The 565,083-nt window shown below is 32.1% G+C and overlaps 63 protein-coding genes, 1 non-coding gene and 9 pseudogenes across 103 annotated transcripts; 41 read left to right on the top strand and 32 right to left on the bottom strand.

Annotated features, from left to right (window-relative positions):
• The first annotated feature begins 11,948 nt into the window (after window positions 1-11,948).
• LOC114389410 (protein argonaute 1-like) lies at window positions 11,949-19,067 on the top strand. Its single transcript, XM_028350079.1, has 22 exons — window positions 11,949-12,104; window positions 13,424-14,079; window positions 14,167-14,375; window positions 14,464-14,613; window positions 14,742-14,875; window positions 15,004-15,113; window positions 15,321-15,427; window positions 15,506-15,644; window positions 15,727-15,843; window positions 15,993-16,100; window positions 16,188-16,259; window positions 16,391-16,513; window positions 16,606-16,765; window positions 16,853-17,112; window positions 17,203-17,345; window positions 17,491-17,553; window positions 17,651-17,714; window positions 17,801-17,936; window positions 18,042-18,115; window positions 18,218-18,312; window positions 18,401-18,432; window positions 18,531-19,067. The coding sequence occupies exons 2-22, from the start codon at window positions 13,432-13,434 to the stop codon at window positions 18,743-18,745; spliced, it is 3,159 nt and encodes a 1,052-aa protein (XP_028205880.1). The 5' UTR covers window positions 11,949-12,104; window positions 13,424-13,431; the 3' UTR covers window positions 18,746-19,067.
• An 884-nt stretch (window positions 19,068-19,951) lies between these two features.
• Window positions 19,952-25,562, top strand: LOC114390127 (sucrose synthase 7-like). The gene is made up of 15 exons (XM_028350809.1): window positions 19,952-20,270; window positions 20,599-20,731; window positions 20,839-20,993; window positions 21,104-21,296; window positions 21,429-21,547; window positions 21,883-22,099; window positions 22,318-22,413; window positions 22,544-22,717; window positions 22,838-22,954; window positions 23,039-23,205; window positions 23,309-23,533; window positions 23,639-24,205; window positions 24,296-24,434; window positions 24,607-24,803; window positions 25,241-25,562. The coding sequence occupies exons 1-15, from the start codon at window positions 20,161-20,163 to the stop codon at window positions 25,392-25,394; spliced, it is 2,763 nt and encodes a 920-aa protein (XP_028206610.1). The 5' UTR covers window positions 19,952-20,160; the 3' UTR covers window positions 25,395-25,562.
• A 6,016-nt stretch (window positions 25,563-31,578) lies between these two features.
• LOC114390811 (uncharacterized protein At4g15970-like) lies at window positions 31,579-38,724 on the top strand. 3 transcript variants are annotated; one of them, XM_028351699.1, is made up of 4 exons: window positions 31,579-32,082; window positions 36,123-36,488; window positions 36,974-37,449; window positions 38,430-38,724. In XM_028351699.1, exons 1-4 carry the CDS (start codon window positions 31,867-31,869, stop codon window positions 38,509-38,511), a joined length of 1,140 nt encoding a protein of 379 aa, XP_028207500.1. In that variant the 5' UTR covers window positions 31,579-31,866; the 3' UTR covers window positions 38,512-38,724. The 3 variants fall into 3 exon arrangements, with proteins under 3 accessions (XP_028207500.1, XP_028207501.1, XP_028207502.1); XM_028351700.1 differs by lacking the exon at window positions 31,579-32,082 and adding an exon at window positions 34,409-34,824 and having other exon boundaries at window positions 38,430-38,591; XM_028351701.1 differs by lacking the exon at window positions 31,579-32,082 and adding an exon at window positions 34,845-35,286 and having other exon boundaries at window positions 38,430-38,591.
• A 6,814-nt stretch (window positions 38,725-45,538) lies between these two features.
• LOC114389053 (uncharacterized protein At4g15970-like) lies at window positions 45,539-50,442 on the top strand. The gene is made up of 5 exons (XM_028349644.1): window positions 45,539-45,880; window positions 47,162-47,527; window positions 47,855-48,336; window positions 49,320-49,420; window positions 50,286-50,442. Exons 1-4 carry the CDS (start codon window positions 45,668-45,670, stop codon window positions 49,372-49,374), a joined length of 1,116 nt encoding a protein of 371 aa, XP_028205445.1. The 5' UTR covers window positions 45,539-45,667; the 3' UTR covers window positions 49,375-49,420; window positions 50,286-50,442.
• Window positions 50,443-51,477: 1,035 nt separating this feature from the next.
• Window positions 51,478-56,657, top strand: LOC114389154 (uncharacterized protein At4g15970-like). The gene is made up of 4 exons (XM_028349771.1): window positions 51,478-51,687; window positions 54,611-54,976; window positions 55,307-55,782; window positions 56,426-56,657. The coding sequence occupies exons 1-4, from the start codon at window positions 51,484-51,486 to the stop codon at window positions 56,505-56,507; spliced, it is 1,128 nt and encodes a 375-aa protein (XP_028205572.1). The 5' UTR covers window positions 51,478-51,483; the 3' UTR covers window positions 56,508-56,657.
• Window positions 56,658-60,692: 4,035 nt separating this feature from the next.
• On the top strand, window positions 60,693-64,736 carry LOC114390423 (uncharacterized protein At4g15970-like). Of its 2 annotated transcripts, none has more exons than XM_028351162.1 (4): window positions 60,693-61,099; window positions 62,420-62,788; window positions 63,211-63,692; window positions 64,397-64,736. In XM_028351162.1, exons 1-4 carry the CDS (start codon window positions 60,893-60,895, stop codon window positions 64,398-64,400), a joined length of 1,062 nt encoding a protein of 353 aa, XP_028206963.1. In that variant the 5' UTR covers window positions 60,693-60,892; the 3' UTR covers window positions 64,401-64,736. The 2 variants fall into 2 exon arrangements, with proteins under 2 accessions (XP_028206963.1, XP_028206962.1); XM_028351161.1 differs by lacking the exon at window positions 64,397-64,736 and adding an exon at window positions 63,831-64,225 and having other exon boundaries at window positions 60,694-61,099.
• A 4,770-nt stretch (window positions 64,737-69,506) lies between these two features.
• On the top strand, window positions 69,507-73,143 carry LOC114390050 (uncharacterized protein At4g15970-like). Its single transcript, XM_028350729.1, has 3 exons — window positions 69,507-69,710; window positions 72,158-72,523; window positions 72,658-73,143. Exons 1-3 carry the CDS (start codon window positions 69,507-69,509, stop codon window positions 73,141-73,143), a joined length of 1,056 nt encoding a protein of 351 aa, XP_028206530.1.
• A 12,904-nt stretch (window positions 73,144-86,047) lies between these two features.
• LOC114391039 (organic cation/carnitine transporter 1-like) lies at window positions 86,048-90,134 on the top strand. Of its 2 annotated transcripts, none has more exons than XM_028352041.1 (3): window positions 86,048-86,193; window positions 86,925-87,338; window positions 88,442-90,134. In XM_028352041.1, exons 2-3 carry the CDS (start codon window positions 86,933-86,935, stop codon window positions 89,656-89,658), a joined length of 1,623 nt encoding a protein of 540 aa, XP_028207842.1. In that variant the 5' UTR covers window positions 86,048-86,193; window positions 86,925-86,932; the 3' UTR covers window positions 89,659-90,134. The 2 variants fall into 2 exon arrangements, with proteins under 2 accessions (XP_028207842.1, XP_028207843.1); XM_028352042.1 differs by lacking the exon at window positions 86,048-86,193 and adding an exon at window positions 86,211-86,336.
• Window positions 90,135-91,842: 1,708 nt separating this feature from the next.
• On the top strand, window positions 91,843-96,312 carry LOC114389453 (kinase-interacting family protein-like). Of its 2 annotated transcripts, XM_028350136.1 has the most exons (3): window positions 91,843-91,988; window positions 92,858-93,017; window positions 94,985-96,312. In XM_028350136.1, the coding sequence occupies exons 2-3, from the start codon at window positions 92,873-92,875 to the stop codon at window positions 95,941-95,943; spliced, it is 1,104 nt and encodes a 367-aa protein (XP_028205937.1). In that variant the 5' UTR covers window positions 91,843-91,988; window positions 92,858-92,872; the 3' UTR covers window positions 95,944-96,312. The 2 variants fall into 2 exon arrangements, with proteins under 2 accessions (XP_028205937.1, XP_028205938.1); XM_028350137.1 differs by lacking the exons at window positions 91,843-91,988; window positions 92,858-93,017 and adding an exon at window positions 93,940-94,785.
• Window positions 96,313-100,550: 4,238 nt separating this feature from the next.
• Window positions 100,551-108,396, bottom strand: LOC114390729 (dehydrogenase/reductase SDR family member FEY-like). Of its 2 annotated transcripts, XM_028351595.1 has the most exons (9): window positions 108,105-108,232; window positions 107,451-107,491; window positions 106,837-106,957; window positions 106,441-106,558; window positions 106,063-106,199; window positions 104,696-104,797; window positions 103,337-103,429; window positions 101,538-101,610; window positions 100,551-101,176 (listed from the first exon to the last, which is right to left on the bottom strand). In XM_028351595.1, the coding sequence occupies exons 2-9, from the start codon at window positions 107,462-107,464 to the stop codon at window positions 100,917-100,919; spliced, it is 918 nt and encodes a 305-aa protein (XP_028207396.1). In that variant the 5' UTR covers window positions 107,465-107,491; window positions 108,105-108,232; the 3' UTR covers window positions 100,551-100,916. The 2 variants fall into 2 exon arrangements, with proteins under 2 accessions (XP_028207396.1, XP_028207395.1); XM_028351594.1 differs by lacking the exon at window positions 107,451-107,491 and having other exon boundaries at window positions 108,105-108,396.
• A 2,137-nt stretch (window positions 108,397-110,533) lies between these two features.
• LOC114391256 (eukaryotic peptide chain release factor subunit 1-3-like) lies at window positions 110,534-115,536 on the top strand. Of its 3 annotated transcripts, XM_028352314.1 has the most exons (6): window positions 110,534-110,655; window positions 111,520-113,010; window positions 113,130-113,232; window positions 113,336-113,419; window positions 113,808-113,889; window positions 115,233-115,536. In XM_028352314.1, the coding sequence occupies exon 2, from the start codon at window positions 111,545-111,547 to the stop codon at window positions 112,856-112,858; it is 1,314 nt and encodes a 437-aa protein (XP_028208115.1). In that variant the 5' UTR covers window positions 110,534-110,655; window positions 111,520-111,544; the 3' UTR covers window positions 112,859-113,010; window positions 113,130-113,232; window positions 113,336-113,419; window positions 113,808-113,889; window positions 115,233-115,536. The 3 variants fall into 3 exon arrangements, with proteins under 3 accessions (XP_028208115.1, XP_028208118.1, XP_028208117.1); XM_028352317.1 differs by lacking the exon at window positions 113,336-113,419; XM_028352316.1 differs by lacking the exon at window positions 113,808-113,889.
• Window positions 115,537-133,698: 18,162 nt separating this feature from the next.
• LOC114389157 lies at window positions 133,699-136,487 on the top strand. The gene is made up of 2 exons (XM_028349774.1): window positions 133,699-135,470; window positions 136,138-136,487. The coding sequence occupies exon 1, from the start codon at window positions 134,450-134,452 to the stop codon at window positions 135,383-135,385; it is 936 nt and encodes a 311-aa protein (XP_028205575.1). The 5' UTR covers window positions 133,699-134,449; the 3' UTR covers window positions 135,386-135,470; window positions 136,138-136,487.
• A 3,917-nt stretch (window positions 136,488-140,404) lies between these two features.
• Window positions 140,405-141,951, bottom strand: LOC114389185 (uclacyanin 1-like). The gene is made up of 2 exons (XM_028349806.1): window positions 141,721-141,951; window positions 140,405-141,245 (listed from the first exon to the last, which is right to left on the bottom strand). Exons 1-2 carry the CDS (start codon window positions 141,899-141,901, stop codon window positions 140,788-140,790), a joined length of 639 nt encoding a protein of 212 aa, XP_028205607.1. The 5' UTR covers window positions 141,902-141,951; the 3' UTR covers window positions 140,405-140,787.
• A 1,408-nt stretch (window positions 141,952-143,359) lies between these two features.
• On the bottom strand, window positions 143,360-147,570 carry LOC114390384 (probable ADP-ribosylation factor GTPase-activating protein AGD15). 4 transcript variants are annotated; one of them, XM_028351106.1, is made up of 10 exons: window positions 147,282-147,570; window positions 147,087-147,145; window positions 146,264-146,354; window positions 146,129-146,183; window positions 145,666-145,762; window positions 145,358-145,556; window positions 144,727-144,907; window positions 144,327-144,441; window positions 144,110-144,255; window positions 143,360-143,693 (listed from the first exon to the last, which is right to left on the bottom strand). In XM_028351106.1, coding segments are annotated over exons 1-8 (735 nt in total). In that variant the 5' UTR covers window positions 147,333-147,570; the 3' UTR covers window positions 143,360-143,693; window positions 144,110-144,255; window positions 144,327-144,439. The 4 variants fall into 4 exon arrangements, with proteins under 4 accessions (XP_028206907.1, XP_028206908.1, XP_028206909.1 ...); XM_028351107.1 differs by having other exon boundaries at window positions 144,110-144,216; XM_028351108.1 differs by lacking the exon at window positions 144,110-144,255 and having other exon boundaries at window positions 144,322-144,441.
• A 1,735-nt stretch (window positions 147,571-149,305) lies between these two features.
• Window positions 149,306-153,811, bottom strand: LOC114390795 (eukaryotic translation initiation factor 3 subunit J-like). Its single transcript, XM_028351678.1, has 7 exons — window positions 153,654-153,811; window positions 152,748-152,810; window positions 151,716-151,840; window positions 151,013-151,155; window positions 150,147-150,300; window positions 149,908-150,067; window positions 149,306-149,813 (listed from the first exon to the last, which is right to left on the bottom strand). The coding sequence occupies exons 2-7, from the start codon at window positions 152,758-152,760 to the stop codon at window positions 149,719-149,721; spliced, it is 690 nt and encodes a 229-aa protein (XP_028207479.1). The 5' UTR covers window positions 152,761-152,810; window positions 153,654-153,811; the 3' UTR covers window positions 149,306-149,718.
• A 2,924-nt stretch (window positions 153,812-156,735) lies between these two features.
• On the top strand, window positions 156,736-161,315 carry LOC114390799 (annotated as a pseudogene). The gene is made up of 5 exons (XR_003662018.1): window positions 156,736-157,388; window positions 157,585-158,140; window positions 159,395-159,948; window positions 160,109-160,399; window positions 160,502-161,315. The product of XR_003662018.1 is annotated as a TMV resistance protein N-like (transcript).
• A 6,154-nt stretch (window positions 161,316-167,469) lies between these two features.
• On the top strand, window positions 167,470-174,089 carry LOC114390788 (TMV resistance protein N-like). 2 transcript variants are annotated; one of them, XM_028351670.1, is made up of 5 exons: window positions 167,470-169,750; window positions 169,947-171,051; window positions 171,224-171,514; window positions 171,601-172,346; window positions 172,504-172,827. In XM_028351670.1, exons 1-5 carry the CDS (start codon window positions 169,278-169,280, stop codon window positions 172,712-172,714), a joined length of 2,826 nt encoding a protein of 941 aa, XP_028207471.1. In that variant the 5' UTR covers window positions 167,470-169,277; the 3' UTR covers window positions 172,715-172,827. The 2 variants fall into 2 exon arrangements, with proteins under 2 accessions (XP_028207471.1, XP_028207470.1); XM_028351669.1 differs by having other exon boundaries at window positions 167,471-169,750; window positions 171,601-172,410; window positions 172,504-174,089.
• A 5,200-nt stretch (window positions 174,090-179,289) lies between these two features.
• On the top strand, window positions 179,290-183,087 carry LOC114390791 (TMV resistance protein N-like). Of its 3 annotated transcripts, none has more exons than XM_028351673.1 (5): window positions 179,290-180,007; window positions 180,202-181,312; window positions 181,469-181,804; window positions 181,900-182,003; window positions 182,214-183,087. In XM_028351673.1, exons 1-5 carry the CDS (start codon window positions 179,535-179,537, stop codon window positions 182,986-182,988), a joined length of 2,799 nt encoding a protein of 932 aa, XP_028207474.1. In that variant the 5' UTR covers window positions 179,290-179,534; the 3' UTR covers window positions 182,989-183,087. The 3 variants fall into 3 exon arrangements, with proteins under 3 accessions (XP_028207474.1, XP_028207473.1, XP_028207472.1); XM_028351672.1 differs by having other exon boundaries at window positions 179,292-180,007; window positions 181,900-182,819; window positions 182,872-183,008; XM_028351671.1 differs by having other exon boundaries at window positions 179,292-180,007; window positions 181,900-183,087.
• A 2,552-nt stretch (window positions 183,088-185,639) lies between these two features.
• Window positions 185,640-190,002, top strand: LOC114390786 (annotated as a pseudogene). The gene is made up of 6 exons (XR_003662016.1): window positions 185,640-186,198; window positions 186,393-187,497; window positions 187,657-187,878; window positions 188,281-188,349; window positions 188,438-189,235; window positions 189,329-190,002. The product of XR_003662016.1 is annotated as a TMV resistance protein N-like (transcript).
• A 2,832-nt stretch (window positions 190,003-192,834) lies between these two features.
• LOC114390793 (toll/interleukin-1 receptor-like protein) lies at window positions 192,835-195,072 on the top strand. The gene is made up of 4 exons (XM_028351676.1): window positions 192,835-193,398; window positions 193,494-193,608; window positions 193,719-193,799; window positions 194,762-195,072. The coding sequence occupies exons 1-4, from the start codon at window positions 192,932-192,934 to the stop codon at window positions 194,891-194,893; spliced, it is 795 nt and encodes a 264-aa protein (XP_028207477.1). The 5' UTR covers window positions 192,835-192,931; the 3' UTR covers window positions 194,894-195,072.
• Window positions 195,073-201,814: 6,742 nt separating this feature from the next.
• Window positions 201,815-205,845, top strand: LOC114390797 (annotated as a pseudogene). The gene is made up of 6 exons (XR_003662017.1): window positions 201,815-202,432; window positions 202,629-203,732; window positions 203,890-204,180; window positions 204,265-205,062; window positions 205,148-205,499; window positions 205,533-205,845. The product of XR_003662017.1 is annotated as a TMV resistance protein N-like (transcript).
• Window positions 205,846-208,286: 2,441 nt separating this feature from the next.
• LOC114390796 (protein BOLA1, chloroplastic-like) lies at window positions 208,287-208,973 on the bottom strand. Its single transcript, XM_028351679.1, has one exon. It carries the CDS (start codon window positions 208,888-208,890, stop codon window positions 208,576-208,578), a length of 315 nt encoding a protein of 104 aa, XP_028207480.1. The 5' UTR covers window positions 208,891-208,973; the 3' UTR covers window positions 208,287-208,575.
• A 3,073-nt stretch (window positions 208,974-212,046) lies between these two features.
• LOC114390787 (TMV resistance protein N-like) lies at window positions 212,047-216,000 on the top strand. Its single transcript, XM_028351668.1, has 5 exons — window positions 212,047-212,557; window positions 212,755-213,862; window positions 214,019-214,309; window positions 214,397-215,206; window positions 215,300-216,000. The coding sequence occupies exons 1-5, from the start codon at window positions 212,085-212,087 to the stop codon at window positions 215,945-215,947; spliced, it is 3,330 nt and encodes a 1,109-aa protein (XP_028207469.1). The 5' UTR covers window positions 212,047-212,084; the 3' UTR covers window positions 215,948-216,000.
• A 3,198-nt stretch (window positions 216,001-219,198) lies between these two features.
• LOC114390794 (toll/interleukin-1 receptor-like protein) lies at window positions 219,199-221,457 on the top strand. The gene is made up of 4 exons (XM_028351677.1): window positions 219,199-219,769; window positions 219,865-219,979; window positions 220,090-220,170; window positions 221,113-221,457. Exons 1-4 carry the CDS (start codon window positions 219,303-219,305, stop codon window positions 221,242-221,244), a joined length of 795 nt encoding a protein of 264 aa, XP_028207478.1. The 5' UTR covers window positions 219,199-219,302; the 3' UTR covers window positions 221,245-221,457.
• A 1,251-nt stretch (window positions 221,458-222,708) lies between these two features.
• LOC114390049 lies at window positions 222,709-223,947 on the bottom strand (annotated as a pseudogene).
• A 2,316-nt stretch (window positions 223,948-226,263) lies between these two features.
• On the top strand, window positions 226,264-228,579 carry LOC114390792 (TMV resistance protein N-like). Its single transcript, XM_028351674.1, has 2 exons — window positions 226,264-226,792; window positions 226,988-228,579. The coding sequence occupies exons 1-2, from the start codon at window positions 226,320-226,322 to the stop codon at window positions 228,438-228,440; spliced, it is 1,926 nt and encodes a 641-aa protein (XP_028207475.1). The 5' UTR covers window positions 226,264-226,319; the 3' UTR covers window positions 228,441-228,579.
• An 8,882-nt stretch (window positions 228,580-237,461) lies between these two features.
• On the top strand, window positions 237,462-240,808 carry LOC114390048 (annotated as a pseudogene).
• Window positions 240,809-242,501: 1,693 nt separating this feature from the next.
• LOC114390798 (TMV resistance protein N-like) lies at window positions 242,502-246,565 on the top strand. Its single transcript, XM_028351680.1, has 5 exons — window positions 242,502-243,103; window positions 243,290-244,403; window positions 244,563-244,853; window positions 244,955-245,752; window positions 245,847-246,565. The coding sequence occupies exons 1-5, from the start codon at window positions 242,631-242,633 to the stop codon at window positions 246,477-246,479; spliced, it is 3,309 nt and encodes a 1,102-aa protein (XP_028207481.1). The 5' UTR covers window positions 242,502-242,630; the 3' UTR covers window positions 246,480-246,565.
• Window positions 246,566-249,945: 3,380 nt separating this feature from the next.
• On the top strand, window positions 249,946-253,902 carry LOC114390789 (annotated as a pseudogene).
• Window positions 253,903-255,734: 1,832 nt separating this feature from the next.
• LOC114390047 lies at window positions 255,735-275,133 on the top strand (annotated as a pseudogene). Its single transcript, XR_003661813.1, has 16 exons — window positions 255,735-256,270; window positions 256,462-257,569; window positions 257,731-258,021; window positions 258,125-258,922; window positions 259,011-259,655; window positions 262,952-263,478; window positions 263,673-264,786; window positions 264,944-265,234; window positions 265,333-266,130; window positions 266,225-266,842; window positions 269,171-269,772; window positions 269,913-271,026; window positions 271,184-271,474; window positions 271,578-272,366; window positions 272,462-273,282; window positions 275,096-275,133. The product of XR_003661813.1 is annotated as an uncharacterized LOC114390047 (transcript).
• A 116-nt stretch (window positions 275,134-275,249) lies between these two features.
• On the top strand, window positions 275,250-279,444 carry LOC114390836 (E3 ubiquitin-protein ligase RING1-like). The gene is made up of 2 exons (XM_028351732.1): window positions 275,250-276,459; window positions 279,235-279,444. The coding sequence occupies exon 1, from the start codon at window positions 275,330-275,332 to the stop codon at window positions 276,437-276,439; it is 1,110 nt and encodes a 369-aa protein (XP_028207533.1). The 5' UTR covers window positions 275,250-275,329; the 3' UTR covers window positions 276,440-276,459; window positions 279,235-279,444.
• A 5,216-nt stretch (window positions 279,445-284,660) lies between these two features.
• Window positions 284,661-288,009, top strand: LOC114390724. Of its 2 annotated transcripts, none has more exons than XM_028351588.1 (3): window positions 284,661-285,002; window positions 286,054-286,190; window positions 286,601-288,009. In XM_028351588.1, exons 1-3 carry the CDS (start codon window positions 284,865-284,867, stop codon window positions 287,388-287,390), a joined length of 1,065 nt encoding a protein of 354 aa, XP_028207389.1. In that variant the 5' UTR covers window positions 284,661-284,864; the 3' UTR covers window positions 287,391-288,009. The 2 variants fall into 2 exon arrangements, with proteins under 2 accessions (XP_028207389.1, XP_028207390.1); XM_028351589.1 differs by lacking the exon at window positions 284,661-285,002 and adding an exon at window positions 285,475-285,744.
• Window positions 288,010-288,668: 659 nt separating this feature from the next.
• LOC114390723 (dolichyl-diphosphooligosaccharide--protein glycosyltransferase subunit STT3B-like) lies at window positions 288,669-294,731 on the bottom strand. Its single transcript, XM_028351587.1, has 6 exons — window positions 293,632-294,731; window positions 292,134-292,670; window positions 291,254-291,708; window positions 290,382-290,504; window positions 289,867-289,926; window positions 288,669-289,157 (listed from the first exon to the last, which is right to left on the bottom strand). The coding sequence occupies exons 1-6, from the start codon at window positions 294,526-294,528 to the stop codon at window positions 289,028-289,030; spliced, it is 2,202 nt and encodes a 733-aa protein (XP_028207388.1). The 5' UTR covers window positions 294,529-294,731; the 3' UTR covers window positions 288,669-289,027.
• Window positions 294,732-295,543: 812 nt separating this feature from the next.
• On the bottom strand, window positions 295,544-300,127 carry LOC114390725 (succinate--CoA ligase [ADP-forming] subunit alpha, mitochondrial). Its single transcript, XM_028351590.1, has 7 exons — window positions 299,836-300,127; window positions 299,509-299,718; window positions 298,573-298,743; window positions 297,954-298,077; window positions 297,722-297,783; window positions 296,355-296,436; window positions 295,544-295,939 (listed from the first exon to the last, which is right to left on the bottom strand). Exons 1-7 carry the CDS (start codon window positions 300,022-300,024, stop codon window positions 295,800-295,802), a joined length of 978 nt encoding a protein of 325 aa, XP_028207391.1. The 5' UTR covers window positions 300,025-300,127; the 3' UTR covers window positions 295,544-295,799.
• Window positions 300,128-301,171: 1,044 nt separating this feature from the next.
• On the bottom strand, window positions 301,172-307,350 carry LOC114390722 (plastid division protein CDP1, chloroplastic-like). Of its 3 annotated transcripts, XM_028351583.1 has the most exons (13): window positions 306,732-306,819; window positions 306,189-306,246; window positions 305,770-305,883; window positions 305,504-305,641; window positions 305,281-305,385; window positions 305,066-305,188; window positions 304,003-304,371; window positions 303,732-303,827; window positions 303,510-303,626; window positions 303,049-303,114; window positions 302,187-302,966; window positions 301,708-301,898; window positions 301,172-301,550 (listed from the first exon to the last, which is right to left on the bottom strand). In XM_028351583.1, the coding sequence occupies exons 3-13, from the start codon at window positions 305,830-305,832 to the stop codon at window positions 301,466-301,468; spliced, it is 2,133 nt and encodes a 710-aa protein (XP_028207384.1). In that variant the 5' UTR covers window positions 305,833-305,883; window positions 306,189-306,246; window positions 306,732-306,819; the 3' UTR covers window positions 301,172-301,465. The 3 variants fall into 3 exon arrangements, with proteins under 3 accessions (XP_028207384.1, XP_028207383.1, XP_028207385.1); XM_028351582.1 differs by lacking the exon at window positions 306,189-306,246 and having other exon boundaries at window positions 306,732-307,345; XM_028351584.1 differs by lacking the exons at window positions 301,172-301,550; window positions 301,708-301,898; window positions 306,189-306,246 and having other exon boundaries at window positions 302,204-302,316; window positions 302,384-302,966; window positions 306,732-307,350.
• A 688-nt stretch (window positions 307,351-308,038) lies between these two features.
• On the top strand, window positions 308,039-314,823 carry LOC114389360 (DNA-binding protein RHL1-like). Of its 3 annotated transcripts, none has more exons than XM_028350014.1 (12): window positions 308,040-308,463; window positions 309,963-310,073; window positions 310,578-310,664; window positions 310,780-310,997; window positions 311,249-311,361; window positions 311,646-311,857; window positions 312,324-312,363; window positions 312,446-312,495; window positions 312,621-312,669; window positions 313,396-313,430; window positions 314,229-314,279; window positions 314,427-314,823. In XM_028350014.1, the coding sequence occupies exons 1-12, from the start codon at window positions 308,131-308,133 to the stop codon at window positions 314,460-314,462; spliced, it is 1,335 nt and encodes a 444-aa protein (XP_028205815.1). In that variant the 5' UTR covers window positions 308,040-308,130; the 3' UTR covers window positions 314,463-314,823. The 3 variants fall into 3 exon arrangements, with proteins under 3 accessions (XP_028205817.1, XP_028205815.1, XP_028205816.1); XM_028350015.1 differs by having other exon boundaries at window positions 308,041-308,463; window positions 311,249-311,339; window positions 311,642-311,857; XM_028350016.1 differs by lacking the exon at window positions 312,324-312,363 and having other exon boundaries at window positions 308,039-308,463.
• Window positions 314,824-316,958: 2,135 nt separating this feature from the next.
• Window positions 316,959-321,560, bottom strand: LOC114389621 (probable metal-nicotianamine transporter YSL7). Its single transcript, XM_028350327.1, has 6 exons — window positions 320,859-321,560; window positions 319,385-319,539; window positions 318,898-318,995; window positions 318,668-318,802; window positions 318,341-318,530; window positions 316,959-318,244 (listed from the first exon to the last, which is right to left on the bottom strand). Exons 1-6 carry the CDS (start codon window positions 321,283-321,285, stop codon window positions 317,141-317,143), a joined length of 2,109 nt encoding a protein of 702 aa, XP_028206128.1. The 5' UTR covers window positions 321,286-321,560; the 3' UTR covers window positions 316,959-317,140.
• An 8,332-nt stretch (window positions 321,561-329,892) lies between these two features.
• Window positions 329,893-338,306, bottom strand: LOC114389351. 2 transcript variants are annotated; one of them, XM_028350004.1, is made up of 7 exons: window positions 337,903-338,306; window positions 335,859-335,978; window positions 335,705-335,748; window positions 332,134-335,031; window positions 331,701-331,805; window positions 331,377-331,548; window positions 329,893-330,490 (listed from the first exon to the last, which is right to left on the bottom strand). In XM_028350004.1, the coding sequence occupies exons 1-7, from the start codon at window positions 337,903-337,905 to the stop codon at window positions 330,287-330,289; spliced, it is 3,546 nt and encodes a 1,181-aa protein (XP_028205805.1). In that variant the 5' UTR covers window positions 337,906-338,306; the 3' UTR covers window positions 329,893-330,286. The 2 variants fall into 2 exon arrangements, with proteins under 2 accessions (XP_028205805.1, XP_028205806.1); XM_028350005.1 differs by lacking the exons at window positions 335,705-335,748; window positions 337,903-338,306.
• A 5,916-nt stretch (window positions 338,307-344,222) lies between these two features.
• LOC114389671 (DNA-directed RNA polymerases II, IV and V subunit 12) lies at window positions 344,223-346,482 on the bottom strand. Its single transcript, XM_028350402.1, has 3 exons — window positions 346,332-346,482; window positions 346,098-346,190; window positions 344,223-344,500 (listed from the first exon to the last, which is right to left on the bottom strand). The coding sequence occupies exons 1-3, from the start codon at window positions 346,369-346,371 to the stop codon at window positions 344,478-344,480; spliced, it is 156 nt and encodes a 51-aa protein (XP_028206203.1). The 5' UTR covers window positions 346,372-346,482; the 3' UTR covers window positions 344,223-344,477.
• A 1,410-nt stretch (window positions 346,483-347,892) lies between these two features.
• On the top strand, window positions 347,893-349,924 carry LOC114389563 (putative GEM-like protein 8). Its single transcript, XM_028350263.1, has 4 exons — window positions 347,893-348,093; window positions 348,195-348,260; window positions 348,380-348,654; window positions 349,281-349,924. Exons 1-4 carry the CDS (start codon window positions 348,006-348,008, stop codon window positions 349,461-349,463), a joined length of 612 nt encoding a protein of 203 aa, XP_028206064.1. The 5' UTR covers window positions 347,893-348,005; the 3' UTR covers window positions 349,464-349,924.
• A 1,590-nt stretch (window positions 349,925-351,514) lies between these two features.
• Window positions 351,515-352,393, bottom strand: LOC114389445 (kunitz trypsin inhibitor 2-like). Its single transcript, XM_028350122.1, has one exon. The coding sequence runs from the start codon at window positions 352,357-352,359 to the stop codon at window positions 351,745-351,747; it is 615 nt and encodes a 204-aa protein (XP_028205923.1). The 5' UTR covers window positions 352,360-352,393; the 3' UTR covers window positions 351,515-351,744.
• A 2,220-nt stretch (window positions 352,394-354,613) lies between these two features.
• LOC114390046 lies at window positions 354,614-355,441 on the top strand (annotated as a pseudogene).
• Window positions 355,442-361,336: 5,895 nt separating this feature from the next.
• LOC114389636 (kunitz trypsin inhibitor 2-like) lies at window positions 361,337-362,188 on the top strand. The gene has a single exon (XM_028350351.1). It carries the CDS (start codon window positions 361,380-361,382, stop codon window positions 362,022-362,024), a length of 645 nt encoding a protein of 214 aa, XP_028206152.1. The 5' UTR covers window positions 361,337-361,379; the 3' UTR covers window positions 362,025-362,188.
• A 2,845-nt stretch (window positions 362,189-365,033) lies between these two features.
• On the top strand, window positions 365,034-370,582 carry LOC114390121 (TMV resistance protein N-like). 2 transcript variants are annotated; one of them, XM_028350803.1, is made up of 5 exons: window positions 365,035-365,750; window positions 367,155-368,277; window positions 368,444-368,737; window positions 368,849-369,655; window positions 369,742-370,581. In XM_028350803.1, exons 1-5 carry the CDS (start codon window positions 365,275-365,277, stop codon window positions 370,198-370,200), a joined length of 3,159 nt encoding a protein of 1,052 aa, XP_028206604.1. In that variant the 5' UTR covers window positions 365,035-365,274; the 3' UTR covers window positions 370,201-370,581. The 2 variants fall into 2 exon arrangements, with proteins under 2 accessions (XP_028206603.1, XP_028206604.1); XM_028350802.1 differs by having other exon boundaries at window positions 365,034-365,750; window positions 368,444-369,655; window positions 369,742-370,582.
• Window positions 370,583-372,272: 1,690 nt separating this feature from the next.
• Window positions 372,273-373,283, top strand: LOC114389086 (miraculin-like). The gene has a single exon (XM_028349678.1). It carries the CDS (start codon window positions 372,380-372,382, stop codon window positions 372,983-372,985), a length of 606 nt encoding a protein of 201 aa, XP_028205479.1. The 5' UTR covers window positions 372,273-372,379; the 3' UTR covers window positions 372,986-373,283.
• Window positions 373,284-375,176: 1,893 nt separating this feature from the next.
• Window positions 375,177-375,981, top strand: LOC114389117 (miraculin-like). The gene has a single exon (XM_028349713.1). It carries the CDS (start codon window positions 375,197-375,199, stop codon window positions 375,797-375,799), a length of 603 nt encoding a protein of 200 aa, XP_028205514.1. The 5' UTR covers window positions 375,177-375,196; the 3' UTR covers window positions 375,800-375,981.
• An 827-nt stretch (window positions 375,982-376,808) lies between these two features.
• On the top strand, window positions 376,809-378,618 carry LOC114390418 (UDP-glycosyltransferase 708D1-like). The gene has a single exon (XM_028351158.1). The coding sequence runs from the start codon at window positions 377,012-377,014 to the stop codon at window positions 378,452-378,454; it is 1,443 nt and encodes a 480-aa protein (XP_028206959.1). The 5' UTR covers window positions 376,809-377,011; the 3' UTR covers window positions 378,455-378,618.
• A 2,160-nt stretch (window positions 378,619-380,778) lies between these two features.
• Window positions 380,779-382,341, bottom strand: LOC114390044 (pentatricopeptide repeat-containing protein At2g29760, chloroplastic-like). Its single transcript, XM_028350727.1, has one exon. The coding sequence runs from the start codon at window positions 382,339-382,341 to the stop codon at window positions 380,779-380,781; it is 1,563 nt and encodes a 520-aa protein (XP_028206528.1).
• Window positions 382,342-383,152: 811 nt separating this feature from the next.
• LOC114389547 (kunitz trypsin inhibitor 2-like) lies at window positions 383,153-384,116 on the bottom strand. Its single transcript, XM_028350240.1, has one exon. It carries the CDS (start codon window positions 384,040-384,042, stop codon window positions 383,398-383,400), a length of 645 nt encoding a protein of 214 aa, XP_028206041.1. The 5' UTR covers window positions 384,043-384,116; the 3' UTR covers window positions 383,153-383,397.
• A 1,535-nt stretch (window positions 384,117-385,651) lies between these two features.
• On the bottom strand, window positions 385,652-386,522 carry LOC114391155 (miraculin-like). The gene has a single exon (XM_028352163.1). It carries the CDS (start codon window positions 386,437-386,439, stop codon window positions 385,795-385,797), a length of 645 nt encoding a protein of 214 aa, XP_028207964.1. The 5' UTR covers window positions 386,440-386,522; the 3' UTR covers window positions 385,652-385,794.
• A 2,364-nt stretch (window positions 386,523-388,886) lies between these two features.
• On the bottom strand, window positions 388,887-392,172 carry LOC114391268. Its single transcript, XM_028352343.1, has 3 exons — window positions 391,894-392,172; window positions 390,593-390,890; window positions 388,887-390,019 (listed from the first exon to the last, which is right to left on the bottom strand). Exons 2-3 carry the CDS (start codon window positions 390,882-390,884, stop codon window positions 389,019-389,021), a joined length of 1,293 nt encoding a protein of 430 aa, XP_028208144.1. The 5' UTR covers window positions 390,885-390,890; window positions 391,894-392,172; the 3' UTR covers window positions 388,887-389,018.
• Window positions 392,173-392,845: 673 nt separating this feature from the next.
• Window positions 392,846-399,609, bottom strand: LOC114389265. Its single transcript, XM_028349900.1, has 4 exons — window positions 399,577-399,609; window positions 396,784-396,861; window positions 394,215-396,541; window positions 392,846-393,226 (listed from the first exon to the last, which is right to left on the bottom strand). Exon 3 carries the CDS (start codon window positions 396,473-396,475, stop codon window positions 394,427-394,429), a length of 2,049 nt encoding a protein of 682 aa, XP_028205701.1. The 5' UTR covers window positions 396,476-396,541; window positions 396,784-396,861; window positions 399,577-399,609; the 3' UTR covers window positions 392,846-393,226; window positions 394,215-394,426.
• Window positions 399,336-406,622, bottom strand: LOC114389263 (TMV resistance protein N-like). The gene is made up of 8 exons (XM_028349898.1): window positions 406,059-406,622; window positions 404,497-405,601; window positions 404,080-404,376; window positions 403,177-403,971; window positions 402,419-403,085; window positions 401,874-402,092; window positions 401,035-401,195; window positions 399,336-399,700 (listed from the first exon to the last, which is right to left on the bottom strand). Exons 1-8 carry the CDS (start codon window positions 406,544-406,546, stop codon window positions 399,578-399,580), a joined length of 3,855 nt encoding a protein of 1,284 aa, XP_028205699.1. The 5' UTR covers window positions 406,547-406,622; the 3' UTR covers window positions 399,336-399,577.
• A 1,910-nt stretch (window positions 406,623-408,532) lies between these two features.
• LOC114389264 (CDT1-like protein b) lies at window positions 408,533-413,468 on the bottom strand. Its single transcript, XM_028349899.1, has 8 exons — window positions 413,403-413,468; window positions 413,118-413,300; window positions 412,891-413,010; window positions 412,544-412,769; window positions 411,264-412,058; window positions 410,044-410,245; window positions 409,862-409,952; window positions 408,533-408,784 (listed from the first exon to the last, which is right to left on the bottom strand). Exons 2-8 carry the CDS (start codon window positions 413,279-413,281, stop codon window positions 408,721-408,723), a joined length of 1,662 nt encoding a protein of 553 aa, XP_028205700.1. The 5' UTR covers window positions 413,282-413,300; window positions 413,403-413,468; the 3' UTR covers window positions 408,533-408,720.
• A 6,631-nt stretch (window positions 413,469-420,099) lies between these two features.
• On the top strand, window positions 420,100-426,875 carry LOC114389268. Of its 2 annotated transcripts, none has more exons than XM_028349906.1 (13): window positions 420,100-420,349; window positions 421,159-421,210; window positions 421,714-421,979; window positions 422,068-422,142; window positions 422,229-422,287; window positions 422,427-422,565; window positions 422,726-422,822; window positions 422,931-422,997; window positions 423,430-423,528; window positions 423,821-423,910; window positions 424,697-424,851; window positions 426,109-426,210; window positions 426,335-426,875. In XM_028349906.1, exons 3-13 carry the CDS (start codon window positions 421,733-421,735, stop codon window positions 426,480-426,482), a joined length of 1,278 nt encoding a protein of 425 aa, XP_028205707.1. In that variant the 5' UTR covers window positions 420,100-420,349; window positions 421,159-421,210; window positions 421,714-421,732; the 3' UTR covers window positions 426,483-426,875. The 2 variants fall into 2 exon arrangements, with proteins under 2 accessions (XP_028205707.1, XP_028205706.1); XM_028349905.1 differs by having other exon boundaries at window positions 420,101-420,349; window positions 421,704-421,979.
• Window positions 426,876-430,701: 3,826 nt separating this feature from the next.
• Window positions 430,702-435,040, top strand: LOC114389266. Of its 2 annotated transcripts, none has more exons than XM_028349903.1 (5): window positions 430,702-431,071; window positions 432,092-433,052; window positions 433,243-433,409; window positions 433,713-433,962; window positions 434,495-435,040. In XM_028349903.1, exons 1-4 carry the CDS (start codon window positions 430,884-430,886, stop codon window positions 433,918-433,920), a joined length of 1,524 nt encoding a protein of 507 aa, XP_028205704.1. In that variant the 5' UTR covers window positions 430,702-430,883; the 3' UTR covers window positions 433,921-433,962; window positions 434,495-435,040. The 2 variants fall into 2 exon arrangements, with proteins under 2 accessions (XP_028205704.1, XP_028205703.1); XM_028349902.1 differs by having other exon boundaries at window positions 430,703-431,071; window positions 434,569-435,040.
• Window positions 435,041-439,892: 4,852 nt separating this feature from the next.
• On the bottom strand, window positions 439,893-445,178 carry LOC114389262 (TMV resistance protein N-like). 4 transcript variants are annotated; one of them, XM_028349897.1, is made up of 7 exons: window positions 444,506-445,178; window positions 443,213-444,317; window positions 442,755-443,045; window positions 441,840-442,643; window positions 441,674-441,746; window positions 441,247-441,604; window positions 439,893-441,168 (listed from the first exon to the last, which is right to left on the bottom strand). In XM_028349897.1, exons 1-7 carry the CDS (start codon window positions 444,985-444,987, stop codon window positions 440,034-440,036), a joined length of 4,248 nt encoding a protein of 1,415 aa, XP_028205698.1. In that variant the 5' UTR covers window positions 444,988-445,178; the 3' UTR covers window positions 439,893-440,033. The 4 variants fall into 4 exon arrangements, with proteins under 4 accessions (XP_028205698.1, XP_028205695.1, XP_028205696.1 ...); XM_028349894.1 differs by having other exon boundaries at window positions 441,247-441,746; XM_028349895.1 differs by having other exon boundaries at window positions 439,893-441,156; window positions 441,247-441,746.
• An 11,802-nt stretch (window positions 445,179-456,980) lies between these two features.
• Window positions 456,981-458,671, bottom strand: LOC114389267 (TMV resistance protein N-like). The gene is made up of 2 exons (XM_028349904.1): window positions 458,056-458,671; window positions 456,981-457,869 (listed from the first exon to the last, which is right to left on the bottom strand). Exons 1-2 carry the CDS (start codon window positions 458,529-458,531, stop codon window positions 457,008-457,010), a joined length of 1,338 nt encoding a protein of 445 aa, XP_028205705.1. The 5' UTR covers window positions 458,532-458,671; the 3' UTR covers window positions 456,981-457,007.
• A 3,208-nt stretch (window positions 458,672-461,879) lies between these two features.
• Window positions 461,880-464,627, bottom strand: LOC114390179 (annotated as a pseudogene).
• Window positions 464,628-469,784: 5,157 nt separating this feature from the next.
• LOC114390589 lies at window positions 469,785-471,217 on the top strand. The gene is made up of 3 exons (XM_028351381.1): window positions 469,785-470,059; window positions 470,129-470,640; window positions 470,748-471,217. The coding sequence occupies exons 1-3, from the start codon at window positions 469,807-469,809 to the stop codon at window positions 470,844-470,846; spliced, it is 864 nt and encodes a 287-aa protein (XP_028207182.1). The 5' UTR covers window positions 469,785-469,806; the 3' UTR covers window positions 470,847-471,217.
• Window positions 471,218-471,275: 58 nt separating this feature from the next.
• LOC114390587 (TMV resistance protein N-like) lies at window positions 471,276-477,310 on the bottom strand. 4 transcript variants are annotated; one of them, XM_028351379.1, is made up of 7 exons: window positions 476,635-477,310; window positions 475,329-476,448; window positions 474,865-475,155; window positions 473,976-474,758; window positions 473,810-473,882; window positions 473,356-473,740; window positions 471,276-473,266 (listed from the first exon to the last, which is right to left on the bottom strand). In XM_028351379.1, exons 1-7 carry the CDS (start codon window positions 477,108-477,110, stop codon window positions 472,234-472,236), a joined length of 4,161 nt encoding a protein of 1,386 aa, XP_028207180.1. In that variant the 5' UTR covers window positions 477,111-477,310; the 3' UTR covers window positions 471,276-472,233. The 4 variants fall into 4 exon arrangements, with proteins under 4 accessions (XP_028207180.1, XP_028207178.1, XP_028207179.1 ...); XM_028351377.1 differs by having other exon boundaries at window positions 473,356-473,882; XM_028351378.1 differs by having other exon boundaries at window positions 471,276-473,254; window positions 473,356-473,882; window positions 476,635-477,309.
• Window positions 477,311-482,334: 5,024 nt separating this feature from the next.
• Window positions 482,335-486,069, bottom strand: LOC114390442 (receptor-like protein kinase HSL1). The gene is made up of 2 exons (XM_028351182.1): window positions 483,302-486,069; window positions 482,335-482,967 (listed from the first exon to the last, which is right to left on the bottom strand). The coding sequence occupies exons 1-2, from the start codon at window positions 485,910-485,912 to the stop codon at window positions 482,549-482,551; spliced, it is 3,030 nt and encodes a 1,009-aa protein (XP_028206983.1). The 5' UTR covers window positions 485,913-486,069; the 3' UTR covers window positions 482,335-482,548.
• A 4,429-nt stretch (window positions 486,070-490,498) lies between these two features.
• TRNAM-CAU lies at window positions 490,499-490,583 on the bottom strand. Its single transcript is given in 2 exon segments — window positions 490,499-490,534; window positions 490,546-490,583. It is a non-coding gene; the product is annotated as a tRNA-Met (tRNA).
• Window positions 490,584-491,808: 1,225 nt separating this feature from the next.
• LOC114391275 lies at window positions 491,809-495,524 on the bottom strand. Of its 2 annotated transcripts, none has more exons than XM_028352353.1 (6): window positions 495,325-495,524; window positions 495,141-495,211; window positions 494,230-494,278; window positions 494,018-494,124; window positions 492,507-492,589; window positions 491,809-492,406 (listed from the first exon to the last, which is right to left on the bottom strand). In XM_028352353.1, exons 1-6 carry the CDS (start codon window positions 495,371-495,373, stop codon window positions 492,103-492,105), a joined length of 663 nt encoding a protein of 220 aa, XP_028208154.1. In that variant the 5' UTR covers window positions 495,374-495,524; the 3' UTR covers window positions 491,809-492,102. The 2 variants fall into 2 exon arrangements, with proteins under 2 accessions (XP_028208154.1, XP_028208155.1); XM_028352354.1 differs by having other exon boundaries at window positions 494,230-494,317; window positions 495,325-495,523.
• A 918-nt stretch (window positions 495,525-496,442) lies between these two features.
• Window positions 496,443-502,093, bottom strand: LOC114390281 (abietadienol/abietadienal oxidase-like). Of its 2 annotated transcripts, XM_028350987.1 has the most exons (10): window positions 501,960-502,093; window positions 500,807-501,076; window positions 499,426-499,750; window positions 499,174-499,323; window positions 498,577-498,816; window positions 498,365-498,448; window positions 498,036-498,114; window positions 497,709-497,830; window positions 497,491-497,618; window positions 496,443-496,781 (listed from the first exon to the last, which is right to left on the bottom strand). In XM_028350987.1, the coding sequence occupies exons 2-10, from the start codon at window positions 501,028-501,030 to the stop codon at window positions 496,676-496,678; spliced, it is 1,458 nt and encodes a 485-aa protein (XP_028206788.1). In that variant the 5' UTR covers window positions 501,031-501,076; window positions 501,960-502,093; the 3' UTR covers window positions 496,443-496,675. The 2 variants fall into 2 exon arrangements, with proteins under 2 accessions (XP_028206788.1, XP_028206789.1); XM_028350988.1 differs by lacking the exon at window positions 501,960-502,093 and having other exon boundaries at window positions 500,807-501,306.
• A 4,487-nt stretch (window positions 502,094-506,580) lies between these two features.
• On the bottom strand, window positions 506,581-511,764 carry LOC114389153. Of its 2 annotated transcripts, XR_003661709.1 has the most exons (6): window positions 511,514-511,764; window positions 510,463-510,622; window positions 509,116-509,497; window positions 507,655-508,289; window positions 506,880-507,299; window positions 506,581-506,744 (listed from the first exon to the last, which is right to left on the bottom strand). XR_003661709.1 is itself a non-coding variant. In XM_028349769.1 (5 exons), exons 1-5 carry the CDS (start codon window positions 511,593-511,595, stop codon window positions 507,185-507,187), a joined length of 1,374 nt encoding a protein of 457 aa, XP_028205570.1. In that variant the 5' UTR covers window positions 511,596-511,764; the 3' UTR covers window positions 506,581-507,184. The 2 variants fall into 2 exon arrangements, 1 of the variants encoding a protein (XP_028205570.1); XM_028349769.1 differs by having other exon boundaries at window positions 506,581-507,299.
• Window positions 511,765-513,815: 2,051 nt separating this feature from the next.
• LOC114390335 (probable leucine-rich repeat receptor-like protein kinase At1g68400) lies at window positions 513,816-516,345 on the top strand. The gene is made up of 3 exons (XM_028351035.1): window positions 513,816-514,873; window positions 515,086-515,475; window positions 515,561-516,345. Exons 1-3 carry the CDS (start codon window positions 513,952-513,954, stop codon window positions 516,157-516,159), a joined length of 1,911 nt encoding a protein of 636 aa, XP_028206836.1. The 5' UTR covers window positions 513,816-513,951; the 3' UTR covers window positions 516,160-516,345.
• A 1,631-nt stretch (window positions 516,346-517,976) lies between these two features.
• On the top strand, window positions 517,977-520,441 carry LOC114390823 (probable aquaporin TIP-type alpha). The gene is made up of 3 exons (XM_028351713.1): window positions 517,977-518,316; window positions 518,645-518,895; window positions 519,778-520,441. The coding sequence occupies exons 1-3, from the start codon at window positions 518,184-518,186 to the stop codon at window positions 520,159-520,161; spliced, it is 768 nt and encodes a 255-aa protein (XP_028207514.1). The 5' UTR covers window positions 517,977-518,183; the 3' UTR covers window positions 520,162-520,441.
• A 129-nt stretch (window positions 520,442-520,570) lies between these two features.
• Window positions 520,571-525,904, bottom strand: LOC114390822. Its single transcript, XM_028351712.1, has 6 exons — window positions 525,132-525,904; window positions 524,098-524,217; window positions 523,925-523,978; window positions 522,532-522,695; window positions 521,371-521,553; window positions 520,571-520,903 (listed from the first exon to the last, which is right to left on the bottom strand). Exons 1-6 carry the CDS (start codon window positions 525,540-525,542, stop codon window positions 520,678-520,680), a joined length of 1,158 nt encoding a protein of 385 aa, XP_028207513.1. The 5' UTR covers window positions 525,543-525,904; the 3' UTR covers window positions 520,571-520,677.
• A 4,241-nt stretch (window positions 525,905-530,145) lies between these two features.
• On the top strand, window positions 530,146-536,347 carry LOC114390958 (alpha-galactosidase-like). The gene is made up of 15 exons (XM_028351907.1): window positions 530,146-530,648; window positions 532,729-532,787; window positions 532,894-532,950; window positions 533,022-533,056; window positions 533,325-533,428; window positions 533,515-533,590; window positions 533,679-533,737; window positions 533,805-533,870; window positions 534,049-534,132; window positions 534,571-534,635; window positions 534,827-534,909; window positions 535,028-535,118; window positions 535,199-535,248; window positions 535,687-535,827; window positions 535,932-536,347. Exons 1-15 carry the CDS (start codon window positions 530,428-530,430, stop codon window positions 536,016-536,018), a joined length of 1,278 nt encoding a protein of 425 aa, XP_028207708.1. The 5' UTR covers window positions 530,146-530,427; the 3' UTR covers window positions 536,019-536,347.
• Window positions 536,348-536,582: 235 nt separating this feature from the next.
• Window positions 536,583-539,322, top strand: LOC114389002 (pentatricopeptide repeat-containing protein At4g19191, mitochondrial-like). The gene has a single exon (XM_028349573.1). The coding sequence runs from the start codon at window positions 537,034-537,036 to the stop codon at window positions 538,879-538,881; it is 1,848 nt and encodes a 615-aa protein (XP_028205374.1). The 5' UTR covers window positions 536,583-537,033; the 3' UTR covers window positions 538,882-539,322.
• A 527-nt stretch (window positions 539,323-539,849) lies between these two features.
• Window positions 539,850-548,310, bottom strand: LOC114389001. Of its 3 annotated transcripts, XM_028349571.1 has the most exons (8): window positions 547,470-548,310; window positions 547,126-547,358; window positions 545,564-546,251; window positions 544,439-544,805; window positions 543,177-543,271; window positions 541,662-541,856; window positions 540,304-541,001; window positions 539,850-540,179 (listed from the first exon to the last, which is right to left on the bottom strand). In XM_028349571.1, the coding sequence occupies exons 1-7, from the start codon at window positions 547,668-547,670 to the stop codon at window positions 540,318-540,320; spliced, it is 2,463 nt and encodes an 820-aa protein (XP_028205372.1). In that variant the 5' UTR covers window positions 547,671-548,310; the 3' UTR covers window positions 539,850-540,179; window positions 540,304-540,317. The 3 variants fall into 3 exon arrangements, with proteins under 3 accessions (XP_028205372.1, XP_028205371.1, XP_028205373.1); XM_028349570.1 differs by having other exon boundaries at window positions 539,920-541,001; XM_028349572.1 differs by having other exon boundaries at window positions 539,920-541,001; window positions 544,454-544,805; window positions 547,470-548,308.
• A 4,034-nt stretch (window positions 548,311-552,344) lies between these two features.
• LOC114389460 lies at window positions 552,345-559,605 on the bottom strand. 2 transcript variants are annotated; one of them, XM_028350145.1, is made up of 6 exons: window positions 558,610-559,605; window positions 554,775-554,992; window positions 554,430-554,673; window positions 554,228-554,313; window positions 553,709-553,800; window positions 552,345-553,012 (listed from the first exon to the last, which is right to left on the bottom strand). In XM_028350145.1, exons 1-6 carry the CDS (start codon window positions 558,742-558,744, stop codon window positions 552,738-552,740), a joined length of 1,050 nt encoding a protein of 349 aa, XP_028205946.1. In that variant the 5' UTR covers window positions 558,745-559,605; the 3' UTR covers window positions 552,345-552,737. The 2 variants fall into 2 exon arrangements, with proteins under 2 accessions (XP_028205946.1, XP_028205947.1); XM_028350146.1 differs by having other exon boundaries at window positions 554,775-554,959.
• Window positions 559,606-565,083: the final 5,478 nt, after the last annotated feature.

Here is a 565,083-nt window from a genome sequence, read left to right as displayed (position 1 = left end):
TGTTAAAAAAGAGAGAGAAGAGAATATGATATGGACCAGGTCATTAAGCATGGCTAATCTTTTTGCTCGCCAATGGAGATGAAGCATTATATCAATGGTATGGGTATAATCCAAGGTCTTAATCCACTAAAGAACCAATCTATTGGTAAGGCACTCGCAATTTTCGTTGCTTGAGAAGCCAACCACTGCTTGTTTGCTTCAGGGTAGGTTACAAGCGTAGAGCTATAAAATGGTAATAATTACCAATTAGTAATTAAATAAATTCAGTTTTGTTTTACCTCCTTATAAGAATATATTGGAACTATCATCAGGATCATCTTCAAGAAGAATTGTCTAACAATCAAAATTTTAACGACATCAAAGAAAATCAAACATACATGAATTAATTCTTAAATAATATATGAAGTTAGAATTGTTAATAGTTGGCCTAAAAGAAAAATGAATATTTAAGTCTTACAAGAAGCTATTCCTAATTAATATATAGATATGGGACACCTTAAAAGAACTCTACATGTCCAAGGCTGAGCAGCTAAAGTATGATGTTTGCAACACTAAAGATTTGCAAACGATTCTAAATCATAACCGGCCGATAATACTCTAATATCAAGTTATGTCTACCTAACTAAAAAAAGAGGATTGCATAAGTTTTATAAAGAAATATTCCAACTTAAAGTAAAACATCTATTTTTTTTCAGAGAAGGGACTAAAACAAACTCAAAAGCCACGACCGAATACAATTTGGGAAAAATCCCCCAGCAAAGCTAAAAATATAAAGGTTTTGTTTGGAACAATTCAATAAGTTAAAATAATTTAGTTTCGCTAAAAACTTATTTTAATCTACATATAAGTTATTTTTAGCTTGAAAAAAGAAATTCTTCATTTGCCCTTCCTATTTTCTTCTTTTGCAAATATTTATGATAAATTAAAACTCGTCTAAAATGGGCAAATCAGCCTGCATGGAGTAAATATTAAGTCCTAGCACATCATTATTGACAAGTTCTAGCTATAATTATGCCAGCATTAGGTATCCATTAATCTTTCCAAAAAAAGGACATTTCTTCTTTTTCCAATCCTCCAAGACAGGTGCTCGTGGGTGTATTAATTTCCAAGTCTTACATATACCCCTCCAAAAATTCCAACCAACACATAGCGCACTTGTGTTTAATTTTGTGATTGGAAACCATTGATGATCATTCATCAAATATTGCTAATTAACCTTGATGTATCAACGAGTGATTAGCCTTCTTTTGTTACAGGGAGACTACATGACATATATTGTATCCGACATTACCAGATATTATATCGTTCAAGTTCTTTTGTCTATCTCCCTTTGAAAATAATTGAGTATAACTATACATAACAGAAAAGAATATTCAAATATGAATGTAATTAAAATGGACAGAGTATGCTTCTGTGTTTATTGATCGGTGAATATTTCCTGATTTATTATGGAAGTAAATGATGGGGGGAAATATAATGGCATGGTTGGATAAAAAATAGTTCATCTAAATAATTAAGTTGCTTCTGATTTCTTCTGGGAAACTACTTTTAAATTGTAGTACAAAACCTCTCATATCCTTTAAATAATGTACTTTCCACAACCTTAAAGGTAGAGAAAAGGTCTTGTATTTTCAAGTAATTTATGCTAAAGTTTGTTGATTAAGTGTTATTATATCTCACTTACTATAGTCTCAATAGCATTTTAGGAGAAAGTGGTTTAACAATTCAATACGATGTTTCACATATATTATAAAGATCCAAAGGACATTACACGATATTAAAATTAAAGTTTAAGTGTCCATTTTTAATTTAGTATGAACATGAAAATTGTGAGGCTTGTACCATTTCTAAATTCGCTTATTAATTGTTCTATGAAGTTTTTAATTTTTATTTTTCATTTTTGATAAAGACTTAAATTAAAAGAGAGTTTATCATATATTAAGATCCTAGATGTTAGTTAATGTTTGACATTCTAATATAGTAAGAAATGACATGACATTTTAATAAATTAAGAAACTATCAATCCGAAGAAGTTAGTTGAGTAAAGTAAGACAGAATTTTAGATTTGATAGATCACATGTTGGATTCTCTCTTTCATCTCCTTAGAATGAGGTAAATATATGTTCTTTTGTAAGCATTTTTTTTTTTAACGAGAAGGCTCCCCCTACCTTGGGTTGGAGTACCTTCCCTCCTCCTAAATTTTATCTACCAAAAAACTATCATCCATTTAACAATCTATTAAAAAAAGTATCACTAATTAACTACAAATTCAAGAAAAGGTCAAGCAACTATACTCTCTTATTAGGAGATATAAGTGAGTTTGTTTGAAAAAAAAACTTTAAAATAAATATTTAAAAAAAAAACATGTAGGATTTGCTTCTTAAAATAAGATAAAATTATTTTTTTAAGCAGAAACAATTTAAACAAATATATTAAAAGAACATAAAGTTATTTATTTTATTAAAATAAATACTTATGTTAATAAATAAATTTAAACAAACTCATCAATAAAATTGACTTAGTAGTCAATTGAAAAAGAATGAAGGGAAAAGGAAGGAAAAAGAGATAAAATCTATTCATATATATTTATTTTTCTTATTTTCATAATAAATGAGTCTTATCACCTGAATGATATATATAATATATAAATAGACACACATCACTAGGTTACATGATTTGGCCCCAATACCACTTTTTGAAATGGTACCAGTCCACCTTTTAGAAGTAGAATTAGCACCATTAGGTGCCATCTTGATAAAGAGATAAATGGTACCAACACAAAGAGTGCGTGTGTGGGTGCCATCTTGATTCACAGCCATTGGTGTGCTTACAACTCAACTAGACTACTCTCACAAATGGGATAATTTTCCTCCATTCGTTCTCATTCACTGTTACTTCCCGTTAAATTAATATGCTTAAGTGGGATGATAAGGATGGGGGCTTCTTTAGGTCACAGAACAAGCTCAACATGGGACATTTGTCCTAATAAACCAAGACCATTTATTTCAATTCATTAATTATCGTTATCTTGCATATTTTATATTATATATATGTCGACACAGTTGAAAAATATTATAAAATGAATTGAAGTAATTTAAAACATATTTGGTTTACAGTCATCTTGTTTAATTTGCATAAATTTTGATATCAAATCTAATAGACCACCAAAAACTGAGCACACACACACAAAAAGATGAAATACTTTTGCAATTTTTTTTTTATCAGCAAGGGATAACCAACCATGCACTTATTAATTGAAAAAGAAACTATTCGCATTTTGTCACCGCAGCAGCTAGAAGTGGTGATGACCAGAGGTAGGTTCGTGACATATAGAATATAAAGATTAGAGATTACTTACGGTTGGTAGATTGAGCATTTATTTTTGTCCCCTTCACACACAGATAAGTTTTTAATTTGAGCTATTATGTAAGTAAATAAATCCATCTAACACCATTATTTATTTCCTTTGTGAATTGTTGGGGAAAAAAAATCATAATATCATTTTCTACACAATTTCTTTTGTTATTATATAATACATATTTTCATGCAAGTCATAAATTTTATGGTTGATTATTTTAGTATGGGACAATAAATGACGTTGCTTGTGTATATATAATTAATTATCATGTTAAACTGTATGAGTAATGATTCGTAAATTGATTGTGGATGATATTGCATGAATAATTTTGTCTAAAATTATTTTTCAAAACAATTAATCAATAATTTGCATCAAACAAAATAATATGATCACAAAATATATAGAATGCGTATATGGCACAAAGAAAAAATAATTACCAAATGCTATTTTGGTGCTCAAGTCCTGCTCACTCGTCACTTGCCAAATATTCTTGTTCGTCCACTTAGGAGGTAAATTCGCAGAGTTATACCAAAGAAAACAAAAATCGCCTAATGTGAACGAATTTAGAATAATATATAAGGCAAAAATCTAGCTAGCTTATCAATTTTATTCTCCCATTCTAAATTTCTCATTAGGGTTGTTGTAACTTATATATATAATTATTCATCGACATGTTTTTCCCTATCAGGGTGCCAAATGGGACAAAGGGTATATTCATGTTGAATTGTCAATGTAGAAAAGTGGGCCTAGAAAGGAAGATGGAGACAAGTAGTTCAGAGAAGAGAATTTATTTCCTGCGTAGCATCTCCAAATAAAAGGATTGGAGAGGAACACTTTTGTAATTGGGTACACCAAATTAGAGTGAAGAGTACTAGCACTTTAAGACTAAACCATAACGATTCTAGCACTAACAACTCTCTCTTTTTTCTTTTTCAAGATAAGGAGATGTTCTTACAATTTTGTGAAATTGATACCTGTGCAAGTATTAAACATTCACACTGGCCTCCAAGAGATGCATATTGAAAAAAACTCAACAAATATCTCCTAACAGTAGTTCCTCCAAAAGTATAATATTATTAAGAGTTGAGTATGCTTTTATCTCTCAGATTTAGGTTGTTACTTTTTCCAAATTTAAATTTCTTTATTTTAGTATCTTAATTTCAAAAAATATATGATTTTTAGTCTCTCTTATGATAAAAAAAAATTACCATAAATTATACATTCAAACCATCAAAATTCATTAGAAGGAACTAAAAAAATAAATTTTGAAATTAAGGGAAAAAAATTAAATATGAAAAATAAAAAATACCCCAAACGTAAAGATTAAAAAATATATTTAAGTCTTTATATTAATTAATTAGTGTTTTTTTAGAGTTATTTTTTAAAATCTGAGCCAACCTGACAAATTAAATCAAACCGCTGATGCATTAACTGAAAATTTATAACAAAGTTCTAAAACATATATATTGAGAACCTTAATTACAGGCTTCCAGCTAAGAATAAACCTCATTACAAATATGAAGCAATAAACCATAACCTAAAATCTGTTAGATTTTTACTGAACTTGCTTAGATAGACATTTCTCACGTCACCTCACATAAGAACATCAAGATAACCGAATCGAGAACATATAAATAGGACAAATAAAGCTTAAGGTATTTATATTTAGTTTTTACCTTCTATTTATATCATGCAAACATTGACTTAAGTACTGGAGTCTTTTACTTATATATGCATCTCCAAAATTTGACTCTTGGGAACCTAGAGATATTTTATTCGAATATTTTAAGTTGGATGACCCGTACTCAACAATTTCAATTAGTGCATCTGTCCAAATTATATTCTGATAGATCATAGATATCTTCCTAGTTAGATGGCAAATAGCAATCATGAGATATGAGAAATCTTAAGGCATGATGACTTATTGCTCTTGGGATTTCTTAGTATACTTTTTTTTTTTTTTAATCTTGTGTGCTTGATTTCTCTCTCCATGGTGCTTTGTTGTATAATCTAGAAGTTTTGGCTAACAATTTCTGTTGGGTACACATAAGGGAATTCTTCTAGGAATTGTGAGACTGATTGGACCACCCAATCAATCAAGTTGAGGATCAACCAATAAATTGAAGGAGGAGCTCAAATATATATTTCATTCAAAGAGTACTAATTAATAATGCTTGTATCGTTTGTGTTTCTTTTAGTGCTGACAAAGACTCGTTGATAAGCTCCTCAGTGGCCTTGTCCCATTGGCGTAATTCAGAATGTCATGTTTTCCACTAATATTTGGTAAATTATGAAGAAATTAAGAAAATGAAAGTAAAATGGCAGAGGGGGAAATTTGATCTCAAAATGTATCTAGATTTGTTCAAGGATGAACTGGATTCTATGTTTGTCCAAAAGCAACTAGTGATGATAGCTTAGAATTCAAATTTTGCAATAATTAGTTATGAAGTTGATTGATTGTGTTCCTTTTGGAATTATTTACAGAGTATATCGATCATATATTTTTATTTTGATAAGCATTGTAGAGTAATTGAGATACGTACATTAATATGTAGGAAAAATGTTTTAACGATAAAAGGATACTCGCATTGTTAGGTCTAAGACGACATAATCCAATATTTTAACGATATATAATAAACACGACATAACAAAATATTGTTATATTGAAACTAATATTTGCACAACAAGTATGCAAATACAAGATTGATTGGCTACTTCATTGAATGAGAAAGAACAATTGATACATGCTATTAGTCATTCGTCTAATAAAGTCTTTACCAATACTATTTCTTGTAGTGCTTCTATATCGTTCAGAGTTCACAAGGATATATAGACTTTATGCACATGTTTACTTTCAATTACTTGAAATGAACATTCTTTGTAACCCAGTGTAAACACTATAATTTATTTTTCTCAAATTATAATTTTGGTATTTTTTAATCCCGGATCTACTATTTTGATCCTTTTATTATTATTTTCACATTTTAGTCCACATATTTTAAAAATTCTATAATTTTTGTTAGTATTGTGATAGGGTGAAAATTTACATTAAACAATTAAAAAATAAATGTATACAAAATTGAGAATTAGATTAAAATTGTAAATATTTTAAAATGCAGAAAATGAAATTGCAAAAAAAAAAATATGAATGACTAAAACCACGTATCTAAAGTTTAAATTAAAGAAAACAGAAATTATAGTTTCGCCAAAAGTTTTAGAAGACTACGAAAATTTATTGTAGTTATTGATAAACATTTTATATAATTTCTCACTTACATGTTCTCTCTTGATTTTTCGGAATCTTTTGGGTGGAGAGAAATGAAATTTGAAATGAAAATTTGAAATTTAAAACTCATACCAAATTTTAGAACCTTCCTCTCATTTCTCATGGAATAATAAGTTTCATATATAAAAAAAGTGATAAACTACACTCTCCTACTCTACCACACATATATTATATCCTTTTATGCTTTTAATAACTAAATGATTTAACAAGTTGTAACTAAATATCATACATCAATCACTTTCAATATATATATTTAAAAATTCAAATATGTTACTTACTTGAATATGATATATTACTTTTAATATCAACCGAATTACTAAATGATTTAATTTAACTTACTAGCTCTTTCAGTTTATTATTTTCAACATTTTTAATTTATTTCTAACTTGAATTTAAATATATATATTTTAAAAATATCAATATATCACAATATAAATTATTCGTCATAAATTTAAAATATAATTTATATATTTATAAATATTTATTTATTATAAATTATGAACTTTAGTTGTATAAAATGAGTATTTATTTCTATGCAACAGACAGGCTAAAATGGTAATTTATAAAATATTCTTACTTTCCGCTCAACCTTCTTTACTTTCCAAAATATTATATTATAAAACAAATAAAAATAAACGCGTACTGTTTTTTAAAATTTAAATATGCTATAGGACAATCGCAGCAAAAGGAATCAAATAGCCGATTCAACAACACTGACTATATCTACAAATAAATTTGATCTGTCTAAAAATTTATGTGCAAAGTGAATGAAAGAGCTAGACAAAATGAATCAAGAATTAATGTTCTTCAATTTAAGGATTAGGTTTGCTTCTTCCAGCTATTTATATACATTTAAACTTTTCTGGGTTTTCTTTGCTTATTTTGGAACCAAATGGACCCATGAGGCCAGGTAACATTTGGCATGCGAAAATTTATTGGAGAAAAACAAATTAACAAAATAACCTTTATATAAACAATAAAGTAAAGAGTGAAAAAGAAAATTAAGTGATGCCATAAAAGAGGGGGAATGAGATGGAGAGATGATGGATCCTGATTGGAACTAAAAAGGCAAGTGGCGTAGGGGAGAGAGAGAGAGAACTTAGGTTAGGTTATGTTTGGTTTTCTATTTGGGAACTCCCAACCTCAGTTTGGAGAATAAATTTATTTTGGTGACATATTTGGATTGTTTTTTTCAAACTTATTTTTCCAAACATGCACTTAATTCATCCTACCTGATTCAATTGGGCATGATGAGGAGATGGTGAGAGACTTTTTCATTCTTGTTCTTGCCTCACAAAAAGCAGGATAGGTTCAGATTTAAAAGATGTAAGTTTAAATTTTTTTAATTTCAACTCCATCTCTGGATTTTATTGTGTTTCAACTATCACATCTTTTTTTATATAATTTTAATTTACTTATATATTTTAAAATAAATATGTTAGATATATAATTTTAATTTAAGTAATATAAAATAAATATGTTTGATAAAAAAATAGTTTTGAATTTATTAAATACAGTTAAGTTATATCTTTAAATTAATTTCATTTACCGATTTTAGATTATTTTTTTACATTATCAATTTTAGAGTGAAACATATGTTAATAGTGAAAGGAAATAATTTTTATTAGTATTTATCAAATGGACATTATAGAATCATTAACAAACAATGCATTATTAAGTTGGCATACATAAAATCTTAAGCAAAAATATGAGAGATATCATCTTAAGAAAAAAGAAAAAAAAAATGTAGGAAAGGAAGATATAGTGATAGTGAGGTGAGGTAGATGAAAATGAATGAGTTGGGTGTGGGTTTCGAGGAAGATAAAAGGACCAACTGAAAGGCTGGCAATGCCAAAGCCAAACATGAATATACGTTCATCCACTCACTTCTACCCTACTTTTGGGACCCACCCACTTCCCATTTTTTACCACACCTCTTGCCTCAACCATTATTTCTCAAAGCTTATTCTTAAATATGGTTAGTTAAACTACATTAAATAATTATATTGCAACTTTCATATCATAAAGTTACTATTAAATGTTTATTTACTTTTTTTTATAGGCATTAAATGTTTTTTTTTTACCATCAACGTGTGTGATCATTTTATATAACTCTAACAATAATATTATCTGTATAATTTTTTTTTATAATTGAACATTTTTTATCTATGACAATTTATAACAAATCGCATATTATATTCAACCAAATAAATTATATTCTTTGATATAATTAAGCATGGGGATTATGGAATAGTTTTATTTTATTGATCAATAGATTTTTATAATAAAGATATGAATTTATAATCTTTTTTTCTTTTCATTTTTTTATCACTATGTCAATCTTATAAATAATAATCTCTTAAGTATTGTGAATCAGTTTATGTGACAATTTTTTAAAGTTTAACCATAAATTTTAAGTTTGAGTTTTGAATATACATTTTATTGTTATAATAATTTTATTCGACTTAAATAAAATTATCGTAGGTAAAAAATATTTAAAATATATACTAAAAAATTTATTAGATGCATTTTGTATTTATTTATTTAATTAATACTTTAAAAGCATTTGCTAGTGTTTATTTTTTAAAAATGTTTGATGCCACATTTTTTAATATGTTTTCATTAGTATGCAAATCTGACTAATGAGAAATAAACAAAAATATTTTAATAGTTTAATAGTAACATGTATCTCTCTCTCAAAGGCCCCAAGTTTGGTCAATTGGGTCAAAGTGTGAAAGCACAGGCACCATTGGATTTTGTAACCGTTAGTTGTCAGCGTCACATTGATCCATCACCCACACTTACTCACATCACACCCCCACTATGCTCTTTTTAGCTGTAGCCCCTCTCCTTTTTTCTTTTCTTTTCTTTTCTTTTTGGTTTTTTCAATGACCAAAGTCTAATGTCAAGACGATAAAATAGGTTGAAATTGGACAAAGTAAAAATTTATTGTTGAGACTACAATAGGATTAAGTTACTCTAAAGTGAGAGAGGTTATATATATATTTTAAACTAATTGGAAACTAATTGGAAACTTTTAAGCTAGGTGTAAGCTAATAATTGAAAACTTTTTAAGCTAGCTTATTAGGTCAGTTTGTTTAAATTTAGTTGTTAAAAATACTTATTTTAAAAAATAAGTAGTTTTATGTTTTCTTAGCTTGTTTGTTTAAATGACCTATGGTAAAAAGAAATAGTTTTCTGTTTTTTTAAAAGCAAATCCAATCTACTTATTAAAAAATATATTTTTAAAAATGCTTATTTTAAAATTAGTTGTTTTAAATTTAAACAAACTGGTCCTAAATGGTAAGTATGTGATAAAATCGTAAATTAAAGTGCCTGAAAATATAAAATGATAAAAGTGGACATATTTATATGAATTTAAAATTTATTTGATGGATAAATATATATCTTGAAGTATTATAATTTTAGTTTTTCTAATTAATTTTAAACCCTTGTTAAAATAAATTGTCTAGTATAAACTTGCTTTTAAATATCAATTTCATACATATAATAAAGAATAAAAAATTAATTCATAAAAATTATCGGGAGAAAGCAAAATGGGAGTGAGAAAGAATGTTTGAGAAGAAATGTTAGTGGGCAATAGGGATAATAGTTTAAATGTGTGAATGAGTGAAAAAGAAAATAAATAAAAATAGAAATCTTGATTTATTTAAAAAAAGAAAATCTAATAAATAATTTTAAAACAATTGTTTCAAAAAAGACAAAAAGTTATAAGTTATAAGATAATTTTTTTTTAAAAAAAATATAACTTGAAGGAACGTTTTAAAAAATATTATAAGTTACTTAAAAAAATTATTTATCGAACAATCAAATAAATTTTTTAGTTAATAAAAAATATTCAAAATTAGCTAAAATAATTTATCAAACATAAATTTATGGTATATTAAAAAAGTAAAATAACAATTATGAGATAAAAAAAAACTAATTATTTTAAATAATTTATTTCTTCTTATACGAAAATTATTACGGTACTAACAAAATATATATTACATCTAAGACATATGATATGTGTGTTATTTAATAAATATAACATACATTATTCGTTAAATGCTATATTTAAAAATATATTTTATGAATGTGTTGCATTTATTACATTTTGAAAAATATATTATATTTTTAATAAATAATATATAATAATATTATTAGATTTAATAATATATTAACGTATTATTTTTAAAGCAATAATTATAATTTATTCAATAGAGTATAATTATATCTATTATGAGGGAGGAATGACGCCCCAAACCATATATAAACGTAATACATTAATTATATATATTAATATTTTAATCTACCTATTAAGTAAATTTATAATTATTGTTTTAGTGGTAGAGTAAAATTACGAGGGAGGAATGACGCCAAATCGTATATAAATGTATTTTTTTGCGGCATATATAAATGTAATTTAACAACCATGGCTGATTAATTCATTAATCAAATATTTTAGATTTATGAAAATAATTTATATTAAAAATTAAATTTAATATAAGTGTAGAAATGAAATATATAGTAAAACTTGCTTATTGAATTTTAATTTATATTAAAACCTAAAGATTTCAATATCAAAAAAGTAAAACAAGTTAATATAGCAAAAGTTAAATAAATTAAGGTAAAATATTTTGAAATTTAATCCACCTTATTCATGTTTGAATTAAAGAAGAGTATATTAAAAAAAAGAAGAAATTGAACAAGAGAGTAAAGATTTTCACTACCTTATTCACTTTCTTGTGGCAGTTAATATTTCCTCATCCAATTTTAGTTTATTTATATTAAAATGAAAGCATCTCAACAAATTAAACAAAAAATATTGAAAGGTATTTTTTAAAAATTTTATTCACATTATTTTAATTTTATGAAAATAAATAGAATTTATTTGAATGATGATTAAGAATCTATAAACAAATTTTGTTAAAAAACCAAGAAAAAGATAATAAGAGTTTAGAGTTGAACTTAAATGATTGAAGGGGTGATAAGTTGTTATAAAATCCATTTTTAGCAATAAACAAAATAAAAGGAGTCCTTGAGGAGAAGGAAGGAGTAACTGGTTGGTGGAGAAGGAGAAACAAAATCGAATAAATCTATGTTTGATTTTGAATACGAATTTAGAAAACTCATTTTAGAAAAGGAAGAAGAAGAATTGTTTTGCTGGAAAAGTCTGTTTGCAACTGAAATCCAAACATGCAGAGACATCCACAGAGAGAAGACCCAAGGGAACTTGTAGGGACGGAGTGGTCATTTTCAAAGACCTACCCCATCTTTATAACATGTCCAATTCCCAGCTTTCATGTGTTTTCCTCTTTCTCTCTCTCTCTCTCATTCTCTCTCAGAGAAAATCCACTCTTCTTTTCTCTCTCTTACAGACACTCTCTTTCTTCTTCCCTTCTTCCCTCCACTGTCCACCGTTGCAGCAGCTGCAATACGTTTCTCTTTCTCCCTGAGGTATAAATCGATGTTCATGCTCTGTTTTCCTCTGTTTTGCTCTGCCTTTTTAAGGGTTTTTGATGCTCATGCTTTTTTTTTCCTCTCCCGGTTTTCTCAGTGTTTTGTTTGATGAGCCTGTTTATTTTTCCGTTTCGTTTAGTGGGTGCTCTTCAGAATTTTTCCTTTTCGTGTTTCACTTGCCTAGATCTAGTGTCTGTGGAGTGCGTGGTGGGTGTTGGTGTGATCTGTTTTTAGTTTAGATTTTTACGATTTCTGTTTTGTTTTCTCTTTGGTGTTTCTGGTGTCTAAGCTTTGCTTGGGTTTCAGATCGCATGTTGTTTTTTCTCTTAGGGATTTTTTTTTTTGTTTGGGGTTTGGTTTTTGGAGATTTTGGTAATTTTCTTTATGTTGGCTTTGGATTTTCTAGCAATGTCTGGGTTTTCACCGGTGGTTTAGGTTTTTTGTGTTTTCTACGAACATTCTTTTTAGTTATTGCTTATTTTTTGTTGGACTTTTTTAACCCTACATGAGAAGAGAATAATCGCGTGTCGCGTGTTTATGCTGGGGGTGAATATAAATCACTGTGTACTTTGCTTGTTTGCTTTTTATTCTTTGTCAAAATTTTGAAGGTTTTTTACCGACACATTGTTTGGTCAGGGTTTTTGAACTCTGATGATGTTCTATTTACTAGTCAATGGGTTTTATTACTGGTAAATTATTCTGAGCATGTTTTCATAGTAATTGGTTATGTTGTCAATTTAATTGGTTAGTTGTTGTTATTAAGGTTTTAAAATGCTGTTGCCTGCGTTTTTTATGTGAACCTTGATATTGTGGGAAATTGTGGATATTTGTGGTTGATGCAGCTGCAATTGCAGTTGTATTTATTGTGTGTGTTAATTACTTTTTATTCCTTGGTAAGTGCTGTGTGTCATTTAATTAGTGTGCCGAGTATTTATTATACAATTTTGGTGTTGCCACCTATGAAGCACGGACGCCCCAGCCCCTTGCCGTGTGACACGACACCTGTACTACTTTCTGTGTCCACGTGTTCGTGTCCGTGTCGGTGGACGCCCCAGCCCCTTGCCGTGTGACACGACACCTGTACTACTTTCTGTGTCCACGTGTTCGTGTCCGTGTCGGTGTCGGTGCTTCATAGGTTGCCACTGTTGATATGATTTTGGTGTTGTTATTTTGTTTTTTGGCTTCTAGATGATATGATTTGGTGTTGCCATTTGATTCGTTTTCTTGTTGTCTATTCACATTGGCAATGCTGATCATAGAGCTTGCCTTTTGATGGATGATTAATTATTAATAACAAATGTGTCCCATGCGTGCAGTTTTCGTCATGGTCAGAAAGAGAAGAACTGAACTACCAAGTGGGGGTGAAAGCTCTGAGGCTCAACACCCTTCTGAAAGGAGTGCACCACCGCCCCAACAACAAGCTGCTGCTGCTGCCCCAGGAGGGGCTGGACCCCAAGGAGGCAGAGGCTGGGGTCCCCAAGGAGGAAGAGGAGGGGGCCGCAGCCGTGGGATGCCCCAACAGCAATATGGTGCCCCTCCTGATTATCAAGGTAGGGGAAGGGGAGGGCCTTCTCAGCAAGGAGGCCGTGGAGGATATGGCAGTGGCCGAAGTGGTGGTGGTGGTGGTATGGGCAGTGGCCGTGGCGTTGGTCCTTCATATGGTGGCCCATCGAGGCCACCGGCACCCGAGCTGCACCAAGCAACCTCAGTTCAGTCATATCAAACTGGGGTGAGTTCTCAGCCTGCATCATCTGAGGCCAGTTCATCCCTGCCGCCAGAGCCTATTGATTTGGAACAGTCAATGGGGCAGATGGTGCTTCATTCTGAACCTGCTCCTACTCCTCCTCCTGCAAGTAAATCATCAATGAGGTTTCCCCTTCGACCTGGAAAGGGTAGCTATGGCACCAAGTGTGTTGTTAAGGCTAATCATTTCTTTGCTGAGTTACCCAACAAAGATCTGCATCAATATGATGTAAGTTCCAACTTTGATAATGATTGGTGGAAAAATTCTTATTCTTCTGTTTAACAAATTAATTATTTGCTGCTTCTGGTTGTTTAGGTTACAATTACTCCAGAAGTGATATCAAGAGGGGTGAACCGTGCTGTTATGGAGCAGTTGGTGAGACTGTACCGGGAATCTCACTTGGGTAAGAGACTCCCTGCTTATGATGGACGCAAGAGCCTCTATACTGCTGGACCACTTCCTTTTATGTCAAAGGAGTTCAGAATTGTTCTCGTTGATGATGATGAAGGAGCTGGAGGCCAGAGGTTTACTTCTGTGTTTATTACTGATTGTTTCTTAGTTTTTGATTTTATCATTGTTTCATTTTATAATTTTTTGTTATATTCAATGCAGGAGGGACAGGGAGTTCAAGGTTGTGATAAAATTGGCTGCACGTGCAGACCTTCACCATTTGGGACTCTTTTTACAAGGAAGGCAAACTGATGCTCCTCAAGAGGCTTTGCAGGTCCTTGACATTGTTCTGCGCGAACTCCCTACTACAAGGTTCCTGTTACAATTTGTTTTGTTTTCGGTTTAGTACAATTTGGTTCACTATGATTTATTTCTGTTTAGTATAATTTGTTTCACTATGTTTGTGACACTCTTTGCTAACTGGATGTTTGATGTTGTAGGTATTGTCCTGTCGGAAGATCATTTTATTCACCTGATTTGGGCAGAAGACAGCCTTTAGGTGAGGGATTGGAAAGCTGGCGTGGTTTCTACCAGAGTATTCGGCCTACACAGATGGGGCTATCACTGAACATTGGTTTGTTGTAACATAGTTTTAGTCTGTACATCTATTTCTTTTTTTCCTAGATTTTCCTTTTTTTTTCCTTAACTAGTTTGTTCTGTCCATTCAATTTTCAATCTAAATGTTGACTTATGGATGTGCAGATATGTCTTCCACTGCATTTATTGAGCCATTGCCAGTAATTGATTTCGTAACTCAACTGCTGAACAGAGATGTATCCGCCCGGCCACTTTCTGATGCTGATCGTGTGAAGGTCAGATTTTGTTAAGTGTCCTCGATATTGTCATTCTTGCTGTTTAGGTAGTGTAACATGGTGTATCACTGTGTGCATGCATAAGCATTTGTCACTGAATGTGAAGTGTACTTGCTTTTCCAACATCATTTTTTCAGCATTGCTTATAAACAAAATATTGGTGGATTTGATCTAAACTAAGAAATCCTATATTTTTCTGAATAACAGATCAAGAAAGCTCTCCGGGGTATCAAAGTTGAAGTGACACATCGTGGAAACATGAGAAGAAAATATCGTATCTCTGGTCTGACTTCACAGGCAACCAGAGAATTGACGTGAGTACTGGTAGCAATTTTTGTTTTAATGCTGTACATGAGTTTTTCTGCTGACTTTCTTTTGGTTCTCATTTTTAGATTCCCGGTAGATGAAAGGGGAACCATGAAATCTGTTGTGGAGTACTTCTATGAGACATATGGGTTTGTCATTCAACATACTCAGTGGCCTTGTCTGCAAGTTGGCAATGCACAGAGACCAAACTATTTGCCAATGGAGGTAAAAATCTCATGTTACAATAATCATTTGGCTATTTTTTGGGATGTACCTGCTTTAGCTAATATCTTGTCTGGTTATGTAGGTTTGCAAGATAGTGGAGGGTCAAAGGTACTCGAAAAGGCTTAATGAGAGGCAAATCACTAATTTGCTGAGAGTTACATGCCAGCGTCCTGGTGAGAGGGAGCGTGATATCATGCAGGTCAGAAAAATGCTGTCGGGCCATTTTTTTTATGGATTTATTTAATATTTTTTCTCTTTGGTAAATTTGATGTTTTTGTGATTTTGTTTGGTGCCATTTCTGTATCTGCATTAATTATTTTGTGTGCATCATGTATTTTCACTGTTCAGACAGTACACCACAACGCATACCACGAAGATCCTTATGCTAAAGAATTTGGAATCAAGATTAGCGAGAAACTTGCTCAAGTTGAAGCTCGCATCCTTCCTGCTCCATGGGTATTTTTTTATTGATCGTTTTATTGATTTTTAAACTTCTGCATTGTTTTCTATGATCTTACAATTGACATTTTATCTTCCCTTCAGCTCAAATATCACGATACGGGCAGAGAAAAGGATTGTCTTCCTCAAGTTGGGCAATGGAATATGATGAATAAGGTATTTTCTTGTTTGGTGCATTCTGGTAGCCATACAAAAAACAATACGCAGTACGGTTCATTGTATACTTTTATAATTTTTATATTATATTATCCATATTAATATATTAATTTGAATTATATTTCTTTCAGAAAATGGTTAATGGGGGGACAGTTAACAACTGGTTCTGCATAAACTTTTCAAGGAATGTTCAAGATAGTGTTGCCCGTGGTTTTTGCTATGAACTTGCTCAGATGTGTTATATATCTGGAATGGTATTGTAAATATTCCTGTTACACAAAATTGTTCTAGCATTCAGTTCCCTTGATTCTTGATTTAGTTAATATCTTTTGTTGCATGTGATCAGGCATTTACACCTGAGCCAGTAGTCCCCCCAGTCAGTGCTCGCCCTGATCAAGTGGAAAAGGTTCTTAAAACTCGGTATCATGATGCCAAGAACAAACTGCAAGGAAGAGAGCTTGATTTGCTCATCGTTATCTTGCCCGATAATAATGGATCTCTTTATGGTAATTTTTCATTGACTGTTTCATAATTTTTTTACCTTTCATACTGATTGAATTAATGAAAAACATCAATTTTGATTTGTTGTGTAGGTGATCTCAAACGGATATGTGAGACTGACCTAGGACTTGTTTCACAATGTTGCTTAACTAAGCATGTCTTCAAAATGAGCAAGCAGTACCTTGCAAATGTTGCTTTGAAAATTAATGTCAAAGTTGGAGGGAGAAACACTGTACTGGTTGATGCGCTCTCACGACGCATTCCCTTGGTCAGTGACAGACCTACAATTATTTTTGGAGCTGATGTGACTCATCCACATCCTGGAGAGGATTCAAGCCCATCAATTGCAGCAGTATGTTTTTTTAATTATTTTTAATGGTCCAAACAAGATGTTTTATTTTTTGGCAATTGGCTTTAATTAAGTCGGGTGTTTAAACTGTAGGTTGTGGCTTCGCAAGACTATCCTGAAATTACAAAGTATGCTGGTTTAGTTTGTGCCCAAGTTCATAGGCAGGAACTCATTCAGGATCTTTTCAAACAATGGCAAGATCCAGTCAGAGGAACAGTGACTGGTGGAATGATCAAGTACTCTACTTCCCTTTTTCTCATATGTGAGCTGGTTAATACACATTGGGACATTGGGGTTGCTGGACATTTTTTAGTTAGATAATAATATCATAAATCTTAGTTTTCTAGATTATTTTCTAATTTTATTTTATTTTTTTGGCAGGGAACTTCTTATATCTTTTAGGAGAGCTACAGGACAAAAGCCACAACGCATCATATTTTATAGGTAATTTTATGCTGTTAAAACCTTTGTTGTGATTACTAGATGATGATTAATATGTTGTATTTTATGTGATAATGAATTCTTAAATATCATTGTGAAGGGATGGTGTGAGTGAGGGACAGTTTTATCAGGTTCTACTGTTTGAGCTTGATGCTATTCGAAAGGTGAGAGAAATGTTTTTCTTGGTTATGAGAATATTTCGTTAATGCTAATTGCTAACTAATTCTTCTTTGCTTTGTTCCACCACCAGGCATGTGCATCCCTGGAACCCAATTATCAGCCTCCTGTGACTTTTGTGGTGGTTCAAAAGCGTCACCACACAAGGCTCTTTGCTAGCAACCATCATGATAAGAGTTCTGTTGACAAGAGTGGCAACATATTGCCTGGTATCTATCTACTCTAATTTAACTATTTCGTGCATACTTTCAAAATAACCAAGTTCACTGCTTTGGTGCTAAATAATAACACTGCTGAAAATGAAAATATTGCAGGCACTGTTGTTGACTCCAAAATCTGCCATCCCACCGAATTTGACTTTTATCTCTGCAGCCATGCTGGAATACAGGTAAACTTTTATACTCTCTTGCTCGCTAAATAACAATTCTCATGTTATTTTTGATGATATGATTTGATGTTGGATATGTTCTCATGTTTTTTTATGCTGCAGGGTACAAGCCGTCCTGCTCACTACCATGTGTTGTGGGATGAAAACAATTTTACTGCTGATGCCTTGCAAACACTCACCAACAATCTTTGCTACACGTAAGTAATTTGCATTGCCTTTCATCTTTCACTATTCCAATTTCTGATCAAAGATATAATTTGTAACTGAATGTTCTTGTTTTTGTAGATATGCTCGGTGCACCCGGTCTGTTTCAATCGGTGAGTTTTCTGTCATAGTTTGTTTTTTGGTGGATCTTCATATTATATTTGCTTTTTTGTGTGGTTATTAACTAATTTGTGGTGTTTAACAATTGCAGTGCCTCCTGCATACTATGCTCACCTTGCTGCATTCCGCGCAAGGTTTTACATGGAACCAGAGACGTCGGATAGTGGCTCTATGACAAGTGGTGCTGTTGCAGGCCGTGGGATGGGCGGTGTAGGGCGTAGCACGCGTGTACCTGGTGCCAATGCTGCTGTGAGACCATTGCCTGCACTCAAGGAGAACGTCAAGAGAGTTATGTTTTATTGTTAAGACATGAATGCCAAAGATTACTGTTAAAACCTTGTTTAGTGGAGTGCTTTTTTGCTTTCAAAGTTTCTCCAGCAGTGGTCATTAGGTATTGAGTTTTTTGAAACTATTTCAGGAGTGTGGTGTGTTGAATAAGGTGTGTTGTTTTGAAAGTATCTCCTGTGAGGAGTGCTTTTTATCTTTGCTGCTGTGAGGATATGAAGTTTGATGCAAATTATGTTTATTGTCGAAAGTACTTTGTTGTTGCCGTTGAGAGGTTGAATTTGGGTGAAATTGTTTCAGAAGATGAATTTATAATGTTTTGAATCGAGTTTTTGATGTGGTATTCTTGCTGCTCAGTGGTTGTAATTTAAAGCTTTAATATAATATGTAAATTTAAAATCTAATAAAATGATTTTCTTGTATATTGAAAAACTAAAATGATTTTGTTAATCAATATTGATCATATTTTTTTTAAAGAATGATCAAATTATATTGGTATGATTTTAATAATTATTATATCATATTGATAATTATATATAGAATGTGATTTTTATTAATATAATTGTTAAATTAGGTTTATATAAAAAGAAGAAAATTCAATATTTAGTTTTTAAAAGTATAAAATTTGCAACAAATTCAATCGATAAGTTTTATTTGTTATTTAAACGAGAGAGACACGTGACACAGGAGGATAAAAATATCATAGTTAATTAACGTTGGCTGCTTAACAGAGCAAATAACCTAAACACTGAACAGCATTCACCAATCCATGGCTTATGCCTAACTTGAGAAACAGAATCTCAACTAGCAATTAATCTTCCCAAAAAAAGAAAAACCTAAACACTGCTTTGTCACGAAATGGTAGATATATGAATTTCTTATAATTTTACATTTTTGAGAATTAAAATTTGAATTTTAATCTTTTAGAGATAAATTTATGAGTGATTTACACGTTTAGGAACAAAAATAATTATTGTCGAAAAATTTATTTAAATTAAGTAGTATTTTCTAATTCCTCATGTATTGTGTACACACTCATACGCAATTGATTTTATACGACAATCTGCATTATGTAAAATAATAGTCAGAATTCAGAAAAGCGCTGAATAACAACGTGTGCATTTGAGTTGGGATAAAGAAAAGAACAAGGATGTTACCTCACATAACAACTTCATGTTCCTTAAAACATTCTTTGCCTCCACTTTTAAATCAAATAACACAATATTTTGCTTTCTCCTCCATCCTCAATATTTCACATATTCTTCCCTTTCTTCCACTCTGATAACCTACACTCATTCTTTCTGATTATTCAATCCCCCCTCAAGTCAAATAAATCCAAAATATATATACTCTCTCCACACCCTCCAAAACAACATGCACAAAACTACCCTTAATTCAACACAAGTTATTATTATCTTATAGTCACTGTCCCTCAAATGGCTTCTACTGCCCCAAACTCAGCCTTGAAGAGATCAGATTCGATCACAGATAGCATGCCAGAAGCCTTGAAGCAAAGCCGGTTCCATATGAAGAGATGCTTTGCCAGGTACTATATGTCAACGGACAAAACTTTACAGACAGTTCCTTAGTGTACTTAGTATTGTTCTTCAATCAAAACTATATTGAAATTTCACCTCGATAACTTGTATAATAAAAGTTGCATTAGAAGTTGACATAAATTATTAAGTTAAAGCTCCAATTCCCATCGGAGAACAATATCAAAAGCACCTATAGAATTGTATTAGTTTTTTCCTAACACCTATGCTATATAGGTCATAGCAGTCATACTCAAATGAGTTTCATATTTTTTGTGTTCCAAACTTTGGCTCTTTCATTTCCATAAGGTTTTTATATGGGAGGAAAATGTAAAACAGGTTTGTTGCAAGTGGGAAAAGGTTAATGAAACAGCAGCATGTAATGGATGATGTGGAGAAAACAGTTGAAGATAAAGCTGAGAGGAAAAAGCTTCTAGATGGCATGTTGGGTTACATCTTCAGTTGCACTCAGGTACAATATCATTTCATAGGCTAACAATTTGTCTCGTTAGAGAGACTCAAAAACACGGGCTTCAAGAGAATAATATAACTTTTGGATCAAATTGGAATTGTGTTCAGGAAGCCGCTGTTGTTCCACCATATGTTGCTTTTGCAGTGAGGCCTAATCCTGGCTTCTGGGAATATATTAAAGTGAATGCTGATGATTTGCAAGTAGAAGGTATTGAGGCTGTAGAATACTTGAAGTATAAGGAAATGATATTTGATGAGAAATGGTAAGTGGTTCTCTCTGAAGCTCATTCACATTATTACCCTTTGGCTAGACATGCTGTGTTTTGTTTGTGCCAATGGTTAGTGCAAATGCTTTACAGACTTGAATGTGCAGGGCAAATGATGAAAATGCTTTGGAGCTAGACTTTGGGGCTATTGATTTCTCCACCCCTCAGATGGTTCTTTCTTCTTCTATTGGGAATGGACTAAACTTTACAACCAAGATCTTGACCTCAAGGTTGAGTGGGAGCTGCCAAAGCATAAATCCTTTGCTGGATTACTTATTGAGCCTTAACTATCAAGGAGAGGTAAATAAAAGGCATGAGAGTATCAAATATTGAAATGTAAACACTGGAAAAAGCAATAAAAGAATGACTTTGTAATACTGGAAAAGCAGTGTTTAACAACAGTGATTGCATATTTCTTTTATCAATGTGCAGAATCTTATGATCAAAGACACTTTGAATACCATGCCAAAGCTTCAGCAAGCACTGAAAGTGGCCGAAGCATATGTATCTGCACTCAACAAAGACACAGCATACCAGAAATTTGAAGACAGGTCAACATCTAACTCTTTTACTTTATCCTTCATTTTGGTAACAGTGAGTTACACATGAAAAGATTAGAAAAAAAGGTTAAGAAAGTCTAATCTGATGTCTTTAGAGTACCAATGAATTTCATTTGAAGATTCGTATTGTATCCATAGGCTGGTTTATTTGAAAGATAATCATGAATTAGAATTATTATAATTTTATCTTTCTTAAGCTAGGATCATAAGTAATATAGTTTTCTATCTCTGATTGTTTCTTACTTTTTTTCTTCAGTTTGCCTGAGGAGCCATATGAACAAGGGAAAACTATTTTCATAATTGACAATCTCTATTACTGTCTGCAGGTTCAAGGAATGGGGATTTGATAAAGGTTGGGGCAACACAGCAGGAAGGGTTAAAGAGACAATGAAATTGCTCTCTGAGGTACTAGAATCAGCAGATCCAGTGAAATTGGAATCACTTTTCAGCAGGCTTCCAAATATGTTCAACATAGTTATCCTCTCTATTCATGGATACTTTGGCCAAGCAGATGTCCTAGGATTGCCAGACACTGGAGGCCAGGTGGGAATTTCTCCTATTCAATGATTTCATTTAAGAAAAAGCTATGCAGTCAAAAACTTTGTTCCTAAATCTTTTAATGATGCTATTTTGTCTAACAACCACTCTTGAATATAGCTGAACATGGTCAAAAGTATGACATTTTTTTTTTCTGGTTTTGTAACACTACTCTTTATTGAATAACTTCAATGAGACTGGGGCTTCTTTTTTTTTTTTAACAGGTGGTATATATTCTTGATCAAGTAAGGGCCTTAGAGGAAGAGCTACTCCATAAGATTGAGCTGCAAGGCCTTGACGTGAAGCCTCAGATTCTTGTGGTAAGCTACTAAGTACTAACTACTAATACAAAAAATATAAACTATGTTTCAAAAAGTAAAAGCTATTAATCATCACTTATCTTATTTTCATCATTCTTCTAGAGGCTTTAAATTTATGTTCCATGCACAGGTAACTCGTCTCATACCAGATGCCAAAGGAACCACATGTAACCAAGAACTAGAACCTGTCACCAACACTAAGCACTCAAACATTCTCAGGGTCCCTTTCTATACAGACAAGGGAATGCTTCGCCAATGGGTCTCCCGTTTTGATATCTACCCTTATTTAGAAAGATTTTCTCAGGCATGTACGCAATCATATCTCCCATTTTCAATATAAGAGAGAAGTAGGGAGAATAAAAGAATAGAACATAAAACATGTACTTATGTTTCTCCTTTTTTCATATATCTTAATCACCAACAGGATGCTACTGCCAAGATTTTTGACCTCATGGAAGACAAGCCTGACCTCATCATTGGAAATTACACTGATGGAAACTTGGTGTCATCCTTAATGGCTTCTAAACTTGGAGTGACTCAGGTTCATTCAATCTCCTAGCTTATCTATGCACATTCTTTTCCCATCAGCACTTTGAACTAAAACTTCTATCCATAATAAATGAAGGCAACCATTGCTCATGCTTTGGAGAAGACCAAATATGAGGACTCTGATGCCAAATGGATGGCGTTTGATGAAAAGTACCACTTCTCATGTCAGTTCACAGCTGACATAATCTCAATGAATGCAGCCGATTTCATCATAACTAGTACATACCAAGAGATAGCTGGAAGGTTTGCCTCCTTTTCTTCTGAGTGACACATTCTTATATGCTAAGTAACCATCCTCCGGTCAAATTTATCATGAGGGTAACATTTCACTATTTTGTATTATCAGCAAACAAAAGCCGGGACAGTATGAAACACACACTGCATTCACCATGCCTGGACTTTGTCGCGCAGTCTCCGGCATCAATGTGTTTGATCCAAAGTTCAACATTGCTGCACCTGGAGCTGATCAATCTGTCTATTTCCCTTCCACAGCGAAAGAGCAGCGATTGACCTCATTTCATCCTGCCATTGAAGAACTACTTTATAGTAAAGATGACAATGAAGAACACATGTGAGTTTCATTCCACTTTTCTCTCGTTAATTTATTTTATTGAAATGGAAGTGTGTCATTTCATTGCAATGGCCTAATTCAAACTATGATGTGTTTTCTAATCAGAGGACTTTTGGAAGACATGAAGAAACCAATCATCTTCTCCATGGCTAGGCTTGACAAAGTGAAGAACCTTAGTGGCCTAGTTGAGTGGTATGCAAGAAACAAGAGGCTGAGGAGCTTGGTGAACCTTGTGGTTGTTGGAGGATTCTTCAATCCAGCCAAATCCAAAGACAGAGAAGAAACTGAGGAGATCAAGAAGATGCATTTCTTGATGAAGGAGTACAATCTCAAGGGACAATTCAGATGGATTGCAGCTCAAACTGACCGCTATCGCAACAGTGAGCTGTACCGGTGCATTTCAGATACAAAGGGAGCTTTTGTGCAACCAGCATTGTATGAGGCCTTTGGTCTTACAGTCATTGAGGCAATGAACTGTGGACTACCTACTTTTGCAACAAATCAAGGAGGACCAGCTGAAATTATAGTTGATGGGGTCTCAGGCTTTCATATTGATCCTTATAATGGAGATGAATCAAGTGACAAAATTGCTGACTTCTTTGAAAAGTGCAAGACTGATTCTCAGCATTGGAACAGAATGTCAAAAGCCGGTCTTCAGCGTATCAATGAATGGTAATTCTTAACAACTAACAAGTGTACTTACTACTTGTAACAACATTCATGGTTGAATTTCTTAATATAATTCTTGTGTTTCACTTGCAGCTATACATGGAAGATATATGCAAAAAAAGTCTTGAATATGGGATCAATTTATGGCTTTTGGAGAAGATTGAACAGGGAGCAAAAGTTGGCAAAGGAGAGATACATCCATATGTTCTATAACCTTCAATTCAGGAACTTGGTAAGCTTGGTGAATGGCATTCCTTCCTTTTTCATAAATTCAAGATAATATGAACATAACTTTTTACGACAAACACTTTATTATTTATATTTTAACACATCCTGAACTTTTGATTGGTTGTACTCTTTAAATTCTATAAAAAAAAACCATGCAAAATTTTTTTGTATTGCAGGCAAAACAGGTACCTATTCCTAGTGAGACACCCCAAGATCCTACACAAATGCCAAAGCCTTCTGCTCCAGCTCCATCCAGAAGACCAGCAGCAAAAGCAAGGCCTAAAAAAGTTTCTGAACATTGGATAGTTGGTGCTCCACTAACCCTATTAACAGCAGCAGCAACACCAAAAATTAAAGATCATCCAACGCCAAGGTAAGTCATTTAATGCATGTAACTAGACCTCATGTGTCAAACTAAATATTGAACTATAACTCCAAATGAATATTTTGTTTTTACTCTAACTTTGCATATAAACCAAATAAAAAAAAAGAATCATGATTGAATATCGAGTTTATTAGGCATTATTATCAAAATAAAAGTTTTTACACTATTAATCAATTAGGAATCATTTTTAGTATAACTTTTAAATTAATTATTTTAAAAGTCATTAAGCTTATCAAATATAATTATTTGTGATTGAATAACAATATAAAGCACCTTTACACTAATAATGCACCTTAGCACATATATTTGTTAATGAATATTCGCATGAAGTTTTGATAAATGGTTATGACTAAGTAATTATATTATTTGATATGAATGAGAGAAATTTGTCTAAGACCCTTAAGAGCTTTCCATTTGCATTGCAGCGGTGAAGGTGTGAGTGAGGGAACAGCTACTTCTGAACAAAGTGGTGGTGGTGGTTTGTTTGGATTACGTTGGTTGGTCCCCATAATTGCTTTTGTGTGCGCCATTCATTATTTCTTGAAGAATTTGGATCGTCTCTTCACAAGGGAGCAATGATGGAATCAGAATCAAATGCTGATGTAATTTTAATTTTAACTCATTTGTATATTTTTTACCTTTGTATTTCAATCTTGTTGTAAACGATTTCAGGGACAAATAAAAGTGCCATTTCAATGATGCACGTTGGAATTAGTGGCACGTGAATTCAAAACATTGCAAATTCTATTTTACATGAATTATTCATCATGTTTTCAGTATGTCTTGTCTTTTCTCATATCCAAAAATTTGCAAATTACTACTATATAGTAGTAGTATTGCAGATATAAAAAAATCATGATTATTTTAAAATACATACTATTATTTATGGGAATAACTAGATATAATACTCCTGCAGTAAGTGTGTAGGTTTATTTGAATGAAAAAAGATATAACTTAAATATGTAATAAAATATGACAGTTTGACGTAGACAATAATAAAGACTACCCAATGTTTTTGAAAATGCATTTTTCTTATTTATAGGAACCATGGGTCAGCCTGTTTAACCAACTTTTTTAGACGGGTCGGGACAAAGTTATAAGCTGTTGTTTCCTGCATTCCTTCTTTTTCCCCTCTGGAATCATTCGAAATATAAAATTACATTTTGAATTGATTATAAATTTTAGTTTTTGGAATGATGAATTTTAAAGGTAAAATAAAATTCAAAAAAGATGCAGAAACTAACTACTGTTAACATGATGTTTACATACGCTTTTATTCACATGATATTTATGTTACAAAATGTTAAATAAAATAAAAGTCTTTTAATAAGAGTCCAATTTATGACCTAGTAATAAACTACTAAGATATTTAATTTTTTCAATTAGTTTTATAAATACTACTTTATATGTATCATTAGTTCAAAGTTATAATTTTTTTTGAATTATAAAAATTTATAAATTATAAAATATTTAATATATAAGTCTTTTTAATTTTATTTTATATCATTATATATATATTTTTTATTTTAAATAATTTACATATTTTAATTTTAATTTTACCAATTTATAATTAAATTTCATAAATTAATATATAAGTTATTTATATAATTTTTTTTGTAAATTTATTTTAATATACATATTCATCATCCTCTAATTATACAAATCAATATAATTACGTCAATTAATTTATTTTAATATATAAACTATTTTTTTTATCTTAATTATATAAATTAATAAAATTTTAATATTTAAGTTTTCAGGAAATTTACATATTAATATTTTCATTTTAACTATAAAAACTTATTTAGTAAACAACTTTTTTAAACCAATTATATAAATCAAGAAATTACATAAATTAATATGTAAATTATTTATATAAATTATTTTATGTAGTTTATAAAAATTATGTAAATTTATTTTTATATATAAATAATACAAATTTTATTTTAATTATTAAAAGTAATAAATTTTTAATTTAAGATTATATATAATTTTAAATTTACATAATATGTATAAATTTAATAAAATTATTTTTTAAAGTAGTTTATATATTATTTTATGTATTTTATAAAATTATAATAAAATATTTTTTTGATAATTTATATTAAAATAAAATTTTATAATAAACGGAAATGCAATTAAAATTAAATATAAAATATATTTAAATATAAAATATTTTATTTTAATTTATAATTTTTATAATTTGAGAAAAAGTTAATAATTCTTAACTAATAATACATATAAAATAGTGTTTATAAAATTAATTAAACAAATCAAGTATGTTATATTTTTATGAATTTATTGTTTTTTCTTTAAATAAAATTTTATGAATTTAACACTTATTAAGATCAAAATTGCTTGTCCTAAAATATAGGAAAATTAAAATTAAAATTTAATCTTTTTGTATTATTTGAAACTTTTATTTAACTGTTTTTTAAATAATTGTTTTAGTAATTTTTTAACACTTATTTAGATAGTAGTATTTTTTGAAATACTAACTTTTTTTTATATTTATTCCTTTGTGTTCAAAATTACATCAAAGTCAACATTTGCCTTTGAATGGGATCAACTGAAAAAGTAACCAAAATTTCTTATTGTTCAAAGTAAGGGATTAAAATTATAATTTAGTATTTTTTTTACATTAAAATGTTTATTTGACTGTTTAATAAATAATTTTTTAACATTTATTAAGACATTACTTTTTTTTTCAGTAATATTTTTAAAATATTAACTTCTATTTTTTATATTTTTTTATATTTTTTCCTTTGTCTTCAAAATTCAATATTGATTTTTTTATATTGATAACGATACATGATAAGTTTATTTTATTATTATTATTATTATTTGGATATTTTTATATTACACGGTTTATTTAATCATTACATTATTTATAATGTTTATTTTATTACTTTGACTTATTTGATATTGTTAGATAGTAGGGTTTTTTTTAATATTTTAATTTTAAATTATTTCTATATAGGATTGACATACGGCGTGTTTTATAATACTTACTATTTTAACATTGTTTTTATTATATTAATTGAGTGACACTACTTTTTTTTTATATAGACGTTAAAAGTTGACCAGGAAAATTTATTAGCGAATTTGTTCATAGATATTAATGCAAGACGTAATAATAACTCTTTCTGCTTATAACCTATTATACTTGAAAGCCAAATGAGCAAATTGATTGCGTTTAGCCGTTTTGGAGATTAATTGCGAACTACGTTTTCAATCACAATCACTCAACATTTATAAATTTGGTTCTTAAAGATAATTTATTTCACATCCAAGCCATGTGACGTAGAAAATAAATAAATTAAGCTTTGGATATTTTATAATTGTTAAACTTTCCAAGTGTGGATTGTGCGGTCTCTAACGAGCTTTATGAAAATTATAATTTATGCTGATTGATTATATTTTATTTGGAAACTTTCTCGTCAAAAGTCAAAACCAATGCAGATTCCAGTAGAAGATACATTTGAGATATAAATAAGGGGATTAGAACTGTGATTAGGCATATTGATATTTTTTTAATTAAATATGTGCTGAATTTATGTTTTTTCTTACACATGTTGACTAAAATTTGATTTTTATTCTGTACCAAGTTGTCTCGGATACATTTGATTTGAGTCGGCTTTTACTGGATGCAGTGAAAATTATAAATAAAATATAATAATAAAAAGAAACAGCTTATGCAAATTGTATTCCAAAAAAAATAGCTTAGGAAAATTGAAACCTGTATATATACACTGCAAATTTCAATACTTCTATATTTATGTCATTTTTTTACTTTATGTTTTGCTCCATCTCTCTCTATATATATAATATCTTCCCTTCTACTACTTATTTCATTATAAGTAATTTTCTCAGTTATTGATTGACAAAATCAATAATTAAAATGGATAATCATATAATTATCTTATTAATAATTAAAACTGTCTATTTTATTTTCTGAAGTGAACTAATCCCTTCAATGAAGTTGGATGAAAAACAAAAAGTGTTGCTTTTGCCTGTCTTCTTCCAAGAACCAACAAGGAAGAGGCTTCATTGACCTGTATTTGCCGTGTGAGGCCAAAATTTATACATTGTCCTTTTGTGTTTATTATGATGTATGCGTTTCTTTTATAGTGTCATCATTTTGTTTTATATGTTGTATCATGCATGTACACCTAGCAATAAGATTTTTAATTCACATTAAGAGCCACATTTTTTTTTCTCAACCATATATATATACCATTATGACACACTATTTGGGCTATACACATAAACTAATTAATTAATATATCTTCTGTTAAGAGTGATTTTACATCTAGTCTCACAAAACAAAATTATAAAAGATTTTAGACTCAAATAGTCTAAGAAGAGTGGTGCAAAACGGCAAATGTTCCTTCCTGGAAAAGGACCACCCCTAATGTGACTCCTTCAAATAGCACCTAAGAAAACACAGAAGAAGCTAAAATAAAACTAGCCAATGAGTTGTCCACATAATACTTTTTCCAGTACTCTATGTATCTCATTGAGCACAAAATATAAATATCAATGGCAGAATATTCCACCTCAACAAGCTGCCTTGAATGGACTAATATACTGCACAAAAACAAAAATCAATAATTCACCTTTACAAGGAAGCCAAGGAAATGAATTTTAAAATATTCTCCTTTTAACGTAATGAATAAGGTTTGATTGACTGTATAAATCTACTCTACTAACAATGATAAATCAAATCAATCACTATTCAATAATTTTTTTAGTTGACTTTTATTTTTTAATATATATAAACATGAAGTTTTAATCCATAAATCAAATTTATTGTTTAAATTTTCCTATAAAAAAAACAAACTATTTCATTTTTCACCTACGCCAGCTACAAAAAAAATGCGGTCTCTAAGGATTAGGAATGTTTGACGATTGGATTGAATTGACTTTAAACAAAAAAAGTATCCAATCTAATTTTTTTTTTAAAGGCAATCACTTCAATTTATTTAATTCATCATTTAATCGATACTGGTCAAAACTTTAATATGATCCGATTTGATCTATTGTAATGTGATTTGGATTAGATTGTTTTTTATTTTAATCTTAATTTTAATTTTTGTGAAAAATATTATATAAAAAATAAGATATATAATAAATATAATAAAAATAATTTTAAAATATCAAATATTTCGTTTATATGTCATTATATAATTATATTTAAGTATCTTACTTAAAATAGTTAATAAAAAATAATCTTTGATTAAATATTTTTTTATAAACAAGTATAAATTATATGATAATTTTATAAAGATATAAAAAATAAAAATGAAAACACGAGTGATATTATTAAATTATGAATAAAAATAAATAAATATGTACAAGTTTTTTGGATTGGATTGAAACAATAAATTCAAAACTCAGTCAAATCTAATAAAAAAAATCAAATTTTCAATCTTTTGATCTATTCTTCGGTTTTTTAATTTATTCATTTTTTATTTATTTTGATTCTTTTTTCAATTCTCATGGGATTGTATTTGTTTGTAAACACATGTTCTTGGGATTGACATATGAGTAAGACTTAGAATAAATTTTAAGATTTTTTTTACTTTAAATGAAGAACTCTATGTTGATTTTTTTTTAACTAAATGTGGATTTTTTTGTATTTTAACCCTCTGTTCATCTAGAGAATTTTTTAACAAATTTAGAGTTCGACAAGAAAATAAGTAAAAAAAAATTATTTTTTATCAAATATGAAACTCAAATATTATCTTAATGATTCAATATTAACTACAAACATTTATTTTTGTTAAAACATTTGACTTTTTTATTTTATTTTATAAAAATGAATGACAAATATTTTTTTTATTAATGAGACTAAATTTTAAGCTATCATTGCTTTATTTTGGACCGGTTTTGAAACTTGTATAATATGCTTTCATTTCCACCTCTATTATCTTCTTTGCCAATATTATGAATGGAATAATAGTTTAAAGAATTTTTTACACTATAATCTAATAATTTTTTTCACTTTTAAAATAATTATTTTATTAATTAATAATGTAAAAACTTCCATTATGTTTTAATATATTAGCAGGTCCCTCGATCATTAGATTTTTTTTAATTACATTCCCAACCTAAACAAAAAAAAAATTCTGTTTTTTTTTTTGCGATTTTTGTACTTTTGGAATTAATTAAATCATCACATATTATTACTTTTCTTAGCAATTTCAAGTTATCATATACTAACGACAAGGAGCCAAATAACTTTAAGAGATAAAAAATTTAAATAGATTTTTTTTAAAAAAAAAAAATTTTGAGACCTAATTAGACTTTCGAATTTCTCCAAAAGTTCAGGGACCTACTAATATGTTAAACTCTTTTATATTATGATAGTCGATACTTATTATTTATTAATTAAACTTTAATTAATATGAAAAAGACTAACGACACTCTAATTATTGGTTAAACACACACTCTAATTTTAATATTCTTTTTACTATATTATTGATTAGAAGTATTCATTAAATTTATTAATAAATAATTTTGGTCAAAAAACTTAATTGATAATCTAATGTCTTTATCATACTTTTTTTAAAAATAAGATTCGAACTAAAATCCTTAAAACGTTCTGAGTCCAATTTTATTAAGAACGATATGCTTATATGATTTTGAATAATTTACTATAACTCCTTAATTGTTACTTCATAAAAAACCAAAACAACTTTGGAAAATCCTTAATTTTTTGCACCCTTCATGACGCTGCCCACAGTTTATAATGCATTCGAAACTGTTTCTTTTCAAACCCCTTTGTTTCTCGTCCACAATCACCTCCCACCTCATAAAATTATGTGACTGCAAAAATTGTCGAAAAACAAAACAACTTCGGAAAATCCTTAATTTTTTGTAAATACTTCCAAACACACACATATATACATGTTGCTGTTTTGTTGGTGAAGAAATCGAAGATATTCAAAGGCACATCATAGTTTGTGTGTATATATATATATAGTCTTCTTCACAAGAAATCATAGTGACCAATTTTGCCACCCTAATTGAGCTAGCTATTCAATCGATGAAGGACACCACGGCCGGCGCCGCCGTGGAGACCGCCGCAGGCTACGGCATCAAGCCGTCGAGCTCCGATGGCAGCCACCTTTTGGTGAGAAGGGCCATGCAATTCACCATGTTCGTTGTTGGGTTTGCTGTGTTGTGGATGTTTCTCTATAACACTGCCTCTCCCTTTGGATTCCATGGCTTCTCGCATTACTTCATTGATGAGTCAGCAAAAGTGAGTATCTCTCTCTCTCTCTCTCTCTCTCTCTCTTTTTGTGTTTCTCTCTCTATGTTTGTGTGTGTGCCAAGTTGTGTGCTTTGCATTTGGAATTAGTGGTGGTGAATGGAGGAGAATGAAAGGACTGAATTTTGGGGGATTTTGGATTTTGGATGCTTATTTTTCTTGCAAACCAATAAAAAAGTTGAATTTTTTAATATTTGGATTTGGATTTTTTTTTATATATTTTATATTATGCTCTAGCTGTTCAAGCTTGCCTTGTGATTGGGTTGATCAAACTTTTTGCTTTGTGGGTCAATTTGGGTTATTCTGCTTGTCAAGCACGAACCAAAGAATTATGCTTTTGGAATGCTTATGCAGTTAGGTTGTGTTATGCCATTTGTTCTCTGAGTGGAGCTCACTATTTCATTCTTTTTGTTTCTTTTCCTAAAATTGCTATCTAATAACCTAATTGATCAAGTGAAAAAGATAACCCTTTTTGTTAGTTTTGCTTAGATGATGGTGTGAAAGTTAAAATCACAACTCAACAATCTTTTAGACTAAGTTTTATACATTATTATTTGTAAATTCTGAGAGTCTTAGAAAGATATGTAAGAAGGTTGATGGATTTGTAACTGATAAGGGAAAAAATGGGTAGTGGCGTGTGGGGCTTCTTCTAAGTATTCTACCGTTGCTGATTGGACATGCATCTAATTCAGTGGACTCCATGCCTTATGTGCCTAACGTTTCTTAATTGAAAATTTTGGCACCATTTGATTTTTGATTTGTGAAGACGAGTCTTTCTCTCTCTCCTATGCCTGTAATATTCTGTCTGAATGCTTTAATTATGAAATTAAGTTAGTAATAAAACTCAGTCTTTTTAATCTAATCTAAAGATTACTTAAAATTATTTCAACTTACACTGGGGTGTTTGTAGGTATTTTGCATAGTTTTAAAGGACTCAACCTGGGCGTTTCAACATTGATGACATTAATTGATTAATAAATTTGTGCGAATTGTTCCCTTCTTCTTTTTCTCTCTAGAAAATATCTCGTGAAATTCAGATATACCAATGGGAATTTTGGTTCTGCTGTCTGACAGGGGATAATATGATGCCCAATAATTAATGCACACAAACTAGTAGTATTAGACCTAGGAGAATATGACACCATTTTGAGTTTTGACATTTTCTTTTTTTGGCAAGAGCTTAAGACAGTCACAGTGTCGAATTATAGTATTATTTTTTAAGCTAATATACATTTTAAAAAATATTAATTAAAAGATTTGTTATTATTAAAAATACTTTTTTTTGAAAAAATTATTATTATTAAAAGAGTCAAAATATATATAGTTGTAGACTCATTTAAGTATTTTGGTGAGATAACAATAAATGGAGATATTAATGAATTTTTTTATATAAATTTTAATATAGTGAAAATATACATATTGTTATTCAATTCTAAATTATTAAAAAAAACGTTAAATTACTCATTTAATCCCTATAGTTTTATGATTCTTACTTTTTTAATTCCTATAATTTGAAAATGGTATTTTTAATCCTTATAATTTATATTTTAATTCTCTTTTAGCCCTTGTAATTTTAAAAGAGATCTTTTTAGTTCTTATAATTTTCAAATTATAAGGATTAAAAAGAATTAAAATACAATAAAAAGAATACTTTTAAATTATAGGGAGTAAAAAAATCACTTTCAAATTATAAAGACTAAAAAAATAAAAATTATAAAATTATAGGAATCAAATGAATAATTTAATAAAAAAAATTAAATTTGTTATTTTTTTTATAATAATAGCTTAAAAGTCATATATTATATGATTTTAATTTGTTAATAATATATATTTTTTTACCTTACATAAAAATTAAACTTTTTAGTACTAAGACAAACTGAAATCCTCAAACAGATATTTAATGAGATGGAAGGAGTTAAAAATAAAATATATTAGTGCCCACTGTATTCCATGATTCAACATGTAGGTATTGTAAGAGCATTTCTAATAGAAGTGTTCACTAGTGACATTATTTTTTAAATTTTTTTTTCATTTTTTATTTTATGTTAAGATTTTACATTATTTTTTAAGTCCAGTAAAAAATCACCTTTTAATATTTATTTTAAAATAATTAATTATATTGTTTTTAATTGCAAAAAAATTAATTAATAATTAAAATATTTATTCATGGAGATAATTTAAACTTACTATAATAGATATCATTAATTGAAAAAAAAATATAAACATTACCATTAGACTACAAAAATTAAATTTTACAAAATTAAATGCCCAAATCCTAACCTTCTTCCCACACCACTCTCTTTCTCCTTTCATTTCTGTTTTCTCTCACACTCACTCTCTCCTCCTTCCCCTTTTCTGTTTTCTCTCACGCTCCCCGACCACCACCATCTACTCCCTCCGCCGCGAACCCCACCCCACTCCCACTCTCTCCTCCCTCCGATGCGATCCCCCACACTCTCCTTCCTCCCCTTCGTTCTCATCAACAACATGCAGAGACAGATTTGGTGCTCAGCAACCCAAATCTGTCTTCTTCTTCGTTTGTTTAATTTTGATTTCATTTTTACTGGGTTCTGTTCTCCATCTCCTCTCATCCCTTTCCTTGCAGTTTTTTGTTTTTTGCTTCCCGCGGGTGAGAGACGAAAAATATTATTTTATTGAAAAACAGTGTGGATGTTGATGGATCTTGTGGAAGAATCAAATCTCTGCAATAGTAGATCAGAACTTGAAGTCAAGGTCTCCTTCCAAAAATTGATTTTTAAGTGTTTAAAACTTTAAAAAAATATTTTTTTATTAAAAAAGTCTGTTCATAGAAAAAATGGTATATTTAAACTCTAGGGCGTTACTATGATCCCAAAAAGATAACAGCTCCAGTCAAATGGTTATGTTTACTACTAGAAAATCAGTTTTATATATATTTTTTTTTGTTTGACCGAAGAAAATCAGTTTTATAAGAAACTGGAATATATTAGTAAAAAAATATCTTTTGAAAGAAAAAATAACCAAGGTGAGTTTTAGAGTAACGTGAAGTTTTAAAACATTTTTTTTTTTAAGTTCAAACTAGCAATAATATTTCAATTAGAAAACTTATCTTTTATGGTCAATAAATGCGACCAGAGCTGTTAACGTGGTGAACCATGTGCCAAGACCATCAGACACGACCAGCTGTTCACGTGGTTGTCCCAATGTAGACTTATGGTTGACTACTATTATTATTGATTTAAGATTAGAAAGATTACCGATTAATTGATTTGATGGAAATAAGAATTTTAAGAAGAAGAAGTGTTGATTATGCCCAATTTTCTCATTTATGTATGTGAAAGTGAAACTTACTAAATCGCTAAGGATTAAATTGACCATAGTAGGCAAAATCTTAATTGCATTTTTAGGTAAAAGGGGCCATTGTGATCCATAGTGGCTACAAGCCAATTGTTTGATTATTCATTATTGATACATACTAGTAAGTAAGTGGGAAGGGAATAAAGGGATGCAATTCCCTTTTAAGATATTATTCTTTTGTGGATGCCATAATCAATAATGGTACTGTGATAATTTCACACTGTCAGCTACTATTCTATAGTTGCATACTTGCATTTTAGTGAGAGAGGTTGGAGGTCACTGGCAATGTAGAATTTGTGTACAACTTTCACCCAAATTAATCATATATGCCACTAGTTTTGTGGTTATAAGTGCAAATGGAGGGGACCATTTTGTTACTTTGATTTGTTTATGTCCCCATTAGCATATACTTCCTATTTGATGTCTTGCATGCACATTTTTGCCCACTTTTTTATTTTAGGATGTTTTCCTAACCACTGGATTATTACATAAATTTCAGATTATTTAACTTGTTGAGCTTTGATTCCTCTGCATTCTAGAAGCTAGAAAGTGATTGGATTGTTTTATCATCTTGACAGGCATACTAGAAACTGTTGTCTTATTATCCCTATCATGTGTTTGATAAAATTCTTCTATGAAATGTGAACTTGGGTTACCAAAGTGTTTGATGTAGTCTTCTTGGCTTTATGCATCAGGCTGGATATGATCCGAAGCTACAAAGTGTTCTTAGAAACGCATCTATGAAGGATAAGACAGTGATAATCACAACTCTAAATGATGCATGGGCAGAGCCAGGTTCCATATTTGACCTCTTTCTTGAGAGTTTTCACCTAGGGAACCAGACAAAAATGTTTTTGAATCACTTGGTGGTAATAACTTGGGACCAAAAGGCACATGCTCGTTGCCTAGCTTTGCACAAGCATTGTTACCAAGTTGAAACTAAAGGTGACAATTTCACCGGTGAAGCTTTTTTCATGACTGCAGACTACCTACACATGATGTGGAGAAGAATTGAATTCCTTGGTACAGTCCTTGATATGGGGTACAACTTCGTGTTCACGGTATATATACACATTTTTGTTTGCAAAGTAGCTCCTTATAACTCTTAGATTGAATTTATGTTTTAGTTGTTACTTGATGTTATCTTTGATTTGTATTTTAAATAATTGTTATCTGTCTGAAGTTATCTTTAATTTATATTTTAAATAGTTCTTACTTAGAGTAGGTTATTTAATTCTATTGTACAACCACTTCTATATATTCTAATGAAATACATTCATTTAAATTACTTCTCAGTAAAGTTTACAAGAATTTAGATTCAAAGTTGAATACACAAATTTAATGAGGAAATATAGTATATTACATTGTCAACCAATAAAAAATTGTTCTGTGTGATAATTTTGTTGATCATTATAATATTTTTAATGTCATCTATAACATGTCTTTTGATTGATTAACTGCGTAAAAAGTAACAACCCTTTACATTGTCATTCGTGCATTGAAATTAAACACATTTAATATTTGGTTTTTTTGTTTTCCTTTGCAGGATACTGATATAATGTGGCTTAGAGATCCCTTCAAACTATTTTACAAAGATGCAGATTTCCAAATAGCATGTGATTTTTTCAATGGCAATACCTATGACTTAAACAACTCTCCAAATGGAGGCTTTAATTATGTGAAATCGAATAAACGAACTATTTCGTTCTACAAGTATTGGTTCAACTCTAGGAATGCCTACCCAAAGTTGCATGACCAGGATGTCCTCAACAAGATAAAAAAGAACTCCTTCATTTCCAACATGAAGCTGAAGATTAGGTTCCTTAGCACTAGTTATTTTGGAGGGTTTTGTCAGCATGCAAAGGACTTCAACAAGGTCTCAACAATGCATGCCAATTGTTGTGTTGGTTTAGATAACAAAGTCAATGATCTCAAAATTTTGCTTGAGGATTGGAAGAAGTACGTGGCATTGCCTGAAAATGAGAAAAATCAGTCGCATCCTTCTTGGAGCGTAAGTTGCAGGTAATGTAAATGACTTTTGTTGATTAGTTTCATTTATTCAATAAATGCATTAATTTTATAGAGTAAAATAATTTTAATATTTTGAAATATATTATAATTATGTAACATTTTCTTCTCTGACTTTTATATGGATCATGATTTTGATCTAGAAAAAATAACATATTTGGTTTCTAAAATTGCATAAACTATTTAGTTCCTACACTTAAAAATCATTTTGTTTAGTTCTTGTATAAGCACTTTCAAATCCGTTTTGTTCCATTACAAAATGAGTACTAAAAGGTAAAGTTTGTTTAATGACAAGGGCCAAAGGGATCTACAAGCGTTTGTACATGAACTGAAATGAATAATTTTTAAGTATAAGAACTAAAAGATAAAGTCTGTGCAATCATGAAATTGAATAAGTAATTTTTTCTTTGATCTATAACCGTTAATTATTGTACAAAAATATAACGGCAGGAGCTATTATGTATGTTTGAGAGAAACTAGTTCATGCATGAAAATGTTGTGATGAAGAGTAATTATCTTAAAAGTTATATTATTTATTATAATTTTTTATTGAATAATAGTGTAATTTTTTTATTTATTCTAACGTTGCATAGAAATTAACCTTTATATTTTAAAATAATTATAGATTTAGATACTGTATTACTGTGTAATTCTATACGAGCTTTGTTTTTTAGTATGCAACTCCACTCACATGTTGTAGTCAAAGAAAATTAAGCCTTAATTATCAAATCATAACAAAATTTGACTATGGGAGTAGTTGGATAAGATGAAGATACATATAAACCATATGTACGAATAAAAAGAATAACATGTCAGTTCATTTGATGGAAATTTTAATAAAAATCTAATATATCTAATTATTTTTCTGCCACAAATATCAATTAATGGAGGCTTCAATTTATGTTACTATCATTAATGGACATTGTTTTCTATCACTGTTTTGTGTAATATTCCACAATGTTGACATCATGCAGGACGTCCTTTGGACGTGCCAAACAAAGGAAGCAGAAGAATAAAGGGTGGTTACGACGACGGGCATTGGCTGTAACTGTTTGATGCATATATGATTCTTTTGAGAAAGTATTGAACATAAACGTTTTTTATTGTTAGAAAATGTTTTGTGCTTATTTTTTTTTTAATTTTACTGATAATTATTAAAGTATCACTTTATTTCTTGTTTTATAAATTATATACAGAAAATGGTATAAACAATAATTGCTTGTACAAATCTTTAGGGAGGAAATAAAAAATATGACATTTTATAAATTAGTAAAGGAAAAATTATATTGTTTTCTCAAAACAGTCTTTTAATTTTACGTTTTTTTATGTGTTTGTGGTAAGTAGCATAGTCTTCGTTTTTTTTTTTCTGTATTTTCTTTTACTCCGAAGCTTCATCTGTTAAATAATTTTTCTTTTTGTTTGTATCTTAGTAGAAGCAAATAGGAATATCTATTTGAGTCATGTGTGACAAAATTTTTGGATAATTTCTTTTCATCTTTAGTCAAGCTTTAAACAAAACATAAGTGTAAATTTATTTGTTGAAAATTTATCCTTCTTATAATATTTAGTTTATTAGCAACGCTAATGGGGTGGCTCTCACTCCTTAGCTAGGAACTCTATATCGATCCTTTTCTGATTCCCATATTTTTCCGGATATACCTTATTGTATTCAAGATATTATTGCAGTGGAGTTGATATGATTTTGCTGCAGCTGCAAAAAAGAATAATTATTTTCATTTAACTAGTATTTTAGTTTCTAATGCTTAGGATAAATATTTAATACATCAGAAGGTCCTTGAACGTACTTTTTAAGAATTTTTAGCTAGCTCCTTAAAGTAAAGATATTTGTAATTAGGCTCTTGCTAATAAGTATTTTTAAGGTATTGATTAAGAAACTATGAGAAAATATTTATTGTGAAAATCATTAATGGATAATGAAATTTTATACATTACGTACAATGAAAACAAAAATCTTTTTTTAGTTCATTAACGAATGTTCAAATGACATTAGATAACATTTGCCTTCTAATTAAATATTTTATCTTTCTATAACTTTTGTAATAAGATTCGTGAAGTTAGTGAAATTGTCACAATTTTTTGTGTGTGTAATTTCAAGCTACCATAAACTAATTTTAGGAAACAGAGAAAAAAGTTTTTGCATTTTTATAATTTACAGTTTATACGCATTTTTGTTAACCTGTAAAATTATATCTTGAAAAAACTGAAAATTTCTTTATTTTTCTTCTTCTCAAATTCTCTTGTTAAGCTCTCTAAATTCAAAAATGAAAAATTATTGGTGTAAGAAAAAATAATTCAAGAAATGAGAATAATTTATCCAAAATAAATAAATAATAAAATTACTTTTATTTTCCATCAAAGAAAGAAGTTGTCCACCACCACAAGGGATTCTTAAATCCAAACTGATTTAAAATAAAAAATGAGAATCGTTAAAAAAAATTGAAAATCAAACCAAATTGTTTCTTTAAATTTATTTGGATGCTTTTTTTTTCTAAATTAGTTGGTTAGGTTCGATTTGTTGTTTGTGTTTTTGAAACTGAATTAAAAAATTACAACACTTATATTATTTTAATGTCATGTATATTTTATGTGTATATTATTTGAATTTTATATTATTTTATAGTATTATGTATATGACACTTATATAATTTATATCATTTTTTTTAGATAATTTTTTAAAGATATGTTTGATATAAAATGGATGAAACTTTGACAAATCTTTATTATAGAAGATTTAATATATTAATAAGTTTTATAAATTATTATTAACAATTTTTAATGTAATTTAGTTTAAAAAATAAAAAGAAAGTATATAGATTTTAATAAAATAATATTTTAATAAAATCAGAGAGAATCAAATTGAATCAAACAGTAAATTATATTGGTTTGATTTGAATTTTACCTTAAATAAACACAAAATCTTAAAGAAAAACAAAATTAAATCGAATCATGTATGTTTTATAAGTTTGATTTAAATGAGTTTTGATCAATAATGAAATTAAACCCGAATCACGTACATGTACAATAATTCATACATCAATTTTCATAATATTAATTTTTGTGCCGTCTCTTTTTCATCATTATAATACGTAATAAATGTCGTAGATGAGAGATAAATACGAAAAAATATTACTACTTACAAGTAACATGAGTTTGTACGTACAAACTATTCTATGAATTGTTTGCGAATAACATTTCACTTTTAAAATCAAATCAACCAATGCAAATAACTTGAGTTTGTGCTATAGTGTCGTAAGGCACAAACACTTCATCTAGAGGCGTAGGATCTTGCTCCATTAACATGTACTTCACCACTACAAAACATCCAGGAAAACAAAGAAAATTAGAAGAACAAAAAAAAAAATCCAGATTCGCCGATTTCACATTCATGCGCTTTTCACAATAAAAAAAATGAGATTTTTATTCACAAAATTCTTTCACGGATTCACATTCTCATGAAAATGGAAATGAACATCGAAGAGAACTAAATGAAACGTGATTGAAGCTAAAAAACGTGGACCTAATTTTGTTCAATCCAACAATGGCATATCCAGACAATGCAAGAAAACTGACTTTTAACATCATCATGCTAACATCTATTATGACAAAAATCAATATTAAAAAATATGCGATGACATTTTTCTAAATAAGATGTCATCATTAACATTGATTCTTTAAAAATTGATGTTAAGAGGGAAATATTAACATTGGTTTTTTAAAAATCCATGTTGCATAAGTATTGACAATATCAATTTTTTAAAAATCGATATAATGTGTGCTTAAACAACATCAATTTTTTAAAAAAACGGATGTTAATATCCCTTATTACTTAACATTGATTTTTAAAAAATCGATGTTGTTTTTGCTTACACAACATTGATTTTTCTAATATTAGATTTTTTTTTATAAAAGAAGGATTCTGATGCCCAAACCATTTTTGTATCGTTTTAGTTCTTGCAGCACTGCACCTTCCATTCTCCTTCTTCCCATGGTGTTGCACCTCTCATTCTCTTCCTCCTCATGACTCTTACTTTTACTCTCGCTCTCTCACTGTGACTTAACTCCTCGCGCCGCGACGTGCCCATCGTGTTCTTGTGATGTTGTACATCATTCTCCTCCTTATCACGGTGTTGCACCTCTCATTCTCCTCCTCCTTGCGATTCTCACTCTCGCTTGCTCATTGTGCCACCACCCGTCTCGCTCTCTCACAGTCTGGTTCTTGTTCTCAGTCACGAAAGGTTAGTTTTATTTTTGTGTTTTGTTATTTGTGTGTTTCTATGTTTGGTTGTTTTTGTGTTTCTGTGCTTGGTCATGAAAATGCTTGTTAATGAGACTTTGTGCTGGTGTGAGAATTCTGCCATAGCTTTAGGCCCCCCAAAATAGGAATATCATTCTTGGTTTTCAAAATAGAAATATCATTTTGCCACAAACTTTGTGCTGGTGTGAGAATTATTGGTTTTGCAGATTTATTGGTATCATATTGTTATGTCAAATGTATCATATTGGTGTGAGAATTCTACCACAGCCTTAGGAACGAAATCTATTGTTTTCTGTGTTTGGTTGTTTTTGTGTTTGCTGTGTTGTCACTCTCACTTTGTGTTGGTTTGACAAAATCTACTTAATGTCATGTTTATATTGTAAATGGAGCTTAGAAATGATGGATGAAGATCAACAGAACCGAAAGAAAATGGCGAACACAATGATAAAAATTAACAAAAAAAGCAAAGGAAATGTTCAACATTATTCATATTATGGATCAGGTTAGAAATTTCAACACTATTCTCAAATAAACATGACATGATATAACACTTTTGTTTATATTATTTTGCTTGTTAAATGTAGTCTTACGGTGAAGTCAGTAGGTCATTTGCTGTAAGATGAAAGGATGAACTAGAGCCTACTTGACATTTACTACACTTTAGTGGCAACATACACTCTATCACATATAACCAAGATCTGGTGAGTCCAGTTCTACTTGTTGGATGAATAGAACTCAGAAAGTTCTATGGGCTCATTGCAAATTGTTAGTCTTCATTTACAACTAACTTTTGTATTAAAAGCTTTATAAAATTATGTTTTCCCCCCAATTTATGGTTCTTTTTGTAGGTTTGTACATATTTTTATGTTTAGTTAGTTTTTATTCAGTAGATATTCTCTTCATTGTGAATTAATGTAGTTCAACTTTAGTTTCAGGTGAAAAGATGAAGAAGAATAAGAAGGTTGCAGCAGCTGGTGTCTCGCTAAGCGAGGCATATGCGCTTAGCGAGTTAGGAGAATCTGGAAGAAAATCTGTCATTCATGCACGCGCCCAGCGCACCATCGGCTCGCTCAGCAAGTCATTTATCTCTTCTCGCGTTCAGCGTGCCCAGCTCGCTAAGCGAAAATCCACTAACTCGCGTTTAGCAGGAAAATGGAGCTAAACGATCCTTTGAGGATAGAAAACCTTTAAAAGTTGAAGTTGGCGAAAAATAAGGAGTTGGAATAGTTTTTGTGAAGAGAGATGCAACAGAGCCAAAAATCTCATCTTTCAAGAGGATTCTAGGTTTAAGAATGATTTTTAGGTTCCTAGAGGTGGATGAGACATCCTCACCACTGTGTAATCTTAATTTTACTTCAAAAACCTCATCTTGTTGCTGAAAGGTGATAACTTGCAATGAAAGGCTAAGTCTCTTGTTGGGAATTTCTGTTGAGTCTTGATGTAAAACTCTTTACTATTTATTTAAAGTGGTTTTATGTGTTTATTACTTCTATCTGCATTTAATTCTTACATGTTTGTGGATTCATCACCCATTTGTGTGTAAAGTTAGGATTTTTAACATTGGGAAATGTTATAAATCCTTAGAATTGGATAGAGCAGACTAGAGAACTGTATGTCTGGACACAGAATGCATAGATTTAGTTTTTAATATGCTATAATCTTAATGCAATTCGTTTAGGCTAAGTTCGACGAGTGATCCGAGAACGAGGTTTAAATAAAATTAGTCCATTCATGCAAGGAATCGTGGTTTGAGGTAGTTGCCATCAGCATAGAACACATAAACAACCTTAAATAGAGAAAAATACCTAATTACATCAAGTTACTCGGTAGAAGGACCCGACGTTTTAATCATCTATTTACTCTCACATTTAGGTAGTTAATTTTGTAGTTAACTTTAGGATTACAGAGAATATCTTTGCTTATTTCTATTTCATGATTTTATGCAAATGTCTACTTATCGAATGAACATTTTTCTGAATGAAACAAACTTCCTGTGATTCGATATTCGATTCTTACCGTTTTATATTACATATGACTCAATACACTTGCTGATAAATTTCCCAAAAAATTACATTTATTTTAAGAAAAATCGATGTTGATGAGAAGAAAACAATATCGATTTTTATAAAAATCGATGTTATTTTTTAATAAAACAATATTATTTTTAAACAACCGAAGTTAACATTGATATTTTAACATCAATAGTTTCAATATCGATTAATAATTAATATTAAAAGTTCTTAATAATTGATATAAAAAACATATTTTCTACTAGTGACGATAAATAAAGCCACATAATACATTAATACCAATATAGAAAGGGTTAGCATCCGCATGCACATCAACGAAGCCACGACCAAGACCCTTATCGATCGATAAATACATATCACTAACATTCCTATTCAATGAAAAGAACAAATGTGTAAAGTACATATATGTTGTAAAAAATATTTTTTGTTATTAATAACTGGTATAAAAGGTTGCGAATAATTCGTCTACACACCTTTCAACATTTTAATAATAAATCTAACGGACGTTACCCTTACAAGTATTTCTTATGTTTATCTGTTTAATATTATTGTACAGTCTTTTTACAACGCTATTTTAATATTGTTTCTATAATATTAACTTGTGATTGACTATACAGGATTCACATACGGCGTGCTTTACATTTTATATTTATTTAATTTATTATGAAATGAACTGTTAAAAAATAAACCATCATATCATGATCATATTAGATGTTAAAAGTTGACCAGAAAAATATGTTGCGTGAATTGTTCATAAGTATAAATACAAGACGTGATAATAACTTATTCTGCCTAACCTTTTACATTTATTACTTGGAAGTCAAATGAGCCTTGTCCACACTCTATGATTTAATTAGCTAGTGTTAAGAGTAGTTTTCTAATATTGTATAAAGAGGAAATGATTTAATATATAGTAAATAGGTTAATGCAAAACTCCAAAAGTATGAAATTGTGCAGCCTAGTGATTGGCAAAATTCCTTTACTTTCCCTTGCCTCGACTAAACTTCTTGTAAGTGAAAATATTAATTTCAACTGCATTTAATAATACACTTAAACTTTTTTTTAATACAAGTTTCACAATTCTATAATAACTCATACATCTTAATTAATTAACTGATTTAGACTCCCGCTTAATAATACACTTCACTGTGGTTGCACTCTACGCTCTCCAAAGGATGATCTCATGTCGGTATCACAAACTTCATCAACGAGCATTCATGTAATTTAAGATAAATCGATCATTTAGCTATGCCAACCCCTTGAGAGCTAGCTTTTCCTCCACTAGAGTCGTCCCATTGCCAACGCCATTTAGCTATGCCAACCCCTTAAGATAATATTTATTTATAATTTATTTTAAAATAAATTATAAATAAATATTAGAAAGTGGATCCCTTGTGAGACCAAAAAAATAGTTTAAAATCACAAAATTTGATCTTTTATTGAAGAAAAAAATAAAGAGATTTTTAGAATAATGTGATAATACAGGATTCACCAAAAAGTTTACTAAGATTATAAATCTTTGATCTTTTTTTAGAGATGTTATAATATATCCACCAACCCTAGAGACCGAATTATTTATTTTTATCATTATGATCTCACTGGAGTACAAATTATTTACTTTTGAAATAATTACAGATGGAGAATACATGCCTAGCTAGTAAACTCTTACATTCTTCTTGAAAGGTTATACGGAAAATAATTATTATTTAATTGATAGTAATGTAAAACTTTTACACTTAATTAATATTAGTTCATAAAAGAAAACAAAAAAAATGTTTGTAACCAATATGTTTCCTTTTACAACGTGATTACTCTCATTCCTCCCTTACAAATATCTCTTTCTCGTCACACGAACCACCCTTCATGGTATATTTCTGCCACCCCAATTCAGCTCTTCGATCAAACAATGAAGGATACCTCTGCCGGGGACACCGTGGAGAACGCTGCTGGCGACGGCATCAAGGCATGGAGTTCTGGTAGCCACCTTTGGGTGAGAAGGGTGATGCATGTAACCATGTTCCTTGCTGGGCTTGCTGTGTTGTGGATGTTTCTCTATAACTCAGCCTCTCCCTTTGAATTCCCTACCTCCTCAGATTACTTTAGTGCTGAGTCATCAAAGGTAAGTCTCTCTCTTTAGATTTTAAAAAATCAACGACTGAAAAAAAAATATTTTTTAAATTATTATTCTTCAAATAAGTTGATCCTCGTGTGTGTCTTTATATATATATATATATATATATATATATATATATATATATATATATATATATATATATATATATATATATATATATATATATATATGTTTTGTGAGTGAGTGTCCCCCAAATTGTCTTTTGCAATTGAATTATTGATGGTGAAAATAGATCGAGGAGAATGAAATGAGTGAATTTTGGGGTTTTGGCCTTTGATGGCTACTATTTTTCATGCAAAATAATAAAAAAGTTGATTTTTTGAATTTTGGGTTTTGATGCCTTTTTTATGATCTTGCTGTTCATGCTGCCTTCTGATTGGGTTGATCATACTTTTTGCTGTTGTGGATCAATTTGGATTATTTTCCATGCCATACTTGAATTAAAGAACCATAATGTTTATGGATCGATTTACGTTGTTATGCTATTTTTTTTCCTACTTTTTTTTTATAATTTTGTTTGAGACATATTTAGACAAACACGTGTGAGTCTCTTTGAACGGGGTTCAAATCTTGATTCTCCATAATCATGTTATTTGATTTATGCTACTTGTTGTTTTCTAAGCAGAGACTAGTCCAATATTGATTTCAAATCTTCTTTTCATATTTAATACATAATATTTTTTAAGAAAAAAATTATCACTTGTAAATACTTAAAATACTTTTTATGTAACAAATACTTTCTTTTAAAATACCGTTGTCTGTACCATATTCTATAGTTGTATACTTGCACATTTGTGAGAGTCTGGAGGGTTACCGCAAATGTAGAATTTGTATACAATTTTCACCCAAAATAGCTACTAGTCTTGTGGTTATATATGTAAAGGGAGGGGACCATTTTGTTACAATATTGATGTTTAGAAGTTCCTTTATATCCTCATTAGCATACATGCTATTGACTTCCTTTTTGATGTCTTGCATGCGTACCTTTTGCTTTTTATTTTTATTTTTATTATTCCTAACCATTGTGGATTATTATTTGTTACATAAATCTCATATTATTTGACTTCTTGCACACTTGATGCTTCTGCATTCTATGAAGGGATTGCATTGTTTTATCATTTTGGCAAGATATTGGAAACTAATTGTTAAGCTTAATTAGCTTTTCTCTTGTTTTATTATCGAGCCCTCGTGTATTTGATAAATTTCTTCTGTATAATGTGAGCTTGGGTTACCAAGTTTTTGATGTAGTTTGGCTCTATGCATCAGGCTGATTATGATCCAAAGCTAGAGAGTGTTCTGGCAAATGCATCTATGAAGGATAAGACAGTGATAATCACAATTTTAAATGATGCATGGGCAGAGCCAGGTTCCATGTTTGACCTCTTTCTTGAGAGCTTTCGCCTAGGGAATGAGACACAATGGCTTTTAAATCACTTGGTGGCAATAACTTGGGACCAAAAGACATATGCTCGTTGCCTTGCTATGCACAAACATTGTTACCAACTTGGAACTAAAGGTGGCAATTTCACAGGTGAAGTATTTTTCATGGCCCCAAACTACCTACAAATGATGTGGAGAAGAACTGAGTTCCTTGGTTCTGTCCTTGAGATGGGATACAACTTTGTGTTCACGGTATATACTTCTATTTGTTTAATTTGCGAAAAAGCTTCTTAAGGTTTTTACAATGCACACACTCAACCATGTACACACAAGACAAGTACAACACTCATGTTTGGATAATCTTTTCCATTAATAGGAGGAGAAAATAAGAAGGAAAATTGAGATAAATTTCTCCTATAATTTAAAATTAGCTTATGCATTGGTTAAAATCAGTTTATTAAAGAAGTTAAATCATTTTACCTTGTTTCATTTTTTCATCTTTCTATTTTCTTCTCCTGGGTATTTATGGAGAAGTTTATGCAAAGAAGGCTTTGGATTAAAAGTTGTTTTCCTTTGTAGGATACTGATATAATGTGGCTTAGAGATCCCTTCAAAATATTTTACAAAGATGCAGATTTCCAAATAGCATGTGATGTTTTCAATGGCAATTCCTCAGACTTAAACAACTTTCCAAATGGAGGGTTTAAATATGTGAGATCAAATAACCGAACTATTTGGTTCTATAAGTTCTGGTTCTACTCTAGGAATGTCTACCCCGGGCATCATGAGCAGTCTGTGCTCAACAATATCAAAATGCACCCCTTAGTTTCCAGAATGAAGCTGAAGATGAGGCTCCTTAGCACTAGTTATTTTGGAGGGTTTTGTCAGCTTGCAGAGGATTTCAACAGGGTCTCAACAATGCATGCCAATTGTTGTGTTGGTTTAGAAAGCAAAGTCAATGATCTTAAAATTTTGCTTGAGGATTGGAAGAAGTACATGGCAATGTCTGAAAATGAGAAAAAACACTCACATCCTTCTTGGAGCGTACCACAACTTTGCAGGTTATGTAAATGACTTTTCTTGATTATTAATTGTTTCATTTTTTCAATAAATACAATCATTGTTAGTTATTACTAGAATATGAATATCAATAGGAGGATTTAAACCCAAGATTCCTCCCCCATCTTCTCTCAATCCTTATGTTGTGTTTAATTTAGACGATAAAAAAATATTAAATTGAAGTAAAATATAAAAGATGTGAATTCTATAAAAAAAAAAATATATTATTTTTTCTCTTATTTCAATCAAACACATCATTAAACTTTCATTTTCAACTACAAATTCATTTTTATAATTACATAAAAATAATAGCAAGTCAATTCTTATGAAAAGTTTTTTAAAAATTTAGACTAAAATATAATTTTAATCTTCTTATTTTGCTTAATATACAATTTTAGTTTTCTATTAAAAAAATAAATATATTTAATTTTCTTATTTTATAAAATTAAACAATTTTGGTCTCAATTGTAATTTTTAGGGAGTTGACTGTGAATTCAGAAATGTTGATCGCTAACTCATTCACATTAAAATATAACATTGATATTTTAATTAGTATAATATTTAATTAAAAACTAAAAAATTATAAACAATTTTTATTTGTTCAATTTTTTCATTATGTTAATAAATTAACTAAAAAATATACACCGTTTAACTTTTATATAAAAAAGAGGAATCAGATTATTCTCAAAGAAATTTTTTATTTTTATAATTTATTTTCTTAAAATTTAATGATTAAGATGAATTACTCATTCTGTAAAAAAAATATTAATTACTCATTAAAATTATTAGATTTAAAAAAATGGTGAATATGAAAAACAATTTTATAAGAATTACTTTTGCAATAACTTCATCTCTATTTATATATTTTCTGCCAGTAATGTTATTTGGTGGAGGCTTTAATTTATGTTACTGGCATTAATAGACAGCGTTTTATTTTTTTTTTGTCTCTGTTTGTCTAATGTTCCACTTTGTTGACATCATTCAGGACGTCCTTTCAACGTGCCAAAAAAAAGAAGCAGATTACCAAAAGGAGGTTGTGACGGATTGGACTTTGGTTGCAAGAGTTAATTTTGATGCATGTAAGAGGTATGTACAGTTGTCTGCAGTTTTATAATTCTTTTGAAAATCATTGAACATAAACATTATATTGTTTGAGAATGTTTTTTGTTTAACTTTTTAATTTTACTAATAATTATTACAGTATCACTTCATATTTACTTTATTTCTTGTTTTATATATAAAATTGTATACGGAAAATGGTATAAACGTATAATTGCCTGTATATATAAACAATAATCTTTTGGCAAGAAATATTTTTTTTTGGGAATTTTTATAATGAAATTAGTAAAAAAAATATTTTTATCAAAATAATCTCTTAATTTTACGTTCTTGTTGCCTTTCAAAAAAAATTTCGTTCTTGTTGATTTGTGTGTTGCAAATAGCGTAGTCTTCTTTGCTTCTTTTTTTTTTTTTTTATAATCTAAATTTGTATTTGCTTTTACTAAAAAAAGATGTGCAGCTTCTTTTGTTTAATTTATAGTTTCTTTTTGTCAATATATGTTTTAAATACCTTAATGAGAGCATTTGGCTTCTCAATTGAATCTTGTAGTATTCTTAATTACAAACTTTTCTTTTTGTTAGAATCTTTTCTAAGTACAAACAAATAGGAACCACATATCTGTAGCACACCAATATTTATAAAAAAAATGAAAAGAAATAACAAAAATCAATTTCACTTTTTTTTTTAATTTAAAAACCCAGTTAAAAAGTTTCAAATAATTTAAAAACCTACTTATTAGTTTAACCTTTAAAGAGGATAAGTGAGGAGACTGATGCTCGTCTTTTTTATTTATAGTATAAGTTGTACGTTACACGTTTTATCATTTTTTTTTTAATTTTTGCTTAAGGAGTCTTTATGCTGATTTGTTACGCTTTTCAATTGGTTTTGAAGGTTGGAGAATGATCGACTCAGATTTCGGATGACAGCAAAAGATTTGCGTTGTCAAACCGATTCTTTTGCAACAGAAATTAAATGTGTAGAATAGAAACTGTGTACACATTAAAATGCAGGAAATTAATGCAATCGTGAATTTCAATGGCTGTTTTAATTAGTCATAGTTATTTCTTTCTTCTTTTAGTTAAAACTATACTGCTGCGTCATTTCTTATGTATTTTTTTTTAATCTCCGCATTTTTCTTTAAATTTATAGTTTATATGAATTATCCATAAACTGTAAAATTTTATAATGAAAAAACTGAAATTTTATTTATTTTTTTTCTCAGATTCCCTTGTTAAGATTTTTAAGTTTAAAAAAGAAAAACTATTGGTGTAAGAAAAATAAAATTCAAGAAATGTGAATAATTTATCCAAAGGAAATAAATAATAAAACTAGAACGTTCCTTCAAAGAAAGAAGTGGTGTGCCACTAAATGGAAATGAAAAATAAAGAGAACTAGAGGAAAAGGAGATTGAAGGATTGAAGTTGAGAGAATGTGGACTTGGTTTCATTCAATCTAGCAATGGCGGATTCACAATGAATAAAGCGATCAACCCGCACACACATCAATGAAGCCACAAGTTTGGCCTTGTGACCACACCTCAACCTGGCCTGGACCCTAATCGACAAATACATATTGACATTCACTAATAGAAAATCCCAAATAGCCACCCAAGTTAGAGACCGAATACGAATACATTTAGTAGAAAAAACATTATTTAGCGACCGACAGAAAATATGATCATTGTTAGAATTAGCAACCTATTCATGATACGTTGGTAGTCGAAGAATAATTGGTCGTTAATTTAGTTGCCAAGTGACACTACTTTTATATTCATTCCCAGAGGCCAATGTTGCCACCGATTATTTTATTATTATGCAAGACAAAACAATTAATGGTATGCATGAAATAATATTAATTGTAATAATTTAACTTCATGAAAAGATTGATTTATAATATATACTTGAAAGATATATAAAAAGTAATAAATGAACAGTTATTGTGGATGCAGTCAAACAATAACGTATCTTAAAAAGTACTACTATAGTTGCGGTTTTGTGGAAGAAGAAAACAAAGTAGAAGCAAAGTTCTTTAAGAATAGTGAAAGAGAGACCATTTTTGCAACCCCAATTGATTAGCTCTTGAAACAAACATGAAGAAGAACACCTCTGCGGTGAAGAATGCCGGTGGCATCAAGGCATGGAGTTTCCGTAGCCACCAGCTTTTGGTGAGAAGGGTGATGCAATTAACCATGTTCATTGCTGGACTTCATGTGTGTTGGGTGTTTCTCTCTAACTCTGCCTCTTCCATTGAATTCCATACCTTCTCACATTACTTCATTGCTCAGTTAACAAAGGTGAGTTTCTCTCTCTCTCTCTCTCTCTCTCTCTCTCTCAATATATATATATATATATATATATATATATATATATATATATATATATATATATATATATATATATATATCTGAGTGTGTGTATGTATGTTTGTGTGAGTCTGTGCATGCCAAGTTGCCCCTTTTGCAATTGGAATTATTGGTGGTGAAAATAGAGGAGAATGAAATGAGTGAATCTTGGGTGTTGGCCTTTGCTTATTTATCTTGCAAACCAATATATCAAAAAGTTGAATTTTTGGTTTTGATGCTTTTGTTATGCTCTTGCTGTTCAAGCTTGCCTTCTGATTTGAGTTGATCAAGCTTTTTGCTTTTTTATGGGTCAATTTGGATTATTCTTCAATATATTTATTCTTTTGCTGTTACGTTGTTATGCTATTTTTTTTTCCAATGTATTTACTTACGTAATTTTGTTCAAAACAGAGTTAGAAGTAACTATTTCATTATTTTTATGATATTTGTTTGCTGAGTAGAGCTAAATATTTCATTCTTTTTGTTTGTTTTTTTCTCTCTTCTGGTATTGTTATTTTTGTAGTCACCTTTGTTGCTGCAGTGACGTATCTATAATTGTTATCTTTAATGTCTCTTATTTTAATCACATTTTTTCCTTCTCAAATCTGAAATCTTCCTTATTTAAAGATCTAAGTCCAGTTCCAATTTGTTTATATAATTAGCAAATAATTTTTTTTAAGAAAAAAACTTGTCAACTTTAGATGCTTATAATCAACCCTAATAATTGATGTTAGCATTTTTCATATTCTAAATATTTTAATTTCAGTAAAATATATTTTTTCTTTCAATTTGATTCTTTCATAAAGTTTAAATTATATAATAGTTTATTTCTTATATATATATATATATATATATATATATATATATATATATATATATATATATATATATATATATATATATATATATATTATTCCACTCGGTATTTGACGTGCGCTTTATCTATTTTACTTTTTTATGGGATCATCGTTATGATTTTATTTTTAATGATATATTTTTTGAATTATTATAAAAACATTATATTCTTTTTATGAATTTAACCTAGTTTTATTTTAAAAAAAACTTTAAAATAAGAAACTGAATAAAAGAGATATTTTTAAAATAAATATGATTTTAGTTTTTGGAAAAATGCAATGCATATAAAATGATATTTTTTGGGTAAATTCTTAAAAGCAATCAACCAAATGACATTTTTATAATTTTTAATAAAATATACTTCCTTTTATTATTTATAAGAATCAAATTAGAAAGTATTGTTAGTATTCTTCTTCTAGTAACAATCAAATTATATATATATATATATATATATATATATATATATATATATCTTCATATATCTTGGATTTCCACCTCCTTCAAGAATATATAATTTTAGTGAAAAACTTGATTTAAAAATAAATTCTGTGATCAAGCCTTCGTGTTATCTAGTTTTCATTTTGGAAAGTAGGTCACAATCATATCAATTAAGATGGTTTTGAAAAAATTCTATGAATTAGGGACTTGACCGATTAAGCAAGTCCGATTGCAGTCCTAAGAATGTCATACATTAACTCTCTTGGTCAGTTAGTTGAAAAGTCAAGAATGAAAGTGTTTAGTTTTTATTATTGTCGAGGAATGACAATTGTACCTAAATCCTACAAGTACTTGTAAAAAAATATTCGTAATGGATAAAATTCCAGCTTAATGGAAAACCCTCAACGAGGGAAAACCCACATATATGAATATAAGAGATTTTCACCCTCTGAAAGAGATTGCATGACCTCTCTTTAAAATACAATGGGAGAATATATATTAACAATCTCTTTTAAAAATAAGAAAATAAAAATACTAAAAAGACCTCATAGGAAAAACTATAATTTTTCTCTTAGAGAAAAAACAATGAAAGCTTTTATAAGATAAATGGGATAGATCTTAAAGCCTTACTTAAGTTTTCTTATATATATAAGCTTTCAAGCATACTCAAGAAAGAAATTCATGCGACGTGGGACTGCTAATCAATTCAAAATTAAATAACACATTGAAGAAAATCATTTATTAATTAAACATTCACAAACTTCAACTATTGACATTGACATTCTGGTTTGGTGATTTAAGACAGCGACAGCAAATTTCTCTACTTGATCGGTTATGTCTGATTCCCCGTTGAATTTAAGTTTTTGAATTATCAGCATTTATATGAGAATAAACGTGCCTTAGGTTTTTCATTTGGTGGAAATGTACCTTAGTTAATTGTTATTTAATTGGATAAATTATAATTTTTATTCCTTTGATTTATGATATTATTGATGCATTAATTGTTTGATTATTATGCATAACTGGAAAAAGAATAAAGGGATATATGCATTTTCCTTTTGGAGATATTATTCTTTTGTGGATGCCATGATCAATAATGATAGTTTACGCGCTAATTTCACACTGTCTGCTACCATTCTGTAGTTGTATATATACTTTGCATAATTTTGAGGACTTGGAGGTCACTGCAAATGTAGAATTTGTAAACAATTTTCACCCAAATTAAAATAGCCATATGTGTCACTAGTCTTGTTATATATGTAAATGGAGGGAACCATTTTGTCATATTGATGTTTAGAAGTTTGTTTACATCACTTACTTTTCACTTCCTATTTGATGTCTTGCAACTTTTGCCCATTTTTTTTTAATTTTTTCTAATCATTGTGGATTATTATTTGTTACATAAATCTCAGATAATTTGATTTCTTGCATACTTGATGCTTTTGCACTCTATGAAGGGATTATACTATTTTATCATTTTGTTAAGCTTAGCTTTGCACTTGTCTCATGAAAATTTCTTCTATCTGTGAAATGTGAACTTGGGTTACCAAGTGTTTGATGTAGTCTTGACTTTATGCATCAGGCTGGTTATGAATCAAAGCTAGAGAGTGTTCTTAGAAGCGCGTCTATGAAGGATAAGACAGTGATAATCACAACTCTAAATGATGCATGGGCAAAGCCAGGTTCCATATTTGACCTCTTTCTTGAGAGTTTTCGCCTAGGGAACCAGACAAAAAAGTTTTTGAATCACTTGGTGGTAATAACTTTGGACCAAAAGGCACATGCTCGTTGCCTAGCTTTGCACAAACATTGTTACCAACTTGAAACTAAAGGTGACAATTTCACCGGTGAAGCATTTTTCATGACTGCAGACTACCTACAGATGATGTGGAGAAGAATTGAATTCCTTGGTACAGTCCTTGATATGGGGTACAACTTTGTGTTCACGGTATATATATACATTTTTGTTTGCAAAGTAGCACCTTATATCTCTTAGTTTGAATTTTTGTGTTCAGATATATATCGATTTGTATTTTAAATAATTGTTATCTACTTAATATTATCTTTAATTTAAATTTCAAATAGTTGTTACTAGGTTATTTTCAATTCTATTATAGAATCATTTTTATATATTCTAATATATTTCATATATTAATGAAATACATCCATTTAAATTATTTCTCAATAAAGATTAATGAAATACATCCATTTAATTTGTATTGTTATTAGTGCATAGAAATTAAACACATTTAATATTTGTTTTTTTTTTCCTTTGCAGGATACTGATGTAATGTGGCTTAGAGATCCCTTCAAACTATTTTACAAAGATGTAGATTTCCAAATAGCTTGTGATTTTTTCAATGGCAATTCCCATGACTTAAACAACTTTCCAAATGGAGGGTTTAATTATGTGAAATCGAATAAACGAACTATTTTGTTCTACAAGTTCTGGTTCAACTCTAGGAATGTCTTCCCCAAGTTGCATGACCAGGATGTGCTCAACAAGATAAAAAAGGACTCATTCGTTTCCAACATGAAGCTGAAGATTAGGTTCCTTAGCACTAGTTATTTTGGAGGGTTTTGTCAGCATGCAGAGGACTTCAACAAGGTCTCAACAATGCATGCCAATTGTTGTTTTGGTTTAGATAACAAAGTCAATGATCTCAAAAATTTGCTTGAGGATTGGAAGAAGTATGTGGCATTGCCTGAAAATGAGAAAAATCAGTCGCATCCTTCTTGGAGCGTAAGTTGCAGGTAATGTAAATGACTTTCGTTAATTATTGTTTCATTTATTCAATAAATGCATTGATTTTATAGAGTAAAATAATTTTAATATTTTAAAATACATTATAATTATGTAACATTTTATTCTCTAACATTATTTGGTTTCTAAAATTACACAAACTATTTTAGTTCCTACACTTAAAAATTATTTTGTTTATTTATTGTATAAGCACTTTTAAATCCCTTTTGTTTCTATTGCAAAATGAGGTATTAAAAGATAAAGTTTGTGTAATGACAAGAACCGTACCAAGGGAATTTATAAGTGTTTGTATATGAACTAAAATGAATATAAGTAAGGAAAGTAAAAGATAAATTTTGTGCAGCCATAAGATTGAATAAGTAATTTTTTCTTTGATCTACTGATAATTATTGTAACAAAATTTGACTATGGGAGTAGTTGAATAAGATGAAGATACATATAAATCACATGTACGATAAAAAGATTAAGATGTCAGTTCAATTGATAGAAATTTTAATAAAAAACTAATATATCTAATTGTTTTTCTGCCACAAATATCAACTAATGCAGGCTTCAATTTATTTTACTATCCTTAATGGACATCGTTTTCTATGACTGTTTTGTGTAATATTTAACAATGTTGATATCATGCAGGGAGTCGGTTGAACGTTTCAAACAAAGGAAGCAGAAGAATAAAGGGAGGTTTCGGCGACGGGCATTGGCTGTAACGGTTTGATGCATATATAGAGGTTGTTAGGAATAATTCATTGGAAGTTAATTAAATAAACAATCTTCATACCTATGCAGGGAATTATTTACTCCTAGCCAATGGTTGTTACCTGCTATATAAGGAAGGTTCATAATATTATTTATAGAGTATTTTTAAGTTTGCTATCAATATAATTTTTCATTCATTCAATTGTGTGTTTTAATTTTTTGAATACATTTTGAGTGAGTTCAACATGGTATCAAGGACTGTGCGATCCTACACCTATGAGGGATGTTAGTTAGAGAGTTTTGATTGTTTGACATCAATTTAGTGTGTCCTCATCCTGAGATTCTTGTGATAATTTTTTTGTTTTCTTGCAAGTTCTGTGTATTGGATCTTTTTCTCCACCATTTTTTATGAGGTGCGTTGACTGAATTAGAGTTCTTGGTTAGAAGAATAACTGACACGTATACTCGCATTGTGATTGAAGAAAGGAGCAAGGTGCAGTCATGATAAGTCCCAACAGTATTGTTTATTGTTCAGGGTTTCTTCCCCGTCTTTGATTTTGACTTCCAAGATATGACAGACAGAAGTAATGACAATTGGTTTTACAGAACCTAACAAGAATGTCATTGAGGAGCAAAGAGTGACCTTTATTAAACAGTAGCAGAAATTTTACAAAGATGTTGATTTCCAAATAGCAGGTGATGTTTTCAATGGCAATTCCTCATACTTAAACAACTTTCCAGATGGAGGGTTTAAATATGTGAAATCAAATAACCGAACTATTTGGTTCTATAAGTTCTGGTACTACTCGAGGAATGTCTACCCCGGGCATCATGAGCAGTCTGTGCTCAACAATATCAAAATGCACCCCTTAGTTTCCAGAATGAAGCTGAAGATGAGGCTCCTTAGCACTAGTTATTTTTGGAGCTAGGGTTTCGTCAGCTTGCAGAGGATTTCAATAGGGTCTCAACAATGCATGCCAATTGTTGTGTTGGTTTAGAAAACAAAGTCAATGATCTTAAAATTTTGCTTGAGGATTGGAAGAAGTACATGGCAATGTCTGAAAATGAGAAAAAACACTCTCATCCTTCTTGGAGCGTACCACAACTTTGCAGGTTATGTAAATGACTTCTCTTGATTATTAATTGTTTCATTTATTCAATAAATACAATCATTATTAGTTATTACTAGAATATGAATATTAATAGGAGGGTTTAAACCCAAGATTCCTTCCCTTCCTCTCTTCAACCCTTATGGTGTATTTAATTTAGAGGATAAAAAAAATAAAAATATTAAATTAAAATAGAATATAAAAAATATAAAACCTACATAAAACTCATATTATTTCTCTTCTATTTATTTTTCTCTTCCCTCAATCAAATACATCATTAAACTTTCATTTTTAACTACAAAATCATTCTTATAACTACATAAAAATAATAACATGTCAATTCTTATGAATTTTTTTTTTTAAATTTAGATTAAAATAAAATTTTAATCTCCTTATTTTACTTAATATGAAATTTTAGTTTTCTATTACATTTAATTTTCTTATTTTATAAAATCAATAATTTTGGTCTGAATTGTAATTTATAGGGAGTTGACTGTGAATTCAGAAATGTTGATCGCTAACTCTTTCACATCAAAATATAATATTGATATTTTAATTAGAATAACATTTAATTAAAAAATAAAAAATTATAAACAATTTTTATTTCTTCAATTTTTTTATTATGTTAATAAATTAACTAAAAACTATACACCTTAAAGAAATTTTATATAAAATTTCTTTAACTTTTATATAAAAAAGAGGAATCAGATTATTCTCAAAGAAATTTTTTATTTTTATAATTTATTTTCTTAAAATTTAATAATTAAGATTAATTACCCATCTAGTAAAAAATATTAATTGCTCACTAAAATTATTAAATTTAAAAAATAAATAAAATGATGAATATGAAAAACAATTTCATAAGAGTTACTTTTGTAATACCTTCATCTCTATTTATATGTTTTCTGCCACAAATGTTATTTGATGGAGGCTTTAATTTATGTTGCTGGCATTGATGGACGTCGTTTTTATTCTTGTTTTTTTGTTTTTGTCTCTGTTTGTTTAATGTTCCACTTTGTTGGCATCATTCAGGACGTCCTTTCAACGTGCCAAAAAAGAAGAAACAGATTACCAAAAGATCAACACAGGCCAAGCAAAGATAAGTATTTTGGAAGGAGCATTGTTCTTCCATAATTTCAGCCACATAGCCCGCTGTTGGTCTGCAACAACGACAAAAAATGGTATAAACGTATAATTGTATACAGAAAGGACGTCCTTTAATTACTTTATTTTTTGTTTTATAAAATTGTATACAGAAAATGGTATAAACGTATAATTGCCTGTACATATAAACAATAATCTTTAGGAAAGAATTTATTTTTTTTGGAATTTTTATAATGAAATTAGTAAAACAAAAAATATTTTTATCAAAACAATCTCTTAATTTCACGTTCTTGTTGCCTACCAAAAAAAAACTTTTTACGTTCTTGTTGATTTGTTTGTTGCAAATAGCATAGTCTTCTTTGCTCTTTTTTTTATCATCTAAATTTGTATTTGCTTTTACTATGAAAAGATGTGTAGCTTCTTTAGTTTAGTTTAGTTTAGTTTTAATTTCTTTTTGTTAATATTTTTTTAAATATTTGTTGAATCTTAAAGTATTCTTATAAACTTTTCTTTTTATTACAATCTTTTCTAAGTACAAACAAATAGGAACCAAATATCTGTATCACCAATATTTATAAAAACAATGAAAAGAAATAACAAGAAATCAATTTCACTTTTTTTAATTTAAAAACCTAGTTTAAAATTTTCAAATAATTTTAAAACCTACTTATTAATTTAACCTTATAAATGCATGACGTACGAGATAATAACTTCTTCTACCTAATCTTTTGCATGCATTATTACTTGGAAGTCAAATGAGCCATGGTCCAATCCCTATGATTTAGTTTGTGTTAAGAGTGGTTTGCTAATATTTCAACCTTTTTTTGCTGATTCAGTATACTTAACTTCGGTTGCACTCAACACCCTCCAAAGGACGATTTTATGTCTATCACAAACCTCATCAACGAGCATTCATGTAGTTTAAGATAATTCTTTAGCTTTGCCAACCCCTTCAGCACTAGAGTGGTCCCAATGTCATTGTTGTTGATCAAACGAGTTTTCAACTTCACTGGCAACTTGGAAATTTCCACCAATTGATTTTGTATCTAAAATTGATCTTATTTTAAAATAATTTTTGTGTTAGATAAAAAATTTATATTAAATTTTATTTCTATTTTGATTTTATAATAAAAACATTATAATATAAATTATCTCATTCTAAAATCAATTTTAACTAAAATCAATTTTATAAAATTAATTTTGTCAATGCTTATCCAAACACGCATTGAGTCAAGATTTGAGATTTTTTTTTTCTTCTTAGCATGTATGTTTTAAAAAAGCAATCTTAATTAAGATAGTGTAAACATTAAATATAGATTTGTCTTTTGTTCAGGATTCAAATTCGCCAAAGAGCTAGTTCGATCCTTTTACTAAACCAAATCCTATAAATGCCCAAGTTTATTATATAAGAAAAGAAATAATAACAGAGGTAGTATTTAATGAAATACGTCTCCGAAATGAATAAGATAAGATAAACTTATCACTTAATCCTTTGTTAGGTGCTCTATTTAGTTTTCTTCTATTCTCATTTGATTCATTATCTTTGTAACTTACAAAATAATCCTAATTAATATAACAACAAGCAATGTATCCTCCTACCCAAGACATAATCGGTTCTTATGATGAATTGATATAAAAGTGTACACACACTTGCTGACTTATTTTTTTTTAAAAAAAAACTTTTATAATAAGAATAGATAATGCACATGCTGACATTTACACTATTCAATAATAAATTATCAGTTTCTATAATAATTATTTTTAAAATTAACCAAAACATCATTTTTATCGGTTAATAACATTTTTTTTTTACATTTACAATTATCTTAAAAGTTTATACAACGGTACATATTTATTAAATTAACTCTAATTAATATTAATTCATAATACATATATATAAGTTAATTTCCTTTTGCAACGTGATCATTCTCATTCCTCCCTCACCAATATATCTCTCTCTCTCGTTACACTCTTCATAGGGCACACTTAATAATGTTTCTTTTCAAATCCCTTGTATAGCCAGCCCCACACGATAACCCCAAACCCTATAAAATCATGTAAGATCTCCAACAGTGTCGCAAAATTAACAACATTATTGGGAAATCTTTATATTTTGTAAATACTACAAAACACAAGGTACTACGTTCGGTGTTATGTTGGGGAATAAAAGAAAGAAGTAAAGATTTTCACAATGAAGGACACCTCCACCAGCGTTGACCGCGACAAGGAAGGGAGTTCCAGTGGCTCCGGTAGCCACATTTGGGTGATGAGAAGGGTCATGCAAGTCACCATGTTCCTTGCTGGGCTTGCTGTGTTGTGGATGTTTCTCTATAACACTGCTTCTCCCTTTGGAATATTCCCTGCCTTCTCACATAGCATCAATGCTCAGTCATCAAAGGTGACCCTTTCTATCTATGTTTGTGAGTGTACTTGCGTGTTTAATTTTGCAATTGATAGAGGAGAATGAAAGGAGTGAATTTTTTGGGTTTTGGCCTTTGATGCTTATTTTTCTTGCAAACCAATCAAAAAGTTGATACACCCTTTTTTAAATACTATTAATTAAATAAATCATTATGATCAAAATTACTTTGGACAAAATTATTCTTATTAAAAGAGGTAAAATGTAGTTGTGAATTTCTTCTAGTATTTTTGGTGAGTTGTCAAAAATGGAGATATATACTTTTTAGAAGAAAAAAAACTAATGCAGTTTTAGTATGAATTTAATTATCTAAATGTATTGATAATCTAGGGCAAATCAGGATTTACGTACGTTAGATTATCCATAATGACATTGATTACGGGTTCATATGATTTTAGGTGAATATTCACATTTTGGTTTGTGCTTACGAATTGATTTCAAGTCAAAAATTGATTTTTGATTATGATAAATTTTGCTAGTTTTTATATTATATAAATTTTAATTATAAAGTTTTACTAGCTATTTACTTACTTTTAAGATAAAAATATTAAAACATAAATAACGTTGCTTCAAAATAAATGTTTTATTATTAATTTCACAAACATTCCCAAACACACTCATCTAGTTACATATTATCATTTTTTTTTTGTTTACTTTTGCAACATTTAATATCTTTTTAATCAATACAAAAATTAATATTTTATTCTATGCAGTGTAGAGAATACATGTTTATTTTACATAACCAAAATTTATAAAGAATAAATAATTTTAAATATATACATTATATTATAAATAAAATCTATAAGAAACAATTTATGATAAATAATTTATATAGAATATAAAGATAAAGAAAATGGGATAGACCTTAAAGCCTCGCTTCAACTTTTTTATATAAGTTCATGCTTAAGAAAGAATTTTCATTTTTAGTCCATATGATAATTGTCGTAAAATAATCTCATAAAAGACTGAGTTCGAATTTGACTGGTATAATATCCATAATATTCAAGAAAGAAACTCATTTGACAAGAGACTTCTAGTCAATTCAAAATGACACATCGAAGCTAGAGAATCAATTATTAATTAAATAACATTGACAAACTTCAACTATTGAAATTGACCTTCTGTTTCGTGATTTAAGCTGGCAACAACAGATTTCTATACTTGACTGATTATGCTGGATTCCACAAGATTGTTGCATTAAAGTAATTTTTTTGGATTATTAGCATTTATATGAGAATAAATATATTCCTTTCATGTGTTTGATAAAATTCCTCTGTGAAATGTGAAAACATTATGCAGCAGGCTAATTATGATCCAAAGCTAGAGAGTGTTCTTAGAGACGCATCTATGAAGGATAAGACAGTGATAATCACAACTTTAAATGATGCATGGGCAGAGCCAGGTTCCATGTTTGACCTCTTCCTTGAGAGTTTACAACTAGGGAATGGGACACAATGGCTTTCAAATCACTTGGTGGTAATAACTTGGGACCAAAAGACACTTGCTCGTTGCCTTGTTGTGCACAAACATTGTTACCAAGTAGAAACTAAAGGTGGCAATTACACTGGTGAAGTATTTTACATGACCCCAAACTACCTACACATGATGTGGAGAAGAACTGAATTCCTTGGTTCCATCCTTGAGATGGGATACAACTTTGTGTTCACGGTATATACTTTTATTTGTTTTGCAAAAAAGCTTCTTAAGATCTTTACAATGCACACACTCAAGAGTCAACCACACAAAACAACAAGGGGAACATGTTTGGATAACTTGAAGATGAGATTAAAATTGTAAATTTTCTAAAAAAGAAACCAAATGCTTGTTGTGGAAGAGAGAACCAAAATTATTCAATTAACAATTATATGAGGAGAAATAACAAGAAAAAATGAAATAAATTTCTCTTATAAGTTAAAATCAGTTTATTGAACAAATTAAATGATTTTACCTTGTTACTTATAAAAAAAATTACCTTTTTCATTTTTTCTTTCTATATTTTTCTTTAAAGTATTTATGGAGAAGTTTAGCCAGAGAATGTTTTGGATTAAAAGTTGGATACACAAATTTAAGGGTTTTTTTTTTCTTTGCAGGATACTGATATAATGTGGCTTAGAGATCCCTTCAAACAATTTTACAAAGATACAGATTTCCAAATAGCTTGTGATTCTTTCAATGGCAATTCCTCTGACTTAAACAACTTTCCAAATGGAGGATTTAAATATGTGCAATCAAATAACCGAACTATTTGGTTCTATAAGTTCTGGTTCGACTCTAGGAATTTCTACCCTGGGTTGAATGAGCAGGATGTGCTCAACAATATCAAAATGCATCCATTAATTTCCAAAATGAAGCTGAAGATTAGGTTCCTTAGCACTAGTTATTTTGGAGGGTTTTGCCAGCCTGCAGAGGACTTCAACAAGGTCTCAACAATGCATGCCAATTGTTGTGTTGGTATAGAAAACAAAGTCAATGATCTTAAAATTTTGCTTGAGGATTGGAAGAAGTATATGGCATTGTCTGAAATTGAGAAAAAAGAGTCACATCCTTCATGGAGCGTACCACAACTTTGCAGGTAATCTAAAAATGACTTTTCACACGGTCCATTTGTTTCAACTTATTTTTTTAAAAAAGCATTTTTTTAATAAAATAAGATATTTGCTTAATTATTTATATCTGTTTTACAATGTTCCACATCGTTGACGTCATTCAGGACGTCCTTTGAACGTGCCAAAGAAAGGAATCTGATTAATTAAAGGGAGGTTGTGACGGGCTTTGGCTGTAACTGTTTGATGCATGTATAAAGAGTTAGGTAAAGTGTCTACAATTATATGATTCTTTGAAAAGCATTGAACATATATAACCATTTTATTTTAGTATTTGAAAATGTTTTGTGTTTAATTTTTTTTGTTTTACTAATAATTATTAAACTATCACATTATTTTTAATTTATTTCTTATTTTATAAAATTTCATGCAGAAAATGTTTTAAACAAAAATTGCTTGTACAAATAAACAATAATCTTTAGGTAAGAAATACAAAAATGACATTTTTATAAAGTAGTATAGGCAAAATTATATTTGTTTGTTGTAAGTAGCATAGTTTTCTTTGATTTTTTTTTATTGTCTAAATTTGTATTTGCCTTTACTATGAAAAGATGTGGTAGCTTCATCTGTTAGTTTACATTACATTTTTTGCTAAAGGAGTATATTTTATGTTGATTTGGTAACGTTTTTCAATTGGTTTTGAAGATTGAAGTATGATTGACTCAAATTTCAGATGACAGAAAAAAATTACGTTGCCAAACTAATTCAATACAACAGAAAATGAAGGCAGCAGAGAAAAGTTTGTTCAAGCTAGTTCTCATAATTCTGACACAAAACTTGCACTTGTGAATTTCAATGTATTTTACAGTCAAAGTTCAATTTCTACTTCTTTTGGTCTAAATTATACTGCTATCATTTATTATGTACTTATTTTAATTTTTGTATTTCTTTAGGCTGCCAAGATCAAATATAAAGAGTGTCTGTATTTTTATATTTATTCGCTTCTTCTCCGAAGTTTGTCATGATTTGCATACACAACAATAAATGAAATGATGAGTGTAATACTTTCAATACATATTATTTGCTTTTTATTTTATTTTTTTATAATTATTCGTTGATGTTAAATTTATTTTTTATTTTCAATAACTTCTGTTCGTGCTTAATATATATTGATATTTTGACTTAAGTTTTATATTTGTGAGGTTTATTTGGATTAATTAATAATCATCGTTAATTTTAGTATTTTCTCTCATTTTGACGTTTCTGTCTTCTTCAAAGCATAACTGAAGCTATAGAGGTTGGATTTTGAAGAATTATGTATCATTGGGAAGTTAAGAAAAAGATCTACAATTCCATATCTCACAAGCCTTGGCTAATTCAGATGAATTCATGGAGAAAAATGGCTACAAAGTTTCATGCATCATTTCCGCTAGTAGCATGACATGGGTTTATCCTGACATGACATTCGATCAATGCCAAATCAGCGGCCAATTTCGAGGATAGAATTTGCTACATCTTTCAGGGAGACATCAAAAGAAAATTCGTCCATTTGAAGTTCCAAATAAATAAAGAGAAAAGTTGAGCAAATTTGAAAGATTTTGCTTTTTTAAAAAAGCAAAAGTATTTATTAATAGTGCCTAAATTAGCATAAATGTCTTTTCTTTAGTGATCCCCTTAGGAATGTAAAAATCTCCTTTGGTTTGATTTTTGTGGGACTTTCTATCCCTGTCATGTAATTTTTATTATTATTCCTTTCTCGTGAAAAAAAGTGCCCATTGGGGAATCCAAAGTACATAAATCATAAAATCACAAAGCATTTGGGATTTGAAGCTACTTTATCTCATTAGGGTTTTAAGGTTTTACCTTATTTTATCTTAGGATTTCCTTAGGAATTTATTACGATTTAATTTGATTAAGCTCTTCACTACTAGTATAAATAAGGAGTCATGCAATGGAGATAGACACACCCATTGAAAATATAAATTTCTCTATTCATTCTTCAAGTTTTCTCTCTTCTTCTAAGTTTTCTTCTTTAATCATTCTTCAATGGCAATGGCAATGTCCATGGAAGGCTAAAGGCTTTACTCAATTCAAGGGTTCCAGTGACGAATGTGATTAAGGTTTGAGCTAAATTCTGAATTTTGCATGCATTTTTCCTGTTTTCTTCAACTGTGAATTCATTTTTCATGGTTGGGTTGTTTTTTTATGATTGAAGTGAAATTAGTTTAGGATTGGTTAATTTGAATCTATTTGAGGTTAGGTAATCGGTTGATAACCCAACTCAGAATTGTGCGTAGAATTATATGTTAATTATACGTTAGACGTTAGATGGTCATGTAATTAAATTTGTATTGACACAAATGCATGTAAATTTGTAGTGACTTGATTCTCTTAAGAGTTTTAGATTTAAATGTTTTGGGTAAAAAATTATGATTGGAAAGGAAGAATTCTCCTAAAAGTCCAAACCTTACGTTAATAGTTACAGCTTACAAGTGGTTAGATCATGATAAGCTAATGGATAACTGCTTTTATGAAGATTTCCACAAGAGAACCTTTCAGAGATTCTTTTGGCGAGAAATTAAAAAAATAGTACATGACAGTGACATGTGTATTAAAGAGCACATGTTCTATTTTTTAAAGAGTACATGACCTGCTCCTAGTGATTTTAATTAATATTTTTTAAAGAGTACAAGAGTATATAGGTTACACCCTAAAAGTATGCAATTGCAGCCTAGTGATTGGCAAAATTCTTTGACTTGCTCCTTGCTTGAGTAACTTCACGTGGGAAAAAAAATTATAATAATTTCAGCTTTATTTGCTGCAAATACAATGAACTTTGGTTGCACGCACGCAACACTCTCCAAAGGATTAATTCATGTAACTTAAGACAAATTGATCATTTAGGGTAAGTTTGGTTGTTGATAGAGGAAAAGAAATTGAAGGGAAAATTTTATTATTTAATATGGATCTTATTTCTTTTTCATTTCACTTTAATTTCAAATTTTATTTTTTATTTAATTTTTTTCTTTTCTCTTCTAATGATCAATCAAACCTACGATTAGCTCTATCAGTCCCTTGAGTTTTTCCTCTACTAGAGTTATCCCAATGTCATTGTTTCTAATCACACGAGTTTTCAACTTCGCTAAGAACTTGCAAATTCCTACGTCTAGGACGATTTTCCATTTAAACCCAAAATTTGAATTTTTATTTTAAAAATAATATATTAAGTCACTACATTCTAAGAAACTAATCTCTTCTACTATACCAAACCATGTCAATACTCAGATTTATCATATAAGAATTAATAGAAGAGGCATTTAATAAAAAAAATATTTTACAAAATTTCACTCTACGGTACGTCATATATAAATAATCAACATTATAGTCAAATTCATAAAAAAAAATTATAAACATACTCTAATACACTCTTATATACACTAAAATAAATACACTCTTATATTTTCTTAAACAAAAATTAATTGCAAATTACATATGAGTCATACAACTTATCATTTTTAAATAAATGTTAACTAATAATAGAAAATGTGTTTAAAAAATATGTTAAAAAGTAATTGTTGGCACTTATCTTCGTATAATCATTTAAAAGAGTCAGGTATATTTTTTAAAATCATTTTTTTTGTCTAGAGCATATGTATTCTCTAATGGAAGCAATCCTTTTTTCTGGTTGGGTAGAATCATAATGGATCATAAAAATTTTCATTCAAGTATTTAACGCAGTTGAATAGCTATGGCTCAAACCCGACACCTTTAATTAAGCTTAAGCTGGAACAACTTCTCCTTAGATGATTCATACACTTCTTGATGATATTTTTTTAATATATTATAAGCTAAACTATTTATACTAAAATTCAATGTTTTGTTTTTAAGTAGATTTTTTACATTTAATAAGTCTCCGATGTGAATAAAATAAGATAAACTTATCACTTAATCATTTAAAAATATAAATATATATTATCTTTTCATATAATAAACAATTTTAGATAATAAATTAAAGTCTTTTATGTAAATTTTATACCGTAATTAAATGATATTTAAGAAAGTTTGAAATTAAAACCAACACTAGTTAGTGTAAGTGATAAAAATTTATGTTCTTTAACTAAGTGAAAATCATGTTAAAAGAAGGATACTCATCGCATTCACAATCTCTGGAAGACATTATTTACTGCTTTTTCTCGTGATAAAAAAAATTAAAGTTAAAATTCACTATTATTCAAGTTTTTTTTTTTGCCGAATTACTTAGGCAAAGAACGCCCCAGAAAAAAATAAATTAATGCCCAGTTGGAAATTGATTACATCAACATCCTCTATAGAGGAGTTTAAAGGAACATTATTGTAAAAACAAACATCAGAGATTAAAGATAAACCAGCTTTGGGCAACGAAGCTACCAATTTATTTGCTTCCCTCAGAATATGCACCTAGAGACATTGTTGAAACTCTGCCCTTTCACATTGCAAATCTCAGAAATGATTTCCATAATGATCTCCTTCATCCAAAAGTTTAATAATCTGAAGACAGTGTCTGACTACTCCACTATTAACTTGGTTATCCCAGAGAATATGCACCATCACAATTCAATTTCGATCACTCCTCCAAGAGACACTTCCAGATTCCTGAATTATCCCACGTGACACTAAACTTCTCGTGATGAAGAATATTCTGCATGGCCTTGCCTCTAACACTATTCAAGAAGTTAAACACATTTAATTTTGCTTTTAACTTCTTTTTAATATTTTTTTATGAGCATTTCCTTTTTTTTAGTAATGAGAAAATTAAGTGTCCTTCAAATGGTCGCATAATTAACATATCTTTACCTAATTAAATTAAATAAAAACGATATTTACGTATTTTGACTAATTTTACATTTTGATTTAACTCCTGAACATATAGTAAAGAGTTGGACAAATCACTTGTTGATTATAAGTTTTGATTGACTCTCTCTCTCTATATATATATATATATATTATAAGATCAGCTATTAAAAAATAAATTATATGATATAAGCACGAGATATTACACAAGTTGACCAGAATTTTTTTTGCGTGAATTGATCGTAAGTATAAATGCAAGACGAAGCAATAACTTTAATTTTCCTGCCTAACCTTGTACATTTAGTACTTGGAACTCAAATGAGCCATTGTCCAGACCATTTATCTTGTGTCAATTAAGAGTTGTTTACTTGTGGTTGGAGTTTGGACCATGATCGACAAGCTAATGGATAACTGCTTTTATCAGGATTTAAACAAGGTAAACTTTGAGAGGCCAGGATTTCCTTGCATTTAAACCAAAAACTGAGGATTTAAACAAGCTAATGAATTCATACAAGAGAAATGTTATAAACATATTTTCTATTACACTCTAATTGATCTATTGTTTAAAAAAAAAAAAAACTAAAAAGAAAATTTCTATAAAGTGTTTCTGGATGGAAAAAAAGTGTGTTCAAATTTCCTTTTTTATTATATAAAAGATTAAACAAATAACCAACTTATTTAATATCAAAACAAGTAGCCTTAATCACAACGAAAGTTTTATATATGAAGATTTTTTATTATTATGCAAGACACAGCAATTAATGGTATGTAAGAAATAATATAAATTTATTAATTTGCCTTCATAAAAAGATTGATTTATAATATATACTTGAAGGATATATAAAAAGTAATAAATGAACAGTTATTGTGAATGCAGTCAAACAATAACATATCGTAAAAAGTACTACTATAGTTGCTGTTTTGTTGAAGAAGAAAACAAAGTAGAAGCAAAGTTCTTTAAGAGTGAAAGAGACCATTTTTGCAACCCCAATTGATCAGCTCTTGAAACAAACATGAAGAAGAACACCTCTGCGATGGAGAATGCCGGTGGCATCAAGGCATGGAGTTTCCGTCGCCACCAGCTTTTGGTTAGAAGGGTGATGCAATTAACCATGTTCATTGCTGGACTTCCTGTGTTGTGGGTGTTTCTCTCTAACTCTGCCTCTTCCATTGAATTCCATACCTTCTCACATTACTTCACTGCTCAGTCAACAAAGGTGAGTTTCTCTCTCTCTCAATATATATATATATATATATATATATATATATATATATATATATATATATATATATATATATATATTATTCCACTCGGTATTTGACGTGTGATTTATCTATTTTAATTTTTTATGGGATCTTCCTTATGATTTTATTCTTAATGATACACTTTTTTAATCATTATAAAAACATTATATTGTTTTTATAAATTTAACCTAGTTTTATTCTTTAAAAAACTTTAACATAAGAAATTGAATAAAAGAGATTTTTTTTAGAATTAATATGATTTTAGTTTATGGAAAAATTCAATGCATAAAAAACAATCTTTCTTTTGAAAGAATAATTATTTTTTGTGGTAAATTCTTAAAAGCGATCAACCAAATAAAAAGGAAATGACATTTTTATAATTTTCAATAAAATGTACTTCCTTTTCTTATTTATAAGAATCAAATTAGAATATTTTTTTTAATATTCTTCTTCCAGAAAGAATCAATATATATATATATATATATATAATATTTCTTTCTTCGTAAGAATATCTTGCATTTCCACCTCCTTCAAGAATAATTTTAGTGAAAAAAACTTGATTAAAAAAACAAATTCTGTGATCAAGCCATTGAGTTCTCCAGTTTTGATTTTGAAAAGTAGGTCACAATCAGATCAATTAAGATAGTTTTAAAAAATTCTATGAATTAGGGAATTGACTGATTTAGCAAGTCCTATTGCAGTCCTAAGAAAGTCATATAAACTCTGTTGGTCAGTAAGTTGAAAAGTCAAGAATGAAATTGTTTAGTTTTTATTATTGTCTAGGGATGACAATTCTACCTAAATCCTGTAAGTACTTGTAAAAAAAATATTCATGATGGATAAAATTCCAGCTTAATGGAAATGAGCTCAGGGCACATGAGAATAAATACTATATATAGTATGTATTGGTTGTCATCCTTAATTCTCTATCCTTGTCATTCTTATCCTAATTCCTTAGCTTCCACCCTCCTTTAACACCAAATAATTTTTCAACTGTATATACAATACTACAAGTTAATCTGGTGTGTGTTGACACCCTGCTAAAGTACACGTGCATAGTAATCGTGAACAATATCCACACCGTGGATAGTATACTGTATATTGAAACAATACTATATACCAAAATATTGACTATATTGACCAAGTGGGCTGTATAATTTGGGTATTTGAGTAACAACGTGACGTGGAAAACCCTCAACGAGGGAAAACCCACATATAAGAATATAAGAGATTTTCACCATCTGAAAGAGATTGCATGACCTCTTTTTAAAATACAATGAGAGAATATATATTAACAATCTCTTTTAAAAATAATAAGAAAATAAAAATACTAAAAAGACCTCATAGGGAAAACTATATTTTTCTCCGAATTTTTCTCTTAGAGAAAAAACAATGAATGCTATTATAAGATAAATGGGATTAGATCTTAAAGCCTTACTTAAGTTTTCTTATATATATAATCTTTCAAGGATACTCAAGAAAGAAATTAATCCGACGTGGGATTGCTAATCAATTCGAAATTAAATAACACATTGAAGAAAATCATTTATTAATTAAACATTCACAAACTTCAACTATTGACATTGACATTCTGGTTTGGTGATTTAAGATAGCAACAACAAATTTCTCTACTTGATCGGTTATGTCTGATTCCCGGTTGCATTTAAGTTTTTGAATTATCAGCATTTATATGAGAATAAACGTACCTAAGGTTTTTCTTTTTGTGGAAACGTACCTTAGTTAATTATGTTATTTAATTGGTTAAATTATAATTTTGATTCTTTGATTTTTGATATTATTAATGCATTAATTGTTTGATTATTGATGCATAACTGGAAAAAGAATAATGGGATATATTCCTTTTGGAGATATAATTCTTTTGTGGATGCCATGATCATAATGACAGTTTACCTGCTAATTTCACACGGTCTGCTACCATTCTGTAGTTGTATATATACTTTGCATAATTGTGAGGACTTGGAGGTCACTGCAAATGTAGAATTTGTATACAATTTTCACCCAAAATAGCTATATGTGTCACTAGTCTTGTTGATATATATGTGAATGGAGGGTACGTACGTACCATTTTGTTATATTGATGTTTAGAAGTTTGTTTACATCACTTACTTTTCACTTCCTATTTGATGTCTTGCAACTTTTGCCCTTCTTTTTGGATTTTTTCTAACCATTGTGGATTATTATTTGTTACATAAATCTCAGATAATTTGATTTCTTGCTCATTTGATGCTTTTGCACTCTATGAAGGGATTGTACTATTTTATCTTTTTGACAAGCATATGGCTAACTAGTTGTTATTTGTTAAGCTTAACTTTGCACTGCTAGTCTCATGAAAATTTCTTCAGAGAAATATGAACTTGGGTTACCAAGTATTTGATGTAGTCTTGACTTTATGCATCAGGCTGGTTATGAATCAAAGCTAGAGAGTGTTTTTAGAACTGCGTCTATGAAGGATAAGACAGTGATAATCACAACTTTAAACGATGCATGGGCAAAGCCAGGTTCGGTATTTGACCTCTTTCTTGAGAGTTTTCGCCTAGGGAATGAGACACAATGGCTTTTAAATCACTTGGTGGTAATAACTTGGGACCAAAAGACAAATGCTTATTGCCTTGCTTTGCACAAACATTGTTACCAAGTTGAAACTAAAGGTGCCAATTTCACCGGTGAAGTATTATTCATGACCCCGACATACCTACACATGATGTGGAGAAGAACTGAATTCCTCACTTCTGTTCTTGAGATGGGATATAACTTTGTGTTCACGGTATATATACAAAATTATACATGTATTTCTTTTGAAAAAAAAAAAAAAAGCTTCGTAAGATCTTTACAATGCACACACTCTACCACACAAGACAACAAGGTAAAGGGTTTGTTTTTCTTTGTTTTTCTTTGCAGGATACTGATATAATGTGGCTTAGAGATCCCTTCAAACAATTTTATGAAGATGCAGATTTCCAAATAGCTTGTGATGCTTTCAATGGCAACTCCTCTGACATATACAACTATCCAAATGGAGGGTTTAAATACATAAAATCGAATAACCGAACTATTTGGTTTAACAAGTTCTGGTTCAACTCTAGCAAAGAGTACCCAGGGTTGGGTGAGCAGGCTGTGTTCAATAAGATCAAAATGCACCCCTTAATTTCCCACATGAAGCTGAAGATTAGGTTCCTTAGCACTAGCTATTTTGGAGGGTTTTGTGAGCCTAGCAAGGACTTCAACAAGGTCTCAACAATGCATGCCAATTGTTGTGTTGGCATAGACAACAAAGTCAATGATCTTAAAATTTTGCTTGAGGATTGGAAGAAGTATATGGCATTGTCTGAAATTGACAAAAAACAGTCAAATCTTACTTGGAGCGTACCACAAAGTTGCAGGTAATGTATATGACTTTCGTTAATTTATTCAATTAATACTATGATTATATATATATATATATACCATCAATGTGCAACATTGTTAAGTAAGTTATCTCTTAAACATATAATCATGGGGTTTGATTCTTAACTTTGGATAAAGATATCTTGTTCACCCAAATGATTATATATATAAGTAAAAAATTATTTTCATATTTTATAATATATTTTAATTATGTAAGATTTTCTTTGGTGATGTCTTTTAATATTATTTCGTGGAGGCGTCAATTTATGTTGCTATCATTAATGGACATCGTTTTCTGTCTGTTTGTATATTGTTCCACATGTTGACACCATGTAGTAAGTCCTTTGAACATGCCAAAGAAAGGAAGAATAAAGGGAGGTTGCGACGGGCTTTGGTTGAAACTGTTTGATGCATTTATAAAGAGGTATTTCATGTGTGACTGTGACAACATTTTTGGATAATTTATTTTCATCTATACTCAAGTTTCAAAGTTTAAACAGAACATAAGAGTAAATTATTATGAAAGCGATACATTTGATGAGTTGCAATAATAAATCTTCACACTCTTTTCTCCTGTTAAACATGTAACATTATTTTTCATGTATTTAATTAAAATGTATCGACAGTATAAATATTTGTTATCTATCATGAACATGCGCAAATATAGTAACATTTTGGATTTTTGTATTAATTACTTTAAAAGGTTATAATTAAGACATTTTTTTATTAGTTGATAGTGTAAAAATCTCTATATTAACCATGTACGAAAATAAAACTCCATTTTATTTAAATACTCATTTTACAGTTTTTCTCTTTTAATTTTGCTTAACGAGTCTTTAATATTGATTTGGTTACGTTTATCAACTGCTTTTGAAGGTTTGAGAATGATTGACTCAAATTTTGGATCAAAGCAAAAGGTTTACTTTGCCAAGCCAATTCTTTTGCAATGGAAAAGAAATGTGTGGAAGTGGTACACCCATTGAAAATGTAGGAAACAGAGAAAAGTTTGTTCAAAGTTTTATTATGAGATGTAATATATGCAGTATGTACAATAATTTATATAACAGTTTGTATAACATTTTTTTTGGGTTTATATCTATCATTATAAAATGTAACAAATAATGTGTAAAAGAGATAAATACACAAAAATGCTATACAAATTGCTATTCCAATTCAAAAGTGCGATTTGATCTTTTATATAATACTCAATCTAAATTGTCCTCCACATTAGTTATTTCTTTAAAAATATCTTTAATTAAACTCAATTTTAGACTAGTGTAACAATGAAACCTATTGATTGTGATAGTTTTGTCAATGGGATAGTTTTGGGGAAAAAATGTCAATTTAAAATGAATTTAATGTTCTCAACTAAAAATCAACTTATTTCCTTAATTCTAATGAATTAATTAATTAAACCTTATAATAATGATACAAGAAAAGTATAAATTATTGTATATTTAATTTTTTTTATAGCAAAATTAGTTTTGTGATCAACACTTGCTTCCAAAAAAAAATTGAACAATAATTCATTGTTCATTTCAATTTACAGGCTAAATGATGTTACACATACTAATTTTAATGTATAATTGCTTAGATAAATTATTTATTTTAATTTTGTAAGTTTTATAACTTTATATAAATTTAAATTTTCTATAAAAAAATTTATTCTGATATTAAAATTATTAAAATGAGTATTTAACTTAATTTTGTAGGTCTTATAATATTTAAAAATTATGTTATTTATGATATAATTGTTAAACAACATAAGTACCCATGTTTATATAAACAACTTCAAATCATATGTTTCAATTAAAAAAAAGTTAAATAAATATCTTTAATATTAAACAACTCATATAAATACGTTCAATGTAGATGTTCTAAAAAATCACAGTGACTTTCATATGACACATTGATGTCCTATTAAATTGAGATAAATGTTAATTTTATTTTATTCTCTACCTTTTTAATCCTACTATAAAAAAATACAATTATATGAGAAAGATAATAGGTATATTAATAAGGTTCATTATATTTATTAGATAACTAAGGTACTTAAATATGTTAACAGAAATTTGATTCTTTAACTATTAGTCTCCCTGCGTCTAGTTATTGAAATACCTTATGTCTTGTAATATTATTTTTATGAATGAGAATTTTGATTTATGGTATGAAAGTATTTAACATTGTTGGTGTGAGCCACAGTTTATTAACACTTCGCATCAACCTATGTGTGTGTTGGATTTGCGATCCATTGTTGGTGTGACACTAGATTCTGTATGTTTAGAGTGCCATCAATTTTGTTATTTTTCAATTTGTCTGTGCAAATTAGATTGAATCGAACCAATTCATTTATTCATTGTTTATTTCCTACCAAAATCTGAATTAAAAGAAAGTTCAACTGGATGGATGATAGGCTTTTGAAAGCATGATCGAAAGGTCCAAGGATTTTTCATGAGCCCGAATTTCAAATCAAAAAGTGAAAAAGTTATCTGCTTTATTATGGTTGTTGTGGTGGTCTCTTGCTGGTATCGTTGTCTAATTCACTAATTTTACATGATGGTGGTGGTTGAATAATTTGAATAATGCTATCAAAGGTTATAAACAATATGATGACTTTTTAATTTAATGGGAAAAAAAAGGATCAATGGAAGACTAGTCATGTTTGTTCTTGGCGGCAATATCATGAGATTTCCAATCTATACACTCTACTATTTAGGGTACAATGCATATAACATTTGGATAGAAAATACTGTTTTTGAATCATGACATTCAGTGTTTTTTCTGTTCTCAGATTGTTCAGTCTTTATCATTTTTCTTTTTCTGAACTTTCTTACGATTGATAACATTTTGATTTACTAATTTTTCTTTTCACTCTGTTTCAGGAACCTTGGGTAATGCGATTACCAGGATTCCATGTTGTGTTGCTGCTTGTAACTATCCTCTCTAGGAAGAAGACGAGCTTTCAAATGTTCTTGTTTCTTTTGACATGCATGTGGCATTCCTTATTTATTTTATTGAATGAATTTTTTAATCAACTATATAGGCTTATTTAAAACTGCTCTATTGCTTTTGACGCCGCTAGCTTTGTTCCTGTTTGAATTTGTTGCTTTTCTTCGATCCTTCATGATGATAAAGTTAGGCCTGGGGTGAAATGCCAAGCAAAAATTATGTGAAATTGAGACGAATTCTATCCTATACACTACTTCATCCTTATAAAATATTTTTCTTGTCATGTTTTTATAATTGCAAACAATACCTAAAATTGTCAAATTAGAGGATCAAGATTCATTCATACTAGCACCTTGGAACCATATATTCTTTACTTAGTGAAGAGCTCAGATGATTGCAAATTTATCCATTTCATTAATGTCAAGATTTCTTTTTCAATGAGAAATTTGATGATGGATTGTCTTAGCCACTGATTTGGTGGTGATATGAAGTACCATTTTAATCTATTAAATTGAATATTCAAGCTCAATACATTCAAGGTGTATGTGCTGGAAAGTTAGTAGTTATGTTTTTAGGACCCTTAGTGGGTTGGTCCTGATGCTACTACCATAACAAGACTTGTTATTCAATCTCTCTAGTGGGAACAGGCTTGGTTGTCGTTTTATCTCTTTATTTGAAGCTTGTCTTACCTACAAATTGTTTTGATGCAGTGGTTGGTGTATATCTTGCTGAGAGTCTGAACAGATTTTTGGGAAAAAACTGGAAAAGCTTCTCTAGTCATAACTACTTTGATCCGAGTGGACTATTTATGTCTGTTCTTTGGTCTGGACCTCTTCTTGTAATTTCTATGATAATCTTGGTTAGTGCTTTCTTTCACGTATCCTTTTCAGTGCTAGTATTTTTATTTTTTTATATTGAATATTGACTTCAAGTATCTTTCTCTTTATGCAGATCAATACACTATTCTCCTTATGTTACTTGATTGTTAGGTGGAAAATAGCTGAACTGAAACATCTTGCAAGGGCTGCTCGCGATAAGAAGGACTAGTTATTTTGTGGTGGGATTTTGATGGATTAACATCTGAAGGAGTTCATGTCAATGGCAATGTAATAATATGGTTTTACAAATGAATTTTGTCTTCTTTTGTTTAATTTTCTTATTCAGCACTCATCATTTCTAGGTATGTTTGTCTACACTATTAACGGGATTTTTTTTCTACTTTTAGCTCCTTTTATTAAAGGAGTTGAGAAATATTTAACAAAGTGCTAATTAGATTGTATGGTTGATCAGTGACAAAATGTGACTATATTAATGTTTTAATTTGAACAACGTGAATCTTCAAATTATGGGGACCAATAGTCTTATTGCTTAAATAGCTAATTGGTAAGCTAGCAATTTTTTATTTAAATGAATAATTTGTAGTCTTATTTATAAAAGCGACTTAGGATCAGGATTAAATTAAATGGGCAATTGCTTTCTGCATCTTAGTTTTGGCTTCCTCCACCCCATAGAAATTTTAAAACAGACTAAATGGGAAAAAATCTCCTTAGTTTTCACGAGGCTACTCCAGTCTACCAAGCAAACCCTAAACGTCTCTTCCAAATCTCCATAACCATCACAACCACCCAATACCATCGTTGCATCCAAACACCACCATTGCACCCACCCAACACAACCTTCGCATGAAACCAACCATCATGCCACCCTCTAACCACCCATCACCTCCAACGTGTGAATCACAACCATGCACCAACCTGCCTTTGCCAATACACCTTCCTCTCTCTCTCTTTTTCTTTTTTCCTTTTCTTATTGCTCATTACTGCATTTCTTTTTTGTATCCATAACAATAAATCCAGAATTTTTCTATCAAAGTTTCAGATTGAGTAATCTGAATTACATGTTTTCTGATTTATTCAACCCGAAACTATGATAAGATAGTTGGTGGGGGTGGTGCAACATGCTAGTTCCAAATTTTGTTGTCCCAAAATGATGTTAACATAATTTTGAATTAAGTAATCCAAAAACTTGTTTCAGATTACTCAATTTGAAGTATGATAACAGAGAGGCCCAAAGTTGTTGGTGTTGGGTGGTTGGGTGAAGGTGGGGAGTGGTGGTTATGGAGGAGACAACTAGGGTTTGCTTAAGAGAATGGAGGTACCTGGTGAGAGCTAGAGAACATTTTTGTCTTAAAATTTTCACAGGGTGTAGGAAACAATTGCCCATAAAATGTCTGAAGAAAAAAACAGAGAGGCCCGAAGTTGGTTGGACCTATAAACAACAGTTGAGAAAGTATACAATGCCAAAAATCATATATATATATATATATATATATATATATATATATATATATAAAGATTTTATTCAGTGGGTGATGTTATGTGCTACTCTCATATTCATTCTCTAAAAATAATTTAGTTAATGTAAATTTTATATAATTCAATTATGCATATTTTATATTTATCTATTTTTTTAATTTTATATAATAGATATAAGAACCATATAAATTGATATGATATATTTTTTGTTGATTAAGTAAAAATGTGAAAAATATCCCATTATAAGTATATTTTAAAATATAGTAATTTTTCTATTATAAAACATACACGTGTAAATTTAAATAATTCTATTAGTAATTAACAATAATGATTAAAGATAATTTTAATTGATTCACACCGAAGATCTTACTTAGGATAACATTTTTAATAATAGCAATTTTTTTAGCATGTGTATATAAAAATATATTTAAATATTTATTGGTATATTTATTAAAATATATTTATTAAAATTTAAACTAAATAATTAGTAATATATTAAAATTTTAAATAATATAAAAAATTACTCCAATAAATTATAAATTGTGAAATTAATATTGGTGTAAGATATGAGAAACTAAGCTAGTTAGACCTTAAACCTTAAAATATAGATTGCAAACACATGAAGATAGCAATAAACTCCATTACCAACCAAACAAATCAAAATTGGACGGCTCAAGGAATGTTTGGATTTATGGTGAGAGTGTTCCAAAAGTATATTTGAGTGTAAAAAATATTAAAAATACATAAGGAAGGTACATTTAGTAAATAAGGGTAAAATAGTGAGAAAAAAACACAATTACAGTTAAACTACTGAAAAGCATCCATATAAAAAATAAAAAGGTCAATTTCAATCAATTATTCAATTTCATGCATATTTTATTTATTTGTTTCTGGTCACATGGGTTTTTTTTTTGTGAATAATAAATTGTTAGCTTAATTAATTTGAATGTTAATTAAAATCCAAACTTTATTTGTTAATAATGTTTATTTTGAAGTGCTATTCGTGCCCCCAAATTCCAAAATACGCAAATTTATTTTTTTTAATTAAAAAAGAGATTGATTTGAGTATGATATTTTAATTATATTATGCTTTGAGGATATAATTGAATAAAACTATTCAATAAACCAATATGTTATTAGTTATAATAAAATTGAACTTAAGTTCCTTAAATAAAATCTTGTGAGGAAAAAATGTAATTAAGATAATAAATTGTATTGAAAATAGATAATCATGATGAGAAATTTATTAGATCATACTAAAAAGTACACATTTAATTCATGCTCAAATTTTAAAGTCTAAACCTTAGTATATTTTAGTGGCCGGTCTAGGTTCAACCGGTTAGCCTAACTCATTTTGTCACCACTAAATAAGAGCATGATAAATTCAATCCTATCAAGTATTTGATGCATACCATATAACAAACTAAATAATAGTATTTGTGTTATCTTGTCTTTCATTTAATATGAAGCATATAACGATAATATAAAATATAAAATGTGATTAAATGACAAAATTACTCTTTCATTCAAGTTACATATAACTTCCTAAAATTAAAGTGACTTTGATTTAAAATTTTAATTTTTACAAATTATAAAATACATAATTTTAATTAAATCATATGTTTTTATTTATGAAAGCACTTTTCTTTTAACTATATAAAAATTTAAATTATTATTATATATATTGTTATTTTGTATATAAAGAAACATATCACATGAGAATAACTTTTTAAGTGAGAATAAAAATAATTAATCTAATTTTTAAATTAAAATTAAGGATTTATATCAAAAGACTTACCTAAAATCATCATTGTTGTCATCACCATGTGATAATAACAAGAATGATGATTATGACAATGATAATAATGCTAGAACCATCAATAATAATAATGATGATTATAATAAAATATTATACAAACAAAATTGGATAAGCAAGATAAGAAATCATATACTATTAATATATCAAATAATCAATTACAAAAAATGGATAAAATAACTTTCCTATTCTAACCACCGAGATACCCTTAATGATCGATATTTAATAGGAATTATCCTCAATAAAGTAGTAAAACGAGCAAGAGTTTTATTGTATTTGCCTCTCTGATCAGCAAATTTGGTGTCTTGTTTTGCCGAGATGTGAGTGATCAATTGATGATTTGGTGGCCACTCATGCATGAAATGATGGAATGCCTACCCTAAAATGCCAAATGACGTGTTATGCAAGTCCAGAATTCCATTATTGATCCATCTTTTTTATTTATTTAAGCTGAAAAATTCAGAGGTGGTATATGAGTAAGAAAACAAACTTAAAGGGTTTCAATTGTTTAATTATAATGACGTGGTCCTATTGAGTAATAATTTGTATAATATTAGTTTTTTTTTAGCATGTATCACATCTCGAATAAGAAGAATATATGCCACAAGTTACATGCTACTTAATATTATTTAGTTTATGATTTTGGGATACAAGTTAGTAATTAAAATTATTATTTTGAAATTTCTAACTAATTATTTAGTTACCTTATACTTTTCCTAGTTAATTTTTTACGCATGCAAGTCTTTTTTTAATGTGAAATTATTTTTATATGTTAAAAGGATATAATTTATATAATTCATTTTTACTAAGAGGTATCTTAGAATTCTTATATTTGACTAGTTATCTCCCGTCAGGTTGGTTCATTTCAAGATAAAGTAATATCTTCAATAACAATTTCATATTTAAATCAATAATTAAACTATAGATCTTGATTAAGGACCAAATATCAAATTATTTGTGCCAATTTATCACAAGTAAAAATATTCTATTTATGTACTGCTACTTATCATCAAATCAAAAGGTAGTAAGTATTTATCCAAAATAAAAGTCAGAAGTAAGGACTTTGTGGCACGAGTCACAAGCCAACTAATAATTAGTTAGTAAAGGGTTAATTAAGTTTTTTTTATAAGAAAAGGTTTTTCATTCTTAATTTTTTTTAGGTTGTGTTTGATTTAAGAGGATGAATTTGAGGTTATTTAGGGATGAAAGTTGTGGGATGGGTATTTGACATAGATGAGTCGGGGATACAAGTTTTAAAAAATTTGTGAGTTTCACGGGATAAAAGGGAGTGAATTTGGGTTGGCTAATAAAAAATGATCCTTCCAAAATTGTCCCAAGAAACTTGTAGTCCTTTGTATATTCTTTTTTGCCTATATAATTAATTATTGTATTTATATAGTTAGTTATGTAAATCAATAGAACTTGTAGGTTGTAAACATAATTAATTGTGATTATATCATAATCAATGATGTATTCACTAAATCCTTAAAATATTTGATATAATTCATCTCAAGTTTGAAACATAATTAAAGTAAATAAAAATACACATTTAAATATTTCACATAACTATCATTTTTTTCCAACTATTAAAATTTTTATCTTATAAAATATATAATTTATTCATTTATATTAAGTTATCGTTTTAAATTTTATATTATTTTATTAATTAATATATTATATAATATTACAAAATATAAAGCAATTCAATTACGATTAGACCATTAAACTTTAAATTAGTACATTCATCGGCTCAATGTCCGATTTTAAAAACATTTAATCACACACACAAAAAAAAACTTTTTTAAGAAAAAATTATGTTGGTTTCACACCCAATAAAGAAGGTAAAATTATGAAAACAAACTCTCATTTTATCATGATTTATGTTTTATAGTCCCTCAAAAAAAGTTTATTTTGTCTTAGTCCCTGTAAAAATTCTCCGTTTATGGTTTTAGTCCCTTTATTAACTTAAATTGTTAAAATTAATAGTTAATTAATTATTATTTTCACAGTTTATTTTATTATTTTACCATCATAAAAAAATTCACAAATATTATTATGATTTGATAATTCAAGATATTTGAGATCTCTTATTGAAAGACTAACAACCTAATCTGTTTGACCATCCTTCGGGAGTAACCTTTTTTCTGGATTTTTACTATTTTATTTTCTCCAACTACTAAAAACCATACCTTAATTAAATCAAATTGATTTCAACTCTTAAGGATGGTTGAGAAGTCTAATTAATTACCTCATCTTGTTTCTTTCAAGATGATCATATGATAATTATTTTTATTGTCAAATTTATTTTAGTGTAATAAATAAAAAGTTTAATTATATTTTTATTTTAAAATCTAGGATGAAATTATTTTTGGTCTTTAAATTAAAAAACTATTTCAGTCTCTTAAATTTCAAAAATATGTTTCCAATCCCGAGAAACAAACAAATGTTAGACGGTATCACGTAACAACTTTTCACTACTTTCAATAATACACTTAAATTTTAAGGAATAAAAATATATATTTTTTTAAGTTTGAGTAATTAAATTTTTTTTTTTTCAATTTGGGAGATCAAAATGATTTACTCTAAATTTCAGGAGTAAAAGTATAACTAAACCTCCGGTCCAAAAAAAAATATAACTAAATCTAAATAAATAGACATGATATGTTATTTATTATTACATTTAGGAAAATAATGAAAAGACTAACAGTATAACTATTCTTAATATCAAAAGTTATTTTAGTTTTATTCTTAACCAAATTAGGAAAAGTAACGGGCAACCCGATTGAACTTGACTAAGCTAGCTCAATTATGACACATGCTTCATTAGATTGGATTAAAAACGTTCACATTAATTGGAGCTCAAAATTTAAAGTAAGTCCTACAATATAGTAAAATAGAAAATCAAACACATGTTTCTGTTAGTTATAACAAAAGTAGTGTATTTTGGACTCTAAGCTTCTATTTGTTTGGATGGAAATAAACTGAAAAGAAAACGAGAGATAGAATATAAATATTAAATTTCTCCTGTTTGTTTGAAAAGAAAAATAAAAAATGAGATCCAAAAAAACACTTCCATCCCACTAGGCATGGAATGGGAGGAAAATGATGTTTCTTCTTTTTTGTTATAAAAACATTATTTATGATATAAGAATTTTAAATAATAATAAAAAAATTATATTAAAAATAAAAATAATGAAATAAAAATTACACTTTTAGTTGATATAAAATAAATTTCATATAAGTTATTTATTTCAATTCATTTTTTTACTCATTCAAATAAGTGAAAATATTTTTTCTTGTTTTTATTTATTAGGAGTGTGAGCGAATTGTGAGCAATCCCCAAATCCCTCCAAATCAATCCAATTTAATAATATTTTTGCAATTTGGGTTAGTCTTAGTGCATCCAACTATAATTGAGTTGAATAGCTAAGTTCTTGAGCTTCCAACCCCATCAAATTCAACTAATAGAATTACATAATAAATATATAGTAAAATTAATATTTATCTAATTATTTCTGTGTCATATATGAAAGATTATGAGTAAGAAAAAAAAACTCTAAATTCTCACGATTCATTTGCAAGATGTAACAGTCTATTTTGATTTTGGAGATTCACTCAATTTAATAATTGTAAGTTGTAAGCATACCCAAAAAAGAGTAAGTTGTAAAACAATTATAATAATTTTGTTGAATGTTTCTAATTCAGTAATTTAAGTCATAAATTTTAATCAAGTTATAAGTTTTAATCTAATTTATTAACTAGGTTCGTGTGAAAGGTATCTTACCTAACGTTAACCTTCTTTGTTACATTAATAATCCATACTAAAAAGAACATAAAATTTTAAAATTATATTAATTTTAAAATATTTTATGTATAATAAATAAAATCAAATAAATAGTCTTTCCACAAGTAAAAATATTATTTTCCAATATGAGCATCTAGATAACCAATACTAAAAGTATAACGTAATATAATAATTAAGTCAAATCTTTTAAATTCTAGTTACTTTTTTCTTGTGCTTTAAAACCACAATTTAAAAATATATACATAATATAATAACTAAAACATATAATATTTAAAATAACTACAACATAACACACATTAATTATATATTCACATTAATTATATATTCATTAAGTGAATGCTAAAGTCCTTTAGATAATGTTTATATATATATATATATATATATATAACACATTTTTAAGAATTCATATCATAAAAAATTAGAAAATGTTATTTTATTGATTAAGTAATTTGTGTTATTCCTTATTCCTTTTTTTTTCTATCAAGTTTGTTGAAATTATATCTTTTGAACTTTTTTTAACTAATTTTTTTATTTTTTATTTTTATTATCTTTATTTATTATTCTCTTTAATCAATCTAATGTATTATTATGCAAACATCTTTTTAAAATAAAAATAAAAATAATAATATAATATATTAAAATAATTTAATCTATTTTTTTCTTGACTAAAAGATATATTTATATATCTTTATTATTATATTAATTTTTTGATGTTACATCTTAAATTTATGTGTAGTGAGAAATTGTTACACTACCCTTGTGAAGTTTAAATGCATATTGTGTTCCTAATTTTCACGAGTCCCTAAAACTAGAATAATTTCCTTCATTTGAATGAGAACAAAGAAGAGTAAAATAAAGGCCCTTTTGGCAGCGAGGGGAAAGTAGAGAGTTTGAATAAATCTTAAAAGGTGTGAAACACGCGAATAAAATTTTAGTTCCATCTCATCTCTAATTTTTGTCGGTATAGCAATAAATTAATTCTGGAAGTATTTCAATAGGGAAAAAATAATCTTTAATAAGTTAGGTTAGTAGAATATTTTCGAAGGTTTCCATGCATTTTTTTAACATTAAATAATTTTTCATGTAAAAAGTTGGTGTTTTAATTGCTGGATGAGTTTGAGTCTCAAAACTCTATCAAATCTTTTTCCTATTATACCAATTATGGTTAAGAAGATCAAAATGAGTAAGAAATAAGATAACTTGATAGATTTATAGCATAAAAAATTGATAGAATAAAAATATTTAAAAAAAAAATTAAAAACAAAAAAATAGTATATGTTTCTCAATTTTACATTATCAATTAATTAAAAATCACTTATTATGATATGTTTAGATGAAAAAACAATTATGATAGTATAATTCAGTTCGTTAAGCAAGTATCTATTTTTTATTTATTTTTACAAATGAAAAAGATGAAAAAAAAGTGAAAAAAAATGAATGATATATTTTTTATTTGGTTAAAGAGAAAGTAAAAAAAAAAAGTTATATTTTTAGATTTTAAAAATAAAATATTCCAATTTTTTATTTCAAATTTCAAACTATTTTCTCGTCTCTCACTTTCTATCTATTGTTCCAAACATACAATAAGCATCACTTTTTAAAATAATTAATACAAAAATTCAAAATTTTATTATATATGATAATTTATTATTAGATGTCAATATAAAAATTCCTTCACTCTCAATATGTTTTAATTAAATTAAATTTAAAAGTAAAAAAATACTTTTATATTAATCATAGCAATCTTACTTTACTCAAGCAAATTATTTTTTATAGAATATATGTATATACAGTATGCTTGGATTAGTACCAAAATTGATTAGTGCTGAAAAATTGTGCTGAGAAGATTGAAAAAATGATTATGTTTGGAAGCAATTATGTGTTGTTTTGAAATTCAACATGTAAGTAGAATTGATTCCGGAAAAAATTAATTTAATCATAGTATCGTGTAAAAAAATGAAAAGAGAGAGAGAGAGAGATGAAATATCCCTTGGGACAAGTAACAAGTTACCCGAACAATTTAAATATGTACGTACTGAGGTGGGTTTGTTTCATGGCCAAGATTTCAGCATTTTTTCAGTATCTTGAGATAAGCAAGCCAAATCTTTAGCTCTTCTGAACCAACTTTCATATAACAACCTTGCAGCAGTCATTTGATTCAAAAGGTGTGAGGGTCTCAAACACCAACATTACTTTCTTGAAAACCCTATTATGTCTTTGTTCAACACTTAAATTAAGTAAACTTATTTCTCATGTTCATAATTTATTCATTTAGTCCATGATTTGCTAACCAGTGAGCACACTCTGGGTATGTTGAGATATATATAATACCACTCACTCCTTCTCTACAATTTTCTAAAATATTAATTTCCACAGGCATGAAAGTATAGTAGCCTCTTCATGGTTTCCAGTTATTTTCTTCATTCTTCCATCAGACACCACAATTTTGAAATACTGGGCCCCAGATCCATCTATTACCATTATCAATAATTGATCAAATCTTCCATTACCATGTTCCACATTAGCCCATCAATTAATTCTATATACTAGGTGCTGTTTTGTAAAGATACGCGTGTCATCATAATTTAATCAAATATACCATGGGATATTCTCTCCACTACCACTCATATTCATGATTCACCCCAAACACAGTATGCACCTCAGATTGTTTCACAGGAAACATTTTCCAAACCAACATTTCATTTATTTATTATATACACAAAAGGGGTTCTGTTCTGTTATGATGATGTCATTCAATTTTTTTTTAATGTAATCTTAGTAGATGCACTAGAGTAAGCTTAGCAACTATATATATATATATATATATATATGGATAGAGCAACATTGGAGCAAGCAAGGTAGCAACTAATCAATTTTCCTTTTTCTTTGAATGCAGGAATCATAATGGAAGAGGAGCAAAAACTGGTTAAAGGGACCACAAATTTGGAGGGAAGTGAAAGTGAGGCCAAACTTGAGCTCACAGTGGATGAAGTGGTGGAGGAGTATGTGGGGTCCTTAGGGTTCTCTCAGATGGTGCATGTGTTCTTGGTGTCATTGGCATGGATATTTGATGCTCAGAGTACTTTGGCCACAATCTTCAGTGATGCTCAACCACCTGCTTGGAGGTGCAAAACTGGATTGTGTCATGGTAACAACAATAGCACTGGGTCTGTCTGTGGGTTGGTGCCTGGTACTTGGGAATGGGTTGGTGGCAACACAAGTTCCATCATAGCTGAGTGGAATCTTGTATGTGATAGAAGGTTTCTGGCTGCTGTTCCTGCTTCTGTCTACTTCCTTGGCTCGCTCATAGGTACATATTCTTGCTTATTATTATTATTGACACATGTTACTTTCTATTATTGTTAGCTTTTTTTATTGGTGAGTGAATCAAATCTATAATCTTTCTTTTTTTTTCCTTCACTATCAGCAATAATAACATATTAAATATTCTGTATTAAAAGTATAAAAAAATTAAATAATATAAATTTATTTATGATAAGTATTTTATAAATCGTATTAATAATGATTTTTAATTAACTCTCAATGTCAAAAAAATTTATGTAATAGTACATGAAAATCAAACTCAATCATAACACACTCTTAACATTATTATTAGCTCAAATTCATATAAACACAAAAATTCTTCATCAGTCTTTATTCAGCTCAAGGTTACTTTTTCTCAATGAACCGAAGATTAAGAAAAAAAAATTATATAAACGTTTTAATTCTTCTTTGACAAGCCTCACTCATACTATTGTGAATCTCATTATATTTCTAGTAATGGTAAGGTGTGTGTTGAATTTATGTTTCTGACAATATTTCTTTATTATATTTCATCTGCAAGGTTTCTTTTATCAATCTGTTTTGACAGTATTAGTTTATTTATACAAAGGGTTGCTTTCGATCTCCCTTTTTAGAACTCTTTTAATTTGTTCCAACTACAGCCATAAGTCAATAAAAAGCAGAGAATATAGGCAACTGTATTAGAGAAACAGTTGTAAGCCATTCATGTAGGCGAAACTGTGCAAAATGAATTTAATACGATTCTGGCCTTGCAAATATTTATAGATAAATTTAATGGATCATAAAAGTTATGAGTAGTTGTATTTGTAATGGATGGTATGTATAATAAAACTCTAATAAAAAAATTAATCATATCTATATTTTTCTATAGGTGTCGATTAACACAAGGTGTCAATTAATCATTTTTCATTTGTTTTTATCTATATACTACAGAAACAAAGGTAACAATTTATCTCCCATGAATTAACCTTGTTTGTCTAACAAAAAGGCTAGGTGAAACCAAGTCTCTATGTGATATGATGCTGCTATGAAGAGCAAATTAGCAAATTGCAACACCAATAACAATATTAACACACCTACATGCAATTGTTGCGTGAATTTTTGGTGCAGGTTCTGGTGTCTATGGCCACCTCTCTGATTCATGGCTAGGCAGAAAAAAAACAGTGCAACTTTCCTGCATCTTAACCTCCATAACAGCCTTTGCCACATCTCTCTCTCCAAACATTTGGACCTATGTCTTCTTCCGTTTTGCCAATGGCTTTACAAGGTCAGGAATTGGCATATGCTGCCTTGTCCTAACCACAGAATCAGTAGGTCGCAAGTGGCGTGGCCAAGTTGGCCAATACGGCTTCTTTTTCTTCACAATAGGGTTCCTCACACTCCCCCTTGTGGCCTATCCAACAAGAACATGTTGGAGAAACTTGTACAAACTCTTGTCACTTCTTCCCCTAGCATATTCTCTCCTATTACTCCCTTTGGTCTCAGAGTCCCCACGTTGGCTTCTAATAAGAGGCAGAGACAAAGAAGCCCTTCAAGTTTTGGACAGATTTGCTAGGCTCAATGGCAAGAAAAAACTCCCCAATAACCTCACTTTGGTTAACCCTTGTGGATCATCATGTGATGAAACAAGTCCTAAGAACAACAAAGAGAACCTTTGGACCACAAAATGGGCAGCTATTAGGATGGTCACTGTTATGTTAGCTGGCTTTGGAGTTGGTTTTGTTTACTATGGAGTTCAACTCAATGTTGAAAACTTGAACTTCAACCTCTATGTCTCAGTGGCAATCAATGCACTTATGGAGATTCCTGCTGTGGTGATTGGTACCTTTCTATTGGGATTTACTAATAGACGTTTGTTGTTATCTGTGTCCTCTTATATAGCTGCAGTGTCCTCTATATTATGCACATTTTTTTCACACAAAGGAGGCACATCAAAAGTGCATAACAACAATAGTTATGGTGGTAACTGGGGTCAATTGATTATTGAGGCAATTGGATTCATGGGTGCTTCCACAGCATTTGACATTTTGTACATCTATTGTGTGGAGCTTTTTCCTACTAATGTTAGGAACTTTGCTGTGTCAATGCTGCGCCAGGCCATTATGTTGGGGGCTTCTGTGGCACCTTTACTTGTTGTCTTGGGCCGTTTGAGCCCATCTCTCTCTTTCCTAGTGTTTGGTGTCTTTGCAATTTCAAGTGGTGTTTTGAGCATTTGGCTACCTGAGACTAGAAATGCTCCTCTCTATGAGACCCTGAAGCAGCAAGAGGAGGAGGAGAAACACAGTTGGATGTCTCAAAATGATTGTGCCCTAGAGATGGGAAAATAACTCAAAATGGTCTTCATTTTAATTTATATGCACTACTAATCTAAAATGTTTTTGTGTAGACATTTGATAAGATTTAACCATTTTGCCATGTCATATGATGGGATGATAAGCTAAATTCTTATTGGGTGTGTGTACAAATATTTTAGATTGAGAATGTGTGTAAATTAAACTCTAATAGAAGTAGGGTAATGTGACCCAAAGGGAATGGAATTAGGGGAAATCAAAATTATCATGTTGGAATGACCACATGTTGCTTCCTAATGTAATAGATTGATGATTATCATAACGATAACATCTGATTAGTAATGTATCCTTACTTCTTGTGCTGTCAAAGAGGCAGAATATAAGACTGTCCATGTGCCATATCAAGTGCAGAGTCATGACTCATGAGATATGTTTGAGTATTGTCATCCTTATATTTATATTTTTATATCGTTTAGTTAACTATATCAATAAAAATTACACATCCATACTCCGATACTGTTATTTCCTACTATTTGGGCCAATAAGAAGCTTTCAGTTCAGCACCATAGACATGATGAGTGTCAAATTCAAAAACATCTTTTTAATCAACATAAACAGAGTTGAACAACGTTCCTTAATTATTATAAACTTTTTTTATTAAGTTTAATTTCTACGAATAAAAAAATCCAACTAACAAATTACTCAAATAATCACAATTAAAGCTTCATAGGATACAACTGGCCCAAGGCCATTAAAAGGTTTCATACTGAAAATTACATCCTTAATCTCGTCATTTTGTAAAGGCTTTTGAATGGCTTCCGGTTCAACAACTTGCAAAATCTTGAACATCGTGAAGAAAGGCCAAAAATTAATGTAGTGACCTTGAGCTTCAAAGCTTTATTTGTCACATTTGTCAAATAAGAAAACCTTCAAAGTTTTCAAAACATTTTGACATTATTTATAAAAGTCCCCAAAATAAATACTTTTTTTATTGCGAGCATTATCATTTGTTATACTCAAGTTTTATGAATAACAGTTTACAAATACCTAGTTGTTTTTAAATTTAAAATTTAAAAGTTTATGTTGTTTATAAAAATCTCAAAAGTCAATACTCATTTTTATTGTGAGCATTATTTTTTATTGTATTCAAATTTAATAGATGATAATATATGGTTATTGGTTACTCTCAAATTTGAAAATTTTACGTTATTTATAAAAGTTCCTAAAATCAATTCGTTTTTTTATTATGAGTATTATCATTTATTATACTCGATTTTATAAATAATAGTTTACAATTACCTAATTATTTTTAAATTTAAAATTAATGTTATTTATAAAAGTCCCAAAAGTCAATATTGTGAGCATTATTTTTAATTGTATTTGAATTTAATACATGATAGAGCCAGTACGCTCTTTTATTATAAACATTATTATCATTTATTGTATTTAAATTTAAGAATTGATTATGTGCCGTTACTAGTTAGTTTTAAACTTAAAATTTTAATGTTGTTTATAATGGTCCTCAAAAGTTAATACACTCTTCTATTGTGAGTATTATTATTTGTTGTATTCTAACTTTATAGGTGATAGTTTACTATTGGTTACTTTCAAACTTGAAAAGATTGGGGAGCTTGAAAATACTTGGTAAAAAAAAAAACTAGGCATAGTACTTAGAAAGACAAATGAAAAAATTCTTTGATAATTGCTTGAAGAGGCTAGGTTGAAAAAATACAAGTAAACTTAATTGATTCCCAAATAGATGTTTATTTTTATATAATTAAAATTTATAAGAAAAAGTATATTTAATTATATAACCACGAAATATTGGTATTTCAAAACCACACGACATTATTATCTTTTTAACTTAACAAATATCAAAAAACACAGCGATTCTTTATCTAAATGCAGCCATACTCAGCCAAAAACAAATTCCAGTGAAATATTCTTCATCCTAATAATTATCAAGAAAGAAATACCTAAACATGGACGTAATCATAGAATTAAGAAAAAAAAAACTGTGTGAAACTGTTTTAATAATTATCCCAAACGATATCACTATCTTAAATTAGCATATCACTTACCATAAATTATAGAGAAAAAATATTCTAATGTACAATATTTTTTGGACTAAGATAGTTACCGTGTGAAACCGTGGCTTCCGGATTTGGAGTGAATGATTTTGACTATTTGTTGTTGCTATTGGACTGTGACACTGAACACTTCTATTCCTACGGTCCCACCGTTTTTCACCAACCCTTTTGCTTTTTCACTCACAAAAACATACATAACTTTCTTTCAAATCACGTTCTTCTTCACCTCTGTTTCACTTCGCTAGCTGCTCATCAATCCTCTTCCTACATTTCTCAGTGAGTTCCTTCTTCTGTTCTTCTTCTCCTTTTGTTTGTTTATCAATTCTGCTACTGTTGTTGGATTCTTCTTATGTTTTATTTTAAATTTTAAAAATCCAATTTTTATGGTCATTTTTGCTGGGAGAATAGCAGAGGACTCTGTAACTGTGGACATGGGGTACTGTGAATATGATGATTCTTGACTGCCATGTAATTGCTGCTTGCTGCATTGTTTAACAATGTATCTGATCTTTAATGGGTGTGTTTTGTTTTTCAAATGAGATGTACTGATGTTGAAAAGTTTCCAACTTTCTCTCACTCTTCCCTGTTTTTCTCTGCCAAACAAACAGAGCATGCAAAGAAAAAAAACGCTCCTGGTTCTCTTGTTATCCTTCTTATGTTGTTGATCCTGAAACTTCAAATTGGTGTTCTTTGTTTTCATGCGGTTCACATGATCTTCATTGATTCTCGGTTTAGTCACAGAATTTGAAAGGATTAAAAATGGAATTTTCCCTTTTTGAATTTCTGAATTCTCAGGTTTAAAAAGCTTTGGGATTTGGGCTTATTGCTATATTCTGAATGTTCACAACTTTACATTGCATCATTCTTTAAACATTTTGGCTTTGTTCAATGTGAGGTTATGCAATTCTTTATTAGTTTTCTCTGCAATGTCTATGGAGATCTGCGCTTGTTAATGTGACTGCGTTGTGTTACCTTCTTTTCCTTCTTAACTTCTACATTCTTTATTTTTTGTTTGCTCTTTTCTTTGTTGTATACTTTTTTTCGTCCTTCTTAAATGCAAAGGACCGTCTATTTCTGGCAACAGTCCTTTGTCAAAGATATTGTTGTTGTTTTTTTATCTCGTCTATTATTATTGCCATGTATAGGGGGGACTTGAAGCAATGATATTAATGGAGAGGGACCCAAACATGGGCAAGGAAAAAGTGATTTCAAATTCCACATTTCTTCCCTCATCCACAAAAGTGTTCAAGGACAAGGGCATCTCCAACAACAGCATGCCCTCCTGGCTTCTCACCAACATTTCTGGTATACATTAATTTCACCCCTACCATCCATACCCCAAAATCAAACTTGCTTTAACTAAACAAAAACTCCATGTTACATGTTAAGTCACATCTCTTTGTTTTTGTTTGTATTGTGTGATAGATTTTATCTTAGCTGCAAGTTTTATATAAAATTCTGTACATTTTTAAAGTTTAAGTTCTTATGTGAAACCAATGTGTTTAAATTAGTAGTGTGATTGATATGCCAATGCGGTGTATAAAATTAGATTTAGATGTTAACAAAAAAAAAAGGATTTGATTTTTTTGTCTTTTAGGCTTTGATTTTTGAATTATTTGATGATATCATATGATGTAATATATAATAATATTTGTGATATCAAATAAATGTAAGGGAAAATCTTTAATGGGTATGAAGCAGAAAGAGAAAGTTGAGATAGTCCTAATAAATGAACGAAGGAAGGAGAGGAAATCTGAATTTAATAGAATCACATGCTTTCGGTGTGTTACAAGTTTCAAGTTTATGTTGAAACGGTGCCAACCTTTTTCAAGCAATCATGAATGGAAGGAAGGGAGGAAGAAGTGTGGGATGGAGGAGAAGAATCCATCCATACAGGTCATGTCTTTGTCAACTGTCAAACGTCCAAGTCTTCATTGGGAACAACAATCCGTACATCATTATTTGCCAAGTTATATTATCATCAAACATCACTTAGCATACGCGCCTTTACGCACGCGCCTAGTAAAAGATTCAATTTTAAATTAAAGGGCATAAAAGAAATTACTGATTTCTACTTGTCAATCATCATTATGTTTATAGTATGGTCATATATTTATGCACGTTATATTAAACTACTATATATTAATATATATTATGGTCATGTATTATATATATATAAAAAACATTACGGTCATGTATACATGCATTGATTATGTGGATGAAAAACTTGGATAAAGTTGAAAATATGTGACATGTGTGTTTGGGATCCTTATATAGGTGGCTGTTGACAGGTCTATCCCTTTGGTGTCTATCTGTTTTCAAATTTCCAATTTGATTTGAACCAGACTTCTACACCCATTGTCTTTGTTCTGGCGATTGATCCATTGTCTCTTTCTCATACCCTTTTGTTCTTTTTGGTGTTTCAAAATTTGAAACTAACATGGGTCTAGTGGTCACACACATCATAATCCATTGGTTCCTGGCCCCGTCACTTGCCTTGCTGCAGTGTGCATTAGATTTTTGTGTCATTTGTAAAATTGTAACGGTGACCTTTCCATTTAGGCCTCGTAGCCTGTGCTCATATTCCCCCTTAACTTTATTGGATTTACCCTTGTTAAAAAATAAAAAATTGAAAGTTGGCTAACATTTGCTTTTCTGTCCACAGTGCACATGCTCAGGTATAGTACATGATTTTGACCTTTGCATTCAAAACTAGAGGTAGTAGATGTAAGTTGTAACTCTAGACTAGACACTAGAGTGCCAATGTGCCATACCCTTGTGGTGCCTAACTCATGTTGCAAATTCAAATTCTATCTTCAAATTATTCAGTCCTTGCACTATTTAATTTCCTTGTATCATTTTATCTTGCCTACCAGAGTTATTTATGGGTTTTGTCAGTGTTCCCTTTTATGGTGTCGACGGTTTGGTAACATGTCACTTTCTTATAGCTCATTTACTCGTCAATCAAGTTGAGATCTGGTCTATATTAACCTCCTTTGGGGTACATCCCAATGTCAATCTTGGTACAAGTTGAAACTTTATGGTCCTGAAGCTATGGAATTGTGTAAACCTGGTAAGGAAGAAAAAAAACGTTGTTCTTTGTGTTCTTTTTTCTTTTACATTACTAATACAACAAAAGCATTTAATCTTTATAGCCAATATGAGTGCCTTTGTGTGGTTTATGTAGCCAACCTCACTTAGTGAGAAAAAGGCTTTTAATTTTTGTTAGTGTAGTACTAATGCAAATGCGAAAATTGGTGTTTTGATGGCAGACTTGGAGGAGAGAATGAAAGTGTTGGCAATGAGCACAACAGAAGAAGAAGAAATGGGAGACACTTTTGCTGAAAGAGCAGAAACTTACTACCAAAAGAGGCCTCAGCTACTGTCCCTTCTGCAGGACTTGTACAATGGCTACATAACCTTATCTGACCGTTACATCCAAACACTGGCCAAGCACAAGCACCATAGTAGACACTCTTCTCAAGTTTCAACTGTAGATGAAGGCTTCTCTGACCAAGAAGAGGCTAGTGGTGTGAGCCACAGTGATTCAGACATTGAAAGCTCAATCTCCTACCAACACCCCCCACCCATGATGATGATGCCAATAGGCCTCCCAAGGAGTAGTTCCATGCTTCTTGATGTTGATGCCATTTATGCTGAGCTTGTGATGAGGAATGTTGAGTATGACTTGTTGGTGCATGAGGTTGGTGTCATGGAGAGGAGGTACTGTGAGTCCTCAAGGAAAAGTGAGCTTCAAAAGAGCCTTCTTGAGGTGTTGGAGTCTGAGAGGATTGTTCTGTTGAATGAGAATGCTAGCTTGAGCTATAGGGTCAACACTTTGGTGGAAGAGAACAAGGAGCTGGCATCTGAGTCAGTGTTCATCAAGAGGAAGGCTGGTGAGCTTGCAAAGTGTGTGCTGAAGATGAGGGAGGATCATAGAGTGTACTTGCTGCATAGGAAAATTGAAGATCTTCAGGCTCAGATACATGGCTTGGAGAAGAGGAACAAGGAGTACTATGAGAAGCTTCTGAGAAGAGATGTTCAAGAAGATGATGGTAAAAAAGGGGTGGCTTTGGAGGTTTGTGTTCAGTTGGACAAGCATAAGAGGTTCAAGTGGAAAGATGGCAACACTTCTGGGAAGAAATTTCATGGGAAGAAGTCCCCAAGTTTGTGGAAAAAGCTGAAGAACATGGATTTGTTGTTGTGTGGAGCTAATCCAACATGTGCTTGATGATGATAGATGACTGGTAGTTTTTTTGAGTCCACAAAAAGTTTTATTTAAAGTTAAATATGTATACTTTTTGGCACTTTATAAGGTAGCAGCAGTAGGTTACTAGGTTATTTACTTACTCATAAGCCATGGTGTACATTCCAACATGAGGCCTTTAACTTAGAAATGCATGAATAGTGATGGCATGCCCCTCTAGCTAAATCCTTGGAAAACTAATTGTAGATCAGTTTAACATCATCTTGTAAAAGCTAGAGTGGATTTGTACTTTTGCCTCCGTTATTTTAGATGATCTATTCTACTATATTATTATTATGTAAGAGGCTTATCTTAAACAATGGTGTAATGAGTGAGAAATGATTCAGTTACTAACTTCATGCCCTTTTGTATTGCTTCTGGTTTTCCACCTTATTAGTGTAGTCCACTTTTGTGTATCAAAGAGAATAACACGTGCGCTTTATTTATTTGTTTTTTGAAAAAAAAAAAATTGAAGTTTGGTGCCCATCGTATCTAAATTTGATTTGAAGTCTTGCACCTTCAATTTTTTAATAACCCCAACCTACCCCCGCCATCCCTTGTATTTTTTTCTTTTTCCTTCCCTTCTTCCCACATACCCTTCCATTCCTTCTTCCCTTCTCTCCATCGCACACCCCTTCTTTGCTCTCCGCAGCACACCCACATTCTAGTGCCAAATTTCAATGTGATCAACCCAAATCAAAACCAATGATACTTTCCTTGGTGAGAAAAGTATATTTCTCACATACCCAACAAACACCCCTAATAATAATAATCAACCTGTCACTCGTTAGATAATGAAATTATGTCAAGTTATGAAGTACGGATATTTCAGTCCCTTGTCGTGTTTGACATGCGTTTATGGATATTTCAGTTCCTTGTCGTGTTCGACATGCGTTTATGTCAGTGTCCGATACCGACACGACATCTGTACTACATTTTATATTTTAAACATTACATATGTTCATGTCCGCGTCATGTCCGGTGTTCATGTCGATGTCGTGCTTCATAGTGTCCAAGTCAGTTGCAAAATCAATAGTAAAAGAAAAACATAATGTGGACGTAAAGATGCTTATCTTGATAAATAAGTGAAGTTTGGGTTGCTTTGTAGCTTCAGAAGAATACTCACATAAAAAGCAGACATACGTTCTCGTAAGAATTGAATACTGGATAGGCGTCTCATACAATGCTTATGAAACTGTAAGATATCTTGCACAAATAAATATAATTATATTATTTATACAAATACTTTTTCTTTATCTCTTTTTTATCACACCAATCATTTTTCTTTAGGCGTCTCTCTCTTTATAGTAAAAAAGAATTGTTGAAACTTTATGTAAAAAATATAATTTCTCCAATAAATTATGCTAATTATCAAGACGTTAACACGATAGACGTGACTACCTAATGGGTCTTCAAGCTTATCAATGTTTTGTCAATTATGCTCTTGGAAACATTTCTTATTCTATGGCTGCTACTCATATTGCAGTCTCTTCAGATTGAAAGTAAGAATTAAGAAAAGGAAAGGAAAATGGGTCTTCAAGCTTATCAATGTTCCAGTTTAATCATGCATGTTCTACCTTTGCCTCACGACCTCCTTCATCTTTCTCTATGCAAAGGGAGAAACCTACATTGTTGGTGACAATTATGGTTGGTGATGTTCTAGGTAAGGTTAGAGTTTCAAAGTAAAAAATATGTCAACATCATTATTATAATATTTTTTATTGGTAAAATTAATGTGAGACTTACAAAATTAAAAGTTGAACTCTCACGATTTAATGAATTTCACATATTGTTAACAATCTCTAAATGATAGAAACAATATGTTTGGTTATGCATCCGAAAACACCAGGAGACTTGTTTGATGTCTTTGAAAGTAGTGTCAAACATGATTATTGGTGTTAAACACAATTCATCATTTTATTGAATAAAAAGTCACTTTAGATTTTTTAGTGCATATTAAAAGGAATCAAAAGTGGAAAAAAAATTATGAAAAAAAGTACTACAAACTATATTGTGATTTTTAGTAAAAAATTTGTCACTTACTTTGTCAAACCTTCGAGACTTTCAAAACATTTTAAGAAATAATAAATTATTCGATATATCTCATGTTTTCATTCAAGAGGAATAAATTTTCCCCATGATCAATTTTGAATTATTTATAAATTTTTAAGTTTATAGTTACCTGATCACTTTTAAACTTGAAATTTTGTCCTTGGTTATAAAAGTCTCAAAACTCAATACACTCTTTTATTGTGAGAATTTAAATTATCATTTATTATATTCAAACTTGAAATTCTGACATTGTTTATAAAAGTCCCAAAAGTCATTATGAGCTTTTTTGTTTGGAGCATTATCATTTATTTATTCGAACTTTATAAATATTTTATCCATCCTTAATTATAAAACTCTTTTAATTAATTTATATTTCTTTAAAAAAATAATTAATTTAGTTAATCACATTAAATCTATTAATTATTTATATTTTCATTCCAAAGTTACATTTGTCTTATATCTCTATTCACTTAATTATTTTTTACTAATTTTTGGAGAAAAAATAATTAAGTAAGAATATGTAAGAAAAATAATAATTAATATATGTAGAAATTAAAAAATATCTTATAAAAAAGACAAATAAATTTTTTAAAAATATTTTATAATTAAAAACGAAGGAAGCAATAATTTACTATTACCTGGTTACTTTCAATCTAAAATTTCTGATGTTGTTTATAAAAGTTCCAAAAGTTGATATGTTCTTTTATCGTGAGCATGATTATTTATTGTATTCAAATTTAATAGATTATCGTGTAGTGTTGCCTAATTACTTTTAAATTTGAAATTTTGATGTTGTTTATAAAAGTCCCCAAAGTCAACACACTTTTATTGTGTATTATTTATTGTATTTGAACTTTATAAATAAAATTTTATGATTACCTTATTACTTTTGAACTTGAAATTTTGATGACATTTACAATAGTCAATACACTCTTTTATTGTGATCATCTTTTATTATATTTAAATTTAATAGATAATAGTGTATATTTACCTGGTTACTTTTAAATTTGAAATTTTGACATTGTTTATAAAAGTCCCAAAAGTCAATTATGTTTTTTTTTTTCCTTGTGAGCATTGTGATTCATTACATTTGAATTTAATATATGAATTTGTATGGTTACCCGCTACTTTCAAACTTGAAATTTTGATATTATTTCCCAAGAGCTAATATGTTCTTTTATCGTGAGGATTATCATTTATTATATTCAAACCACTATTCTTGATTTTAGAAAAACCGTTTATAATAATTTTAAAAAACTCATAATTTTATTTCATATCTTTGAATGTAATATAATCACGTACAACTATCTACCTATTTTTGTTAATTACATGTTTAAAATTAAGTTTTGTTAAAATTATGAAGCATAAATCGCTTTACACAAAGTAAAATCAAATTTGAAGAATCAATATAAATTTTTTTATATATAAACTAGAATGCAAAGATTTATCCCAAAATGGTGCGTGTCTTCATATTTCATTACATATCAGTTGAAAATTTTCACTAGCAACATGATCTTTTAAATTGAACAAACTATATAAACATGTTGATACTTTTGTTATTAGTGTTCAACCACGAGAACAGGCTGCATAATGTGTTGCAAGTTGATTCCACGGCTTATGAGAATTGCATAAAGGACTCGTATACACAGAGGTTCACTAGTGGCAATGACTCAGTGGTTTTAAAGGAAGGCAGAGCATGGTTCATATGTGGAGTAGATGATCACTGTGAAAATGGGCAGAAGCTCCACATTACTACAACTCCTTAGCTACTTTTCACAAACATTTTATACAGTTTTTTTTTATATAAAAGGTAAACATTATAATAAGATCATGTTCAATGGAGAATACCAAATTCAGAATTTCCTTTCCAAATATTGGAAAAATATTATATATTGATGTTCAAGTGTCTTATATTTGTTCTCAGCAATATTCTTTATCTTACATCCTTATTATAATATTGAAACAATTTAATGAATTTATTCGGCATGCAAAGTTCACTCCCTGAAGATTTTAAAAAAAAAAAAGCAAACAGTTAGTCAGATCAAATTGAATTGGATTGAGAGAAAAAAAATTATTAACTTGTTCCAACCTAATTTGATTATAGTCGGTCCGGTTGGTTTAAGTAGGATAATCAAATTAAATTTTTTCAAAAAAAATTAATCATTTTATTTTGAAAAATTGAAAGAGGTAAAATGGTATTTATGTATCAACTAACCACTCACTTTCCCCCAATTTTACCCAAATTTTATAAATTAAAGTGGTAGTTAAGTCATCAGATCAAACCATGATCATCAAATAGTTCTTCCTTTAATCCTCGCATCATGGCACAAAAACCGGATCTAGGATATAATCAAGCCATTGCTTAATTTATTTATTATTCGGTAAAACTTAATTTCCAATCATGGTACGGAGACGTTTTCTGTCCCACTTAATTATTTCCCTTTTATAACAAAGTAAAAAAAAAAAAAAAGAACAACATTCTGATGAATTATAGAGCAAAAAACAAGTTGAAAGCAAGCAAGGTGACAACTCTTGAGAAAGTAAGAATTGCATGATAACATACATGGTAACATTCCAAAATTGAAAGCAACACTATTGTTGGAATTCACTTATTTAGGTGGGTCACCTATGACATGTATCAGAAGTCAAAACAACTATAACAAATAGTGCTTACTAATTTAATTCTTACTTCTATGGTGACATTTAAGGTCAAAGCTGGCTAAATTCTCCCATTAGGAGGAGCAGGTGGCATTTGAGTACATAAATATGATCAAAATGGATATACATATCATGTTTAAAAAAATATAAAAGGGTTCTTCTCCCACATATTCAGAATGAAAATGCTCATTACTAGCTATAAATAATGGAAGTGCCCTTACAGATTAAGGGAGATATTGTATATTAGATTACTGTTCTTGTCCATAACGGCATTTAACTTCTTCCCCATCTAAAAGCCTTTCCACAGCATCTGAGGGAAGGCCAATCATCTCTAATGTCTTCTCCCACACTTCATACGATGTTTGAACGTTGTGCGCTTCTTCCGATGGATTTGCTGGACGACAATCTTGAGAAATAAAGGCACAAACAGGCCACTCGTCTGCTTTCAACATTTCACAATACTCTGGAACTTGAGGATCAGTGGCAGCAAAGAGAGCGCTTCTTGCACCTGTATAGTTGCATAAGTGATGTGTATTCACAGTCAGTCCTGAGCATTTTTTTGCTTATGCAAAACATTCCATCAACTAGGATGGTTGGTCAGTTGATTGTAACATTGGATCATGTTTTAGTAATAGATTGCCAAAACCACAGTCCATGTTTTACTAGAGGATATGAAATAATATAAAGAATACCAAAAAGTTAGACCCGAAAGAGAAGCACATAAAATAGAAAGAGAGCATATGATTTCCTCATTATTCCAATCACTTCTCAAATATTACAGAGGCAACTGTCATGGTAATTGACAGTGTTAAAAGCTAAACATTGTTAAGTACTTATAGCTCTAGTTTGAAAATATTGAATAAACAGACCTTCTTGAGCACTAAAGATGAAGTAAGGGATCAAATGATATGCAGCTTGAACAAGTTTTGGAAGATCTCTTGCCTGAAATAAGATTAAGTTGAAAGTATAGAAAGGTAATGAAATAATGCAGCAAAACCAAGAAAACAATGACTGGATATATACCATTATGCAACAAAGAAAATACCAAGTCTCACTCTACAGTAGTGGTAAAATGAGCCAGGCTGGGCTGAACCGCCCAATAAAATATATGATTTGGACTTTAAACATTGAGCCCAAATTAACCCCAGGGCCATTTGTCACTACTCCAGGGATTTGCACTAAGCTATTTTAATCCACAAATCATAATTGCCCCACCAGCAAAAAATTATGACCATAAATTATAGCACCGAAATTATCCAAACAGAATGAAATTATTTTTGGTCAAATCCTAAAGGGCCAAGAGTGTGTTTGACAAAGTTATTTCAGCAATCCTATAACTTCTTTAACTAGCTTATAAGCTTGTTTGACCAAAACTAACATACCTCGGAACCAAAAGGCTCCTTGCCATACAAAGGTATGGGAGAAAGTCATTATGTGCAGCCTTACCCTTGCATATGCATAGAGGCTGTTTCTGGATTCGGACAAATCAAAACCCATGACCGACTGATCACCAAGGCACAACTTTACCGTTGTGCCAGGGCTTGTCCTTTTATGTCATTTTACATTCATTGGCTAGTTTAACAACTAATTATATCAAACACTTTTAATAAAATAAACTAACTTTCAGTTAAAAATTAGCATTAGCTTATTACCTAATCATTTCCAAACATAAACTAAGCAGAACACTAAATCCTCCAAAATCTAAAACAAACATATGCCCTTAGCAGCTTAGCCTTTGGAACCAATAAACACAATGTGATGAATTATAAAATTTAGTATTTAGAATCTGGTATTTATTTGTATACAGTTCTAAATACACCTCACTTCAGGGTCTTGTTTAACCAACCTCAAGTTTCATACATCCTCTTCAATCTAATTGACACTATTGATTATTCTAAATTTCTACCATAGATCCAATAGTTCAGTTAATGAAATATTTTCATCCCTTGTTAATTTTCATTCATCTACATTTTGTCAAACATATACATTTTAAAATAAATATTAATCCTACAAAACAAGCCAATCTGTTTCATAAGACTATTAGTTACATTACAAAGGGTGTACTTTAAGAGTGGTAAAAGGGGAAATAGGTTATATGTCCATTCCAATCAAATGGGTAGAGGGGACAGAGCATAGGAATTCTAATTGTAATTGTCTGTCTATGCAGCAGGTTGTAAGTGGGGGAACTTTAACAGGGAAGGAAGAGAAAGAAATGGAGGGACACAGTTTCGAGGGAAAGATTTGGAGTGGGAGGCGGCATGACCCTCAAACTCAAAGTACCTTCAGTAGCCATTTTCCTAGTACTCTTTGAACATTTTTCAAGTTATGCTGTATTACTTACAGTGTAAAAAGTTCCCCAACTAATACAATCTTCCCCCTCCTCCATCTATATTGTTTTCTCAACAAGATTGACACACAAATACTGGCAAAGGGCATGAGCAAATTACGGGGCAAATATTCTAAAGCAAGACATAATTTCTGAAGGTTTTTCTGTTGCCATATTGCAAAAGAACAATTAGATCCTACTTGGTTATTACTTATTCAGCAGAAATCATGCTCAGTTTGACAAAGATTTGTAAAATCAAAATAGATATTGAACAATTAATTAAGATTACAGTTGTACATGATCCATATAGAAACAGATGTTCAATTTTTTCAAAAAACTTACCACATTGGTCTGAACAATTCCAGGTGATACACACAATACACTGATGCCAGATTCAGCAGGGAGTCGTTTATTAATAGTACTACTAAACATAATCTGCAACAGAAAATGCCAAGTGATGTTTCATTCAAAACTTCAAGATGGAAGGTAGACCAAGCAAATCATCTTCATATGATTTTGAATCATTGACCAGTAACGTAACAAAAATTTAGAAGGCAATATCAATAACTATTAACAGGCTTTAAGAACCAAGACAAGAGGAAGAATAAAGGGAAAATGGATTCAGGCTATTGAAAACTAAACAACAAACAAGATGTAATTATACCAAGGTAACAAATAAACCAAAATGCTGAAAAACTATCTTTTAAGAAGTATGCAGTTAAGCTGCATATGGTTTGGCTAGTGAAGATAAGCAATTACTTTGTAAAAAAAAAAGGAAAATACCTAAGTCCTGGATTCTAACTGCATGTGTGTTCTCAGTGCTGCAATATGTGAGATAGAGATTGATAAAATAGTACACATAATTATATTTTGAATTGATATTTATGTAAAATACTATCAGTTAATTAGTTAGTAATATTGTATAATTTAATGCAAAAAGAAATGGATCATGATAGAAATAGTTGAAAATATATAACATAAAAATACATAAAAAGAATAAGATAATTATAAAGATATTAACACTCAACATGTAGAGGTCAGCAGTGTAATGACTTCCATAAGTGAGTTTTCTTAACCAGAAGATAGGCACCACATCTGCCGCCAATGAACCATTCCATACAATGATGCAGCATGCAGAGTCATCTAATCTAAGTGGATCAGGTAGTTTCTTTTATTTAAGGGGCGAGGATCGTTCATCCTAAGTGACAAAAATGCAATGTATACGTGTAGTCTAGTCCCTTGATATATTAGTAATGGGAAGCATTGAAAATACAAGATGGAAATTTTCAAGAATGAATTATATACACCATTGGATTGAATGTTTGTCATGCATGTCAATGTTACAAAATTTCTTATTGGAAAATATCAATGGTGCAAAATTTCTTATCTATCCATAACAGTTTTGTCTCCAGTATCCTAAAATTAGTTACATCATATACTACGCCTTTTTAAACACTATTTGTGTGTGCCCGTGTGTCTAAAATCATTTAATGGCATACTTATTTTTGTTTTTGAAATTTAATATGCAAGAATCAAGATCCTATCAGTTAAATTGTGTGCAACTAATATAGCTAAGTATATATGATATAGCAGAAAAAATAAATAACTACAAATAATTGCACTAGTAACTTTGTCAGATGAAAAACTTATTTGTAAATTGCAAGCCAACATATTGTCAAAAAACATTTAAATGAAGTGTACCTCTGCTAACTTGCTGCTTGAGTATCCTACCATACTAGAAAATTTCCTTTTTCCAGATGTGAGATTCATATCTTCAGTGTCTACAAAGCCAACATGATGCATCTACAGAAAAGAGGGGAAAAGAAAAGACAAAGCACTCTAAAGATTTTCTTATGGTCAGTGTGAAAGATTAAAAAACAAAAAATTACTTTTTACCGCTCTAAAATATATTTTTTATTTTCTAGGATTAATTACTTTACCATGAAAACAACATTAATTATTTCAGCACTAATTATTTTCTAGGATTAATTACTTTACAATCAACATTCAACAGTTTAAAATCATAGAAAAGTTAAACAGAAAAATAATAATATACAGAGAACATTAAATACCTGCCAAACATTAATCTGCAGCCTTTATTTCTGCACTAATTATTTATTCGACACGCTCCCTTTTTATTAAGCATCCAACTTTTAATTCCTTGGAATACACTGATTAATGGAGCATCTGATTTTATTCCGCTTTTCCTTATCAACAATTTTATCACCCAGATTCATGTTCTGTTCTCTTTCATTCGTTCAAAATAAACGATTTATTTTATATTTGAATGTCAAGAACATAAGAATTTCATCAAGAAAAATCACACACACACATATAACGGGAAATCAAAGAAACATCATTGTATTTTTGCAATTAAACAAAGCTTATAGTTATGCATTGCATAGCACCAAACGTTTTAGCAAGAGTTCAACAATAGTGTTTGTCTCTTGCTAATTAAAATCTCAAAAAAAAGTTGATAATACACCACAAAGAAGAATTTTAACTTATGACATTAATTTACTGAAAAAGTAAAAGAAAACAAAGTAACTCAAGCATTACAGGACATATTGTAGTGTCACCACTGTCATTTTTTTTACTGAAACAAATTTTACTAAAAAACAGTGAGGGAAAACACGCCTATCAGGATTCAGGATGACAAAAAATGCACCAAAACAAAAGAAAGAGAATGTCTTCCAAACTAACTTAACCTTTTATAACAAGTAATTTGCTATTAAATTTGAATTCTAGAAAACATTAATCTTCATCATTGCTAGCATCGCAGAAAATTACAAACTGAATGGCCTTAGATAGAAATGTATAACAACAGGCAAATTTTCCAAATTCTTTGAGACAAAACAAATCAAAAGATTATTGACTATATTTTAATAAGATTCAGGCATAAAAACCAACAAGTAATAAATGTTGAATCAATCAAACAGCATCTAGCCAAACAAAAAGTTTTCATAAATATTGGTATAGTACATAAATCAAAGGCATTAATATGAAAAATACATGAAAATAAACTATGACTTTAATATGTAATAGTGTTCAAATAGCAAGAAACTTACTATGGAATTCACATTAACAATGCGACTAGGAGAACCCCTAATAAGGGATGGCAAAAGAAGTATTGAAAGCAAGGCAGGAGCAAGATGATTCACTTGCAAGTGCTGTTCATAACCATCTTTGGAAAACTTTTGTGGCTCTGAGTTAGAACAAAAAAAATACTAGTGGGTTAGTTACATTTGTCATCAATGAGAACCAATCCAGAAGTTGTTATTGCTAATTCTGATAATTTTGTCAGAATAAAAGATGAGAAAAAAAAGATAAGTATATTTCAACAGATAATCCCAAAAATTACTGGAAAGTACTCAAACCATAAAAGGGTCATAGACAACAGAAAGGTCAAAATTTAGGAACAGATTTGTTTGATCAGAAATACCAACCTCCAATGGAAAAAATCCCAGCATTATTGATGAGAACATGTAAGGGTGCTGAGCGTGCATTCCATGCTTCAGCAAACCTCGTGACAGAATCCAATGAGAGAAGATCAACTTGCATCACCTTGATAAGCCAAAAGGAAATGTCTATGACCAGAAGTAATCCCAAAACATAATTTTGAATTAAGCTTAATCCATTTAAAACAACTATTCAAACAAAATCTCTCTTTTGAGTATCATGCAAAAAAACTTTCCATATAACAAAATAAGTTAATCCAAACACAAATTCCAATGCAAAAAAAGTTCCATGGATCATAATCATATATGATTTATCATAGCAAGCTCCAAGAGAGCCAGTTTAATGTTCCTCACACAATAATGGGTAATGGCCATACAAGTTACCTCAACATTGAGAGGAATACTCAATCCTTCAGAGTCAACTTGCCACTTCTGGATCAACTCCTGAGCTGCCTTTGTGTTCCTGACAGCCATAACAACATGGGCCCCTGACTGTGCTAATTGCCTGCACGATGTGATAAACAACAAAAAAAATGCATCAGCTCCCCTTTTTTTCAAAACATAAAAGCTCGCACTTCATAGTGTCTAATCTAGAATTTAAAACAAAAATATACCCAAACCCACATGACTTTACCTAAGAGGCAGTTTGGATAAACTTCTCAACAAGTACTAATAGAAAAAGAAAATAAAATGAATTAAAATAAATCAAACTTATCATGTAAATTAAAATCGGCAAGTTCTGTCATTTAACTTCTCTAAAAGCACATAATAGTTTATTTTTGCCTTTTCGGTAAGTTGGAGCATCTCCAATGATACATTTAAAGTGAAGGTTCTTAACTCACTTTTAGAGTATCCTACATGCTAGATCAGATTAAAGAAATTTAACAACTTACTACTCCGATGGTGCAATCATTTAAGAACTTAAAATAAGTCTCACATACTATGTCAGGAAATGATTTTTTAATAATATGGTGCAATCATTTAAGAACTTTTTATACCCAAATGTCAGCATCCTTGTTAGTTTTCAAGCTGTATAAACCTGCCACAAAATTGAAGCATAAGGACTAAAACATAAAAATAATATATATATATATATATATATATATATATATATATATATATATATATATAGGACTAAAACGAAGAGTTTTTAGGTATAGGAAATAAAATAAAATTGGCACAAGGGACCAAAAGATTAATTAATTTTTTTAATCATAGGACCAGATTGATTGTATAAGAACCCGTTCTTACAATTGGAATTCATATCAGCCTCCTCCAATGATGATTTTGAGTAAGAACTGATTCTTAGACTTAAGAACCTTATTAACAACCAGCATTGAAGATGCTCTTAAAGAATCAACTGAAAGCCTCTTATAAAACTAGAAGCTAGTCCAAAGTGGGCCTACCTAGTAGCCTTGCAAATGAGGGCAACACGCACAGTAACCAAAATGGTCATGGCATACTTCATCTATAACCTATTTACAAAACCGACAGAAAGGTCACTCCTTTCTCACGATCCACAACCACAGCCACAAAACCAACACACACCCACTTCCCAAAATCACCCCTTTATCAATAATCAAGCAACAAACACCCACCCCAGTTCCAAAGCTCAATTTTTTCTTACTCAAAAGCAGAAAAGGAAAGTGAACCTTGCGATTTCGAGGCCAATGCCGCTGGTGGAGCCGGTGACAATGCAGGTGAGGTCGTTGACGGGAGGGAGAGGCATGGGGTTGTGCAAATGACTCGCCATGATGCGCTGAAAGAGCATTTCGTAGACCACATAGAACCAACCTCTTAACCATTCTATCCAACCTAAACACTCCTTCTTGTTCTTCTTAGTGTTCGGTGCTTCCTCGCTTGAAGACGACGTCGTTGCCATATCTCTCTCACTCTCTCTCTGTGTTAGCGTACAGAATCTGAGATCTGTCTTTAGCAGGAGACTACGGTGTACTGTTTTTTGCTTCGATTTGTGTATATTGGTGAGTGAGAGACGAGTTCTGTTCAGTTGACCTCGGTGAGTTCACTCGCCCGAGTTCCACAGTAGAGCTTTTTCTATCAATAAAAAAGTAGTTTTTTTTACAGACAAAAGAAAGTAGTTTTTACTAAAATTTGAAGATTTTGAAAATTTGTGCAAAATACTCGTAAAATACCTCAATACGAATGTAATTTACTCAAAAGTTAATAATGTGACTGTATAATATATAGGATTTTTTTTTAGCAAAAAGAGGATCCCATTTTGAGAAATATAACTTTTTTTTAGTTGGTATTAAAGGTAAAAAAATAAAATCAAAATAATCATCGGAATAGCAACTTCATTAGCTTAAAGTATCTTTAATGGGATTGTTGAGTTAAAAAATCTTTCTTCACTAAAATTATCTATAGACTTCCTCCCAATATCTTTGGGATAAATATTGAATTTTAAGAGTAGAACTCTCAAGAACTTTTTTAATATATATATTTTATTGTTTCTCTTCCTAACTAATTTTAGAGGAAACCAAGGGAAATGAAGAGGGGAAGAATAAGAAAGTCTAGAACAAATTAAAGAATAGAAGTTAGATCTAGGACAGGTAAAAAAACACATTAAAGAACAAAACTCAAATCTAGAACAATATACCAACAACAACTTAAAAAAAAAAGCTCAAGCAGAGAACAATCATGGCATGAAGGATGCTTCCTTGCTGAAGGTGGGAAGAGGAGCGACCATGTGTGTTGGCGATGCTTCCTCATCGAAGGGGAGCGGCTAGGGAAGGGGAAGGAGGAAGGCATGATGAGAAAGAGGAGAGGCATGTGGGTTTGAAAGAGAAGTGATTCTCTGAGATGAGAAAGAGAAAGAGAGGTGTGGGATCTACATCGACAAAAGGAAAGAGATTGATTTTTACTGTTGCACATCACCAATCAGGCATCAATTTGAATGCTTGCTATTGTAAAACTAGACCAATGTAGTTGTGCTTTCTGTATGCAGTCTTGTGTAATCAAATTATAAAATTAGATATTTGAAATTCTATAATTTGGCATGCATATTGCAATATTTCTTGCCAAATGGTCAAGAAATATTTGGCATGCATGTCAAATAATTGCTACGTTTTTAATTTGCCATGCATGCCAAACAAAAATAATTTGGCATGTAGTCTTTATTGCTTAATGGTCTTGAATGAATATTATTGGCATGCATATTGCAACTATTCTAAAAAATGATCAAATGTCTCTGTCAACCGAAAATAATCAAATGCATATGCCATTAGGAACAAGACGAACTATGTGATTTTACTTTTGAGTATGTATAACAACTATTGAAAGATCAATCAAAATAATTAAATCAATTCAAAAAGTAATTTTAAAAGAATAAAGATTTTTACTAATGGAGATTACCTGTTATTATCTGATCCGAATACACCAATTAAAGTTTCAAAAAGTGATACATCATCACAAATTTTCCACCTAATAAGACAAAAGACTGCCAAAAAAAAGATTAAGCGATTTTTTTTTACTTCCAAAAAATTAACAACATTAATATTAGCACATTTTAACAACAAATAAAAGCATGCTACTACTTTTTGTTAGGAAACAAATAAGCTAAATTACTCGAGTGACAATCTAACTTTATTTTGGATTTAATTTTGTCTCAAATTTATTAAAAAAATTGTAAAATAATCTCTTAAATAGTGTCTTTTTGTAGTACATTTATCTTTTTCAAAATACTTATCATTTTATTTATTTATTTTGGGGACAATTTTATATAGATTTTTTTATTGATTCAAGACATAAAGTTTATCACATTAAATTCCCTAAAAATATAAAACTCAATTATTTTATTAATTTTGATTTGTTAAGATTTTATTTACTCTATAAATCAACTTTATTTACGTCTCAGACTCAAACTAAAAACGTATTTTTTTTAATAAAAAATAATAAGGAAATTCTGAAATTCCTTCCCAAAATATCTATCACTACGCATGAGAAAAAAAATGTTTTATTTGAGTGGATGAAAAATTGAAAACGTAAGGACTCAGACGTAATTCTATATTTCTCACCGCCATCAAAAAGCAAACAGAAAATATGACAAACGACGCCGTTTGATTGCGCTTTAAAATCCCTCCAACACACCACTCCCCCAAAGAAACAAATCAAGCATTCCATAGTTCTCAGATAGGGCACGTCTCTCGCGGCCTCTTCTCTCCCTCGCGCCGCCCACACTAAAAGGTTCTTTCTCCGCGAAATCGAATCACCGATTCCGCAATTTCCATCATCTAACACTCGATCCTTTATTTATAATATATTTTCGTTTCTGCCTTTTTTTTTATGGTTTGGTTGCTGATAGTTTTTCGCGTTTTTGGTACTCGTATTGTTATAATCGTCATCGTTGGTGGTGGATTTATCGATTTGATGGTCTTGGATTGCTATTAATTGGATATGCTCTGTTTTGTGATGCTTTAGAGGCACGCACTTGTGTGTATATATCAATATTGATATTTATACATGCTATTGCGCATCTGCGTTTGTGGTTTGTTCAATTTTAATATAATCGTGTTTTTTTTTTTGGGTTTTATGGTGTGAATTTTTTTATTTGCAACTTGAGATGAGGGAGAAGAAGGTGAGCCTGGAGCAGAGTGAGACAAAGTTATTATTATAATAATAATATTATGATGATTTAAATATTCAGATCGTGTGTTTTATATTATTAGTTTATGTTGCAACTTATGAATAAAGTAGCGATTGATTCGGGGGATTTTGGAATTGTATGGGAGATGAAAGTGTTTATAAAAGCCTGATTGAATCTTTATATGATTTGATTCTATGAATACCTTTCGGCGAATGTGTGTCAAATGAAACAAATGGAATCTTGTGTCTTTTTTCCTTTGAATTTTTCACTGTAGTATTGTGCTTGTTTCCTGAGCTTTTGTAGGGATGGCTTGGTAGTTATTTAATTTTTTAATGAATTATTCGTCCTTGGGCACTGGTATAATTATCTTTATGCTTAGTGACCAGGCACATGCTTTATGTTTTGAATTTTTATCTGTATGGAAATGAATGTGGCTTATTTGTTGTGCTTTTATTTGTTTCAAGGTTATTGCTCTATTATTGTTTGACGATGGCTGATGCTCATGGGACTGATAAGAACATTGAGGTGTGGAAAATCAAGAAATTGATCAAAGCTCTTGAGGCTGCCAGAGGAAATGGGACAAGTATGATTTCCCTTATCATGCCTCCACGTGATCAAATATCTCGTGTCACCAAGATGCTTGGTGATGAGTTTGGAACTGCATCAAACATCAAAAGCAGGGTGAATCGACAGTCAGTTCTTGGTGCAATCACTTCTGCTCAGCAGAGGCTTAAGCTCTATAACAAGGTTCCTCCAAATGGTCTTGTTCTGTATACTGGCACAATCGTGACTGATGATGGGAAGGAAAAGAAGGTGACTATTGATTTTGAGCCTTTCAGACCTATTAATGCATCCCTTTATCTTTGTGACAATAAGTTTCATACTGAAGCTTTGAATGAACTCCTAGAGTCTGATGACAAGTTTGGATTTATTGTCATGGATGGCAATGGTACTTTGTTTGGGACCTTGAGTGGTAATACGAGAGAAGTGCTTCATAAATTCAGTGTGGATCTCCCAAAGAAACATGGAAGAGGAGGGCAATCAGCTCTGCGTTTTGCCCGTCTTCGGATGGAGAAGCGTCATAACTATGTGAGGAAGACAGCGGAGCATGCTACCCAATTCTATATCAATGCTGCCACCAGCCAACCCAATGTTTCTGGATTAATATTGGCTGGTTCAGCTGATTTCAAAACTGAGCTTAGTCAGTCAGATATGTTTGATCCTCGTCTTCAGGCAAAAATACTGAATGTTGTTGACGTCTCCTATGGAGGTGAGAATGGGTTTAATCAGGCTATTGAACTATCTGCTGAAATTCTGTCCAATGTGAAGTTTATCCAGGAAAAGCGACTGATTGGAAAATACTTTGAGGAAATCAGCCAGGATACTGGAAAGTATGTTTTTGGAGTTGATGATACTCTAAAAGCTTTGGAGATGGGAGCTGTCGAGACACTTATTGTCTGGGAAAATCTGGATATGAATAGGTATGTCTTAAAAAATAGTGCTACTGGTGAGGTTGTCATTAAGCACTTCAACAAGGAACAGGATGCCAACCAAAGCAATTTTCGGGATCCTGAGAGCAATGCTGATTTTGAGGTTCAGGAGAAGTTGTCTCTGCTGGAGTGGTTTGCAAATGAATACAAACGGTTTGGTTGCACTCTTGAGTTTGTTACCAATAAATCACAAGAAGGTTCACAGTTTTGCAGAGGTTTCGGTGGGATAGGTGGGATCTTGCGTTACCAGCTTGATATGCGATCATTTGATGATTTTTCTGATGATGGAGGCGTGTATGATGATTCTGAATAGCAATCACTGAAAAACTTCCTACCACTGGTGCAGGAAAGGGGAGCCAAGATACCTGCACCAATATGGGAGGTGGAGGTGGTTGCACCTGCTGCAGCTCCTCCTCCTCCATGTCTGTCTCTGGTGTTGCAGAGAGTGTTTGATTGTGAATCGAGGTTTAATTCTATTTCTCTTTTTGTGCAGCCTTTTTAGATTATGCTTTAGTTTACATTCTTGTTTTTTTTTGTTAGATATAAAGGAAGTTTCTCTAATTTTCAGTTTTAATATCTTTCAGATGCTCTGCCCCCAAGGTGCTCCTTTCTGATACGAGTTACCTTGTCCTTCTAACATGCACACTCTGGCACCACAAATTCCTGCAAAGCTTCTGGCAGCACCTGGTGAAAATTTGGCATATCTTGTTTCATTAGATTTATTGTTATTATTTTTACTAAAGTGTTTAAAAGAATTTCCCTAAACGTTGTTTTTATTTTTGTCTTTTAGCTCCCCTGCTCTCTACTACTTACACCCAGAAAAGCAAGAACAAAAACATGTTTATTAGAGAAACACTATGCAGAAGCAGTGATGGTCAGTCCTTGTCAATGAGTTTGCACATTTAGTTTTCATCATCTGCTGAAAAATATAATGCAGCGGTTAAACAGTTTGTTTCACCTGCTTTCAATGGTGACACTGGTGCCATGTATTTTATATTCTCTTTTAATTGAGTTTTGTTAACTGTAGCGCATTGATTGAAGAATTTCTTTTTTCTGGTTTATAAATTGACCAACTGTTAATTCATAGTTGGGAAGTATTGATGCCAATATCATCTCATGTGGCTTTAGTTGCTATTGTTTGACTGTGCTAATTTTAAATCTAAGCTTAATTGGCACTCTTCTATTATAGCTTTCCTTATTCTGGTGTATTCTTTTTTATGTCACAAGATTTTAAACAAATTGAAAATTCTTTTGCTTTGTAGTATTTGTTGAACCTGTCTGTGTATGTAGCTCTCCAAAGTCTTGATGAAGATGCTCACAGTCAATAGGTTATTCTGCTTAAAGGTGCATATATACTACTTATTTCATTTGAACACGATGGTTTAAGGCAAATACTGCTCCTGTTATTGTAATAGAGAATATTATCTATTTTCTTTGTTTGGTTGTCAATAGTATCTGTTTTCATAATTATTGATTTCAATGAAAAGGAGCTAGGGGATTTTTCTTGAGTGCTTTGCCTAAATATTTCCCACCAACTTTTTTTCCACTGATATTGATTTCTACTAGACATGATCAATGGGTGTGAATGACCATTAAAGTGTTAACCAATGTTGTCAAATAGCCACTATGGGCCTGCCATGGCAGGTGTGGCGGTTTTTTTCCCAACTGCCATGGGAAATTAGTGGGGAGGCCCGGCATGACAGTGCCATAAAGTGCAATGGCATGTTTATATGGCTGAATTTTGGCCTTCCACCGTGTTCTGCCATTGATAACACTGGTGTTAATAACGATTAGCTAATCCTCTTTTTGATTATTTTGTACCAACCCAACCCTGGCTAATGTTGTTTTGATTAAAGTGTTAACCAGTGTTGTCAAATAGCCACTATGGGCCTGCCATGGCGGGTGTGGCGGTTTTTTTCCCTACTGCCATGGGAAATTAGTGGGGAGGCCCGGCATGGCAGTGCCATAAAGTGCAATGGCATGTTTATATGGCTGAATTTTGGCCTTCCACCATGTTCGGCCACTGATAACACTGGTGTTAATGTTGATTAGCTAATCCTCTTTTTGATTATTTTGTACCAACCCAACCCTGGCTAATGTTGTTTTGATTAAAGTGTTAACCAGTGTTGTCAAATAGCCACTATGGGCCTGCCATGGCAGGCGTGGCAGTTTTTTTCCCAACTGCCATGGGAAATTTGTGGGGAGGCCCAGCATGGCAGTGCCATAAAGTGCAATGGCGTGTTTATATGGCTGAATTTGGCCTTCCACCATGTTCTGCCATTGATAACACTGGTGTTAATAACGATTAGCTGATCCCCTTTTTTGATTATTTTGTACCAACCCTGGCTAATGTTCTTTTGATTATTTTATATTGGCTAATATTCTTTTTATTAGTTGTACTATGCTTGGCTAGTATTCTTCTCATCTATGCTCCAGTTTACATGAAAGTATTTTTGCATTGGCATTGCTTTTACAACGTTGTCATGGCTGGGTTCTACTGTATGCTGGGGCAGTACGCCAGTACCCAGTCCTTTGCATTAATTTGTACCTAGTTTGTGTATTATCTTGTCATTTGTGCTTTATAGTCTTTTTACTAGTCATGTCTTTGAATAGTACAGCCTATATGCCATCACTACATTCTGAGGGTTTATTCCTTTCATATGCTGAGTTGAATGATGGTTTTGCAGGTTAATCCAGATGATTTGTCACATGCAGTGTTTTCTAGGATGCTCCAGCATATACCTGGACAGCATATACTGGCACACGAGTGCTAGAGTCTACGACTAAATCTTTCATGTGTTAAATCTATCTTTCAAAACTTTGGAAACTTACCCGTGATGAAATAATGTTCATTTTGTTTTCTTGATATTTCACACATGTTGTGCTTATATTTGACAATATGACTTCTATTTACATTGCTTAATGGTATGTGATGTGTTCTTATGAAAATTTCAGTTTGTCATTAATATATATATTTGACAGTTATATCAACACCATGCCAAATGGCATGTCTTTTAGGGATGGATTTGTGTTGGAATCTACTATGATGAGCATGTTTGGTCTGGTTGTGGTTTTTAAAAACAATGTATGGTTTTTGAAAATTCAATTTGTGAAGTCTAACTATATAATTCATGCTCAATAATAAATCGAGGATTTGGAATCGAAGTAGTAATTTTTATGTAGTTAGGTATTCCGCATCAAACTCTTTCTTGGTCGAATGAAATGTTTTCATAAGAATTTATCCTGTATTCTTTGTGCATAACTTTGTATAGCAAATTTCGTACCAAACATCATTTCCGAAGCAACATATGGTTTTTTAAAACTTGTTTTTTTTTATCTCTAGTTATGCTATGTTTGAAGTTTTAAAACCTGTAGAATTGTTAATATTTCTGCGTCGATGCATAAAAGTTTTGCTTGAATTTCTAGTATTTAATAATAGGTTCAAAATAAATTGATAAATATAATTTTAAATTGGTGTGCAGTGTATAAAAATATTTGGGTTTGTAGCAAACCAGTTATGAAGATTCTAACAAACTGTGGATATACAACTGCCCTTATAATTCCATTTAATTAATTAGGGGTTTCAAGAAAGACTAACTAATTGCTCTAAAAAAAGAAAAGAAATACTCATTAAGTTCGAGCTTAATATTTTAATAAACCGAGGATTTGAAATTGAAAGCGGAGGGACTTTCTTATAATTTTAGTGAAGTTAGGTATTCAGCATCTTTAAACTCTTTCTTGGTCGAAGTATGAAGGTTTTTTTCACAAGAACCAGTTATTTTTGTTATTCTAGTTAATCGTTAGGATGCACTATTATGCAGTTGAAGGTATTTTGGCTCGTGATAAGTTCCATTATTTTGTTATTTTAATTATCAGCATAGGGATGTGTTGCGAATAAATTGTGCTTTGCCCAAACTCTTAAAGGAAGATTATTAAAAAAAAAAGTTTTATATCCTTATCTAAATCTCTTAAAACATCATTGTTTAAATAGTTTGTCAATGTGTTTTTTGAATCTCATACAATGATTTTTATTTTTTTTTTTCTATTTTAAATTCATTGTTTCTGAGATAATAAAAACTCTCCTTTTGCTCACGATATATACAAGAACACCTTTATAGTAGTGCATAATCATCAATGCATGTGAGTTTTTTTCTCTTTATATATTTTTATAATTTCATAACTTCTGGAAAGATTAAAAAAACAAATCAAATTAAAGAAAAAGTGTAACTTGCAAAAAAAAAAAAAGGTGGTGCATGTAATTGCAGTGTCCACAGTGTCAAATTTTAAATTTAAGTCATTTCAACGAGTGAGAAAAAATATTTAAATTCTAACATAGTATTATACTCCAAAATACAAGCACAGTGTATTAATAATCATCAATGCGTGAAATCCTCCTATCCCCCCTTCTCCTTTGCTGCAAATTTGTTTGTCTCATGTCATTTTCCAATGTTATTTTTAGCACGAAAAGATTCATGTAGATATTTTTTTTTGTCTTACCCTGCGATTTATTAGGAGAAAAAACTTTAATTAATTCGGAATTTGATAAAAAATTAAGTAAAATCTTATAAAAACTTATTTTTGTTAAGGATTGAATTTGTGTATTGTTTATACATATTTATGCAATTTTTTTTTGTAAATCCAATTGTTCGAATTAGTTAATAAAACTTTAATTTTGTAGCCTAATAGTCAACATATATAATCTAGGATTTCTCCTTTATTCAATCTGTCATTGCTTGCTAATCATGGAGCCATTTCACTGAGTTATAAGAAGTATGTAAAAATTGCCTTTAATATAATTTCTCGTTGGTTAGTTTTTTTCTTTTTTGCCACATAGAAATTCTAGGAGAGGGGGAAAAATTCATCCCTTTCCAAGCTTAAGACACGGTACAAATATTAGGGAGAGGCTACATAAGTACTAAAGCGACAATGTTTCTTTTTATGGGTCAAGGGATACACTTTAAACGTGAATGTTGTAGGGTGTTGCTGCAACATTGTGGATCCAACAAAATGGTCAGAAAATAAAGAAATCAATAATTTTAGTTCACTTGAATTAAACAAGCACTTTTATCTAAGTTTCTAGTTATATTTTTACGTACTACAATAGTTTTTTTGGGATTTGCTATGCAGTGTCACGTATAAACAAGTATGAGAGAAAATTAAGCTAAGTGGTGAATGAAAACAACACGATTAAGAGAGAAGACACGCTCTGTTGAAGGTAGTCATCCAATTTCTCAATTAGTTATCGATAAATACTTCGCATGGTAACAAAAAGAAAAAGCACTACATCAGTGAATTTTTTAAAATATATTAAATCATGCAATGAATTTTATTAAATCCTTTTTTAACCGGTACCTTTAAGGTACTTAATAATAAAATCTTATATTTTAAACTTTTTGAAATAAAAATTCAAAGATTTTTATACATTTCCCGACAAATAATTAAAATAGTTGAATGAAGAATAACATATATTATTTTTAATTCGGAAGGGAAGAAGACCTTAACTATGTCTTTTTTTTAAATAAAAAAAAAGTAATTGAAAGACTATATATAATAGCAACGTACTCAATTAGAAGCTGAACGACATTGTAGTTATCCCAAATAATAAATATTGGTTTTCTTCTCTTTCGACAAATCTCAGGGCCACCAAACTCGTCCACAAATTGAAATTTTATTATTAACATTATGGAACCGTAGGACCACAATTATACGATCCAAGATATGAGCATTGATTCCATGTATTCATCGACCACTTTTTAAATGAGTCAGGAAAAAAAAATAATGTCCCGATATTTGAATTTAATGTTTTACAAGCATAACCAAGTTGAATACTTCAAAATCATGATGGTTGACCCGTTTGTGTGTAAGTACAGCGAGGCATGGTTGCAATCAAAATCATTCAAATTTCAATATTATTATTAAGTTGACACCTCAACTGTTCATCCTGGCCCCTTCCCACGTATAATTAAGTGAGCATACACAAGAAAAGTTCCATTCAACATGCAAATATATTATTAAGATATTTGGTCAAGTTTACATGAAATATGTGTTTTAGCTATATATATTGGTGAATATTTTAGCTATATATTTGATCCAATGTATAGAGCATAGGTATCATCAAAAAAGAAAAAGAAGAATGGTTGCAGGTTCCTTGAAATTTCTGTGGACAATAGATATTAATCATACACAAATATATTCAATTTCTTATAGTTCTTAGTAGATGAGGTTGGAAGAGGGCATGCATATTAATTAGTTCTAAGCATTCAACCAACATAAAAAAGAAATAAAACCTATTGACATCAAACCGACAATATCATGTGCAAATTCGATGATCTATTGGATGGAAAATCACTTTTGATACTCACATATCCATCCCTTTCTGTCTAATGTAAAATTCTGATGGGGATGTTTGAGCCATCTATTAAGAATAATATACAATAAGAAGATGCCTCTGACATTTCTTCCTCTCATTTCCTTTGTTTCTTTTATTTGTCCCATTCAGTTACAATTTGGGATGTTTCCCCATTTTTTAGGTGCTTCCTGGAACTATGTATTATATACCCTTCTTTCCATTAAATTAAGCTAACATATAACGAAACGCGTATGGCATGAAGTACACACCAATACTCAGTCCCTTTGAGAATTGAGGGCATCATCACATTAAGTATATTTATGCCTTGAAAGTGATGTTTATATGTAATATAGAGAAAGTTTCAATTTAGGGCACCATTATGTTTGGTAATATATAAGAGAAACCCGCCCAACTGTCAAACCATGGGATGCTTGTATAAGGTATTCAATTCTTGGGTTATAGTATGTGCATTGATATTTTTATCTAGTGAGAATTTCATTTTATATGAGAGTAAGATAAATGAATCTTGGATAATATAACTATATAAACGATTAATCAAGATTTAAAGTAACATACATAATCACTTTAAACTCACATAATTTATGTGTTTAATTTTGATCATTCATCATTAAGATCTAATTATTAATATTTACTTCTCTTGCATAAAAGATCCTGCCACAAAATATATCCTACATATATACATTTGTACATTTTTTAAAAATAAATGGACCAAAAATTCCTAGAGATAAAGGAAGTATAACGAGAATAAAGATGCTTGTGGAGGCCCAAAAACTGACCAAGGAAAAGGACATTTCTAGCTTCAGATTCAAGAAGCGATTCAGGTGGAATTGTGCCAAGCGTTCATTTAAAGCTATATAAAAAACACTTAGGGAAAATTAGAATGGTCCATCATTGATTATTCTAGGGTCTTCCATGATCGTAAATATAACTAATTAATTATATTATGCATGGGGTATATATTTGGAAATAGAATTTGCTTATGATCTTAAACTTAAAGTTAAGGCATGAATCAACAGTAGCTAGTGGTTGGATTTTGGCCCACTCATGTGTACATTCCTACCCACTTTGAGTATCTATTTAATGATCGCATGTGTTAGTGGATAAAATTTCCTTTTAGGTACCGAAAAAATTGGCTTTTGTCCTGTGGCTTTAACTCAACCAATAACGACCGAGCTGTGCAAGTGTTTCATGAACTTTGGTTTATTTAATCGTTTATTATTACATCTATTTGGGAAGCGATTGCCATTCATAATTCAGAATCAATATAGAGAATGTAGAACATTTAGGCTGTGATAAACTAACAACAAACAAATAATAAAATTATGAACAATTTCGGGGCACAATGAAAGGTTATTTTATAGAATTTATTTAAGATTATCAAAAAAAAAAAAATTTACACAACCTCATGTATCTTCTATAAAAATAATTTTTTTAATGTAGATCATTATAGATAATAATTTTTTTTTATAAATATTTAAGATAATTATATCTTTTAGTTCAACTTGAACTTGAAAATATTGAATAACTTAAAATAATTTTGTGTTAGTTGATTTACGTGAAAAAATTTTGTTTATAATTATTTTGATTTATTCCAATAAATTTTCTAGTTAAGTGTGAGAATTTTGATAATCTTTTATTTGATATTTAATTAAGGTTGTATGTATGAAAGTGCCTATAATAAATTGGAGACTGTGATTATTTCTGCTATATGGTATATATACATCTATTGAACATTGAACATCAAATTAAGACTATTCTTTTTCATATTTTTTTTTTTTTTGCTATTGAGACATTTGTCCTTATCTTTCCTAATGATTATGGGGGTCTGAATGTGGTTAATTTCTTTATGAGACCATGCATGGGTGCAAATCTATTATAGATCAACCTAAAGTAGGAGGCCTAAACGTACGGTTAAACCAAAGATCTTCTGCTTGAGTACACTAGGCTAATTTAACAAGTATAGCTAGGAAGTTAGGAGCAAATTAAAGCTGGTTTAAAGGGTCAACTGTAACAGTAGTGTGGCTTGATCCCCTTTTCCTGTATTATCTTTGTCAGTGACTGTATATGGTGAGACGCCAACATATATGTACCAGTAAATGATTATTTTTTCTTATTCATATATAACCTTTTTACATCAAAATTCTGCTTAATCATTGTTTTTCCATAAAGAAATTGTATGTGTGAAGTTTTTGGGAAATAATTTAACAAATGCTTGAACTTTCTATACAAATTTAAATTAATTACTTGCACATTTCACCTGATACTCTTTTTAATTTGCTTTATTTTTTACACATGAAAAGTCTTACATTTTTATTCTCCCATTCTCCCATGAAAAAGACATTTATAAATTGATTAATTGGTTCTCAACAGTACGTACTAGTGTTAGACTTTGTTTTGTACAATTAGTTAATTAGGTTAAATTAAATGTTTAATTTATATCTCAGTCCTTACACAGAAGATAATTTTATCAAAATCTAGAGTCATTAATTATAGGGTTAAATATATTTTTGAGTTCTTACTTTGGTCTTTCAAAAATTAATCTTCTTTCATAATATCTCTTTCGAAAATATGTCAAATGTGGTCTTCATCCTTCATAAAAAGTCACCTGCTTCAAATTATTCATTTATATGAAAATAAAGATCACAATAACATATTTTGATAATTAAAAGAACAAAAGAAAACAATTAATTTTGAGGGACTAAAAGTAAGCATTAACCTATTTCTAAGAACTGAAAATATATTTAATCTTTATTAATTATAATTTTAGTAAACAATCATATATATATATTAATTGTAAATATTTTTCATATAAGAACAAACATGTAATATTTTTTTATGTAAGAACTAATAAGAAAAAGGTAGGCATGTGTACTCACTAAATTATTAACTTAACCTATAAAGAATGGCAAAAATGTGATCATGATCTACCCTAATTATCTCCAAAATATTGGCTTTTGCAGGCTTAGGTGTAGATAATGGAATTTAGTTGCTCCTTTATAGTAATGTGGTAGTACTCTTGAAGCCTAAGGATGGGGACATTGAGGTTATTAAGATATAGCTAGGTTGTGGTAACAAATAACAATGGAGTTGTTGCCACTAATGACCTGAGAGCTACATCATATTGGTGGGTCTCCACCAAACGGCGTCCTGCCGCTTTCAATTATATATCCTTCAACTTATTTGCAATTTTTTTGTTTTTCTTTATTCAATTCATGCTAGTACTAGTGTACATGGAATCAATGAGAGTTGAGGGGGGAGTTATATTTAATTTTGAATTTGAGTAGGGACAAAAGAAGTAGTAAAATTTATGTGGATGGGTCCCCTAAAGCTTGGGATTGTTCTCTTGCATCTTATTGCCCTACTTCACAAGGCTACATCATCTCTATACATGTATGCATTGGCTGTCATGCAAAATTAACAAGCTAGGTCACTCATAAGTTTTTCAGGACGGCACGCACTTTTTTTTTCTGCCAAGATATGCACTTTGGTCACTGAAAATGTTGTGGCCCTCTCTTTGTCATCATGCCACCATGCTTACCTTGCCAATTACACTTTGTCTTTTCACCCCCCACTGGATGGTGTGCACTTTCTCAGTTGCTAGTCCATGCACATCGGCATCACAAATAGTGTATAATGTGTATCAAGACCATTCCGTGAACATCTAGAAGATAATATACATTTATTGAAGGTGTGAAATAATACTATTTGAGTAGGTCCAATCATTGGGATTAATACTAGGTATGATAATTAAATCTTAATTTGTGATTATTGATCTGATTTGGACTTTTTTTTTAATAAAAAAACTCATTTTTACTTATATTAAAATTGAATTTTCTCTAATGTATAAAGTTGAAGACAAGGTGCATGTTTGGAAACTCGTCCAAAGCAATTGGGCGTGCATAAATCTAGAGCTAAGAATTAAACTAGAAATAAGATTTTATTTTCACATTTTCATTTCTCATCATTATTAAAAATTTAAAATAACTATCACAATTGTTAAATAATTTAAATTATAACAAAATATGTTTGAATTATTTTGTTTTTTTCTTAAGATGCTTGACATCTATTTTTTTTCTTAAAAAAATGATGAATTTCATTTGGTGAGGTTCAAACAACAATGTATCAAAAGGAATTCACTAGCTCAACAGGAAAAACTTTCAATGGAAAAAGAATTTAGAGGCTTGGGTTTCAGACATATGCATGTTTTTAATCTTGTTATGCTAGGGAAGCAAGGTTGGAGATTAATGACTAATCAAGATACTACTTTTTCAAAGGTATTCAAAACAAAATATTTTTCATCAGAGAAATTCTTGGATGTTCAACTTGGACAAAATTCAAGTTTTGTATGGTGTAATATCCATGCTTCACAAGTGGTAGTAAGACAAAATTTGAGGTGGAGAGTTGGAAATGGTAAATCCATAAATGTCTAGAGTTAACCTTGGCTTCACAAAAATTCGAATCCTTTTGTTGTTTCCCCTTTATTGCATGTCTTGAAAATTTAACAGTAGCCTTTTTCATCAGCCAAGACACTCATGAATGGAACAAGCACCTAATAGAGAAACTTTTAAATGCTGAAGATGCTCAACACATCCTGAAAATTCCTTTGCTGCACACAAGTGATGATGATAATCTTGTTTGGAGCTGTAGCAAAGATGGATCATACACAGTAAAAAGTGCCCACCATAGCATCATGAAAGACATCCTTGAGACAGATCACTTGAAGGCAACTGGTAATTGGCTTGATATTTGGAAGCTCCAAGTCCTGCCTAAGATCAAACATTTCTTGTGGAGAGTACTGAGATGTTGTTTGCCCACACGTGAAAGATTGAGTCAAAAAGGTATTCAATGTCCAAGTGTTTGTGTTTACTGTTTGAATAATATAGAAAACTCTTGGCATATATTTCTTAACTGTCCTCGGGCCAGACAAGTATGGGAGAAAGCTGGCTTATGGCATATTATTCAATCTTCTGCAGAATTTGCAATCTGAATTTGAAAACAGGTTTGCTATAATTCTGTGGTGCATATGGAACAGAAGAAATGAAAAACTTTGGGATGATATAGAAAAGTCAGCATCAATTTCTGTTAATGCAGCATTGCAATTACATGCAGAATGGCAATCATCAAGTGAATCAAATAACAGAAGCTACCTACACATGGTCCCCTCCGCAGCAAGGATACTTGAAATGCAATGTTGATGCTGCATTTTACAATAATATTTCCAATTTTGGTATTGGTATCTATTTCAAAAATGATAGAGGTGAATTTTTCTGTGCAAAAATAACGTTATATAATGGTTTTCAATCAGTCATTGAAGCGGAATCAAGGGCCTTAAGATTTCATGCTCCCAGCCAGTTCTTTAATTATGTTCCCTTATTGTATTCGTGAGTTAATTATCAATGAAAATTCATGATTCTCTGTGTGTCAAAAAAAAAAAGATGCTGAATAATTGCATACTATATGCAGTTTAGCATACTCATGAAAACTTTAATAAGGTACCCTTATTTTCTTTCGGACAATAGTAAATATATATCTTCCTTAACTTTTATGCAGAGTTGTTTAGTATTCTAATTGAGATTAGTAATTAATTAAAACCTCTGCCAAAAGTACAAGTTAAAGAGACTGCAAAACAATATCTTTACATGTATTAATCGCTGTCCTTTTCTTTTTGCCAGTTCTATTTCTATATTTTAATAACACTATAGCTTTCCATGAATTTGATATCATATTTTTGTTGAGCCTCACTTTTATAATCATTTTGGGTTTGAATTAATATGAAAAGGATTATGACAGACAGCAAGTAAGTTGCATGGTATTTGTGATTATTTTGATGTCGGCATCCATAGATATTTGACTATGCATTGTAGATGATATATTTGGTTAAGGATATTAATCTTTAATTAGCCGAATGGTTGAAAATATTAAATTGACGCTTTTGTATGTGTCAGGTGTCACTCTGTCAGTGACTCACTGAATGAATCTTTGCCTTTAAGTTACCTAAAAGTTGTGTTGGATCATATCAAATTGAGGGTATATATATATATTGTTTTAAAGTTATGATAAAATTAACTTTGAATCATTCAACGTAATTGTGTTGGATCATATTAAATTGGACTTTGAATTTATATTTGAACGTACATTATTTTATTGAAAAAATTAAGAATATGTTTTTAATATTAAAAGAAACGACGACAAAGTCGTTGACTATTAATGTCATATTGATACAGGTTTTGAGATCTAAACACAAAATTTGTTAAAAGGATATAAACATTGGAACGCATATGTAATCATTTATATTTAATAGTAGTAGTGTGTTTGAAACGTATTCAAAAGGAAAAAAGTAATACTAATTAATTGCTTCCTTAGAAACGTAAACTCCATTAGATATTTCTCAACAGAAAACTAAATACAAATTTGGGGTTTAGAGGCACTTGCCTCAAAAACTAGATTACATACAGTGGGGAATCTTAGCAAAAATATTTTGGGGAGCCATATAGTTAAGTAGTACTTTAAAATTAAAATTATTTATAGTGCCATACACACAAAAAAAAAATTCTTATACTTGTTAAAAGAAAAATAAAATAAAATTTGGGAGAAGGGGGAGGGGGTCATAGCCTCCCCTGCTCTTCTTAAGCTCTGCCTCTATATACATAAATGAAATTATATTTGTACAGTTATTTTTACAATAAAAAAGAGAAACCCGGGATAAGATGATTGATGTAATAAAACTTCAATATTATTAAAATTATTTTATAAATGATATAATTCTACAGATAAAGATATGAAATGCAAGAATTAGGTGCAGAGGTGGCTGTAGCAATGTAACGAGTTGGTCAAGAATTCTTGTAAGACACTCCAAAAGAAGGGAGTCCCAAAGAAGAAACAATAAGCAAGACAGTAATGCCAATTATCTATTATTCTTCAAAATCTTATATCTTTCTTTATCTATGCTTCTATTGATATGTAAATTAACTATTAACTATTAACTATTGACTATTAGCAATCAAAGAAAGAGAGATGGTAATTCATCATAAGAAACAGGGGATTCTGTTACCCCTTGCTTTTATAGAGGATATTCTTTTTCTTTTCTAGTTTTATTTAATGGGTATTTTTTAAACAAATGAAAAGAAGCATAACAAATAATCGAACCTTTAATTCATTGAAAATTTTAAAAGTGACCGAGTATTCGTTTGCATTTAAAGGAATAATGCATGTAAATTATATTGAAAATTGTGCTTGGTGAATAGTTAAAAAATTAAAAAGTATTTTTTTTAAAGGTATATGTTGCTAACACGTTTAGTTGTAAATTTTGATGATTTTTTATTTTTTAATTCTACTTTTCTTTTTTATCCATAAGGATGAGATAAGTATTGAGATTTATAACAATTTACCTATCTATTCAACTAAGTTAGTCCTCTTAATTTATTTCTTTATTTGTGTTGACAAAAGTTATTTATTAAATGCTTTTATTTTTTAAATCTGTAAGAAGTGGGTGAATATTACTTAGTATTTACTCAGTATTTATTTTAAAATTTTATATAAATTAAATTTTAATTATTTCAAAATAGAAAATCTTTACACCCATTGTGTATAAAAATTAAGTTTGACGAAATAATACATAATAATCCTTTAAAATATGGGTAACAAAACGAGTTTGGTTTCTTGAGTCATCCCACTTAATATATTTTGTACTTTTTTTTATATATAAACCAAGGTAGGCAAACTTTCCGTAAGAGAATACCATCTCAACCTCCAATTAGGTTGAGATCGTAAATTTTAATGATCTTCAACCACGTACCAAGAAAATTTATTAAGAAAAAGATAAGGAACAAAACACATGGGAACAGTAACCAAATTCATTGAAAAGAAGACTATGTGAATCTATAATTTGAGAGACCTATTCTATTTCTATTTAATTTTGCAGCAACAAAAGGTGGAGTATAATCCCACCAGCATAAACTAGAAAACGAAAAAGCAAGGGAACCAAAGTGTGTTTGCACAAATGTTGCCCTGTCAGCAAATATGACATACTACAAAATTCATTTTATTAGTTAAATCTATACAATTATACCATCTATTTCTTAGTTGCCAAGGGACCAACCCATGATTGCAGATAACTTGGACAACTAGAGTAGAATCACACTCTAACCATAAATTCTTCCATCCCTTTTTTCCAGCCCCTTGAATCGCATGGATAACTCCCATAATTTTTTCATATAATGAACTTTGAATGCTCAATTTGGTCGTAAAGCAGCCTAAAAGGGAGGTTGAATAATTACACAATATGCCACTATAACCTGCAACACTAGGCTTCCTTTGGCTGACCCATATTTGTTGCATTTCACCTAGTTAAACTTTGGTGAGTGCCAACTAACGTCCTCAATCTTGTACGTTGGCCTAGGATGACCATTGATACCCATACTTTTCATAATAAAAAATTTAGAAATTGAAGAATTCATCACAGCAGATGTGAAGTTTTCAGTAATTCTAGTTTTGCTGATAATTAGAGAAATTCAAGCATGTAAAGAGGTACTGCAGTTGTGGAACCACACATCTGATTTCTGATGTACTATGTCATACAAATAGTAAATGTGACTGCAGCCATAAATATGTCCTTCCTCTGCTTAGATAAAAAAGAGTGAGATGAAGACATAATGGATTGGATGAAGGTATATAGGGCAATTAATAGCAGAACTAAGCCATTGCCACAACTTAGAAGATACCTGAAATCCAAGGAAGAGATTCTCGGTTGATTGAGAGGCTTTTCCACATAAATTACACAGATACTATGCTAAAACATGATTTCCATAACTGATCATACGTAGGCTTTTGTCGTGCACGACCTCCAAAAGAAAAAAGAAGTCGAAGGAGGGATGTGTCGATCTCAGATTTTTCTTAAAAACACTTTGTTTGATAGGTTGAGGTTGAAAGTATTTAATCTACCAATTTTTTAATCCATTCCTTTTTCCTTTTAAATGCCAAAAATCAATTATAAATCTCTTAATATATTGGATTCATTTAAAGTATTGATCTCTTCCAGCATCTTCTGTCATACATATAGACAAAAAATCAAACTCATGATACATACTTAAGAGATGAGGTTATCTACTAATCATGTCACATGATGGTGGTAATAACCAAAAAAATGAAATTGCAATGGGAGAGGAGGGCCAACTTGTTGGATCAATATTTCTCATTTATTTTTTATTTTTATAAAAAAATATGCTTTTAAAAAGTTTATAATAATTATGTACTGTATTTCTAAATACAAAGCTTAACATTTATTTTATGTATTTTTTAAAGTTAAAAATAATAATTATTTGTTTTTCACCTGTTAATTAAAGTTTTTTAAAGTTTAAACAAATAAGCACACGTTAATTAAATTATATACTATCCAATACAATGTACTACCAAAGACAACCTTGATTCAATAATCCGAACAAGGTGGTTTGATTTGTTTTGAACTGTTGGTATTTATCTTACCCTTGATATATTGTAGTTTAGCCTTTTGGCAATGATAGTATATGCTAATATGCCAGTGCCACCTCAACCCCTAAATAATCTCCCAATTATTTACAATATCCTTTCTGTGCTTTCTCGAAAGGATTACCCTATTCTTAAATTGCATATTTTACCAATCAATGCACAATTGTACCCAACTAATTAATCATGCTTTTTTTTACTGTATTTTTTTTTAATATGCAGCCCCATGCACTCCTAGCCCTATAGAATAGAACATTCTAATGCATAGTTAAATCACTGAACGCAGTTTAATTTGTCATACCTGACATAAAATGGAATCCCGTGAAGCGGGGTTAACGAGGCTTTCTATTCATAATTTATATTCTTTGCCTTTTTCACCAATGATTGAAGATACTTTATTTCAGCTCAATGAATGGCTAAGTTTACAATCAAAAATAATTAGGGAGACCCTTTCTTTCAAAAAAAAAAAAAAAAGTGCAAGTTGTCCTAACCAGTATGTGTAGCTTTTGATTCAACTCTACTATATATGCAATAATTCGTTTAGGTATTTATCACCTTTCAAACAGTACTACACATAAATAATCTTCAAAGCTTGACATTTACAAGTGTTTTTTTCTTTGTCAAAATGAGTCATGATTGATATGGTTTGAGACACTCGTGATATTGTGGACTTTCTCTATTCAACTTTTTTGTTCGTCCTATCAGTAGATCTCGTTTGTAGTTCCGTACACAATTTTCTTTGCTTCTTCAGTTTACAGTGAGTTAGATATGTTCTAATTATTAATTTCTTTTCTTTTTTTTCGAATATTCCATTTACATAAATTAGTTGCAGAAGCTTCTCTCAAACCTATAAAAACACTTATATTTTGACTTGACGAATTTATATGTATGAGCTTAACTTTTTTTTTCTTTTGCTCAACAGCTTAACTTTAAAAATAATCAAAGTTATAATTATTTTCAATAGTTTCAATTAATGGAATAAATCAATGTATGTGCACCTAACTAAATTTTGATTAGAAATTGCTTGAAAGAATGCATTTTCTACAAACCTTTTTAGGTTTTCTTGAGAGAAATGATTTCGACAACTCACAAATCGAACGATTACTCTCCGTATTTACAAGATAGTCTTAGCTAGACATTAGTGTTTCTGAAATAAAATTATTATTCAAAATATTGGATATATTATTTCTGTTATTGTATCGACAAACTTGTACATATAAATTAAATAATGTTTAAAGTGTTAATAGCATAATTTTCTTTTATGTAACATAATAATTTGTCCAACACAGAAGTATTACCGGTACCTGAACAATTTTTTGCTGAATGTAATAGAATCATCGGTAAAATATGTCTGAGGTTTATGTAAGATAAAAAGTATTAATTTTTTCTTTATAAAATTTTTCGTATTAATTTAATTCCTCTAAAAATAAAACATGTTTTTGTTAATTTTTAGTGATAATTACATTCTCTTTACACCATAATCCATTGTGGCTTTAGTTTTTCTCTCATCTCATTAAAAAGTGCTAGAAAATCACATAGAAAATAATAAAAAATGTAATTTTAGGAGAATTTAGCTGTCAAATTGTGTAATTCATTTATTTGGGGATTTAGTTTACACATTTTTTTAATTCATTTGTAATTACATGTATAAGTTTGCTAGACAAACCGGATTATCGTCTAACAGAATTATTATTAAGAACCAACAAAAAAACATATTTTATTTTTACAAGGACTAAATTAATATCAAAATTTTTATGAAAATAAAATTAATATTTTTTTCAATTTTACAGGCACCTTAAACATATTTTACTCTGCAATCATCCTTTCCCTACTATAAAACAGAGAAAGAAAATATGCGTATGTAGACATACATTATGCTAATAAGAGAAGAATAATTTTGTAACTAATATGATGTGATATGACTAATAAATATTTTTTTTCTTAATTAAGTATTAAGAAGTTTGATCTTTAATTTTATATGTATAGAAAAATATTCTTTGATAAAGATTGATTCCTTTAATAGATTTCAATAACTCAAAAAATTATTTCTTGTTTCTTGGCAGAGGAATACCTTAGGTTAAAAAAAACGTGAATAAATTTGAAAATAAGTGTATATTCACGTTTAGGGCTTATTTGTTTTAGTAAAATTATTTTTAATTACTAAACGTAAATGAAATGTATATCTAAATTAATTTAGTCACAATTTTTTATTATTAAAATGTATGTTGCCGCCAAAAGAAATACCGTAGAATATATAGTACAAAGAATATTTGATGAGAGTCATACAAAATGTGGCATTGATGAAACGAAAACCATGATGGATTATAGAATAAAGGAGGTATATAATAAATGGATTAGGTTGATTGGTAGCATGTGAATTCTTTTCATGACATTTGGCATCTCTAAAAGTATTAATTCCAATAGTTTGAGAAATAGAACCTTAAGATGAGTAATTTTTATTGAAAAATTTAACTAAGTGTAGTTATCCTTCCAAAAGAAGGTATATAATAAATGGATTATGTCGATTCGTACCATATGAATTCTTTTCATGACATTTAGCATTTCTAAAAGAATTAATATATTCTAATAGTCTGTTAATGGAATCTTAAAATTGACTAACTTTTTATTGAAAAGTTTAACTGCCGGTAAGTGTAGAATTTCCTTCCAAAAAATATAATTCGACGGAGAGATTACACTGCCGAAAAGATCAGTCACATTTTTTTTGACAGAATCGAAATAATTCGTTGATAAAATTCATCTCTATAACATAATAATAAAAGAAAATAAAGCCTTAAAAGTAAAAACAAATGGCAGAAAAACTATAAAAGGAAAAAAAACCCACTAGATTGACAGAGAAAGGAAGTAAATCAGGACAAAGGGGTGAGAAAGACTAATTGATTTGATGTAATTTTATTGGCATTTTGTTAGCACCATGAAGGAAGGTGCAGTAGCATAGCACACGTTAAACAAAAGAATGCGGGATGATTTTGCTATTGTTCACTGTTCCACGGGTAAAGACGAAAGTGGTAACTCAAATTCGAAAACTCTGCTTCAAGAAAAAAGTGTCATGGTTGTTATGATTATCAAACTTTGGTTTAAAAAAAGAAAAGTGGTTTTGCATAGACTCGTAGCTATGATTATAGCAGACATTTAAGCTACCAAAGAAGGATAGAGAGAGAAAAGGTGTGTAGTAACAAGTTGGGGGTGAGTCGGTGGGTGGCTGGTTCCCTGGGGTAAGACAAGTGACCCCATGCCACACTGATGCATGCTAGATGGTACTAGTACTCTCACTCAAGTGCCAACAACATAACATATGCTACTATGCAACAATTTTTTTTTTTTTTACCATATCAGATTTGTATCAAGTATATATTATTGGAAGTAGTTATTAATTTTTTTTTGAGAAATTATGACCACACATAAAATAAATATAATTTATTTCATATTTAAAGTTAAGATTTGAATTTTAGATAATTTAATTAAAATATATAAATCATTATTATTTGTATTAACAATGGTTGGTACTGTACATCTCCAATATATGCATACAATGAATTGTGCTTCTTTTTTCTTTTCTTTTCTTAACCCAAAATTTGGACCAGATTCTATGTACATAAATGCATATATAGATATTGATATTGCACTACACGCGTGTTGCAACTTGCAATGCTGCACCATGGGGGTAATTTAATTTCTTTTTGTAGGATTGTCCTCTCTGCTATTAACTAGGTGTACTTTATAAGGTGATGGATTGATCACAAAATGAAAATAGCTAGTTTATAAATGTATGAATCGACTATGGATAGTTTATGAGATTCTATAACATTTGATTTTTGTTACGGCACAAACATAAATTTAATGATTATACGCTAATAATTTTAATAATAAATCATTATTATTATAACTTTTACAAAAATTATTATAAAAATCAACAAACTTATTATTTATAATAATTTATAATTAAATGACTATTAAATATTTTTATACTGTCATTGTATAATATTTTTTTCTCATATATAATTATAAACTAATTAGTTTTAATGTATTTTTTTTTTTTGCATGACTTGAGGAGTACCACTATATTAATTAAGTCCAAGTTTCTAATGATTTTGTTAAATGATTAGAACATTATATTTACAAATTATTGTGTTAGATGATTATGTTTATGACTTATGTTTAAATGATTTAAGGTTATGTTTGTATGATTTTAATATTATGTGTGGATGATTTAAGAGTGAATTTTTTATTAATATTTGTTTATTCATTTATTAACTTTATAATAACTAAAAATGTGAGTAAGGGATGCGGATATAAATATGGATATTATATTATTATTATCCCTAATTACGGACTATATTTTAAAACCTTGAATATGCTACTAAGTACTAACATTTTTCAATAAACAATTTGGAGAATGAAATGATGATAAACCAACCGAGTGAGCAAAACTTACTATAATGAAAGGAGGTAAGTGGACAGTTAATTATAAATGACAATACTAATTAGTTGAACAAATTTTTCATAAACAAATTCTTAGAAACATTTTTATTGATTTTGTCGGAGTTTGGGTTCATATTTTGTTTTTTTTAATTAGATGAGAATTTACTAGCTGTATAATTATAAAAGATGTTGAAAATAAGAATTAGCACATGAATAGCATTACCCATGCAAGAACAATCCAGAATTAATCTAGCACTAAATTGGCACGGATATGATACTTCTATGTGTATAAGTATTAATGCATGTACCAAAAATTATTATATGATATGGAATCACCATAATTTCAACTAAGTTATGATAGATAGTTAAGCATTATTAATTTTTTTTTATTATAAACTTATATGCATCACCGTAGTGATTGATCAGAATGCATAAATCATAAATATGTAGTGCTATGACACTCTTAGTAATTTTTCATGCATGTATCCTTAGAGTTAGTTTAGCAGCTTTAGCTTAGTGGTGCCAAAAGTTGGTATCATTACACCTCCGCAAATTGTGGCCACCGCCGCGCAATGCAGCTACTTTAATTCAGATAACTTAAATTACCTTCAAAGATTGGTTAGATTTCTTAAAAGGAAAAATTAAACCATGCTAACAACTGAGCTAATTATAGTTAATTAACTAATAGTACGATTTCCACCCAAACCCAACCGTTTACTTTTGCTTGACTTTTCAAATCTGAAAATATATCCAAAACAATTTTTTTCTTAAAAAATAAAAAATTAAAATCTCGGTGTCTCTATCTCTATCACCTCCAATTTATAGTAATGGAATGAAGAAGAGAGTGCAAAATTTATCATCTCCCCATAACCCTTTTTAACTATTTTGAAGCATCTGACGGTGGAGAATTCATCAAACAGTGTCACTGATTACAACAATAATATACGAGAGGCTCATAGATCTTCATTTAAATCCCCTCTTGACTCATCATGTGGTCCTCTACTCTATAACCAAACCAGCATGCCTACCCAGTAAGTACTAATGGAATTTTTGTTGGCTCTGCTGCTAACTACAGCACCTGAAACAGTGAAATTTGAAAGCTCTCTTTCTTTAAAAAAGTCTTCTTTCTTTCTTTCTTTGTAGTACTATGGAGACTAGAGAGAGAGAGGACTGAAGTTCTTGCCAGCCAGGCCTCAATACATTGTGTTCAGTTTTTCACCTCCTTTGTTTTCTGTTCCTTTTTCCTTCTGTTTCATCATCTTCATGTTTCCACAGTAATTCACCACAAATCTTGCTTCTTCTTCTTCTCCTTCTTCTTCATCTCCTACTCGATTATCTTCTTGATGAAAAGCTTTCAGAATTTAATTTTCGGACTCAATTTTCAGTTTCTAAAAAGCTCCTTAATTTCTCTTCTTATTCTTCTGAAGAACTGGTACTTGTTCATGTTTATGTCCTAGTTGTTAAATTGCTAAATTCCTCCCCTAGAAGTTTTAGTTTCTGGGTCTTATTCTTCTCATTTTTTCCAAGCAGAAAAAAAAGTCCTTTTTTTCTTCTTTGTTTTGAAATCTGGGTGTTGTTGTGAAGAGTTGTTATTAGTAGTGCTACTGCTGCAACATGCCAGTGATGGATCTTTTTCAAAACCCATCTTCTCTCAAATCAAACAGATCTGAAACAGCCATGTGGATTGCAAAGCTTGTGCTCATGTCCATGGGGGTTATCTCCACTCTTGTTTTGTTGAAAGTGGCAATAGTCCCATATACATTCCACCTTCTTCTCTCAACTCTTCCTCAGTTTTGTGTCTCAGTTAGAAGCTGGCTAACACTCCCATTCCTCTACATCATTGTCAACTTCATCATCATCACCATTGCAGCTTCCTCCAACTTCCCCCCCAAAACCTTCTCTGACTCACCAGCACCCTCTGATCCTAAGCACACAACCACCGTCATTTCAGACACTGCCAACCACCCAACTGAGTCAGAGAACCAAACCAATGAACCTAAGGAAGAAGAAAAGGAGGTTGAAGAAGAAGAAGAACAACAACAACAACAACAAGAACTAGAACAAGAAGAGGTGGTTGAAGAAGAGCTAGAACAAGAAGAGGTGATTGAAGAGTCTGGTTTGACCTATGACAAATTCATGATCCAACCTTCACTTGAAAGTTGCACCAATGATTATGTCCTGCCGGATTCAGATGGTGATGACACACTGGAAGCTACATGGAGGGCTATCATGGAGGGACAAGGGAAAACAATGAAACCACAGCTGAAGAAGAGTGACACATGGGGTGCAAGGATTGCCAAGGCAGAGCCATTTCATCGCAATGGGGAGGGTGGTGGTGGTGATGATGACCCTGTGGCTTGGGCACAGAAGGAGCTCAAAAAGTCTGACACTTTCAATGATAGAGCCTCCTTGAGAAGGGACAAATCCATGAGTCCAGAGGAATTGAATCGCAGGGCAGAAGCCTTCATTAAGAAGATCAACAATCAAATGAAGCTGCAGAGGCTGGAGTCTTACCAGCGTTTCAGGGAAATGGTAAACCGTGGTGTTTGATGTGACCGATTTCTCTTTTCACCAGTCACAGTGAAAATTTAGCAAAATGATGAGAATCTCTGGGAGTATATTAACCATTTTGGAGGTACTTGTTATATATATTCTTTATTCTAAATTTAGTTCTCATTGCATTCCGCACATTACTAAATCCATGTGTTATGCAGAATTTCACTGTCGGCTATGTAAGAGTTTTATATATATATAAACCATATTTGTTGTTATTAACCATATTTCAGTAGGCTTTTACCTAACAGCTTATACTTTTAGATTGGTTAGTCTTGTCATGTGCTAGATGACAACTGTTCACATATTGATGTTTGGATTAGTAATAGTAGTTAATACAGCACTTTCATATGGAATCTTTTTATACCTAAATTAAACATAATCAAATGTTTGTTGAACTTTTTATCCTTTTTTCTGAGGTATGACCTCAGAAATGATTCTATAGAGCTTCTTGTATACACAAATATGTATTTTTATGACTTAAGAAGTGACTGTTATTCTATGGTGCATATCTGTGGCATCTAGTTATATTCACGAAATGGGCATTCAACACCTGGCGAAACATAAATAGTAGTTAGCGCAATTAAATGAATCTAGTTTTGATTATACTGTTCCAGCTACCACCAAACACTTGATTCGAGAGTAGAAAAATTATAATCTACATTGTTAGTACGTATAATATATCTAATCCCCCATATAAGTTCGATTTGTCGGTTTCAATGTGTTGACTCTTTCTTCCCCCTTGGCAGGACTTGCTGTGTACATATTTTTGCTGCTGAGACTGTGTGAAGAGGCCAAGGCAAGTATCAGACATGGTGTACTTTTTTCCCTTGTCAAGTTTCTTGTGACATAGTAGGCATAAGTTAGTTTCTCCCCAATCTGTTGTGCTCTTTCTTTGATCAAGATCTTTGCTCTACATGCATGCATGTTCTACTAAACTATTCAGAAGTCTAGTCTTTCTTATATTGCATAATGTTTGTATTGATTATGTAGTTTGAACCCTAGATAGCATTATGAGGGGATTATTTAAATCGAATGTATAATTTCTGCTATTCTATATATGCAGACCTAATAATTTACCAGTTAATTGAGCTTTAAATGCTTGTTGAATAAGTATTACATTGGTCGGAGAAGAATTTGATTTATGATCAGACCCTTAGTAAGGTTTTGGGTTGGAAAAAAGTGATAAACTAGGTTCTTAAGCAAAGATTAATGATCGGTAAAACAGGTATTGAATAGTTATCCGTTTTTCTTTTTCCTATTTATTTTTTAATTACAAGAAAACCGACATACAAGGAAGGGGGCACAGACCTGGATACATACCAATTGAACAAAATCACATACGCCTAACAATAACAAGTAACAACCGTACTCATGCAAGGAGGTGATATATAGTTGCTCGTGCATATTGATTGACCAAACTCAGAGTTGGAATAGAGACTTGGACCCCTTTTGCCCTTTGGCGTATTATGGGACAAGAAAATAACTAAGCCTTCTAATTATTTTGGAAAAATGGATTGAAGTGAAAGAACGAAGATAAATTGAACGTAATGTTTAAGAGTGAGTTGTCCATTCAACTGTGCATTGTTGCATGGGACCATCAATTAAGATACCTTAGCTTAAGCTAGCAGATTGGTTATGCTGTCAATATCTCCACAGTTACAATTAGTTTTGGGATCAAATTGTGAGATTAGGGCAATAAACTTGGTGATTTACACATTAGCACATGGTTATTATCTGTCAGCATGGTATAGATCATTATAGATGCAGTGGGATTTGCTGTTTCTTTAAGCCTTCATTTTAATTATGACCCCCTTGGGTCGGAAAGCACGTTGCCCCCTTACATGCCCGTGAAAATTGAAACAAAAGAGCCCCATGTTCCTTGTTGTGTCACGAACCTTTTGAGTGGTTTGTGAGTGCAGAACTTCATAAAGAAGTAGGACCTTAATTTGTACAATTGAAAATATAAGTGGATCCAAGTAGTGTAGGTCTTTTATTTGTGAGAAACCACAGACACGGACCCCCATCTCCTGCCTGCAAAATACCTTTAGCTTCGTTTAGAAAAGTTCAGTTTTATTATAATATGCGCCTTCTCTTTCTATTTTAACCCTTTCTACTTTTGTCTTTGGATTCTGCTACCTTGAAAATAGACATGAATTACTCAGTAACTAGTTATATTTTCTTTTAGTAGAAATTTTAATTATCAATATCAATATCAATACAAAGACAACCAGCAAGTTGGGACTGGGGACTGGCAGTGACGCATGTGACACTGTATAACCGTTGGTTATGGTAATAATTATGTGTAAATATTGATTATGGAGAATGTTCAAGCTAGAGGACCTAAGAATAAGACCCAATATTGTTTGCCATTATCAAAGACTAGTCCTTTTCTTATTAATTACTAATGGAAACACACCAAGAAAAACCTTGTACACGGTGGCATGGCACAAGCAAGCTGTGGAACAGAAGCTACTGAATAGGGACCCATACAGTATAGGACAGATATCAATAAGGGCTTATAAGATAAGTTTCTTCATAAATATTTATGGAAAAAGGAAATTTAAAAATTCTTAGAAGTTAAATTAGTTTATATATAACTTAAAAAAGTTTTTTTTAGAGAAGTTAAAATCATTTAACTTAACAAAAGTATTTTAAACTTACACATAAGTTAATTTTAGCTTATGAGAAAAACTTATTCAAAATAGAGTACACTAAGAAGTTATTCAAATGCGCTAATTAGCATTTAACTTGAAGCAATGGCTCAAGACGCAGTATTCAAAATTGCCCCTGATATAGACTTCTAACATCCAGCGGCTGCTATTATTCTTTTTGTAGGTACATGGGGACACCATCTATGCATACTAACTCTAAATATTTGTTCCTATGATAGTTTAATTACAAACTAGCAGCAGTATCTTTCTCGGTCATTTAAAACTTAACAATTTTTAAGCTGTGTTCGGATTTGATGATAATATTCTAAAGGGCTAGGCATAATAATGCTAGCTAGAGCTACAATGGGAGTGAAGCAGTGGCAGCCGCCCGATTATCACACAACACAAAAAATGCCTTGGCATCTTATAGACAAAGCCGATAAATGGTTGTTGTTGAAGGCCCAACCCACATCCGTTCGGCCTGGGATTAAAAAGGTTCTGTTCTCGTTAAAGACATTTCATGGCTGTGGAATGGAAGTGTTTTCGTTGTTCAAATAATACATATTCTTTGTCCAGAAACAGTAACATCCACCTTCATATAATTTTTTTCTTCTAAATATCATTTTTGGTCTATTATGTTTTCATGTTGTTTCACTTTGATTCATTAAATTTTAAAAGTTTTATTTTAGTCATTTATATTTTTTTAAAGTTTTATTTTGATACTTTATGTTTTCAAAAGTTTCATTTTAATACATCAAGTTTTAAAAATTTTATTTTTATTCTTTTATGTATTTAAAATTTTTATTTTGTTATATTAAGTTAAAATTTTTATTTTGAGCCTTTATGATTTTAAAAGTTTCATTTTCATCCTTTATATTTTCTAAAGTTTCATTTTGATAATTTTTTTTAAATTTTGTTAGCAGATGTTAGGATTTTGTTAAATTTTAAAATAATTAATTTAAAATAATGATGACTAAAATCAATGCTATTTTAAAATGTATTCCATCACACATACTTTTTCGATCTCTGTCATCTTCTACAAATTCCATAATCATCACAATAGAACACTAGAATCATTATCTACTTAGATCCGCAACCACCATATATAGCACATCATCCATCATTAGGGGTGTCAAAGTGAGTTTAAACCCGGTAAGCTAACCCAACTCATCATGAGTCTGAATCAAGTTGGGTAAAAAGAAATACAAGTTTTGCAATACTAAGAGAAAATGAACTCAACTCACTTAATCCACAAGTTGGTGGGTTCAGCTGGATTGGCTCATTAAACCCACTTAAGTAATATATAACTAATAAATTAATAATAGATTATATTTGTTGTCTTTGATAATTTGGTATTATAATATTGTTGAACTATGAGACATGTTTGGATTTAAGACTTTAGGGTTTTAAAACTTTTGAATGATATTATAAGTATTTGAGAATTGAGATATTTGATTTGAATGATTATATTCATAATATTATATGCTTAAATGATTATTTAAAATATTTGTCTATTATTTGTATTTGTATCTAAATCATTGGAATGTCTTTGATTGAAAAGAACATCACTTTTAAAAATAAAAAATAGAGAAAATTTAAAAAAAATTGTGATACATCAAAATAAAACTTTCAAAAATATAAAAAATTAAAATAAAACTTTTAAAAATTAAAGTATGAAAGTAAAATCACACAAAAACGTAATGGACCTAAAATAACATTTAACCTTATCTTTTTCCTGATTTAAAATTTTGAAATTAAAAAATTATTAAATGGAGAAACTTAATTACAAGACAATAACTTCTCTAAGAATACCAACGTCAAACAATTATTACTCCTACGAGAGCACGGAGCAAGGCATTGGGCCATTGGCAAAAGGGAACTACCAAAGTTATCTGCCTTTGCACTTTACCAAAAACATTTATTTAAAATATTTTATTTGATTATTTTAATCCTTATCAACAATCTCATTTTATTGATTATCTTTTTTACTTAAATTATTGTTAAATGAAAATGTGTCGCTGTCCTTTTAAAACTTTGGTCTACTCAAAACTACCACATCAACTATAAGTTAAAGAAATTCAATGAACAACTTAAAAAAAAACAACTATGCCAGTAAAAAATCGTAAAGCATAGAATCCTACAAAAATGCCAGTAGCTACTCTAAATAGTAAATTGTTGTATTTTTAAACGTTAACAGTTAACATACGGACATTCTATATAACTATTATTTTCAGTATTTACTTATTTATCTTATATACATACATGATACATCTTACATTCTTTTTGGTTTTATTGTACAATCATAACACCATGTTAAAATTTATGACTTCAGTCATATTAACTAAATCCCCCACTGCTTAAATATACTCCGTAAACATACACTCTAAAAATTAAAGCAGATAACTTTCTCATTTTCTCATTTTATTATTCACACGACATTAACCAATTGAAAAAAGGAGATATAAACCGCAGAGAAAATACTCACATCGAGTTTGCACTGTGCAGGGCGATTACAAGAAAGCAAAGTACATACCTTTCGTCTCTGCAAACAAATTCGCCTATATGTACATGGCATAGCGAGAGAGCAAGCAAACTCGTTTATTCAATATTGAAAATACACACAGAACAACAATTCACTAACCCGAATCATCGCATTCATATATGCACACTGAGCAATAGTGCGAGGTGAAAGCCGAAACGCAAGAAAGGTAAAAACAAATGCTGCAGCAAGCTAGCTAGCAAAGCTCAACGGATGTTATGAAAACGGAGATGTGGAAATGCGATGAAGAAAGGGGTACGAGCGAACGCGAGCACGATTACGAGCGTAATCAACGGCACCACCCCATGGCGCTCCTCCGCACGGGAACAATCGCACGGCACGGGCTCGTCTGCAGGTGGCTGTTCATCATCCTGCGGCGGCGGCGGCGGAGGAGGAGGAGAAGTAGACGGAGGAGAACCGCCGGGGCTTTGGTTTTGATCATTGCTGGTTCCGTTATTGGACTGGGCTAAAATTTGGACTTGTAGTTTAAGGCCCTGTTGGCAATGGCCCATTCGGCCGCATACGAAGTAGCGCGTTTTGGCGTCGCTCAGGTGGATCACGGTCTCTCCGTTATCGTACGTTGCCAGAGCGTTGGCTATCTTACACGTGTCGTAATCTAGTTGGTTCACTTCCATCACGTCGTGCGCCGCCGTGTATGAGAACACTGCCACCCAACGCGAAACGTTTCGTATTTCAATTAGTTTTTCTCACAGTTTAATTTTAATCAATTAGTAATTAAAAATTAAAAAACGTTATGCCCAATATGCCCTTGGCTTTGTTTCTGATTTCGTCTCAACACGAAAAACTAACTTCGAGAACGATTTTCGTACTCGCGGTGTTCTACTCAACAACAATCGGAATGTTTCACTGCGGAGATCTAGAAAAATATTCAGGAAAACGAACATGAACACAAAGCTTATTTGTTTCCAATGGATTTTTCGATGCGAAAATTCAATTAGAACTTGAACTAATCAATTAACGATTACTCTGTTCTGTTGTTAGTTAATTATATTGCTCCTGCTAGATTTATAACTTTGGAAACTCAAAAATTGGGATTAATACGTGCTTTATTAAGATTTAAGAGATGAATGCATGCATGGAGATGAAGATCTAGAGGGAGAAGATGCAGATATACGTACCGAGATCGTCACCAACGTTAAACGTTGTCGTAGAAGACCAGGCTTGGATATTGGAACCGAGATCCCAGCCGGAAGCTCCACCGACGGTGTGGTTCTCGCCGCAGACGCATCGGAAGAGGATCGAAGTGAAGACGATCACGATGATCGCCTTAACGGCCCACGCTGGTCTCAGTTTCTCCATTTTTCTTCCAGTCAAACACGAAAAAGAAAACTCTGAGCTAACCAACTGATAATTGAATCGCATAATATGGAATTTGAAGTTCAGGTCTGAAAAATACTCGGCGCAAGTGCGAACAATCGAAATCCAAAGCTTAATTAATTAATGTAACAACTAACAAGTAAATGCGTGATTTAATTAGTTTTCTTGGGAAAAAGAGAGATAGAATGCGAGGTACCGATGTGAGCTTCGCAGTGACGAGATGAATAGGCACGCTGAAGAAGTGGAAGCTACCTGCAAATTTGTTAGAAAGCGAATTTCTCAAAGCGTGAAAGAAGAAGAAGAAGATCAAAGAAGGAGAGAGAGTACGTTATAGTGTGTGAAGATTGATATGGCGGTGGTGGCAGTGATCGACGAGAGAGAATTCAGCGTTTTCCCGCTTTTATACGTAACATACAGAGAGAGAGAAAGAGCGCGCGAAAGAGGTTTCATAACTCGCAGTTTTTGTTTCTGTTGTGGAGAGTCAATTACAATGCGGGCAGCCTTACAATGAGGACTGTGTGCCAATCGTTCTATTTTTGTTTTGTGATGCATGTAATTAATTAATGCCTCAATTTTTTTTGTTTTTTTTTAATTTAAGTAGAATGTATGTTTTTTACATTGTTATTTAAGAGAAATGCTTTTAACACTTTACTATATGGATTAAAATTGATTAGAAGTAACAAATTTTAACGAATTTTACATTTAAATAAGATAATACTCAATTGAATAAACAATGAGATTCATTAAAATTTGTAATAAAAAAATGTTATTAACACTCCTTTGTCATCTAATTATACATGCAAGTTATAATTGTGGACTTTTATAGTAAATATTTAAAACATGTTTAATTGTAATTGAATGATAAAATAAGTGACTTATAATTAATTAATTGTATAAAAATCTTTATAATCTAGTATAAAATATCTTATTTCTTCTTGTAAGTATTAATTTTTTGGTTCAAGCAACTATGGGCATATCCAGAACTCGAATTCATGGGTATTTAATAATTTAAGAACCATGGAATTGATTATTTATTCTTCAGTTAAGGAGGTTATTCGTGCAAGCCTCCACTTTCAAAGACTCGCGTGAAAGTGAAACTCTGCTAGGCAAGCATTAGGTCAAAAGCCCTTCTATCTTAGTTTGTCCTATGCATCAATTGTTGATGAATTTTAAATATTTGCATGTTATGACATTTATTGATTCAATGGTTAAAATACTTCACATAGGAAGTGATTTAGGATTTCGGGTCCAATTGCATAATAAGTCTATGGCCCTTTTTTTAAAGGAAAAAATTAATTAAAAATGTAACTTTTACAAAATGTTCGTAAATATTAAGATTTTATCTTTCATTTATTATATCATCAATTCTTTTGAACTATACAATTTGTTCAAGCAATTAGAAGCTTAAGATAAAATTTCTGATCATGTCAACCTTTGTTAAGCAACTCAAAATCCACTGAAGAAAGTTAAGATTCTCTGTGTTTTGACTGATGAATAAAAGAAAAGGGTGCACTAGAAAAAGAACAAAAACTTAGGCTGGGGCATATAACAACATCTTGATCAGTCACAGAATCTTTAATTGACACTGAAATTTAATTCCCTTAATCCCTTTTGTTAATCTCAATCAATGGGTGTAATAGGAGCTACAGTGCAAATCAAACCATTCTATGAACAATCTCAGGCTGTGTGATACATCAACGCCAAAGCGGTGCAGATGTGCTCCAAATTTATATCCTGCAGCAACGTGTGTTGGTTGAAATCTTTGTCCCTAAACCTGTCAAAACAAATAGGGCTTGTTTATGAAAAAATTCTGTACTACTCACTTAATCTCTCATCCAAAGTATACTTATGTTTTAAAAATTATTTTCAAAACAAGTGTATTAAAAACTAAAAACCAGAAACTACTAGGAGATATGATGTTTTCTATTTTCTTCTGTTTTTCCTCTTATTCAACATCCCCCCTAACTTTACACTTTGTTTTGTACCTTGCACCAGCCTCCACTAGCTGTTTGAAGAACCTTATTTAGTTGCATTTTGAAAACTTAAAATAGTGCTCAAAAATAGATATCAAACCCACCCATAATTTGATATATGCCATATATCCAACTAAGCATGAGGAAGACCTTATGCACTAGAACTTGGAACCATGGTTATACCCCAAATTAATGTTTATCAACATGCAAAATATACCTTGTAAAGTTGTAATGGGTATTTACTTCTATTGTAATGTATAAAGATGCACTTCGAGCTGAGTTGAACTATTTCAGGCAATTGTAAGGCCGCAAACCACGACAAGTCTCTCGGTTTAGGAAAACGTACAAAACTATAAGGGTCATCTAAAAATGGAAATAAAGAAAAACATCAAATTAACATTGTTATCATTGAAAAAGAGAAGTGCACACCATACCAGTGCCGCTCAAAGTTCATTCAACATTGCAAGATCATCTGCAACTACAATGTTGGGACATCTACGCGAAGGGCTAGCTCATCAATCTACAAACATACACCTCATAAGCCTTCTCCTGCAAACATGAATACTGATTTAATAATTTGGAAGTGCCTAACATGAGCTGCCACCATCTTATTTGTTCCGATGCAAAGGGTGCAAGATATTAAAAGAAGAAAGAACTAGCTGAATGAAGTAAGTCTATAATAGCTTCAAATTTGTCTGACAAAAATGATTCTATATTAAGCATTAAACATCTTTACCGGCTTCCATAATTCTCTAAAAACTTCTACTATCAAGAGAATGATAAAAAATAGAAGAAATATTACAGAAGAGTATAATACAAGTATTGTCATCTTACAATCAAATGTTGTCCAGCTAGGAGGTGTAGTTGAGAAATCCTGTTTATCATCATGGATGGAAAACAAGTCAAAATGATCAACAATACCATTGTTCTTTCCCCTAGTGTAGTCAAAATCAAATGATGCAGATGGCTTCCTTAATGGTGGTGGTGGTGAATTCTTTTGAAAATCTGAGGAGCCCTGAATTGTGCAAAAGATAAACTTTTATTGTTTTTTTTTGTGGCGTAATAAATCTATGAAGGCAAACAATTTTTTTGAGCAGAAAACAGAACAAATGTTATATAGCAGAGAGAAAAAGAAAAAAGACACAATAAAGTCAAGTTGTTGATAACTCCTGTGTATAAGTACAATTTGGAATTAAAGTATAGAAAAATTATCAATTTTTCTCTCTGTTACTGCTTTTTTTTGTGTGAATAATTAAAATTTTAATATCATTCAAGTTTTTGTCCGGTAGGTGTTTAAAGTGGTTAGTTGATAGTACTTTGGTGTTATATTTGTTGCAGAAACACAGAGTAAAACTTGAGAGATAAGTTGAACATCTGGAACATTCCTCCTTCCGAATATCTGTGCAATTAAAATCAGAAACAAAATTATTTATCACGGATTGAACTTGACATTAAACATGAATACCTCATGATATCTCGTGACTGGAGGCCGAATTTGTGCCACATGTTTCACAAGAATGCTTTCCTCAAGAGACAATCTCCTATTCCTCTGAGTGGCACTCTTGGCCCTAGCAGCTGGTGATTCATTCGAGTTAAAGATTATTTCAGCTGACTTTGAAGCTGGCTGTAGTCCACCTTTTGAAGCCCATCTTTTCTCCACATACCTGAAAGATTTTAAGCAAGTTCATGACACCAGAATATGGGAAATTTGATGCAAATTTAATCTTCTGGTCTCAAGTGATGTCATGCATAAGAATCCATTAAAAGTTTTACTTGGAACGAATGAATTTCTCAACTCCATATCCATTTCTGTCAAAATTTGGCGGTAATTCTGCCTCCCAGTGCTTATTTGACTTTGCATTACCAATTACTGCATAAAACACACAAATCAAGAGATGTGCTAGGTAGACGTTATGCAGACAACCAAAGTACTCTGTAAATTCAGCTGCTAGAGAATCCAAGAGCCCAGTAATTTTTTCTAACAATTACCCTATCTTCCATAATTAGTTTTATCAACCAACTAAATGGGTATTATTTAATCTCCTACAAATGGTATATCTAGCTACATATATACCAAACAGACCATACCCCTTATGTTCAGACCAACACCAAACCTTTTAAGAAAACTAGTAAATTCTCTTATTTTGAGAAGAGAAGAGTTACTCACATTATCTCATAATTTGCTTAACCGTACTTTAGACTAAGAAAGTAAGAAACGAATTGTGTACTTCCTTACATTGCATAAAAGAAACTTGATCTGGCAACCATGTATCCAAAGTTGTGGACCGCACCTAGTTGCAAAATCAGAAGACTTAGCCCATAGCCCATTATCAATTTCTAAATTGGCACAGAAAAAAAGATGAACATAAACCTTTGATATATGCACTCCAAGACTACGGTGAATTCCTGAACATTGCATGCAAATGAATATCCCTAAGTTCACACTTGCCCATCGTGGTGCCCTGATATATTAAAAATATGTGCTTATAAACCATGAAAAAAACTCAACAATTTCTAAGTAATAAATGATCAATGCTAAAGCCCAAGTTGATCCCAAAATCAAAGGATATTGAACAGCAGAATGAAAAGGAAAAGTTAAAAGTACAAAAGAAAAAAAATAATTAAATAGCTGATGTACAACCAATATCCATGTGAATAAAACACAAGTACTCAAAATTGTTTGATACTTCCCATGCTCCCAAAGAAATAAAAAAAGAAAAGGCAGGGCCTATTCAATGACCTATTGTAGTTGAAGCTTCACGATTAAAAACACTATGACAAATTACATTGACACCCCTTATAGTTTCTTGAAATTTTACACGATATTCATTGTCCCCTACCTTTTTTAAGCTTATAGTAACTCCCCTTAATTGTTTGAAAAACATTAAACCCTGTACCCTTATTACCTAAGAAACACATTACACCATAAATCCCTGACACTCCTGTGGTTTCTTGAAATTTTCACACGATACTCCTAGTCCACTACCTTTTTAAGGTAACTCCTTTGAATTGTTTGAAGCACATTGGACAATGTATCCTTATTATCCAAGAAACACATTGCATCATGCATCCCTATAATGGCTGGAGTATTGTGTGAAATTTCAAGAAGCCACATGAACCATGAGCATAATTTGCCCGAAAACATTAATATATATGCTTAACACAAAACAATGGGTTGTGAAAAAGGAAAATACTTGGTCCTGCAGTCTGCACATTCCCTGTTGTCAGGTAGCTTAACAAGTCCCTCTAATATCTGCATTCATTCACAACAAAAACAAACAGAATAAAGAACACAACAAAATGGAAGAGAAAAGATGTTGCTAGCTTCACATGATACAAAACACACCATCAAAACATTATGATACAAAAGGGGTGGGAAAAAAAGGAACCTTGGTGTGCTTGGCATGGAGCTCCTTGGAGACGGAGGCTTTTCCGCTCATGTTTGCAAAACCTTAACCGTGCTCGTGGTTGAGTCACAGCGAAGGAAGAGCAAACAGAGAAAGTAAGTGGGTGGAGAAAATATGGTTCAAAAGAGGGTCTTCAGTTATCAACTTGTTCGTTGGTTTGTTTTTGTTTTGTTTTGTGGTTCCGTAGGTTCAGAGGGGAACACGGTTGGGGATGTAGTGACAACGAGAAAAACACGGATATTCCATTCATCCTTGTATGCTAAAATCGTCACTTACTAGGTTTGGTGATTCATTCATTATTTTCAAGTCAACTTGGTTGGCTTATACAAAAACTACAACGTCATGGTGTGCAGTAGCAAATCTAGCCATAAAACTTAATTAAATTTTATTTTAAGTGTTAATTTATCATCATATAATATTATAAAATAAAATGAATGGATGGGATTCATGCAGAAGACCAAATTCCTCTAATTATCAATATCCTTGTACAACTTTTAGGTATGACTTTAAAATATCATAAAACTTATTATGATTAGATATAAAAGTTGAATAGAATTAATTTAACCTTTTTTCAGCCACTATTTAACTTTAAACACAATTACTTTTTTCATGAATTATTTTTTATTCAATATTATTTTTTTATCCAAAATGTGAATTGGGAAATACAAAGTTGATTCCTTTTTTACAGAACAAACTTGATTTTAGATGTATTTATGCATACAAAGTAGATTAAGGAGTCTAAATGAGTACTATCAGCGAAATAAGGGTACGCAAGTACTTAAGGGAAGAAAATTAAGAAACTAACCAAAAGCATGTCTTTAATTACCCTCCCTACTTTTAACCTCCCAAACCTAACTCAAACATATGACTAATGTCCACAAAAAGGATACGCAAGTACTTAAATTGTTTTTTTTTAAATAAAATAAAATTAGGCAAGTAGCTTTAAAAGAAACAATTCTTTACCAAACCTATTTAGGAACCGCAGTGGACTATAATAAGCAAATTATGCGCTCACGATAAAAACCCTCAAAACACTGAAAATTTTCACAAGTAAAAAAGAAATAATTATATGTTAGTCATGCATTGACTTAATTTTGTATTAATTAATTATGAAAATTATCTCTTATTACTCATTCAATCAAGTAGGAAAAGAAGAACGATCTATTTAGGATCTAAGTATATCTAATAGAAAATCCTATTTTGATATCTTAATTTTCTTTTTGATGAGTCTATAATATCATATCACATTTAAATCTCATAATTTTTTTACTCTAATAGTGTATCTCATTTTAAAATTTTAAATGTTTTTTTTTGGTAGATTTCACAAGGAATCCACATTCTAATATTTATTATAATTTATTTCAAAATAATTAAAAACAATTAATTATTTTTTTTATTTTGAAAAGAAATTATATATTTGTTTATCAATATAATTTTGAAATTTTTTTTATAATAGTCATGCAAATTCTTTTCCACTCCCTCTGCCCTGACCCCCTCTTCTTCCACCTCCGTCCTTCTCTTCTTCTCCCACTCACTCCCTCCTCTCCCCCCTCTCCTTACCCCTCCGATCCACGTTTCTGGTGATGCTCCAAGGCCCCATGACCACACGAGCCTCCAATCCAACCATAGGATCGTTGCCGGCCACCATGCGTTGACCGTCATGTCTCTTTGTACAATTACTGTAATTATTCTATTGTTATGTATTTTGTCCTAGACTATTCTGTTGTTGATTTGTTCCTCTTCTTCCTTTCCTTTGTTTTTGTTGATTTGTTTCTTCCTGCAAAAATTAGTTAGGAAGAGGCAATAAGAATTGATTCAAAAAAAGTGTACATCTTCAGGGCTCTTCTATGAGAACCAAACCATCAACATCAAGATCTTAAGGATGTCTCTAATAGCTTGATCTTGAGAAAACAAATCTTCAACTTAAGATCTCTCTCCAGTTTCACCAATTGGAGATGACCATATAGGGTTTTACTTTGTAATTTTGTATCCATCTCTCAAAAGTGTAGTGCACATCAAACAAGACATGTTCATTCTCATGCAGTTGGTAACAATGCTGTCAACATCCAACACATTAACAAAAAAGACAATGGCAAGTTCCCTTAACAAGAAAAGGTCGAGTTCTATTCCTAGAATCCAAGAACATAAAATGTACCCAAGTTTAAAGGTATGGCGAATGTTGCCACGTCCATCTTCAAATTGTTCTATAAATCATATAAACTAACTTCCGAGCATATATTGGTGGTGACAAAATTGACAATGAGAAAACAAGACACTGACGAACACTCTTATTAGACAAAATACGGGACAGCACTCATTAGCATTTGACAAGGGTATGCCGAAGGGTCTTGTCCCAACTTTCAATGTTGAAACACTTGAATCCCGTAACTGAATCTGAATGGAACCGAACCAAAAAATTTCACATGAAATCATAATCATCCAGAGCATCATATCGATCAGCAGGAACAAAATCCTCATCAGGTTTATCGACATTAAGTTGCTTTTTCTTCCCACCTGCAGTCACAGCAAAAACCTTGAAAACATCTGAAAGAGAGACATGGTAACACATTTAAAAGCAACAAACAGTTTTAAACAGATATGAACTTACCTATCTTCTTTTTACCAGCATTGGCTTCTTTTTCTGCCTTTATCTTCTCGTTTGCAATGGCAGTTACCGAAGATGCAATATCTTTGGCATCTGCCCCTTTTAGAGATATCGTTGATAGTCTCATTACTGCCTTCAGCAAGCCAATATAATGATAACTTTTCTGCATTCATCAAAAAGCAAATTAGGATGCCCTTCGAAAAATATTGAAGGAAGGAGGAAGGAGGGAGTATTTAACAGACCTCAAAAGCTCGGAGCTTGTGTGAGATGAGCTCTGCATACTCCAAGAAATCACTCTCAGATTTGGGTATGAAAGTGTCAAGGTTCTTTTCATCTTTTTCTTTTCCCCCACTGAACAATTCTTTAGTGGCCTTATAATCTGCTTCTTCGATTAATCTGTAATAGAGAATAGAGAGAAAATTAAATAAGACAATAGGATGCTTGATCCAAGTTTTCAATATGCTTCTATTAGATGCTGCAGTGTTTCAGAGACGATAAAAACATGACTTAGTAAAAGGAAAAATAATTTTATCAATGACATGACTTAAACATCAAACTTAATACCATTGCATAATACAGTACGAATATGCCAATCCCATCACTCAAAACACTTTGTAAACCCTAAATATGGAGTATCCAAGTAGGCTTCTCGCATTTAATCATTTGAGTTTGGAGGTTAATTTATACTCAGTTCTGTTGCAGTTTTTGCTTTATTTCCGCTTGGTGACGGACTTTATCATTTCTTACCATCTCCCCACTCTGCAACCCTTTTTTCTCTACTTTTAAAGATATAAAAACCAAAAAGAATAAATCAGCTCCTCATTATGTAAGTGCCATAGCTAGTGTAAAGCAAACCTTAGATATCATTTCACTTAAACAAAGTAGTTTAAGCAGAAGACTAAAAGTTAAAGAAGATATGGCCCAAACAAAAAGAAATTGTACTTAATAATCTTCCCTAGCTCATCATAATCATATTTTCCTAACCAGCATATATGGCAAACCTACACATTGTCAGGTATAGAGTTTAATAAAATGTGATAATTATACCCATAACAGAACATTATAAAAGGAACATCAAGATGACCAAATTGGGTGGAAAACAATATACCTTTGTTGGCGAAGTTTTTCAGCCACAGGATCTAATGGTTCTTCCTTTATTGGTTCTACTGTCTTACCCTTCTTTTCAGTGGCTTTATCAGAAGATTTTTTGGGAGCCTTTTCAGTAGTTTTTACAGCAGGTGCTGCAGGTGCCTGACAATATTAAGCAAAGTAACCAAAAAATATAGCAATTAATAACGAAGGAAAAACAGAAGACCATAATTATAAGAAATACAGCACCATTTCATTAAAGTAATCATTGTTAAAAGTGTATGTTAAACAACTTGCACCATTTTTAGTTTTATAGAAGCCCCCCAACCTACCCCCTCCTTTCCTCTAAGATAATAGATAGATAAAAACAGGTATAAAAATACAACTGCAGACTTAAGTAAAATGAAACTATACTTAATGATTACTGATAAAGTGTAAAATTATATTTACCAATAATATCTAGCAATTTCTTCTCAAAAAAATAGTAATTAATAATAATAACTAGCAATTTGATATTTTAGTAAATAACAAAAAATATAAGATCAATAACAGAAGTTGCATGTGCATAGCAGTAGTATAAAAGGCATTTTAATCATCCAATAGGAAGGTAACTGAATAGGAATGACAAAAATGTCAATCTTTCTTCAAAACTTATACACAAGTACAATCATACACATAAATTAGCAAATCTCTGTTGTTACATCATGTTTAATTTTTCATACCGGAGCAGGCTCGTCTTCATCCTCCCATGATTCCTTCACATCATTTTCATCCACATCTTCATCATCCCAATTACTTTTAACTGGATCTTTCAATGTAAGATCAATAGGGGCAATATGCTCATCCTCTGCAACAAACATTCTCAAATTAACAAGGATACAGTAGACAGTAGAAGAAACATAATAAACAAGCTTACAAACATATTAGTGTGTTTGAAATAAATAAAATATGAGAATTGAATTGATTTATAGATGGAATCTATTTGTTTGCGAATTTACAAAATAAGAGTTCAACTTATTTTTTTAGTTGGATAAATTACGAATTTACTCAACAATGATTGAATTTGAGCAATGTGATTTGGCTTTGGTTTTCATAATTCATATTTAATTGACAATTTCATCCTTAAGGGCAATACAGTAAAATTGTTAAAGTAATGAACTTATTTAATCTTTAAATATGACAAAAATATTAAAAATGAAATCAAATCAATGTTATAATTAGTTCCATGCATACAAATTGATTGTTAATTAAAAGCAAATCCATATTTAATAACTCCAAACATACAATGGATCAACATGTAAGGTAACTATCAATTGAATCACATTATAACTTCTGAGCACCAAGCAAAATTCATTAGCAGGTAGCAACAATTTTTTTTAATCCGTGGGAGTCGAAGACAGTGTCAAGGGGTTTACAATAACTCATGCACCCTGCTTGACTAACTGAGCTAGACTCCCTTGACACAGGTAGCAACAATTAATATAGTTTTATCTTGTGATACATAAAGAGGATCTGGAATAAGCAATAAAAAGTTGATGAGAAGATAAAATATTAAAGACCATCTGGACTCGGAGGTAAAATGAACAAAAATAATTTAAAAGACCAACACAATGTGACTGAAAATAATGAAAGTAATAGCTAATAATCTACTACTTAATTAAAGAATTCATCCAATAAAACGATATTCCAGCAATTACGTTAACATTCATCAAGTTATGTGCATGTACAAACAAATAAGTGAAGTAAGATCTTACCCCAATCATCCATTTGTTATCACTTCGTCAATAAAACAGAATAACTGAGCTCCCGCTAACAAACTGCATGAAGAATAAAGATCATCAGATATCTGAATTTAATCAATGAAAACCAAGAGAGCAAAAAGAGAACCACCAACTCAACCTCCCCAAAAACCCCCGTAGTGGGGATAGGGGAGTGACACAGACTAAATAAGTAAATCTGAAAATACACGTCAAAATAAAAAGAAATAACTAGTCTTACAGTTATATACTTTAAATCTAATTCTATTAGTCTATCAAAATCAACATTTTGTGATATATCTTCCTTATATCACTGCCAACATGACATTCTTCACAAGCAAAAACCTCAGATATACACAAATTAATCAAAACTAATCATAGCAACAGCCACAAACTTTTCAAAGATTCCAAAACCAGATTCTGAGACTCCAAAATACACCAATTAATCTTGGAACCAAAATTGTCAAATTACAAGATTCTACAGTGTCAAAGACACAGAAATCATGTACTCGCACTCTCCCTTTCAACTCAGAATCCTCATACAAAACACCCAACAAATAAAAACCCGCACTTTCAAGGGATACGCACACCCGTTTGGAAAAAAAATCAAGAGTTCAACCCATTAACAAAAAAGGGAATTCTAGCATTGAAGTTCAATTAAATAAAAACACGCAAGAATTACACCCAAGTAAAAAAAGGCGAAAAAAGAACAATTTTTTTAGGGTTTAAAAACAAAGAAGCGTCAAAAACTGCTACTTGTCCGAATTCCCTACTTTGGTGTCGAAAACATCCGATCCGTATCGATGATTTTCCGGGGGGAAATACCCAGTAAAAAAAATTCCGAGAAAAGCTATATCGAGAATGGTATATTTTCGGAATGGATTGAAAAAAACGGCGAAGTACCTGGCGAGCGACGAAGGCAAAAGCGTTGATCGGAATTAGGGGTTAGAGCGGTGGAGTGAAAGATTCCGATTTGAGAAATTAGGGCACAAAGGATTTGGACTGTGTGTTTGGTCCGGTTGGGGAATATAAACTGCCGTCAAAACGGATTAGAAAGACCATTTTATTGCTTTAACCGTGTATGTATGGAGATATGGACTAGGTAAAAAAGCTATAGTTTTAAAAAAATTACATATATATATATAATTTATTTGGTCTTATCAAATTTTATTATATTAGCTTCTTTGAATATAGAGATTTAATTAAATAATATTTAATTAAATAATTATGAATTAAATTTAATTTAATTTATATTTGTTTTGATTGATTATTTTATTTGTGTTCTTGTAAGTTTTCATTATAGCATGATAATAATATTATTCTTATAATATTATAAATGATAATTAACATCTAATAATACATCCCTATCATTAAAATATTTGACTTGATTTCAACCTCATGGTTTAACCTTTGTCCTTTGTCCAAATGTCCTAATCAAATAAGAGTATCATCATCCCTATTTTAATTATTGATTTTTTAATAATCAAGTGAAAGTGTAAACAAAAAAAAATTAAATATCTTATATTGGCTCATTTTTGCATGATCAACATATAATGAACCCTATTTATATAAGACACATAAATTCTGTTATGTAAAAGAGACAAATTTTATATACATCATTTACATTTTTTAACATGATTCACTTTAGGTCGAAATACTACCTTAATTTATGATTGTTACCAATATCATTTGATAATATTAAAGCCTATAACTCATACTTGTAGGAATCATACTGATTTTATGTCAAATGACTATTATCGTGTCAAATGACTATTATGAATTAACATTAGAAGCACTCATGATATTTACATAATTGTTATCAAACCTTTTTATGATCCTCTAATATAATATAAATATTACTCTTAATATTTATAATTATGTGCCAGCTTCACATGTACATGACCTATATGAGGTGTAGTCATCATGTTACTCACAATAATTTTAATGCACTAATGTTATCCTTCCTGACCATGATACTTCGATTACATGCATTATAAGAATTGCATTTTATTATTTAATGAATACCATATCATCCTTATTCTAAGGACGTTACTGAAAACAATCAAAATAACAACTGAAATATCTCATATACAAATCAAAATCGTAACATAAATATAGCCTAAAATGGATTAACGGATAGGATTAACTTTAAAAAAATGAGATTTAATAATAATTTTGAGTTTTAGTCCTAGTTTAAATATTTAGAATATATAAAGCATTAATACTTTGTTAGAGGTCTAAAGCAAACATTAGTACCTGTACACAGTGTAAGAAAATGAACGATAGATACTAAATAATATGTTGCTATTATCAAAATATGTGTGTGTTGTGGTGATACGTACAACTGCATTCCTTCTTCCTAAGAGAGTATATTTTTCACTAAACAATCAGCAACTTGATTTGCTTCATAGAAATTAAAAAGTGTTGACATTCCAAATTTCGATCCCGAGGAAAAAACATTAACAATATCATTGTGGAATTTGTAGCATTGATGCCAATCATAGTAGATTATCTCACATATTAATAACTCGTTACTTGCTTGATGATCCTATTCAGATATTCTTTCAAAATTTCACATCAATTGGTTCCAACAGTGACTAGCTTTACTGTTTTTAGTAAGAAAATGGTAGAAGAATATTAGTTTCCACAAGAATGTCTTGAACTAAGAAATTAGACAAGTAAACCTCACAATTCCACGTACAGGAAAAAATGCATAGCGGTAATGAGATTAAAAAAAATTGAGAACTTCTTTAACAGTAATAACTTATGCTCATAAGTTATTTAATTGGAACGGATTGAATAATTAAAGAAATGATTCAATCTTGTTCAATCATGACAAAATTTAGATCAAAAGCTTCTAACTCCACTTGCACTACACAAATGACGGAGCTGGCATAAGAAATATACATCAACGAAAATTATTCTCTTACAAAGTTAAGGTGAAGAATGGATATCACGTTACTTTCAAGTTTAGAAACATATACATGAGCATTGATCGGCCAACAGAATTAAAAGAAAATCAGCACTCTAAGGGGGAATAAAACAGATATATAAGCACGAACCACCAGAAATTCACTGCAATGAAACACACTTTTTAACTTTTCATTCTTGCAAAAGACCACAAGAAATGTGTGAGGAAAAATGATCTAGTTTCTACAAAATGTGGTAAATAGAATCAACTATGATAGATAAATAATTCCATATAATCATGCCAGAGTTTCAGTGTGGTTTAATTTGTTATGTGAAACAAAAAATTCAGTAGTTACTGAAAAATACTTGAAAATATATTAAGGATGTCAACAGTACATTGGGAAGGGAAGAAATTGATGATTTTGGATTATTTTTATAAAAAAACAGGGATATAAATTTCTTGTAAAATAATTTAATTATATGAGTCTCTTTGACCATTCATCGGTCAAAATTAATAATTTGACTGATAGTTTTTTTAAAAAAATTAACATGTGACATATTATTTGACACATATTATACTTTTTCTGAGTCTATTGATTATATAGGTAAATCTGTTAATAATAATAAAAAAACTCATACTGATAAATTATTTTAAAAAAATCCATATTAATATTTTATTTATAAAAATAATCCAAATGATCCACCGGCCACTCCGAAAAGGATAGTTATTTTAAGTCCAAATTTTTTTTATCACTGTCAGCTTTACATTATTTAAATAAAGCAAAAAACACAAGATGTTTAAGGAAATATAAAGACTCCGAAGAGGATAGTTATTTTAAGTCTAAAAAACTTTATCAGTGTCAGCTTTACATGATTAAAATGAACCAAAAAACACAAGATGTCTAAGGAAATATAAAGACTCCGAATCGGATAGTTATTTTAAGTCTAAAAAACTCAATCGCTGTCAGCTTTACATTATTAAAATGAACCAAAAAACACAAGATGTCTAAGGAAATATAAAGCCATTACATATATAGAACATCATCTTTTGGATGTTTAACTGTCAAAAGAAATAAATATTGGTTGGCCTAGGCATCAAAATCAATATCAAAATAAGAGCTTGACCTGACTTCTCCTCAAAGCCGGCCATCTTCTTTATAACACACAGCATTTGGTATACTTTCATTTTCATATTTGTTCAAGTTTCATTCTACCTCCTACCATATCAACCATAACCATACTAAACTTTTTTCTTCTAATAATGGCTGCAAAAACACGTTCCCTTGCATCCATCTACGATGTGTTCCTCAGCTTCAGAGGGGAAGACACACGCCATGGTTTCACTGGCAATCTCTACAAAGCTCTTGATGACAGGGGAATCTACACTTTCATTGATGATCAGGAGCTTCCCAGAGGAGACCAAATAACATCTGCACTTTCCAAGGCAATTCAAGAGTCCAGGATTGCTATTACTGTGCTTTCTCAAAACTATGCTTCTTCCTCGTTTTGTTTAGATGAACTTGTAACCATCCTTCACTGCAAGAGGAAAGGGTTGTTGGTTATACCGGTCTTTTACAAAATAGATCCTTCTGATGTCAGACACCAGAAAGGTAGTTATGGAGAAGCAATGGCTAAGCATCAGAAGAGGTTCAAAGCTAAGAAGCTTCAGAAATGGAGGATGGCTTTGCAACAAGTAGCTGACTTGTCTGGCTATCATTTCAAAGATGGGTATACAATCATACTAATATAATTTACTTTATGGTTTTTATTGGATTAGGTTTTACTTGTCTATTGATTTAACTAGTAAAATTTAAATAGAAAAGAAACGCTCTTGTTAACCTTGACAATTAATGTACCTATCAAGACATGGATGCAAGGATTTTAGGCTGACTGCATCAGAACTTTTTTTGTTTGTTTGAAACAGAGATTCATATGAATACAAGTTTATTGGGAGTATTGTTGAGGAGGTCTCTAGGAAGATTAATCGTGCTTATTTACATGCTGTGGATTATCCATTTGGTCAATGGTCACAAGTGATGGAGGTAAGGAAGCTTTTGGATGTTGGATCCCATGATGTTGTCCATATCATAGGGATCCATGGAATGGGCGGGTTAGGAAAAACAACACTTGCTCTGGCAGTTTATAATTTGATTGCTCATCATTTTGATAAATCTTGTTTTCTTGAAAACGTGCGAGAAGAATCAAATAAACATGGGTTAAAGCACCTTCAAAGCATCCTACTTTCAAAATTACTTGGTGAGAAGGACATCAACTTAACAAGTTGGCAAGAAGGAGCTTCAATGATACGACATAGGCTCCGACGAAAGAAGATTCTCTTAATTTTAGACGATGTTGACAAGCGCGAGCAATTAAAGGCTATTGTTGGAAGATCTGATTGGTTTGGTCCCGGTAGCAGAGTTATCATTACCACTCGGGACAAACATCTGCTAAAATATCACCAGGTTGAAAGAACTTATGAGGTGACCAAATCTCTAGTGAATACAAGTATATTGGTAATATCGTTGATCAAATCTCTAGTGAGATTAATTGGTAGGATAACAGGAATAGGAAACAACAAGGCACCAGTAACAGGAAGCACAAAAAAGAAGAACAGAGGGTGCAAGGAGGATTTTGCTTAAGGACAGAATGGAGCACAAAACCGTATCTAGCTTGATTGTGATTGTCTCCCATAACCAGACAAGTATAACAAATTCTGCTAAGAAGAATATTCCTTGTAGGCAAATCAGTACAAATTCTGTTATCAGGAATTCTATAAATATCTATGTAAATAATCAATCAATCAAGCATAATGAAAATATGAATATTATTCCTTTCTTAGGATTGCAATATTCATGTATAGAAAAGTCGGATAAAATGAGAAAGAAGTTTGAATAAAGTGAAAGATAAATTGAATAATATTATTCAGTATATTTTCTTTTTGATAACGTAAAGAATACTATTAATATGCATCAAGGAGATCGAGTATCAGGAATGCTTCTTGCTAAAAAAAACAAGCAGTTTGCCAAACCACTTATTCAGTGTATTAACCTTTAAATTTAATTAAAAAATTGATTATAAATTGAGAAGTACAGATAAAATTAAAATATGTAAAATCTTATTTGACCCACCAAAATTGAAGTTGCGTTATCAAATTAATAAATTGCATTGAAAATTACAAAAAAAGTATATCGTATGTGATATTTTTCAATATTTTAATTTTTATTTTTTAATCAATGTTCTAAATTATTGGTTAACATTTTTCATATTTTCATATGATTTTTATTATACAAAATTAACTTCTATTACTTTTCGAACAAATACATCTGACTTAAAGTAAAACATCTTATGTGTGGGTGTTTTCAGCAAAATTGTCAAGGTTATTATATATAAAACTCTTTCAATGAGAAATTTATATATATAGAAGACAAATTTTGAAGCTCTTGTGATTAAAAATTATCAGGTTACTTATTAGTTAATATATATTTTGATTCTCTAATTAACAATTCTTTTTGGGACGGGAGAATTAGTAGTACCACCAGTTAATTATTTGAAATACAGTACCAATTATTAAAAATACTTTTATTGTTTATTTGTAAATTGAAAAAATACAATATAAAAATGAACAATTTTTTTATGAGAATCAACATTGAATAATTATTCTTAGACTTTAATTAATTAATTTTGAATGAAAGTTGGAGGTTTTAAAATATCATGGCGTTGAAAGAACTTATGAGATGGAGGTTTTGAATCACAATGCTGCTCTTCAATTGCTTACAAGGAATGCTTTTAAAAGAGAAAAAATTGATCCAAGTTATGAGGACGTCTTGAATCGTGTAGTAACTTATGCTTCTGGCATTCCATTGGCTTTGGAAGTCATAGGTTCCAACTTGTTAGAAAAAACAGTAGCAGAATGGGAATATGCTATGGAACATTATAAAGAATTCCCAGTGATGAAATTCTAGAGATTCTAAAAGTAAGCTTTGATGCTTTGGAGGAAGAAGAAAAGAATGTTTTTCTTGATATTGCTTTTTCCTTCAAAGGGTATAAATGGACAGTGGTTGATGATATACTCCGTGCTCTTTATGGTAACTGCAAGAAGCATCATATTGGGGTGTTGGTTGAAAAATCTCTCATAAAGCTTAACAACTGCTATGGTACTGTTGAAATGCACGACTTGATTCAGGACACGGGTAGAGAAATTGAGCGGCAGAGATCACCAGAAGAGCCAGGGAAGTGCAAGAGATTATGGTTACCAAAAGATATAATTCAAGTTTTAAAACACAACACGGTGAGTGAGCTCATGAATAGTTGAAATTTTTTTTTGTCTATCTCATATATTTACATCATAGTTAAATTTTCCTTGATAATTTGTAAATTTTTCTAAGCGAGTCAATTGATATTTCATACAAGTTGTATTGTGGTCGATTCGTGCCTTTTTGCATTAACAGGGAACTAGTAAAATTGAAATCATATGTCTGGATTTCTCCATATCTGACAAAGAAGAAACAGTGGAATGGAATGAAAACGCCTTCATGAAGATGGAAAACCGTAAAATACTTATTATTAGAAATGGCAAATTTTCCAAAGGTCCCAATTATTTTCCAGAAGGCTTAAGAGTACTGGAATGGCACAGATATCCTTCAAATTGTTTGCCATCTAACTTTCAAATGATCAACCTTGTTATATGCAAGTTACCTGACAGTTCCATTATGTCATTTGAGTTCCATGGCTCATCCAAGGCAAGTTACCTGACAGATATCCTCATCCCATGAATTATTAAATTCACTTAAAATTTATTCATATGGTTCTTATTTCTTCTTTTCTTTTTTCCTTTGCAGAAGTTCTGGCATCTAAGAGTTTTGAATTTTGACCAGTGCGAATTTTTAACACAGATACCTGATGTATCTGATCTCCCAAATTTGAAGGAACTTTCATATGATTGGTGTGAGAGTTTAGTTGCAGTTGATGACTCAATTGGTTTACTGAATAAACTTAAAAAATTGAGTGCTTATGGTTGCAGGAAGCTTACGAGTTTTCCGCCTCTCAACTTGATCTCTCTTGAAATACTTGAACTTTCTGAGTGTTCCAGTCTTGAGTATTTTCCAGAAATATTAGGAGAGATGGAAAACATAAAGCATCTTTTATTGTATGGCCTTCCCATAAAAGAATTGTCATTTTCATTTCAAAATCTTATTGGACTCCAAGAGTTATCCATGTTGGGCTGTGGAATTGTTCAGTTACGATGTAGCTTAGCCATGATGCCCGAACTGTCTGGAATCGATATTTATAATTGCAACAGGGGGCAATGGGTAGAATCGGAAGAAGGTGAAGAAAAAGTGGGCTCAAATGCTCAATACTATCTTCAAAGGCACGTTGGTTTCGTGCCATTAATTGCAATCTATGTGATGATTTTTTTTAACATGTAGGTTTGCTCATGTAGTAGATTTAGATCTATCGGGGAATAATTTCACAATCCTTCCTGAATTCTTCAAAGAATTGCAATTTTTAAAATATCTTGACGTGAGTGATTGCGAGAATCTTCAGGAAATTAGAGGGCTTCCACCAAACTTAAAGCATTTCAAAGCAATAAACTGTGCATCCTTGACATCCTCGAGTACAAGCATGCTTTTAAATCAGGTATTGTCTTTTTTATAATGTATATGATTTGATGATGCATAATGCACTTAATTTGTTTAAACTTATGAATTATGACTAACAGGTACTGCATGAGGCTGGAGGAACCAATTTATGTTTCCAGGAACAAGTATACCGGAGTGGTTCGATCAACAAAGCAGTACTGGACATTCAAGTTCTTTCTGGTTTCGTAATAATTTCCCTGCCAAACTTCTTTGTCTTACTATTGCATCTGTGTCTACTGGGATTGGTGTCCTGAAGCCAAAGGTCTGCATCAGAAAGCCCCTCCTTCCTACAAACCATAGCTTTGGGGACACGCAAGTTTTCCATAGCTTTTTTCTTATTTTTTTCATGTTTTCTATTCTATTATTTTGGTTTAAGTTGTCAAAAATTCACTTAACCCAACTGCTGTTCACCCTATCTTCATCATGCACTTTTTACTCATTTATATTCATCTTTCACCACTTTATGCATTTTCTATATATAACCTTTCAAGTTTTATCTTTCTATATATTTCAATAGTTAGATTTCTAAATTACATAAACCAGCATATATTTATCTTATATATACATTGTAATTAAAAGAAAGTAAAATAAATTCTTTAATATACTTTTTTTTTTACTTTTAAATTTTTCCTTACCAGTTCTACTATAAAATAATATAATAATATATTTTTAATTTATTTGTATATTTATTTAATAATATATTAATTTTTTTTATACTACTAATATTAGTATATGTGATCTAAAAGTATATACATTTGCAAATTTTAATCAAAATTTGAATGCCAATTAATTTGTTTATTTATTTTTGTATGTTTATTGACAATATATTTCAACCTTATAAACAGAACATAAAACTTATTGTAAATATATGGTGTTTTAAATATATTTCTAATTTAGTTTAATTTCAGACATAATAATGGAATAATATTTTTTTAATTAAATAACTAAAAAGTTGTAAATTTAAGTGCAAGAAGTCAATTAAACTAGTATTCACATAAAAACATCGAAGTTTAAAAATGATTATTAATATCATATTAGTTAGATATAAAAACATGTCAAATAGATAAGTAAATGATCATTTTTTTTTCCTGAAATTGGGAGACACAGCCAAATTTATCCCTGAAAGTAATTAAATGATAAAAAGAATTAGATTAGAAAAAAAAATCCTTTGAAAATGCAAGATGTCACTTATTTTAGTCCAAAACTCTAAATGTTGTGTGACTTAAATAAAATATAAGCATAGCTTCGTGGGTTAAATGAGAATAAGTATTAAGTTTAAGAATTAAAGTGATATTGTAAGGAGATTTTCCCCCTTCATTTTATTACTTTTAAGAATTAAATTAACATTGTCTCACACTTTCCGATAGGAAATTGGTTATTTATCCATTTTAAATATTCCAGTCAATACAAATTTAGATCTTTAACTTTTTAGCTTTTGCATGTTCAACTTTTTCCCTTCTAATTGCTACAATGATCAGGTTCTTGTTGGTTTATGCTAAATAATTTGATTAGGAACGAGAAAAACTTAAATTAGTTAAATTTTAAAAGTGTACTTAGGATTTAGCTAGCATACTACTATATGATCTATATCAACTGTTCATAACAGTTGAGAAAGTTAAATTTTGTATACTTGTAAGAAGAATGCCTATTTAGGATTCTTATTGAGTTTGAGTTGGGCATATAAATAGATTTGTGTTTATTTCTACTTCTATATGCCTCTCTAAATTAAGTCTTATTTTTTTAAAATTTACAACTACCTTCTTTATATGCGAACACAGTGTAATGTATAATGTATAAGAGGTATTGGAATAATATTTTCGAAATAATTGAGGGGTTAGTGTAGGGGTAAAAAAAGTATGAAAAGATTGTGAAATTTTCACCAAATCTAAGGACTAACTAGTGTAGTTTACTCGATCAAATATCTTTAAGCCAGATAATGTCTTCTTCATTTTCTTGATAAGGATTGTCTTAGGATTGGCGGACCTACATTAGGTTGAGGGTGTGCACTTGTACCCTCTCATTTTTTAAAATTCACCAATAAATTTTCTTTTAAATTAAAAATTGTAAATAAACTCTTATATTTTTGTATTTTATTCCATCTATATTTATATATTTAAACCCACTAATCTTATTTTTTATAATTTGTCCCCATTAACTTAGGATTTTGGTTCCTTCACATAGCTTGTTGTTTTTAAATTTATGAATGGAAATTAAAAACGTGGCGTTAATAAGGATAGGAAGTAGCCTAAGAAATAAACAAGCCAAAGTCCAACAGACACCACTAGCTACAAATAAATGTTGAGGTGAAAATGCTAAGAAACAGAGAAGGCAAAGTCAGAAAACTCTTCAAGAGTCTGTTGTCCTTCCTTTGTAAGCCATTTGCTGTAAGGTTCAAAATCCCCTTACAAACTATTGCTAGTTGCTCCAGCATCATTTTCCATTGCAGGAAACTGGTGAATGCCCTCTTAAACAGCTAAACTAGAAATTTTTCTATTGCAAAAAGTTATGATAATGGATTGAATGAATTTAAGAATTGTGACTAAACATTTTTCATACAAATACCGTACTGCATGCATATGAGATTCTGGTGAGAAACTGTAATGGGATTTTCATGGTTTAATTTTCCTCTTGGTTTAGAATAATTCCTTTTTGGTTTAAATGGGTCTTCTGTGGAGTTGCTTGTTCCAATTCTAGCATTGCAAGGTGAGAGTTAGGCTTCCAATAAAGGAGCACCGTGGATTGACTAGGTCAACTTGGTCATCATTCCAATTGTCTTTAATTTTTTGTCCTAACTTACCTGTCAGTTTTAAAAATAATTTCTCTCCTAAAGATTTATCTGTAAATCCTCCTGCTTTAGAGACATATATTAGGTAATCTTGGGTAAATTCTTTTATTTTACCAAAATAACTTATAGAGAGTATTTCTAGGTTGCCTAGATAAATCTTTTGTCTGATGGTATTTCCATCATTTACAGATTGTGCTGTAAAGATTCTTTGTATTAAGCTACAAAAATTGTAGATGTTTGGACAAGGGTCTACTAGATTTGTTTTGATTTGTTTTGGGAAAGTTTGTTTGAAGGATTCCCAGCACGCTCTAGCTATATCTCCTAGATATGTTTCAGCTCTTGCTATCATGTCTTGACTATTGGATACATGGCTTTCATGATTTACTCTATAGTCTCTTATAACAGCAGAAGTCCATTGTTCTATGTAGTTTGGAAGTAATTGAGGGTCAATACTTCCTATATTCAACAAAAGAGATGGCATATTGAATGTTGGTTCTATAGGCATCTTTTTCCCTTTTGATTTTATGTTATCTCCTAGAGTTAAATCTACTGGGTGATAACTTTTTCAGGGGGGGGGGGGGGGATCCCATGTTGTAGTCTTCCATGATATAATCAAATTGAGGGATAAAATTTGAGCTGGAAGCATCATTCATAAGACCTTTATGAGTTTTAGGAAACGAAACTAGTGATTCTGTTTCATCAGTTCCAGAATTTATGTCTAACATTTTTCTGAAGTTTATTTCACTTTCATAAAATTTTTGTAAATTATTTTTTTCAAGTAAATCCTCAACATCCTTTGTATTAAAATTTTCTTTATCTATTGATGAGAATAACCTTTGTCTAAAAATATATTCATCTTCTTCATCAGTGTCATTGGAATTTGTTTTATTATTTACAAAACTTTGTCCTTGACACTTTTTGTCTTCTTCCTATTTTTCAACCGCTTCAAGAACTTTTTGGGGAAAGTGAGTTTTTTCTAAACAAGAAGTTTTAGTTTGTTCAGGTTCTTCGTAGGGAATATATGATTCAAAATATGAACAATGCCATAAATTCGTCATAGACATTCTAGAGGGTTCCATTTCCTCTTCTGGGGGATTTTGTATGTCTTCATAATCAGTAAGTCTTACTGAAAGACTATTTCTTCTGTTTGTTATTATAACCGATCCAGGAGTAGTTATTGCGATCCTAGAAGATCCGACATCAATATGTGTTTGCCATTGATTGTTTTGGTTTCAGGAGGAATCAAAGATTTCTGGTGGTAAAAATTGGATTCCATTAGAGGATAAGGCTATCACTAATGGATTAGTGTTTATCCTGTATCTAGGGGATATCTGATCACTTATTCTACCAATGAAGGTAATATCTAAGTGTAAATTGTGTCCCTCAAAGTTTCTTCCAAAACCTATTGTTTGGACTTCTAGGTTTATGTTTTGTATGAAATTATTAAGATTCATTGTGTAATTAGGGGAAATATAAATTAGGGAGACTGTTTGGTTTAGATATATTTCTATCATCCCTATTATAGCCTGAGAATTATTATCTCTGAACCTTTGGTCAAATAGGACTACAAAAGCTTTAGCTCCTACAAAAGATCTTGTAAGAGATTTGGCGCCTATGACGATTAACCCTAGGTGTACATATCTTCTATTTGTATTAAGGAGTTGTCTTCTGGTTTGTTCTGAGATTAATTTGATAATCTCGTGTCTTCCATCAGGGAGATGAAAATCATCAATCTTTCTGTTCTATATAGGCTAGTTCTATCAGAAGCTAACTAGTTTAGATTGTATAATTGTCTAGGATTGAGAAAGTCTATCCTAGAATTGGATCCAATATCAACGTTGGATTCTATATCTACTATTTGTTCTAGTTGTGTGGTTCGGAAATTTGTTCTTCTAAAGAATTTATGTAAGATTTCAGGATGTTGATTTATAGATTTAGTAACAGGATTATGTCTTGAAACTGTTTGTGAAGTTCCTATAAAAGGTATTGTCCTCATTTTCTAGGTTTTGCTAAAACAAATTTTGTTGATGTTTGACTTGTTGTCTTTTCTAAATCAAGTTTAGAAAGTTGTGTTGTAATTTTATCGAGTTCATTTGTGGAAAAACAAATTTGTTGATCTTTAGATTTAAGAATATTTAAAATGTCATTAACTTTACTTTTTAAAGTTTGTATTTTGTTAAACAACAAATTTTATGTTTTTGTTAGACTATCTAGAATTTCATATAAGTCCTCAAAAGATTTTATCGAAAGTTTGTTAGTAGAATTATTATTATTAATTATATCTCGATGTCTCTCAAGAACTAATCAATGATGCATTTCACACAACTTTTTTTTCTCTCAAATTCTCTCTTTTCTATTTTCATCTCTGTTTTATATTTTTACTCTGTTTTTTTTATAAAAGACGAATTCTGAAGCTCTTGTGATTAAAAATTATCAGGTAACTTATTAGTTAATGTATATATTTTGATTCTCTAAAGATTCTTTTATAGGGGCGACAGAATTAATTGTACCACCAGTTAATTATTAAAAATACTTTTATAGTTTATTTGCCAAAATTTGATTATAAAAAGTATTTTTTAAAATGAAAAAAAAGCGAGAGCATCTTCCTTTATAAGAGCTTGACTTGACTTTTATAACAATGAATGAGAAAAAGCAAGAGATTTTCAGCAAAGGCGGCTATCTTCTTTATAATACATAGCTATTTTCCACAATGGCGGCTATCTTCTATATAACACTTGTTTAAAAATTATCATATTATTTATTAGTTAATATATATTTTGATTCTCTAAAGATTCTTTTAGGAGGTGGGGTAGAATTACTAGTACCACCAGTTACCAATTATTAAAAATACTTTTATAGTTTATTTGCAACAATTTGATTATAAAAAAGTATTTTTTTAAATGAAAAAAAGTGAGAGCATCTTGGCTATTTTTCACAAAGGCGGCTATCTTCTTTATAACACTTAGCATTTGCTATACTTTCATTTTCATATTTCTTCAAGTTTCATTCTAAAATTTTTTTTCTTCTAATAATGGCTGCAACAATAAGTTCCCGTGATCTACGATGTGTTCCTCAACTTCGGAAGGAAAGACACGTAATAACTATTAAATATGAATTATTTTTATAATAAAAATATATTGAAAATATTTTTTAAAATATTTATTTAGTAATTATTTTTTAAATTAAATAATAAAAATTGATAGTTTTTTATTTATGGTATGTAGATATGAAAATGATAAATTAAAAATAAAACAAGTCCAAAAATTATCAAAAATATAAATAAGAAAGATCTTTTGACATAAGGTAGATTTAAAGGAAGATTTTTTGACATTAGGCCAATTTCAATCCAACAACTATAAAAAGGTGTAAGGAGAAAAAATACACCTGAGGACCACACATATCTCCTGGTAGGAGAAATTATTTTCTCCCTTTCTTTCACCTGTATACCTTCAAAGAATGCAAATAAGTGTTTTCTTTCTCATTATTCTTTCTTACATTATTGATTCTACACTCCTAGCATATCAACCATTATCATACTAAACTTTTTTCTTCTAATAATGGCTGCGACAACACGTTCCCATGCATCCATCGATGTGTTCCTCAGCTTCAGAGGGGAAGACACACGCTATGGTTTTACTGGCAATCTCTACAAGGCTCTTTGTGACAAGGGAATTCATACCTTCTTTGACGAAGACAAGCTTCACAGCGGAGAGGAAATAAAACCTACACTTTTGAAGGCAATTCACTTCACAAGTCTCGTCTAGCTTTATTTTTGATGAATTGGTAGGATATATATTTTATGTTAATAGTATGTAAAAATTGAATTCTGAAAATATTGCTTGAAAACTAAAATTGTAATTCACCGGCAATCTCTACTTTATATCACTACTTCACTAGACTGACTTTCATGGATTAATTATTAAGAAAAAGATGGAAAACACAAAACATAACTACGCATTTATTTTGCAATGTGTTCCAGAAAAAAATATTATTGTTTCTCACAATATCTTATTTTAGAGGTATTTGAGTTTGAGACACAATAAAATGTTAAATGAAGACATTTCTTTTATATATATATATATATATATATATCATAAAATAGTTATAGAAATTAGCTGGAACCATAGAGATACATGGTGGTTTGAGATAATTTCCCTTCCACTAGGCTGAACTCTCGATGTGATTATGCATATATATGATTCTGATGATGTGGTTATGCCTTCAGATATTACCACTACATGACATTATACTTGTATATGTCTGTGTATCGCATGTTATTTCTTGTAGTATTTGTGTCTGGAGGTGTATTTTTGTACATTCAGCCCGTAGATGGGAGGAGGTATACATTTCGAGACCCTGAAGATTGTCTTTGAGTATGATCATAGGTCATTGGCTCATGCGAACTTAAGCTCAGTTGAACACTTTAAGCATGTATGTTTGGATTTTAATTTAACCATAATACGAGGTGTGTTTTATCCACAAATAACATCTTAGCTTTGTTGATAACTTCGAATTTCAAACTATGTTTTGATTAGAAATTAAAAAAGCTACTTCTACAGGAGAAAGCTTGATATCCAAAATTTAATCCAAATATACTGTTTACATGGCTTAGAGAAAAATGGTGCAGCAAATGCAAAATCAAGGTCGAAATTTTATATTATTGTAATTATAATTGTTATCCGTTCCATAATTCAATGCTAACATTGTTTTGTTCCTGATGCCTTTCTATTTTGTGTGTGAGTGAGAGAAGCAACAAAGAATCCACATTTGAGTGAGACAAAAAATAGTTTCTAATAATTTTTTAGACTATACATGTAATAAAAATAATTTGAAAGATCAAATTGCACAATTGTAAAACTATATAGAAAAAAAGCATTGTCCTATGAAAGTGTTTGTTCTGTCATGTCTAATTTTTCTGCCTTTCCCCATTAAGAGCTAAAGAAGCTAATGAGAAAACTTGTTTTCAAGGTCTACGCGGTTGTTTCATTTAAAATTAAAATGAATATATAAAATTAAGAGCATGACTTGACGTTTATAACAGAGAATGAGAAAAAACAAGATATTTTCCTCAAAGGTGGCTATCTTCTTTATAACACACAGCATTTGGTATACTTTCATTTTCATATTTCTTCAAGTTTGATTCTCCCTCCTACCATATCAACCATAACCATACTAAACTTTGTTCTTCTAATAATGGCTGCAACAACACGTTCTCCTGCATCCATCTATGATGTGTTCCTCAGCTTCAGAGGTTTAGACACACGCCATGGTTTCACTGGAAATCTCTACAAAGCTCTTGATGACAGAGGAATCTACACTTTCATTGATGATCAGGAGCTTCCAAGAGGAGACGAAATAACACCTGCACTTTCCAAGGCAATTCAAGAGTCCAGGATTGCTATTACTGTGCTTTCTCAAAACTATGCTTCTTCCTCGTTTTGTTTAGATGAACTTGTAACCGTCCTTCTCTGCAAGAGGAAAGGGCTGTTGGTTATACCGGTCTTTTATAACGTAGATCCTTCTGATGTCAGACAACAGAAAGGTAGTTATGGAGAAGCAATGGCTAAGCATCAGAAGAGGTTCAAAGCTAAGAAGGAGAAACTGCAGAAATGGAGGATGGCTTTGCATCAAGTAGCTGACTTGTCTGGCTATCATTTCAAAGATGGGTATACAATCATACTAATATATATTAATTTATGGTTTTTATTGGATTAGGTTTTACTTGTCTATTGATTTAACTAGTAAAATTTAAATGGAAAAGAAATGCTCTTGTTAACCTTGACTATTAATGTACCTATCAAGACATGGATGCAAGGATTTTACGCTGACTTCATCAGAACTTTTTTTGTTTGTTTGAAACAGAGATGCATATGAATACAAGTTTATCCAGAGTATTGTTGAGCAGGTTTCTAGGGAGATTAATCGTACTCCTTTACATGTTGCGGATTATCCAGTTGGTCTTGGGTCACAAGTGATAGAGGTAAGGAAGCTTTTGGATGTTGGATCCCATGATGTTGTCCACATCATAGGGATCCATGGAATGGGTGGGTTGGGAAAAACAACACTTGCTCTGGCAGTTTATAATTTGATTGCTCTCCATTTTGATGAATCCTGTTTTCTTCAAAACGTGAGAGAAGAATCAAATAAACATGGGTTAAAACACCTTCAAAGCATCATTCTTTCAAAATTACTTGGTGAGAAGGACATCAACTTAACAAGTTGGCAAGAAGGAGCTTCAATGATACAACATAGGCTCCAACGAAAGAAGGTTCTCTTGATTTTAGATGATGTTGATAAGCGCCAGCAGTTAAAGGCTATTGTTGGAAGACCTGATTGGTTTGGTCCCGGTAGCAGAGTCATCATTACCACTCGGGACAAACATATTCTAAAATATCATGAGGTTGAAAGAACTTATGAGGTGAAGGTTTTGAATCAGAGTGCTGCTCTTCAATTGCTTAAGTGGAATGCTTTTAAAAGAGAAAAAAATGATCCAAGTTATGAGGACGTCTTGAATCGTGTAGTAACTTATGCTTCTGGCCTTCCATTGGCTTTGGAAATCATAGGTTCCAACTTGTTTGGAAAAACTGTAGCAGAATGGGAATCTGCTATGGAACATTATAAAAGAATTCCTAGTGATGAAATCCTAGAGATTCTAAAAGTAAGCTTTGATGCTTTGGGGGAAGAACAAAAGAATGTTTTTCTTGACATTGCTTGTTGTTTAAAAGGATGCAAATTGACAGAGGTTGAACATATGCTACGCGGTCTTTATGATAACTGCATGAAACATCACATTGATGTGTTGGTTGACAAATCTCTCACAAAGGTTAGGCATGGTATAGTTGAAATGCATGACCTAATTCAGGACATGGGTAGAGAAATTGAGCGGCAGAGATCACCAGAAGAGCCAGGGAAGCGCAAGAGATTATGGTCACCAAAAGATATAATTCAAGTTTTAAAACACAACACGGTGAGTGAGCTCATGAATAGTTGAATTTTTTTTTTTTTTTTGTCTTTCTCATATGTACATCGTAGTTAACTTTTTCTTTATAATTTGTAAATTTTTCTAAGCGAGTCAATTGATATTTCACACAAGTTGTATTGTGGATTTGTGGTTGATTCGTGCCTTTTTGCATTAATAGGGAACTAGTAAAATTGAAATCATATATGTGGATTTCTCCATATCTGACAAAGAAGAAACAGTGGAATGGAATGAAAACGCCTTCATGAAGATGGAAAACCTTAAAATACTTATTATTAGAAATGGAAAATTTTCCAAAGGTCCCAATTATTTTCCACAAGGTTTGAGAGTACTGGAATGGCACAGATATCCTTCAAATTGTTTACCGTCTAACTTTGATCCGATCAACCTTGTTATATGCAAGTTACCTGACAGTTCCATGACGTCATTTGAGTTCCATGGCTCATCGAAGGCAAGTTTAAAGAGTATATTTTCCTCATTCCATGAATTAAATTTGTTCATTTGTTTCTTAGTTCTTTTTTTTTTTTTCCTTTGCAGAAGTTGGGGCATCTAACAGTTTTGAAGTTTGACTGGTGCAAATTTTTAACACAGATACCTGATGTATCTGATCTCCCAAATTTGAGGGAACTTTCATTTCAATGGTGTGAGAGTTTAGTTGCAGTTGATGACTCAATTGGTTTTCTGAATAAACTTAAAAAATTGAATGCTTATGGTTGCAGGAAGCTTACGAGTTTTCCGCCCCTCCACTTGACCTCTCTTGAAACACTTGAACTTTCTCACTGTTCCAGTCTTGAGTATTTTCCAGAAATATTAGGAGAGATGGAAAACATAGAGAGACTTGATTTGCATGGCCTTCCGATAAAAGAATTGCCATTTTCATTTCAAAATCTTATTGGACTCCAACAGTTATCCATGTTTGGCTGTGGAATTGTTCAGTTACGATGTAGCTTAGCCATGATGCCCAAACTGTCTGCATTCAAATTTGTAAATTGCAACAGGTGGCAATGGGTAGAATCGGAAGAAGCTGAAGAAAAAGTGGGCTCAATAATATCTTCAGAGGCACGTTTTTGGACACATTCGTTTTCTGCCAAGAATTGCAATCTATGTGATGATTTTTTTTTAACAGGTTTCAAGAAGTTTGCTCATGTAGGATATTTAAATCTATCGAGGAATAATTTCACAATCCTTCCTGAATTCTTCAAAGAATTGCAATTTTTAGGAAGTCTTAACGTGAGTCATTGCAAGCATCTTCAGGAAATTAGAGGGATTCCACAGAACTTAAGGTTATTCAATGCAAGAAACTGTGCATCCTTGACATCCTCGAGTAAAAGCATGCTTTTAAATCAGGTATTGTCTTTTTTATAATGTATATGATTTGATGATGTATAGTGCACTTATTGTTGTTAAACTTATGAATTCTGTATGAATTATGACTAACAGGAACTGCATGAGGCTGGAGGAACCCAGTTTGTGTTTCCAGGAACAAGAATACCAGAGTGGTTGGATCACCAAAGCAGTGGACATTCAAGTTCTTTCTGGTTTCGTAATAAATTCCCTCCCAAACTTCTTTGTCTTCTTATTGCACCTGTCTTGGGTGACAGCGGGTATTTTTTCGTTAAACCCAATGTGTCAATCAATGGAAAATTTCTAAAATATTTTGGAAGTGAGGAGATAAAAAGTATGTTGAAATTGGATCATACATATATCTTTGATCTCCAAGATTTTTGTTTCAACGATAATAATTGGTTTGAAGAAGTGGCTAGGGAAAAGGAATGGAACCATGTGGAGGTTAGATATCAAAGTGTGTTAGACTATGAAAAGCAAAAAAGAAAAGAAGGAGTGTTAGACTTAGAGAGCTCATTCATTAAAGGAAGTGGAATCCATATATTCAGAGAAGAAGGCAGTATGGAGGAAGATATTCGATTTGATGATCCATATCTCAGCAGCTCTGCATCAGAAAGCTCCTCCTTCCTACAAACCATAGCTTTGGGGACACGCAAGTTTTCCATAGCTTTTTTCTTATTTTTTTCATGTTTTTTATTTTATTATTTTGGTTTCAGTTGTCAAAAATTCACTTAACCCAACTGCTGTACACCCTATCTTCATCATGTACTTTTGCCAAACCATAGCTTTGTTGGTTTTAAATTTATGAATGGAAATTAAAAACGTGGCATTAATAAGGATAGGAAGTAGCCTAAGAAATAAACAAGCCAAAGTCCAAGAGACACCACTATCTAAAAATAAATGTTGAGGTGAAAATGCTAAGAAACAGAGAAGGCAAAGTCAGAAAACTCTTCAAGAGTCTGTTGTCCTACCTTTGTAAGCCATTTGCTGTAAGGTTCAAAATCCCCATACAAACTATTGCTAGTTGCTCCTGCTGCAGTGGTTTCCATTGCTGGAAACTAGTGACTGCTCTCTTGAACTAAAAGACTTTTGCACTGCTAAAAGTCGCGATAATGGATTGAAGGAATGAAAGAACTGTGATTCAACATTTTTATACAAATACAGCAGGACTCCATGCAAATGAGATTTTGGTGAGAATGTTTAATGGGATTTCCATGGTTTATTTTTCCTCTTAGTTTAGATTGATTCCTTTTTGCTTTGAATAGGTTTTCTAGGGGTTTCCTATTGCAAGGTGAAGGTCAGGTGCATTCAACTTCCAATGAAGAAATAGTTTGAGGAGGAAGAAGAAAGACTTAGACTAGTTAAATTTGTAACAGTGTTGCTTAGGTTTAATCATACTACTGTATCGGCTGCTTACAGCACTTCAGAAAGTGGAATTTGCTATACTTTTTTATGGCTGAATGCCTACCTAGGATGCTAATTCACTCTGAGTTTGAGCATATCAGTAGATTTGTGTTTGCTTGTAAATAAAAAATAGATGTGTTTTGTTCTATGCCTCTCTAGAATCAAATATACTTCAAGTGAATGTCTTATTCATTATCATCATAAGGATTGTCTTGGATGAAAACATAGCGGGTTATTTTTAGATTTTATGAGATGTGGAATTCCAGTTTCTCTGACAATATGACCTCGGTAATTTAAGCCTGGTAGACATCATATATATATGTGTACAAATCTAGAGCTGTTAGTTTCAGTAATACTCAGTGATTTATTATTTCCTAATAGCATAAGCTATGCTAATTTAGTCAAAATGGAGAAGAATGTTCTCCTTCCAAACCTTATTGTTATCATACTGTAGGACGAACAATATCCAACTAGTTTCATTATCTGAATTCGGTTTAAAGTTGATTTAGACGAATTAGAATTTTGATATTAGCATACTAGGTTGGTTTAAAGTTTATTATTTTGCAATGTGTTCCAGAAAAAATATTATCATTTTCATTTCAGAATTTTATTTGATTTTAGAACCTTTATACAAGTAAAATAGATTTTAGCATTGATGGACCACTTAATATTATTAATATAATATTTACATGACATCAATATTGTTTCTCACAATATCTTATTTGTTTTGATAAGCATTTTTTCTCACAATATCCACGTGGCATCAGGAAGTGCATTTCGTCAAACATGTCATTTCGCCATTCAACCCTGCAAAACAAGGACAGTAGTTCAGCTTTTCCACTTCACGTGCTTTCAGCCATCTCAGCCATTCAACCCTGTGTTAAAACTTGAATTAAGTTAGATATTATAAACAGGACTATTAGTAATACTATTTATTAGTAATTTTATAAAAAATATGGCAACTAATAGTATTTGCTTTTTTTTTAAATTAAGAAATACTTTACCCAGGCTCAATTATAAGTAACAAAAAAAATGTTTTGGTAGATTTAAATATAAATAAATTTTAATTGCTTTCATTCTATTTAAAGGTATTATTCTAAAAATAAAATTCAATTAATTAATATATTAGTTTTAATGATATTTTTTTATTTTAGATATTCAATTTTAATAAAGGACACATGAAATAGTTTATTTTTAAACAGAATGTATAATTAGTAGAATTAAATGATAACCCAGAAAAAAGTAGAATTAAATGATAATAATTAATTTTGCTTATATTTAATTCGAGACCCTGAAGATTGTGTTTGAGTATGATCATAGGTCATTGGCTCATGGGTACTTAAGCTCGATCAGTTGAACACTTTAAGCATGTTTGGATTTTAATTTAACCATAATACGAGGTGTGTTTTATCCACAAATAACATCGTTAGCTTTGAAGATAACTTCGAATTTCAAACTATATGTATTTTGATTAGAAATTAAAAAAGTTACTTCTATAGGTGAAAGCGTGATATCCAAAATTTAATCCAAATACGCTGTTTACATGGCTTAGAGAGAAATGGTGCAGCAAATGCAAAATCAAGGTCGAAATTTTATATTATTGTAATTATAATTGTTATCCGATCCATATATAATTCAATTGCTAACATTGTTTTGTTCCTGATGCCTTTCTATTTTGTGTGTGAGTGAGAGAAGCAACAAAGAATCCACATTTGAGTGAGACAAAAAATAGTTTCTAATTTTTGAGACTAGATATGTAATAAAAAAATTTGAAAGATCAAAGTGCACAATTGTAAAACTATATAGAACAAAAGCATTATCTTTTTTTCTGTTTTTGTCCTATGAAAGTGTTTGTTATGGTCTGTCATGTCTAATTTTTCTGCCTTTACCCATTAAGAGCTAAAGAAGCAAATGAGAAAACGTGTTTTTAAGGTCTACACGTTTGTTTTTCTGCCTTTTTGTCAGAGAGGCAAATGAAACGCGGTTGTTTTATTTAAAATTAAAATGAATATGAATATTATTCCTTTTTTAGGATAGGAATATTCATGTATAGAAAAGTCGGATAAAATGAGAAAGAAGTTTGAATCAAGTGAAAGATAAATTGAATAATATTATTCAGTATATTTTCTTTTTGATAACGTAAATAATACTATTAATATGCATCAAGAAGAGTATCAGGAATAATTAAAATATGTAAAATCGTATTTGACCCTCCAAAATTGAAGTTGTGTTATCAAATTAATAAGTCGCATTGAAAATTACAAAAAAAGCACATCGTATGTGATATTTTTCAATATTTTTATTTTTATTTTTATTTTTTAATTAATGTCCTAAATTATTGGTTTACATTTTTCATATGATTTTTATCATACAAAATTAACTTCTATTACTTTTCGAACAAATACATCTGACTTAAAGTAAAACATCTTATGTGTGGGTGTTTTCAGCCAAATTATCAAGGTAATATGTAACTTCTATTACTTTTATTATCAAACTTGTTTCAAATTTTTAGAAAATATGTAAAAAAAAAAGTGCTACAAGTGCCACTGCATTTTAATTTTTTATAATATTTTTTCATAAAAGACTACAAATATTGATATGTTATTTTTAGTTTTAAATTTATTTTTGAAAATATTTTTTAAAAAGTACTTTTTAAATTTTAAACAGACTTATTTTTATTTTAAATAAAAACGTAAAACTTTCAAACCAAACACCATTTTAGGTAATGCCTTTAATTTTATTTTCTGTTTTCCTTTTTTTAAAAAAATAATAGCGAAGTCACTTTCAAGTCTGAATCAATGTTTTAAGTTAAGATATGTTTAATATTTTAAGATTTAAACATAAGTTAGCGTTTTTTTTATTCTCATAAGTTTATTTTTATAATTTTAATTTATATAAATTGATTGTCTTTGCAAAAAAAATTATTTTATGTAAGTTTGTAATTTTTTAAGTTTAATTCTTTTAAGATTTTAATTTTTTATTTATAATCATCATAAGATCTGGCTTGCTTATCGGGGAATAAAATTAAAAAATACAAAATTACAAACTAAAAAAAATAAAATATCTTAAAAAATATAAATTGAAAAAATACTACATAAAGATGAACAATTTTTTTTATGAGAATCAACATTGAAAAAAATGTGAACTTACGGTTACAAAATTAATTAATTAATTAATTTTTTATAGCATTAAATAATTATTCTTAGACTTTAATTAATCAATTATTTTTAAATTCAACCTTTTAGGTTATAAAAATCACTCATAAATAAAAATAAATAAATACTACATAACACTAATTACCATCAAAGCATGAATGGATTTATGTGATGGTGATCCAAATTAACCATTATTTATTATTATTCTTTGAAGATATGTCACAAGGAAACATAAAATATATATGCACACCTTACTCGCTTTAATTTTCTCATTGCCACAGAACATTATGAAAGCAAGTAATCCTATGCATTATTGTTAGCATAGATCATATATATATATATATATATATATATATATATATATATATATATATATATATATATATATATATATATCCTGATTTTAACCCGCATCTCATTGTAGTTCTTGTGGTCTAGTTAATCAACTTAACTATTGCATCACCACTCTAATTGCAACTTTAATGGGTGATACTCTCTTTCCTTGTTTCTTCCCCCCCCCCCAAATGAAATGATTCTCCCTTATTCCTTCTTTAGGCATTGCAATGAAAAGAATCCCATGAGAAAACTTTGCACGGATTGAATTCATATTACATCCTTTTGAAAATTTAATTTCTTTAATTGAGTAAAAGGCTCCATTTGTTATTCGATGCATCCACAGGCCTTTTTCCATGAATTGTTAGGATCCCCTAGTTGTAGATTTGAATCTTAAGTTGCTCATTTTTGAAACATGTAAGAGTTTAAGATCAGAAAAGATTACCATATGTATATCATTAGAATAAATTTCATCTTAATTTATTATTATGATTTTCTTTCCATTTTTAATTTATGTCAGCAATAATTTTAATTATGGTATTCTTAAGTTCTGTGTCCTTAAAAATAAAGGTGTGAAGTTTGGAGAAATTGTTAGGTGATATATATGAGACCATTATGTCCCATTACACCGATAAATGAATATTCTAGATTATTTAATAATAAGTAGTATAATAAACTCATTATTCCTAAAATAAATTCTAATTTTATCTTAAAATTTGCATTTAATATTAAATTAAAAACTAGCACAAAAGATGAGATTATACTATCTTTTTGTTATGGAATCTTCCAAACATTTCATTCTAATGGATAATAAATTGACTCAAAATATAATTTTAACATTAAGATTAATGTCATCCAAATGAGAACATATATAAGGAGAAAATGAATTTTAATTAATACCCTTCAAATTAATCTCAAGAGTCGCTTGTCCATCCTTTGTAAGCCATTTGCAATAATTTCCTTAATTTCTATTGGCAAGGTTCTATTGGATATATCCACGAAACTTCCTTAATTTCTTTAGTCTAAATGGAATTCTTTTCGTAGTCATCTACCAAGGTTCTATTGGCAATATCCACGAAACTTCCTTAATTCCTTATCATTGTATTGCATGGTGAGAATCAGGTGCATGTGTAAACTGTAAATGAAGGAAACCTGTGTTTTAAATTCTTTCCCCATCCTAGCTATATTCTTTTTTCTTTTCTTAGCATACTTTTGATTGATCCTTTTAACTACAACTTAAGAATTGGAGATTTCATTTTACAAAATTTTGTTCCAATAATCCTGTGAGTTGTGAACTTCATTTTTTTGAAGGATTAATAAGCCAAAAATGAGGTTGGGAACTAGAATCGATCAGTTAAATTTTGTTAATGTGCTGCTTAGGTTGTTAATGTGTCGGCAGCATTCTAAAAAGTAGAAATTTAGATGAAAATGCGGAGTCATGTTTCTTTAGTCTTAATGGCATTCATTTGTAGAACGTAGACCTCGGGTTACGCACAATCATAGATTTGAGAAAGGAACAAACAAAAAACAAACACATATTTTCCACAAGTTTGAACCATATGTCCGCGTAATAATATCTTGCTTCGTACGACGTGTAACATCCACCAAGGTTCTATTGGCAATATCCACCAAACTTCCTTAATTTCTTCATTTAAGATGATCTATTTTAAGTTAATGAAACTTTTAAAAAATATATATTAATTTTTTTAGTTATATTTAAACCTCTTATTTCTAAATTTTAATTTTAAGGCAATCTTCAAAATAAAAATGAGTCAAACGCAATTCTAATGCAATAAAACCTTTGAAGCTTATAATTAAAAAAAACTAATACTTATGATTAAAAATTTATAATTTTTCTGGGGAAGGATGTCCCAGCAGTTGATTAATAACTTTATGCTTTTTTAAGCAATTAATAACCTTTTTTGTTATTAGGAATTAATAGCCTTGAACTTGGAGTTGAAAGAATGTGTTCTTGCACATTAATCTCAGCTCACAGAATTTGTGAAATTTGCTAATTTTTTATGTCTGACAATTTTAATGGGGGACGGGGAGAAGTTAAAATTTAGTACGATTTTGACTTATTTGAGAGAGAGAGAGAAAAGAAGAAGAAAAAAGCGAGATATTTTCCACAAGGCTATCTACTTCGGTACGATGTCATTGTTACCATATGTTCAAGTCTGATTCTACACTCCCACCATATCAACCATTATCATACTATACTTTTTTCTTCTAATAATGGCTGCTACAACACGTTCCCTTGCATCCAAATACGATGTGTTCCTCAACTTCAGAGGGGAAGACACGCGCCATGGTTTTACTGGCAATCTCTACAAGGCTCTTCATGACAGGGGAATCTACACTTTCAATTATGAGCTGGAGCTTCTGAGAGGAGAGAAAATAGTACCTGCACTTTCCAAGGCAATTCAAGAGTCCAGGATTGCTATTACTGTGCTTTCTGAAAACTATGCTTATTCCTCATTTTGTTTAGATGAACTTGTAACCATCCTTGACTACAAGAGTGAAGGGCTGTTGGTTATACCGGTCTTTTACAAAGTAGATCCTTATTATGTCAGCCACCAGCGAGGTAGTTATGGAGAAGCAATGGCTAAGCATGAGAAAAGGTTCGAATCTAAGATGGAGAAGCTGCAGAAATGGAGGACGGCTTTGCATCAAGTAGCTGACTTGTCTGGCTATCATTTCGAAGATGGGTATACAATCATACTAATATATTTTACTTTATGGTTTTTATTGGATTATGGTTTACTTGTCTATTGATTTAACTTGTAAAATATAAAGAGAAAATAAATGCTTGTTAATCTTGACAATTAATGTACCTATCAAGACATGGATGCAAGGCTTCTAGGCTGACTTCATCAGAACTTTTTTTGTTTGCTTGAAACAGAGATGCATATGAATTCAAATTTATTGAGAGTATTGTTGAGGAGCTCTCTAGGAAGATTAGTCGGGCTACTTTACCTGTTGGGGATTATCAAGTTGGTCTAGAGTCACAAGTGACAGAGGTAATGAAGCTTTTGGATGTTGGATCCCATGATGGTGTCCACATCATAGGGATCCATGGAATAGGCGGGTTAGGAAAAACAACACTTGCTCTGGCAGTATATAATTTGATTGCTCTCCAATTTGATGAATCCTGTTTTCTTGAAAACGTGAGAGAAGAATCAAATAAACATGGGTTAAAACACCTTCAAAGCATCATTATTTCAAAATTACTTGGTGAGAAGGACATCAACTTAACAAGTTGGCAAGAAGGAGCTTCAATGATACAAAGTAGGCTCCGAAGAAAGAAGGTTCTCTTGATTTTAGACGATGTCAACAAGCGCGAGCAATTAAAGGCTTTTGTTAGAAGATCTGATTGGTTTGGTCCCGGTAGCAGAGTCATCATTACCACTCGGGACAAACATATTCTAAAATATCATGAGGTTGAAAGAACTTATGAGGTGAAGGTTTTGAATCAGAGTGCTGCTCTTCAATTGCTTAAGTGGAATGCTTTTAAAAGAGAAAAAATTGATCCAAGTTATGAGGACGTCTTGAATCGTGTAGTAGCTTATGCTTCTGGCCTTCCATTGGCTTTGGAAGTCATAGGCTCGGCCTTGTTTGAAAAAACTGTAGCAGAATGGGAATCTGCTGTGGAACATTATAAAAGAATTCCCAGTAATGAAATCCAAGAGATACTAAAAGTAAGCTTTGATGCTTTGGAGGAAGAACAAAAGAATGTTTTTCTTGATATTGCTTATTTCTTGAAAGGGTATAAATGGAAAGAGGTTGATGATATACTCCGTGCTCTTTATGGTAACTGCAAGTATCATATTGCGGTGTTGGTTGAAAAATCTCTCATAAAGCATAAGCGCTCTAATAGTGATACTGTTGAAATGCACGACCTGATTCAGGACATGGGTAGAGAAATTGGGCGGCAGAGATCACCAGAAGAGCCCTGGAAGTGCAAGAGATTATGGTCACCAAAAGATACAATTCAAGTTTTAAAACACAACACGGTGAGTGAGCTCATGAATAGTTGATTTTTTTTTGTCTATCTCATATTTACATCATGGTTAACTTTTTCTTGATAATTTGTGAATTTCTCTAAGCGAGTCAATTGATATTTCACACAAATTGTATTGTGGTTGATTCGTGCCTTTTTGCATTAGCAGGGAACTAGTAAAATTGAAATCATATGTCTGGATTGCTCCATATCTGAGAAAGAAGAAACAGTGGAATGGAATGAAAACGCCTTCATGAAGATGGAAAACCTTAAAATACTTATTATTAGAAATGGCAAATTTTCCAAAGCTCCCAGTTATTTTCCAGAAGGTTTGAGAGTACTGGAATGGCACAGATATCCTTCAAATTGTTTACCATCTAACTTTAATCCGAACAACCTTGTTATATGCAACTTACCTGACAGTTCCATGACGTCATTTGAGTTCCATGGCTCATCGAAGGCATGTTTAAAGAGTATATTTTCCTCATTGCATGGCTCATCGAAGGCAAGTTTAAAGAGTATATTTTCCTCATTCCATGAATTAAATTTATTCATTTGTTTCTTATTTCTTTTCTTTTTTCTTTTTTTTTGCCTTTGCAGAAGCTCGGGCATCTAACAGTTTTGAATTTTGACTGGTGCAAATTTTTAACCCAGATACCTGATGTATCTGATCTTCCAAATTTGAGGGAACTTTCATTTCAATGGTGTGAGAGTTTAGTTGCAGTTGATGAGTCAATTGGTTTTCTGAAGAAACTTAAAATATTGAATGCTGCTGGTTGCAGGAAGCTTACGAGTTTTCCGCCTCTCAACTTGACCTCTCTTGAAACACTTGAACTTTCTCACTGTTCCAGTCTAGAGTATTTGCCAGAAATATTAGGAAAGATGGAAAACATAAGGGAACTTTCATTTCAATGGTGTGAGAGTTTAGTTGCAGTTGATGAGTCAATTGGTTTTCTGAAGAAACTTAAAATATTGAATGCTGCTGGTTGCAGGAAGCTTACGAGTTTTCCGCCTCTCAACTTGACCTCTCTTGAAACACTTGAACTTTCTCACTGTTCCAGTCTAGAGTATTTGCCAGAAATATTAGGAGAGATGGAAAACATAAGGGAACTTTCATTTCAATGGTGTGAGAGTTTAGTTGCAGTTGATGAGTCAATTGGTTTTCTGAAGAAACTTAAAATATTGAATGCTGCTGGTTGCAGGAAGCTTACGAGTTTTCCACCTCTCAACTTGACCTCTCTTGAAACACTTGAACTTTCTCACTGTTCCAGTCTTGAGTATTTTCCAGAAATATTAGGAGAGATGGAAAACATAAAGGCACTTCATTTGGAACGCCTTCCCATAAAAGAATTGCCATTTTCATTTCAAAATCTTATTGGACTCCGTGAGATAACCCTGAGGAGGTGTAGAATTGTTCGGTTACGATGTAGCTTAGCCATGATGCCCAATCTGTTTCGATTCCAAATTAGAAATTGCAACAGCTGGCAATGGGTAGAATCGGAAGCAGGTGAAGAAAAAGTGGAGGTTAGATATCCAAATGTGTTAGACTTAGAGAGCTCTGCATCAGAAAGCCCCTCCTTGCTACAAACCATAGCTTTGGGGACACGCAAGTTTTCCGTAGCTTTTTTCTTATTTTTTTCATGTTTTTTATTTTATTATTTTGGTTTAAGTTGTCAAAAATTCACTTAACCCAACTGATGTTCACCCTATCTTCATCACGTACTTTTGATTCATTTATATTCATCTTTCACGACTTTATGCATTTTCTATATATAACCTTTCAAGTTTTATCTTTCTATATATTTTTATAGTTAGATTTCAAAATTACATAAACCAACGGATATTTATCTTATATATACATTGTAATTAAAAGAAAGTAAAATAAATTCTTTAATATACTTTTAGATTTTTCCTTACAAGTTCTACTATAAAACAATATAATGATATATTTGTATATTTATTTAATAATATATTACAATTTTGATTATACTACTAATATTAATTTATTTTTGTATGTTTTTTGACAATATATTTCAATCTTATAAACAGAACATAAAACTTATTGTAAATATATGGTGTTTTAAATATATTTCTAATTTAGTTTAATTTCATATATAATAATGGACTAATATTTTTTTAATTAAATAACTAAAAAGTTGTAAATTTAAGTGGAAGAAGTCAACTAAACTAGTATTCACATAAAAACATCGAACTTTTAAAATGACTATTAATGTCGTATTAGTTTGATGTAAAAACATGTCAAATAGATAAGTATATGATCATTTTTTTTTTCCTGAAATTGGGAGATACGGCCAAATTTATTCTGAAAGTAATAAAATAAAAAAAAAATTGGGAGGTACGGCCAAACATGTCATTCTATCTCTTTTCTATTTTATCTCTCTTTTATATTTTTACTGTGTTTTTTTATTTATAAAAGACGAATTCTGAAGCTCTTGTGATTAAAAATTATCAGATTACTTATTAGTTTATATATATATATATATATATATATATATATATATATATATATATATATATATATATATATATATATATATATATATATATATATATTGATTCTCTAAAGATTCTTTTACAGGGGCGACAGAATTAATTGTTCCAGCAGTTAATTTTAAAAATACTTTTATAGTTTATTTTCCAAAATTTGAGTATAAAAAGTATTTTTTAAAATGAAAAAAAAAAGTGAGAGCAACTTGCCTTATAAGAGCTTGACTTGACTTTTATAACAATGAATGAGAAAAAGCAAGATATTTTCCACAAAGGCGGCTATCTTCTTTATAACACTTATCATTTGGGATACTTTCATTTTCATATTTCTTCAAGTTTCATTCTAATCACTTATTAGTTAAATATATATTTTGATTCTCTAAAGATTCTTTTAGGGGGTGGGCCAGAATTACTAGTAGCACCAGTTGCCAATTATTATAGATACTTTTATAGTTTATTTGTAACAATTTGATTATAAAAAAGTACTTTTTTTTTAAAAATGAAAAAAAGTGAGAGCATCTTAGCTATATTTTCCACAAAGGTGGCTATCTTCTTTATAACACTAAGCATTTGGTATACTTTTATTTTCATGAAAAATATTTGTATAATCTTTTCTTCAATTCACACACACATATATTGTCCTTTTCGTAGAATTACAAATTAAAATTTATTTTATAAATTGCTACAGCCCTTCTAAAATTATTGATGTTTAAGGTTAGTATAAATAGATTAAAAAGTATTTAATAAGTATATAATATTCATATATTTAGATTAAAGTAACCTTATTTAATATATGATATTGTTAAAGCGCTTTTTAAATAGGTTAGAACTTAGAAGTGTAGTATTCTTTGTAAAGATGAAATCTAGATATTTTAAATAAAGAATAATGAAAAAAGCTAGAAATTTACAGAATATTAATAATTTAAAATAAAAAAATCAATAATTTTAAAACAAAAAATAATAAAAATATATAAAATTACCCGTATATTATTTTTAATAATACAACCTTTCCCATAATTGTATATTAAAAATGGAATGAAATTGTATGGTGAGAGGCTAGGATATCATGTACATATTTATATATGTCACAGAGAAAAAGGCAAAAAAGAAAAGAAAAGAAAATGGTACATCAATGTCACATGCACATTGAACCTTTCCGCATCCTCTGAATAATAGTTGTTTGTCTGTTTGGTTTTAAAAAAATGTCTTGGGTTTTGACATTTTAAAATAAGATCAGGAAGAAAATCTTGCTTTTCAGTTTTCACTCGATCATTTTTAATTTATCTGTGTTAACTTCTTTCTTTACATAGAATTTATTAGTGTTAACTAAGAACTGCATATATGCTCAAAGACATACACATGTCCTCATATATTAAAATCCTTCCTTGTTATTAGGGGTGGAAATAGGTCAGGCCAGATCGCTTTGAAAGGTGCTTAACCTATGATGAATCTTTGAGGCCAGAACTTGACCTATAGCCTATCAAAGACTTTTATTTTGGCTCGGTCTGACGGTCTTTTATAAGCCTGGTCTGACCTGATAGTCTTTTTAAAAGTCTTCTTCACAATAAATATTTAATATTTTGTGGAGTAGAAACGTAATAGGAAAGTTAAAGAAAAAGGAAAGTCAATCAAAATAATAATGAACAATATAAAATGACACATGACTTACAGCTAAATTGTAATTAAAGTCAACTTTGATAAGATGTGTACGCGTTACTAGTTATTGTCGTTATTATCGTTTAGCCTCATATGTCATTGTCACTATGCCTAATAATAAACATTTGTGTGACCGCGTCAAATAATGCTGGTGCCCCACTTAACATTTTCTATACTATCTTTTTCATATTTGTTCAAGTTTGATTCTACACTCCCACCATATCAATTAACCATTATCATACTAAACTTGTTTCTTCTAATAATGGCTGCAACGACACGTTCCCTTGCATCCATCTATGATGTGTTCCTCAACTTCAGAGGGGAAGACACGCGCTATGGTTTTACTGGCAATCTCTACAAGGCTCTTTGTGACAAGGGATTTCATACCTTCTTTGACGAAGACAAGCTTCACAGCGGAGAGGAAATAACACCTGCACTTTTGAAGGCAATTCAAGATTCCAGGATTGCTATTATTGTGCTTTCTGAAAACTATGCTTTTTCCTCATTTTGTTTAGATGAACTTGTAGCCATCCTACACTGCAAGAGGGAAGGGCTGTTGGTTATACCGGTCTTTTACAAAGTAGATCCTTCTGATGTTAGACACCAGAAAGGTAGTTATGGAGAAGCAATGACTAAGCATCACGAAAGGTTCAAAGATAAGATGGAGAAGCTGCAGAAATGGAGGATGGCATTGCATCAAGTAGGTCACTTGTCTGGCAAACATTTCAAAGATGGGTATACAATCATACTAATATATTTTACTTTATGGTTTTTATTGGATTATGGTTTACTTGTCTATTGATTTAACTTGTAAAATATAAAGAGAAAATAAATGCTTGTTAATCTTGACAATTAATGTACCTATCAAGACATGGATGCAAGGCTTTTAGGCTGACTTCATCAGAACTTTTTTTGTTTGTTTGAAACAGAGATGCATATGAATACAAGTTTATTGGGAGTATTGTTGAGGAGCTCTCTAGGAAGATTAATCGTGCTTCTTTACATGTTGCGGATTATCCTGTTGGTTTAGAGTCACAAGTGACAGAGGTAATGAAGCTTTTGGATGTTGGATCCCATGATGGTGTCCACATCATAGGGATCCATGGAATGGGCGGGTTAGGAAAAACAACACTTGCTCTGGCAGTATATAATTTCATTGCTCTCCATTTTGATGAATCCTGTTTTCTTCAAAACGTGAGAGAAGAATCAAATAAACATGGGTTAAAACACCTTCAAAGCATCCTTCTTTCAAAATTACTTGGTGAGAAGGACATCATCTTAACAAGTTGGCAAGAAGGAGCTTCAATGATACAACGTAGGCTCCGACGAAAGAAGGTTCTCTTGATTTTAGACAACGCTGACGAGCAAGAGCAATTAATGGCTATTGTTGGAAGCCCTAATTGCTTTGGTCCCGGTAGCAGAGTCATCATTACCACTCGGGACAAACATCTGCTAAAATATCATGGCGTTGAAAGAACTTATGAGGTGAAGGTTTTGAATCACAATGCTGCTCTTCAACTGCTTACTAGGAATGCTTTTAAAAGAGAAAAAATTGATCCAAGTTATGAGAACGTCTTGAATCGTGTAGTAGCTTATGCTTCTGGCCTTCCATTGGCTTTGGAAGTCATAGGCTCGGACTTGTTTGGAAAAACTGTAGCAGAATGGGAATCTGCTGTGGAACATTATAAAAGAATTCCCAGGGATAAAATCCAAGAGATACTAAAAGTAAGCTTTGATGCTTTGGGGGAAGAACAAAAGAATGTGTTTCTTGACATCGCTTGTTGCTTCAAAGGGTATAAATGGACAGAGGTTGATGATCTACTCCATGTTCTTTATGGTAACTGCAAGAAGCATCATATTGGGGTGTTGGTTGAAAAATCTCTCATAAAGTACTATGATGATACTGTTGAAATGCACGACCTGATTCAGGACATGGGTAGAGAAATTGAGCGGCAGAGATCACCAGATGAGCCAGGGAAGCGCAAGAGATTATGGTCACCACAAGATATAATTCAAGTTTTAAAACACAACACGGTGAGTGAGCTCATGAATAGTTGAATTTTTTTTTGTCTATCTCATATATTTACATCATGGTTAACTTTTTCTTTATAATTCGTAAAATTTTCTAAGCGAGTCAATTGATATTTCACACAAGTTGAATTGTGGTTGATTCGTGCCTTTTTGCATTAGCAGGGAACTTGTAAAATTGAAATCATATGTTTGGATCCCTCCATATCTGACAAAGAAGAAACAGTGGAATGGAATGAAAACGCCTTCATGAAGATGGAAAACCTTAAAATACTTATTATTAGAAATGGCAATTTTTCGATAGGTCCCAATAATTTTCCAGAAGGTTTGAGAGTACTGGAATGGCAAAGATATCCTTCAAATTGTTTACCGTCTAACTTTGATCCGATCAACTGATAGGAACACAGAGAAGACAACAACAAAGGCTTACACAGGGGTCGAAATAGCAGAACAGGAGGTGCAGAAGCAAGCCAAACCCAAATGGAGAATTACGAAACCATCTTACCTCAGTGAGTATGTCTGAGGAACAATGGTGAATGAATAGCGGAAAGCACCAAATTAGGAAAAGGGAACATCCTTGTTGAGTGTGTCTTCATTAGGGGGACAGCACTAACAGAATTACAATTGCCAAACCATTCTAGAAGCTTTTTCTGTTACTAGGGAAACTTATATATATATGTAAATAACACAGCAAGGAATTAATGGGAAATACTTCAATTACCTTCTTTCTCTGTGCCTTCTTCTTCTTCTTCTGTGTCTTCTTCTTCTCATTTTCAGGGGAGTGCTAACATCAACCTTGTTATATGCAAGTTACCTGATAGTTCCATTACGTCATTTGAGTTCCATGGCTCATCCAAGGCAAGTTTAAAGAGTATATTTTACTCATTCCATGAATTAAATTTATTCATTTGTTTCTTATTTCTTTTTCTTTTTTTTTCCTTTGCAGAAGTTGGGGCATCTAACAGTTCTGAATTTTGACAAGTGCAAATTTTTAACACAGATACCTGATGTATCTGATCTTCCAAATTTGAGGGAACTTTCATTTCGATGGTGTGAGAGTTTAGTTGCAGTTGATGACTCAATTGGTTTTCTGAATAAACTTAAAGAATTGAGTGCTGATGGTTGCAGGAAGCTTACGAGTTTTCCGCCTCTCAACTTGACCTCTCTTGAAACACTTGAAATTTCTGAGTGTTCCAGTCTTGAGTATTTTCCAGAAATATTAGGAGAGATGGAAAACATACAGAAACTTCGTTTGACTGACCTTCCCATAAAAAAATTGCCATTTTCAATTCAAAATCTTACTGGACTCCAATGGTTAACCCTGGGGAGCTGTGGAATTGTTCAGTTACCATGTAGCTTATCCATGATGCCCAAACTGTTGGAATTCAATATTAGAGATTGCAACAGGTGGCAATGGGTAGAATCGGAAGAAGGTGAAGAAAAAGTGGGCCCAACACAGTCTTCAACGGAACATTGCTTTGGTGCCACGAAGTGCAATTTATGTGATGATTTTTTTTTAACAGGTTCCAAGAGGTTTGCTCTTGTAACATTTTTAGATCTATCGGAGAATAATTTCACCATCCTTTCCGAATTCTTCAAAGAATTGGAATTTTTACAAACTCTTTTCGTGAGTGATTGCGAGCATCTTCAGGAAATTAGAGGGCTTCCACCAAACTTAGAGTATTTTGATGCAAGAAACTGTGCATCCTTGACTTCCTCGACTAAAAGCATGCTTTTAAATCAGGTATTGTCTTTTTTATAACGTATATGATTTGATGATGCATAGTGCACTTAATGTTGTTAAACTTATGAATTCTGTATGAATTATGACTAACAGGAACTGCATGAGGCTAGACCAACCCAGTTTGTGTTTCCAGGAACAAGAATACCAGAGTGGTTCGATCAGCAAAAGAGTGGACATTCAATTTCTTTCTGGTTTCGTAATAAACTCCCAGCCAAACTTCTTTGTCTTCTTATTGCACTGTCTACTGAGAATTTTATCCTATCTCCAGACGTGTTCATCAATGGAAAATTTGAAGAATTGGAGCCCTATAAGACGGACGAAATAGAAAGTATGTCGAAATTGGATCATACTTATATCTTTTATCTCCAAAAGTTACCTTTCAAAAATGGTAATCTGTTTGAAGAAGTGGCTAGGGAAAAGGAATGGAACCATGTGGAGGTTAGATATGAAAGTGTGTTAGAGTTAGAGAGCTCACTCATCAAAGGAAGTGGAATCCATATATTCAGAGAAGAAGGCAGTATGGAGGAAGATATTCGATTTGATGATCCATATCTCAGCAGCTCTGCATCAGAAAGCCCCTCCTTCCTACAAACCATAGCTTTGGGGACACGCAAGTTTTCCATTGCTTTTTTCTTATTTTTTTCATGTTTTTTTATTTTATTATTTTGGTTTCAGTCTTCAAAAAACGACTTAATCCAACTGGTGTTCGCCCTATCTTCATAATGTACTTTTGACTCATTTATATTCATCTTTCATGACTTTATGCATTTTCTATATATAACCTTTCAAGTTTTATCTTTCTATATATTTTTATAGCCAGATTTCAAAACTACATAAACCAACAGATATTTATCTTATATATACATTGTAATTAAAAGAAAGTAAAAAAATTCTTTAATATACTTTTTGTTTACTTTTAGATTTTTCCTTACAAGTTCTACTATAAAACAATATAATAATATATTTGTACTTTATTTGTATATTTAATAATATATTACAATTTCTTTTATACTACCAATATTAGTATATGTGATCTAAAAGTATATACATTTGCAAATTTTAATTTTAATAAAAAAAATTGAATGCTAATTAATTAATTAATTTATTTTTGTATGTTTATTGACAATATATTTCAATCTTATAAACAGAACATAAAACTTATTGTATAATATGGTGTTTTAAATATATTTCTAATTTAGTTTAATTTCAGACATAATAATGGAATAATATTTTTTTAATTAAATAACTAAAAAGTTGTAAATTTAAGTGCAAGAAGTCAACTAAACTAAGTATTCACATAAAAACATCTAAGTTTAAAAATGACTATTAATATCATATTAGTTAGATATAAAAACATGTCAAATAGATAAGTAAATGATAATTTTTTCATGAAATTGGGAGACACGGCCAAATTTATTCCTCAAAGTAATAAAATGATTAAAAAATTATTTTTTTAGGTTAGAAAAAAAAATCTTTGAAAATGCAAGATGTCACTTATTTTAGTCCAAAATTCTAAATGTTGTGTGACTTAAATAAAAATATAAGCATAGCTTTGTGGACTAAATGACAATAAGTATTAAGTTTAGGAAGTAAAGTGATATTGTCCTAGGATGGCTGATAGCTTGTTGTTTTTAAATTTATGAATGGAAATTAAAAACGTGGCATTAATAAGGATAGGAAGTAGCCTAAGAAATAAACAAGCCAATTTAAATTTATCATACATAAGGTGAAAAGGTGAAGCTGATTGACCGTGTAAAACATTTTCACGCATAACTTTTTTTTTTTTTTCTGAGATTCTATCTTTTTTCTATTTTCATCTCTCTTTTATATTTTGACTCTGTTTTTTTTATAAAAATGCTAAGAATGTTGAGGTGAAAATGCTAAGGAACAGAGAAGGCAAAGTCCAAGAGACACCACTATCTAAAAATAAATGTTGAGGTGAAAATGCTAAGAAACAGAGAAGGCAAAGTCAGAAAACTCCTCAAGAGTCTGTTGTCTTTCCTCTGTATGCCATCTTCTGTAAGGTTCAAAATCCCCATACAAACTATTGCTAGTTGCTCCTGCTGCAGTGGTTTCCATTGCTGGAAACTAGTGACTGCTCTCTTGAACTAAAAGACTTTTGCACTGCTAAAAGTTGCGATAATGGATTGATAAAATGAAAGAACTGTGATTCAACATTTTTATACAAATACAGCAGGACTCCATGCAAATGAGATTTTGGTGAGAATGTTTAATGGGATTTCCATGGTTTATTTTTCCTCTTAGTTTAGAATATTGATTCCTTTTTGCTTTGAATAGGTTTTCTAGGGGTTCCCTATTGCAAGGTGAAGGTCAGGTGCATTCAACTTCCAATGAAGAAATAGTTTGAGGAGGAAGAAGAAAGACTTAGACTAGTTAAATTTGTAACAGTGTTGCTTAGGTTTAATCATACTACTATATTGGCTGCTTACAGCACTTCAGAAAGTGGAATTTGCTATACTTTTCTATAGCAGAATGCCTACCTAGGATGCTAAGTCACTCTGAGTTTGAGCATATCAGTAGATTTGTGTTTGCTTATAAATAAAAAATAGATGTGTTTTGTTCTACGCCTCTCTAGAATCAAATATACTTCAAGTGAATGTCTTATTCATTATCATCATAAGGATTGTCTTGGATGAACACATAGCTGGTTGTTTTTAGATTTTATGAGATGTGGAATTCCAGTTTCTCTGACAATATGACCTCAGTAATTTAAGCCTGGTAGACATCATATATATATGTGTGTACAAATCTAGAGCTGTTAGTTTCAGTAATACTCAGTGATTTATCATTTCCTAATAGCATAAGCGATGCTGATTTAGTCAAAATGAAGAATGTTTTCCTTCCAAACCTTATAGTTATCACACTGTAGGGCGAACAATATCCAACTAGTTTCATTATCTGAATTCAGTTTAAAGTTGATTTAGACGAATTAGAATTTTGAAATTAGACTAAATTAATATAGTCTTTAGAATGGATTCTGAGTTATGCTTTGGATTGTCCTAACCTAATTCAGTGTCCTACATCCTTTTAATATACATATATATAGATTTTTAAATAACTATGTGCATTCAGGACAATTTTTTACTTAATAGATAATATTTAAAAATAATTAGTTTAATAATCAACAAATTTATCATACATAAGTTGAAAAGGTGAAGCTGATTGACCGTGTAAAACATTTTCACGCATAACTTTTTTTTTTCTGAGATTCTATCTCTTTTCTATTTTCATCTCTCTTTTATATTTTGACTCTGTTTTTGATAAAAAACGAATTCTGAAGCTATTTTGATTAAAAATTATCAGATTACTTATTAGTTAATATATATATATATATATATATATATATATATATATATATATATATATATATATATATATTGATTCTCTAAAGATTATTTTATAGGGGCGACAGAAATAGTTGTACCACCAATTAATCATTTAAAATACTTTTATAGTTTATTTGCCAAAATTTGAGTATAAAAAGTATTTTTTAAAATGAAAAAAAAGTGAGAGCATCTTGCCTTATAAGAGCTTGACTTGACTTTTATAACAATGAATGAGAAAAAGCAAGATATTTTCCACAAAGGCGGCTATCTTCTTTATAACACTTATCATTTGGGATACTTTCATTTTCATATTTCTTCAAGTTTCATTCTAAACTTTTTTCATCTAATAATGGCTGCAACAACACGTTCACGTGCATCCATCTACGATGTGTTCCTCAACTTCAGAGGGGAAGACACACGCTATGGTTTCACCGGCAATCTCTACAGGGCTCTTTCTGACAAGGGAATTCGTACCTTCTTTGACGAAGAGAAGCTTCACAGCGGAGAGGAAATAACACCTGCACTTTTGAAGGCAATTAAAGATTCCAGAATTGCCATCACTGTGCTCTCTGAAGACTTTGCTTCTTCCTCATTTTGCTTAGATGAACTTACATCCATTGTTCACTGCGCCCAGTATAATGGGATGATGATTATACCAGTGTTTTATAAGGTGTATCCTTCTGATGTCAGACACCAGAAGGGTACTTATGGAGAAGCATTGGCTAAGCATAAGATAAGATTTCCAGAAAAGTTGCAGAATTGGGAGATGGCTCTGCGTCAAGTTGCTGACTTGTCTGGCTTTCATTTCAAATACAGGTACCCAATGATACCAATCTTTTTATGTTTTAATTTTTATTGGATTAATTAAGTTTTACTTGTCTCACAATTTAATGTTCAAATATTAATAATAGAGATGAATATGAGTACAAGTTTATTGAGAGAATTGTTGCGTCGGTCTCTGAGAAGATTAATCCTGCTAGAATACATGTTGCCGATCTGCCTGTTGAACAAGAGTCCAAAGTGCAAGTAAGGAATTAATATTGCATTTTTTGCTAAGATTAATATCCTTCTCATTATTACAATTATATATACAATAGCCATATACTAAGTTCAGTTCTGTTTTCTGTCTCGGTTAGGATACCCATCAAGAGCAAGAATACAGAGAGGCTTTCAAGGTGTTTGACAAGGATCAAAATGGCTACATTTCAGCAAGTGAGGTATATGTATAAACTTTTATTCTTTCTATTCAATTTTTTTTTTTTAAATTTTAACTTGGTTTCTCTGACTGCAATCAACAATCAAAGTATTCATGAGATTTCTGACAAAGTAAGGTTACTTCAAACTTGAACAAAAAGCAAGTAGGGTCAAGATGTTGCAAAGTGCATCTTCCCTTTTTTTTCATTCATGACTGAATCAATAACAGAATAATTCATGAAAAATATTTGTATAACCTTTTTTTCAATTCACACACATATATATATTGTCCTTTTCATGGAATTACAAATTTAAATTTATTTTATAAATTGCTACAGCCCTTCTAAAATTATTGATGTTTAAGGTTACTGTAAATAGATTAAAAAGTATTTATTAATAAGTATATAATATTCATATATTTAGATTAAAGTAACCTTATTTAATATATGATATTGTTAAAGCGCTTTTTAAACAGGTTAGAAGTGTAGTATTCTTTTGTAAAGATCAAATCTAGATATTTTAAATAAACAATAATGAAAAAAGCTAGAAATATAAAGAATATTAATAATTTAAAATAAAAAAATCAATAATTTTAAAACAAAAAGTAATGAAAATATATAAAATTTCCCGTGTATTATTTTTAATAATAAAACCTTTTCCATAATTGTATATTAAAAATGGAATGAAATTGTATGGTGAGAGGCTAGGATATCATGTACATATTTATATATGTCACATGTCGGCATACTCTGAATAATAGTTGTTTGCCTGTTTGGTTTTAAAAACAATGTATTGGGTTTTGACATTTTAAAATAAGATCAGGAAGAAAATCTTGCTTTTCAGTTTTCACTCGATCATTTTTAATTTATCAGTGTTAACTTCTTTTTTTCTATAGAATTTATTAGTATTAACTAAGAACTGCATATATGCTCAAAGACATACGTACACATGCCCTCATATATTAAAATCCTTCCGTGCTATGCAGTTGAGGCAAGTTCTGATCAAACTGGGTCAAAACACAACTGTTGGAGAGGTGGAGGAGATGATTGCAACTGCAGATTTGGATGGTGATGGTCAAATTAGCTATGATGAATTTGTTAAGACTATGAAAATTTAAACCAACAAATTAATAAGTCTTCCAATTAATGTTTGTTGTATTTTACTTTTATCACATGCATTGATGTGAATGATCTCAGCCGCCCATTTCATTTGTTCAAACTTCAACCCATAATTATTCTTTCAGTTTTAGTTTAGTATTCTTCATGTTTCAAAATTAATTGGAGTAAATTTATTCAAGAACTGTTGAAATTAGACGCTATCTTTAATTTCTTGAAACATTAATGTATGCTACAATTTTATGATGCCAATAAGTAGAGTTCCAAGGTACATTGAGATCATGAAAGATGACAAACAGTTCAGCATGAATGTTTGTATAGCCACACAAACCAGGAAAGACAACCAACCATTTCCAAATAGAAATCACGCAAAATATTTTGAATCTACACTATTAAATTATATTTGAATGGTTATTTTTTTATTTTGAAAAAAGCACTTGATGACTTTATTAAGTGGTCATGTAACCACGGACTAACTTTTAATCTTAAAACATTTATTTATAGTTACATAATCTGGCTAGATTCATAGTTTTCACTTTCCACAATAAAAATATTACGAAATTGTCCTTATGTCGATATGATTTAAGAAAGCGAAGTTGGATTGGTGATTGGTGGAGCACGGCGGCCATGTGCTGCCACCCACTGCCCATTACTGATGCTTACAATTATTATCAGACAACCAAACAAAATAACACCACACCACAGTAGTACTACTTGCTTCGTTTTCAGTTTCCTCCTTCTTGCATCTAAAAAATATCTTTATTTCTTCACTTCCAACACCAACCTTACTAATAATTAATCTTTAGAAAATAGATAAAATATACTAAATTATCAATGCGATAATAAATTAAAACAAAATATAAGATGATAAAATATCAAAACAGAGAATAAAGTATTTTAAACCAAATTATAAGAAATTAAAATGTAATTTATCTTTTTTTAATTGAACTGATAAACAAATATTGAAATGATCGGCTTCGTTTACACCACCATATAAAAATCCAATGTTGGTAGCCATTACTAAGTTTCAGACACATGAGTCATGATAGAACTGTATGTATTAAAATCCAAGATGTAAATCCCATAGTGGCATAATTCTTAGTTTGCACCCACGTGGCCTGATACTTATACGCATGTGCAGAATGTGTAGGCTTCATTTCATTCAAAATATTTTCAATGAATACAACTAAGAATATGATCAAAAGATTGGATGCCAGAAAAAGACAATGATATACTCTATCTAAATTATGAACAATATTATTATCTTAGCTTCCTTATAAAAATGACCAATGATAGGACCTCTCTACACTTAATCAAAATGATCTCATATTTTTTTAGCCTTTGGAACATACTATACCAATTAAAAACATATCAAAGCTAAAGAAAACAAAATCCTTACCGGACCATATGGCCAACGAAAACCATGACTTTGTTGTCCAAGATGATTTCCAGGTACAGCAAAAGACCTTGCCAATATTTTGTTTGAAATAAAACAACAAAGAAATCACTAAAAGTTGATACTTTTATGCTTCAAATACAGTAAGATATCCTCCCAGCAAAAATGAATGGAACTAAAAGGAGTGGTAAAATATAAGTCAATATGCAATAGCAGTTTTTTAGTTTTTTTTTTTTTTACAGGAATATGCAATGGTGGTTAAAAATAAATCAAGAGACTAATCATTACAGAATTTAAAAAAGAGATTTGGCAGTGACATGCAGCAATTTAACCAAACACACCAAATGTTTTGGCATAAAACATCCACACAAGTACGTTTAAGAAATAGTTGATTGATAGCTTCCATCCACACAGGGTATCAGATTTATAGTTACATTAGTGCTGAATGGATCAAAAAGTGAATAATGAGCTTATCACAGATAAGTCAAAGTGAAAATAATGGACCAAAATTAGACTCACATGAGTGGATGAGCTGAATGGGTCGCTGTGACAGAGGAAGAAGCTTTAACCTGTTGCAAATGACAGAGGAAGGTGTGAAGTGTGAAAGAAGAGGCGACTTCGACACTGCAAAGGAAGAGACACAAATTCAACACAGGAGAAGAGACATGTGAGAGAAAAAGTGAGGGAGGAGCAACTTCAACACAGCCGAAGGTGGACTCTGTTTTGTGAGAAAGTTGAGCCCTAATCACGTGAGAGAAAACATGAGAGCTGAGACCTAATTGTTCGGGTCCAGCCACAAATCAACATTCTTTTGCTGTGAATCCAGCCACAAGTTCACGATTTAGACTGATTTCCAATGATCCCCGCCGCACGACCCAATCCCACCAAGAAATGGTTACAGAAACTAGCGAGCGCAATTTGGAGAGGTAAGCTCTTAAACTCAGATGATTTTAGGAGTTAACACTCTGAGTTTGAAAACAATGCATGAAATTGTGGAAACTCATCAAAAGCATCCAAGACAAAAAGGCCAAAATTGACTAGCATCACCCCTATCCCATAAAACTCATCTTATTAGGGTGAAACCACCCTCGCACAAAAGATTCTAAAAGGCAATTTAACATGAGAAGCCTTTCACATTTGTGGCTTAGCTCGGCGTATCACCCTTAGAGTGATGGCCAGACGGAGGTCTTGAATCGAGTGGTTGAGCAATACCTGAGGGCCTTTGTTCATCGTCGGCCGGGTCGGTGGGGCAAGCTTCTGCTGTGGGTAGAATGTTCGCACAATTCTTCTTGGAATGCTAGTTCAGGGTCTACTCCATTTGAGATAACCTTTGGTCGGAAACCGTTTACTTTCCCGAAGTATATTACAGGCTCTTCCAAGCTTGATGCTGTTGATTCCAGCTTGGTCGAACGAGATGCCACCATTCAAGCAATTCGAAAGAAACTTTTGAAAGCACAAGAGTGAATGAAGAGGTACGCTGACAAGAAACGCAGAGAGGTGACTTTCAATTGTGGTGAGTGGGCCCTGGTCAAATTCCGACCACACCGGCAGACATCGGCCAAGGGAGCTCAGCGTACCCCCGGCAAACTATCCAAACGCTTTTATGGTCCATTTCAGATACTAGAGAGGATCGGACCAGTAGCATATCGGTTGCAATTGCCGGAAGGGATGCACATTCATCCTGTATTTCATATTTCTTCCTTGAAGCAGTTTAAGGGACCACCGGACAACGTGGAAGCAATTGAATTGCCGGACAACTTTGATGGCTACCAACCACTAATCTCACCCATGGCCATCTTGAACCCTCGTAGAAAGGATTCTACTTCGAATGCTCCCTGGGAGGTGTTGGTGCAGTGGAGCGGGTTATCTCCCGACGAGACATCATGGGAGGATTGGTCCCAACTCTGCCAGGAATTTCACCTTGAGGACAAGGTGACTCTGCAGAGGCAGGGGTAGAAAAGGAAGAAGAAACAGCAATAGAGAACCAAGAGGCAAACATGGAAGCAGGGGTAAGCATAGCAGGAACCATAGCAGATCAGCCCAAGGGAACCAAGAGGAAAATTACTAAGCCCAATTACCTTGGTGATTACGTTTAGAAGAATCAGAGCCAGCCAAGGAATGCTTCGTGAATCTTGCTTGAAGGATTGGAGCTGTCGACCTTAGGGGGAGCAGTGCACCAATTCTGTTAGGATTGTTAGGATAAAATTCCTTAGGGGGCCCACAGTAGCTCAATTTAGTTATTTTCATCCATTATAAATACCATGTACTCAATAACAAGCAAGATCAATGAGAATTATTCAGCTTTACATCTGTGCCTTACCTCTTCTTTTCTTCTCTTTACTGGAGGAGCTGGTCCTCGAAACCAGTAGACTTGCCCAAGTCTATCAATTACAGTGCCACCATACACTACCACCTCCACATAAATCTAAACATAGAATCGAGAACAGATTACAAATCAGTGTATTGGGTTGAAATCGGATTGGAAAATCTCTTGCAGAAGAGAAAAGGCCACAATTGTAGATGCGAAAGTCGTGGTTGATGGTGGTGCAAGAAGCAATTGAAGATCTGAAATCCATCATCAACTGAGAAGGTAAGAAAGAGAAGGAAAGGAGAAAGAGCGGGGAGGAAGGAAGAGAAAAAGACAAAATGCTATATGGTGGTTCTGATGGCTCCGTCGTACCAGTTATGCTTGCAGTGACACTCTCCTCGGCAAAACAAGTTTGGGTTGCGCACGCTAGAACGTGTCTTTGGTACCATGTGTCCGCCTTAGTAGTTATAACTGTTTGGCACCATATTTCACTGTTACTTCGTGTAATAATAAACATTTACATGAGCGCGTGAAATAATGCTTGGAGCCCCACTTAGCATTTGGTATACTATCTTTTTCATATTTGTTCAAGTTTGATTCTACACTCCCAACGTATCAACCATTATCATACTAAACTTTTTTCTTCTAACAATGGCTGCAACAACACGTTCCTGTGCATCCATCTACGATGTGTTCCTCAGCTTCAAAGGGGAAGACACCCGTCAAGATTTTACTGGCTATGTCTACAAAGCTCTTGATGACAGGGGAATCTACACTTTCATTGATGATGAGGAGCTTCCGAGAGGAGACAAAATAACACCTGCAGTTTTCAGTTTTTTAAATCCTCAACTCGTCTTCGTAATTTCTGTATCTTTTTGCTTTTAATTCTTCCCGTTTTTGTATTTGCAGATCATAATTTGAAAAAAAAAACTTCACTTCCTAATAATTAAGCATGAATAACTGCTAAATAATTTTTTTAAAGACATTTTCACTTTATTTTTCATTATGAAAAGCACATTTATTTAACAGTTATTAATGCATAGGCCTTTCTCCATAAATTGTTAGGATCCCCCAGTTGTATTGTAGGTTTGAATCTTAAGTTGCTCTTTTTTGAAACCTGTAAGAGTTTAAGATCAGAAAAGATTACCATATGTATACCATTAGAATAAATTTCATCTTAATTTATATTATGATTTTCTTTCCATTTTTAATTTATGTCAGTAATATTTTCTCTTATTACTTATCAAGTTTGGAGCGGTTAATTACGATATTCTTAGGTTCTGTGTCCTTAAAAATAAAGGTGTGACGTTTGGAGAAATTGTTAGGTGATATGTATGGGACCATTATGTCCCCTTACACCAATAAATGAACATTTGTAGATGATTTAATAATAATTAGTATAATAAACTCATTATTCTTAGATTAAATTCTAATTTTATCTTAAAATTTGAATTTAATATTAAATTAAAAACTAACACAAAAGATGATATTGTCCACTACATACAATCTTTTTGTTTTGGAATCTTCCGATAATAAATTGACTCAAAATATAATTTGCACATTAAGATTAATGTCATCCAAATGATGAGAACATATAAGGAGAAAATGAATTTTAATTAATACCCTTCAAATTAATCTCAAGAGTCGCTTGTCCATCCTTTGTAAGCTATTTGCAATAATTTCGGGTTAATTTCCTTAATTTCTATTGGCAAGGTTCTATTGGCAATATCCACGAAACTTCCTTAATTTCTTTATTCTTAATGGAATTCTTTTCGTAGTCATCCACCAAGGTTCTATTGGCAATATCCACGAAACTTCCTTAATTCCTTATCATTGTATTGCATGGTGAGAATCAGGTGCATGTGTAAACTGTAAATGAAGGAAACCTGTGTTTTAAATTCCTTCCCCATCCTATATATATTCTTTTTTCTTTTCTTAGCATACTTTTGATCGATCCTTTTAACTACAACTTAAGAATTTGAGATTTCATTTTACAAAATTTTGTTCCAATAATCCTGTGAGTTGTGAACTTCTTTCTTTTTGAAGGATTAATAAGCCAAAAATGAGGTTGGGAACTAGAATTAGTTAAATTTTGTTAATGTGCTGCTTAGGTTGTTAATGTGTCGGTAGCATTCTAAAAAACACAGACATATTTTCCACAAGTTTGAACGGTATGTCCGCGTAATATTATCGTGATTCGTACGATATATATATGTCCGTGTAACATCCACCAAGGTTCTATTCGCAATATCCACCAAATTTCTTTAATTTCTTCATTTTAGATGATCTATTTTAAGTTAATGAAAATTTAAAAAAAATATTAAATTTTTTAGTTATATTTAAACCTCTTATTTTTAAATTTAAATTTTAAGGCAATCTTTAAAATACAAAAATGAGTCAAACGCAATTCTAATGCAAGAAAACCTTTGAAGTTTATAATTAAAAAAATCAAATTAATTAAAAAAATTCATACTTATGATTAAAAATTTCTAATTTTTCTTGGGAAGGATGTACCAGCAGTTGATTAATAACTTTATGCTTTTTTTATGGAATTAATAACCTTTTTTGTTATTAGGAATCAATAACTTTATACTTATAGTAAAATTTTCAATACAAAAAGTTTTTTTTAAACTATTTAAATAAAATAGATTGAAGTATTGTTTTTTCAACATATTTTAATATAAAAATAATTTCTATAATTAATTATAATAATAATAATAATTAACTATGTATATAATTAATTATTGAAATAATAACTACTTCACAGGTCTCGTCTACCTTTATTTTTTTATGAATTGGTAGGATATTTTTTTATGATAATAGTATGTAAAAATTGAATTCTGAAAATATTGTTTGAAAACTAACATTGTAATTCAGTTTTAAATTAATTTCCACCAGCTTAGTTTTATTTATCTAAACGTCCTTTGGAACAAACGCCTAATTCTCATCCTATGGAAAGTTAAATGAATCATAATTTTGAATCGGTTCCCTTCTTGAGAGCTAAAGTTCACAAAATAGCCATGAACTTGGAGTTGAAAGAATGTGTTCTTGCACATTAATCTCAGCTCACAGAATTTGTGAAATTTGCTAATTTTTTATGTCTGAAAATTTTAATGGGGGACGGGGAGAAATTAATATTTAGTACGATTTTGACTTATTTGACAGACAGAGAGAAAACAAAAATAAAAAGCGAGACATTTTCCACAAGGCTATCTACTTTGGTAGGATGTCATTGTTACCATATGTCGTGTTACTCTGCGTAATAATAAACATTTTGTATGCTATCTTTTTCATATTTGTTCAAGTTTGATTCTACACTCCCACCATATCAACCATTATCATACTAAACTTTTTTCTTCTAATAATGGCTGCAAAAACACGTTCCCTTGCATCCATCTATGATGTGTTCCTCAGCTTCAGAGGTTTAGACACACGCCATGGTTTCACTGGCAATCTCTACAAAGCTCTTGATGACAGGGGAATCTACACTTTCATTGATGATCAGGAGCTTCCGAGAGGAGACGAAATAACACCTGCACTTTCCAAGGCAATTCAAGAGTCCAGGGTGGCTATTACTGTGCTTTCTCAAAACTATGCTTCTTCCTCGTTTTGTTTAGATGAACTTGTAACCATCCTTCACTGCAAGAGTGAAGGGCTGTTGGTTATACCGGTCTTTTATAAGATAGATCCTTCGGATGTCAGACACCAGAAAGGTAGTTATGGAGAAGCAATGGCTAAGCATCAGAAGAGGTTCAAAGCTAAGAAGGAGAAGCTGCAGAAATGGAGGATGGCTTTGAAACAAGTAGCTGACTTGTCTGGCTATCATTTCGAAGATGGGTATAAAACCATACTAATATATTTTACTTTATGGTTTTTATTGGATTAGGTTTTACTTGTCTATTGATTTAACTAGTAAAATTCAAATAGAAAAGAAATGTTCTTGTTAACCTTGACAATTATTGTACCTATCAAGACATGGATGCAAGGATTTTAGGCTGACTTCATCAGAACTTTTTTTGTTTGTTTGAAACAGAGATGCATATGAATACAAGTTTATTGGGAGTATTGTTGAGGAGCTCTCTAGGAAGATTAGTCGTGCTTCTTTACATGTTGCGGATTATCCAGTTGGTCTAGAGTCACAAGTGACAGAGGTAATGAAGCTTTTGGATGTTGGATCCGATGATCTTGTCCACATCATAGGGATCCATGGAATGGGCGGGTTAGGAAAAACAACACTTGCTCTGGAAGTTTATAATTTGATTGCTCTCCATTTTGATGAATCCTGTTTTCTTCAAAACGTGAGAGAAGAATCAAATAAACATGGGTTAAACACCTTCAAAGCATCCTTCTTTCAAAATTACTTGGTGAGAAGGACATCACCTTAACACGTTGGCAAGAAGGAGCTTCAACGATACAACATAGGCTCCAGAGAAAGAAGGTTCTCTTGATTTTAGATGATGTTAACAAGCGCGAGCAATTAAAGGCTATTGTTGGAAGGCCTGATTGGTTTGGACCCGGTAGCAGAGTCATCATTACCACTCGGGACAAGCATCTGCTAAAATGTCATGAGGTTGAAAGAACTTATGAGGTGAAGGTTTTGAATCACAATGCTGCTCTTCAACTGCTTACTTGGAATGCTTTTAAAAGAGAGAAAATTGATCCAAGTTATGAGGACGTCTTGAATCATGTAGTAACTTATGCTTCTGGCCTTCCATTGGCTTTGGAAGTCATAGGTTCCAATATGTTTGGAAAAAGTGTAGCAGGATGGGAATCTGCTGTGGAACATTATAAAAGAATTCCCAACGATGAAATCCTAGAAATTCTAAAAGTAAGCTTTGATGCTTTGGGGGAAGAACAAAAGAATGTTTTTCTTGACATTGCTTTTTGCTTAAAAGGATGCAAATTGACAGAGGTTGAACATATGCTATGCGGTCTTTATGATAACTGCATGAAACATCACATTGATGTGTTGGTTGACAAATCTCTCATAAAGGTTAAGCATGGTATAGTTGAAATGCATGACCTAATTCAGGTCGTGGGTAGAGAAATTGAGCGGCAGAGATCACCAGAAGAGCCAGGGAAGCGCAAGAGATTATGGTTACCAAAAGATATAATTCATGTTTTAAAAGACAACACGGTGAGTGAGCTCATGAATAGTTGAAATTTTTTTTGCCTATCTCATATTTACATCATAGTTAACTTTTTCTTGATGATTTGTAAATTTCTCTAAGCGAGTCAATTGATATTTCATACAAGTTGTATTGTGGTTGATTCGTGCCTTTTTGCATTAACAGGGGACTAGTAAAATTGAAATTATATGTCTGGATTTCTCCATATCTTACAAAGAAGAAACAGTAGAATTTAATGAAAACGCCTTCATGAAGATGGAAAACCTTAAAATACTTATTATTAGAAATGGAAAATTTTCCAAAGGTCCCAATTATTTTCCAGAAGGTTTGAGAGTACTGGAATGGCACAGATATCCTTCAAATTTTTTACCGTCTAACTTTGATCCGATCAACCTTGTTATATGCAAGTTACCTGACAGTTCCATTATGTCATTTGAGTTCCATGGCTCATCGAAGGCAAGTTTAAAGAGCATATTTTCCTCATTCCATGAATTAAATTTATTCATTTGTTTCTTATTTCTTTTTTTTTTTCCTTTGCAGAAGTTGGGGCATCTAACAGTTTTGAAGTTTGACCGGTGCAAATTTTTAACACAGATACCTGATGTATCTGATCTCCCAAATTTGAGGGAACTTTCATTTGAAGATTGTGAGAGTTTAGTTGCAGTTGATGACTCAATTGGTTTTCTGAAAAAACTTAAAAAATTGAGTGCTTATGGTTGCAGGAAGCTTACAAGTTTTCCGCCTCTCAACTTGACCTCTCTTGAAACACTTCAACTATCTGCGTGTTCCAGTCTTGAGTATTTTCCAGAAATATTAGGAGAGATGGAAAACATAAGGGAACTTCGTTTGACTGGCCTTTACATAAAAGAATTGCCATTTTCATTTCAAAATCTTACTGGACTCCGTCTGTTAGCCTTGAGTGGGTGTGGAATTGTTCAGTTACCATGTAGCTTAGCCATGATGCCCGAACTGTCTTCATTCTACACTGATTATTGCAACAGGTGGCAATGGATAGAATTGGAAGAAGGTGAAGAAAAATTGGGCTCAATAATATCTTCAAAGGCACAATTGTTTTGTGCCACGAATTGCAATCTATGTGATGATTTTTTCTTAGCAGGTTTCAAGAGGTTTGCTCATGTAGGATATTTAAATCTATCGGGGAATAATTTCACAATCCTTCCTGAATTCTTCAAAGAACTGCAATTTTTAAGAACTCTTGACGTGAGTGATTGCGAGCATCTTCAGGAAATTAGAGGGCTTCCACCAATCTTAGAGTATTTTGATGCAAGAAACTGTGTATCCTTTACTTCCTCGAGTACAAGCATGCTTTTAAATCAAGTATTGTCTTATTTTATTTAATGTATATGATTTGATGATGTATGCTGCACTTAATGCTGTTAAACTTATGAATTATGACTAATAGGAACTGCATGAGGCTGGAGGAACCCAGTTTGTGTTTCCAGGAACAAGAATACCAGAGTGGTTCGATCAACAAAGCAGTGGACCTTCAAGTTCTTTCTGGTTTCGTAATAAATTCCCTGCCAAACTTGTTTTTCTTCTTATTGCACCTGTGTCGGGTGCCAGCTATCCTTTCCTTGAGCCCAAGTTGTTCATCAATGGCAAAGTTCTGCCATTCAAAAATGAGGTGATAGATATGTTGAAATTGGATCATACATATATCTTTGATCTCCAAGAGTTACCTTTCAAAAATGATAATCTCTTTGAAGAAGTGGCTTGGGAAAAGGAATGGAACCATGTGGAGGTTAGATATCAAAGTGTGTTAGAGTATGAAAATGAAAAAAGAAAAGGTGTGTTAGACTTAGAGAGCTCACTCATTAAAGCAACTGGAATCCATATATTCAAAGAAGGTGTGTCAGATATTCGATTTGATGATCCATATCTCAGCAGCTCTGCATCAGAAAGCCCCTCCTTCCTACAAACCATAGCTTTGGGGACACGCAAGTTTTCCATAGCTTTTTTCTTATTCTTTTCATGTTTTTTATTTTATTATTTTGGTTTCAGTTGTCAAAAATTCACTTAACCCAACTGCTGTTCACCCTATCTTCAACATGTACTTCTGACTCATTTATATTCATTTTTCACGACTTTATGCATTTTCTATATATAACCTTTCAAGTTTTATCTTTCTATATATTTTTATAGATGGATTTCAAAATTACATAAACCAACAGATATTTATCTTATATATACATTGTAATTAAAAGAAAGTAAAAAAAAAATTCTTTAATATACTTTTAGATTTTTTCCTTACAAGTTCTACTATAAAACAATATAATAATATATTTGTAATTTATTTGTATATTTATTTAATAATATATTACAATTTTGTTTATACTACTAATATTAGTATATGTGATCTAAAAGTATATACATTTGCAAATTTTAATAAAAAATTTGAATGCTAATTAATTAATTAATTTATTTTTGAATGTTTATTGACAATATATTTCAATCTTATAAACACAACATAAAACTTATTGTAAATATATGGTGTTTTAAATATATTTCTAATTTAGTTTAATTTCAGACATAATAATGGAATAATATTTTTTTATTAAATAACTAAAAAGTTGTAAATTTAAGTGCAAGAAGTCAACTAAACTTGTATTCAGGTAAAAACATCGAAGTTTAAAAATGACTATTAATATCATATTAGTTAGATATAAAAACATGTCAAATAGATAAGTAAATGATCATTTTTTTCCTGAAATTGGGAGACATAGCCAAATTAATTCCTGAAAGTAATAAAATGATAAAAAATAATATTTTCTTAGGTTAGAAAAAAAAATCTTTGAAAATGCAAGATGTCACTCATTTTAGTCCAAAATTCTTCTAAATGTTGTGTGACTTAAATAAAAATATAAGCATAGCTTCGTGGACTAAATGACAATAAGTATTAAGTTTAGGAAGTAAAGTGATATTGTCCTAGGATGGCTGATAGCTTGTTGTTTTTAAATTTATGAATGGAAATTAAAAACGAGGCATTAATAAGGATAGGAAGTAGCCTAAGAAATAAACAAGCCAAAGTCCAATTGATTGATTGATAGCTTCCATCCTCCCTTTGGTCATATTGCTTCCTGATGCCTTTCTATTTTGTGTGTGAGTGAGAGAAGCAACAAAGAACAATCCTGAAATCACTTTGGGAAAAACTGTCCACAAAATATCAAGAAAAACTAATAAGAAAAACTAATTATCTTCAGACATTGGAACGATGGAATTAGAAGTTTTATGGCATCTGGTTAATTCATCATAGGAGCTTTAGTCATATCAACAAAAAGCACAGGACTATCATTGTAGAGCTTCTGCAGACTCAACTCTTAAACTTATAAGAATTTATCTAATTTAAAAATAATATTAAAAACCTATAAATAACATAAACGCATAAATATAATACTCACAATTATTTAACACTCTAGCTCCACAATAAAGCAAAGTAGCAAAAACCACATCGACCCAGATCCACCAATATCAGAAATTATGTAAGTCATACACAAGATCAAGACAGTAATCAGTGGAGATTTGTAGTTATATAATAAAATTATAATTTATAAATGCATCAGAATAATTACAAATAAAACGTATTAGAACAATAAAAATTACACTGAACGAGTTGATAGGAGTGTAAATGGACCGAAAGGTATCAGATTTATAGTTACATTAGTGCTGAATGGATCAAAAAGTGAATAATGAGCTTATCACTAATAAGCCAAAGTGAAAATAATGGACCAAAATTAGACTCACATGAGTGGATGAGCTGAATGGGTCGCTGTGACAGAGGAAGGAGCTTTAACCTGTTGCAAATGGCAGAGGAAGGTGTGAAGTGTGACAGAAGAGGTGACTTCGACACAGCCAAGGGAGAGACACAAATTCAACACAGGAGAAGAGACATATGAGAGAAAAAGTGAGGGAGGGGCAACTTCAACACAGCAGAAGGTGGACTCTGTTTTGTGAGAAAGTTGAGCCCTAATCAAGTGAGAGAAAACATGAGAGCTGAGACCTAATTGTTGGGGTCCAGCCACAAGTCAACATTCTTTTGCTGTGAATCTGACACAGAGATGAATTCATGAAATCAGACCTGAGTTCACGATTTAGACTGATTTTGAATGATCCCCGCGCGAAGCAATCCCACCAAGAAACGATTTCAGAAACAAGTGAGTGCAATTTGGAATGGTAAGCTCTTAAACTCAGATGATTTTAGGAGTTAACACTCAGTTTGAAAACAATGCATGAAATTGTGGAAACTCATCAAAAGCATCCAAGACAAAAAGGCCAAAATTGACTACCATCACCCCTGTCCCATAAAACTCATCTAGGGTGAAACCACCCTCGCACAAAAGATTCTAAAAGGCAATTCAACATGAGAAGCCTTTCACATTTGCCAGTGTTGGGGGTCACCTTTGACATTACAAACTAACGACAAAATTAAGTCTAGACATACCAAATTCTTTCAGAGAAAAAAATGGTTTGCCATCATTATCAATACATTATACATGCACATCTAAATGCAAGAGTCTTAATTAAATAACTGTCACAATTCAAGATTAAGGGAATTGTGAATTAGACACCAGGAAAGTTTTGCAATAAGATAACTGAATTTGTTATGCACATCCAATAAGTAAAAGTACACAAGCATATTAAATAAGTAGGATGAAAGTAAACATAATCAATTTGATCACAAATAATCGTAAAACATCTCACATTCTACGGACCACACAGCCACATAAGATGATTAAGGTTCCATTCACAGAGCAAACACGTTCCAAACAAAAGAAGACCAAAGATTTCGGCACTCAGAGGGGAAAAGCTTTGAACTTTGACACTCCCAAGGAGTCACTCAGAAGGGTTTGTTTCGTGGGGAGTTTTGGCGACGATGGAGAGGGCGTGGAGGCCGCTCTGGAGCTCGTCGGCGAGGAGGTCGTAGATGAGACGGTGTCGTTTGACGAGGCTCTGGCCCTCGAACTTGGGGGAGACGATGTTGAGGTTGAAGTGGGTTTCTTTGTCGGAACTACCCTTCACGGCGGCGTGGCCCGCGTGCTGGTACGACACGTCGTCCACCTCCAAAACGGTGGCTTCCAGCGCCGTTTGCAGCTTCGACCGAATCCTGCTGGCTCGAGATAGCACTGCGGTCGCTCCTCTCGAACTCATCGGATGAATGGTGATGTCGGCTTAGGGTTTTGAGAATAGAGGAGTTTCCGCAGATCAAAACATGGACCAAAATTCATTTCAGCTTGGTTTTTTGACTGTTGTTTTTTAAAAATAATTTTTATCATCAAATTGGTTTCAAATTTTTAGAAAATATGTAAAAAAAAGTGCTACAAGTGCCACTGCATTTTAAATTATTTTTTATAATATTTTTTCATAAAAGACAAAATATTTTTATGTTATTTTTATTTTTGAAAATATTTTTTAAAAGTACTTTTTAAATTTTAAACAAACTTATTTTTACTTTTATTTTATGTTTTCTTAAATAAAAACATAAAACTTTCAAACCAAAACACTATTTTAGCTAATACTTGATTTGAGTTTTTATTTTTGTTTTTTGTTTTCATTTTTAAAAAAAATAATAACAAAGTCACTTTCAATCAATCAATGTTTTAAGTTATGTTTATTATTTTAAGACTTAAATATAAGTTAGTGTTTTTTTATCAGTTTATTTTTTTAATTTTAATTCATATTAGTTGATTTTTCCCAATTTTGGTTTAGTTTTTTTTTTTAGTTTTGTAAGTTTGTGATTTTTTAATTTTAATTTTTTATTTATAGTCATCACAAGACTTCGCTTGCTTATGTGGAATAAAATTAAAAAAATACAAAATTACAAACTAAAAAAACAAAATATCTTAAAAAATCTAAATTGAAAAAGTACAACATGAAAATGAACAATTTTTTTACGAGAATCAACATTGAAAAAAAAATATGAACTTACAGTTACCAAAATTAAATAATTAATTACTTTTTATAGCATTAAATAATTATTCTTAGACTTTAATTAATTAAATATTTTTAAATTCAACCTTTTAGGTTATAAAAATCAGTCATAGATAAAAATAAATAAATACTACACAACACTAATTAGTAATTACCATCAAAGCATGAATGGATTTAGGTGATCCAAACCATTCTTTATTATTATTCTTCCAAGGTATGTCACAAGAAAACATAAAATATGCACACCTTACTCACTTTAATTTTCTCATTGTCACAGAAAACATTCTGAAAGCAAGTAATTCTATGCATTATTATTAGCATAGGTCATATATATCCTGATTTTAACCCCATCTCATTGTAGTTCTTGTTGTCTAGTTAATTAATCAACTTAACTATTGCATCACTACTTACTAATCGAGCTATATAAGTTTCAAATGTCACCACGAACACCACTCCAATTGCAACTTTAATGGTGGATACTCTCTTTCTTGTTTCTTCCCCCGAATGAAATGATTCTCCGTGATTGTTTCTTTAGGCATTGCAATGAAAAGAACCTCGTGAGAAAACTTTTCACGGATTCAATTCATATTACATCCTTTTGAAATTTTAATTTCTATGCGTAAACGGCTCTATTTGTTATTGGATGCATCCATAGGCCTTTCTCCGTGAATTGTTAGGATCCCCGAGTTGTAGGTTTGAATCTTAAGTTGCTCCTTTTTGAAACATGTAAGAGTTTAAGATCAGAAAAGATTACCATATGTATACCATTAGAATAAATTTCATCTTAATTTATTATTATGATTTTCTTTCCATTTTTAATTGATGTCAGCAATATTTTCTCTTATTACTTATCAAGTTTGGGACGATTAATTATGATATTCTTAGGTTCTGTGTCCTTAATTAAAAATAAAGATGTGAAGTTTAGAGAAATTGTTAGGTGATATATATATGGGACCATCATGTCCCCTTATCCTTATAAATGAATATTTGTAGATGATTTAATAATAAGTAGTATAATAAACTCATTATTCCTAGAACAAATTCTAATTTTATCTTAAAATTTTAATTTAATATTAAATTAAAAACTAACACAAAAGATGAGATTGCCCACTACATACTATCTTTTTGTTATGGAATCCTCCAACATGTAATTCTAATGGATAATAAATTGACTCAAAATATAATTTGCACATTAAGATTAATGTCATCCAAATGATGAGAACATATAAGAAGAAAATGAATTTTAATTAATACCCTTCAAATTAATCTTAAGAGTCGCTTGTCCATCCTTTGTAAGCCATTTGCAATAAGGCTCAAAATCATCATACAAGCGATTGCTAGTAGCAGCACCATTTGTGTTTAGAAAAACAATAACATGAAGAAAAGTATAGTTTGTAAATGACTGGTAACGAAAATATGAATTTGGGTATAAAGAAATAATAGTGACAAGGAAGGAGAGTATCTTAACCCGGTTCAATTTTGTTAATGTGCTGCTTAGGTTGTTAATGTGTCGGTAGCATTCTAAAAAGTAGTAATCATTCATTTGTAGAACGTAGACCTCGGGTTACGCACAATCATAAATTTGAGAAAGGAACAAACAAAAAAACACACATTTTTTCCGCAAGTTTCAACCTCCACCAAGGTTCTATTGGCAATATCTACCAAACTTCCTTAGTTTCTTCATTTTAGATGATCTATTTTAAGTTAATGAAAATATTAAAAAATATATTAAATTTTTTAGTTATATTTAAACCTCTTATTTCTAAATTTAAATTTTAAGGCAATCTTTAAAATAAAAATGAGTCAAAAGCAAATCTAATGCAAGAAAACCTTTGAAGCTTATAATTAAAAAAAAAATCAAATTAATTAAAAAAACTCATACATATGATTAAAAATTTATAGCTTTTTTCTTATTTTTTTCATGTTTTTTATTTTATTATTTTGGTTTCAGTTGTCAAAAATTGACTTAACCCAACTGCTGTTCACCCTATCTTCATCATGTACTTTTGACTCATTTATATTCATCTTTGACGACTTTATGCATTTTCTATATATAACCTTTCAAGTTTTATCTTTCTATATATTTTTATAGTTAGATTTCAAAATTACATAAAGCAACAGATATTTATCTTATATAAACATTGTAATTAAAAGAAAGTAAAAAGAATTCTTTAATATAATTTTAATGGGGGACGGAGAGAATTTAATATTGAGTACGAATTTGACTTATTTGAGAGAGAGAAAAGAAAAAAAAAGCCAGATATTTTCCACAAGGCTTTGGTACGATGTCATTGTTACCATATGTCGTTGTTACTCTGCGTAATAATAAACATTTTCTATACTATCTTTTTCATATTTGTTCAAGTTTGATTCTACACTCCTACCATATCATACTAAACTTTTTTCTTCTAATAATGGCTGCAACGACACGTTCCCTTGCATCCATCTACGATGTGTTCCTCAGCTTTAGAGGGGAAGACACACGCCATGGTTTCACTGGCAACCTCTACAAAGCTCTTGATAACAGGGGAATCTACACTTTCATTGATGATCAGGAGCTTCCCAGAGGAGACGAAATAACACCTGCACTTTCCAAGGCAATTCAAGAGTCCAGGATTGCTATTATTGTGCTTTCTCAAAACTATGCTTCTTCCTCGTTTTGTTTAGATGAACTTGTAACCATCCTTCACTGCAAGAGTGAAGGGCTGTTGGTTATACCGGTCTTTTATAAGGTAGATCCTTCGGATGTCAGACACCAGAAAGGTAGTTATGGAGAAGCAATGGCTAAGCATCAGAAGAGGTTCAAAGCTAAGAAGGAGAAGCTGCAGAAATGGAGGATGGCTTTGAAACAAGTAGCTGACTTGTCTGGCTATCATTTCGAAGATGGGTATAAAACCATACTAATATATTTTACTTTATGGTTTTTATTGGATTAGGTTTTACTTGTCTATTGATTTAACTAGTAAAATTTAAATAGAAAAGAAATGTTATTGTTAACCTTGACAATTAATGTACCTATCGAGACATGGATACAAGGATTTTAGGCTGACTTCATCAGAACTTTTTTTTGTTTGTTTGAAACAGAGATGCATATGAATACAAGTTTATTGGGAGTATTGTTGAGGAGCTCTCTAGGAAGATTAGTCGTGCTTCTTTACATGTTGCGGATTATCCAGTTGGTCTAGAGTCACAAGTGACAAAGGTAATGAAGCTTTTGGATGTTGCATCCCATGATGTTGTCCACATCATAGGGATTCATGGAATGGGCGGATTAGGAAAAACAACACTTGCTCGGGAAGTTTATAATTTGATTGCTCTCCCTTTTGATGAATCCTGTTTTCTTCAAAACGTGAGAGAAGAATCAAATAAACATGGTTTAAAACACCTTCAAAGCATCCTTCTTTTAAAATTACTTGGGGAGAAGGACATCACCTTAACAAGTTGGCAAGAAGGAGCTTCAATGATACAACATAGGCTCCGACGAAAGAAGGTTCTCTTGATTTTAGACGATGTTGACAAGCGCGAGCAATTAAAGGCTATTGTTGGAAGACCTGATTGGTTTGGTCCCGGTAGCAGAGTCATTGTTACGACTCGGGACAAACATCTGCTAAAATATCATGGCGTTGAAAGAACTTATGAGGTGAAGGTTTTGAATCACAATGCTGCTCTTCAATTGCTTACGAGGAATGCTTTTAAAAGAGGAAAAATTGATCCAAGTTATGAGGACGTCTTGTATCGTGTGGTAACTTATGCTTCTGGCCTTCCATTGGCTTTGGAAGTCATAGGTTCCAACTTGTTTGAAAAAACTGTAACAGAATGGGAATCTGCTCTTGAACATTATAAGAGAATTCCCAGTGATGAAATCCTAGAGATACTAAAAGTAAGCTTTGATGCTTTGGGGGAAGAACAAAAGAATGTGTTTCTTGACATTGCTTGTTGCTTCAAAGGGTATAAATGGACAGAGGTTGATGATATACTCGGTGCTCTTTATGGTAACTGCAAGAAGCATCATCTTGGGGTGTTGGTTGAAAAATCTCTCATAAAGCTTGACTTGTTTGATAATGTTGAAATGCACGACCTGATTCAGGACATGGGTAGAGAAATTGAGCGGCAGAGATCACCAGAAGAGCCCGGGAAGTGCAAGAGATTATGGTTACCAAAAGATATAATTCAAGTTTTAAAACACAACACGGTGAGTGAGCTCATGAATAGTTGAATTTTGTGTTGTTTATCTCATATTTACATCATGGTTAACTTTTTCTTGATAATTTGTAAAATTTTCTAAGCGAGTCAATTGATATTTCACACAAGTTGTATTGTGGTTGATTCGTGCCTTTTTCATTAACAGGGAACTAGTAAAATTGAAATCATATGTCTGAATTTCTCCATATCTCACAAAGAAGAAACAGTGGAATGGAGTGGAAACGCCTTCGTGAAGATGGAAAACCTTAAAATACTTATTATTAGAAATGGCAAATTTTCCAAAGGTCCCAATTATTTTCCAGAAGGTTTGAGAGTACTGGAATGGCATAGATATCCTTCAAATTGTTTACCGTCTAACTTTGATCCGATCAACCTTGTTATATGCAAGTTACCTGACAGTTCCATCACGTCATTTGAGTTCCATGGCCCATCCAAGGCAAGTTGAAAGATTATATTTTCCTCATTCCGTGAATTAAATTTATTCATTTGTTTATTATTTCTTTTCTTTTTTTTTCCTTTGCAGAAGTTGGGGCATCTAACAGTTTTGAATTTTGACGGGTGCAAATTTTTAACACAGATACCTGATGTATCTGATCTCCCAAATTTGAAGGAACTTTCATTTAAAAAGTGCGAGAGTTTAGTTGCAGTTGATGACTCAATTGGTTTTCTGAATAAACTTAAAAAATTGAGTGCTTATGGTTGCAGCAAGCTTACGAGTTTTCCGCCTCTCAACTTGACCTCTCTTGAAACACTTGAACTTTCTCACTGTTCGAGTCTTGAGTATTTTCCAGAAATATTAGGAGAGATGGAAAACATAGAGAGACTTGAATTGAATGGCCTTCCCATAAAAGAATTGCCATTTTCATTTCAAAATCTTATTGGACTCCGGTTGTTAACCCTGTGGAACTGTGGAATTGTTCAGTTACGATGTAGCTTAGCCATGATGCCCAATCTGTTTCAATTCCAAATTGAAAAATGCAACAGGTGGCAATGGGTAGAATCGGACGAAGGTGAAGAAAAAGTGGGCTCAATAATATCTTCAGAGGCACGTTTTGGGACACATTCGTTTTCTGCCAAGAATTGCAATCTATGTGATGATTTTTTTTTAACAGGTTTCAAGAGGTTTGCTCATGTAGGAGATTTAAATCTATCGGGGAATAATTTCACAATCCTTCCTGAATTCTTCAAAGAATTGCAATTTTTACATAGTCTTGATGTGAATGATTGCCAGCATCTTCAGGAAATTAGAGGGATTCCACCGAACTTAATGTTTTTTGGTGCAAGAAACTGTGTATCCTTGACTTCCTCGAGTAAAAGCATGCTTTTAAATCAGGTATTGTCTTTTTTATAATGTATATGATTTGATGATGTATAGTGCACTTAATGTTGTTAAACTTACGAATTCTCTATGAATTATGACTAACAGGAACTGTATGAGGCTCGAAGAACCCAGTTTGTGTTTAAAGGAGCAAGTATACCAGAGTGGTTCGATCAGCAAAGCAGTGGGCATTCAAGTTCTTTCTGGTTTCGTAATAAATTCCCTGCCAAAATTCTTTGTCTTCTTATTGCACCTGTGTCGGGTGTCGGGTTTCGTTTCGTTAAACCCAACCCCAAGGTGTTCATCAATGGAAAATTTCAAGAATTTGAGCCCCGTGTGACGGACCGTATAAAAAGTATGTTGAAATTGGATCATACATATATCTTTGATCTCAAAGAGATACCTTTCAAAAATAATTATCTGTCTGAAGAAGTGGCTAGGGAAAAGGAATGGAACCATGTGGAGGTTAGATATGAAAGTGTGTTAGAGTATGAAAAAGAAAAGAAAGAAGAAGGTGTGTTAGACTTAGAGAGCTCACTCATTAAAGCAACTGGAATCCATATATTCAGAGAAGAAGGCAGTACGGATGAAGATATTCGATTTGATGATCCATATCTCAGCAGCTCTGCATCAGAAAGCCCCTCCTTCCTACAAACCATAGCTTTGGGGACACGCAAGTTTTCCATTGCTTTTTTCTTATTTTTTTCATGTTTTTTATTTCATTATTTTGGTTTCAGTTGTCAAAAATTCACTTAACCCAACTGCTGTTCACCCTATCTTCATCATGTACTTTTGACTCCATTTATATTCATCTTTCACGTACGACTTTATGCATTTTCTATATATAACCTTTCAAGTTTTATCTTTCTATATATTTTTATAGTCAGATTTCAAAACTACATAAACCAACAGATATTTATCTTATATAAACATTGTAATTAAAAGAAAGTAAAAACAATTCTTTAATATACTTTTAGATTTTTCCTTATAAGTTCTACTATAAAACAATATAATAATATATTTGTAATTTATTTGTATATTTATTTAATAGTATATTACAATTTTGTTTATACTACTAATATTAGTATATGTTATCTAAAAGTTACATTTTCAAATTTTAATAAAAAATTTGAATGCTAATTAATTAATTAATTTATTTTTGTATGTTTATTGACAATATATTTCAATCTTATAAACAGAACATAAAACTTATTGTAAATATATGGTGTTTTAAATATATTTCTAATTTAGTTTAATTTCAGACATACCAATGGAATAATATTTTTTTAATTAAATAACTAAAAAGTTGTAAATTTAAGTGCAAGAAGTCAACTAAACTAGTATTCACATAAAAACATCGAAGTTTAAAAATGACTATTAATACCATATTAGTTAGATATAAAAAACATTTCAAATAGATAATTAAATGATCATTTTTTTTCCTGAAATTGGGAGACATAGCCAAATTTATCCCTGAAAGTAATAAAATGACAAAAAAATTATTTTCTTAGGTTAGAAAAAAAAATCTTTGAAAATGCAAGATGCCACTTATTTTAGTCCAAAATTCTAAATGTTGTGTGACTTAAATAAATATATAAGCATAGCTTCATGGACTAAATGACAATAAGTATTAAGTTTAGGAATTAAATTGACACTGTCTCACACTTTCCGATAGGAAATTGGTTATTTATTCCTTTTAAATATTTCAGTCAATACAAATTTAGATTTTTAACTATTTTTCTTTTGCATGTTTAACTTTTCCCCTTCTAATTGCTACAATGATCAGGTTCCTGCTGGTTATGCTAAATAATTTGATCAGGAACGGGAAAAACTTAAATTAGTTAAATTTTGAAAGTGTACTTCTTAGGATTTAGCTAGCATACTATTATATGATCTATATCAACTGTTTATAGCAGTTGAGAAAGTTAAATTTTGTATACTTGTAAGAAGAATGCCTACTTAAGATTGTTATTGAGTTTGAATTGGGCATATAAATAGATTTGTGTTTATTTCTACTTCTATATGCCTCTCTAAATTAAGTCTTATTTTTTTTAACATTTACAACTACCTTCTTTATAAGCAAACACAGAGTGTAATGTTCTTCAAACAATAAGGAGGATTAGTATAATGTATAAGAGGTATTGGAATAATATTTTCGAAATAATTGAGGGATTAGTGTAGGGGTAAAAAAAGTTTGAAAAGATTGTGAAAATTTCACCAAATCTAAGGAATAACTAGTGTAATTTGCTCGATCAAATATCTTTAAGCTAGATAATGTCTTTTTCATTTTCTTGATAAGGATTGTCTTAGGATGGCTGATAGCTTGTTGTTTTTAAATTTATGAATGGAAATTAAAAACGTGGCATTAATAAGGATAGGAAGTAGCCTAAGAAATAAACAAGCCAAAGTCCATCAGACACCACTATCTAAAAATAAATGTTGAGGTGAAAATGCTAAGAAACAGAGAAGGCAAAAGAGTCTGTTGTCCTTCGTTTGTAAGCCATTTGCTGTAAGGTTCAAAATCCCCATACAAACTATTGTTAGTTGCTCCTGCTGCAGTGGTTTCCATTGCTGGAAACTAGTGACTGCTCTCTTGAACTAAAAGACTTTTGCATTGCTAAAAGTCGCGATGATGGATTGAAGGAATGAAAGAACTGTGATTCAACATTTTTATACAAATACAGCAGGACTCCATGCAAAATGAGATTTTGGTGAGAATGTTTAATGGGATTTCCATGGTTTATTTTTCCTCTTATTTTTAGATGGATTCCTTTTTGCTTTGAATAGGTTTTCTAGGGGTTTCCTATTGCAAGGTGAAGGTCAGGTGCATTCAACTTCCAATGAAGAAATAGTTTGAGGAGGAAGAAGAAAGACTTGGACTAGTTAAATTTGTAACAGTGTTGCTTAGGTTTAATCATACTACTATGTTGGCTGCTTACAGCACTTCAGAAAGTGGAATTTGCTATACTTGTTTATAGCTGAATGCCTACCTACGATGCTAATTCACTCTGAGTTTGAGCATATCAGTAGATTTGTGTTTGCTTGTAAATAAAAAATAGATGTGTTTTGTTCTATGCCTCTCTAGAATCAAATATACTTCAAGTGAATGTCTTATTCATTATCATCATAAGGATTGTCTTGGATGAAAACATAGCCGGTTGTTTTTAGATTTTATGAGATGTGGAATTCCAGTTCCTCTGACAATATGACCTCAGTAATTTAAGCCTGGTAGACATCATAGATATGTGTGTACAAATATAGAGATGTTAGTTTCAGTAATACTCAGTGATTTATCATTTCCTAATCGCATAAGCGATGCTGATTTAGACAAAATGAAGAATGTTTTCCTTCCAAACCTTATAGTTATCACACTGTAGGGCGAACAATATCCAACTAGTTTCATTATCTGAATTCGGTTTAAAGTTGATTTAGACGAATTAGAATTTTGAAATTAGACTCAATAAATATAGTCTTTAGAATGGATTCTGAGTTATGCTTTGGATTGTCCTAACCTAATTCAGTGTCCTACAGGCTACACCCTTTTAATATATTTTTTTAAATAACTATGTGCATTCATAATAAATTTTTACTTAATAGATAATATTTAAAAATAATTAGTTTTATAATCAACAAATTTATCATGATAAGGTGAAGCTGATTCACAATGTAAAACATTTTCACGCATAACTTTTTTTTCTCAGATTCTATCTCTTTTCTATTTTCATCTCTCTTTTATATTTTGACTTTGTTTTTTATAAAAAAACGAATTCTGAAGTTCTTGTGATTAAAAATCATCAGATTACTTATTAGTTAATATATATATTTTGATTCTCTAAAGATTCTTTTATAGGGGTGACAGTATTAGTTGTACCACCAGTTAATTATTAAAAATACTTTAATAGTTTATTTGCCAAAATTTGATTATAAAATGAAAAAAAGAAGTGAGAGCATCTTCCCTTATAAGAGCTTGACTTGACTTTTATAACAACGAATGAGAAAAAGCAAGATATTTTCCACAAAGGCGGCTATCTTCTTTATAACACTTATCATTTGGGATACTTTCATTTTCATATTTCTTCAAGTTTCATTCTAAACTTTTTTCCTTCTAATAATGGCTGCAACAACAAGTTCCCGTGCATCCATCTACGATGTGTTCCTCAACTTCAGAGGGGAAGACACACGCTATGGTTTCACCAGCAATCTCTACAGGGCTCTTTCTGACAAGGGAATTCGTACCTTCTTTGACGAAGAGAAGCTTCACAGCGGAGAGGAAATAACACCTGCACTTTTGAAGGCAATTAAAGATTCCAGAATTGCCATCACTGTGCTCTCTGAAGACTTTGCTTCTTCCTCATTTTGCTTAGATGAACTTACATCCATTGTTCACTGCGCCCAGTATAATGGGATGATGATTATACCAGTGTTTTATAAGGTGTATCCTTCTGATGTCAGACACCAGAAGGGTACTTATGGAGAAGCATTGGCTAAGCATAAGATAAGATTTCCAGAAAAGTTGCAGAATTGGGAGATGGCTCTGCGTCAAGTTGCTGACTTGTCTGGCTTTCATTTCAAATACAGGTACCCAATGATACCAATCTTTTTATGTTTTAATTTTTATTGGATTAATTAAGTTTTACTTGTCTCACAATTTAATGTTCAAATATTAATAACAGAGATGAATATGAGTACAAGTTTATTGAGAGAATTGTTGCGTCGGTCTCTGAGAAGATTAATCCTGCTAGAGTACATGTTGCCGATCTGCCTGTTGAACAAGAGTCCAAAGTGCAAGTAAGGAATTAATATTGCATTTTTTGCTAAGATTAATATTCTTCTCATTATTACTATTATATATAGAACAGCCATATACTAAGTTCAGTTCTGTTTTCTGTCTCGGTTAGGGAACTCATCAAGAGCAAGAATACAGAGAGGCTTTCAAGGTGTTTGACAAGGATCAAAATGGCTACATTTCAGCAAGTGAGGTATATGTATAAACTTTTATTCTTTCTATTCATTTTTTTATTTTAACTTTTTTTCTGACGGCAATCGCCCATCAAAGTATTCATGAGATTTCTGACAAAGTAAGGTTACTTCAAACTTGAACAAAAAGCAAGTAGTGTCAAGATGTTGCAAAGTGCATCTTCCCTTTGATTGTTCTTTTAATATTTTTTACACACACACAAATTTATTTTATAAATTGCTACAGCCCTTCTAAAATTATTGATGTTTAAGGTTAGTATAAATAGATTAAAAAGTATTTAATAAGTATATAATATTCATACATTTAGATTAAAGTAACCTTATTTAATATATGATATTGTTGAAGCGCTTTTTAAAGAGGCTAGAAGTGTAGTATTCTTTGTAAAGATCAAATCTAGATATTTTAAATAAAGAATAATGAAAAAAAGCTAGAAATTTACAGAATATTAATAATTTAAAATAGGAAAATCAATAATTTTAAAACAAAAAATAATAAAAATATATAAAATTACCCGTGTATTATTTTTAATAATTCAACCTTTTCCATAATTGTATATTAAAAATGGAATGAAATTGTATGGTGAGAGGCTAGGATATCATGTACATATATATTTATATATGTCACTGAGAAAAAGGCCAAAAAAGAAAAGAAAAAGGAACATTAATGTCACTTGCACATTCAGGATGGTACTTTGAACCTTTCCACATACTCTGAATAATAGTTGTTTGCCTGTTTGGTTTTAAAAAAAATGTCTTGGGTTTTGACATTTTAAAATAAGATCAGGAAGAAAATCTTGTTTTTCAGTTTTCACTTGATCATTTTTAATTTATCAGTGTTAACTTCCTTTTTTTATATAGAATTTATTAGTATTAACTAAGAACTGCATATATGCTCAAAGACATACACATGCCCTCATATGTTAAAATCATTCCGTGCTATGCAGTTGAGGCAAGTTCTGATCAAACTGGGTGAAAACACAACTGCTGGAGAGGTGGAGGAGATGATTGCAACTGCAGATTTGGATGGTGATGGTCAAATTAGCTATGAGGAATTTGTTAAGACTATGAAAATTTAAACCAACAAATTAATAAGTCTTCCAATTAATGTTTGTTGTATTTTACTTTTATCACATGCATTGATGTGAATGATCTCAGCCGCCCATTTCATTTGTTCAAACTTCAACCCATAATTATTGTCTCAGTTTTAGTTTAGTATTCTTCATGTTTCAAAATTAATTGGTGTAAATTTATTCAAAAACTGTTGAAATTAGACTCTATCTTTCTTGAAACATTAATGTATGCTACAATTTTATGATGCCAATAAGTAGAGTTCCAAGGTACATTGAAATCATGAAAGATGACAAACAGTTCAGCAAGAATGTTTGTATAGCCACACATACCAGAAAAGACAACCAACCATTTCCAAATAGAAATCACGCAGAATATTTTGAACCTACACTATTAAATTATATTTGAATGGTTATTTTTATTTTATTTTAAAAAAAGCACTTGATGAAGCTTTATTAAGTGGTCATGTATATAACCACGGACTAACTTTAAATCTTAAAACATTTATTTATAGTTATATAATCTAGATTCATAGTTTTCACTTTCCACAATAAAAATATTACGAAATTGTCCTTATGTCGATATGATTTAAGAAAGCGAAGTTGGATTGGTGATTGGTGGAGCACGGTGGCCATGTGCTGCCACCCACTGCCCATTACTGATGCTTACAATTATTAGCAGACAACGAAACAAAATAACACCACACCACACCACAGTAGTACTACTTGCTTTGTTTTCAGTTTCCTCCTTCTTGCATCTAAAAAATATCTTTATTTCTTCAATTCCAACACCAATATTACTAATAAAACAAAACGCATCTTAGTAACTGCTACCATTTCAAGCCTAATGGTCAAAGAGTATATTTAGGCCATTTATGTTACAGTTTCTGTTTAAAAAATTACTAGTATTTCTTAAAAATATTTGCTCAACTTAAAACAACAATTTAAAGCAAATATATTTTACATTAATCTCCATTATTAGTGGCTCAACTTGTTTTTTTTTTCTTTTTACATATATACTATTTTTTGAACTGAAAATGGAGAGAGTAAAATATATTAATCTTTAGAAAATAGATAAAATGTACTAAATTATCAATGTGATAATAAATTAAAACAAAACATAAGATGATAAAATATCAAATTCTATATGGTTCAGGTAACACAGAATAAAGTATTTTAAGTCAAATTATAAGAAATTAAAATGTAATTTTTTTTAATTGAACTGATAAACAAATATTGGAATGATCGGCTTAGTTTACACCACCATATGAAAATCAAATGTTGGTAGCCATTATTAAGTTTCAAACACATGAGTCATGATAGAATTGTATGTATTTCATAGAATATCTTATCATATATTCTAATGTATTCTATGAAATACAAACCAATAAGAACCACCTCAAATGTTACAACATAAAGGTTAATTTTGTAACTCTAGCTCTTACTTTAAAATCCTTTTTCAATCCTCCACAATGATGCTAAGAAGAATAACATACAGTAGTATTTATAGTACACGACTACAAGACTACAATTTTGTGATAATCAAAACATTGTATTTTAATTTAATTACACTACAAATACACAAGAACAACTAGTAGCAGCTTCACCTTCACTTTCGGCTACCAGTTGATCCACTGCTTCACTGAAACAAACCATTGAGTCTTGCTTGAATTTCCTCCGTTCCGTACTCAATATATATACTTATCAGCATGCTTTCCAAGCTCTGAAACACTCTAAAACCTTGCAACAAAGTTTCCATACGCAGGAAGCAAGATTTTCTCAAGCGAAATTCTTATTTCTTCCCTAAGCTGCTCATCAAAGACAAACCATGAAGACTGTTCCCTGCATATCTCCTCAAAAACCGTGTTAAACGACTTGAGTTTCTCCTTCGTTGACTTTGCCAAGCTAATAGGGGGCATTGACCCATTACTATCGAACTTCAGAATCCCTAATACCTTATTCCAGGAGCTTCTTTGATAGTGCACTGACAGAGAAGAAGAGGAAGGAACCCTATCATCAAGCTTTGGGTACTATTTCCAGCCATAGTCTTCAAAAAACTGTTCTAAGCTCTGCCGTGACTGACATGTGGCACGGAGGTAGTTTATCACATAGCGAGTGATCGGATGAAGTCCGCTACCAGGAACTGCAATCTTTGCCGGATCCCGGGAATCAAATTCTCCAGCTCCATAAAAATTCTCCTAATCTCTTCCCCCAACCTCTTCCAAATCGTAATCGCTTCATTCCTGAGCGACACACTAAACTGATCAGAAAACAGAGCCTCAAACTCCAGAAATAGGTCACGCAGCGTCTCAAACACGTCGAGGATTCGGAACAGCCTTTCCAGCGACAAAACTCCTTGAAGGAGAAGTCTGAGGCGGAGGCGAATCCGAAGAAGACACGGTCACAGAAACGGCGCTCGCTGGGGAAGAAGATCTTGAGAGCGATGTTGGAGGCCTTAATCCATTTCTTAATCTTCTCTTCGAGGTCCTGCCATGTCATCTTATGAACCTCCTCGATGCTGAGCTTCTGTAACCCTAATCTCGACACACTTTCTTCCAAGAACTCTCTCTGGCAACTTCTGTACACGTGCGAGCACTCCTTCCCGAAGCCTCCTGCCACCATTCGCTTCGTGATCTCGTGCAGGTCGTTGGTCGTCCCCGGCGGCAGTGCGTCGATGACATTGTTGAATTCGGTGACCAGAAAATGCGTATGTCACCAGAAAATGGCGTAGTCTTCAGCTTCGAAAGTGAAAATAGAATTGAAATTAAAATCACGTGACTTCAAAGATGGGTGATTAAAAAACCATAATAGTGTATTTATGAACAAAGACGGTTTTTATAAAACCGTCTTTGTAACATACACATAAAAGGCGATTTTATAAAAAACCGTTATTAACACCTTAACATAGTTAGTTTTAATTTTAAAAATGTCACCGTATGTTTTACTACAACGGTTTTTCGACAACCGATGTAGATGAGGCGAACCCATGTAGCTGAGGCGATGTTGAATCATCATTTTATAGTAGTGAATGTCACCCTACCCCAAAGGATCAGGACGGATTCCCATAGGAGCTTCTATTAGTGTTGAGTTTGAAAACATCTTATCTTGACAAGGAGGCCAGGAGACCAAAGTAACTAGTCTTTGAATGCCATATCTCACATTCAGAGGGGGAATGCGTTATTTTTTTATTGGCAACCCATTCAGCTCATGTTCTTGGCTTTGGAACAAACATCTAATTCTCATCCTATGGAAAGTTAAATGAATCATAATTTTTGAATTTGGTTTCCTTTTTCAGAGCTAAATTTCCGAATATAGCCTTCAACTTGGAGTTGAAAGAATGTGCTCTTGCTCATTAATCTCAGATCACAGAATTTGTGAAATCGACTAACTTTTTACGTCTAACAATTTTAATGGGGGACGGGGAGAAATTACAATTTAGTACCACCAGTTAATTATTTTAAATACATGCAGTAGCAAATACTAAAAATAATTTTATACTTCTACAAAAAAAATACTTAGATTGTAATGATTTAATTATAAAATGTAATTTTTTTACTACTTGTCTCATAGCTTGTAGGTAGAAGATATAGTAAAGATATTCTTTATTGATGACATTAATATGAAATATTAATTAAATTTATTAATAATTAATATAGAAATCTTATCTTTAATTTTAACCATCCTCTTCTCATCATCCAGCAAAACCTGAGACCTTAATAAAATTAAACAACATAAGATTTTGACTTATTTGACAGAGAGAGAAAACAAAAGAAAAAAAGCCACATATTTTGCACAAGGCTATCGACTTTGGTACGATGGGTCCGCGTTACTAGTTATTGTTTGGCCCCATATGTCATTGTTACTCTGCCTAATAATAAACATTTGTATGACCGCGTCAAATAATGCTTGGTTTGCCCCACTTAACATTTTCTATACTATCTTTTTCATATTTGTTCAAGTTTGATTCTACATTCCTACCATATCAATTAACCATTATCATACTAAACTTGTTTCTTCTAATAATGGCTGCAACGAAACGTTCCCTTGCATCCATCTATGATGTGTTCCTCAGCTTTAGAGGTTTAGACACACGCTATGGTTTCACTGGCAATCTCCACAAAGCTCTTGATGACAGGGAAATCTACACTGTATCAGGAGCTTCTGAGAGTAGACGAAATAAATAACACCTGCACTTTTGAAGGAAATTCGAGAGTCCAGGATTGCTATTACTGTGCTTTCTCAAAACTATGCTTCTTCCTCATTTTACTGTGCCAAATCACTTATTCAGTGTATCAGCCTTTAAATTTAATTAAAAAATTGATTATAAATTGAGAAGTATAGATAAAATTCAAATATGTAAAATCATATTTGACCCACCAAAATTGAAGTTGCGTTATCAAATTAATAAGTTGCATTAAAAATTACAAAAAGAAAGTATATCATATGTGAGATTTTTCAAAATTTTTATTTTTATTTTTATTTTTTAATCAATGTCCTAAATTATTGGTTAACATTTTTTATTATACAAAATTAACTTCTATTACTTTTCGAACAAATACATCTGACTTAAAGTAAAACATCTTATGTGTGGGTGTTTTAATTTCAGTAAAATTATCAAGGTAATTATAAAACTCTTTCAATGAGAAATTTATATACATAAAAAGACAAATTTTGAAGCTCCTGTGATTAAAAATTATCAGATTACTTATTAGTTAATATATATTTTCATTCTCTAATTAACAATTATTTTTGGGGAGGGAGAATAAGTAGTACCACCAGTTAATTATTTGAAATACAGTACCAATTATTAAAAATGCTTTTAGTGTTTATTTGTGATAATTTGATTATGAAAAGTAGTATTTAAAATGAAAAAAAGTGAGAGCATCTTTCTTTATAAGATCTTAACTTGACTTTTATAACATAGAATAAGAGCTTGAATTGAATTTTATAACAGACAATTAATAAGAGCTTGACGTACTTGACTTTTATAACATTTGGTATATATCTTTCTCATATTTGTTCAAGTTTGATTCTACACTCCCACCATATCAACCATTATCATACTAAACTTCTTTCTTCTAATAATGGCTGCAACAACACGTTCCCTTCCATTCATCTATGATGTGTTCCTCAGCTTCAGAGGGGAAGACACACGCTATGGTTTCACTGGCAATCTATACAGGGCTCTCTGTGAGAAGGGAATTCATACCTTCTTTGATGAAGAGAAGCTTCACGGTGGAGATGAAATAACACCTGCACTTTCGAAGGCAATTCAAGAGTCCAGGATTGCTATTACTGTGCTTTCTCAAAACTATGCTTTTTCCTCATTTTGTTTAGATGAACTTGTAACCATCCTTCACTGCAAGAGTGAAGGGCTGTTGGTTATACCGGTCTTTTACAACGTAGATCCTTCTGATCTCAGACACCAGAAAGGTAGTTATGGAGAAGCAATGACTAAGCATCAGAAAAGGTTCGAATCTAAGATGGAGAAGCTGCAGAAATGGAGGATGGCTTTGAAACAAGTAGCTGACTTGTCTGGCCATCATTTCAAAGATGGGTATACAATCATACTAATATAATTTACTTTATGGTTTTTATAGGATTAGGTTTTACTTGTCTTTGATTTTACCAGTAAAATTTAAATAGAAAAGAAATGCTCTTGTTAACCTTTACAATTAATGTACCTAGCAAGACATGGATGCAAGGCTTTTAGGTTGACTTCATTAGAACTTTTTTTGTTTGTTTGAAACAGAGATGCATATGAATACAAGTTTATTGGGAGCATTGTTGAGGAGGTCTCTAGGAAGATTAATCGAGCTTCTTTACATGTTCCGGATTATCCAGTTGGTCTAGAGTCACAAGTGACAGACTTAATGAAGCTTTTGGATGTTGGATCAGATGATGTTGTCCATATCATAGGGATCCATGGGATGCGTGGGTTAGGAAAAACAACCCTTGCTCTAGCTGTTTATAATTTGATTGCTCTCCATTTTGACGAATCATGTTTTCTTCAAAATGTGAGAGAAGAATCAAATAAACATGGGTTAAAACACCTTCAAAGCATCCTTCTTTTAAAATTACTTGGTGAGAAGGACATCAACTTAACAAGTTGGCAAGAAGGAGCTTCAATGATTCAACATAGGCTCCGAAGAAAGAAGGTTCTCTTGATTTTAGACGATGCAGACAGGCACGAGCAATTAAAGGCTATTGTTGGAAGACCTGATTGGTTTGGTCCCGGTAGCAGAGTCATCATTACCACTCGGGACAAACATCTGCTAAAATATCATGGCATTGAAAGAACTTATGAGGTGAAGGTTTTGAATCACAATGCTGCTCTTCAATTGCTTACTTGGAATGCTTTCAGAAGAGAAAAAATTGATCCAAGTTATGAGCACGTCTTGAATCGTGTGGTAGCTTATGCTTCTGGCCTTCCACTGGCTTTGGAAGTCATAGGTTCCCACTTGTTTGAAAAAACAGTAGCAGAATGGGAATATGCTGTGGAACATTATAGTAGAATTCCCATTGATGAAATCGTAGATATTCTAAAAGTAAGCTTTGATGCTACAAAGCAGGAAACACAGGGATATAAGTTCACAGTAATAAACAATGCACTGACAACCCCCGGTGGTGTGAGATTCCGTGACAAAATAGGAGCTGAATACGCAAACCGAACACTTGAGTTGGCCACCCAATTCGTATGGAGGATCTTTCAGCAAAAAAACCCTTCTGACAGAAAAAATGTGCAGAAGGTGAGCTTAGTCGTGGATGACATGGAGGGTATTGCATACACTATGAACAACGAGATTCACGTGAGTGCAAGATATGTTAATGGGTATAGTGGTGGGGATGTGAAAAGAGAGATCACAGGGGTGCTGTTTCATCAAGTTTGCTACGTTTGGCAGTGGTATGGGAATGGTGAGGCTCCTGGTGGATTAATTGGAGGTATTGCAGATTTTGTGAGGCTGAAGGCAAACTATGCAGCCAGTCATTGGAGAAAACCAGGGCAAGGACAGAGATGGGATGAGGGTTATGATATTACTGCTCATTTTTTGGATTATTGTGATTCTCTCAAAAGTGGGTTTGTGGCTCAACTTAACCAGTTGATGAGGACTGGTTATAGTGATCAGTTCTTCGTTCAGTTACTGGGAAAGCCAGTTGATCAGCTCTGGCGAGATTATAAGGCCCAGTATGGCAATCTAGCCTAAGATGCTAATTAATAGCTTTTAGTTTAAAGAATACGAGATTATATATATCGCAGTAATGTCTTTCAATGTCAATATTGTATCAGCTCTTAATGGCCTGCTATTACAAGTTCCAATGGTGGAGTGGAGAGTTTTATTTAAATTTAAGTTGATTCCTCTATTTTTTTATAAAAGTTTATTCATATCCTTTATTTTTTTAAAAACACGTTTAATTTGGTTCCTTTTTCTTTCCGCCAGCTTCCAGCATTTCCAAAAAATGAAACCAGTCTTAATTTTAAATGGGATCAGAAGTGAATCTACTTTTTTAAAAATAAAGTAATTAATTGAAACCTTTAAAAATAAATAGACTAAATTAAACTCAATAAATAAATTAAAAAACTAAATTACGCCTTTTAAAAATAAGAAGATTACATTGAAGCTAAAAAATAGTAATTAAACTTCTTTAGATAACATATAATAGAGTGTTATTATTTTTTTATTATAATTTATGTATTAGATAGCCCAAAACTTTTGACTAAAGAGTCACTTTCGAATCCAGTTCATGCATCCCAAAATCACATTTTGCATCCTTAGAAATTCGTTTACTTTTTAATCTTGTTTTTTTAATCTTATTCTGGTATTATTTATGATAAAAACAAGGTTAAAATTTTAACTTTTACATTCTAAAATTTTAAATTTTCGAGTAATAAACTTCTAGGTACTAAAAATTTATTTTATAATTGTTCCAGCTTATGAAGTTTTAATTATATTCTAATTTTAAATATAATTACATTAAATACTTTCAAAAAAAATATTATTCATAATAGTTCTATTAAAGTTAAACTTGAGCCTAATAAGATTGACCCCACCCTTTGCCTGTTTGTCATTTCTAGAAAAAGACTTGACCATAGACACCCCAGTTTTCTGAAAATTCAAAATTGAGTTACGTACCAACCGGAACAACCAAGCATTCAATGTTTACAAACATTAATGGCAGTCGTGGAAACTTGAAAGGAAGGATCTTATACGTTTTCTACATAAAGCAAGCACCGAATGGACCCAATCCTATGCACTTTGTTTCTTAGTATTCCTATCTGCAGTACATGCAACACATGCATGCAGTTGAATACACTGTCACTAACAACGCACTCTCAACTCCTGGCGGCGTGGCTTTCCGTGACAAAATATGAGTCCCAAAATTCATGATCGGAAAGTGTTAGTGACTCGGCCCAGTCACGACTCAGACCAGCACGAGTCAGGTCCGCACCATTTCACCTGAAGGATTATCACGTTGCCAACCTGCATGGCTCTCCATAAAGGCCCAAACATAACCAGGGGTAGTTAGGGCAAGCTTACACCACACGTGCTTAATTTTCGAAAGCTTGGACCATGTGTTCTACTCGAACCCGATACCGTTAGACGTAACTGAATTTGTTAGGCAGTTACGTAGAATCACTTTAAATACTGAACATGTATAATCGTAGGATGTAAGAACATTATCCTTCAAGAAATAAAGGAGTTTTCCCCTTTCTCGAATAAGGGCTTGTGAACATTCTGCGCTTTCATCTCCTTCCTCTACCCCATCCCTGACGCGAACCATAACAACTGGTCTGACCTGCCGGCGTCGCCATTGCCATGGCCGATCACGGAACCAGAAAAACCACCACTGACCGCCTTGAAGAGGCAATTACCCGTCTTAACAATAGCCAGGCCTCACTTACAGACCGATACACAGACCTTTCCGGCAAAGTTGATGCCATCCTCGACCACCTTCGCCTCCACGACTCCGGCCGGAACGCCACCAACACCGCAAATCATCAAAATCATCCACTAAACTCAGTTAAAATAGACATCCCTCGTTTCGATGGCCGTGACCCCTTAGGCTGGATTTTCAAGCTTACGCAACTTTTTCAATACCACAACACGCCTGAAGAAGAGTGAGTCACAGTCGCCTCCCTGTATCTCGACGGAACAGCACTGAGTTGGTATCAGTGGATGTTCAGCAATGGACTGATCACCTCCTGGGAAAGCTTCCTCGAAGCCCTTGAGTCGCGCTTCGCACCAACGTTTTACGAGGACCCCAAGGGGGCACTATTCAAGTTAACGCAGAAGGGAACAGTTAATGACTACCTAACCGAATTCGAACGTCTTGCAAACCGAGTGGTAGGCCTTCCTCCCCCATTTCTTTTAAGCTGTTTCATTTTAGGATTATGCCCAGAGGTTTGCCGTGAGGTAATGACCCTTCAACCTATTTCGCTCCTGCAAGCTACTGCCCTTGCCAAGCTTCAAGAATAGAAGCTTCGAGATAAAGCGGTATTGGCCCCACGCAATCCATTTCCACCTAAACCCTCGCCGCCCTTCAATCCCAATCCCACCATTAAAGCAAAACCTCCATTTGTGCAACGAACTCCGGCCGAGATCGCTTTCCGACGAGAAAGAGGACTATGTTACAATTGTGACGAGAAGTGGAGCACTAATCATCGTTGTAAAGGACGCGTCATGCTCCTCATTGCTGATGAACAAACCTCCACCACTGAAGAAAGCATACTCGAGCTCGAACAGACACCACCTTCTGCCATTGATGACAAACCCGAGCCCTCACCAGATTCGACTTGTTCACATATCAGCCTTCATGCGTTGTCAGGATTACCATCCACAGACACCTTTCGGCTCTATGGCACCATCAAGAACACGCAGTTAACCATTTTGATTGATAGCAGAAGTACGCATAACTTCCTTCAACCGCGCATCGCTCAATTCCTGAAGCTACCAGTCCAAGCAACTCGGTCCCTCCAAGTCTTAGTGGGCAACGGTTCCACCTTAGATTGTAACCAGGTTTGCTCAGAGACATTAGTCACCGTCCAAGGCCACCAATTCCTCGTATCATTCCACCTCCTGCAAATCAATGGAGCTGATGCGGTCCTAGGCATCGACTGGCTGAAGAAGTTGGGCCCGATAACGACAGACTACACATCTGGTATCATGAACTTTACACACCAGGGTCAGGAGGTGTCTTTAGCAGCAGACGCTACATGTGGGCCTGAACCCGTTTCCGCAACCCAACTGAAACAGTTCCTTCAAACCGGCTCCACCTCGGCCTTTTACCAACTGAGTGTTCAGCCCGTTACCCGAACCGAAACTGCCCCGGCCCAACACCCTCTTCCCTCCATCCAGCACCTTCTTCTCCGTTATAACCACCTATTTCAGTCCCCATCCAGACTACCCCCACCACGACAAGTGGTTCACCGAATTACATTAGCCCCTTCCACAGCCCTGATAAACGTGAGGCCTTACAGGTACCCACACTTCCAAAAGAATGAAATTGAGAAACAAGTTTCTGAGTTGCTTTCCGCCGGCCTCATTCGCCCCAGTCTCAGTCCCTACTCCTCGCCGGTCCTCCTCGTTAAGAAGAAAGACGGCACATGGAGACTGTGTGTGGACTACAGGGCGCTCAACACAGTTACCATTCGAGATCGTTTTCCTATACCAACGATCGACGAGCTCCTCGACAAGCTAGGACAGGCCACCTAGTTCTCCAAGCTCGATCTCCGGCAAGGATTTCACCAAATCCTGATGCACGAAGAAGATGTGGAGAAAATAGCGTTTCGGACGCATAATGGCCATTTCGAATATCTGGTTATGCCCTTCGAGCTCAGCAATGCCCCATCCACCTTTCAATCGGCCATGAACAACCTGTTGCAACCATTTTTACGCAGATTTGTAACAGTGTTCTTCGATGACATTCTAGTTTATAGCAGCTCGCTGTCATCTCACCTTCAACATCTGGAAACTATCTTCGAAACTCTACAGCATGGTGAGTTCTATCTCAAGCAATCCAAGTGCTCGTTTGCCCAAGAGACCATTGAATACCTCGGGCATGTTGTTTCCGGCAAGGGAGTTACTCCAGAACCTTCGAAGATCCAAGCTATGGTGCAATGGCCAAACCCGAGGACCGCCAAGGAACTCCGAGCATTTTTAGGCCTCACCGGATTCTACATAAAGTTTATAAAGGGGTACGCCACCATCGCAGCTCCCCTCACGAGCTTACTCTGCAAGGATGCATTCACCTGGACCTCAGAATCTCAGGAGGCCTTTTCCCAGCTCAAATTCGCCATGACAAACGCCCCCGTGTTAGCCCTACCCAACTTCTCCACTCCCTTCGTGATTGAAACTGATGCATCAGCAACCGCTATCGGAGCAGTCCTCACACAGAGTGGACATCCTTTGGCATATTTCAGCAAGAGTCTCACCCCTTGTTTGACCCAAGCTTCAACATACATTCGTGAACTCCATGCCATTGTCGCAGCTGTTAGAAAATGGCGACAATATCTCTTAGGACGCCCATTCACGATCCTCACGGACCACAAAAGCATTCGCGAGCTCATGACGCAAATAATACAAACCCCGGAGCAGCATTATTATCTCTCCAAATTATTAGGTTATGATTACTCCATACAATATAAAGTTGGATCTTCCAACGTGGTTGCCGATGCTCTTTCTTGACCCCCCTCATCCACCGGCCAGCTCTTAATCCTCTCAGTTCCCCAGCTGGACTTCCTCAATGACATTCGAAAGTCATTGGAGTCCCTCCCGGAATTTCAGCAACTCATGCATTCGATACAGTCCAACCCAGCAAACCACCCTGGCTATACCCTCTGCAACAATCTCGTATTGTTCCAGGGTCGAATATAGTTAAATAGCAACAATCCCTGCATTCCCAGTCTACTATCAGAGTACCACACAACCCCGTTAGGTGGCCACCTCGGAGTTGCGAAGACAACCCATCGAGTCCAATCCAATTTCTTCTGGACCAACCTCAAGCACGATGTTCGTCGCTTCATCAAGGAGTGCTCAGTGTGCCAACAAAATAAGAACTCCTCCAAGCGCCCGACAGGCCTTCTGCAGCCACTGCCATTACCTACGGGGGTCTGGGAAGACCTGTCTATGGATTTCATTACACACCTTCCTCCCTCTAATGGCTTCACAGTCATATTTGTTGCCGTAGATAGATACTCTAAAGGGGTACACTTAGGTGCTTTACCAACTAGTTTCACTGCCTTCAAAGTAGCTAACCTCTTCCTGCAAATCGTCTGTAAATTACATGGCTTCCCAAAGAGCATCGTGTCCGATCGCGATCCAATTTTCTTAAGCAACTTTTGGCGTGAACTGTTTAGACTTTCCGGCACTCAACTGCGTCTCAGCACGGCCTATCACCCCCAATCGGACGGGCAGACGGAAGTAATGAATAGAGTTCTCGAGCAATACCTCTGATGCTTTGTCCACTCCCAAACCACGGCCTGGTTCAATTACTTGGCCCTTGCAGAGTGGTGTTATAACACGTCTCTGCACTCCAGCACAGGCTCAACACCGTTCGAGATCATTTACGGAAAACCACCACCAGTTGCACATGACTACCTTCCTAATACAACCAACAATGAAGCTGCTCAGACCTTGCTCGAGTCACGACAAGCTCTACACTCCCGGCTTCAGAAGAAATTACAAAAGGCCCAACTTACAATGAAACACTATGCTGATGCTAAGCGTGATGATGTTTCATTTTTCGTCGGACAATGGGTCTACGTGCGACTACGCCCTGGCCGTCAAACCTCCATTTCCGGTCACCACCACCCCAAGCTCTCCAAACGATTCTTTGGGCCCTTCCAGATTGAAGAACGCATTGGTTCTGTGGCTTACCGCCTGCGTCTTCCACCCCATTCTCAGATCCACCCCGTTTTTCACTCTTCGCTCCTCCGAGCTCACCATGGACCCCAACCCCCTCTCACAGACACTTGGACCCTCGGAACTCTCTCTAAGGAACTGTTACGACGACCACTATGCTTCCTAGATACAAAACTCGATGACTCTACGGACCCCCCCCCCCCCCCCCACACAACTGGTCCTCACCCAGTGGGTAGGCGAACCACCAGAGGACACATCGTGGGACCATGGTCCTCCCTACGCGAGCTTTACCACCTTGAGGACAAGGTGGACTTGGAAGGAGGAGGTATTGTTAGTGACTCGGCCCAGTCACGACTCAGACCAGCACGAGTCAGGTCCGCACCATTTCACCTGAAGGATTATCACGTTGCCAACCTGCATGGCTCTCCATAAAGGCCCAAACATAACCAGGGGTAGTTAGGGCAAGCTTACACCACACGTGCTTAATTTTCGAAAGCTTGGACCACGTGTTCTACTCGAACCCGATACCGTTAGACGTAACTGAATTTGTTAGGCAGTTACGTAGAATCACTTTAAATACTGAACATGTATAATCGTAGAATGTAAGAACATTATCCTTCAAGAAATAAAGGAGTTTTCCCCTTTCTCGAATAAGGGCTTGTGAACATTCTGCGTTTTCATCTCCTTCCTCTACCCCATCCCTGACGCGAACCATAACAGAAAGTATTTTTCTTCTACCAAACATCCCTTAATGTATCATATTAAAATTGGATGCCTTGTCTTTCGAGGGAGAAAGTGGATAGTCATGGTAACAACATCCCCCCAAAAAAAGTCCAAAATAGCAATATATGCTTTACATATTATATCTTACTTTTCATTTTCATAAATATTTAAAAATAGAGAAAAATATTGTGACATTTTTGTACTTATTTATAAAATAAAATAAATATAGTTTTTTAAATATTTTTGTATAATTTATTTGTATACTTTACTCCCCGTGAATTTAGAAATATTTTTGTATAATTTATTTGTATTTTGAATAAGATTAGTGTACCAAATAGTTATATCAAAATTATGAAATTGTAATTAAAATTGTATATAATTGATAAATTGAGTATATGATGAGTTGTAGAATAATATATTACTTTGAAATTATTATATTGTTATGGGGATTGAGTATAAGTGTAAAGTTGAATGTGTTAAATTGCGAGATACATATAAACATGAGATGGTTGATTGTGACATAATGAGATGTGAAGTTGTAAACATAAGTTTTAGTTGTGTTAGTTGTGCATAAGTGTGTGGTTAACACTTGATGTGACATTACTTGTGTTTTGAGTTGTGAATTATACAATTACCCGACCAGTGTTTATCTTGAGAAAAATATTGATGCACAATGTTAAAGGGAGAATGTAGGTTTTCTAGTTAGGAATTAGTGTTAAATTGTAGCGCAATATGTTAAACGTGTTTAAAACACAAGTGTGAGTTCATGGGTATTATATAATTCACGAGCAATATCTGCTTGCAAAAATTGTTTGAAGGGTTGGACCTGAATTAGGAAGGTGAGACCCTAACGGATTCTTGGGAGTCTAGACCTTGAGGGTAAAACCATTCGATTTGAGTACTTCTTTAAGTTTAAATTGATCTCATATGGTTGGAATATTCTCGCAAAACAGAGTAACACTGGCTGGTCACCTTATGATTTTACTTAGTGATAGTGACCTAACATACCCATTGTGTGGTGTGTCTTGTTATGTATTCCTAAATGTCTCAGAGTGGTTTTTTACTTACATGACACCACATTGCATGTAGGCGATTATTTTACCTCATTAATTTAAAAAAATATTTTTTGCAAATTTTGACGGCCTTATTTTGAGATGATTATTTTTTAATAAGTCTTATTTGATAATACTAAAATAAATGTGAATCTTTTAACTGCATAAATTTGATGATCAATATTTTTATGTTTTATTTATTTATAATAATGTTGAGATAAAGAATGTCATAAGTATGTAATTAATGCCAATGCCAATAACAATAACCGGAGCTCGGAGCTACATTGAGATCATGAAAGATGGCAAAGAGTTAAGCATCAATGTTTGCATAGCAACATGTACACAAACCAGAAAAGCAAACCAACCATTTCCCAAGAGAAATCACTGAAAATGTCAACCTAACCCAAAGGATCAGGACTGATTCCCCAAGGAGCTTCAATCAGTGTTGAGTTTGAAAACATCTTGACAATGACGCCAGGAGACCAAAGTAACAAGTGGTATATCTCACATTCAGAGGGGGGATGCGTTATTTTTAAATTGGTAACCCATTCAGCTCATGTTCTTGGACTTTGACCTAAAGAACAATGGTTGGATTGGAGTTGGCAACTTGGCATGGGCACATGTGATTTGTTATCAGAAATTTTATGGTCACAATAGTAGGTGATTAATAACTTTATGTTTTTTAAAAAGGAATTAATAACCGTTTTTAGTTATCAGGAACTAATAAATTTATATTTATAATAAAAAATTTCATACAAAAAGTATTTTTAAAACTATTTAAATAAAATATATTATTTTAAAGTAGTATTTTATTTAAAAAAATTAGATATAAAACTTATTTCTATAATTAATTATAATAATAATAATTAAATATGTATATAATTAACTATTGAAATATTAACCACTTCACAAGTCACGTCTACTTTTATTTCTGATGAATTGGTAGGATAATTTTTTATATTAATAGTATGTAAAAATTGAATTCGATCTGAAAATATTGTTTGAAAACTAAAATTGTAATTCAGTTTTAAATTAATTTCCACCAACTTAGATTTATTTATCTAAACGTCCTTTGCTTTGGAACAAACATCTAGTTATCATCCTATGGAAAGTTAAATGAATCATAATTTTGAATTTGGTTTCCTTTTTGAGAGCTAAATTTCCGAATATAGCCTTGAACTTGGAGTTGAAAGAATGTGCTCTTGCACATTAATCGCAGCTCACAGAATTTGTGAAATTTACTAATTTTTTACGTCTAACAATTTTAATGGGGGACGGGGAGAAATTGAAATTTAGTACCACCAGTTAATTATTTTAAATACATTAGCAAATATTAAAAATAATTTTATACTTCTACAAAAGAAAATGCTTAGTTTGTAAATGATCTGATTATAAAATATAATTTTTTTACAACTAGTCTCATAACTTGTAGGTAGTTAATTAGGAATTAAGTGTATATTAAAGATATTCTTTATCGTGACATTAATATAAAATATTTATTAAATTTATTGATGGATAATAAGAGCTTGACTTGACTTTTATAACATTTGCTATACTTTCATCTTTATAATTGTTCAAGTTTGATTCTACACTCCTATCATATCAACCATTACCATACTAAATTTTTTTATTCTGATAATGGCTGCGACAACACGTTCCCTTGCATCCATCTACGATGTGTTCCTCAGCTTCAGAGGTTTAGACACACGCAATGGTTTCACTGGCAACCTCTACAAAGCTCTTGGTGACAGGGGAATCTACACTTTCATTGATGATCAGGAGCTTCCCAGAGGAGACGAAATAACACCTGCACTCTCCAACGCAATTAACGAGTCCAGGATTGCTATTACTGTGCTTTTTGAAAACTATGCTTTTTCCTCATTTTGTTTAGATGAACTTGTAACCATCCTTCACTGCAAGAGTGAAGGGCTGTTGGTTATACCGGTCTTTTACAAAGTAGATCCTTCTGATGTCAGACACCAGAAAGGTAGTTATGGAGAAGCAATGACTAAGCATCAGAAAAGGTTCGAATCTAAGATGGAGAAGCTGCAGGAATGGAGGATGGCTTTGCAACAAGTAGCTGACTTGTCTGGCTATCATTTCAAAGATGGGTATACAATCATACTAATATATTTTACTTTATGGTTTTTATAGGATTAGGTTTTACTTGTCTTTGATTTAACCAGTAAAATTTAAATAGAAAAGAAATGCTCTTGTTAACCTTGACAATTAATATACCTACCAAGACATGGATGCAAGGCTTTTGGGTTGACTTCATTAGAACTTTTTTTGTTTGTTTGAAACAGAGATTCATATGAATACAAGTTTATTGGGAATATTGTTGAGGAGGTCTCTAGGAAGATCAATTAAATTTGCATTATTTATTTCAGTTTACTTTTTAATCTTGTTTTTTAATCTTATTCTGGTAGTATTTATGATAAAAACAAGGTTAAAATTTTAACTTTTACATTCTAAAATTTAAAAATTCGAGTAATAAACTTCTAGGTACTAAAAATTTATTTTATAATTGTTCCAGCTTATGAAGTTTTATATTCTAATTCTAAATATAATTACATTAAATACTTTAAAAAAATTATTATTCATAATAATTCTATTAAATTTAAACCTGAGCCTAATAAGATTGACCCCACCCTTTGCCTCTTTTAATAGGAGCTGAATACGCCAAGCCAACACTTGACTCCGCCACCCAATTCATATGGAGGATCTTTCAGCAAAGCAACCCTTCTGACAGAAAAAATGTGCAGAAGGGTAAGCTTATTCGTTGATGACATGCATGGAAACAATAAAAGGGGACGTGAAAACAGAGATAACAGGTGTGCTGTACCATGAAATGGTGCACGTTTGGCAGTGGAATGGGGATGGTCGTGCTCCTTCTGGATTAATATCAAAACTGTTACTATTTATCAAAAACTCTGTTGATTTCAGAACACAAACAATTGTCTACATATTTTTATTTTTAAAGAATGTCACTACTCAAGTGCTACTTTTCTTTAACTAAGAACAGAATTTCCATCAATTCCTACTGCACCCAACTAGTTGTCATTTTATAGCATTAACACCTAAAATTTTCCAAACAATTAAGCATACAAAGTCAGTATTTTCCCCATGGTCTAAAAGAGCATAGTAGAAATATTTCCAAAGAAACAAGACAATTGTTTTTAAGAGCAAAGATAACGACATTTACATGAAAGGGTTTGTCAAGAGTTTACCTAACTATATCAAATAATTGTAGGTGGAAGTTTTTTCTCTCCAGTTTTACCTAAAATAATCATGTCCGCGGTTCCATAAGTAAAAATGTTTGTAAGTAGTAATAAGTACGGATCATTTTTTTTATAGTATTTGGTAGAAGATAAATTTTTAATTTTCTGATAATCATAAGATGAAAAACTTAATTTCTCATTTTAGTATACATTATTTTTTAAAAAATTGCATTCCTAAATAATGTTTTCTAAAAATATTTTTTAATTAGTTTCTCACGAAAATTCTCCAATAACAAAAAGTGAGAATTTTACTTTTTCTTCAAGTTTAATTTTTTTATTATGATAAAAATATCTTGTTATGTTATATTAAATTATATAATGTGATAAATAATTAAAATAATCGATAAAAATATATATAATTCTTTGATAAAAATATACATAATTAAATTATATAATGTTGTCTAGCTAGTCTATTCTGGCGCCAAATGGCTTACTTCTCACCTTCTGTTGTATTGGAGTAAGTATGAGGTGCAGTTCCAGATCTCATAAAAGTGAGAAAAAATTGAACATCATATAAATGAGTAAAAGATTCATAAACCTAATTTTTGAAGTTTTGAATTAAAATGTGGTGTTAAATTTCCTTATGTGGTTCATTGGTATAAATCTTTAGTCCCCTTGAATTTCCCCAACAATTTCATGACACAATATACATGTTGCCCTCTCCCCTAACTCTTACTAAAAAGTTGGACTACGTCATACAACACGACACCCCGACTACCAGGAAGATTCATCAAAAATGTCGTTACGTTAATGGCGTGGAACCACCACTAGCTTTCTCTTTAATTTTTATAACATAAAGGACCCCACACTTTACTTTTACAACAAGCAGCCAAACACTTGTTCTCTAAGAGAAACCAAATGAAAGCAACCATGACAATGCTTCTTCGTGTTTCTAGCTGCAGCAATGCAAGGAACACTTGCAGTTGATTACGTACACTGTCACCAACAACGCCCTCTCAACCTCTGGTGGCGTTCGTTTCCGTGATGCAATAGGGGAAGATTACGCCAAACAAACGCTCGACTCAGCCACCCGATTCATATGGGGGGTGCTCCAGCAAAACGCTCCTGCTGATAGAAAAGATGTGCAAAAAGTAAACTTGTTCGTGGATGGCGTTGCATATACCAGCAACGATGAGATTCACGTGAATGCAAGATATGTCAATGACTATAGTGGGGATGTGAAAACAGAAATCACAGGGGTGGTGTACCATGAAATGGTCCACGTTTGGCAGTGGAATGGAAATGGCCAAACTCCTAGTGGATTAATTGAAGGTATTGCAGACTATGTTAGGATGAAGGCAAATTATGCAGCTAGTCACTGGGTGAAAGCAGGGGAAGGAGAGAAATGGGACCAGGGTTATGATGTTACTGCTCATTTTCTTGACTATTGTGATTCTCTCAAAAGTGGGTTTGTGGCACAATTGAACCAGCAGATGAGGGATGGTTACAGTGGTCAACTCTTTGTTCAGTTACTGGGAAAACCAGTTTATCAGCTTTGGCAAGACTACAAGGCTAAGTATGGCACCAGTTAAGAGGCTGAGAGCTTTGTATGTTATTTTTAAAAAATATAAGCGAGTATATATGTTGCAATCTATTTGTATATAGGTTAATTTGTATTAATTCTATGTTTATTCAGCGGAATGGATGTTGTACCTTATTCTGATTTGTAAGCCGTGTGTGTGTGTCAATAATTGAAAATGATGATTCTACTGATGGACAAGTTAAATAAAGAGACGTTTAGAGGATATAAATCATTATAAGCTATTCTATATTTTTGCTGTTGATGTTTTGTTAGCACATATAGAAGATAAAAAAGGTAATATACTCTGTCTTATCCCAGATTGATTTTCTAATATGGAGAAGACCTTGCCATCCCTATTTGGCTCTTTTTTTTTTTTTTTTACTAATTGTATCTTCTTTTCAATAGATTATGTTAATAGACATTATTTATTTACTTTTAAATATTTTATAATAATTTTATTTTTATATTTTTTTTTTCTTTCCACCTTTAATAATTAAATTATTTTCATCAAATAATGTGATTTGTTCAAGCAAAAGTTGACTAGAACTCCTTAAATAAAATCTCAATTTCAAATTTTAATTTACAGATAAAAAAATATAATTAAAATGTCAGTTCTTATTAAAAATGATTAACTAAATTTTTTGACAAAGGTAACTAAAATTATTTTGTACCAACAACTTAATGACATAAAATCTATTTTTAAATAAATTCACAAGTTTTATTTAGACTTTTATAAATATTAATTCTCTCAATATATATTTTTCATACATGTTCAGCCACCTAAATTGAGTGTTTAACACATTTTTATTTTCTCATAAATGTTATCTCAGCCTTTTTTTATTTTTTAAATATTTTATAAGTCATCAATATTTTAAGGTCTACACGTTTGTTTTTCTGCCTTTTAGTCAGAGAAGCAAATGAAACGCGGCTGTTTAATTTAAAATTAAAACGAATATGAATATTATTCCTTTTTTAGGATGGCAATATTCATGCGTAGAAAAGTCGGCTATAATGAGAAAGAAGTTTGAATACAATGAAAGATAAATTGAAAAATATTATTCAGTATATTTTATTTTTGATGACGTAAAGAATACTATTAATATGCATCAAGAAGAGTATCAGGAATGCCTTCTTGCTAAAAAAAAAAAAAACTAGCAGTTTGGCAAACCACTTATTCAGTGTATTAATCTTTAAATTTGATTAAAAATTTATTATAAATTGGAAAGTAAAGGTAAAAATAAAATATGTAAAATCTAATTTGACCCACCAAAATTAAAATTGCTTTACGAAAATAATAAGTTTCATTGAAAATTACAAAAAAAAGTATATCGTATTTGATATTTTTCATTTTTTTTATTTTTTAATCAATTAATGTCCTAAATTATTGGTTAACATTTTTCATATTTTCACATGATTTTTATTATACAAAATTAACTTCTATTACTTTTCGAACAAATACATCTGACTTAAAGTAAAACATCTTATGCGTGGGTGTCTTCAGCAAAATTATCAAGGTAATTATAAAACTCTTTCAATGAGAAATTTATATATATATATATATATATATATATATATATATATATATATATATATATATATATATATAAGACAAATTTTGAAGCTCTTGTGATTAAAAATTATCAGATTACTTATTAGTTAATATATATTTTGATTCTCTAATTAGCAATTCCTTTTGGGGCGGGAGAATTAGTAGTACCACCAGTTAATTATTTGAAATACAGTACCCATTATTAAAAATACTTTTATTGTTTATTTGTAATAATTTGATTATAAAAAGTAGGTTTCAAAATGAAAAAAAGTGAGAGCATCTTTCTTTATAAGAGCTTGGCTTGACTTTTATAACATTTGGTATACTTTCATTTTCATGTTTGTTCAAGTTTGATTCTACACTCCCACCATATCAACCATAATCATACTAAACTTTTTTCATCAAATAATGGCTGCAACAACACGTTCCGGTGCATCCATCTACGATGTGTTCCTAAACTTCAGAGGGGGAGACACACGCTATGGTTTCACTGGCAATCTGTACAGGGCTCTTTGTGACAAGGGAATTCATTCCTTCTTTGACGAAAAGAAGCTTCACAGAGGAGAGGAAATAACACCTGCACTTTTGAAGGCAATTCAAGAGTCCAGGATTGCTATTACTGTGCTTTCTAAAAACTATGCTTCTTCCTCATTTTGTTTAGATGAACTTGTAACCATCCTTCACTGCAAGAGTGAAGGGCTGTTGGTTATACCGGTCTTTTACAACGTAGATCCTTCTGATGTCAGACACCAGAAAGGTAGTTATGGGGTAGAAATGGCTAAGCATCAGAAGAGGTTCAAAGCTAAGAAGGAGAAGCTGCAGAAATGGAGGATCGCTTTGAAACAAGTAGCTGACTTGTGTGGATATCATTTCAAAGATGGGTATACAATCATAGTAATATATTTTACTTTATAGTTTTTATTGGATTAGGTTTTACTTGTCTATTGATTTAACTAGTAAAATTTAAATAGAAAAGAAATTCTCTTGTTAACCTTGACAATTAATATACATGGATGCAAGCCTTTTTGGCTGACTTCATCAGAACTTTTTTTGTTTGTTTGAAACAGAGATGCATATGAATACAAGTTTATCCAGAGTATTGTTGAGCAGGTTTCTAGGGAGATTAATCGTGCTCCTTTACATGTTGCGGATTATCCAGTTGGTCTAGGGTCACAAGTGATAGAGGTAAGGAAGCTTTTGGATGTTGGATCCCATGATGTTGTCCACATCATAGGGATCCATGGAATGGGCGGGTTAGGAAAAACAACACTTGCTCTGGCAGTTTATAATTTGATTGCTCTCCGTTTTGATGAATCCTGTTTTCTTCAAAATGTGAGAGAAGAATCAAATAAACATGGGTTAAAACACCTTCAAAGCATCCTTCTTTCAAAATTACTTGGGGAGAAGGACATCACCTTAACAAGTTGGCAAGAAGGAGCTTCAATGATACAACATAGGCTCCAACGAAAGAAGGTTCTCTTGATTTTAGACGATGTTGATAAGCGCGAGCAATTAAAGGCTATTGTTGGAAGACCTGATTGGTTTGGTCCCGGTAGCAGAGTCATCATTACCACTCGGGACAAACATCTGCTAAAATATCATGAGGTTGAAAGAACCTATGAGGTGAAGGTTTTAAATCAGAGTGCTGCTCTTCAATTGCTTAAGTGGAATGCTTTTAAAAAAGAAAAAATTGATCCAAGTTATGAGGACGTCTTGAATCGTGTAGTAACTTATGCTTCTGGCCTTCCATTGGCTTTGGAAGTCATAGGTTCCAACTTGTTTGGAAAGACTGTAGCAGAATGGGAATCTGCTATGGAACATTATAAAAGAATTCCCAGTGATGAAATCCTAGAGATTCTAAAAGTAAGCTTTGATGCTTTGGGGGAAGAACAAAAGAATGTTTTTCTTGACATTGCTTGTTGCTTCAGAGGGTATAAATGGACAGAGGTTGATGATATACTCCGTGCTCTTTATGGTAACTGCAAGAAGCATCATATTGGGGTGTTGGTTGAAAAATCTCTGATAAAGCTTAACTGTTATGGTACTGATACTGTTGAAATGCACGACTTGATTCAGGACATGGGTAGAGAAATTGAGCGGCAGAGATCACCAGAAGAGCCAGGGAAGTGCAAGAGATTATGGTTACCAAAAGATATAATTCAAGTTTTTAAAGACAACACCGTGAGTGAACTCATGAATAGTTGATTTTTGTTTTTTTGTCTATCTCAAAGTTACATTGTAGTTATCTTTTTCTTGATAATTTGTAATTTCTCTAAGCGAGTCAATTGATATTTCACACAAGTTGTATTGTGGTTGATTCGTGCCTTTTTGTATTAACAGGGAACTAGTAAAATTGAAATCATATGCCTGGATTCCTCCATATCTGACAAAGAAGAAACAGTGGAATGGAATGAAAACGCCTTCATGAAGATGGAAAACCTTAAAATACTTATTATTAGAAATGACAAATTTTCCAAAGGTCCCAATTATTTTCCAGAAGGTTTGAGAGTACTGGAATGGCACAGATATCCTTCAAATTGTTTACCATCTAACTTTCATCCGAACAATCTTGTTATATGCAAGTTACCTGACAGTTGTATGACGTCGTTTGAGTTCCATGGCCCATCGAAGGCAAGTTTAAAGAGTATATTTTCCTCATCCCGTGAATTAATAAAGTCACTTTAAATTTATTCATTTGGTTCTTATTTATTTTATTTTTTTTTCCTTTGCAGAAGTTCGGGCATCTAACAGTTTTGAAGTTTGACAACTGCAAATTTTTAACACAGATACCTGATGTATCTGATCTCCCAAATTTGAGGGAGCTTTCATTTGAAGAGTGTGAGAGTTTAGTTGCAGTTGATGACTCAATTGGTTTTCTGAATAAACTTAAAAAATTGAGTGCGTATGGTTGCAGCAAGCTTAAGAGTTTTCCGCCTCTCAACTTGACCTCTCTTCAAACACTTCAACTTTCTCAATGTTCCAGTCTTGAATATTTTCCAGAAATAATAGGAGAGATGGAAAACATAAAGCATCTTTTTTTGTATGGCCTTCCCATAAAAGAATTGTCATTTTCATTTCAAAATCTTATTGGACTCCGTTGGTTAACCCTGAGGAGCTGTGGAATTGTTAAGTTACCTTGTAGCTTAGCGATGATGCCCGAACTGTTTGAATTCCATATGGAATATTGCAACAGGTGGCAATGGGTAGAATCGGAAGAAGGTGAAAAAAAAGTGGGCTCAATACCATCTTCAAAGGCACATCGGTTTTCGGCCAAGGATTGCAATCTATGTGATGATTTTTTTTTAACAGGTTTCAAGACCTTTGCTCGTGTAGGACATTTAAATCTGTCGGGGAATAATTTCACAATCCTTCCTGAATTCTTCAAAGAATTGCAATTATTAAGATCACTTATGGTGAGTGATTGCGAGCATCTTCAGGAAATTAGAGGTCTTCCACCAAACTTAGAGTATTTCGATGCAAGAAACTGTGCATCCTTGACTTCCTCGAGTAAAAACATGCTTTTAAATCAGGTATTGTCTTTTTTGTTACTGTACAGGATTTGATGATGCATAGTGCACCTAATGTTGTTAAACTTATGAATTCTTTATGAATGATGACTAACAGAAACTGCATGAGGCTGGAGGAACCAATTTTATGTTTACAGGAACAAGTATACCAGAGTGGTTCGATCAGCAAAGCAGTGGACCTTCAAGTTCTTTCTGGTTTCGTAATAAATTCCCTGCCAAACTTCTTTGTCTTCTTATTGCACCTGTGTCTACTGGGATTGTTGTCCTTAATCCAAAGGTGTTCATCAATGGCAAATTTCAAGAAATTCGGCCCTATTTTGGAAGACACGAGATAAAAAGTAGGTTGAACTTGGATCATACATATATCTTTGATCTCCAAGCGTCTGCTTTCATAAATAATAATCGGTTTGAAGAAATGGCTAGGGAAAAGGAATGGAACCATGTGGAGGTTAGATATCAAAGTGTGTTAGCCTATGAAAAAGAAAAGAGAGAAGAAGGTGTCTTAGACTTAGAGAGCTCAATCATTAAGGCAAGTGGAATCCATATATTCAAAGAAAGCAGTATGGAGGAAGATATTCGATTTGATGATCCTTATCTCAGCAGTTCTGCATCAGAAAGCCCATCGTTGCTACAAACCATAGCCTTTGGGACACGTTCCATAGCTTTTTTCTTATTTTTTTCATGTTTTTTATTTTATTATTTTTGTTTCAGTTGTCAAAAATTCACTTAACCCAACTGACCGGTGTTTACCCTATCTTCATCATGTACTTTTGACTCATTTATATTCATCTTTCACGACTTTATGCATTTTCTATATATAACCTTTCAAGTTTTATCTTGCTGTATATTTTTATAGTTAGATTTTAAAATTACATAAACCAACAGATATCTTATATATACATTGTAATTAAAAGAAAGTAAAAAAAATTGTTTAATATACTTTTTGTTTAGTTTTAGATTTTCCCTTACAAGTTCTACTATAAAACAATATAATAATATATTTGTATATTTATTTAATAATATATTTCAATTTTAGTCCAAAAATTCTAAATGTTGTGTGACTTAAAAATATAAGCATAGCTTCGTGGATTAAATGACAATAAGTATTAAGTTTAGGAACTAAAGTGATACGGTAAGGAGATTTCTTCTTTCCTTCATTTTATTACTTTTAGGAATTAAATTAACATTGTTTTACACTTTCATATAGGAAATTGGTTATTTACCCATTTTAAATATTTCAGTCAATACAAATTTAGATCTTTCACTTTTTTGCTTTTGCAGGTTCAACTTTTACCCTTCTAATTGCTATGATGATCAGGTTCCTGCTGGTTATGCTAAATAATTTGATCAGGAACCAGAAAAACTTCAATTAGTTAAATTTTGAAAGTGTACTTCTTAGGATTTAGCTGGCATACTCCTATATGATCTATATCAACTGTTCATAGCAGTTGAGAAAGTTAAATTTTGTATACTTGTAAGCAGAATGCCTACCTAGGATTCTTATTGAGTTTGAGTTGGGCATATAAATAGATTTCTGTTTACTTCTACTTCTATATGCCTCTCTAAATTAATTAAATCAAGTATATATAATAAATTACACCAATATATATTTTTTGAGATTTCGTGAAATTGCACAAGTCTTTCTTGTTTTTTTAACATTTACAACTACTTTCTTTATAAGCGAACACAGTGTAATGTTCTTCAAACAATTAAGGTGGATTAGTATAATGTATAAAAGGTATCGGAATAATGTTTTCGAAATAATTAAGGGGTTAGTGTAGGGGTAAAAAAAGTATGAAAAGTTTGTGAAATTTCACAAAATCTCAAGAATAACTAGTGCAATTTATTGGATCAAATATCTTTAAGCTAGATAATGTCTTCTTCATTTTCTGCATAAGGATTGTCTTAGGATGGCTGATAGCTTGTTGTTTTTAAATTTATGAATGGAAATTAAAAACGTGGCATAAATAAGGATAGGAAGTAGCCAAAGAAATAAACTGATAATTGTTATTCAAGAGTACCAAATGTATTGAAAAGTAGATGAAAAGTGGCAATGTAACTCTAATTAGTATTATGGTTTCTTGCATGAGATTTGTATATAATTGATTTTGTGTGAGTTTTATACGGTGGAGGCTTCATTTTGATGATTGATATTATTATCATTTGGATTTTCAGGTTTAAGGAAGCAAGATTTGGAAGTGCATGCTGAAGAGCTTGTTTAGCGATTAGCTAAGCGAGCCTAATCCGTTTAGCAAGGAAGCCAGCTCACCCAGTGAGAGAAAAACCTTAGAGAATGTAAATTCAAAGAGCATTGTGCTTATCTGCAGCCAGCTTGCCCAGTAACTGCCTTTGTCGTTTCTCGTGCTTAGCGCATCCACATCTGCTAAGCACCCAGTCGAAACTCTCACTCAGCGAGACATGCTCGCTAAACGCACATTCATAATTTGATAAGCCCAAAAGCCTTTAAAGCTAGAAGAGAGGGGGAAGCCAAACAACACATGCAGCGTGGGTGAGACGAAAACAGAGCACCAAGGCTGAAGGAAGAAAAGCAAGCGGCTTTCTCCATATCTTTACTTCACCATTCCATTTCTACCTTATTTTTAGCCTTGTACTGAGCTCTCCATGCTAATGAAGGGCTAAACACTTCATTGTTGGAGAGTTTTTCACTCAACACTCTTGATGTAAAAACTCTAACTATCTATTTAATATTATTTGCTAGTGTTATCTGCTTCTATCTGTGGTTATCTTTAATATTTGTGGCTTGATTATCCATTTATATGCTTTGTTAGGATTGAAGTGTTGGGAAATTCTTTTAGTCCTTAGAACTTGGTAGAACATCTAGAAGTCTTCATTTCTAAGAATAGTGTGAACTAATCTAGTATAATTTGCATCTAATTTGTAATGTGGCCCACTTAGACGGAATTCATTGAGGAATCAAGAATGAAACTAGGAGGATTAGGCTCTTTTATGTGAGAGATCACAATTAAAGTAAATTTGATGGTGCAAAGAACATTAGGATAATGATAAATAGAGAAAAACTTCATTAATCACGTCAAGAGAGAGTTCAGCAGAATCCTCCCCAACATATTCAACTTGGTATTTGTTTCGTCTCTAAACTCAACATTTATTTGTAGCATTTGTTCTTAAGTTAAGAAAAATTATTATAATTTACTTAATGGCATGAATGAGCTACTTAATTTCACTTTACTCTTTTTTTTAGGTATGTGTTCTTTCTCATAATGTAATTCATTTCATGTAGTTTTTTTTTTTAAAAAACAATCAAAGTGAACCAACTATTATTTCGTTGTTTCATTTCACAAGTATACACAAGTTTTCTTTTAAGAAAATGAACGATACTAAATAATATGTTGCTATTATCTATCTATCTAAATGATTCAATCTTGTTCAATTATGACAAAATTTATATCAAAAGCTGGCAAAAGAAATATACATCAACGAAAATGACGGAGAGCTGGCAAAAGAAATATACATCAACGAAAATTATTCTCTTACAAATTTAAGGTGAAGAATGGATATCACGTTACTTTCAAGTTTAGAAACATATACATGAGCATTGATCAGCCAACAGAATTAAAAGAAAATCAGCACTCTTACAGGGGAATAAAACAGATATATAAGCACGAACCACCAGAAATTCACTGCAATGAAACACACTTTTTAACTTTTCATTCTTGCAAAAGACCACAAGAAATGTGTGAGGAAAAATGATCTAGTTTCTACAAAATGATTTTTATTATACAAAATTAACTTCTATTACTTTTCGAACAAATACATCTGACTTAAAGTAAAACATCTTATGTGTGGGTGTTTTCAGCAAAATAATCAAGGTAATTATAAAACTCTTTCAATGAGAAATTTATATATATATAAAAGACAAATTTTAAAGCTCTTGTGATTAAAAATTATCAGATTACTTATTAGTTAATATATATTTTGATTCTCTAATTAACAATTCTTTTTGGGGCGGGAGAATTAGTAGTACCACCAATTAATTATTTGAAATACAGTACCCATTATTAAAAATACTTTTATTGTTTATTTGTAATAATTTGATTATAAAAAGTAGGTTTTAAAATGAAAAAAGTCAGAGCATCTTTCTTTACAAGAGCTTGGCTTGACTTTTATAACATTTGGTATACTTTCATTTTCATATTTGTTCAAGTTTGATTCTACACTCCCACCATATCAACCATAATCATACTAAACTTTTTTCTTCTAATAATGGCTGCAACAACACGTTCCCGTGCATCCATCTAGGATGTGTTCCTCAACTTCAGAGGGGAAGACACACGCCATGGTTTCACTGGCAATCTATACAGGGCTCTTTGTGACAAGGGAATTCATACCTTCTTTGACGAAAAGAAGCTTCACAGCGGAGAGGAAATAACACCTGCACTTTTGAAGGCAATTCAAGAGTCCAGGATTGCTATCACTGTGCTTTCTGAAAACTATGCTTCTTCCTCATTTTGTTTAGATGAACTTGTAACCATCCTTCACTGCAAGAGGAAAGGGCTGTTGGTTATACCGGTCTTTTACAACGTAGATCCTTCTGATGTCAGACACCAGAAAGGTAGTTATGGAGAAGAAATGGCTAAGCATCAGAAGAGGTTCAAAGCTAAGAAGGAGAAGCTGCAGAAATGGAGGATCGCTTTGAAACAAGTAGCTGACTTGTGTGGCTATCATTTCAAAGATGGGTATACAATCATAGTAATATATTTTACTTTATGGTTTTTATTGGATTAGGTTTTACTTGTCGATTGATTTAACTAGTAAAATTTAAATAGAAAAGAAATTCTCTTGTTAACCTTGACAATTAATGTACCTATCAAGACATGGATGCAAGGCTTTTAGGCTGACTTCATCAGAACTTTTTTGTTTGTTTGAAACAGAGATGCATATGAATACAAGTTTATCCAGAGTATTGTTGAGCAGGTTTCTAGGGAGATTAATCGTTCTCCTTTACATGTTGCGGATTATCCAGTTGGTCTAGGGTCACAAGTGATAGAGGTAAGGAAGCTTTTGGATGTTGGATCCCATGATGTTGTCCACATCATAGGGATCCATGGAATGGGCGGGTTAGGAAAAACAACACTTGCTCTGGCAGTTTATAATTTGATTGCTCTCCGTTTTGATGAATCCTGTTTTCTTCAAAATGTGAGAGAAGAATCAAATAAACATGGGTTAAAACACCTTCAAAGCATCCTTCTTTCAAAATTACTTGGGGAGAAGGACATCACCTTAACAAGTTGGCAAGAAGGAGCTTCAATGATACAACATAGGCTCCAACGAAAGAAGGTTCTCTTGATTTTAGATGATGTTGATAAGCGCGAGCAATTAAAGGCTATTGTTGGAAGACCTGATTGGTTTGGTCCTGGTAGCAGAGTCATCATTACCACTCGGGACAAACATCTGCTAAAATATCATGAGGTTGAAAGAACCTATGAGGTGAAGGTTTTAAATCAGAGTGCTGCTCTTCAATTGCTTACGTGGAATGCTTTTAAAAGAGAAAAAATTGATCCAAGTTATGAGGATGTCTTGAATCGTGTAGTAACTTATGCTTCTGGCCTTCCATTGGCTTTGGAAGTCATAGGTTCCAACTTGTTTGAAAAAACTGTAGCAGAATGGGAATCTGCTATGGAGCATTATAAAAGAATTCCCAGTGATGAAATCCAAGAGATGCTAAAAGTAAGCTTTGATGCTTTGGGGGAAGAACAAAAGAATGTTTTTCTTGACATTGCTTGTTGCTTCAAAGGGTATAAATGGACAGAGGTTGATGATATACTCCGTGTCCTTTATGGTAACTGCACGAAGCATCATATTGGGGTGTTGGTTGAAAAATCTCTCGTAAAGGTTAGCTGCTGTGATACTGTTGAAATGCACGACATGATCCAGGACATGGGTAGAGAAATTGAGCGGCAGAGATCACCAGAAGAGCCAGGGAAGTGCAAGAGATTATTGTTACCAAAAGATATCATTCAAGTTTTAAAAGACAACACGGTGAGTGAGCTCATGAATAGTTGAAATTTTTTTTGCCTATCTCATATTTACATCATAGTTAACTTTTTCTTGATAATTTGTAAATTTCTCTAAGTGAGTCAATTGATATTTCATACAAGTTGTATTGTGGTTGATTCGTGACTTTTTGCATTAACAGGGGACTAGTAAAATTGAAATCATATGTCTGGATTTCTCCATATCTGACAAAGAAGAAACAGTGGAATGGAATGAAAACGCCTTCATGAAGATGAAAAACCTTAAAATACTTATTATTAGAAATTGAAAATTTTCCAAAGGTCCCAATTATTTTCCAGAAGGTTTAAGAGTACTGGAATGGCACAGATATCCTTCAAATTGTTTACCATCTAACTTTGATCCTATCAACCTTGTTATATGCAAGTTACCTGACAGTTCCATTACGTCATTTGAGTTCCATGGCTCATCCAAGGCAAGTTAAAAGAGTATATTTTCCTTATCCCGTGAATTCATAAATTCACTTTAAATTTATTCATATGGTTCTTCTTTCTTTTTTTTTTGTCTTTGCAGAAGCTCGGGCATCTAACAGTTTTAAATTTTGACCAGTGCGAATTTTTAACAAAGATACCTGATGTATCTGATCTCCCAAATTTGAAGGAACTTTCATTTAAAAAGTGCGAGAGTTTAGTTGCAGTTGATGACTCAATTGGTTTTCTGAATAAACTTAAAAAATTGAGTGCTTATGGTTGCAGCAAGCTAACGAGTTTTCCGCCTCTCAACTTGACCTCTCTTGAAACACTTGAACTTTCTCACTGTTCCAGTCTTGAGTATTTTCCAGAAATATTAGGAGAGATGGAAAATATAAAGCATCTTTTTTTGTATGGCCTTCACATAAAAGAATTGCCATTCTCATTTCAAAATCTTATTGGACTCCGTTGGTTAACCCTGAGGAGGTGTGGAATTGTTAAGTTACCATGTAGCTTATCCATGATGCCCGAACTGTTTCAATTCCAAATTGAAAATTGCAACAGGTGGCAATGGGTAGAATCCGAAGAAGGTGAAAAAAAAGTGGGCCCAATACCGTCTTCAAAGGCACATTCGTTTTCTGCCATGAATTGCAATCTATGTGATGATTTTTTTTTAACAGGTTTCAAGAGGTTTGCTCATGTAGGATATTTAAATCTATCCGGGAATAATTTCACAATCCTTCCTGAATTCTTCAAAGAATTGCAGTTTTTAATAAGTGTTGACATGAGTCATTGCGAGCATCTTCAGGAAATTAGAGGGCTTCCACCAAACTTAAAGTATCTCAATGCAAGAAACTGTGCATCCTTGACTTCCTCGAGTAAAAGCATGCTTTTAAATCAGGTATTGTCTTTTTTATAATGTATATGATTTGATGATGTATAGTGCACTTAATATTGTTAAACTTATGAATTCTGTATGAATTATATGACTAACAGAAACTGCATGAGGCTGGAGGAACCTGTTTTATGTTTCCAGGAACAAGAATACCAGAGTGGTTCAATCAGCAAAGCAGTGGACATTCAAGTTCTTTCTGGTTTCGCAATAAATTCCCTGCCAAACTTCTTTGTCTTCTTATTGCACCTGTGTCTACTGGGATTGGTGTCCTTAATCCAAAAGTGTTCATCAATGGAAAAATTCTAAAATTTCCGCTCTATTATGGAAGTAAGAAGATAGGAAGTATGTTGAAATTGGATCATACATATATCTTTGATCTCCAAGATTTACGTTTCAAAAATAATAATCTGTTTGAAGAAGTGGCTTGGGGAAAGGAATGGAACCATGTGGAGGTTAGATATCAAACTGTATTATCGTTTGAAAAAGAAAAAAGAAAAGAAGGTGTGTTAGACTTAGAGAGCTCAGTCATTAAAACAACCGGAATCCATATATTCAAAGAAGAAAGCAGTATGGAGGAAGATATTCGATTTCATGATCCTTATCTCAGCAGTTCTGCATCAGAAAACCCCACCTTGCTACAAACCATAGTTCTGTGGACACGCAAGTTTTCCATAGCTTTTTTCTTGTTTTTTTCAGGTTTTTTATTTTATTATTTTGGTTTCAGTTGTCAAAAATTGACTTAACCCAACTGCTGTTCGCCCTATCTTCATCATGTACTTTTGACTCATTTATATTCATCTTTCACCACTTTATGTATTTTCTATATATAACCTTTTCTATATGTAACCTTTCAAGTTTAACTTTCTATATATTTTTATTGTCAGATTTCAAAACTACATAAACCAACAGATATCAAAATTGTGTTTAGTTTTAATAAGTAAAAAATATATCTACTTATATATACACTGTAATTAAAAGAAAATAAAAAAATTATTTAATATGCTTTTTGTTTAGTTTTAGATTTTCTCTTACAAGTTCTACTATAAAACAATATAAAAATATATTTGTAATTTTTTTGTATACTTATTTAATAATATATTACCATTTTGTTTATACTACTAATATTAGTATATGTGATCTAAAAGTACATTTGAAAATTTTAATTTTAATAAAAAATATGAATAGTAATTAATTTATTTATGTTTGTATTTTTATTGACAATATATTTCAGTCTTATAAACAGAACATAAAACTTTTAGTAATATATGGTGTTTTAAATATATTTCTAACTTAGTTTAACTTGAGGCATGATAATGGAATAATGTTTTTTTTATCAAATAACTAAAATTGTAAATTTAAGAGCAAAAAGTCAACTAAACTAGCATTCACGTTAAAATATCGAAGTTTACAAAAGATTATTAATATCATATTAGTTAGATATAAGAACATGTCAAATAGATAAGTAAATGATCATTTTTTTTCCTGAAATTGCGGGACGTGGCCACTTGAGCTCCTGAACGTAATAAAATGATAAAAAGGTATTTTTTTTTAGGTTAGATAAAAAAAAAGTTCTTTGGAAATGCAAGTTGTCACTTATTTTAATCCAAAATTCTAAATGTTGTGTGACTTATTAAAATAAAAAAAATTAGCATATCTTAAGGACCAAATGACAATAAGTTAAGTTTAGGAACTAAAGTGATACGGTAAGGCCATTGGAGATTTTTTCTCCTTTATTTTATTACTTTTAGGGATTAAATTGACACTGCATACTGCCTCATACTTTTAGGAAGAAAATTGATTATTTATTCATTTTAAATATTTAAGTCAATACAAATTTATATCTTTAACTTTTTTATTTTTGCAGGTTCTACTTTCTCCCTTCTAATTGCTAGGATGATCAGGTTCCTACTGGTTATGCTAAATAATTTGATCAGAAAGGAGAAAAACTTAAATTAGTTAAATTTTGAAAGTGTACTTCTTAGGACTTAGCTAGCATACTACTATATGATCTATATAAACTTCTTATTCATTATCATGATAAGGTTTGTCTTGGATGAAAACATAGCTGGTTGTTTTAAGATTTTGTGAGATACGGAATTCCAGTTACTCTGACAATATGACCTAGTAATTTTAATGGATTCTAGAGCGTTAGTTTCAGTGATACTCAGTGAATTTGAATGGATTCTTAGTTATGTAAAAAAAATTACGCTTCGAGTATGCATAACTTTTTTCTCGTATTCTATCTCTTCTCTATTTTCGTCTCTCACTTATATTTTTACTCTGTTTTAATAAAAGACAAATTTTGAGGCTCTTTGTGATTAAAAATTATCAGATTACTTATTAGTTAATATATACTTTGATTCTCTAACAATTCTTTTAGGGGCGGGAGAATTAGTAGTACCACCAGTTAATTATTTTAAATAAAATACCAGTTATTAAAAATACTTTTTATAGTTTATTTGTAAGAATTTGATTATAAAAAGTATTTTTTAAAATGAAAAAAGTGAGAGCATCTTTCTTTATAAGAGCTTGACTTTTTATAACAGAGAATGAAAAAAAACAAGATATTTTCCACAAAGGCGGCTATCTTCTTTATAATACACAGCATTTGGTATACTATCATTTTCATATTTGTTCAAGTTTCATTCTACCTCCTACCATATCAACCATAACCATACTAAACTTTTTTCTTCTAATAATGGCTGCGGCAACACGTTCTCGTGCATCAATCTACGATGTTTTCCTCAGCTTCAGAGGGGAAGACACACGCTATGGTTTTACTGGCAATCTCTACAAGGCTCTTTGTGACAAGGGAATTCATACCTTCTTTGACGAAGACAAGCTTCACAGTGGAGAGGAAATAACACCAGCACTTTTGAAGGCAATTCAAGATTCCAGGATTGCCATCACTGTGCTCTCTGAAGACTTTGCTTCTTCCTCATTTTGCTTGGATGAACTTGCAACCATCCTTTTCTGCGCCCAGTATAATGGGATGATGGTTATACCGGTCTTTTATAAGGTCTATCCTTGTGATGTCAGACACCAGAAAGGTACTTATGGAGAAGCATTGGCTAAGCATAAGAAAAGATTTCCAGACAAGTTGCAGAAATGGGAGAGGGCTCTGCGTCAAGTAGCCAACTTGTCTGGCCTTCATTTCAAAGATAGGTACCCAACCATACCTTTCTTTTTATTTTTTATTTTTTATTGGATTAAGTTTTACTTGTCTGACAATTTAATGTTCAAATTTAAAGAGAAAAGAAATATGTGTTAACCTTGTCGATACACGTATGGACTTATCAGGGCATGGATACTAGGCTTTTAGTTTAATTTCATTGAAACTTTTTTGTTTGAGATAGAGATGAATATGAATACAAGTTTATTGGGAGAATTGTTGCATCGGTCTCTGAGAAGATTAACCCTGCTAGTTTACATGTTGCGGATCTGCCTGTTGGACTAGAGTCAAAAGTACAAGAAGTAAGGAAGCTTTTGGATGTTGGAAACCATGATGGTGTCTGCATGATAGGGATCCACGGAATGGGTGGGATAGGAAAATCAACTCTTGCTCGAGCTGTCTATAATGATTTAATAATTACTGAGAATTTTGATGGTTTGTGTTTTCTTGAAAACGTGAGAGAAAGTTCAAACAATCATGGGTTACAACACCTCCAAAGCATTCTTCTTTCAGAAATACTTGGAGAGGACATCAAAGTAAGAAGTAAGCAACAAGGAATTTCAAAGATCCAGTCTATGCTTAAGGGGAAGAAGGTTCTCTTGATTCTGGACGATGTTGACAAGCCCCAGCAATTACAGACAATTGCTGGACGACGTGATTGGTTTGGTCCTGGCAGCATAATCATCATCACCACTCGGGACAAACAACTGCTAGCACCTCATGGGGTTAAAAAAAGATATGAGGTGGAGGTTTTGAATCAGAATGCTGCTCTACAATTGCTTACATGGAATGCTTTCAAAAGAGAAAAAATTGATCCAAGTTATGAGGACGTTTTGAATCGTGTAGTAACTTATGCTTCTGGCCTTCCATTGGCTTTGGAAGTCATAGGTTCCAACATGTTTGGAAAAAGGGTAGCAGAATGGAAATCTGCTGTGGAACATTATAAAAGAATTCCCAATGATGAAATCCTAGAAATTCTAAAAGTAAGCTTTGATGCTTTGGGGGAAGAACAAAAGAATGTTTTCCTTGACATTGCTTGTTGCTTCAAAGGATGCAAATTGACAGAGGTTGAACATATGCTACGTGGTCTTTACAATAACTGCATGAAACATCATATTGATGTGTTGGTTGACAAATCTCTCATAAAGGTTAGGCATGGTACAGTAAATATGCATGACCTAATTCAGGTTGTGGGTAGAGAAATTGAGCGGCAGATATCACCTGAAGAGCCAGGGAAGTGCAAGAGATTATGGTTACCAAAAGATATAATTCAAGTTTTAAAACACAACACGGTGAGTGAGCTCATGAATAGTTGAATTTTTTTTGGTCTATCTCATATTTACATCATAGTTAACTTTTTCTTGATAATTTGTAAATTTATCTAAACGTTTCAGTCAATTGATATTTCACATAAGTTGTATTGTGGTTGATTCGTGCTATTTTGAATTAACAGGGAACTAGTAAGATTGAAATCATATGTCTGGATTTCTCCATATCTGACAAAGAACAGACAGTGGAATGGAACCAAAACGCCTTCATGAAGATGGAAAACCTTAAAATCCTTATTATTAGAAATGGCAAATTTTCCAAAGGTCCCAATTATTTTCCAGAAGGTTTGAGAGTACTGGAATGGCACAGATATCCTTCAAAGTGTTTACCATCTAACTTTCATCCGAACAACCTTCTTATATGCAAGTTACCTGACAGTTCCATGGCGTCATTTGAGTTTCATGGCTCATCGAAGGCAAGTTTATACAGTATATTTTCCTCATCCAGTGAATTAATAAATTCACTATAAATTTATTCATTCCTTCTTATTTCTTTTCTTCTTTTTTTTTCCTTTGCAGAAGTTCGGGCATCTAACAGTTTTGAAGTTTGACAAGTGCAAATTTTTAACACAGATACCTGATGTATCTGATCTCCCAAATTTGAGGGAACTTTCATTTAAAGGGTGTGAGAGTTTAGTTGCAGTTGATGACTCAATTGGTTTTCTGAATAAACTTAAAAAATTGAATGCTTATGGTTGCAGGAAGCTTACAAGTTTTCCTCCTCTCAACTTGACCTCTCTTGAAACACTTCAACTTTCTGGGTGTTCCAGTCTTGAGTATTTTCCAGAAATATTAGGAGAGATGGAAAACATAAAGCAACTTGTTTTGAGAGACCTTCCCATAAAAGAATTGCCATTTTCATTTCAAAATCTTATTGGACTTCAAGTGTTATACCTGTGGAGCTGTTTAATTGTTGAGTTACCATGCAGATTAGTGATGATGCCCGAATTGTTTCAACTCCATATTGAATATTGCAACAGGTGGCAATGGGTAGAATCGGAAGAAGGTGAAGAAAAAGTGGGCTCAATACTATCTTCAAAGGCACGTTGGTTTCGTGCCATGAATTGCAATCTATGTGATGATTTTTTTTTAACAGGTTCCAAGAGGTTTACTCATGTAGAATATTTAGATCTATCGGGGAATAATTTCACAATCCTTCCCGAATTCTTCAAAGAACTGAAATTTTTAAGAACTCTTGATGTGAGTGATTGCGAGCATCTTCAGAAAATTAGAGGGCTTCCACCAAACTTAAAAGATTTCAGGGCAATAAACTGTGCATCCTTGACTTCCTCGAGTAAAAGCATGCTTCTAAATCAGGTATTGTCTTTTTATAATGTATATGATTTGATGATGGTGCACTTAATGTTGTTAAGCTTATGAATTCTTTATGAATTATGACTAACAGGAACTGTATGAGGCTGGAGGAACCAAGTTTATGTTTCCAGGAACAAGAATACCAGAGTGGTTCAATCAGCAAAGCAGTGGACATTCAAGTTCTTTCTGGTTTCGTAATAAATTCCCTGCCAAACTTCTTTGTCTTCTTATTGCACCTGTGTCGGGTGCCGGGTATCCTTTCCTTAAACTCGAGGTGTTCATCAATAGCAAATTTCAAGAATTTTGGCACTACTATTTATGGGACGATATACAAAGTATGTTGAAATTGGATATCGATCATACATATATCTTTGATCTCCATGCGTTCGCTATAAAAAATGATAATCGGTTTGAAGAAATGGCTTGGGAAAAAGAATGGAACCATGTGGAGGTTAGATATCCAGGTGTGTTAGCGTATGAAAAAAGAAAAAGAGAAAGAGGTTTGTTAGACTTAGATGGCTCACTCATTAAAGTAACTGGATTCCATATATTTAAAGAAGGCAGTATGGAGGAAGATATTCGATTTGATGATCCTTATCTCGGCAGTTCTGCATCAGAAAACCCCTCCTTGCTACAAACCATAGGTTTGGAGACATGCAAGTTTTCCATAGCTTTTTTGTTTTTTTTTTTCTTGTTTTTTATTTTATTATTTTGGTTTGAGAGATGTAAAAAATGTTAAAAAACTCAAACTAATCCAAACCGTTTAACATTAATCAGTTTGGATATCGAATTAACCAAACTAGTGTCCACCCCATCTTCATCATGTATATCTCTGATGGCTATGCAATTTATATAACCTTTCAAGTTTTATCTTAATTCCTATATATTTTTTGTGATTTTATTTGATATGTTATTATTTTATTCTAATGTTTTATTATTTAAAACATGTTATATATATTTTTAATATAATTTACGTTAAATGTTTTTTATTTAAAGTTTAAATAATCTATCAATAAAAATACATGAAAACTTTAAATTAAAAATTGATTATATTTAAATAAAATTTACATATTTGTTAAACTAATAATGAAACGATGTCCCACAACAAGTTATTCTAGATATGGGACATAAAATTAATATTGTGCTTGTGATGGTTGATGTTGAGACATACATCCAGGAATATGCACCCGAGTTACATTGGGTTCGGCATATGATTGATATTGGTGATGACCAAGATAATACTGTGATTCAAATTTACATAGTTAGAAATAACAATGAATAATAATATCAAGAAGGATTAAAATTATAAAGTTGATTTACAACCTTAGTAGATATTGCTCCTTCACGCGATATATATCGTCTAGTTCTATGTGTATGTGGGTTACCATAAATTCCATGTTAGGTTCTTCAAACAAAATTCAAAGGTTACAAAAGTTAACAAACAATTGAGTAAAAAAAATACAAAAACTATTGACATTGATTATCAAAGACTGTCAACGTACCAACGGAGAAGGAGAAATTGTGAAGACATGCCTCAATTCAAGCAAAGAAATAATATTTATTCCCAATGTGAAATAGAAAACAAGTTTAGTTATAGTTATATTTTGATGGTTTAGATGAGAATGTTAAAACAACTTCTAATTGTCAACTTTTGTGTTATCTATTATTAATATCTTTGGTGAACAAATGTTGTTTTATATTGATAATTATTATAAATATTTGATTATTTGCATTTTGTTAATTTTCGGTGGAACACTAAATGTGATCGTAACAAGGCCCAAATGGAAAGCATGTCCAATATAATGCAGAAAAAAAAAAGTTTATCTCGGCAATTATACGTAATCTCAGCTAAAGAGATATTCTTTGCTTTATCAGCAAACCTACAACAAACTTTCAATACTTTTTTCAATCCTCTTATTGTCTTTATGTTCTTTCTGTTGTTGGCCATGATTGACAATCTTTTTTTTGAGTAGGAATCATTATAAATATCATGAAAAGGAAATAAGGAAAATTTCAATAAAAAAACATTTTAATATGTTTTTAGCGGTAAAAAATTTCTACCTTTATCAAAATGTAATAAGGAAAATTTCAATAAAAATCATTTTAATACATATTTTTTATTCAAAGATAAAAATATTGATATACACAATCATATACAAGATAATACCTACATACATACTTAAAAAATATTAACTAGCAGTATGAAATTGACAATCCAACTATTATAAAAAAGGTCTTTAAGGTCAAGTAAAACCAACTATTAATTCAACCTGTATTCTTATATGCTGTCAAAGTACTTTTGAAGGTACATTTCACTAGTTCCTTTCACCATCATTCGGAAGAACTCTCAAAAGAGCATCACCGTTAGAAGGTTATGCTAGAACATATATTAAATAAATGAGATAAACGTCAAATGTTAATAGATAATTAACAGCCGTGTTATGTGAGAAGAAATTACTAATTTTTTGCAGAAACCAAATTCTTAAGAAATGGATTTTTAAATTATTTTGAAAGTTAAGTGGATAAAAGATTTACAAACCATAATAATCATCAAAGTGATGATGATGATGATATTTGTGGAAATTTTAAAAAGAGAAAGAAAATTGAAATCATTTAATAAGGATGAAGCTTTATCATAAAACTTAATAAGTTGAGAAAGAAATTGTGTTTTTTAATAGCAATGAAACTTAATAAGCTTTATCACTACTTACTAGTCGACCAATATAAGTCTCAAGTGCCACCATGAACACCACTCCATCTGCAACTTTAATGCCTTATACTCTCTTTCTTGTTTCTTTTCCCAAATGAAATGATTCTCCATGACTGCTTCTTTAGGCATTGCAATGAAAAGAACCCCATGAGAAAACTTTGCACGGATTGAATTCATATTACATCCTTTTAAAATTTTAATTTCTCTGCAGAAACGGCTCCATTTGTTATTGGATGCATCTCAGGCCTTTCTTGGTGAATAGTTAGGATCCCCCAGTTGTAGGTTTGAATCTTAAGTGACTCCTTTTTAAAACATGCAAGAGTTTAAGATAAGAAAAAATTACCATATGTATACCATTAGAATAAATTTCATCTTAATTTATTATTATGATTTTCTTTCCATTTTTAACTGATATCATCAATATTTTGTCTTATTACTTATCAAGTTTGGGACGATTAATTATGATATTCTTAGGTTTTGTGTCCTTAAAAATAAAGGTGTAAAGTTTGGAGAAAGTGTTAGGTGATATATATATGAGACCTATAATGTTAGGTGTGAAGTTTGGAGAAATTCTTAGGTTCTCTTATTAAGATTAATGTCATCCAAATGAGAACATATAAGGAGAAAATGAATTTTAATTAATACCCTTCAAATTAATCTCAAGAGTGGCTTGTCCATCCTTTGTAAGCCATTGGCAATAAGGCTCAAAATCATCATAAAAGCGATTGCTAGTAGCAGCACCATTTGCGTTTAGATAAACTTAAGAAAAATATACTCCCTTTGTACTATCTTATTGCATCAGACTTGGCATTAGTCTATATCGTTAAGTAGTGGGCCATTTGCGTTTTGTGCAATGAAACACGTTATAACAGTCAAAAAACAATTAATAACATGAAGAAAACTATAGTTTGTAAATGACTGGCAATGAAAATATGAATTTGGGTATAAAGAAATAATAGTCACAAGGAAGGAGAATATCTTAATCCGGTTCAATTTTGTTAATGTGCTGCTTAGGTTTTAAGCTAATGAAAATTAAAAAAATATATATTAAATTTTTTAGTTATATTTAAACCTCTTATTTCTAAATTTAAATTTTAAGGCAATCTTTCAAATAAAAAAATGAGTCAAACGCAATTCTAATGCAAGAAAACCTTTGAAGCTTATAATTTAAAAAAATCAAATTAATTAAAAGAAAAAAAAGCGAGATATTTTCCACAAGGCTATCTACTTTGGTACTATGTCATTGTTACCCTATGTCGGTGTTACTCTGCGTAATAATAAACATTTTGTATGCTATCTTTTTCATATTTGTTCAAGTTTGATTCTACACTCCCACCATATCAACCATTATCATACTAAACTGTTTTCTTCTAATAATGGCTGCAACAACACGTTCCCTTGCATCCATCTACGATGTGTTCCTCAACTTCAGAGGGGAAGACACGCGCTATGGTTTTACTGGCAATCTCTACAAGGCTCTTTGTGACAAGGGAATTCATACCTTCTTTGACGAAGACAAGCTTCACAGCGGAGACGACATAACACCTGCACTTTCCAAGGCAATTCAAGAGTCCAGGATTGCTATTACTGTGCTTTCTCAAAACTATGCTTCTTCCTCGTTTTGTTTAGATGAACTTGTAACCATCCTTCACTGCAAGAGGGAAGGGTTGTTGGTTATACCGGTCTTTCATAACGTAGATCCTTCTGCTGTCAGACACCTGAAAGGTAGTTATGGAGAAGCAATGGCTAAGCATCAGAAGAGGTTCAAAGCTAAGAAGGAGAAGCTGCAGAAATGGAGGATGGCTTTGCATCAAGTAGCTGACTTGTCCGGCTATCATTTCAAAGATGGGTATACAATCATACTAATATATATTACTTACTGGTTTTTATTGGATTAGGGTTTACATGTCTATTGATTAAACTTGTAAAATATAAAGAGAAAATAGGTGCTTGTTAATCTTGACAATTAATGTACCTATCAAGACATGGATGCAAGGCTTTTAGGTTGACTTCATTAGAACTTTTTTTGTTTGTTGGAAACAGAGATGCATATGAATACAAGTTTATTGGGAATATTGTTGAGGAGGTCTCTAGGAAGATTAATTGTGCTCCTTTACATGTTGCGGATTATCCAGTTGGTCTAGGGTCACAAGTGATAGAGGTAATGAAGCTTTTGGATGTTGGATCCGATGATCTTGTCCACATCATAGGGATCCATGGAATGGGCGGGTTAGGAAAAACAACACTTGCTCTGGCAGTTTATAATTTTATAGCTCTCAATTTTGATGAATCCTGTTTTCTTCAAAACGTGAGAGAAGAATCAAATAAACATGGGTTAAAACACCTTCAAAGCATCCTTCTTTCAAAATTACTTGGTGAGAAGGACATCACCTTAACAAGTTGGCAAGAAGGAGCTTCAATGATACAACATAGGCTCCGACGAAAAAAGGTTCTCTTGATTTTAGACGATGTTGACAAGCGCGAGCAATTAGAGGCTATTGTTGGAAGATCTGATTGGTTTGGTCCGGGTAGCAGAGTCATCATTACCACTCGGGACAAACATCTGCTAAAATATCATGAGGTTGAAAGAACTTATGAGGTGAAGGTTTTGAATCACAATGCTGCTCTTCAATTGCTTACGTGGAATGCTTTTAAAAGAGAAAAAATTGATCCAATTTATGACGACGTCTTGAATCGTGTAGTAACTTATGCTTCTGGCCTTCCATTGGCTTTGGAAGTCATAGGTTCCGACTTATTTGGAAAAACTGTAGCAGAATGGGAATCTGCAGTGGAACATTATAAAAGAATTCCGAGTGATGAAATCCTAAAGATTCTAAAAGTAAGCTTTGATGCTTTGGGAGAAGAACAAAAGAATGTGTTTCTTGACATTGCTTGTTGCTTCAAAGGGTATAAATGGACAGAGGTTGATGATATACTCCGTGCTTTTTATGGTAACTGCAAGAAGCATCATATTGGGGTGTTGGTTGAAAAATCTCTCATAAAGCTTAACTGCTATGATAGTGGTACTGTTGAAATGCACGACCTGATTCAGGACATGGGTAGAGAAATTGAGCGGCAGAGATCACCAGAAGAGCCTTGGAAGTGCAAGAGATTATGGTCACCAAAAGATATATTTCAAGTTTTAAAACACAACACGGTGAGTGAGCTCATGAATAGTTGAATTTTTTTTTATCTATCTCATATTTACATCATGGTTAACTTTTTCTTGATAATTTGTGAATTTTTCTAATCGAGTCAATTGATATTTCACACAAGTTGTATTGTGGTTGATTCGTGCCTTTTTGCATTAACAGGGAACTAGTAAAATTGAAATCATATGCCTGGATTTCTCCATATCTGACAAAGAAGAAACAGTAGAATGGAATGAAAACGCCTTCATGAAGATGGAAAACCTTAAAATACTTATTATTAGAAATGGAAAATTTTCCAAAGGTCCCAATTATTTTCCCGAAGGTTTGACAGTACTGGAATGGCACAGATATCCTTCAAATTGTCTACCATATAACTTTCATCCGAACAACCTTCTTATATGCAAGTTACCCGACAGTTCCATTACGTCATTTGAGTTGCATGGCCCATCCAAGGCAAGTTTAAAGATTACATTTTCCTCATCCCATGAATTAATAAATTCACTTAAAATTTATTCATATGGTTCTCATTTCTTTTTTTTTTTCCTTTGCAGAAGTTTTGGCATCTAACAGTCTTGAATTTTGACCAGTGCGAATTTTTAACACAGATACCTGATGTATCTGATCTCCCAAATTTGAAGGAACTTTCATTTGATTGGTGTGAGAGTTTAATTGCAGTTGATGACTCAATTGGTTTTCTGAATAAACTTAAAAAATTGAGTGCTTATGGTTGCAGGAAGCTTAGGAGTTTTCCACCTCTCAACTTGACCTCTCTTGAAACACTTCAACTTTCTGGGTGTTCCAGTCTAGAGTATTTTCCAGAAATATTAGGAGAGATGGAAAACATAAAGGCACTTGATTTGGATGGCCTTCCCATAAAAGAATTGCCATTTTCATTTCAAAATCTTATTGGACTCTGTCGGTTAACCCTGAATAGTTGTGGAATTATTCAGTTACCATGTAGCTTAGCCATGATGCCCGAACTGTCTGTATTCCGTATTGAAAATTGCAACAGGTGGCATTGGGTAGAATCGGAAGAAGGTGAAGAAAAAGTAGGCTCAATGATATCTTCAAAGGAACTTTGGTTTATTGCCATGAACTGCAATCTATGTGATGATTTTTTTTTAACAGGTTCCAAGAGGTTTACTCGTGTAGAATATTTAGATCTATCGGGGAATAATTTCACAATCCTTCCTGAATTCTTCAAAGAATTGCAATTTTTAAGAGCACTTATGGTGAGTGATTGCGAGCATCTTCAGGAAATTAGAGGGCTTCCTCCAAACTTAGAGTATTTTGATGCAAGAAACTGTGCATCCTTGACTTCCTCGACTAAAAGCATGCTTTTAAATCAGGTATTGTCTTTTTTGTTACAGTACAGGATTCGATGATGTATAGTGCACTTAATGTTGTTAAACTTATGATTTCTTTATGAATGATGACTAACAGAAACTGCATGAGGCTGGAGGAACCAATTTTATGTTTACAGGAACAAGAATACCAGAGTGGTTGGATCAGCAAAGCAGTGGACATTCAAGTTCTTTCTGGTTTCGTAATAAATTCCCTGCCAAACTTCTTTGTCTTCTTATTGCACCTGTGTCTACTGGGATTGGTGTCAAAGCAAAGGTGTTCATCAATGGAAAAATTCTAAAACGTCCATTCTATTATGGAAGTAAGAAGATAGAAAGTATGTTGGAATTGGACCACACATATATCTTTGATCTCCAACCGTTTGCTTTCAAAAATAATAATCAGTTTGAAGAAGTGGCTTGGGAAAAGGAATGGAACCATGTGGAGGTTAGATATCAAATTGTGTTAACCCATGTAAAAGAAAAAAGAGAAGAAGGTTCAGTCATTAAAGCAACTGGAATCTATATATTCAAAGAAGAAAGCAGTATGGAGCAAGATATTCGATTTGATGATCCTTATCTTAGCAGCTCTGCATCAGAAAACTCCTGGTTGCTACAAACCATAGCTTTGGGGACACGCAAGTTTTCCATAGCTTTTTTCTTATTTTTTTCATGTTTTTTATTTTATTATTTTGGTTTTAGTTGTCAAAAATTGACTTAACCCAACTGACTGGTGTTCACCCTATCTTCATCATGTACTTTCGACTCATTTATATTCATCTTTCACCACTTTATGCATTTTCTATATATAACCTTTCATGTTTTATCCAACTTGAAATAATATTTCAAACTTAGTTTAATTTCAAACATAATAATGGAATAATATTTTTTTATTAAATAACTATATAAAAAGTTGGAAATTTAAGTGCAAGTCAACTAAATTGGTATTCACATAAAAACATCAAAGTCTAAAAAAGATTATTAATGTCATATTAGTTAGATATAAAAACATGTCAAATAGATAAGTAAATGACCAATTTTTTTTTCCTGAAACTGCGAGACGCGGCAAATTTTGTCCCTAAAAGTAATAAAATGATAAAAAGTTATTTTTTTTAGGTTGGATAAAATTGTTCTTTGAAAATACAAGTTGTCACTTATTTTAGTCCAAAATTCTAAATGTTGTGTGACTTAAATAAAAATAACATCGTTAGATTTGAAGATAATTTCAAATTTCAAACTATATTTTTATTAGAAAATAAAAAAAAAAGTTACTTCTATATGTGAAAGCGTGATATCCAAAATTTAATCCAAATATGCTGTTTACGTGGCTTAAAAAAAGATGGTGCAGCAAATGCAAAATCAAGGTCGAAATTTTATATTATTGTAATTATAATTGTTATCCGTTCCATAATTCAATCGATTCCACAAAAAATCCAAACAATGAAATACAATTTGCTGTTCTCTCCCATTTATCTGAGGATTTGCCATCACCTTTATAGTTGATACTTTTATGCTTCAAATCCAGTGAGACATCCTCCCAGCAAAAATGAATGGAACTAAAAGGAGTGGTAATTAAATAAAAGTCAATATGCAATAGCAGTTTTTTTTTTTTTTACAGGAATATGCAATGGGGGTTAAAAATAAATCAAGAGACTAATCATTAGAGGATTTAAAAAAGAGATTTGGCAGTGACACGCAGCAATTTAACCAAACACACCAAATGTTTTGGCATAAAACATCCACACAAGTACGTTTAAGAAATAGTTGATTGATAGCTTCCATCCTCCCTTTGGTCATCGCTAACATTGTTTTATATTATTGTAATTATAATTGTGATCCGTTTCATAATTCAATCGGTAACATTGTTTTATTCCTGATGCCTTTCTACTTTGTGTGCGTGTGCGTGTGAGTGAGAGAAGCAACAAAGAATTCACATTTGAGTGAGACAAAAACTAGTTTCTCATTTTTTAGACTAGATATGTAATAAAAAAATTTGAAAGATCAAAGTGCACAATTGTAAAACTATATAGAAAAAAAAGCATTAGCTTTTTTTCTGTTTTTGTCCTATGAAAGTGTTTGTTATGGTCTGTCATGTCTAATTTTCTGCCTTTACCCATTAAGAGCTAAAGAAGCAAATGAGAAAACCTGTTTTTACGGTCTACACGTTTGTTTTTCTGCCTTTTTGTCAGAGAGGCAAATGAAACGCGGTTGTTTTATTTAAAATTAAAATGAATATGAATATTATTCCTTTTTTAGGATGGGAATATTCATGTATAGAAAAGTCGGATAAAATGAGAAAGAAGTTTGAATCAAGTGAAAGATAAATTGAATAATATTATTCAGTATATTTTCTTTTTGATGACGTAAAGAATACTATTAATATGCATCAAGAAGAGTATTATGAATAATTAAAATATGAAAATCTTCTTTGACCCACCAAAATTGAAGTTGCGTTATCAAATTAACAAGTGCATGGAAAATTACAAAAAAGGTATATCGTATGTGATATTTTTCAATATTTTTATTTTTATTTTTTAATCAATGTCCTAAATTATTGGTTAACATTTTTCATATTTTCACATGATTTTTATTATACAAAATTAACTTCTAATACTTTTCGAACAAATACATCTGACTTAAAGTAAAACATCTTATGTGTGGGTGTTTTCAGCAAAATTATCAAGGTAATTATAAAACTCTTTCAATGAGAAATTTATATATATAAAAGACAAATTTTGAAGCTCTTGTGATTAAAAATTATCAGATTACTTATTAGTTAATATATATTTTGATTCTCTAATTAACAATTCTTTTTGGGGCGGGAGAATTAGTAGTACCACCAGTTAATCATTTGAAATACAGTACCAATTATTAAAAATACTTTTATTGTTTATTTGTAATAATTTGATTATAAAAAGTAGTTTTTAAAATGAAAAAAAAGTAAGCATCTTTCTTTATAAGAGCTTGACTTGACTTTTAAAACAGAGAATGAGAAAAAACAAGATATTTTCCACAAAGGCGGCTACCTTCTTTGTAACACCATTTGGTACCGCGTGAAATAATGCTTGGTGCCCCACTTAACATTTTCTATACTATCTTTTTTATATTTCTTCAAGCTTGGTTCTACTCTCCCAGCATATCAACCATTATCATACTGAACTTTTTTCTTCTAATAATGGCTGCGACAACACGTTCCCTTGCATACAACTACGATGTGTTCCTCAGCTTCACAGGCCAAGACACACGCCAGGGTTTCACTGGCTATCTCTACAAAGCTCTTTGTGACAGGGGAATCTACACTTTCATTGATGATCAGGAGCTTCCGAGAGGAGACGAAATAAAACCTGCACTTTCCAACGCAATTCAAGAGTCCAGGATTGCTATTACTGTGCTTTCTCAAAACTATGCATCTTCCTCATTTTGTTTAGATGAACTAGTAACCATCCTTCACTGCAAGAGTCAAGGGCTGTTGGTTATACCGGTCTTTTATAAGGTAGATCCTTCTCATGTCAGACACCAGAAAGGTAGTTATGGAGAAGCAATGGCTAAGCATCAGAAGAGGTTCAAAGCTAACAAGGAGAAGCTGCAGAAATGGAGGATGGCTTTGCATCAAGTAGCTGACTTGTCTGGCTATCATTTCAAAGATGGGTATACAATCATACTAATATATATTACTTTATGGTTTTTATTGGATTAGGTTTTACTTGTCTATTGATTTAACTAGTCAAATTTAAATATGGATGCAAGGGTTTTACGCTGACTTCATCAGAACTTTTTTTGTTTGTTAGAAACAGAGATTCATATGAATACGAGTTTATTGGGAGTATTGTTGAGGAGATCTCTAGGAAGTTTAGTCGTGCTTCTTTACATGTTGCGGATTATCCAGTTGGTCTAGAGTCAGAAGTGACAGAGGTAATGAAGCTTTTGGATGTTGGATCCCATGATGTTGTCCATATCATAGGGATCCATGGAATGGGCGGGTTAGGAAAAACAACACTTGCTCTGGCAGTTCATAATTTCATTGCTCTCCATTTCGATGAATCCTGTTTTCTTCAAAATGTGAGAGAAGAATCAAATAAACATGGGTTAAAACACCTTCAAAGCATCCTTCTTTCAAAATTACTTGGGGAGAAGGACATCACCTTAACAAGTTGGCAAGAAGGAGCTTCAATGATACAACATAGGCTCCAACGAAAGAAGGTTCTCTTGATTTTAGATGATGTTGATAAGCGCGAGCAATTAAAGGCTATTGTTGGAAGACCTGATTGGTTTGGTCCCGGTAGCAGAGTCATCATTACCACTCGGGACAAACATCTGCTAAAATATCATGAGGTTGAAAGAACCTATGAGGTGAAGGTTTTAAATCAGAGTGCTGCTCTTCAATTGCTTACGTGGAATGCTTTTAAAAGAGAAAAAATTGATCCAAGTTATGAGGATGTCTTGAATCGTGTAGTAACTTATGCTTCTGGCCTTCCATTGGCTTTGGAAGTTATAGGTTCCAACTTGTTTGAAAAAACTGTAGCAGAATGGGAATCTGCTATGGAACATTATAAAAGAATTCCCAGTGATGAAATCCAAGAGATTCTAAAAGTAAGCTTTGATGCTTTGGGGGAAGAACAAAAGAATGTTTTTCTTGACATTGCTTGTTGCTTCAAAGGGTATGAATGGACAGAGGTTGATGATATACTCCGTGACCTTTATGGTAACTGCACGAAGCATCATATTGGGGTGTTGGTTGAAAAATCTCTCGTAAAGGTTAGCTGCTGTGATACTGTTGAAATGCACGACATGATCCAGGACATGGGTAGAGAAATTGAGCGGCAGAGATCACCAGAAGAGCCAGGGAAGTGCAAGAGATTATTGTTACCAAAAGATATCATTCAAGTTTTAAAAGACAACACGGTGAGTGAGCTCATGAATAGTTGAAATTTTTTTTGCCTATCTCATATTTACATCATAGTTAACTTTTTCTTGATAATTTGTAAATTTCTCTAAGTGAGTCAATTGATATTTCATACAAGTTGTATTGTGGTTGATTCGTGCCTTTTTGCATTAACAGGGGACTAGTAAAATTGAAATCATATGTCTGGATTTCTCCATATCTGACAAAGAAGAAACAGTGGAATGGAATGAAAACGCCTTCATGAAGATGAAAAACCTTAAAATACTTATTATTAGAAATTGCAAATTTTCCAAAGGTCCCAATTATTTTCCAGAAGGTTTAAGAGTACTGGAATGGCACAGATATCCTTCAAATTGTTTACCATCTAACTTTGATCCTATCAACCTTGTTATATGCAAGTTACCTGACAGCTCCATTACGTCATTTGAGTTCCATGGCTCATCCAAGGCAAGTTTAAAGAGTATATTTTCCTTATCCCGTGAATTCATAAATTCACTTTAAATTTATTCATATGGTTCTTCTTTCTTTCTTTTTTTTTTTGTCTTTGCAGAAGCTCGGGCATCTAACAGTTTTAAATTTTGACCGGTGCGAATTTTTAACAAAGATACCTGATGTATCTGATCTCCCAAATTTGAAGGAACTTTCATTTAATTGGTGTGAGAGTTTAGTTGCAGTTGATGACTCAATTGGTTTTCTGAATAAACTTAAAACATTGAGTGCTTATGGTTGCAGGAAGCTTACGAGTTTTCCGCCTCTCAACTTGACCTCTCTTGAAACACTTAACCTTGGTGGGTGTTCGAGTCTTGAGTATTTTCCAGAAATATTAGGAGAGATGAAAAACATAACGGCACTTGCTTTGCATGACCTTCACATGAAAGAATTGCCATTTTCATTTCAAAATCTTATTGGACTCCAGTTTTTATGGCTGAATAGTTGTGGAATTGTTCAGTTACGATGTAGCTTAGCCACGATGCCCAAACTGTTTGAATTCTGTATAACGGATAGTTGCAACAGGTGGCAATGGGTAGAATCGGAAGAAGGTGAAGAAAAAGTAGTGGGCTCAATACTATCTTTTGAGGCCACGGACTGCAATCTATGTGATGATTTTTTTTTTATAGGTTCCAAGAGGTTTGCTCATGTAGGATATTTAAATCTACCGGGGAATAATTTCACAATCCTTCCTGAATTCTTCAAAGAACTGCAATTTTTAAGAACTCTTGTGGTGCATGATTGCAAGCATCTTCAGGAAATTAGAGGGCTTCCACCAAACTTAAAGCATTTCGATGCAAGAAACTGTGCATCCTTGACTTCCTCGAGTAAAAGCATGCTTTTAAATCAGGTATTGTCTTTTTTATAATGTATATGATTTGATGATGTATAGTGCACTTATTGTTGTTAAACTTATGAATTCTGTATGAATTATATGACTAACAGGAACTGCATGAGGCTGGAGGAATCGAGTTTGTATTTCCAGGAACAAGTATACCAGAGTGGTTCGATCAGCAAAGCAGTGGACATTCAATTTCTTTCTGGTTTCGTAATAAATTTCCAGCCAAACTTCTTTGTCTTCATATTGCACCGTCTACTGGGTTTTTTATCCGGTATCCAGAGGTGTTCATCAATGGAAAATTTCAAGAATTTGAGTCCCATGAGACGGACGATACAGAAAGTATGTTGGGATTGGATCATACACATATCTTTGATCTCCAAGCGTATGCTTTCAAAAATAATAATCTGTTTAAAAAAGTGGCTTGGGAAAAGGAATGGAACCATGTGGAGGTTACATATCAAAGTGTGTTAGACGATGAAGAAGAAGAGAGTGAAGAAGGTGTGTTAGACGATGAAGAAGAAGAGAGTGAAGAAGGTGTGTTAGACGATGAAGAAGAAGAGAGAGAAGAAGGTGTGTTAGAGTTAGAGAGCTCAGTCATTAAAGCAATTGGAATCCATATAGTCAGAGAAGAAGGCAGTATGGAGGAAGATATTCGATTTGATGATCCTTATCTCAGCAGCTCTGCATCAGACTACAAACCATAGCTTTGGGGACACGCAAGTTTTCCATAGCTTTTTTCTTTTTTTTTTTATTTTATTATTTTGGTTTCCGTTGTCAAAAATTCACTTAACCCAACTTCTGTTCACCCTATCTTCATCATGTACTTTTGACGCATTTTTATATATTCATCTTTTACGACTTTATGAACTTTCTATATATAACCTTTCAAGTTTTATCTTTCTATATATTTTTATTTCAAAATTACATAAACCAACACATATCAAAATTGTATTTAGTTTTAATAAGTAAAAAATATATCTATATATATATATAAGCTTGTGCATACATTATAATTAAAAGAAAGTAAAAAAATTATTTAATATACTTTTTGTTTAGTTTTAGATTTTCCCTTACAAGTTCTACTACTAAAATTGTGAGACGCGGCCAACTAAACCCCGAAAAGTAATAAAATGATAAAAAGTTATTTTTTTGGTTAGATAAAAATGTTCTTTGAAAATCCAAGTTGTTATTTATTTGAGTTCAAAATTCTAAATGTTGTGTGACTTAAATAAAAATATTAGCATATCTTGAGGGACTAAATGACAATAAGTATTAAGTTTAGGAATTAAACTGATACAGTAAGGAATTTCATTATTTACTTTTAGGGATTAAATTAACACTATCTCACACTTTTAGGAAAGAATTTGATTATTTATTTATTTTAAATATTTAAATTAATACAAATTTACATCTTTAACTTTTTTGCTTTTGCAAGTTTGGCTTTTTCCCTTTTAATTATTAGGATTACCAAGACTTAAATTATTTGATCAGGACAGAGAAAAACTTAAATTAGTTAAATTTTGAAAGTATACTTCTTAGGGTTTAGCTAGCATACTACTATATGATCTATGTCAAACAATTAAGTATATATATATTGGTTTTTGTAAGCAGAATGCCTACTTAGATTCTTATTGAGTTTGAGTTGGGCATATAAATAGATCTGTAATATATATATATATATATATATATATATATATATATATATATCCTGTGATTTTCTGAAATTGTGCAGGTCTTTCTTATTTTTTTAACATTTACAATAATCTTTTTTATAAGTGAATACCGTGTAATGTTTTTCAAACAATTAAGGAGGATATTTGATGATCATAATAACAAATCCAGCGGCTGATTAGAGGTAGACCATACATCCACATAAGTGAAATATCAGAAATTCATTCACTAAAATTTAATAAACACAATGTCATTGATAAGAAGAAGCTGTTAATTAGAAGGGATTATTTGATGATCATAATAACTTTGGAGAATTGGATTGTAGAGGTGAGACAATAAATGAGAAGCAAAGTCAGAAAACTCTTCTGTTGTCCTTCCTTTGTAAGCCATTTGCCGTAAAGTTCAAAATCCCCATACAAACTATTGCTAGTAGCTCCATTAGATCACGTCTATTGTGCTGGGAATGTGGCCATATTCATTTTTTTCCTACACAAGCAATGTAATCATTGTATGATAATCAGATACTCTGAATTTGGATTATTCAAATAATTTTTAGTTTCTAAGGTTTGAATTCAATATTTTTATTTATTTAATAAGATTTTAAGGACTAAAAACTACATTTTTCAATGTTAATGAAAAAAGTTGAAAAAATTTAATCAATCAAGCAAAAGTTTAGAGATTAAAAATCTTAATTAAAAAAGGTTGAAAAAACTTCACCCGTCAAACAAAAATTTAAAAATTAAAAATTGCATTAAAAAAAAAGTAGGAACTAAAAACTTAGTTAATGATTTGATTTTAATTCTTCTTAGAATTTTGATCTGTATAATTGGAGCGAAAGGAAAGGAGTGCTAGGACTGGAGTGTTTAATTGGGGTTGCATGATTAGTATTTTTTTCATGAAGAATGTATAAAGGAATTCAATTTGTTTATCATTGGTGACAAAAAATAACTTTGCTTGTGGCAAAATTGTGAGTTAGTAGTAAGAAAATAGTATTATAAATTTTGAATTATATTGTATGTTAGTAAAAATTATTTTGACATCATAATTGGAAATACTGTATCCAATAGGCTGTGAAATTGTTTATAGTGAAGATGATGATGTCTAGTCTAAGTCCGCGCTTAGTGTCAACTCCCGAATTTAGCGCGTGACTTCATCCTCCATTTACCCACTCAGACTGATATTTACAATTTTGCCCCCAGTCCATCTTCCTTCTCTCTGTTCCGTTTAGTTACAATCCCTTCCTTCCTTCTTTCATTCCTTTCCCTCATTTTCCTCTTTTCTCTCTCCTTTTTCCCCTTCACATGTCTTCTGCCGGCGGCGACAGGGGCGGCGGCGCTACCTCCGGCGACCCTCGCCAATACTTCTGCCACCAGTGCAACCGCACCGTCTCAATTTCCCCTTCCCCCTCCTCCGATCTCCTCTGCCCCACTTGCAACGGCGGCTTCCTCGAAGAACTCGAATTCCCAATCCCCAACCCTAACCCTAACCCTCCCAATCCCTTCTTCCCCGACTTCCCCCTCGCCGGCGCCGCCACCATTCCCCTCGTCCTCCCCGGCGCCGCCGCCTCCCCTCCCTTCGAGGATCTCTCCGCCCTCTTCGGAAACCGACCCGACGCCGCCGCCGATGCCTTCAACCCCCTCGTCTTCCTCCAGAACTACTTCCAAACCCTAAGAGCCGGCGGCAACCTCCAATTGGTGATAGAGTCCGGCGACCCTGGCGGAGCGTTCCGCTTCCCCGGCGTCACCCACGGCGACTACTTCTTTGGGCCGGGCCTCGAGGAGCTGATCCAGCATCTCGCTGAGAACGATCCCAACCGTTACGGCACCCCGCCGGCCTCCAAGTCGGTCGTCGAGGGCCTGCCGGACGTCTCCGTCACCGAGGAGCTGCTGGCGTCGGATTCCTCGCAGTGCGCCGTGTGCAAAGACACCTTCGAGCTCGGCGAGACCGCGAAGCAGATCCCCTGTAAGCATATATATCACGCGGATTGCATTTTGCCGTGGTTGGAATTGCACAATTCTTGCCCCGTTTGTCGGTATGAGTTGCCCACAGATGATCCTGATTACGAGCAGAGGGCTCGTCGTGGTGGTAGTGGTGGTGGTGGTGCTGCCGGCAGTGGGGCAGCTCCACAGGTGAATTGGAACATGGCATTGGGGTCCGGTGGTTCTGCGGATTCATCTGGTAGCGGTGGCGGTGATAATTCACAGAGGAGAAGGTTTAGGGTGTCTTTGCCATGGCCGTTTAGGCAATTTGCTGAGACAAGTAATGTTGGGAGTGGCAACAATGATAGCAACAATAACAACAACAGCAATAGCAATAGTGACAGTAGTGGAAATAATGGTGGGCAATCGAACTCTGGAAACCGGGGGAATCAGAATTTTGACTCGGAGACCAGACAGGAAGATCTCGATTGAGAGCCACTCGTGTTTTATATGTAAGTTTGGATGTTACCACTTGCTTTTGAGTGTTGAATTCTGGTTGCATTGGATGGCTGTGCTTTTGCAAATTATGGTTTAGGTTTTTCATTGTGCTGTTGTTTTTCTGATGGCATAATTAAGATGATGAAGTTACTGTGGCATTTCCTTTGAGCTTGCAGCTATGGAATATCTGTGAAGGAAAAATTTTCTCTTCATCTTTAATAATATCGTGGTTTCTAAACTTACAAATTCAGCTAAATTATTGTGCAGCCGCTACTTTATCTTCTTTATTTTCCTTGGGTGGTGTGCTGGTGTATGATTTGGGGGGAGAGGGGGTATGAAGTGCTTTGGTGTTGTTTGTTCTGTTTTGATGGGCACAATCACCTTATTGATCAATGTCCGCAATTATGGAAGTTAGCATGTGCCATCAAAGGATGTGAATTTGGTTTCTCTTTTTTCTGACTTGAAAAGCAAGTCTTGACCAAGATTTATGGCAGACTTAGTCCTTACCTCCAAGAATATAAGTATAAAAAGTCATTGTCACAACAGTTTTTTTTTTTAATCTCTTGTGTTGCTTAAATTTGAGAAGTTAGATACTAGTACAGCAAACTTGAGCCACCATGATTAGAACTTTGCTTTCATAATATATAATATATTTATGTAATAGTAGAACATATACTTACAGTGGTTCGCTATGTTTCTGTGAACCATTTGTTGCTTGGAAAAAGATCTAACATATTGCTAATATGAAATTAAATGCATGCCATGAAGTGGGTATATTTATAAAAATGATTTAACTTATTGGTGGTCATTGACTCCATACTGAATTATTGTAATTTAGGAAGTGGTAGATTTTGTTAGAATACTATGAATTGTCTGTTTGGATTGCGTATAGAAGCGCTTATTGTTAAGCAGGCTGCTATAGGCCCATGACTAAGAAATCTACGAGCCTTTTTGGTTTTTGGGAAATGTTTTATGTTTCTATTTTTTGTTTCCACCAGCAATTACAAAAAGAAAAAAACAAAGGTCACTGCATTTTCCTCTTTTTTCTTTCTAAAATTGCAATGCATATAATCTTACACATATTCAAGTAAATATCCTTTTAATTTCGATGTCTATCTCCAAAACCCAAGTTTAAAGTTAGCCTCTTCCCTTGATTCTTCAGTCAAAGCTATATAATCTACAGAAAGCATGCCTGTAGGGATAATAATCTTTTGTATGTCTTTGATAAGCATAGCTAAGACTAGATTAAACAAGGACTCAAGATTGAGCCCTGATGTAAACCTACCCTTGTAGGAAAGTACTTAGTTTCACCTACATCATACTTGTCTCGACTCTTGAATAACTATAGGATGAATATAAGCTACTTGAACAATTTTCTTTTCCAAAGTCTTCCACAACACTTCTCTTGGCACTCAGTCATATACATTTTCCAGTAAATCTCTTTCTTTGGTTTGGTGCCTTTCCATTAACTGTTGTAGAAGACAAATTGCTTCTTTTATCCACCTTCTGGCAACATCTAATTGATTCTCTAGAATCCTAGTCCCTTCTCTTAAATCTATGTTCAATCACTTTTTCCCATAATTTCATGGTAGCTCACAAGTTTTATCTCATGTAGTTTATAATACACCACTACACTACTTAAAATTATGGCTTTCCATAAATTCAAATTCAAGGTTTAAGAGGGAACTGCTTTGTTTCTCGTGTTCTTGATCAGTACTCTTATGCTTTGTTTGGATGGGGAATGAAATAGAGAAGAAAGAAATAAGAGGAAAAAGAAATAGGAAGGATAGAAATAGAAAGGAATTTGAATTGGATTTGACCATGCCTTCTACTCTGGCAAGTAGCTATATTTGATTATGGATGTACAGGGTGCTTTAAAACTTCTCTTATTTACATGCTAAGGGCCATGGCTTCATATGCTTCTGTTTTTCTATTTTCAAATCTGAAGGACCATATAGATATCAATTATCAACAACAAAAAAGTAAGGTTCATATATTCATTGAATGATCATTATTGAAGTAATGTTATTTTTATTTTTCCTGGACTTTCCTCTTATTCTTGAAAGATTTCAACTCTCGAATTTGTTTTAGTTATTGATGGACTTTCTATGTTCATTGTTGAACCTCATATAAGTCATGCTTGCTTTCTTTAGGGCCTTCTTGGTTCTTTGGAAATTGTTTGTATGAATTATCTTTCTACTATCTTCGGCTTTTGATGCTTTCTGTGTTTCTCATCTGCTGTCTCACAAACAAAAGTCACCAAATTTCTAATGTAACTGTGATGCTAGATGAAACATCGGCCATCTCTGCCACAAAATGTGGTATGCAATTTATCCATGTCAAAATTCTATCTTCACAAGTGAAATAAAACTTCTATCTTCTTGCCAGTAACATTCATTGTAAAATGTAAAACAAGTAAAATCTTGTGGTGTATTACAATTTGATTAGATATTTATCCCTGATTATTTGAAATTTCAAAGAGCAAGGCTTATTGTATTGTTTGTGGAATGTAATGCGTGTTCCACAGTTTCTGTACTTGATAGCATGTTCTTAAGTTGGAGTTTAAATTTAGAAATCTTTGTCCAAGTATGAGGCTTTCTTTTTCTTTTTGTTCTTTTTTAAAAAGAAATATATTACCACTTCCAAATGTCCTGTAAGCTACTCTTCTATTTTCTTTTCTTGACCTTTTGCTGGAGCTACAATATAGTTAGCATCTGCTTTAATGATATTACTTATCAGATGCCATACACTTGAGCAGGTTTTCATTTGTCTTTTTAATTTTCTTGCAGGTATCAAGAGTTTTTCCAAAATTGCAGCATTTTGTTGAATAGAAATGATGCTAAATATCAATTAGTGGTTAGTGACAGTTGAAAATTTTATATTTGATTATAATGAACTTACACAACTGTCCATCACCATTTTTTAGAGTTCTTTATATAATTATATGTACATTATTGATTCAATATTTCCTAAATATCAATTATATGTTCTTTATATTCCCTTCGTCTCCTCTACACCGTCTTTTACTCCTTTGTGTTAGCCTATATCCTTCTGCTGCATTGGTAGCAAAGCTACAATGCACTTGGTCTTAACCCCTAGTTGTAGAAACACTAATATACTTTTTGAACACTATCCTATAAGTTAAAATTTATTGAAAATTAAAATTTTACATATCTCGCATTTGATTTAATCAACTCTTCATGATTTTGTACGTAAAGAGTGTATTAGAGGGTGTATTGTTAGTATTCCTTCTACAATCTGGAAAATTGGAACAGAAGACGCCTTGATCACCCCACCATTACTTTCGTAGATAGGACTCATTCCATTCTTTTCTTTTTCTCCTTAGAAATTCGTTAGTTTTCCTTGTTCCAAACTTCCAATGGAGGCGTGGGATGTAGTCCACAATCCTGTGCTGAATCAGTAGGTTCAAGACACGTTAGCTTCCTGTTTTGAAACGTTTACTCTTTAAATTAAGATGTGGCGAGTACCGTAATGCCATTTGTTAACTTCACAAAGCAGTTGCCAAAATGGTTAGTTTGGCGAGAAATGTCAACTCGTTCACCCCTAAAATGGTGGCATTAACTTTGCCATCACTATAGGAGCTTAGGTTCTGAATGAATATAGGTCATAGGTGGTGTCCAATCCTTTGTTGAAAAGTTTCAGTGTTTCCTGAAGTTGTGGCACGCACTTTGCCATCAATACGGGAGCCATAGATTAGAGGATACTCATCCTGTGGAGAGAAATCTTTGTGGAGTTATTTGGCCAATACCAATATATTGTAGACTGAGTTTATTCAAAGATGATGTCATGTCTTGGAAGTGATAGATATTTATGAAGGAGCTTATAACATACACTAGTTAATAAGTTCCTCGTCGAGTACCAGTTAAATATAAAACGTTGGATATATTTATAAATAAAAAAAATTCAATGATCGGATATATGACACCTGCTACTTGATAGAGATGGAAAGATGTTGATGTTCTGAATTTTGTGGATTAGTCCCCATATAAAATTCTTCAGGGGTTAGAAGGAACCTAATACTAACTAGGGGCTCTATATATTATAAATAAAATAAAAAATAAGAAAAAAAGTTTTAGAAGTTAAAAGAATGATAAGTACGAAAAGAAAGTAACTAATTAAAAAGTAATGGGACAGAAAAAGTATATCAGAATTGGAAGTTTAAAATATAATGTAAGATAAAATTGTCTTAAAATATGGACATTAAAATGAGATATTTTCTTTATTATTAGTTATTAGTATATATAATATTTAAAGAAAAGAAATGTCTAATTCTCGGATCATGTTAAAAGTTTTTAACTAATCATTTAACTAAATACTTTAAACTTAAATATATGAATATTAATTAAGTATTAATAACAGTAAATTATAATTTAATAATAAATAAAGGTGTTAATAAGTTGACGTGTTATCTAATAATCTCTTTTGTTATATGTATCAAATTCATGGAAATCTACTGCCACGAACTCTTAACAAATTGTTTTCTTTATTACAAACTCTTTAACAAATTTGGACATAAAACAGTAAAGAGGGGATGTCCGTAAAGCAATTTTTTAATATGAAAACTACGATAGTTTTTCCATTACCATGAGAAGGCTAAATGTTTTTATTATTTTAATCTCTTGATGTAGACAAACCACTTCTTTTCCCTCATCCACACACAAAGGGTGAGTGTGGCTGGCAGCTTTTGGCTGAAAAAATAAATTGAAGAAAAGGACTGCATCATTTTATTTGACAAAATATCATATGTTGAAATGAAAGGATTGGGAGGAACAGCATTTTCATAGGGAAAATTGAAATTAATTATTTGTCATTTCGCGAATATAATTTTATTAGGTTGACTGTTTTTGAGTAAGCTTACAGTTTTGGAAGGAACAAATAATTACTTTTAAGGTGAATTTATTATGATTTTATCTATTTGAAATAAATATATTTGATTAGCTCCTAGAATCAATTTTGACCCTCAAAAATCATGGTAAAAAATTGAAACAACTATTTATTGTTTTGGCTTCAACTTAATTTTAGAATTGAAAATTAATTCAAAGGCACACTACACAACTTACAAAGTAGATCGATCTCTTTTCTGTACATAACAAATTTGTAGAGATCAATTTTTCACGATCTCTTATCAAAGTCTTTTTGGCATAGGATCTCTTAACAAAGTTGAACATAAAACAATAAACAGAGGATGTCCATAAAACAGATTTTTCCATTAATGTCATGATGTCGACATCGGTTGTTTGTCTCCGTATGACCGTTTTCACAACCACTTATTTTTCCTCGTCCACACACAGAGCTTGTGTCGAAAATAATAAAGTGAAGAAAAGGATTTTGGGTGGAACAATATTTTCATAGTATATTGTTTTTTTTATTTTTAAGTGCAAGAAAAGGAAAAACTATATTTTGTAAACTAATAGTAATATATTTAAACGTGCATTTTATTCACGATAAAAGAAAACGACATTTGAGATTTGACATTATAGTTAGTTGTATGCATTCCCCCTTCCAACTCTTTCATTCTCACTTGGAATAATTAAAAATTTTGGTTTTAACTGTTGTTGTAGATTTTTCTTAATATAATTTTCATTATATTATTAATTAAATAAAATATCTAATTTTTTAAAATAATACAAACTGATGCACAATTTTTTTTACAACAATAAAACACCATGATAAACTCCATAAACCAATCACCATGATAAACTCCATAAACCAATCTCTATGAAGATTAACTTTTTTTAGATGATTCTGAAGATTAACTATGAAGTAGTATAAAAAAAAAATACTTTTAATGATCAGTTTGCACATGTCATTTCGCTAATGTAGTTGCTATCACGTTGACTGTTTTGAGTAAGCTTCCAGATTATAATAAACTATTAATGTTAATCATTTATACATTTTAGAACCCTAAGAAGGAATCTTGAGAATGTGAAAGAGTCCATTGACTTGCCTTCTCGCAGCACTATTTGACTTGATTAATTTGTTAGGCGTTAGTTTATGGCAGCTATAACTCTCTTTTACTTTTGAGTAATGAGAAATTGCCCTTTTAACTAATGAAAGAAGGTCACGAAACAATACGAATAGAAGTGTAATTTACACAAATTCACTTTGGTTGATCAGTTATCTTATCACCTCAATAATAATAATAAAAGTTAACTTATCACCTCAATAATTACATATTTCTTTTCAAAAGAATTATCTAAGAGGGTGGTATACACTTCGTCACTGGTTAGGTAGGTGAGTGAAAAAACGGAACGAAACAATATGCGTTTAAATAGTGATAAAAGTTATCATTTTTTTACAGCATAAAAGTTATGAATTAAAAAGCAAAAATTTTTGTATCATGATTTACTTTCATTTTTTCCTTTATAATTTTACCCAATAGAATAATAACACTTAATCATTAAAAAATTTGGCAAACTGTGACGCGTGTAATCTTAAATATAAAAGTTTTGCTCATTATTATACTAAAAATGGTTAATAAATTAATTTTATTTACTTATCAAGGTAAAAAATAACTCATAATATTAATGTTATATATTGAAAAATAGTTTTAATTTTTAACAATTCTTTTTAAGATGATAGTCAACACTCAACACAACTTGGCTTTAAAAAAAAAGAAAGCACTCAACACAACTATTAAAAAAAACATAAGAGGTGTATAAAAAATTAAAAATCACGCGACCATAAATGTGTTCAGACTTCATATCAACGAAATAAGGAACAATTAATGTCTCAGACATTTTTTTGACTAAAATGTTAGGGCAAGCGCACATGATTTGGTTCTAGCCATTCGATCTCATTAGAATTTCTTGATAGTTAGATAGAACTCATATAAGTGATTAAGACAATTTTTTTTTAATCTGTAGTGATTAAGACAATTAAATAAATTGCTAAAAAAGATGAATTAAATTGAATGAAAATATGTTAAAATCATGTTTACTTAGGCTAAACGACACTAACATTACATTATGTAAAACGAGACCAAATCCTTGGAGGAAAAACAAATGAATGAAAATTGGAAGAATGAGAGCTACCACCAAACAATAATCCATAAAAGAAGAAAGAAAAAAAATGGGATAAAAATGAAATGAAAACAGTTCAAAAGTGTTACAATCATAAGGGGGACCATATTGTTCAGTGCTTTTGGCTCTGTTATACTATGTGTCGGTGCACATATCTCTCACCGCGTTAACCAATTATATAAAATTAGGGACATAAATACAACTCGTGCCACTTTATTAGACTTTACAACGCCAGAAATAATATTCTTTTTAATAAATAAATACAGAAAATTACCAAATGAATAAATTATTGATAAACTCAATTTAAGAAATTGATAAAAAAAAGGGTCGAGTTCATCATCGTGATTCCAAATCCAAAAGTTGTAGAAGGAGTGGAAGAGCTATGTTTCCCTCACCAATGTGTTTGCACAATCATTTGACTTTGTTTGCTTCTTCTTCTTCTTTTTCTTTTTAATATTAGTACTAAATTAATATAACGCCACGTTAAAATTGCTTGGAAACAAGTTAACCCACAAAAAGAAAGACATTGTCTATTTAAAACCATGAGTCGTGTTTTCATCAATTTGCTTACACTTTAATTTATCTTTATTATCCACATAAACTATTATTTCCACCGAGAAATAAACATTACTATAAATTTATGAAAAGTAGAAAATACAAAGAGTTGAATATCATAGAATAATTTTTGAAAACAAGCGTTAAAAAATAAATTAAATTTGAGTTTAATAAGCATTTACTTTAGTGTAAAAAAATTTATCACTGCCAATCAATAAAAAAAATATCTAAAAGAAAATTATACTTACATTACATATAAATTAAAATTTATTATGAAATTCAAAAAATTTATTATTTTCAAATTTTCTTTTTAACTTTTTTAAACATCATTTATTTATTTCTTATTTTGTTCACAGTTAACATGGACTAAAATTTGGTTAAAAATCTCTCACCTACTTGAGGAATTACAGGGTTCACATTAACACTCACTTCAACCAAAAAGGAAAAAAAAAAAAAAAAAAGAAGGAAGTAACAAGAAATAGGAAAATTCCCATATTTTGCATTGCAGAAGCAGGAGTGGTGTGTGTGGAATAAAGTCAAATTCTTGTAGAAAGAAAGAAACCCCATTTTTTTCATTTTTAATTTTTCTTTCTGCCAAACCAAAATAAAAATCACAATCATAACCAACCTTCCTTGTATAGTTTTCTTCTTCTATCCATCTTCAACTTTCCTTTCTTTCCTTTCCTCTTCTTTTTCTCCCTCCAAGAACACATTTTTCTTTGACCCTTTTGTTCCCTCTCCACCCACTTCCCCTTTAAGACAATTTCATGCTTCTCTGTCTCGGATCCTAGATCTTGCTGTCGGTGGGTTGATCGGAGTAGATGTCGCCGTCAAACGGGTTTCATAACGGCGGCGGCGGCGGCAGCGGTGGTGGCGGAGGTAATGGGGTGAGTTATATAGAGCACCAGGTTTCAAAACTTGACACTCTTGCTGGTGTGGCAATCAAGTATGGTGTTGAGGTAAATTACTATTTGTTCTTTTATTATGTTTTCGTTTTTTTGGATGTTCATTTTATTATTTTTTTGGTTTCTGACCGTGAATTGGTTCAGGAATGGTGAAGTTGGTTGCTTTTTTTTTTTTTTTTTCTGTTTTGGGTTTTGTAGGTTTTTCATTTGTTCTTTTAGGGGACTAACTTGGTGTTTACTTTGTAAGGGTTTTAGATGTTTATGAACAAGAATACAAGATGCAGATTTCGTGTCATGTTGTAGTTTTCTAAATTCTCTATTTTTTTTTTTTTTGGAGTGGTGGAGGTTGTGTGTGTGTTTTGTTTTTCTTTTTGTTTCTGTTTTGTTTTTTATCCTTTGATAGGGGTATGCTGATCTGACACAACCGTTTGAGTTAAGTGCGTCTGTTTTTCCTCTAATGATTAATAATGCCAACGGGGGGTGAGTCTCTGAAAGGGGTTCAATTTTTAGTTTGGATGGTTCTTGGTTATTTGGAAGTATTTAATCCGTGATTTCTTCTTTGTGTTCCATTCTCCACTTTTAGGATGTTTTTGGTGATCAGTTGAAAGATTGTGAATAGGGGAATGAGAATAGGAATGGATGGTTTTCAGTTTTGGCAGTTGTTTTTTGGGAGAAAATTTGGGAAGAAAGAATTCATCCCCTTTCGTCTGACTTTGGCCTCAAAGATGAGAGGAGCTGGTGTTTTGAAACTCATGCATGAAATCACTTCGGAAATTGTCATTTGTTCTTTGCATTGGTCAAATATTTACTTATATATGCTTTACCTATCACTTTATGGACACAATGTATTGTCTTGTAGAAATGCCTTTATAGGAGACAGATATGATTGTATAACATGTAAAATCACTTATGCTAATGGCAGTGTACATTTTATGAGATACATACACCTCACCCTTGATTGTTTAAGAGTAGCAATAACTTGTGTAGGACAACATGTTATAATACGTTGTAGCTGACGTGAAGTGCATGCATGCATTATTGCTGCTTTATGGTCTTTGATAACATGATACTGAAATCTTTCGATAAAATTTCCTTTATGATTCAGGTAGCTGACATAAAAAGGATGAATGGGTTGGCCACAGATCTTCAAATGTTCGCACTGAAGACATTGAAAATTCCATTACCAGGACGTCATCCACCATCTCCTGCTCCTGGTACACATGATGAACCTGCAAAGTCAGGGTACTACTATCTTTTACTCATTTCAGTTTTCTTCCCCTTACCGTGCTGCAATAATTAAATTCTTTTTTCTGGAAAGCTTTGCAATGTCCTCTATGATATATCTTACAATTACAAGATATCTTCTTGCATTAATTTGTTAATGTAGTTTGTAGTGTATTATCCACCTATGATAACCTACTCCTTTCGGATGTTGACTACAGTTCTAGCTTCTAATTTGAAATTACAAGTGCTTAGTTATCAGCTATTTATGCTAAATATTTTCAATACAATGAATGTAATAGCTCAATAATAAAGTTTAAGATTGATGCTTAGAATTTTTTTCAGATAGCATAGCTTCACCAACCAGTTACTTCGATTTAAGATTCTGTGCTGGATTATGAAAACTCATTTTTAACTGAAACTCATTGCAGAGAAGCTAGTATTGAGAGGAAACCCCTACGCATAGGTCAATCTGCCATGAAGGAACCTCTCCAGTCCTTAGGACTGAAACCACCTCAACCGAATATTTCTCCAGCTATGAGCATTTTACAGAAATTCTATGGCCTCAAATCTTCAAATTCAAGAGATACATTGAATGGAACAGAAATGGCAGTTTATTTGTCCTCAAATTCTGATCATTCTAGTGGGGAATGGCTTCCCAAAGCCTCACCCATTTTAGACCTACCATCAGCATCAAATGATTACCCCAGGTCAACAAATTTAGTGTATGATCTACTGACCGGGGATGATGAATATGTGCCTCTTGCGGAAATTGGGGACACAGGAGTTGAGAAGTCTGATGAGAAATCTGTCCGAAGACGTCAGAAAGCTGAAGTTGATAACGGAACCAGTACCCCAGAAAAGATTATGAAAGAAGGAAATGGTAATGGATCAAATGGTCTTTCTTCAAATGGAAAAACATTAGCCATGAGGCCGAAATCGGCTAGTCGAGCAGCGCTGTTCCCTGAGTCAGAATCAGGATGGTTAGATTCAATTCCAGTGGGGTTGGGAGAATCTATATTTACTGATGGCTTTTCCGGAGTGCGCAAATCGTCAAGTGCATCAAGCCTCAGAGAGCAGGAAAAAAACAATTCAGCAGCAGCCTGGCCGCCTGCAATATGGAGCTTGAAACCTGACTTGCAAGCAGCCATTTCGAAACCTATCTTTGATGGTCTACCTATCCCAATATCTGGCCGCAGAAGCAAAGCTGCCCTTGATTAGTGTAAAATTGTTCCCCATTTGAGCAAAATACTTTTTGACTTTACACCAATATAAATTGCAACAAGATACAATTATTTGGGTTAGTAAGCCTTGCAAAGAAGGAAAAGAAAAAAGAAGAGAGAAAAATACAAAATTAGGATATTTGTTCCAGGCCTAGCAAGGGGTAGATGACCTCCTAAAAGGAAAAGCTTCAGCAGTTGCAACTGAGGAAAAGGTGCATGAAAATGGTAAAGCAGCTGGTTTTTCAATTGTACCAATAATGTAATGGTGTTCGACCCCACCTGGATTATAAAGAGTTATTTACATATTGATTATTTCCTTTGTTAAATGAACGAGTGAAGTGAAAGTCATTCTGTTCAGTGGTTAATCATGTGATTATTATTATTATTGAATGCATTGTGTAAGTATTTATCATTTTTTTTTCTTCTTGAGACCCATTATACTGCAATTCCATTTAATTTGTGTAAACCATGTTTACATGGGTACTCTTCTAGATTCGTGGCTTGTACTATTCAATTGGATTAGTTCTTTTACCCTCATTGATACATGTGGGTGTATTCTGTCATCCCTCCATGTAACAAATAAATCAAAGCTATCAAGCACTCCCATCTTATTTTGATTTTGTGGTTTTGCTAATACGTCCTATTTCTAATAATTGTGTTGATTTTTGCAAGTCTTGTATTCGAAATATATATTGAATATATAAGAGCTCAATGAAGTGGTCCATCCAATCATGCCTACATTGTACAAGATCTTTTATCGTGTCCATACGCAAAGTAAGGTGAGGTGCTTTTTGATATAAATGTGCTTTCAAAAACGAGTAAAGCAAGGACCATTTTATGGAGACTGGTATGAAAAATTGTCTTGTGGTGGAGAAGCAATGCTAAACAATGATTTTAAAGTAAATTACTTCCAATGCAGGGATTATCTCACATGCATGTTCCCCCTTTCTATTACACCTGATAATGACAAAGGCACATGGCTGAAACATATTATCGACGAGCTCAAAAATATAATCATTGTTGAAATTCAAGATCTGTGTGACTCTTATTATTAGGTAGCGATTCGCTGTCTGAAATCTAAGACGCGTACATGTTTTAATAAAAGAATAACAGTATTTGCTTTCAATAATTTTAGGAAGATTCTTTTGGTGTCAAACAAGCTATCAGATTCTAGTTATTGTGCTCTGCAACGCACGTCACTTGTGTTTTTAATAGATTGATATTTTCTGTTTTGGTATAGACCAATTATTAAGATTTAAAAGTAAGGTGAAAAACATTCGCCCCCAAAAGCAATATTTTTTTATTAATTCTCTTGTTCCCTTCATACAACGAGCCGAGTGATATCAAATAACCCAAAATTTATTTGAAGGAAATATCGGGCTATTTGCACAGTTCTATTCTGGCTATCTTGTATAATTTGGGCCAAACAAGTGGTGCCAAGCCGATAGGTTAAGTTGGGCAGTTGACTAAAAGTCATAAAAACTGTAACATTTCAAAAATCCACAAAATTACCTCAACTAATTCTAGATCAAAAATAATCCACAATCTGTAATATTGCTAACAAGATTTTCAGCGCTCAAGTTCACTAGAATGCTATCATTTCCCGCAGAGAAAACAGTCTTTGTTTTTTTGGAGTTACCACCTGTTTTTAGGGGGTTTCACTTTATAAATACGAACTATCCAATTCTGTGTAGTGAACGCCTCTTCCAAGTACTCAAGCTTTATGTCCTTATTTCCAATTTCAACACCTCTAGCACGATCATACCTGCCATTGCAAGATACACATTATAAATAAATAAATAAATAATGTACATTACTCGAAACAGAACATGTTAACAAGCATACACAATATTCCCAAATTATTATCTTGCCTGTTTGAAATCCTCATCCTGACTTGTCACTGGACGTGGTTAATGAAAGAAAAATGTACAATACTTCAAACATATTAACAGGCATACACGCAATATTCACACATTATCTTGGCAATTTGAAATCCTCATTCAGGTTTGTCATTGGACAAACACTAGGGATATAGCCACTGATATACGAAATCATATTCAATGCCTTTGAAACATCTGGTTGTGAAACTTTAACAGGTTTTGATATAAGGCTGAAATTTGAATTCCAGAAGTTGAGATTAAACATATCTCAATTTTTTCTTCTCCCAAAAGAACTGCCCATAACACTGAGTATTACGCGGGATAACATAAATTTATCCATAACATAGGCTACCTATCTTATCCTTATATGAAAAAAAAATTATATCAAATACAAAATAATCAGAAACTTATCCAAGTCCAAAAAAACGAAAAAACATATTTGATATCAACAGAAAGTGTGATTTCAATATAGCTAATCAAGAGGCATAAATTCTTCATATTCCCTTTGTAAATAACACTAATGCAAAGACCCCTATTTTGTTTTTTGGAATTTTATTGTTAAACTGTAGCAACAATAAGAACTATGAAACTTACCCAGGTGGTTTGCCATATTCTGTTGTCAGCTCCCCAAACCGATAATAGGACAGCTTGTACCTAAATCATAAATGAAGAAAAATATAATTAAATTCATTATGTATCCATTTATCCATGCCTTTACATATAATATAAATATCGGTATCCTGAGGTCCAGAACAGTTTCCTTTTTCTATTCCATTTTTCAGTGCTTGAAAAAAAATAGCACCTGATTCACACTGGGGAAACACTAGAGTAGCATTTGGCTCATTTTTAGGATCTTAAAAAAAATTACTATAAAGTAAAAACTAAAAGCTTTAAAATTAAAATTAAAACAGATTGGCAATTATATAATTATTTTAGCTTCAAAGTTACTTTTTAAATTGAAAACAGTGTGACAGTGTGTTCTTGGGATTTGACAGTCACTATTTCTATATTGTGATACCAAAACCAACAGACTTGTGTGCATACAGATTTGCTAGAACTTCCAAGATAATTCAAATGCCAAGCCCAACTAGTTGTGTTAAAAAACTTACATAAGACAGTTCAACATCTTTGGAGCTGCTCCTTTATCTACACGATACTCTCCATTGACAAGGTAATCAGGCTCCTTTATCACAGGAAAAACTCCACCACCAATTCTCACCATCCAGAGAAATCTACACAAAAATTGGGAATATCTTACAAAAGCACTGGAAGCATTGTAGCAGAGAAATACTTGTAAAAATCAAAATAATGAACAAAAAAAAATCAGAGGAAAAACTGAAATGTTTATATGCAGGACATGATCAATGAACATTAAATGTATACTTGTGTCTTTATAAACGAATAAAATTTTGCAGCAGAAAAATCTAACAACATATTATCCAAATCAATCCAAAAAGTCAGTCATTAGAAACCTAGAAATATTTTTTCATGCCAAAACAGTAAATCTACATACAAAGCCATGAGAAATAAATATATGAACCAAGTTTTCATAGTTCATGTTTTCATCGAAATGGCCTGTCAATCTGCACCAACTCGCTGATGGAATGTCTAAATTTTTTTATTTTTTCAAAAATATGAAGGCTAGTAATAGTATACACACTATACACTACAGGTAAGAAACAAAATAAAGAATGAGGGGGCACACTTGAAAATAATACACCAACTACTGAAGATGAGAATGATTGGCCTCAAAAATAGAGAAAGAGTGATGCTACCTACAAAATATAAGTGGCTTGAGCTTTGGGTGACAACACTTAAAACATCTATATGCTCAACAATTCTAATGAAACCATATTTACAAGTTTTGTGCAAAGCTCCGAATGCAAGGATTGTCTATTTAACATTTTTCAAAAAGAAATGTGCACATGCATTGGGCAAATGTGGATGTGTAAAAGTAAAACATTACTTCATATGGCCTTACTTGTTAATATCATCAGAAGAATAACCAGTAACACCACCAAACACGACTAATACATAGTCAACATCAAGTGATCTCATTATCTCATAAGCCTCATCCTCATAGGATGACATTGCTCGCCCAACAGTGGCTATGTGTGTGTTATTCCAGGTGTTATTGTCAACAATAACTGTTCTGTTTCCCATGGCAGTGATTTGATAACCATAATCCCACCATGACATCACCTTCGCATCTGGTGGAGTGTTCTGGCGAAGCCAAAAGTAAGCTTCACGATAATCATCAAAGATGACCCTGTTGCCATGGGCACCCCTCGCAGCCAAGACAATTGAGGGAGATGAGTAAGCCTCTGATGTGACCCAAGTGCAGTGAATGACATATCTACTGAGCAAATAGAAAGCACCAAGGAGTAACACAATAGCACCATTCTTTTGGAAAGGCTGGGAGTTGTCAACTACACCCTGCATCAGATCAGTAATCATACACCTATTATTAAATTGTCACATCAACATTCACCACAATAACATTTAAGACACAAAAACACCATTCTAATACAATATTTAAGATTCTAGCTGGAAAAAAGATGAACTGATGAAGTTAAAAACTATGACATATAAATGTTGTGAAAGAACACAGCAATTATCATACCTGCTGTTAGGTGCACATTACACATTTGAGTAATTATTTTGTTTAAAAATACCAAGCAACAACTGATTCATCTTTCTTATAATTAATGAAATGGATCAAGTTGACAAAACTGAAGGATAGGCACACCATTTACTAGATTAGCATGTGATTAAAAAAAAGGAGAGAAAAATTGAACACAATAGAACGCAAATCATCTGAAGAAGCCTTTTGCTCAACAAGCTACTTAAAAGAATCTAACCTTGGAAGAGCTTTTTGCAGAGTTAGTTCCTTTAGTAGATCCACTTTGAACAGCTGGGCTTTTGGCCCTCACTACCCGAGCCAAATTCTTCACAGTGGCAGAAACCGCTATAGCACTAATGAGGCACACAGCAGGGGTAGCCACAAGAATCAACCGAACCATAACCCCAGCAAAATACATGCTTGTAAGACCATACATTACTAAAAAGATTGTGGCATCAGACAAACGCTTGAAGCAAAAATAGAGGCCAGCAGGGAAAAGGAACAGCAAGATGTGGAAATCAAACATGAAGGACGACCAAGCAGTTGGCTGATGCTCAGAGACAGATGCAATAATTGGAATGTGATCCTTAGCATATGTTGGATCAAGCAAGGAGTAAAACCTCCCAGTCCATGGAGATATATAACCAGACGCTGTGCCCACTCCCAAAGCAACAGCACCAACAGCAACCGCACTAGTCACAGTGATCCTCAGAAATGCCTGAAACAACTTGGTGTCACTAAGCAAATGCCTCACCCAATCCAAGAAGAAAAACACCTGTGGAAACAACCCAAGTTAGACCCTAATCAGAAAAACACCTCCCATAAAAGGACAAAATTTAACTGCAGTTCCTCGTGTTTTCACTCTTGTTGTCCAATCAGAATTGAAGTTTCACCTTAGTAATATTATTGACCTTCAATGCAAATATTTATTATGTGAATTACCAAAGTGAAATACTAGTTTTGATTGAAGAAAAAAAGTTTTAAATTACAGACGAGATTCCCTCGTAATCATATTGCAGGCAAATGTAACCATAATTGTGATTGTGATTCTGTCGTAATCCTCGATATTGCATACAAATGTGGTTGCAGAGATCCCCAAAACCTTGATATTGTTTACCAAAATAGGAGACAGACTGTCAACTGTGGCACACTAATCCCAAATACCCTGAAGTTGCATCTGAACTCAAATGTGTCAACAATTGTGGTCGTGGAGATCCCAAAAGCCTTGACATTGTAGCTGCAATGGACAGTTAATTGCAGCACACAATTGCCAAAAAAGTTGCAGCCAAAACCGCAGCAGCAAGCTGTCAATTACAGTGCAGAAACCCCCAAAAGCCTTGATGTCGCAACCGAAATCAGTTACAAACAGTTTTCTAAAACTTCATCAAAACTACATAAAAAACTGCAACTAACTTTTGTCCCAGATAAAATCCAACACACATTTGTCCGAAATTTCATGCAACATCGAGAATCACGATGAAACTGTGACTGCAACTACAAGTGCAATTTAAAACCTTGGCAGTGCATAAATCCCAAAAACCTTGATGTTGGGACAAATAGTAGGCTGCAGCTGCAGACTGTGAATTGCAGCACAGAAATCCCAAAACCCTTGACGCTGCGACCAAATTTGCGGCCACAAACCATTCCTTAAAACCTCGTCAAAACTACCTAAAGAACTGCATCTAAGTTTCATCCTCACTAAAATCCTACACACATAAAATGAAACCAAAATCAACCTGAAGCAAGAAAAAAACGCCCATAGCCGCCATGTGCTCCCCGGACTGTACATGCTGGAACCCCACAAACCTAATCTGCATGGCGAGCAGCATCCCCAACACATACATGCAGTTATACGCCACATACAGCCTCAGCGAGTACCTTCCCGTCACAAGCAGCACCAGCACATAAAGCGGCACCAAGTTGATTATAAACACATAACCCCCCCACGCCGACACCATGTAGAAGTACCCGAACGCCGAGCCCAGGGCCCACGCCAATGACCCGGTGTTCACCGCCTTCACAAAGAGGTAAAAAGTCAGCAGCAGCGCGAAGATCGCGACGCCCTCGTTGTCGTAGGATCCGGCGACGGAGCGGGAGATGTAGCCGGGGCAGATCGCGATGAGCGCGGCGGCGACGATGCCGGCGCCGGAGTCCCAGACCTCTTTCGCGAAGAAGTAAGCGACGAGGGTGGTGTTGGAGGCGAAGAAGGGCGCGGTGAGGACGCAGACCTCGCGGATGTGGACGAAGAGGCGGAGGAAGCGGAGGAGGGAGTGGATGGCGGCGGCGGTGAGCATGAGGCCGGGGTAGAGGGTGCCGCCGATAATGCGGCCGAGCGGGTACCATGACTCCGAGTCGAACCAGTTCCAGAACTCGGCGAAGCCGTTGCGTGTGAGGAAGAGCGTGGTGCGGTAGTTGAAGTAGGGGTCGAACTCGTGGATCATGGACTCGTAGCGGAGAACGCTGAAGAGGCGCGTGATGAAGGCGAGGACGTAGATGAGGGAGAGCGTGGCGACGCGGATCAGAAGCTCTTGTTGCTTTGTTTTGAGCTTTAGGGTTTTGGGGAGAGTGAAGGAGCTCATGGAGGTTTTGAGATCTTGCGCCATTGGAGAGGATTTGGTGGTGGTGACGACCATTGTTGGGATTAGGGTTTCATGGAGAAATTGGGAATGGGAGTGAGTGAGTGAGTGCAGTGGAGTGGATCTGAATCTGAATTTGGTGGAGATGGAAGGGAAGAGAGTCAAGAGTCAACGGCTTGCTAATTCCAGGATAGGGATTTGGATAGTGGAGATTCCAAACACTGGAGATATACTGTAGGACCCAACCTGGTACAACAACACTGAGGTATCATTCTCAACTACTCAACACATTTCACGTGCTTTTTTTGTTTTTCAGAACCAACGGTAGAGTTTTTTTTTTTTTTTCTCTTTTTCTTTTTTTTGGTGTCAAATGTTGTTTGTTTACTTGGGAGTTTTGAATAGAATGTGTGGGTTTAAGTAACACTTGAAAAATATTGCTGTGTTTTGAATTGAAGTGGATTAATTAATTGACTTGGTTAATTGATTTGATCAATTAATTTAATTGGGCTAATTAACTGACTTGGCATTGTCATTTTTTTAGCAAACAAATTATTGGATGAAATTATGGGTTTTTAAATCAATTCTAAATTGTAACAAAAAAAATAACAAATCTATATTACACAAATCGACCTCTCCCCTCTCTCCCCACACAAAACAAAAAACAAAAAAACACTAGTATTTTTTAAAAAAATACAGAAATTTTAACTTTAAAAGAGAATTAAATACATTCTGAAACATTAATTTATCTATAAGAATCAATTCCAAATGTGACTTTTAAAACAATATTTCAAAATTTTATTTATTTGTACATTACCTCAAGTACTACATGTACATTAATATGGACGATTAAAAACAATTCAGATGATCTGAAATGAATTTATCCTAAACTTTGGAGGAAATAGCTCTTTTCAAAGTAATTTCTTGGTCATCTTAACAAGAGTTAATATGCAACATCAAGGTGACTGCTCGTGATGTTTACATGTTCGTGTATACCTATTTCTTCGCACGTGTCTCCATAAAAATTATCTCCATCACAATTAAGACTACCACAGACATTCTCAAACATTTAAAGTTTACGTTAATTTGAAGTTGCTGGAAATTCATTGGCAAAGGGTATATCGTGTTCACAAATCAACGCCAGAAAATCCGGAGTTCAAAGACTATCAAACTTTCCGCAAATATAAAGCATCTTGAATTTTATTTTAATGCACCTCTCGTAACTCCAAAAAGAAAATGGAAAAATAGCCCATCATTACCAATGGGAATCAAGAAATTTTGAGCATGTAAACAATCGAAACCAAAATGATTTGAAGTTAAATGAACCCAAACTATTGAACCAAGCCCCTCTGCTTGAAAACATCTAGCATGGCAGCTCCAATTTTGGCAGGGGACTCCACAACTGTGACCCCAGCTTCCCTGAGGGTTTTAATTTTGTCTTGTGCAGTGCCCTTGCCACCCGACACAATAGCTGCACAAGCAAGAAGGATTAATATCACATAAAAATGAAAATCTAACTAAATTAGAAACTGATATTGCTTTATTGTTGTGTCACTAAAATTACAATTGAGGGTAAATGATATTTTACACAAGAGGAACACAAAGATAATTAATTACTCAAGTAATCCATCCTAGATGATTAATCCTACTGCCAAATTTTTCCCCAAATCTAATTGAGGGTGGATGAGTGCCTGAATGGATTTAGTCTAATCATGACACACGTTAAGCTTAAAATATTTTGCAAAAGCCCAAGATGCATTCAATCATATCAAACACAGTTCGATGAATAAGTGGTACAACCCAATTCATGATGAATTAAGCAACAACGCTGGAATGATATTTTCTATCAAAAGCCATCAGTTCCAGAAATTTGGAAATAATCTTACCTCCAGCATGACCCATACGACGACCAGGGGGAGCAGTTAAACCAGCAATAAAAGCAACAACAGGCTTCTCAGTTCCACTCTCCTGTATAGTCATTCATAAAATCAATTTAAGAACTTGTGCAAATAACATTTTAAAAAGACAAAAAAGATAACTGAGCATGTGTTTGTTCTTTCTCTATAAAATGAGATATTTGGCATAAATATCAACAAGTAACATCTAATAAAGATTTAACTTGTCCACCAAAATAAGGAGATTCACATCCATCAAGACAAGAATTTGACCAATTAAAAAGAACATTCAAAATTTTCTCTATAAAGAAATGCCAAATGCAATTTATATGCTTTAATAACCTCTGCCTATAGTCTAGCTTTAGCCATCCAAGTACACAATTAAAGATGTCTAAAGCACAACCTCCATCATTTTGAATTTAACATAGACCACATCATATGATCATATAAATGAATTTATACCTAACGGCATGCCATAGAGTTGAAGAATACACCACAGTTGAGATAATGGTACAAAATGCTACTAATGTGTAGAGTGACAGAAACAAAACAACAAAAAACCATGCCTAAATAAGTTAGACTAAAAGAAGAGATATTTACAATTGATGACTAATCCATCAATGCATTATATCGAGAATAGACATACGAAAATAATATCATAAATGATTTAATTAAAAAAGATAATAGAATTTGGAACATAATAATTACTCAGCAGGTTATGCACTAAGCAGTTTGCAAATCTCATAGGACCTTTATGACTTTACCCATGTTTATAACAGGAGGACAGGAATGATTGATGTTGAGTAGAATAAAGATGGGCCTTGAGGGAAGTTGCATCAGGTGTCTACAAAAGAAGGCAATGAGACATAGAGGGTAAGGAGGAAAATGCACTCAATGGAGAGAATGGAACCGAGGTGGAATTGCTTACAGGAAGGAGAAAGAGAGGCTTAACAGAAGCAGTAGCTGGAAAATGGGGAGCAGGATTCTAGTAGGCAGGGAGGTAGAGAAAGAGAATAAGGAGGGAGAATTTCAGGGTGAATTGGGTGAGGCTGGATACTGCTTCTTGAAGTATTATTTTTCCTTATTTCCTATACCATTTTTTTCTACTTTTTCTATTTTTATGAGAGCTTCCTCCGTTATAAGGAGCTAGACCCATTAATTAATACGTTGAGTTTGAATCCAAGCTCTATCAAAATCCCTTCCCCAGAATTATTACTGTAGAAGTTAAGAAGCATATCTTAGACTGATTTACTGGTGTCCCTTCCCCACAAGACAGACAAAGTCATTTTCATTTTTAGGATACTAATAACTAAGTAAAAGACAAAAGATTATGCACAGGTAATAATTAAAAAAGGAACCTTAATTAGTGCAGCAGCATCCTCTTCGGCAGTTCCTCCTATCTCTCCTATAAGAATGATACCTGGCTTACACAAACAAACAATAATAATAAATGACCTTTTGTCCTTGTCCCAATAATCCTACAAAATCACTTGTCAGGAAAAGAAACTATGCACAGAGGACATAACCCAGGTTCAGTGGATAAACAGAACACAGAAATATACAAGACAAAAATAAAATCTGACAAAATACCTTCTGTTTGAGGATCAGTTAGGAACTTCTGAAGGCAGTCAACGAAGTTTGTTCCATTAAAGGGATCTCCTCCTATACCCACACAAGTGGATTGTCCAAGGCCAACAGCAGTCGTTTGGAAAACCTGAATAGTTAAAAACAAATACATGGTTTATCCATGGGTAACCATTATTATTGTATCATCAAAACTATTCAAAAGAACTTCAAATTTCAAATGGTAATAATTCCCAAGTATAAGCATGTTACTAGATAATAGATGTGTAATCATGTCAATAACTAATTCTGGAGAAAATAAGCAGGTTGATTATTATGCAAACACTGCTGTGGGAAAAACCAAGACATGATAATATCACAAGTGGCACAAAAGATTCACAGCAATGCTAAGTCAGGAGTGGGAAAGTAGTAAATGAAATTTCCACTTAAGAGAAATGGCATAACATAGACAAATAATTCTAGTACAACAGGTCAATATTTTGGACATTTCAACAACATATCATTACTCATCAGCAGGGGGGCCTCAATTTGAAGTTTCGGATATTATCACAAATACACATGACTCAATCTCATACACTACTGCAACAAAACAAATAGTCTTCCCCAAATCAAAACAAGCACTCACCGCTTCATATGTCAAGGTACCAGAACGAGAGACGATTCCTATGCGACCAGGCTTATGAATATAACCTGGCATGATTCCAATTTTGCATTCCCCCGGCTTGATAATGCCAGGGCAGTTTGGTCCTATCAAACGAGTCTTGGACTGCCTGTTAAGTGCTGCTTTAACCCTAACCTGACATAGAAAAGTTATCAACTTCAGCCACTACATTCAAATCAGCAGCACAGACTCCAAAGTAAACTACACACCAGACATTCCCAAGCTCAAACAAAAGGTTCCACTACACAAGACATTTGACATTAGCACATTGTTGGATCTGGCTTATCTAAAGTAAGCAACTCACTTTAAAGGGTAAAGTAATCTCGGCCCTATCAGGATAAACTTCTCCATAAGCAGCTTTTTTAAAGTAAGTGCTTACTTTAGAGAAGAAAAAATTTAAAAATGCTTCTTCTATAAGCTAAAATTAGCTTACACATAAGTCAAAATCAGCTTTTGAAGAAGCTAAAATGAAAGAACTTCTACAAATTGACATATGATGCATAAGCTAATTTTAACTTATGGGAGAAGTTTATTTAATCTTTCATTCTTATTTGCTTCTTCTTCTGTAAGTGTTTATAGAGAAGTTTATCCAAAGCAGGCAATCATTGATTTAAAATTCAACTGTCACTATTAGGCACACAAGTATTTCAAATTAAAAATGCGATAGAATATTAAGTATGATATGACTTACTTTATCCTTTCCTCCATTTAGAGGAGCTAAATTAAACAATATCAAAGGCATCCATTAGCCATCCTATAATCTAAGCATTACATAGATGATCAGACAGACTTCATAGCAAAACCAAAACGCAATTAAAACCACAAAAACGAAAAACCTTAAACAGCATTGCCCATTCCACACATTTCAAATTACGAATTCAGAATTCCAAAACGACTTGCCATGTCGTGCTGGGGAATGCCCTCTGTGATGCAGACGACGAGATCCAGTTCAGCCTCCATGGCCTCCATGATGGCGGCCGCGGCGAACGGCGGAGGAACGTAGATGACGGAAGCGTTGGCCTTAGTCTCCGCCTTCGCCTCGGCGACGGTGTTGAAGACGGGAAGGCCCAAGTGTTCGGTTCCACCTTTCTTAGGAGTCACACCACCAACCTGTTACGTTAGAAGTTAGGGTTAGCAAAAGCGAAAGCGTGCATGCGATGATGGCGTAAACGAGAAAGGAATAAAAAAGACGAATGGATCGTAAGAGAGAGGGAATAAGGAGCGAACCATGTTGGTGCCGTATTCGATGGCTTGTTCGGTGTGGAAGGTACCGTTCTTGCCGGTGATGCCTTGGCAGATCACGCGCGTGCTCTTGTCGACGAAGACCGCCGGCGAGGCCGCCGAGAAGTGGCGGAGGCCATGGTGGCGGCGCGAGGCGATCGAGGACAGCAATTTGGTCAGAGCTTGTCTTGCCATCTCTCTAAGTCAGAGTCGTGGATGCGATTTCCGCGCTGCTCTACTATGCCTGTCTATGTCTATTGCTGCTTCCCAAATCAAAACCCAAAGTCCCAAATACCTCCCTCCTTCTTGGACTTTTTACTTTTCAAAAAACAATAACAATATTTAAAATAAATAATAATAATTGGTCGCCTATTTTATTCAATTTATAATTTTAATTTTTCTATTTTAAAGTAAAGACATTTTATTTTATTTTCTATTTTAAAAATTCTATAATTTTAATCCATTGCTCAGTGCTGTCAACATTTTATCTCTCTTATTTAGGCTCAATCAAAACTTAACTAGTTAACATATTCATTTAAAATAACTTTGGCACAAGGAATTTTTGTGTTTCGTGGGATTGGACAAAATTGACTATCTGAGAATTGGATCAAAATTGTAGATTTTTTAAAATGAGAAAATTAAATATTTTTATTTTAAAATAATAAAAAAAAACCAAAATTACAAATTTAATAAAATAGAAAGATGAAAATTATATATTTAAGCCATTCCATTTATATTATACAAAAAATATACAATTTAATATTTGAATTTTAATTCATTCACATATATACAATAATTTTTTAAACGATTTTGGTTGGACAACCATGTTGTTAATATGAATAGAATTGAATTTAGATTCTTCAAGTTCAAGTTAGAGTATTGTAATATATATATATATATATATATATATATATATATATATATATATATATAGAAAACAAGACTCCGCTATATATAAGTCATCAGATAGGTTTTTCTTAAAAAAAATAGTAGTCACCAAAAGCTAATGTATACTTTACACTTATATTATGATGAGAGAAAAAAAAAATTGGTTATATGATGAAAGTTGACCCAAATTTACCAGTGGACTAAAGACAGTATGACCCCAGTGATTTAAGTATGGTAAACATCAGATTGGCTGATCTCTATTCTTAATAACAACTCCCTTTATATTTACAACTGTAGATTGGAAAAAAAAAAAAACAAAAAACAAAACAAAAAGATATTGCGCTGTCTATATCTTGCTAGAAAAAGGAAAGGGGGGAAAACCCAATTTCTTGTCCTTGCACTACATTCTTTATTTCCGTCCACATCAAACCAAAATCCAATGGAAAAACTCGAATAGCAAACAATATAATTGACATTCAAGATAGATAAATTCTTGACTTAAAAAATGAAAGAAAGAAATCTTTACACATTACTTCTGTTAGCAGAAAATTGAATAAGAAATTTCAACTTTTCTGATAAATACCAATGAATTCCAATCGATCAGTAATTCCTTACAGGGTCAATACCATCATCAGCCTAAATGAAGATCGTATTTTGAATTTTACGGCTCTCCAGAAAACAGTAGGGAAGGAACTAAGTTAGCTGCAACATCAGTTATCCTAGCGTGGCATGGTAATGAGCTCAAATGTCATGGTGTTTCCATTATATCATTTTCACAAAATTTCCATGATCCATCGCCTTGCCTCTTCATAACATACTTAACTTTGTAAGTGCTGCAATCAATCAATGAAAAAAAAATGTTAACAAACACAATATTAGCAAAGAAACCAGGATGCAGTGCTTGATTATAGTTAAGAAAGAAAAGAAAAATCATAAATGGATAGCCAGTGTCTTGACTACTATCCAGTTGTATATGCAAGTACATCTTACAGATAATAGTTTGGGTTCTTCTGCTGTGAACCGTCAACAAGTTCAGATGCTTCCTCTAAGAGAGCTTCAATTTCTGCCATGTCATCTCCATTTCCATCTGATAGAATGTCAGCTCGAATAATAGATAACTTGAGCAAAAGAAATCTCCAGTAACAAGATCTTTCTTTTGCAGCATTGGCCAAACCTTTCCACTGTACAGGATAACAGCACCAATTAATTCTTTTAATTAGTTGCGTGACTTTGTGTTCATTATCATTCCATTCAATCATTATATCCATAAACTAACAAATTTTTAGTATTTCACAGCATGAGCTCATTAGACTCCGCACTTGTCAAAAGCAAAGTATAAGGGTAGAGAATAACTTGATGATTTTACAGAGTAGTTCATTGAATGGCAAGATGAATTATTGAACAATACCAACTTGAAATGACATTTTATTACATAAAAAAAGGTTAAAATAAGCCACAGCATGAACTACCTGAGCAAGCATAGATTCGTCAAGAACTTGAGCTAGACAATTAACTTCATGGCTAGGGCCCAAAGCTTCAGCTTTTATTGTTTGCCATTGCCTGACCATGGTTTCTGCTTCTTCCACAGGCATCAGCCTTCTGGAAACATTAATAGGGTAGGATGATGAGGTAAGAGTAGTGTGTAAATCACTATGATTTCCAGTACCTGACTGGTGCAACAAGAGTATCTTAAACATTGAAAGGATCCTCTTCACTTTGTTGGCCATGGTACTTTGCCTAATATAAGCTGGGACTACAGGGTAATCAGCTGAATCTGCAGTCCAAGCAATGTTATCATTAGCTTTAGTAGAAGCCCAATGAGAACCAGTAAGAGTCTTGCTAAGACCAATTCCCGACAACTTAATGCTAGCAAATGCAATACAACCCAATACGGTTAAGTATGTTATTCTTTCAAATATGTGTCCTTGAGGGAAGTAACTATGCCAAATTCCTGAATTGCGATGACTACCAAGGTTCCTTTTCACCTGAACAGGAGACTCAACAGGATTGCTTCCTGTTTCATTTCTTCCAGATAGCAATGAATTCCTCAAATCAGTAGGTGTCAGCTGCTTGACAGCAAACCCTAGATTAGGAGAAGAGCTCATGTATGAGCGAGATTCCTCAACATCTCTACGTTCTAAGGAACCAGATGAGGATAGAGGTCTATGACATATAGTGGGCAACATTTGTTGAGCTCCTTTAGAATTCTTGCTTCCAGAAAATTTCTGCTGAGCATTAAAGAAATTGGCCTACAGAAATGGGCATCCATAAGCAATTTATGTTCAAATTCAAAATGATAAATTAATTATTGCCTACAATAACTGATCTTACTAGAGCTGGAGAACAATCTTTAGTATCTGGATATAATGCAAGCACAGAATCTTTCAGCCACATTTCCTGCTCAAGATCAGCAAGTAGTCTGATATAAGAAATAAAAACTCACAATTTTATCACAAAAACTTAAGATGAAAGATATAACATAATTCTTGAAGCATTCAAGATCAGCTGTAATCTCAAGTAAAAATATAAGTGTGTGCCATTTGAATATAAGTGTGTCAAAAAAAAACAATTGTATGTCAAAAGGAAATTATTTTTCTATGAAACAAAACAATAATTTTAAAAAAAAATGAATATAAGTGTGTGCCATTTGAATTTGAGGCTAAGCATAAATTATTCCAAAATACACTAATCTTTGAAATCCAAGTCATAGTTAATTGCTTATACTTAACATGTCAAATACATGTCCCAAACAGCAACAAAGGTAAGAATGATCATGATAACAAGAGAAATACCAATGACGGGTTTACAGCAGAAGCATCCATTATTGCCTTCCCCAAGACTGAGATATTTTTGGAATTTGAGCTTAGCTCCAGTTGCTTAAGCTTTTCAACCACCTCAGCCTCCGTGCCCTAGAATTTAAGACAAATGTAATGTCGAATTATGCTGCAGATACTCGGGAGAATTGAAAAGGGTGTGAAAAATTTTTGCTGCTGGAACCAAGATTCAAAATGTACCTGTCCAAGTAGGAATAAGCAAAAAGCTTCCTCAAATTTCAAATCAATACCCTCTGATGCTATCAAACATTCACATATGCCTTTTGCTTTGTTAATCTGCATAAAATTAGTACAAACAACTAGTATCAAGATGAAGTTCAGAAAGCCACTGTTTGGGAATGTATGGCAAGAAAACAGTATTTATGAAATATGTACTATAACAGGAGTATAAAAATATGTCTGCAAGACAGTACCCAAAAAAAAAATGCCTACAATCAGAGAAGGCTATTACCAACTCTTTTTGCTTGCTGGAAAACCCAATCGCAATATGAGCTTTAAAAACTCTATAGAAGCAATTAGAATCAATTACTGCCCTTAGATTCTGTGATTCAATGGTCTTCTTATTCTTTCGCATCACAGCTAAGTTATCCCAAGGAAGAAGATCAACTATCTCTTTAGCCAGCAAACTGTCAAATGCTTGGCTTAGAAAGGAAGGCCAGTCCTGTACTTGGCATGAAGCTTCAACATCAAGACCCTGCCTGAGCAATTCCCGCAAAGCTGAAATTGCACCTCGTCTTCGATCAACATTTTCAGGAGCATGTGGCATGCTCAGCAGTTCCAAGGTGCAAGCAGGAGCAAGCTCTTCAAGAGATTCTTCAATCTAGAAACCATGACAAGCATCCTCAGGGTTGTGTTCCATGCCTAATATACAGACGTAATGTGATAATTCAAACAGGAAAGAAGTTGATGTTTCATGTTTGGTTTTGATTATTTTTTAAAAGATAGTCACTTTTTTTTTTCTTTCAAAATCTCTCTTAGGAAGCAAAGCAGCCAAATACGGGACTTATTTTTACCAAAATAAGTTAAACCACCATTACTAAAGAACAGTAAATAGCCCAGTAAAAGAGTAGGAAAAGGGAGCAACACAAATGAGGAAGAATGACATTGAAATAGAATTGATAGAACAATAAAGTTGCTAAAAATAAATAAGTATGCAAAGATACTAATAAGTATACTGTATTCCCTGATTATGCCTAGATTACGAAGTTGACCTGAAGTATCTATTTTCAAAGCTTCATGAATTATTGTAGGCAATAACGACCTAATGTTACAATGTAAATAATCATTTTCACTAAATATGTGTACTGAATAATTCTCAGATGAACTCATTTCCAGAAACAAAAATTTAGAGTGCAACAATATTTCATTTGTTGACCTTAATGGTCTTTTTTCTTTTCTGTTGAATGGAGGGCTCAAGTTTATAACCCAATATCTCAATCATAAAATATGTATTTAGCAAATCAGCTATTAACTTGAGATCTTTAGTGAAAACACACTTCAAAAAAGTTTCTTACCTGAGATAGCAGTGTCATTTTTGCTAGAGACGGTTTACTTCTTAGAAGGCACTGGGCACGAGCAAGAGCTTCAAAACCTTGAGATACTTTTTTCTTCTCAAAGCCAATCTTTGCAACTGCACACTTCAAGAAAGCACCAATGGTAAGGAAAGGGTAAATAACAAGACTGCTAATTCAGGGAGTAATTTTCCAACATATCTGTCCACAGGTCTTACCTCAGCTAATGCCATGGAAAGAATCAGGTCATCAGTATATGGCTTGGCATTTTGATGCCGAATACTTGTCTGTCCAATCTCCAGCACAAGCTTTGATTCTCCAACCTGAACAAAAGGAATAGAAAAGCAACAGTCAAAATATTTCAGCAAAAGATAGAAAAATGTAAACAAGTGAACCATTAGAAAAAATATCAAAGAAGGACTAAACACACGTCAAGTGTACCTCTTGAAGAAGGCAAAGAGCACCTGGCAACCAAGACCAAGGAATTTGAAGGGAAGATTTAGGGGGTATCTTTTCCCTCAGATTACCAGCATATTCTGGCTCGAAAAGAAGCTTATCCCTAACATCCATCAGCAGATCCTGCAAAGCAATATTAGATAAGAGCAGCAACCAACAACAACTCCCATTACTTTATCTGGGTGCATCTCAAAAGCCAAATTTAGGAAAACTTTGTAATCAACAAATCACAAAGCATAACTGGTCCATACCTGACGAGCTGCAACGACATCAATTGTGTAACCTTCATCAATTTCCGCATTTTTCAAACCCATAACAGCCTTAACTATTTCATCTTTCTCAGCTCGATCAGGAACACCAATGAGCTGCAAAATGACATAACTGAGAGGTCATTGGTCAAGTATAAATCTTAAGACAAATATGAAAATTAGCCTTTGGCAAGGATTATCTAACACAAGAAACAAAACTGAATATTTAACACTCTAACTGTAAGCATAAAATTGTAAAAACTCATCATGGCTGCTGAACATTCCCAACCACCTACTCCTCCACCACATGGAAAACAAAAAATGCAGTTACTCAATCACTTCCAATATACCATAATTGCAGATAAGCATTGTTCAGCATACAAGTCTAAAATTACAATGGGATTAAAGCGTCAAACCAGTACTTGAATTAGGAGATTCCTGTTTCTTTTTCTCTATTCAACAGTAGTATCTGTAAGGTTCCTGTATCAATAATCTAGTTGGCATACTATATTCGAGATAATAATATTAAAAAACAACAACAGTGAAACAACCATTCTATCCATAGAAAACTTGCAAATACCAATAACCAAGTGAGGGAAATTCCCCATTATTTACCGATCATCATCCACCACTGACAATCTGAAGACATTTTTAGTTTCAGAAAACATTTTTTATTCATAATTTTCACTTTCATAAATAATTACAAAAATGTCATGCTGTCGCTACTTTACTTCACATTTTCAAATATATGCATTAAGAAACTGCATTCATGATTTCCTGTATCGTTGAGAAGAATAAATGATTATTAAAATATAATAACAACAATTTCTAAATTGAAAGGCATCTCATGACTCTTCTTTGACCTTACCTATTTTCGTCAACCCAAAAGAAATTATATATATATATATATATATAACAACGCACGCAAGCACACACAAAACGACAAACGCAGCAAGCTCTATCACCTGGTAGCACGAAACCGGAATTTCAATTTCAGCGCTGGATTTCATCTGCGTGTTTTCAACAATGCGAGTATCAGCCAACTTCAACTTCCTCCTCTCGAGCAACACATCACTCCTCCCCGCGTGCGACGAAACGCAAAACGACGTCGTATTCACCTCGCCGTGAGAACCGGCGAGCGAAACCTTCTGGTCACAGTAACCGATGCGAGCAATGCCGTAGATAGAAGGAGCGATCGCAGCCGCGTAAGTAAACGCCATGAGCTCCGACTCATTCCCCCAACATAAAACCCTAAACGACGAAAATCAGCTTCGGCGACGCGCGTTTTCTCGGAATTGGAATTCGGAGAAACACATTGCGCGTGGGAGAAGGTGGTACGATGTGTAATTGGTGGTTTGGAAACGGAAAACGTGAGAAGGAAGTAGTGATGGAGGAGTGGCAAGTGTGGAAAACGTTGCAGGGAAAGATGAAGTGTAACGGAAAGTTAGAGGAGAGGGGATTTTCTTTTGGTTCGTGGAGTTAAGAGAAAATGGAAGTTAGGAACATTTTCAGGGATATTTATTTCCCCTTTTGAATCTTCTTTCCTTTAATACTATTAGATGGAAATGGAAACTTCTCATGTTAACTCAAACATAAGCCACTAACTCAACTCTGATATGATAATGTCTTCTCCCATCATTAACTATACTATTGTTAGTTAATTCTTTTTCTTTGAATTTTTCTGTTAATTATATTTGTATTAATTAAAAACCATACTTATTTTTTAATTGATGTATTAATTTTACAAATTAACAGTTAGTATTATTATTTTTTAAAAATATATACATTTTAACATATCGTTTTTATAATTAGTTGAATTTTATTAAGACGCATAAAATTATGTATGAAGTTAGCAGTATAATTCACGTAATCTTGAGACTTTAATGCATTTCAATATTAGTTAATTAAAAATGTGTTAAAACATTATTGTTAAACATTTTTCATTCATGTAATGTAATAGTCTTTTAAAAAGATATATATGCCTTTTCGCTTTAGTCCTTTCCTTGATGATGATGTTGTTAAAGTGGATTACTGTGTGACATTATGTGAATCACATGAACATTTAACGAAATAATACTACGACAAGGATAAAACCGACATTTTCTTTTACCAAAGTAAAACCAACAAAATATTTTATATAGAGGGAGGATTAAAAAAAATATTTTAGAAAGAGCAAAATCTTTATGGAAGCAAAAGTAAAATAAAATAAAATTATGCAATTCCATTATTGACCCCTTAAATTTTACCAACCGCGATTTACAGAGAACAGAGTCACTGCCCCCACCAAACAAAAAAGGCACCTTGTTCCCGCGTGCGAGCAAAACACAGAGCACTGAAGAAACTTGACTTCACTTTGACCCCTTAATGGCGCGAGGAGGGAAGGCGAAGAAGAAGGAAGAAGGGGAAGAAGAGGCCAATCTCACAAACCCAGAAACGATAGAGCGGAAGAGGTTGAAATCCTTGGCCATTTCCCACAACATTCTCTCTGAGACACCTGCACGGAGCTCCGTTCAGCTGAACCCTTCCTCCGTCGTGGCCAAGCACCACGGCAAAGACATCATCAAGAAGTCTCAGAGGAAGAGCAGCAGGTACCTCTTCTCCTTCCCCGGCTTAATTGCTCCCATCGCCGGTGGCAAGATCGGTGACCTCAAGGACTTGGGCACCAAAAACCCCGTTCTCTACCTCGATTTCCCCCAGGTCGCTTTTCTCTCTGCTTTTTGGGATTTCGAATGCAAGTTGGGATTTTTGGATGTGGGTTTGGCTTGGTTTTTAGTTTCTGGATTTGGGTTGTGAGAACGGCAAATTTGGTTTCTCTTTTTTTCTTTTTTAAATGATAATTTAGGCCTTGTTTACTTTGACAAAATGTTTTGTATATTCATTTTTGTTTTAAGTTTGATTAGGAAAGAGTGGAAGCGGAAAATGGAAGAAAAAACAATAAAAAGTTGTTTTGCTATGTAGACGAATGCTAGTAAGTAGTAACACACCCTCTAACACTTTTTTTAACACATCTTTTATTATTAGTTGATTTTTTTTTTAATACCAGAGAGCGTGTTCAAAAGAACGTGCTGGAGGATGTCTTCTAAACAGCATGCCGGAGAGTTGTTTTGCTAACATTTCTCTTGCTATACACTTGAAAATAGAAAAGGAAGTGAAAATTAGGTGATTTTTTTGTAATTAGAAGTGAAAACACAAAATGAAAATAGAGAATGTTTTGTCAAACTAACCAGGATTGGAAGTGTAACTCACTATCTCTGTTTGCAATTTTGTCTTTGATTTTAATTTATTTGCATGTTTTAGTTTTTAAATTATTTAAACTTGCTTCGCCTGTCATAAGCATAGTTAATTTGTTTTTAGCCTTCTGTTTGGAATACTATCTGTTATTGCTGTTTTTAGTACTAGTGTTTGTATTGGTTTTCTCTTGGTTTCATTTGGCTTCTTTTTGGAAATGTTAAGGAAGGGAGTTTATACTGAATCCGTGTACATCAGGTGTATATGCTAAAGTGGCTGTTCAGTCATGAGTGGATTTGGTGTATGCTGTTGTGCGGTTGACTAAACTTGTGTAATGGTAGCTCATAAGCAGAAGTTAAGAACAACTTATAAAGTAAACTATAGTAAAGTTGTAATGGTTTGCCAATATTTTTCATACTATCAGTGAATTTATCAACTGGAACTGTAACAAGATAATTCCAGGACTAATGACAGACCAAGGTAACCAGTAAAATAATGCTCAATAATTTAAGGAAAATAATTAATAAGTCGAGTAGGAAGGAATTCAGAGAAGAGCTAGAGAGAAGAGTGTAGACTTTGGATACAAATTGCCCCACCCCCTCCTTCCTCTCTTAATTCTCTCCAAGATTCACTTCATGAATTCCCTTCACTTTGGAGTAGCCATCTTGATTTATAAGTTCTTACCTGACCCTAGTTCCTTGCCTTTCATATTGAATGTGTAACAGATCTGACTGACTCGGCTGAAGTGGCTCGACTTGTTGTAGTTCACAAGTCTGATTCAGCATAATTATAAATGACTACTTGTTGGTCAAAATCTTGTTGGAGGAGAGTGGAAATCAAGAGAGGAAATGTTTTCTTAAATATATCTATTGTTTTTCTTTTAAAATTTTGCAACAGTTTTAAAACCTTTGATGTGGTATGTTGTGTATTGGTAACTGACAAGATGTATTTTCACTTTCACTTTTCAGGGTCAAATGAAGTTATTCGGGACCATTGTATATCCAAAGAACAGATACTTGACTCTACAGTTCCCTAAAGGTGGAAAGAGTGTAATGTGTGAGGATTACTTTGATAACATGGTTGGTGTTTTTACCCTTCCTGGTTACTTTTGTTTGCCTTTCAGACATGAATTAGAGTTAATTAATGTTTAATTATAAGGGGACTAATAAATGCTTAGTGTGCCTTCTTTCTTGTTATGTTCTCCATATCAGAAGACAAGGGCTCTAAGTGAATTGTAATATGTAGGAATGGATAGAATGATGCATTGGTTTTTCCAGAATATGGTGAAAAGTAGTCAACTGAACTAAACTTGAGTTAGTGCCATTATGATTCCCATTTCGTACACAATGCAATATTAATTCTTATGTTTATGATATTAAAGTTAATGTTCATTACTGATTCATTTCTCCTTTGAAACATACATGTGTCTAGTGTCTACCCTTTCCTCTTTTGACTTCTTGTTGGCCTAGAAATAAACATTCTGCATTTCTTTTTTCTTCATTTACTATTTTGTATCTTCTGGAATTGGACCTTTTGGGTATGAATGCCTAAGTTCCTTATCATCAATATCTTGATTTTACTAGATTGTATTTTCGGATGCATGGTGGATCGGGAGGAAAGAAGAAAACCCAGAAGAAGCCAAGCTGGAATTTCCTAAGGAATTGTATGAGGTTAGGAGCTTTTACAACAAAATAGTTGCCAGATCATAAGAAGCAACTTGTTCTTATTGTTTGGCCTATGAAGTTCATTTTTGTTATCTACTCATGGAATGTCCTTCTATTTCAGGGACACCAATCTGAATATGACTTTAAAGGGGGTGCAGGTGCCGGTGCAGCTTCTGTAGTTAACCAAGGTGTTCCCAGAACCAAGATTCAACGTGTAGAGCAAGAGTCACCAAAGACACCCACTGAAGATGATTTGTCAGACAGTGAAATCAATTTAGAAGATACAAAGGAATTGGTTCCAGTCCGGCATTCAACAAGAACTGCAAAAAAATCATATAAGTATAAGCCTCTTTTTTATTAATTTACTAGATGTGTGCTGTTTTCAAGCCATAAAGTTACAAAAGAAATTGTTTTGTTATGATGTTATCTGTAACAAAGCATTAATTGCTAAAAATTTAATTCTGATGTTTTTGTTTTGGTTTAACCATTTATTTTTCAGTTATTTAACATAAAGTGGAATGTCTGACTTAAGTAAAAATTGTAGCACTTGTGACTGAAAGTCCTATTCATTTAGTTTTTTGTTGGAGCAGATTTGCTGAAATTTCTTCCGGTGATGATTCTGGTGAAAACAGCCCTGACCTTTCTGATCATGAAGAGAAAGTGGCAGAAGTTGATACTGCTGTAAATGATCATAATAGCTCAAATATCTTTATAGTCAGTTTGGTATCCCTTTAAAATTGTGGGTGAAAAATGCTAGACGTGTTTTTTCAAACAGTTCTTTTATATAAACCTCATCTCTGAATTTTGCACCTCATTTCTAAGGTTACACCAAACTGACTCTTATACTTTATTAGTTGCTTGAATGGCTGTGTTCAACTTTAATTTTCCTTTTGATCTCCTGTCAACCTGAAATTGATAACTTTCTTGATCTTATATATTTTATATTATCAGCAAATTTATATTTTATCTTCCTTAATTCACAGATACAGAAAAAAACTGTAGTTTTTGACCTCGATGATGAGGATGATGCACCAGTAGATCAACCTGCCAAGAAAAATAATGAGTCTGCTTCTCGATCAAAATGTAAGGAAGTGTCTCAATCTGCTTCAGCCAGTGCATCTACCGAAATTAAGTCCAGTAATCGTGGTTCACTTGTTCAGGCTACTATATCCACATTATTCAAGAAAGTGGAAGAAAAGGTAAGCTTTTGAAACTGTTAGCAAGAGACCCAGCACTTACTAGCTCTAAAGAAAAATGTTAAATTGTTTGTTCATCTCTGATATATTTTGTAAGTGTATAATATCTGTATGCATGTATTATGCCCCCAATTAATAAAGTCCATAGTAGAAGGTCTGAAAGGTCCCACCAGTTCACTGTTTGGCATAGTTTTATAGATAATACCAGTTACGAAATGCCTGTGATTATGCAAAATAATAACTTTCACACTGTACACTGTGATATTATTTGTTTTAATCTCTTTGATTAAACCTTAGTTGAATGGTTCATGATAATTTATAACTATATAAGTATTGCTGCATGATTTGGAGGACCCTAGTTTCATAGCGGTTTTACCTTACAAGAATGAATCTGAATCATATATGTATTGCCTGACATTGCTAAACATCGGTCAAATGGATTATCTTATAAAAATCTTATATTTTTCAGAAAACTCCAAGAAGTTCGAGGAAATCTCCATCTTCCAAACGTTGTACTCTTTCTAGTTTCTTGTACATTATTACAAGCTAGATTATGAAGATTGAATAACAAAAGTTATTGATGTTTTTCAGCTTCAGGCCAGAAGTCACAGCCTGCTGGTTCAAAAAGAAAGACTGATCTGGTTGAATTTTCTTTTTTTATTTTTTATTTCCTGAATCTGTTTTTCCTTCAAGTGGGAATGAGAACATTCCTTAGTTGGCTCATGTTGGAGTAGGATGCATGCTGAGTTATTTGCTATTGTTGTAGGATGAAGGATCCAAAAAAAGGGCAAGAAAGACCAAGGACAAAGATCCTGGTGAGTATGCTCCCTTCTTCCTCTGTATCTTCTAATGGCTATGTGGTGCTATCATTATTGAAAGGTAGTAATTCAAATTTCAAAGTGAATGAGTATGCATCTCTTGATTGCTGGTCCCTTGTTGTAGAGATGTTTGTAGTTATAGACTAGTCGGTAGCAAGAAGAAGGACCCAACTGAATATAAGCTAGTTGCATGTTATTGAAAACTGTATTGTGCTAGAAATAATATAAAGCTTTCATTGGTTGAGTGTCACCTTTGGATTTCATTTAGGACATTGTTGTTCACAAAGGTTTTTTGTGGTGTTATGCCAGAGGTCTTTTTAAGGAGTAGTCTTTGACAAGTCTTCAGAGTGATTGGTGTGTTTTAATACATGTTTCAAGTTCTTAGTCTCACTTTATTCTTTTTCAACGAATTCTTTGTTTATCAAAAATAAAAAATTATTAGCAATATAATGATCTGGTAATCTAGATTATTATAGTATATGGCTGCTTTGATGGGGATGTCTGCCAGTAATGCATATCATCAAAATTCAAATCAATGGAAGAAACTAAAAGATTATTGCATGATTTTCATATTGTTATGGTAACTGTCTAAATATTTCAAATAATTTATATCCAGCTACATTTTCTTTTTTCGATGACTACCAATCTGCATTTAAAACTTGTCTTAAAATAAGCTGTTGGATATAAAACTTTGGCAAACTTACATGGTTGTGAATTTTTTAGGTAAAAAAATCAAGGCGAAAAGCAAGAAAGACAATGTAAGTATATTCTCATTCTTGAAACTCCATGCATTTTAGTTCTTGAATCTTCTTTCAGTGTTTTGTTATTATTTTTCATGCTTAATCATAACGCTGCCAAACCAGGAACTCAGGGGAAAGCAATTTGCAACTGTTTTATATATTGGCTTCTCTCATTATTTCAGGGCATCATCTTTGCTTTCAACAATTGCTAACACTAATTTGTTATCTCACTTTTGATTTCTATGCTATTAAACCTAAATGAACTCCTTTTGAAATGTTTTCACTTTGTTTTCATAAATTTATATATGATTTGGTCATTTATGTAATTTGATCTTATTTAGTACTAATGTACCATCACTCTTTATTATTGTTGTTTGCTATTGTGCTTTATTATGAAGTTGAAATGTTGAATTATTATTGTGTTAAAAATATTTTGTTAAGCGTATATGCCATTAGTAGGGTTTTTAATATTATTTTTTATATATGTAAACTCTTGTGAGTTCACAAGTCAACTCTGTCAGTTGAGTTTACAAAAGTTCCCAGAGTTTATATGAACTCTCAAGTTTGACAACTTGATTGTGATGGAAGTGTTATATTCCCACTTTAGATTGCCATTGATTTAAGCTATGAGCCTATAACGTACCCATATAATTCCATTTACATTTTCATCTGACATGTGCTCTATAAATTGAATTAACATCAATCTCTCCAATATGATTACTAGGTGCTCTGAACTATATTAGGAAATAAGAAACTTTGAATCAGTCTTGTAGTTTTCCTTGAGCCAGTAATTTGACATTCACATAATCAATGTAGGTTGAAGATGATGATGATGGTGACATTGAAGAATTTTCAAATGCTTCGGAGGTATTATTTCTAACCTTACACATGCCTACACTCAAATGGATGTATGTACCTACTCAATCTTATAGTTTTTTACTGTTTATAGTTTATAAAAGGCATGGAGTTAACTTTCTATATACAGATTGTGTTTATAATAATTGTTTTCTTTAGGATACTAATGAAAGTGATGAAGACTGGACTGCTTGAGTGTGTGATCTAAGTTGTGGTTGCTAGGCTCAAGAAATGACAAGACAAGGTCATGCAAGTGGTGTGATGATATCATGACCTGGTTTTGCATGCCATGTGGTTATGATGGAAATATCAGAACGTGATGACTTGGTTTTGCATACCATGTGGTTTATGATGGAAATATGAGAATAGATTAATACCATGTGGTTATTATGGAGAAAGAATGAAATTTGTTCAATGTTTACCAATCCAATCTTCATCTCCCAGCTGGGAGTCATTAAATGTATACTCTTTTTTTTTTTTTAATTTCGATTATCTTTTAAAGAGTTCCACAAGGTTGAATGAACGTTAAAGAAGCAAAGCTTTTAAGGATACGGAAGAAAAACCTTGAGTAGCGATTTCATTGAATTTGAAAAGGACCATGCTCGTACTAAAATAAAACAAGTGAATGAACTAGGTTTATTTCCTTTTCTTGAATTGAGAGTAAGGAATAATTTTAAAATTGATGATTGACAACTGGTTGTACACAACTTTCTCACTTCACATTTCACAACAAATCCTTGTTCCTTTTTCTCGGGGTTTTTTTTTTATCAAGAATCAATTTCGAATATTTCTAACCTCTTGTGAAAAATTAGATTTTAGTCAAATTTGTTAAAATATGCCACGTACCTAACCAGCAATGGAAGGGTACATCGTAGAGGGACTAAAAAAAAAGAGGGTCGGGGTTGTATTTGAAATCAAAACTAGGGTTACAGATAACTTGGTATATTTTGTAAATTATTAGGATCGTTCACTGAATGAATTTCTTTATTTTAGAGGAAACTGAATGAATTTCAAGTATAATATTAAACTTCTTTACCACGATTTGGTTTTTTCAACTCGCATTTTATTTGTTTAATTTACAGGCAAATTCATTCTAGAGAATATTTGGGGGATAATTTATTATATCTTATTTCTCTTTTCTTATTATATAAATAGGAATATAAATTGTGAGTGGTTTTAGATGATAACTATATATATATATATATATATATATATATATATATATATATATATATATATATATATATATATATATTATTTTTAATTTCAATTTGCAAGTAGTAAAAAAATCAAATATGTTGTATTAAAAGAATTATTTCTGGTCGTATTTACGCATTGATATGCCTATGAAAAAAGTGCGAGTTTCACCCAATCATTGAAAAGTTATTTTTTTGAAATTGTCCACAAAGGGTTAATAATTTGAAAATAAAATAAAGTTGGACTCCTTTATTCAATTGTCATTTTCAAATCTTCATATAATAATTCAATAACATGATTGCTTCCTCACTAAGGAAAACGAATAAACAATGTCTGACTTTATAATCCAACCAATTCAGCAATTCTTAGCAGTGTTTATATGGCAACCCAATATATTATCCATTTATTCTCAATGAGGAAAGGTATTCAGAAGTCACGATTATCTGCTTAGTTCATCTTCAAAAAAGGTGGTTCCACTTTGGCTCATGGTCACATCTTTTATATAATCAGATTGCCCTATCATGACTAGTCAAATAAAAACAAAACCGGATAAGGTTTATGAGTCAAAATGTCAAATGAAACTCATGCCAGGTTTGAATACAAGCCCAAGCCAAAAATAAATTTATGCACAAGCTCAAATAGTTGGAACTTAACATTTCATGAGTCTTCCTATTCTTTTATTATCTATGGAAAAAGGATTACTGGTATGTTTGGATTAGATTCATGGTGAAGAATAAATTACTATTTTTTTCATGGTACTACCATAATTTTGAGGAGTAGAATTGATACTTGGTGTTATCCAAACACAATATACATCAGTTTGGTCACATTCTGATTATCCTCAAATATCAACAGGAGTCTGTAAAATTGAAAAGTATAAATGTTAAAATATCTTTTTTTTTAATCATTTACTTGTCAACTTGTAATTAGTTCAAATAGTGCAAGTCTAACTTTCTTTAAATAAGATTTAAATTTGAGTTTATATATGAAAATCTGAATGATTTCAACAAATCATGCTATGGATGTTTCCAACTAGAAGATTGTTCCAACAAAGATACTTGGAGACTGTAGTGCTATACCAAAGCCAACTAATGACTGCAACCATTTCACATTAATGAACTTTTGGGCTTCTTATTAATTACTCAAAATTTATTAGTTGAAAGAAAGAACTCGTAACGTGGAAAGACCACTTTCGGCCTTTTAAGTTAAATTAGCTGACATTTGATTCCACCAAGATAACTCTTAGGAGCAGATAAAAGTTGTCCAGATTCCACAATTGTAGTTTAAGTTCGCGATTTCGGCTGCAAACATTAAAAAATCGAAATCTTTGTAACCACAATTGTAGCCACATTTGTCAGCAATTTTTCGCAATATTAAAGATGGTGATGAAATTGCGACTGTAACTGCAATTTAAAACTTTGGTGATACATAAAAAATTATGGCATGCTTAGAGGAAGCACATTTGAAATGAACATGATTTAGGAAACCCAGATAAAACACAATGCAATCTAAACATAAAACATTTACTTCCTTTCTGATATATAATACAAAATAGTTTTTCCTTCTATGTTGTCTAGTTCTACTATGGCAGCAAAAGCTTAAAACCACAGATTTAAGTGATGTTTCACAGATTTACAAGGCAGTAACTTTTCACAAGATCCAATTCAAACCTGACCTTAATTCCCTAATAAAGTATCGACCCTCGCATTTGCTGCTCTTGACAAGAACTTCATACAAATTGGTGGCTTAACTCCAGCAAGAGCAAGTATTGAAGCAGGAAGAGTCCATATTCCATCGCCACATATCAAACCAGAAGCTACAGCTGGTGCAAAAGCATCTGCCTTAGCCTTGTTAATCCTCTCCCACACATACAATATCAGACTTCCAACACACATATCAATGGCAAAGTATGGCCCTATATAGAAAGGTATTGCCATGGCCATTGGAAGTGGTATGAACCTCCCTCTCTTGCCAAGGAAATCTTTAATCAAGTTTATTGCGACGGCAGCAGCAAAGAATATGTAACAAAGCAAGAGGCAGTTTTTTGGTAGATGGCCAAAACCTTGTACCCCCAATATAGCCATGTTACGGTATATAATTGCATATGGGGCAGGATATTCACTTGTACTTCTCCCAAGGTCAGGAAAAGCTTTGTAGAAAATCCAAAATACACAAGGAGAAATTATGCAACCCATTGTTGTGCCAATTATTTGGCTCACAAACATGGAGCGTGGCGAAGCCAATGTAAGGTAGCCAGTCTTAAAATCTTGCATCAGGTCTGAGGCCGTGGAAACAATGTTCATCATCACCCCACAGGCTGCTAGGCCAGCGAGAACTCCACCGTTTGATGAACCGGCCCATGCTCCAATTGTAAAGATGGCTAGCTTTCCATAGGTGGAAGCAAGGGACCAATCTGTTAGTCCACAACCATAAGCATTGCAAAATGCTAAGGTGGGAGCAATTAGGTAGATGACAATTATGTAATACCATTTTAGTTCGGGGAAGATGTGTGGCAGAGTGGCAGTAGAGATGGCAGCAATAGCAACATAACCAGAAATTGCAAACCATGTGGGAATTTGATCTTTAAGGAAGAGTTGGGTGCGGCGCTGGTCATCATAAGATAGATGAGAATTTGAGGGGGAGTCTTGATCTGCAACAGGAAGGACATTCTCCCTTTGTTTTTCCCGGATTTGATGATACAATCCCCAAAGGGTATGAGTAAGCACCTTTATGAAGTTATATAAACCATCTCCTAGTATCAAGGCAATGGCTATAAATACCTGAATTCAAGGTATAAGGTAAATCCAATTAATTGATAGACCTTACAAAGGATGTAATATTGTGGTACTAGAGGCACTTTATATCAAGGAACTTACCCTATAACCTTGTATGCCATGAAGGTTGCCCTCACCAAGGCCCTTATCATACCAATCACCCTCTTTGGTTTTTATGAGAGGCCACATTATTCCCCAAGAAATAATTCCTCCAAGAAGCACTGATATATTTATGATATATGGGCATATCATTCCAACTCCAACATAGATTGCAGCAAAATCAAAAAAGAACCTGCAAATAAGTTTAGATTGGATTACCACATTTCGGATTAGAACATGACCAATTTGAAGTATTTTGCTGTTAGATTTATGCAACTTTACATCTCTAGATAAAGAAACTTCATTTAAAATGAAGATGTGACAACATACTTGTTTTCATATGCTTTAAGCCCCAATGAAGGGAAGGCTTGAAATCCACACTGGTCAGTAGCAGTGTAGAACCATTGAAAGAAGCCCCAAAAAAAACTCAAACTGAAGAATTTTCCCAACATTTTCACTTGCTTCCTGGGAGAGTACAGAAGAAACAGTAAATTAGTTATAGGATGTCTAAGATCTCATGCAGTCACTTCTAGTAACATGGAGCCAAAGATAGTGCCTACTTTGCTAGTTTAGCTCCTTGAGGAGTGTGGAAGCTGTTGATGAGATGTGCAGTTGCAGTACCACTTGGATATGTCAATTTGAAGTCAATGACCATAATCTAACACAAATAATAGAAGCATAACTTAATTAAGACTGTGGCAAGTGAAATACTGATAATAATTGCTAAAGGGATACAATGATAAGCATTAAAAAAAGAAAACTATGCAGGTTTTCTAAATTAGGGGTCAAAACAAGTACACACGAGAAAAAAATAAGAATGTAAACTGAAATTACAAAAGCTCTCATTTATCTTCTCCAAAAGCTGACTTTAACTTATGGGAGAAGCTAATTAATTCATTTACCTTGTTATTTTCTTCTCCTATAAGTGCTTATTGAGAAATTTATTTAAATAGAATATTAATAAATTTGTTTTCAAATTTATTAGGAGTAAAATGAAACATCAATGGACAATGCAATCAATATTTCAAGAATGAGGCAGTGTCATACCTTTCGTAGAGGTACAACTGAGAATAGGCCGAGAAAGCTAACCACAAAGAGAAAACCTATTATCCACCCTAATTTTGGGTCCTTAAAATGACTGGGGTCTGAGGATTGCTTGGCTATTTCTTCACTCATTCCAAAGAGATAACTTCCAAACCCTCCTGTTCATACAAGTCAATCAAAGAATGAAAATTCTCATTTGATGGGGCCATCAACAAACAGACTAAGATTCCTTTAACTTGGAAACATCAAAATCCCATTGTAGAGTTTCTGTTTTTTCTAAAGTCCAATTTTCTTAACACGTAACCTTTCAACCAGATTAAACAGTTTGCAATACTTTTTATTTCAAAATATGATGCAAAGAGGAGTGCTAGCAAAACACACTCTAAAACAATTTTTCTAACCCATAATTTATTATTGATTAAAATCTATTGAAAGCTATAAAATCAAGAAAATAACTTGTTAGATGAGAAGTGAAACATTTGAAATTTCTAATAAATTTCGGCCAATAATAATGAAGAATATGTCAAAAAAAAGTGTGTTGTTAGAATTATCCATGATACAATATGTTTAATGATACAAAATTTATAATTTTTAATAAAATAATGATGAAAGATGAGATAAAGTAACTTAAAACTTCTGCTGATGTTCAGTTGAAGTTGGTAGAAAACATCAACTAATTATTCAATCGCATCAACTTGGTTTAATAATAAGTGTAGCCCAAAATTTTCCGAAGTTGTTGTCATAATTTGAAATTTGAAAACAAAGAAAAAGTCGAATCTTTCAAGGCATGGACAAATTTGATGACTTTGCAGCTCATCTCCAGTGGCTTTTCCAAAGTCAGTACTGTAGATTCTAGAAGATAGGTATCGTCTGATGTGAAAAGAAGTAACGTTTGATAGCAAAAACAAAAGATTGTGATAACACCACCACACAAAAAAGAAGAAAAAAACATATGATATCGTCCGGCCATAAATTTCTTCCAATTTATTCAATCAGAGGGATTGAGAGAGTTGGCTCAACTCTAAAATAAGGAAATTTCAATGAAGAAAAAAAAAAGAACAAAGTTGATTTCATGCTGATTCAATTAACCCCTCCAGTGGCTTATCAATTATAATCTTTATTATGATATTACTACTTTCTCCTTTGAAAATTTCTCTGTAAATGATTTGATAGTGAGAAAATGATTTCATTTTTTCTCTGAGGAATTAGATCTGTCAACACTAGAAATTAAACTAGGCCTAGCTCAAATTCAAATCCCCCACAAACTATCACACTGTAGAATCTGTAACGGAACCAAAAATCCAACCTTTTCAAAAAATTATTGTTAAATTCAAAACCAACAATATCAACCTCATGAAACAAAAAAAAAAAAAAAAGTCACAAATCACAAAAACTAACCAATTCAAAACACTACAGGTATCACAGCAACATTAACAAATTCACAAAGGCATAGAATAGAGTGAAAGAAAGAAGGTACCGCTAAAGGCTATGCCAGAGGATGCAACAACACAGGTTTGGATGACAGTGTTCTCTTGCCTTGTGAAGGGTTGCCTCAACATGTTAGATTTCTCCAAGAACTTGGTCCATGTCTTCACAAAGAAGAACCCCAGAAGGCCAGCAGAGACATTGAGTGAAGGAATAATACCAGTGGTGAGGTTGAGCTTCATCACAATGAAGCTGAAGAGTATGCTGAGTGCAAAGCTGACCACAAAGGCTCTCACTGTCAATTGGTTCCTCCATGATGGCACCAGAAGGTGCTGGAACACCCTCTCCACAGAAACCTCTTCCTCCTTGACCTTGGTGCTACCCTTTTGACTCAGCTTGTGTTCATGATCGTATGCATCATCAATGGATTCAAAACCATTGTCCACCACTACTCTATCCCCACTTCCATTTTGAGCCATGATGCCTCACCTCCTCTTGGAAAGTGAAGTGGTTGAGATCTTCCTCAAATTTTGATGTGAGTTGGAATCTCCAAGGAAGGTGAAACTTCCTAGATACTACTCTCTTGTCTTAGGTTAAAGTTGCTGTTTTTTTTCACCTTTTATTCCAAGGTTGGAGTTGGAATCTGCATGGTGTGGTTCACTTAGTAGTATTTATGGATGGAGCCATGGACATCAATATCACCAGCTGGTGGATGAGAGAGAGAGAGAGACAGAGAGAATGTGAATGTGATAGCAAGTTGAAGTCCAATGTAAAGTTACAACTTTGCTAAAAATAAGTGTGACATGGTGGAATAGAATAGACCAGCACACGACAATGATGGGTGATGGGGGGCCCTTGGATTTGGATGCAAATTGGGGTGGATATGTCCAACTGTAGAAGACTATAGAATTATACTACTACTTTTTTATTTTTTTGGTTTCTACAACTAAGAATTTCATAATTCTCTTATATAGCATATAGCAACTTCATTTTTTTTCAACACTTCATTAATACTTATTATTTTTATTTATTTTTTAATCACATTATTTTACCTTTTATATTTATATTTTTTTCTCTCTTTTATTTTTGTATTTCTAGATGCCAAATAAGTTTTAAAGTGTCTAAAATTCATTGTTATTCTTTAAAAAAAACATTTTATTTTCTTATTACTTATTGATTGGTGAATGAATTAAAAGTGTTTAGTCAAAGATATAATATAATAAATTTAAAATTAATTTAATATTTTTTAATTTTGAATAATTGACTAACATTTTATCATTTAATGATATTTTTAAGTTTTCAATTATTAAAAGGAAATTTGATATTTAATCAATTATAAATTAATAAAATATGTAATATTTTTTATTGTTGACTAATTTAAAAATATTTTAAGATTCGGGAATATTTTTAATATTAAAAGACAATTTAAAAGCCAAGCTCTTAATTAATTTTTTCCATTGATCATAGGTATGGTGATATTTTTTTTGGATTTGACAGGAGTACAGACAACTATAAATATAATTACATACTTAAGCTACAAACTCAATTATGTTCGATATATTACATTCTAAATTTAACACGATAAGTAATTGCCCACAATCTTTATTTTACCGGCAATTTTGTTTGATATATTATCAAATACTGCATATTAACATTTTTTCTAAACATTCAAATCTAGATTCATCATATGAAAAATTAGTCTTTTCTATTAAACTAAATCCAATTCCAAAACTTAATTTGATAAATTGTACTGATGAATGGAATGTGTTTGGGATGTGGGTACCGAAACCCAACTTACTTCTTCAGAAGCAAGGAAAGGAATAATTTTGGATTCAATGTACATCCAGGGCCTTGCCACTTGTTTTCCAAAAATACACAAAATCTTGGTGTTTGGGAGTATGCGTGTTCAAATATTTATCACTTTATCATTAATTATTTTTTATTATTATTTTACTGGTCTTTATGAATATATAATTACTTTTTTATTTATACTTCACCTTTTTTAAAAAAAAAATCTCTCACCGTCTTACAATAAATGTCATCTTAAATTATTTTATACATATCAAGAAAATATAATAAATAAATAAATAAAACATTAATTTTATAAAACTAATCTTATTATTAATAATATTATATTAAAATGTTAAATGAACACTTATTGAAAATATTAGTGAAATATAATTAAAAAATAGTGAGACATTTTTTTCCCTTCGGATATGATATTTATTTTCGTAGGCAAAGAGGGGAGTGTTTGTTAAATATTAATTTGATGAAAAACTATTTAAATTATAAAAAATGATTTGTTAAGAGGAATGCTAGCTAGCTAGTTATCTGTATCTCTGACACTCCTTCTCATTGAAAATCTTAGGAAAAAAAAGTGTGAGAAGAAGTGTGGCTAACATTTTTTTTTAAAATAAGTTACGTTAAAGTTTTAAATTCGTATCATGAATGAATTAAATTAATATAAATATCAAGCTTTCTATTTTTGTTAAAAAGTCAAAGTTTAAGTTTGAAAAACTCGTTTATAAGCATTAAACTAAACTTGAATAACACTGTTAATATATGTATACGTTTGTTCACACAATCTTTATTATCATTAAATGGGGTTTTTAATTAGCGATGGTATAAAGTAACGAATAAAATCCTCAGCAAAAAAAAGTATTGAATAAAAAATCATAATCGCTCATTTAATGTGAAAACTATATGAGGTTTTTTTATTATTATTGGTACATACTCTATGAGACTATGAGTATTTTCTATATATGGTAGTAACTTGTTTAAATATGGCAGGTTACAAGGACAGCAAAATTCCTTTTTCAAAAGGATATCTAAAGATATAGTATAAGTTTCAATTCATATTGAATATTTTTGCATAAGGTTTTTTTATATTAGTAGAAATCGAAAATAGATATTAGAAGTTTACAATAACTTTTTGACAAATTAAACGGTTGTGGGATGTCTCTAGTTTAAAATTTGATGGTTGATATCATGTATCTCTTTTAATTTTATGTCACCTTTTATTCCATGTAAATTTTATCTTTTTTTTCACATTGATTTTAATTGATCTTTGAGGGGGGTTTTGCCCCTTCCATTCAAAAAAAAAAATCACAATATATAGTTCGTCCAAGTCACTTAATCAATTGAATTACATCCTTGATCAATTAAATTACATCCCTCCAATAATATTGTATGAGTTAATTAACATGCCGAATGATATATGACATATTATTATTTGATAAAATGAATTATACATTAATATGATAAAAAAAATTTACATTATCATCTAATCACAATTCAATATACATAATAAATTTATTATTTTTTTTAAGATAATTACTTTAAAAGTGATACGTTAGTATATCACTATTAAACTCAGTTAAGAAAATATATGATAAAACACCTCAAACGTTATTATACATCTAACTAAAGAAAGAAAAAAATATAAATATAATAAGATTTATGATTTAATTTTAAAAATATTAATAAAATATTTAAAATGAAAAATAATTCATATATAGGAAATAATAGTGACTTTTATGGTCAACTTGGGTAAGGCAGTGCAGAATTCCTAGCTTGGCGTTTCCATTGGTATTAATTCCCATGCCGTAGATAAATGCCATGATTGCTGCTACTACTATTTTTCTTCTTTTCCTTTGCCACTCATGCCATGACTATGGATATACGTCTATCTAAATTCATTCGCACGCCATAAAAGGTAATGAAATTTGTCTCTATCTTATGTAGACTTGTTGGCACACCGTGATGGACGATTCTACGAAACCTGCATGTGTTTGATTTTTAGTTTGATTTTCTATAATAATAAAAAAAAGAACAAATATAAATTAAAACAACTTTATGTAAACTTTATATATATTTGATTTTATGCTGAAAAAATTAAATGATAATAGTCCAAAATTAATTTTAAAAGTTAAAATAATATTAAGTAGTTTTTGCATTAGATTAAAAAATTATATTAAGTTATACTGTAAATTTGTTTTTAAAATAAAAAATCAATTTAAACCCAATTCACCTCACTTTCAACTTAATTTGAACTAAAATTATTTTTGCAAACACAAAAATATTAGACTGGGAAAACAACATGATGTTTTGGTTTTCCTTATATTGTCTGAAGGATATATTTTGTATTTTTGCAATAAAAAATAATAATGAAGTGTGATGGAGTTGGTTCCAAAGCTATGAACTTTGCGAGTTTCATGTGAAATACAGCTGGCTATTGATGGTGAATGGTACTGATCTTTGTATTTGATTGTTATTGTTATGTTATAAATAAATTTATTTCCTTCTAGGTATAAGTCTATATCTGATGTGTTATATTATTTTGCATAATTAGACCCCGGAAACAATGTCTGAAACCTTTTCTTTCATTTGCTAGTTTTTGTTGGTAGTTCACACATCGTTGACAATGATGATAATAAGAATACAGAACATAGTTTCTGCAAAAAAAATCGTGTTCCTATACAAGATCATTTTTAGATCACATCGGAATGCTGTCATGCTGATCTTCTAATTAATAGAAATGAAATCAAGGAATCTATAAACAAATAATTTCTTTATGGAATAAACAAATAAGTTGAGAACCAATAATGCATATTAGAAAATATAAGATGTGATGGGTAAGATTTGATCTTAAGCAACTAATAATTAAATAAGGAATCGTTACTGTTCTAACATGATATTGACTTGTTTTGTTTTTCTATCTCACTATTTTCGTAGTGTTTGTAAGAGCTGTAAACATGGATTACACTTTTGTCTCTAATAATCTGGTGTTTATATGGTCAAGCATGTCTTGCATCTTAACACGTCATGATTTGAAATTAATTTATTTCTTTAACTTAATTTTGTTTTGTTGCATGTGGTCACATTGAAAAAAATATTAATTAACAAAAAATTTATAATCAATTTCCTTCATGTATCAAATTTTCTTTGATCCGATAAATTAAAATATACACTTTTATCTCTCAATTGGGAAAAAAGAATGTCATTTTCATCCTGAATTCCTGACTGTGGAATCTGCGAGACATATTTATAATAATATTTAAGAGTTACAAAATTTGTTTAATGGTTGGAGGAAAAAGGAAAGGGGTCATGGTTCAATTATTCAAATCTCTCACTAATATTCTAACAAAAACAAATAACTAACATTTAAAAAAAATTATGACAATTTTCATCCTAAATAATAAGATACATTTATAACAATGTTTAACTCAAAAGAAACATCTCTAAAAAAACCAAAAGAAACATTGACCACGAAATATTTTATTATGGTTCTATGAAAACAAATATGTTGTGACACTCTAATTAAAAATAGTTTTGCTACTTATCCAAAAAAAAATGTATTTATTATGGCGACCTCATTATCACCGTCTTGGAATTGAAGGCAACAAAAGTTTCTTTGTGGAATTTGAGATTGAATGGAACTACATTGAGACGTGTGACAATGAAAAATCTTAAGTCATTATAATGCTGTTGGAGTTGTTTTTAATTAAAAAAAAATATTTTGTCACAATATTTTTTACTTTATTTTGACAGCTAAATTGATTAAAATGAATCGTTAATTTTGATTAAAAAATATTATTAAACATATTTATTTAGTTGTATTTAAATTGTATGCGTATTTAAAATGAGATATTGTGCAAAAGAGTTCAAACTAATGTGTGGAAGTTATTATAGCTTAATACATGTTTGCTTACCCGTTAAAATCTTGGCCACATAAATTCCTATGCGTCTAAACCAAAAAGATAAAAAGAGGTGTTTTGAGCAAACTACGTTTAAGGGGGACAACGGTATTCTAACACATGAACCTTAAATGACTATTTGGTTTAAAAGAAGGAAAAAAAAAGTGAGGAATTTTATTTTAATAGAAGGAAAGGGAAGAAATTTTTATTAGTCCCTTTTTTTTTTTGGGTTAAAAAGAGGAGAGTGGTGGGTTTTAATGGAGTGAAGGATAGATAAGTTTTTTTTCTGTTTGATTCATAAGGGGAAGGAAATAATTTGAAAAATTAAATTATATTTGTATCTTTATAATTTTAAATTTCAAAATATAAATAAAGATATTTTAATCTTTATAATTAAAATTTTTAAATATCCTTTTTCTTCTCTTCAAATTTCTCCAATTTTGTAGGGAAGATTTGGAATGAGCTAAAATCGGATGAGAGATTTTGCTCCCTACCATTCCTCTTTCATCTTTTTTTTTAAAAAAAAAAATTAAATCAAACAACAAAAGCTATCTAAAATCTCTTTCCTACCCTTTCTTTCTTATATTTTTCTCCAACCAAACACTATGAACAGTGAAATAGTGATAAAACTCGATATGAATTATCTATAATTGTCCACCTTTCTTGCGAATGCGAATTAAGCATTTGACTGCGATATAAATAGTTGATATATTTATATACATTTATATAATTAAATTATCAATAAAATTTTACATAATTGACAAATAATTAAAAAATTTAAATATATTAGTTAAGATTAAATTCTTGATTGTAGGCCTAACAAGACTTTATAAGAAAAGATAAAATTAATTCGTGTTCTTTTCGCATTAAAAGAATTAATTTGTAGTTATTAATTAAGAAGTAGCCTTAATAAAAATAATAAAAAAACAACTTAAGAGGGCCATGTTGTACAACTCTGGTGTTATAAATTATATTTACTTTAATATATAGACATATACATATTTTGGATAGATTGTTAAATTATATTAATCAAAATCACTAGCACCAAGAAGATCTACTATACTTTGACAAGAAAAATATTAATATATTTCTAACTTACTGTTTAATATTAGATATAATTAACGTGAATTTTACGAAATGTTTGGTTCACTCACAATTTAATAAATTTCCTTACTTCTTTACAAAACATAATATATTGCAAGCATTCCTTTTGACAAATATAAAAATATTTTAATATGACACTGAATGTATAAAAACAAAGCTTCTTGTCACAACTCAATTGGAATAAAATTAAGCTCTCCTTATCAGATGTCACTTAATTAGACGAATAAAATTGACCAATAAACATTGTTTCGAGAGATTAATCTCTAGGGTTAGTCAAAAGATATTTTAGATTTACCTAAAAGAACAGTGTTCAATAAATATAAAAATATAGGTGCTATTGTTTTTGGGTTTTTAATTGATAAATAAAAAGTGAAAACTTTATGATAATTAAATATTTTTAAAGAACACACAACTTTTGAAAGAATTAATAATATTTTAGAGATACAAAAATCACATAATAACTTTATTAAAAAAGTTTCATCCAATAGTGCAGTCACGTGAAAGTTAGATAATGACATGAAAGAAGAATCCTTAGGGTTATTTTTTTTTTTTTTGCTGAGTAGAAAGAATCCTTAGGTTATGACGTGTGTCTATTGTTTATCATTAATTTAACTTTGATAACGACGATTCCACGTGCGTCAAGCTCACGCTATACCCTAATTTCACCCAGAAACTCCTCATTTGTTGGATTTTGCATTATTTTAACAAAAGTAACATCAAGATAAGTAAATAACCTGAATTAATTTCTTCTTTTGTTTTAAAATAATTCTTCTTTTAAATATTTTATTTTGAATCTATTTATTGCCGTTTTTAAAAATTATATCCTTTTGATATTTGCGCATAATTATATAAGAGAATATCAATAGAACAAAAAGTTAATTTAATCGAGTATAGTTATATTTCCTTAAAATTTGGTATATCAATGGCATTTAATTTGTACTTGCATTCCTAAATAACAATTATTTCTTGAAGAATTAAATAACAATGATCTTAAAATAGATTTAATTGTGTGTGTTTTTTCTTTCCCAATTTCACAAATTTAGTCTCTCCATTTCCCCCCTTAAATTTGATCTCCTAATATTTTATTTGTTCAAATTTAGTTTATTTATTAACTTCACATTCAATATTTAATAGAAATAGAAAATACTAATATGAGATTTCAATTGACTGTTTATGTCAACGTGACAATATGAATGAGTTGACATGGTAATGAGTCCTTTAAATAAAAGAAATTCATTCTGTTTTTTATATAAAAAAAAAAATCATTATGCAAGTCTAAGTCTACTAGACCTTAAAAGTTAAAATTAAATAATTTCCTTTTGTCATGTTGAACTTCTTCAGCTAATCAGATCCTTCACAAACAATAACATAATTGTTCTTCAGGTAATTCCATGCGACAAAGTGTGGGAATAAATATATGCAAACAAGTTCTGACGCTTAAGTCGGGATTTATTTAAGGAGATGAATAATAATAATAATAATAAGTGTACTATAGTCTAACATATAAGATAGAGATCATAGGTATCTAACACATAAGCTAATCTTACTCATATCGGATAGGATTAGTAAACATAATTGTATATTGAAGATTTAAACTCAAAAAATTAGTAATTAAACTAAAATAACTGCTTCAGGTGCTCAGTGATAACAAACTAGGTTTATAGCCATGAATGACCTCACTCGGGGATGCTAATTTTTTTTACTACTATTAATAACTTAAATAAAAAAGATAGAGGTATGTGGAATGACTAGTATAATTAATATGCAAAAAATATCTTTAACTATATATAATATCATCGTTTGAGAAAAATAAACAATACTCACTTAAATTATAAAAAATGAAACAAAAAGAATTTAAAAAAACATAATGCATGAAGTTGTATAGCAAATTATGAAATTTAGCTTCAATAAACAATGTAAAAGACATACGAGAGAGGTTAAATAGTATTAGTCACTTAGAGGAAAATAAAGCAAGTGTTGGGAAATTTATAAATAATGTAGTGGTTATCTATGAATGAGGCCTGTTTAATATTTAATGAAAGAGATTAAAATTAGTAAAACAAAAGACGCGTAAAGACTTAAAATGATACATAAATAGTTTTGTTGATGTGACAAAATTGTGCTTATAGAGTGCAGTTGATGGGTTAATGCGATGGCATTACCTTTCAAGTTCAATAGAGTAAAACAGATAGATTGTTTTGTTAAATAGATGACATATCTATCATAAAAAGTTCTCTTGGAATCAAGGATTGATTCAATTATATTTTTAAATGGGAGAAGAGCAAGTTGGACATTAAGTATGAATGCATTAAAAGCAAAACCTTGTATGAACCATGAACGCACTTATGGCAGCATTCACTAAATTCAAGCTATGAAAAACAAGAATCATAATCTCTCACATCAGCGCTACAAATTTATTGCTCTCTAACAAGAAGCAAAATTAAAAGTGAGAACTGAAAAAACCAAAAATGGTACTGCACAAAACTATGTATGTACAAACGAATTTATGTTGAAACTAGGGCCTAAAAGACACATCCAACACCATCAATCACACTTAGATCCTACTTGGGGTAATATCCTATGTGATGAATGTAGCCAAAATCATTCATTTGTAAGTTGTAACTAGCAGCTGGCCTACTCATGGTGATTATTAATGGTGCAAATTTTGAGGTATCAGTATTCAATACCGTCGCCTAGACAAGAAAAACTCATAATCAGGGTGTCTGTTTGTACAGGTTAGGTTCCCCTTGTTGACCACAGCTCTTGCCATGAGAGATGCTGTTTCCTCAAGTGTCCTCAAACGCTCTTTAAGAAGTAAAGAAGGTTCTAAGTTCACCATTTCTGCTGCAGGTGCAGAATGCTTCAGCTGGAACCAGCATTCACCCTTTTCATATCACATCAAGTGCTTAATTGTTAGTAAGACTAAAATAATATGTACATTACCTATCAAAAGTTTCATTGCAAGGAAATCAGTGACTTATAATGAAGCGTTATTACAATCACAATGGTTTGAAGACATAATATAATGACCTTCTTTCTTTCACCTAAAAACTTACTCGTGTAAAAATAATAGCAAACCAAATTAGATGGATGGTATTTTAAACTTCTTAATATGTTCTGTTTGAATAAACTTTTCTACATAAACATTTATAGAAGAAGAAAAAAAAAAGCAAAATAAATCAAACTTATTTCCATAAATATAAATCAATTTATGCATCTCAGTCTCTGAAGTTAAATGAGAGAACTGTTATAAAAGTTGAGGCCATAAATTGATTTTAACTTATGAAAACAGTTTAGTCCATTTTATCTTATTTTCTTTTCCTGTCTGTAGGTTTTTTATTGAAAAGTTTATCTAAACAGAGCCATAATCAGAGCAAACAAACTAAGTATAATTTGAACAACTTCATTCAACAACATACTTCCACCAACATCTTCCAATTATATTCCCAATGTAAATAACTTCTCCCTTGTCTTCTCTTTTAGCAAACTGCAAAAGTTCATCTTTTCACCACTGGTGGGGATTAGAAGATTCACCTTTTACATTATTAATTTCCCCCACCCCTGGCAAAGACTGCCTCCAAATAAACAGTGATTTACATGATTGAATATACTAATAAAATTTCCAATTATCTTGAAATCAGCCACATAAACAGAATAATGTAAACGAGTCAAAATATTATATGCAATTGACTCGTCTCGAAAGGTTTTGGTTGACCAATTGAAAGGTTCATCTCAATGCATGGATGAATAATAAGCAAGAAAACTCATACCTGGGCATTGTAGCTTTGAAGCCCCACAGTTGGAGATACTATGCAAGAACCTACAGTTGACAAATCTGAAGTTCTTCTACGAACCAAATGTCCAAGTGAATGGTAAGTCAAAAAAGATGCACGAAAGTTGCCATCTGGTATGCGGTAAATAGGGTACCATGCAACTGAGAACCTGGAAATCAGGTGGTCTTAGTGCTACTACCATTTGAAATATCACTCGAAATTAAGTCAAGATAATGCTTATTTCTGGTTATCTGATCTTAAGGCAGATACAATCACATTTTCTTTTTCACGAAAAACATAATTGACATGTAGATCACTTACCAAGATCTAGGGTGAAGATCTCGTAGGTTAATTGAATCCAGTTTTGTTGGGTCCCCATAAGTTGAAGATTCAATTGGTATATGGCCTCTAACCAGTTCTTGTATCCTGTAAGAAGACCAAAATCAAATCATGCATGTGTTCAACTAACAAACCTGCTTCTTATAATGGCAAAACATCTACGACTCTATAGACAGAAAAAAAAAGGTGAAAACATTTTCTCTCATGTAAGTCATCTATTCAACTGCCCTCCCCCTCCTCCTAATTCCTACAGAGTATAATGGCATAAATTTTGATGATCTGATTAAAATTATTCAGTATCATATAATCATTTTAAGATTGAAATGAGAAGCACTATCCTAAAAAATTGAAGACTGATAGATACATTGAAAACCACTGTGTTTAATGACAGGAATAAAGAGATGAAGAATCTTACTTCTCATAAAGAGGTTGTCTTTGTTGAGGTTGCTCAAATTCAAAATATTCAAAAAGAAGTTCTAAATCACCAGAGCAGGTTGAGTTGATAGACGGAATAGATGCATTATTGATAGAAGCCATCTCCTTTGGTGTTTGACTGCTTTTGTCCTGATTGCGAGGCTGAGGAAAGAGAACAGAAAATATTGAATGTTGACTGGCAGTAGATGAGTTTGCTGAAATGTCAACCATTTCACATGCCTCTGAAACCTCAGAATTTGGGAGCCTGTCACCGTTATTTACACATAAATTTTCATGGTTCTTAAACAGCTGAACTGCTGATAAAGAAGGGACAAAATAGGCACGGAATGGAAAATCAGCAACACCTCCTTGTCTCTTCGGATTTTCATGACCCTGAGCCCTTATCTCTAACCCATAGCTCCCATGTTTCTCATACCACTGCCACAGGCATCCCAAAGATAGGTCAGGGATCTCATGTCTGCACAGTGAGGCACCACCACCATGGTTGTGTGAGCAGGCCGAACAACTGTGTGAACTGAGTGACTTACAAATAACAGGACTACAAAAATGTAGTAGTCTTTCAAACTCTGCAACTGGACCACCTGTAGCCATGTGTACTGCTTCACAAGCCAGTTGTGCCTTACAGGCATCATTCACAGCTTGAGCTATTCTGTAAGAATAATTTTCTAACATATCTTGATTTTCACATTCATAAAACATGTGATTAGCAGCTTCATGCTTGTCCCTGTGCTCTGTCAATGTACGTGCAACCTGACTACCCATTTTGTGGTTCTCACCCTCATCTAGACAAGACACTTTGTCGTAAATCTGGCCGTTGCATGCTCTGCTTGCATTTAGTGAATCCGGATTTTCAGAAGAGGCCACTTCTGGTTCAACACTGCTTTCAGAGTTAGAATTGTTACGAGAGGATGCATCAGAATTTTCTGGTGGTGCACTATTTGATTCAGATTTTTCCAACCCTCTATCTTTTTTCCCAACTGGTATCCATTTCCATAGGGTAGTTCCAGAACTGTGGTTTTGTGCATTGTAGTCTGCAGAAGAAACTTCTTTCTCATTTTGACCAACCTCATCACCTTCAAGATTACAAGAATCTGGAGACAGCTCCTCAGACATATTTGATTGATTGATGTACTCACCTGGCATTATGAATGAGCTATCCTGACTATCTATATTTTCATTGTTTGTGTTTGCAATTATATTGCTGGCACTTTTTTGTGGACCTGACTCCTCCAGATGAAACTCTGCACTGTGACCTATTTCAGATGTTACCTGTTCAACTCCATTGGTCTGGACCCCATCCATAAGGCAATTAATATCAGAAAATCCAGAGACAGTGTTCAATCCTTGTTGATCAATTTCCTGAGAAGAGATATGCAACATGTCATTCTGTTGAAAACTAGCCTTCCCATGATCATTAGACAAAGACCCGTTAAATTGGAAACTCTTCCTGGAATAATTGTCGAGGCCCGTTTTTGCACCTGACTCCACTTTAGCTTTTGATTTCCTACCAATTTTATTTTTCAAGTGTTTCTTATCTTCAGTTTTTGATACACCATTTACACTAACAGAATTACATTCTTTGATAACTGAAGGATCCTTTTCTAGAGTAGAAGCAAATTGTGATGAAGTTGTGTTTACTTTCTTCAAGTCACCACTACCATCATCAGAACTGTTCTTCTGAACCTTTTGCCATACAGAATGACTATTTTCCTTCCCTTTTCGACCATGCAAAATTCCAGCACCCCCAAATTTGTTTAGATCTGAACTCTTCGACATTGTTCTCTTCTGCTTAACTCTCTTATCATTACTGATGCAATTTTGACCACCATGCCAAATCCCCTCATTATGTTCACAGTTATTGTGAATACCATTCGTTAAGTTTTGACCAAGAGAATATCCATCTCCTGAATCTGAAGTGATTGTGCAATTTGCCTTGTTGGACGGCTTTCCTGTATCATTAGCATTTGTACTTTCATCACTTCTGAAACCACCTGAAACTGAATCCAGCACCAAAGAGTCATGTACATCATTAAAACAGCATGGCTCCATGTGTTGGATGTCCTTTATTCCTCTATCAATGACTTCAAAATCAGGGCCCTCATCTTGGAGCTGATTCTTGGGTTCAAATGTGGCACATTCTCCGGCAGAACTTTGAACAATAGGTTCAGTAGCTTTTGACATGCCCTGATTAAGATAAGAGTTGCAACTATTAGGTGCTTCCATAATATTGTTGTTGCAATTCCTTTCACAATCAGATTTTATTAACCTATCATCAGAAGTTGAAAATTCTCCCACATCCTCCTTATCCACATCATTGCTGCTGCAGGTCTCAGAAGTCAAACTTACAGAGACATATTCCTCAGTAAGAACTTCACGTTCAGGAGAGCCACTGTCACTTGACTTCTTCTTACTCTGTTTAACTTTCTTTCTTGCCCTTTTTCTTGAGTTTTTCTTCAAAGACTTGTCATCTTCCTTGGAATGACTTGTGTACTTATCAGATGAATTAAGTGCAGCAGAACTACCAGGGAACAAGCCAGGGCCACTGACTAATGAACTTTGAGAACAAGAATTGTCGGGGAGTTCATTCAGTTTAGAAACTCTGTTAGCAATCTTGTTTTGACATCGACGATGCACATTTGAGCCAGTAAAGCCTTTTTTAGTACATGATTTAGCTGAATAAGCATAGGGAGGAAGAGGTACTCTAGGCCCCTTACATTGATCAATCTTCAACCTATTGAGAGGTGGAGGGAAAAGGAGTTGCAGACCATCCATATTTACACCAGAAGCTAAGTTAATGTGATTTTGACACTGCACTGGTAGGGCAACAATTCTCCAGGTTCCATCAGGCTCGAAGCTAAAGATTGGAAGGATTGCACACCTGATCAATAATAAGCAGAACATAACCATTATCACTTCCAAGTTTCAAGTGTCTTCTGAATACAAAAAAACATAAACAACTAAATAAAAGAGTAAGGGAGCAACATAACAATGGCAAAATATATTTGAGTCATGCTGCCATTTAGAGGCTTAAAAGCTTCAAAATTGTGAAGAAATTAAAAAAAAAATTGTTACATTCAAAATAAATGTGCTATTTGTCTTGTGTCTTTTATAACCCTCAATCACCGCAAAGAAAGACCAGATCACCTCTTTGAAGTTTTTGCCATAGATAAAAAACTGTGAAACAATTTTTTCCAACCCTATTTCCTCAATTGATGATACAAAATTAGGAAATAGTAGAATAATGAAAAAACAAGGATACCAAGAAGATGTAGAATGAAGTGAGAAACATCATTATGAAAATACCATCATGGACTTATGTTCCCTCCCACCATGCACAGAATCAATAACACTACCAGCTTTTGGTATAAGCCTTAGAACCATTCTACAAGGAATAATACACTTCTAAAGAATATGCTAGAAGGCTAGGAATACATTTTATATCAATCGGCCAACAATTTCAACAAAAGAAACATGCAAATTAATTATAGATTCATGTTACCAAAAGAACAAAAGATAATGAAAGAAATGCTACAGTCATAAAAATATATTACCTACTATCAGTGTTAATCTTTAAAAGAGAAGATTCTTGACAATCCTGAACAAAAGAATTACATTTAAAGAGGAAAAAATTGAGGTAAGGACCAACTTCCTTTCCAAACTCAATTAAAAAGTCATGTAAAAAAAAGGACTGGAATTTATTGTGACCTCTAAAGATGTGAGTTTATTTTGCTGTTGATATACGGTTGATATGGAATCCTTTCTTGCTTCTGAAACTTTTGGACTATCATTGCCTATCTCTTGAGGGGCACAATGCATCTTCCTCGCCTGTCCATATTAGAAGTATTGGCCAAAAAGAAAAAGGAAACAATGAGAAGAAAGAAATTGCAATTTTCAAAACAAAGAATATTACTCTAGAGAACTGATATTCAAATACTTTTACTGTTTATGTTATCAACTTGAAATGATTTTCAATGACCTAAAAGTCAACTAGACATCAATTTAAGTTATAAACAGATCATGGTCACTTGAAAAACTTGCAAGCTAAAATCAGAACAAGAGAAAAACATCTAAACACAAGTGACAGAAACACAGACAAAAAATGGTATGCTTCTTTACTTTCTTATTTTATTAGCTTCTTTCTTGCCATAGTTCTAAAAGATAACCATTTACCAAACAAACAACCAAGGAGCAAATTTAATTTCAACGTTTCTAATAATAACTAAAAAAAGAAGATAGAATTCCAGAAAACTGTTGGCCATGGAAAGGTAGAACATGGCCATATGATGGAGAGTGTTCTAATAGAAAAACTGACAGCAGAATAAGAAAGTATAATTCCTGAAAACCTGCAGAATCAAAAGACCAAACCCAGTATAATCTGTTGCGCCTAACCTTATGTGCATATTACCAAAACTAGTTTCTCCTCTTAGATAGCAAACCACTACTTGGATAACTACATAAAGAACAGTAGCCACATTGCTTAGACACAATAAATTAGCCATGTTCCTTCAATCCAAAGACATGGGAGCAATGATAATATCAATATTGAAACAGTTGAAACAGGTTATGCATTATCAGAAATACAATGGCTAAAGCGCAGAAATTCAATGTCAAAGAAGCAACACAACAAATTAAAAACTGCAAAACACTGAATGATAATTAATTAAAAGAACTGTTTCAGACTAACGCCAAAGTCCAAATGGCATAGATGGCATGTCAAACATAACAAATAAGCACACACACAAAAGAACTAACTTCCTTAAACCAATTTCATTGAAAAAATCCAAGTCGAACAGGAATATTCCTAACAAACAAATACCTCGATTCTGCAATCTTTGAATGCACCTTCTTGATTCTAACATAATAGATGGCATCTAAACCTGACAAACTCAACTTAACAAATCTACGCAAGCACATTCAATAAAAATCCCCCCTAGCTGCTGATAGCCTTTGGTTCAATTCTGGACATTAGACATACATACAAACTCCTCCAGTTTTCTTGGCTTTCATGAACAAATGAATTTGAAAGTCTAGAGAGAACTATTCAAAATTCAAAAGTGAACAAAGAATGCAATTCCACACACACAATAGATATGTGCATGAAAGGAGAAACCTCAACTTGGGTTTCTCCAAATTAAAACCAGGAAAAGATTAAATTATCCCAAAAGGAATTGAGTTCTGTCTACCAGTCAAAACAAAGGTTACCCTCTTCTAATTTAACCAAAACCTCACTAAGCCTATACAAAGCCAATCTCAAAACTGAAAAAACTACATAAATAAGCAAACAAAGAGGAAAGAAGAAAAGAAAGAAAATCAAACTTGAAAAAAAGGCTTATCTGAACCATTCACACGAAATCTACAAGCAAAATTTGACTGAACCACAAATCCCCTCCCTAAAATATCAAAAAGAGATACATCCGTATTCTTAGCCATACAACTCGTCCTCAGATTCAGGCCTAAGTTTCAGATTACAGATACGCACAAGAACAACTAAATTAGGCAAAAATTTCCTAAATATAGATTCCACCAACCCCACAAGCCCGATCACTTATCCCCACAAGAAAAAAAAGAACCAATTTTTTTTTTCAAAAGAAACCAGCAAAAAGAACCACACCCCATCATCACTCCCAATTCAAAAACCCCAAATTCTCAAACAATCCAATCTCACACACACAAAACTCAAAAAGGGTGTAATCGCCAAAAACACAAAAAAACATAGGAAAAAGCAAAGAAAAAAAAAATTGGGACGAACCATGATACAAGTTCTAATGGGTCGGAACTGAAAGGCTCTCTTCCAAGCCTCGACGGCTCTCTTTTTTCTCAAGTAATCACCCGTTTTGTCTTTTGGGATTGAAAAACCCTCTCTTTATCTCTCTCTCTCTCTCTCTCGGTGTCCCTTTTGGCATAGAGGAAGCGACTTTGGTTTTTGCTGAGAACACAAAACCACATGCGAAACACTGAGGTAGTTCAGTGGCCAAAGACAGACACTCTTGAAAAAAATGATTTTGATTTGACTGAAACTCGCATCATCAGGAACAATTATCGTCACATGAATGCGTTTTAGTATGCTAATTGTTTTGGTAAACAAGGATGAGATAAAATAATTTCTTTGTGTTTGTGTTGTCAAATTTGAAGCTCTTAGTGAATGAATATGACACTAGATTCAATGACTGGTTGGTGTTGCCGTTTTACAACACGTGCACCAATAAACAAAAAATTCTCGAGCCAAGCGTGAAGGGAAAATAAATTTTTAGCATAATAGTTTCTTTTTTCCTTTCTTAATCCGATTCATTTTAGTTTACATCCCACAGCTTCGGCAGTTTTTTGAACAAATCCTAATTTATATATTTTTTTTAAAAAAATATGTTTTCTTAATTGAATAATAAAGTATCCAAATATATAATTTTCTTATTTGGTATTTATTTTTGCAGTTATTTTTTTATTCAGCCAAACAATTAACATAGAAACGAAACAGGGCATGTTCATTCACGTTTTTCATGATCGGGTTACAAGGAAATTGTGTCCCACAAAGCAAAAAGGACGATAATGGAGGCATTGAGTGTTGTTATTTATAACAACATCACTCCCTTTTAGATATGATAGGAGAAAAAAGGAAGAAAAAAAGAAAAAGAGAAAATAAAGTGTTAAGATATTGTTTTACGTAATTGTTCATTGGATGTATCGGTTTACGGCTAGGTTTTTAACTATGATTCACCTTAAGGAATTGTTTTGCATAGTTATTCATTAGGTAACAACAATACATATTTTAAAGGTTTTTTTTCATGCACTACACCTAACCATTCTTATACTTCTTTTAAATTTTAAATATTTGAATAAATATATCTTTTTTAAAGTTAACTTTTCTTTTTTATATACATTGAACATTGAAGATATGATTTTTTATTTTTTTTTTGTATTTAGTACTATTGCATTATTGCTCCCTCAATGGGAAAGGGTTTCATCACGTCATTCAAAACTAGGGCGTTTTCTGTGTTAATAGTGTAATACTTATTAACTGCTTATGGAAAAGATCTAGGATTGGTTTGATTAAACTTAAGAAAATAATTTTAAATAAGTGTTTTTGAAAAATATTTTTTAATAAGCAGATAAGATTTACATCTTAAAATAAACAGAAAATAAGTTATTTATTTTATTAAGATAAATATTTTTTTTAAGAAATAAGTTTCAACAAACTCTCCTTAAGCCTTACAAATGATGTGATTGGATTATTACAATCATAATTAACTAATCCCCTAATTGACCTTAAAATATGAAAATGCCTTTCTTTTTACTTAAAAAAAAGTTACTTTATTTTTTTCTAATTTGATCGTTTATCTTTCAAAAAATTTGATTTGACTTTTATATTATTTTTTTATTTAATTTAATCATTTATCTTTTAAAAAAATTTAGTCTAAATTATAATTTTAGTTTTCCTAAATTATAGTTAAGACATTTATTTTAAAAATGAGGAAATTAAATGTTTTGATTTAGAAAGACATTAACCAAAATTATAAATTAAAAATTATAGGGGGACAAAAATTATAATTTAGACAAATGTTTATTTTGGTCATTTATTTTATTTTTTATTTAATTTAATCATTCAATTCACTTAGAATTAGAATTGACATTCCTAATCATTTAAGATTTTTTTTTAAGAATGAAACAGAAGAAAAGGAGAGAAAACTGAATAGAAGAAATTTATTTTTAAACGATTAAGAATTTTAATCTTAAATAAACTAAAGGATTAAATTAAAATAAAAAATAAATTGAACTAAAAATAAAAAAAAAATTTAACAAAATAAAAAATTAAAATAAACTTAAAAAAAGATAAATAGAAAAATAGAACATTTAACCTTAAAAAAAAAAGACAAACTTTACTTCAACCAATTGGGTAATGCTATTCATTTTTGTTTTATATTATATGGTTCCTCTAAGAGATGGATGAGGTCAATAAACATTCTGATACTACAAGAAAGGCCAGAAGATCATGACAAACACGATGTATGTTCTGACCCCACTTTAACTTAACTTATATGACTTTTCACTTTGCGTTTATGCAATTATTATTTGACAATATCAATCTGAAACTTATGTAGCTATGTACAGCGCATAATAAAATAATTATTTTTTTACAATTTTAAAATACCTTAAATATATTATTTATAATCATATAAATATCCGATTATCTCCTCTATAGTGCGGGCTGTACTTTAGAAGATAAAGTGCACAAATTATAGCCCTTCATAATAGTTAATGATTCAAATCGATACACTTCAATTAAAAATTATCACATCGGATTTTATTTTCAGCAAAATAAACATATTCAATTAAATTAGAGAAAATATAAAAAAAAAACATATTATTTCCGTTTCCAGGTAGTAATCTTCATCTCTGCAGAAGAAGAAAAAAAAATACTAAATCCAAATTGGTTCAGTATTATGTTCTTCTCAAATCTAGTGTAGCTTTGTCGTAGAATTTTCTAATCCATATCTTGATCGTGATTTCTGGATCTATATTTCTCATGTTGGTTGGTTTTTAATTTCTGATTTGTTCTGATAATTTAAACGGGTATGTTGTCAACAAACCACACGTATAAATGAAACTACTCAAGAACAATTGAAGACAGATTTCACAATCACTGCACATATTAGGAATTACGCCCAAAATGTCAAAAAATTATGAATTAGGATTAACAACTCCATGCGATACCAATTAAACTCCAGAAAAAAAAGGCGTCAAATAAGTCATGATGATCGAGTGAATGACATGCATTTTGGGACTCAAGAAAACGAAAAATGATTAGACATACAATGTGAACAAATTAAAGACATAATTATGGTACAACTTATATTAGGGTTTTTTTTCCTCTAGTGCAGTGACGAAGATGAATGTGTACGTGAATGTAAGTCTAATTTGTTTTTGTGTTTTATATTTTAATTGAAAAATAATATTATGTTAAAAGTAAAAACCTGACATGCTAATTTTATTTGAAATGTGTCAATCTAAACCATTTAAGCCAGTATTAATTTTTTTCCTTAAAAAGAAGGATCAAAGATAACTTAGAATCAATAGTTCATTATTTAATGGATTTTTTGGTTTTGATTTGTATTTGAGAGTTATTAATATTTATCAAATCTTTCTATTTATCAAGTGATAGATATTATTAAAAAAAAGAATTAAAATAAAAAACTAAGGATCAAAATATAATTTAATTTTTTAAAGTCATTAACAATGTGTTTGGATAAGAGATTTACAGCCCGAAAAGAAAATTTGAAAGGTATTTAAAATTATCTCACAAATTATTGTGTTTGGATAGTTTGTTATAAGAATTTTCAAATTTGGGAAATATAGTAAGATAGTTTGAATAACACAAATTCAAGAACTCTAAACTTCACTCTTGGTTGAGAATTCAAAATGAATTTAATGATTATACATTATCTAACAATTATCATCAATCAATTAAAAAATAAAAAATTATCATTAATATAACTTACATAACTTTTATGATGATATCAATTATTATAAGAATTAATAGATCTATTATACGTGATAATTTATAATATGATGATATTGGAAAATTTTAAGCTATTAATAGATAAATAATTTTATCATTTAAAATTTCTATTTTCAGTCAACAAGAAGTTCACCAAGAAGTATCTCATTTAAAATTCAATATCTTTACCTAAAAATTATGAATTTGTTCCTTTATCAATTTAATGATTGGTTTAATTTTGAAAGCATTTGTCGCGGTACAACTCTTTTTTTTTAAAAATTAGATTCACCTAAAATTTTAAAGACTAGAAACAAAATTAAGCTATGTAATGATACATTTATTGCAAACTTAATATGAGTTATTAAGATTCAATTGAATAGTAGTTTTAAAATTGAAAATATAATCTTCCATTTGACAGATGGGTATTAGGAAGAAGCTTATCTTCACACAATCCAGGACTGATTGGATGACAAAAAGGCAGACTAATCCCCATGTTCCATTATCATAACAAGATAGGTAGTGCAGTTATTATTTTAGTTAAGTAGGTCAGTGCCTGTGGTCCAAAACAAAAACCTGCATTGGTTACCCTATTGATTATGTGGACCTTTTCTCAAAGTTGATGCTGCCATCCATACTGGGACCATTTTTTGGACGGTTAATATATGATTTTTTCCCCTTTTGTATTATCCTCCCAAAAATCATGTTATTTGATTCTCTTTCAATAGAATTTTATATCTAAATGATTTAGCATAAATAATCAAATTTATGTTTCAAATCATGAGACACTAACAAATTAATTTATGAAAGTTTAAAAAGTATGATATATTAGTTTTACAGATAATTTAATGATAAATTAATTCTTAAATTTTATAATTTAATATTAAATTAATCTTAAAAAATATAAATTATTATTAAATTAATTTTTGAATATTATAATTTAATGATAAAAAATTTAACAGCAAGACTAATTGATTATATTTTTTATCCATATGATTTAATTTATTATGTTATAATGTTATACTATTTTATGTTAAATTTAATTTTAAAAAATGGGTTGATATGGTGGGAGAAATATTAATCAAGTACCGACTAAAAATTTCAAACACCTCTTTATTATAAAAAAAAATTCTTGATAATTATGTCAATGTTATGAGAAATCTAAATATGTTAAGATTATTATTTTTAATTTGCACACTTTTATTAATTTTTTTTATATACGCACGTGTGTGTTTTTAATTTGATTTATTTAAAAAATTATACAAATTATTAGAGAATAATAAAGCATTTGAAAATAATTATTCCACGAAAATCATTTGAAAATAATTATTATATGAAAAGAAAAAAAAAATCATAGAAGTTTGTCTAATGAAAAAGTTTCTATAGAGGGAAAAAAAAAGGTAATCTAACTGACAAAAGATGAGGAATTAATCGAACAGACCATGCTCATTTTAATCATTTCTGTCGACCGCCAGCAAATATATATTGGCTTTTGTAAATTGGTGAACATGGGAATGGGACCATATCAGTCTTTTGGTACATTCTTGAGAATATACCAATTACACCAATTTAAAACTTTTCTGACAGATTTCTTCTCAACCTCTCCAACCAAAAAATTAACCAAATCAGAAAGTTAATTAATTCATCTCACCATGTCATTAAACAATTTCACTAACATTGGACCAAACCGTTGCTTCATTAATTAATCGCACTTTCATGATTGATTAATATAAAAGCTAATTTAATCATTTATTAATTGACTAATATAAGAACTAAATTGACATTTATTATTTTATTAGCTTGATTTTATGAACCATTAACTAAATACTTATTAATATTTTTAATTCCTTAAATTATGAAGTCTATTTTTTTGGTCTATCAAATTAAAATTTTATATTTTAGTCTTTCAAAATAAAAAAGAATACTCCTTTTAGTTTCTTCTCTCAACTAAATTTACTACTTTTAACCTCTCAAATTCTAACAGAAGAACTAATTTTTTTTTGAATTTTAAGACTAAAAAATAAGTTTTTATTTGAAGAATTAAAAAAGACTTCCTATTTTAAGAAACTCAACATAATTTAACAAATATTGATTAAAAACTATAAAACCTCGGAATGGAGCGATAGTAAAAGAATGTCAGAGGCTATTATCTTGTAATCAATCTTAGAAGGTTGTTTTTATCAAGGGACAAGACATTTCTATCTGGTCTCTGATTTTAATCATGTTTCCACTTGTAATATTCGTATTGAACATTTGATTATCAATTAATTGCCATAAGCATTTTTCTGTAAAAAAAAAACAAAAAAAACGGTAAAACCATTTTATGTTTTAAACGAATACCGATTCTTGAAAATAACACTATCCTATTGGCATACTATGTACGTATCTATTATTTCCAGTGTAATAATTCATTATCCTTTGTCAAAATTTTTATTTTATAAAAAAATTTATTATTATGGTTTAAGATAATCTCTAAACTATATCTTGGCCAAAATATGTTACTATTTCTGAATGGAACTCATTTTACAAGCCACGTTTGAAGCTTTGGGTGGGCAGACTATATAACCAAAACACCAAACACATAGCAAGTTGATCCATTTTGAGCACCAATCCTTTTAGATGAAACTTTTTTCTTAACCATAGTAGGGATAAAATTGCAAACTAATGAAACACGGATGTTTGTAATATATTCACATTTCAAAGTTTTTATCCTTTGCTAAACATCACCCAAAAAGCAATCTACTGTAGAATTAAAAGTAGTTCTTCAATATCACACAACACAGATGTAGTAACAATTTCTTCATGGAAATTACTTGCAAACGTTATAGCTGTTTTCTTCAGCGTGCCTCGTACTGGACAACTGCATAAAAACCAGAAATTTTTTAGAGTACTGTATGTAAATTGCATATATGTAGAAGGTGCAACATAAAAGAAGTCACAGCTTTAAGCATATGTAAGAAAGTCACACAGCACAACAGGGCAAACCTTCAGGAATCTGGTAATTTTCTGATACCGAGGCATGACAAAAACGAGCCATACTCAATATGCACATCATAACATGACGCACCTCTTTATAGTTGGATACTAGGATATATTATTATTATTATTTACTGTTGGATACTTGGATATATTATTATTATTATTATTATTAATATTATTTGATTTAACTGAATTTTTAAAAATTACGAAGAAGTCCTCTTTCTCCTCTAAAATTCAGAACTCAAGATTTCTTTTACTAATAGAGTTCCAGTTTTAATGGTCATGTCAGAATTCAGATCACATTGTGCCTAATTTAACAGTTGTAGTCTTCTAGTATCCCTTTTCACCAAATTTTCCCATTAAGTGATATTGATGCATTTCCAAGCAGAAATACTTTCAAAATCATTCATTAATAAGCTGGTACATAAAGCAATCCACCTTCAGATACCCTTCACAACTCTTTTCTGTTATTTGTTGGCAGGGGATAGTCATAACACAACCCCTCAATGTTTTCTTTATATGCAGATTGTCTCTATCACAATGAAAGGCATCGTCAAAGACTTCAACGACAATTTTATAAATAAGCATTAATTAGTCTTTTCTCGTCTCGTCATTATTTTTCCTTTCCTTATTTCCTCTTCTCTTTCCTTTGAGTCTTATTTGCAGAGATCAAGATATCCCTTAGCAGATAAAGCTATCTCTTACAAACTAACCTTGAATAAGTCACTTATCCCACATGTTAATTAACTCTAATAAAACTTCTAGTTTGTATTTTTAATTAACAACAAAGATAATTATTGGCAGTTCAGGACATCAAGTATCTCTCATGTATTTATCAGGTAGAATGGCAACTTAATTTTTTTTTTTTTATGGTCAATGGGAAAATACAAGGTTCATATACATTGGAAACAAAGGTTGATTCTAGATAGCATAAACCTGGACTGCTTCATCAAAGAATACCATTCAGTCCCATCACAATTAGACAGATCGAGCAGTTCATTGTTCAAACTTCAAACATGTTATCGTTTGAGATGAACTACATTCAGTTCACTCATTATATTCAGGATAGGTTTCCAAATTGAAACATATGTATTTACACTACAGTTACAGTCCAATGGTGACAGGCATCCACCTCTAGATCATATGAAGCTCTACTACTACCATGTGATCAGGAACTCAGCCAATGGTAGTTTAATAAACTACATTCACTCATTATATTCTAACTCTACACTGTTACACACTGGACTGGAGCGATCAACTAGAATCAGTGACTTCGTTTTAAACTCACATTCTTCTCTAACCAAACCGCTATCAACAAGAAACAAAAAAACAGAGAGAACTTCCAACAGCAATAACAATTACTAATTACCTCAGTATTTTAAAGTAAATAAGCGAATAAACTAAAGAATAACTCATCATTGACGAACGGAGCAGATAAATTATATACAAAACAGAGCATTAATGAAATTAAAGCTTACTACGACGAGTGCGCTTCTTGTAAAGAATACGGTAACCGCACTCACGGCACTGTATAACGTCACCGGGCTTCAGCGTATTCTCCATTCCACAATCTGCAACAGATACAAACACAAAATCACATTTCACTCTTAAAACCCTAAACCCTAAACCCTAAACACACACTTTTAACATTGGCAAAAAAGGTAAACGAAAAACGCAATTAGGTCAAAAAGAGCTGTGATTAGATAAGAAACCTCCGCATATGTAGCTGACAGGCTCGGGCTGAGGATCCATCGCTGGTTCCAGCGAGGTGTAAAGGAAGAAAGTTCTAGGCTTTAGCCTTTAGGTTTCTGCTCAACGAAGAAAATGTAAAATGGCTCAGAATCAGAGGCTTTAAAACGAAGGATTGGGCTTCATCTTCAGCTTTTAGGGGCCCAAATTCGCAACTTACATGTCCAAAACCGAGAAGTCTCTCTGTTTTGTATTTTCTTTTTACAAAATTGTTATTTTTGTCTTTTAATATAAATTGATATATAAAAAAACTTTCATAGATTTTTTTAAGACAATTAATTCATAAATATTTTTGCATCTATTCCTACATAATTTTTTTGAATGGTCACAATTGACTAATATTTAATTAATGTTGAATGGTCAAAATTGAAAAATAAAATAATATTGCAGCACTAATGTCAAATTTAATTTTTTTTATTCAATTTAGGAAATAAAATATATTTTTTAGGTTACCCCTCTTGAAATTGTGATAATCTCCTATATATTGTATTCATTTTCTCTTTGAGACACATTTATTTTTAATATTTTAAAACAGGCTGAAATTAATTACTTTCAATTTTTTTTCTATTGATGGTACAATTTTCTACTTCTCCAAAATTCAGCAACATTTATTTTCAGATTAAATTTAATCAATTAAAATATTTTCTCCATAAAAATCGTATACATGTGATTCTCCTTTCCTTTTATATCTAGGTGTAATAATACAAAGTGGTAGAAAAATTAACGAAATTTTCACACAAGATATAAGTGCATAGTTAAAATGGAGAAGCTGTAAAAAATTAAGATGGAGAAAAATATCCAATAAATTAATTAAAATGGAAACACAATGCCATGGAAAATACTTCATCTGTAATGATGTATTCTATGTTAAGAAAATGACTCTTGATTAGCAATTAATAAAAGAGTGATTATACTTTTACATCTAAAATTTTTAAAAACAACAAAAGATTCTAAATATTACTATACTATTTTTACTTATTAGTGTGAAATATCTATTATTTATGTTCAAGAATAATCTTTCTTGAGAACTTAATCACTTCTAATATGTCTTCACTTTTAATTATACTTTTTCTATCTACAAGACTTAATTTAAAATTTTAATTTAGAGACTTCAACGAGTTTCACTTGGATCAAAGGCATGCTAAATGTTATCGTGATTATGGATTGAAATTTGAATATTGTCAAAAATTGAATATAAACACATTTTACTACTTGATTAATTTAATTTCACGATGGAAATTTGAGCATTTTTTTCTTCTAGATTTTCAAATTAAAGCATGGAAGAACTGTTCATTCTAGATAGTCAACGATGGCCAAGCTTAGGTCAACTGACCATTAAATAGATAATCAAATTCAAATACAAAGACTTTACCAACTTTCTTTGACTTGGATTTTTGTTTTATTCCAATTGGCTCATTCGGCTTAAATTTCAACCCAGTGATTAGCCGGAAACAATATGCATGTTCTAGGAAAATTAGGATAAGATTTTGTCCTACAAAGCACACCAAGTGGTATTTTGATTTATAATAAGAATTATAATATAAGGCTTTGTTCACAAGAATTATAGCCAATACAATTCCAAGAATATTTTGAAGAATTCCATTTTGAATATCAAATTTCTGAAATTACACGCAATTATGAAGTCTTCTGATACCTCTCCACAGCACGATGACTATTTACTACACAAAAGCATTTCTGTTGATGGCTATACTTACACCAACACAGGTAAGAATCAACTTTTCTTCCTCTGGTTTTAGGCATCACACCAATACACAAATACTATACCAGTAACAAAACTTAAGAGGGTTCTCTTGTACCCACTGCAGATAAAGAAATTACCGCGAAGGGCACAGGAAAAAGCAGCAATTTTACACATAGGATTCATAACCATGGTAATTTCAAAGTTGAAAGATCACAACATAACATGAAACATTATAAGAAAAGTGTGATCAATTCTATTGAACATTAGATTAACTCACTATTTGTTGTATGCATGTATGTATGACTGCAGTAAAAATGGGTCCTAATCTGTCTGAGATTCTGAAGGGTAAGTTGAGTTTGGGGGCAAGGATTATACAAGAAGGAGGAAGAGGGAACATCTTCAAGAGTGTTTTTGGGATGCAAGAAAAAGAGCAATTGTTGAAGGCCTCTCAGTGTTATTTATATACCACAGCTGGTCCTATTGCTGGAATTCTCTTTGTCTCAACTGCAAAGGTTGCATTTTACAGTGAAAGGCCCATAACCTTCTCTTCTGTGACAGGAGAGTTAGTCAGGGCACCTTACAAGGTAGGCTTTATGTGCTACAACACAACCCAACTTTAAGCTCAAATTAATTAGTATATATTAGGATCCAATTATAAGGTATGAGACTTGAGTCCTATACGGGAAGTATGTGATTCTAGGTGGGGTTTATTAGGTCTTGGGCTGTCTAACTATGATAGCTAGCTTTTATGGTATGACTCTCCCAAGATTCTTATCAATTGGTATCATAGCCTTCCACCATGTCTCTTAGCTTCAAACAAGCAGCATGCGTTAATATGACTTGTAAATAAATAGGAATGATATACCTGGTACATGGGTTTAGAAAGAGGAAAAAAATGTGTAATATACATAAATTCTAGTAAATAAATAATGCCTGAGAATAATTTTTAAAACTTATATCAAACATGAGAATTTTTGGTTCTCAAACCCAAATTTCCTGAAATAATTTTTTATGACTTGAAAAAAAACACTAAGATATGAGACTTGAGTTCCACATTAGAAGTATGAGATTCTAGTATAGGGTGCCTTGGACTCTTTAACTAAAACAGCTAAGTTTTTGTATTGTGGATCTCCCAAGGTTATTATGACTTTATATGATTCTTATCTATTTCATTCTTCTGATGTGAAGGTGCTTCTTGTTATGTATGCAGGTTTTGATACCAATAGGGAGAATAAAAGAGGTCAATGAAAGCCAGAATGTGAACAAGGCAGAACAGAAGTATATAGAGATAGTGACTGAGGATGATTCTGAATTTTGGTTTGTGGGGTTTTTGCGGTATGAGAAAGCTCTCAAGCATCTCAATAAGGCTATTTCCATGGCCAATAAATTCTGAAAGGAGAAAATTATCGTTAAGTTCCTAGATATTTTGAGATATTAATGTGAATATTGAGATGTCTTGCAATGTGAGGTTCTAAGTTTTTGCTTGTTGCCTGTCCTGCAATAGTTTCATCCCTTATCTCTTGGGGATTAACAGCTTCTAGTGACTTAGCTACATGCCACAGAAAAAGACATCAGTGTTGTCCATCGTGGGAGTGGGTGAATGCAACATGGCATAGAACCGTGTCAAATAGGGACCAAATGTAGAAAATCAGAATACAACAGCTAGTCGTTAATGAAGGCCAAGCACATGTAATGCTAAATGTAGTGCTATTGCAAATATATATATATATAATTTTTTTTGTCAGATTCTTAATAGATGTTTTTTTATGAATATTACTTAGAACTAGAAGCGAATATTTTTGTAATTAAAGTCTTGTCACTGTACATGTAATGGAATAGATTTGGATTTTGATACCCCTAAAAAAGATAGGCTTATGGTATGGTGGAATGAGCCGGGGCTAAGAGCCTAAGAATAAGACAATGGGAAAGAGCTGGAGCGCACTGTAGGAGATCAAGCTCGCACATTCACAATACTTGTCTCACAACTTAAAGCGTGTTAGGTTTACGTCTGCATAACTCAAACGTGAAACTTTTAGTTGTTTTTTATGTATCTTGACGTGAAAATTTGATCAAATGCTTGCTGTTTTTATTTTTTGTTTTTCTAAATTAACTGAGTTATCTATTTTTTTTATACTTACAATGATGGTAACAAAGTTTAAACTTAGAGCTTTTGCATACTACTCTACCTCTCACCATTAGGTTGACTATAATGGTCTTTAACCGGGTTATCACTCCTTGTGGGTCTGGTTTCCGTCTATGCACATGCTAAATTGCTACTCTTATATGCATCATTTCATTTTCATATATGCCAAATATTGAAAATGTAGGGATTGCCCACTTGGTGTTGTCAAGTAATGCTTACATACAATGGCCGGAAGATTGTGTTAGTGCTACTCATCTTAAGATGTCATCAATTAGTTTCCAATAATCTGAATGCCTTGCCCATCTTTCACTCAAGCTTTTTTTTATTGCTGCTTTCTCCACTGTAGTATATAGTCTGCATGAAAAGCTTGATGGGTTTGCCGGTTTGATTTAAACACAGAACAAGACACTAGCTGTGGTCTCCAAGGCAGCAACCTATGTCCTGAAGGCTAAAAGAATCACCATTGGATTTTAAGATTGAGAAACTTTAGAGTGATTATAAACTAGTTAGGATTTTGATTCAGGGGATTGATATTAGGAGTGATAAGAAATGCTTGAATACTAACTTGAATCAATGTTTTTTTAATATAAATATTAATAAAAAAAACTATTCAGAAAACACAATCTGTAGAAACAAAAAAATTTATACACCAATAGTATAAATTTTTTTACATATCATTTAATTAAAAATCTTCATATGATAAGTTTATTAATTTTTACCACAATTATTTTAAAAATCATACATATTATAAATTCTAATTAATTTTTTACATTATAGTTGCATAGAAATTAAACTCTATTAAAGAATCCAGTACGGTCTTATGAGAAGACATTAATATGTTTGAAGTGAATGGAGATAGGCTTTGTGGAAGTAGTGTTCCATCCAGAGTCACATTACATTATTAGTATTACAAAAGGAAAATGTTAAACGAACACTCTAATAGTGTCAAATCTCCAATAGACACCGTGAGTTGACATTAAAATATAATATCTTTTTATTTAATATAATAATATATTTTATTTCACATAGAGACAGTGGTGGAATAGATGATTATTACTATAAAGCCGTACGTATATCACTCTCATCACAAAATCCAATGATAACAATGGATGTGATTATAAAAGTACGAGAAATTCTTTTTTTTTTTTATACCAAAAGTAAGTTTAATTATAAATAACTTTTGCTAAAGTTGGCTGTTACGAATTTAAGCCTTATTACAGGGTCGCTGGTTTCAAATGCAGCACTTATTTCGTTTTCCACACAAACTGGTAACACTGTAAGAAAGTTGAGCACGAAACAGATAAAGAAATAAGATGATAAAGGTTATTCATTATTGATCACTGATCAAATTAACTTTTTCTTTCACAAAATGTGAACCAAAGGAAGGGCTTACACTTCAACAAAGTGCATATGCTGTGCAGCACAATTATTATATATTAATGTAATCATGTCCTTCCCAAAAGAAACGTCTATATAGTCTGATTAATTTGACTAGTTTTATTCATTCTAGCGTTAATTTGGTTGGAACTTATTAAGCCCTCTTGAACATAACCTTGAAGGATGGAACTTTATCACTCAAAGACAAATGCTTGTTCCCATCATCACCAACATACAACCCAAGTTCCCTGCACAAAGTCTGTGCAAACGAGGGACAGAAAGAAAGCACATAGTCTTTCTCAGCCTTCTCAATCTTGAACCAATTGACAACAGTGTTAACCCCTGGATTCCCTTCAACACCACCAGTGCTCAAAAACCACACCCCAGTTAGCACCTTGAGGAGCTTCCACACTGGGGGTTTGTCACAAGTGGTGGTTTTCCCATAAGACTTGATGTTGAGATCGGTTGAGGTTAGTATGACACCACTTTTGGCATTGTAGGGTGTGAAGGTAACTGGGGTGCCCTTTGAGACTTCAAGCTTCTCTTGCACCACAAAGAGGGGGCATGTGTTGTTGCCACTGCTTGAAACTGTTAGGCCTCCACCTTTGCCTCTGAACACTGGCAGAATGTAGTACTTGACACCTGTTCTCAGCTTCTGGCCTGAGGTGTCAAGCACTGCTTCTGGTGCTGCTGCAGCAATGCCAATAAAGGGTTCTATGGTGAAGGCCAAAAAGAGAATGGAAAATACTAAGGGTGAAACCTTCTTCATGTTTCTCAATAGATAGATATGGTTGTTAATTGATCGGTACAAAGATAAGGAAAGAGTAGCCTCTATTTATATAGCTTAAAAGAGAACATGAAATTTTTTTATTCCAAAAAATCAAATACAAATATTGGAAAATTTATAATAATTTACCTGTTTTATTTAATTATAAATTGAGTTAAACTTAGATAAAAGGAAACATGATTTTTTTTTCTTGGATTTATTATTCAATTTGTATAAGGATAAAATGTTTTTGTGAGAGAATGATGACATAGGGGAGTGGGTTGTGGGTCATACTTAAAATCTTTATTATATTAATATAAATTCTCTCTTTGATTGTAGTGAGCACATGGGTTCATGGAAGACATATATGATATATCAGTGTGCAATGTATTTTCCCACATCCTTATCTCTTAGTAATGTGCTAACTTTTTTACACATGTTCATCGTGAAGGAACTATATAACCAGTGTCCAAAACCAAAAGTCATTTTCAAATCATGACAGACGGAAATAATTGTCGATAGTTTTTTTTTTTCCTTCATACATTGTATATTTAATTTTATGCATCTATATATACGTACTGTTTTAATTGGAGCTATATTTTCAAAGTATAAAACTGTAATCAGTGTCCAAAAGTCATTTTTGAAATCGTGTCAAACAGAATCATAATTATGTTAGCTAATAAATGAAATGTTAAATCATTGTAGATGTGATTAATAGTGTTATGGGATTATTAAATTGTCTAAACTCTATCTCATAAATTTAGTTAATAGGGTCACGAGACTATGGAAATTTTTAGAAATTAGCAAGTTGCTGCATACTCGATCTATGTGGAATATTGGATTTCAGATTTGGTCCCTTGGTTCTAAAAGAGATCTAGGCAACTAGGACCATCTTAAACTTGTTATGCGGAACTAATTTGATGTAGATGAACAGATATATAGTTATCTATTTTATTAAAGTTTTAAATTATTATCTTAACATGTATTATTAAAGTAATAATTTTAGGATTATACTGTTTAGTGTGAAGTACATTTCGTGAAAACAGTATACGAAGGCGTGTTTTTTTCTCCATAAAAACGAACTTTATACTTTTTTTAACTTTTGATTTTTTATTTGTTTTAAAAAAGGATAACAGTAGTCCGCTTATACGTTCGTGAATTTCGTGAAAAAATAAATCGTACTCAATAGCAGTACTCATAATTTTAACTATTATTTATAAATGAAAATAAGCTTTTTCCCTCTGAATATCTCACATTCATAAATGAAAAGATCGAATTGGTTACTCAGATTCAATGACAAATAGCCTAAAATAGAGGACAAAGTTACTCAGATTCAATGGTGTCAGCGTTTTCAAGAAAAGATAATTTGGTAAATAAAATATTCTAAATATTTATAGCATCCCAAGGAATCAAATGTTTTACAGAAATTGTTAGTCATCATTTTATCGCTTATATAATCATCCTTGTAACTTATATATAACTATTTTCTCCAAAAAAATTTGCGATCTCACGTAAAAAAAGTCCACATAGTCAGCGGTACAGTCTATTATTTATGATTTATTATTTTCATACTTCTATTTTATCTTCTATATATATCACTTTTACCTCATTTTTTCTTATTTTATTTTATTTTTATTATCACATCTATAACTTTATCTCTTTTACTCAATTTTTTTTAATCTCTTTCTTCCATTTGCTTATGCATCGATCTTGAAATGGGATGGACGTTTGAGCAATTAATACTTCATTGTTTAGAATTTAGAAAAACCCGTAATTAAGATCAACGGTCCTCCACTGATCAAATTGGTGCGTGAACCAGCATGAGCCTGATTAATTCGCACCCCTGTATATGCTGAATTCCTAAGTTTGAATAGATTTTGAAAAAAATGTCATATATCCAATTGTTGGTCAACTTAATAAACGAATAATGCCACCAATGTGCTGAGGTATAAACCGTGTATGAGTATAAGGATTCAAATATTGTATAGCTTACATTCATTTTGTTTTTCTTATGTGAAGTTTCCAATCTTTTTTTCTGGCCGTGTCTATCAAACATTTCTACGTACGTACATTGGTCAAACGAGTGATGGCAAACTAAATATATATTAGTGAACATAAATAAATCGAAAACCTTATAACATTAATGACTTGCCTGAAAAAGAAGAAGATGTCTTCAATAAATAAAGATAAGTAACGAACACCTAGGGATTTGGGAAGGTGATGAGTTCTTTATCGGAATTGCGATTACATTGACTTAATGGCCAATTGTATTGTTAAAATCGTTGACCTAAATTATGTATGTACCCATATTTTGGGGTATTACCCATAGATAAGAACCATATGCTTTCTATCTATATATAAATTGATGGTCTTCAATTGCTATCAGCTTCATCTGTCACATATCAATTAAAACACAAATTAAGCAAAAGCATACAAAACAATGAAGAGCACAATGATGCTAGCTAGGAGGAGTTGAAGCCTCACCCGAGCAAGTGGTTGACACATTAGGGAAGAAGCTCCGAGTTGGAACCAATTATTATGTTATTCCATATATTCCCTACACCAAATATAAACCTGGGGCAGGCCTGGGCCTAGCCAATGTTGGAAAACCTTAATATTGTAAGTCCTCTTGATGTTGTGGTTGTGAATGGATATCATGGCTTGCCATTGACATTCTCACAAGTTAATCTTAAGAAAGGGATCATTCGTGTCTCACAAGTTCTCTGCTTGCACTAGTTGGTTAATTGTCCCCGCCAATATTCCACGGTGTGGAAGCTTGACAGTTTTGATTTCTCAAAGAGACAGTGGTTTGTGACCATCCACAAGTGGTTTAAGATTGAGAAGTAAGATGGAGCTTACAAATTGGTCCACTGTCCCAGCGTGGTGAAATCTCCAAAGCATTTCTGCAAGAATGTTGGTGGATGAGAAAGGGAACAAGCGTCTAGCTCTCACTGATCGATATTTGAATTAGTGTATTTCCTTTTTAATAAGGATGTTCTTTCATTGTTTATCAGGATCCTCGCGTTTGGTTTCCATGGTAAATGCAAAATATATAAGATTAACAAATGATATATTTCTTCTAGTATCACATTTTAAATCCTAGGTATTCATTTAAATCTACATCAACTATCAATTATCAGTATTTAACACAGATATTTAAATTCGAGATTTCGGGTTAAGATGAAAGAATCACACATATGTTTAATGATGCATTAATTACTTTTCATATATATATATATATATATATATATATATATATATATTATCATCTTTAACAAAATATCCTATTACTTTATAATTGATAATTGATAATACGTATAACTTTATATGTATTATCAATTATGAATGATAATTATTATTTTTTTAAATAATGGTAATTATTTTTGTACCAAACAAAATTTAAACACAAACACATAAAAATAATTTGAAACACCAAAATATATGGGATTATTAATAAAATTTGGCTTATAAAAAAACATATGGGATTATATTAGTTACATTTCAGTTGATGTCAGTGAGATATACGATTAATTAATGGAAATACTTCCACTAATGAATATGTCGTGTATGGCGCTTATTAAATTTTATTGCTAGTAGTTTAAATCAGATATACATCTTACAGCAAATTATGTTTAAAAAAATAATGGAATGATATTGTTGATTTATTACTGCCTGTTAAAGACTTATTGAGGTATTTTCAAACATTTTCTCCGGGGAAAAGATCGATTTTTAAAAAGAATTTTCCTAAGATGAATGCACTAACTCTGCATATATATGATGCCAGAGATATATACTTTTTATGCATTGATACATATATGAATTGGCAACAATGTTTTTAATCTGTTTATGGAGTCCAAATCAATAAGCAATTTTTTATAAACAAAATATTATACGAAACAGAGTACAATGGGTACACTTACTCAGTTACTCAAACACATACAATTACAAAGTCCATTAAGAGATAAAAATTTGATTTTTCACCAGTCAAGATAGAAATAGGTGATGATTATACTGCTCAAAATCAAAGCAAAACATACAAGATATACCCTGCACTTGAAATAAAAATCCTGTTTTACACATTAACTTGAGTTTGTAATTATAGAGAATAATTCGCAAAGATAAAACGAATACTTTGAGAGGAATATAACTCTTCCAATTTTATTTTTTTTAAAGTAACAGAATGGGAAGATTGCAAATTCCCTAATATCAGATGAGCATGTAAAATTAAGTATACGTTAATTTAATTGTAAAAACCGCAGATGAATTCTCCTTCCGTACGCATTGATGGGACAAGCCTCTACACAAAGAAACAAAGCTCGATCAAGACATTTACCTGACCCACCAATAGCCCTTCTTCCCACACAAAAAAGACCTATCCTTTACCTCCATAACCAACACCAAATTTTATCAGTCCACCCACCCATTTTAGCCACACATGCATGATCGATCACAATTCCATGCCAAAAACGAATCTGTTTCTCATTTCTGACCTCTCTAAAAATACATTAAAAGTATGTTTGGATAGAGAATTTTAACTGAGGAAAATAATTTATCAAGACAATTTAAATTTTTGTATTCTATAATTCTTTGGATGTTTTTTTTTTAAGAATTTAAAATTTTGGAATTTTAAAACAGAATTTTGGATAACTAAAAATTTGGAATTTCAATTTTCTTTTAAAAGATGAAAAATTAAAAGCGTAAAGAAACACGTATAACTAGCACACAATCATATTTTTTCTTTTTTTTTCATTCATTTTTTTTCACCCTCATAATTTAACTTCTTTTATCCAAACATAAAATTTTAAAAATAAAAAAATTTCAATTGAAATATTTAAAATTCTTAAAATTTAAAATTTCTCAGAATTTTAAATTCCTTCATCCAAACATATTCTAAGGAAACTTTGGTGACACTTTAACAATCTCTATCAAGTATATATCCCTCCACCAGACCGAGCTAGATGAAGTCCATGTAACATCTATGGGCAAACATTCTATATTAATAGTGAAAACTAACGTCATAATCAACAAAGGATCATCACCTCTGTTTAGCTAAAAAGATCAAGTTAAATATAGTACCAAATCCTTTACCACTAACTCAAGAAATTTTAAGAGATTGATCATCTCCTATAGCGCACCAAAATGTTCTTTATAACATTTTTAGAATATTCCAGACCTCAAGTTGCAAAAAAATTAATATATATATATATATATATATATATATAATAAAAATATTTTTTTATTTTTACTTTAAGAATGTGAGAATTATAAATTTAGATTATATTAAGCACTTATGCATGGTAAGAGACATTAATAACCTTATGCTTATATATGCATGGTTAAAACTGAAAAGAGTGCCGTACATAACAGGACCTACGGCTGCGATAATCATTGAAAAATTTTCCGTAATAATTGATTTATAAGACTGGCTAATATAATATAATGCCGTAAATTAGAGGAACTATTGTTGCGATAATCATTATATTTCCGTAATATTATGGATGTCAACTATCCTTTGATATTTACGTAAAAGTATTTAGTATATATTAAGTATATATTAACTCTCTGATGAGTGAAATTTTATGGAGTAAATCCTCTTTCTATTGTACAGCTCTAAAACTATGTTTAATTTTTCTAGTTTAATTTTGGTATGCTTTGCTCTCTGGGATAGATGTTTCTGTTTATAATATTAAAAGATATGTGTTTGAGACTTTTTCAAAAAGAAAATAAAAGAAAAGATTTTTTTAAAATAATTTTATATCTCTTTATTTTTATAAAAATAAAACTATTTCATATCTCTTTATCTTATGAAACTTCTTGACATAAGACAAAGATAATTCATAATTAATCAAATGATTAATTACGATAATTAATTGTATGATCTAATATATGATATGAAACAATAGAATATTATTTTTATCTTATGGACAAGTTTTATATTTATAAAATAATATTCTTTTTTTTATATTAATTATATTCTTGGTGTTAACCAAAAATGTAATAATATTCCACTAAAATATAATAAGATTAGAATACTCCATTTTGTGTGTGTGATCTCGTAGGTTCAACACTAAATCGATAGTAAATTAATCATAATTAATCTATTATCAACTATCAAAGTAGGTGTCTAACAATACTCTTTAACACCGGATAGTGTGAAGTAACATCTTTTACTTTCAATAACCAATAGAAGAATAATACAATATTTTTTTTATCGTTTACAACTCAAGGTTAATTCTAAAGTCATGATATTTATGTCATGGGACTGGATTAGCATAGTCACCACATGATTGTACTTCATTGGCATCATGGTGCGTATAATTTCGTCTACCACCTTATTGTTTGGGATGTCCTTTCCGCACACCATCATCTTATTAACCATATATGTAATACGTGAAAAATATTGTTCTATAAATCCAGAGTCAAACATTTTGTACCTTTCGTATTCTCTTTGTAGAGATTGTAACTTTGACTTTTGTGCCTTTTCTACTCCCTTGTAGGACAACTTTAGGATATCCTACGCTTCTTTTGCTGTTTTGGCATTTATGATTTTTTCAAAAATTGAAAAATCTACCCCTTGTTGAATTTGGGAAACTGCCAATTGATCTCTCTTCCAAGCAGTATCATCAGCTCCTTCAGCTAGTCCTGTCCCAACAAAACTTCAAAGATTGTGAACTCTCAAATATGTTCTCATCAAAGTTTCCTAGTAGTAAAAATCTATTTTCCCATCCTGGGACCAAACCAAACAATGTTGTAATTGGTAGTCATCTTTCTCTCAATTGTACCAACTCTCTATTTCTTAACACACAATGAAAACACTTTTGTTCCTCACACACTCACTATTTGTTTTTTCTCTCACTACTACCATATCTTTGTGGTTCTGATACCAAATGTTAACAATTGGACACACAAAATTAAACTCACAAACACACACTCACTTACGCTATGAAAGATAAAATGAGAGAATAAATAAATTCCATACAATCACACACAGGGAGGAAGAGACTTAAATTTCACAAACTAAAATTGATTTCACTCATACACCAAATGTTACATGATGGTGGCCTTTTATAGGCAAACAAATGTTGATGCAATCCAATTAGCTACTAATAGTTTCTACATGTTTCTTTCTAAGCTGGTGGAGAAAATCTAAAAAGTAAAATTTCTAGCAGCTTCTCCACTCTTCCAATAGTGGTTCTATTATTTTTAAAGCTTGATTTAAATATATACTTTTTTTAACCGACAAATGCACAATTGAACGATGCTTTGTAATCTTGTATCAGAATGTGATGCTCCCACAATGCACAAGACATTGTATGTATTAATTGTAAGAAAAATGTTTGATGAATACCCATGATTATTTTACACTTAGAGAGAGTTGAAAAAGAAAAATAATTATAACTATGAAAGGATTTATAATGTGATACCGAAGAGAAAGATAAAGAAAAATGAAAAGTGTTTGTGAGATGTTTAAAATAGATGGAGGTATATGTATTATTATTATAATTTTAATTGTATATTTTCTTGCATAGAGTGACTAAACTGATTAATATAATCATAAATATTAATGACTAACAGTATATTTTAACCTTTTATATATAATTTACTTTTGTATTTTTTATTACTTTTAATATTGTTCTTAATTACTGTTTAATTCAATAATTTATCATTTTAATTTAAATGGACAATTTAATACTTCACTTTTAACATTTTAATTTTCTTAAGAAAATTATCGTTTACTTGTACGTTTATAGTTTACGTACATTTGATATACTACATTTCATATTATTTTTACTTTTCATTTTGTTAATCTTGACTGAAGGCAATATAATTTATTTTTAATATAATTTTGACTGATTTTGTCTCCAAATATAAAAATAATTGAGCTCAATATTCACTCACTGTCTTTTCATTCACTAGGTTGATCTAGATATGATGACGAAATCATATCGTATATAAAGAGGTTGATTCATCACCAAAAAATTATAAGAAGCTGGTTGATTGATTACTTTACGACAACGAATTTGATAAGTCAAAATCCCTTCCAATCCTTATCTTGAAGTTTAATGCCAATCTATAATAAAGGGGAATAGAAAAGCTAACGTGTTCCCATGCAATGCAAGGCATGGACAACAATATGATTAAAATAATTTTAAATGTATTGGTATATAAACATTGTTTTGTCAGATTTTGACTATAAAATCCATTCAAATATTTATAATATTCTCAATCGCTTTTCATGATTATCTAATAGAATTTTGAGTAAACTGTTATCTTTTATGATCCCGCCTCTATTCCATTTTTAAAATTTACAATATTTTTTTAATTCTTTTTCGGTTTTGAAGCGCGTTTATGGATATGCATATATACACTATTCGTGCAATGTATACTTTACATTATTGAGTAATCCTGGGATGGCATCATATGTATCAATTTTAATTATATTGACATGTATTTTTTGAACTAAAATAAATGAATAATATAATTTAAACCTCTCACAAAGGAAGTGAAAATTAGAAAATGATTCATTATGAAAAAATGGGTCTTTATACTGTGTTAAACACCGCAAGCTATCCATTACTCAAAAGAATAAGACAAAAAATAAATCTAAAAGAAAAAGGAAACTAAAGAAAACCTAGCTAGGAGATGCTGAAATGTTTCAATTGAAGTGTGCAATGGGTCGGCTGCTAGGAGTCCATCATGTTCAGAAGGCAAAACAAATTTTACCAATTCATAGACCTTTTCATCAATTAAAGATTAACGAATGCAGGCTGGCTGAAGTGCCAAACCATTACTTATATTACAATCAATGCTGACAGCTAGACGTGGAGAATTGGAAGTTGTATTTTATTTAACAAGAATATCACTATACGAGTTAGCCAAAATCGTTGACCTTATCTTTTTTATACATCAATTATAATACGAGCCCTTAGATTGATAATATCACTATAACTTGAATCTTTTATATATATATATATTCCTCTAAAGTTCTAACATTCACATACTTAAAATAATACAGGTTAACCATGAAGTTTATGTATCTTGCATTCCTACTTCTATTTGTTTTCTCTAGCCAATTCTTGCTTGGAGGAGCAGATGCTTCCCCCAGACAAGTGATTGACACAGAAGGCAAGAAAGTTCGAGCTGGCGTAGATTACTATATCCGACCGGTCCCAACAACCCCATGTGATGGGCGTGGGCCGTGTGTGGTTGGAAGTGGCTATGTTCTCATAGCAAGGTCATCCAACCACACTTGCCCTCTTAGTGTTGCGGTGGTGGAGGGTTTCCGTGGCCTAGCAGTCACATTCAAACTTGTTAACCCTAAAAAAGGGGTCATTAGGGTTTCTACTGACTTGAACATCAAAACCTCCCTAACTAACACAAGTTGTAGTGAGTCCACGGTCTGGAAGCTAGATGCCTTTGATGATTCAACTGGACAGTGGTTTGTGACCACTGGTGGTGTGTTGGGAAACCCTGGCAAGGATACCATCGACAACTGGTTCAAGATTGAGGAGTATGATGATGATTACAAGCTCGTGTTTTGCCCCACAGTGTGCAACTTCTGCAAGCCTTTGTGTAGGAATGTTGGGGTGTTTAGGGATAGTAATGGGAACCAGCGCGTGGCTCTCACTGATGAGCCTTACAAAGTTAGGTTCCAGCCATCTGCTTGAAGCTTCATTAATGCATATGCATGAAAAAAGATATGTAATTAATGAGAACATGATATTTCATCTGGAAAATTAAGCATCATCATCATGCACGAATAAAATTGATGCTTTTGTCATATTCTATTTTTGTATGAATAAATTACGTATTGATATCTTCTGATGATTAATTTGTTCAATTTCCATTTTTGCTTGTTAGATATTATTTTGAAAGTTATTTTTGTCCATATCATTCTTTTGGGTGCAATATTTATTTAATCACAAAATTCCAAAACAGGGAAGGTAGTTAATTAGTAAGCAGGTTATTTTGTAAATAATAAAGACTACATGATTGGATCGATCTCTAATATCATTAATGAAGTTTATCTAAAGCCATTTATTTCTATTACGACTCAAGGGCTTAGTAGCTGCACATTGCTTAGCACTTTTCCTTTTAACATTTTCTTTATTATATTAAATATCATAAAAATTATGTTAAGAAAAATGCTACGTAAGACACTCTATACGTAGTTGAAACTTCGCCCAATAAAAATATTAAAAAAAATATCAAAACAAATTTTAATTAGTATTCTTGATGAAGTGTTTTTTAAGTTTTCATACTAAGATATGATTATGAAGCAAAACTATATTGTTAACAAATTCCAAGGCCGGATATCTCTATTTTCTTATGAAAACTTGTGAAAAACAAAATTCGTATATATCTTTGCGCACGATTGTAGTCAACAGAAACAAGTTGAAAATTTATAAAATGAAACTATTCGTATATATCCATTTTTTTTAAATTATACTAAACTGAAAAAGAATACTAGTGTGGTTTTTTACGCCGACATAGATTAAACAGTACGACTTTTCTTATATTTGTTAGTACTTCATTAAGTAACATTAGTTAGTACTTCATTTACTGATCCAAACTCAAAATAAAGTAAAGAAGTATCTCAACAAGGTAACAGAATCAGTACCCGGAATATTTCCTCTCATCTGAACCTGACTACTTTATACGTTTTCACTCTAAGCTGAAACACGGCAATGTCTACCTTCTGCATAAATGGTTCTCTATGACTATTTGAAAAAGGTCATTTTGTTGCATAGATAATTAAGTTCATTGACCGGTGATTAGAATAACTCTACTGAGAAGATAGAAATTTAGTAATGTAACATGAACAAACACTTAAGGAGAGAAGACAACAAACGTGAAGAACCATTAGATTTCATGTTGATTTGTGCAGAAAATATGCTTAATGCTTTGAAATTTGAACTGACACCAGAGATACAAAGGTAAATCTATGGTTCAAAAATGAGTTTTTGCAAAGGTAAACAGTTCTTGTAGCAGCATTACCCTCAGAAAATTCTCTTTCTCTCTCTCATTCTAGTTGTATATGTTTTTGACTATGAATGTCAAAGTGTATGTTGATTTACCTGCTGTATGCCCTTTTTTTCTTACTTCCATCTGCTGCACTTGTATTGTTTATTTATGATGAAGCGGAGGACAATTTCATGTTATCATTATCACAAGAAAAAAATCTCAGCGTACAAAGTTTAGCATGAGATGGATGTGCTGTCTATATATAGCTGGTATTTGTGACCTAATCTTGTTTTTCATTATAAAGTGTGCCAAATGTCTGTGAAAGAGATATTTTTGAAGGGAGGAGGGAGGGGGGAATTGAGAATGCAACTTCAAATGCTTATCAGAACTATTTTCTTGCTTAATATGATTTTTTTCCTTCAAGCAGCGATTTTAGCAAAAAAATTATGTACTAATATTGTGATTAATATGCAGGAAATCCAGATTGATGACTACATAACACACAATTTTCCATTTGATGACATTAACAAAGATTGATGACTACATAACACACAATTTTCCATTTGTAAAAAAGAGAAAGTTATTGAAGAAATCAATGCCCGGGAGAATGTAGAAACTACTTTGCCAAGTTATCATTGAACATTGGTGAGAGTTGCATCTTTTAAAGGACAATATTGATTATGCTAATAGTAATATGCTATGCTATTTTTTGTATTTGCTCAACTATATATAAAAAGTCTCATATGCTAAAGAATCTGACGTTGTAGCAGAAAAATTGGCATAATTAATGAAGGCAACAATCTCTCGTCACATTTGTGCTATGCCAAGCTTGAGTTGTTAGCTGTATGTATGCTGATGCGAATACAATAAACCCATTGGTTTAATTCAAAAAGCATTATTATTAAACTTGCTGAAACTAGTTTAATGAAATAAACTAATATTTTATATTCTTGCATAACACGTAATAAATATTTATTTTTATATAATTAAAATTTATAATAAAAATATTTTTTAATGCATAAATAAATTTAGAATAAATAATTTAAATTTTTATGTAAAGCTATTTTTAAATTAAACAAATTATTAGTTAATTAAGATAATCAAAGTATACATTTGAAAACAAAGAAATTTAATTTGAAATGGTTGACAGATACGTTTTTTTTTTTTTTCTCATTACAAAAATAGAATGTTAAATGCATCTTTCAGAGAGAAAAAAAAAAGAATGTTGAAAATATCTAACCGATGGAAAGAAAAGAGTGTTTTCTAAATTGATAATTTTATTTTAGTATAAAAATGGTTACGAAAAATACAAATAACATACTTTTTAGACACATTTTATCATTGATTAAAGTTTATTCAAAATTACAAAATCATGATAAAAAAAATCATGTTATAAAGCATGTTAGAAGAACAACTAATATCAAGGAGATTAATTATTTTATGAAACTTCGTGGAAGGTTTTCTGGATGCTAGTGATAAAATCAACAAATCTAATTCGTTTAATTTCAAAAACTCAAAAATGACAGTGCTTTGCTTTATATATATTAAACTGAAGAAGATACACAGCATATCATCCACTGTTGCTATTTAATTTATTATACAAAATTGTCATTGGATCCAAAACGCAAATACATTCCACTTCGAGGGTGTTAGAAAAATTGAGAGGAAACTTGAGAGCAATCTATAGCCATTAAATGACTCTTCAATTAACACAATAAACGGGCATAATGTCAATAACCCTTGAAATACTTAGTGGTTACACAAAAATAATGTCTCTTAATGCATATTACTCACACACTTTATCTTCTAACACTAACTGATCACAGTCCTTCATTTTCTAATTGTTTTATTTTATGCAGGCCAGAAAAAATAAACATATATATGAACCTTCATCCAAGTTTTGGAGACCCAACATTCCATCCACAATCATAGTAGACTTTCTTCTCAGTTCACATGGCTTTGGGATCATGTTCCTCTTCCTTCAACTATGATGTTTTCCTCAGCTTCAGAGGCGCAGACACACGACATGGTTTTACCGGAAATCTTTACAAAGCTCTTGATGACAGGGGAATCTACACTTTCATTGATGATGAGGAGCTCCAGAGTGGAGAGGAAATAACACCAGCACTTCTGAAGGCAATTCAAGAGTCCAGGATTGCCATCACTGTGCTCTCTATAAATTATGCTTCTTCCTCATTTTGCTTAGATGAACTTGCCTACATTCTTGAGTGCTTTAAGAGCAAAAATCTGTTGGTTGTGCCAGTCTTTTATAACGTGGATCCTTCTGATGTCAGACACCAGAAAGGTAGTTATGGAGAAGCATTGGCTAAGCATCAGGAAAGGTTCAACCACAACATGGAGAAGTTGGAGTATTGGAAGAAGGCTCTGCATCAAGTAGCTAACTTGTCTGGCTTTCATTTCAAACACGGGTACCACACCTTACCAATCTTTTACTTCATAATTTTTGTTGGGTTAAGTGTCAATTGTCTAATGATTTGATGCTAAAATTTAAAGAGAAAAGAAACCACAACATTGGTATCAAACCTGTATAGGAGGCTATTTGTTTGACTTCATTAACTCTTTGATGGGAGGATTTAAATTTTTTTGGGAAATTCAAATATAAACATTTTAATTGTTTTGATTTAATTTTTTTTATTTTGTAAATATTTTGTTTGTACGAAACAATTTAATTTCTTGTATTTTAATTTTCTTATTTGAATAAAGTAATTTAATTTTAAGGATATTTAAATTTTTATTTTTAAATATCTATTTTAAAATTAAAATTTTAATATTGAATAAAAATAAATATTAGTCATTTTTTAAATAGTTAAATATTCAAAATAAATTTAATATTAGACAATATTTAATAATCAATTTTTTTAATATTTAATAATTAAATAATCAAAATTTTTTAATACTAAATAATTTTAAATCTTACATAATATTTTTGTATTAACACACATTTGAATTAAACAATACTGAAAAATTAAAGATAAATAATATATAATTTTTTTCAATCTAATTTCAATTACCTAATATCACAATAATTTAATACAAAATATTTTAATGTAAAATATTTGACCTTTGATTTGATTAATTACATATAAATAAATGTATATGTTAAAGAGATGTACAGGGGGAAAGTAATTAATAAAATTAGGGGGATGCGGTTCAGGAACGAATGACACAGTCCTCCTAACACTTGTTTAAAAGTAACCTCACCTCTTCAGTGACTATGCCAGACTCTCCTTCTCTTCCTTCCTTCTCCTTTTCTCAGAGAACAATACCCCACACTCCTCTCTCTCTCTCACCGCTTCCTTCTCTTCTCACACCTCCATGGCCGAAACTTCCAATCCCTCCGCCGATGCCACCATGGACACTGTCCAGCGCCGTCTCGTGTTTGAAGACGAGTCCGTTCCTCTCTTTATTCATTCACTTTTCAATTACTTGTTTGCGCAATTCTTATCTGTTTCTGTGAGAGTTTTGTGAAAAACTCTAGGTAAAAAGACCCCATGTGAGAATTGTCACCACCGGGAGAGAGAGAGCGCATGGCTCAAGAGGAGTGAGCAGTGTTTGTAAAGAGAAAAGGCCGAGAGGGAGGAATGACTGTTTGCGGAGGAATTGAAATTCTTTGATTTTTAAGAGAATTTAAAATTATTTAATTTTTGTTGATTAAAATTTCTTGTTAAAAAGACATATATTCAAATTTTCTTTAAATTATTATCCAAATACTAAATTTAAAATGACAGATATTCAATGTTCCATTAAAAAATAAATTATTCTGTTAAAAGTATTCATCCAAACACAATTTAAGACTTTTATGTTTGAAACAGAGAAGGGTATGAATATGAGTTTATTGGGAGGATTGTTGAGTTGGTCTCCAGCAAGATCAATCATGCTCCTTTGCCTGTTGCGGATTACCCGATTGGACTAGAATCAAGATTACTAGAAGTAACAAAGCTTTTGGATGTTGAATCTGATGATGGTGTCTACATGATAGGGATCCATGGAATTGGTGGGATAGGAAAATCAACACTTGCTATAGCAGTTTATAATTTGATTGCTTGCCATTTTGATGGTTCATGTTTTCTTAAAGATTTGAGAGAAAAATCAAACAAGAAGGGGTTACAACACCTCCAGAGCATCCTTCTTCGGGAAATACTTGGAGAGAAGGAAATCAACTTAGCAAGTGTTGAACAAGGAGCTTCAATTATACAACATAGGCTTCAGCGAAAGAAGGTTCTCTTGATTTTAGATGATGTTGACAAGCATGAACAATTACAGGCTATTGTTGGAAGACCTTGTTGGTTTGGTCCAGGCAGTAGAGTCATCATCACCACTCGGGACAAACAACTGCTAGCATCTCATGGGGTTAAAAGAACATATGAAGTGGAACTATTGAATGAGAACAATGCTCTTCAATTGCTTACATGGAAATCTTTTAAAACCGAAAAGGTTGATCCAAGTTATAAGGAGGTCTTGAATGATGTAGTAATTTATGCTTCTGGCCTTCCATTAGCTTTGGAAGTGATAGGTTCCAACTTGTTCGGGAAAAGCATAGAAGAATGGAAATCTGCTATCAAACAATATAAAAGAATTCCCGGCATTCAAATCCTAGAGATACTTAAAGTAAGCTTTGATGCTTTGGAGGAAGAACAAAAGAATGTTTTCCTTGACATTGCCTGTTGCTTCAATAGATATGACTTGACAAAGGTTGAAGATATACTTCGTGCTCATTATGGTGATTGCATGAAATATCATATTGGAGTGTTGGTTGAAAAATCTCTTATAAAAAAGAAGTTTAGTTGGTATGGTAGAGTACCTAGAGTTACAATGCATGACTTGATTGAGGACATGGGAAAAGAAATTGTCAGGCAAGAATCACCGAAAGAGCCAGAGAAGCGCAGTAGACTATGGTTACCGGAAGATATAATTCATGTTTTGGAAGACAACAGGGTGAGTGACACTAATGAATGATTTGATTTTATATCTTGATTTATGTTTCCTGACTATCATATGTTCAAATCATATTTGTTGTTTTTCTTCGTAATATGTAAATTTCTGTAAATATGCGTTTACTTGCATTGTGGTTGTGGTTGATTCGTGGCTTTTGGATTAACAGGGAACTAGTGAAATTGAAATCATATGTCTAGACTTCCCCAGCTTTGACAAAGAAGAAATAGTAGTAGAATTAAATACAAAGGCTTTCAAGAAGATGAAAAACCTCAAAACACTTATTATTAGAAATGGTAAATTTTCCAAAGGTCCCAAATATCTTCCAAATAACTTGAGAGTACTGGAATGGTGGAGATATCCTTCACATTGTTTACCATCTGATTTTCATCCGAAAAAACTTGCCATATGCAAGTTACCCTTTAGTTGTATTTCGTCATTTGAGTTGGATGGCTTATGGAAGGTAAGCTTAAAGAGTACATTTTCCACATCTTGTTATTTGATAAATTCACTTTTAAGATTATTCATTCTGTTCTTATTTCTTTTTTGTTTCTGTTTTTTTTTTTTTTGGCAGATGTTCGTGAATCTAAGAATATTGAATTTTGATAGGTGCGAAGGGTTAACACAGATTCCTGACGTATCTGGTCTGCCAAATTTAGAGGAATTTTCATTTGAATGCTGCTTTAATTTAATTACAGTTCACAATTCAATTGGTTTTCTGGATAAGCTTAAAATATTGAATGCTTTTAGATGCAAAAGGCTTAGAAGTTTTCCACCTATCAAGTTGACTTCTCTTGAAAAACTTAATCTTTCATTTTGTTACAGTCTTGAGAGTTTTCCAAAAATATTAGGAAAGATGGAAAACATAAGACAACTTTGTTTGTCAGAGTCTTCCATAACAGAATTGCCATTTTCATTTCAAAATCTTGCTGGGCTTAGAGGATTAGAACTGCTCTTTTTAAGTCCTCATACAATTTTTAAGGTGCCAAGTAGCATTGTCCTGATGCCGGAACTGACTGTAATCCGCGCCCTGGGATTGAAAGGGTGGCAATGGCTAAAACAGGAAGAGGGTGAAGAAAAAACGGGGTCAATAGTATCTTCAATGGTAGAAATGCTTACTGTCTCAAGTTGCAACCTCTGTGATGAATTTTTTTCAATAGATTTTACTTGGTTTGCACATATGAAGGAATTATGTCTATCCAAGAATAATTTCACAATCCTTCCTGAATGCATCAAAGAATGTCAATTTTTAAGGAAACTTGATGTATGTGGCTGCAAGCATCTTCGGGAAATTAGAGGGATTCCACCAAACTTAAAGCATTTCTTTGCAATAAACTGTAAATCATTGACTTCCTCAAGTATAAGAAAGTTCCTAAATCAGGTTTTATCTTGTTTGAAATGTATTTTATCTAATAATATATAGTGTACTTAACTTTGGTAAACTCATGAATTCTTTATGGCTAACAGGAACTGCATGAGGCTGGAAACACTGTGTTTTGTTTGCCAGGTAAAAGGATTCCAGAGTGGTTCGATCAGCAAAGCAGGGGACCTTCAATTTCTTTCTGGTTTCGTAATAAGTTCCCTGACATGGTTCTTTGTCTTATTGTTGCACCCATTCGATCCCAATTTTTTCGTCCCGAGGTATTCATCAATGGCAATGAATGTTCCCCTTATAGTTGCTATTTCCAGAAAGGAATGCACCATGCATATCTTTGTGATCTACGAGAGATAGAATTCAGAAACAGTCCGTATGAGGTGCCTTTCGAAAATGGATGGAACCATGTGAATGTTACATGTCCTCGTTGTATAGATACCTATATCTACCCTGTTAAAATGGGAATCCATATATTTAAACAGGAACATGCCATGGAGGATGTTCGATTTACTGATCCTTTTATAGCAAGAGAAAATCAGACGATGATGTAGAAAGTTTGGAATCACAAACCACCAGTTGCTAAAAGAGGGCAGGTTTGTGGACATGGAACTTTCATAGACAGTATTTGTGCAACAGCAACAATGTATAGTTTTATGATCGCATCCATTGAGCTGGGCAGTGGAAATTGTATGATATTGTGAAGTTGGATTAAATTCAATGGATTCGAAGTATATAAGGGGCACAATTAGTGTCAAAGGTAAATTAATTTCCCTTATTATTGCGATCTGTATAAATGAAACAAAAGGAAAGAAGTATTGGAACTAGAGTTCTCTCAATTGGGGTACATGATTCTTTTTTTTCTTGAAGAATATATATATAACAAAAACAAAATTTGCTTCTGTTAGAGAGACTGAATGAAATTGATGCTTTTGTCATATTCTATTTTTGTATGAATAAATTACGTATTGATATCTTGTGATTAATTTGTTCAATTTCCATTTTTGCTTGTTAGATATTATTTTGAAAGTTATTTTTGTCCATATCATTCTTTTGGGTAAAATATTTATTTAATTACAAAATTCCAAAACAGGGAAGGTAGTTAATTAGTAAGCAGGTTATTTTGTAAATAATAAAGACTACATGATTGGATCGATCTCTAATATCAATAATGAAGTTTATCTAAAGCCATTAATTTCTATTACGACTCAAGGCTTAGTAGCTGCACGTTACTTAGCACTTTTCCTTTTAACATTTTCTTTATTATATTAAATATCATAACAATTATGTTAAGAAAAATGCTACGTAAGACACTCTATACGTAGTTGAAACTTCGCCCAATAAAAATATTTAAAAAATTGTCAAAACAAATTTTAATTAGTATTCTTGATGAAGTGTTTTTTAAGTTTTCATACTAAGATATGATTATGAAGCAAAACTATATTGTTAACAAATTCCAAGGCCGGATATCTCTATTTTCTTATGAAAACTTGTGAAAAACAAAATTCGTATATATCTTTGCGCACGATTGTAGTCAACAGAAACAAGTTGAAAATTTATAAAATGAAATTATTCGTATATATCCATTTTTTAAATTAGACTAAACTGAACAAGAATACCAGTGTGGTTTTTTAGGCCGACATAGATTAAACAGTACGACTTTTCTTATATTTGTTAGTACTTCATTTACGACAAAAATATTTGTTATTCATTAGTTGATATTGTAACATTGATGTCATCCTTATAATAATTATATTTTATTAAATTTGACAGTGCTCATCATTTTTCATTATAAAATTTATTTATGGATAAATACGAAATATTAAGCATTGACTACTTTCGTTTTATAGTTTTTATTTGGCAAAAAAATTAAACTGTTAGAGTGTTAATATAAATAATGTCTACACTAGTATAACGTATTACGTACGCTAATATAAATAATATATATAAATATTTTATACCAATATTTTTCCTTCATTGCTAAATGCTAAGTTTGTTTTTAGTATCTCTATTAATTTTAAAAGATAAATTTCATCATCTTTGTTTATTTTTTATTTTTTAATACACATACTACAAAATTATTATTTTTAGTTAAAATAAACAACAAAAACCATCACATTTAAATTGTATAAAAAGAAATATACTTAAAAACAAAATAACACGCCCCCGCCCCCAGAGAAAGAAAAGTCAAAAACAAGAAAAAGAACACAGTCTTTAAGTTGGCAAAAGTGAGCTTACACAGAAACAAGAAGGAAAACGTGATTCTAATTCTAGGAGCTTCATCTTTAAACAAACTGAACAGACTTTCACGTAAACATGCAGTATGCAAATTAGTCACATCTGGGTTGGAATGAGTTAGAAAATCCTTTTATTACAAAAATAATTAAAAAAAAAATGTGACTGATTTGACTTGCATAGTAATAAATCAAATCATGTTGATATTTCAGTCACAGTTACGATTACTATTCGTGGAATGCAATTTAAAACCATGGCTGCAGATACAAAATGCTACTAAGTGACATGTGAGAGGAAGAAAAAGTTCTTTTGAATAGTGTGAACTTTACAAATCTAGTAATTGACATTGAATCTTTATAGGCCAATTGTATGAGCGGAAATTCATGACTTTGGTGCACATGGGTACATAGATTAGAGCAATCCCCATCCTATATATAAATATCCCTCTTCTTCAATATCCATTACAAGTTACAAAAACACAAAATTAGATACATAAAAATGAAGATGACATTGGTAACATTGGTCCTTGTGTTTGCCTTGATCACAAAGGCACTAGCTGGTCCTGCATCCGAGCCAGTGCTGGACGCATTGGGGAAGAAAGTTCGAGCTGATTCGATTTACTACATCGTTCCGGCTTCCTCCGATATCGGTGGCCTTGCTTCGGCAAGAACCGATGTAGATTGTCCACTTGATGTTGTAGCTGTTGATGGTGACTTAGGTCTGCCTTTGAGCTTCACACCTGTTAATGATAAGAAAGGTATTATTCGTGTTTCCACTGATCTCAACATATACTTCACCAGCTACACAATATTCTGTCCACAGACCACAGTGTGGAAGCTTAAGGACTATGATGATTCAACATCACAGTGGTTTGTGACCACTGGTGGTGAATTGGGCCACCCCAGTTCGCAAACCGTGGCGAATTGGTTCAAGATTGAGAAGTACGAGGATGCTTACAAGTTGGTGTATTGTCCAAGTGTGTGCAGTGATTGTAATCATCAATGCAGTGATATTGGAATATACCAGGATCAATATGGTAAGCGTCTTGCTCTAAGTTCTGAGCCATACAAAGTGCAGTTTGAGCGATGTTGGGCATGTGAATGAGAACAAGCGTCTTGTGTTCTCACTTCTCATTAATGGAGCCTAAGTTTTAAATATCCTATGAATGTGCAATTCTCCCCTTGCAGTTGCAGTAGTATAGTATTTCCCTTGAAATATTAAAGCAAATCATAATGTGGCAATTTCAATAAATGTTTTAGTTACATAGAGGATCATATCACGTTTTATTCTTAGAATTCACAAGGAATCAATGTTTTAAATATCGGTCGCGGTCGTGTTGTCATTTGGTCATTTGGTCACATTAGTTGATACAGTGAGAAATCAAATTTTGTCACATTTGTTTGCAGAACTCGGTACTGGTTGTTGTTTTTTCATTAATATATTTGATTATAAAAAGAATAATAAAAAAATCTGTAGACAACATTGATAGAGACATTTTTGTTTTTAAGAAGAATGAAAAAGATAAGTGGGTTCGGGGAGGGGAATCTTCTGGCTATGTGGCGAGAAAGAGGCGTATAATGGCTTAATATAAAGTTCTGCTCATGGTTGGACTTCACAGCTTCATTCTATAAGCTAAGTGGTGCAATTGCCCTAACCTTTGCCTTAACAATCTGTGATGATATACTTTGATGGCCTAATTGGATACTACGATGGGGTTGGGAAAGATATGGTGTGTCTCTTCTAGTCTTGTTGGACATTTCAGAGGAGTTAGGTGGTGGGAGAGTCGAATCATATCATTTTTAGGGAAAATATCATAGTAAATAAAAAGTTCTAATGAATATAATTATGGAATTTAAATATTGTTTTCTAGAAATTGAAGTTAAATAATTCATGAATATAATTATGGATTTTATCTTTTTTTTAAGGAAAGGTATTACAAGGAAACGAAAAATTTATGAGTACAATTTTTTTTTTCTGAAAAGAAAAATAATTTTTTTAGGGAAAAATATTATAAGAAATTATTCAATTTAATAAATGAGAGATATTTATTATTTTAATGAAGGTGAATCAATTATTTAAATAAGAAAAAGATAGTAATTAAATTGACTAAAACATTTCAAATATTTCTTAATTTAAATTAGGTAAAAATAAGTAATTAATTACTCTTTTTGTATGCCAGGTTGCACACATTAGAAAAAACGTTACAACTAAAGTAATGGAAAAGTCTCTTAATTAAAGCTTATAAGAAAGTCAAATGCTAACAAGTGTTTTAAGGACACTAGCTGGCTAGAAATTTTTTTATTGGAAGAAATAAACTTATATTTTTGTATTTTTTTTCGTTTTCTTATAATTTACACATTAAAAATTAAGGATATTTAAAATCAAATCGTGCGTAAAATTGAAAATCGAACAAAAAATGATGATTTATTGATTAAGTTTTTTATTTTTCAAACCGCATAATTCCGTTTGATTTGTGATTAACATACAGAAACCAAATCAAACAGAGATCTGGTTAAGTTGAATGATTATTATTCATATATTATTCAACTTAAAAATAATTGTTATTTTACTTTAATTTTAATTATTGAAATTTTTGTTGTATATTTATAATGTTATTGTTGAATTAATTATCATTTAAATTTTGTCCAATTAATAATATTTTTTTAACTTTTCTTAATACTTAGAAATTTTTTAAAAATCAAACTAAATCAAATCATAAGGGATTGGTTTGATTTGTTTCAATTTCATAAATAATTTAAATCAAACAAATCACACCATACTTAATTTTTTTTTTGTTTGACTCAAATTGATATTAAGTTAAAATCACACCCTAAATACCCCTGTTAAAGATTTTTTTTTTCTTTTAATATTTTAATCAATACCGGTTACCAAAACCCTATAAGAAATACTGCATGAAAAATTCATGGTTCTCTACCAAACTTTAGAGTTCTGAGTGAGGATGGCAAAAGATTTGATAGCTATCAGATTGAACATGGACATCTTTTTCTTCCCCCACCTGCCTAAATTGGAAGACAATATGAAAAAGTCAACCTAAAAGAAAAGGAGTATTCGTTAACCTCACAATAGATCGAGAGCTTAAAAAAAATGAAAATGCACTAGTCTGTGTGCTTCCTTATACTTTACATACTAAACAGACGAAGCAGACTTACTCGTAAATGTTTGTAGGCCAATTGTATTAGCTGAAATCCATGACTTTGGTACACACAGGTATTAGAGCAATCCCTGGCCTATATAAATGTCCTCTTCTTCCATATCCATCACAAGTTACAAAAAGACAAAATTAAAAACAGAAAAATGAAGATGACTTTGATAGCATTGCTCCTTTTGGTTGCCTTGAGCACCAAGGCACTACTTGGTGCAGCTGGTCCTGCACCTGAGCAAGTGCTGGACACATCAGGGAAGATGGTTCGAGCTCGTACAAGTTACTACATCGTTCCTGCTTCCCCCGATGTAGGTGGCCTTGCTATGGCAAGCACAGGTGAAGATTGCCCACTTGATGTTGTAGCTGTTGATGGTTATCAAGGCCAGCCTTTGATCTTTACACCTGTTAATGTTAACAAAGGTGTCATTCGTGTTTCCACTGATCTCAACATCTATTTCCCCATTGACACAAGTTGTCCACTCACCAAAGCGTGGAAGCTTAAGGACTATGATAATTCAACATCACAGTGGTTTGTCACTACTGGTGGTGATTTCGGCAACCCCGGTTCGCAAACCCTGGCGAATTGGTTCAAGATTGAGAAGTATGAGGATGCTTACAAGTTGGTGTACTGTCCAAGTGTGTGCAAGGATTGCAGTTATCCATGCAGTGACATTGGAATATACCAGGATCAATATGGCAAGCGTCTTGCTCTAAGTTCTGAACCATACAGAGTGAAGTTCCAGCGGGCTTATTGAATATCTAAACTAAAGCTTAATGAATTACTTTGTGCTTTTTCTGCATGGTTTCTCATGTTGAGTTACTTTCTATTTCGAGTCTTTTTTAAATTTGTAGTTTCTGTTCATCTTTGTCATTATTAATTTGCAATTGGCATATTCGTGATTTACAATGGAGAGTTATAACTTACAAAGGTGCTTCATTCTCGTTTACCTATTAGAAACTTGCAAAGTTGCAAGCTTAGATTATTTATAATTTGTGGATTAGTATTACTTATTTAATTATCATACGGGTGTGCTTTGTTTGATAGAGATAAAAGAAAGGAAAATATTTGCCCAAGTAGAAGGAGGTTGACAATGAAGAAGAAATAAGAGATCTTGAGCGTGAGGGGTGTTTGGAAAAAATCGTTGGTCATTGAGAATTTTGTGATTCAATTCATGGATCCAAGAATGAAAGGTGTGAGTCAAAATGTTTTCTTTCATTGTAGTGCTTCACTAACTGTGCCTTCTTGTATGAACAATAAGTACAGTGATGGTATGTGATGTGTGTTGGATCTAATTACAAACTTTTATTTGTGTGGCAACAACAACATAAAATGTATTTCTCATAAAAATTGATTATTAGACATACTTTAAACATCTAGATCTTGAGAAAGATAGTACAAGTGAAGAGATTTTTTTTAAAAATATTTTAATTAATTATGGATTAAATTGAAATATATATATATATATAGTAAAATTATCATTAAATATCAAAATAATGAGATAACAACCTAACTTGATTACTATTGGTAGAAAAATCAGTAATATCAAAACCTCCAAAATTAAATGGGAACATAGGAAAATCTCTCCTCCAACAAGTAGAGAGTACAAAACGAGAAAAAATAATAAAATGAAAAATATTAGTAGAATGACATTAGTGAGTTATTATACTCATACACATCATATCATTTGTGATATCTATCTGTTTTTCTTTCTTCTTAATGATATCTATCTGTTTTTCTTTCTTCTTTTGCTCTGGCTCTCCCTTTCTTCAACACATCCAACCTATTTTTGGGGTTTTCCCTTAACAATTTTCTATAATTTTTCCATTTGATATACAGTTGTATGCACGTTTGCTACCTAGAAAACTGATACTCCCTTTAATTAGTTTGAAAAAACAAAGCTTTTATCTTCCCTGAATTGACAACAAAACATCTACTATTGACGCCATTCTGAGATCTAAGAACACCAATGTCTGTTTCTGAACGTGTTGTTCATTTGGCTTTCCTCCCAAGTGCTGGGATTGGCCATCTTAACCCATGTCTTAGAATAGCAGCACTGTTCCTCCGCTATGGTTGCAAAGTCACTCTCATCACTCCCAAACCCACAGTCTCTCTCGCTGAATCAAACCTCATCTCTCGCTTCTGTTCTTCCTTCCCTCACCAAGTTACCCGAACAGACTTAAATCTCATCCCTTTGGATCCAACCACAGTTAACACCAGTGACCCTTTTTGGCTTCAGTTTGAAACCATTCGTCGTTCGGTTCACCTTCTAGCTCCAATCCTATCTTCACTTTCAACACCTCTCTCTGCTTTCATTTACGATGTTAGCTTAATTTCACCTCTAATTCCAGTCACTGAGAAACTCACTTGTCCGTCTTACATTTACTTCACCTCATCAGCTAGAATGCTCTCTTTTTTCGCACACCTTTCTGTTCTTGCTGCTCCAAATCAAGGTGCACACCCTTCTTCATTCATTGGTGATGATATCAAAATCCCAGGAATTGCATCACCAATACCAAGATCCTCGGTCCCTACTGTGCTTCTTCAACCCAACTCTCTCTTTGAGAGCATCTTCATGGAGGACAGTGCCAACCTCGCGAAGCTGAATGGGGTTTTCATCAACTCGTTTGAAGAACTAGAAGGAGAGGCGCTAGCAGCACTCAACGAAGGAAAAGTGGCTAAAGGGTTGCCTCCAGTGTATGGTGTTGGTCCCTTAATGGCGTGTGAATTTGAAGAGGTGGATCAAGGTGGACAAAGGGGTGGTTGCATGCGTTCAATATTGGAGTGGCTTGATGAACAAAGTGAAACTTCGGTGGTGTATGTTTGCTTCGGGAATAGGACAGCAACAAGGAGGGAGCAAATAAAGGACATGGCTTTGGGGTTGGTAGAATGTGGGTATAGTTTTTTGTGGGTGGTGAAGTTGAAGGAGGTTGACAGAGAAGAGGAGGAGGATTTGGAGGAAGTGTTGGGGAGTGAGTTGATGAATAAGGTGAAGGAAAAGGGTGTAGTTGAGAAGGAGTTTGTGGAGCAGGTGGAGATTCTGGGGCACCCTTCAGTGGGGGGGTTTGTGAGTCATGGAGGGTGGAACTCAATAATGGAGACTGTGTGGGAAGGAGTGCCTATTCTGTCATGGCCTCAGAGTGGGGATCAGAAGATAACTTCAGAGACAGCAAGGATAAGTGGGGTGGGGATTTGGCCTCATGAGTGGGGATGGGGAGCACAAGAGGTGGTGAAAGGTGAGGAAATTGCTAAGAGAATCAAAGAGATGATGAGCAATGAATCTCTGAGGGTAAGAGCTGCAGAAATGAAGAAGGCAGCTAGGAAGGCTGCAGCTGCTGGTGTTGGTGGGAGTTGTGAGGTTATTATTAAGAGACAAATTGAGGGGTGGAAGAGGAATTCTCAAGCTACTTGAATATCAGTACTCAGTACTACTTAGCTACTTACAAAGGCTAAGTAGTTTGTTGTTATGGTTGATTGTGGTTATATTTCCAACTTGGTTGAGTTTTGTTGGGTGTTTAATGTTTTTATTTTGTAACAAAATATTTGTCTTGTTTATTACTATACTATGTTTTAATAGTTTGGGCAGGTCGTACTCTCACGACTTTGCTGAGTAAGTTGTTTTTTTTCTGGTGGGCGAGCTACGTGATTGCATTGTAACGTTACTTCTTGCATGTTCACTTTGAATTGATCACGTAACATTATAAGCTTATAATAATTATACTTTAGGCTAAAATAGATTAATGAGAAAATATAGTTTTATAGTCTCAATAAAATCACAGTTGCTACAATATTAGTGGAATATGCTTCTACGGTGAGTTTTAAGAGAATTGGTGTTCAGAAATAGACATAGGTGAGTTTTGGATCAATGATAGTCACATATCATTACCGAAATTAGCTCCAATCCTATCTTCACTTTCAATCTTATCTTCTCTTTGCTTTCATCTACGATGTTAGCTAATTTTCACCTCTAGTTCCAGTCAGAGAAAGTCACTTGTCCATCTTACATTTACTTCATTTCATCAGCTAAAATGCTCTCTTTTTTCGCACACCTTTCTGTTCTTGCTGCACCAAATCAAGGTGCACACCCTTCTTCATTCATTGGTGATACGTGTTGCCTTTTATATTTTAAAATTTCATCTTCTTGTCTAACTTTATGATAAGTATTGGTGTTTTATTTTAATTTTATTATTCTTAAATCAAACTTTATGATAAGTATTGGTGTTTTATTTTAATTTTATTATTCTTAAATCAATACACTTGTTGGATATTCTCTTATATTTTTATTGATTATATTGTATTTAATAGAAACAAGTTAAAAATTTATAAAATGAAATTATTTGTGTCTGCATTTTTTTTTAAATTTACTAAACTGAAAAAGAATACTAGTGTGGTTTTTTTCCCGACATAAATTAATAAGTACGACTTTTCTTATATTTGTTCCGCAAAGGGTAATATTACTGATCCCAACTCAAAATAAAATTAAGTAACATTAGTTAGTACTTCATTTACGAACAGAACAGAACAGAAGGCTTGTTATAATGTTATTAACTGAAATATCACGAGTTGTTGGTGTGGTGGGATACTTATTTATTGAGACATTATGAATTCACAGAGCTACCTTGGTGAAGTGGAACCTAATCATAATATTGACAGAGGACTTATTACTACTAATTTTCCCATTTCATTATAATTGTTACGAAAGAAAAAAAGTTATCTTAAAATAATTGTTATTATAATTTTTGAATGTAACAATAATTATATTTTTTTCTCTTAAATTTCTTGTAATATTAATGGCAAATAATAAAATTTATAAATAAAATAATAAAGTTATAAAATTAATTTATAAAAGTGTGTTTTCCTTTTTTTTCTTTTCCTCTACTTCTCCACCTTACTTAGTACAACCATACAATTAAAAATTAAATATTTTGAGAACAAATCCAATTTTCTTTTCGGTAAAATGAATGCATTCCCTTTATTACATCCATTTATTTTCAACACCAACTTTTCTAACACCCTTCGCCATAGCAGCTAGTTCATGGTGGAAGTCGCCGCCGACAGCCAGAAGAACAACAAAAAGGCCCTCGATGTGGCGGCATTCAGGGCAGAGCGGTTGGCCCTCGACGCAGAGACCCAGCTAGCCATGGCGGAGGCTGCCGAACATGGGATGTGATGGAAGCCAAGAATATGTCACCATTTTGGTCCTTTGCATTAATTCATGCTGCACACCTCATCAATTACCAAAAACTGTATCAAGTGCATGATACTCTCGTGTTTGCCAAAACTCAGAAGTTACACATTCAAAAATAAAGAAAAGAATCATGATACTTGGACTTTTATATGTTTCACGTGAAAAAATAAAAATTTAAATACTTCATAATTTTAAATATGAAGTACTTAAAATTCCCACCTACTAAAGAAGCGTATATGGAATGAGATATGAGGGTCAAACCGTGAAAACAATCTTATATACTTAAAAAATTTCTAACAAATAATTCTCTATGAGAATAAACATATATACACTATTAAATTTGACTTGCCACAAATTTTAAATTACTTGATTGATTGGAAACATGTCTCTTTATGCATTACAAAGATAAATCGTTCAGAACTTTGTTAATTGAAATCGCCACATTTCTCAAGGATTGAAGGAATGAAATGGATGCAGAAATTCTAGTTTCTTAGTCCACTTCTCCGTCATTTGCTTCAATTGCAAAGACCTCCACACCATAAGTGCTGTTAAAATTGATGTGTTTCTGAATGCTCCTTAATTCCTTTTAGCAAGTGGCGAAGCTCTGCACTAACATGAAGCGATGCGTCTTCAGCAAAGAATTCTTGAACAACACCATTCACATCAACCATACTACACCCGGGCCTTTTTCTGACCCTCCTTTCCCTCATCAACTTCCTTACCTCTGAGGCTTCCTTCCACATATTAGCAACACAACACATATTCCATAGAAGCATATAAACGCCATCATCATTTGGTTCGAGATCAATTACCTTCTTTCCTGCAATTTGAGCCATGTTCAAATTCCCATGGACTAAGCAAGCAGTCAGTAATGATCTCCATATAGCAGCATCAGGGCTCATTGGCATCATCTCAATCACTTCTTTTGCTTCTTCCAGCAATCCTGCTCGACCGAGAAGATCCACTATGCATCCATAATGCTCAATCCTTGGCTTCATGTAACAGGACTGAATCATTCTAGTGAACAATACTTCTCCCTCCATTACTAACCCAGCATGGCTACAAGCAGTTAAAACTGACAACAGGGTTACCTCATTAGGGGTAACCCCTGATTCTAACATTCGAGAAAAAACCTCCAAAGCAAGGTGCCCTTCCCCATGATAAGCATACCCTGATATCATTGTAGTCCACGAAAACACATCCTTCTTCAAGATATCATCAAATATCCTTACAGCCAAGTCAAGCCTCCCACTTTTGGAGTACATATCCATCGTAACATTGCTCACCGCGACATCCAACTCCAGGCCAATTTTATTAACACAACCATGTATGCACTGACCAAAATCAAGAGCCCCAACATCAGCACATGCCGAGAGCACTGCCACAATCAAATCCGCACAAAGACGAACTCCCCCGTCATCAGCTTCCATCCGCTTAAACGTCTCCAAAGCCTGAATTGGAGCTCCTCCTTTGACACACCCAGTAATCATAGCCGTCCAAGAAACCACATTTCTTTCCGGCATTGCATCAAACAACTCAAGAGCACAACTCAGATTGTTACCCAGTATGTACCCATTCAACAAACTAGTCCAAGAAAACACATCCTTGAACCCCATCTTCTCAAAAACCGATGCAGCCATTCCCATCACACCATTTCTACAATACATGTCAATCAAAGCATTCCCCACAACTGGGTTTTCATCCAAACAGTTCCTCAACACCATTCCATGAACAACCCTCCCTCTAACCAAATCCTTGCAGTGCCCACAAGAGGATAAAGCTGCAACTATAAGGAAGCTATCAGGTCTTAGACCCACATGCAAGCAACGGGAAAACGCTGAGAGGGACTTGGAAGGAAGACCAGAGTGGAGGTAGAGGTTAAGGAGGCAGGTCCATGATACTATATCAGGATCCTTAATCTGATCAAAGACCCTTTGTGCTTGTTCTGTTTTTCCCACATTCTTGTAACTTTGAAGCAACTTGCATGACAAAGGTTGTTGGAGATTTTGGGTGTGTAGGAATCCTAGTGTCGCACACAGTGCATGGATTCGTTTTAGTTGGTCAAGGCCTGCACAACTGCGCAGTGTTCTTTGCAAGGATACGTAGTTCATCAAAATAAAATTGGATTATAGTCCATGTTGTTAGAACATAAAAATTTGTGCATTCAAAAATCACGAGTCGTCCATAAAAGAAGGTTTTTCTAGGACGTAGATAACGTACCCTTTTCTTTTTTTTTTTTTCTAAAAAAAACATTTCCCAACTAAAAATTGGTACTTGAATTTATGTATAGTCCTTTAAAGTTTTATTAATTTTAGTTATTATAAATTTTAGGATTTAATATTTTTTATTAAACCTTTTTGAATTTTTCTTTTTAGTGCGTAAACAATGTTTTTTTTAGCTTTTCTTGGTGTTTACACTTTATTAAGTAAAAGCTTTAACTAATAATATAATAACTACATTCACAAGTGACTTGTCACGTCATTCGTGACCATAACATCAACAAAATCTATTAGGTATTATAAGAGAAATAATTGCAATACTATTAATTACAATTCTCTAATCTTTTAATCAAGGATTACAATTTAAGAGAGTTTAGTTTTATTGGTTAAACAATTATGTGAATTATTATAAACTTCCTCTTACTACTGCTCATTATTGTAATACTATGATAGGTTAATTTTAAATTCGTGCTAATGGTTTTCTTGCTAATTAGCACCGCTCATTTATAATATACATGTCTAACTCCACCCACCAACCATTTAGGTTTTAGGTTATATTTAGTTCTCTTAAAGAGCATCTTATAATCTTTACCTTCTCTAGCTATGTTACTCTTTTCTTTTTTACTTCAGTTCAAATACAAGATGTCAACGATGGTAGAACTAAGAAAAGGTGTTAGAAGCCAAAGATACTTGGGACAGTTGGTAGAAGCAAAAGAACCAAAATTCATTTCATTTCATTTTTAAAAGAAAACAGATTGGCAAATCCTAAAACAGATACAATGACTCTCTGTTCTGTGCCATGCATGTGAACCAAGAAAACAAAAGTTCTCATGATTCTTTCTCACAGCCACACCAAAAAAGAGAGCATGCATGGTACTCTTCTGGCTTATTAATTATTCCGAGTCATGACCCCTCTACCTGCTACACTAGGCACAAAACCAAACCAAACTACACTATGCTAAAAGGTTGTTTCTTGTCTTGACCAAAGGTGGAGACTTTCTGGAACCTCACATAGTAAGGGTCAATGTTATCACCCACAGCCATGACTTTGGTTCCATCAGCATCCACAAAAGTCCCCACAGGAGCACATAGCACACCAGGCACACTAGGGCAGAACTTGAAGCTGTAGATCTCATAGGCATGATCCCCTTCAAGCCTCTCAATCTTGAACTTGGTAATGAGGTCCTGAGGGTTACCCCTAGTGCTCACAAACCAGAACCCTGATCCTTCCTTGCTCAGCCTCCACACTGTTGGCTGGTTGCACACTGTCACCACAGGGAAATCAATGGTGAGATCAGTGAGTGTTGGAATGTGATTAAGGCCTGATGCATGGAACCTCACTGGGGACCCTATGAATGAAGGGTCACGGATAACATCAAGAGGGCATGTTTTGTTCCTTGTTTGGCCTAGTGTGAGGCCTCCATTATCAGCCCAAAGTGGCCACACATAGTACCCTACTCCTGGCACCAAAGGGTTCCCTTGCTTATCTACCACTGGCTCTGGTTCAGCTGCTAGCAGTGGCTGTGTGTTGATGGCCAAGAGAAGGAGAAAACATAGGGGAAGGGAGTGAAACTTGGCAATGGAAACCTTCATTGTTTTTGTTTCTCTCTCAGATTGAAGCTAATGTGTATGTGTATTTGGCTTGTGTTACATATCTCATGATGCATCATTATATAGTGCTGTGTAAGGTGAAATTTCGACATGGGGATGCTTTTGGTGTTTTTTAAATTTTGGATGTGGATATTATCATCATATAGAAATTTTGCGTCACGAGGCTATTAGTTTTAAATTGGCATAAAAAAATTGATTTGATCTAAGGAAGGTGGGTGAGTGTAGCAGAAAGTTGATATCGGATAAGAACCAAAATATAAAATTGTTCTATTCCCGTTTTTCTTCATATTATATTTGTCACGAGTAGCATACCAGTGATTAATTTAAAATAAAATTTTGTTTATTCTTGGAACGCATTGACGATATAATTTTGGATCTGGAGTGAGACCAAGGTGTTAACTCGACAAAAGCATTGTTAAAATTCAAAACTCATGCGCAGGTGTTTCTTTACAGATAAAATAATAAAAATGAAGGTATCTTTTCAGATGGTATAGCCATTTTATCGCTTTATCCCCGTGCACATGGAAGAGAATTGATAAAGAAATTATGAGGCTTAAACGAGCCTAATCTGAAATTTTGATCAAGTTACTTTTATTTTCTTTGTTTTGTTCCAATTCTTCCTTTCTTCTTGCCTTCTAGTTGTAGGTGCAAAGTGCATGCTAACTAAACTCAAGAAGAGTCGATCATGCTTGATTTGAGTCTCGATCAAATTAGCCTTAAACAATTTCAATTTTTGGTTATCCCCTGTTAATAACAGCTCTGTCATGTGTGAATCACTGCTATCTATATCTTTTAATAACCATAAAAGTTTACATGAATCAGTTAGTTACTAAGGATGCATGAATACTACCAGTCCGATCCTCACATTTTATGAGTCAAAACAAAATAATACATTAAAAAAAAGCAATTGTGTTTGTCATTCTTTCTTCATTTTAATTGTATAAAATAAAATTAAAAAAAAAGATTTTTAATTTGATTTTTTACATAATTTTTAAAATTTAATTTTTTATTTCTTCAGATATGACAGACCCCTTTAGTCTAGGTGCTAATCGGTGAGTCCCATCAATGCTAATATTTTTATTTTTTATTTTTTTCCTATCATATTATAACATCCATCATACTTACATGATCTTTTTTCTATATGAATGAGGAAAATATTAAAACAGAGAGACGAGGGAACTTTTTTCTATATGAATGAGGAAAATATTAAAACAGGGAGACGAGGGAACTCCTTATGTGCTATATGTGAACCAAAAATGAAAATGTGATAGGTTAAATTAGTTTATTGATTCTTTGATTTATTTTTTATGTTTAATTAGTTTTTAAATTTTTTTGATTGAATTTAATTTTTTTAATTTTTAAAATTGATTCAACTTAATTCTTTAATTTTCTTTTCATTTAATTTGGTAAAATTTGTTCAATTTAACCTCGTTATTTAAATTTATTTAAGTAATCCTACAGTATAAATTTCAATTATAAAATCGTCATTAAAATCATGTAATCATAAAATATGATTTCTGAATGATATTAACTCAATTTAGATTATAAAATCAAATTAAATAGATTTTAAAAATTAAAAAATAAAAGTAAATTTTAAAAAAAATAAAAGATCAATAAACTTGTTATTCGATTCTTTCACACAGGCACACCAAGGAAACAGTTGCATTGCATTCTAGTAGCTCATTATTCCGAGTCATGACCCGCATCTACCTATTACACTAGGCACAAACCAACCTACAAAATGCTAAAAGGTTGTTTCTTGTCTTGACCAAAGATGGAGACTTTTTGAAACCTCACATAGTAAGGCTCAATATCATCCCCCACAGCCATGACTTTGGTTCCATCAGCATCTTCAAAAGTCCCCACAGGAGCACACAGCGCACCAGGCACACTGGGGCAGAACTTGAAGCTGTAGATCTCATAAGCATGATCCCCTTCAAGCCTCTCAATCTTGAACTTGCTAGTGATATCATTAGGGTCACCACTGGTGCTCACAAACCAGAACCCTGACCCTACCTTGTTGAGCCTCCACACTGTTGGCTGGTTACACACTGTCACCACAGGGAAATCAATGGTTAGATCAGTGAGTGTTGGAACATGGTCAAGGCCTGGTGCTAAGAATGAAACTGGGGTGCCAATGAATGAAGGGTCACGGATAACATAAAGAGGGCATGTCTTGTTCCTTGTTTGGCCTAGTGTGAGGCCTCCTTCATCAGCCCAAAGTGGCCACACGTAGTACCCTACTCCTGGCTCCAAAGGGTTCCCTTGCTTATCAACCACTGGCTCTGGTTCTGCTGCTAGGAGGGGTTTTGTGTTGAAGGCCAAGAGAAGGAAAAAACATAGGGGAAGGGAGTGGAACTTGGCAATGGAAACCTTCATTGTTTTTGTTTCTCTCTCAGATTATTGAGGCTATGTAATTTGTGTTTGTGTTATGTGTCACAATATCAGAATGCATCCTTATATAGTGCTTCATCAAATATTTTTGGTAGTTCTTGTCTTCTTGATATTATGATATAGAAAATAAAAATGGGTTATGCAGCACGAGGGTATTTGTTTTGAAAAAAATAATAATTAGATCTCAAAATGCTATTTAACATTTGAAGAGAGATAAATGATAAAAAAAATGAATCTGTTAGTGATATAAAGTAATAAGAAATAAAGATAAAAAATGAAAAATATTTATATAACGGGAAAAAAATGAAGTTTCTAACAATATGATTGTAGTTTTAAATTGACTTAAAAAACAACTGATTTGATGTAAAAAATTTAGGTGATTAGGTGAGTGCAGAAGAAAGTTGATACTCTGAAAACATATAATTTTTCTGTTTTAATTTATATTATATTTGCCTCGAGGGGGCACGAGGCACACGTGGCCAGAGGGTGATTAATTTAGAAATTTTGATAATTCGTCGAGCACATTGACGAGATAAACAGGACGAAGAGTGAGACCGAGGTGTTCCTACAAAAAGTGATAGTTTTCAGACTGACAATAAAAGTTAAAAAAGGAAGGTCTGTTTTCACTTGTTATAGCCATCTATTTTTAAGTAAAATATTTGATTCACACCCACACCGACAGTATTATTAGACACCCAGGATGGAAGAGTGAAAAAAAATATAAATTTTAAAAAATTTATAATGTAATAAAAAAAATAAATGAAAATTTTAAAATAAAAAATAATTGATGTAACATTATTCTTAAAAAAAAATCTATTAACACATGCAAATATGTATTTGAATAACCAATAAAATATTGATCATCCATTAAAATATTATAATAATATATTAAATTAAATAAATATTTAAAAATTCAAACTGTATATCTTTCTCTCTCTCTCCCCCACATTAGGGATGTTGTTTTGGGTGAAAATTAGTTGTTGGGTGTTGCTAGGTGCACCCAGTGTTATTGCTGGTGCACCCAACATCACTTAAAAATGTCAAAAATGTCCCTCCAGTGTTTCGTTGTGCGGATCAACTTGATCAGCGAAAGACTCCCGCGAATCAAGTTGATCCGCGAGTTTTCCAAGGATCAACTTGATTCGCAGGAGACTGAATTTTTTTTAAAAAGTTTATTGAAACGTAAAGCACCACCACCACAAATCAACTTGATCCACAGCTTTAAAATCTACATGTTAATCAAGTTGATCCTAAATCACCACCACCACCATGCCGCCAAACGCCAGTCGAGGAGAATGCGCGAGGAAGAAGCAGAGCAGAGCAGCACAATAGCACCACCCCAAACATTTTGCAGATCAAATTGACCAAATCCTATTTTTTTAATCTTAAATCCTATTTTTGAGCTACTTAGAGGCATTTTTTTGGAAAAATGAGTTGAGAAAACCCCTTTTAAAAATTTCCAGTGAATTCCTCCTTCAATTTCGAGCGTTTTGACATATTATGGGCCTCAAACGGATATTTCTAATAAAAGTTACAACCGTTTGAAGCTTACGGACCAACTTGATCCGTGAAACACTTCTTAAAAAATCAACTGCGGATCAACTTGATCCGCGAGTGTCTTACAGATCAAGTTCATCTGCGAGCAACTTGCAGATCAACTTGATCCGTGACATACTTGCGAATCAACTTCTTCTATAACAAACTTGCGGATCAACTATAACATCTACGGATCACATTACAACACACGCGGATCAAACAACATTAGTTGGATGCACGGTAATCATTTTAAATGCTCACGGGATGTTTTTGTCTTTTCGCAATGAGTGCTGGTGCTCCAGCGTTATTCCTGGGTGCACCTAGCAACACCCTTAGTTGTTTTGGGCTGTCTTTGCATCTGCAAGTTGTTTCCTACATCTTTTTCGGGATGTTGTTTTTCTTTTTTCCCTTTCCTGGATTGGTCATTCCGAAAACCAAAAAAGGAATGCATAAAATGACAAGTTCCCTAGTGTCCCTGACTAGTAGTTTTAATCTCATCCAACATTGCCTCGCACCTGTTGGGATCAGCCATGGCTTCTTGTTACAAAATTTATGGAATTACAATATAATACTTGTTTCTTGTTGCAAAATTTGTACTCAAAATCAATATTTTTTAAAACTAAGTTCAAACATTTCTAATTATATTTGCATCAGAACTTTTGCCTAGCTAAAATATGGATTCAAAGATTTTAAGTTCACAAATTGAATCATGCAATTATCTATTAAAGTATGCCTTCAGTCTTGTGAGCATGTAAAATCTGGAATCACCAACCAGTTTATAATCAATAACTTGATTTTTCTAATAATATTAAATCACATATTTGGAACTCCTTGGGCAAATATTTTGTCTAACGAAATAACGTGTTTTTTTCTTTGTTATGGATAAGATCATGAAATTAAAATCAATGGTAAAAATGCTTCATTTTTCAGCATAGGTATAACAAATATCAGAGCTTACTTTTAGCTCATCATGGAGTCGGTATGAAGATTGAAGGTATTGATATTAGTTAAAATTGACATTCAGATTCTTAAATGGAATTTTCCTGAGGACAATCCTCGATGGATTTACCATCCAAGTACTCACAATTCATCGCATTCAAGCTTTTGTTAAATTTTTCTCCAAGCTTTGACCATTCAGCTCGAATATGTGCTTGGTTTTTCTTGGCCACTTCTAATTCATTTCTCAAGTGAGGCACTTGTTCCTTCAACTCATCTCTTTGTACTTTGAGAATTTTAGCTTCTTCAAAAACTTCCCTTTTTCTCTTTGTACCTGTTACCTTAGCCGATTGAAAAACAGCAATGTTGGCTTTAATTGCATCTATCTGCTCTTCTAGCTCTTTCTTCCTTTTCTCCAAACATGATAACTGGTTGCTCAACTCATTTTCTAAGGACAAAACTTCCTTGAACTCATTCTTGTTAGCTTCAAGATTTCCTTCTAGTTTATCTGCTTTTGAGATATTGGTGCTGGCAGACTCTATTTTCCTACTAGCATCATTGTAGTCGCAACTCCAGCGAGTGAATTCTCTAGAAACTTCTAATACCAACAACCTCATTTCTACAGAGATTCCATCGTCTGCAGACAACTTGGAAAGGTATTCAATGGCAGCCTTGATGGTACCAGATTGTTCAGTATGCAATAGATCAGAGAAATCTTTGGAAAAAAGGTCCTGCAGTGTTTTCAATGCTTTCTTGGTCTCTTCACAAGGTGTGGAATTGGATAATTCAGTAATGACTGAGGTGTCTTGGGAAGGTGACATAACTGAGGTCTCGGCATCAAGAGAAGCATAAAATGCTTTCATTTCTACATCATCCAGAGTCAGTTCCCCTTGATTCTTGGGAGATTCTATGCCAGGCAGCAAAAGGGGGGAACTAGTTTTTGGATGTAGTTCTTGTACAGGACTGGGAGAATTTTCAATGGATGCAATAGCAGTCGGAAGTTGAATATTTGGAGTCTGAGAAAAACATGGGATTTGAGATTCAGGTTCGACCTTTAATGGGCGAACCATAAGAACTGTGTTTAATCCAGAATCTACAAAATAAGAAAACATATGGTAGTGGTAATGAAAGGTAATCCAGAGGTGTTTTCTATGAACAAATGCTAAAATCACGCACAGCCACATTCCAATTGGAAGAAATGCAAAATGTAATTAAAAAACACAGGACAGGAAACCAAGTTTCTCAACCTGCAACCATAGTTATAGCAAAGAATTTCTCCTTACCAAACTATTATAACTTTGCAGTAAAGCAAATAGTAAATGTTGTCTAAATCAATCTCTTACTCTATTATAGCTACTACATGTTGCATTAGTTCATCAACTACTGAGTTTTATCAGTGACTTAAGGCAGACAACAATATAACAGACTCGAGTGCAGGTGATCAACTATACTTATAAGAAAAGCTCTGAACTTATAAACATTTAGATGCCATGTCCTTCCCAATTTTTAAAACATTTTCAGCAGTTAATTAATAATTAGTCATATTTTTGTTTGGTTCTATCTACCACAGAATTTTATAATGGAAATTGATCAACTATATGGCAACTAAATGAGTAAAAAAAAAATAGAGATAACATCAATTTGGGAGAACTAAGATAATGCTTACCTTTGACACTGCTAGGACCTCTAAAACACACCGTAGGCATTGAATCTTGAGTAATAATATCCATTGGTTTAGGACGCTTAGGGCATATGATCAAATGACGCTTTAAATGAGAAGTTCCACAGTTATCTTGCAACAGTTTTCCGCAGTGTCTGCACAGAACTTTACTACCTTCAGTGGTATGAATACGCTGCATTTCTTCCCATACTTTAGAAGTCATTTTTGGGCGCTTAGAATTATTGCAATCTTCATATTCATAATCTATCTCAATGCCTGTTGTATTCTCATTTGTCATTTTCTCCTGTTAAACAAATATCAACTAAACTTAGCAAATCAATTCATTTCGTACTTCAAATTCAAAAGACGTTGCTCACACAATTATCCCAAATAAGATAGCATGACACGATGTGCTGGACTCTTCAAACAGAGGGTTCAAGTCTTGCAAGCAAAAGTTCTATAGGTAAACAAAACATGGAAAATAAAAAGGACTTTCAGTGAGAAAACTTAGACAATAGACCATTCGCCACTAAACATATTTGCCCCATAGTCACACTAGAAAACAAAAATTGCATGCTACTCCTGCATCAAATGCATCATCAGTTTAGACCATAGATAAAATGTCTATCTCTAATCTTTTTTTTGGTTTTCCACAATTATCCTCCTTAATCGTGCTCGAGGTATGTATTTCTCCCAAGTCCCAACAGGAATTCAAACCTTGGTTCGCTATGTTGTGAGGGACTAGTCCCTTCTTCTAGACTTAACCCTAGCTGGTTGTCTCTAATCTCCAACACAAGATAAGTATGCATACTGCAATTAGACCATAAGGGTCTGCTACAATACAAAGATAGTTTTAACAATTTGGTTTGTTATCCAGAGTATTTGTATTTTATCATTACTTATTAATTTTAAATGACAGACAATCTCTTCATTCACTATTATAACCCTTTTCCATCTTCTTCAACGTTTCCCTTTTGAATTTCCTCAACATAAACCCAATTTCTCTCCACCCCACTCAAATCCCTAAAAATACCGAAATTTCAGCTTACTTTTCAATTTCCAGTTTCACAGATCTCAACCACACACAAAAAAAAAACAAAAAAAAAATCACAAGTCCTCTATTACACCCTCTTACAATTGAAATTCAATTATAAAACACGAAGCCCAGAACAAAGAAGAACAAGCCTCATACCAACATTGAAATTGAAAGAAAGCTCATGATTGTAGCGTAAAAAAATAAAATAAAAATTGATGAACCAAAATACTAGTTAAAACAAGAATTGGTGAAAAGGGGTGTGTGGTTTTACTTGGGTTCTGCTGTTACACGAAGCGTGCAGAAGGCGTTTGCCGGCGCGTCGATGGAAGTTCAGAGAACGTAGCAGCCGAAGAAAGAGACAGAAACTGAAACTGTTTCAAACGGAGACAATGGACGAGGAACAGAAACTCGGGTATGTAGGTTTCGGGCTTGAGCCCGGGCCGGGCTATGCGGCCACTCATTCGGGCTTCAGCCCATGGGCCGGAGAATTTGACGAGGCCTGGATGAATTAAAGGTTTGTTTATATGAAAGAGTTTTGTACTTTAGTTGAATATATTTGACTTGATGCGTTAATTTTGATAAGTCTTGTATTTTTATTTTAAGGTAGATCTTTTTTTGGTGAAATATTGTAAAGTCTATTAAAATAATATATAAAAAAACAATTGAATTTTCCCACCATGAAAAAACAATTTAATTTTGATAAGTTTTGTTCACTCTCAATCTCATTGAATTTTCCCACACAATTTGATGGATCCTCTCCCTTATTTATTTGGCACCTCCCTCTCCCTCTTAGATTGAGAAAAAATGAAAAAATAAAATAAAATGAGATCCACAATTAAAAAACCACCTCACTTCGCTACACACGATATGTTGGGGGTGGGGATGTTATTCTCTATTTTTTAATTACTTAAAAAGTAAAATTATTTTTTAGCATTAATAAATAAATATTAAATCATTATATTCTAAGAAAAATAATATAATAAAAATTCATACTTTTATGCAAAATTAATTTTTTTTATATAATCAATTTATTTATTTTTCTCTTCCTCATATAAATAAGCATTACAAAATCATGCGTGGCTTATTAAATAATTTTGATGAATTTTCAATAAATTTTAATGATAAATAAAAAAATTGTGATTAAAAGAGTTGTTTAATATTTCTCTATTCTACATATCATAAAAATGAATTCAATAAGAATAGTAATATTCTGACTAAGCATGAAACCAAATAACCTACACGCAATATTTTCATCAAAGACTTTCATCATATAATACATGCAATTTTAAAACATACAATTCATCAAACAGTGATAATAATTGTGGTTCCAATATTACATGAACTGCTGCACATGTAAACCAAACCTAGTAGAAACCTTATACACACAACTTCAATCTCCTTGGTTTCCATCAAATATAGCCATGAATTTCAAGGCAGAAAGAGGATTACATTCTCCCATCAAAGAATTCTTCACCCATCTTATGTTACCCTTTGTTTTCTGGTTCTGGTTCCTTTGCAATCAATGAAACCCAGCCTTCAAGCAACAGCTTATACACATGATCCTCAAAATTAAGCATGTGTACTTTTATTCCTTTCTCCACCAGCTGCACTTTTATAAACATGTATGCAAAGTTAATAATCACTTGTTTCCAGTCTTTTGTATTTATTTTTTGCTGCTTCAAATAGAATTACATGTTATGTTAGTGTCACACAATGATTGGGAGTTAATAATCCTATGCATTTTTCTCTAAAGTGTATATCTCTTTTAGTCTGTTTGTTATTTGTCCAAAAGAAGACATGCTATATTAATATAAGAACAGGTTCAGATTATTAGCCTTTTGAAGCATAAAATAATATGATATTAAAAAGCTTACCCTGTTATCTGTTTCTTCCAACAATTATGAATCATGGAAAAGTTACTATCTGTATTCTCATTTGCTTAACACCCTTTATGGTTCTGCTAGCAATCTTAGAACAGCCTAGAGACCTAATACGCAACAACTCAAGAAAAAGACCAGTAAATAAATAGAGACACAAAAAAAAGATGCATCTTTCTTCCGTAGACTAAGTGGTCAGAGTTGACACCGTATGAAACTAGGGTACTAAGCAGTGCCATTAGACTATTAAACTATTGTTTATGTTCTTTCAAACCACAATTTGGTATCAACTTGGGAAATTAGAACATAATTGTACCGGTTAGAGAAAAAGGGTGTCTAGAGTATAAATTATCAAGAGAGATCCTGTTACCAACTTTAAATGAACTCCGAAGGAGTGGTCTAGACCAAAGGTGAAGTTGATATGCTACCTAAAACGAGATTTTAGGATATTAAGTAAAATATGCAACACTCAACGCTGGTTAAGAGAAACATGAAAGCAACTTCAAATATTTGATCTGTCTCTGTGGAAAGCTAAGTTAATATCTAATGCCAGGTTCTAATAGTACCCCAAAACCTTTAGTTGAGAAACGAAAATTTCAAATAAACAAAGAAGGCAAGGACTCTGCTATAGTGCTGAGTTCTAAAAAATACAAGTATATCCAGTATTATGGTGCATTGCACATATTAGTAAAATCCAGGATCACAAAGCACTTACAAAATGCAGAATCACCATGCAGTCACTAACAAAATCCTGCATCACCAGGTCCATATCTATTGAATTTCAAGCATCACAAGCGTCCATTCGACAGAGCCAAAATTGAAGAAAAATCAGAGGATATACCTCTTCTGCATATCTGATAGGAGCTTGAATACCATGAGCCAGAAGAAGGTAGATGCAAGGTGAGAAATTCCAACGTGCACCCAAACTCAATAGTTCTTTAGTGATTTTTGGCTCATAAACCCCATTTTAACTCGGCCTTTCTTTTTCAGCCTCACTCTCCGGTGCGGTCGAAGGTTTTGCCACCAACGCAGCTTCTTCTGAGAATGTCCATTCCTTAACTGTTTCATCCCATCAAGCTTGAAAGGATTTGGTTTCTTTGAATGCCGGATGTGTCTCAGGACCCCTTCCGCAAGTCTATGAAACTGCCCGACATGGTTTCTCTGAGGCAACACTCTTGCAACAGCCCCTCTCCTTGTCTTGTCTACTTTATTTGTTGTCACCCCATGCTTGACTTTATGGTGGAAGACATTCTGCAACTGATTCCACATAGTATGTCTATGACCATGAACATCATCATCATGATGATGGTAATGGTGATGGTGGTGGTGGTGGTGAAAGATTAGTCCTAACTTATTTTTCAGCCTCCTTAGTCTTCCAACTGTTTCCTTAGGATTTCTTTCGCGGTGATGTCTATATGGTTTGAAACTGCCAAATCTACGAGAAGTACCACCTTCCTTCTTGAGATATGAGTTGTTGCTCTCTTCTGAACTTCCCTCATATGCTGAATCCACCATCATTGCGGATGAGGGATACTGTGTTCCATCTGGCAAAGAGTAGTCCTCAGAGTCACTACTACTATTGGCACTGCCTTGCCAAGAACTCAAGCGAAAAGAGTCAGAGTTTGAGTTTGCCTCCTCCAGTTTATGATCTTGTGGTAGAACCCTTGTCTTCCGTGGTTCAAGATGGCCAGTCTTATGAGTTATTCTTCTGTCCAAAACTCGAGAGTCTCTGTGTTCATGGGAACTTACCTTAATCTTACTGGATCTCTGGTCCAATAGAGTTGGCTTCATTACCATCTGATGAAGTGGTGGCTTTTCTCTCCCTGAAATAAGGGCCTCTGATCCTGCTAACTTCTGTGCATAGGAAGATTCAGAACCCTTTTCCTTCCGATTCTGATCAGTCTTTGACCAAGCCACTGGATTTAAACGGACCATACTTTCCCTGTTTGTTTTACTTACTAACATAGAGTGCTTCTTAGTATGCTCATCTTGATTCAAAGGGACCCTCAAACCTTGAATACACTCACTAGCTTGACTCCCAAAATAGGCATCACCGCTAACTAACCTTTTCAGTGACTTAACTCTATCTATCATAGCTATGTTTTGTACTGAATTTTGAATCCTATTCCGACTTCTCAACCACTCTCCTACCGATGCCTGCTTGGTACCAATCTGCTGTGGTATATCAATGCTCTTTGCAGATTCTGCACCATTATGATGCCAACGATTCTGATTTGCCATCTGACTCTGACTCAATGATCCATTTACAGCACAAAAGGGTTCCACTAATGCATTTGATGAAATAGAATTTTCACCCTTAGAACTTTCATTACATGTCTTCTGATTCACCAACCTACGTCCATCCAAGAGGGACTTTCCACTATTCATCTGACTTCCTGAAGCCCCATTGTTTCTCTTTATTACAGGACAGTCTGAATTTGCTGCCTCATGTGTAGTATGAAGACCTGCACTGTTCTTAGTGGAACCACTTAAATTTGAACAAAGTTGGAAAGCCAAAATCCGGGACTCAATTCTTTTGATTGCATTAACCAAATCATCAGAGAAATCACCCTTTTGATCCGGATGTTCAACCTGTTTGGCAGCATTAGAATCACTTTGAGCTTCTTGAATTCTACTCTGCAATGACATATTATTCTCTTCATTTTGCTCACCAGCTTTTGCATCAAACATTTGTAATGATTCTTCTGTGTTCTCACCATCGCCATATAAAGCATTTACATCATTATGCTGTTGCTTGTTAAGATTACTCTCTATGTTGGGAAAAATGCCATTGTCATTAGGTAGATTTGTTTCCTTGACTGAATTCTGTTGCATCACACTGCTTTCCTCACCTATGCTGCATAGTGTGTTACATTTTGTTCCTCCATCATCAGAGATGCAAAACTTCGACAGCTCTGGCAGTTCTTTCTTTGATAGTAATTTCAACTGAGGCTGCTCTTCCTTCACTGAAGTCATTTTACTGCAGGTTGGATATGTTACAGAGCTTTGAGAAATGTTGGCTGCCACTGGAGACTTTGAATCCTGCACAGCCACGCGTTTTTCATGTTCAAAGGATGTCTTAAGTAAAAGAAACCATATTCTTTATGTTGTTGGTATAAGACTGAGTTCAGTGGATGCTAGAATTTGAAGCATTGCTGTAAAAGTGCATATCATTCCTTTCATTCATTCAGGTCAAAAATAGAAGAAAAGAATCATGATCTCATCCCCAATTTTTTACTCCTAACAAAGAAGGGTCTCATTGTAAAATGATGAATCATATGCACCTTTAAACGAGTCTCAAAAACACTTTCAACAGCAACATCCAGCAAACATTTCAATAAAGCTCGTGCCCTATCAACCAACTGCCACAAACAAGAAAATATAAATCTCAAGATTTACCAATCAAGTAGCACTCAGATTTGTCTAACTAGCTATAAAGACTATTGATAGAATAGAATACAGCAGCAACAATATTGCAAAGGAGAATCACAAAACAAAATTCCTTCTAGAACAAAGCTCCCAAAACTGAATTTCAAAACGAGAATACTCTACTTCCAAGTATAGTTACACCTTATTAAATACTTTTACCTATTTAAAAATATTACATTATTTGCATCCTTTCAATGTGATGCTTATTTTTCCTTTTGGTAAATATTATCAGAGTTTAATTTTCATAGACTTTAAAAATCACTCTAAGTATGACTTTTTTATAACAAAAATCTATCAGTCTTTTTGTACAGGAAGTCGCATTGTTGAGTTAGTTGGGATATTCTATAGTTAATTTTCCAGTATGTTGTTAATCAGAAACAGCATATTATGATTTACTCAATTCAAAGAACAGTTAACAGCATTGATGTACCAACACTACATAAGGTCTTCATCATATTATAATTTGATTTAAAATGAGAAAGAAACCAACACTACATAAGGTCTTCATCAGTTAACAGCATGAAGAACAGTTTGTCAGTGTGAAGTAAGATAATGAAAGACATCAGTTAACAGCATGAAGAACAGTTTGTCAGTGTGAAGTAAGATAATGAAAGACATCAAATAAAAACCTAAAATCTGGACGTAGATCTAATGATTCGGTTATAAATGAAATAAGAGATCTTCTTAATAGTACGGACTGGGAACCAAAAATAGTGTGAGTATGAATTTTTTTATACTGCGGGAACATTTTTTTTTTCGATCTTTGATTTCTTATGGAATCACACTACACATCATTTGACAAAAAGAATAAGAAAATGAAAAGTATAAAGCACTGACATCCTTCGAATTTGAATTTTGCAATGAGAGGCTATTATCTTCAAGAAGTCTATACAAGAGTCTTATAGCGCGGAAATTGCAATGCGCTTCCTCAAATTCCATCACAGTGTGCTTCTGATGTTTGAATTCTAGCAAGCATTGTTGTTTTGGCTTCTATCTTGTGTTATAAATTGGTCGCCTGAAAGTTGAGGAAACTGCATGGGAGCGTTACTGAGCCTAAATAGTGACCAAAAATGAAAACAAGAAAAATGCAAAAGTACCTTCAGCATTGCGGTGAATAAATTTGTGGAAGAAGAAGAAGAAAGAAGGAAAAAAAAAAAAAAACAACCTGAACCCATGAAAGGAAGGAAACGAAAATGTGGCAGCAGTTGCAATTACTTGTAACTGCTACTTATGATGTCCCACATTTGAAAACTTGACACGTCATAAAAACTAATATTTACATTGAACTCTCAATTTTTCCCACATTGCCCTTGGCAGATCCATTGTCAATTTTGATCTGGCAGTTCTTCTTCATCGCAGTGCAAAATTGACAACGCCATTGTCTCCTTTTCTTTTTCATCGCATTGCAAAATTGGATTCCATTGTCAATTAAGAATGAAAAAGAGCACCTAATTGTTTCAACACTGGAAATTTCAATGAAAAAAACTGTTTTCTTTCCCCTATTAATCACTTTGAAGGATGTTATTGTTTTCCTTGAAACCCATCAAGTCAAGGTATTCCCAATTATGATCAAAACAAAGTAGAGGGTAATTACACACATTCCCTTGTTTGAATGCATTAACAACAACATCACAATTGATTTTTACCCAGAACCAAAATCCATCTTCCTTTTGGTAAACCCCCATATTTTTATCAGTAATCGTTAGTTTTTTTGTTAGCGGCAAGATCGAATCCACAGTATTTCCCTTCCTTCTTTCCTCCTTTTGTGATCCGTAATTGTTAGTTTTTTGTTGGTAAAAAATTGGTTAACTAATTTTGTTTTAGGCAGCTGTAGCTGTTTTGATGAGTTTTTGCAATCTCCTAAGGAGCTTTGTCATATTCTCCACAAGAACTGTCTATGAACTGTGTTTCCTCACCTTTCTTGGTCCAAATTTGGTCGTTAGTTAGGCCACAGTACAAGAAAAAGAATTAATTCTTATTTTTGCTAATTTATTCATGAGTTTAATTTCTATAGTGTCAATCAATAAAAAATGGCAGTTGTTATGAATTTTAATATAGTTATATATTATAAAAGTCAATAAAATTACCAAATTACCATATTTAATTTGTAAAGATGTTTACATTATCTTTGTTAGGAACAGAACTAAGCTAACTACACTGAAATACACTAATGGTTATCTTCATAGTTCTTCTCTGTCATTTCCATTCATTTAGTGCTTATTTATACGTATAATTGTTTGTCTGCTAGTGAGAATATTTGCCTAACAGAATTGCACTATTGCATAACAGAATTGTTCTAACGAATTCTGTTATGACCTATGCTAGGTTGTGTTGAAATGGCCTATGTGCTGCTAGGTGTGCTGATTGTCCTTGCTGTTGCTAACAATCTTGATGTAAAGCATAGTAGTCATAGCCATTAATTTTGCATTCATCTTTCCGAGCTTTGATAAAACGCAACAATTACCAAGCTATAACTTGCAGAAGAACAGGAATAGGCCTTACTTTCAACATAACAATAAATCAGTTCCAATAATAAGGAAGAAACAGATTATCGTAACTAAGAGGATTATAGCACACAAGCAGAATCGCTAATTGGTACTTCTCTGATTAGATTCAGATCCCATCACATGGGAACCCTTATCACTTACATTACAGAGTTTGTGTCGTTTGAGACAAATTGATCTTCTGGATATGCACAAGATATTCTAATTCCATTGGATCCCAAGCCATATTCGAGACATGTTGGTATTTCTTGCTAGGAACACGATCCTCCTATTTCATTGGATACAAAGTTACATTGTTAACCATGATATATATCTCATGTTTATTGTCGGTGTTCTCAAATAATTTTAAGATCAAGTAAACCAAATTTATTATAAATGTATAACTTTCTAAAGACAATCAGTATTTAAGATTAATTTGATCATGCTCACATTAATGTCACACGAAGATGTACACATGAAATATCTATTGCAATATATGTATAAGGTCTCATGTTATTTGAATACTGAGCTTCTCGCCTCAAGGTGTTAAAATTCTTTAGTAACTCAGCAGAACCTTTCAACTTTATTTTTATCTTAATAATAAATTACTACATATTGCAAGAGTCAAACATGCTCCTATGAACACAAATATTAAATAAAATTTATTTTACCAATATTCATTTGAAAAGAAAATAGTGAATCATCAGAATAAACATGTTTATCAAACCATAATATTTTATAAATATGGTACTTTAAAAAAAAGCAAGATAGAGAAAAAAACATACAGAACATTCCAATGCATATAAATTTGTTCGAATTTATGTGATACTGCATAGTGACATAGATTAAAAAGTTAATATGATGGTGCATAAATAGGTATTAGAGCTCACAATATGTAGAATATTAATGCACAAGACCAATATGCCGCGTGTTATTTAGCTGTGTTTTGTTCTCAGCAGTTAACTGTTTCTACAAGTTAGTTAGATGGAACTCTGCTAGTTTTAGTCGGTTAGATGATTCTTAGGATTCTGATAGGATATGCACTCAGTTGCGTCCTCTACTGGATGCTCTCTATAAATAACTGCACAGTGTATTATTTCATCATATATTGAATACTGGATACTTCAATTTTGTTATGCTTCATATAGTTGCAATTTGTGTGATATTGTTGGCTTCCATGGGCTTGTAAATATTTTTGTAAGTAGTAAATTATATTGTAAAGATTCATATCTGAAATCAGGTAACTGCAAATTTCAACTTACCTAATGTTATGTATTTTTACTCTTAAAGAAGTTGCTTGGTTGAGTTTACCAGGAGATTTGGAGTAAAAGTAACTTCTCTTCTACCTAAGGAATCATGGTTAGAATAAATTAGGGGTAAGAATTGAAATAAGTTTAGACGGTAAAAAATCCTTAACATTACCTTGAGAGTACTTTTGGTAACCCAAAGAACCTAACACTAATGCTTCGACAACTATCTGCACTAAGTTGTCATTTTCTACGCCCAAGCTGTTTGTTTTCTTGTCTCTTGAACCTCTGTTTTAATGTTCTTATTATTATTAAACTTTACATTTTTGCATCTTTATTCTAAAATATATCAATTTTCTTTATTTCATCCACTAACCTTTGCCATTGGTAATTGCTCCACCGGTGAGGAGGTTCTGTCATTGTCGTTTCCATCATTGCTGTTACATTCTACCATTTCACTCACTTTGGCTTCATATATGCCATTACAGCCTTCAAAGTTTTGTTTGATGGTGGAAGGTAAATGTTGCTCTTGCAAACCTGAAAATCATAAATCATTATGAGTACACCTTGTTCCTTGTCCATTTTTTTCTATTGCCATGTCAGCAGGGAATAGATTAAAAATTTATCATGATATGGACATTGAACACCAAAAGATTAAAAGTATAATTCCTCCTTTTTATTTCTAAGAGCTAACTTTTATATAACCTCAAGGGTGACTATTTTTGCAAAAACCCATTCATAATTTTTTACCATATTTTTTAGAGTAAACCAAAATTAAAGTAAAACATATATAAAAAATACAAATAAAAAATCTTGCAAGGATAAGGAATTTTCGTTTAATTCAATAGAAAGTCTTTTGCCACTTGTCTGAAATCCCTCAAATATCCTTGTAAAAGAAAACAAAATCTTTTTTCCTTAAACCAAATAGGCTGATGTATAAATAAAGAAAAAGTCAAAGATGAAACATAATATCTATTTTTCTAGCATGATGCAATGATGTAGCTCGTTGGGATTAGTAAATTGAACAGGTTATTTAAAATTATGAAGTTACAAACACAATGGTCAAATCAAATTTTACAAATAATCTTGTCACATTTTATTATCATATAGTTTATCATCTAATAGCAATGGATTTTCTCTTACAGTGTGAAGATAACATTTTATGATTAGTAATAGGGAAAGCACAAACAAAAGATATACCATAAACAAACTTACCTTGGACACTGGTGATGCATCTCCTCTGCCATGATACCATCAACTCCAATGATGGAGAAGAAAGCAAGGAAACCATTTCTCTGCCCCGCCGCTGCTGTAAATCCAATGAAGCCATTCGGCGTTGTTGCGATAAACCTAATATAGCCAATCTTTTTCGCTGCTGCACAAATTGTAAAACTCCCATGTCCAACCGTAAATTTTGTAATGCAATTTCATAACCTGTTGGGATAATAAATTTGAATAACTTGTTTCAAGTTAGTAAGTCAGAATACTGATTAAATCAACTGTTAAAAATAATGTTTTCTTCCTAATTCATCATCTAGAAGAATTTAAATTCTTCTAATTTACTTATACAAAAAATTGGCATGGAATCATTTATATTTCTGCAGGCAAAAAATTAATAATGCACCACAAGAGCACTCTAGCCCTGCTACTTGTTTCTGTTTCCTTTATTATTTAATTAGATGAGAAAAATATACTGGAAAAGAGAAATTAGTAATAGTAAAAGCACACAAAGAAAGAAATGCCATAAACGAATCCAATACCCTGGACACTGGAAGTGCTAGTTATTCCAGTTGAATTTGAATCCCAATTCATATTATTTTTGCATGCTTGAGGTGGAAGCAATGAAAATGACTCTCCGCCCTGTCTCACATGTGGTTTTAATGAAACCAAAGTGGTTTGCTGCTGCATAAATTGTCTATGACAATCAACTATGTCCACCAATCTTTGCTTCTCTTTAAAGGATGGTTGCTTATAAGGATTGGTGAATTGGACATCATCCATGCTACTTTCTGGTTTGATTACATGGAGTCCAGTTTGCTTGACAATCACATCCTTAGGGGTTGGTTCAATACCAATGGAAACCACCACATGATTCCATTCATTTTTTGTGAGAGGTTTATCTAGACACTCTCCGAACTTCATGTATTTTGTACCAATGATAAGTATATGATAATCTAATGCTCGGAAGTCTAAACAACACCTCTTTTCAGTTAACTGTGTCTCCATTGTGTTGCCATTGATGGTCATGATGGGTCTAAACAAAATAGAGTCCTTACCCATTGGTCCAATAACAAAACAGAGATCCATGACAGGGAACTTGTTACGAAACCAGAAAGATAATGATGGACCTATACTTTGTTGCTCAAACCACTCTGGACTCCTTGTTCCCGGCAAACAAAACATGGTGTTTCCAGTCTCATGTAGCTCCTGATAGTCATAAATAATGCATAAGTTTAGCAACATTAACTAGATTATCAATTATTAAATTATCAAATCAAAAGATACATTTAAAAGCAACCTGATTCAATAACATGGCTGTACAGCAGAAACTCAAGGATTTGCAATTTCCAGCCGAGAAATATTCTAAATTTGGTGGAATCCCTCTAATTTCTTGAAGATGCTCACAATTATCCAAATTAAGTAATATTAAAGAGTGACATTCTTTGATGCATTCAGGAAGAAATGTGAAGTTATTGCACGATAGCTCTAACTCTTTCACATTACTAAACCATGCTAAAACCATGGGAAAATATTCATCTGATAGATTGCAGCCTGAGAGACAAAGACAGTTTACATTTGAAGACATTGAGCTCACTTCTTCTTCATCCTTGTCTTGTTTTGGCAATAGCAACCCTTTGCATCCCAGAGCAAAAATCTGAGCCAGTTCTGGCAACATGACAATGCTAATCGGTAGCTGAACATTTCCACAGTCAACCAGCACTAAATCTCGAAGTCGAGCAAGATTTCTGAATGAAAATGGGAATTCTTTTAAAGGAGTGTACTTCAACTCAAGCTGTGTTATATTTTCCATCTTTCCTAAAATTTCTGGAAAACTCTCAAGACTTGAACAAGATGAAAGATCAAGTTGTTCAAGAGAGATTAACTTGATGGGTGGAAAACTCATAAGCTTGCCGCAACCAAAAGCACTCAAGATTTTAAGTTTATCTAGAAAACCGACCGAATCATGAATTGCAACTAAATTCTCACAACATTCAAATGTCAATTTTACTAAATTCTGGAGACTGGATATGTCAGGTATCTGGGTTAAACATTCAGTCCCGTCAAAATTTAAAACTGTGAGATTCATGAACTTCTGCAAAAGAAAAAACAAATAAGAACCAAATGAACAATATTCAAGTGAATTGTTAATATATATATATATATATATATATGATCATGCTAATAAACTCATTGCACATACCTTCGATATGCCAGATAACTCAAGTGATGTAAAACAACTTCTGGGTAATTTGCATATGGCAAGTTTGTTTGAATGAAAATCGGTTGGTAAATCCTGTAATGGGTAAGTCCACCATTCTAATACTCTTAAACTATTTGGAAGATGTGTGGGACCTTTTGAAAAATGAGAATTTCTAATAATTAATGTTTTGAGGTTTTCCATCTTCTTGAAGGCCTCTCCATCCCATTCTACATATGCTTCTTCGTCTTCTTCAAATAAGGGGAAATCCAAAGAGATTATTTCAATCTCACTAGTCCCCTGTCAAAACAGAAGGCACAAAAGACACAAACACAACAGTTATGTGAGCATACAATAGTCAAAGAGATAAATCAATTATCAGTGTTCAAAATAAAAGACGCAATAATCCATATATCTTACTGTATTTTCTGCTAAAACTTGAATTATATCTTTATGGAACCATAGCCTCCTGTGTTTTCCAAGCTCTTTCGGTGATTCTTGTCGATCAATTTCTTTACCCATAACCTCTATCAATTCATGAAGTGTCACACGGCCATTCTTAATTTTTATGAGAGATTTGTCAACCAACACTCCTATGCCATATTTCATGCAAACACCATAATGAGCACAAAGTATATCTTCAACCTCTGCCAATTCATATCCTTTCAAGCAACAAGCGATGTCGAGAAAAATTTTCTGCTGATCTTCTTCCAAAGCATTATAGCTTACCTTAAGTATATCTTGGATCCTTTTATTAGGAATTTTTTTATACTGTTCTAACGCAGATTCCCATTCTTTTATGCCTTTCCCAAACAATAGAGAACCTACAACTTCCAAAGCTAGTGGAAGGCCAGAAGCATAAGCCACTGCTTGGCTTGAAATGTCCTTGTAACATGGATCAACTTTGTCATCTTTAAAAGCATTCCAACAAAGCAATTCAAGTGATTCTTCCTCATTTAAATCCTCTACCTCATATTTTCTATCAACCCCATGACTTGCAAGCAAATGTTTGTCCCGAGTAGTTACGATGACTCTACTGCCAGAACCAAACCAATTAGGCCCTCCAACAGTTGCCCGCAGTTGTTCTAGTTTGTCAACATCATCAAGAATTAAAAGAATCTTCTTTCGCTGGAGCCTGTGCTTTATTATTGAAATTCCTTTACTAACACTTCCTATCTTAATATCCTTCTCTCCAACTATTTCAGAAAGAAGCATCTCTTGGAGATGTATTAACCCGTGTTTAGTAGCATTTTCTCTCACATCATCAAGAAAACATAAACCTTTAAATTGGTCTGCAATTGAATTATAAACTGCTCGAGCAAGTGTTGTTTTGCCCATGCCGCCTATTCCATAAATCCCTACAATGTGTACTCCAGTATCAGATTCAAATTCCAGAAGTGACTTTACTGTTTGTACTCGAGACTCCAGCCCAACAGGGTAATCCGCAACATGTAAAGGTGTACGGTTAATCTTGTTGGAGATCTCTTTAACTATCTTCCCAATAAACTCATGTTCATATTCATTTCTGCCCAATCAAAGAAGTTTTTGTGAAGTCACACTAAAATCACCATATTCATGTATTGACAAACGATAATTACTTCACTAGAATTCAGATTGTTAAACATGCAATGAAAAGTTTAATGAATATGTAATGCGAGTGCAAAAATTTTACATTATTAACCAATCAGAAATCATCATTGATATAACTTTTAAGACAGTTATTATGAAAGTCAACAAATGTACCTATATGATGAAACTTACCTTGACAGTATGACAGTTTGTAATTTGATACCAGGGTAAAAATCTTGTTACTGCATGTATTATTTACTCAAAATTAAAAGAAACAAATTGTAAACCATGGGTGAGACCACCAAGTGATCATGGTCCCGACCAATCTTGACCTTGACTATGTCACGTGGAGATTGATCGGGACCATGAACACGTGATTGTATTGGAAAATCTCGTGAAGAGGGGTACTATACCCAAGTTTGTAATGCTTGCCAGACACATCAGCTGCTTGGTTAAGAGCCATCTTCCATTTCTGCAACCTCTCCATGTTCTCCTTGAGGTTTTCCTTGCTACTTGTGAACCTTTCCTCGTGCATAGCCAACGCTTCTCCATAACTCCCAGACTGATGCCGCACATGACAAGGATCCACATCATAAAAAATGGGAAAAATCAACCGACCCTTTGCCTTAACACACTCCATGATTTTAACAAGTTCATCTAAGCAAAACGAAGAAGATGCATAGTTCTTAGAGAACACAAGGATGGCCATCCTAGACTGTTTAATGGCCTCAACAAGTGCCGGTCTAATTTCATCACCTCTTTGAAGCTCCTCTTCATCAATGAAGGTATGGATTCCCCTATCACTTAGAGCATTATAGAGATTGCCAGTAAAACCGTAGCGAGTATCAGAGCCTCTGAAGCTGAGGAACACATCGTAGCTGAAGGATGCTGACACAGTCATGAGAAGAAAGCTTAGTATGGATGGAGTGATGAGTCTTGATAGTTAGACAATAATGAAGAACAATCTGCTGGTAAATGAGAACCTGAAAAAAGCTAAATGGTAAGTACTAACTACTAAGTAGCAAAGCCAAGAACATGACAATTCACAAAGTCAACTATTGTTATAGAGATTTCTCATTAACATCAAGTCAGCAATCATCTTCGGTTAAAGAACCAACAATCTGACACGCATGTTGAAATTTATGGCTTACAATTTTTTTAAGGATAATGGTGGAAGAAAACGAGAATAAAAACAAAAATAAAAAATAATAGGCGTGACAAATAATGTGATAAAAATGAAAATAGAGATTAAAAAATGGGTTGAAAATAAGATAAATTTGAACACCAAATTTTTTTTATTTTCATTATTTTTATTTAATTGTTCTAATAATTTGGTTTTCTTTAGTTAACTTGGTTTTAAAAAATAAAACAAAAACAAGACTTAATTAGATTCTTAATCTCATAATAGTGTTTGGACAGTTGACCGTGTGAAAATTGCCCACACGGCATGGAAAAGTCTATCTGGAAAGATTGATTTTGCGTACAAGTTTGAAAGTCGCGTAACGAAATGTCATTATTAAAATTTGATCCAAGGGGCAACAATAAGGTTTCCAAGTTCATCTTTAAGATCTATTTTATATATATTATTTTCAAGTTTGTCTTTAAAATTTATTTGATACTAATAAATATTAATTTAGTTGATAAGAAATAAATTAATATCTTATAAGAATAAGTTTGATTCTCATTGTTGATATGAAAATCTTTTTATAAGTATTTTATAAGCCATAAGTAGGGGTTCTATGTTCTGTATTCAGTACATATGGTGCTGGTTATTATGTAGGGATTGGTAGAATATAGGTTTAAATATATTTTAGGATTTTACAATTTATGTTTTTTGTTCTTGTAGATCTTTTTTTTTTTAGTTTTTGTAAATTATGTTTGTTTTGTTTTTAATTTTTAAATAGATAGTGCTTTAAATAGTGAAAAAGTATTACCTAAAGTGTCATAAATATAAAAAATAAAACAAACATAATTTGTTAGAACTAAAAAATTATTTTGCAATAACTAAAAAAATATTAAATTACAAGAACTAAAAAATATTTAAGAATATATTAGCTTGTGTTGTCGGTTGGTGTAGAAGATAGTACCATAGGCACCTTTGTACATCCTATCAGATGATAGGTATGCTTGTTTTGTAAGGTTGGGTATTCCTTGTATTTATATACTATTTTTCAATGAAATATTATTTTGCTGATATTAAAAAAACATGTTTTAAATTTTGTGCAAAACTGGTAAGAAAAAAAATCTAGCCCCCCCCCCCCCCCCCCCCACCCCCTTTTAAGAGATTCTATGAAAAAACATGTTTTAAATTGATTCACTAATTTATTTTTGAGTTATTGACTCACATTATGACTAAGTTAAACACATTCAAGATTTTTATAACATTGTTTTGTAAAGTAGAAAATTTAAATTAATAACAAATTATTTTAATGTTAATTCTCTAAAATATAAAAATTATATTTCAACTGAATAATTAATTAAGAAAAAATATTATTGATTTGAATTATTATAATATTAACATTTTCTATTTTGGGTGATTTTATTGGGTAGAGATATTATATAATTACAGTAAGAAGATTCAAAAATGAAATTTCAAATCCTGTATTTTTTTTAAATGATCCTTGCCATCGATTCTTTATTCAACGGCTAAAAAATCTACAATTCCGTGAGCTTGGGCTTCTGGTGCTCCTGATTTTAATTTCTCAATTTTGTTCCTTGTATTTTTTAATTTACTAGATTTTTTTTAAGGGAAATTGTTCAATTATGGTAATAATGTCATGTATACATTTTTGCTTTAAGCACATTCTACTGTAACAATTTAACACACTACGTAGATGAAGGAAAAAAATCGTGAGGTGTGGTTTATAGTTGCGAAAAAAGGAAAAACTAAAGCATAAAGATGCGTTAAATTACTACATTTAATATGTAGAACACCAGCTTTCGACATCGGTCAAATGGGATTCAAAAACAATTACGAAGAAATCCAACATCTAATTACAAGTATTAAAGGCAGCAAAAATTAACAGAATTATAAATCGTATCCTATTCAATTATCAGTCAGTAAAAACCCTTCTCTCAAACAGTCTCGTTGCTGGAAAGCCTTGATCGTACTGAGCCCAAATCTGACACTTTATTGATACTGCAAATGTTCAAGGGGATTTTAACTCAGAATAACACCAAGAATAAATAGCGTACCGTTCATTAAAAGAGAATAAGACGAACATGCATTAACAGATATAATGAACTGAAAAACAAAATAATGGAGGCTGCATGCATACCACATTCATTTGGACCACCAATAAACTCTGGTTATTACAGCAAGCCATTCTTTGCTAATGGAATTGCTAGCAAGCAGTTTATACAAGGTAAAAATTATGTAATAGATACTCAACCAACATTAGATAGACTAAAAAACAAAAAAAAAAAACTCCATGGCCTAGTTTGTGTAACAGGACTAACATGGCATTTGCTGATGCTATTGTTAATGTTCAATGCAGACACAGCAAATTATTCACTGCACAGATAACAAATAAAAAAAGTAGACATCTTCATGTTTGAAAAAAAGAAAGTAGGCATTTTCAATGATTTTGTGCAACGAAATCATGTGAAGACAGGAATTTCGCTGTTAGATGTATAAATATATACATTGGATTTCAATTGCTATTGACAATGCTAACAATTCAAGTCTAGGATGATGTTACAACATAACACTCGGGCAATTAAATTATCCCTTCCCTATTATCTGCATGCTACAGCCGGACATGCTTCCTAGTTCCTACGATGTCCTTGTTCCAAATCCTAACCATTACTTTGACTAAAAGCCAACAGCAACAAAATTGAAAATTATTAACTTGTAAAAAGCATAAAAATCATATGCAGCTGTTCATGGGTAGCTCAAGACAGTTTTATATCTAAATATGACCCCTAACCCAAGAGCCCTTTGAATTTGAAGTGTAAATAATGCATACCATTAACATTTTCCTAAGTCCTAAAAACTACATCGTATGATGTATTAATGAAAGCATAAGTGGCTCAACATTTCTTTAATTTTAATATCTATACCAAACATTGCAACTAATCATTTTCCTAAGCAGCACCTGCCTACTTTCATGTTAACCCTCGCCCCCCAACACACACAACAAAATAAAATTAATTCTAACTTAATGGCCTACAATATTTAATTTAGATATGATCAACGTTCCTAAAAGGGACTCACCAGTACACAGTATCTCCAGTAGCAACCAATTTCTTGCAGATCCAGTCTGGCACCAACTTTTCCAGATACTCAATTTGTTCTTCAACTTCTCCTACAGCAATGAGAATATTAGTTGGCTACAGTTTATTGATAACAATCAACAAGAAACCATGTATGTTGTAAACAATAGTGCTAGAACATACTAATCTCAACAAAATCCAAAGTGTTCATAAGTATCTTATGCTGGAGCTCCTCTTTTGTGATTGGAATTCTTTGAACAGATTGAAATATAGAGTGTATCACATTAACCAGATTCAGCAATGGTGAAGGTTTTTTGTGCTGTGTATCTAAATCAGCTTGCTTTTGGGTAATTTTCTCAGAAGCATAACCAAGGCTCTCTTCTGCCTGCATTGAAAAGCCAAGTTACAAGAAAAAAATCACTTTCATGAGAAAAATAAAATAAAATTCACATAGAAAATAATTGAAAAATTGATCATGCATTTTCAAAAAGAATCTTTAAGACCGCTGAACATGTTCAAAAGATGCCGTAAAAAGTACAATAAAGATCTTCCTGAAAACTAATAGTGTGGATTCTCAAAGCTAGTCAAGTGGGTGGGTGGAGGCAGACTCAAAAGAAGGGATACTGTCATAACTATATATATGCAAGGTTATAATAACCATTGGGTATTAACATTAGGCAAAAATTCAAAATGTATGGTAACAAATAACAATTATCATAAATGCACAGCACAAGCATACACTTGTATCATGATTCATGAATACATAACAGATTTGAATGGCACCATGAGGGAGGAGAATAGAATGCAAAATGAATAAAAGGTGGTGGCATCACCTAGTGGGATAAGGCTTAATGTTAATTTTGCCATCGTTGTTGAATAATGGGTGGTTGGTAAATCCCCTGTTGTCAATCCAAAAAGAGAAAGAAGGAGCAATCACCAAATTTAATAACCATCTTCATTATAAATAAAAGGAACCCAGTGGAAGTTTTTTATTTGCTCTTTTAATAACAGAACTTCAGAGGGTGCTTTGTTCCACAAGCCATTAGTACACCCCTACACCCTGTGAACACCCTATTTAATAAATTAACTATATAGATTACAACTTCTTTATGAATAAAAGCTAATATCTTCAAATGACTATCCTGATGTTTACAGTTCCAATCTTTCAAACATTTCTCACTCCTTATCTTTATCATTATCTTGCCAGTTGTCATAAACATCTCATTTATCCCACTTTTTTCATGTATGCATGCATGTGAGCCCTCCTAAATAGTTAGAGTTTAGCATTAACTATTACAATATTAGAAAAGAAATTGTTTCATATGAAATGGAATAATTAGTGACTGTTAAAAGGATGATATGAAGAATCACTCAAAAATTCAAACATGTGTGAGATGTCATACCTCCTGAGGTGCAGAAACAGAACCAAAAGAGTTGCAATCCTCAGAACATCCTCTGCTAGATTCAGGGAAGCTATCAACTTCATGCAGAGCTCTGATAGATTCTAACTTGTCCATTTCAATGCCCAAGCCATCATTGTCCTCCATGAGGGAAAAGTCAAGCACTCTTTTTGCTGGCTTATAAGATGATGTTGACTTTTGGGTAGGCATGTCCTGAAGCTTAACATCAGAAATGGGCAATAATCTCGCAGGTGCTGACTGGGCAGGTGTCTCTGCAATAAAACTATCAGCAGCACAGGAGATATTTTTCAAATATGGGCTTTCAGAATCACTGCATGTAACAGAATGGGGAGGGTGGATCATATGTACTGGTGTATTAATAACACTAGGTTCAAAAGACATAGAAAATGATTCCTTCTGGTGCCCTCTTTCCATAATAGGATTAGCCACATCATCATATAATGGTACGCATTCTTTCTGCAGTGTTTTTTCACTTTCTTCATTATCCAGAAAATCAAATGCATGAGATGATGGAGAAGTTTTTGTGGGTAAAAAACACTGAGCCTTTTCTGCCTGGTCGGTATTATTCTTCCTAGAAAAGTGTCTACTGAAAGATGGATACAATTGCAATTGCTCTGGCAACATTTCAGTTTGATTGGAAATTGAAAAAAGTTCCGTTGAAGAATTTACATGCGGGGATTGGCCAGTAAATTCTTCAACATGTGAATCTTTACAATTCGATCTACAAGATATTTTGCCAAAGGGTTCTGGCAGTGGGGCCTCTGGAATGTCAGCAACCTAACTCACAACAAAATCAAAATAATTGTCAACATGAGTTCTTTTGGATCAAGCACACTTTCAAATTTTTCGAGCTAACTAAAAGAATAAAAGCATAGTCGAGTCTGACCCAAGGAAAATCAGTTATACAAAGGTAAGCCTAACCACAGAATCTCAGATAGCTCCTCTCATATTACCATCAACCCATTTTTAAATGAGGATAACATGATACCACGCAGTATGTCTTCATCATAGAGTACAATGCAGATAATCTAAATGTCCACAATAGTAATCTTGATCCACAATCAATGATTCCAGAACATCCTCACATTAAAGTTAGGACTGACAACTGCAAGCACTTAAAAATTAATAACACACGACAGCTAACGATTTAGATTAAATTGTCAACATGGCATAATTTGTTGCTTTCTATATATATATATATAGAGAGAGAGAGAGAGAGAAAATAAAATTGACAAGGATAACAACTAAGAAAAAAAAACTACCTCAGGATGCATATCAAAGAAATCAATCAGCTTAGATTTAAAATATCGTCGAAGAGCCAGATCAGCAGAGTCGCCAGAGCAATCTTTCACAACCTCAAATTTCAAGGTGATCTTCATATCAGGTACCATACACAAGCTTTTCTTATCATGAACAAGCACCTTATCAATACACACACTTTTAGGGAGTATATACTTCATCTGCGCAAGATGAGCATGGGAGAATTTCCTGAAAACAAAATACTAAACTCAATTCCTCACCCATCAATCAAAAACTCCAAGAGAATGGAAATTCATAACCATTAATTAATTTAGGGCATTTAAAGAATTTTTAAAAAAGAAACAATTACCTCTTCGAAAGAACTTCGACCTGGCGGCAAACATTTTGAAAAATTGGAGTCTTTTTACACAGATGCAGCAATCTGAGTGAACAACTCATGTGACCAAACAAATCAGCAAGCGTAGAGTATCTGCAAAAAAGAAAATTAAAATACAACTCAACTTACAAAAACTAAAAAAGCAAAATTTCTACCAAATTTTAAAGAAAAAATGCAAAGAGCAGAATTAGGGCAGGCACTTTTCAGGAAGGTTGGTTTGTCCCTCTCTGGATTTAACGGTTAAGGGTTCCTTGTTCTTCTGTGGAGTGGGGCATACGATTGATTCATCAACTGTTTTGAGAACCTTCTCGCACTTGAAATCCGAAGCAATTTTCGCCAATTCCTCGCACGCATTTAGTTCCATTCTGCTATAGCGGCGAAAGCTGTAATGAATTGAAGAAAAAACAAACAGTGAATGAATTCGAGAAGATTTCAGCGTGGTTGCATTGGAAGGAAACGGTGAATTGATGAAGAAAAGCGGTTACCTGATGCAAAACCCTAGGTGAGGTGAGTTCACTATGCTAAACTCGCGAGGGAAAAGTGTGTATTCAAAAATCATTTTTTTTTTTGGTGTGTTATTTATATACGACTAAATATGATCGTTGACCGTGTAAAAGGTAACTGGATGAGTAAGTTTATTTACTTTTATTATTTATTTAAATTTTAAATTAAAAATTGTGTTATATTTGCAATTTATATAAAGTTTAAATATTATATAGAATTAAAAAACTTTTTTAATTCGATATGTGCTAAGTAGTGTGAAAAAATTTGGCACGAATTTTGCATCCACTGAAGTATCTAAGTCATTAGATATATAGACTATCAAGTTATAAAAGAAATAAAATTGCTGTAAAAAAAGAAATAAAATGAAGCTTAATTTTGACGAAAATCTTATATCATGTTCTTTTCGTACACATGTTGGTTTCGATTAATATTTCTCTTTGACGAATATCAAGAGGGACCAATCTAATTTGTTTACCATTTATTCAACAGTAAATGCAGTTTCCATTTCAGCGTACGTGCGTGCAAGTTCGTTTATGCATAGTAACCAGATTAAATTGAATAACAATTGTATAGGTTTGGTAAGTGACCAAATTAAGTAAATTAAAATAAAGATTGAACCATATGTAGGTCTATATTCTAAAAGAAAAAACATGTGTAGGTCTACATAAAGATTAATTAAGATAGCATTTGCTTAATGTGCTAGAGTAGTATATATGGTATATACATGAACTTGATTGTATGTTTAAAATATTTTAACAATATAATAGAACATATCTTGCGGTTAGAAAATAAAACAATAATCTTAATTTTATTTAAAACAATAAATTTAATAAAATAAAAAAAATGTTGAGAGAATCCCAACGTGTATAACCTATCCATATATATATATTCACACTACCTGTATATAACGGTGTTGAGAGAAAATCAAACATGCATCTGTATAACATTTCTATATATCCCACAAGCGAGTACATAAATATAAATTTCTTTGACACCAGACCCTATGTCCTGCGCTTCTTGCTCCGTTTGTACCCTGCAAATATTAAAAATAGCAGCAGCAATTCATGACAGGTCCCTCAATGCAGCATATAAAAAAAAACATATCAACTATTTCATCAACACTTATTATTATTATTATTATTCCTATCTTTTTCTTCACAATTATATATCATAATTATATTTTCTGCTAGCTATATATCCTTTGTTCCTTTGTTTTTCCTCTTCATGTATCATTTAGTGTTAGGTGTTAGTAAATTATTCTCCTTAATTAGTATAATCACCATATACATGCATGGTGAATGTTAAAATGAAAAGTTGATCGATCCCCATGCAATAAAATAACACCGGGATCAATTTGAGTCCATCTTAGATCAATATCTCTTCTTATACTCTTTAGCTTTCTCCTTTGGGTATATATATGACAAGTTAGTAGGTTTGTTTGACTAGATAATGACAAGTAATAAATAAATAATAGATAGAAATTAAGATTATAAAAACATTAAATAAAATGAGAAGTAACCATGCTAATTAAATTAAATATAAATTCCAACGTTTAGGAACTTTAGGAATTTGGGCTAAAAATTAAGAAAAAGGGTCGCAATCCATAAATTTGGGGGAGTTAGTGAACTAATATAAAACTTATAACATATCAAAAGTAACGAATTAGACAGACAGAGATCAAACAGCTTGTTTTACTAATTAATTAGTCTAATTTGTGGTCTTACTCTGAGCAAGAGTATGCATATCATACACTTTCCAATGCTAACGACAGCCAACATGAAGATTATTCTCAAAGCCTTGTGTCCATCAATTTATATGATTTTCTTCTTTCACGTCATTTTCCTTATAGAATTACGACGATATTCAAATTTGTACAGATCAAACAAAGTATAAATTGACACTTTTACATATTTATCATTCACTCACTCCCCATCATTTATTGACTTTGATTTATGGACATCACCATGATGTGTCATTCATTTGATCTTTGAAGGAAGTATGTGTTTGAAATGAAAAATGTTTGACTGATATTTAAGTGTTATCTAACATCTAAAAATCAACCGAGGAAAAAAAAAAAGAAAAAAATATAAGTATATATAATAAAATCTATGATGTGATAGAAAAAGAGATCAAAAAAATTGATGAAATATTTAAAATAAAGAGTAATTAATATATCATTATTCATTTGAAATTAACATTGTTTACAAAACTGAAATGTGTGAAATATAGCTTTTCCTTTCGAAAGGAGAGGAGTGGCAAAGTGAGAACCGGAACAAAAATGAGCCACTATATATAATGCTTATTATCTAAGTAACTTGCATATGCATGTTACATGTCACGTGTATTGTTTGCCAAAGACAAAAAAGCTTGTCAGTTGTGTCATGTGTATTTTTTTTAAAGCTATACACTAGTGAAATAGTGATGACTGATGAGTCATAATATTCTGTGATACAAATGTATATAAGTGCATATACAATATGCATATCATAACTTAAAGAAAAAAATAATATACATACATATATGTTTAAGAACTAATATCACATTTACACTTTATTTGGGCTGATTATTAGTTTTATTTATTTTTTAAATAAAACTAGTTTTTAGTTTCTAATTTGAGGATTTTTTATTTCTGGTTTTAAAAGTTAAATGTCAATCTTACAATTTTCTTAAAAAGATAAAAAAAAACATGTAGGACTCTTTACATGAAGTTGTGATAAAAGGATCCAGAGCAAGAGTATAATAAAATAGAATATAAAATATTTTAGTGGCTTTTGTGAGTTAAACTCATATTGGATCATGATTAAACATGAGAAAAAATAAAATTTAATTTGTGATCAAAATTTAAAATTTAAGGCAAATAATTCATCGGGGAAGTTCAACTTGTGTACTTGGAAGTTATAGTGAGTCAAACTAAAAAATCCACATTTGATTCCAGCTTCTAAAATGAGACCCAAGTCAAGCTTGACTTGTATTAGTTTTTTATGGATTAAGCATAGATTAGGGCATAATCAAACTAGATAAAAGGCTCACATTTAACTCATGCATGCACAAAATTTAAGCATCAAGTCCTATATTTCATTAGGCAGGTTCCAAATTAACTACAATAATGAATATGGACAACTCTACATATTTGCACAATTATGAAAAATTGATGTTTTCTTAAATGATTTTTGATGTGTAAAAAATGCGCTTAAGGGAAAATATATATTTCTAAACGAATAATAGACTAAATTTTGTACAGAAATGACTAATGTTGGCTTCTGAATAATTAAATTCTATAAGTAGTTTAAATGAATATAATGAGAATGAATTTTGTCAAGTAGCCATAAAAATAATAACACAAAGCGAAAAGTTATAGTGTGAGATTTAAGAAATAAAGAGGCTTAGGATTGTAACTTCAAATATACCTTCAAGTTTTCCCAAAATCCTAGTTTAATTGAACGCTAGATTAATCTTCAATTACTAATCATCTTCTTAAAATTACTAATTAACAAGTATTTTTTCATGGTCAGACAAAAGTCTTGTGTGTTAGGCTCAATTAGATTGAGCTTAAAAGATATTGATTTAATGTATTTAAAATTTAAAGTCGATCTAAGTCTTACATTTCATTGAACAAATTTAAATCAAGTTGATCACAAATTCAATGTTGGTCATTATTTATAACAAATGTGGATCATATAAAATATATATCATATTTAATTCCTATTCATTTTGTCACATTTAACAAAGATTAAATTAACGATAAAACAAACTAGGTGAGAGTGAAAAAAGATGAAAGAAAATATCTAAAGATACAAAACAATTTTTAACAACATTAAATTAGAACTACAAAACATTTTTCCTATTTTTAAAAATGAGTTAAAATAATTTTAAAAGAAATCTAAAAATCATTTCATCTCCTTCTTTTGATTTTAAATTTAAATTTAAAATAAAAATTAAAACTTACAACTACCTCGTATGGCTTTAAGTTGTTAATTAATTAGTATATTTATGTTTGAGAAGATGCCGTTCCTAATTGTATTTTAACACTTTTTGTACTGTTAGCATCTAACACACGTATTTATGTTACTTTTCTCCAATTTTATTCATATTGTTGTTGTTTTTTCTGAATTTTTCATATTGTATTTGTCGATGTGTGGATGAAAACCCTCCTTTGCACAAATGTGGTCCTTAAAATTCAAGTAGGGTGTGCCAATGAATTGGTTTTGCATTTTTAAAGGTCAAACATCAAATTTCATTAAAGTTTTTTTTATTATAAAAGTTTCAATGTCGCTCTCTCATTTTGACGTCTAATAATTAGTCCAATGTTGGGACGCAGCACCAGAGATCGGAGTATATATATCCATTTCATGGAGAAAATTCGTATATTAGTTTTGAGCAATAACTTGAATTCTAATTCATGACTTTTCTCCTAAAACCATTGCACAACACAAGACACACTAATCCAAACAATTTTGAAATTATACCTTAATTAATCTCAATTTTTATCTTCTTTGTTTCATTCATTTCTATTTCTTTCTTCCTATTTTAATAAATATCCAAACAAAATGAAATTAAAAAGAAGGGTGGCAAAAGGTAAAAATATTACTATAATACTTAAACGACACTGCTGTTGTGACTCGTGAAATGTGGAAACTTGTTTCTGTTACCACCGTTTTATGGCCGCAAGTGTACAATTAATATGGCTTCTATTAATTTGATTGCGACGAGGAAAAATAGCACAGCAATTCTATGCACGGCATATAACCTACGAGGACGCGTAATAATAATGGCAATTATGCTATGGATATGTACCTTTGTTATTACGTAAAAAATTAAATTAAAATGTAGTAATTAGAATTTAATTATAATATATATATATATATATATATATATATATATATATATATATATATATTAACACCGCAAAAATGGTTTCATTGTAATCTAGCTATAAAACTATAAATTTTAATATATGATAAGATTATTAGCTTTTGTAATAGTTCTTATTTAAGAAGTTATATCCAATTAAATTGATTTATATTTAATTTAAAATATAAAAATATTTACACTAATGTCAAAATAAAATTCTATTTTAATGACTTTATCTAACTCAAATATAATTGTCTTTTTTGTAAAAATAACCTTTAATTAGGTATAATAAAATTAATCTCTACACAAATAATGCTAGTTAGCCGTAAAAAAAAAGGAGGATGTCACAATAGCCCTAAAGAGGACATAATGAGGAGGCAACCCAAAATTTAAATATAGGTTTAAGGAGAGACTTATCCAAGGGAGATATGTGTGGACCATCGTCCCTCCCTCACTTTAGGGGATAATTATACCACACTAGCATAATTTCATTGCACCATTAATTGTTCTCCTAACCTTAATAGTTCAATAATATTAACTTAAAGCAACAATAAATCTTGAGAATGGTATATACGTTAGGGTAAATATAGAACTTGGGACGTGTACCTAAAAATGGGAACAATTTTGAACTTTTTGAAGGAAAACCAATGTAGAACGCACAAGATTGAGCGCTGGAGCAGGTGATAATTTTTTTATATATTAATTTGATAACTTTTTTATTGTGTTTTTTTTAATCATTTAAAACAAAAATAATTTTTATTTTGATGTATAAAACCATTTTTTTGTGAAAGTTATTATTTGTTAGGTGTTAGATATTTAAATAACTATTTTTTTAAGAAAGATAAAAAATAAATATAGGATTGAAGAAAATAGAGAGGATGAATTTATCTTCTGCGGTTTTGATGAGTGGAAATGAAGAGGGATGAGGATTAAATTTATGAGACCCACCCAATGAAAAATTAATTCACACTAATGAACCACAAAATGGGAAGGAGGTAATGGTGTCTTGATTTTTTTTTTTGGGTTTTAAATATTTAAAAATAAAAATATTTTTTATAATGCAGAATAAAAAATAAATTTCACTAAGAAAATGTAATAGCAATTTTATACTTCTTAAGTTAATTTTTTTATAATTTCTTTATTCTTTTTTACTCTCTTTTCCATGCATTCAAATAAGTGATATATATATATATATATATATATATATATATATATATATATATATCCATAGTTTTTCTATTGTTTATGTTATTACTTTATATAGAAAAGATGTTAAATAAAAAATAAATATTTTTTTTGACAAATAAATAAATAAGTATATTTAATATCTTAGAAATAGAAATATTTATTTTCTTATTTATCGAGTAGAAAGATTAATTAAAAATATTATATATTTTTTTCATTCAGCAAAAAGAAAGCAACCCCCATTGTATTTGCCTCGATGGTAGCAGTTATCAACTGCCAATTGTTTTAATATTTTAAAATAGTTTACAACTCGAAGGATAGTAGTATTGTTTATTTAATATTTAAAAGTAATCAATAATTTGATTTTTATTAAAATATAAAAAATATTAAATAATGAAAAATCTAAAATAAATTAATAAAAATATTTTTATAGTCCAAATTCAAAATTTATATAGTATACGGGGATAATAAATAGACCCAATGCCATTTCATTTTCTAACAATAGTTTTTGTGTCTCTATGTATGAGTCTATGTTAGGAGTTACGCATAATGTGTATGTACACACATATAACATAACATACTATAAAATAAAACACGGCAATACTACTATATGTTAATGTTGTTAAATTATTAAAATCAAAATCAAAATACATTTTTCTACTTTTGTTCTCTCTATCTGTCTCTGTTGTTCTCATTGAAGCAAAAGCTTTTGAGTCCCATTCCCTTGGATTTTGGTTGTGCGATCTTCATCTTCACCTTCAGGGTGGTTGTGCTTCTGGGAACCTTTCAAAATCTCTGTTTTCTTTGATTTTTGAGTTGAATTGAATTGCACTCTTGAGCTTTCAATTGACTGCCTCAGCTTCCTCAATTTGCCACCACTGTACTGTTAATGGTAAAAGACCAATTAGCATGTATTCTGGGTTTGGTTTTGTGGCTGATTCTGTTTGTCTTTTTTTTTTTTGTTGTTGTTGGAAGTGATAAATTTAAGGTTGGGAAGAGTGAGGAGAAGAAAAAATGATTGCAACTTTGTAAATTGTTCTTAAAAAATGTATTTTTGGGGCGGAGGGGGGTTGGTATCATTTTAGATTATTCCAATTTGGAAAATCAGGCCAACCCAGTTCAAGTTTGGTATTTGGGTTGAAATTTGGAAATTGGTTTTTGGATATTGTGTGGTTTTTCATCAAATAAATGGAACATTTTTCTCATTAGTTTCAGAAAGTTTTGAACTTTTAATTTTGAGTTATCTTATCCATTTATGGAACAATGCTACATTTCTGGCCTCTTTTTTTTTTTTTTTGAAATTTCTGAAGATGTAAACAGACACGTTGTTTCATGATTTGTTGGAACGAGGAAGAGATGAAATGATGATGAATGAATGCGAATATTCCTTTCTGTTTCTGCAATTGTTGCTTGTTCAGTTGTTTTTGGTTTTCTTTGGAGACTCTTTACTCACAAGAGTTTCAGCTGTTTTCTTCTTGAAATGTAGAATCCAATAAAAGCTTTTACTTGATGCTACTTTACCTTTAAGTGTTGTCACCGTGTAAGCATGATGCAACCTTTTGAGGCCTTTTCTCTAGTTATCACAGTTAAGCGTTGACACGGGCACCACTTGTCATGTCTCATGCTGTTCTTGTGATGCTGTCACTTTTAGCCCTATTTCTTTCTCAAACTCAACTCTCTACCTGTGAATTTTTTGTGCAGAGAATACCATAACTTTTGACTTGACTAGTCAACGGCCAGGGCAAAGGACAAGGTTCGTTGGTTAGATTAATCTTTTGTGCTTATTTTTAGTTAAGGATTAAGATTATGGAGCTTTTTGGCTTATTTAGGAAGTGGATAACATAGAAGGAATCATTAATACTGCTGAAAAAAAACCAAAAAAATGTTTAAAAATAAGGCTACTGAATAAAATATTGTCAATTTTAAAATAATGTGGACAGTCCCATTACATCTTAAATGTAATGGTGCTCGTGAGTAACCTACTACCACTTTTTTTGTTGGTTGGCAACTTGCCATTTAATTAGTCAGGGTAATGTCCTTTTTAGTGCTAATCGCTCAGCTTCCTTGCAAGTGTTCTCTAGAACTTTAATATAATGAATAAACATTTTTGTAATTGGCAGCATGTATCCCCTCCCTAGCACTTTATTTCTAAGTTTGCACTGCTTGATGTCATAGACAATAGAAACTCACGATACTCACTGAAATTGAGATTTTTTTGGTGATTCTCTTTATCTTATCTGTGCCAGCATTCAGCAGATACAGTGAGCCTTTAGACATGGGCTGTGTGGTGTCAGCTCCGAAGGACGCTGGTGGAAATAGAAGGAGGCCAGGGAGTATTGGTGAACTTTCAGTATATGTTCCTGGTTTGAGGATTCCTAAACCTGTTGATTTTGCTCAATCACTTGGTGATTATTTGTCCAAGAATATAGTGGAACGCCTGTCTGCTCTTAGAACGCGTATAGTTGTAATGGCTGGTCAAGAAGGTCCTACAATTACAAGAACAAAAAGAAAAACTCAGCATGGTTAGTTTTACCAACAACAACATGATTTTATGATGAATAAGTTACTCTAATTCATTGATGCATCGGCATCGTTTGATTTCTTCTGCAGGAGGTTCAACACTGGCTGACCTTCTGCAGGCTCTTGAGGATTACTTGCCTGTTGTTCTGGGATTAGTTAAGAATGGTAAAGCTTGTGTTAGTCCATTTGTATATGATGTATGCTATCTGCAAGACAAGTATCAAATATTATTGCTTGTGTTTATGGTGCAGGAAGCCATTTACAGTATAAAGTACAATTTACTTGGGTGAATCAAGAGGATGACAAAGAGGTAATCAGATTTTCTATTTAAAGTCCATACATGTTTCTGAATTTGACGTGGAAGTTACTTTCTATATTGAAGAATGCTGATTAATTTGTTCCCACTACTTCCATGCTTTATTGTATGCTGTTATTGGCACTCTTCACAGGAAACAACCATGTCTAATGCTTGGTATGAGGTGTTGTCAGTTTTGCATTTGATGGCAATGCTATCACTATCACAGGCTAACTTGTTACTGTTTCCAAGATCATCATCCTCTAATGGTCATCTGCCAAAAGTATCAGAAGGTTGGTATAAAATTTTGGTATTTGTCAACAAATTTGTTGTCCCATCCCTGAATCTCTTATTGCTTAATATATCAAACTGAAAAAAAACATTGGAACAGATTAGTTTAGACTTCAAGAACATTTGATATGTGAAGTTAATACTTTTGATATCTACTAACAGAAAGCAGACGAGCCTCTGTTGATATCTTTCTAAAGGCTGCTGGGTATTTGGATTGTGCAGTCAAACATGTTCTTCCACAGTTGCCTGTGGAACTCAGGTTTGTACATATCTAATATATGCAATGAATTGAATGTTGCTCTTATTTGTGTACTCTAAGTGGATGTCTTCATTCTTTTGATGTTTGTTCCTTTGGTTGTGATCTTAGGAGAAATTTACCTGTAGACCTAGCAGAGGGAGTTCTTCGAGCACTCTGTCTACAAGCATTAGGACAGGTATTAAAAGAAAGGACTGGATTGATAAGGGTAAAAATATTACATTAGTTATTGTGGTATTTACAATGTATTTATTCATTCCATTGAGGGGGAAGTCAAAGCTATGAAAGGTTTAAAAAAGGGGAGCTTATCTGATGCTTGTGTTCCTTTTTTTCAACCCATCATATGTAAATTCCTATGGATTTTATTTCAAGTAATGTAATATTAGTTGAGATGTTGGGTCTAATTTGTTGTGTCCCTTTAAGAATTTGTGTGATGGAATATATTTATATGTTGAATCTTCCTGGGAGAAAAGTTCAGTGCATGGTGGTACCAATATTGAATGGAAGCTTGGAGAAGGAAAATATTCAATATATCGATACCTTTCCTCTCTGTCAAATTTATTTTGGATGTATATGCTTATTTCTTCCCTATTTTTTTTCCTATTATCAGGCTATAGATATACAACTTGGAATGGCAATTGATAGTACCAAAGCCACTCTTGCTGTGAAGCGTAGGCTTGCATGTGAGATGGTGAAATGTTGGCAACAGGTCTGATAACTTGTTTGTTTGGTATCTCTACTTGACTGCTTTATTATTTATGTCACTGGGAAATTCTCCTTTATATTTATTTATTTGTGGTTGTATTTAACATTTCTTACAGGATAACTCATTTCTCTTGGGATCTGTATTGTATTGATAACAGTTTTTTCCTATGACAAATCTTTGTCTCTATTCTATATGCTCTGCTTATGTGTGTGTGTGAACTTGTATGTGCATTAGTAATTTAACATGGGTGCATTTGATCAGCATACATTGAGTTGACTACATTGTTTATTTACAGGCTCAAGATAACATTATGAATCTTCCGTTGGCAAATGGTTGGGGTGAAAAACATTGTCTTTTTGTGAAATGGAAATATGTTGAAGCAAAGGTAAGTCCTTCCTCCCCCAGTTATTTGCTTCTTTATATTTAATTATTATTCTTACTGTATAGTTGTATGAATGGAGATCAATTTTCTGGTTTATAGATTACCTTTAGCAAATAATGGAGATGAAGCTATAAATTGGTTCGAATAATTGATTTTCCTCTACAACTTCAATATTAAATATGAAGTTTGTGTGCAAAATTAAGAAGTCGAGGGGATTGAATTTTCAAAACAGATAGGTGTTTTTGGTAATGGCTGTAGTCTGATGAAACTTTTTCAATGCTGTTGCTAATTTTGAGATAGATGAGGATGATTAAATCTTCTACTAAAGCTTTTACTATTGCTATCAACCAAACCCAAATGGCTTTGATATTCTTGAACCATGAATCCATGATATTGTATCATGTTGTTGCATCTTACATTATAGGTAATCTGATAAATATTTTGCCAGTCCCTAAGAATTATTTCATTATATATTTCAGTGCCATTTTATGAATACATATTATACATGATGAGTCCCAAAGGAACAGTATGATTTTGATATATGAGATAAGGTATCTGCATAGTAGTTGTGGTGTGGTCGTAAATGCTCAAGCAATTTGATGTTTTTTCTTAATTTTGTTGTTGTAATAATTGTATTTGATGGCATAAGAGTGATAGGTACATATGCCTATATATGTTTTCTTCTGCTTTCAGCATATTCATATTTAGTTTGGGAATGAGTATACTGGATGCATTCTGCTGAAGCAACTGATATGAAGTTGTGATATTTTTGTTCTAATGATTTACTAGGCTGCAGCATATTATTATCATGGTTTGATTCTTGATGAGGGAAATACAGAAAAATCTCATGGGATGGCTGTAGCTGCTTTGCAAGCAGCAGATGAGTATTTCAAAGAAAGTAAGAAGTTGTGTGAGGCATTCAACGCAGCATCTCCATTGTCAAGGTTATCCTTTGTCTTCCTTTTTACACACTTTTATGTTGTTATATGCACTCAGAAAACAGGATTTTAGCCTTCTTTAAGAACTTGCTGAACCAACAGTTAGATGTAATGCACATGTTTTCTAAATAATATAATACCATTATTAGTTATGGTTATCTGCTGGAGCTGGAACTGGTAGTGTGATGTTTGGTTTCATGTTTTCTAATAAATATAATTCCATCTTCTTGAAATTCAGATAAATGTGAGTTAAGTTTCTAGTTTTTTGAGGCTATTCTTGGAAAAACCTTGTGTGAAGCATCCTTGTGATCTTTGCTTTCTTCTAGTTTTTTGTACCTTCAAGAATTTGTTCCTTACACTGAAATTTGTACCCTTATAATGATAATTTAAGTGAAAATTGGTAAATATGCACTAATCTCGCTTTGGTTGTTGAGGATCACAATTAGAATGTGTTAATGTATGTATGGGCGACAGGCTTACAATATTTTAGCAATATCTTATGGTATACTTATTTTAGGTAAAATATGTTTTAAATATGATTAAATTTGGTGTTCAGTCCTCTAATTATTTTCTTGTTAGATTTGATGATTATAAATTTTAAAATATTAAAAAATGGTTCCTATTTGCCGGTGATGTGACATGGCATACCATGTCACATGCCACCCCAACATGTTGGCTGACGTAGCATGCTTAGATGCATGTCATGTCACTACTAGATTATGTTATGGACCCTTTTAAGAAATTTTCAAATTTGCAAGGATTAAAACTAACAATTTTTTTTAGGGAGATTGAAACTAAATTCAGTCGAACTTGAACTAAAAACGTGTGTAAGTCTTTATTTTAATAAACTGCATGGTAAATTATTGTTATTGTTAAAGAAGTACTATTTCGTTGAAATTTAATAGTTTTAGCATATTCTAACATGTGGTGTGGTGACATAATATGCCTCTATGATCTAATGATCCATCATTTCCTAATGTACTTCCACTTTCTTCCTTTTTCTTTCTTATTTTAAGAGAGATTGAGTGATAATTTTATTTGTTTTTTAAATACTTTCAACTCTCCTTGTGGCCTTTATTATTGTTTGTGAAGGACATTTATCAGCTATGGTTTATGTCTTCAACCTAGTTCATTGAGAATTATCATGACCATGGCTTTGACATACTTTATCATTTTATTTTCTATTTCTCTTCAAGAAGAATAATACTATTGATGGTAATGTGCTGTTTTATGGCCCATCTAACTGGCAGTCATTGGTTGCAGAAATTCACCACCTTGGGGGACCATGAAATATCTCTCTGAAAAAATTCCTAAGGATACTTCAAGCAAGGTGCGAATAAACCGCGATTTGTACTCTTATGAAAGGTAAACTTTCCAAAGAGCACGAGTAACTTGTTACTAACTGTAATTGCTTAATTATTCTTGGCTAGTGAGAAGTAGTATGATGACCAACAAAACCATATTTTGTGTTTTCTTTTTATTATTACAGGATCATGGAGACAGCACCAACATTGCCTGATTTTTCATTGGCCTTGAAACCAGATGAATATCAACTTCCTCAAGTGGACTCATCTTGGAGAACAGAGAACATAAAAGTGGGACAAACTGATCCTAACCATCTTAAGGGTGACAAGTGATAAAATACAATGAATTTGCACACCTCAAAGAAATTTAGATCTACCTGAAAAATGTCAGCCAAAGGGTGTTTTTCCAATGTTGTTAATAGATAAAACAAATTAGTTTATTGGATTTTTTTCTACCTTCTGCATTTACTTTTTTTAACTTCATATATTAATTTCCTCCTTTCCCTATAATATTTGAAAGACGCTCAGCAAATAGAGGTTCAAGGTAAATTGTCCTCTGGGGGAAAAGAAAGGGTCTCCTTGCCAATACCTGAATAATATCAATATAAAATTGCTATTTCATTTCATTGTAAAGGCAACCCATCATCCATTTTTAAACTAACTTTATGTAAGGATCGTGTGTAAATGAATTGTGCATTGGAGAGTGAATTTATATTTCCTTTGCTATAGTATCATTTATATTTAGTGCAAGAGAAATTGAATTTTTTTTCTACCCTAAGAGCAAGGTTGATTAAAAAACCGAACCTTTAGGAATCACATAAGATGTCATTGGTGTGGCAAAATGTCATTGATGCCATGCAAGAGAAGGTAAAAAAACAACTCATTAAAAAATGTTAAGTTAATCTAATAATATAGAGGGTTAGTTTAAAATAAAAGAAATCAGATGATTTAAAGGTAAAAAGAAAATTGCTTTATAGTTCAAGAGCCATATACTTGGGGTCTAAAAGGTCTAAAAAAACCCCATCATTAGTCATTTTTATGAGTGATCATTAAAAAAACTAATGATTTCTGGTCGATGAGTAGCCCAAGTATATGGCTCTTGAACTATAAAGCAATTTGGGCTGGTCGATGAGTAGCCATCATACTAGGCCCTTTCTTTTTTCAACATAACTTTTTTCTGAATACACCCACCTTTTATTGCAATACTCAAAATACTAAAATTGATCCTTCCCCCTTTTTTTAAAATATAATCCTTCCCCTTCCCCTTCTCTTTCTCTTTGCACATATCCTTTAGTTCATGATCCTGTAGCTCCATCTGGTCCAGATCAGATCACAGAATGACTAATAATAGAGAGTTATAAGGTTGACTTAATGGTAAAAGGAGAAGGAAGGGAGAAGAAAATTGTGAGTTCAATTCCATTTGCTAACAAAATACTAATAATTAACAACTAACTTTTTTCGATAAAAAAACGATATGAAATAATATTATTATTGATAGAATATAGAATGGTAAAACTGAAAAGAGAAAACAAGCTGGGTTTGATCCCTTCTGCTGATAGGATAGAACTAACATTCTAACAAAATAATATTTGCCGACAAAATAAAAGTCACTGGAGCCGTCAAATTTCTTTGCTGGTTTCAATGAACCTGAATTGCTTAACAAGTGCTGTGGTTGGAGTAACTGCTCATAGTTCTGAGAGGATAAGGATTTGGGAATTGAATTTCCTCTATTTCAGTGTGACATGAGTATAATATTGATAGAGGCAAGTCAAGAATCACAACCATACGATAGAAGTAGAAGTGAACAGAGCAAACAAGCAGAGCAGGAGAGAAGTCATCTAAATGCAATATTGCATTTGGGGTTGTCAATTTGTCCCAATGGAACGCTCAAAACTTTATCCAAAGGTTGTTTCCACTTTGTATACATGAAAGGGCAACGCCAATATCTGGTGCTAAGCGAAAGCGAAGCCTCTTTGCTTTACATGCTAGTGTCCATTGACACTACAGGGTTGAATGAAGCTTGTTGTATATCATGCTGATTTCTCATATCAGAGTTGCCAAGATGAGTGGTTTTGGGAGGATGAGGATTTGACAATCGAATATTCTCCAATGTAGTAAATGTTAGGTTTACATAAACTCGAGTCCATTTGATTGATCCTGAACTACCTGAATAGGGTGTATAAAAAATACAACCTCCCCATAACTCCACTCATTTTCTGAAACTTGTCTTCCATGATCCAATTTCATTGGATATGCAAAGTTATTGAACATAAACATATGGTCAGTATCCAAGTTGTAATTGAAATCAAACAGAAAAGGTATTTCAATATCATTGATTTTAACAAAAAAATTTAAGTTCAAGATTTTGCAGTGAAAGTGGCAAGTTTTCTATGGCAGTTCCTTCCAAGCCAACAAATTTTAGTTTTTCCATTGGTCCTAATATTTCTGGAAAAATGACAAGACTGCTGCAGTCCCCAAGGCAAAGATATTCCAGAGATTCCAACTTTATGTAACGTGGAACAAACCTCAGCTTGGTACATCCTTTAGCACTAAACCTTTACAGCTTATCAACTAATTCAACATAATCATTGATATTAATCAAATTTATGCAATCATCAACAAACAATTCTGTCAAATTTGGGGAACCAGACATCCGGTATTTCCCTTATGTTCATACAACCTGTGAAGATCAACTGACTCAAGACCTTTGACTTTTGCAAAATAAAGTCTAAATTATTAGTTATAAGAGTAAAGTGTAATATATATGTTTGCCAAAATAATTTGCAAGTTACAATATTAATAACTATAGATGCCTGAAGTGGTTGGTCCCATTGAAAGCAACTGTAAGACAAACTGAGAATGACAACAAGATTCTTTGAAGCAACATTAGATGGTACAGAAGCTGAAGAATATCCCAACCATTCCTAAACTCTCAAACTCTTCGGAAAATGTTTGGGGCTTCCGAGAAAGGAACCATTCTTTTTTATAAGCATCCTGAGGTTTTTCAATGTTCCAAACACCTCCCCATTCCATTGAACTTCTTCATCATTGGGCATATCCAACAACATGGCTTGAATTTCATCATTTTCCTTTTAAAACAAAAGCAAAATGGAAAAATAATGTATAAAAATGATGTCGTGAAATTGAAATAAGAATAAAGAGAAACTCTCAGATTATAAATTATTGTGTTGGTTCTTAATCTTATTAGTAAGGACTAAGAACCATGAAATATAGTAAAGAATAACTAATTATGTGAAGAAAAAAGTGGAAAAACACTAGGTAGATGCTTCTTTCATACCTTGTTTTTCTCCAAAACGCAAATAATGTCCTGATAAAACCACAACCTATTGCGTTTTTCAGGTAAAATTGATAGCTGTCTAACTATTTCTTGTCCCATACATTGAATCAAGTCATGCATTGCCACAATCTCATCATCTTATTCACTAGACATCAAAATGTTATCGAGTGATTTATTTGGCAGAACACTAATGCCATATTCTGCATGAAAACCACAAGCATTTGACATATTTGTAACTTTTCTCAAACTGCATGCACCCTTTGAAGAAGCAAACTATGTCAAGAAAAATTTCAAAGCCATCATAGCTCACTGTAAGAATTTCCTGAATAGATATATTTGGAATTTTTTCATATGCATCTAATGCAGATGTCCATTCATCCAATGTTTTACCTAACAAGTTTGACCCTATTGATTCCAAAGCCAAAGCCAGTGGAAGGCCACCAGCATAGGATATTGCACGCCTTATGATTTCAGTGCAACTTGGATCAACTTCTTTGTTTCTTAAAGCATTCCTCCGAAACAATTTAAGAGCTTCAATAGCATTCAGAACATCAACCTTATATTGTTTTTCAACACTGAATATCTAACAATTGCTCATCCCTAGTTGTTATAATGATGATGCTGTCAGGGCCAAACAAATCAAGTCCTCCAGCGGTTGCTTGTAGTTGTTCCTTTTTGTCAATGTCATAGAGAATAAGGACTTTTTTTCCAACAGAGTTTATTTATTTATTTTTTTGTAGTATTTGAATTTCTTCATACTAAGATGTAAAATTTCTAACAAGTAGTTGCTAATATTTTGGTTACTTTAGTTTGGAGTCTGGCTCCTCAAAAGTCAGCAATTTTAGTTATTGACTAGGAAATCAACGGTTAAATTAGAAAATTAACATTTAATAATTTATTTGAGAGATAGGGTTAAGGAATTGTGTCTATGGTTGTATTAAAGGATAATTGGTTTCATAAGAGAAATTTTGACTGCCACGGTGACTGTTTTTGTATGCAGGGATGGATAAGTTTTTAGTATTACTCCTACATTAGGGCAAACTTCCATTTTAAATTTTGAATCCCTGAAATTCTCACATTAATTATTAATATATATATATATATATATATATATATATATAAATAAAATAAATCCTTATATTGTTATTTCAGTCCTTGATATTTAAACTATACCGAATCAAAGATTTTTGAAGATCATGTAATAACAATAGGGGGAAAAATTGGTCATAAAAGAAGTCTTTTTTTTTACAGAGGTCATAAAAGAAGTTGAAATAACAAAAAAAAGGAAAGGTTAAACATTGAATTATCACTAGGGTTTTAAAAGGGGAACATGATCGAATCACGAAGAATCTCCAAAACGGAATAAGAAATGGGAAATTGGAGGAAATAGGTTTGCAATTAAAGAACAAAAGTGGATTCCTTGGAAGCAAAACAGAATGGAGGAGGAACAGAGGGTTGCACAAGTGGAATTGGCGAAGCAGAGGTGCAAGTGCGTCATTGATGCCATTAACAGTTTACCTTGTTCCACCAACATCACTGTCTCGTGCAGGCGAACCCTCCTCAAGTTGGCACGTGCCGAGCTCGCTTTCCTCTCTCGCCGCTCTTCTTCTTCCGTGCCCCTCAGGTCACTCTTGTTCAAATTTGTGACATGTTTGTGTTTATAATCATGTTTTGATTGGTGGATATTCCTGTTATGTGTCACTCTTTTGAGTTGTCAGATATGGTTAACTATGACCTACTTAATGTATTTGGATCCTCTGATGATGTTGAGTAACATGATATAATCGTAGTTATATTGGAGACAGAAAGACACAGTTTTTTTTTTTTTTTTTATTGAGGATGGACTTATCATGATTAATTATAGGACCCGATAATTATTTTTAATAAAATTGCATTTTTCTCCTTTTAAGGTGAACTGTGAACATCTTATGTTACTTAACAACAATTTTAAACTTAAATTGCGGTCAATGTTTCTGCTCTTAAAAAATCTTAACATTGGAAAGTGGACAAAAGTGGCGGATGTAGCCACACTTGTGATTGTGATGTGTATCAGAGACCCCAAAAACCTTGAACATTCCAGCTGCAATTAGGCCTTGATTTTAAAAATTTTGGCTCTTGCTAAGATCATCCGTTTAGAATGTCATGCATTGTTATTTTGAATAGTGGAGTCCTAGAAGCAATCTTTGTGGCTCATTCTGTAATGTCTAATGTAGCATTAAGAAATGCTTTTCCGGCACAATATTTTATTTTGTTGAACTTTTTATGGTCCCTGCAAAAAAAGAGATTTGAGTCATGTTATTCTATAAAACTCTCAGGAAATTTATCTAATAATAGTGTGTTGGAAAGAGTGCATCCTAGCATTCTTCATGCAACACTTACCAGTAGTACCTATTACATTGTCTATGACTGGAAGAATTTATTCTGACTTGACTTTGATGTGGTAACTTTTATTTTGTTTATTGCATTTATTTTTAAGAATTTGATCTAAAAAGAGAAGAGCAAACATGCATATCTTATTGTGTTTGGGCTATGTTTTCATCTTTAATACGAGTACTATTAATTAGATGTAGCTATTGATGCTTTCTACATTACTTACAATTTACAAGCAATTAAGCATCTGTTATCTGTATGATGAACATACCAGTGTCAACATCGGGCACCTCGAAACAGTTGTACATATTCTCCAGCAACCCTTTGTAACTGGAGTTTCTCGAGTTTGCAAGCCAATCCCTCTCTCACCTTCAGTTAGCAGTGAGGAGAGGCGCCATTCTCCTCTTAATAACATCCATGTTGATGTGGTTTGTACCCTCAACAAGAAGCCTGTCTGGATTATAGTATCTGACAGAAATCCAGAGTACATTTCTTGGGATCGATGCCATAAAAGTAAGGGTTTAAAGCTACGTATTGAAGAAGTCCTTGCTGCTGCCCAGTCTAACTTAACATTAAGACCTTCCTCAGTTATTCTTTTCTTTGCCAATGGGCTTCCAACCCAGATTTACAATAAACTTCGAGATGAGTTTGGGGGATCTGAAATTTGGTTGGATTTCTCTGTTTTCAGTTCTGACATGTTGGAAGAAACTGAAGGTGACTGGATAAATGTTATTGCAAGATCTTACAGAAATGCATGTGTCCTTGAAATCAACCCCGCTGATGGCAAGGATGTTGAGGGTACAAAGTCTGGATGTAGTGTTCAAGGTTCAACTGTGGACTCTTCCCAACTAGAGCCTTCAGTAGGAAAAGCTGAAACTCAGCCACAACTAGGGGAAGAAAATGCTAGAAGTGGGGACTCCTTTCATCTTGAGCTTTCAGTAGATGAGGCCGAAACTCAAGCACAGCCTACTGAAGAGAATGCCAGAATAAACTTGGGGGTTATGTTCTGTTCCATTCTTATGGGAATGAAACTAAGTTCAATGGAGAGTAAAGCTTGTGAATCTTCTAATCCTGGGAATCTTTTAGGTGAGACTGATCTGGTAAATTTTGATACAACAGCTTTGATAGCTCTTGTATCAGGAATTAGTAATGGTGGAACAGAGAAACTTTTGGCCACTCCAGAGAGTGGAATGAGGCAGCGGTTTAAGGGAAACTACGATTTTGTGATTGGTCAAGTAAGTAAGTTCTCTTATTCGGACTTTTGCCTCTTGTTTTGTGTGTCTAACCTTTTGCATGCGTACACTCATTTGGTGGTAAAACATTTGATGAACATGAACAACAATAATTTTGTGTAGTTTTCATAAATTATTCTGATTGTTATCAGCATCAACCAAACTGATTGAAGCTTTCCTCTATTTTTGGTAGATAATGTCTGAAATTCAAAACCCAATCCATATGGAATTTGATAGAATCCTACGTGGGAAGAATGGCCTAATTTGTGAGAGTGTTCTTATGGAATTTAAGGAGTTAGTATCAATGTGTGGAGGGCCCAATGAGAAACTGAGAGCTGACTGGTTAATAAATTGTCTCAGGTGAGTTAAATCTATGTTTATCTGCCAAAAAAAATAGAAAGAACGAAAGAAAAATTGCAAAAGAAAATTATTTTGATATTGCTAGTTTGTTAACTATGCTAAATAATCAATTTCAGGAAATTAATTGGAGAATGTTTCACTAAACTCATGCAGTTGCATTTCATGATTTCTTTTACCTAATCTTGTATTTATATAGTTCTCACTTGAATCAAGTGTCTTTGTTGACGCTATTTTTTGTTGTGTTGCCAATGCCTAAAGTACTATTTGCAACATTTTGCACTGACAAGCTGGAGTACATCACAGGGTTGTTCCTGATACTCCCTCAGAACGCATGATGGGCCTCCCATCAACTAGGAAGCTGGCATTGAAAAACAAGGTTGTCTTTGGCACTGGTGACCATTGGCATGCCCCAACTTTAACGGCAAATATGGCATTTGTTAGAGCTGTTTCACAGACGGGAATGTCCCTTTCTACCATCGAACATAGACCAAGGGCCTTAACTGGTGATTAGTTACATACATTCATGAAAACAAGTTGAGGCATTCAAAATCAGGTACTAGAATGTAGTCATAAAAAATCTATTGCATAAAAATATAAGCAAATCTGCTTGGTGGCTGTTGAGTGTCTGCTTTGTTGAATAAAGGTTAATGGTAGTAATTTGTAAAAGATGAATACTATTCCCGGTAGTCAATAGAGTAACTGCATGTTTCTGATTATGTACAAGGGTCCTTGTATTAGATGATGTTTCTCTCTTTCTGATTAGTATTTATTAAAGTATTATACTTCAATGCTAGATGGAAATATTAAATTGTTAACTTGTTAATGGTTACATTACCATATATAGAAGTTTGTGTCATCAATGAGCTACTTCACTTGAGTGTCACTGTTCGGTTTGCATATTCTGAACTTTTTCATAATTCATAATCTGGCCACTATGATATTTATCGGAATGATGATCGATCTGATAATGTATGCTATGTGGAAGATTCAAATCATATGGGCTACAACTTTTTTTATTTGTTGCTTCAATCATCATATCTTTTTACCTTAGTTTTAGCAGTGTCAGTGTCAATGTTACTTGCTAGATGGACTCTTCATATATAATCCAGGATGCAACCAAGTGTAATAGAATTCCTCCTCTCAAATCACTTATCCTCAGGCTGTCAATTAAATAATTGGGCTGAGTGTTCAACACATGGCGCTTGCAAATGCAGCCTTCTTGGGGGTGTTGAGTGTATTGCTAGCATAACATGTAGTAATGGAGGATGGTACTGCACCTGCACTACCCTTTTCTGATCTCGAGGAACCTGGAGCTACCATTGATAATCTTTGGCGGCAGTGGTGCTTCCACCTTTACAGCGTGGATCCGAAGTCTCTGATGATCTGCCATGAATACAGAGAGTGCTCTTACTATCTCATCTTTTGTGATGGTTACACCCTTTGTGTTTTTGTTCAAGTGGCAATAATGTAATGTCCCTGCTCTAAGTACAGATTCTTTAATTGACTTGTCAAGTGTGGAAATAATTTTTTGGGAGGTGGACTGAGTGATCTCACAAAAGATACTTTGGTGAGGTTACCTTCCTCATTTATGAAAACATGATATTAATATTGATGAGAGCTCCTTTTTATTTTGTTGAGTCTCGGAAGACTGCGTTTCACTAGGGAAGCCTTAATTTTATGAATGGCATAGGTGCACTTGTTAAAGTTCATTCTTTTCTACTTTTATAGGGAGGTACCAAAATCGCTTATTTAGGTGTTTCAGCATTCTTTTAGAGAACTTACTTATCTTAAAAGAGATTAATTAAAAATGTACTTTTTTTTATTAAACAAACAAATTGAGCCCAACTCTCGTAAGCAGATCGACTGATCCATAAAGCAAACTCAGAAATTGGAATTCAAGACGAGTTACATTTAGAATACGTGCAAAAGTTCAAGATGTGTGAATATTTGTAAGTAATACAGAAGGGAAATGCTTGCTCATTGACACTAGTGTTCAAGGCGGGTAATGTAACGTAGCAGTGTTCTCAAGTTCAGCTAAAGCCTAAAGCTTAGGTCAAAAGCGGGTTTAATTTTAAGTGACTTCTAATAATTATTTGTTTTCTTCTTCTCTTTTATTTATGAGAATAAAGTTGATTTTCAAGTCAGTGTATGGGATTAAATTGAGACAAAGTAGATATCAATAACTCTTAAAAACACCAAAGAGTTCTGTAACTAATTAATAGAAAAAAGAAACAAGAGTAACGTAGTATTTATTATAAACTGAATTATTGTAGGATGGAAGGAAAATAAACGGTGGCAAAGAAAAATCACCAAAAATATTTTTGAAAAATAAATACGGCATCTTTTTAGTACAACACATAATGAGTACAGACTGTATTGTATAAAAATATTATCTTTGTAGTCTATAACAAGCATTTTGACAACATAATTAGGGGTCTTCTACCCATTTTCCCATAGAATTCTAGTTCATAACCCTCCTTTAAAAAAGAAAAGTTCACAGTTCACAAGTAACAATAGTTTTGTACCATCCCAAGTTTGAGTTTAATTATGTAATTATATTAAATATTTGAAAAGAGTTTTGTTATCTAAATTGGTCTTGTTCACCTCGATCAAAATTGTCTCCGGTAGAGGATGCTTATGATCTTTATCAAATAAAGTAACAAAAATCTCATTCTTAAGTTTCGGAAAAAGGAATCAAAAGTCTAGCAAGAAAAGAAAACTAAATCAAGATGGCAAAATAACTACAGCACAGTTTCCCTTCTTTGGTAGTTGAAACCACCTGACTCTCACCTTGCATTACCAGAATGAAGCAAGAAAACCCCTAGAAGACCTATTCAAACAAAAAAAGGAATATTCTCAACAGCTAAGAGGAAAATCAAATCATGGAAATCCCATTACAAATTCTCATGAAAATATCATTAGCATACAATCCTGTATTTGTATAAAAGGAATATATGATGTTGATTCACGGTTCTTTCATTCATTCAATCCATTATCATAACTTTTGGCTATGCAAAAATCTTTAGTTAAAGAGAGCAAGTTGCCTGCAATGGAAATCAATGCTCCTGGAGCAACTAGCAATAGATTGTATGGGAATTTTGAACCTTAAATCAAATGGCTTATAAAGGAAGCACAACTACTCTTGGAGGAGATTGCTAACTTTGCTCATCATTTATTGTTTCACCTCGACTATCTAATTCTTCAAAGTTATAATCATCATCAGAGAATCTCATTTTAACAGCATCTTCCTTATCAATGATCTCTTGTACTTATTAAATTTCAGTGAATCAGTTTCTGGTTTTTTCACTTATGTGCATATATGATATAAGCACTGGATTGGGTACCTTCTTTGGTTGTCTACCTGTTTTTTGCTTGTTCTCATAGTATCCTTGCCTTCCCTATTATCTCTTGCCATTTTCCCCTCTGCATTTCATTCATAAATTGTGTGGTCTGTCATTGCCATTTTCTCCTCTGCATTTCTCATAGTATCCTTGCTTATTTCTTAGGCTTCTAACCCTTAATATTTGCATACTGTCATTGCCTCCCTTATTGGACTCACCTATATTTTTACCCTCCTAGGTTGGTAGTAAGTCCATTACAACATAGAATTACAAAATTAATCATAACACGGAAAAATAAATGTCACAAGATTCATTATCCACATCACTAGTTAATATCAAAACCCAAGCTTGCCAAATTTTGGAATTCTGAATCTCAGCATACTATAAGAGAAGTTACACAAAACAATTGCGTTCATTACTAATACCCGTAAGTAAACTTTATCTTTGTGTGCATACTTATAGATTTTGTGCCGAAGTAAAATTATATTCGACCGAAATAAAATTCACAATAAATTGTGTGAGATCTACTTCTTATTTAACCAGTTAGTTACAATTTTCAAACACTCGTCCGTATAGAATTTGTTCCTAAAATAGTAATTTAGTGTATGTTGGGATAAATAGTTTCCAGTTAGTTTCTAATTTGTTTTTAACAAACTGAAAAATTTGCTTGACTTTATAAACAGTATTTGACAAACATGTATTTTTAATAGTTTGAAAAAAAAATAATTTGAAACGCTACCTCATGACAATTTTTCAAAATGACAATTTTTATGTTTTCATATGTATTTCCTTCTTACCCTTAAAATATTTAATAAATCTTCTCATTACCTTTTTTTTATAAGATGTTTTTTTCTAAACATTATTTATATTTGTTTCCATCATTTTTGACAGATTTGTTGAGTCGTACAATATTATTATTATATTATTTTAACATTGCACTTTAAATATTTTAATTATTACATTAATTGACATAACAATAGTATAATATCTATTTATGAGTATTAATTTATTTTACTTTAAACATAATTGAGAATATTTTAATATATAATATGACATTAACAGTAGAATGCCTAATATGAAAAAAATATAATAATGGAAACTAAAAAATAAAATTAAAATAATTGATCTGTAATTGAAAAGTGGAATGATTTTAAAATTAATGAAAAAACTAAAATTATAAATATCCTAAAATGCATTATCATCCTGTCATATATATATATATATATATATATATATATATATATATATATATATATATATATATATATATATATATATATATCAATAAAATTTAATTAAATCGGTAAATTAATAAACTCTTTAAAATAATAAATTTGTCTAGTTTCGACTTGGGCCAATGTAAAAAATTGAAAAACTCGATAAAATAATAAGATAATAATTTTTCGTGAGATCCCTTTATAATTTTCGATCCCAAAAAAATCATAAATTAATAATTCATAGAAACTGAAAAAGTCATTATTGATTTTGAATGTATATATGGTTTACATTTATGTAATTTATATATGTCAAACTTGCTTAAGAATATATTGAACACATTTGTTCCTCTTGTCTATGCTTATTGTACTTCAAAGTCATTATTGATTTTCAATGCATATAAACACAGTAAATACTAATTTACGTTGAGTTTCAAGGTTTGGTGTAATGTAATCCTAATAGGCATAGACTAATTTGTCTTTTTGTTTGGTATGTACAATATAATTACTTAACAACTCTTTAAATTAATAATTACTAATTTATTGATAAATTAATAACTCTCTAAATTTCTCCAGCTCTCACATTATTAATTTATAGAGTTTTAATTATATTGTTATATTATAATTTGTAAACTTCAACGTAATGCAACTTTTTAACGTAAATTTGGATAAAAGTAATTTAAATGTAACTTTTTTTTATGTTTAGATGTTTTATTGTAAAAGTAGGTTGATCATATAATTAATATATTAGACATCAAGTATGAATAGAAATTAAAATATTATATTATAATTTATTTTATTATTTTTTTAATTAAAACATATATATTCTAGGAAAATGATTCGTGGATAAGTTATTCATTTAATAATTAAATCTTCGTAAATTCGCCCTTGGGAGAGGGGAAAGTCTAAAAACTTGTGTTTTATCTCTTTTTTTTAATACCAAAAACGAATATACTTAAATTGATAATATAGTATTACTTCTTGTTAAAAATTGTTTGAACCCTCATTTGTAATAAACACCAAGGTATTCCATTTGATACAACTTCAATCACCATTTAGAGACTCAAAGGAAAAAACAATCAGTTTTACAATGTAAAATAGGATGAAAATGTTATAAACTTATAATACAACCTGAGATAAGAAAAAATAAATTACAGACTTTATTTGCTATGTAGCGTCGACCAAAAAGTTGGACACAATATACACATACAACTGCTTAGCTTTAAACTTGTAGTGTCAATTAAATAGATGGTAGACGTAAAGTTGATGCTGAAACTTATTTAAAGTTAGCTCTTCCATTGCAGCATTCAGCTATTAAGCTATTTTATAAGCCCTTCCAAACAATTTTATTACTTGTATTATAAGATAAGCTCATTTTTAAACTTTAAGGGTTAGACCGTTCTTTTTTTACTGCAAGGGTTAGGCAGTTTTAAATATATATAAATATTAGTTTAGCTCACTTCCCGCACTTTAACTCTATCACATTTTAGTTATATAATTAATATTTTTTTATTCCATTTAATCCCAAATTGTATCAGGTAAGGTCTCCATTTAAAAGACCATATATACATATATATATATATATATATATATATATATATATATTTATAAAAGGTTTTGTTTAATTAATTAATAGAAGATTGAAATATATATTGCCTGTTAAAATACCAAAAAAATTAAATTAGTTAGTAAGTATTAAAATACATATTTTTTTATTATTAAGATTTGAAAATATTTAAAAGACCGTATATTTACAAAAGGTTTTATATTTAATTTGTCTATAATTAAGATTGACATATATATTGTCTGTTAAAATACAAAAAATTAGATTAGTTAGTATTCAAATATTTTTTTTATTAAAATTTGCAAACGTACGTTTAATTCACATATGCTAATGTTTATAAAATAAAATAAAAAAAAATGAAATATAATGTAAAATAAATATACAGCAAGTAAATTACATAAATATAATTCAATTGTTTATATAGTAGAACCTGCAAGGACAAATCTAAAACTAAACAAAAAAGTAAGAAATAAATATTCTATTGAGGTACTTATTTATTTAACATTTATATGTATTCACTAACAAAAGGTTGGCAAAAGGAGGGACAAGCCGAAAAAATTGACGCAGCCTGTTGTTTCATGGATAAACCGAATTTGACAAAGGAATAAGCAGCAGGATCGTCCGGTGTGTGCATCAAGTATGAGTCCGGTGCGTACATGAAGTATGAGTGATTTGTAGCAGACGTTAGAGCTTTCAACTCATCACAGAATGGGAAACAATGCTGCATCGATGTAGATGTAGATGTGGATGTAGGGCATCCATCTGACACAAACCCAATAGCTTTCTCAGAGCCCGATACCACTACAATTTTACCAAATTCATGCTGCCTTGCAATCTTAGGACTTATTCGAATATAGTCAAATACATTATGTTTATCGCTATGCTGCCTTAGAATATCACGAAATAAACCCCAAATATCATACTTCCTTGCAATCTTCATACCATGATAAATACCCCATATTTCACCCTCATCATTTGACCAACATTCCCCAAGCTTCACCGAAAACCCAAGCACGAATCTATCATGGTAGTCTCTGAATATACCTCCGCATGCAGCAGTACCTGAAGAGGGATCATAGGCACCACTCACATTTAGACTCAACAACCAATGCCCATGTGAAAGGGGCAAAGGCCTCCTCCACTTCAAGAGATTCCTCGTCATCAAATTGTGAGAAGCACGGGCTCTCATATAATCTTTATAGCGCTTAAAGACAATATCTGTAGCCCTAAGATGTACATATGCCCAAGTCTGACCATTTTGATAGAACACAAGGTCGTTGCGGGATTCCCACAACAGATCCACTGCAATCCCAAAAAAAGCTGGCCAAAAAACAGCTGCCTCTGAAAAAGATAAATTTGTTTCCAGCCACACTGTCACATCATCACCATTAAAAAACTTTGGTGCTAATTTCTTAGGTAACACACTTCTCCAAAATGCAGCCACCTCTGGACAATCTCGAAGAGCATGCAGACATGTCTCCTCCAACACGCCGCATCGCCTACAAGAGACCATAGAAATATGGCTATATCTCCTCTCGGCATTAGTAAATAAAGCTCCATCTGCAGCATTCCCCAGAAGATTTATAATTCTTTCAGGGCCAACCCACCTCGATAACCTGCAAAACAACCTCGATAACATGCTATTTTTAACTTATTCCAATTTAACAGTATAATTTTCATATATAAGATAATAATGAAACTTGCTTGTCCACATATACCTAGGCTTTTTATTGAGTGGTTGTGATTCAGAACTGAGATCATGCTCTAATTTTCTCTTGCCATAGGGATCATCATATCGAATATCATCCTGTCTGAATACATGGATTCCGGTTGCTTTAACCAGTGAGGTCTCTATCTGACCCGCGTATGTAATTTCCACATGGTTCCATTCCTTTTCTAATACCACTTCAGATAGATCAACAAGCTCATCTAAAACTGATTTTAGGTCAAATAGATATGTATAATCCCATTTCTTTTTTCCTAGTTGGACGTGATGATCACGATCAATAAGAAGTTCGCCATTGAGTAACACCACGGGCATGGGAATATCATTATCACCTATGCGTTCCACACGTGCTACAAGAAGACAAAGAACATTGTCAGGGAATTCATTACGAAACCAGAAAGAACTTGAAGTTCCCCTACTTTGGTGATTGAACCACTCTGGAATAGTTGCTCCTGGAAAGCCAAACTTAGTTTGTCCAGCCTCATGCAATTCCTGTTAGTCATAATTCATAAAGAAGTCATAAGTTTATCAACATCAAGTATGCAATACATTATCAAATCATATACGTTAAAAACAAGACAATACCTGATTTAAAAACATGCTTGTACTCGAGGAAGACAAGGATATACAATCGATTGCCGAGAAATCTATTAAGTTTGGTGGAACCCCTCTAATTTCCTGAAGATGATAGCAACCATTCACATCAAGTGTTGTTAAAAATTGCAATTCTCTGATGCATTCAGGAAGGAATGTGAAATTATTCTCCCTTAGGCTTAAAGTTTTCACATGATGAAGCTGCATGAAACCTGTTGGAAAAAAATCATCATACAGGTTGCAATAATCGACAATGATGTAATCAACATTTGAACATGCTATTGAGCCCACGTTTTCTTCACCCTCTTCTGATTTTACCCATTGCAACCCCTTGCAACTTATAGCCTTCAATGAAGACAGTTTAGGCATCATGGCAATAATGTTACTTGGTAACAAAAAATTTTCACAATCATCCAGGTCTAAACTTTGGAGTCCAACAAGATTTTGAAATGAAACTGGCAATCCTTTTACACCAAGAAGGCCAGACAATTCAAGCTTCAATAAGTTTTTCATCTCTCCTAATATTTCTGGAAAATTCTCAAGACTGGAACAACATGAAAGTTCAAGTCTTTCAAGAGAGGTCAAGTTGAGAGGTGGAAATGTGGTAAGCTTCCTGCACCTTGTAGCACCCAATATTTTAAGTTTATTTAGAAAACCAATTGAGTCGTGGACTGTAATTAAATTCCCACACCGATGAAATGAAAGTTCTTCCAAATTTAGGAGAACAGATACGTCAGGTATCTCTGTTAAAAATTCACACTGTTCAAAATTCAAAACCTTTAGATTCCTGAACTTCTGCAAAAGAAAAAAATAAAGGAAAAAAGAAATTAAATAAGAACTAAATGAATAAGTTTGAAGTAAATTTATTAATTAACAACATGAACAAAATATACTCCTTAAACTTGCCTTCATTGAGCCTTGGAACCCAAATGACGTAATGCAACTTTGAGGTAACTTGCATATGGCAAGTTCCTTCGGATGAAAATTAGATGGTAAACAACTAGAAGGATACCCGTGCCATTCCAGTACTCTTAAACTTTCTGGAATATAATTGGGACCTTTGGAAAATTTACCATTTCTAATAATAAGTATTTTAAGGTTTTTCATCTTTCTGAAGGCGTTTCCATTCCATTCTATTGTTGTTTCTTTCTCGGATAAGGATAAATCCAGAGATATGATTTCAATTTCACTCGTTCCCTGTTAATGCAAAAAAATGTACGAATCAACCACAATACAAGTTATATGTAAGACATCAATTCACCTGCTGTTTAAAGAAATTTACAAATTGTCATGAAAAAACTTGACTATGATGTAAAGATAAGATAAAAAAAACGATCAAGATAAGAGACCATACTCTCACTTACCGAGTTCTCTTCTAAAACTTGAATTATATCCTTTGTTAACCATAATCTCCTTCGCTTCCTGGGCTCTTTTGAGGATTCTTGTTGGTCTATTCGCCTGCCCATGTCCTGAATCAAGTCATGCATGTTAACTGCATCATCCCACCATCTAACCTCTATTAGAGATTTTTCAACCAACACCCCAATATGATTTTTCATGCAGTCATCATAAACATGTTCAAGCTCTGTCAATTTCCATCCTTTGAAACAACAAGCAATGTCAAGAAAAACTTTCTTCTCTTCTTCCTCCAAAGCATCAAAGCTTACTTTAAGTATATCTAGAATTTCCTTCTTGGCAATTCTTTTATATTGTTTGATGGCAGATTCCCATTCTTGTATACTTTTTCCAACCAAGTGGGAACCTATTACTTCCAACGCCAATGGAAGACCAGAAGCATAAGTTACTACGCGATGCAAGACCTCCACGTAAGTTGGATCAGCTTTTTCTTTTTTAAAAGCTTGCCATGTAAGCAACTGAAGAGCATGGTTCTCATCCAATTCCTTCATTTCATATGTTTTATTAACTTCATGAGATGCTAGCAATTGTTTGTCCCGAGTTGTGATGATGATTTTGCTGCCGCGACCAAACCAATCAGGTCTTCCAGCAATTGCTTGCAATTGGTCGTGTGTGTCAACATCATCTATAATCAAGAGAACCTTCTTTCCCTTGAGCCTAGACTGTATGATTGAAATTCCTTGTTGCTTACTTGTTAAGCTGATGCTCTTCTCTCCGAGTATTTCTAAAAGCAGCTTTCCTTGGAGGTGTTCTAACCCGTGTTTGTTTGAGTTTTCCCTCACATTTGCAAGAAAACACAAACCATCAAACTTCTCAGCAATTATCAATTCATTATAGACAGCTCGAGCAAGTGTTGATTTTCCTACCCCGCCCATTCCATGAATCCCTATCATGTGGACACCATGATCAGATCCAGCATGCAAAAGTCTCCTTACATGTAACACTCGTGACTTTAGTCCAACTGGGTAATCCGCAACATGTAAAGGACAAAGATTAATCACCCTAGAGACCTCCTCAACAATCTTCTCAATAAACTTGTATTCATATCCTTCTCTGTTTCAAACAAAACAAGTTTTAACAAGTTAAACTAAAAGCCTTGCATTTATCCATGTCCTGGTATGCGTATATTGTCAAGGTCAACAAGCATTTATTTTCCCTTTAGATTTAATGTCAAATAATCAGACAAGTAAAAGATAATCCAACAAAAACTGTAAAGTAAGAAGATTAGTATGGTGTCATACCCTTCTTTGAAATGATAGCCAGACAAGTCAGCTACTCGCTGCAGAGCCATCTTCCAGTTCTGCAACTTCTCCGGGTCATGCTGGAACCTCCTCTCAAGCTTTGCCAATGCTTCTCCATAACTACCTTTCTGGTGTCTCACATCAGAAGGATCCACCTTATAAAAGATCGGTATAACCAACAACCGTTTCCTCTGGTCACAGTGAAGGATGGTTGCAAGTTCATCTAAACAAAACGAGGAAGAAGCATAGTGTTCAGAGAGCACAGTGATGGCAACTCTGGAATCTTCAATTGCCTTCATAAGTGCTGGTGTTATTTGCTCCCCTCTTTGAAGCTTCTCATCATCAATGAAAGTGTGGATTCCCTTGCTCTGAAGAGTGTTGTAGAGATGGCCAGTAAAACCATGACGTGTGTCTTCACCTCTGAAGCTGAGGAACACATGGTAATTGGAGGAAGAGGAAGAGGAACGTGATCCCCAAGCCATGATATGAAATCTTAGTATGAATATGGGTGGCTGCTTGTTGGGTCTCCAAATTAAATCAAACTTGAATAAACATGAAACTGATAAGTGTTAATGACACTCAGTACCAAACATATATATTATTACATTTAAATGGACACATCAACTTTATGGAAAATCTCTCTCTGTTTCGTCTCTCTTTCTTAGAAGTGAAAACCTTTGACTGTGCATAACCCGTGGCATACGTTCTCACCGCACTATTTAAACTCTTACAAAAAATACTTTTTTTAATAAATCATTAGAAATTAATAAAGCATACAGTCAATTTTTATAATTTGCATATATTAAGAATAATTGACTATTGATAATGGTACATCCCCAAAAAAGTTAATTGTTAGCAATAAATAAAATACTTGTGAATGTTAACTAAAAAGTAAGCTGATAAGTTTTAATTTATTCAAGAACTTCAAAAAATTTGTTACATTTTTTTATCCTAAAGAGTATCTTTCCCCTAAAATTAATCATATCTAAGTATATAATAAGTTGTTTTACTCTAAGTTAGATGAATTTAATTTTTGGAAACTATACATCATTTTTTCTTCTCTCTTTCTAGGTTGATTGGCTGATGAATTTTATAGAATTTTCAATGAATTGAAATTCTTAAAAGATAATAATTTTTTTTATCGTATTAAATATTAATTTTTTGAATTTTTTGGTAATAGTAAAAATTGAATCCGTAATTATTTTTTTGAATCAATTAATCGATCTTATATTTTCTGGGTAATTATGCTTCTTTGTTCAAACGAATTAAACTTCCTAGAAGAAAACTGGAAACTTAGTATGATTGTAGATGGCTTGTGAATTGGTCTCTAGATTCAAACTTTGACTCCTTAAAGTATGGAGGTGATAGGAGTAAAGTGAACACGGACTACAAAACAAAACATAATTATTACGCGGACCCATGAAAGTAACATTAATTATTGCACCAACCAACTTTACGGTGAATTGGGTCTCTAGATTCAATATGATGTATCCTTTATGGAAAAGTTTGCTGATACACCCTAAAGGATACATCGGTATGGTATAAAAAGTATAAAATTGGTTGGTGCAATAAAAGTAGGGTACACTTTTTATTAAAAAAATTTATAAAAGTAGTAGGACTTAGTTTTTATTCATTGAGTTCTTTGGTGCCGAAAGGCTTACTCATGTTCTTTGGTGTAACAGGGTATAGTGGTCCTCTACAGATAGCACATGGATGCCTTCGGTGCGGCCACAAAAGGAAACATCATCTTTAACACACACAACACTGTCAAAGTCAAGAGAACCAGTAACCCTCCAACTCTTCATAAATGCACTTCATGTTTACATCCATAACAGCTCAGACACAACCAAATGAAATGTTTCAAGTCACACTTTCCATTATCTCAAGAGATTTTTTTATACAACATTTTTGAAAAATTCCGTGAGATACCTTCCACAATCCAAACAAATGCAATAACCAAATATAAGGAAAATTTTATTCAGTTATTAATAAAATTTAATCACTTAGACTTCTTTTTTTAATGTATTTGAGATTGTACCCTCTCGGCCATATGTTACCAATTCATTCTCCTTTGACTTTAATTTTTTTTATTGCACAATCGAGATTAAGAGATTATATATGATATGAAAATTAATTGTTGATCAAGAAATTTTTTATTAAAATGAATAATTTTTTCCACCTAAGAAGTAAAAGGCACCATCGAGGTGGCATCTTGTATTTTTTTTGCCCCTAGCATAAGAGTCACCCTGGAAAGCTCTCTCCTACTAGTCAACGCTAAATATTCTTATTTAATAATATTTTTACACAATTTAGTGTTAATAAGTTATTAAAAAAACTTTTTAAGAAATAAGTTTAAATAAACTCTCCCATATTTTATTTTCATTCCTATGTATTTTGTTAATCTTTATTTTAATTTTTAATTAAGATTATAAAATATAAGTAAAAAAATGAAGAGTATATTATAATTATAAAGTTTACAATGAAATACAATTATATAATGAAATATTAAACAATAATTCAAACAATGTTATAACTATATTTTTAATTTTCCTTCTTTAAAAACATATTTATTTAATAAAATAATGTATTTTATCATAAAATTAAAGTCTAATCCAGTTGGTTGAGTAATTAATATGTGAGTTGTTGTAAATTTTCTTATTTGGATAAAATAAAATCATGACTAAATAATAATAAAATTTATACCACCGCATCCTTTAAAGCCATCTTTTGATCACAAGAACTAAAATCATTAACAAACAAAAAAAAATAGGAATTAAGATCGGTCAATTTTTTGTTCAAGGACTAAAAGTAAAAGCTCGAAAAGTTCAAGGACTAAAAAGATAATTAATTCAAAAAAGAAGGATGGGATAAGGGTTTGTGTTAACTCGTTGACAAGTGCACCAGATTGTCACAAGTAGTAAAATACTCGGAAGTCCGAGTGTCGAATCCAGAAGGACTTTGTTTGTACTTAGATTAATGCAAATCCAAATTTACAAGCAAGGGATAATAACTAAAAGATAAAGAAAGATAATAGATAAGATAAAGAAAAGATAAAAGATTTAAAGATAAAATTAAAAGATAAAGAAAAAGATAAAAGAATTAAAGATAAAAAAAGATAAAGAAAAAGATAAAAGAATTAAAGATAAAAAAAGATAAAGAAAAAGATAAAAGATTAGAAAGATAAAAGATAAATTCAAGATAAGATAGTATTAGGAACTAATTTGCCTTGTCTTACTAGGATGTATGAGTTTATGATTTTTTTTTTTACCAATTCAGGTGATTCTATCCTACCCACATCTATTCATTTACTTGCCCTGATGTCTCGCGATGACAAGCTTATTTTATCTATCTATCTCCCAAATGCCTTTGCAAAGACTGAATAGATAAAGAATATAAAGATGAATATGCAAGATAAAAACATAAAAGAAAATAGGAAAGAAAAACCTGTATTGCATTGATCAATAGTGAAGAGTATATCATACATCGCGTTGGCTTTTTAGGCCTGTCAGACCCTAACTAATAGTTTAGCCACTCATGACCATTGAGGACTTTACAATGAGAGGAGCGGTGAAAGAAAGAGAGAGTAAATGAAACCCCTAAGAGAGGGGTTCTGTCGTGGTGTGTTCTCTCCCTTGGACTGACTCTCTATTTATAGCTATTGAAATGGGCTTTGGGCCTTCGTAAGCGCGCTTAGCGCAACACCCCACGCTTAGCACGTGTAGATCGCGGGCTTAGGGCGTGTTTCTGTTGGATCACGAGCTTAGCGCGCGTTGCAGGCTTAGCGCGTGTTTCTGTTGGATCACGGGCTTAGCGCGTGTGCTTCCTGGCTAGCTTAACGCGTGACGTGCGCTAAGCGCACGTATTGGATTGGGCCTACTTTAGATTTTCTTCTTTTATTCAATTTTGCTGGTCTTTTTGCTTGTTATACCTCCAGTTTTTATATCTGCAGCCAAAATTCAACAAAACATTAATTTTTTGATATTTAAGTGCAAATAACTGCTAAATAATTATTTTTAAAGACAATTTTGTTTGATTTTCTACTATCAAAGTACAATTATTTAACAGTTATCAGTTTGGATAACATATGGTTTGATTTCAATTAAAAAGCTTAAAGAATCGAGGAGTTGATTTTAGTCTTGTAAATATTTTTATTTTTATAATGATTGCCAACTAACATGATTGATGATGTAATAACGATTTTAGCTTGCGATGTCACAAAGATTTATGACATGTCAATCATATGTAATTTTATTTTTTTAGTAAACTATCTTTTAAAATTTTCTATTCAAAACAATTGATGACATTGCTGTCATATCAAACTATGCATCATAAATTAATAGATTATTCATGTTGTTATGTTACCAAAAAATTATTGCATGGAAGTAGAGATTAAAATTAAAAATTTTAAATTTAGCTGGAATTTAAACAAAAAAATATCTTTAAAAACTAAAATAACAAAAGGACAAAAGGTTATTTAAACTCAATTTAAAAATAGAATTTGATTGAACTTTTTTCTTACTTCTGTTCTTTTTTATTTTAGTTTTTTTATGATTAAAATTCACTCAAAACCAATTATTTAAGAGAGTAAAAATAATATGTTTACAATCGGTTATGATTTTATATTTTTACATAAAAAAATAATAATAAAGTAGCAAGAGGCAATCACAAGCACAATCAACTAAAGATGAATTGATTTAAATTTATTAAAGATTATACATTTTTGTGAGATTTACTTGTTATTTAACCGGTTACTTACAATTTTCAAACACTCATCGGTATAGAATTTGTTCCTAAAATATTAATTTAGTGTATGTTGGAGAAATATTTTCAGTTAATTTCTAATTTATTTTTAACAACGGAAAAATTTGCTTGACTTTATAAACAGTATTTGACAAACATGTCTTTTTAATAGTTTGAAAAAAAAATTGAAACGCTACCTCATGACAAATTTTCAAAATGATCATTTTTATCTTTTTATATATATTTCTTTCTTATCCTTAAATTATTTAATAAATTTTCTTATTATCTTTTTTTTAGATAAATTTTTTTTCTTACATTATTTATATTAATTTGTTCCGATCATTTTTGACAGATTTGTTGAGTCCCAATAGTACGATGTTATTATGATATATTATTTTAACATTACACTTTAAGATATTTTAATTGATATAACAATATAATATCTATTTAAGAGTATTAATTTATTTTATTTTAAACATAATTGAGAAGATTATAATATATAGTATAACATTAACAGTGGAATGCTTAATATGAAAAAATATAATAATGAAAACTAAAAAAATATAATTAAAATAATTTATCTATAATTGAAAAATGGAATGATTTTAAAATTAATGAAAAAAACTAAAATTATAAATATCCTAAAATACATTATCATTCCGTGTATATATATATATTATATAAAATAAAATTAAAATTTATATAAAAATATCAAATTTTATATTTTATAATTTAATTTTTGACCAAATTGATTGTTCATGTTTACTTCAAAATTTGCATGAATTACAACCTATGTATTTAGTAATGTTTTCATTTTCATTGGATGTAGATCCGTGAAGTAACGTATTGTTAGATTATAATTTGCAAAGTTCAACATAATGTAACTTTTTAAGTTAAGTTTAGATAAAAGTAATTTAAATGTAACCTTTTTTATGTTTAGATGTTTTATTGTAAAAGTAGGTTAATGATATAATTACACATGAAGTTTGAATAGAATTTAATATATAATATTATAATTTATTTCATTATTTTTTTAATTAATCATATAATTACTATATTACTTCTCTAACGGATCCAACAATGTTGATAAAGAAATAATCCAGGGTTGTTTCCGATTGAACGTCCATTCGTACGCAATTGACGTTCACTTGAACCCTCATTTGTAATGGGCAAACAGCATGGTACTTCATTTGATACTATTTAGAGACTCAAACGGAAAAAACAATCAGTTTTACAATATAATGTAAAATAGGATAAAAATGTTATAAAACAATCTGAGGTAAGAAAAATAAGGTTACAGACTTTAGGTCGACCAAAAAGTTGGACATAATATACAAAATGCTTAGCTTTGAACTTGTAGTGTCAATTAAATAGATGGTAGACGCAAAGTTGATGCTGAAACTTATTTAACGTTAGCTCTTCCGTTGCAGCATTCAGCCATTAAGCTGCTATTTTATAAGCCCTTCCAAACACTTTTATTACTTACATTATAACATAAGCTCATATATGTTGTTCATAGGCTAAAATATACTTATCTATACAATGATTACTTCAATAATCATTGATATATTTTATTAAAATTGGGTTTTGAAATAATTTATCATATACAAGAAGATTCAAATAAACTAAGATATACTTTAATTTAAATCTATTTGATTTGTTTTGTTTTAATTCTAACTACTACGCTATCAATACTCATTTTTAAACTTTAAGGGTTAGACAGTTCTCTTTTTACTGCAAGGGTTAGACAGTTTTAAATATATGTGAATACTAGTTTGGCTGACTTCCCGCATTTTAACTCTACCCCATTCTAGTTATGTAATTAATATTTTTTTTATTCCATTTAATACCAAATTGTATCAAGTAAGGTCTCCATTTAAAAGACCATATATTTACAAAAGGTTTTAGGTTTAATTTGTCTATAATTAAGATTGAGATATATACTGTCTGTTAAAATACAAAAAAATTAAATTAGTTAGCATTCACATATTTTTTTATTAAAATTTGCAAACGTACGTTTAATTCACACATGCTAATTAGTGTTCGTAAAATAAAATTAAAATTAAAATATAATGTTAAATAAATACACAACAAGTAAATTACATAAATATAATTCAATTGTTTATATAGTAGAACCTGTAAGGACAAATCTAAAACTAAACAAAAAAGTAAGAAATAAATATTATATTGAGGTACTTACTTATTTAACATTTATATATCTAAATTTTTGGGAATAAAAGGTTGGCAAAAGGAGGGACAATCAGAATAAAATGACGCAGCTTTCTGTTCCTTGGGATCCTTCTGTTCCTTGGGATAAACCGAATTCGGCAAAGGAATAAGCAGCAGCATTGTGCGGTGTGTAAGAGAAGTGTAAGTGATTTGTAGCAGAGGTTAGAGCTTTCAACTCATGACAGAGTGGGAAACAATGCTGCAGCGATGTACATGTAGATGTAGATGGAGATATATATGGAGGGCATCCATCTAACACAAACCCAATAGCTTTCTCAGAGCCCGATTCCACTCTAATTCTACCAAAATCATGCTGCCTGCTTGCAAGCTCACGACTTATTGGAAGGCTATCCTTTCTTAGAATATCACGATAAAGACCCCAAATATCATAAATCCTTGCAATCTTCATACCATGATAAATACCCCATATTTCACCCTCATCAATTGACAAACATTTCCCAAGCTTAACCCAAAACCCAAGCACGAATCTATGATGAATGTCTCTGAATATACCTCCGCATGCAGCAGTACCTGAAGAGCGATCATAGGCACCACTCACATCTAGCCTCAACCACCCATCCTTAAGTGAAGACGAGAAAGGCCTCCTCCACTTCAAGAGATTCCTCGTCATCAAATTGTGAGAAGCATGGGCTCTCACATAATCTTTACAACGCTGAAAGACCATATCTTTGATATTACTTGAACGGAAAATATTAACATAGGCAAAAATAGGGAAATGACCGAACACAACGGCATTGCGGAATTGCCACAACAGTTCCACTGCTATCCCAAAAAAAGTTGGCCAAAAAAAAGCTGCCTCTGAAAAAGATAAATTTGTTTCCAGCCACACTGTCACATCATCACCATTAAAAAACTTTTGTGCTAATTTATTAGGTAACACACTTCTCCAAAATGCAGCCACCTTTGGACAATCACGAAGAACATGCAGACATGTCTCCTCCAACTCGCGGCATAGCCGACAAGAGGAGACCATAGAAATATGCCTAAATCTCCTCTCGGCATTAGTAAATAAAGCTCCATCTGCAGCATTCCCCAGAAGATTTATAATTCTTTCAGGGACAACCCTCCTCGATAACCTGCAAAACAACCTACTATATCTTCTGTTCAGTCACACCACTTCTCGCAACCCTCTCATATGCTCACTTTATATTCATAAGATTGCTATATTTTTTACTTTATTACAATTTAATAGTATAATTTTCATATATAAGATAATTACGTAATTTGCTTGTCCACATACCTAGGCTTTTTAATGAGTGATTGTGATTCAAAACTGTTGAGATCATGCTCTAATATTCTCTTGCCATAGGGATCATCATATCGAATATCATCCTGTCTGAATACATGGATTCCGGTTGCTTTAAGCATTGAGGTCTCTATCAGACCTGCGAATGTAATTTCCACATGATTCCATTCCATTTCTAAAGCCACTTCAGATAGACGATAAACCTTAAGAGCTGATTTTAGGTCAAATAGATATGTATAATCCAATTTCACCTTACTTACTCTGCCCTTTTCATAAAGATCATTAAGAGGTTCGCCATTGATGAACACCTTGGGCACGGGATAATCAATTATATAATTACCTAAATCCACACGTGCTAGAAGAAGACAAAGAACATTGTCAGGGAATTCATTACGAAACCAGAAAGAACTTGAAGTTCCCCTACTTCGGTGATTGAACCACCCTGGAATAGTATCTCCTGGAAACCAAAACTTAGTTTGTCCAGCCTCATGCAATTCCTGTTAGTTATAATTCATAAAGAAGTCATGAGTTTTTTAACATCAAGTGTGCAATATATTATCAAATCATATACGTTAAAAACAAGACAATACCTGATTTGACAACATGCTTGAACTCGAGGAAGACAAGGATATACAATTTCTTGCCTTGAAATGTTTTAATTTTGGTGGAACCCCTCTAATTTCCTGAAGATGATAGCAACCACTCACATCAAGACTTGTTAAAAATTGAAATTCTTTGATGCATTCAGGAAGGAATGTGAAATTATTGTTCCTTAGGTTTAAAGTTATCACATGATCAAGCTGCATGAAACCTGTTGAAAAAAAATCATCATACAGGTTGCAACCACCGACACTGAAGTCATGTACATTTGAACATACTATTGAGCCCACTTTTTCTTCACCCTCTTCTGATTTCACCGACACTGAAGTCATGTATAAATAATCATTCTGGTTCAGAAAGCATAACGATGTGAAAAACATACAAGACCAAAACAAAACTCTTGAATTATAATCTTCTGATTTTATCCGATTGAACAATTTTGGTTGAACCCCGAAATTTGATTCAATTTGAAAGTGTTTATACACGGCTTCAGATTTATCCAGGATTATCTCGATTTTCAAAATTAACCAACAAAAGATTGAATCAAATCTTTCGAGATGACGAACGATAGTTCGAAGATGACAAGCAAGTTTGCGAAGTTGGACAAGTTTGAAGGGCAGGATTTCAGAAGATGGCAGAAGAAGATGCACTTTCTCTTGACAACATTGAATGTGGTGTATGTGTTGAGTACACCGATGCCGGTGTATATGGAAGACGAAACTCTGGATCAAACAAGGAAGCGTTCGAAATGGGAGAACGACGATTACATTTGTCGTGGACACATTCTGAACGGTATGTTTGACTCTCTCTTTGATATTTATCAAAATGTTGAGTCTGCTAAGGAATTATGGGACTCTCTTGAATCCAAGTATATGGCAGAAGATGCCTCAAGTAACAATTCTTAGTTAGTAATTTCTTTAATTACAAAATGATTGATTTGAGGCCTGTTATGGAGCAATATAATGAACTGCTGCGAATTTTGGGTCAGTTTACTCAACATGATTTGAAAATGGATGAATCCATTGCAGTTTCATCTATAATTGATAAACTGCCTTCTTCTTGGAAAGACTTCAAGCATACCTTGAAGCATAAGAAGGAAGAGTTGACTCTGGTTCAACTCGGTAGTCATTTCATGATTGAGGAGTCGCTGAGGGCTCAGGAAATTGACAAAGTCAATGATAAAACCGTAGCAGGTTCCTCTTCCGTTAATATGGTAGAGGAAAGTGGAACAGTTAAGCAAAATTACAATGCTAAAGGTAACAAACGAAAATTTCAAGGAAATAAGAACAAAGGTCCAAACAAACAGACAAAATTGTCATGTTGGAAGTGTGGGAAACCTGGTCATTTAAAGAGGGATTGCCGGGTGTTCAAAGGAAAGAACAAGGCTGGTCCAAGTGGGTCTAATGATCCTGAAAAGCAACAAGGTCAGATTGTTGTGAATAATTTTAATTCGAATACGAATTCAAATTATGTATCACTAATATCTGATGCATTCTATGTGCAGAATGATGACGTTGCTTGGTGGTTTGATTCGGGAGCAACAAGCCATGTGTGCAAAGATCGTCGTTGGTTCAAGGAATTTAGACCAATAGATGATGGCTCTATTGTGAAGATGGGCAATGTTGCAACTGTACCAATCCTAGGATTAGGTTGTGTGAATTTAGTTTTTACTTCCGGAAAAAGTTTGTATTTGGATAATGTCTTATTTGTACCTGGTATTCGTAAGAACTTATTGTTTGGTATGGTTTTAAATAATTGTGGTTTCAAGAAAGTACTTGAAAGTGACAAGTACATCTTGTCAAGACATGGTTCGTTTGTTGGATTTGGTTATCGTTGTAATGGAATGTTTAAATTAAAAATTGATGTTCCTTTTGTTCATGAATTTGTTTGTATGGCCTCGTGTAGTTCTATAACTAATATGACAAAATCAGAAATTTGGCATGCTAGATTAGGACATGTTCATTACAAAAGATTAAAAGATATGTCAAAAACAAGTATGATTCCTCCTTTTGATATGAACATTGAAAAATGCAAAACTTGCATGTTGACCAAGATCACTAGGAAACCTTTTAAGGATGTTAAAAGTGAGACTAAAGTCTTAGACCTTATTCATAGTGATTTGTGTGATTTGCATGCTACTCCATCATTAGGTCATAAAAAATATCTTGTTACTTTTATTGATGATGCATCAAGGTATTGTTATGTATATTTATTAAATACAAAAGATGAAGCTCTTGATAAATTTAAAATTTATAAGAAAGAGGTAGAACTTCATCAAAATGGGCTAATCAAAACTCTTCGTACGGATAGGGGAGGTGAGTATTATGATCCGGTTTATTTTCAATCTACTGGAATAATACATCAAACTACAGCTCCCTATACACCACAACAGAATGGTGTAGCCGAAAGGAAGAATAGAACCTTGAAAGAAATGGTGAATTCCATGTTATCCTATTCGGGTTTAAGTGAAGGATTTTGGGGTGAGGCTATGTTGACAGCCTGTTACTTGTTGAACCGAATTCCTAACAAAAGGAATAAGGTTACCCCATATGAACTTTGGCACAAAAAGACACCAAATTTGAGTTATCTCAAAATTTGGGGATGTAGGGCTGTGAGAACTCAGCATAATTTGGCCGATCATTTAACCAAAGGGTTAAGTAGAGATCTCGTAAAAAGGTCGGCTGTGGGATTAGGATTAAAGTCCATCTGAAATCTCTTATGTTAAGATACCCAATTCCCATCTAATATGACATTAGGTGCTGAATTCAATGTGGAAAGCTTAACATGTAGAGATTGGAACACATCATCGAAAGTATCCCAAAAGGAATGTGTTCGGTTCTGCAAGTTAAGGAGGTTGAAGTATAACTTCTTAATGGTTCTTTTGAAAAATTGCATTTGCAGGTGCAAAAAAAAAAAAAAAAAAAAAAAAAAAAAGAAAAAAAGAAAAGGACTACCTATATAAGCATGAAGTTTAGCCGCTTCAAGAAGCTGGGACTTGGCTTTGATATGCTTATGAAGGATAGGGACACAGGCTAGTAAAACTAGTGTCGAGCAAGAGTAATGTTATAAACTATTGTGCAGATTATCTTCATGTATTCATTATGAATAGAAAGGGTTCAATCCTTAGTGACACCCTGATATTCGAATATTTGAAACGTATAATTTGCTAAGATGAAATTCAATCGTTACGATATTTCATCTATGCAGTAGTTTGTGGTATGTTATGACTTTGGTGATTTGATCGGTAATTACACTAAGATGGGGGAGGTTTGTTGGACATTTTAGTGTAATTGATCTCTTTATTATGTTAAAATAAGAGTGCACGCTTGTTTTAATGTAATAATGAGATGTTCGGTTTAGGCAAAGGTTGGAAGTTACATGGAAGTTACAAAAACTTCCATCAACGGTTGGAAGTTACATGGAAGTTACTAAAACTTCCATCAACGACAGTTTTTAAAATAGAAAAAACTTCCATCAACCGCCAAAAACCACCTGTTCTTTGATTATAAATAATCATTCTGGTTCAGAAAGCATAACGATGTGAAAAACATACAAGACCAAAACAAAACTCTTGAATTATAATCTTCTGATTTTATCCGATTGAACAATTTTGGTTGAACCCCGAAATTTGATTCAATCTGAAAGTGTTTATACACAACTTCAGATTTATCCAGGATTATCTCGATTTTCAAAATTAACCAACACTTCCTCCAAAGCATCAAAGCTTACTTTAAGTTTATCAAAAATTTCCTTCTTGGGAGTTCTTTCATATTTTTTGATGGCAGATTCCCATTCTTCTATACTTTTTCCAACCAAGTGGGAACCTATTACTTCCAACGTCAATGGATGACCAGAAGCATAAGTTAGTGCAAGATGCAAGACCTCCACGTAAGTTGGATAAGCTTTTTCCTTCTTAAAAGCTTTCCATGTAAGCAACTGAAGAGCATCTTTCTGATTTAATTCCTTCATCTCATATGTTTTATTAACTTCATGAGATGCTAGCAATTGTTTGTCCCGAGTTGTGATGATGATTTTGCTGCCGGGACCAAACCAATCACGTCTTCCAATTGCTTGTAATTGCTCATGTGTGTTAACATCATCTAGAATCAAGAGAACCTTCTTTCCCTTGAGCCTAGACTGTATGATTGGAATTCCTTCTTTCTCACTTGTTAAGCTGATGTTCTTCTCTCCGAGTATTTCTAAAAGCAGCTTTTCTTGGAGGTGTTCTAACCGGTGTGTGTTTGAGTTTTCCCTCACATTTGCAAGAAAACACAAACCATCAAACTTCTCAGCAATTATCAATTCATTATAAACAGCTCGAGCAAGTGTTGATTTTCCTACCCCGCCCATTCCATGAATCCCTATCATGTGGACACCATCATCAGATCCAGCATCCAAAAGTCTCCTTACATCTAGCACTCGCGACTCTAGTCCAACTCGGTAATCCGCAACATGTAAAGTACGAGGATTAATCTCCCTAGATACCTGCTCAACAATCTTCTCAATAAAATTGAATTCATATCCATCTCTGTTTCAAACAAAACAAGTTTTAACAAGTTAAACTAAAAGCCCTGCATGTATCCATGTCTAGATACGCATATTGTCAAGGTCAACAAGCATTTATTTTCCCTTTAGATTTAATGTCAAATAATCAGACAAGTAAAAGTTAATCCAACAAAAACTGTAAAGTAAGAAGATTAGTATGATGTCATACCCCTCTTTGAAATGATAGCCAGACAAGTCAGCTACTTGCTTCAGAGCCATCTTCCATTTTTGCAACTTCTCCGGGTCATGCTGGTACCTCGTCTCAAGCTTTGCCAATGCTTCTCCATAACTACCTTTCTGGTGTCTCACATCAGAAGGATCCACCTTATAAAAGACCGGTATAACTAACAACCGTTTCCTCTGGTCAAGGATGGTTGCAAGTTCATCTAAACAAAACGAAGAAGAAGCATAGTGTTCAGAGAGCACAGTGATGGCAACTCTGGACTCTTGAATTGCCTTCATAAGTGCTGGTGTTATTTGCTCCCCTCTTTGAAGTTTCTCATCATCAATGAAAGTGTGGATTCCCTTGCTCTGAAGAGTGTTGTAGAGATGGCCAGTAAAAGCACTACGTGTGTCTTCACCCCTGAAGCTGAGGAACACATGGTAATTGGAGGAAGAGGAAGAGGAACGTGATCCCCAAGCCATGATATGAAATCTTAGTATGAATTTGGATGGCTGCTTGTTGGGTCTCCAAAATCAAACTTGAGTAGGTATGAAACTGATAAGTGTTAATTACACTCAGAACCAAACATATATATTATTAGATTTTCATGGACATATCAACTTTATGGAAAATCTCTCTCTGTTTCGTCTCTCTTTCTTAGAAGTTAAAACCTTTGGCTGTGCATAACCCGTGGCATACGTTCTACACCGCACTATTTAAACTCTTACAAAAAATACTTTTTATTTGTAATAATCATTACAAATTAATAAAGTATACAGTCAATTTTTATAATTGTCACCATATTAAGAATAATTGACTATTGATAATGGTACATCCCCAAAAAAGTTAATTGTTAGCGATAAATAAAATACTGGTGAATGTTAACTAAAAAGTAAGCTGATAAGTTTTATTCAAGAACTTCAAAAAATTTGTTAGATTTTTTTATCCTAAAGAGTATGTGAATCCGTAATTATTTTTTTGAATCATTTAATCGATCTTATATTTGCTGGGTAATTATGGTTCATTTTTTCCAACGAAACTTCCTAGAAGAAAACTGGAAACTTAGTATGATTGTGGATGGCTTTTGAATTGGATCCATGAAACTTTGACTCGTTCAAATATGAAGGTGCAGGAGTAAAGTGAACACGGGTGTATCCTTTATTGCACCAACTAACTATTTTAAAAATGAACACGGGGACAGCCAATTTTTCTGGTATTCTTTTAGGTGGTTATAGCATTTCTCGAAATTAATAGACATACCATACATTAAGCGGATGAATTTTTTGGAAATTAATTTTTTATCTTATATGTTTGACTTATAACAAAAAACATTAGTAATAGACCTACACACACCCACAAGTCATTAGCTTTTTGGGTGTGTTGGGACAATGAAATAAGGTCATGTGTTGTTATGTTAATTGTATTGGCAATTGCTTGTCTTTTTTTGTTTGATGCACCACAGAAAAAATAAAATATCTCCGTCTTACCCTTTTTCCCTCTCCGTCTTACCCTTCGCTCACCCTCTTGTGTTCATCTGCCTCTTCATTGCATCTCAACTTCTTGTGGGGACAGCATGTCTGAGCTTGACTGAGTTCACCGTAGTGAGAAGCTTGGTAGATGTCTGATAAGTGATGACAAGAGAGAAGACACTGGAGGAAGAAGCATGATTAACTAAAATTATAAACACATTTTTACTAACTAAAATTTATCAAAAAAATTATAAAAGTAGTAGGACTTACTTTTTATTTATTGAGTTCTATTTTTATTTTTTTAAAGTGTATAAATATTTTATATTATTTGCAAGGTCTTAATTTGGATTATCTTCTAATTTAAGCTTATATGTATCCATCATACAACAAATTATAAGGCATTTATAATTCATCAAAGACAATTTAAATACTTTCAGCCTTTTGTTGCAACTTTTCTTTACGAGCGGTAGGTATTGACTCTAATGATTTTTTTTTTCTGTCAAAAATTAGTTATAAACATAAGCAAGTATTGGATTAGCCAGAAATGTTTGGAAGATATTATCTGACACGCTATTTTAAATACATTTTTTTATGGGTTAAAAATTAAAAAAGTTTCCACCATATCCATGTTAATTTAGAAGTATTGATACTGTTATTTTTTCAACTAATAGGAATTAAGTTGTATTATTATATTGTTATTTTAAAATTTAATGATAATTTTTTATATCTTGTAATTTAGTCTTGTATGATCAAAATATTTTTTAAAAAGAAATTAAACTTTTTAATTTCACAAAATCAAACATTCTGGTTCAAACTAAAAAAACCTTTGCCTTTGTTTATCTTCCAAGGCCATACTGTTCCTTTGACATTCAAGCTGATGAACACAGGGACAGAAGTCATGCCTCCTCTAACCATTTATAGGAAATAACAAGAAAAAAGAATCAGACAGCTTAAGGGCTATTAACCTGTTACTATTTCAAGTAATTTAAGTACAGGGTTTTAAGTTTACAATGTTGATTACAGAAACTCCATTAATCTATTCCCTAATTTTAGAACTAATAATAAACAGCTGAAACATTTACCTGCAGCAACCCCACAGCTAATAATCTATTCCCTAATACTTCACTCTCAGCTGATCATTGTCACTCTAACTCAACTTGGCATATCAGTATTTGATCAAATTCTCATACTACCCAATCGGGTAACTCTTAAAAATACAATAAAAATTCTTATGAAATTCAACAAAAATAACCTAAGGATCCCTAGTGACTCGATGTTGTCTTAATCCAAACGTAGAAATTAAGAGTAGATTACCCTGATGCTTCATGGCCAAATATTCGAGGAAATATGGCCTGCAAAAAAGCACCAGGCGTTAAACGCTTAACTCCATCAATTCATAAATTTTTAACAGAAATCATGACAAAGAAATATTCATTAGTAGACTAATCGACCACACCACCAGCCATCGTTAGCTTTTATAAAAGAACAGGAGGCATACTCTTGAGAACGCAACATTTAATTCAAGATTTATCAGTAAGACAATAATCAATCACATTAAACATCAAATGTTGATGGGCATGCATTGTCTAAGACACGGAATTAGTTGGTATATTTTAGTAGGATTATGAATGTTGTAGTAATTATGTGGCTACTGAGAATTTTCAAGTTTTGATTCAAACTAATAAAATTTAGGAAAGTATTTAATGATTTTATTTAAAAACAAGGACAAATTATAATTTATTTTTTTTTGAGAAAATTGGTATTTCAAAATTGTTTGGACGTATGTGAGTTTAATTATGACCAAGGAAGGCGGAAGCTTTTTTTTTTTTACTGTGCCTTCAAGACATCTATTAAAAAAAATACTAGTTGCCTAACAATTAATAGTGTAATTGTTAATAATTCTTCAAAATAAAATAAAAATATCATTAGGAAAATTTAGCAATAATAAATAAATAAAAAGTTTGCGAAATTTATTCAAGTTGGATGAAGTTTTTCCATATTCTGGCATATGAGCATATCCCTTGGTGTTATTTTGCTTAGAATTTTGTTAAAGCAACAGGGGCCAAAAAGAGGTATGATTAAATTTTTTTGGGTACAAATCCCTAAAAAACAGCTTTTTTATTCTTTTATGATTTAACTACATAAACTAAATGCAATATATTTTTAATATAATAAATACTTTTGCATAAAGTATTTTCGACATTTCTTTATACAGTGCTCTCACGAGTTAACATTTTTCTATTAACAAATACAAAAAAAAAAAAAAAAAAAAAAAAAGAGAGGCGGTAAGTGCATTGTTTAAATATTGGTTTTCAAACGCATCCTTAAAAGACATTAACACATCTTAGCTAAGTCTTGGTGTACAGAGTTCCAATTCCCAGCTAAATCTTCAGCATTCCGTCCCATTAAAATGTCACAATATGGCAAACTTTTGTTTGGAACTCATCAAACCAAACCAAACTCACAAGGACAGAAAATAACAAAATACTTGAGGGCTAACATAGAAAATATGGTTAAATTCTTGATGCACAATATGGACATCATGTTCCTAGAGTTACAGAAGCCAACTAAACATCATATTCTCAACAATCATTTCTTCACTAGAACATAAAGAACAACACGATTGCTACAATAATCAGGGTGCCAGAGCGTTTGTTCCACGCGGCCAATAGTGAAATTATCCATTGCAGCTTCTAAGAAGTACTCAAGAATGGCATCTGAAATCAGAAAACACTACTCAGAAGTATGCTATAAATTGTGCTCCCAAAAGAAAAGAAAAGAAAAAGGAATGGTATTCTTTACCATTTCGGAGTTCTCCAGTCAAAAATATTGTTGTATTAGGTCCAGAGAGCTGCATAAGTGTCTCTAGCAGATCCACAACTGCCCCCCCTCACTGTACACTACATCAGATCCTATCACTGAAAACAAGAAGTCAAGTATTGAATCAATAAGGAATGCTAGCAAAATATCATATGAGATGCAGGTAATTCAAATATTTGACAAGGCATGCAAGTCAAAGGAAGAAAAAGATACAATTAACTACAAAGCTATGATTAGAATGATGACAATAATCACAATTCACAGCAAAACGTCAAAAGTTTCTGATGTCAGTAATTGAATGTTGTTTGCTCCTTTCACTTGAAGGAGTTGAGGGAGAGAATTATTATACCAAAATCGGGTGTGGGGTCAATGAGTTCTGGGTCAGGATCTTCTCCCCATGTGAGCTCAGTTGCTGTTACAGAACCCCGTAGAGAAACATGTTTCATGTTGGTCTCAATGTTCTTTCTTAGTAGCCTCAGCCTATCTGGCAGATCAGTGACAATGACCTCACTACCCAAAAGGGCTGCAATGCAACTAAGGAAGAAAAAATAAGAAAGGTGTATCATAGAATGAGTAAGAACAAACTTAAAAATAATTCCTCATCATTTGTTAGACAACTTAGAGCTAGTTTGGATAAAATTTTGAACAAACACGTTAAGAAAAAGAAAATAAGAAGAATTAAGGAGGTAGAATGAATCAAACTTCTCCCATAAGATAAAATCAACTTTTACACAACAAATGGAGTAGAAAGATGAGAGTTCATAGAAAAATATAGGTGGAAAAGTAGATTTTAACATGTGGTAGGAGAAATTTGATTGTTATTAACTCCTTAATTCATTATATTTTAACCTTTGGTTCAAACTGTCTCTTGGTCGTAAAAAAACAATGCAAAAGCTCAAAGCTCTATCTTCCTAGTTCATTAAATCCATGTGCAAAAAGACAAGCTAATCAAGAAATGATGAACCAATTATAGCTATTTAGCATTAACAGGTCAAATAGAATGAGATAGCAATTGAACTTACCCAACCAATCCACAACCAGAACCCAATTCAACAATCTTCTTTCCCTGAAGGACAAGCATCCCTGAGTTAACAGCATGTTCTAGAAACTTTCCCAGTACAACTCCACTGTCCCACATCACTGCTCCAGTTACTCCAGGCGTTCCCTTAAAACAAAAGTCCAAAATGTCAAAACTGTTTAAAACTAAAAACCAACCATTAGAAGAGGCACAAGCTAGAGCAGAAGTCATTTGAGCACTAATGTGAATTATCCATGTCAACAGAACCATTACACATAAGTAATAAGAAAAAAAACAAGCACGAATCACACGCCTCTATCCCTCGACCACCAAAACATGCACAAACAAATAAAACACAGCAACAAACATTACAGTTAGTCACTAATTTAAGTTAGTTTATTCTTTTAGTTAAGATCCGCTCCTATAAAACAAGTGTACAGCATCCAAGACACTCCAGACACTATATATATATATATTAATGATTACTCAAAAACAAGTTAAATTGTTCATTTTCTCAAAATTCAGATCTTCAATAACACATGTCATAAACAGGGGCCATAGCAAGCTAACAACTTTAAGCAAAAACAAACAGCATCATGGTATTTTATGAAATGGGTAATGACGTTCGGGCAAAAAACAAAACCGGGTCATCAAGTTAGAACCCAAAACATGATCAAAATCAAAGCTTTAATCAATAACCTTTAACCAGAGCATTGAGAGAGATATATACCAATGAGGAAGGGGATTGAAGAATGGAGAGAGAGTGGCCACAAGAGTCGAGGGAGAGTTGCAAGGAAGCTTGAGAGACGAAGGCATTGGGTTTGGAAAGTGTGGGCTGCTGAATACCCCAAAGCAGCGGATTCCTCCCCACCAACCAGCAACCGAACCTCAGCACCGTAAGAACCCAACTTCACCATTGGCGCCACTGCTTCCTCTTCCTCTTCGTTGTTGTTGGCCATGGTGTCCTCTCTGTTTCTGATTGAATTTGTGGCCTTTATAGGTATGGGCGTTGAAAGGAGGAAGGCTTTTGCTTCCTGCCCCCCATAAAAAAGTGAAAATCATCATGTACCCCACCGAAAGTAGGCCGACCGAGCTCCAAGTTACCTCATGCATCCCCTCATGGTATGTTTGGTAACTTGGATAACCATTACAGTAGTTAAATGTACATAACTTAGCGCTTGACCTAAGGAGACGGAGATTACACTTTCACATTTGAGTCAGAACCCTAGACCTGATCTAATTATAGGGACACACCCAAATGGACAAGATTAGCCTAATCTCATTAGACACCCAATCACTTGCAAAACACATTTTCTTGAACTATGATCGGTGATTTGGAAATATATTCTAATATACTTGTTCCAGAATGTTACATTCCAAAACAAGTATTTTGGAATACATTTTTGGATTACCAATAATATTTCAGAATTGAAATTTTAAGATAATTAATTTGGATTTGTTATTAAGATTGTGTTCAATTTTTTAGATAATACACTATGGATTTGTTTTTAACAAACTGAAAATTTTGCTTGACTTTATAAACAGTTTTTGACAAACATGTATTTTTAATAGTTTCAAAAAAAATAATTTGAAACGCTGCCTCATGACAATTTTTCAAAATGACAATTTTTATCTTTTTATATTTATTTCCTTCATACCCTTAAAATATTTAATAAATCTTCTTATTACCTTTTTTTGGATAAGATGTTTTTTTCTTAACATTATTTATATTTGTTTCCATCACAGATTTGTTGAGTCGTACAATATTATTATTATATTATTTTAACATTGCACTTTAAATATTTTAATTATTACATTAATTGACATAACAAGAGTATAATATCTATTTATGATTATTAATTTATTTTATTTTAAACATAATTGAGAATATTTTAATATATAATATGACATTAACAGTAGAATGCGTAATATGAAAAAAAAATTATAATAATGGAAACTAAAAAATATAATTAAAATAATTGATCTGTAATTGAAAAATAGAATGATTTTAAAATTAATGAAAAAACTAAAATTATAAATATCCTAATATATATATATATATATATATATATATATATATCAATAAAATTAAATTAAAATTTATTTAAAAACATCAAATACTTTATTTTATAATTTGATTTTTAACCAAATTGATTGTTCATGTTTACTTCAAAATTTGCATGGTCAAATAAGCATGGATTACAACCAATGTAGTTGGTAATGTGTTCATTGTACGTCATTGGACGTAGATCCGTGAAATAATGTATTGTTAGATTATAATTTGTAAAGTTCAACGTAATGCAACTTTTTAACGTAAATTTGGATAAAAGTAATTTAAATGTAACTTTTTTTATGTTTAAATGTTTTATTGTAAAAGGTAGGTTGATCATATAATTAATATATTAGACATCAAGTATGAATAGAAATTAAAATATTATATTATAATTTATTTTATTATTTTTTTAATTGAAACATATATATTATAGGAAAATAATTCATGGATAAGTTATTAATTTAATAATTAAATCTTGGTGAACCCGCCCTTGGGAGAGGGGGAAGTTATGTAAAAACTAGTGTTTTATCTCTTTTTTTTAATACCAAAAACGAATACTTAAATTGATAATATAGTATTACTTCTTGTTAAAAATTGTTTGAACCCTCATTTGTAATTGACAAACACCAAGGTATTCCATTTGATACAACTTCAACTACCATTTAGAGACTCAAAGGGAAAAACAACCAGTTTTACAATGTAAAATAGGATGAAAATGTTATAATACAACCTGAGATAAGAAAAAAAAAAGTTACATACTTTATTTGCTATGTAGCGTCGACCAAAAAGTTGGACACAATATACGCTTGGCTTTGAACTTGTAGTGTCAATTAAATAGATGGTAGACGCAAAGTTGATGCTGAAACTTATTTAACGTTAGCTCTTCCATGCAGCATTCAGCCATTAAGCTATTTTATAAGCCCTTCCAAACAATTTTATTACTTATAAGATAAGCTCATATAAGTTGTTAATAGGCTAAAATAGACATATCTATATAATGGTTACGTCAATAATCATTAATATATTTTATTAAAACTGGGTTTTGAAATGATTCATCACATATACAAGAAGATTCAAATAAACTAAAATACACTTTAAATCTATTTGATATGTTTTGTTTTTATTCCAACTATTACTCATTTTTAAACTTTAAGGGTTAAACCGTTTTTTTTTACTGCAAGGGTTAGACAGTTTTAAATATATGTGAATACTAGTTTAACTCATTTCCCGCACTTTAACTCTATCACATTTTAGTTATATAATTAATATTTTTTTATTCCATTTAATCCCAAATTGTATCAAGGGTCTCCATTTAAAAGACCATATATATATATATATATATATATATATATATATATATATATATATATATATATTATTAAAATTTGCAAATATTTAAAAGACCATATATTTACAAAAAGGCTTTATGTTTAATTTGTCTATAATTAAGATTACGATATATACTGTCGGTTAAAATACAAAAAATTAGATTAGTTAGTATTCAAATTTTTTTTTATTAAAATTTGCAAACGTTGGTTTAATTCACATATGCTAATGTTTATAAAATAAAATAAAAATATAATGTTAAAAAAATATACAACAAGTAAGTTACATAAATATAATTCAATTGTTTATACAGTAAAAAAATATACAACAAGTAAATTACATAAATATAATTCAATTGTTTATACAGTAGAACCTGTAAGGACAAATCTAAAACTAAACAAAAAAGTAAGAAATAAATATTATATTGAGGTACTTATTTATTTAACATTTATCTGTATTCTTCGAGTGAATAGACAATTTAGTCCCTGAGATTGTAACCACTTTGCATATTAGTTCCTGACTTAAATTTTAATTCATAATAGTCCCTAACTTTACCTCCGTTATGCAAATAAGTCTCTGCTGTTAAAATCTAATTTCCTCTATTAGTCAAATGTCTATTTGGCAAATGTAAGCATCCAATGTGGCAGGTTTGAGTCCAAGTCAGCAATATTATGTGGCAAGGCAAGGACTGAATTGAAAAATTAGGTCAAAAAGAAATCAAAAATGAAGTAAACCCATTTTCCCTTTCACTGTCTTACTGCTGTAGGGTTTTTTAACTGTTTGCGGTTTGCTCTTCCCTCCCTTGCATTCTCGTGATTGAGGGTTCGCGCTTTTTGTCAGGTTGGTGGTTTCATTCAATTCGTTTGCATTGTTTTGGTGGTTTGATTTGGGGTTTTACATGTTCGAGGGGTTTCATCTGCGGCATTGTCTTCGCGCTTCGTAGGGAGGTTTATGATCGTTTATTATTTTCGTTTATGATGCTCTGTTTTTATAGATGACAATGTTTTTGGTTTTTGATTGTGTCTTCGCGGTTTTTGACAATGTCAATGTCTTCGCGCTTTTTGAGGTAGGTTTTTTTATTTCCTAATATCTGACCATGTTTGCGGTTTCTGATTGTGTAGAATGAATGACAATATAATTTTAGTATTGCACCATGGAGGAAGATTCACTCCACGTGCCAGTGATGGAAAGGTTGAATATATAGGCGGAGAATTTGACGTTTGGGAGGATATATCTGCAGATTGCCTGAATGCATTTATCTTATATGATCTGGTGAAAGCTTGTAAGAAGTATAGTAATATAGGAGAATGTTTTTGGTTGATTGATAAGGACTTAGATTTTAATCATGGGTTAAGGAGTTGTACAACTGATGGAGATATATTACACTTAGTTAGGGATGCTTTTGAAAATGAGAATGAGATAAATGTTTATTTTCATCATGAAGTAGATCCAATTTTAGAAGAAGTCCCACAAATGTTGTACTTGGAATGTGATCCAATTCGAAAAGCTGTTGAGAATGAGGATGATTTAGATGATGTACCTGTTGCTGGCCATGAGGAAGGTAAGTTTTAATTCATCTGTACTTGGTCCGACATGGTTACCATAATTAATTAATATGATTAATTTTTACTTTATCACCATTGATGCAGATGTTGGTGCTGGAGAGCAGAGAGATGCTGGTGAGCAGATGGATGCTGGTAAGCAGAGGGATGGTGGTGAGCAGAGGGATACTGATGCTGGTGAGCAAAGAGATGGTAGTGAGCAGAGGGATACTGATGCTGGTGAGCAAAGAGATGGTAGTGAGCAGAGGGATGCTGAAGCTGGTGAGGAGAGAGATGCTGATGGTGAAAAGAGAGATGTTGTTGATAGTGAGGAGGAAAAGGAAGTTGACAGTGATGAGACAGATGCTGAGTGGTTTATAAATTTCTCTTGTATGTTGAATGAAGTTGAAGCTGAAGTTGAGACAGATGATTATCATTCATAGGGCTTAATATCCCCATTGATGATGAAGATGTGGATGTTGAAGTTTATCCTCAATATAGTCAAAGTAGTGGAGTTGGTGAACAGAAGTTGGAATTAGGGATGGAGTTTGGTACTCTAGATGAATTTAAATCTGCCTTGAGGGAGTATAGCATATTGATGGGCAGGGAGTTCAAGTGGAAGAAGAATGATAAACAGAGGGCTAGAGCAAAATGCAAGAAGGCATTTTGTGATTGGGAAATCTACTGTGCAAAGAATGAAGTTAGAAACTCTTTTCAGATAAAGACATTTAAGCATAACCATAATTGCTGCAGAGAAGTGAACAACAAACAAGCAAATAGACAGTGGGTGGTCAGTAAACTTGAGGGCAAACTCAGAATGCAGCCAACCCTTAAATGTGTTGAAGCTTTGGAATATTTCAAGCAAGAGTTTGGAGTGCACATTGAAGTTACAAAGATGTGGAGAGCCATGAAAGAAGCAAAGCAATTAGTGGAAGGGAATGAGAGGAAACAATATGCCAAAGTATTTGATTATGCACATGAATTGTTGAGGAGCAATCCTGGATCAACAATTAAGATCAACACAGTGCCAAGTCCAGAAGGTCCACCACAATTTCAGAGGCTATATATTTGTCTTGCTGGCTGTAAGAAGGGATTTGCAATTGTTATCATAAGTTAGGTATTTAATTGAAGTTAATGACATAAGTTAGGGACTAGTCCAGAAGTATTTACTACTTTGCTGCAATTTTTCAGGGACTTATTCCAGCTTTACAGGAAGTCATGCCTGGTGCACCTCATAGATTTTGTGTCTTGCATCTTTGGAAAAATTTTACAAAGCAATGGAAAAGCAAGGAACTTAAAGGAATTGTGTGGCAATGTGCAAAATCCACTACTGTTGCTGAGTTTGAAGGCCATATGGCCCATTTGAAGACAATCAACTGCTAGACTTGGGAGTATTTGAATAAATGGCCCAAACAAGCATGGACAAAAGCCCACTTCAGTACAATACCCAAGGCGGACAATATATGCAACAACACTTGTGAGGTATTCAATTCCAGAATTATGCAGTATAGATGCAAGCCTATTATCACAATGCTTGAAGAAATTAGAAGTTATATCATGAGAACCATGGCTGCCCGCAAGGTTAAACTTTCTGGAAAACCTGGACCATTATGTCCAGTGCAGTATAAAAGACTAGAAAAAGAATTCCATTTTGCTAATCAATGGACTCCCATTTGGTGTGGTGATAACATGGGCCTGCGATATGAGGTCCACATGTGGGGGAATAAGGTTGAGGTCAATTTAGGTGAATGGACATGCACTTGTGGAGTATGGCAACTAACAGGTTGTGTTCTTTATAGTTTTTTTTTCATTCCTAACCTACATGTGTGCTGATTTTACAACTTTGATGTAGGGATGCCATGCCGACATGCCATTGCAACAATAACTCACAAAGGAGGGAAGCCTAAGGACATGTGTCATGAGTGGCTGTCAATAGAAGCTTATAATAAGACATACCAGCATTTTATTGAACCAGTCCAAGGACCACAATATTGGGCCCAGACACAATATACACACCCTGTTCCACCACATAAAAGGGTCCAAAGAGGAAGGCCAAAGAAAAATAGAAGGAGATCTGTAGATGAGGACAATGTCACAGGACATAAGCTAAAGAGGAAATTGGCTGAGTTTACATGTGGAAGGTGTGGCCAAACTAATCATAACATTAGAAGCTGTAAAAATATTGGAGTTCCTGTTAGGCCAAAGAAATATGTTGCACCATCAACTTCAAATGAGGATGACCACCTATTATCTCAAGATGAACTAGCTTTGAATGAGGCTGAAGAAGCTGCTGCTCATGTTCAACAAGATCCGGTGGAGATTAATTTATCTCAGCCTCATTTGTCACAAGATAGTGACATGGAGTTGATGGTAAATATTTGTCACAACAAAGTAGTTTTATCTCAACCTAATTTGTTGCAGCACTCCATTTTTATATATTACAATTATTCATGTTTGGCATTTACATGTAGGTCCCTGCAACTATTGTTCCACCAATAGCAAGGAATAAGCTAGCCATAACAAGAGCCAAACAAAGGAAGGTTGCTGATAAAGATGATGCAGAAAACTGAAGAAGCATTTTTTGTTGCATTTTGAAGGTTGCTGAAGGTTGCTGAAGACCCATTTTTTGTTGCGCATTTTGAAGGTTGCTGAGTTTGAAGGTTGCTGATGAAGAAAACTGAAGAAGCATTTTTTGTTGCATTTTGATATTAGGATGTGTAGTTGTATATTTTGAAAGCTTCACTGGCATGTGAAATGATGTAAACATTATGGCCTACTGAACAATTGCTTCTAACTACCATGCTTTGGGATGTCAAATATTATGTGAAATTGATCTAAAGTCATGTTTCTTCTCTTTCTTTTATAAATTATACACTGTGTTGGATTTGGAGTTGGAGTAGTACAATCCATCCCAACATACATTATGAGTTGCTTCTTATTACCTAATTCTCTTTCTTTTATTAAATTATATTTAATAAACTGCAAATTTCAGCAACAAATTTCACCAACAAATTATATTTAATTGAAATGGATAATTGACAGTACCAACAAAAGCTGCTATTACACTACAAAAGCTACTTCCTATTACAAATTCTTCAACAAAACAACAATTGACAGTAGCAACAAAAGCTGCTATTACACTACAAAAGCTACTTCCTACTACAAATTCTTCAGCAAAACAACAATTACAATATCAAAAGCTGCTATTACACATTTTACCTAAAGTACATTCCCCCTAAAACTAACATTACAATTAAAAATGAAAAACCTAACAACACAATGTTTGTTAAATTTCTCATTTTCTTCTGCAAAGCTTCAATTTGTAGCCTCAAATCAGCCACTACCATTGTTTCTCTTGAGACAGAAGACGAATTAGAAAGTTGGTTTTCTTCTTCAACCCATTGAAAAAATTGACAGTTATCTGGGTCTGTTTGGGGTAATGCACAAGTATAGAATAACCTTCCTGGGTTTCTCCTTGTTCTTGCAGTTCGAATAGCTGCACGTCTTCCATGGTGGCATTGCCGAATGAAACTACCAGAAAATGCACAACAACTGCCACTTGCAGACATGGACAAATCAAGTGAACAAGCAGCAGGGACTGAGCCTCAGAGTAGAAGAAGAAGAAGCAACTCAGCGTGGGAAGAAGAAGAAGAAGAAGCAACCAGCAGCTTCGTAAACCCTAATTTTTTTGGGGAAGAAGAAGCAACCTTGCATGTGAGAGAGAATTTATAGATGCAGACCTCAGTGCCACGTTGGACAATCTACGTGGCACTGAATTGCCACCTATACACCTCACTAATGCCGTCACCTGAGAAATTAACGACAGGGACTATTTTGCAAAACTTATGTAAAGTTAGGGATTATTATGAATTAAAATTTAAGTCAGGGACTAATATGCAAAGTGGTTACAATCTCAGGGACTAAATTGTCTATTCACTCGTATTCTTCAATAAAAGGTTAGCAAAAAGAGGGACAAGTAGGAAAAATTTTCGGAGCCAGCCGTTTCATGGATAAACCGAATTTGGCAAAGGAATCAGCAGCATCACTTTTATAGAAGTATACGTGATTTGTAGCAGAGGTTAGAGCTTTCAACTCATCACAGAATGGGAAACAATGCTGCAGCGATGTACATGTAGATGTAGATGGAGATATATATGGAGGGCATCCATCTAACACAAACCCAATAGCTTTCTCAGAGCCCGATGCCACTACAATTTTACCAAAATCATGCTGCCTTGCAAGCTTAAGACTGATTGGAATGCTATGCAGCCTTAGAATATGACGATATAAACCCCAAATATCATACTTCCTTGCAATCTTCATACCATGATAAATACCCCATATTTCAGCCTCATCAATCGACAAACATTCCCCAAGCTTAACCGAAAACCCAAGCACGAATCTATCATTGTTGTCTCTGAATATACCTCCGCATGCAGCAGTACCTGATGAGGGAACATAGGCACCTCCCACCTTTAGCCTCAACAACCAATCCTCTGCATTTGCGCGCTTCAACTTCAAGAGATTCCTCGTCATCAAATTGTGAGAAGCATGGGCTCTCATATAATCTTCATACCGCTTAAAGACAATATATCTCATATCTCTAAGACCTACAGTGTCATTTTTATAGAACACATAGTGGTTGCGGAATTGCCACAACAGTTCCACTGCAATCCCAAAAAAAGCTGGCCAAAAAAAACCTGCCTCTGAAAAAGATAAATTTCTTTCCAGCCACACTGTCACATCACCATTAAAAAACTTTGGTGCTAATTTCTTAGGTAACACACTTCTCCAAAATTCAGCCACCGCTGGACAATCTCGAAGGGCATGCAGACATGTCTCCTCCAACAGGCCGCATCGCCAACAAGAGTCCATAGAAATATGCCTAAATCTCCTCTCGGCATTAGTAAATAAAGCTCCATCTGCAGCATTCCCCAGAATATTTATAATTCTTTCAGGGCCAACCCACCTCGATAACCTGCAAAACAACCTCGATAACTTGCTATTTTTAACTTCATTCCAATTTAACAGTATAATTTTCATATATAAGATAATTATGAAACTTGCTTGTCCACATACCTAGGCTTTTTAATGAGTGGTTGTGATTCAGAACTGTTGAGATCATGCTCTAATTTTCTCTTGCCGTAATAAGGATCATCATATCGAATATCATCCTGTCTCAATACATGGATTCCGGTTGCTTTAACCAGTGAGGTCTCCATCATACCTGCGTATGTAATTTCCACATGGTTCCATTCCTTTTCTAAACCCACTTCAGATAGATCATCAAGCTCAAAAACTGATTTTAGGTCAAATAGATATGTATAATCCAATTTCCCCTTTCTTACTCCGAGCCCATAATCAGTAAGTTCAAAACCTTTAAAAAAAAGTTCGCCATTGAGGAACACCATGGGCATGGGCACGGGAATTTCATCATCATCTACATATAACAGTTCCACACGTGCTACAAGAAGACAAAGAACATTGTCAGGGAATTCATTACGAAACCAGAAAGAACTTGAAGTTCCCCTACTTTGGTGATTGAACCACTCTGGAATAGTTGCTCCTGGAAAGCAAAATCTAGTTTGTCCAGCCTCATGCAATTCCTGTTAGTCATAATTCATAAAGAAGTCATAAGTTTATTAACATCAAGTATGCAATACATTATCAAATCATATACGTTAAAAACAAGACAATACCTGATTTAAAAACATGCTTGTACTCGAGGAAGACAAGGATATACATTCGATTGCCGAGAAATCTATTAAGTTTGGTGGAACCCCTCTAATTTCCTGAAGATGATAGCAACCATTCACATCAAGTGTTGTTAAAAATTGCAATTCTCTGATGCATTCAGGAAGGAATGTGAAATTATTCTCCCTTAGGATTAAAGTTTTCACATGATGAAGCTGCATGAAACCTGTTGAAAAAAAATCATCATACAGGTTGCAACCATCGACAATGAAGTCATCTACTATTCCCACTTTTTCATCACCCTCTTCTGATTTTACCCATTGGAACCCCTTGCAACCGAGAGCCTTCAATGAAGACAGTTTAGGCATCTTGACAATGCTACTTGGTAACAAAAGAATTCCACAATAATACAGGGATAAAGTCTCGAGTCCAACAAGATTTTGAAATGAAACTGGCAATTCTTTTATGCGAAGGCTTCTCAAATGAAGCTTCGGTAAGTTTTTCATCTCTCCTAATATTTCTGGAAAATTCTCAAGACTGGAACAATCTGAAAGTTCAAGTTTTTCAAGAGAGGTCAAGTTGAGAGGTGGAAATGTGGTAAGCTTGCTGCAATATTTAGCATCCAATATTTTAAGTTTATTTAGAGAACCAATTGAAGGGTGAACTGTAGTTAAATTTCGACACCCCTCAAATGAAAGTTCTTCCAAATTTTGGAGAACAGATACGTCAGGTATCTCTGTTAAAAAATCACAATTTTTAAAATTCAAAACCTTTAGATTCGGGAACCCCTGCAAAAGAAAAAAATAAAGGAAAAAAGAAATAAGAACTAAATGAATAAATTTGAAGTGAATTTATTAATTAACAAGATGAACAAAATATACTCCTTAAACTTGCCTTCCTTGAGCCATGGAACCAAAATGACGTAATGCAACTTTGAGGTAACTTGCATATGGCAAGTTCCTTCGGAGGAAAATTAGATGGTAAACAATCAGAAGGATACCGGTGCCATTCCAGTACTCTTAAACTTTCTGGAAAATAATTGGGACCTATGGAAAATTTACCATATCTAATAATAAGTATTTTCAGGTTTTTCATCTTTTCGAAGGCATCTCCATTCCATTTTATTGTTGCATCTTTCTCGGATAAGGAGAAATCCAGACATATGATTTCCATCTCACTAGTTCCCTGTTAATGCAAAAAAGGTACGAATCAACCACAACAATACAAGTTATATGTAAGACATCAATTCACATGCTGTCTAAAGAAATTTACAAATTGTCATGAAAAAACTTGATTATGATGTAAAGATGAGATAGACAAAAAAAAATATCAAGATAGGAAACCATACTCTCACTTACCGAGTTGTTTTCTAAAATTTGAATTATATCTTTTGTTAACCATAATCTCCTTCGCTTCCATGGCTCTTCTGAGGAATCTTGTTGGTCAATTCGCCTGCCCATGTCCTGAATCAAGTCATGCATGGTAACTACATCATCCCAACCACTAACATCGATATCTATTAGAGATTTTTCAACCAACACCCGAATATGATCTTTCATGCAGTCATCATAACGTCCACGAAGTATATGTTCAACCTCTGTCAATTTCCATCCTTTGAAACAACAAGCAATGTCAAGAAAAACTTTCTGCTCTTCTTCATCCAAAGCATCATAGCTTACTTTAAGTTTATCAAAAATTTCCTTCGTGGGAGTTCTTTTATATTTTTTGATGGCAGATTCCCATTGTTGTATACTTTTTTTAAATAAGTGGGAACCTATTACTTCCAACACCAATGGAAGACCAGAAGCATAAGTTACTACACGATGCAAGACCTCCACGTAAGTTGGATCAGCTTTTTCCTTCTTAAAAGCTTTCCATGTAAGCAACTGAAGAGCATCTTTCTGATTCAATTCCTTCATCTCATATGTTTTATTAACTTCATGAGATACTAGCAATTGTTTGTCCCGAGTTGTGATGATGATTTTGCTGCCGGGACCAAACCAATCACGTCTTCCAATTGCTTGTAATTGCTTATGTGTGTTAACATCATCTAGAATCAAGAGAACCTTCTTTCCCTTGAGCCTATACTGTATGATTGAAATTCCTTCGTCCTCACTTGTTAAGCTGATGTTCTTCTCTCCGAGTATTTCTAAAAGCAGCTTTTCTTGGAGGTGTTCTAACCGGTGTGTGTTTGAGTTTTCCCTCACATTTGCAAGAAAACACAAACCATCAAACTTCTCAGCAATTATCAATTCATTATAGACAGCTCGAGCAAGTGTTGATTTTCCTACCCCGCCCATTCCATGAATCCCTATCATGTGGACACCATCATCAGATCCAGCATCCAAAAGTCTCCTTACATCTAGCACTCGTGACTCTAGTCCAACCGGGTAATCCGCAACATGTAAAGTACGAGGATTAATCTCCCTAGATACCTGCTCAACAATCTTCTCAATAAAATTGAATTCATATCCATCTCTGTTTCAAACAAAACAAGTTTTAACAAGTTAAACTAAAAGCCCTGCATGTATCCATGTCTAGATACGCATATTGTCAAGGTCAACAAGCATTTATTTTCCCTTTAGATTTAATGTCAAATAATCAGACAAGTAAAAGTTAATCCAACAAAAACTGTAAAGTAAGAAGATTAGTATGGTGTCATACCCCTCTTTGAAATGATAGCCAGACAAGTCAGCTACTTGCTTCAGAGCCATCTTCCATTTTTGCAACTTCTCCGGGTCATGCTGGTACCTCGTCTCAAGCTTTGCCAATGCTTCTCCATAACTACCTTTCTGGTATCTCACATCAGAAGGATCCACCTTATAAAAGACCGGTATAACTAACAACCGTTTCCTCTGGTCAAGGATGGTTGCAAGTTCATCTAAACAAAACGAAGAAGAAGCATAGCGTTCAGAGAGCACAGTGATGGCAACTCTGGAATCTTGAATTGCCTCCATAAGTGCTGGTGTTATTTCCTCCCCTCTTTGAAGCTTCTCGTCATCAATGAAAGTGTGGATTCCCTTGTCATGAAGAGCTTTGTAGAGATGGCCAGTAAAAGCATGACGTGTGTCTTCACCTCTGAAGCTGAGGAACACATCGTAATTGGAGGAAGAGGAAGAGGAACGTGATCCCCAAGCCATGATATGAAATCTTAGTATGAATGTGGATGTCTGCTTGTTGGGTCTCCAAAATCAAAGTTGAATAAATATGAAACTGACAAGTGTTAATTACATTCAGTACCAAACATATATATATTATTACATTTACATGGACATATCAACTTTAATTTATGGAAAATCTCTCTCTGTTTCGTCTCTCTTTCTTAGAAGTGAAAACCTTTGACTGTGCATATAACCCGTGGCATACGTTCTACACCGCACTATTTAAACTCTTACAAAAAATACTTTTTTTAATAAATCATTAGAAATTAATAAAGTATACAGTCAATTTTTATAATTTGCACTGTATTAAGAATAATTGACTATTGATAATGATACATCCCCAAAAAAGTTAATTGTTAGCAATAAATAAAATACTAGTGAATGTTAACTAAAAAGTAAGCTGATAAGTTTTATTCAACAACTTCAAAAAAATTGTTACATTTTTTTATCCTAAAGAGTATCTTTCCCCCTTAAATTAATCATATCTAAGTATATAATAAGTTGTTTTACTCTAAGTTAGATGAATATAATTTTTGGAAACTATACATCATTTTTTTCTTCTCTCTTTCTAAGTTGCTTGGCTGATGAATTTTATAGAGTTTTCAATGAATTGAAATTCTTAAAAGATAATTATTTTTTATTGATAAATATTAAATATTAATTTTTTGAATTTTTTGTTAAAAGTAAAAATTGAATCCGTAATTTGTTTTGAATCATTTAATCGATCTTATATTTCCTGGGTAATTATGCTTCTTTTTTTCCAACGAAACTTCCTAGAAGAAAACTGGAAACTTAGTATGATTGTGGATGGCTTGTGAATTGGGTCTCTAGATTCAAACTTTGACTCCTTCAAATATGGAGGCGATAGGAGTAAAGTGAGCACGGACTTCCAATCAAAACATACATTATTACGCGGACCCATCAAAGTAACATTAATTATTGAACCAACCAACAACGTTACTTCCAAACAAAACATACATTATTACGCGGACTTCCAAATAAAAAATTAATATTTAATATTTATCAATAAAAAATAATTATCTTTTTATGAATTTCAATTCATTGAAAACTCTATAAAATTTACCAGCCAAGCAACGTAGAAAGAGAGAAGAAAAAATGATGTATAGTTTCCAAAAATTAAATTCATCTAACTTACTTAGAGTAAAACAACTTATTATATACTTAGATATGATAAATTCAATTTTTATTATATAAGTCCAATCCTAAAGTTTTTTTTGAATTTTTTTAAAAAAATATGTATTACAAATTGATTTAAAATTAATGGTCAAAACAAGAATTGAATCTATGTTATTAACATAATGTTATGATCAACTAAGTTAATAGACCAATTATGTTATAAAATAAATAATATTATTATACATAACACTAAACTTTTTAATATATATTTAATGCGCATGTAAATTTAAATAATAAATTTTGTGACAATTAATTTTGATATAATTCATACGAATTATTTAATCCGTATATTTTTTTATAAATAAAAAATATTTATTATTAAAAATTTTAGTATATTAATAAATTAAAAAAACATATTTAAAAAAAATAAAAAAGAAAAACACTTACGAATCCGTATGAGTCATACGAATTAACTCATACAGAGTACATGATCCATAAGTATTTTTTTGTTTTTTTCAAAAAAATGTTTTTTTAAGTTATTAATATATTAAATTTATTAATAGTAAATATTTTTTATTTATAAAAAATATATGAATTAAATAATTTATATGAGTTATATCAAAATTAATTGTTACAAAATTTATTGTCTAAATTTACATGCGCATTAAATATAATAACATTATTTATTTTATAACATAATTGACCTATTAGTTTAATTGGTTATTACTCTATGTTGGTCGCGAGAGATCGGGGAGGCTAGGTTAGCTGGTGCGCGTACCAATGCCCCTGTTAGATTTTTGGGTGTTTTTGGGCATTGAAACAAAGCCCGGTTGTTATCTTAATTGTATTGGCAATTACTTTATGCAACCTTTTTTTGTTTTACACACCTAAAAAAATGATATCTCCGTCTTACCCTTCTCCCCTCTCCCTTCGCTCACTCTCTTCTTGTGTTCATCTGCCCCTTCATTGCATTTCAACTTCTCGTGGTGGCAACAAGTCGGAGCCTGAGGTCACCATAGTGAGGAACTTGATAGAAGTCTGACAGACAACCATGAGAGACAAGATAGCAAGAGAGAGACGCATGATTAACTAAAATTATAAACATATTTTTATTAACTAAAATTTATTAAAAAATTATGAAAGTAGTAGGACTTACTTTTTATTCATTGAGTTCTATTTTAAACTTTTTAATGTAAATATTTTATATTATTGCATGATGAGGAAGCAGGGTATAGTGCATGTCAAAATGATGCCAAAAGGCTTACTCATATATGTTCTTTGGTATTGCATTTGCAAGGTCTTAATTGGGATTATCTTCTAATAATTTAAGCTTATACGTATCCATCATACAACACATTGTAAGGCATTTATCATTCATGAAAGACAAGTTGATTTGGGTTCTTATACTTTTCAATACTTTCAGTTTTTTGTTACAATTTTTCTTTATGGCCTTTCATTTCATTTATAGCTTTTTTGGTTTGAATTTCCTCCCATACCTATTTTTCAACGCGTTTGGCTTTATTACCTTTTTTCCTCCCATTTCCATTAGAGTCAAACATATATTTAAATAAACACACATGGCTTTGTCTTTTTTTCCTCACGCGTTTGGCTCTACGGTAGGTATTGACTGATTTGACTCTAATGATTTTTTTTTCTGTCTAAAATCAATTATAAATTACATAAGTAAGTATTGGATTAGCCAGAAATGTTAGGAAGATATTATCTTGACACATTATTTTAAATACAATTTTTTTATGGGTTAAAAATTAAAAAATTTCTACCATATCCATGTTAATTTAGAAGTATCGATACGGTTATTTTTTCAACTAATAGGAATTAAGTTGTATTATTATATTGTTATTTTAAAATTTAATGATAATTTTTTATGTATTGTAATTTAGTCTTGTATAATCAAAATATTTTAAAAAAAGAAATTGAACTTTTTGATTTCACAAAATCAAACATTCTGATTCAAACTAAAAAAACCTTTGCAAAAATACCTGCACTTTGGTTCAAACGGGACCTCAACAAAGTCACAATCTTCACTGGCACAGAGGGGTTTGTTGTGACAAAATTTTTGTTAGGGAGCAGCGTCAATGGCAGTGGCAGTGAAGAAGGACTCAAGATGGAAGTCTGAATGACACAGAATGAGAATTTTTTAAGGTTTCGGTTTGAACCAGAGCGTGAATATGTTTGCAAAGTTTGAACTAAAATGTTTGGTTTTGTGAAACTAAAAAGTTGAACTTCTTTTTTAAAAATATTTTAATTATACAGGACTAAATTGTAATATATAAAAAATTATCATTAAATTTTAAAACAACAATGTAATAACACAACTTTGTTCTATTATCTTAAAAAAAACAATATCATTACCCCAAACTAGCAGGGCAGGGTAAAAACTTTCTAAAAATTATTAAAAATGATAAAATTTTATAAGTCTCACATCATATTTAATAAATTTTTTTAATTATTTTTAACCTTTTTAATATACTTTAATCAATTATGTTCCTACTTTGTAGCACTCCTCTTGGATTATATTTAAGTTTTTTGTTTTTTCAAATTAAAGAGAAATATTAACAATAATTTTGCTAAAAGACTTTTTACATAAAATTATTTAAATATAAGATATATCATATTGAATTAACTTTAAGCAAAATAAAAATCATCTAAAAGTTAAGTTCACAAAAACTCACATGAAAATACTAACAAAATGCAATGAATTTTTCACTTTTGTCTTTCTTTAGGAATGAACAATTTACTGCTAATTAGCATCTAGAGTAGCTTATTTTTAAAAAATGATTCAGCTCAAACATATTTTGTTGCAAATTTTGAATTATTTTAATTTTTAACAAAATATTTCTCTCTCGAAATATTTTTTTATAAATATTATGATTATAAAATATTTTAAATATAAAATAAAATAATTAAGCTTAACTATCGTACATTTTCAATCAATTAAAAACCATCTATGGTATGATTTGTAAGGTAAATATAAAACTAATTTATTTATTATGTATCACAATATACAATTGAATGATACTAATTTTTTATTATGTATGACAATATAAAATTGAATGATAGGATAAAAACTAGTTACATTTGTCAATATATTTTAATCAATTTTAAATAAAATAATCTAGATACACTTGTATACTTGCAGAGAATATACAGTTAGAATAAAAAGCTCCAATGTCTTAAATATGTTGAAGTTTGTCCATGTCCACCAATTAACTAATAAGAACATGTTTGGATTAAAGTTAAAAATATTATTTTAATGTAATTTTAACGAATAAAAGTAAAATAAAAGTAAAAGTAAGAATTATAATTCTTTGATAAAATTATTTTTATCTCAACATTATTTTTTCACATAAAAATCAAACATGCACTAAGTGGAAATTTACGAGTAGTTTATGATTTTATCAATTGTTTCCGAGTATACAACTATCCCAGCATTCAGAGTCAAAGTAGTTTGGTTGTGAAGAGTATTACCAGCAAGGATCCAATATGAACAACAACAATTATTTAATGGCATATATTCTACACCGCACGTAGTTCCAACCTTACATAACTGAATTCAGCTGTCATCAACGTTTGACCACTGAAACAAATTTCAATTTGGATTCTCTATAGTGACTAGCACACTACAGAGAATTTGTTTCAAAATTATAAATAACATTTGATTTTAAAATAAACAGTAAACAATAAGATAGAATAACCAACACAAATAGTAAATAACTATATTCCTTAATATATGTTAATGGGAATTAGATTTATTAGACACAAATAAAATTCAATTTCATAATTTCAGTATCACAAAAGAATTGATAAATTAGGAATACCTTTGACATAGAAAAAAGAGAAGTGTGATAGAAATATCTATACATCAATAATCAATAATATATATATATATAAATTTTGTTGATATTATTTTAATTTCTTTGGTATACAATAATAATGACAACAATAACATTTGAACCTTAAACTTTAGGCAAATTATCCAATTTTTTCATTAATAAACCAACCTTAGTTAGTGGTAGATTATTGATACTTTAATTATAACTCTGCATTTTATTTTTTGAATTGTATTAATTATATTGATTATAACTCCACATTTAATTAAATCTATTCTATACAACAATCCTGTGACAACTAACTAACCCACTTTTCATTTTCAACACAAAATTCATTGCCTCAAATTGCTGAGAACCTATTCCCCATCCTAAAATCCAATGTGCTAGAATTTGCACTAACATGGCATCCTTGGGAATCCAATTAGTTAGTCATTCGCTATGATCAACAACATCCAACCTAGTTTCCTTTTCTGAACTCTTGAGAAGGGGAATAGCATCATAGTAGTGGCCAAAATTCTTCTGATCTCCATAAGCAAATGGTTCTCCTAAGCTTTGCAATATTTGTAGGGCCTCCCTCATTGAAGGCCTACTTGCAGGCAGTGTTGCTGTGCACAGGACCCCAAGTTTGAAAACAGTGCACATTTCATCTGAGTAAATGGCTTCCATGACATCTTTGTCTAGCAATTCTTCAACATTTCCTCCAATCAGAACGTGACGCCACGCCCATTCAGAAAGAGATGAGTGTTGGTCTCCATAATTTGCTTCTTTACCAGTTGTCAGTTCCAATAGGACTACCCCAAAGCTAAACACATCAATCTTTTCACTAACTCGTGTTGTTTGAACATATTCTGCAATTCAAATATGAAGAATCACATTGAAAATAAGAAAAAGGAGTAAACCTCTTGTTCATGCCAAGATTATAAGTGTCAGTCACTTTAGTTTCTAGCTTTACAAAACCTTCACTTTAGTCTTGAGTTTGCAAAGACAGACTAAAGTAAAAATTTTGCCAAGTCGGGAACTAAATATTTCAATCTTATAATTTTAGGGACTAAAAAAATAGTTTACTCATAATACACACACCTAATATAACTAAGCAAGAGCAATATATTTGTTAGTTAGGAAACAAAAAGATTAAGCAAAAGCAAATAAATTTAGGAAACAAAAAAATTGGAAGTCACTCACCTGGAGCAATATAGCCAAATGAGCCAATCACTGCTGACATGGTGTTCAGTTCCCCTGGCTTGATTAGCATCTTAGCGAGTCCAAAATCAGCAACTTTTGCATTGAATTGAGTATCCAAAAGGATGTTGCTTGTTTTTATATCTCTATGAACCACAGGTGGTGAACAGTCATGGTGCATATAGCTCAAACCTTGAGCAATTCCAATGGCTATTTTCAACCTCTTTGGCCAATCAAGGACCACTTTACTTACTGAACCTGACTTAACCTTCTTGTGCAGCCACTTATCTAGGCTATGATTTTCCAGATACTCATACACAAGGAGCATAGAATCCTCATTAGAGATACAACACATCAATCTCACAATGTTGGTATGACGAATATTGCTCAGTATTCTAACTTCTGCCCGGAAAGAGTTCTCGAGCTTCTTTTCTAACTTTCTGTTATTCCAAATCTTTTTCACAGCAACATAGCCTGAACCAACATCAATGCGGTATACTATACCATATCCACCACTACCAATGATGTTTTGTTCTGTCATTGATGAGACAATGCTGGATTCTGTGAAATTAAGCCTCTCAAAGGAAATGAGCTTCCATGAGTTAACCAATCCATGCTTTCTTTTTCTGTTAAATCTAATAAACAAGAGTGATAGCAAAAGGATCAGTAACAAGGCTACTATCACCAAACTTATAACCAAACCAACAGACCAAGATGAGCCTTTATTTTTTCTTTGAAGGCCAGAATTACATAAGGTAAGGTTCAGTGCTGGGGTATCAGCACAAAGACCAGAATTGCCCAAAAAGCTACTAGCAAACACAGAATTTTCAAATTCACTTGGAATCCTCCCGGTCAAATGGTTAGAAGACAAATTGAGATTGGTGAGTCTAGGGGGTAGAGAAGGAACTTGACCAGAGAATTCATTTTCTGATAGATCAAGTTGACTAAGGGCAGGTAACTGACCAATTGCATGAGGGATTTGTCCATAGAGTTGGTTTTGGCTCAAATTTAGAGCTACTAAGGATTTCCATGATATTATATCTGATGGAAGCTCCCCAGTGAGTTGGTTCTGATCAAGCAACAAGGTTGTTAACTTAGGAAGAGCTGTTAGCTGTCGTGGAATACTTCCATTAAAATTGTTCTTACTTGCATCAAACACTACCAAATTAGTCCATGATGACACTCCACTTGGAATTCCACCAGAAAACTGGTTGTAACTTATCTCAAACCTTGAAATATTCCAAGATAGCCTTTCAGGAAGCACACCAGTGAACTTGTTATGGCTCACCATGAAATTTGTCAAATTGAAAGATGTCCAAAGACCACTAGGAATGTTACCAGAAAACTCATTATTGTGAACTTTCAAATCCAGTAAACCACTGCAATTTCCTAGTGATTCCGGCAACTCACCACTCAGATTATTGTCATAAACAGACAAGCTAAGTAACATCCCATGATAGCACAAGTTGTCTGGTAACTTCCCAGTGAAACTATTAGATGCAATCATAAAGGTTTCAAGCTTTGAGTAACGGCCGAAATCAGGAGGAAGAGTACCTGATAAGTTGTTGAAAAACACGCGAAAATCTTTGAGAGCTGGAAGATTGCCAAAGCTTTCTGGTATCACACCTGACAAGCCATTTAAAGACAAACTCAACCATGATAACTGTTGGAGCTTTCCAAAAATATCAGGTATTTTCCCTGTAAGATTGTTCCTTGCAAGATCAAGGTTGGCCAAGTTCAATGCCTCGACCACACTTGGTATCTCCCCAGAAAGACTATTTGCATAAAGACGGAGTGAGGTCAGATTCTTCAGCAAGAACAAACCACTTGGAATTCCTCCAGCTAAGCTATTATTTGACATATCCAGCATGTCCAAGGCCACCATATCTCCAATGTTCTCAGGGATTTCCCCAACCAAATTGGTGCCATACAAATTAAACACCTTCAATTTGTTGAACTTGGTCAAGTTCCAAGGTAACTTCCATTCAGGAAACATGAAGTTAGAGGACAAGTCCAAGTACTCAAGGTTGGACAAGTCATCAATCTCACCAGCAACAGATCCATTCAATAAGCAATACTGTAGTTTAATTTGTCTCAATTGCTTCAACTTTGCAATACTAGAAGGAACATCACCATGGAAATTGGTGGAACCAAGGTTGAGATATTGCAAATTAGCACTCAATTGATCAATGTCATGAGGAACCTTGCCATCAAAGTTGTTCCCTGAAAGGTCAAGGTACTCCAACTTGGAGCAGTTGTAGAGGGGTGTGGGGAAGCCACCAGGGATGAAGTTGAAGCTGAAGTCAAGGTGTGTGAGGTTGGTGAGGCCACAGATGAAGGATGGTATTGTTCTGTTGATGTTGGATTGGGAGAGAGTGAGGGAAGTGACTGAGTTTGTGGTGCATATGATCTCTGGCCATGAACAGTGAGAGGAGGAAGTTGAAGTCCAGTTGGAGAGGAATGGAGGGTCTTGCAGGTATTGCTTTATGTTAAGCAAAACTGCATGTTCTTGATCATACAAAGATTGTGAGCTTGTATGACCAAGCAAGAAGAACAAAACAAGAAAAATGTGACATGGAAATTCCAAACATAATTGAATTAATGGTATTGTCATCTAGATGTGTAGAGAGAGAGAAATTTTCTGGTTTTCTAATGTAAGTACGTTAATGTGCTGCAAACTGCAAAGACAGGATAAGGGTGATTTTGGTCAAACTGCTACGATGAATTTTGTGAGTACACAGATTAGGCGAAAATGGTTTTGGCTTGCTTTGAGACGATTCACACGTTACTGTACCTTTTGGGTTGTTATATACATTTTTTTTTGCATATATTTTTATTTTGAATTCCAATCAGGAATAACTTAAGTTGAAAATCAATATGATAGGATATGGATAGTAAATAAACATGTTATTTAACCATATGTTCGGTCTCAGATCTATAACAATGAAATTTCATTTATTGACATATGTTAATTCTTTAAATGAATATCCGTAAATTGATTGGCCATGGCTCCATTATATTAAGAGATATCTGAATACCCAAAAAAATAGAATATTATTTGAAAATTGATGAATGATTATTTTAAAAAATGGTAAAAATAATTTTAAAATCATGATAATAGTATGCTATTAATATATATTTTTTAAATCATATTTTCAAAGTTAACATTTTTATTTTCTTAAACAATGTCCTTATGTTATTTTTTATTATTTTAATTATATATTAAGCAAATTTATTTGGAAAATTAATGTGCCATTACACTAAATAAGTTTTACCAAATTTATTATTAAGTGTCATCAAGATAACGTCCTAATTTTATAAACTTTGGGAAATTAATTTAATAATAAAATTATAAGAAGCTTCAACAGTTCTATGTAATGCATTAATCTATAGTTTCGGGTCAACAGTTATCTTTAATTATAAATGAAGTCAAAGTAGCATGAACAACTTTGGATAATGGTGACGTTGACAACTGACAAGGACGATATGTAAAACATAAACCAATAATTAACAAAAAAAAAACGTAGAATGATGATATTTTTAGTCCTTCGAAAATTAGTAAATGTTGATTTTATTTTTCAATTTTTAAAATTATTTATTTTAGTCTTTATATTTTAAATAACTAATTTTTTACATTGTTAATATATATATATATATATATGATCATTTTGTGTCTTTAAGTCATTGATAATTTAATTATTAAAAGAATAAAAATTTTAATTTAGTCATTAAAGATTATTGTTAATAACTGGAAGATGAATATGGATGAAAATATATTGGAGATTTAAAAAATATCGTAAATAACAAAAAAGATTTAGATATATTTTTTTCATTATAATTTAATGTTCTTTTGTTTTTCGTCTTATAATTATTTTAGAGACTCAAAAAATAATTACTTAAATTTAAAGGACTAAAAATATATTTAAGTTTAAAAATTATATATTTATTTAAAATATATGCATTATTTATAAAACATCATTAACAATATTTTAAATAATTATTATTCATTAGTAAAGCTACAAAAATAATGAATACTCCACACTAATATTATAGATAAAAAAAATTATTGTAATCAAACAAAGTTTGTCAAAATTAAAACTATTTCAAATGTTATTAATAATATTATGAAATATATTAAATAAATTAACTATATAATATTCAAAAATACTTTATTATAAATATTTCATAAAAAACTTTACATGTTTCAAGACTAAAAAAAAGAGATATATTTTTTTTGTTATATTAAATTTCTCCAAAACTTTGCCTTAGACCTAGCTAATAACTTGTAGATTTTTTTTGTCATCTCTCTAGCAATTTCATAACCTGGCTTCCTCGATGAAAAGGATATTACGAAAAAAATATTTAATTTATTTTCAATAATTTATTTTGTGTATTCACCTCGCTTACGACATTAGCTTCAAGGTTCCGATACCATTAATAAATTTAGTTTAGCTCCCGCACGCACAAAACCTTGAATCAAATCCACCAATCCAGTAATAGTTCATACATCACATCATTATAAAATTATTCATTATTATTAAGTTAAATTATTAGCTTCTAGAATGTGACGAATGCTTTCATCTAACGAAGAGAACGAGAGAGGGGGTCGAATAAAATATTTTAAGGGAACTGTTGTATGCTTTCTATTATCAATTCGTATAAATTTAAGGATAAAGGTTATTGTCGAAAAAAAGGACAAAGGTTCCAATCAAAGTCCATTCATTTTTCTTTATAAGATTCACTTGAGTTTCCGGTGTTCCCAATTACTAAATTTATTTTGACAAAAGCCACATATACGTACTCAGGAAATTGTGGTGAGGGGGAGTATATGTGGCTAATCATCAAATAATGTTACTATTAGTATAAGAGTATAAGAATATAAATTCTCAAGTTTATGTCAAATATAGCTTGAACTCTTTATATATGTTGGATTACACACACACACATATAAATTCTCAAGTTTATGTCAAATTTAGCTTGAACTCTTTATGTCAAGTTTATGTCAAATTTAGCTTGAACTCTTTATGTCAAGTTTATGTCAATCTGATTTCCTTTAACATACTTGGTTTGCAATCTAATTGGCAATATCTTAATTAAGGTGGCTTCATCTTTAGTTTAGACCTTTAGCAAGTAGTGTAGTGCTATACATGTCTGTCCTATTCCTATACTCCACTATAATAGTTTAATGACACACTTATAAGCCGGAATCATGTCTTATTTTCTTTAAATTGTATAGTATGATTTTTATCTTTTGTTTTCTTTCCGTTGAGAACAAATAAAAATAGACTGTTTTGTTAGGTCAATGACAAGAGTTGCTACCAAATCAATATGGATAATGTGAAATAGGAACACATTTTAAAAATAAAATACACATATTGATAAAAATATTAAATAATTTTATATCAGATTAATAAATATGTGAGTAATAATACATATATATCTTATCATTGTAAATATCCTATCAATAATTATTATTTCTTTTTATCTCTTTTGTTTTGTCATATCATAAATTACATCAAATCTATATTTTTTTTCTCTTTCTAGATGTTCAATAGGTGATAGGGATATCCACGTAACATTTTTCTAAACATATATATAGACACTCCTTTTGTACACACAAAAAGAAGTCAGCATAAACAATTAAGTCACGGACAATTAATTGTCGTATGCAAACTAAGACTAAATATTGGTGCATTGTACCTGAGTTTGTGTGTCTGCAGATACTACTTATAATTTCTTTGAACTGGTTTCTTATGACTGGTGTTCAGGGTATATATGTTTGCAACAAATAACAGAAAGTTAATTTTCATATCTTCCACGGAGCGTGGGAGTGTCGATGAACCATTAATTTATCAAACGATCTTATATATATCCAACCCCATTGATTTGATCAAGTGCATGCATAGTCAAAATTCAAATTTCAAATTTAACAAGAAACAAAAGAAATTAAATCACCCTGTATATTAGAATGGTGTGTTTTATCTTTCGTTTGAAATTCTCTAACTATAGTTTTTAACAAAAACTAATTAAAAGACAAATTTTACCTAAATCATAGTTTAAGTCTTCTCAGACACGAAACTAAATACTATGAAGTAATAGTGTGTTTGGTTTTGTATACCTTGGATATGATTTTCCGCATTTATTTTTAAAAGCTAATAATTATAGTTTTCTCGTCCCAAACGTGATTCCTCCACCTTCAATGAGTTCTCCAAGAAACTCAAATCTAAAAAAAATATAAGAAAAACAAAAAAAAATCTTAAATTAAATTCAACCTTTAAAATATTCATAAGATAAAAACTTATGATTCTATGTAAAGTGTAAAATGATCATTTTACACTATTATTTAATTATAAATTGTTGTTTGAATTGTGATGGGAAGACCATTTATAACTTTTTACACAAAAAATCCTTTTTTTCAAAACTTATTTAAATCTAATATTTTTATATTAAAAATTAATTAAGATTATAGAAAAACTTGCTTCTGTGTAAGACACAGGGAGAATCACTAAACTTCAGCTAAATTTTATGGTAGAAATACATATCCTACTTCCAAATTACCCAAAAATGAAACTCAAGTTTTAGCTTAAAAAAAATCAGAAGGCCAGACTAGCAGCAACCACATGTGTGAGATGATAAACCAAACAAACAAACAAATTGATTATTGCAATTTGCACCCATTTAAGATGAAATAATTTTTGACTTAGTAATCCACAACACTTTAGTTTTGTCACGATCTCCATCAATCGCATTCAAACTCAACTTTCATTATATGCAGCAAAATCTGACAATTTCGTAACTGTACTCACTTGCTGCTGCCGACCCTGCATTTAGTTTTCTCATGGATTTTGACATTTTGTTTGCTTCCTACATATGAAAGGTACCAATTTACTTGGTTCTCACAAAATGGATAAAATAGGATATATATTATACATTTCCAGATATCTAATGTAGAAAAAAAGAAAGAAAATGAGTTACAAATAAATGAGATTTTATATTATTTGGTAGAGAAGAGAAAATTGAGAGTTTTCCTTCTTCAATATATCCTCTCACTTTCATCCATACTAACCAAAGCCTAAATTTCAACAAAGTTTTATTTTAACTATAAAAAAAAGTTTATATTTTATGTGACATGTATATTTCTATCTGTTAGATTTTTTTTATTTTTTATTCTTCATGAATACATGTCTCAAAAAGCAAAAATGGGGTGAGAGAGGCTCGAACTCTCGACCTCAGGATAACTCAGAAGCTATGAGACCTACGCGCTAGCCAACTGCGCCACCACCCCATATTTACTTTTGGTTCTGATTTTTTTCTTTAACAAAATTTTTCTCGTTAAAATTTAGTATCATCATCTCCCTTTTCTCCTTCATGTGAGCGAGAATTTATTTAGGAAAGAGCTATTTAAGACCTGTAACTTGTAAGTAATTGCCCTTTCCTAATTGTATTACACATCGTTCATCTCTTTTTTTAAATAATTCAACAGTTAAATTTTTTATATATTACCGGTGTACAAAATTTTAAATGGTGAACTAATAAAAATTTATTATTGATATATGAGTTTTAAGGTACAACGTTATAATAATGGTTCTCATATCGGTACTTTAAGAAAATTCCATTCCACCCTAAACGATTTTCTTCCACCCTCATACATGCACATGTAACCCCTTTAATTTCTATTATTGTATCCGTTGGATATCTAATGATAATTGACCTAAGAACTTATTTGACATATCTAAATTTAGACAATTATCTCATCATATCTATTATTTAGGATTTTGTTTGGGTCTTTTAAATTATAAATTTGTGAATATGTAATTTTACACTTTAGTTCATCATTTTGATAGGTTACACTTGTTTATTGATGAATTATTTTTGTAGGAGTTTGAATTGGATTTAAAGACAACTTGAAGAGAGAAATGATAAAACTTGAAGTGAAAAATCGTAGCAAAATTCACTTAAGCAAGAAAATTTGGACTGAAGTGAAATTGCCTTTTGAAGAAACTGCAGATCAGAAATTCACTTAAACCAGAAATTTTTGGCGTTAGCGAAATTTTTTGGGATTGTATATATAGTTTTCCCTGCCTCTTTCGTAACCACCTTGGTTTTGTTTTGTAAAACACTGGACCAGAATAAGGCATGACAACAATTTCAATCAACTTCATATCACAAAACCAAGGATGAGGTGGAAACACATAATAAGGCACGCTAGCCAAGAGATAGGTCGAAGAGGTAACAAATATCACAAAGAAACTCAAGTGTGATCATTTTTATTGTGAAGAGTTTGGGAATAAAGTTGTTCCATACTGAATTTGACTCAACTGTAATTTCCGAGGCTAGGATGCAGGTTTATTTATTATTATCATTCAATGATGACAACAAAAATAGAACTTAAAAATCTTGGAAATCATAACTGATATTTTGGCCGTAGGAAACTACGTACTCGCGTTTGTCAATGTTAATGTTAAATTTTGCATCAAGTTATCTATGCTACAAGCCACGACCATAATATATATGGGTTCCGAATATGTAAGTCCTCCATGAACCCCCAACATACTTCAAGAATTAACAAAACTGGCACATTAAAATTCGATGATCGCATACAAAACTGTATCTTGGATCTAGTTGTATAGTAATGGGCTAATACTTCATTTTCTTTTCCCACCCTTCATACAAGGAACTTTTTATACCTAAACACTACAATTTTTAATACTTTCTCTGATTAAATCAAGCATTCTGTACTAAAACTACAACCTACAAAGACAATGATGGAAAGCACTGATCTGCCATCAAACTGCAATTGCCAGTCATTCATCATCAGAACTATCATATGCCAGGCCCAGTAATCCCCCACCAGAGCTTTCAACCTTAGGCTTAGCTTCGGCTTCTTGTGACCCTAATGAAGCATGTTCCTTTGCTTTCTTTGATCCAGACAAAGATTGTTCCTCCACTTTCTTTGTTCCTGGTAAAGACTGCTCCTTCTCTTTTGAAGAATCGTGATCAGGCTTACGATTTGTAACAGGAGCATTACTAGCAGGGGTTGACTGATTGCTATCACATCTTGGCCGCTTAGGTTTAATCTCAACGACTTTCTTCAGCAGATCTTGCTGCCTATAACAAAAATACAAAAATACTATCAGCAACACTGAAGCCAGAAAAAGACAAGGAAATGCATATTGCATAGAGGGATAAGAGGGATTGGAAGATTTACCTGATCCCACTTTTGGGTTTCGGCTCAACCCGAAATGCCAGAGGTACTGACGTGGGTGAAGAATCTGCTAAACTTGCAGCTCTGTATTCATTGGTCAAGGGGAAACAGAAGAATATATACAACTTAAGCACAAGCAATTGTATCAGAAAAACTTTACCACTACATTTAACATAGCTTTCACAAACTATGAAAAGGGGCAAATGAATAAGTTAAAAATTCCTAGATTGCATTTGGATAAATCAATTCAGTACATGTTATTAGGATCAGACAACCATATTCAAAATGTAACACCTGTTTAAATTTATTGAATCAAATTGCCAGACTAAAAACAATATCTCATACAGCTTGAAGTATATACTTCAGTCATGCTAAAAGAAAGATCCTACTCCTAATCCTACATAATTTCTTCACCAAATGTAGGATGCGAGATTCACAGCATAATTTTTAAAACTGAACCAGAATGGCTAGTTTGATTGGATTGACCATGAACCAGCCTAGTGGACAGTCCAATCAAGCCTGAATAGCATTAAAAGCCAGCCCTGAACATGCTAAACTGGCTGTGAACCGATCTAACCCTGTGGACTGACATGTGAACCAGCCAGGGTTTGACCAGTTGAATCAATGCAAGCTTAATGGGCCCACAGCTAAAAACATGCAGATAGGGATTCAAACTCAGTGCCTCACAATTAATGCATCTAGCATCGTACCACCAAGCTAGAGGTCAGCTGTTAGAAGTACAAGTAAACCGTTATATTAATTATATATTATATATGTTTAATACATGAAAATAATTTGAGATTTTTAAAAAAGGAATAAAACTTGGATACTTTTATACCCAAATGTGTTCAAGGAATAATTTTACTCATAGAAATCTGTTTATTATAGCACATATTAAATATTTATACAGAGTAACATTTATTTATTGTAATTTTGTAATCATTGATTTGTCATAAATTGCTTCTATTATTATAGATTTTTTAAATATATTATCTCATACTTCTACTTATATACTTAACATATACATTTTATACTTTTCATATACTATCATACTGTAAAAGCTAACATACCCTGGTGCCAAAGGGCTAGTCACTATGTGAAGGTATGGAGGAGGGTCATTGTACGCAGCTTACCCTTGCAAATGCAAAGAGATTGTTTCCGGATTCAAACCCATGACCAACCGATCACCAAGGTGCAACTTTACCGCTATGCCAAGGCTTGCCCTCATGTATACTAATCATAGTATTTGTCAGTTTTTTCAAAATCATCTGGTTCAACCCACCCAAAACCTTAAACATATCCCATTACCAGTTCACAGTCAGATCCAGTTACTGATTTACAGTTTCAAGCATCATTAAGAAAATAAGATGACTCTGATCAAACATTAAGAACAATACGTGCAAGAGTGACACAAGATACTTGTAGTAGTAGGACATAAAAATCAGTATCAAATCAACCCAAGATGAAGAAGAAAACATGGATTGTTATGTGTCGCAATGACCACAAAAGGATATCTTAAATGCAGCAAATGCCCGTTTTTCAGTGCGACGCAGGAGGCGCTCTGCATCCTCCTCGGCTTCCATTTGCTCCTTGAGATAAAGTAGATCATCACTGTCCAAGGCTGCATATTTAAACTTTAACAAGGGAAGAAGTAAACTAAAGAAGCATGTGAAGCGGGAAGTGCAAGCAACACAGACACACAAAAGCAGGGGAAAAAGAGCTGTACCGCCTCGTCCATGAAGGTAACCTCCGCGCTCCCCAGCAACCTCTTGCATCTGCTTGCATCAGCCACCCAATACAGGAAGCCAATATCCCTGCCGGGGCATGTTATCAGCAAAATCCCTCAAATTGCACAAAAAATTGCTTGAAAGTTGAAAACAGCAAAAACAGGCAGTACATAACCAAGAGAGAAAACCAACACAGAAGAATTACAAAATTCTGCTTTGCAACACTTATTAATCAGGGATGGTGAAGTTCAAAGAAGCCACCTACAAAACTATACTATTACGTGCCCAATACAGATTCCTCACTTAGGTACAAATCAGTCCATCCATAACACCAAGTTTCTTGCTGAGTTGTTCTGTCCATTACTAGAAATGAAGCAAACTGCTACTTCATTCAAAATTTGTTCAATGTTTGATTTTTCTGCTTATCTTAGTCAGGACATTATGCAAATTGTATTTACATTAGCCTTTTAATACTTTTTTCTTATACTTATAGAATTCTCTAAACGATATACCATCCCATATCCGTACCATTGATGTAGAAATTTGGTCAAATCCTAGTACCCGTACCATACCAATGCTAGTAACCATATCGTGCACCACAGCTAAAAAGCTTATTCTAAAGTAGCCATCCCAAAGTCCATACAACAATCAAAGAATAGTCTCATAAATAATCACAGAAACTGTATTTTGGGCATATCGCAAATGCATGAAAGCTAATTCCAAAATACCATCAAACATTACAAATTAAAAACCCTTAATTATAAGGATTAGTTACACAAAGGATCATATATTAGATTAGTTTGAACAGCAAAATAAAGTATACTTGCAAAGGGGTACCAAAGTACATATTATATTAATATTAACGTCCACACATATAAAAACAGAACGGATGGTGAACCAATGCGCTAACCTTTGCAACCATGCGTTGGAAAGTAATGTCTTCATCGTCAATCTTATCTTTTCCCTTACCCCATTTCTTATCTGCGAAATTGACACATACCCAGTAATCAAAATCCACGGAAAATGAAAACTTTAAACAACAACAACGACCAATTGAAAAACTTGAAGAAAAAAATTAGGAATGGAATGAATACCTTTGGGGTCGCTGAGGTTGGTGTATTCACGAACTTCTCTTCCTGCCATCTTCAACAGTTTTCTCTCTGTCTATGTAGAATTTTGTCTACTATGAGTGGAAGCTGACGGGAGAAGAGTGAGAGTCTGAATTTTCGATTTGATTCCTCGCTGCTGCGAGCGAGAGATCCTCAAATTGAATGGGAAGATATAGGACGCTTCTAGAACATAACTGTCTTCTTTTATAGTACTTTCATCTCACGACAAAGTAGTGAAAACTAAAAACTATAATTTTTTTTAAAAAAAAATTTAGAGGTAAATTTAAAGGAGTTGATTAATCGAAGTTAGGTTAAAAAAATATAGAAAACGAACAGTTCAGGATTAACAAGGACAGAATAAACATGTATATTTTAGGTTATTTAAGTTTCTAGTTCTTCAATATCTTCATATATTAATTTTTAGTTTTTAATTTTTTTTATAACTTTTAGTTCTCTATTATTTTTTTCAGTATTTTTTGTCTTTCTAAATTTCATTTTTCTTTTTTTACTCCTTCATTTTTTTATATAACTCAAAATTAATCTCAAATATAAAATAAAGGAAGGACTAAAATTAACAAATGAATTAAAAATATTGATGGATAACTATTGAAAGATTAAAAAATGTCAAAAAAAATAGGGACTGAAATTTTGAATTAAAAAAGTCAAGAAATTAAAAACTTAATTAACTTTATTATGATATTTTTATGTAGCTAAACATGTAATATGATCCTTTCATGTTAACTTGAAATAAATTTAATTTAAATATATTGAGAATGTAATATTTTCATCTAATATTTAAAAAAAATAGTATTATCAAATCTTTTTTTACTAATATTATTATCTAATCATAATATATTACTTTACAGTGTTATCAAAGAATAATATTTTTTTATATAAAGTAATAAATATAAAAAAAAACTAAATAACAAAGTTTTAGTAATAATTTTAGAAACTAAAACGATATTTCATATTTGTAGGAATTGAATTAATCAGTATTTGTACCTTCAAGGACTAAGTTAATGTATTACTTGAAAAAAATATAATAAAAGCAAATTTGTCTGCACAATGGACTATGGAAAAAATGAAGAAAGAAGAAGCACCCCTAGACTGAACTGTTGTATACTATACACCCTTTTATAAGTAATATACATATTACAATATAAAAATACAATATACATAAATTTATACATGGCAAGTGACAACAGAATTTAAACTCTGAAACACATGTTGTTGGGAGAACTGAGAGAGTACTCAGCAAAAACAGTGGCCAGAGAAAACAATTACTGAAAAATAGTAGAGAACTAGGTGGATTCTGAAGTGAAGATGGTGCCATCTTTTAATCTGTTTCATTATCATGTCTTCTCGTCAGACGAATTTCAAAACCATTCACCAATCGAGCAGAGGGAAAGAAGGACATCCTATCTTCCTTGATTTGTGTCCATCTGTTAATGAAAACATTCAACGAATCAGCTATGGTTAGATTTGTTAGTTCATGCTTTAACAAAAAGTTATGATTACTATTATATAAAATTCATGTAGAATTCATAAACCCACATTTTCTAGTGGAACTTTATGAATATCAGTTAAGATGAGTGTTAACAACATAGTTACTAACTTTCAGCATATTTTTTTTATTAGTTGAAAATTATGTAAGTCCTGCTAGTTTAAAAATAGATCCCACAAAATAAAAGATGAGACTTGCATGTTTAGTAAGATACACATAAATTTTAGCTAATAGAAAAAGTATTGTATAGGAAAGAGGATTATAAAAAGTGTGTTGGTAACATTTATCTTTCAACAAATAATAAAAATAATTTAAAAAAGTATGTGAAAGAGAATGCTACTAACATTCTTGGAAATGAGAAGTGTTTTAAACACAAATTATTATATACTTTTAACATATTTTTCACTAGTGATTAAACTTTATTAAAAATTATAATGAGATTAAGAGTGTGTTTGGATTGATGTTATTAACAAACGTATTCTCAATTTTTCATGTAAAATCAAACAAAATCATAAAAGTTATAAAATGCATTTCAAAGTTGAACCAAATACACAATAGATAAGAAGTAGGACACATGACATCAAGAATAAAGAATAAAGAGGAGGCATTTCTCATTCTCAAATACCAGAGAGAAAGAGGGGCATTACCTATAGGTAGTTACGAAGTAATGAAGAAAAAAAGCAATTTGGAGGCGAGCCAACTCTGTTCCTGGACAGAATCTAGCACCTCCTCCAAAGGGTGCATAGAATGGACTAGTTCTCCAATTTCTCTTTTCCTGCATTGAGAGGATAGGAATTAAGAAAGAAAAGAAATTAAAGTACAAAAAATTACATATAGTATGCACCAAAATGGTATGTGGACTAACCTCGTTCTCAGGTTCCATCCATCTCCAAGGATTAAAATTTAGAGCTCCACTGTATACATTCTCATCTAAATGGACTGCTGAAAGAAATGGAACCACAAAGCACCCTTTGGGAATAACAAAATCTACTCAAATGCAGATAAGTTATAGTTAGTAGACTATTGTAAAACTTCTACATATGCACATAACCACATACCGTGGTTGCAACAGTAGAATGAATCAATAGTAATAACTAATAAATAATTAAGTTTCAATATATCTTAGGATGTAAATGTAAAAGAAAAACTCTTTTAGACGAACTTTGCATATCGTTTACACTCAATTTTATACCTTGGTACTGAACGTCTTCTTTTGCTTCTCTCATTAACCAAATTGCAATACCCCCAAGTCTTAGTGTTTCATCAATAACCTGTTAGTGGAAGACAAAAACAAACGTTAACACACTATTTTCTATTATTGAATAATGAATATATAGACTACGAGTTTAACTAATATCAGTCACAAGAAAATACTTAAGATATAATACAAAAATCCTAAAGAGTGAACCCTATTGAGAACTTAGTAATTTCTTCTCATGTCAGCCTTTTAATTGTTGTGTTGCAAAATACTTCAATTCCTCACTTATCTTAGTAATTTAGAGTGAAAATTTAATCACTTACACATTGAGTGAATGACATTGCTTTATAATCCTGCCATGTAAGAAATTTATCTCCAGAATTACTCCTCAGAGAATCATGTTCATCCTGTCCATGAGAAAAATTAATAAAAAAATATTTTTCAGTTTAAATATCAGAGAAATCCCCTAAGATAATGTTTTATGTACCAAATAAACATATAGGGAAAAAATTTCAGGAGTAGTTATTATATATACCAGCAGTTGCTTCATGGCTCTAGGACATTGAGTAAGGAAATAGACTGCAAAGAGCATTGTTTTGGTGGTTGTTTCATTTCCCGCAAAGAGAAGATTGATAATGAAGTCTGCAACAGCATCATCAGGCAAGCTTTCTTCCTCTAATAATCTTCCAAGTACACCATTACCTTCAATAGAAGCACCATTTTGTCTGTGTACCTCTATGGTCCTGTTTATCTTGCTTATGATTTTCTCCCTGGCCTGATATTCATAGAATGTGATTTTCAGTACCATTTGACATTTTAATCCCATCTAGTAAGATTATTTTTAGAATCATATTTTGTTAAAGTAATTTCATTACTAGATTAATGGCCTAATAACAATCTTTAAAGGGACATAAGGGTGCCCTGTGATAAATTTGAATATTAACGTAACTATGAGAAGTTAAAATTGAGTATTTCAAGTTTCATTACTCCATTTAAGATGTTTTTTTAGTTTACTCATCGAAGGAGGTGATCATGAGAATAACAAATTTATTTCTTTAAGCTATAGTTTAAAAAATCAAATAGTTGTTTTTGTATTTATGTCTGTATGCTTTTAAAAAAGTTCTCATTGTACCTTCATAGCAGTGTGGTATGCATAGCCAGGGATGTTGATGGGAATGGATAAACAACCATCAACAAAGCCAGAAAACAGCTGAGCCATTTCATTAACTTGAGACTCACTTGAAACCCCCAAAAGTTGATTAACCATTAAATGTATAGCAACCTGAAGTAAATCATGTAAATATTAATCGAAAATGAGTCACTGGCATTAAATATTAGTGGTAACCTTACATACACAAACACATCATTAGTTGAAATTATTTACCTTCCTACAAACATCCTGGAGAAGAATGACTTGGTTGTTGTTAAAATTGCTCAAAGTTTGGAGCATGACCTTTTGTACATCATTCAAGAAATGGAACTTAAGCTTCTCTAGGCGCATCATGTTGGAGGCAATTCCATGTAGCTTCCTTTGTTGCTCTCCTTGCACTGTGATCACACCATTTTTACCAACCAAATCTCTGAAAGATTTTGGGTAACTTGACTTAAATAATTTGCCTTCGTTTTGCATCACAAACCGGTTGAAGCTTGGATCTGCAGACACCACTGCCCATTTTCCAAATAGGCTGCAAGAAAATATCTTACCATACCTGTGCCAAATGAAGATTTCATTTATTAGATTGGTTTTCACAAACCATGTTACTGGATTTTGAAGCTCTTTCAAATTACTCTCTTAGAAGCAGCTTAGTTTCCAAATAAAGTGAATTCTAAAGAATGACCCTCTTCAGAGCATTTTTCATAAGGGACAAAACTTAGTACTTAGCTGCTTTAGGTGTGGTTCTCCGATTAGAATTAGAGTTTCACCACCTATATTGACATTTAATGTAAACCTTCATTACCAAGATAAAAACTTCAATTCTAATTAGAAAACAACATTAAAATTACAAAAAGAATTGCATCTAAGTTTTGTCCTTTCATAAGGCCTATGATTGGCTTTAGACAACAAGAAGTTCAGATTCAAGAAATATTGGAGGAAGCTAAAATTCATTCTTGGAAATGGTTAAGAGGGAGGCATAAAGGTTTCTGCTAGTCTTTATCAGACTGGCTGTTAAATCCAACAGCTTGTATGGGAGCAATATGAACATTATGAATTTTAAGGAAAAATGTGACGCTAAGTGCAGATCTGATGTTTCAGTTTGGCTAGAGGAATTAAGAAGTTCTGAAATATATCCTCCTGGAATACATATCTGTTTCAGTTTGGCTCAATATGTGCTCGGGGAATAGATGTGGTTGCAGAAGGGAATAACAGCTAATGTCTTTATAGTAGTTAGCTGTTGTATTTATTCAATTATAAATATGTAGGGGTTGGTTTTCGAGGATTGATGAATCAGCTGCTGCTATCTTCATTTTTTCAAGTTTACAGGGAATTAAATCAGGGTCTGTGCTGATATTGATAAAAATTAGTGATCACGGCTTGTGGCCTATCCAAGACTTCTGTTAAATAAAATCTCTTTTGCTGCTAAATAAAATAAATAAAACACGAGGCCTATGATTAGATTAATCAGCTCTTATAAATTGAGAATTCAACCTTTCAATAATTTATTATCTGACTAGTAACTTAGATTCCAAATCAACCAATCTCAACTATTTCAAAAGCTAGAATATGTAGCACTTATTCTGTTGTGGCAAATTGGTAGTAATTATACCTTTTCACCATTTCTTCAACAAACTGAGGAGGATGAGAACTTGCAACAGCATTGTACCAATTGATGCTGTCACCAATCAAAGGCCAGCCTCTCCTTCCTGGTGGTAATCTGCATTTGCTTTTATCTTCCTTCCTTAACTTGAATTGAAATAGTTTTGCAAATATTGCTGTGGCCAATATCACAGTGATCATAACTAGCCATGATTCTGAAATATTTTCTCTCATTTTCTGTGTGGAATAAAATGGAGAGAAAAGCAAATCACACTTCAGCCTGCCAGAGAAAATTGAATATTCATAGTGAACCAAACATGGTAATCATTTGCCAATGCAAATGTGAACTAATTATTAAAAAAAGGAAAAGAAAAGGAGGAATTTATAAGGGGCTAACACGCCTAGTTGACTAAACTTATGAAGATCTGGTAGGGCCATGTTAACTTAGTATTTTACATGGACAAACCATTTCCAGAATCTATTTTATTAAAACAACTTTGAAACATGTAAAGATACAATGAAGTTAAATAAAATAAGTTGTGTCGGAGAACTATAAAATTCCACATTGAACAAAGCAAAAAGTGTATATAAGCATAGAAGGGTTGAGTTCAATTGGTTTGAATTCTTTTGGACAAATACACTTCCCGTGTTTGATACAAATACAACATAGTCCACGCTCTCCCATTAGGCCCACATTCACATTTCTACATGTTAATTGACTTAGTATTTTACATGAACAAATCATTCCCAGAATCTATTTTATTTAAACAACTTTGAACATGTAAACATACACGAAAATTAAATAAATAAAAAAAGTGGGAACAAGATCACAATCTGACAGCATTATTAATTTGGAGAATATGAATCAATTTTTTTGTCTTAACATTCAATCTAAAGGATAATCACAGGTCTATTACGCGGCTACCACCCATAAGACTAACAATTTTTTTACTATATCTAAGATTTGCTGACTTTTCATAATCTCACAAAACTTCACATCCTAACAACCAGATGATAGATACTATGAATCTTTATGGTGTGAGAAAAACAACCTAGTTGATGATGAAAATTAGAGCAAATTAAAGTTGAGAAAATAACGTTGATACCCTGCAAGAAAGAATGGTCAAACTGCAAAGGCTCTCAAGTAATTAATGTCTAGTCACCTTATAATTCTGCCAATGAAGTAGTAATAGTCACTGCATTTAAGAACTTGCTGTGTGCTCTTTAGAACTAAGAAGCTTAGCTAGATTTGAAGAGAAGCATGGAGAAGGAGAGGGAAGAAGCTGTGCTTGTGATGACTTTGTAATATTGGAATATATAAGCAAAAAGGGTCTCTTAACTGGTCCAAAGTGCTATTGGTGTGCATTTAATAATGTCATGAACTCGTCTGTTCAAATTCGTGAGCACAAAATAAGGTGCATAACCATCAACTAGTAGAGGTTGTCATCAAGAAAAGTTAGCTAGAGAGTTTGACTTGTCCTTTTTACGCTGTGTAGTTATGTAGCAATGCATTAATCAATGTGCCATATTCCTGTGACGCAAGACACGCATTTTCTGAAGGAAAAAAAATCATATGAGCAAATATTCTAATTAGATCGAGTATCATATTAATTTATACTATATAAATAGTAGGAAAGACCTTAAATAAGTGTGTTTCCAGCAATCTAGAATAGACAGAGACATAATTGACAACCATCAATTAATGTAGGTAACTAGAAGTAGGAGCCACAACTCTACACATCTCCCACATTTAAATCTAATAAGCGAAACAGCAAATTTATGGTGCTCTAAGGTTTTTCAGTAAATCAAATTTATAATATAAAAATTAAAAGAAAAAAGGTTATGGACTTACACAGTTATCAATCATGATAAATTTATTGATTTTTAAAATATTTATCTTAAAATAATTAAAACAATAATTTATGAATGTCAATAGATAAGTATTAATCTCAAAAACTAATACAACAATAAAGATAAAGCTTTTTCCCATTAAGTGGGCTACATGAATCTAATAATGTCAGAATGTTTTTTTTTAATGTATATGTAGACAATTATTCACTTAAATTTCTATAAAACTTTTACATAACTTCCTTTAGATTTTTTTTTTTAGAACCAAGAATATTTCTCAATCAAGAGCTAAGGACTAGCTAGTATCTCAGAAAATTAGTAATTGACTCTTGAGAGAGGGATATCGTGATTCACCTTACAAAAATCTAAAAAAATTAATGTAGAAGCTTTATAGAGTCATTACCAGGCTATGCAATTGGAAAGTGATCCTACTACTATCAAAGTTGGGGATATATTCTCTCATGTTTGATTTTCATATGACCTTTTCATGTGAAAATTTTATATTTATATTTCTTGTATTTATTAAATTAAATAGGTGGTGCGTTATTAATGCTTATGAATATTTAAGAAAAAATTTAAATACAGAATTTTCACAAGATAAAGTCGTGTGAAAAATTAACATAGGAAATATTCTGCGGGGTATTGGGGTTTTATCTTGGAATTTGTTAGCAAGGGAGGATAGCTGTTGTCATTTCATTTTCTGATTGTATTGGCTTGTTAATGAACTTAATTTAGGTATCTCATGTACTGCCAGGGACGTGTCTTGCTTTAATAGTAATGAAACTTTGCTTATAAAAAAATTGTCTACAAAGAGATAGATATAACAACGTAAACAAGACCTTTCATATTTAAAATATTAGATTTTTTATCTTTTCACCTGACCTCATGTAACAAAAAAAAAAGGCCTAATCCATTCCGTTTCCTAGGTCACAATAATGGAAATGAAGAGTTGGGATATTATGGAACCACTAAATGGACCAGTCAAAGTAGTAAAGGCTTTGAATCCCATTTTTAAGGCCTTTTTCTAGGAATGAGCACCCTAAAGCGATGCAGTAAATTATTTAAGCATATATAAATGTTAAAGGCTTATTGGGTGATTGATGTGCACTCAATTATTATAAATGCCAGCAAGAGCCAGTCATGTAAACAATGCCAGTTATGTCAGCAAACTAGTGTAGTTTGCTTCAATAGAATACAAAATAATCAAAGGAGAATTATATTTATAGATACCCTTATAGCTTTATTAGCAATTCAAATTAAGATTAGTTATTCATCATTTACATATTGCTCTAATTAAGTAAAAAAAAAGTATTCACAAAGAAAATAAAGTGAAAAAAGTGACCACATATTATAGAACTCTAACAGAGATGTAGAAATAGAATGTTATTGTATAGGACTGAATCATTAATTTTGTGTACAAGTGTGCTTACAACATGAAAGTAGAAGGTGAATATAACCCTAGTAACAGAATGAAGATAACCAGCGAAGCTTCTAACTAATTGTAGCTCACATATAGTCCCTGTTATCAACCACTCCATTTCACTGCCACAGTCAATAATAAGCACTCAGCTTTTTGTGCTTATGCATTATAATCCAATCTTTAACAAGTCATTAGTTCAAATAGTACTAGACTCGGTATTCTTAAAAAAAGTCTTGAGTTTAAATTTTATAGAAAAAAAATGTGATTGAAAAAAAAAAAGAATTTCACTAAAGATGATTTATCAAATTTTTTGATGGAGATTAATTTTCGACAAAACTAGTGATTATTATTTATTACTAATAACATAATTTAATATTTTTTAGCTTGTGAGGTATATGAGCATTATATAGAAAATCATGACTTATAAGATGCAAGTTTGAATCTTGTTATTGATGTATAAAAAACTTATTATTAATTTTTTAAGTACCATAAATTTATTTAAAATTACTCTTTGAGCTTTGAAATTTGTCAAGACTCTTTGATGAACTCTCTATATCCAACTCACCTAAATTTTCTTACATAAAAAAAAAAAAAAGAAATTAACAATATAACCTTAAAAGTTGCATTCATATGTATGCTCCTACCCCTCCTCCCTCTCAGTCTCAATCATGATAATCACCAATTTGATTGCAATTACTTCCTAATTATGTCACTCGGATGCTTTGAGAAATGGACGATATTATAATCATTTTCGTTATTAATAGCCTTAAGTCACATTGAATGTTTGTCTAGATTGAAATTTTGTATTGAGAGCATTCCAATGTTTTGGGGGGAGCTAATATGAAATGTTGATTAGTGAACTAAACTGAGATGCTAGAACCAAATATTAAATTGACGTTGCGTTTATTTAAAACAGTTGAGAATTGACGTTTCTTGTTTGCAAAAGCCAGCACATTAATTTTATCAAGCAAATATCTTGTAGTGTTAGAATATACAAATTACTTTAGTTATAGTTATCTTGCAATACCAGCCAAGAACTGCCATTCTTTAATTTCATATTACAATGTTGTGGCAATGGTTCGGCTAAATGATGAAATCAGTGACGCAGTTTTGTCTGCCGTAAAAGAAATATAGCAGCATCCTACATGATCTCAACATATACTATTCAATTCAAGCAGGCGAAGAACAAGTATTAGTCTCTCATTCCCTGGCAATTTATAAATGCACACGTTTTGATGCAACATGGATCTTATTAACATTTTTCACTATATTAGATTTTAAAAAGTTAATAATAATAATTTCTTGCTATAAATAATTTTGTTGTAGACTAAATAAATATTATTTTTATAATTAGAACATATGGTCACCAATGCCAAAATTCACCCTCAAACTAAAGCTTATTTTTACATCCCCAGATTTTCTGTTTCGCTTGCAATTGATCCAATTTGAGATATATTTGATTTCCTTTTATTTTATACTTCTGCATTTGATTATAGCGACAGTTTTGATAATCACGGATTGATGCAGAAAAAAGATTGGTTCTTTTGTGCCAAGCATATCACCACACTCCCAAATTTCTTCTTAGCAACTACATTGCTTTCAAACTCCGGTTTCATAAAGTCGTAAAATAGTACATAAAATGTTCAAGTAGAAGTGTATCACTCCCTAGATTTTAGTAAAATTCAAATTGCAAAATTATTTAAATTAAATTAATAATAGATACATATTTAATTACTTACTTTAGAGACAAAATACAATGCAACTTGCAAGCCGTCATTTTGACATCAATATAAACAATATAGAACTTTGCAACTAACATCCCTTCATTGCGACACCAAGATAAGCCATATGGAACCTTTTTCACATGCTCCACTACCCTCCAATGTCTCCAATTCATTTGATTAATTTAATTTAGATTTGGTACCTCGTGAGTACATTAATCATTGCCTTTCTAAGTTAATGTTGCAAACTAGATATATCAATACAGCAAGAATTTTTTCGTAAACATACCATGTTGCATCACATTATCCTTACTCAAACCCCAACGCTATAATTACATTGAAAAATATCACGTTTCATAAAAACAAAATCCCATCGCTATTAATGAATACTACTACAGTTGCAGAACTAAATTTTATTGAACTGTCATTTAATGTGTATATGGGATGACAGAGAGCCAATCAAACAATACCCAGCTTTACATGTAATCTGAGACGTTGTTCTCTCTAGCAGATAGCATGGAAAAAATTATTTTATATTATATTACATTATTTTATATCATATCATATATTAAACAATGCATAGCTTTACCTGTCATTTATAACCTGAACAATCGTTTTGCCAGATACCAAAGTACTGAAAGTAGTTCAAATAGCAGATAGGATTCAAATTACTTGCACGAGTTTCCAATCACAGCCATTGGTTCTCAGTGCTAATGCTTTGCAAGTTTGGACCAAATAAAGCACATAATTTGGATGGAGGGTAATCAGTATATTTAATGATAGAAGTAAAAAGTATAATTTCAAAAACCCTACCAATTTCTTCAACTTATGAGTCTTATTATGCATGAGAAAAAACTGCAGTCCTTGAAAACCAATTATTCTCAAGTTGGTTATTCTTCGAATGCTATCCAAAATGCAAAAGCCTCCACATCTTTCGCACCATTTCACCCCTCCACTCTCTGCTCCTCAAATTCATATATGAACATACAATCCATAAACACAATTTGCATAGGGGAGTAAATTGCAAAATCATGCATTTTGTTTCCTATTATTCGCACCATATGAAATTCATTTACAATGGGAAGCTAACTTACTGGATTAGGAATTGAAGTACTGATTTCCCCCTTGATGGGGCCAATGGAATAGAGGAGCTAGAAACTCATGCAAATGTCTTGCATTTAAAATGAGCAGCCAGCTGGATCATATAAGAAACTTGGCGGCAAAACCTTTGGGAATGTTGAAGGATAGCAAGAAAAGAGAATAGAATTTGCACGACCATGCCCGCTACTAACAGGTCAAAAAGAGCCAGGAACATCATGAATCCTATACATACCATCTGCCGGTGTTGCAAAGTAAGATTGGGGTTCTTACAAGTTGCACCATACACCTTCATAAACCTTCATGACTTTTTCCAGATATTTAAGATGCCAGTGGCAAATGACTTCATATTTTCCCACAAAGTTGATTTCTGTGCACCCACTGCAACACTGGTCTCCCTTTTATTAGAGCTGTCCCTGGATATTTGAGAGAAAGTAAGCAACCTTAATATCCTATACAATATTTCAGTTAAAATTAGTCATGAAAAGAAATAGAGTAATATAAGGAAAAATGAAAAGGAGGGAAAGATTGTTTAAACTATTATTTAATTTGGACATTGTTTATCAATGTTTATGCACAAACACTGAGTGCCCATGGATATTTAACTGTTTGACTACATGTATGCTCACCATACTGAATTCTGTATCATTCCAATGATATTCACTTGTGAAGTAGTGTTGGTATTTTTCAAGTGATAATGCAAATAATCGCAATATTCTACTCACTATAATAATAAACCTATATAATTAAAGAAGATATGAAAGGACTTACATTTTGGACTCATCCAACTCTAAAGACCTATGAGATTGCCCTATTTTATGCTTTAGACCATCCACAGTATCTTGGTCTTTTATTGCATATCCTTTCTCAAATGCTGAATGTTTTTCCATATCAACAAACTTGGAATCATGGGTCTGACCTTCACTGCAACTACTTACAGATTTTTCAATAAAAGGAGCAGATAATCGGTCTATTTCTTCTTTTAGTGGGTGCCTTTCTTGAGTAGCAGAATCAGAAGAATTAGATACAGCCTCCTTGCTCTTCACATCATTTGGCACCTTGAGACTTGAATGCAAAAGCTCTCTAGATAGGTCTTCCAAGTCAGGTTGCTCCCTTATCTCACAATCTGCTTTTTTAATGCATTTTTCCTCCACTTTTTGATGATCTTCCACACGAACAAAATCATATTCACGGCCCTGAGCTTTGTCATAACCAGTACCATCATTTTCACTAAACAAAGGAGAATGTTCTCTTTCCTCTTGAGAATGTTCAGGTGCAAAAGAATCAGAATAAGTAGAGACAGCTTCCTCACTCTTAATATCATTTGGCATATCGAGACTTGATGGGTAAGGCTCCTTAGAAAACTTTTCCACAATATTACTTTCAGGTGCAATACAATGATTACTCTGTCATTATAACAGAAGGAAAATTATAAGTATTACAAGATAACAGCTTATTTTCTTAAGATAATAAAACATATTATTCAATAAATATTATTAAAAATAAAATGAATAACAGTGATGGTTTAGGGACCAGAACCAAATGGTGAAACTACAGACTAACAACAATACAACATAAAAAAAGAATATGCAATTTTGCCAGAGTAGATCAATTAGATTTAGAACATTTTTTTAAGACAGATTTAGAACATTTATCATTCATCTGCATTTGTTTGTACATGACTTCCTAATAGAATGCATTTATTATCATTAAAAAAAATCATAATTTATAAGCGCACTACCTATTTTGATGTTTGGTAGAGGATGAAGATAAGGTTATACAGATACAGTATGGCTTTAAGTTTGAAGCTTTGCAAATTTATGATCAGTTGAGTTTAGTACAAGTTAGAAATAAGAGTGAAAACGTATTCACAAATAAAATGTTTTCCACCAGAAGAACAGACCCTATTAGAGTAAACTAGAACAAATAAAATGTTCAAATTTCAGAATAGAATTAAATATCAACTATTAGAAGCATTAGACAATAGACATTAAGAACATCTTTTGTATCAGTAATGTATTTGCATTTGAACAAAAAACTGCAAAAATATAATTTATACTGATTTTACTTTTCTCTTTTGGCCTTTGAACTACAGTTAAGATATTTACAACCAAATAAGAATCAAACATAACAAAAATATACTCTGATCAAGTAGACCTAGGATCACTGCTTATCTGTAACTACTATATTTACTATATTCATAACTAAAAGCGATGCTAATGCAATGCTTACTGGTGTAGACATAATTTCAAGTTTGTCAGACAACCTCCTCTCCAAATAGGAAGTCTGTGGCTCTCTCTTTTCTTCAAGATGATCATATCCAGTGTTAACACTCTCCTTGTCATCTAAAACTACCGATTGAGAATCATCTTTGACAGGGCTTTCTTTTGCAATCTCAATATTACCAGATGGAACATTCACAGGTTCAGTGGTAAGTAGTTTACTCTCATCAAATTTCTTTCCCACAAAAAACTTATCCACACTGTTTGAAGAATTCATTTTAGACTCATATTCTAGCTCCAGAACGATTTCCCGGATAACATAATAACTGCCACCAACTTGTTTCTGGGTATCTGATATTTTTGGGAATTTCCCAGCATTCTCTGCTCTATACCTGCAGAGAGAAACAATATATATTCACTAACAAGTAATAAGACACAGTTCTACAATAACAGGAGTCCATATCATTGAATAGTTAACCAGATCCATAAACGGTGAATGTTTCTAACGTTGGCACTATTTCAAGAATAAAAGAAGGGACCTTCTAAGAATACCAAAATAAATTTCTCCATCTTCTTAGTATACTAGCAAAACCCATTTTTCACCACTGAACAGAGACAATTATAAAAATATGAAGGTTTTATGTATTCTGCTTTCTGTCTTCAAGGACCACCTTGTTGCACCTCAAGGAATCAAATTAACACAAAAGTGGGATAAGTGCAGATATAGGTTACTCCAGTATGAACTAAGATATCATAGGACAACTTAAAGAATTTATGTAAACACATTATTTCATTGTCAACCATAGACAAAAGATTAGCAATAAGCAGGACAGATCAATAAAAAACAAGTACTTAGTTCAAGCATGGCCACAAGAAACATTAAAAACATCTTCCTTTTTTTAATTCCTGCTAGCCATAATTTGTTCTATTACCCCTTATAATTTGTTAGGATGCAATAATTTTGTTGACATTTTCTTGTTTTGAACATGAAGCTGGATTATTTGCTTTTGAAATCCTTGCACAATGTCTTCTGGACCAAAAGATTAGGTCTCCAATACAAATTTGGATTTCGTATATATCTTCTGAATACTCGATATATCTGAATACTCAATATAAAGCATATACTAATTACTAAAAAAGACGAAAAAAAGGAGAAAAAATACAATACAATATAATAGACAAACTATTTTAATTCTAACTGCGTGTGAAAAATAGTCTGAAAAGGGCAGGTATTCTGTGATGCAAGCATCCCTGAATAATTGGTACACCAAAATGCCAGGATGAATCATAATGCAGGAAAGCAAATGTCTTGGAAGTTGGAAATAAAGCTTCAACATAAAAAGAAACAAAGAAATACTTGTTCACGAAAGACTCCACCATAGCTCTCCTTTGATGTCTTGGAACCCTTTTTTGGCCTTTTGGGGCTTCTGGTTCCTCAGAAGGGACAGAAGCAGCATGTGACCATCCACGCTGCTGGAATTTCGGCGGATCAGCAGAATAGCATACCTCATAGAATACTGTCAAACAACATAGTAGATATATAATCACATTATTCAACAACAGAATCAATATCTCAGTATTTAGTAATGCATTACAACCACAATTCCAAAGAAAGGCATTGCAAAACAGAATCAATACTAACAACTAGAACCTCCAAAATGTCAAAAATACCATTCACATTGATATGCTTCAAATAACACCAAAGCATTGATTCAACAAATAAAACTTAGCAAAACTACAAGAAGTCTCAACAGATGCTTTCCCGGAAAGCAACAATCAAGAGCATTAATGCAAAAGCTTAGTCATATTTCTTTCTGCTTGTGTGTAAAATGATGGTAATAAAGTTTGAAATTACGACCTCATGCAAACTACCCAAACCTTCCACCACTAGGCCGAACTCACCCTGTGTTTGGAAACACATTACAGGGCTGAGACGTGGATCCCTAAAGCAACTCTGTAGTTGCTTTAACTGCATTTTGACGTAAAAAAAAATCAGACGTGGATCCTTGATGCTATTCCAAACACGCATTCAATCCTCAAACAATTCCTCTTTTAATATCATTATCGTTTACTCTCCCCACCCTTTTTCCAAAGTCCATCCGAGCATAACAAACACCTCCAAAAAGAACCTCACAAACATAAGAAAAACATTACAATGTCATTGCCCTAATCCCCATTCTAGTTCAATTTCTAGCAGTTGAAACAAAATCATGGCACTAAGCCTAAACTCATTAAATCACCACGAAATAGGGTCTAAAACAATGCAATCAATTAATGAGCTCAGATTGATTTCTATGTCAGACCCAACAAAAAAAAAAAAACTTAATCTTAAATAACACAAAAATCTGAATAGAGGTGATTTGAGAAACACAAAAGAGGAAGGAGATAATAAGAGGGAAGAAAGTTACAGTGATTGGATTTGGGAGTGAAGTTGCGATTGGAGCGAAAGGAGAGGCCTTTAGTGGTTGCGAACAGAAGCTTCTTCCTCATCTATGTGACTGTGCTTATGCAGAGAGAGAAAGGGTTTAGGGTTTTGCAGGTTGAATCATTCAAATTTCAAAACGCGCAGAGATGAACATCGTTTAAGCGTTTCGCTATTTCCGAATTCAATTGGCGTCGTTTTCAACGGGCGTTGACTAATGCGAATATACATTATTTTAACCTTTGCATTCTAGGCAGTAAATATTTACTGATTAGTTATTGCCTTAAATATGCTTTTGCCTTTTATAATTTACTTTTTTTTATTTTGATCTTTATAATTTTTTGTTATTTTGATGGTTATATATTTTTTGTTTTTTTTTATAATTTTTAAAATTTAAATAATGACCTTTTAAAATTGTTATTATTTGTAAATCAGAATCGCCAATTAGATGTATAAAATAACAGTGCATTGATCTTAAAAATTAAAATATTAAATTGAACTTAAACCCTAAACCTTTTAATTATAGAGAAAATAAACAGAGGAACACAAAAATAATTTAGTCAAAAATATATTTAAAATCCTACTTTATAATAAGACATATTACATAAATAAACCAGTAAATATGTATATCTAAGTAGGTTGATTAGACCAAGCTATCTTTTTATAGGTCAATTAATCTAATCCTTTATGCATGCATATAAGTATATAATTTCAGGATATATATAAAAAAAACTTAACATAATAGTAAATATGATGACAAGGTTTAAATACTTTTTATCCCTCTATTTAAACAAGTTTTTTTAAAAAAAATTGATTCATCCTTAATTATTAGTGTTATTTTTTCAAACTACTCCCTTATTTTTGCAATAATCCTTTTTTTCTTTACTTAACTCAGGACTATAAAGCTAACTTGTCAACGCATCTATTTGTTCTTCTATTATCTCCAACTTTTGCTACAAGTTTTTCCCTAATATAATCAATGCATATATCAAAATCTGAAATTAAGTCCAGATGAAGTATTATGCCCTATTTGACTCACCTTTCATTTTTTAGGTTTAAGATTAAGAAATTCATTATATCTCATGAAAAAGTCCATTATAAATATTCATATAATTATTTACAGCAATGTAGCAAGAAGATACAACAGAACAAATGTAAAAATAATATATATAAACAGGTTCCTATCTATAAATGTTTCTATATCCCAATTATCGGCTGAAATGATGGCGTGATCAAATTAATTAATATATGGCATGCGTAGCCACGAATCCACGGCGATTAATCAGTGCTTATCTTTATCTTCCACGAAACCTTTATATTTTTAAATTACTTAGCTATAGCATAGCATAAAAGTCTTCACTAGTTATTGGCACAGTACTCTCATAAGCTCTTTAAGCTAGTTTTCAAAATATTTTATACTATTATTTTAATAGAAACCAAAAATGAATTGTGACACAATGGAATAATTCAGTCTTACGAGAAATTCCACAATTGCTTTGACATCTGTTAATTAATTTTCTTTAGTTAATGTAATGTAAATGTTTTATTAGTAAAATTGGTTTAGATAAATTATAATATAAATAAAAGTATGTCTTCAAAAAAGAAATGCCAAGCAATGCCATAAATTTTTATATGATTCAAAATTATGTGATCCTAGTCAATATATATGTGATATATGATCGATCACATTTTTTTAATTTAAGAGAAAAAGTTAATGTGAAGATTAGTCAAGATTAACTAGTTTTAGATTATCCAATAATTTCTTACTTTTTAACAAAATTTGTAATACAATTTGCAATACACTACTATGTATAATTTGTTAGGAAAATATTAAAAAAAAACATTAGAAACTATAAAATAATGAACGAAATTCATTACATAAAAAGTGAAACTTACAAAATTTTATAATTTTTAATAAATAATAAGAAAATGTGTTAGAAAATATTTTTTAAACATTTCACTTCTACAAAATGATACATGTTACTCTACCAAAGTACCAACCATAATAACGTTTGGGCTACCTTAGCCAACCACCAAGAAAATATGCATTTTAGAATATTGAAACAAGAAATTGGATAAAATAAGGTCGACAGGGTAAGCAACCATGAAAAATGTCCAAATTAAAGATCATTGACATTCCTTGCTTCCCACGATGTCACTACATTTGAAACAACAAACATTTCTTATTCATGAACAACTTAGTTACCAAATAAAAATGTGGAACAATGCATCATGCAGGATCCTATATAAAAGCTGTCATCTTATGTCACTATAATTAATATACTATAATAATGTTCACAGAGAAATTGGAAAACCTTGTTCAGACCGCTCCTGTGTCCTGTCTAACATTATGTTCGGCATCTTAGCACAACTTTACTTTATCAACATCGTCAAACTGTAAAATAATTAGAGACAAAAGAGGTTATGATATTATTCACACACTGGTCATACCTGGTTGGTTCAAAAATCCATGTCAACTTGTTTTGTGCAATTTTATCCACCATCATGAGCTTGGCATTTAAGGTAAGTCTTTTGTGCGTGATCTTGTTTGTGTCATTCAAATTCAACATGGTCTTGTGTATTGAACTTGAGGAATACTATCCAGAAGAAAGAGATGCTTTGATGCTCATAAGGGATTCTTTGAATTCTTCTGTCAATTTGCATGGGAATTGGACAGGCCCTCCTTGTATAGACAATCGTAGTAGATGGATTGGTATCACTTGTTCAAATTGGCATGTTGTTCAAATTGTTCTTGAAGGAGTTGACCTTAGTGGTTATTTACCTCCCACATTCCTTCTAAACATAACTTTCTTGAGCCAACTTGACTTCAGAAACAATGCACTTTCTGGACCACTGCCAAGCCTCAAGAATTTGATGTTTTTGGAACAAGTCCTGTTATCATTCAATCACTTCTCAGGGTCAATTCCGGTGGAGTATGTTGAAATTCCTAGTCTACAAGTGTTGGAGCTGCAAGACAATTACTTAGAGGGTCAAATTCCACCCTTTGACCAATCATCATTGACAAGTTTCAATGTGTCATATAATCATCTGTCAGGGCCTATTCCTGAAACTTCTGTGCTGCAAAGGTTCCCAGAGAGTTCATATGGTAATAATTCAGATCTTTGTGGAGAGCCATTGGATAAGTTATGTCCTATTGAACCTCCTGCCCCATCTCCATCTCCATTCCCAGCACTGAAGCCAAATAAGAGGAGGTTTCAAGCATGGATTGTTGCTTTGATTGGTGGTGCAGCTGCACTGATTCTTCTTTCTCTGATCATTATTATTGCTTTCATGTTTCGTAAAAGACGTACAAATGGAAAAGAATCAATAAGAAATGATTCAACAGGTAAGAATTATCTTATACATGTTAATTCCACCATTGATTTTCCTAACAGATTATTGCAATGCTATTTATGCAAACTTTCTAAGATAAAAAAAAATGTGACTAAACATTCGTCTAATAAATTTAGAATGTCATAACTTTACGACTCATTTAAGTACTAAAATGCAGTTTCATGCTGATTCAGGATTTCTAAATGTTTAAATTTTTTCATATAGAGTATGTTTTTAGGGCATGGGCAAAGAAGATGGTGTCTTATGCTGGGAACAGTGATGTTTCTGGAAGATTAGGGAAATTGGAATTTTCCAACAAGAAATTGCCAGTTTTTGACTTGGATGATTTATTGAGGGCATCAGCAGAAGTGCTAGGAAGAGGGAACCTAGGCATTACATACAAAACAACACTTGAAACAGGAACTGTTGTTGCAGTGAAGAGACTTAACCACATGAATGAACTCAACAAAAAGGAATTTCTCCAGCAGATGCAATTGCTTGGCCAGATGAAGCATGAAAATCTAGTAGAAATAATCTCCTTTTATTATTCAGAGGACCAAAAGTTGATCATATATGAATTTATCTCTGATGGCACTTTGTGTGAACTCCTACATGGTTAGTTCTGATTATTTCCTTCCTTAAACAACACAACATAACTAACTCAATACACTAATATTAATTCATAATCTTTTGGTGCTAGAGGGTAGAGGAATTGGAAGAATACCACTTGATTGGACCACAAGACTTTCCATCATCAAGGACATAGCAAAGGGTCTTGTTTTCCTTCATGACTCTTTGCCTCAACACAAGGTCCCTCATGCCAACCTCAAATCATCGAATGTCCTAATCCATCAAGATAGTAAAGGTTACCATTCCAAGCTCACAGACTATGGTTTCTTGCCACTACTCTCAGCCAAACAGAATGCAGAAAAGCTAGCCATAAGGAGGTCTCCAGAATTTGTTAAAGGGAAGAAGCTGACACACAAAGCTGATGTCTATTGCTTTGGCATCATTATGCTAGAGATTATAACTGGCAGAATACCTGGTCATATCCTAGGTGAAATTGAAGAAACAACCAATGATCTTTCAGATTGGGTAAGAACTGTGGTGAACAATGATTGGTCCACAGACATATTGGATTTAGAAATACTAGCAGAGAAAGAAGGGCATGATGCAATGTTGAAGTTGACAGAGTTGGCTCTAGAGTGTACAGATATGACACCAGAGAAACGGCCAAAAATGAGTGTAGTATTGGTGAGAATAGAAGAGATAGAGCAAATGAGAAAAGAGAATGACTGAAACAAATTTAAGTCACTGCAGCAGGATGTTTTATTGTCTTGCATGAAGTGTTTCATGCACCCCAAGAATGTCCTTGTATTAATCTGAACACTCAATTCATATGACAAATATGTACGGAGAACATTTTTTTCAGAAGAGATAATAATCTCTTTGATTTTGAGAAATTATTATTTCCATTGATTTTTATTTTTTCCTTTTTATGATTTTTTTTATTTAGATTTACTTTATGATTTAATTAAGCCAGATGACAGGTAATTATGTAGTCAACTTTATCCGGTAGGATAAGATTTTATTGTTATTGTATAATTTTACTTTAGAAGACCGTAATGACACACTAGTACGGATCATAACATATGTACCAAATACAGAGAAAGTATTTATTCACAGTTTTGGGATTGAAAATATGCCTTGTTCTAATAAATATCATCTGGGATCACCTTTCCAGTTGTACTTTTGTTTTCTCCCGTTTGCTTCAACTGTGTCCAGATTTTGGTACCTCAGAATATCCCAGTTAAGCTGAGCTATTTATTGAATGAAAGTATGTTTATCCTCTCCATTAGACAGATTCATTTGAGAGAAGAGCATCATAGATAGTGAATTAAGCATTTGAGTTTGAAGAGAAAGGGGTAATTTCTATTAGCTAATAAATGTAATATTTTTTTATTCAATTTTAAAATTATTTGGTATTGAGTGAAGTTGCACAAAAAATATATAAATTACACTCTAAGAAAGAATTGAAACAAGTAATATGTGACTTCTCAACACTCCTCCAGATAGTGTCATAACATGCGAACCTACAAGAATAGATAATTTACCAAAATGAATCATATGTTCTAATATCATATTAAATTTTATTTAAAAATCAATTCACATCAATTAAAATTGTTCAACATATATAAGCTGCAACCCACTGTGGGACTTTAGTAAATTATATTGATATTTCATGAGGTTTCTTCAAATTATTCTTGATATCTCAGAATTTTCTACTTTTCACTAATTATGCTTAATTGTTTGAAAAATATTAAATTTGACCCTATAAGAAAAGTTGATGTCAAAGTTTAAAAAAATAAATGTTACGTGCAATTTAATTTTTTTTTAAAATGTCAATGTAATTTACTCAAAATTTTTATGTGCGACAATTAACCAAACTCGAGAACTGTTGTCTGAGAATATGATGAACATGAACTAGGCCAAAGATTTTGAGCTAGTCAAGCTTCTTCACATGGGGTACCCTCCACAAGCAAAGTTAGGCTTGGACACGTACGTCCACCTCATCCACAAGAATAGTTTGCAGCCTCTGCTTTCGACAGGTTGAGTATGATGCAATGCAACATAGTGAAAGATGAAGGAAAATATACGACATATAGTTTTTGAGAAAGTATATAATTAATAAGTAAAATTTATTAAATTCTACATGTTTTGATACAGTTATAAACATATTTAATGTTTAGATTTTAGTAATACAAAAATAAAATATAGTTGTTTTTGCATTATGTAACATTAATAAAAGTAACTCAAACTTCAATACACGAGTCAGACAAAGCCTCTTAAACCGCAACCGCAAGGCATAGCTGGTAGCTACACTTGGTTTTTGTCCTGTTAAGAAAATCAGGATCAACATAACACTGCATTCAAACACAGGTGATTGTTGATGTAGATGTGTGTAGGAAATCAAGAATGACTCAAATTGTAATAAGCAGCCAACACATACCAACACCACCACGTGTAAACCATGTAGCATTTCACACACCTAGGTGTCTCAACTAAGTTCAACACCTAGTTTCCCCATATAAGCACAATCACTCCACTTTTCAACCATGCAAAAAGTGTCCTCATTTTAGCCTCTCTTAATTCATAATTCCTCACCTTCAAATCTCCATTCTGCTTCATTTTCTGCAAAGAACAAACCCCTTTCTGAAGAAAGAATATAGTCTTCAGCTGGACAAGGATCATTTATTTTGAAAGACAAGTTTGTGTGACAATCTTATAGTTCTAAGAAGGGTGCAAGTGAGAGCTTTGCTGTGATGGCAACCCGTAGATATTCTTTTGGAAGGGCTGATGAGGCCACTCATCCAGACTCCATGAGGGCCACTTTGGCTGAATTTGCATCCACTTTCATCTTTGTCTTTGCTGGAGAAGGCTCTAGCCTTGCTTTGGGTTTGTACATATATTCACAATCTTGGTTCATACTTCACATAAAAAGTGCTTTGAAATTTTTTATTGTGTTTCTGAGGTCATTCTCATACATTATTAGTGCATGTGCAAATTATTATGAACCTACATCTGATAGTGTCTTTAATTCCTACTAATAAAAAAATACATTACTAGACATTATTTTAATCTTCCATATAAAAAAACTTGTTCAGCTTAGTTAAAGGTGATATTTAATCTTGGATTATATAATGCATACATGTTCTGAATAGGTATTAGTTTTTTGGTGTGTGGATGTGAGGGTGATTATTTGTGTGGTTTCTCTTTGTTGCAGTTAAGATTTACCAGGATTCAGCTTTCTCAGCTGGTGAATTGTTGGCAGTTGCACTTGCACATGCATTTGCTCTATTTGCTGCTGTTTCTTCTAGCATGCATGTATCAGGTGGCCATGTCAACCCAGCTGTGACATTTGGTGCTCTCATTGGAGGCAGGATTTCTGTGCTCCGTGCCGTATACTACTGGATTGCTCAAATTCTAGGTGCTATAGTGGCTGCCCTCGTGCTCAGACTTGTCACTAATAACATGGTAAACTATGTATTCCACTTCTTCAAAAACAGTATACAAAAAATAAAAAATAAAAACTTTGATACATTAAGGAATAAGGATGATGAAACAAAGAGTTAATTATATATGTGACATGTAAATTTAATAGGACTAAGATACTCTTTGGCTCCTTGATTCAGTCTCACTTTGGTCTCCTAATTTTTAGAGAGAAAAAAAAATCACTTACTCAAAGGATTTCTGTTAAACCAAGTTAGTTGTTCGTCAGTTTACCATACTAACTTGATTATATGATTTATTAATTGCATAACATTACAATCTTTTTATTTTTAATGGAGACATGATAAAAAAAAAAGGGTTTTACTAACCACCATATGCGGTGCATTTAAAAACCATATCATTAGATACCTGTTACTCTATTGACAAAATAATATCTCTTGAATTTTATTTTTTTTTACCATCACAAAAAGAAAAGATTTTCTTGCCAATGAATAACATATCAGAGGAATTTTACATACTTAAATCATAAATATTGATAAAGGCATTTTTACATAAAAAAGAATCTTTGCTTACAATAAAAGTAGGAGTAATATTGATTATTCAAGAATTAAAGTCCTATTTTTATGCATTCTAAAAAACAAGACATTTTTTTAAAGATTTTGTTGTGAACGAATTGAGGAACTGTCGATACGTAATAATTATCACAATTATTGATACATGTCTTCACATAAAAAGGAATCTTTGCTTAATAGAATTGAAGTCGCATTTTTATGCATTCTAATAAAAAAATTATCATTTTACTTAACCAGTGTTCTTCCATCCTTCCAAGGACACTTTTTTCCATTTGAAGAAAAAAATGAAATTTCAATGAAAACTGATTGTGTTGTTTTGGGTCGCTTGTTGTAGAGACCATCAGGGTTCCACGTGGGGCAAGGTGTTGGAGTAGGACACATGCTTATACTTGAGATAATCATGACATTTGGGCTAATGTACACTGTGTATGGTACTGCAATTGATCCCAAAAGGGGTTCTGTTAGCAACATTGCACCTTTGGCAATTGGACTCATTGTTGGGGCAAACATCCTTGTTGGTGGGCCATTTGATGGAGCCTGCATGAACCCTGCTCTAGCTTTTGGGCCTTCCTTAGTGGGCTGGAGATGGCACCAACACTGGATCTTCTGGGTGGGTCCACTGATTGGGGCTGCACTGGCAGCACTGGTGTATGAATATGTTGTGATCCCAACTGAGCCCCCTCATCAACACCAACCTTTGGCTCCTGAAGATTACTAGGTTCTTATACTAGTTGCATTTGTGTATCAAAAAATGAGTGTTATGAGTTGCTTTGGAATATCTAAATATATGCTATGCTTGTGTTTTCTTTTGTTTTTGCAACCACCCTTCTGTTTGAGTGGCCACTATGCTCCTGCATGTGTATTTTTATTTTCTTGTTTTGGGGTCACAACTGCCGAAACCTAGTTGAGTGTGTAGTTTTTGTATTTTGTCTTCTACACATTGAATAAAATGTGTGAAACCCTATTTTGTATAGGGATGCCGCATCAGGTTCAAGTCACTTGCATGTAAACACCAATATGCTAAAAGTAACCAATGGAATATTTAAGGGGGAAAACCTAATAAAAGGATGCAAAAGATCAACCATTCAAGATTTTAGATTTTTGCTTGTGTTTGTGCAACTTTCACCTTGCAAAATGACTCATGTTATTTATTGATTTAATGTAAAAAAGACAACACAATATAGGAATGTCTTATCAACAAATAAAACCAGCTCAATAAAGTCAATAGTGAATACTATACATCCACAGTTTCTGTTTGCTTATAAAATCTGGCTACCCAAGGAGCAAGTTTAGTATTATGGGGTGTCCTGGGGTTGGCAGAGTAATAATCAGACCAATAGCAAGGGTTGAGTCTATCAGCAAATTTGTTGTCAGCATAAAGGCAAAACGGTAGCCAATTTTCACCTCCATTCATTCTTCTCTTCCTTTCCCTTGGGTAAGCTAAGGGTGCCTGTACATACCTGCAATTGTGCCAATAACATTTAGCAATAGAGCAAGTGGTGGATCATTAATGAAGAAAAATGAAAATTTTTATTAATTCTTATAGCTCTTCAAAAAATAATAGACTAAAACACACTTTTGTCCTTCGTCTTATTTCAGTTTGATTGATCCTGTAATTTAAGAAGTTTCATTTTTATTAGATCAAATTCATCTTTCCGATAGTTTTTTATTTTATTTTTTTACCAATAGTATTAATTTTAGATGACATGTAAATGCTCATTTAGTGTGATGTCTCTTATAATTTTGACTAAGTTGATAAATTGATGGAAGAACTAATTTGATTTAATAGAAATATAAAATATATATTTTGAGATCAAAATGAAACTTTTTAAGTTTAAGAGACTAAACTTAAATCACAAAATAAGATAAGAGACCAGTTTGTTTTAACCAAAATAATAGTATGATACTATTAATAATAGAAGAATACCTGATACCATCAACAACAGCATCCCAACAGAAGTGAGTATGACCAAACACATGACAAGACGACGCATCCTTCCTTCCCTCAGCACCATGAATAGACCTTATTCGATCTTCAAGAGAGTCTGAACCAATTATTTTTGGAAGCTTGGGATAGAACAACATCCTCTTCTCTGGACAAAGTTCCTGCCTGTGAAATGTGCAGCCATAACCACAACAAATCAATATATTCATCTTTTGGAGTAACACAACCAAATATGTGCACTGTACTTTTTACAGCAAAACTTGCAATCCAATAAGTTAGAACAAGCAACAGTGGCTAAGCATGCAATTAGTTCAATGAAGTTGGAACTGACAATATAGATACATCTTTTGCTAATCTTCTTTTTCCTTTCTCTTTGAAGACTACTGGAGGTACTACTTGAAGAGAGTAGGTCGCATGGTTTTTAGTCCCATGAATAAGAGTAATGAAAGATTAGGAATTTTGGGGGAAATTATTAAAAGAGATCACATAGTAAATAATATCTCTAAAAATATCAAATTCTACGGGATCATGTAATCTATGTAAATTGTTGTTGTTACCTGCATCTTTTTATAGGTCGATAACTAGGTAAAAAGTGTCAAACTAAATATATTCAATACACAATTGATAGGTTACATAACTTCATCATTTTGGTGTTTAGGAGTGAGCTCTCCTTTACATAATGCAGTGCCAAAGGATAAGAGAGCAGATGGCTACGCTCTAGCAAAAATCAAATAGCTACATAATTAATTGCTACAAAAATTTCAAGTTAATCATCTAAAATATTCTGCACAACAAGCATTATCATGTAATCAGAACATGTGTTTTAAATCTATGAACAATTAATCAGTTTCTCCAGCAAACCTAAGTCCTGTAATGAAAAAACTAAAAAAGGGGGCATTAATTAATTGAAGTTTTTCAGGTTGACAATTAAACACTGCACTGTAATTAATTCCTACATAAGTTTAGGCCTTAGGGAAGAACAATAAAGGTATAAAGGACTACTGCATCATTTCTCATAGCATGATTAGATAGATAGTTAGACCATGCCGATTCAAACAGCACACAATACATGCATACAAGCAATAATAATTTGATAATTTAACCAGAGCAACAAAGATACAATTTAAATGTCAGATTAACCACCTGGGAACAAAGTGTGAAAAGGTAATGATGTGATCACATGCCATCTGAATCTCCTTTATCACATCTATTTGTTTATCATTCATGGCATCAAAATATAAAGCCAGTGACATATCTCCATTTGAAAGTCCCTTGGGCCACTTACACGCATAGAAATCTTTACATGCCTAAGAAAAAAAGAAGGTACAGATTTACATCAATATCAATCTAATTGAACACTACATGAAAAGTTAGAATAAACCCAGAGCAATAAACATATATAAATACTAAAATTCTATTAAAGAATAATGTTACTACCATGATCTGTGCAATAAACATATATAAATACTAAAATTCTATTAAAGAATAATGTTACTACCATGATCTGTGCACATAATAACCTTGATCAAAAGCAGGAACAAGCAATTGTAAAAATTAATTTTACTAATTATATAAGTGGAGAAATTAGTCATATATTAAAGTGACAATTTTAACTTACTGTTAGTTTCATTCGTTTCATAAATGCCAAATTGAAGGGCATCCCCAACACCAAAAAACTCAAGACATTATCTCTTCTTTTTAATTCAACTAACTACTTCCCCACTGTGGAAGACAAGCTCTCAAAAATAAGTAGTTGAATTGTCAACGAAGCACAGACCCATTTTACATATTCTGAAATTTAACTCTTATTTTTAAAGAAGAATGACGGCAGCAAGAATCATACTGCTGCCCACTTAATCATAGAAGCTTTGATAGCATCTGAACAGTGAATTGATTTAGGCAGGCTTTCCACATACACTATCAAAAGCTGTGCTACTCTGCTTCTTATCTTATGTACCACCAAAATTTTGTCTTTACCACGGTCTACATCATATTTGAATTTTTTTCTGGTTATCCTTGGTTCCTTGCTACTTCTCTTGGCATTTGCCAAAAAAAATATAGATAATGCCAACCCCAAGAGAGACTCAGTATATAGTTTTATCAGGACTTGATTATAAAATTCTAGCCTCTACCAACTAGCTAGCCTCCTTAACCTTATGCCCTTAACATGACCATCCCTCCCTAGAGCAGTACAGATAAAAACTCACAACAAAGAACCAACCACATTAAAGAAGATTATAGGATGTGGACCAAACAATTTTGTATCAAACTTAAGATTTTAGAACACTGGTAACTAGTTTGGCATAGTGATACATTGTAATTACCAAACCACCATAAGCATGGTATTTCACACAACATCGGGCAACGTAATATCATCACTGTCAAAATTAAACATGTTTATTATACAACACAGCAATTAGCTCAAAGTTCATAGGCAGACAGTCCTTATTCAAGCACCATAGGAAATCAAGTGCAGGATCAGACCATCAATCAACTTTTTTTAAATGGCTTACTAGGAGTTAAAGAGAATAGTCACCATCTCCAAAGACGGGATGCGAAAGCCTGTTATGTCCTTCTCTTTGTCAAAGCTCTGTCAAAGAAGCAGGTTGAGCATTTAAATAAATTTCCCTTAAGTAACACTTTGGATCCAGACCAATACATGGTATGAAAGACTGAGGAGCTAAAAATTGTCACTTTAGAAGTAATCACCTCATGGTACCAAGAGAACAAAGGAATGATTCCTATTTCATCTATAACCGTTGGATTTGTCTCCACTCCAATTCTCTCACACGCATCAAGCAATTTATTCAGCTTTTCAAGAGAATCAACCTGGAGAAAAATCAGTAAAACCTTTTTCAGGATAAAAGTATTGCAATATAGAAAGGACTCAACAAGAAGTAGAAACATCAATAACTTCTATCCTTCTAGGTGATAGCGCAGCATCAAAATTAGTGGAAATAGGGTAGCAGTAAGTCTCATTTCCAATATTGTGCTTAAAAAGACATATGCATCAAGTCATCTGTAATTTCAAGTTAAAAAAATGGCACATCAGGATGCAGTGTAAAATATGTGAAAATACACCTGAAATAAAGTTCACAGAATTAACAGTATAACTTCCCAAAATAGAGCAACAAACCCTTTATTTTTTATTTATTTTGGTGGGGGAAGCTCATATGGAAACCATGATCTACTGACACAGTGCAGATAAACAAAGTTACTAGTCTATAACTCAGGTTCAGTTCTGGAGACCACAGGGATGTTCTGGTTTACTGATTAATCAAGGGGACAACAGCTCATTTTTCAGACAAAAGCATGGCCAAAGCCAAATTTAACAAACAAGCTAGAATGCATAATGCATAAACTTTAACGAAGTCAAGCTAAAAGCATCTATTTTCAAATAATGGTGGCATAGGTAATTTAGTTGGCAAACATGTTCCAATGGAATTGAGCCACAGTTTTCTCCTGATGCAAGCCACATGCCTCCATTGTGTCTCGAACTATAAACACACTCATGAACCATGATATAAAGGGTTCCACATTCAAATTAAGAATTAACCATGCCACAGATAACATCCAGAACCAATCATCCTTGCCTAGCAACAACAACAACAACCAATCATCCTAAAAGTCTTAGTCAGGTAGAGGCACAGAATAGTATTCATTTCTGACAAATAGCCATGTCAATCAAACATTCCACACAGTGCACAAACTTGAATCTCACAATCAAAGCACAAAGACCTTACATAATTTTGCCCCTCGCGACGGCACCAAAGGTCATGGTTTCCAGGAACATAGAAGACATGCTCAAACCTCTCTTTCAAAAGAGACATTGTCACAACAAACATGGAACATGTCTCAGCCACATCACCTGCCACAAGAAGCACATCATTCTTGTGCTTCACATTAGACAAGCACTCCACCCACTTCAAATTCTCAGCATAGTCAGTGTGCAAGTCAGACACCACAAACACACTCACCCCTTCAGTGTTACTGTTCCCCAAAACTGAAGACACTATCTGAGGCCTTCTTCCAAGGCCACCCCTTTTCATGTGTTTCCCATAACTGCTCCTAACTGTCACTTGCTTAGAGAAATATGTAGTGTGGTGAGGATTATGAGAGAGGGTGAGACATGAAGGGTTAAACCTCACCACCATGAGCACAAAATGATGAGCAAAAAAAATTAAAATAAAAACAAAACACTTTAATATGACAAAGATCTTAATTCATCACACAAATGCAAACAAGATAAACAAATGGCAAAAGGATAGCTGATAATTAGCTCAGAACAGGAAAACCAAGCTCAAATTTGGACCATGAAGAATTACATAGGAAACATCGAAAAAGTACCCAAAATCAACAGATCATAAGAGTCACACAGAGAGAAATATACATATATACAAAAGGGAGAAAAATACGATGAATTGATGATGGGCCTCGTCACACGTCACAGATGTGATTTATGTTTAGGATATTGGGTTACTTTCATTGGACTAGAATCTAGATTAGATGTTCGTACCTTCTCTCGAAAATAGATTTTTTTAAAGATACCATTTTTTTTATTTTGTGTAAAGTTGTACAGATTAAGATTAAGTGTTATTAATTGAATAAAAAAAAGTGTTATTAATTATTCATTTATTAATTTAACCAGTTAATTAATCAAGATTCTTTGAAAAAAAAACTCTTTTTAATTTATTTTATGATTCACCTTCTTATAGTCTCCATCTTCCCATAAAAAAATAATATTTTATTATTTATTCTCACTTTTTTTTTAAGCCTGGGAATCTTTCTTGTTCAAAACTCTCATGCAACAAAAATTGAAAGATTCTTTTTTTTTATTAAACAATTTAGGGAAGTTCTCAAAATTTCTGTCTCTAAATGGAAATTTACAAAAGACTTATATTGGAAAAAAATGAATAAAAGAAATAAAATTCTTATCTTGTTTGGCATTTGATTTTTCTCCATGAACCTGGAACAATACATATCATGTCACAATAAAATAAGGAGATTAACGTCTAAACACTAATAATATAAAATAATTTTATATTATCCTCTAATTATAAATTATTATTTGAATTGTTTTTAGATAATTATTTTTAAAATTAATAAATTTATCACATAATAAGTTATAATTAAGTGATTTGGTAAAAAAAAATTACATCCTTTATGCATAGTTTTTTTTAAAATAATATATATATATATATATCAAGGCAGCAAGAACTTGCCATAAAAATCAAGTTTGCACCTAATTTTTTTTCTCTTGCAATTTTTTCAGACAAACTTAAGAATTTGGGGCCGAACTAGAAGAGAAACTGTGCCTCTTCATTGTTTTTTCGGCATTACTGTTAACATCCTATATTTACTATTTAAATCCAGCCAAAGTGAAAAAGACAAAATTACCTTTTTGATATTCAGTTAGAAATACTTCTAACAGAATTATGTTTTCGTTGATTATGTGTACATCCATTGTGTTAATTTTTTTATAAATAAAAAATAATACAACAAAAACTTATTTTCATTGTATAATTTTTTTTTTTAAAAAGTACCTTGATTCAAGTTAATTACAATTTTTACGAATGAATCAAGTTAATTACAATTTTTTTTTACCTTGATTCATTCTAATTAACTAATTTTCAAAATTCAAAATTTCCTTGATTCATTGGAATAACTATGTTACTATTAAAAAGGTAATTTGATTTGTTCGTAATTAATTGATTTAATTATAATTAAAAATAATACAGTTTGATTAGACATCCTTCTTGATTGAGAGAGAGGGGAGAATGTAAGGGATTTTAAATGAGGGGAGGAAAAATACCCATTTTTTGTTTAGTTCACAAGGGAAGAGAAAAAATTTAAAAATTAATTTATTTTTGTATCCTTATGTTAAATTTTAAAATACAAATATAAATAATTTAGTCATTACACTTGAAATATTTCAAATCTCCTCTCATTTTCTTCAAATTTCTCCAATAATAGAGGGGGGAAATTGAAAGAAGAGGAATTTATCTATTGAAAATTGCTTCTTGCACCTCTAAAATTGTTTCTTGCACCTTTTTAAGTTTTCGGGAAGCTCATTCCCAAATATAAAACTAAATTTCAAACGAGTCTTCCTAGAATGTAAACTTTTACAAATTCCAAACTAAATGTAGGAAATAAAGATGGAGGTGCAGCAAGCAATTGCCTTTAACTCCTTCATTTCTCTTACCAATATATATATATAGTACATGTAAAGTTTGAGATTCAAGATCCTCTACTAGTCAGCCATTGTTAAATTCTAGATTAGATCACACTCGTAAGCATTTATCCTTTGTTGGTCCACTCCTCGGGTTCGCAAGGCATTCTTATAAATGGATGACACATAATTTGTCGTTCAGTGTTCTAGATTTATAAAATTGTCTACAGTATTCTATTTTTTAATATCATATAATATAATAATATATAACTATTTATATTTTCAAACGTTGAGATCTCTATGCAGTTTTGAAAATAAATCCAGACGACATATCCTTATCCATTTGTCCAATTTTCCAATCCCAATCCCATCACATAAATTGGTCTAGAGCAAAAACTTAACATATCATGTCATCATAAAGGCAAAAGAATGCACGTAGCCATATGGCCAAATAACGGGGGCACACATGCAATGATCATTCATGAACAGAGCAATATAATATAACAATGGGAAATCTTATTTGTATACTTTACTAATATATATATACAATAAACATGAGATGCAATAAATCTCATGATAAACGAGATATACACACAAAAGGGTACGGTGATTGTGTTTTATAAATTGTTATAGAGTTATTATATATAAAATGACACAATTCTATAACAATTATATATGTCATGTATTACTAAAAACTTTGAACTTGTGGGCTACAAAGTTTGATAAAAATGTGGGAAAAGGCATAACATAACAGAACCATGACGTCTAAGATAAGCTTTGTGCAAGTGAACACACCCTTATATATCCTACTTTTCGCAACGAGCGTTTTCATGATGATGATGAACCTAAGAAACCAAATGAGTAATAACAAGAGCACAGACACATGATGCTGCCACGTACCAAACGACAAACAACTCAGCATAACGCGTACGCACTCAATTGATAGCTTACTCACCTTATTTTACGATATATAGTAAGGCCCCAAGTATTGGCTTCCAATTTTTCAACTCAAAAAACAAAACAAAAAAATCTATATAGTTCACAAAATTCTATTAGCTTTATATAAATTTTAATTGGACACACACGTATCTGTCTCATTCTTATCACATGGCATTTTGTTATGTGTCATCATCATCAGCAATACGATTCTTATATAATAGTTTTTCTTCTTAGATTTTTTTCCGAAGTGCTATACATTAGAAAACTACTTATATAGTTATCAGTGCAAGAAAGACAAAATATACATACTAGAAGCCTCTTAACTATATCAAGAAAATAAGTTCTGGAATTTATTTTGACAATAAGTGAATATTTTGGCAATTAGTTTTAGATATATATTAAATACATTTCATAAATTAATTTTAAAACTATTAAAATTTAAAATTTTAATACTAATTTTGAAGATTAAGTTCATGAAGCATATTATGTTATACATAGTTTCTGGGTTTCACTGAAGCATGCTTCACAGGAGAATTATATTCACCTGCTGTCCCCCTGGATTCATGGTAATTAAGTGACTGCCACTGGGCATTCGAGGTTAATTTGCTGAAATACAAAATTTGTTGTGTTCGCGAAAACGTTATTTTAGTGAATTGTTTAATTTTGTTTTGGAAATTTAGTTTATAATAATAAAATTTGAGGGAACATGATTGAATTAAAGAGGCATTGGTTATAGAGAAAGGTGAGAGACATGCTTGGTTATAATCGAGCAATGATGGTGTTTTTCTGCAGGTAAAGAGTTATATAGAAGATGTACCTTAAATATCGTGGATTTCATAGGGAAAAACAGAAGGCTATCGGTTAAGAGAGTCTCCCACTGAAGGGTGTGTGTGTGCGTGGAGTTGACTTGCTTTCAAAAAGATACGTAGACTTGGGGAGATGGCTCCAACACCAATCTGAATTATATACTATTAAATCGACATATTTAACTATATGTGATTTTGATGGTCCTGTATCTCATGATAATTTTCTTGTTCACATTTGGAATTTGAAGATTTTTCCAAAAGGTTAAATGCTTTTTGTGGAGATTATCTGGAGATAAATTGTCTAGTGGTGACAACTTGAAAAAAAATGTGGTTTTTAGTGATTGTGGGTTTCAATGTCCTTTATGCAAAGCAAAAAATGAGACAGTGATTCACTCTATTTTTTGGTGCAAACAGTGGGTGAAAGTATGACAGGATTTGCTTTGGTAGTGGGCTAAAGATATTTGAAAAAACCAAATGAAAAGTATATAAGTGAGGACAAATATCAAAGAGTGGTGGACATGAGGAGCTGTATTAGAAAAAATTTAAATTCCATATTGATTAAAAATAAAATTAAGATAAAATATATAAGTGAAAGATAATTCTCGTTCTTTAGACTAATTTTTAAGGTTAAATTAAATCTAAACTCATTCTCTGAGAATTTAACAATAATCTCAAGTCAATTGGTCTGCGGTGGTTATATCAAACAATAATTATGTACAACTTAATTTTCTCTGAAAGAAAATACATGTGATAAACCGAAAAAGAATTAGACAAGCTGGTCCAATGCACCAAACCTCACTTCCACTCCATATTGCTCTATAAATTGCAAGTTACTCTTCCAAGATTGCACAATAAATTGCACGATACTCTGGCTAATTCACAAAGTTAGCTAGCTGCTACCTCTTGGCTTTTTGTCTTGCTGGTTCAATAACAGTAAGCTCTAAGCCACCGCCAAGTTCCATTCCCTTCTTTTCCTCCCTTTCTACTTTTTGGTTATTCTTCTTCACCTTGGTTATCCTGCCCTACCCAAAAGTTCAATATTTTTTTTGCAGCTTCAATACCCCCTAAATCCCAATAAAGATATAAAGATATACATATACACACGTTTATATGTTCATATAGTATATGGTACATTACATGGCACAACAATATTCATCCTCAAGTTGGAGCTGCAATTTATCCAAGATGGCAGGGCTTGCCTTGTGCCTCCTTGTGATGTTGAGCAATGCAAGTTCTTCATATGCTCGTTTGTTGTTGAATAGAACAAGAGGAGGGTTCATGGTGTCTAGAGAGGCACATAGGAGAAACCTGCTTGATAATGGACTTGGCCATACACCCCCCATGGGGTAAGCCTCTTTTTCTTCACTTTCCCACCAAACTTGCCTGTTTTCTTTCTTCTTTGTTGTGACCCCTGTCCCCCTAGCTTTTGCATATATATAACTAACATGCTCAAATAATTGAAATACTATTTAACATGAGAATGTGATATAGTCTAATATTGATGCACATGGTCTCAAATTATTTCTGGTTAATTATTGTGTGAGCAAAACTTAGAATTTCAAGGTACTTTTGCTGTTGTTCTTCAATTAGAATAAAATTCTTTACTATGCAAATTATTAAGATGAAACTATATTTCTGATTAGACAATAATATAAAAAATATTTATGAAATTATATCTAAGTTTTATCACTGCTATAATTTTTTCATCCTATACATGTGTATGCATCAATATATTAATTGAAGAGAATACTTATCTTCAATTCAAGATGACCATTTTGGGGATGATAGGGAAATTGGGAAGCAATTTAGGAGAGCTATTTGAAATGGAACAACTTCTATTCAATAAAAACAAATTATGTACAACAATAATATTATGTCTTATCCTGATCTGATTCTTCATACATATCTAATAATAATTTTATGGTGGCACAGTCAAGTCCTCCCAGTACATCCAATTTACTTAATCATGAATGGCACAAGATGATATGAGTGCTCCCACGGCATGTCCATTGTAGTGGCATTATTTGTCTTTTAATTGATTAAGCTGCAATTATGATTCTTGTCTGGGGTTTGTGGAATTTTTCGGTAGTTCCTGAGCTTTCACCGACTTGTTGTCACTTAGCAAGATGAAAAGGACATTTGGTGATTTTATTGCATCAATTGCACAAAATATTAAGGTTCAAGAAGAGTTGTTATAGTAGTATTTGATAGTTTTACCTGAGCCACTTATAGGAAATAAAAACAAACCTGGGTTGGTTCTTGTTCCATCTTTATTTATTGCATTCACCAATCAAGAATCTATATCTTAAAATCATCAATAGATATAAATAAATAAATTAGGAGTGATATGATGGTGTGGAAATAGATCTCACAAGCATTCACGTGCGAGTTCCTCCAAGTATTATTTCATAATGTTACTTCTAATCCACTATCTTTTCTACTGACTGTAGTGGCAAACCCATGTGTTAATTAATGGTCCGTGATTGAGCTTTCAACTCATAATTGAGTTTATAATTGAGCCTCCAATCACTTCTTATGGTTAGGGTAGGTCAATAAAAAGTTAATGATTTTCTTCTTATTATTGAAGGACTTTTTCAATTAAATTAACGATCTTATCTTCAACTTTTAATTAGGCAGAATTTTTGTCACAATTTTACATTGTTTATTTGATAAATTAGTAAAAAAATAAAGTTATAGCCGTAATGCACAAGTAATGTGATAATTTGAATAGTCACGTATTTTTCTATCCATTTTTCATTTATCTTGTCAATGTTACATGATTTGTTTTTTAATTTCATATCTAGAAATGTGAAACATCTGCAATAGCGGGATAAATTATTTATTTATGAATTTTTCTTACATATAACTATTAATACATATTTTTTATTCTTAAATTATCGTTCAATATATATAATTGTTTTCATTTTTTCATGAAGCTTTAAAATTAAATGTAATTGTTATTTCTACTTTCAACTGCTTTTTCTTTTTCTTTTTCTTTTTTATTTTAAAAAACACAGATAGAGGCACAAACTCTTTCCACTAGTATAGATAAAAGCAAAGCTTGTATTTGCCCTTGAACGGTTGTGCTGAGTGTGCTTACATTTGACTCATCAAATTATTTAGCTTTCAAATAATTAGTGTTTAATGTAAAAAGTTTTGAAATTAATATATAGAAATATGTTTGAGTTTTAACTTGTGACGGAAGCTCAAGTCCTACACCCATAAAAGTTTGACTTTGGAAGCCCATACTATTCAGGATTGAATTGATGTTTTGACTTGGAAGGCTATTTTTGTAACCATAAAAATAACATACATAGAATGATGTTTATTTCTTTTTTGAAAAAAACAATGATTTCATTAGTGATGAATTTCTTACAAGCATATGAAAGTAGATGCATAGTGACCAATTACTGATGATAAACTCAGATGGAATAGCTGGAACCATTTTGCCTGCAATATTAAAGAAGACTTGATTCGAGAAACAGGTAACTTAACTATTACTAAATGAATTTGGAATTTACTAAAAATTTATTTAGATTGCTAAACATATGCTTGTTATTATATGTTGTGTTATATCTCTTCATTATGCAGCCGATGCTATGGTGTCAACTGGCCTTGCTGCTCTAGGATACCAATATATTAACATAGGTAGGACATTATTATCATTATCATTATTATTCATTGGAATGATTATTTATTATTTTTCTATAAATTTTTAGATGATTGTTGGGGAGAGCTCAACCGAGACTCAAAGGTAATAATATTATTTTATATTAATAATTTCAATTAAAAAATGCATTATCTAATATGGTTAATTTGCCTAATTAATATTTTGCCCATGAAAATTGTAAGATTTCAATTTGAATATAGGTGGATTTTAGCATGACTCACTATAGTTAGTTTATAGTGGTTAGTGAATTTAACATATTTGCTCCTTAGTATATCACTATAGAATTGCATATCACAATATAATATCCACTTTCTGTGATATATTTAGTTTGGCTAATGTAAAACTGTGGCAGGGCAATTTGGTTCCCAAAGCCTCAACGTTTCCTTCAGGAATGAAGGCTCTAGCTGATTATATTCATAAAAAAGGTTTGAAGTTGGGAATCTATTCTGATGCAGGGTATATTACATATTAAACTAAAACTTTGATTTTTATATATTTATGATTATTCAACCTTTTTTTTAACTGTGACAATTTCTCTGCAGAAATCAAACATGCAGTAAAACTATGCCTGGATCACTAGGACATGAAAAACAAGATGCAAAAACATTTGCTTCCTGGGTAACATACGTTCATTTCAAAGTCATCTTGCATTTATAAACTCTATCCTATGTATTTTAATTAAGATCTACTTCCAATGTTACTTTAGGGGATTGACTACTTGAAGTATGATAACTGTGAGAATAACAATATAAGCCCCAAAGAAAGGTATTAGTGACCTTCGAATGCACACAAACAAATCACATGCTTCTAATTGATACATTTTGTTACACAGGTACCCTCCAATGAGTGAAGCTTTGGCAAACACTGGAAGACCAATTTTCTTCTCTTTGTGTGAATGGTGAGCCAAATTGGTGATCATGTTTCACATACATTATGCTGATAAACTTCACTATTTCTTTGAGGAAATTATATAGCTAGAAGAAAGTATAATTAATTAGCATTTCATCTACTCTACTATTCCTCTAAGCCAGAAAAATAACTTCATTTTAAACTATTAATTGCTTTCTCAAACACAGGGGATCAGAAGATCCAGCAACTTGGGCCAAAAGTGTGGGAAATAGTTGGAGAACAACAGGAGACATTGAAGATAAGTGGGAAAGGTAAGCATGCGTGTTATGATATAAATTTATTTATCTTCAATGTCAATAAAAAGTGAATTCAATTTGAGGAATTTCAATATCTTGTTTGCATCACATTCATGCTTTATTGAACACTTGAGAAAGACATTCGAGAGGCTTATTTTGATCCAACGTGATAATTAAGTTGAGTTTATTTTCTATGGATTCTCGGTGCAACAAAATTTGACACTGGCAAGATATTGTTGATATGACATTTAAGTTACTTATCTTAAAAATTAACAAACTTATTATACATCACAGTTTATGATTAGATAACAGTGTAAAATTTAATATTGTCTGTGCACGTAATATTTATTCTTAAGTTAATGCAGAGTATCACTTAAGGAAATCATTTCCGAGCATCATTTTGTTTCATTTATTCATTTTCAACATGGGGAACTTATAATATTCCCTCCACAGTATGATATCTCGTGCAGATCTAAATGACAAATGGGCTTCTTGTGCTGGACCTGGAGGATGGAATGGTAATCATCCTCACCACTCACTAGTTTTGGACAGTTATCAATCTCAGATTGCTTAGTACTTAAATACATACTAGTTATTTTACTAAAATAAGTAAATAAATAAGAATTATGTCCACGACTCCATATATAGTTCCTATTTACTATATCATATTAAAGAAACTAAAGTTCACATTCTCATTTTTGGTGTACAGATCCTGACATGCTAGAAGTTGGAAATGGAGGCATGACAACAGAAGAATATCGCGCTCATTTCAGCATATGGGCATTAGCTAAGGTAACTTGTAACAAAAAATTTAACACATGTTGCTTAGACATTTCCATATAAAGAATTGCTTGAGGAAAAATATATTTTGCATACTAAGTACATTTTTTTTGTATATACATATATATAGGCTCCTTTATTGATTGGTTGTGACATTAGAGCATTGGATGCCACCACAAAAGAATTGCTAAGCAACAACGAAGTTATTGCAGTAAACCAAGGCATGAACAACTGAATCAACCTTCTTATCTTTTCTTAAACAGAGAATGCTTTTAAAACTAATAACCCTATGGTATTGCAGACAAGCTTGGAGTTCAAGGAAAGAAGGTGAAAAGTAATAATGATTTGGAGGTAACTTTCTTTCCCTTTCCGTGGGTGAGTGCGCCTGCACGAGCACATGTTTTGTGTATGTGTGTGTTTCTTTTCCAGTAAAACTAGGGACAAGGTTGTCACCTTCTTACATTACAGTGCTACTCTATGTTTTCATATAACTACAAACCTTTGATGCTGGCACCAGTCTAGTTTTCAAGTGCTGTTGCCTTATCATATAAAAAGGAAGTAGACACTAACAAATTTGTACTCAAAGACCAAACCACTTGTGTCTTTAATGAATTAGTGACCAAATTTAGTGACTAAAATTGTTTTTCCCTTGCTAATTCTAGGGTCACAAAAAAATTTAGTGATGATCTTTTTAAAAGTTTTCATATAAATTATTCTGTTACTAATTTTAATATTGCTTGTATGTTAAATTACTCAATAGAACTTTTTAAAAGTAAGCAATTGTTGCAGGTTTGGGCAGGTCCTCTCAGTAATAACAAGGTAGCAGTGATCTTATGGAATAGAAGTTCATCCAAAGCAAAAGTTACTGCATCCTGGTCTGACATAGGCCTGAAACCAGGAACTTCAGTTAAAGCAAGAGATTTATGGGCGGTGAGATACATAGTTTGACTTATTTTGTTCTTTTTCTTTAAAATGCAAAGCATCTAAAAATGCTTATGAGGTATTGTTTTGACAATTTGTTTTGAATTTTGCAGCATTCAACACAATCATCTGTTTCGGGAGAAATATCTTCTGAATTAGATTCACATGCTTGTAAGATGTATGTCCTAAGTCCTAACTAAGTTGTCAATTTCTTGAGGCAGAAAAGGAGGTAAAAACAGAAGTCAGGAGAAAGAAATGCGTTGGCAATAATTGGATATTACATAGAATGAAAAAGAAATCAATAGGAAATTTACTTATCAATAGGAAATATAGAAAGATATGTATAAGTTGCATTTCTTCCAAGGTTTCCATTTTAAGTTATGCATTGTCATTGAGATCCACTTGATTTCAATTAAATAATATGCATTTGATATTCTGTTAATTTGATATCAAGCATGGACTGAAAGGAAGTACATAGAATATTTTCTACATATTGATATATGGTTGATATTTTTATCTATTCCTGCTAGTGATTCTAATGTTGTAGTGTGCATATTTGGCATTGTGCATGAGAAAATATGGATAATTTTATCTTTGTCCTTATGGTAAATTTAATTTGAAAAGATCCTTTGAAAAGTAATCGAAGACTTGAGCTTCAGCAATATACAACAATCAAATTCGAGCAGATCGGTGCTAAATCCAACAACTTGTGGTTTTATAATCTCTCATATATATATATATATATATATATATATATATATATATATATATATATATATATAATTGTTATTGATATGAAACATCAATGAGACAATAGACTTGTCTATATCGAATAATCATTTATAATAATATCTCTTCTTATCATGTTTTTTATGCATGATATTCGAATAAGTAACATTTGTATCAACAATTTATTAATATTTTATACAATTATTTAATTATAATTATGATGATAAATTTATTTATTTTTATAATAATTATCGTAAAAGTTAGACTCATTATAATTTCTGGAGTTATAACTCCACAAATCATAGGCACAAACAAATATAGTACTCACCATGACTGGCACTGAAGTAAGGTTGAGTTTGACAACATAGTAATCAGCAAAAACAAAGAATTGAACCATCGGTGTCTGGTATTGTCTTCATGCATGCAAGCTTCCTTGGCAGCACCAAACAAGAGAAACAAAGATGGCTACAAACTGAGAAGAAGTAAATGTCATTGCGTCCTTCGTTCCGAAGGTCACTCTACACATGGAACTTGATGATTCGAGACTCCACCATTAATGGGTTCTTTACACAAACTTTAAACATATACTCTTCCATGGCACACTCTGGTGTCCATGGCAACAACCTCACCTACCCTTTGCTCCTCAAGGCCTGTGCTAACCTCCCTTCCATTCAACATGGGACAATGCTTCATGGGCATGTCCTCAAACTTGGGTTCCAAGCAGACACCTTTGTTCAAACTGCCCTGGTTGACATGTACTCAAAATGCTCCCATGTCGCATCTGCACGCCAGGTGTTCGATGAAATGCCGCAGAGAAGTGTTGTCTCATGGAACGCCATGGTTTCAGCTTACTCTCGCAGATCTTCGATGGACCAGGCATTGAGCCTTTTGAAAGAAATGTGGGTTCTTGGTTTTGAGCCAACTGCTTCCACATTTGTTTCGATTTTGTCTGGTTATTCCAACTTGGATTCTTTTGAGTTTCATTTGTTGGGGAAGTCAATACACTGCTGCTTGATCAAACTTGGGATTGTGTATTTGGAGGTCTCCCTGGCCAACTCACTAATGGGTATGTATGTCCAGTTTTGCCTGATGGATGAAGCAAGGAAAGTTTTTGACTTGATGGATGAGAAGTCGATTATTTCTTGGACAACTATGATAGGGGGTTATGTGAAAATTGGGCATGCTGTGGAAGCATATGGTTTATTTTATCAAATGCAACATCAAAGTGTTGGCATAGACTTTGTTGTGTTTCTAAATCTTATTTCTGGTTGCATACAAGTAAGAGATCTTTTGTTAGCTTCATCTGTTCACTCTCTTGTACTTAAATGCGGGTGTAATGAAAAGGATCCCGTTGAAAATTTGCTAATTACAATGTATGCAAAATGTGGAAACCTTACATCTGCTAGAAGGATATTTGATCTGATCATTGAAAAGAGCATGTTATCATGGACATCAATGATTGCAGGATACGTCCATTTAGGTCATCCAGGGGAAGCACTGGATCTGTTTAGAAGGATGATTAGGACTGATATTAGACCAAATGGAGCAACGCTTGCAACTGTTGTGTCAGCTTGTGCGGATTTGGGATCACTCAGCATTGGGCAAGAGATTGAAGAGTACATTTTTCTAAACGGGTTGGAATCAGACCAACAAGTCCAAACGTCTCTCATACACATGTACTCCAAATGTGGGAGCATCGTGAAAGCCAGAGAAGTATTTGAAAGGGTAACAGATAAAGATTTAACTGTTTGGACTTCTATGATAAATAGTTATGCAATCCATGGGATGGGGAATGAGGCTATCAGCCTCTTTCACAAAATGACAACTGCAGAAGGGATAATGCCAGATGCCATTGTTTACACTAGTGTTTTCCTGGCCTGTAGCCATTCCGGATTGGTAGAAGAGGGACTGAAGTACTTCAAAAGTATGCAAAAGGATTTTGGAATAACTCCTACAGTAGAACACTGTACCTGTTTGATCGATCTTCTTGGTCGAGTCGGCCAGCTTGACTTGGCTTTAAATGCAATTCAGGGAATGCCACCAGATGTCCAAGCTCAAGTTTGGGGTCCATTGCTAAGTGCTTGTAGGATTCATGGCAATGTTGAGCTTGGGGAGCTTGCGACTGTTAGGTTATTAGACAGTAGTCCTGGAAGCTCCGGAAGTTATGTATTAATGGCTAACTTGTATACCTCTTTGGGCAAGTGGAAGGAGGCGCATATGATGAGAAATTCGATGGATGGTAAAGGATTGGTCAAAGAAAGTGGCTGGAGCCAAGTTGAGGTCACTGATACCTATCATACATTTGCTGTGGGAAATCAGTCACAGGTTGCTTAGTCATTTATCTACAAGAGCAAGACACTAGAATATCTAATTTTTATTCTTCAAGAAGGTAGAGATACAGCAGGAACAATATCAATGAATGATTAACTGTAAAATTAACAGACTAGCGAACCCTGAAAACCTAAGGTTATCCATAGAATTGTTGCAGCTGGTTGTGTCAATAGTACTTCCAGTATACTATAAGAACATGCCATGTAGTTCAAGTCCATGACTAATGAAATGGCCAGGATTTTACCATGCAAGATCAGTATGCAGTTGCATTTTGAATTCGGTTCTTGTCAAACTAAGGGCTTCAGGTGAAAATTGTGATTTCCTTCTGTTTCACCTTTTTCTGACCTGGTTTTGCTCATAAATTTGATACATGTAAATCATCCTCTTTCCTTACTATAGAAGAAGTAAATTGAAAACATCAGGTATTTATTGTCCTTTCTGTCAGGCATTCTTAATAACTACATTCAGTTACTGCAACAGATTTATACATCATTCTTACAATGAGAAGCTGGGGATAGATAACGAACTTGATTAAAATCACAACCATTATCCATCTTCCTTGTATTAATTTTTTGTTAGTCACCGGCTAACTTTGATTATTTTTAGTTACATTATTGTAGTTATCAAGTATTGGTCAAGCATTGCTGATGATATCAGGGTTCATTATGATTTGCCTCATTCATAGTCTTTATTTCTGTTTTCTTAAAAAAGGATTATCATTATCAATAGAACATTTGAGTAGTCGGTTAGGAAGCAAGACTTGCAATGCCTGTCTGCTTTCACTTTATAATTATATAAAGAGCAAATTTGAAGACAGCCTCTGTTTGGTTCGGTGCCAAGAGAGTAGATACGTGCGTATAAGACATGAGAATCAGAAGCAATAAACATTAGCTTCTACATTAATTCAGGATTTGATGCGATTTTGACGTGATTTCCGTATGCTACATAGAAGAAAACTCACACAAAGTAGATGCGTGGAATAGTTGTAGTTCCAACTATTTCCAAAATTCCCTTGATAGTTACAAGTTAATTGCAGTTCGCTAGTTAACAAAGGCATTAATAGAAATGAAAGTATGCAAAATAATGAAACGAAATATTCCTCAAAATGAGAGCAACTATACATCTGTATATCATTTCTCTGTCACGAGATTATTTGTACTCATCGATTAAATGAGTTTTCTATTATACCCTGTGGCAATTGCAAATGTACAAGTGGATTACGTCAGTGTTGTGGAACTCCCGTGGAATGCAATGAAAGTATTTTCTGTGATGTATCTAGTTCCATATGATCTTCTAAGCCCCTAAAAAATATACAAGTCATCAATGAAACAATACCTAATACCCCACATTCTTATTTATGAATGATACTAATCTCTGACATAGTAAAAAAATCAGTAACAAATATGTAAGCATTCTGACATTTACTTTGTTTATATTTCTCATGGTCCTCTCATCTTCTCGACAATGTGCCTACTCTTTTCTTCAAAGTTACGCTTCTGTTCTTCCAATTTCTCACTCACCCTCTTTTTCAAATCCAGAATTTTTTCCCTTCTCCCAATTTTCTTTGGCCTTGAATCATCCCGTTCAATTGAACGATGTTGTTTATCCAGCACCACATTTCGGGGAGGTGATTCACTCACAGAAATATCTCCCATCTTCTCTTCACTAGCTTCACTAGCTTCATTAGTATTGTCATTCTGCAATGAAGTAGTTCTAAGTTCTTGCAAATCTCTAGTTTCTGGTGGTTTGTCATTCTCTAACAAAGGTCTTGTCAGTTCTTCTGAACTTTTGCTGCTCCTTAATGTTACTGAACTAGAGGAAATTGGTGTGAGTGCCACAGAATCTGATTTCCTAGCTGGTTCCTGACTAGATTTGGGACACTTTGGTGGTTTATGTTGTTTGAGTTCTGGACCATCATCACTTAAGGTGCTAGCACTGGCTTTTAATCCACCACAAGCTTGATTATTGGTATCAACTGAGGTTGAAGTCTCGTTCCCCAATTCTGGGTGGACCCATATGAACGGAGCAACATTCCTAGGAACCCAATCATCCTTTTCAGCTAGCATCCATGGAATGCATATGCTTTCACAATTTGGGAGCACTAAAGTTTCCCGGATTACTGCCTGCAGGAGAGAAATTAAATTAAGTTTGCATGTGAAAGACATTCTAATACTTTCTTAAAGATACACAGAAGATGGCTTCAGTTGAGTACTAGAGTAGATACAACAGAGAGAATGAGCACCATGTGCTCAAAATCCAAAATACAGGAAAAGAAATCACATTAATTTTGATATTTGAGACATTCGTCTACAGGTGTAGGTGTCCACTCATGGATTTAACTGATCTGAAATTATCGTAGGTTACACAGAATCATTTATTCACTAAAACTTATGGACAGCATTATTTACTGAAAAACAGATAGAGAGAACTAAGTGTATCAAGGAACAAATATTAACAAATCCAGAATTCTATGGCCACATACTTGAGAGAATGTCAGTCACTAAAAAGAAAGAAATTGGGTACTTGAATTAAGGAGGTCACTTGAACTGACAGAAGGAGCAAAAATAGTTTTTCCTTATATTATTTTACAACGAAATTCTCCTCTTTGAACATAATTACCAATACTGGTATATTAGATATATGATTTATTTGTACATAGATTAAACAAAAAGGACATGGAAATGAACACAAGAAAGCTTGAAAACCTCAAACAACATCTGCAGGGAAATAGTAATTGTCCATCAACATCCTTGCATAACCAAATGTGAAGAGAACTATCATACCTTGAGTCGACTGACCAGGAACAAAGCTATGTGTGAATTAGTTATCCTGTGTTCTCCAACAAATGATTCCAAGCTGAATTCTATATCAGGCATAAATGTGAAACCAAACCACAATTGGTCAGAGGGAGGTGGCTTTATCTGCAAACGCAATGTCCCTTTGAGGGACGCTACTCTTATTGCCAAAGAGAGAGGAACCTTTTGATAATGAATAATCCGTTAATATGAGAATAACACAGCTTAAGCTATTTATAACTGAATGGATAGATAAAATAGCATAACATCTCCGCATTATCAAATATAAAATAGTACAATAACATCTATGCATTATCAAATATAAAATAGTACAACATAAAGTATTATCAAATAATTAAATGTGTCTTCATGTGCATCTATTTACATGAAAACACTCAAAGACAAGATTTCACATTCTGCTCCTGATGGTTTATTGTTAGAGATGGAAAAAAGAAACCTCATGCTTTTAATAAAAAATTGGATTTTAGCACAAGGTAGGTGAGCCTGTGTGTTGTCCTTCAGTGCCACAAGGTCTTCTGTGAAGGGGCATGTCAGAGTTGTATTATAAAAATCATTTATGTATCTTCTCCCAGTAGCTTTCGGTAGAGTTTAATTAAATATATAAATTATTGTGATTAAATATATTACATTGACTCCAGTTAAACCAAAGTGCATGTGGATTATTGACCTCCCTTTCTTCCAGTTTAGAGACTCGCTTGATTTTTGTAACACCACCTTACAGGATGAAGTATGAACTAATGCCAACATTCTAATACCCATAAAATTTCACCACAAACAAATTTTCTGTGTGCCACACACCAAGTCCCAACCATAAGAACCCATGTAGTCCAAACTTCTACAGTAATAATTTGCATAGGCACATTATTGTGAATAAGCCATGCTAAAAATGGAGAGCAAAACACAATCCTCCTACAGGGTTTGACAAAGCATATATGCAGACATCACATCTAGTTTCACATCATACAAAGATCTCCTTTGAAATTAATTATTCTTCAGAAAAAAAAGACAGTATATCACAGGATATTATTTTTCTAGAAAATATTTACCAACAGGAATTATTTGTCAGACAAAAAATTATAATAGGGAAGGCCAGTGTAAATATATAAAATGAAATGGGATCTGTGCATGGGTTTGGAAAACCTCAGCAGGAGGTTACTGTAACTTACCTAAAAATGAAGATATTGCCCACCAACAGAATAGAACCAAACAACAAGATTACGCACTAAAATATATACATGATAACAGAAATTAAACAAGAATTTAACAAACTATCATTAAACGACAAAGGAAAAGCAAGTATATATTTCTTTAACCCTGGAGAGAGATAACACAACGTAGAGAAACACACTTCATGCAAGCACAACCACACTACATAATAATATTGCAAAATCTTAATAATGAAAGAACAACTCAAAAATGCAGTGGGGAAAAAAAAAACAACCAATGGAAAAGGAAATAAAGGGAATAATAACAAGATGCTACCTGTGAAACTTGCTTGGCAACAGAATTTAACATAGACTTCCATCTTGATCCTTGAGTTGAGGAAGATGTACTGTGCTTAAAGCTCTTAGACATATCTGCAAAGGGCATATTGAAATTGTCAATATGAATGCTTATGTTGGAGATCTCACATCAACTAGTGATATGATCAAAATAGTGTATATAAGTGGGAAGCAACCCAAACCTTGCGTATGACCTAGCTTTTGGGGTTAAATTATGTCCAAACCCAAATTCTAAGAGCAATATATAACAATATCTAGACACAAAAAACACTTATACATCCCCAAACCCACACACACAAATTATTTTTGGAAATTCATCATCTCTAGGAAAAAAGCAGAACTAGAAAAGGCTCGTAGGTATCATCTAGGAAAACAAAAAAATTAAACCTATTAAAAACAACATTGTTTCATTATCAATCCAATAAATGTACAAAAAGATATAATCTTGTAAGAAGACACCATAGTCCACATGTACTTGGTAGAGATACTACGAATTTGGAAGGCACCTTCCATCAACCTAGTTTATCAAATCTCAATTAAAATTAAATATGCATGAACTATATGAGGGCGAGCCCTGGTGTAGCGGTAAAGTTGTGCCTTGGTGACTTGTTGGTCATGGGTTCGAATCCGGAAACAGTCTCTTTGCATATGCAAGGGTAAGGCTGCGTACAATATCCCTCCCCCATACCTTCGCATAGCGAAGAGCCTCTGGGCAATGGGGTACGAAGTTTTATGCATGAACTATATAGAAAGTGCTGTTTGTGTGACCTTAGCTGAATAACAGATTGGACATCCTATGAAGCAACCAAACAAGATAAAGAGGACATCCTCCATTAGTGATGATGTAGAAACTGTAGTCCAAGAACAGCCAAAGAAGTTCGTTATATTTATAAGGTATGTACAAAACTTTCAAAGTCCAAGTCTTCCAAAAGCTAAGTTATTAGAGTGAGACCCATGAATGATTTTAGTATTAAATGACACTCAAGCTCATTTTATTTTGTGTAGAAATAAAATTTAATATAACGAATGGGGAAAGACAAGGATTGAACTCCTGATCATTTTAAAAAGGATTCAATACCATGTCAAAGATCAACTATTTTAAAAGCCTAAGATGTTAGATGGAGACCCACAAATGGTTTTATACCTTGAACATAAACTATGATAAACTCCTGATCATTTTAAAAAGGATTCAATACCATGTCATAATCAAATAGTTGGATTTGTCAGGACCAACGTACTAACCAATGTTCCACTCACCATCTCCTTTTGGCTCCTGTAAATCATTCATCCCTTCTGCAAGATTCAATTGCTCACCCAAACATTCAAATCCTTCAAGAAGATCTGATGGCACAGCACCAACATTGCTCGACTCTGGATTTGAGTCCTCTGTCCCCCTTTCATGCTCTGGTTCACGTACTTCAAGCCTTGTTTCAATCTCTAATAATGCACCACCAGCATATTCAATGTCAACCTCTAAGGCACACACCTCACTCATTTCCATTGGAAGAACCCTCATTCGAATGATATGGGGTGGAACATTCCCCATGTTGATGTCTGTACAGATTACTTCCCCTACATAACTGGGAGTTCTCATATTTGCCAATGTCCTCTGTAAAAATAATAGGAAAGACCAACAGTTATCTTATAGAAACCAAAAACAAAATGACGTTTTCTGTAGGGTCTTCTTGCAAATAAACCCTCTCTCTCTAGAGAGGAGATCAAGTTACTCTAACTCTTTTAAAGTTACTCTTAGAGTAACTGGATCACTCCTCATACACACACACACTTATCTCATAACAATCAACAATCACAACATGGGGTTTGCTTCATGAAAACAGGGAAGGTAGCAGGGAAATTGTAAAGAACATTTTAAAATAATGTCCCCCTCATTCTTCCAAACAAAGAAATTAACCTTGCTGGTGCTTTTCTCATCCATTAATCACATCAAAATTACTCTGAAAATGGCACTGCTGCCACTTTGTCTGGTTGATCTAGTTCTAGTCAGATACAGTAGGACTTTTACATTGGCTAAAGTAAAAACTAACTCTAGATGAATTTAAAAGGTAAATCTTTTCAATATTCTTAATGTGCTAAGCTTAAAAAATATAACTCAGCTTGTACAAATTCACTTGATTACTTGAGATTTTGGAACAACTGGCAGAGGAAAAGATTGCTAACAAGATATATTATCCTTCATCCGGTTATGAACAAGCTAGTTTTATCAATTTAACAAATTAATACACAGGTGACAAAATACTACAAATTGATGATTATGCAAAATAATTCCTGTCACCCAGTGCTAAATATAATTAAACAGACTCAAAATCAAATGCATAATTCATATCATCATATGGTAAAATCTGTTACCTGAATCCTTTCATGGATGGACTTCTTCATTTGTACATTTCCTTTGACATCAAAAAAGAGTCGGGAAACCAACAAATTCCAACATAATGTTCCTTCATCAATACCTGGCTTTTCATCGGCATCAGCATCAGAACTGACAGAGAATTGACTCTGGCTTCCTGAATGAGATAAGGTTGAAAATGATTGTGCAGCATTGTCTAACAGGGGACTTTTCAGATGGTTTGCTGCTGCAGCAGATTTCATCAAACCAGTGGTTAAAACTGCATCTTGACAAGCATGAAGCTTCTCAGTGTGCTTTCTTTCTTCACGGCCTGATAATGAAGTCCAAGCTGATTTATTTTCCACACCAACTCGGGAACTTTTTTTTGTAAGTTTTTTCAAAAATTGACGAACCTTTGAGGAACTACCATCAGGCTTACTAGCCCTTTCTATTGCCTCAGCACTTGATCCTACCGATGGTTTCGCAAGGGAGTGATGTTCAGTATTTAATGATGACAAATAGCTATGAAACCCATCTTGCAACTGGGCAAACCACTCATGCTTTTCTTTTTTATCAGAAGAAGCCAGACGGAGGGCCTTACACCATGCTTCTTTATCGCATGCAGTCTCAAGATATATGTAAAAAGTTTTGCTTGCATGGTAGATCACAGAGGTCTTGGCTTCCACTTTGATGGGGAATTTTTTTGCCCTATAGGATTCATTACATTAAAGCACCTAATTTCTTCAGTAAATAAGCAAGAATATAAAAATTAAAAATATATCTATCTATTATCATTTGAAGTATGACACCCATAAGCCAAGAAATAACAGGTTACTTCATTAGAATGTATGCAGGGCGTAAAGGAAATGAGACTTCTCCATTTTAAATTTACCCATATTCAGCAATTATTTACACTGTGAATTATGTGCAGAATCAAAATGATATGCATTGCACTATGTATCCCACTGAAATGATAAAAAAATATAAAAAATTAAAAAACTTGTATAAGAAGAACTATGAGTCTAGCATAGTCAATTTTACAACCATAATTTCTGCAAATCGTAGCACTGCTCCAGTTCATAGCAGTGATTTGACATGTTTTATACCTTTGTATTGAAATAAATTTTATACCAACTACAGCATCTACACAGTTCCTACTGTTCATAATAAGATATTGGCTACAGCCAGTCTAATACAACTAGGACAAAGCCAACCCAAAAACACTCTAACACAACAATTCTAACTCTAACATTGTGAGATACTTCCCCTCAAATTGAATCTCACTTCTAACTTTGTAACATAAACACACTTATCAAAAGAAGGCAACTTCAAAAACACAATGGACACCGCAAACCATAAAGTGAAGTCATATAATGCAAAAGGCTAATTCCAAAGGAACCAAACCGCTGCCACCACAACAACAACAACAAAGTCTTATCATCCCATTATGTGAGTTCGGATACATGGACCACATGACATTATTAGACTCAGTTAAAAAAGATCGAATTCTCAACCAAAGCAACACCACACACCAAAATAAGAACAAAAGAGTGGCTCCATCCCACTTAACAGTTCACATTACCATTTTTTTGAAGGAAGACTTGTAGCTGAAACAGCTTCCACTAAGCATCCCTTAAGCTGAATGGTGGTGTGAAAGCCATCAGTGTCTGTAAGCACAAGTGATTGCCCATTGATTTTCCCATACTTCCTAACAGGAGTCACCTCCAACACTTCTTTCTTCCTCTTCTGCTCCTTTGACTGTTTCTCCACCCAAAATTTTGAAACCTTATCAGGCTCCAAAACCCAAACCACACCCTAAAGAGACAACAACAAAAAGCCAAACCCACACACATGAACAAATTAGAAACCCCATATAAACAAACGACAAAATCAAAAAATAGACATCATTCGGAACCAGAAAGTCACCTCCTTTTTTAGCAATTGTTGTTGGGGATGATCACTTTGAGCACCACCCAGTTGCGTTTTCGACGCGATTTTCGCTTGGTCTTTGCTGATCTTGCTTTGCAATCGTTTTATTACCCACAAAAACCCAAGAGCTTCGGCAGCCACAACCGCCACCACCCCAAGAAGAAACCCGAGGAGAATCAAAGCGAAAAAAAGAACCATTTCACACCCCAATTGTTCAATTTTCTCGAATCAGGGGAAGTGGGGGCGAATGAAAGTGAGCAAAACGAGACCGACCCAGATGGGGGAATCGTAGGAAAAGCGGGAGAAAGAGGTGCCCAGATGCTCAAAATGGAAACTTCCGAAAGAATCTGATGCCAAACAAAGTGGCAAGCAATTATCACTTTTCTTCGTTAACGGTTAGAGCGAGAAAGAAAAGTAGAGAGAAAGAAAGCGCGTTGTGTATGTTTTGTTTGGGGCGAAGGGGACAACAAAGGGAAACGTGAATGAAGGGATTTTCATTGGTAAAAATGGGGTTTTTGTTTTTGTATTTTTCAGAATTTGGGTTGTGTGTGCGTGCATGCAGAGAAATAAGATAACGGAAGAGAGGGAGTTGAAGAAACTAATGATGTGGACATTATCATTATTAACCACCATTACCAATGGGTCACGACTTTATGGAGCACCAAATGAATTCTTGATTATTCATCACGCGTAGGATCGTGTGATAGATTATGCGTGATCATAATATTTGTCTTTTGGCCAAGGGTTTTTAACTACATTTGATTCGGGTTTTGTTTGATGGTGGATGAATATCAGATGCTTTGGATCTAAACTCAGTTCAACTCCCTCTTCTCGGGACAGGAGATGCTTTGGAATGATTTTAAAATGGGAAATTGTGTATGGATACTAAATAGTATTTATATAGATATAGATAGATGTAATAGATCATACCATGTGATTAAAAATAACAATAAAAAAAAGAAAAATAAAGTGAAAAAAGTATAAAGGAAGACTAGAATAGTATATAAATTATGATGTCCATGCATAATTATTTTTAAATAAATTTCCTTTAGCTTATAAAGGACGTAATAATGGCGACATGATTTACCCAAAAAGACTTGGCTTAATAAAAATGTGTTAGGTCTACAAAGCTTGAGAGTATATATAGGAATAATTTCCTAAGGAAAATAAGGTTTTGACTCAATTCTTGAGAGTTATAAAGTTTTTTCCCCACAATTTTATCAATAAAAAAAATGAGTATGATTTAAAATCTTTATACTCATTTTTAAAAATACATTTGTACTTTAAATTTAAATGATTTATTTAGTTAATGTTATTTTAAGTATTAGTCCTTAAAAAATGAGTTTTAGTTCTTACACCCATATTAACTAATTATTTGGTTCCTATAAATGATTTCACCATAAAAATGGGTTTATTATTTTTTTAGTTCATAAATTTTTTTAAGATTTGTGGTTTTAATAACCTTGTTAGGAAATTAAAAGTAAGGAAAAAAATGTTAACGACTATAGATAAGAACAGAACAAAAATTAAGAGGCATTAATCAATAAAAAAACTTAGGGACTAAAAACAAAAAGTATCAAAAAATAGTAACACATAAGAAATAGTCCATACACGTGATATTACTTCGGGAATTAGTTTATGTATATAAGATATGCAACATTTACCTACAAAGATCTTGCTTGTACATTTTTTTTTTTCATAATTCCATCAATTTGAGGCTTAATTTTATCATCATTATCAACATGAAAACTACAATTGTAACAAAAAATATATATATGAAAACTAAAATCATCCACTAACTTCCAAGCAATGGTTGTCGGTTATGAAAATATAGTACAAGTGTTTAAAAGCTAAGGGAGTATTTGCTTGTACTTTTATTTTTTGGTTTCACGTTTTTTCACTTTTTAATTACAAAAATATTACCTTATTTTCAATATATATGTTCCATTTTTAAAGATATTGAAAATAACTTCTTTTTTTGTAATATATCTTAATGTGTATTAAATGAATCCTAAACCATTTAGTTTTTTTTTTCTTTGTCTTTGATAAACTACTAGAGATTCATTAGTGTTTATGATTTTTGCAATTACTGATGACTCGTAGTCATAAATAATAACAAAGTTTTTATAAATTTTTTTTTTTCATATTTAGTTCTAAAACAAACTCCTTATATCCTATATTAAGTGTGTTAGAAGAAAAAAAATCTTGTGTGCTATTTTTTTTTTATTGAAAGTGTCCTTTTAGTCTTTTAATATAATATTGCTTAATTTTTTTCATTTAGAATGTTGTTGTTTGCTACAAAATTTCTAACAAAGAAAATTAATTTTGTGAAATTGCTACACTTTTTAGTTATTTATTAATTTTTCTTGATTTAAATAAAAGTATTATAATGACATTTATTATGAGAGAAAAAGTAATAAGTATATTATGTGAGTGTTTGTAGAATTGGGTATTACCATATTTACACTAATTATGCATACCTAAATTCAAACCAATTAAGTAGGTAAAAAAACATATATATCTATTATAGTTTTTTTTTCTGGTTTTGATTACTATTCATACTTATTAACTTACTTGTTTTATTAATCAAAAATATTTAATATTTTGAATAATATATATGTATATATCATTACTCTACATTTTTATCTCAAGGTTTTTAACCGACATCTGATGTCTCTGAAATAAATGTCAGAAAGAATAATGTCTAAAACTTGGATCGACTAGCCATTTGAACTGTGAAATATGTCTATTATTGAGCTTATTCGATTTAATACCAATTTAACTATAAATTTAAATTCTTAAACTCATCAAATCAGGACTCGAGTATTGTCAATTTAATTTCAATATTTTATATTTTGATTCATCATCGTTATAAATTAATAAAGAATACTTTTACGTAAACGAAAAACGATTATATTTCTGAGTAAAATAATCATAGGTTCCCTATCAAATATATATTACTATAAAAAGACATAACTCTTCCATACATGAATAAAGCCAAATAACTAAAACACTTCTAAAGGAGTGAATAACAATTTACAAATATAAAAATCACACTTTCTCTATCAAATTAAATATAAATATTCTAGTAAGGACGAGATGTAAGATAGCCTTTTCACATATGCACCAAGCCGAATATAACTCAGATCACTTTTGGTAAAAACAACTATTAAACTATTAAAAAAAAACAATGAAACTCCAACTTCAACAATATTAATGACAGTGACAATCATCATGCGCATTCGGAAAAAGAGACAAAATGCAAAGGTGAGGAATATAAGCATTATAATCAACAAAAATTGGAGAATAAAGTAAACTATATATTTATCTAAGCAACATAAAAATTGTGGAGAATTATGGAGAAAAACTCTAATTTGATTCTCCAAAATGACATGCCTTATTGTATTAGTTATGTACAAAAAAAATGTTATTAATATTAGTTCCTCAAAGTTTTATCACTAAATTAATTTTCAAAATATTAATCTTTTTCTGGCTTCGTTTCAAAAATTTAATCTATGCCTCGTAAAGATGTTTTTAACCATCACTTTGATTTATCCTTTTATAAAAAAAAATGGTGATATTAAGGGACTATTTCATCAATAAAATTCTTGGAAAATTAATACGATGACAATTTGAATTTTTGAGGGACTAAGTTAATGATTAAAGTTTCTGAAAGACTAATTAATGTGTAAATTTAAAATCGAGGATAGCGATATGAGGCATGCGATAGGTTGACGTAGAATTACTTAACCACCAAGAGTTTTTATAGTAAGAGATTCTCTTCAGTTTATGGATTGGAGAACAAAAACTTAGACACACAATGGCCACTACTTTTGTGAGGCAAAAATTTGGGGGTTGATGAAAGACCAGCAAAAGAGTCTTTCCCTCGCTGAAGGCTGTATTTAGTTTAAATTTAGAAAAATAATTTTACAAATTTTAATGTATAATTGTGAATTTTAATATAAAATGCAAACTGCAAATTATATGAAACAAACAAAAAATCATAGGTAAGTGGCTTATGGGCCACATCTTGTCCAATAACGTAGTGCCCTTTTCTTAAAACCTCGTGAACATGAGCAAGACATTTCTTATGATTTCTATAGATCTTGTTACTCATCCTGTCTTGTGTTTGATATTTGAGAAATTTACGTCAACAAAATCCACACACATATCTCAATGATCCTACTCACAGGGACGTCTCAATGGTCCTGCTCACAAGGATTAATGTTTCCTACCAATTTAACGCTGACCTGATTAGGGGGAAACAATTTAAGAAAAATTTTAATCTTTTATGTTGTACTTTTAATATTATCCATTAGTGTTTTTTTTTTTCATTTTCATTTTATTATGATTTTTTTTTATTTTTTTCCCTCTATTTTTCCTTTCTTTTAACTAGATGATCGAGTGGCCTGATCCGAAACCAAATTGATTACCATTAATCAATCTAGATCAGAATATCTCTTAAACACAAACCAGCTCTACTCATGGTCATCCCTAAACCTCATCTTTTGAATCCTTGTACTATAAGAATGGATGTTTTTCTTCTTTTCTTTTCTTTTTCTTTCAATCATTAGAAAAACCTTACAACATGGTCAAAAAACGGATGCTTTTCTTTCTTATTTTTAACTTTAAGAATGATTGCTTTTTTGGAAAATAGTAACGGATTGAAAGTTGGAAAAGAATAGAACTACAAATACTTCTTTACAACTAGCAAGTGCAGCACTTTACGCAAAAAAAAATTGTTAAAAGTGGTTGAACCAATATTGGTTTTACATAAAGGACCAGTTATGTTTTCTGCTCTTGGCCACACAAACTGGCCAAGGCATATGCCATAACAATGATGCTAGATTGGGTCCCCATTATTGTAAAAGCTTATCCAAAACGACACTAATAGCTTCTGCCCATAAGATTAAAAAGTACCAAATATACAAAATTCAACTTGAAGACAAGTTTGGGAAAGAAAAAAAAAGGTCTATAGTACAAAACATATATATCATAGTTTAGTTACCTAGAGCAAACTGTTATAATCTTACTAAAAAAAGTACTAATAAAAAATGGTAGGTAAAAAAAACTCACCCCCCATTAACAAAACTTTACATTGCATGGGGTTATACACTCTCTTCTGAGATATAACTCCTGAGTTTCTGAATGTGTCCAGAATTTCTCAAAGGGGAACCTTTTTTCCTTAGCCGGTGTCAGAGTTCAAAGCTAAACAAAGGGGCAGTCAGTGAAGGATGGAGATGGTGATGTCTGAACTCAGCCAATTTACAAGGTGTTGTTGTGTAATGTGAAGAAGTTGAAGTCATGGTGATGGACATTGAGCTGTTTCAACCATGAGTCTGCTGCACTGTATAGATAGGATATCTTTTCATTGTCATAAGGCTCAGGGTTTAGCCAAATGTCTCCTTGCATTTTGTAAGTTGCAAGCCCAAATGGAAGAAGCGACACATGGCCACTGTTCTTTTCCTTGCATTTCTCTCCTTGGATGGAGCAATGTAGATCATTCCCTATGTCTATGTCATCACACTCCATAGCACAATCTGCAGTCACACATTAGAGATAACATTATGTTTTGAAAAGGAATGAGATCAAGGCCAGCTTTAAGAGAAATTATGTGAACCAAACCACAGCCAAGAACCTTGGGGGTGATGCTTGCTCATCGAGTCTCTTTTTCATCATGCAATATACCAAAACACAAATTTAAAAAATGTATACCAATGCTATATGGATCAATAAAAGTCTTATCCTACTAGGTGAGGTCAACTATATGGATCACACAACGCCTTAAAGACCAAATTGAAAAAATGTATACCTATGCTTTATACAGATAAGACATGAAATAGTGTGTATCTTGGCATAGATTTTAGAAAGAAATAATGTGTAATGGATATCAAATGCATGTCTCAATACTTATGCATGTTTATCTAATGACCTAAAACTCATGCAGATAAACAGACTGTATAATATTAGATTGAAAATTCATCAATACCGTACTCTATATCCTTTATCCAAGTAAAATTTGGATTAATGTAATCGAATGTCAAACGTGATTTTCATTACTTCAGGGGTGATTAATAAATGAGAAAACTAGCAAACATCAAACGATTTGAATTTGATCTGACTGTACAATATACCACCACCTCCTAAGCAATAGCAAGAACTACAACTAATTTGATCTGTTTCTTCACTTTCAAGAAAACAAAATATTGATTGGAAAAAAAAATACATTAAGATACCTTCAAAAGATGATGACAATGTATGGTAAGTGAGGAAGCATGCTTCCAAATCCTTTTCAGTGTTCCTGCATGGGACCGTATAAATTGGGTACCTATTCAATGATGAAAAGTCAGTATAACATCTCTCTACCATGGAAACTAACAGAGCCTAGTCATCTTACATAAAGTAATATAAACAAGATACAGAAAGTACGAATTTAAAAGTAATAAGAGTATTCTTCAAACCAATTTATATCATTGTAAGTTGTAACTAAACTTCATCTGGTCTATAAAATCATAAACAAAGACAAACTTTGTCTTGATTTATAACAACAAAAGCCTTATCTCACTAGGTGAGGTCAATTACATGAACCACACAATGCTATTTAGCTTAGTTAAAGACCAAATCTTCAAAGATATATTTACAAAAATAAAATGGTTTTCAAGACAACGCAAACAGTTCACATGTAACAGATAGTTCACATATTTTATCCAAGAAAAAAAAAATCACATGTAACAAGAGCAACAAACTATGCTCACCAAGAAACAGCCATCCAACTTGCTGGGGAGAGATCCACACTCTTCAATGTCAATAATGCCGGGTGGCTTTGAGCTAACTTGTCTATCTGAAACAAGAAACAATCAAAAGTGATGTATTGTGCGAGTGCAACATCCAAATACATACTATAACCATTGAAAAGAGGTGGTGAAAAGTGAATGCTACTTGACAATAAAAGAATACCTTCTCTGCTAGTGGAACCCTTGAGTAAGGAGAAGCCATCTCAGTATACTGTAAGTAAAGGTAGCCAAGCTTGTTATCCCTTAGCCATGAACCCTCCTGGTCACAGCTTGAATCCTCAGAAACAGCATCCTCCCAAGCTTTGCTGGAATTGTTACTTAATGATCTAGATAGGTTATCACTTCCACTATCCTCACTCCATGAATCACTTTCAAATTCAATTCCATCACTATCCTCTCTCCGATTGCTACAAAACAGAAAAGGGGAACATCATTTAGACCATTTTGTTGACATACTTAGTATATAAGCACACATGACAAGGTATTATTTCTATTGTTTCCTATGTACCGAGAAGCTGCAACAGATTTGCTGGTGTAGATTTGGATAGCAGATAGATAAGGAACATAGTACTGAGTCACGGTATCACCATCCTCCAACATCACAGGAGTACCGGCACCATATGCGCTCCATTCATAATAGCAGTCCCAAAGATCTTGGAGAGTGAAGTATTCAACTGTGTCCTTACCAAGAGGCTGCCAGAGGGGATTTAGATCATTAAAGCAGCTCTGCAAATGACATGATCAAAGCAAAGAAAATCAAGGAAACAAATCACCAGGTTAATGGTCCTTCTCCCTTCTAATACAATGAATAGCAATATTTCTTAATTGGATTAAAAACAAGAAGGAAAAAAAGCACATTAAATCACATCCAGCACTAACACAACTTCACTTCCTCTCATCACCTGACTATAAACAATAATCGTTTATTGCAAGAGAACAAATAATGCAAGAGTAAATAGTGTATACATTGATAATGTAAATGGTTATTACATTGTCATCCAATTACAAATTGTCAAGTACGGTAAATTTGTTAACTTTTTACTATGGACCAGTTTGTTTAAACTTATTTGTTGAAATAAGCACTTATTTTAATAAAATATTAAAATAAGTAGCTTTTTTATTTTTAGTGTGTCTAAACTACTTCTACTTATTTTAAGAAGCAAATCCTATCTTCTTGAAAAAGTGCTTGTATAAAGAACGCTTATTTTAAAGTTGCTTATATAACTACCATAAAAGTCATGCCAAGAATATTTTTTATTGATTGGCAAAGGTGAAATTTTATACTAATGTTACCTATTTGTGTCGAATATTGCAAAAGAGATTATTTGTTAGAAATTAAGAGTTAACATGCAAGAAAGACACCCCTGACTTCATCTACAGTGCTATTTTAACTACCAAAGATAATGTTTAGGCTACAAGAGAATATGTTAAAAATAGGAATAGTTGGCAAAAGAAAAATCATTAACCACTATAAACAGTAACAGCTTAAAAAGCAAAGATGCTAGCAGGTGTATATTCCACAATATTGTTTTTTTTTTTTTTTGTTTCCTTCACCTGCCTAATTTTCCACAGTCAAAAAGCATTGACTGATTCTCTAAACAACAGATGCTAATAGAAAAATCACATAATGAATGGCTTTGCAATGTCCAACCAAAAAAACAAGCAAATAGGAAACCTCAGAGGCCAGAGGACACATCTTTCTGAATAATAGGTTGCCACATAAAATTGAATGATATTAATACTAGGATCAACAACATTTTTTCACTGGACCACCAATCAAAACTAGTGACCTGTGCACACAAAAAGTAATGATCAATTTCCCCGTCACACACGACACATAAGGTAAATTCTTAGCCGCCAGAGACATATACACTAATCTCATTAAAGAAAATTTAATCATTTATCTTTAAAGTTTGGCCTTGTCCTTTGAACCACAGGCCAAGACAAGAAGAAACCTTTAATTTCTCTCCAAATCAGATCTAGTATCAATATATCATGATTTCCACATAAAAACCCTTTGACTAAGAACAATTACTTATTATTCATCATCCATGCCTTAGTAAAACAAAAACCCACAGTCCCTCAAAGCAAAATATCACAAAGATTTACAGATTTTTTATGGTTTTTTCCCATTCAGGGAATTGGTACTCTGACTGAAATTTGTCAAGTCAAAAAATAATTGGAATTAAAAAAAAGTGGTCTCACCCTATCCTTCCTATTCCAGATTTTTTTTTTTTAAATTTTCTACCAAAAAACGATTGGATTTGGGTTAAGTAAGTGTAAGTGTTATCAAATTCGAACCTTACAAGCAAAGTGTATTAAACTTACCTAATTAGTTATTAACTTTACATTTTTTTCAAACAAATTTGCCGAGAGTAATGGGTAATGTCTCGTATCCACGCAAGAAGACTAATCACACAAGTGGTGTAAAATAATTAATGAAATTCGTAAGTTGAGAAAAAAAAATAAAACGACTTATATCTATTTTTCTAAACCCAGAAAAATTTAATAAATATAAAGACAAAAAAAAAACGAGGATAGCAGGTAAATAACAAACAAAAATAAGGTGTCTTTTTCCCCAACTAAGAAAAACTTTGGTGTCAATATCAACCATGGGTTATTAAACACTTGTTTACTTTATGTACAATAATAATAGAAAAAAATGAAACGTGGAGGTAGATTTTTCAAAAGGCATCCAATGGATATTCCCTACACAGGAAAAAAGGCTTTGTATCTTTACGACGCCGTTTCAGAATTTTCATCATTAACTTCTTAATGCTTCCTCTCACCGGTGACAGATCCCTTCAACGCCACAAATTTCACAATCACAGTCCCGCAGAGAAAACGAAAGACAAGCAAATAAAGAAAATTGATAATAATAATTCAAATAGAATTTAAACAAATGGCTATTTATTAATGGAACCATAACTCATTTGCCACTAACATATTATCATTGAATTTGGTTATTAATTTGAGATACACATTTTATTAAAATTAAAATTTTAAATATTTTTAATCAACAGTTATGATTATATTTTCTCTTTTAAAATATATTCCGAAAGAAGTTAAATATTTATGAGAGTTGACAATTGTAACAATATTCATATAGCATTCAATGGATTTTGAAACATTTATTGAATACTCAAAAGAAGAGAAGAAAAAAAAGTAACCGTGGCTGATTTTATTATTTTTAAACAGAATATTTCCAAAATATCTTAACTGATCATGTTAATAATTTTGGGAATTACTACTATATTTGAAAAAGTATCATTTAATATTTTTTTTTGTTATTAAGATATTAAATGTATATTTTATTTTTATTTAATATTTTATTTATTAGTTATTAATTGCGATAGAATACGACAAAAATTTACTAGAAAGCTAATAGTTTGTTTAAACAAACAATGGTAAAAAAAATCAAAAATCAAAATCAACAATTAAATCTTAACAAATTTGACTGATCTAAAAAATCTTAACAAATTTCGACTAAACCATATCAATATTTTGTGCTATGCCTGACAAATTTTTTGAACAACATAAAGAAAAATTTTAAAAAAGAAAAGGCACAGATAATCTCATTTATTATTTGATATCACACATTAGACGAGCACAAGAGTATATGTTTAATTTTTTTCATATCCACCTTCGGTATTCCCAATTTGAAACTAAGAACCGAAAAATCAAAATCAAAATATATGCAGATAATATTAAATTAAAGCTAAATAAAATATTTTTTGAAACTAAAATGATAAAAAATAATGCAGTAAAAAAATGTATATCCACTTATCAACTAGTAGTTAAAAAATTCCATAAATATCATAATAAATACAATTTTAAAGTAATTATTATAAAAATTGATAAAAAATACCTTATATAAAAATTTCTAATTGAATGGAATAATATAATATACAAAGTCAATATACAGACCATTTACTCAAATCAAAATAAGGGATGTTATTTAAAAGAGAAAATAGATTAATATTATTTAATCATAATCATCATTTATTTTAATTATTTGACGATATAAAAAATTACACGGATAATGCATAACTATAAAAATATTTAGCCCTGTAATCATTCATACAGATAAACAGGAGGGAAAAAGGAAACAATAAAAATTGGACAAAGATCCAAAAAAATATTCTATTTCCTATATGTGGGAATTGCAGGAATTAAAAAAATAAATAAATATAAACAACCACAACAAAACAAACAAACAAACAAACGCACCGTCCGATGAATCGGAACAAAGAGAATCAACCCAGAGAGACAAATAGTAGTACTTGAACACGAACAAAAAAAAGTGAAAATGAAATAAAATAAATAAATAAAAAATGGAATACCTTAGGTAGAGTCTGAGAAGGAACATCAGGAGTGACACATTGAAGAAAGCGTTCCAGGTTCGAAGGAGAACTTGCGGAGCAACACGTGAATAAAGAGGTTGTGAAGGAGGAAGAGGAAGTGGTGGAAGAGGGCATTGTCGTTTCTCAGAGATTTTCCCGAGAAAGTGATGGAAAATTTCTCAAAACCCCACAAGAGAGTGATTGAGCAAATGGGTTTTAATGCTTTTCTCTTTTGGATATATAGGAAGCTCTCATGTCTCTCTCATTATGTAGAGCGTGTCATATAAGGGACTAAAGATCATTTTTTTAAATAAGGGTAAGTAGGATACGATGTGGTTTTATCAATCTAAGATTTTATTTTTTGGGGGAAGAACTTTGCTACTTTCCTTATGGGAAGAGATTCGAAACATTTCATCATGGATTTGATGGGGTGGGGGTATCAAGAAGAAGGTTAATTAAAATTGCAAATGGGGAAAAAAAAAAGGAGTGGGGGTAAGAGGGGATGGTAATAATAATTGCTAAAGAGAGAAAGAAGCAAATGGACAAAGTGCACCTACTCAATATTTTAAGGTAGGAAATGCAAGGAAATAATTGACCGTTCTGGGTCTTTAAAATGCTTCAATATAAGAAAGGTGGAGGATTCTTTGATGACCCAAATTGAAGTTGAAGGAGAAGAAGAAGAGAAGAAAATGTAACTCCTTTTTGGTGTATGTTTTTTGTTGTTGAAGAGGAAGCGCTTAATCAGTTACTCTATTAATTGGAAGATAAGAAAAACGGATTTTGTGGCCCTTTATGCTGATTTTTTGTTGACAAAATTGACATAGAAAAAGAAGATTTATAGAGAGAGAGAAAGAGTGTGTGTTTGAGATTGAAAGAGAAACAAACAGAAGAAGAGAAAGAAATAGTGAATGAAGAATGAGAAGAAGTTATGTGATGGCGCGTCGCGGTGGCCAAGGAGAGAGAGTTCGTTTCGCCGCGTGATAAGGTTCAAGTGTTTGTCAGAAGCTGTTTTTCTTTATGTGTATTATTATATAGTATGTATGTCCAAAAACTTTATAGCTAAAATAAAATCTTTATTTCACAAATTATTAATATTAATCTCTTCAGACAATAAAATTATTATTATCACATCTCAATTTTTAAAATATAGTATTGAAGATTGAAGATTTGGTCGAGCAATTAATTATGCTATAAATATTATCTTATATTACTTAATTTTATTAAATATTTTTAATATATTATTAATTGGGTATTAATTTTTAGTATCTCTTAAATTTTAATTAATTATTTATTTAATTTAGTGACAAGCTTGTTTTTGTCTTCATCTTCAAGTTTTTATTCTTAACTCTGCTTCAATTTCTTTTATTTTTATAGTTTCAGGTTTAAATTATATAATATTTTATATTGATAAATTTGGTTGCAACATGAAGCACGTGTCGAATATCTTTTAGGATAACGTAACTAATAGTGGGGTCTGCGATTTATTTGTGCAGAAATAAATTATTGGATAAATTATTTTTTTTCCTTTAATTTATTGGGCACCAATAATTAGTACCCTAAAAAATAAAAAATAAAAATTTTATTCTTTTTCATGTATAATATCGTGCGACTATCATATGTCAGAAAATTCATATTTATTTGACTTTGAAAATGTTGCTGTAATTTTATTCTTTTAACTTAATTACATGATATTTTAGTCCTTAAACTTAATTATATAATATGATTATTTTTATTTTTAAATTATTAGGATGGTGATAATAAATGATATTTATTTATAATGATAAAAATTAAATAAAAAATAATTATCAGATAATGAAATAAGAAATGATATATTTTATATTTGAAATCATTATTAATTTATTTATTATATTTTAATTAAGTTAAAATTTTAACAAAAAATATTATACCAATAGCAAACAACCATATAACTAAATTGAAAATAAATAAGCACATGAAAATTAAATTATTTTTTATAAGAATTAAATTAAAAATATGTATTATGTAAATATATAGATATTTATAAACAATTTATCTGTAACAATCAGTATATTTATTTAATTAAGAATAAAATTAAAAAGTAAAGCAATGTAAAATAAATCATTTTATATGATAAAAAATTAAGACAAAATTAAGTATTTTCATTTTTTTCATCTTTTTCTCTATTTTATTTTTATTTTATATATTTCAACATGACTAATATGAAAAAATGAGTTATATTATATACTCCAATATGATACCTATAATTTTTTTCTCCTTTGAAAATATAATGGATGAATTATATTTTATGTTTAAATTTATAGTTATATGTTTTAAATTAAAATTATAACAAGTTGTGTCCTCTAATACTCAATTGTTAAACAATAATATAAAAATTGCAAAAAATTGTGTAAGAAAATAGTTCAAACACTTTTAAATTGATCAATTATTTTTAACTGTTTTTCATCATTAACATTATTTCATAAAAAAAAAATAGTCTCTGGTCCACTTTATACAAATTCAAAAAACTAATGTTAAAACTAATTTATTATATCTTTTTATAAATTCAAAAATAAAATTTTAATTTTCCATACAGGACGTAACTATTAACACCTAACCAATTGAAGAACAAAAATGATATTTACCCGAATTATATTACCTTCTAGAGTACTTTAATTTGGCTATCCTCCCTAGATCATGCGCCACACTGTAAAATGTAAAGTTACAATTACATTTGAAAGTGATGAGTGAATAAATAAAATAAAATAAAATACATTTGCAGGTTTAATAAAAGTACAGAAATTAACGTCTAATGACGACTATAAAGAATTTTATATTATTAATTTATTATAAATTACTCTTAATTTGATATATTATTTTTTATTTTTAATAAGATTTTAATAATTATACACTAATAATATAATCATCTAATATTAAATAATCATTAATATAAATTTTTAAATAATAATTATAAATTTATCATACTTAATGAGTTATAATTAAATAATTATATAAAATTATTTTACATTATAAATATATATTTCATTTCCTCTTTTAACCAAGTGTTGTGCAGGCCAAATGACCAAATGGAAGCATTTTTTTGTATTGTTAATTATCATTTACAAATTTATTTTAAATTATTACTTAAAACAGAATAAATCATAACATCCATTATGATTTCTCGGTTAAAAGTCATAATCAGACTTTTAAGTTAAAAGTTATAACTGATATTATGACTTTTATTTTTATTTTCTAAAATTTAAGACATCTAAGTTATAGGTTTTTTTTTGTTTTTACGACTTTAATGTTGTTTATTATTTTTAATTTTTTTTTATATAGAAATCATAAATTTATTTACGACTTTTTTTCTTTGTTTTCGTACATTTTTAAATATATATATAAATTATTTTTTAATTTAATTATTTAATAAATTATTTTTTTTAATTTTATTTAATATTTTCTATATTTTTCAATATTATTTTATTTAATATATATTTTTAAAAAATTAAATGGTTTTATGTAAAATTTTCTTAATTTTTGGTATGTTATTTTATGTATCCACCCAAATGCCTTTTGACACTTAGAGAGAATGAAAAAATCAATAAATACGGATAGATGATATGATGTGATAGGAATAAAGAAAAAAAATATTGATACATTATTTAAAATAAATAAATGTTTAAATATCATCACCAATTATAAATTGATGTTTTCATTTGTCGACCACATAAATGTTTTATTCTTTAGTACTCTTGGATACAAGGTTATGAAATTAAAGGAAACAGAATTAGGTTGAGTCAAACTATGCAATTTATTTTTGGCTTACCAAAAAATGAATTGGGTTGTATTAACTTGTTTTTAACAGACACTTATGATGAGTCAATCTAAACGGGTCAGGTTAGTTTATTTTGACACCTTCATCTGAGAGTGTTAGACAGCTAGGACCTAATTTATAGGTGTCAAAAGTAATACAATATAATAAAATTTGTATATTTCATCCAATTTTGTCTCTTGAGAGTTAACCTTTCTTTAAAAAAAATATTTGGACTCGAACTTTCAAGTTGAAATTTCAAAGTCAGGTCAACAAGTTTAACCTTTTCATCTAAACCTCTAATTATATACTAACAAGGTTACAAAGTCGTTATCCACTATGATTAGAAAACATAACTTGTTATTGTGTGTTTAACAATATTTAGTTGATAGTAAATTAAATAATTAGATAAATGTAAAGTCAGATTCATTAAGTAAATGGGTTATTAATAGAATAGATAAGTTTAAAAAAATAGTAACTTGTGCATAAGATTTAGAAAAACAAAATGGACTAAGGGAGGTGAGAAAAACAAAAATGATGGGTGTGGATAACATGGGCATTAGAAATTAGAATGGTTATATTATGATTTTCGCTTTCTCACTAGATGTATGGTCCAATAAACCTTTTTTGTGTTTACTCTGATGGGCTGGTAAGCTTTGTAGCCCGAAAATTGGTGTAAGTTGATTTTTGTAAGGGTGTTGAATCCTGCACCTATTTTTTTGTATCCTACACCTTCCTCTTCCAAGTAAAATTATGATAATACCCTTAATGAAGTCTCAACCACAACTTCTCCCCCTCCCCCAGCAATGCACGTCCCCTTGCTTCCTCTTTTGTGGCCTTCCTCCTTCGACTTGATCAATAAGTTCTTACTTCCTTCCTTCCTCTTTTGTTCGTTTTTAGTGGTGTAGGTTTTGGTTTTAGGTTGAATGAGGGTGGGGTTAGGTTTCAGTTTGGATGAGGGTGGCGGTGGGTTCTGGTTTGGATGGAGGTGAAGGTGGGTTCATACTAGGCTTCTAGAATAGGTCTTCTGGAATGACTATTCTGGAATGGTTGTTCTGGAAGACTATTCAAGGCTTTTTTTTAAATAAAAAAAAAATCTTTTTAGGTCTCTTTAAAATTTTCTCTCAAAATTATTTTGTGGATTAAACTTTTTTTGTTTACCTCTATAATTATTCATTGACTAAGAAATATATTCATCCATGGTACATTTTGTTTTAGAATTTGTATGATTGTCCTTTGTTCTTCAACAATATTATAATATTTAATCATGATTGACTAAGAAATATATTCATCCATTGTAAATTTAGTTTTAGAATTTGTATGATCACCCTTATTCCTCATCAATTATATATTTTTAAAGTTAACTTGGGAAGATAAAGGTGGAAATTCATACTTCTTTATGAAATTAACTAGTATTTGGGGTTGTAGATTGCATTAATTCCCACCACTAACTCTGTTTCCAGAATGTTCATTTTGAAAGTAAATGTTAGGAATGATATTCTTGAAGGGGTGTTCTAGAAAGTAATATTGGGCTTACTTTGAAAGAAGCACCTATACTCCCAAACAAGCTTTCTAGAATGGATTTTTGACTTCAAGAAAGGCCTATCCGAAAGAAAAATATTTCGAAACAAGTTTTTTTTGGAAAGGTGTTACTTTCGGAATAGATTTTCCAGAAACCAAAAAAAAAAGGGAGATACAATGTGCCGAAATATACATGGCGTGGAGAGTTGGAGAAGGAAAGCATTGGAACCTCTAGTGTAGTTGGAAGAACACCTTAGTTGGAACCTCTGGCACTGGAAAACGAATGTGTTGTGAGAAGAAGAGAAGAAGAAATGGAAGGGTCTACGGGAGGAAGAAGGGGAAGAAAAGGAAAAAGATATAAGGGGTATGGGTAGGTTGAGATTTTTTAAAGATGGGAGGTGCTGGATGTGATTAGTGAGGTGTTGAATATAAAATACATTTAATGATCACTATATGAATTAAGGGGATTGTTATTTTGACCTCCTAAATTGCTATTCTCACTCTATATTGTGAAATGACCAACCTACCCTCCTTCCTTCCCTACCCCCCTCCCTCACACTTTCCTCTGTCTAGTTGGACACCCCCCTTCTCCCTTAATCTATTTATTTGTCTCTTTTTAGCTGTAGGTTTTTTTAAGTGTGTTTTGTGTTGACGATTTGTCTTTTTTTCCTACATTTAATTACAATTGAACTATGATTATTTTGTGTAATTATAATATCATGTGTACAACAATAAAAATCATATTTTTGTTGTATCTTTTTTTTTTCCATCCTAAGTATATACAACTAAAAGACAATTTCATTGAATACTTATACAACACAATCGTATTTTTTATAATAAAAAACTTCTCTTTTTTTTTTTTGGCTTTACATATCTACCCTTTTGAAAATATAAGTGAAGACGACTGTTCACTCTCAACAATAAAGTCGACAAGTGATAATGTAGGCATCAGCAATTAAAATGTTACCCTCCTTCATTTACGAACTTTATGAGCCATTACAACCTTATTGCAAATGAACTAAGAATACGATGAATGAATTTATCACGTTTTGCCTAATGTACAACCAGACATATCCAGCAATTTATCTACTCATCACTATTGCTTATACTGATAAACTAATTCCAATTAATCATCGCAATTAGTTAAGCTGAAATATGACCTTACC

The sequence above is a fragment of the Glycine soja genome, chromosome 16 (genome assembly GCF_004193775.1).
Source record: "Glycine soja cultivar W05 chromosome 16, ASM419377v2, whole genome shotgun sequence".
Classification (NCBI taxonomy): domain Eukaryota; kingdom Viridiplantae; phylum Streptophyta; class Magnoliopsida; order Fabales; family Fabaceae; genus Glycine; species Glycine soja.
This window is presented reverse-complemented; position numbering and strand designations above follow the sequence as displayed.

Coding starts and splice junctions, on each gene's coding strand:
- LOC114389410 (XM_028350079.1), top strand. CDS start 13,432: ATGGTCAGAAAGAGAAGAACTGAACTACCAAGTGGGGGTGAAAGCTCT. Junction 16,260..16,390: donor AATGGAATATGATGAATAAG/GTATTTTCTTGT, acceptor TATTTCTTTCAG/AAAATGGTTAATGGGGGGAC. Junction 17,113..17,202: donor CAAGCCCATCAATTGCAGCA/GTATGTTTTTTT, acceptor TTTAAACTGTAG/GTTGTGGCTTCGCAAGACTA.
- LOC114390127 (XM_028350809.1), top strand. CDS start 20,161: ATGGCTTCTACTGCCCCAAACTCAGCCTTGAAGAGATCAGATTCGATC. Junction 20,271..20,598: donor ATGAAGAGATGCTTTGCCAG/GTACTATATGTC, acceptor AATGTAAAACAG/GTTTGTTGCAAGTGGGAAAA. Junction 24,206..24,295: donor CTTCAGCGTATCAATGAATG/GTAATTCTTAAC, acceptor TTTCACTTGCAG/CTATACATGGAAGATATATG.
- LOC114390811 (XM_028351699.1), top strand. CDS start 31,867: ATGAAGGACACCACGGCCGGCGCCGCCGTGGAGACCGCCGCAGGCTAC. Junction 36,489..36,973: donor GGTACAACTTCGTGTTCACG/GTATATATACAC, acceptor TTTCCTTTGCAG/GATACTGATATAATGTGGCT. Junction 37,450..38,429: donor TCTTGGAGCGTAAGTTGCAG/GTAATGTAAATG, acceptor GACATCATGCAG/GACGTCCTTTGGACGTGCCA.
- LOC114389053 (XM_028349644.1), top strand. CDS start 45,668: ATGAAGGATACCTCTGCCGGGGACACCGTGGAGAACGCTGCTGGCGAC. Junction 45,881..47,161: donor TTAGTGCTGAGTCATCAAAG/GTAAGTCTCTCT, acceptor TCTATGCATCAG/GCTGATTATGATCCAAAGCT. Junction 47,528..47,854: donor GATACAACTTTGTGTTCACG/GTATATACTTCT, acceptor TTTCCTTTGTAG/GATACTGATATAATGTGGCT.
- LOC114389154 (XM_028349771.1), top strand. CDS start 51,484: ATGAAGAAGAACACCTCTGCGGTGAAGAATGCCGGTGGCATCAAGGCA. Junction 51,688..54,610: donor TCATTGCTCAGTTAACAAAG/GTGAGTTTCTCT, acceptor TTTATGCATCAG/GCTGGTTATGAATCAAAGCT. Junction 55,783..56,425: donor TCTTGGAGCGTAAGTTGCAG/GTAATGTAAATG, acceptor GATATCATGCAG/GGAGTCGGTTGAACGTTTCA.
- LOC114390423 (XM_028351161.1), top strand. CDS start 60,893: ATGAAGGACACCTCCACCAGCGTTGACCGCGACAAGGAAGGGAGTTCC. Junction 62,789..63,210: donor GATACAACTTTGTGTTCACG/GTATATACTTTT, acceptor TTTTCTTTGCAG/GATACTGATATAATGTGGCT. Junction 63,693..63,830: donor AGCGTACCACAACTTTGCAG/GTAATCTAAAAA, acceptor GACGTCATTCAG/GACGTCCTTTGAACGTGCCA.
- LOC114390050 (XM_028350729.1), top strand. CDS start 69,507: ATGAAGAAGAACACCTCTGCGATGGAGAATGCCGGTGGCATCAAGGCA. Junction 69,711..72,157: donor TCACTGCTCAGTCAACAAAG/GTGAGTTTCTCT, acceptor TTTATGCATCAG/GCTGGTTATGAATCAAAGCT. Junction 72,524..72,657: donor GATATAACTTTGTGTTCACG/GTATATATACAA, acceptor TTTTCTTTGCAG/GATACTGATATAATGTGGCT.
- LOC114391039 (XM_028352041.1), top strand. CDS start 86,933: ATGGAAGAGGAGCAAAAACTGGTTAAAGGGACCACAAATTTGGAGGGA. Junction 87,339..88,441: donor CTTCCTTGGCTCGCTCATAG/GTACATATTCTT, acceptor TTTTTGGTGCAG/GTTCTGGTGTCTATGGCCAC.
- LOC114389453 (XM_028350136.1), top strand. CDS start 92,873: ATGATATTAATGGAGAGGGACCCAAACATGGGCAAGGAAAAAGTGATT. Junction 93,018..94,984: donor GCTTCTCACCAACATTTCTG/GTATACATTAAT, acceptor TTTTGATGGCAG/ACTTGGAGGAGAGAATGAAA.
- LOC114390729 (XM_028351594.1), bottom strand. CDS start 108,334: ATGGCAACGACGTCGTCTTCAAGCGAGGAAGCACCGAACACTAAGAAG. Junction 106,958..108,104: donor ATTGGCCTCGAAATCGCAAG/GTTCACTTTCCT, acceptor CACATCGTGCAG/GCAATTAGCACAGTCAGGGG. Junction 106,559..106,836: donor GTATTCCTCTCAATGTTGAG/GTAACTTGTATG, acceptor TGGCTTATCAAG/GTGATGCAAGTTGATCTTCT.
- LOC114391256 (XM_028352317.1), top strand. CDS start 111,545: ATGGCTGATGCTCATGGGACTGATAAGAACATTGAGGTGTGGAAAATC.
- LOC114389157 (XM_028349774.1), top strand. CDS start 134,450: ATGCCAGTGATGGATCTTTTTCAAAACCCATCTTCTCTCAAATCAAAC.
- LOC114389185 (XM_028349806.1), bottom strand. CDS start 141,901: ATGGAGAAACTGAGACCAGCGTGGGCCGTTAAGGCGATCATCGTGATC. Junction 141,246..141,720: donor TAACGTTGGTGACGATCTCG/GTACGTATATCT, acceptor GTTGGGTGGCAG/TGTTCTCATACACGGCGGCG.
- LOC114390384 (XM_028351108.1), bottom strand. CDS start 147,332: ATGAGCGGAAAAGCCTCCGTCTCCAAGGAGCTCCATGCCAAGCACACC. Junction 147,146..147,281: donor TCCATGCCAAGCACACCAAG/GTTCCTTTTTTT, acceptor GAATGAATGCAG/ATATTAGAGGGACTTGTTAA. Junction 146,355..147,086: donor TGTGCAGACTGCAGGACCAA/GTATTTTCCTTT, acceptor TTAATATATCAG/GGCACCACGATGGGCAAGTG.
- LOC114390795 (XM_028351678.1), bottom strand. Junction 150,301..151,012: donor GAAAAACTTCGCCAACAAAG/GTATATTGTTTT, acceptor TCTCTATTACAG/ATTAATCGAAGAAGCAGATT. Junction 150,068..150,146: donor ACAAGCTCCGAGCTTTTGAG/GTCTGTTAAATA, acceptor TGATGAATGCAG/AAAAGTTATCATTATATTGG.
- LOC114390788 (XM_028351669.1), top strand. CDS start 169,278: ATGGCTGCAACAACACGTTCTCCTGCATCCATCTATGATGTGTTCCTC. Junction 171,515..171,600: donor AGTTCCATGGCTCATCGAAG/GCAAGTTTAAAG, acceptor TTTCCTTTGCAG/AAGTTGGGGCATCTAACAGT. Junction 172,411..172,503: donor AAAGCATGCTTTTAAATCAG/GTATTGTCTTTT, acceptor TATGACTAACAG/GAACTGCATGAGGCTGGAGG.
- LOC114390791 (XM_028351671.1), top strand. CDS start 179,535: ATGGCTGCTACAACACGTTCCCTTGCATCCAAATACGATGTGTTCCTC. Junction 181,313..181,468: donor AAGTTTTAAAACACAACACG/GTGAGTGAGCTC, acceptor TTGCATTAGCAG/GGAACTAGTAAAATTGAAAT. Junction 181,805..181,899: donor CATTGCATGGCTCATCGAAG/GCAAGTTTAAAG, acceptor TTGCCTTTGCAG/AAGCTCGGGCATCTAACAGT.
- LOC114390793 (XM_028351676.1), top strand. CDS start 192,932: ATGGCTGCAACAACACGTTCACGTGCATCCATCTACGATGTGTTCCTC. Junction 193,399..193,493: donor GGCTTTCATTTCAAATACAG/GTACCCAATGAT, acceptor TATTAATAATAG/AGATGAATATGAGTACAAGT. Junction 193,609..193,718: donor AACAAGAGTCCAAAGTGCAA/GTAAGGAATTAA, acceptor TGTCTCGGTTAG/GATACCCATCAAGAGCAAGA.
- LOC114390796 (XM_028351679.1), bottom strand. CDS start 208,890: ATGAGTTCGAGAGGAGCGACCGCAGTGCTATCTCGAGCCAGCAGGATT.
- LOC114390787 (XM_028351668.1), top strand. CDS start 212,085: ATGGCTGCAACGACACGTTCCCTTGCATCCATCTACGATGTGTTCCTC. Junction 213,863..214,018: donor AAGTTTTAAAACACAACACG/GTGAGTGAGCTC, acceptor TTTCATTAACAG/GGAACTAGTAAAATTGAAAT. Junction 215,207..215,299: donor AAAGCATGCTTTTAAATCAG/GTATTGTCTTTT, acceptor TATGACTAACAG/GAACTGTATGAGGCTCGAAG.
- LOC114390794 (XM_028351677.1), top strand. CDS start 219,303: ATGGCTGCAACAACAAGTTCCCGTGCATCCATCTACGATGTGTTCCTC. Junction 219,770..219,864: donor GGCTTTCATTTCAAATACAG/GTACCCAATGAT, acceptor TATTAATAACAG/AGATGAATATGAGTACAAGT. Junction 219,980..220,089: donor AACAAGAGTCCAAAGTGCAA/GTAAGGAATTAA, acceptor TGTCTCGGTTAG/GGAACTCATCAAGAGCAAGA.
- LOC114390792 (XM_028351674.1), top strand. CDS start 226,320: ATGGCTGCAACAACACGTTCCCTTCCATTCATCTATGATGTGTTCCTC. Junction 226,793..226,987: donor GGCCATCATTTCAAAGATGG/GTATACAATCAT, acceptor TGTTTGAAACAG/AGATGCATATGAATACAAGT.
- LOC114390798 (XM_028351680.1), top strand. CDS start 242,631: ATGGCTGCAACAACACGTTCCGGTGCATCCATCTACGATGTGTTCCTA. Junction 243,104..243,289: donor GGATATCATTTCAAAGATGG/GTATACAATCAT, acceptor TGTTTGAAACAG/AGATGCATATGAATACAAGT. Junction 244,854..244,954: donor AGTTCCATGGCCCATCGAAG/GCAAGTTTAAAG, acceptor TTTCCTTTGCAG/AAGTTCGGGCATCTAACAGT.
- LOC114390836 (XM_028351732.1), top strand. CDS start 275,330: ATGTCTTCTGCCGGCGGCGACAGGGGCGGCGGCGCTACCTCCGGCGAC.
- LOC114390724 (XM_028351588.1), top strand. CDS start 284,865: ATGTCGCCGTCAAACGGGTTTCATAACGGCGGCGGCGGCGGCAGCGGT. Junction 285,003..286,053: donor CAATCAAGTATGGTGTTGAG/GTAAATTACTAT, acceptor TTTATGATTCAG/GTAGCTGACATAAAAAGGAT. Junction 286,191..286,600: donor GATGAACCTGCAAAGTCAGG/GTACTACTATCT, acceptor AACTCATTGCAG/AGAAGCTAGTATTGAGAGGA.
- LOC114390723 (XM_028351587.1), bottom strand. CDS start 294,528: ATGGTCGTCACCACCACCAAATCCTCTCCAATGGCGCAAGATCTCAAA. Junction 292,671..293,631: donor GCGTTTTTTTCTTGCTTCAG/GTTGATTTTGGT, acceptor TTGTTTCCACAG/GTGTTTTTCTTCTTGGATTG. Junction 291,709..292,133: donor CTGCAAAAAGCTCTTCCAAG/GTTAGATTCTTT, acceptor GATCTGATGCAG/GGTGTAGTTGACAACTCCCA.
- LOC114390725 (XM_028351590.1), bottom strand. CDS start 300,024: ATGGCAAGACAAGCTCTGACCAAATTGCTGTCCTCGATCGCCTCGCGC. Junction 298,078..298,572: donor GTACCTTGACATATGAAGCG/GTGAGTGCTTGT, acceptor TTAACTATTCAG/GTTTTCCAAACGACTGCTGT. Junction 297,784..297,953: donor AACTGATCCTCAAACAGAAG/GTATTTTGTCAG, acceptor TGTGTAAGCCAG/GTATCATTCTTATAGGAGAG.
- LOC114390722 (XM_028351582.1), bottom strand. CDS start 306,986: ATGGCGTTTACTTACGCGGCTGCGATCGCTCCTTCTATCTACGGCATT. Junction 303,828..304,002: donor CCAGCAAGCAAAAAGAGTTG/GTAATAGCCTTC, acceptor AATTTTATGCAG/ATTAACAAAGCAAAAGGCAT. Junction 302,967..303,048: donor AAGATTGTTCTCCAGCTCTA/GTAAGATCAGTT, acceptor CCATTTCTGTAG/GCCAATTTCTTTAATGCTCA.
- LOC114389360 (XM_028350014.1), top strand. CDS start 308,131: ATGGCGCGAGGAGGGAAGGCGAAGAAGAAGGAAGAAGGGGAAGAAGAG. Junction 308,464..309,962: donor TCTACCTCGATTTCCCCCAG/GTCGCTTTTCTC, acceptor TTCACTTTTCAG/GGTCAAATGAAGTTATTCGG. Junction 314,280..314,426: donor AATTTTCAAATGCTTCGGAG/GTATTATTTCTA, acceptor TGTTTTCTTTAG/GATACTAATGAAAGTGATGA.
- LOC114389621 (XM_028350327.1), bottom strand. CDS start 321,285: ATGGCTCAAAATGGAAGTGGGGATAGAGTAGTGGTGGACAATGGTTTT. Junction 319,540..320,858: donor CTCTGGCATAGCCTTTAGCG/GTACCTTCTTTC, acceptor TTGTATGAACAG/GAGGGTTTGGAAGTTATCTC. Junction 318,996..319,384: donor CAGTTGTACCTCTACGAAAG/GTATGACACTGC, acceptor TATTTGTGTTAG/ATTATGGTCATTGACTTCAA.
- LOC114389351 (XM_028350004.1), bottom strand. Junction 331,549..331,700: donor GATCTTCACCCTAGATCTTG/GTAAGTGATCTA, acceptor CCTGATTTCCAG/GTTCTCAGTTGCATGGTACC. Junction 330,491..331,376: donor TTCAAAGCTACAATGCCCAG/GTATGAGTTTTC, acceptor TGATATGAAAAG/GGTGAATGCTGGTTCCAGCT.
- LOC114389671 (XM_028350402.1), bottom strand. CDS start 346,371: ATGGATCCTCAGCCCGAGCCTGTCAGCTACATATGCGGAG. Junction 346,191..346,331: donor TGTCAGCTACATATGCGGAG/GTTTCTTATCTA, acceptor TATCTGTTGCAG/ATTGTGGAATGGAGAATACG. Junction 344,501..346,097: donor CAAGAAGCGCACTCGTCGTA/GTAAGCTTTAAT, acceptor GTTTTTATGCAG/TTGTCCAGTACGAGGCACGC.
- LOC114389563 (XM_028350263.1), top strand. CDS start 348,006: ATGAAGTCTTCTGATACCTCTCCACAGCACGATGACTATTTACTACAC. Junction 348,094..348,194: donor CTATACTTACACCAACACAG/GTAAGAATCAAC, acceptor TACCCACTGCAG/ATAAAGAAATTACCGCGAAG. Junction 348,261..348,379: donor ACATAGGATTCATAACCATG/GTAATTTCAAAG, acceptor GTATGACTGCAG/TAAAAATGGGTCCTAATCTG.
- LOC114389445 (XM_028350122.1), bottom strand. CDS start 352,359: ATGAAGAAGGTTTCACCCTTAGTATTTTCCATTCTCTTTTTGGCCTTC.
- LOC114389636 (XM_028350351.1), top strand. CDS start 361,380: ATGAAGTTTATGTATCTTGCATTCCTACTTCTATTTGTTTTCTCTAGC.
- LOC114390121 (XM_028350802.1), top strand. CDS start 365,275: ATGGCTTTGGGATCATGTTCCTCTTCCTTCAACTATGATGTTTTCCTC. Junction 368,278..368,443: donor ATGTTTTGGAAGACAACAGG/GTGAGTGACACT, acceptor TTGGATTAACAG/GGAACTAGTGAAATTGAAAT. Junction 369,656..369,741: donor TAAGAAAGTTCCTAAATCAG/GTTTTATCTTGT, acceptor TATGGCTAACAG/GAACTGCATGAGGCTGGAAA.
- LOC114389086 (XM_028349678.1), top strand. CDS start 372,380: ATGAAGATGACATTGGTAACATTGGTCCTTGTGTTTGCCTTGATCACA.
- LOC114389117 (XM_028349713.1), top strand. CDS start 375,197: ATGAAGATGACTTTGATAGCATTGCTCCTTTTGGTTGCCTTGAGCACC.
- LOC114390418 (XM_028351158.1), top strand. CDS start 377,012: ATGTCTGTTTCTGAACGTGTTGTTCATTTGGCTTTCCTCCCAAGTGCT.
- LOC114390044 (XM_028350727.1), bottom strand. CDS start 382,341: ATGAACTACGTATCCTTGCAAAGAACACTGCGCAGTTGTGCAGGCCTT.
- LOC114389547 (XM_028350240.1), bottom strand. CDS start 384,042: ATGAAGGTTTCCATTGCCAAGTTTCACTCCCTTCCCCTATGTTTTCTC.
- LOC114391155 (XM_028352163.1), bottom strand. CDS start 386,439: ATGAAGGTTTCCATTGCCAAGTTCCACTCCCTTCCCCTATGTTTTTTC.
- LOC114391268 (XM_028352343.1), bottom strand. CDS start 390,884: ATGACAAATGAGAATACAACAGGCATTGAGATAGATTATGAATATGAA. Junction 390,020..390,592: donor AGGTCCTAGCAGTGTCAAAG/GTAAGCATTATC, acceptor CTTATTTTGTAG/ATTCTGGATTAAACACAGTT.
- LOC114389265 (XM_028349900.1), bottom strand. CDS start 396,475: ATGACTTCAGTGAAGGAAGAGCAGCCTCAGTTGAAATTACTATCAAAG.
- LOC114389263 (XM_028349898.1), bottom strand. CDS start 406,546: ATGACTGTGTCAGCATCCTTCAGCTACGATGTGTTCCTCAGCTTCAGA. Junction 405,602..406,058: donor GGCAAGCATTACAAACTTGG/GTATAGTACCCC, acceptor TTGATTGGGCAG/AAATGAATATGAACATGAGT. Junction 401,196..401,873: donor ATGCATCACCAGTGTCCAAG/GTAAGTTTGTTT, acceptor TATGATTTTCAG/GTTTGCAAGAGCAACATTTA.
- LOC114389264 (XM_028349899.1), bottom strand. CDS start 413,281: ATGGAACTAAATGCGTGCGAGGAATTGGCGAAAATTGCTTCGGATTTC. Junction 412,770..412,890: donor GTCGAAGTTCTTTCGAAGAG/GTAATTGTTTCT, acceptor TTTTGTTTTCAG/GAAATTCTCCCATGCTCATC. Junction 412,059..412,543: donor TCTTTGATATGCATCCTGAG/GTAGTTTTTTTT, acceptor GTTGTGAGTTAG/GTTGCTGACATTCCAGAGGC.
- LOC114389268 (XM_028349906.1), top strand. CDS start 421,733: ATGGGCTGTGTGGTGTCAGCTCCGAAGGACGCTGGTGGAAATAGAAGG. Junction 422,823..422,930: donor CAGTTGCCTGTGGAACTCAG/GTTTGTACATAT, acceptor TTGTGATCTTAG/GAGAAATTTACCTGTAGACC. Junction 424,852..426,108: donor GCAGCATCTCCATTGTCAAG/GTTATCCTTTGT, acceptor CATTGGTTGCAG/AAATTCACCACCTTGGGGGA.
- LOC114389266 (XM_028349903.1), top strand. CDS start 430,884: ATGGAGGAGGAACAGAGGGTTGCACAAGTGGAATTGGCGAAGCAGAGG. Junction 431,072..432,091: donor TCTTCTTCCGTGCCCCTCAG/GTCACTCTTGTT, acceptor TGAACATACCAG/TGTCAACATCGGGCACCTCG. Junction 433,053..433,242: donor ACGATTTTGTGATTGGTCAA/GTAAGTAAGTTC, acceptor TATTTTTGGTAG/ATAATGTCTGAAATTCAAAA.
- LOC114389262 (XM_028349894.1), bottom strand. CDS start 444,987: ATGGCTTGGGGATCACGTTCCTCTTCCTCTTCCTCCAATTACCATGTG. Junction 444,318..444,505: donor GGCTATCATTTCAAAGAAGG/GTATGACACCAT, acceptor TGTTTGAAACAG/AGAAGGATATGAATACAAGT. Junction 443,046..443,212: donor AAGTTTTAGAAGAGAACTCG/GTAAGTGAGAGT, acceptor TTGCATTAACAG/GGAACGAGTGAAATTGAAAT.
- LOC114389267 (XM_028349904.1), bottom strand. CDS start 458,531: ATGGCTTGGGGATCACGTTCCTCTTCCTCTTCCTCCAATTACCATGTG. Junction 457,870..458,055: donor GGCTATCATTTCAAAGAGGG/GTATGACATCAT, acceptor TGTTTGAAACAG/AGATGGATATGAATTCAATT.
- LOC114390589 (XM_028351381.1), top strand. CDS start 469,807: ATGCTTGAAGAAATTAGAAGTTATATCATGAGAACCATGGCTGCCCGC. Junction 470,060..470,128: donor TGGAGTATGGCAACTAACAG/GTTGTGTTCTTT, acceptor ACTTTGATGTAG/GGATGCCATGCCGACATGCC. Junction 470,641..470,747: donor CACAAGATAGTGACATGGAG/TTGATGGTAAAT, acceptor ATTTACATGTAG/GTCCCTGCAACTATTGTTCC.
- LOC114390587 (XM_028351377.1), bottom strand. CDS start 477,110: ATGGCTTGGGGATCACGTTCCTCTTCCTCTTCCTCCAATTACGATGTG. Junction 476,449..476,634: donor GGCTATCATTTCAAAGAGGG/GTATGACACCAT, acceptor TGTTTGAAACAG/AGATGGATATGAATTCAATT. Junction 474,759..474,864: donor GGTTCCATGGCTCAAGGAAG/GCAAGTTTAAGG, acceptor TTTCTTTTGCAG/GGGTTCCCGAATCTAAAGGT.
- LOC114390442 (XM_028351182.1), bottom strand. CDS start 485,912: ATGACAATACCATTAATTCAATTATGTTTGGAATTTCCATGTCACATT. Junction 482,968..483,301: donor ATTTGGCTATATTGCTCCAG/GTGAGTGACTTC, acceptor TTTGAATTGCAG/AATATGTTCAAACAACACGA.
- LOC114391275 (XM_028352353.1), bottom strand. CDS start 495,373: ATGGCAGGAAGAGAAGTTCGTGAATACACCAACCTCAGCGACCCCAAA. Junction 495,212..495,324: donor CAACCTCAGCGACCCCAAAG/GTATTCATTCCA, acceptor TCAATTTCGCAG/ATAAGAAATGGGGTAAGGGA. Junction 494,125..494,229: donor TTACCTTCATGGACGAGGCG/GTACAGCTCTTT, acceptor TTAAATATGCAG/CCTTGGACAGTGATGATCTA.
- LOC114390281 (XM_028350987.1), bottom strand. CDS start 501,030: ATGAGAGAAAATATTTCAGAATCATGGCTAGTTATGATCACTGTGATA. Junction 498,817..499,173: donor CATACCACACTGCTATGAAG/GTACAATGAGAA, acceptor TATGAATATCAG/GCCAGGGAGAAAATCATAAG. Junction 496,782..497,490: donor TACTTCGTAACTACCTATAG/GTAATGCCCCTC, acceptor TTTCATTAACAG/ATGGACACAAATCAAGGAAG.
- LOC114389153 (XM_028349769.1), bottom strand. CDS start 511,595: ATGAGGAAGAAGCTTCTGTTCGCAACCACTAAAGGCCTCTCCTTTCGC. Junction 509,498..510,462: donor GTGGAGTCTTTCGTGAACAA/GTATTTCTTTGT, acceptor TTCTCTCTGCAG/GTATAGAGCAGAGAATGCTG. Junction 507,300..507,654: donor GAGTTGGATGAGTCCAAAAT/GTAAGTCCTTTC, acceptor TCAAATATCCAG/GGACAGCTCTAATAAAAGGG.
- LOC114390335 (XM_028351035.1), top strand. CDS start 513,952: ATGATATTATTCACACACTGGTCATACCTGGTTGGTTCAAAAATCCAT. Junction 514,874..515,085: donor AATAAGAAATGATTCAACAG/GTAAGAATTATC, acceptor TTTTTCATATAG/AGTATGTTTTTAGGGCATGG. Junction 515,476..515,560: donor TTTGTGTGAACTCCTACATG/GTTAGTTCTGAT, acceptor TTTTGGTGCTAG/AGGGTAGAGGAATTGGAAGA.
- LOC114390823 (XM_028351713.1), top strand. CDS start 518,184: ATGGCAACCCGTAGATATTCTTTTGGAAGGGCTGATGAGGCCACTCAT. Junction 518,317..518,644: donor AGGCTCTAGCCTTGCTTTGG/GTTTGTACATAT, acceptor TCTTTGTTGCAG/TTAAGATTTACCAGGATTCA. Junction 518,896..519,777: donor GACTTGTCACTAATAACATG/GTAAACTATGTA, acceptor CGCTTGTTGTAG/AGACCATCAGGGTTCCACGT.
- LOC114390822 (XM_028351712.1), bottom strand. CDS start 525,542: ATGGTGGTGAGGTTTAACCCTTCATGTCTCACCCTCTCTCATAATCCT. Junction 524,218..525,131: donor GTCGCGAGGGGCAAAATTAT/GTAAGGTCTTTG, acceptor ATTTTTCTCCAG/GTTGATTCTCTTGAAAAGCT. Junction 520,904..521,370: donor GCTGTTGTTGATGGTATCAG/GTATTCTTCTAT, acceptor GCACAATTGCAG/GTATGTACAGGCACCCTTAG.
- LOC114390958 (XM_028351907.1), top strand. CDS start 530,428: ATGGTACATTACATGGCACAACAATATTCATCCTCAAGTTGGAGCTGC. Junction 533,591..533,678: donor CAAAAACATTTGCTTCCTGG/GTAACATACGTT, acceptor ATGTTACTTTAG/GGGATTGACTACTTGAAGTA. Junction 535,828..535,931: donor AAGCAAGAGATTTATGGGCG/GTGAGATACATA, acceptor TGAATTTTGCAG/CATTCAACACAATCATCTGT.
- LOC114389002 (XM_028349573.1), top strand. CDS start 537,034: ATGTCATTGCGTCCTTCGTTCCGAAGGTCACTCTACACATGGAACTTG.
- LOC114389001 (XM_028349571.1), bottom strand. CDS start 547,670: ATGGTTCTTTTTTTCGCTTTGATTCTCCTCGGGTTTCTTCTTGGGGTG. Junction 543,272..544,438: donor AGATGGTGAGTGGAACATTG/GTTAGTACGTTG, acceptor TGCCCTTTGCAG/ATATGTCTAAGAGCTTTAAG. Junction 541,857..543,176: donor TTGCCAAGCAAGTTTCACAG/GTAGCATCTTGT, acceptor CATTATCAAAAG/GTTCCTCTCTCTTTGGCAAT.
- LOC114389460 (XM_028350145.1), bottom strand. CDS start 558,744: ATGCCCTCTTCCACCACTTCCTCTTCCTCCTTCACAACCTCTTTATTC. Junction 554,674..554,774: donor AAATCTGTTGCAGCTTCTCG/GTACATAGGAAA, acceptor TCTGTTTTGTAG/CAATCGGAGAGAGGATAGTG. Junction 553,801..554,227: donor AGTTGGATGGCTGTTTCTTG/GTGAGCATAGTT, acceptor ATCATTGAATAG/GTACCCAATTTATACGGTCC.